Source organism: Leptosomus discolor, chromosome 9 (genome assembly GCF_034619465.1).
Source record: "Leptosomus discolor isolate bLepDis1 chromosome 9, bLepDis1.hap2, whole genome shotgun sequence".
Lineage (NCBI taxonomy): Eukaryota > Metazoa > Chordata > Aves > Leptosomiformes > Leptosomidae > Leptosomus > Leptosomus discolor.
Window position 1 is genome coordinate 8967770 of NC_141399.1, and position 576716 is coordinate 9544485.

General features: G+C 40.4%; 1 protein-coding gene across 1 annotated transcript; it reads right to left on the reverse strand.

The window, feature by feature from the left end:
- Window positions 1–27524: 27524 nt before the first annotated feature.
- On the reverse strand, window positions 27525–433505 carry PTPRG (protein tyrosine phosphatase receptor type G). The gene is made up of 29 exons (XM_086470025.1): window positions 433421–433505; window positions 344021–344125; window positions 215261–215440; window positions 210093–210241; window positions 165665–165760; window positions 139573–139639; window positions 128017–128174; window positions 123113–123305; window positions 109557–109741; window positions 107468–107576; window positions 105707–105756; window positions 102575–103370; window positions 94454–94586; window positions 67212–67303; window positions 53714–53805; window positions 43657–43753; window positions 41883–41965; window positions 41533–41667; window positions 41164–41298; window positions 40591–40763; window positions 39425–39560; window positions 38937–39083; window positions 37021–37114; window positions 35641–35717; window positions 35084–35212; window positions 32596–32742; window positions 31635–31777; window positions 28384–28519; window positions 27525–27671 (listed from the first exon to the last, which is right to left on the reverse strand). The coding sequence occupies exons 1-29, from the start codon at window positions 433503–433505 to the stop codon at window positions 27525–27527; spliced, it is 4269 nt and encodes a 1422-aa protein (XP_086326151.1).
- Window positions 433506–576716: the final 143211 nt, after the last annotated feature.

Below are 576716 nucleotides of genomic sequence, written 5' to 3' on the forward strand. Positions count from 1 at the left end.
GAGATACGAAGGAAATAACTGCCCACTGCATGCAAATCAAGATCCTACAGCACTTCTCAGAGGGCTGAAAGTGTTCTACAGTATAACATTAATTTTTTCACCTCAGAGGTGACTGCATTGTTGTCACAGTAAGTAAGATTAAAGAAAATAAAAGAACCTATCACATGCTCACAATGTTGAAGGGTGGGAGAACGAAAGGATCTTATCAAGATACAAGAACATTAGGAAAGCCCTCCTCTGTCAAGAGATTCAAGTTATTCACACGTGCACTTGAACTTCAGCAGAGCCCATTTCCTAGGGATGCGATGTTTCACCACGCTCTGAAAAATACTTCTATGCGACTGGCTTATTGATAATGCTTCCCCTTCATTTAGTAAGGCGCACAGCCCCTCTGTGCTCTTCCCCTCAGCTAGGGAACTTCATGCTCTTTGCGAGATCTCTGCTTGTCAGGCAACGCCTTTCCCGGCCACGGGAGAAACTGAGCACGGGGAGCACAGCCGCACACACCTCTTTTCTCTAGGGCGGCCTAGCTTACAAACAGGAGCGATAAACAAGCACCCAGGGCGAGCATCCCCCGGCCGCAGCACGACGGGGCAATCACTTCACACGCAGCTTCTCCGGGCGGCTGCCAGGGCGTGAGGCAAGGCGGGCCGGGCCGCTGCGGGCAGGCCCCCCGGCAGCCCCGCGCTCACCCCGTCTCGTCAGAAGCTCTTGGGAGGCGCCTCGGGCCGAGGGGCGGCAGGAGGCAGCGGGGCCGGCCCGGGCGCTGCCCCCTCAGGCCGGGCCCCCTGGAAAAGGCGGGAGAGCAGCGGCCGCGGGCGGAGCACACACGGGCGGCGGGGCGCGCGCGCGCGAAGGGGCACGGAGGAGCCGCCCTTAGCCCTACCATTGGGAAGGGGGGGGAAATCTCTACGAGCCCGTCGGAATGTACCATTCTGTAGGATTGAAGGAGGAGAAGTCAGGAAAGAAAAATAAAATACACAGACCTAGTTTACCTTCAGCCTCGCCGGCTTCGAAAAGGAAAGCAACCACCCATCATGGTCTCATCGACGCCTTAACCTCCCCCCCCCCTCCGCTGCCATGGAGACGGCCGGAAAGGTGGAGCCTAGCTGTAGGCGTTGATTGGCCCCATTGCTCCTCGGTAGGCGGAATCAGGCGAGGTCGGGATCCGCCTTCGCCCCTGGGATTGGAGGAGCGCAGGGCCCAATCATTGCTGGCGGGGCGGGCCGCGGCTGGAGGGCGGTCTCGCGCAGTGGCCGTTACGGCTGAGGCGGGAGGCGGGTGGCGGGCTGAGGCGGGCGGGCGGGAACTCGCCGGGGGCGGCAGCGTTTTGGGCACCGGCCACGGTAGAATCCACCGCTTGGACCGCCCCCTCCCTCCTCCCCACCGCACACGCATGCGAGATTTGGCAATAGTTTGGACAAACTTATTTGGCTTCGCAGCCCAACTACGCCGAGGAAGAGCGAACCCGCCCGGAGCGAGGTTGAGTTGTTGGGCAGGGTCAGCGCGGCCTGTTCCCGCTCCTCTCGGGGTCCGCTCGTCCCGCAGCCCTCGTGTTCTCTAGTGAGGAGGGCTTACCTCTGCGGCCAGCCGCGTTGCTTCCCTGCACGAGGCGCAGCGGTACGTTTTTGGGACGGGTGTGTGCTGCGAACACCAGCCGGTTCCCAAACGCCACCCCTCTGTGTGTCAGAGAACAGAATTGCTTCCAGGCCTCGAAGCTGAAGCGTTACCGAGGCTGACTCCAGTCCTTTCTAGGCAAACTTTCATCAAAATGTACTTTTTTTTTAAAAAAGCACGATTAAGCCACTTCGTTTGGTGAATGTTTTGTCCTTTGCAGAAAACATAAACCAAACAATTCTAAGCCAAATACAGCTGAACGTTCATTTTTCTTCATTTTCTTCATTGTTGCCTGATAGGTTTACGCACGTTTGCAGCTGCAGGTGATTTCTAAAAGCTGCTCTGAAAGACCTTGTGTTCCCTGGTTTCTTTCTAAATGTTCTCTGATCCTAGTGTTTAAGATGCCTTGTCACGAGCCTTTCTTACTGCTGAGTGAAGTTTGTTCTTGTGATTCTTCAGCTCTTTATCCTCCTATTTTTTTAATTCTATTTTTTTTGGTCTGATTTTATATTTCTGCAACAAACTCATATTAATTCACCTTGTGACATATAATTCAATAGAAGTTCTTTAACGTACTTGTAAACGTACCTCTGCTCACTGCAGCAGTTAGGATGAATAGTACTTAAAATCTTATTTTTAATTTTTTTTACCATTGTGATTTAAAGGTTAGACGTTCCAATACATTGTATGGAGAAGTAGGAGTCTGTCCTCATTTCTAATGGTGTGAAAAGCTAATGGTTACAGTCTCACTGAATTTAACAGAAAGCCTAGGTGTTTTGCGTGTTCCTCTTTGAGCTATACCAGTTCTCTGTAATGGCGGTGATCTTTCTTTTAATGAATTTCAGAAAGAACAGAGACAAATGGAAGTTTGGTTATACGTGCCGTTTGTGGAGAGAATGCAAAGAGCATTTTAGTTAAGCTACAGATACTGTCAGTTGTTCAGTGCTGCGGAAACAGAGACAGGATGGAAACCATAATTTCAGAATGTCTGCTTTATGTGACAGTGGATGAAACTGTAAGTTCATGGCTGAGGAGCTATAAACTCTGCGTTTAGTTTTTCAGTATTAATGTTCTTTTTTTTCCATTAGAAGAGCAACTTAACCCAGATAGGTTCTGAGTTTGTCAAGTATATAAGCTTTAAAGTTGGTTTTTTTTGAAAAGGAGACTGCTAATGACAGCCAGGAATCCCCTATAGCAGGCTGGTTTGAATAGGTGGCTCCTTGTACCTGGGAAGTCAGTGAGGGTCACCGCAGAAACAGGGCTTTACAGATAGGAGTCACTCCCACGGGGAAGGGCATTCTCTTGCCTACTTAATGCACTGGCACCTCATTGTAGCATGCTCTGTTGTTGTATGTGCGTTGTGTCATGTGTTGTGTGTCATTGTCCCGTATCCCCCCCCATTCCTGTTGTACTGTGCATCTTACGGAAAAAAAAAACCCCAACCAACAGTTTTTATAAAAAGCCCTTTTCCCCTGAGGTGCTGTGTCTTCATTAAATCCTTCCATCTCTATGTGAATTTACTGTTGGATTGCTGGTATAAAAATTTGAAAAACTAGAAACCTGCAAGCGAGACCCTGAGATCGGTGTTTATGGCCCAGTTGTGCCGATACCACCAAGTGCACCCTTCAGCACCAGAGTGGTCTCTCTGTTCTTGGTCGCAGTCTGCAGGGAGGTGCGATGCAGGAGATTGTGTACTACGTGAGTGCCTAAATATGGATTAAGCGCTCACTGTTAGCACCGAAACGTGGGCATTGCGACCCCAGGTTTTTCTTAACCCTGCAATTTGGTTTTACCCTGAAATGTAGGAGGGAAATTGGTGAATCGTAACACTAGGTGGCACTTGAACACAGCTAACAAAGACTTTTATCTTGCAACACACAAAAACAGTCAAACACATTCTGTTCTAACATGCAGTTAATTATATCCTCAAAATGATGTCTTGGATTGATATTACTAAACAAACATGTATAAAATGTAATTACAGACAAGTGAAATAAATACTGTAGGCTTATAATTGCAAGATATGTTTTTTGCTTGTAATATGCTACACACCTGTGCATAGTTTATATAGCTAGTATTTTATTTTGTCATTTTTACTAACATTTAGAATGGCACGATTTAGCTTTATGTGCTTTTATTTACTGGTACCAATTTTTGCCATATGTCAGTTTTAAAAAAATGGAAGGTTTTTATGTACTGGGATTTTAAAAGAGGAGTATTTCAAAGGGAAAACAATAAGAAAGGAGGCATTTTTTTTTACAAAACCACTTCAAAACTTTTTTTTTTTTTTTTAAAGTATATATTTTAGGTTTTTTCTAATTGCTTTACTTTCCTCCTCTTTGTTTACTTACCTTTTGGAGGCACACCTCTATTGCTGTAGTAGCTTAGTACCCACTTGGAGGTCCAAAGCCTGTCTGTTCATAAACATTTCTTAAGTGACACCATTGGTAAAATATCCCAGGCTTCCGGGAGAGCCTAAGAGCTGTGAAGTCACCTCAGAGCAGCTTGTGGCCATCAGCTTGGCTTCTGGCAGTTTTTCCCATCAACCGCAGAAGTGGTCAGCAGCATTTCAGTCAACTGCACAAGCCTTGTGTGGAGCTGCTGTAAGTTAGAAGCAGCTAAAAAAGGCGAAAGTAGATGTGCAAGGAAATGTCCTCCCAGTGCAGGAGCAAGCTAGTGAAGCATCAAACCTAGAAAGTCCAAAAAATGGTCTTCTAGTTCCTCTTTCCACGCACTCTTCAATATTCAAGGTGTTGCTCTCAACCTCGCTGTTGGCAGGTCCCATACCAACCTCCGTTCAGTGTTACAAATAGTTGTCTTTTCTGTGGTAGTTAAGATTAGAGCTGAGATGAAGCTCATAAGTGGTAGGAAAAGCCAACAACACATTCCTCTACTTGCATTTTGTTATCTGGCAGCTGAAGATGTGTATTTGGTGTAGGAAAGACTGGTACACGTGTGGAAGTCACACTTTGTTGAAAGAAAATTGCCGATGCGTTAGCGAATGCTTAGAGAAACTGCTGTGAACAATCCGTGGGTGCTTGTTGGAATTGCCCCCAGCCATCAGCAGACCTGTTTCAGGTGAACCGCAGCCCAAACACCAGACTAGGATGGGCTGAGCACCCATCAGCCGGTGCAAAAACAGTTGTCCAAACCAGAGACAGTTGGGCCGAGTTCAGAACGAGAGTTGGAAGACCTGTGGGAAGAGGAAGAACCGACAGCTGCGAGTGTGAGGGCACAGGGGTGGGGAGCTCCAGCTGGCTCGTGTGCCCGTGAAAGTGCAGTGAAAAACTGCGGATTAGGCCAGGCCAAACTGCGTCCGACGTCAAAGAAAAAAATAACGGTTGTGATAGAAGGACATATGGAAGAGAATATTTTCTTTATGCTTCAAGTAAAGATAAAAACCTGACAAAAAGGACAAAGCTAAGAAAATCAGTATTCAGCTGCAAATAATTTGAAAAAAGTTTTTTTTTTTTTTCTTGTGGGAAAGGTCCTTTTAGGTTCTGGAACAGTCTTTCCAGGCATTAGTAGATAGAGCTGTGAGATACAAGCTAGCCTAGACAATACTTGAGACAGTTTACTGATGCACCCACTCAGTGTTGTCAAGGGGATACATGCCCTAACAGGTGCTTTCCAGACGTAGTTTCTATGGCATAGCTACTTCTTTTTGAAGATTTCAAGAAAATAGTTTAGCCCTTGAGTAATACATTAACTCTTCTCTTAAAAAAAATAATCCACAGGCCTTGACTATAACAGAAGTACAGGTAGTAGAATGCTTTACAAGTAATTATAAAAAACTATTTGCAGTAATTAGCTTGAATCTAATTGCTTCTCAGCGTGTTAGGATAGTGAATTACAGCTTTATTTCAGGCAACTCCTGTTGTCTGTTTTCCCTAAACTGAACACAGGAAGCCCAATAAAAACAAACACTTGGAGAACCACCACTCTCGGTTCCTGTTTGAAGTATGTCGGATGGGGATGCTTCGCTTTGATCTTGCAAGCATCCCTTCACTTACCCGCGTAGACTGCGCCTCTCTTCCCTTGCGCCCTGAGAGCATACCGCTCCCGAGAGCGACGAGAGGATGCGTGTGAACGGGACGGACAGAAACCCACCTTCTGGCTCTTGGCTGGTTTTCCTAGGCTCCCTCCACAGTCGGTGCACAGAGATAAGCTCTCCTTGACAGTGATGCTGGGCACGAGGCCGGGCATTTGGAGTTGCTCTGAAGGACCAGAGGTATCTTTCTCCACGGGCTGTTTAGGGAGCTTTGAGAAACCGGCTTCCTCGGATTGGTGCCTATAACTACGTGTACCTGATCAGAGGCTGATCGTCTGCTTCAAAACCAGCCACGGTTTGTGTCTGTCGCACCCTAGTGGAGGTTCATCCTCAACGCTGATCTCGGTGCCACGCGGACAGAAAGGCTGTCATCTTTGGCCTGATTTGAGATTCTTACTTGAAACCGTAGCAGGTTTACCAATGCCTGCTGATGTTGGTGTGAATCCAGTCACGTGCCGGCACCGCTGGTTCTTTAAACAGTCTTCCGACCGCTTTCCCACACCACTTTGAGCGGACCGGACTATTGAACATTGTGTCCGCCCTTGCGCCGGGATGATCGTAGATCATCTTCAGTGTTAGTTTGCACTGGGTGTGCAAGTCAGCCTATGACTTTTACCCACTGTAAGTAAGTAATGTTATTGCCATCTGGTCTTAGATTAAAATTGTCTTATTCCGTAATGATGGTACATCTACAGAAGCAAAAAGTACTTTGAATTTTAATATATGCATTTATGTGACTGTCAAGATGCCTGATATTAATAGCTTGACTTTTACTGTAAGCAGAGGTAGAAGAAATAACACCACCTTCACAGTTCTGGCACAGTTTCCTGATGAGCTGAATCCTCGGCCCATAGATTCTGTCTCTGGTTTTTGCCTTACAAACCTGAGCAGGAGTGTTCTATTTTTTATTTCCGTTTAGATTTTGAATGCTTTTATTACGAGTTTCTTCAATCCCTGAGAGAAATTAGAGAGGCAACAATGCTTCTCTTATTGCATAACACCAACATTTATTGACAATAAAAATAACTGAGCTTGCACAAGAAGCCAGTTTCTAATAAACCCTTTTACTAGGTTGTTATGGAGGTTGAGCTTTTCATTTTTTACAAAAAACCCACTCTTTTTAAAGAAAGGTCAGTCAATCTTTTTTAGAAAGATTTAATAAATGGCTTTTCCCCCCTTACCAAATTTGGTCTTTTGTTGAATTGTTTCAGTACCTATTAAAGCTTCACAAAAATGTACCTTCTATTATATTTCTTCTAATAGGTTTCTCAGCCTTATAACTATAATAAATTTGTCAGTCTAGCTTCACTGAACACTGGACTTGAAAATCCTACCACAACAGATTATAAATATAACCATTTCTAAACCCTTTCAAGAAGTTTTACCCTTTCTTTCAACACATTTTATGTACTCAGCAATTCAGTGAAAATAACCTTTCAGAGTCATTATTTAAACTCTCTTTCTTGGTGGTAGCACAGTCGAGTCATTTGATCAGTCAGTCAGAAAACCTGAGTTCTGTTCCCGTCTCTGCCAGGTTGGATTCATGGTCTGAACCAACTCGCTTAAAGCCAATATTTTCTTAGGTGTTCACTCAGAGGAAATGACCAACTTGACCCATATGGGGCCTGATTTTCGGAGTAGCTGAGTGCTCAGAACTGCAATTTAAATAATTTTGAGCAGTGCCCTTAGCACTGCTAGGGGAAAAAAAAAAAAAGAAGTCTAATGGCATCTTGTTAGGTAACCAGAAATGAAGACCCTCAGAAGTAGCTTTTATAGCAGATTTTAAATGATACGCAAATATATATATATATTTTTTTATTTTTTTTTTTTCCCCTAATTTCTTTCCTCTCTTTTGCTTCCATAAAATTTGGTTGTTGGTTTGGGGCTTTTTTTTTAGGAGAGAAGTTAAATTCTTTTAGAAACACAAAATACTCTTTTGATAAACAGTTCTCTTCAGGCCATGTTTTAAAGTTTGAATGAATGAATGTACACAGAACGTAACAAAACCTTTAGAACATTAATAACCATACTAAAAGCAGAGAAGCAAGCAGCATGATCACATAAATCTAAGAAAAGCAAACAGAATCTAAATATCTCAAGCCCTGTGCCATAAAATGAATCAACTTTGCTTTATAACACTGTGTAAAGAATAAATAGCAATGCATCATATTTGCTTTGTACGGATGAATGGGAAGCTGAGAGAGGCAAGGGTTGTCTAAGTAATATAAAAGCGTAATTGATGAATACTTCCAAGGGATAAAAATAATCTACACTAATCCCAAATTACAGCACATACTCTATTCTTCAATTTAAACCCCCTTCTCAAGTTTACCCGTAATCAGCAAATGAAGGAAAAGAAGGACTACCTCAGCCCTCTTTCCTCTTGAGAGAAGTGTTGAGCTGAGCTCCTTACAAGCCTGTTTGGAGTCGTTCTACTTATTTGACCGGCTGTGATGGTTACGGTGTGTTTCTGCTCACCTGAGTTCAAGCAAAATGAAGAAGTATAGAAATAGCTTTTAGGATGATCAAGACAGTGGAGCAAGCTTGTTTCATGGGAAGAGATTAAAATGTTTCGCTTATTTATCAAACCAAGCAGGAAGAGTATCTGATTCTTTTCTACTAATACGTGAGTAGTGTTAATGTCAGAGGAAAAAAAGCTTTTTAAGCAAAAAAAGATAGAGCTAGCGGAAGGACAAAGGGATGTCATGAATAAACCTTGTTTTGAACAGAGGAGTTTGCGGAAAGTGCTTAAGCATTAGACAAGTGAACTTCTAGGACAGTCTTCCAGACAGGATAGAGGGGGAGGGAGAGCAAGAAAGTGAATTCATTTTAACACAGACCTTCATCACTTTGTGACTGGGGGTCTGAGCCATGGCTTTCTGCGTGACCTTCAGAGGGCAGCCTGACTTGCAGAGCCTTTCCAGTGGCAGGTCTTTCGTAGCAGCCATGTTCTGCTGAGCAGTGCTGGTGAAATTCCACAATCAATTTGCATCACCAAATCACATCACCGGCGTCAATATTGTAATCAGCTGCCAGTCGTCTTTGAGAGAAAACTTGGAAATTAAAGCTCCAAGTCACCTGCTGCTCTGTGCCTCTGGGCACGAACACTATTGCAGGGGGAAAATCGGCAATAAACCCCGTAATGCAGAACTTCTGCAGTCTGCCTGGCTCTGCCTGCCAAGCCAGCCTGCTTGCAGTTGACACCGATGTTCTGTAGGTGTGTAGGGTTTTGCTGCACCACTCAGGCGTTGGAAGGAGAATGTTTTTAATAAAATATGTCTGTGTTGTGAAGATCTTTCTGTCTGCGTAGGCTTCCTAATGTAAACCTCTGTTTGCTGTGATCTCACTATGAGCTTTACATTACAAAGTCCTACCTGACATTATTTGTAGTTGCCTGTCTGTGTGAACCTATTTCATAGCCTAAGGCACAGAAAGGCAGGTGAATTTCAATTCTAGTTTTCAAGTTGGTTTTCAAATGCTGTCAGTTTAAAATATTAAAATAACAGCAAGTTCTAACAACATTCTCAGATATTCTTGCCCAATTGACTGTCTTTGGCTTTACTGAACGGGGCTCTATTTGTGATCAGAGCTACAGACAGCACTATAGAGTCCAGGCTTTAACGTAACTGGATAAAAATCTCAGTGCTGCCATTGACATGAAAAGGGTCAGCACTTGGTTTTCTGTCATTTATGTTTCGGCTTAGCCATAACGTAGTAAAGGAGATTTTCTTTGGGAAGATGAAGCAGTAAGTTCATTAAGAAATATGAGAAAATAAATACATTCCAAGGAATGAGAAAACTACTTTCCTTAGGGAGTATAATTTATTTTCTTCATTAAATTGTATCATGAAGGATATCAGTTGATGGTTAGCTCTTCAGTTTCTGAAAATGACTGGTAAAAACTGTAGAGTTACAGCAGTTTATATCCCTTTTTTAAAGAGCATGTTTTTCTAACTAAATGAGGCTTCTGTGGTCATGCTTTGTGTGTGTGTGTGTGTGTGTTTAGCTGTGCACGCATGCATGCACGCATATTTCACATGTCTTCAGTAATTTCTGAAGTTGACCAATTGCAGCCAACTTTGACACCAAGGTTACTAGTCCCAAAGACATTGCAATTCTAAAAGTTTTGTGAAAACAGATGGCTATTCAGAGGAAAAGGAAAGGCTATAAGGAGAGCTTACCATTTGCTAGGTGTCAGAGGGTCCATGTAGGATTTTTTCCTACGAACTCAAATCCGTAGGAAACCAGGCTCCTTGGTTCTGTTATTCATAGAGCTGCTTATCTACTTACAATTTTTCTGTATTTAAAGCAAGTGAAATGAAACCAGTTTATATAAGCAATCAAGCAATCTGTTGCTGAAATATGGATTGCTGTATAAATCAAGCCATTAGTGAGATGCCCTAAATTTCCTCTCTGGAAATGGCTCTCTGTAATTGGCTAATCTCTCAAAATAATTTGTGATACCTTTTTACACATTGTGCCAACTGGAATAATCAAACAGAGCTGATTAAAATTATGCTTCCCCAGTTCTATTTTAAAAATGTAGTTCATAACTTTTACATACTTTGAATTGTCTTAGACTGTTATAGACTCTGAGAAGGGACTGTTGTCTCTGCACTAGCAGATGCATAGCCGAGTGAAGAAATGGCTATTAGTTTCTGCTCATGTATGAGAGACTGTGGGTGTTATCTGTAAGAAGGATCATGAAAGCATTGTTAGGATCCGTGGCCTAAATCCCACACAGCATGCTCAAGGTAGCAAGGTACATCACCACGAGGTGCTGAAGGTACCTCCCAAAAATGTAACCTGAGTATTATTTACCAAGCACTTTTGGACACTAGAGGAGTCCTTTCTGGGGCACATCTCCCACTGTAGATATAGCATAGAATTAGGAGTAACATTCATTTAAAATCAGACACCGGGTGAAGAAAAGAAACTATAGGAATTAATTCTGAAAGGGAACTGAGTATTTTAAAAAAAATAAAGAGCCAGTACGGTAGAGTTGGAATCATACAAGTCAAGAGCTATTCAGTCACTGAGTCTTTTTATAGGTGCACTGTGAGAGACAACCAAAGAGAATCAGTAAAGAGCAATGTTAAAGGACTGCAGCTCTACCCCATTGCTTTTGGCTCTTCAGCTAACTGATCTTTTCCATGTGCCTTCAGTCTTGGCCAGTGGGGTGGGGAGTGGAGAAGAGCACACACAGCAAACCGGGTACCCACGCCAATACCCACTACCCATGCTGACCCGAAGCTGCCCCTTCTCGTTGCCCACCATCTCGCACTAGTGTCTGCCTGTGTGATAAAAGCAACGCATTGCTCTTGATCATCTTCTTTGTGCTCTGCGTAATACCCAGGCCAAGGGAAACCTTGAAGGCTAACAGCCAGCCGGTACCACGTACAGCAGGAGGTACGTGGGAGCACAACTGTGAGCAGCCTCTGGCCAGGCCATCCCTGTCCCTCTGTGGGAGTCTGCAGCGCTGAGCGTGCGACCCCAGGCTGTGCGCAGTGTCAGGAGCAGACCTCACCATGCACTCGAACCAGCAGCTGCTGCAGAATTTGCTCCTCTCAGCTAGGAGAGCATTAATTGCCAGTGTTTAGAATAGAGCAGAAAGGAAATACCCATCAAAGGATGTGCTCTCCACCTTGTTTTCATCCCCCGCCCTGTTCTTCCAAGCTGAGGGGCTTTTACTGTAGAACCTGAGTTCTCCTGTCTCAGCCTGATAAGTAACCCTGTATAAGGCATTATCTTTTAACGAACATGTGTTTGCAAAGCCCACCCAAGTTGTGAGAAAAAAGGAGATTTTTCTTTCCCCCATAGTTTATTGAGAGTTTTTGTTTGTTTGTTTGGTCTCACTGCATATGCTTGCAAGACTATGAGGAAATACAACCCTTGGAAGGCTGGGAAGTTATGATAACCTACGCCTTCCTTCTGATCATCTTCCTGGTGTAGTCTGTGTTTAGATTTCATTCACTTGCTTATAGAAAAGCAATTGCATTAGTTTTAGAAAATGACTCAGCATGATATGGGGGTGAGGTGGAAGAGACACAATGAAAGATCTCACAGCCACAAGACTGAGATTTATAATAAATGTGGCTTGGGAAAATTATTTGTTTACTTTGAGTCAAATTTTTTAAAGGCAGTTAGATTGCTAGCTGCTTTCCAGGCCACAGTACGTGTCAGAAAAATCAGATTAATCTCAGTGGAAACACTAAGTTAGAAATGGCATAATTTGTTTTAAACTGTCAAAATGTTCTGCAAAGCCCCATTTGTAGTTAGGGAAAAATAAGGCACACATCACAGAAGAGCTTTAGAAAGAACCGTCCGTTTGCAGTCAGGGTGCAGGATTCAGGTCTGTTTGCCACGACGCTATTGGTGTTCCAGACGGATCTTCCCAACATAACACAGGCAGAAAAATCTGTATTCTGAGTGTAGGAATATTCATACTGTGTCCTGTTTCTAGGAAGGGGCAATAGAGGCTGTCCAGGGAAAGTGACAAAGAGCAACAGGCGCTAATTCTTACCAGGCCCTGACGGTCCGTAGAGTAGGCACATCCCGAACCAGAGGCTGTATCCACGTCTTCGTGTTCACTCCTCAGTTTAAACTCCTTTGTGTAAATGTCTGAGAGTAAGGTAAGGAGCACCATACATAAATAAAGAGCAAACCTGTCTCTTTATTATGCATCCACACACTGCTACTGATGATGCACTTGGGTCCACAGCTAAGGTCCCAGGATACCACTACAACAGAGTAATTACTATTCATCATAAATATCTTTGTCAGAAGACTGGGATAGATATGCCTAAAATTGCTCAGGAAAATATGCAGTAATGCTGAAAGCCAAGAGATTTAGTGATAAGGTGACAGTAAAATCTTGGCTCTGCTAAAGTCGAAATGAACTTTGCCAGTGGCTTCAGTAAAGCGCAGATTTTTGCCTTGAGAACCTGCCCAGACCAGCTGGTCTTCCTGGATGTCCTGAGAGCATCTCCTGCCTGAAGGGGCTCCAAGGAAAGGTGTGCTGTCATGAATTGAGAAAAATGGATTTTAACAAGCCTGTGCGCACCATGAATGGCTATGCTACTCCTTTGGTGAACAACCTACTCTTTCCAGCTTTGCTATTAATTTTCACAAATTCAGATACTGCAGCTGAGCGTTAGTGTTTGCATTCCACCTTGTGAGGGAGAACTGGCAAAAACAATTCAAGTACAGAGGATTTTGTAAAAAAAAAATAAAAATGTTGGCTTGCCATTTAGATAGCACTGGAAAATGACTGTTGTGAAAAATGAAAGACTTGAGCATAAACAGTATTTTTTTCCAAGCTTTCCAGATTCTGTGTGTACAAATCAGGAAAAGAACTGCTCCTGGTCCTTCTTTGGCAATTTCTCTGGCCATTTTACAGCAAGTGCTTCTGCTTGTAGGTTTAGTACTTTATGTTGTAGCCATTTTAGTGAAATAAATCTATTAAGAGCGTGGCTGGCCCAGACGGGAAGCACAGTTTACTGTACTGGTGAAGCTGTACAGGCACTAGACAGAACTCTTGTGAAAGGAGGACTGAAAGTACCAGCTCAGAGGTGGTGATGAGAGCAGAGCTGGCCATTGCTGTGGCCTCACCGCTGCACTCAGACCCACAAACTTCAGAGCTCTGCTGACTCTCAAGACTGTTAGCAAACTCTTGGTCTTGTTCCCAAATCTGTCTATACCGATCGAACGGCATGAGCTAAGCTTCTGCTACAGGTATCAGCTGCCATGTGGGCAAATGCAGTACACGGGTTGTTGATAACCATGTCCCAGGAGGAAGCGGAGCCCTCCAGAATATCAACAGCGTGTGATAAAATCTAGACAAGGAACGCATAACGAAGGCAGGATTAGCTGCGCAGAGAAACCTCTTAGTGCTTGAGTGCTGCCTGTTTGTGCTGTAATCTGTCGCAGTCCATACTACAACCTCATAATGAGGTTAGTTTATAAATTATTAATAGATAATATGAGCACCAACAGATAAAAATAACATGGGTTACAAGCTCATCAGCAGATAATGTTCTATTGCAGTAATAATCAACCTGCTGAACTCTGTAATCACCTATAACAATTGAGACCTATTTGTGACAATATCTGTTCTTACTAACTGTTGTAAAAGGAAGTTTAATACAAAACATGGCAGTAATGGGCATATAATATGAGATCACTTTTTTAATACTATTTTGTCATTCAGTACTTGCTTATGCTTGACAAGATTCTTCTGTAACTAGGAAAGGCGTCAGCTAGAACTCATGTGCGAGGAAAGAGAAATTTATTTTTCTTCTCCAGTTGCATTCTTAGGAAGCTCAGGTTTTGAGTTGGGCGGAGGCAATAATGGTTCATGAAGAAATGGTTTGTTACAGCAGAACATAGAACAGCTGTGCAAGTAAATTTGGTTTCGTGAAATGACAACCTCTGGAAGTCACCCTCCTGCAACAACTACTCCTTATCAATCAAATCGTATCCCCTAACTGTAGGTGGAGAGCTGGGTCTCTATGGCCTCCTGTGCCAGCCTGGTCACTAAGTACCTTGTACCCACCTTGGCTCTCAAGTCCACATGGATAGCTGAGAAAGACTTGGAGGGTTGTGTGCTTAACACAAAAATTGTAATGGCAGGAAGGCTAAAATTCCACTCTCCTGAAGCTCATTACCTTCTAAATCGCCTCAAGTCTGGGACTCAAAACAGTGCTTGTGTGCTATAGTGTCAGCTGTAACAGTTGTAATGACATGGTGCGAAACCGATCATCATCCGGTTTTACACAAGTTGAAAATGACTTTTTAAAATCCAGCAAGAAGTTAAGAGTAAAAATAAAATATCTGAAATTCTTTTCTATTTGGAGGTCTGCTGCCGTTCAGTTCAGGAAGACTACGATGTCCCCAGTGCTGTGGTGGTGCCACCCTAGAGAGGCTAGGGATTTAGGGCCACCGTTTTCCAAACCCAGTGTGGGGGAGCTGACTACATAGCTTTACAGCTCTGTATATTCTCATCTCCTATGAGAAGCTGAGCTGCAAGGATGCTACTGCTCCGCCCTACGGCTGGGGCAGACACGTACCTGTGTGGATGCAGCCCTACCTTTAGCGGAACAGCTGCAGGTCTTTCTTCGTATTGCTTTGCAAAAGTACCTTGTGTCCTTCACTGGAAGCTGAATTTGACAAAGGAATGGATGGGAAGGATTTTAGTAACTAAAGTGGCTTATCTTCTGGTATTATAGCAGTAGATAAAATTAAGCAGGAAAAAACCCCGAACCCACAAAAACCAGAACGAACAATAGCATTTTTCAGTCATTATACTGGGAATAACATGCAACAATAGGATTATGATGACTGCAAATGTACCATATTGAAATAAAATTAGTTTAAAAGACGGGAACAACATCATCATCAGGTAGCTTTCTTGCAAGCTGGAAAATAATTTTAATAACTTTATTGTTGGAAGTAGTCTAAAAAAATATAAAGGCTCTCCTCCCCCCCCCAGTACAACAGTGATAGTGTTAGAAGCAAGACCTCTGGGTCTAGAGAGCTTTTTTTGGTGTTCCCAGCCTATGAAAAACAAGGGCTATGGCATGCAGCTGAAAATCAGCAATGCAGTGTTGAAATCTCATTCAGAGATGGGTGTTATTTCAGAGTATGGAACCAAACAGGAATATTCATTATATGGCACGTTAATGCATCGTGCTGCCTAGGAAGGATGCTGAGAGGTGGCACAGGAAAATCAATAAAGATTGAAGTCTTTCTAAGTGCAGGCAGAATGTGGAATAAGAGCTCCAAAGGCAAAGAATCCAGTTGCCAAAGCTAATATCGCCTTTTTGGGACACAGATTTGGACTTAGTAAGAAGAAACTAACATAATGGCACTTTGCTTTCTATTTTCAAGGGGACCCCTGTATAGTCTGAGGAAGAAAAGAGGGTGTGAGATGATTCAGGCAGAACATTTGAGCAGGGGTGGCTGTGTGCTCAGGAAGACTTCAGCCCTGCTCAGGGCTGTTCATTGCTGTGGCTGTGATTAAGTGCCTGTTAATAACAGGTCTCTGGTCAAAGCACCCGAAGTGGTGGGTTTTATGCCATTTGTGAGGGAATGGACTTTCCTCATCTGGTAAAGACTGTGGGGATACAGCTGCCCCAAAACAATTTTTGGAACAAACTGGAAACCACCAGGAGGGTGTTGGACTGGGCCAATATTTTGTGCTGTGTGTCTGTGACTTTGTGATCATTTGCAAAATTAGCTTTATCATATTGTGGAACACGGTCTTCCTCCCAGCTACATGCAGTGGCAGGAGCATAAAAACATAATCTGGAAGAAATTAGTGCGTAAAAAGTGGGGGTGGAGGGAGGGGGGGCGCAACTAATATCCCTTATTTGTGAACTTTGCTGTAATTTGAACAACTTTGTGCCATTTATATTAAATCACCCTGTTCTTTTTGCTTGTCATTTTGGAGCTTGTTCTTTTTCTTTTTGTCATACCTTTTATGTGACAAACTTCAGCTTAATATATTTTTTTTGGCAGTTACATACTTAATCTTCCCGATTCCTGTGGATACCAGCACAACAATGTGTTTCAGAAACTATTAAAGCTGATGAATCAGAGACAAGTCATTGATCTTTGCTGGGGACTGGAAGGTGCCGAGCCCTGGCTGATCAGGTGCCCATGACTCAAGCTGGGGAATTAGGAAGAGAATTTTGGCAAATGGGGAAAACTCTGTTGGGACAGAGCTCTGCTCATCTGACCGGGTCAGCTTGAGTCAGTTAGTCTTCCTCACACACTCATAATATGTTCTCCCAGTTCACTGGGTGAATGTTATGAAGATGTCATGACATGAGTGCTGGCTATGGCACTCAGCTGCCGTGCAAGAAAGGTACAGGCCATTTTTTAACACATGTAAATTATAAACACAAATAATTGCATAAACAAATGTAGAAATGTTTAGGCTGATATCCTGCATGAAACCCATTAGTTAAGTCTGTGGTGTGCCTCGTTCTTTCCAAATACATTACACAGTAAACTACTATGAGATATGTAAACTTATGAGATGAACAAACCTCTGCCTATTGCAAATGAACTTGTGAAGACAAAGAGCAAACACTGAGAAGAACTGAAGTTTTTTGGTACATGGTGGCCTTGTCAACAAACACAGTGATCTTACCTTTGTATTGTAAGAGCCTCCTGCTACAGATTTCACGAGCTACATCATTGCTAGGAGGTCAACAGCATTTCTGAAGCGCATACAAGATCTATAGCCTGATAGCAGATAAGCCACCTGCATCCTTTTTGTTTCGGAAAAAGAAAAGAAAATAGGAGGGAAAAAAAAGAGGAAAGATTTACTTATGGCCAATTTCACAGGCTGCAATCGATTTACAGGTCACTAGGAGACTTTCAGGCAAAGGCATAACGTATGTCTAACAGGTTCAAAGTAAGAGGCTATCTAGAAAATTGGATTTAAGTAATAAGGAAGCTTATTTAAAGCACTAAAATTCAGAAGGCAGAGCCTTTCAGTTACTGAACTTTTAAGAGTTTTCACTATTTTTTTTCCACCACTAATGGTGTTTTTTAGCTTGAAGGCTAGTATTAAGCAAAACTAAGGACATTCTTTGCTAGTGTTGAAGTGTGATAACATTTCTGTATGCAGCTAAATAGAGTGTTAAATAACTTAACCCTTTTGTTCTGTCACCTGTTTTTTGTACAGCTTGCTGTATTACAGCTACAAGAGCCAACAGCTCCTTTTGGTCACAGTCACATCCATGGCATTTGAACACGCCAGACATTCTGCAACCTGATGTTCTCTACAAATGTCAATTCACAATGTCATGAATGAAATTATATTTCATTTAAATGACATTAAGTGATATTTTAAATTAAAACCACAGCTTAGAATCAGAATGTTCACCTGATGATTGGACTCAGAGTTCATCCAACAGTTCTGTCACTGAGCCAATACCATTAATGATTTGAGCCTATCAGGAAAAATCCCTGGAGGGCAAAGCTGTGTGATGCTGATGGTCCCATCAGGGCCCATGTAATGAAGGCCTCAATTTATTGTTTCTCTGTGGTTTTCTATTCTTGACCGTCTGCTGATGAAACCTGATAAGCACCTTGTTACAGAAAATTGCTCATTTGTCTAGTACATGCAGGACCCCCCCATTCCATCCCTCTTGGGCACCACGCAGGAACCTCTTGGCAGAGAGAAAACAGCCAGGCTTTCTTTAAGAGATCTTGATTTTCCTCCCATGCATTGGCTGAGAGAACGCTAAAGATCTCATTTTATCCTGCAATCAAGCTCGTCAGCTCTCCCCTTGCTTTTCCTTCTCGGCCAGGGACTGAAGGGGACTGCAGTCTTGCCCTCTCACAGAAAGAAGGGGCACACGGCATCTCAGAGCTCTGGTGCTGAACTGCAGAACTTGCTTGTGGGTATCATTTGAAATAGAGTTCTCCTTCCCTCATGGCAATTGTCGTTGTCACTATTTGCTGCCTACTAAAAGTCTGTGTGAAGGAAGCACCTCAACCAACAGATGAGAACACGCTGAACACCACAAGTGACTGGGGCATGTGGAATTCTTACTCCAGCAGACTGTCAAGTCTTTGTCTGTGTGTCACACACAGCCTACTGATTGCCCAGCGTGAAGCTAGCGTAGATCGTCAGAAAATGGGCTGGTCAGGTGTTACTGCTGTTCCCACCGAAGCCGTTGCTGGAGCTGTCACACGCTCCGTGACAGCATGTGGAGGTGGGGCAGGAAGTTGGCAACGCGTGGTGTGGGGAGGGACTGTGGGCTGGTGGGAGGGGTGCGTGGCCCAGCAGCCGCGGTTTCTCTGTTAGGATGTGAAAGTACTTTTCAAGAGTCTGTACTTACAGCGTCTGGGTTTTATTCGGAGGTTCCCTCTGTTGCCTCAGTGTCTCATTCCCCCACGTCTGGTTTGTGAGGGCTGGTGTGACACCAGCTAACAAGACTGCACATTACCTTCTGCACACTTACGGTACCTGTGACTGGAGCAGCAATCCATTTTATGGAGCAGTACCAAAAGTGGCCATTAGCTGTCTCAAACCACTCCTAGGCCAGATTCACGTGTAGGAAAAAATTCACTCTGCTCACTCCTGGCTGCTGGCATCATCCCCCAATGGACCCAGAGAAAGCTGGGACTGATAGAGCCTAGAAGGTGCAGAAAACCAGCTACATTACACAGGAGCCTGCTGGCCCTCGTCTCTCAGATGGGGCATCATTTTAAATCATAAAAACCCAGGATAACAGCTGGTGGAGGGTTGTGCCACATTCCCTTCTATCAAGCCTTGGGCTTCCAGCCAATAATGCTATTCTTCCAAGACAAAACACACATACCTTCTGGCTTTCTTCTGATGTTGACTCAGAAACTCTCTCTTTCAGCAGCTCCTTAGATAAAGGAACAAAAAGTATTTATTATTAGATATTGTGCAAGAATATCCTGTGATATGGGACATACGACCAACATGGTTTGAGCTTGGGAGTGACAGAAATTATGAGCCGTACAGAAAGCATGGCTCATGGACACGAAGAGAGTGAAATATGAAATATTGGAAACTGCTCCCATAAGAGACATGGAACTGAAATGCAGAATCTTTTCAAAATTCAAAAACATAACATAAACCACTAGCAAAGCAGGCATCAGCTCCTAAACAAGGATTTCAAGACATAAGGAAGATAACAACTTTAGAAAAGAAAAGCGAGCCCAGTGACTGTCAGATTAATTGAACACAGTGTCAGGAAAGATTGCTTTGTGAAGTGTTGCTTCTTAAAGCATTACAAAGTCAGAAAGACATCAGAAACACTGATTGGCAGCAAAGGGGAAACAGAAACCACAAGTGATCAATAAGGCAGCTGACAGCAGGAGGGGGTGACATGTCAGTGCATGAAGCACTTCGTAGAGCTTGAAGTGTCTGAGTAATAGGACTGGGACCAAACCATTGATCAAAATTATTTTTGTGTTGCAAAAGGTCTTGAAAGTACACCTCCTGGCATTTGAATCCATTTAATAAAAATGCTGCTATTATTTGTGCCTGCTTAGCAGCACTGCTGGCAGCCTCTGGAAGCCTTAAAGGCTAAACTCATTAGCTATTACAGAAGTTGGGATCTCCTGATACCACCAATTAATTATGGTGTATCGTTAATAGTGGGAAGTGCTGGTAAATCCTATCTTTGTTGCCGAAGTATTAATGAACTACTTGCTACGTGTTTCCACTGGATCTAGGTCTCAGCCAGGTCTTTTCCCCAGCATAAGCACAGAATCCAAGCACTTTCTCCAAGGCTTTGCCTTTTCTCCTCTCCTCCACTCCCACCTCTGTAGCTCACCAAGACAGCTCAGGAGGACCAGGGACCCCCAGGGCCAACGCTGCACTGCCAGAACAGTAACAAGGTTTGCGGTGTAGGGAGCTGCTGCTGCGCTTGGCTGAAGGCAGGGGTAAGGTAGGGAACAGCCACGCTGTGTCCCGCAGCGAGCTCCGCCCCGTGTGCTGTATGCACGCATGGTGCTCAGGCCAGCAGCAGGGCGGGGGCTCCACCTCAGAGCTGCTGCCATCTAATGAAAACACAATTTTTCCTTTAAGGGGCATTTAAGGGGCTGCCTTGGGTTGTCCGGATTTCTGTAGCTGCTACAGAGAAATCGTTTTTTTTTTTGCTGCGTCGCTGTCCCAGGCGATGTTCCCACTGCCTAACCCCTACCTTCTCTGTGGCTGTTCAAGCGCTACTTCTTGTCACATATATGAAAGATGTAGGAAGAAGATTACACCCTTTCTTCAGGAGTGGTGTTTTAAAATACCAGGAGACAAGCCCCACAGCCTCTCCTCCACCCCTGCCTCTCCCAGGCTGTCTCTCTCCAGTGTTTCACCAGGCAACATCCCTGTTCATCCTGTCTTTGCTCAGAGGATTTCGTTGCTCTGCTTTTGTCTGCCTTCAGCAGGATTACATTTTTGTCCTGTGTGGTTCTCCCTCCCAAAACCAGATGGTTTTAAACCTGCCATGAGTAGGCTGGGAGGGTTTGCTTACCTTGGTCTCAGGTTAGACCTGCCAGGCCCGCGTTCATCTTTTTCTTGCAGCAGGTGGTGTTGACTCCCATTCAGCTTGCCATCAGCTCCATCTTTCTGGCACTTCCCGGACAAGAGTATTTAAACAGTTTTCTCATACTGTTGTTACAAAGCGCTACGTACCCACCTACCTGGGTGTGCAGGGGCTGCCGTCTTCTCCACGGACGTGTCTTCTCCACGGACATACAGCAGCCAAGCTGGGCAGAGGTGCCTTCCCCGAGTGGCCAGCCCCAGCTACCTGCCCCTGGCTGGAAAGCCACGCAGAGGGCACTGGGCTCTCCTTGCTGCTGCAGCATCCCCCAGGGCAGGCGGGGAAGCAGCTCCTTCCCCTCCCCAGGTGGAGCCTGCCTGGGGGCTGTGCCGGGCTCTTCCTGGGACGCTCCCTGAGGCAGTGCCCTGGAGCGAGGGCTGGAGGAGGAAGCACGCTGCCCAGGCGGGGGCTTTGCAGGAGTCAGCAGGCTGTGCTGCCAGCACTGCGGCACCACACCAGTCGCAGGCCCCACCTAGTGCCCCCAGCACCCTCTTTCTCCCAGTCAAACCAAAATGGGGACGTTGCAGGCGAGACCGCAGCAACACAAAAGGCGGCAGACGTACAGCGTATTGATTCTAACCAGCAATTTTATGTCAACAAGCAATTTCAGTTATTGATGTTGTTCATCCGTGTGCAGGGCGGTGATGCAAGGATAGCCACGGTGCTGCTCTGGAGCCTGCCTGCTGCCTTGTTCCTGATGGCTCCGTCAGCCCTGGCAGCCGCCGGTCCCCTGCTGCAGGCAGGTGTGCCGCTGCGGACCGCTCCTGGCAGCAGATCCGAACGGGAATGTATCCGCAAACCTAAGCGGTTTTCCCACAAAAAAGAACCACAAAAGCCCTGACACATGCACTCACCCCAGAACCGGCACGGGAGGCAGCACGCGGAGCTGTCGAGGTTTTGTTGTGAAACACCGAGCATCGATGGCGTCACGTGCGCCCGTTTCAATGACAGCTCTCGGCTCGGGTGCGGCGGGGAGGCACGGCTACTACTGCGCTCCATGGGGACTATTTGCTGCTTTATCTCCGGGATTTGGAACATTTGTCCCTCCTTCCCAGTCTGAGACGGGGATGAGGACTTTTGCTTTTTCTACCACAGCTCTGGCGTTAGTTGAGCAGTGAGTAGACGCAGGTTTATCACAATAAGGTGACAGTGGCTTGGTGGAAGGCCCTGGTCCTCCAGGCAGACGACTGCTGATAAACCAGAGTCAGATCTAAGGAAGGGCACACCCAAAGGTGCTGGCAATAAAGCTCAGGCTCCGAGGCCCTGTTCTGAATGGAGAAAATCCCCCTTCCAAAAGGGATTTTTATGGGTCACAACAGTCTGGGGAGAAGCAGTGGTGGAGAGAGAAGGGGGTTACTGGCAGCTCTCTAATAGTCGGAGACAATTAAGAAAGGAACGGTGATCTCCACTGTCAAGTGACTGAGAGACAGCTCCCAGCTGAGCACTGCTTGGAAATTTGAGATCTAATTAAAGCAGGCCTTGGATCTCATCATTCTTCCTGCACGCCTGGGACAATGAAATACTGACTTGTGCATCTGTTCTGTATGTGTATTTGATGCAAATAAGGAAGAAGTCTGTAAATACATCAAAAACCATACTTTATTTTATGTATAGCAATACAATTTACATATTAAATAACACTATAATAGAATGATTTGATATAGTTTAACATAACAAAAAGAAGATTCTTCAAGTTACAAAAAACCCCCAAACAAAAAACAAAACAAAACAAACAAAAAATCTCCCTCAAAATACTCCCTCCCACCCTCTCCCCAAACCAAACACCACATTTTTTTTTTTTCTGAATGGATCAATGAGACAAACGTATCCAGTGACTGGCTAAGTCTAATTCCTATTGCACACACTGACAATGGAATCCAAAAAAAAAAAAAATCCAACTTTCACAATCACTGCCCCAAAGAAATGACAAGTGTGGAAATCTTTTTTTGGAGTGTGATGATGGTGTCTCACTACCTCGATACACAGAAGGTATGTATTCACATAGCCACCACAGAACTAGGAAGGAGGTGAAACTAGAAAAAAATTAGCTTTATATGAAAATATAAAATTCTATGATTATATACCATAGATACAAAGTTCCCAGAAGATGCTTATCCAAGCAACAAAATATTTACAGTTTTAATGACTCTGCTATTTTAAAAATGAAGGAAAAGAAAATAGGAGAACACATGAATGCTTCGGTCTTTAGAAACAATGGCTGCTTGCTAGTTTCGAATGTTCTAACAAAACAAAAAAAAGTCACTACCCCAAATGTTGGAGAGTTGTGACATTGTATAAAATTGACTATCTCCTCTTTTGGAGACGTTTATTCTTAAAACTCAAGACATTTTTCTTGAAATTAATTATCCTCTGTAGAAAATGCTTCCCTTTGCAAATAGTTAACAAAAACACTAAAAACAGTTTAACAGCTAAGACAAAGTAGAGGCCAAATCTCTTCATTACAGTTCCTTCTCTCTTTATTTTTGCATTCCTTCTCCTTTGATAAGTAAAGCCAATGTAGTTCACATTGTTAGAATGGCAACAAAGAGAAGAAGAGCAAAGGGGTAACAGTAAGAGCTGAATTACATCTGTAAAAAAAAAAGAAAAAGAAAAAGAAGCAATGCAATGGATTAACAAATAGGCATTTTCCCTTCATATAAAAATTCACTGGCACCATTTGAACAGAAACTTCAGAACACAAGATCTGATGTCAAAAGACACGAATTTGAGAAAGACTGCTAAATCTTTAAGACAACTACATTTTATTTATTTTTTTTTTAAATTAAGTTGGTTTTGTTTTGCTGAGAATTAGTAGTATGCATCTTTGGTAGAATTGATATCTATATTTTTTAGCTTTTAAATAAAATATATCAGCTTAAAAAAAGACTAATAAGAAGGCAGTTGTGCTGTGTCATAAAGATTTTTCCCCTAATGTTCTAATGTATCACTCTGGGTTCAAGCAATTCAAGCAGTCAAAAACTGAAAAAACAACTGAAATTTTGCGGATCCTGTAAATGACTCCACTAACCTAGAACAGACCCACAGTTCAGAAACAGTCACGCACACAAAGTAGTTTAAGGGTTTCGGATTTTTCCTTTCTCCTGTTCCTAAAATCAATATTTGGAAACAGACCCTGTGAAATACTCAGGACAAATGCTGTTTAAAATGAATGTTCTGTAGACCTTGGTCCTGCAGAGGAATCAGCGCTTGGCCTGCACGCCTGAGCCGTCCTGCTGGCTCTCCCAGATGCCAAGTTCACCTACAGGAGTGTCTGTAGGATGGGGCATTCGGCTGGGACTGTCACCCGTTTTAGACGCTCACGTGACACAGCAGCTTTCCAAGCATTCCCTCTGGGAAAGCTTGGCTGCTCTTAAGGGCTCAACGCACAGAAGTCTTTTACGTCTTTCACATGGTCTGCGGGCGCAGCTCACGTGCAAGACACGGAGAAATAATATTTTCTAAACGCAGACACACACGCACGTGTACTTCAGTCCTTTATTTCCTTATTTCTCAGCGCTGGTGCTACGGACCACATTTGATAGCGATGGGATATACTCGGGTTCTCTCAATTTGCAGGCCTGCACACTGTCTGGGAACTTCTGACGCTTGAAAGGCATCGCGAGCGAATGCCAGGGAGTGGTTGCAGCGGGGGGCTGGGTGGCAAAGCCAAGGTTGCGATGCACAGGGCGGGACTTTGGCCAGACGCTCCCCAGAGCATCTCAGCCGAGCTCTGCGAGTGCACAGCTCTGCACACACGCTCGCTCCTTCTGCCAGTCTCGCTCAGTCCCGGGGAAAGGGGGCAAATCCACGTCAGAGAGCAGAACCGCAGCTGCTTACAGTAAGGACAGGTTTGGCTCTTCCCCGCGCTCAATCCTGACCTCCACAAGCGACTCCTTGCTTCATCCACTTCAAGCCTAACGCATCACTACCATCTATTGGCTATCTGACTGTCAGCACAGCACTTAACTCACAGCTCGAGTCCCCTTAAGAAAAAAATCCACGGAGAACTCCTAGAACATCAGGGGAAAATACTTCCTCATGGATTAAACCCCAAGCAAGTATTTCAGGTGTGGGAAAATGCCAATGCAAATACATGAATTTCCAAAGCATCTACCAAAGTTCAACCCCCACAGCCTTCTTTCATTGATTTTTAAAACTCGTGAGAAGGTAAGGGATTAAACCAAGGATATTCAGGCAGTGTGTCACGAACCACAGTTATCTTCCATCACGCCAGTGAAATGAAAAGCAATCAGCTGAAAGTACTGAACAAATCCAACCCTCTTGATGCCTGCAGTAATCTTTGTGTCACTTAGATCTTGTCAGGGTTTGAATTCTTAACTTGTCTTTACACCTCCCCCGAAACTTAAATACTTCAGATTGAGCTGTTCCAACTCATCAGAGTCCCTTTGTGCTACCAGCCAGATTGCCTGGGGCCGGGATCGCTACTGGGGGCGCAAGGCGGGGCTGATGGGCACTGGCCATCAGACCACTCGGCAAAACCTTCCAGCCCTTGCAGGCAGCAGTACCTGAAAACTTATTTAAGCAACTCTCGTTACTGGGGTGTAGGACTGCAGAGCCAGTCTTATCCCCTACCAGACATCAACTGACTCCCCCTCGGTGCTGGGCTGTCCCAGTGCCAGGGGGCTGCAAACTACAAAGCATTCTTTCGAAACATTTTCTGCGTTTTTTTTATTTGGACTGTGGTGCTGGACATGGGATTTCCTTACTGAAACCATGGATATATTGTACTGCTCGGCATTAGCAGTTTTTGGATCACTTGTATGGAGAGATTCAACAAACTGGGAAGTGAAAGGTGACTGCGTAAAACGTTGCTGATGAACTCTTAAATACTTTGGTGTTGGAAATGGTCAGGTGTATCCATACTAGGCAATCTTTCCCTTATTAAAAATAAAAGGCCAGATGTTAGCACATACCAGTTTGCATAGCTCCTCTGCTCTCAGCGAGGCTGGATCAGCTTGCTACCTCGCGAGGTTCCGAACCAAAATACCTACTCTAAATAGAACTGTAAGCAGTTCGCTTTCAGCTTCCTTGCATGTGGAAATGCACAGAACCTTCCTCTTAGCTGAGCTTCCTCCCTGCCCTCCCCTCCAACAAAATAAGTGGGTTTTGCCTTGCCGAAGGTTTGTATTTCGGCAAGACTGGACTGGCAGAAATTAACAGGTTTATATCAAATGAAAAAAAAAATGCCGTAACTTTTTGACAAGACCTGAAAAATTACAATGCATGTTTCATGCAGTTGGAATTTAAAGGTAAAGAAACTAATGCCATATATAAGGGATAGCATCTTTAACTGTATACTGAACGTCAGGATGGTTGAAACGACGGATTTTCAAGGCAGATTCAATAACCCCTCCCTACTTAGCTGAGCTATGAAGGACGTGGTTAGCTTTTTCAGGAGAATTAAGTATGTGCTTACGTCTTCTGCTAAAAGGGATGGACCTTGTTGAATTGCGACCAAATACAAAGGAAAAGGGAGCCAGGGAGGATGTATACGTAAATGCTCCAAACAATGATTCAATTATTTATATAATCTGGGGGGAACCATTTTATTGGTTTGGGAGGGAAAACACAGTAAGCTAGGTTTGTGCTAAAGAATTAGTCTGGCAAAAAAAAGAGGGAGAATGTAACTTTATAGGTAGTTTTTTTATTAGTTTGCTTCACCAGTAAATATGGATCAGTACTTTATGTTTTAGCACTAAAGTATGAAAATTACACACCTGTAAAAATGGCATCTAACAGTTATGAAATTAAGAAACGCCTGTCATCATGTAACATACCATTAGGTGTGAGGTCATATTCAAGAAATAGTAAGGAAATTAATGTGTTTAAAATATTGAATAGCTTAGTAATGTAAAATATTGCTACCTTCCATATAACTGAAACAGGTCTGATTTTGGGTTGTAGTAGAATTCTCACTGTATTGGCTCTGATGAAAATAAAACCAAAATACTTTCCCATCATAGGGCTGGTTAAAAACTAGACTTGACATTTTTCTGAGTACATGAGGAAACTTCAAAATTGCAAATTCAAAACCTATCACTGCGTCCCACATTATGAATTGCATCTAATTTATAATTATATTGTATGTAATTTATATATTCCATGTGAAGCAAGTCTTAGGCCCGTAAGTGTACAAAACAGCAATTTGAAACAATACAGAAATAATTGTTTCAGCTCCACAAGGCTATTACACCTTCACTGTAGCTAATAATCACCTGCCACGTTTTGTCAAGAAAGGATGAACACTGCTCATCCACTCCACTGGAATGTAGAACACCGTTGCCAAAACTGTGACATGATCATTAAAATAATAAATATGGTATGAAGGGGTACAGTATCTGTTGTCGAAAGAATCCATCTGGCCTAGCATTCAAGATTTAAGACTCGAGGGTCACTGTAGTTAGCAAAACTTCACTGCATTTAAACAAAACAGAAAAAGCGTATGTTTGTTGTCATGGAATGTCACATCAGGGCTTGTCTTGTATTAGAATATTATAGGCAGTAACACTGATCATATAGTGCAAACTAGATAAAATTGCGTTTCACTGTGTGAAATAAACAGAGGTGCAAATGCTCAGTAGGATACCATTAAGACATAAAATGGCAAAAAATAAATATCAAAACTTTTATCAGTGTAAAAAAGTAATTGGGTTATTGTATAACCTAGAGTCTGGCAAAAAAGGCCTCAAAAAAGTTCACTCAGTCTTCAGAAGTTCTACAAATTAAGTGCCTTTTCAGGTTTCCAATTAGACAAGAGACTCCATGCTTTCTGCGGGATCAGATTCGTCACTGGCCATCACAGCACCATTTTTGTCCAGTGTCATGGGACCGTTTCCATTTTCCTTAGTGCTGACCAAGCTTAGCATTGCCTTATAAAGAAACTGGTACTGTTCCTGGAAAAGAAAGGACAAGTTATTTCAATCCTTTCAGTGTACATAAATGAGTGGCACTTAAATTTGGCATTTCCAGGGAAGGTCATGGATGTTCATTACTAGAAAGATACGCAGAGCAAGGAAAAAGAGAGCAATTACCTCTGTTAGTCTAGTTTAACTGTGTCAACCCCGAACTCCAGTTTTGGGTAGATTATATTATTTGTGATATATTATTAAACACTATGGGAGGACAGGACAATACCTGAGCCCACAGCTCAGCCCCAGGTTGGTCCCTCGTACCGGCAGAGCCATGCACACTGAGGCAAGGGCGCTGCTCTCGCTGAAGTGCCCCACTGCTGAAGCTTTATCTTCCTGCAGCTCTACCTGCCCTGCTGCTTCCCTTCAGATCACAGCATGCCGGGTTTAAACGGCAGAGCTTAACTGACAGGGCTGGCAGGGGGACGATGAGAAGCTAGAGGTCCTTCTCTGCTAGGGCTGCCTGTGCAGTGGCCGCCTAACCGAATGAGCTTAACTGCAAATCGGAGACTGGCAGGGTGGGTTTGAGGTTTATAAAAAAAATAACAACTGTACAAAAAAAGCCCAAATGCAAATTCCGCTCGGTGGCAGTTGCAGTAGGGCTTGATAACGTACACAATGTGTGTTTTAGTTCATGCTTTTGGTCTCAGATGAAAACCTTGCAAACTATCCATTTCTATTCCATTTAAAGACTTACAATGTCTGTAAATACTCCAGGCCGCATCAGATTTATCATCTTTGCCACCTGGAAAACATCGACAGCATTTTCATTCTCCAGCTGCTGTGACAGAGTGGTAAGGGCACAGAGCGTTCCCGCTGACACAGCTCCATACCTGAAAAACCACACCAAAATCATCAGTTACTCAGAAACATACCTGGGCACTGACACAGAGCCGTGAAAACGTTGATACAGTCTGATTTTATGGCTGTAGTTCATCTTTGTATCTATTAAATGCTTGCTTGATACTGGCTAATTTTTAGTCAGTTTATAGAAGAAATTTGGTGGTACACCAGTCGTCTCAGGATATCTGCAGCATTCAGTACAAAGAACTGTATCAGCAGAAGAACGTGAGCCATTTAAAAATACCCAGCCTGGAGATGGTAACACTGACATCAGTTCTCACATGCCGCATGTCCTGAAAGCATCTGCATTATAGCTGAGCGTATTTTAAATTCATTAGTGGGAGCTCAAGCAAAACATAAACGATTAGAAAGAAATGAGACTTTGCCTCTTGCTCCACGTCTGACAATTACAGAAAACTAGCACGGATATAAGGTGCTCACAACTAAATGGGGCACATCTCAAAGTCTTCCTTAGGTCTGATTCATCGGCAAAAGGCAACATCCCTGAGTCGGGCACCCAAGAGACATTACGGATGCTGAAGAGTTGAGCTGCGCTGTCATTTAGTAAGAACCCGAGCAACAGTTATTTGTCAGCAGCACGACTCAATGTGTCCTTGAGATACTGGTCAGGCAGAAATCTTACTGCTGCTAAATCTGTGGGTACGCTGGAATTGTGAGCGCAGTTGTGGGGCATGGGATAGAAGATCCTAAGCAAGAGGGGCTTGTAACTGCTTCTGAGGAGCCTCCACTGTCCTCTGCTCTCCCGGTACTCAGAGGACTGAAATTCTGTCCTGGCTGTGCTACAGGTCTGCTCTGAGACTTTGAGAAAGTCTGTGTCTAAATGTCCCCACCTGTAAAAGGGGACATTGGTGCTGACTTGCTCTGAAAACTGTTTGGAGAGCTCTGCAAGCAAACTTAAATAATCGGCAAGTGCTGCAGTGCCATCTGGTATCACAAGATTACCACTAGGATTTTTTACAGCATTTCTGTGGAAATCAAGACATATGCTGACTTAATTTCATATGATTTTCGCAAACTCAATTTGCCTAGAAATGGGAAACAGAAATCAGATCACAATATTTGATGAAAAGGCTATAGAAGAAGAAGCGGAGCTTCTGCAGCACTACATAGATGGCTGTGACTGATCATCTGCGGGGACAGCGGACAACGTGGCCAGTGTGTGTGCCTGATGGGACACAACTAAGTGCCTCGGAGGGTCTAATGGTCTCATTTTCACTTGGGCTGATAACCTCCAGCTCCCAACAATCTGAAGGCTTTTCTTGCGGAAAATTATGCAGCAAATCTTTATCTAGTTGCCTACATATGGGCAGTTATATTTAAAAATCTTGACAACTGTCTCAAGCTGGAATTTCTGAACTTCTTTGAAATGTGGTTTTCAAGTTCATCCCACCATGCACTTCTTAAATAGCACATGCTATCTGCAAATTCATATATTTGGAATTAATCTGCAGTTGTAATTATTAGCGGATTATGTGATATAGTTGTTGCGTGTTGTAAAGGGAAATTTTCATTTTCAGCTAGATTTGCTTAGGCTCCAACGAAAAGCAGAATCCACGTTATGTATTAGGTGCAAAAATAAAATCATTGAATATGACAAATAAACCAAAAAAGCAATTTACAGAAAGAATGACTCAGCACTGTTAGGAATGCGATTTTGATTATTATTTTGTTTTGGTCTAGCATGAAACGCCCAAATCAATAATGGTTCTAATTTTGCAAAACATAATCTTAAATACTGCAAGAGTAGCAAAACCTCACTTCAGACTACCCAAAGCATGAATATTAACACTAGCCTGGAATTAATCAGTGCTGGCAAAAGGCAACAGAGCTTACGCTGTGCATTAGCAAGGCAGGAGATGGTGGGAGAAAAACTACTTGCTGCAGCCCAAGGCACCATTTGCGGAGTCGGTTGGGAAAAACCTGTTGCAGCAGCAACACACTGAGGTGAAGCGAAAGGTCCTTCAGCAACGGCAGATACCAGCACGCGGTCGGTCATCAGCACAAAGGCTGAGCTGACCACTGAAATACCAGAGCACGTACCCCTAATAACGTTTTTGCACAGAAGGTGAAGATTTTAAAGATTTTCCCACTGATTCTGTGTTGTAGCAATGACGAAAAGTTTAGTAGACTGGAGCGCAGTGGGGCTGCGGTTATAGCAGCCGTTTACGCTGGCTCAGTGATCGTTCTGAGGGCAACACAAAGCAGTGTCAGAAATTGGGCTTCCTTGGGATTTTAACGGCAGAATGACTCCAGGAAGCACTCTGCCCGCCAGGAAACAGTCCCACCCAAGAGATCCTGTTGCATCCAGGCTCCAGCTTCACTATAATGGTACTTTGCAGCTCCATAGTGTGTGCAAAGTAATAATATGCAATGCAGTATTTAGCACCCTTTAAAGCTGGGCATTCATGTATAGCTGGTAAAGACAATGCTCACCACTGCAGTACCGAAGAGACTAGTGTTGGGGCATACTGGCCCTGTGTTAGCGGGCTCCCTCCCTCCTACTTGGCACCATATGCGTCCCTCGAAGTGTTTTTGGGGAAGTAGAAGGAGGAAAAATAAATCTGCTCTCAGAAAACCTGGGCCCTTTATCACAAGATACTTCTGCTGCTCACCCTGAGACATAGCGGACCTGAGCTTGTTCTGTCTAACATGGCACATTAAACCACAGATGTTAAGACGGGAGCTCAGGCTATTTTGAAACTGGTTTCCGTAAGCCCACATTGGGCTGCTTAGAGCCTTATCTAAACCAGGGCTCTGCTGGGTTCTGAAACAGATTGTAGGATTTGTTAAGGATACTTCCAGGTGCAGAAGAACCCAAAATGCTTACAAAGCAAACACAGCCTCACTTTCTGAGTCCACCTAAGATTACGACCAACAGAAAAATCTACACTAAGCAAAACGTATTTGGCCTGAGATGCCAACTGAAAACTCATCCCTGGAAGTTTAAATATTCTGATCCTGTTCCTTAGGTCACTAAACCCCATCTGCTCCATGCAAGAACGGACACCAGTCCTCACAAGTATCTTGTAGCCGAGTAACTCTTTGTACATCCTGCACATAAATGGGAGAAAAGAGTTGACATACTCATCATGAACTATGGTGGGGCCATCCCTTGTTAAGGCCTCTTCCTTGATTACATTGATAAGTTCAAAGGTACTGCTTATGGGAGCATCTGGGTTTGGCCATTTAGGACACTGAAAGTGGCGGACTTCCAGAACGTAGTCATCCTGCAATGAAAAACCAGCCTGGGCATTAGCTACTTCAGTTTCACATTTATCCACTCCAGGTAGAAAGAGGGAAGAGCCTCACTACAAACTCCTTCTTCCAAACACTTCATATAGAAAGAAGACGACAGACATACAGCCCTAGCGTCTCTGCAACAGTGCAACTCTTAACTGTAACTCCCTACAATAATGCAACTTCAACAACATGTTTAATTGAGAAAAGATTTTGTATTTGAGTTCAGGGCTTATAGCCATACAAATGTCTCTCAGAGCCCTTAGAGCTCAAAAGTCAAATAAGAGAAGAACAACAAAGGAATTAAAATATAAAAGGGCTTGCAAGCTAATGTTTCGCCTCAAAATCCAGGTGCAATCCGGATAGCAAACTAGAGGCAGGTTTATAGCTCAAAAGAAATACGCTTACATAAAACCCCTTAATTAAGACCCCCAAACAATTAAACTGTAAATGCTGAACTTTATAAGCAAAAATAGGACAATAAACCTTGGTGTACTTTACAAAGAATAATTCAATCTACTTGTGTGATTTCAAAATGAAAAACGAATGTCTTCATCTTCAAATAAGGCAAACGATTAATACTATGGTCTCACTAGCTAGAGGAATCTACCTGGATGTAGAACATGTGAGAGGGAAAAGGAGCCAACGAGAATACCTTTCCCCTGTGAGCAACACGCATGCACATGCATTTACAAGTAAATCCTTATCAAAACTGTTTCTGAACTCTTCTTCTTCTTCTTCCATATTTAAATGACATCAATAACATTTTGGTGAAAAGCCAACACCCACATTTGGAGGTTTATTTTACCTGGGTAGCTTCAAGGATAAAGTCATGGATGATAATTTGCTCTTCGTTAGAGAGGCACAGTCTGTCTTTGCTGATAAGGGTCACAGTAAAGGCCTCACAGTTCATGGATTCCTCGCGACTTGGCCAGTACACAAACTCATCTTCTGCCTGGAGGAATGAAACAACACACTAACTTGTGTGCGACCGAAAAATCCAGTGGATCAAAAAATTGGTTTGATAAATAGAGATGATCAGGAGCTGACCTTTAAAACCCATTTCTGTCTAAACCAAATTTTCTATTACAGCAGGCAGTAAACCTGCCAGATCATTCCTTTGTGTGTCCAAACAGGTAACGTCTGCTTTTTAATTGGTTTCATAGGGGAACGGTTATCATAGCTCACTCATACTTAACCTTTATGTTGTATCTCAGGCTTTACCACCTCCTGCCTACACAGTTTTGCATGAAAGTCAGATATCTGTTTAGAAAAAACCTCATTGTCCTTTAAAAATTAATTGCTTATTATCTTTAATTTGTTTTTATTGTAGTCCAGTCCAAAACTCAAGATCTGTGGATCAGGTCTAGGTAGAAGACTGATGGACACTTATGTAGGGCTTGAATTTTTAGGAGTGAGGGGAGGAGTGAGGAGGAAGGAAGAAACCCAGATATTCTTAGCTTTGAAAAAACCCACTGGCTTAACTTAATGCAAGCTCTCCAGCAAAACTCCTCTACCGAAGGGACACTGTAAAATCTCAGGGAGACTGTCAATGCAGAAGCAGCTCAGTGCTGAAGCAGCCTAACTGGCGGGACGTGGATACATAGTCAAAGCTATTCTTTAAAAATTAACTGTGAATTCCTAATTTACTGCAGAGAAAGGAAATTAGGCTCTGTCACCACATACCTGCACAGCCTGTTTCTCTTCCTGGCTTCAGGGATCTACTGTCCCTGCAGCGTAAGCACAGAAGCTACTCTGCCAGCAGGCACAGCACTGCACGCCTGCGTCTCTGAACAATCTGTGTTCTACTCAGGAGAAAACACGAGCTGTGAACCCACTTCATCCCAGTGCAGCCATGAGCACGTCTCTAAAACCAGGCTTATTTCTGTGGGCCTGAAGCCTTGATGCACATGATATGCAAGACACTGTTGAGATTTGGGCCTTAAATGTTTATTCTGATAATGGGACTTAGGGCCCTAAGTCCTCTGAGTGCCTTGACAACTCTGCCCTCAGTAAGCGGAGGCACCGGCAAGCCGCGTAGTATCGCTGAATGCTGGGGAAGTGACCTGTCCTGCCACATGACAGGTCCTCATGCAGCAGGTAGCCTGCGTTATATTCTTGTCCTCTGGCATTACACATTCAGCACCTTGATGCTGCCACCCCTCCTTGCCAGCCAACACATCTCACACCAAACACTGAGCCAACGCGCAGATGCTGCTGCCCCGCTGGCCAGCCTCCACCCTGGGCGTGGGGAAGGTGAAAGACGGGACCGGGCATCCTTGCAAGGGATACGGCCGAGTCCAGCGTTCCTCCTTTACCCTTTAATCACTATTGTTCTGCAGAGCAATTTCATGTACTTGTAAAGACAAGATCAGCCTCTTCATTTCCACCTGACACGCTTTCATTTCATTAGTGCTTTCTGATTCGATCGGATTCCTCTGAACGCTCTTTGCCTTGCAGTGCCTGCAATCCCTTTCATCGCACCACACACAGGACGCATATTGACTGCTGCCTCTTTAGTAGCCCCTCATGACTGCTATTTTCCTGCTGTAATGAAGGTGGTTTCTCTTCCACTCTCAGCTACAATTGTCTGTTCACGTCAGTGATGTGCGCATGAAAAAACCAAACCATTTAGTTCTTAATCCTGTTCAACGTGCCCTCCTGAGACGTGCTAGTAAATCTGGAAGTAGTGATTAGCACTTCACCTGTGTCTCCTTATTCTCTCTCTCTCTCTGTCTGTCTCATTATTTCCACTTAAATTAACATACATGTTTGCTTTTTTACTTTCATCAAAAATAGCATTTGTAACCTTGCATAGCCTTAGTCTTGTAACCTTGCACAGCCTTAGTCTTGCATGGCCTGAGTCTTAAGCCCCTGGGCAAACAAACAACTATCCTACTGTCCCTGCTTCATATTTCTGCTCCCCTCAAAGTCCTTACCCGTGGCCCTGGCCACCCAGTAACCTCAGTGCCTTGCATCCTGCCAGCCAGGCAGCCCTCAGGAGCGTCGCAGAAGTCATCACCACCAGCACGCTGCTTGAAAGCACTGTGGCCCACCCAGCCCAGGATGTGTTTCCCAGGGGTGAGGACAGAAGGGGAGAGCAAAACACAGGCCCCACATCTCAGAACTTGTCTTTTTGTGACAAGCTCAAGGCACAGTTGGAGATGGCGGCTCAAAAATTGGCTTTTGCTTTTGACCAGAAAACAGCCAAAGCGTGTAAGTAAGTGACCCTACGCTGGTGCCCAGCTGGGCTCAGGGACTGCGGTACCACGCGGGGAGGGACGCGTTTAACTCACCAGGCTCTGGTTGTCCGGCAGCATGACGATGATCTGTGCATTGTGATCCCAGATCATTCGCCAGAAATCTTTAGTTGTATGTGGCAGTGGATGTTGTGTTATGATGAACTCGTTACTCCTGTAGTAGCCCTTTTGTAGCAAAACAAACCACACAGTTACTTACTGCCTTCAATACTTTCAAAGCATTAATTTCATCTTTGGGGACACATAATGACTCTGTTTCATTTTATTCCACAATATTTTCACACAGACTATAATTTTATAAGCCCATTTCCATTCTGCAGCGTCCCCGTTGTTTTCATTTACTCTAAATCCCAATATTGATTTGACTGTATCTCATGGAAATACATGTTCCATCTAAATGCATCTTGTATTTAATTTTTTTAGGCACCAATCTTTAATAAAACACAGTTAATAGCTTTACATTATAGGTAAGGTGTTAAAATCTCATCTGTTAATAGACAGCCATTACATACAGAATTAAGACAATTATAGGCATCTGGTATTTAGCACCTTAGAATTGATTTTACTTTGTAATTAGTTGTTGGCTTCCTCACCATGATATAAGAGGCATTAATGTAATCTGTTCCTTTCATTCCAGGCAGCGGTGCCAAGCCCACTCTAGCACGCTCAGCTAGAAGATTTAAAAAAAAAAGGGGGGAGGGGGCAAAAAAAAAAAAAAAAAAAAAAATCAAAGTCTGGTCATGGCACAATGCAGAAAGTAAGAATTTCTCAGCCGTTAACAAACCAAACAGTGTGCAGCTCCCATCTCCCACAGGAGCAGGCCAGCACTTTAACTGCGTTAAAGCATTGCCTTCTAACACAGGATATAAAAGAGAATGTTGCACAATATTCCCACAAGGACAAAGTAATTTCAGGAATCAAATTTTACTATAGCAAAGATTTTCACAGCAGGCTGAATTACCAAATAACAGTACATGCAGCGATAACAGGGGATTTCAGGTAATTCTTGACTGTAGTGTTCCATTTGTCTCCAGCAGCACACAAACCCAGCTGATTCATTTTGTTTTCCCTACCACTCCGTAGCACTACCATCACTTAACTCCTCCCAGCTGGAGGGTGAGAGAACCTCCAGAGACAAAACCCTTCCCTAACGGGTAATCACCCAGGAGCACGTGTGTGCTTGCTTCAGCAGACCTACACTTCTCCGTGTTTCAGGGCTGGCTTCAACATCATCCTCAAACCAACCGACAGGCTCCTGGTGCCAAACCGAAACCACCGTGGCTACATGACACGAAGTGCAAAGTCGTGTAGGCCATTTCTGCCCCGTTCACATCTGGTTTTAAGACACATCCTGGTGACTTTCCTTTTTATTAACAAACTTCATGAGGGACCATATCTGTGCCATCATTACTTTGTGCTAGCTCGGCTATCACCTGTCCTGTATGTCCCGTACTCTGGGTAACATGATGGGGGGCATGACGTTGTGCCCATGCTCGGTCTGATGCAAATTCATACCACTAGGCAACCATGTACAGATTCCATGTAAATGACTGTGAAACTGTGGCCTTGGGCACGAAACACCCTCAGATCTGGGGAAGGCTCTCACACAGAAATTGAGCGTAGTAGCTGAATTACAAAAAACTTGTGCCAATCACACTGGGAGATCTCACCTGAGCTGGGAGTGGTATCAAAGTAATTCTCTCAGTATTCCATAGATTTATTCCCTACCTAATTATTCAAATCCTTAAGTACTTCAAATTAACATTTCACTTGGACAGTGTATTTGGCTGACACTGTAACTATTTTCTTTTGTTCAGTTTCATCAGGGTAATTCTGAAAGACAAGACATCTTGGTCTGAACAAAAGATTACATTTCTACTTCCTAGTGGCTATGCTTTTTCATGCATAACACCGGGAGAATTCAGTACGAAAAGTTATGCTAGGCAGTAATCAAACCGAAGATGTGATCTTACACGGCACAACTGATGAGTTCCTGTTCTTCTCTTTGTTGCAGTCTTTCTGAGCACTGAAGCATTCCACGTATTTTGCATTACACTGTGTAACCAGCTGAAAGAGAATAAAGTAGTAAGTCAGTCCTCACAGCGCACCAAATGAAGAGAGGAGGTTTCTTTGCCAACTCCAGCGAAGCCACATCAGTAGAAGAATAAACTGCATTGTTAAACTTGTTTAAAGTACGCAAGATGCCAAAGGAAGGAATCCTTTTCATACAACATGTTTAATGGATAAAAAGATCTCTGCAGCTCTCAGCTTCGAAACATCCTGAAAATGAAGTTCCATCAAAATGTATTTTCACAGAACACTACGTTTAGTTATCTTTGAGAATACATTTCAAAGACTTGCAGATATGTTCAGTCAGAAGCAGGTCTCAAGGAAGAAAAACTAGCAAAATAAAACAACAACAAAACTTCTATGTTTTCTTCCAAAATAAAAGCCAGATCATTCTTGCAGAATGTCTTTTTCTTCCAGGCCTTTGGGAAACCCACCACACTGGCATCTGAGATCCGAGGCCATGGGTTACATTCTCTGCTCTGCCAAGTTCATTCTCGGCTGCTTATAAGGCACCAAGAAAAGTCAGGGGGGCAGATTTGTATTTGAAACTTCCCCCAGTGTATGGGGAAAGTCTATCAGAGCAAAAAGAGGGCGAAGGTGACTTCTTCATGTCCTGCACCAGCCACTCATTACTCAGCGTAATTTCACTCTAGGATGGCTGAATATAAACTACTGTACCAGGCCATGGGCACAAGTTATTTTCTACTGGCTCCATGGTGGCAGCGGAAACGAGATAAAGATTTCATAGCTGCTGGCGGCCACGTCCCAGTTTCAAATGCACTCTAACCAAGACAGCACTCAACTCATCTATGTACTGGTGTAAGCCCCATTAGAAGTTATGGGGTTTCTAGAGACCTGGGCAACGTTGGCAGAGAAAGTCATTTCTGAAAATGGCACTTAGGTTTTTGAAATTTTGCCTTGAGTCATCAGAAAACATCTTTGTACCTATAATTTCGTATTGTTTGTGAAAGCGCAACACTTTTTTTCAGTAAGAATTCTTTTTCTCCTGCTACATTTTGTGTGTGTATGCGCACACTTGCGCTTGTTTTTTAATTTCGTAATTAAGCATCTGGAATATCTTGACTGATGGAGAAGTACTGAGATTTCTACAAGTGAATTCAGAGAAGAGCCTGTTAATTTCTTGAATAGCTTGGCACCTGGTATAATTTAACAGTTTCAGTTCCTTAGGTAGTTATCAACTGAGTGAGTTTAGCTGTGAAAACAGATGTCACGTTCAATCTTCTTGTGATACATAGGCTCACAAAATATTTTTAAATGCATTCAGATAAAATGCAATCAGAAAATCATAGGTTTCAAATAGGAGATCTGGGCGAAAAAATTTACTTTGGTCAGCAAGAAAGCAGCTATGACATAGCAGGGAGAAGCAGCAAGCATAGTTATTAGCAATGAGAAAGGCAAATTTATATCCCGGTCTTAAAACACTTCTAATTCTTTATGTACAGTGCTGAAATAGTGGGTGGTGCTAAGAACCTCATTTCATGTCTTTCTCCATATATATGCGTGAGCGCCACAGTTTGGAGGAAGACTTCAGCCAAGCTAACCACGGACTCCCTTGGGAGCCCAGCAGCACGCTCCAAACCAGGGTCCACGTCCCTCTTCTCACCTCTGACTCCAATAGTGCTGATTTCCAGCGGTGTAGCTAAGGCTGTTGAGGACCAAACTTCTCAAGATGCTGTGCTGTGCTAATCAAGCGTTCTAGTTTGGTGCCTTATCGATGACAACAGACAGCAAAGACAGGCCACACCGAAGAAGTGAGTAGGGCAATTAAGTCCCTCTGGATGGCAGCGGTAAGCCTTACCTTGAACTGTTTTTCTAGTCGTGTCTTCCCTCCTATGCCAGGTATGAGGATGCTGTTAACATAACTATGCAGCTGGTTTGCAGATACTTCAGTCTCCTTCCCAAGGATGGCTTCCAACAAGGCATCATGAATAAAAATGTACTGCTCCTGGAAAAACAACAGCATGTCACGTAGGCACTTGGAATAAACTAAACAGCTGGCTTGAACTGATGGGTAGAGCATGCTGAAGGAAAGGGTGTGCAAAACAAGCCACCCATGCAAATACTGCCAAATCCAGAACAGGCATTGCCAAGTGTAGCACATACAACTGAGTAAGTCAAAAGCAAAATCTGAAGTTTCTGGTCTAGAAAAAGAGAGACATACCAGTTCAAAAAATGCCTGGTGATATATTCAGTTTTTACAGGGATGTAACTGAAAAATCCATTTTCTTTTTGATTACAACATAAAAATGAACATGGTTTTAAATTCAACCCCACTGCAATCTTTACCTCTGTCTGGACGAGGTAGTTGCGCTGTGTCCTGATATGTTTCAGGAAACCCAGGACATTAACTGTGCTTTTGTCTTTTATCTGTTGCAGCATACTGTCTATCACAATGTAGGTACCAGTTCTGCCAACGCCAGCACTATCAAAGACATAAGAGAAACCCATGTAACACAGCCGGATGAAAGCAAATGTTCACAACAGCACAACAGAACCAAGCAAATATTCCTGTTCACAGACTTTCATTTCCCGGCTAGCCCCAAACATGTACGTTTCTAAACAAAATAGTTTGGGTTTCTGGGAATTTTACCAGGTATGTATTCCACGATCTGACGCTTGGCTGTCCTGCCTCCACTGCTGCTTTTACCGGCGTTGGCTAGAAGCAGCCACATAGAAATCCACCCTGTGCCAAACTGCTGCTATCCTGGACCACCACGGTTGCTCCAGACTGTGGAGCTGCCCTGTTTGGCTTCAGTCTTGAGGCAAGACTTAAGCTTCACAACGGAGCTGTAATCCTGCTCTGGAAATGCAACTGGTACCGGCAGGACTGAAAGGTGCAAGAAAGGGCTAACCCTGTGGAGGCAGGATTCCTGAAGGGGAGGGAGGGTGATCCTGGGCCCAACAGAGAGGCCGGACAGGGAAACTCTTCAGAGCTCCTCAATTTGTGCTCAGGAAGACGCTCTAATCCCATCATCCTCTCCTCTCCGCTACCGTGCTGTACAGCCCCCTCACACCCAGTGATGAAAACCACATCCCTTAACTCATTCAAGGGAAACCCTCTGTCGACTGCAAGTGCTGGTGAATACGAGTGTGGTTCAGCGGCCATCGCATGCCCAGGTGTCCATGTATTCACACGGCTGGTTGCCAGCAGAGGTGATCCTGCCCTGCCCACGCACTGAACGGGCAGGCTGCAAACACGCTTCGAACAAGGAACTGCACAACCACACCAGTGCGAGGCTCAGCAGCTCGGTACCAGGACACGGGGTTTTGCCAACGCAACGGGGAAGCTTTGCATTGCAGCTGTCTTAAGATGTTAGCAGAGCAAGCTCATGTCCACCTGCACCCCACGGGGTTGGCACACTCCGTACAGAGTTTGTCTGAGGTGGCACCTAAGAGCACAGGCTGTGCACTAGGTATGCTTGCCGTGAAGTAGTTAATCACACCCGTCATACCTGCAGTGCACCACCACTGGTCCCATGTCGGGGGTTCTGGCTGCGGAGGATCTCCTAACGAAGGTTAGCACAGGCAGGGCGTACTCCGGCACACCCATGTCAGGCCACTGAGTGTAGTGATACTGAATGACCGTTCTCTCGTTCTGCCGCCCTTTGGGGTTTCCTTTCTGACCCTGGGTGCAAAGCGTGCGCAGGAAGAAGAGAAAGATTAGGGAAGAGAAGCATAGAAAGGTACTCAATCCTACTGGCTTGCTCAGCTGAGAAAGTGCTGGACTGTAACATAAGAATTCTTCTGCAGCTCCTGCTAGGTGGAGACAGAGTTCAAGGAAAAATACATGTGGAAAAAGGTAATAACAGCAATAATCGTGACACCAAAGCAGCAGTGAACTTGAGAAAAAGAAATACATGCTAAACCTTTCTCCAGGTTCCTTGTAATCCTGGCTTTGCTTACTTATTTCCTATCCACCTGCTACTTCAAGCTGCCTATGTAAATGCTGAGTTTTGCTCCTGTGTGCCTTGCATCCTACACAAGCCAGAAGGCATCTGGATGAGAACACTGAAGGCTTTACTCACCTTTTTCATCTTCGTGTTCCTGACTGTGAAGCGGCGCACAGTGTAGCAGGCATGAATGTTTGTGCTCTTCAGCGTGACAATTATGTTGCCATACTCCTCGCTGTTCTCTGATGGCCAGTACTGATCGCATTTTCTCTGAACAAAGACATAGTTGGGTGGGTTGGCTAAAGGTTTGAGCTGCTTCTTTATATTTGTATTTAGAGCTTTTAAAAAAAGTAAAGTCATGGCTAGCTATGCATCCCTCTGTTATGTTAGTTATATATTATACATCAATATATATCATCCCAAACCATTTAAAAACAAATTCTGCCCATATGATTTGGGGAGATGGTAAGGAGCAACTGCTAGCAAACTAGAAAAATCTCTTACTCTTCCTTTTTCAACAAGGTTTGTGATCATGACAATGATTCCAGTATTTTGTTCCCAAATCATCCTCCAGAAATCTTCAAAGGTAGACTTTAAAGGTCCCTGGGTAGCAATGTAGGCTTTTGCTTTGTTGTAACCCTTCAAAGAAAACCATAATGCCAAGTGAGATGAAAGCAGTATCATGGCAGACATATTAATATTTTAAAGGTAACAAAGAAAGGTGCTTTTCTCATTCAGAATAGCAAGGAATTTGTAGCAAAATTATCAGGTGAAGTTGGAAAACATGACCACAACACTTCCTCCTTGTGGAAGGATTCAGAGTTAGAGAAGACAAAACAATTCAAACAACTTACATCAACATAATTAGCATTAATGTAGTCGCTGTGCTTAGAATCTTTTCCTGGTAAAGGCCTTAGCTTCACCCTGCTGTGATCATCTGCAGGATAAAAACAGAGCAGAGAAGCATTAAGGAAACATAGTGCAGAACTGCAGGTAAACATCCCATTTCCTGGGTATTGGAGTAGCGCTTATTAATACATGGAAGAAATTGGCCTTGGATTGAAGTCAAGGGGGAGATGGGAGTACCTGTTCCCGGTCATCTGCTCATGGTAGCAGGCCCTCAGGCTTCACACCCCTTAAAGTGGTTCATGCTGGGCCAGCTTCTCTTTAAAGGACACTGGAGCCTCAGGAGCATGATCTCTAGGATCAACCCCGTCACACAGTGTATGGTGATTCAAAGTGCCAGGGCACCCCACGGGGCTGTGTAACGCCATGCAGAGACACTGGCTCAGCTCTCGCAGGCAGTAAAGCTGCCTCTGCTTGGCTCAGTGTCTGAGCTCATTATGCTCCGCTTGGTGCTGGGCTCAGACAGCTCTACCAGCTCTGGGAGCTGAGTGAATGTCCTCACTCCTTCACCACCCTCATCACACCAAGAGGACGGACTTTAGGTCATGCTCTTTAGCTCCTCTTTGTGTTCCACCCAAATGCTTGACTTTGGCTTAAATGAGAAATAACCTGCAGTTCTTCTCCTGCTCCTAGGCAGCAGCATTGGGCTGGGTGGTGCTTCCAACACATGCAGACATGAGACACAGGGGCTAACTATGAGCATGAAGAATCTGGTCTCAGTTGCCCTCCTTGAGCACCAATGGAGAGAGAGGTTCCTCCAGGGGCAATGTGGAGAACTGGAGTGCCTGCTCCAGTTCTCCTCCAACGGTACTTCTCTCTCTCTGTGCCTAGAGGGACCAGACATCTATGTCTAAAATCAGAGTTGGGACAACCGCAATGAATCCCCTTGCCCAAGGCCACACAGCAAGTCTTTCACAAGTCTGGGAATTTGTCCTCAGATGGCACCTTGATTACTTCTGAGAATCTGTTAGAGATGTGCATTTCCTTCCTATGCTATCAAAAACATTCAAGATTTATTGCAATGTTTATGAACATTGTGAACTTTTTATCAGCAGCTCTCCATTGCGGTTCCTAAACCACAGTGACTGCTGCATCTGCCATTCGTTCCACATCAGAGAAAGATACGGAAAAAGTTACCACATTTCCATTCCAGACCTGCAATAATCTGCATTCTAGAGCAAGAGTCCAGATTTGCAGTTCTCAGAGGAATACAGGCAAAGCCCACACTGTGCTACAAAGATCATGGTTTGTCCAAGTTGTACACATAACTGAAGCAGTTTGAAATACAGCAGATACACTCTGTAAGATTTATCACCTTTGAGATTATAAGGGAACACCAGGGATCATCAATAAAACTTTGCTCTACCATTCACTTCCCTTAGGCCAGTTTTCAGACAGTAGCGAGCAGAAGAGCTCTGACGATCAATTTATCCCAGTTATTCCTCCACAAAATTTCATACCAAACTGATCCCTCTAAAACTACACTTGGACCATCAAACTGCAAAATCGTTTAAAACAAAAGGTGGAGTGAAATCCTGGCCCCAGAGAAGTCAGAATGTCCACTGCCTTTAGTAGGGAAATGATCTCCCAGCCACACTTTCACATGCTTATTAATTACTGTGCAGTCACGCAACTTGAAGGCACCTGCCTTTTCCAGTCACACACACACACACTCTGTGAGAGGAGAATGCCTTCTCGGGTTGATTCATGGTGCTTACTTACAGGCTAGGATGTTGATGTATCTGTTCTTGTGCTTGTTGTCGGGGTGGTTGGAATGCTCTGCAGTGATGTTCATGTCGGCCGTACAGCGCTGCACTTCCTAGGCGTAAAAATTATTCGAATGGGAAATGTGTCAGTCCAAAAAAATGTAATCTTGATCTCCTTTTGCAACAGCTTACAGAAACCATGTTTAAAATATCGGTATGTTAATTGCTGGATTGAACACAAAGTCCTTCAGTATTGTCTTGTACGTCCCTGCCTGCTTAAACGGAGCCACGTTAGCTGCTCCCCGGTGTGCGGTTTTGTGTCTCTCCACAGACTTGGTGACATGCACTGTGGCCACCCGGAGGGCTGACTGTCCCCTCTGACCAGCGGTCCATTCCTCTTCTGGACTGCATCTCCTGTGATGCCCAGCTCTGTCCCCTCTTGGGATGGGAAGACAGAGTCCCGCAAAGGCAAGAGTGGCCAGTGCAGTGTAAGAAACTAAGCACAAGGCCCACTTCAACGGAAGCCTTTGACCGCTGGACAACTTATCTGCTTATAACCTCTCTAAACAGGGTTTCTGACATTTGAGTTTGGTGCTGACCTTTTGTTAGTTCTCTGCAGAGAGATGCCTTTTACAAAATATAAATAAAATAAATCTCTGAAGGTAACAGTGAGTGCTTTAAATACCACTGCTTGGACACTGATTAACAGCCCATGATACAGTGAAAAAGATAAAAGGTTCTATCCATTTACATATACACTTACACAGCCGAAAGAGGCCAGGCTTGCCAAGGTGTTCATGAAGCTAGAGATGCACATTTCTGTTTAGTCGAGGCTGTAGGTTAGATACCTAATTTCCATTGATTTTTTTTAGTTCTTAACCTACCTCTTACTTACACTGTCCAACAACAGAATACAGAGCTATTGAAATGAGGCAATGGAGGGTCTTTTCTCTATTCCCCTTGGACAGAGTGTTCTAGAGAGTTACACACTTTGGAGATTGTCTTGCAAACTGAATCACTAAAACTCATGTGTGATACCACCTCCAACATATATTTTTTAATCTATTTAACCACAATCTTCCTGAAAAAGATAAACTCCTTTTTAACACTAGCATAAATACTCTTAGTTTAAAAACACATTTTTGAAAAATATATCAATGTTTGGAGTTTACGAAGTTGTGAAAGAAACTATATTTATTCAAATCTTTTCTGAGTCCCAGAAATTGCACAAAACAGAACCAATTTCCCCCAAGGATATATGGAGAAGTGCCAAATTACTTTGTACTTCAGGCTTTAAAAATAACAGTATAGAACCTGCCTAAGAGGGAAAGTCATTAGGAGCTCACAGCTGCTACAAAGATCACAAACTAAGTGACAGAGAAAAATTATCAAGAGAAATGCTATACAAACAGCAGATGTAACAGAGTTCAGCATTATGCAGACATTTCACAAAGGACTTGCATAGCAATTTTGATATCTTCCCCAGCATTTACGTTTTAAAAGTGTGAAGTATACAAAAACCTTGAACGTTTTATAGCTTTTATATCCACATGACACTCCCAAATAACAATTGCTTCTCCCTCTCTCCCCCCTCTCCATAGGGAGAAACGTATTACATTCAAGGAGATGAGCTGAGCAAAGACAAAGAGGAATCAAGCAAAACTCTCAGCTGGCCCTAATAGAATTTTCATAGTTCCACTTCTATCACAGAAATAAAAAAACACATTAAAGCGTGTGCTTCCCCTAATTCTGCCTGTCAGCTCCAGTAAACAAGGGACTTCTGATTACACAGTGGGCAAGATCAGTTCAGCCTCAGTCATAACTGGAAAAGCAGCATTACTTACATGTTAGGTTGATTTAATGTAATTTTGTTTTACCTTTATTTGCATTTAGAAATCGTATAACATCACTGCTGTACCATTGTAGGTTGCTCCTAAAAAATATTCACCTGCTTCTGAAAAGTCTCACAGCAAACTCTACATCCCTGCATCACTACAGAATTCTTTTTAGAAGTTATTAGCATCGAAACATTTATGCCAAACGCTGTAGAATTTCATACAGATGAATCCAATAAGGTTCTGTAGAGAATACTCTAAAAAGTTATAGAATTTAATAGGGAATTACCTCCCTGCTAAGGAATTTTCTCTGACAGTTTAAATACTGCATAGTAAATGTATCACTTTCTATTAAATTCTATAGGATTTTTCCTAAGGGAATTGTTGGTGAGGTTAATCATTTTAATTAACCTTTTTATGTTGATGCTGACTGTTTTCTCAACTGTACGTGTTCCCAGCTGGCCAATATGAAGTTAATAGAAGAGGAAGATTAAGCTAAGACAGTGAAAACCACAGCAATGGAAAAGGAGGTCTGACGCTGTGAGAGCTGATCGTCTGAAAATGGCTTTTCTTAACACCTAACATTCTAAATGATTTTTAATACTCTGGAAAGCTGCTATAATGGTGGATTCCTACGTCTGCACACTGCAAAGCCCAGCAAAAGGAGACTGTTCAAGAAAAGCTCCCTGTTGCCAACGCACCTCAACTCTTTCGTCTTTTTAAAAATCAACGTAGAACAATGAAAGGCCATTCTGACTTCACCTCCCCCGCCCCAGTCCAGGACACAACCAATGCTTTGGGATGCTGAGGCTGTCCGGCGAGAAGGGGATGAGGACATCCTCCAGCTCCACGTTGGCCACTGACAATGCTTGGCTATGCTTACTAAACCACAGGCTCACCCCACCAGACTGTAAGGCATAAGTTAACATTCCTTTGTTATTAAAGTTGAAGTGGTTGTCTTTCATCAATGCATAAAACGCTGCAAGAAGACAAGACTAGTTGCAGCCTGTTATCTATCCCTCTGTTCAGAGTATTATTTACCCTTTGGCAGAAAAGGACAGCCTGGTGTTAATAAATATCACCCTGGAGAAAGTTCCAAAAAGTCACCATCCTAATTATGCCATTTTACCACATTTATGTATATTATGTATTTACTTTCCCAGCATTTTCTGTTGCTTATGCAATGAACACCCTGGGATTTCTAAATCTTACTGGCTACCAAGTCTCTTATTTGCATTTAAAACATAACCATGATAATATTATTATGATAAGTTAAGTTTGCGGGCAGGCCACCAGGTCAGGTCTGATCCCAGGCTGCTCCCTGCAGCCCAAACAAACTCCTCCCCAATTAGCACAAAACCACTCCTGGCACCTCGGAGTACAAAAGATCGCGTCCATATCACTGCATCCCTAATTCATCCACAAACTTTTCAGCTCTAGAGTCGTTCTTTAGTCCCACTTAAGTCTCCTCCACTGAGTTTAACGGCGGCTGGCTAGCACACTGCTGCTATTCACATTTAACTTTGCAGAACACATTACTGTCCAAAGATGAATGGACACAGGCTCTTATTCTGTCCTTTCAACTTATCATTGACAACCCAAGAAACCAAAGTACATGGTTTCAATTGACCGTTAGTTACTGTAAAAAGTGTTCTAGTCTATGCTATTATGGCTAATTTACCTTTTAATTATATTGTCCATGCTAATGCTAATTGGAATTTGATATACCCAGGTTTAACGACCCATTTTCATTGCCTTTCTGAAACAAGTTACAGATTAGTTTCTTCTAAACTTCAAAGAATTTCCATTTAAGTGTAAAATCAAACTGCTCCAGCGTCTTGCTGGCAATATAAGGTTCTGAGCAAGAATTTTGCTACAGTGACTGAGCAGGAACTCGGTCTCTTGATTTGGCCTTATGCAGTGCTGCTGTTGTTTCCCATTACTTCAGTCTGATGTCCTAGCAGGGGCTGAACTGTGAAAGACTATGAATAGCAATGAGGAGGAATCACGAGCAAAGAAAAGATCCTAATCTGAAGAACTAAATTAGAGAAGATCCATAGCTATGTTTTGATATTATTGTGATATTTTTTAGCACGAAAGCAGCTAGTTCATCCATGCCTAAAATCACTTTTGATCTATTATTTTTAATCTCAAATTAGAGAATTCTGTGGTAGTGCTCTTGATGTTTGTTTTATCATAGCAAACATGAAGACAGCATACCAACAGAGACAGCAGACAGTATTTGAAGATATCCCACAGGAATAGTATAGATTTTTTGCGATAATTTAGCACTAGTATAAACCTTCTGATGGCACTCAAGAGAGACTTGAGCTGGGGACAGCCTAGAAAGAAGGGGAAAATAAACAAATCAACACAGAAATAACAGCGGAGGAATCATGAGCAGATAGCTAAAAACTCATGTGACTGCATGCAAGAGCAGAGGATGGTGGAGGACCATTTCCTTGCGGTACCCTGCCCTTCATTAGGCAGGGAGGTGTCCAAGTCTGACTGAAACCTCGCATTGTCCATGTGGGGCTATGGCTCCTCCGAGCGGGGCTTTCAGGCAGAAACTTTGGGTATGGCTGCGGTACTACATTGGCAACAGAAAGCCCAGATATCTGAACTTCCTTTATTGCTTCTCTACAACTTCATCTCTTAATTCACAATGCCAGTTTCTTAGGGTAGGTCAAGCGGTGAGGTAAGACTGGAGAACTCCAGGAAGACCCTCTTCTGCAGCAATCCTTCCTCCTCCAGCTTCACAGGGCTGCTTCCCTTTGGTTTCAGTAGAGCAATGCACAGGCTGAGAATATGTCTAATTGTGGCAATTTCGGGCCGGGGTTACAAAACATTTCCCAGAGCAGTAATGTCTGCTATCAGCATGCTTTTGAAATGGCATCTTTCTACTGCCAAATTCTGTGGTGTAGATGCAGTTATAAGCATGTGTCTGGTGTAAACTGTGTCTAATCTGTAAGGGATGCCAGTGTAACTACACAGTGTTTTTAGTGTCTCAAGAAATGTGCAAAGTGCAGCATTATCTGTCTTCAATGCAGCCCTTCACTAGAGAATAACATTCTGAGGTCACCGGTTAAAAAGAGCTACTGACCCCTGCCCCAAGCAGCAGCAACCATGAGAATAACGTTAGCAAATCCCTGCCACATCACTGAAGATACAGATTTATGTTATTTTCTTACATTTCAGGACATTTAGAAGAAGGTGCCACTGGAGTATAAAGATATTTTCAATTTATGTGATGAGGGAGCTAGACAGCCTGCCTCCAAGTTCAGCGAGCCTGTTCAGACTCCAAATTGGCAATGAATCATTACACTCACACGGCCACAGGCAGGAGAGGTCTGCGGAGATTGCATTCACACGCTCTAATCGCTCCCGCAGCCGCACTGACCAACCTACTCCAGAATTAGGGAGGAGGGAAATAAAACTGTCTGATCCCAGAAATCCAAATACTGCATTGTACTATAAAAATTCACAGTTAGGTTTGGGGATGGAGGGCGATTTCTTGGCTTAGTGTTCCTTTCTTAGAGCAAAAGGACACAAATACTCAAAAATCTTATTGTGTTATTCCTGTAACTGGCCAGGGGGAGGGAGTGAAAAGGATTACTGTGGGAGGTGGCACTTCACACTCTTTTTGATACAAGAATTTGGAGGGCACATGCCCTGTATAGTCAGGCTATTAGGGGAATAGAAGGTGACAAATGTGACACCAGTTTTTAAAATGAGATCCAGAAGGGATTTTAGGCACTACAGTCCACTAAATCTGAGACTTCTCTGTGGGGCAGACTGCTAGAAGCTGTAATAAATAGCTGAGCTAGTGAACACCTCTGACACACTGTGGAGAGGTCCCTGAAGTCTATAGGTAAGAACAGTCTGGAAGAGAATAGCATATTTGGATTTCCAAAATGTTTGCGAAAAGGCCTCTCAGAAAACATTACTTTAAAACCAGATCTGTCTTGGAGCAAAAGGAATACTTGCCTTGTATACTAACAGGTTAGAAGTGGGACTCGCCTGCCCAGGAATTGTCAGTGTTGAGATTTCACCAGTGGGACCTTACAGGGACCTAATCTATTCATAAATGGACTGCAGAGGAGACAAAGTGTGTTTATGATATAAAACTATTCAGGATAATTAGAACAAAAGCTGTTTGTGAAGGGAAGCAGAACAATCTCACAATACTGAGTGGCTGAGTGATAAAATGGCAAATGAAATTCAATGTTGATAAATGCAAAGTGATGTACTGGGGGAAAAACAACCCTAACTGTATATACATACTGACAGGTTCCCCATTTGCTATTGCCATTCAGTGACGAGACCTTGGGGTCACAGCTGATAGTTTTCTGGAGGTGTCAGCTGAGTGCTCAGTAGTTGTTAAAAAACAAATAGTATGTTAGGAAGAAGGAAAGTAATAGAAAACCAAACAGAAAACATCACTGTGCTCCTGCAGAACTCTGCAGTAAACCCACTCATTAAATACTGTGCATACTTCTGGCCTTCCCTTCTTGAAAAGGATATGGTAAAGGAAGAAAAAAAGGTACAGATGAAACAAGTGATCATCAGTCTAGAATGACTTCCTCGAACAAACAAATTAAATGGTTTAGGCATTTCAGATTTGAAAACAGATGATTAAGGGGGAATATGAGGGACGCAGACAGAATCATGTGAGGCATTTAAGTGAACTGTAATGCAAAAACTAGGAGGCACCAAAAGAAGTTATTAAGCATGAGTTAAAAGCAAAAGGAAGTCTGTTCTTGTGGAACAAATTGTAGAATTCATTGCCATGGGATGCTTTGGACACCAGAAGTCTAAAAGGGTTCAAGAGGAAATTAGAAATTTATGGAAGAAAGGTCCATCAAAGACTATTAAACATAATGATGCCAAGAAAATCTCTGGCTAGACAAGGAGTAGATACAATCTCTGGCTCAGGAAGCCTCTCAATCTCTGTTCAGTCTTGCCACCAAACCCTGCCCCAGTGCTGCCCTGTGAAAATGCGGTACCTCGCCCTGTAGGCTATAGCAAGAGGGTGCTGGAGCTGCCTGAGAGTGAGCAATAAAAAACCCTTGACCATTTTTCAGTATTGAACAAATAGGCTGAACAAATTCCAAGGTAGAATACAAGGAGTTATATCAGAGACCAGCACTGGCGATGCAGGATCGTGGACTTTATTTTAAAAAGCTATTTTTTGTTCAGTATTAAATTGGGCCCTGTATTTCTAGTTTATAGCAAAATTTGAAAATTCGTGGTACTCAAAGGAAATCTTAACAATTCTGTATATATAAGAAAGCCCAGCTATCACTAGACAATAAAGCTGGCTACTTCCAGAATGATTACCCAAAAGGAATAAGGATTCATTTTGGATGTACTTTCCAAGGAAAGATTTGTGAGTTCAAAGTCCTTTTTTCCTCTGCACATAAAAAGCTTCCTAAGCACATTCACAATATATTTAGCTGTAATTACAGCTCACTTTAAGAGAAGGAGGGAGTATTCACACAATTTACTTTCAAAGGAATCTTCTTCATATACAAAACCAACTTGATACAACCCACAATACACTACCAGCAACACGGGAAGAGACTTACACCAAAAACTAGCAACAAACAAATGGAGAACATTTACCTTCTACATCAGGCAGTGTATGCGTGCGCCTAGCTTAGTCTTTCACAGGTTCCACCATAAACCTCCCACCACAGAAATTTCTGAAGAGATTTTTGATCCTTTTTTCTTTTAAAACCCCCCCAGGTGCTGGCTATCTTTGGGAACATTTATTTATTCTGTAGTATTGATCACATTTTTTCAGCATCTCCTTGCCATCCTCTTCTCTCTTCCTTTTAGATGTAAAAAGCAGATCTTTTTGTAAAAAGCCTGTATGACTGCAGAACCTAATAGCTCTTTTCAGAAGTTCCCCAGGCGTGAAGCCATGATATGGCGGTGGTACTTTCCACCCAAGGCTAGCAGCCCTGTAACACTGGATTTTGTTTCAGCTGGAATCCTACAGTTTCTCCATAAAAAAAATAGCTAAGTCTTCCCTGTAGCTGGCAGATACAAGTCCAGCACATACACCATAGCTGGACCTGACCAGATGTGAGAAGTTACACCACTAGTACAAATGTATCCTCGGGCTCCTCTATCCCTCAGCCACTTTGAAAACTGGGATCCTGATCTCTCAGTCAGTTTAGGCACCGAGAAACTTTTCAACTACAGGCTTTGTGAAAAATCCCGGGTTTCACTCTTCTGTCCCATCACTGTGAACCATAAGGAAGAAAACCAGGCCCAGGAGGCATCAGCAGGGCAGAACATAAGCAATGAAAGGGAGCCGGATGGTTTATCCCAGACACTGATAGTCTCGTTCCTATTCGCTCTCCTTACTCTAGGAGGAGATTTCATTTACTCCTTAGGAAGTCGAGACCTCAGCTCTGGAGACATACATCTGAAGTAGCTATCATGACTTCAAAGCAGATGCTCCACATTTTAAGCCCGCACGGAGAATAGCATTTCGCGCGTGCAGTGCAGTCGGAGGAGTGTAACTCCCCTTCCGAGGGGACCCTGCACTCCCCAGAACAGGACTAATTGGCCACAGCTATCTCTCCGACTGGCTGCCACGGCGCGGAACTCGCAGCAGGGAGCTCCAGGAGGACGGGTAAAATAAGGCTATTAGAGCAGTGTTCTTCTTTGCTAAAACACGGGCGGAAGGTGTCCAACATTTGTTAATAGCAGCGATTTCGCAACAGCTGAAGCAAAGCCTGCTTAAAGCCAGACCAAGTTTACAGATGTGTTGCTGATTATTTTGAATAATTAAATGGTGTAAAACCCAGCTGTGATGAATAGCGCTGGGGTCGCAATTCATAAATAATTGAGAAGAGTGAGTCGCATTTGATCATCCTGATCAAATTCTACTCTCTGGAGAATAAATGTTTGTCCTGAATACCATCAACATTGTTAAATGCCTCAATATTCCTGCTCAGCCATCCAGCCAGCAGTCAATTGAACTAAATCACTTTAACACCTTACACATTTGCCTTCCTCATGAATACAAAATGTTTCTAACTTACACAATGGTTTTTGGGCCTCAGACAAAGCAGCCACTCTTTATAGACAGTAACCAAACAGCAACAATAAATGTTTTAAATGATCCCATTAAAAACAATTCCTGCATACAGTCTCGTCTTCACTGCAGTAAGCGAAGCAGCTGTAGATATTAGGCCACCTATTTTGCTTCATTGCCTTGTTTGTAAGCAGGGCTGCCTCTCTGATTCACATGCAGCACACAAACGCACCTCCTTTTGCTGGTGAGGAAGCCAGTAGCACAGCTCCATGCTGTTTCCTGGGGCTCCTCCTGCTTCTCAACACTTCTAAAGTTCAGCAGTGACTGTGATTAGACTGAATGAAAGAGATGCCTAAAAAATAGCCAGAGAATACTGACTTGGGCTTATTAAAGCCTAACTCTGCAGTCCACCCTCATCCTGTGTGATGTTTACCATGCTTGCACAATAAGGATTTGGTAATCCAGAGAGGGAAAACTACTTTCACTTCACTGGAATTACCTCCAATTTATAGCAGATTTATAGGTCAAAATCTGTCCTAAACAGGCAACAAGATGCAAACTTTAAAATAGTCACATTAGGTAAATACCACCAACTAAATCCTGAAGCCTTTCTCCTTGGTTTACTGGAACAAAATAACCAATGACTTCAACAGCAACCTCTCCTGGCTGAACAGAGCATGAACAAGGACTACAGGAACTGACCCCATAGTTTGAGTTTTCATAAAAGACCAAATTCTACTACTCTTACTCATAGTTAGCACTATTTTCCTCCTTTTGGGCTACTCGGGGGCATGTGACTTCTCAGTGTGACAAAGAGGAGCAAATCTTGGGCCAACAAAAGTAAAATAAGCTGCAGATTGTAAGAAAAGCCTGGAGTTAAAAACAACTGCTTCTATCTTCATGTTGTTCCTGGGGGATTGCAGGCAGCTTTTCCTATTTAATGAAAACCTAGGAGTGTCCCCCCCTTAAAGGCACCAAATCTGTGGTGGTTGGAAAGCATCTGTAAATGTCCAGTCCCACACTGCTCATACCTGGTGGCAAATTGGTATTTCCCTATTTCTTCCAATACATTTGAGCATTGCACTTACCTGGCATGACAGCATCACAGATGTCGCACAGTCCCTAACTATTAATACACAATTAACTTTAGGAAAACAACATTTTATTGGTGGATCATTAAATCGTACCTCAAAGTCTTCCGAGAACCCATGCTGGTTATTAGAATACAGCTCACTGATGTGTTTAACAAACTGCTTGACTGGAATTGCTTCCATATCATCTGTAGAAAGAAAGAGATATTCAGAGTTGCTATTTGCCTCCCACATAAAACTTCAAGAGGGAAAGTCTTCACTCAGCATCACTTAGCCCAGAGTACCCAGGGGCAGAGCTAGTTCAATATGCAGTAATCAGAAATCTTGATGAATCTGACCAATTTTGAGATAAACTCTTCATATTATATTTCTAATTCTAAGCACTACAATTACAAATACTGAGAGTCTGTTCCCTGGGATGCTAATTTACAAAGTCCAATTGAAGTTCAAGGATCATTTAGTTCTTGTTCGCAGTTTGAAGATGGCTGTGGATGGCATGAAGAGGCCTCCTCTCCTTCCACATTGTATAAAAAGAACAGAAGAGACCCAAAATATGAAAGTACAGCTGACAATTGCCCCCAGTAAGTTTTTACCAGACTGAGCAGACACACAATGCTTTCTCCTAAAAGTTACTGACTTTTTCCTTTTTATGCAATGATGTAGAATCCAAATGTACTTATCATGAAACTGTCCCTGAGTAAAAGAACGGGCAACACAACACTCACACTAATTTGAGTTCTCTCTCATGCCAGACACTATTCATAACATCGAATATGTATTCCACCAGACCATTTGTTCTTGCTCAGCCCAGTCCAAATTCCACCCAATGTACCAATAAATCACCCATAGATATTTTCTTAAAAGAAATAATACAAAGGCTTGAATTGAATTAAAGACAAACAAGACTGATTTGAGCACCTGGGACTGGACATATTCTGATAAAACTGGGGTGTAGGACGGCTGCCTTGTTTCTCTCCCTCTCTCTCTCAAACAAGGCCTAGATGTTGTTGTAACCACCACTGTGGCTGGTAGAAACACTGTGCTTGCCAAGATTCATTAGTTAATATTTTCAGTCTGGCATTTAGAAAACGTAAATTGCTGTACAACTGTGATTACTTTCAGCATGTGAAATAATCTATTGCCTGGTGGCTACTATTGTCTGATTGTATGATTTTATGGCAATACTCTGGTATTTATATATTCCATTTAATATTCTTCTGAAGATCGCATCCAGTTTATGTTTACTCCCAGTAATTCAGTGGCGTATTTTTGCTCCCATTTAGCAGCCATATGGTTTGGTGCTACAGCTGCATTATAATCTGGATTCTTTTCCTTTTAAACATCTACATTATGATAGAAAAAATCCAAATATTTCTACAGATACTTAGCAAAATTTAACGATAAATAAATAGATGTGACATTTACTGTATTCAGAGTGAAAGATCTTTGGCAGCTAAAACCTCTAAGCTGTCACACATGCTTTTCTTAGCAAAGGGTATGAAGATCTGTATGTGTAAATGAGGTTCTACTTTGGCAAGAATTTTATAGATCCCTGACAATCTGATTTCCTTCCAGCTGATGGCAGTTAATATTGACCATGTCATTACTTCTCCACTCTTTATTTTATCAGGTAACGCTTTAAGGTGGCTTTTTGCATCTATTGACATTTTCAGATTTCAATCAGCTCTCTTCTATTTTTTTATAAGAGCCACTTGTTAAGGATATGTTTGCAATCTGATCACCTCCCAGTATAGTAATGCTATTTTAATTAACCACATGCTCATTTATTGAATAATACCGAATTCAAAACATTTGACAAGTGTATGCTTATCTTCACAAAAAGCTGCAGTATGCAGAAATGCTGGCACTTTAAAATATTTAAGTGATAACATTTATTCTATGTAATATTGAGAACATCATCATCTCATAACAACATTTGTATTAATATTTTTGCAGCCAAGACACTTGAATGGAATGATCTATAGTAACTGCAGTCAATAGCGAGAGCCTCTAAAACAATCCTTCCTCTCCTGAGAAGCAATGCACGCATCCCAGATTTCCTTGAAAATAACTTGTGCTATGTTAGCAATTTCACATACTCTCACAAAAGTTCCATAGTTATCATTTGTTTTTTTTCCCTTGAGTAGTCTAGCTCAACTGAGACCAGCCGAGATCAAGGATTCACTGCAGCAGACCACTGTGCCCAATTTAATTTTGCAGAAGGCAGAATTTAATTTTAATTGTGATCTGTGAGCCAAAAAATACATTAGAGATAACGTGCTCTCTGGTCCATTGAATTCCCACCAATTTCAAGGATGGGTCTGCACCAGAGATCCATGGCAAAATATGGTTAGTTTTCTTTTTATCATCATCACTGCATGGTGGCAGTATGTCTCCACCTCTATAGCCACTGCTAATTCACTTCTTTGATGTTCGCTATCTCCTACTATTTCTCCTCCCTTTCTTCTCTTCTCCATTTTCACTTCTGATTCCCTCTGGAAGCCTTAACCCAATGCAGTTTCTTACCCTATTGGATAACATGGGCAACAATTTAACATTAAATAAATTAAATAGGAAATACCGTTGACACGCGAGCTCACTGGGTGAGAGGGAGCTTATGCTGCTGAAGGTGCCCATAAGCTCAGCAAAACCACGTTCGAGCAAATGTAATTGTTTCGTATTAGGAAGATTAAAATCAGAACCACCAATGTTAGAAACTCAAACAACGGTGTATGCTTCCCAGCTTTGAAACTGCTGGGATAACGTGGTCCTACTGACCATGCAAGATCTGGCAGCTACAGTGCACAAGCCAGGCAGAGGCCACCCCTTGAGGGACAGGCACAGCCCAGAGGGGATAGGCAGCCGCTGCTTCCCGGCTACACGCCCATCTTGCCCCCTGCTGCTAGCCACAAGCAGCCAGCTGTATGTAAGATATAGGCTATTACACTAACCAACAACACAGAAAAGTGTTAAAGTAATTTGGGTCTCTATTTTTCTGTTCGTGACCTCCAACTCCAAACTCCACCCAGGAACACAAATTACTTTAGCTGGGGTATATGCATGCCTAGCCACGGGCAGCTTGTCAGACCTCTGGTAAAATATGTGACTTGAATGGTTGCACTCTTGAATGGTATCTGCTCTGATGTTATCTGAAGATGGCTGTGACCTTCTCTAAGAAAACCAACAGATGTAGCTAGATGCACAGAATATGCGTTTCCTTGCACTGTCGTCAGTCCAAAGGCTTTGGTTAAGCCTCCTTTCCATCTTAAGACAAATAGACTTCAATGATTATAATTCTTTTAGTCGATTGAAGAGATTAATGGAATCCTATAATGGCTAATTAGGAGCTCTCATAGTTATTCTCTGCATATTCCCTTTTGCATCATATACTTTCTCCTATCCAAAAGCTAGCGCAACATTTGATAGTCAGTACGATGCTTACATTTGTGCAAGACCTACTCATTATTCAAAGAGAAGAGGAAAATGTTTTAATAACATACCTTCACCTCTAACACCACAGATATAATTACAGTTCTGTCTCGCCTGGGTTTAGCCATCTGTTTTATCAGTGTCAATAAAGTGATTCTGGATTTACGTCACTACAAAATAAGAGCTAAATCTGGCACCATACTAACATACTACCCCTTTGTGTTATGCAATGAAAGAAGTAATCATAGATGGACAGGAGCAAAAGCCTCCAGAACTTTAAAATAATTGTATATATATATTTATTATTACTAATAATATAACTTATAGTATTAGTCTTCATAAGCAGACACTACTGAAGGTGACAGGTGGGGGGTAGGTTTAATCACTGTGCTAGATATTTAACACTTTGGTGGAGCTCCCATCTTCACTTGCTGGTCCAAGACAAGCACCTGAGAGGAGTTTCAAAACCACAAAGCCGAAAGGGACCAGAATGGAGCTCATTTCCTGCCACAAAGGAAGAACGCCAAGAAGAAAGTCGTGTTTGTTTAAAAGAACGCCTGTAGAGGAAAACCTTCAGTTGCACCTAATTTTTTAAGAAATGGCAATTGACAGTGCAGAACACTTCATACGTTCCTTCAGAAGACAGCCACCTTCAAAAGAAGCCTGAAGTGTATAGAAGCAATAAGGTTCGAACAGGGTTACCTTTAAAGTATGGATAATTAGTAATCCTACCAGGAAGGATTTTCCCCTATCTCCCACTTAATAAGCTGCCTTTGTAATGTTAAAGCAATAGGGGCCAATATCAAAAGAAAAATGGGATATCATATCAGAGATGGCATTTCCACATAATAAGGTCTCAGATTCATTTTGATTCATTTAGAGCCTGAGAGCTCACTGGATAGTTTAGTGGCATTGGATTGGAATAGATGGTTTGGGGTCAGGAATTAATCCAGAAGGTCAGAACCAAAGTGCTCCCTCATATTAGCTTTGAAGAGTTTGGAGTTTTGGTGTTTCTGAAGACCAGATGTTTGACACATAAGAAGAAATCTTGTTAAGAAAATTCTCCCATGTCTTTTCATTCTGTTTGTAAATACTTTCTGTTTTTCAGCTATTATCTTACCCAGTCTACTAAACCCAACATACTCTGTTTATCTTATGCCTTACTTCTAATGTGAAAGCTTATTCCATTCGTTTGTTATTCACTGCACTTCAGTCTCTCATTTGCAAAGCCACCTGGATTCATGTGCCATAGCTGTCACGTGGCTTGGCCCATCTGCTCCAACAGCAGCCACTTACTGCACTGCTCAGCAACCCTGTCCCATCCCTTGCATCTCAGAAGAACCTCCATCAATTCTCAGCATGCTCTGCACAGCTGGCTTCAGCCAAAGGACGAGGGGATTCTCCCACTCCCTTCTCCTTGCCTGCGGGGCCGAGCAGCGAACTGAATCAGTCTGCTGATCTGGCTGATGAATGTAAGAAAGGACTAATTGATTTGTGGGGAAGGGGAAGAAGGATTAGTTGTCAGTGGGGTAGATGGATTGATCCTACTCATTACCATGAGGAATAGTGAAGTGACACAGAAACTACCCTTTCTGAAGGCAGCACAAACCTAACCTGGCTTATGACAACCATGAAACTAGTGACATTGTTTGTGACAGTAATCCTGGAGAATCCACTCTCAACAGCGTACTCTCACAGTTCTCATCTTCTGCAAAAAAGTTTTCCTGACTGGAAAGAAGTATCTACCAGTAGGCTCATAGTAGGACTGGATGTGACCTCTTAATTCAGTGAAAAATAACATAAGGCCAAGCGCAAGGTCCTGCACCTGGGCCGGGGCAATCCCAAGCACAGACACAGGCTGGGCGATGAGGGGATCGAGAGCAGCCCCGAGGAGAAGGACTTGGGGGTGCTGGTGGGTGACAAACTAAATATGAGCCAGCAACGTGCGCTCGCGGCCCACAAAGCCCATCGCATCCCGGGCTGCATTAAAAGCAGCGTGGCCAGCAGGTCGAGGGAGGGGATTGTGCACCTCTGTGCTGCTCTGGTGAGACCCCACCTGCAGTGCTGCGTCCAGCTCTGGGGTCCCCAGCACAAGACAGACATGGACCTGCTTGAGCACATCCAGAAGAGGCCACAAAGGTGATCAGGGGGCTGGAGCACCTCCCCTGTGAGGACAGGCTGAGAGAGTTGGGGTTGTTCAGCCTGGAGAAGAGAAGGCTCCGGGGAGACCTTACAGCAGCCTGCCAGTGCTTAAAGGGGGCCTGCAGGAAAGGTGGGGAGGGACTCTTCATCAGGGACGGTAGTGATAGGACCAGGGGTAACGGTTTCCAACTGAAAGAGGGGAGATTTAGGTTAGATATAAGGAAGAAATTCTTTACTGAGGGTGGTGAGGCACTGGCACAGGTTGCCCAGAGAAGCTGTGGCTGCCCCCTCCCTGGAATTGCTCAAGGCCAGGCTGGATGGGGCTTAGAGCAACCTGGTCTAGTGCAAGGTGTCCCTGCCCATGGCAGGAGGGTTGGAACTAGGTCAGCTTTAAGGTCCTTTCCAACCCAAACCATTCTGATTCTATGACATCTGACAAATGAAGTCCCATGTCCATGGCAAACAAGCACCCTTCTGTTCCCAGCAGCACTCAATCCTGGGATATCGATTAATCTTCCACCCTTTTATTCCCCACTGCTGGAGAGAACATTGAATGCAATCCCAGGATTTTTTTTTTTTTTTTTTTTTTTTTGCATTTAAGTTATTGTTAACACCACATTCAGTGGGGTTCATGGATTTTTGGTTTTTTACAAAGAGGGATGGAATAATTCTGCAAGCAGCTGGAATACCTACCATGAATATTTAGGATGCTTATGACTTAAAACTGAGTCTAACAGCCATTCCATAAGCTACAATATGTATCAGAGTGAAGACTGCAGAGAGCAAAAGCTTGCCTTTACATGCAGCACTGTAACCAAGTAACCATGGGGAGTGCAATTCCAACAGATTCATTTCCACAACCAGCAATGGGGCACTCATAGCCCAGATTTAAATAGGATCTACGCAGCTGTACCAGGCAATATGAAAGTGTACACTACACACAGCACTAAATGGGGATGTAAAGCCCAAATACGTCTGTATTTGGTCTGTCTCTAGAAAAGTGGCTGATCATAAAGAACATTGCAAGGATTAACAGCATACCCTTGGGTAAAATTCTGCCCCAGTAGAGGTTATTGATAAACTCCTATCAACTCCACTAAGATCAGTGTTCACCTCTACAGAGAAGCTTAGACAAAAATCTCTGAACCTACAAATTGAGTGTATACTCTGAAGTGAACGCACTTACAGGGGTCAGAAATTTCACATACAGCTCAAAGTTTGGCACTGACTGAATTTGAAATGCTTGAGCAGGCAACTCCACAGCCAGATCCTGCCCTAACTCATGTGAATACTGGACTCCACAAGTAATTCCACGCGTAAAAATGGGTGGTCCCCAGCTTGCTTCAAACTATTTTAGATTTAATGCATTTGAATTATATATGTTTATATGTTCAGCGCCTTTAATTCTGCAGTATATTGGCTCTCCTTGCTTAACTATTTAAAATAAGAACACAACTGAAGCCATTGTGTTTCATTTAGAATAATTAATTTTTCTGAGTGATGACATTGCTTGCTGCATAAAAAATGGCCAGAAATATAAGAACAGTTTTATTTGTATAACACGAGTATCAATTAATTTACGGTAAAAGAAAGTCACTAAAAAGCCCTTAGTATTGAGAAGGTGTCTGCTTTCTGTGGAAATTGTATCTGCATAAATACTAAAAAGGCAATACAGCAGGTTTCATTCTAGGACATCAAACTGCCTGCTGAAGCCCTTTAAGGCTGGAATCCTCCTGAAGCCACTTACCTCAGTAATTAAGACAAATAATAAAATAAATTAAGATAAATGATGAATTACTAAAGTTGATTATTTGGGACACTATTCCTCATCAATGCTCACATTTTTGTAATCATGTGATTATCAAGTACTGTTTTTAATAAAAATGCCTTTCAAAGTGAAAAGGCACAGAAAAACTGTGAATATATTTGAAAGTCCTGGATAGGTGGGCATGCTGAAAGAAAAACACAGAAGTCCTTCCAGCAAGATAATTGCTATCTATTTGTTATAATCAAGTCAAATGAACACAAGGGCAGGCTTCTGATAAAGGGGAGACTCATGAAAAAGCAGAATATGAAAAATCACCTGTGTAATATTGTAGCGACATTCATCTCTTGCTTCAAGATTTAATCTACTACAATGCTATTAGCCATGTGTCAGTCAGGAATATAAAGATGTTAATGATAAAATTTTATATGTGTCAAAATAAGAGCTCAGTTTAAATCTGCTTGTACAAATCTTAGATTAGGTTATCATTAATTATAAATGTAATAGCAATACACTTGCTTCCCTTTAAGCAAAAAACCAATTTCAGTCCAAGAGAATGAAATAATGTGAACTTTCCCTTAGCACAGACATTAAACATGATCTTATTTGGTATTGCCTGCTAAGGAACACAATTTTAATCTCACATATTTCCATCCTCAGGTGCCAGTCATGCCATCAATTACATACATGCCTCACATTTAAGCCCATGGAAGTTCAACTCCAGGGCTCTCCAGCCCAGTGTGATGGCTCTTGGAAAAGGATCTATCTGCATTTCACATGGCCACCATGAAAACACGTTTTTGGGTGATTTAGCCAACTCCTGAAGCCTCCATTACAAGTACCATGATTAGATACCATACCATAAGTTCCTCGGTGAGCTGCAGGAGCAGCAGTTTGTATCAAAAAAAAAAGGAAAGGTGGATGTTCCCTAAAATACCTTGATATTTTCTTGGCTTCAGAGGACGGCTGTGTTTGCAATATTGCATTCATGAATTTAATTGAAACTGAAGATAGGTACAATTCACAATATGGTGCTGGAACATAAATCCACAGGGAGCAGAAAGCAGAAATAAAGCCTTAAACAGGTGAAGAACACTACTTCTGTGCTCGGTGAAGAGCTTCATGCCCTTGAGAAATAAGTCCTCAGCTGCAGTTAGCACTTTTCCTTGTACCTCACCAGTCTCTAGCCCAGAGGATCACTGTGCTCAGCACACTGTCGCTGTACTGGTCACAGACATGTCCTGGTGCTCTTCTCTTTAGCTCTTGGTATGCAACCCGAGACAGCTACACCTTAGCAGAAAACAGTAAGATACAAAGCCTCTGTTGGGAACCTGGAGTTTCCTTGTCAAATGAGATACCTCTTGCTACAGTCTCTTAATAGAAACAGTTTGCCACAGGGTGGATGCTACCAGAAGTTATCAGAAGCGCAGGAACTGAGCTTGTAAAAAACACATCAAGTCTAACCACTGACATCCGTCAGGAAAGGTGGAAGGCAACCGTGGTTATTGAAGGAACAGGGAAGGTGGTTTCAAAATTCTGCAGATTTAACAGAAGCTAACAGTTAGTAAGATGGACTCTCAATGGGACTCTTTCTTGTAACCATGAGAAGACAGAGGCAAATGAAGGAGGGTCATGGCTGCACTGGCCTTCACACCCTCACATGACTGCATGAGGTGATCAAGACGCTTTTTCACTGCAACATACTTGGCTACTCCGCTATTTCCTGGGCTTATGCAGACACACTGAGTCATTCCTGAAGAAGCAGGAGAGTGTTTCTCCATCAGATTCTTCCACTGGTTATTTTAAATACAGTATTCATAAACTCCAGCACTAGTTAAAAAATTAATTTACCGCCCTTTACACCTAAAACTGCATGCACCTTGATCCAAGCGCTGGGAAATGCTCCTGAGCCTTGAAGTCTAGACACAGCTGGAATGACTGGCACCACATCTGAGACATATTATTTATACTAAAAATGGTGAAAGACATCTGGAATAATGCACGAAATGAATTAGCTGCATTGGCCAGCCATTGTGTTCTTTGTGAGCCATGTTCCCCTGGACTGTGGTCAAGACTGTGCAGAGTTTTGAGTTTTGCCATAGCCTCAGCTATCTCTGTACCGATCTCACAACAAGTCCTGCTGACATGAGTGCCACGGTGTCCGTTGCGCCCATGGGCCGGGCAAGGAACCAGCGAAGCCCCAGTAAGCTCCAGAACAATGCACCACCCAAGGGCAGGAAAGCTCTGAAACAAAGGAGAGGAGGAGGAGGAGGAGGAGGAGGGTAGAAGTGGAATTTGTGCTAGTTCCACTGTTGATATCATCCAAGTTGCACAGAAGCGCACTTCTGCACCGCTGTTGTGGAGCAAGTCTTGCGATGAGAAGAAAGGAAAACTGATAAGGGATGCATTTTGTTTTGCAGTGCTGCAAAACATACAGGTCTGCAGCTACAATGCTTCTGCTGTTCTTACTTATCCAACTCTACCAAAAAGGATCAAGTCCAGAAACAGTTTAACCAGGTACTGACCCAGCTACGGAAAAAAATAAACGCCCAAACAGGAACAGGTACTGCTTTTCTAAGAAAGAGATCTTGCCAAGACCAAATGTTACAGTGAAGAGATTCAGGCAAAGATGATATGGATGTGGCCAAAATTAACTGAGAGTGGAGGCAAAGAGAGGAGAGACGGAGAAAGAATTTTGTTGGGCTGAATGGCAGGGGAGTTTCAGAAATCTGCCATTGATTACAGATGCATTACTGTCAGGTGCAAGGCTTATGTGAGTTTAGATTTATACCTCAGTTGTGATATCCAGTGGGTGACTCAGTTAATGATATCTCCTTTGTCCTGTGTTTCTCTAGATCAAGCAGTGCAGACAATTATGAATAATGATAATGATTTGGGTCTCAGAGCAAATTTGCACAGATAAGCACACCCCTATGGGTGATGCGGCTTCACGCACAATAATTAAGCACATACGCCATGGGAAGTGAAACAGAAAATGGGTAAAATCATTCTTTTACAAGAAGATTTTTTTTTTTTTTTTAGATTTTGGACCAGAAAAGTTGTACTGTGTGCCTATCGCAGGTAGCTGGCAGATAGATTTTAGAGTTCATAGACCTGAGTAAACAGAGGGTTGGCCTAAACAAGAGCAGAAGGTGGCGCAGAAATAAACACAAAAGCTACCTCTGAGCATGCTGACACGTCACGGAGCAGAGCGGTGGCAGGCAGAGACACCAGTGTCACTCCTGAAACCTCCCAAGCTGTGTCAGGACATTGCTGTACCTGGCTCCCAGACACCCGGCAGAGCCACCCCACACCTGGGCCAGGACCACCCAGCCCAAATCAGCTCAGCTTCTTCTGACCAGCAGCTCACCATATGCTGTAGATGGGCCTTGGCAAATCTGCTCAACGTCTTTAGATGCACTGCTCTAAATTGACATCAGTGTGGTTCTTGCTCATAATTGAGAGTAGAAGTTGGTCCACTGAATTGTAGGAGGTAGATGCACGGTCCCACGGGGATCTATTCAAATTTCTTTTCTAAGGACAGGGCTTCACAACATAACAAGGTTACTTCAAAGAACTTGCTTTTGTGAAAACGCCACTTACGTTTTGCTTCTAGGATCAACATGGCAAGTAAGACTTTCTCACACCCTCTGGCAGCTTCCAGAGGAAAAGTTCAGAGGCTTATCATTTCATCAGTTGCAATCAGTTCAAAGGAGAATTTTGATATTTAATGGTTTTAAGGCATTTCAGTGGGCTGCTTATGAGGGAGCAGCAGCTGACATCAGAGAACAGGCCTCTTCTACATCTCCAAACAGAGCTTCGAGATCTTTCCAGGCAGTATCTCCCATCTTTGGAAAAAGCCAACATAGTTAGAATTTCTCTGTTAGCTTTGAGTCTCATTACAGACTCCCTGTACAGGTAATAGTTAATACACACAGAGAGGGGCACTTCCAGGGGGTGATTTGGCTTTTGGTGGCCTGAGTAGCTTTACTGTCAGTGCCAAGATCTTCAAGTTCATCAGTTCATTCTCTCCTAAGACCTTCTGGGCATGATTCAGCTTCAGATTAAGGCACGTCCACTTGGATATCTGCATTCAAGTGTCTAAATGTCCATTACATCCACAAAAATCTTGTTAGATTAGGAATCCGAGGGCTGGATTCACCTTTGCATCCAATTAGACCAAACCTCTGTCTACGGCCCAGTTCTTCACATGCCTTCGAGCTCACCAGCAGTCCTTGCAGATTTTTAACCACAAAGCTTCTCAAGGCGGCTTGCACCACTTGCTCAGCAGCTGCCTTAATCTGCTGTGCCCATTATCAGGGGTGAGCAGCTCTTTCTTAGCATTACTGAGCCTAAGCAGACCACAATGTGCACTGCAGCGGACAGTAGCATCACGTCAGTCCCAAACCTGCTGTGGTCTAACAGCCTGGCTTGCTCTAGCCATGGGAAGATGTCCCCAAAAGGCAATGTTCTCAGTCACTTGCTGTTACATGCTAGAGTGGCTGCTGGAGAAGCATTAGTGCACGTGCTGGCCCTATGGTACCAGCCACCTGCTCAGTTTTAATGGAACTTCTTCAGCCTATCTTACAATTTATACGAATGCCAGCCAGTCGTTAATGGACTGACCATTAAAACATCCCTGTGAAAAAGGGAAGAACCACTGTCTCAGCAACACAGACCATAGCACGAGAAGATGGAGCTTTCTGCTTGTTTCTTTAAGAAAAAAATTGTCTCAATTACAGTAACAAACCTATACATTGGCCAAAGACACTTCTCTCTGAGGGGAGAATTTCTCTCCTCCCACTGCCTTGCGCTCATAATCCCCTGGGTTTTGACGCCGTTCTGCACAGAGTCCAGGTTGGCCGACCCTCCTCTTCCTCACAAGCTCTAAGGAGGTATCACACAAAAGCAGGCATGGTGGGACCATTAAATTGATTGCCAAAAGCAGCCCCAACAGGGAAAACACTCCTCCTGGTTTTGGAGTAGGAAGAACAGAGTTCTCCAACTATTTAAGTTCTTTTGTGAAAACTCATCACAGGTGGTCCAAGCCTAAACCCTCCCATCTCCTGTTAACCTAAAGGAGAAGGAGAAGAAGGGTGGCTTCTTGCTAAGGAACGAAGGTGGCCAGGACATGCATCTCAGTCTGCCACAGAAAGGAAAGGAGATGACAGTATGTTTTCTTTTATTTTCAGTGGCACAGCATCAGGCTGCAAGGCAAACTGCCTAACATTTTCTGTAGGAATGCAATAGCTAACCTTTCGTCTTAGATCCCATGGGTATTTTGAAAGACTCTTCCTAGAAAGAAGTCACACATGTCTACTGAATAAAATCAAGGAAAATATAACTGGATCCCTTCACTTTTCTAGGAATCGTGTTTCTTCAGTGTCTCAGAGATGGCTTTGAATGTTTTTTGGTAAAATGAACCTAATTAGCTGCAGATTGAATCCTAGACCGATGACATAAATTACAGAATATGACAAGGAAACTTAAAACACCTTGAAGCAACAAGTATGAGCATTTGACAGGCTGAGGTGAACAAAACATTTTGGATGTCTTAACTCTGCCTGTAAAAGTTAGCAACATCAAACAAAGCAGCGGCTGCAAAGGCCACTAACACCAAGCTGCTCTCCGTCATCACGGCTTAAAGGGAGCTGGATCCTGCACTTAGTAATTCCCAGGGGAAATACCTTATGAAGAGAGGACAGTGCTAAACTGTGCTTCCAGCTTCACTCTCAGTAATGCCGGGAGGAGAATTTGACCTTTGGTAACTCGAATAACACCAAATTAACAGATGGCTTTGGACTTTACTTGAGATTGTTTGCTTATCCCTGTGTCTTGCTTTTCTCTCTGGGACCCAGCAGACACCACCTCTGCACATGCTGAAAGTCGGGGGCAAGTCCCCTGGTCCCGAGAGAGCAGTGGAGCTGCATATCCCTCATCCACAGCCTGCCCCGATGGAGCAGCTGGTTTCACCCTGGATGCAATGCCTTCGTGTTTTAAGAAGCGTTGCTCATGTTTTTGACATTTTACAAAGGTTATTCTGAAATTTCTACTAAAACAATGTGGAAGAGGTGCTTATGGAAAAATACAGCGCTGGCACTCAGAGCCCCATTGCAAAGCACTTTAAATTAAATGAAGCAGTACTGATACAAATTTCTATCAAAACCCCATGATTTATCACAAGTATAACCTTCTCTTCTTTATGTAATTAAAACAGACTCCAAGTAGCACAAACACAGGAGATTAAGCCTGTCTTACCTGGAATAGGTATAATGGGAATACTTTCATTGGGGACCACACGGGGGGAACTGCTGTCTTCCACATAGAAGTGGGCAGTCTGAAAACACTTTCTGTTAAAGGAAAAAGAAAAAAAATAGATTCAGGGTGTGAAAGCTGCCCTCTGACAAGACAGCCAAAAACTTTTGCACATGTTCGGCTTCTCCATTTCTGCTCCATACTTTCAGACATTATAGTTTTAAAACATCAATGCGTGAAAACATATGTGCATTTTCTACAAATAGAATCTTAATTCCAGATTCTGGTGTGCTCTAATTCTGACATCCACCCATCACAAGCGTCTCTGTATGTTACTGCTAAGTACTACTGAATATGATATTATACTCGCAAAAGTTAGAGGTTGCAAAACAGGTTTCAAATACATCATTCAGAAAGAAACTCTGCACACAAGAAACATATCCAGCATACAGTTCAAGCCAAAATCCACCTAAGACACTAGCATTTCCAGGGAAAATATGCTTACTGTAAAAGTTTCTGCTGCGTAGCAGCTGACAGATAGTAATACAGCATCTGTAACTGCTGCATGTCATGATGCTCTGCCACAAAAGTTATCCTTCAAACATTACGGTTTTTTGTTTGTTTGTTTTTGACACTAAAACCATATAACCCTCATCCCATCCTCCTCCTCCAAACTTGTATTACATATGCTGCTACAGAAAAATGCAATAGACATTTAGCTTGGGCCCCAGGACTCATCTCTGAAAAGGCCTATAAAGAATAGGAGAACTTAAATCCACCTGACTTTTTTACCTGTATTTAATGCAAAGCAGAGAGCACAAGCTGGTCATCACAGAAAAGGTACTGAGCAGAATAACATCAAGAGATCCGAGGAGACTCTGCATGGTGATGTTAACTGAGGCAGGGTTTTCCAACACCAGCGTCACTGCTCATTGCTGACTTAATGAGCTGCTTGAGGCTGGAACTGAATATTTAATGAGTCTTGCTTGGTGTGAGCAGCTATTGTGGCAGGAGAAGGGTCTGTGTTCATCTGCCAGGGTGTTTAACAATAGCTTCCCATTGCAGAAGGATCCCCCTCACTGCAGCCCCTGATGAACTGCTCCTCAACACCTGGGCAAAGTTTGCGGGCGGCCTTGCGAGCGGTGCCTTTTGTCAAGCTGCCCGTTCCCCGGCACACAGCGGCTTCCGAGTTTCTGCCTTGCACTCTGCTGCTCTGTCATTCGGGCATTGTGCTCTCCACAGAGAGCCCACTCTGCTGAGCCGGCTTTGCTGACTTTGTCAAAGTAATTTCTGCTCCCTTTGTTTTCAACATCCATACATGCCAGAGCGCAAAAAAGTCACTGAAAATCAAACCGCTCTCTTAGGCAAAACCAGAACCTGAAATAACCACGGCTGCTGGCTTTCTATGCATTTGTACCTTCTACCGCACAGTCACAGTGCTTTATAATGCAACCACATGCTATGGCAGCACGAGTACAACTTAAGACAATACAGAAGCAGGAGAGAGCGGATTTCACAGCATGGAGTAATTGTCTCAGAGCAGCTTTCTATTTTCAGGCACGATGTCTTGCATTGTGCTGAAGTTATTTATTTAGTGAGTGTGCTTTTGTTAAGAAACACCATAAGGTGAATTCACACACAAGGATGCAAGATGTGCAATAGTCTCTGAGCATTTGAAAACACTGGCTGAACTCCCCCCCCCACCCTACTTGCTCCCTGTTCTCATTTTTTTTGGCAGCCTTTATTTTGGACAATGCACACCCTGGGGGCATGCAGCAGAATAAATCAGTCACACATAAAGAAGAAACTATGAATATGAAAAAGGCAAAATGTTCCTGATTTTGATGTATTTGGGGCTCTTTCCCTTGAGTTAATACTACAAAAATCCTTGAACAGCTTCTGCTGGTAATGAAGGCTTTAAGAAGGTGTTTGATAAAAACACAGACCTTTACACAGGGATTTACAGGGCATTTTTTAAGCTGATGATACTTAAGAAAGGCAATTATTTTTTGTTAATTTGTTATTTTATACTCCGAGAGGCTCTGATAGGCTAGCAGTATGGTTTTTTATGCAGTCATAAGAGAGCTTTTTTTAATAGCCTCAAAACATGTAATTGTGTTGGATAATCACATTGTGATTGTAAGGCCCACGATGGCGATAGCTGAATACCCAGTCCAGCACAGCCTTGCTGAGCACAATGCTGAAATAACAATATGTTAAATGAATATTTCACATAGTAAAGTGTGCTACAATCATTAATGTCATTAACAATTCCATATTTTATTCCTGGAAGACTTTCTGTAGCTGTTTTCAAAAGGCAGCCACCATGGAATTTGACTGAAGGTTTTCTCAAGTCACAAACGTCACACAAAAATACACTCTTGTCTCACGCATATACACACATAACGCAGCATGTTCACTACCTAAGAATACCAGATACTGGCATGTTAGGTGAAGACATGCCTCTCAAACGTTTTTTTCCCCCCACTTGCTCATAAATGCCATAAATACTCCAAGTTTAGCCCCTACAGAGGAGCTCACTATGCACAGGACATCGCATCTCTGTCCTGGTGACTCCCTCCATGTCTCCGGGGCTGCTGGTGACAGCAGAAGGCAGCACGGGTGGGACTATGCAGGCTCAAGCTTGAGAGAAGGATAAAGTGGACTGATCTTTAAAAGATCTTTTACAACAGATTTCACAAACTTGCTGGATGAATTTTCCAGCAAGTTCCGCTTACTGGGTCTGTTTCCTACTCTTGCATCTCTCCTCTGTGCAGCTCCAGGAGGGAGCACACATCTCGGGGTGCCAGGCAGATGCCTCCAGGCCCCCCGTTCCTATAATATCCATTTTTCAGCCTGGGACTGACTGAGTGAGGAAACACCTGGGCCCAGGAAGAGCCTTTTCCAAACTCATGTCTAGTTTGTAGTAATAAATACTGATAGCTGGGATCAAGGCTACTGAGGGGCATTTCAGACAACTTAGTATCTGCCTTCTCCATCAGTTTAGGATGCTCCTTTTATCCCCTGGCATTTCCCCTACCCATTACCTTTCCCTCAGTATACAGACCTTAAGCAGCAGCAGTTGCTAAGGCTACAAGAGGCTGCAGTAAATCTGTGTGCGTGTACGGGGAGGGCTGGATAAAGGAAAAGGATGAGAGCAGAAAATTGCTTGTTTTGAGTCACTGGAGAGGCAGCCATGGAGAGAGGTGGGAGTGGATGCAGGGCTAGACAAGATGCAAGTCTACAACTGTTTTCACATGAGCACTTCAGCCTGTCTTTTAACCCCAGCGTGTATACATGGGCAGGTGTTGGCACCTGTGTGCCTATTTGCTCAGGAAACCAACACTGTCAGCAGAAAAAAATAACGGATTTTTTTTTTTTTTTTTCTGATAGAAGCAGTGAATGAGCAATTGGGATTTGTCAATGGCATAAATGATTATTAAAACCTTAACAACCGAAACACTAATTTTCGAATAATTCTTGCATTTCTGTGGCACTGGTTGAGGAAAAACAAATCACAGACTTGATTTCACTTCCAGAAGATTTCGGAAAGCCCACATCTTTTCTGCAAAATACCAAAGAGTCTGTTGTCTCTGAAATACGCCTGTGTGCAGTGAAGCACATCGTTTTCTCTAGCCCCATATGTTTTTTTGGCTCTCTTTCCCTGGGGTACAATAACTGTGCGAGATTGTGGTGATCAGACACACAGTTGTCACATATGGACCAAAACGCACAAAGTAAACCACTGCGAGATTAGCAACTCCCCGGAGAAGAAGCAGAGGCAGGGTCTGGAATGCAAAGACGATGCGAGGGAGAGCATCCCCCTGCCTAGAATCTTTTTGCCGAGATATTGGTAGTGAGTTATTAAAGCAGACTAACAGGATGCAAAGTCCCGAGCAGCAGCACCTTATTATCAAGCTGAAAGCCTAAAAATATGCCAAGAGATGGTCCTGATTAGCTGGGTTAAATGCTTGTTCCATCTCTGCTGAGCAAAATACTAGATTAGCTTCTGTAGAAGAAGAGATGCCTCATGAGATTTTGACACTCAAAACAGGTTTCCTTGGTTATTAGTTAATAAACCTCAAGCAGCTTCTCCTTTATACTCATCTAAAAGCAAGAGGGAGAACCAGATCACATAACGGCCTGAAAGCATGGATGCTTTTTATTTTCATGAAGATAGCGCCTTAGCGTTCAGTTAATCCTGCCTCCCATACAAACACACAGCGTGCACTGCCGTCGATGGGAGTGCTGGGAATAGCTCTGAGGGCAGCGTTTGGCCTTTACTCCTCTGCACTTCGTCTGGCACAGGCAGCATCCCCTGATCTGTGATGACAGTCGAGGGATCTGCGCTGCTCTGGAGCAGCTGAGGCAGGGAGAGAAGGAGCAAGGGATTATTGCGGAGAGGCAAGTGATCGCCTCCGCAGCGCCTGGATGAAACCAGCAGGACAGTGGCTGAACAAAGGAAAAGTCAAAGGGGAACGCTTCGCTTTCTGGGGACACCCAAGAGCTGTGTCCTGCCTCACATGCTGAAGCGACTGGCACATTCATTGCTCCCTTGTTCACCAGGGAGGTACTCCTTCTTCCAGGCGTTTCTGTTGGCTGGAGCAGCGTGTATTGCCTCTCCAATGGATTTATACCACTTCATTTCTCTAACAGTATATAAGAGCTCTAGGCTCCTGGTTTCTTGCAACTACTCTCTTCTTGGGCCATTACCTCCTAAAGCATGACCGATTTGGGGGACAGATGGCTTGAAAGGGTCCTGGAGGCCTATTCACTAATGTCAGAGCAGGGCAAACCTTGTCCTCTGGGTACCCTTCCTCCAGAAACAGCCTGCCACAAACAGGAGCTCTGCAGAATGTACGTTTATTAACGAAGGGGCTAATAGTCCCTGCAGCCACTCTACTTTCACAAGCAGTCCTTAGCTGGTGGGCAGAACAGGCAAGATTGAACAGGAGTCAAACCAGGTTCTGTAACAGACCTCTAAACCAGGCTGCACAGAACATGGCTTAGTCTTTATCAAATGCAACCTGGATACAGGCATTCATTCACCATGCTCCTCCATCACGGGGGGAGTCTGCAAATAGCTCCCAAACAAGGATCCAAAGACAGGAAACGATCCTTTTCACTACCTCTGCACATTCATTCTCACTTTCAATAGAAGAAAAGATGCTTCAGATTCTCGTTGAACTGTTTTGCATGTTTTCCAGGAGACACAATTAAGATTGGTTTCTGCTGGCACCAAAACCAGAGTATGTACGCAGTCAAGTGTACTAGTAACACATGGCTCTGCACTTTAAACTAGCTTCACTATTCCTTGGCAAGCATTTGTCACTGTCAGAATTGGCAATGACTCCTCAGAAAAGAGCCGCAGACTACGGAACAACAGAAGTGCTGCAAATCACGACCATGTCACCAGCAGAGCAGTGGATGGGAGCCTGGACAACAGCTGTCTGCAGTCTGCACTGCTCTAGCTGGGGTCATCAGTCACTGATTTTTATGAGCAATAAAACTGACTCAAGCATTAAGAAGAAAAAGAGAAGACAAAACCACACAAAAAAAGCTGGTCTTATAAATATGAATAAGTGACCAGCATGGAGCAGTGATATTACATTCATTGTATCAGAAGGGCATCTGCATTTACTGTTTTTTTTTGGCCAGAAAATGGCTTATATTGCCCCAATTTTCCACAATTATCTTCCTTCCCAGGTCTTAACGCTTAATGATCAGAATTCAAAAGCCGAGTTATAAAAGAACCTACGCTACGCTGGAGCAGAAGGCAGTGAAGGCTGACCGAACTTGAGCTACAGAATATATACAAAGCAGGAATGCATAAAACCCAAGAGAACAAAGGAAATCTGAAAAAGAGGAAAATTTCCCTACAATAATGCTGATTCTCCTGCATATCTCTCCCAAAGACGATTTGCCTTCTCCCCACAAAGCAATTTCTGCCTGTAATCTTGAGCAGTGTTAAGCACTGCACAGATATGATAACTGGAGAGGTCTAGATGGTACATGGATAGGTTTCAGAAGTTCACAGCTTGCCAAGTCCTTGGCATCCTTTCCTAGCCAGTGAAAAGGAGACTGTCCCTTTCAGGGGACTTCCTCTGGGCAAGGAGAAATGCTTTTTCACATTAGTGAGTTGTGGCATACCCACACACTCCTGCGAAAGATAAAAGGATCCAAACGCTAATCACCAGTCCAACCACTCATAACCACACATTCGGCAGTATCATAGAGAAATAAAGACAGGAAAAATGCTGGGAAAAGGCAGATGGAAAATAAAAAAGGTGGACAAAAATTTGACACAGCATTTGTGATGAAGAACATACCACTAGTAAAACTGTCCATCTGAAAAAAACTAATCTGCAAACAAGACTAGGGATTTCTGACACAGAAAGACAGCTAATTTAATATTTATGGCCTAAATTTGCCAGCTGACTACACAGCTCTCCACAAAATTAAAAATCCTCTTATCCCAATCCTCTGAGATCCTACCCTGCACCACAGACTGGACACTCATTTACATCACATACAGTATTGAACTCAGGTGTTACGCAAGAAAAAATAATTTTAAAACCAGTATTCAAATAATTAAACAGTTAAGAAATGACAACACACACCAAGAGGAGCTGCTTTCAAGTCCTCCCCCCTTCATCAGCTGTGCAACCAGGAAGTGCCCAGGTGGCCGGTGCAGAAATGCACTTAGAAAGCTCTTTTAACTGCAAATTGTAAGTGAATAAATCTTAGTTTAACTCAGCACAAACATTTTCCACGCTTCCTTGTCCCATCTTCCTGGGGTCTCTGGAGAACAGCGAAGGCAATGGTGAAACCTTATTTGTGATGACACTTGGCCCTGTAACACTTGGTAGCTAATTACTCTCCTGGTGACCTCTGACAGGGCTAGCAGCATCAGACCTTCCCCTCTTGCTTTAATCAATACTCACAACAGCTGTGTTGGAAACACTCAGCAATTTTACAGATGACTGAATGGGTTTACTCATCAGTATTTTCTACTGCAAGAGAACAAGCTCCCTGGTTATATGCATTACCACTCAAAACTTTAATGTCTTCAGGCAAAGATGGGGTAGAGAAACCTATAGGTGGCATCTTAAAATGGTTTAAAAATTAGGCATGGTTTTAGAAACCAAAGGGAAGCCTGACATACTCATTTTCCTCTCCCTGAGCTGGCTATTTATTTAATGCAACATTCATAACAAAGACTAGAAAATCACAGAAGAAAACAAAGACATGCCTTTTCCAATCAAATAATACCTTAGGCAGTTCCTATAAAATGTGTACTTCCAATGCCCTAAACATCATGTAATATTAAAAAGGAGCCTAAAACTTTCTCACAGAAAGAAGCTAAATTCAACCAAGTGAAGAGTTGTTCTGTAATCACAAGAACTGCAGCAATCAATAAAGATTGCCTCTTACTAGAGAGGAGCTTTTAGTAGCACCTCTAAGAACTCAAAATTTGGCATACTTGATATTATCATTTCAGGATATGAATTCCCTTTGGGATGAATCTCAGGAAAGGAAAGAATAAAAACAGTGTGGCACACTGGGAGGTTAAAATACAGGTATTTTTAAATGCAAAGCATAATTCATCTGGATTGAAATTGTGTTATAAGGAAACCAATACAGAGGTGATCCCACCTAAGACAGGACAGCAGAAACTGTGTCTCCCTTTGGAACATTCATCTAAATGTCCCCAGTCACTCCCACCTAATTAACTCTCAAAATGGAAGAGCCCTCCTCTTTCCTTTGCGAAAATATTCTTTCCTTCCTCTGAATGGGACATCAGGTCATTCAATCCACAATTATTTTAGATATCCCAAGCCATCGCCTTGGACCTAAGCATAACACAAAAATGTGTTAAAAATTTAGGCACAGTTTTTTCCTCTGTCTTGATGGCCCTACCCATCTTCAGGCAGAAATGCCAGTTTGTTAAATATAATGAAATACACAATGGGAAGCTCCCTCTTTCTCAGCAGACTTGCCCACATGCACCTGGACTAAAGCTGCATGGGAGAACTAGGAAGATTTCCCAACACTGCTGGACGTATTTCATGTTTAGCTTATGTGGAGCCAGGATAAAATATTAAAAGTGTGATTATTTCCTTTCTTTTTTCATCACCGTGTATTTGGAGGGCGGGCTTTTTTTGTTAGCCATTTCAAAAAGAAATAGCTACTTAAAATTTTTTATGGCCTCTCCGTTAACTCTGTTTAGAACACAATTAGAAATGGCACAAAAAGACACCTTTAGAAGCACAGCACAAAGGAAAAGAAAAGAGCAGCTGGCACCAAGAGCAGAGAAGCAAATTATTTAGTACCTGGCAGATAATGAGAACACTGAAAATACACTACTTAATGCTAGTGCTCTGACAGGGCTACGTACATCACCTCATCAGGCTAATACAGACAGACCGGGTGGCAGCCAGCTGGTCCTCCCTCCCCACCCATCTCCCTGAAAGCAAAGATTTGTAAGCCGCCAAATAATAAACCTGGACAGAAGTCCTGAGGATCATTAATCTCGCTATCAATCAGCCCATTTGGAGATTCGCTTCTTGCTGTCGCTGATACTAATCCGGTAGTGACTTGAGAGCTCTGGGGAAGCCTGGAGTATGCGTGTCTGAGGAATTGCTTTAATGAGTTTCTTGCATTCAAAGGTTAACAAATGTGACAAGGAAACACAAATATCGGAGACAATAAACTACCGTCCACTGAACCCAACCACTGAGAAATACCATGTTGTGTATTCTGCTGTGGTATGCTGAACACATCTCTAACTAGCTCTGTGAAAATGCCCGAGTCAGACCCCAGTGACCTATCTCAGATGCCAGGAGACATGCAGGCATGTTAGTGTGAGCTCTGCCCGCTCCAGTACTCCTTATCTGCTGGGCTAAGTACCTTGGGCATAGCTCTGCATTAATAGAGCTATACCGTAGAGAAGCAAGTTGTGTTCACTGAAGTGGTGTTCTGGTTAAATTGGACAATCGGTGTGGTGTGAACATATCCACTGGGCCCCCTTCGCTAAACACAGCAGACCCACATCAATTAATACAAAAGAATAAAAAGTCCCCGCATCAGTAGAATCCTCCCAGTAGCATTTGCATTAAACAGTGCCATAATTTCTGTGACGTTTCTAAAAAATAAACGTCATCAACAATAGCAATAATATCAAACAAATCCCCAGATAATTACTATTATAAAGAAAAACCTAATTAATACCAAAGAGTAGTAAGCAGCATTGAGCATACTTCGGCATAATACAGAAGCACAGAAAATAAAAACAAGGTGTGTTTTAAATCACTATCTCCACAGACCAAACAAGCCATAAGAAAAATTCTAGAAGTATTATAAGCAAGTAATGGAGGTAGAATCCACTACACGGTGAGGCAGAGGGGACTAGAAGGATGATCCTGAAAGTGCTTGAAATGAAGTGAGGAAGAGTTTCTTCTTCAAAATATTTATTAAGAAAAGGACATCTTTGAAGTTTCAGGCCTATAACCCATTCAAAGCTCCTTGAATTTTAGTGTCAAGGAAATACACATTTATTACACAAAAAGGACTCGAAGTATGAGGCATATCACAAAAGTTACCATTAGCAGGCTCCCCATTATATAGGAAGGTCAATAACTGAAAAATCATAAAGTAACAGATGTAGGAGAGACTTTGCCTTTAAGAAATCAGTCAAAACTATTCTGAAAATTAGAAACCGCTTTCATCCTCACGACAAACTCTTTTTCAGTAAGTATACACTCGGGCAAATAAACTATTGCATTCCCATTGTCTTAATCAGTGTGTAGAAACAGCTAATAACAAAACTAATCACAGGAGGAGAACATTTTGATTCAAGATAAAAGTTCATTGCAGATAAGCAAAACAGGAGAAACTCAGTCAACCTCTGTTAATTATTAGATCCCTTAACACCAGATACAGTTTAATATATTTTCTATTTATAGACTGTTCTCTTTATTTGCACTGTTTCCAAAGCTTTAATCTACCTTTTATTAAGGTCCTTATAACCTTTCAGTGTTGATAAATGTAGGACTGAGGAAAAGGAGAAAAAAGCCCACAAGAATTGCAGTTTGCACCTTTAGCAAAAACATATGAATGCTTCCTAATGTATGAAGAAACGTGCCTGGATCCATCAGGCACTTGCTCAGAAGCAGACACGTAAATTAAAAGCAAGCTCTTGGTTCAGTATTTCCTCTTCTTGAAGCTCACGAAGTGACATGGCTGCACAGGCAGACACACTGTCCTCGAGGAACGCAGGAGATGTCTGCTCCTAGGTGAACTGCGCAGTGTTGACACCTCCAGCAATTCAGATTCATTTTCCTCCGACTGTGTTTATGCATTTCATTTCCAGGTTCTGATGTGATCTATGGTGGTGCTTTTGTTACCACTAGTGCAGCAATTAGACAATAAGCTTGGGAGCGGAAAAGAGCAGCGATCACCACGGCCAACAAGATGCGATCAGGTTTGCAGGCAAAGGGAGATTCCAGCAGTGACCGAGGTCCTGCCGTTAGACCCACTCCAACTATTTTCATCTCTGCTTGTAACTGGGAGCTGTAGTAACAAGTTCCTGTTTTATTCCAGTATTTTAATTCACGGAGTTTTGTGAGCTAAAAATGTTTAAAATGTAGACTAAACAGCAGAGTATTTTGCCACTATTTCTGGTAGTTTTGTCCCAGACATTTGGTTTCAGATCTGTGATTTTCTGTCGAGAACACACAAGTGTGAAATACTTGTTGATCCGTTTATTCATTTGCCTCCTGGCTGATCGTAGCCATTTTGACAGAACAGATAAATAGACTTGCTCCTTGCTTTTTTTTTTTTTTTTTTTTTTTCACATGCTTCTCCATCAGCCTGGAAGCACTGCCCCAACTTCCCAGATGCTGTGCTTAGGTCTTCATCACTCCTACACCCTCACTTTACATCCTGCACCCTCCTTTTAGAGGCTTGCTAAGCCAGCTTCACACAATACCCAGGTTGTCGGAAATGCCACAGACAAACTCTTGCTATATAGCAGCTTCTGCAACTCCATCTGCCAGATGAAAATGATACATAATATTTAGAGAAACTATTTCTGAACAATTCAAATCCAATGAACACTTTACATCACTCTTTAGGACGTGAGACGTGTCTGTGACAATTGCACTTGGTTACTCCAGGCAGCATTTAACCATTTATCTACAACATGCCTCTGTAAATCATCTATTTTTCCAAGTCATGAACAAACCCTGCAATTTGGAAGGGGAACAACTCTTGATCATTCTCATTGAGAATTTCAGCAGGTAATTTCAGCAGGCTAACAAATGAGTCACTTTTCTCCAATGGGCTTGTAGCACAGCACAGTGCATTTAACTGATGTGCCCTTTTATTGCAAAACATTCTGTCTCCCTCCAGTTTCACTAGAGCAATGGGAGGCAGCACCGCCAGCAAAGAGCTGAAGAATGCAAACTTGGCACCACACAGTAACTAAATGTTGATTCATGAAATTACGAGACATTCAAAGGGGACAGGTCCCAGGCTCCAAATTATGCTCCACTCTTGTATTGCCCCTGTGTGATTATAACAAGTTTGCTTACAATTTGCTGCTCACTCTTCTAATTGGATTCCTGCAAAGGGCAGTTTGCTGTGCCACGAGCTTGTCACTTTATATCCTGCTTTAACTCCAAACCACTCAATTAATATTAAAACCCATTTATTATAAAAGCATTTGTTTCTACCCATACGATGCTATCAGCAGCCATCTCATTAATATTTATTTCCACAAAGCAGCCCACTGATGTTAAGATCTCAGATACAGCTAGTAACTTTAAAAGGGGAAAATAAGTGAAGCCAAGAAGGTCAAAACAGAACATAAGCTGTAACAGAAAATATCCAACCCATATGAACTTAACTCCTTCTTTGCAGAAAACTGAGTAAACACAATAAGGTTGGCAGAGAGCAATGACAATGTTAAAGTTAATCCAGTCACCAGAAAAAAAAAAGAGGAGTGAGGTTGCCAACACATCTCTCTCTGGGGTCCGGAGCTGTTGTCTGGCACACCAAGGAAAAAAGACGCTGGAAGGAGGTGAGGAAGGGGAACGCTCATCTGCTGCCTTATTCCCCTGTGAGCTGAGCTGTCTACTTTCCAGGCTTCAAAAAAAAACCAACCACAAGCCAATGGAGAACTATGGATAACCTTAAAACCCTGGGCTAGTGTTGATTTAAAGCCCCTTTTCTTCAGCATCCTTTTCTGTGCTCAGCACACAGGGAATTAGCACAGTCTGTCCCAGCTTGACAGTGCAGAAGTCAGTGGGAGCCCACACTTGCCAGGAGTGAAGGAGGAGAGGGCTGCGGAAGGTTTAAGCATTTAAAAAAAGCTGGTATAAAGCTCAGGGATTGTCATGCACGCTTTCAGTACAAGGAAGGATTGCTAAAGGAAGAGAGGACATCCAAGTGCAAGCCCAAATCCTACAGGCAGCACTGCAACCCACCAAAATCTCAAGAGTCACAATAAAACACAGACTTTTTATCTCCCCATAGGCCTAGCTGCACCTTGGATTATCACGAATGCTGGTGAAATGGGAGCATTTCTTGTATGTTCAGAAGTATCCAGCTGCTTCTCATGCAGAATGCTCCTGAGAGTGAGATTACACATTCAGACATGGCGAGATGAAGCAGCTGCTGAGAATGTGTATCAAATACTGTGATTTCGTCTCTCCTGCTCTCTTATTCTGTGCATCTCGAATAAAACTAAGCTGCAGGGACAACAGGTCTCTTGCTACTAGTCTCCACCTACTCTTTTAAACTATACAACAGGGAACTTGTTCCATGTAGCTCTGTGGATAACAGTGGTGTTGAACTCTAACCTTCTGCTACCACAAAGAGCTAAATTAATTCCCTACAGCACATCAGCATTGCTTTTGAAAAGTCCCAGACTCTGCAAAAAACAGATGGAAACTAAACTTATGGGCCTTTAAAGATGTCAAGCATTTCCTCACAGTGATGGCATAAGAATCTATCTTTTTGCCATCAATTTTTTTATTAATCAGAGCACACATGGCAACTCCCTGTGTGGCACCACTTAGGGCTCACCCCATCAACATAAAACTTATTGCAAAATTATCACCTCGGGTTTGCTACTGGGATCACAATGCTTTTATACCCAGAATTAAAAAGATGAATTGTCACAGCCTGGCAAATCAACATGCAATGGCAGACACCTAACTCGATTTGCAGGTTGCAGTGCCGCCTGTAGGATTTGGGCTTGCACTTGGATGTCCTCTCTTCCTTTAGCAATCCTTCCTTGTACTGAAAGCGTGCAGACACCTAAATTCGATTTCATTGCCCCTTTTCTTCCCACAGATTGTTCCCACATCCACTACAGGATCTGGCTGAGAGACCCAGACAAGGAGCTCCTCTTGCACTGTTGTCATCTCCGTGCTTTTGCTTTCAGGACCACCGTTTCAGAGATTTTGAAGCACAAATGCATTCTGGACAGCAGCAAAGCCAAGCCTGCAGGCTCCTGCTTTGGCAGCCAAAAGCTGCAGAGCTCTTGTAAGCCCCCAAATCCTTGTCTCCATCACCACGTTACGTGGAATAGAACATTCTTGATCACCCATTTTTTTTTTGAAGCTGTTTGCGTGAGGACCTGAGTCAAGTCCCTCTTTCTCCCCCAAAGAGCTGAACTGGCATTTTTACCATCAAGAGGGTGGTGTGGTTGTGAAGTGCCCCATCATTCCTGAAGAGACATTGGGGACCTGGTGCCAGGTCCTTATTCACAGATGACAATCATTACCGTAAGCATAAGAAAACGGGTTCTGCTCTCCTTACTGCAGCCAAGTGCTCCACATGAGCTAGCTTTGCAGTGATAAATGTCACGTTTACAACGGGTTTTGCAACATGAAAGTCCATAATTTGCTTTCCAGGGACCTATGCTTGATTATCAGGAGAGTTAGAAGCATTCACTGAAGTCTAATGAATAGAATTAACACATAATTTAAACAGGGACTAATATGTATGCAAATGAGAAAAAGTTAAAAATAAGAGTTCAAGCCATAATTTCAGAAAATGTAGACTGCATCCTTATGAAATATGAATGTTTCAATTCACCTCATATCTTTACATCTATGTTAGCTGCTTTGCATGTGAACAATAGGGTGCATCAAGCCCATTTTGATTTTTATATTTGAACTTGGACTTATAAAATGGATTATATTGAAACATGAATAATATATATGCTAATTAAAGACTCCATTTAATGACATAAATAAAGACGAAGACCAACACAGGCTAATTTCCATTTGCAAATTTCCTAATTACTGTGTTTTCCTTTGGAAAGCAGAAACTTTACTTCCACTGTCTCAGAAAAAAAGACAGCATTTTCTTTGTTCAAATAATTAAAAAAAATCTTTTCAACTTTTTTATTCTTTAGGACTGATCTCCACAGAGATACAATTGCTTGCCCAGATAGATTCTGTATTAAATATCACCTGAGTCAAACTACAGCGATTTGTGTATGCAAACAGTGTTACTTAATTATTACTTATTATTAGATATTTCTCTAATAAGGAATTATTGTTGATAAATACAAGGTGTATACAACCCTCGATAACACAAAGCATGTTTAGAGTAACTCTGGCAGATGTAAACCAAGTATATGTCCTCGATGCTTGATAGGCTGTTAATCTCTCTCTCCCTTCCTCCTCCTGCTCCCCAAAATTAGACAGAACAAGGGCACAGGACAAGTGTATAGTTGTAGGGAGACAAGGCATTAGCAGAAAACATGACTACAACTTCTGTCATGCAAAGCCTACAGAAAAGCTTGCTGAAGAACAAGCAGATTGCAGGAAAAGCCATTCTAGGTTAAAAGGCTTGATTGTGCTTATAACCCTGAGGAAAGTGGTGAAAAATAGTTCATTCAAATGAATACGAAGCTTGTAATGATATCAGGGCCAGAAGAATCTTTTTTTGCTGTTGTGTAAATGTTGGTTATGTGGATAAAGAAGCCTAGATTCAGCTTCAACTCACAAAACCAGCATTTGCAGGCTCTGAAAAGCAAACTGCAAAGCAAACCCATTTACTCCCTGATTGAAATATCACCTTGAATGCTTCAAAAATAAGAAGCTGTATGAATGGGAAGAGAGTAACTATACTGGTACGTTTATGTCCTAGGCTTTTATTAAAAAAAAAAAAGAAGTGCAAAACAACAACAACAACAAACCCCAAACAAAACACAAAAAAACCCCAAACGAAAAATTGGCACGAGGACTGCATCTTCACAGCTTTAACTTCATGTCTGTAATACCAGTTGCTAGTACCAAGGAACACTGAAATTCAGGAAACTTATAAGACACTGAAGCATAAATGATCATCGTTTTGAGTTGTGATGTGGTTGGAAGTCCCCCGTGCCGTCGGTACCGCTAACATTGAACAACTGCTGCAATCTTCATCCGTACCACCGCTGCCAGGCGAGCACAGCCTGGCACCACGGGAGAAAAGGCTCTCCCCGGTTCTGGCTCAGCACCCTCTGCCCTTGCGGTGCCCATTCCTCCACACTCCTCCTCTCAGCATTAGTGGAACTGGCTTGGAGAAATAAGTACCTTAAGAAAACCTGGAAAGCTTGCAAGCCAGTTTACTTTGATCGCTTCTCTAACAACACAGAATCCTCTTCATTGACGAACCACTCAGCTTCTAATAAACTGAGATTTCCAGATGTAATTTCCCATGACAGGTTTAGGAGACACATTCCCTCTGCCTGCCTTGCAGAGGGCTATTCTCTCACTCCCATTCAAACCCCACATTTATGACAAATATCCATCAGCAGGAGTAAACTCCATTGCCTATCTCCACCCACTACTAGGGAGGGCTTTGCTCCAGCCGAGGAGCACCTGGATCACCAGCCTCAGGCCTATGCAAAAGGAAAGCCTTCCCTTTATACATGGAGAAGCCGCCATCCGCAGGGATTCAGCATTGTAGCCTTAAGCCCAGCCTGTGGCATGACAGAACCTGCCTCAATCCGTAACGGCTTAAAACGTATGTGACATGGGGGTGAACGAGACAAGCTCGTGCTGCTACAAAACATCAGGAATTTTACCAGTGCTCACTGGGAACTTTCTGATGGTGGTTAAAAAATGGTTTTAGAGAGTGAATCACTGTGCAGAAATATATCCATTTAGCTGATAATTTGATCAGAAGGAAAATAAAAAACAAATTTGAGCCTCAGGGAACAGAACATTTGTCATTATTCAGAATGTGTTGATTTGTTTTTTTAAAACACTAATGATATTTTAGAAATTTAAATTGGGCTTATTTCTACTACTTTATAAATGTCACTTCGTAGGATATTTGAAAACGTTTTTGTTCTATTTCGGAAAAGACAGGATTTCCAAAACATGAAACAACCCACCAATTAAGATCCAGGCATGCCACCTACGCCTGCCTCACCTTCAAAGTTAGAACTCAAGCAGATTTTAACCTGTAAGTCAGTGGAGTAAAATACATGCTGTTCACAGTAATAGAGGAAATGTTTTCTTTTAAACAAACAAACTCAAGTGTTCTACAATAAACTGAATGAATTCACATACCTGCAGCATTTGTAATAGCAGCACAACATGCATAGTGCATTCCAAGGCGTTGGTTTTTCCCAAATTGCAAAGGTTTTAAGAAAAGTAAAATTAAGTCCACTCCTGCTTGTTATTGTTTTACTAGTCTGCTGATCCCTAGTATTTATCCAAGCAGTTAAGATTGCTGAATTGATTTAATATTCTTACCCTATAATTTTACACTCAGACCACATCCTGCTGTGAAATAGCTAGTGCTAATGTTAGTCCAAATGCTGCTGCGGGACTAAGGACAGCACAGGGCCCTTCAATAGCTATATTTTATGGTTACAAGGAGAGAGAAAAAATATAATTTATCTGGTTGCTGTGGTTAATTCACAGTTTCACAGCAGAGGTATACTGTTCCCTCTGGGTACATCTACTTGTATTATAGGATATTTCATTCACAGTTTGTCCGAGACATTCCTCTAGCTCTGAACCTACCAATTTATGAGAGGAAATCTACTCCAGAGATACGTGTACACACTTTAACACATACTCTCATATACTAAGAATATTATAGAAAAGATACAAACTAGCAACAGATCAAACAACAATGGGTTAATAAATGGTTTCTTCAAGCTGAGGAGTAGAACAGAAATAGAATGCATCTATCTTCTTAAGAAATGGTCTTTTTTTTTCCCCAAGTGATTTAATTTCACAAAAAGCATTTGTGAAATTTGTTTCTTTTTTAAAAATACCTATCATAGCTTTAAAAGCCAGAGTTCAAAAATCTTAAAGTTGTAGAAAAGTTTCCTGTAGAATAGCTTACAAAAGACCTAACAGGTGAGTAGGAGAAGCCAGTGGTACCTGGTATCCTCTACCACTGTGTTTACCAGAAAACCCATACTCCTCATTGCACACTATTTCTCAGCACCTCCAAACCAATTCTTAATGGAGCTTAACTAGAACATTTCAGTATTTAACATATACCCATTCAAACTTATGCCTTGCAAACTACTACATTTAATCCAGTTACTGCACAGATAAAAATCTTACTCTTGTTTGCAAGACATCACCATTACCGCAGCACTGGGGAAGGCATTTCCAGAAAAAAAAGCCTGCAATTAATCCATTTAATTAGTTCCACAGAAACAAAACAGAAAGATCAATTGCAGCTGTGCCACAGATCCCTCCTTGCCTGACCTCAGCTGCTCTTTCCTGCTCCCCTTTGCTCTCTCTGCAGAAGAAAGTGTTTCTGGAAATGTTGTTACACCTCTAAACAAAGGGGTGAGGACTGTGACAACAGCGGTTTTCCAACTTGCTGCCAAGACTTTTGCATAAACTTCAATCCCTTTAGGGAAGGCCTGTGTGGGCCTGTGGGTAAAGCATAGCGTAAATATCTCAGCTCTTACGGGACACAACATACAGAAAATCAAAAAATAAAAAAGTATACTTGTTTTGTTTGGGAGTTTTCAAGGTCACCAACATGATATTTTGAATTCTAGTCTTCCACAACTGAAGCATGTATTCTCCTGTTGTTTGACTTATGATTGCATGCTTGACATTATCTTTTAAAATAAAGGTGATGCAGATCTGGGCTCCCACTGAGTTCAACAGCCATATCCATGGAAGTGCCTGCAGAAAAGATGTTCACACAACTGACCCACAAACATCCCAGGTGCTGAGGAACACGCACAGTTTCAGAGTAAGAGTTCTCATTTAAAGGTACTGTTAGAAATAATCACAATCCAGCAGGCACCATGATTGCCGGCGCTGGGACGGGCAGTTTCACGGCTGCGAAATCTTGTTTTTTTGAGCAATCGCCATGCCCCGTCTCCTTTGTAAGAAAATACTTTCATATAACAGCCTCTGCAGGGATGTCTAGATTCAGTCGCCCTGGTGCCTGCTCACAGGTCTTTGCCCTTGGCACCAGGGGTAGCCTCATGTTGGCACTCACTGCTGATAACAGGGCAGTATTGACACGTGCAGTACAGATGCTGCCTTAGACAACACACAGCAGGGCCAACCAACCGCAGCTATACCAATCCCTTCTCCTCTGTTTTGTTTTTAAACTTCAAATCATTGTTGTACTCTTAACTCTTCCCTACTTTTAGGCTCCCTGCTGCAGGAGGATAGATGGAACAAAACTCCAGATTTTTCTTCCACCAACCTGTGGGTGTCCTGACACAGTTGTCCTCTGCGAGCTGCCTTTGCAGTTTCTTTCCTGCCCATTTGTATCTTCTTTTCGCTCTCTCTCCAAAGAGAGACTCCTCCCTCTCTGCCCACTGCAAGTCTTAGATGTACTCTTTTATTGGCTTCACATTATTCACTTTAAACATGATGCATTTAAACTGTGTCTTCCAAACGCTTTTTCAGGCTTCCAGTCTGTGATTTACAGGACAATTTATTACACTACACCATTCTTCCTCTTCTCTCATGCTTCCATGTGTGCTTTAAACCTCGCACTGCAGAGCTGTGGAGAACAGGCCTCGAAGCTCCTGTGCAGGATCAATGACTCCTGTGGTGCTCCTGATGAATGGCTGCTTAACCTTGTTTTGGAACCTAGAAATGCTGGAAATTCTGTAGACCACTGCTGTAGTGTCTTTCCTATCATGAAGCTTTTTCTAATGTCAAACCTAATCTTCTCTCTTGCTGCAAATTAAGCCAAAGATGACTCATCACGAGGACAACGGGTGCAGAAGATCACGTATTCCTTGCAGACTCCTTTCATGTACTAGAGCAGCTGCCTCCCCTCTCTGCTAACAACCTTGCCTGCCCATCTGGTCTAACCAACTTCCTCACAGAAAAGGGATATCACACAAGAACAACCATAGTCCTCTCCTATTTACACCTGAAGATACACCAGCCTGCTATAAATCTGGATTTGCTTTTCATTTATAGGACAGCTGAGAGGAGAACACTGCTTCATGAAATTCAGATGAAGGCTGGACATGCGTGACACAGGAGGAACCTGGCTTCAAATACTTGTCAAGAAGCAACTTGTCATTGCAACTGCACACTCTTGAGAACCCAGTTCAGCTGATACAAGTTCTTCATCAGGCAGACTCAAATTTACAAGGGCAAGGTCTGATTTAGCTGATACTGGTTATTCAGGAGTCACTCTGTTAACTTCAATGCTCAGGTTTAGATCTGAAGAAAAATCTAGACCGTGCTATTTTTTTGAAATGGGACATTCCTGGGTCAAAATGTGCCTACTGATTCTTGACGTTGCTCCTGATGCTGTACAATTAGGATTAAAAGTACTGCTTTCTGAGCTTTGTAGATATCCTGATAGTTCTGGAAATCACCACTGATCTACAGTTAAGCTTGGCAAATCCCTCTCCAACTTCTTTCCTTTCTCAAGACAAAAATTCATTTTGAAAGTGGCAGCTCACTACTGGCTCACCAGTGAGGAAACAGAAATCTTGCAGAGTTCTTGTTTGCAAGAAAAAGTAAAACTAGTGTTAATTAAAGAACGGTAAAAGTAACAGGCATATAATGAGAGAACATGCCCCTTTCCCCAGTCTAGTTCCTAACAGATCATCCAGCATGCTTAAAAAGCAACTTTCCATCTGCAAATCTGTCTGTCTCTCTTTTTTTGTCTAATGAGCATGAGTTAGGCTGTTCAAAAGCCCAAATGGGCATCTCAGGGCCAATTCAGCAGCAGGGGGTCCGTTACTATAACAACTGACAACTCCTGTGATTTCTGAAAAGCCCTAAAGTAGCCATTTGGGAAATGGTTATTGAGCACCAAGTTGCGGAGGAACGGCTGTGTGGGGTGCGGTGTCCCAGCCTCCCCGGCGCACAGCTGCGCTCGCCTACCTCAGCCTGTCACGCACAGACAAAACCCGGGTGCCTCGCCACTCCTGCGAACAGCCGGGCCGGATCCTTTTCAGCTCCCTGCAAGAGGAGAGGAGAGAAGCCCACAAGCCGACGACGGGAGGAACAGCAATGGCATGCTACAATTTGGCTTTAGTGGATCTCCTTGCGGGCTCTCCCCCGCCTCGCCCCGGGCTGCACATTGCTGGATGAAAGAGCAGAGATGCTCTCAGAGAAGTTTTCATATTGATTTTCCTCATAATGGAAGACTGACGAGTGCTCAAAGAACGATACCAACAGCTAGAACAAGCAACCGGCAGCTGCCCTAAGCTCCAGGCTTGAAAGCAAGCTGCCTGCCGTCGGCACAAAGGATGAGCTCGGTTCCCTGCATGGGATAAGAGGGAGCTGATCACAGGCCTGCTCCCTTTTAATGAAAACGAGCAGCACTTTGAGATACAGCAACAAAAGGGCCCAATATCTCAGTACCTTTACCTCCGGCACTGACAAAATCAAATACAACCTGGCTCTTCTGCAATAAAAACTGACGTGCCTTTCCTGCATCGCCTGGGTTGAGGCAGGGAGATCAGAGGGCTCCGCACCAGGCTGGGCTGTGTCCCACTTGCCAGGCAGTGATCTGCTCTGTCCTCATCCCTCTGAGGCTGTTTGTCATCATACGAGACTAGACGTGGCCATTCCCAGAGGAAAATGAAGGCGTGCCCCGTTCAGAGTGAGCAGGGCACATCTGGTCACTAAAAAGGAGATGGAAGCTGCACAAGGTTTCAGGCACGCCACTCACCTGCATGTTTCCCCTCGTCTCCCTGTGGCGTCGCCTGTCTCACAGCTTAGGAAATCTTTCCCCCTTGTCAGCTAATTCTCTTCACTGCCCGTGACGACACCAGTTGTGCTCAGGGGGAACTGCCATCCCCAAGCTGAGCACAAGTGCCTGGATGTGGTCCTCAGGCATTACTGGGGGCAGTGTCGGCATCCCCATCCCTCCGGCTCACTCCTACCTCGTGTTGCTCCCTCAGTTATGCTGATACAACTCTGTCTGGTTACTACATGAACCAAACTGTGAGTTATTCTGGCTTAAAATAGGGCATAGAAGTCCCTCTCCTCTTTTTTTTTCAAACGTGGATTATTCTCAATACAGCTCCTCACATGGTTGTACAAACGTTTGCATTGGTATCATGGAGGGCAGAACAAGGGCAGGAACGGAGGAGGCTGCTTGAGCCGCTGCTCCTGAAATAAATACTCATGTAACCGCACCCGAGGCATTCTTAAAAACAACACACAGGTTCTCAGTGTTACCACCTAGCACACTCCACGAGTGAGAAAATGAGCATAATCACGAATATTTTAGAGTAAGCTGAAAGCAGCTTTTATCATTTTAAGCAAGCAATTTTACAATGGTCTGTAAATTTGCAATGTTCCTTTTTCAATCAGTACAGAAGTTGAACAACACATTGTGTACTCATAAAATAAAAACCTAGAGATAGGTTCAAATAACAATTTCAGCACTTTTTACAACCTGCTACAGGCAGAAGTTCTTCTCTTTTTCCCTCAATGAAGTTTTAACACTGCCTCAGCTACGGAGCTCTGCAAGCTCCCCAGAATTTAACACCAAAAGGCAGTTTTCTGAGGCATGGTTATTAGACATGGTAGCTACAACAGTTCTTGGTCTTATGTTGCAGCTTGCATTTCTATATTACAAACTGATTTACAAATTCAGCCGACCAACCTTCTTCCATGCTATTTTCCAGTGACAGAATGCAGATGCTGAAATACTGAACACCTGAGCTTGCTCCCGCTGAGGTCTTTGCCACCGAGTTCAGCAACAATACTGTCAAACCATAAGTGACTTGGCTCCAGGTCACACAGAAAATCAATGACTGAGTCAGAAAAAGAACCCACATCTCCTGGTGCTCAGTGTCATTTCTTCTGCACAGAAAGGCACAGCCAGAGAAGTACGAGGCTCTGCCACAGGACCCGGCCCAAGGATTCTGTTCAATTCAACAGGATCCCGAACAAAAACGTAAGAAAACTCCAACAGTCTACTTTATTCTATAGGGTTTTGCCTAAGGAAAATTAAAGGCATCGTTTTCCCAAGCTGTCTCATATACACACATGACTATAAACAAGCAATGCAAGCTTGCTTGCTCTTTGAAAGGCAGCAGCTGTGTTGTTCCAAAAATCCCTCCTGAATGTAAACATATTAGCACTGTATAAACAGCTTGATTTAACAAGAAACGCAATACAATATTCCTGCTTTGTCTTTGGGATCACGATGTTGGTGGTGGCAATAATTCAGAGGTGAATTATGGTATCTGTTCAAAAGAAAGAAAAAGAAAACTCTCCAGCTATAGTTGTGAATTAATTTCTTCCTCTTAGCTGAAAATGAGAAATGGCTATAATTTAGTTCCAATTTAAAAGTTGCTGTTGGCTAAACTCTAAAATCTTAATTGCTTCTTAATATTCTCTCCTTATTTTTCCCTTTGAAACCACAGTCTATAACAATGTAGTGTTTAGATTAAAAATCAGAATAGAAAACAGTGGAAGGTCACTCCTAAAATATGTTTGTTTTTTTCTAAAATGACAGAACTTAATGTGTATCGAAGTATTTTAGTTGATTTCCCAACTCTAGTCACCCTCCTGCAGCTCTGTGAAAAAGAAAGTGGCACTGACCCTGGGTTTCCCTTAACGTGCCAATACTCAGGACTTGTCCAATTTGCAATAGAACATAGTGGAAGTGCTAGAAAAGACATGTTTCAAGCCATATTATGGCTCAGCATGCTATAGGAACTCGCCTTGTTGCAAAAAAACTGAAGTCACACTCAATCCCTAAATAGTTTGGAGGTCACTACCAAACACACTCTGCAATTCTCAGAGCTTGGAGAAAAGGCTGTGAGAATAACAGTGGCAAAGACTGCAGACAATCCAAGTCAAATTTTAAACTGACCTTGAAGAACTGCAAAAGGATCTCATGATACTGAGCCTGGTTATAAAATCACAGATGCAAAACAAATGCCCAGAAACACAAAAATAACGTGCTCGGGAAACTGCACCTCACAATGCACACGTTTTAACAGGCTCTAGATGAGCTAGTAGTGCTCCACCAGAAGATCCTAAAATCCCAGTGAATAGTTCTCAGAAACATTCAGTGGTTGTCCCCACAGCACACAATTTCAGGAACCAGTATGAAAGGAATAAAAGCAGAAAAAGAAATACCACTGTGTCACTGCAGAAGTGAACAGCAAATCTACGTGTCGAGTAAAATGAGGATCTGGCCTCCTCATCTCTTCTGTCTGCTAAGACTCAAATTCTCGACTTGATGCTAAAAGAAATCAGTTTCAAGCACTAGTGGTCCTGGGAGCAACAGTCCTCTTCATCATGGCCATGACAGCTCAAGGATCATCCAGGCCAGCTTTTCCTCAAGACGAACCAAAGATGCACAGAAGCAAACTTAAACCACAGCCGTCATTGTCCCTCCTGCCCAGGAAGCCCAACTGCCAACCAGACCCAGCGGGCGTCATGGCTCTTGGTCATCCCGCGATGGTGCTCTCCTCATTGTTCTGGATAAAAGGCAGTGCCATTTTTGCAGCTTCATTATGCTGACCTAGTTTATTTTCCACTCTGCCAACTTAAAATCTCACAGCACTCTTTGCACAGCAGTGCCATTAAAAGTACTAAATTCAGGGAACTTTAGTAGGAAGGTAATTCAGAGCTGCTGCTTGCCTGCAAGTTCTCAACCCTTTTCATTACTGAGATGGCCATCATGCTAAAAAGATGGAAGTGACCCTTTCTCTTCAACATCAATCATATCCTTTTGCCATTTGTCCAGGATCCACATGGAAAAGGAACTGAGAACATCAAATTACCTCTGCAAATAAGGCAGTCTTGTTCAGAAATGGCACAAATCATTTCCAAATATATTCAATTACAAGAAATCTCTAATGAACACAGCATGGAAGCTCAACAGATAAAGAAAGGAAAAGCTTCATCAAACAATGACTGCTTCCTATCACTTTCCTTTTCAGATAAAGGGAACAGAAAATGAAGCTTTTTTAAAACAAGGCATCATGATAAAACTTTTTTCATTCCTGTATCACAGAATGAGTTACAAAGGATCCAAACAGAGTTAAAACGCTTTGCCAAGCCTTCACAAGCAACTTCCCTAACTCCTTATTTTGGTCCCAGGATAATACAGCATCGATGCAACGCAAACAAGCAGAAGGCTTCTCTCCGCTTCATTGTTCTACTTATGTCACCTCTGGTCTCAAATCATCTAATCCCACAAATGCTCAAAAACGCAAAAGTGAAAATATCATTTGTTTTACCCTCAAAACATATTGCTAAAGGGTAACTATGTCTCTTCTGCATTTTCTAGTTCTCTGGGTTTTGTTTTGTAATGCTTTTCCTCACACAAACACAAAGAACCGCTGTGCAAGAAAAGACCCCTTGGTCCAGCATGCCTGTCCCCTTGAGGCTTATCCTTTCATAACAAGTGTCTCTCTGCTGTGCACTTCAATACCATGTTTCCCTTACTGAAAAATCTGTCTCAAACTCGTTTTCATGCCATTTGCTTTGATGGTGTTATTTAGCAAATTATTCCATATGTTGCCCATTACATTTTAAGCTAAGTGTTTCTTCCTGAAAATCCAGATCCCTGTTCCTTTCAAACTTGTAAATTAGACTCTGCAGTGTTAGAGGATCTGTTTTTTCCTTACTTTAAAACACTCACAGAGATAAACATTTTATTTTTCCTGAGGAAAGGTAATCACACTGAAAAGGGCACACAAAATGCTGTGTTGCCGCTTCAATGACACGGTCTGCACAATGTGAAATGTTACAGTGGACAATTTGTGTTCTAGTTGCTTGTTGATTTACCCTAAAACACACGTTTACTTTTTTTATACACTCTCTGTATTTGCTAAAAAAATCCTCAGAACTATGAAGGTAGACACAGGAGACTATTTTGAAGCTAGTACGCATGTGCTCTCAAGTTTGTTTATTGTTCCTCAATTTGTTGCCTCATAGTTATCAAAAAACTTTGACTACTAAATGACATACTTTCCATGTCTATATTCATTTTTCATCTCTACCTTTTTTTTTAGTACCAATTATACACGAAAAATTTGATCCACTGCTGTCAAGGGTATTAATGACAATGCTCGTAATTTTACCAAAGCTACTGATGAATGTTAACTACTCATGCATATTACAGAGAGTAGATAAGAAACAATTACTGTCCATATGCAAAATAGCAAACATTACTGGAAAAGTAATTTGGTTTCAGCTAAACTCTTTGTTCATGTATCTTCCTTGATTTATGTACGTGTTTGTTATTATGAAGGAAATAAAAATTTTATGAGGTGGATGGTTAAGAATTTTGAAGATAGAAAGTATTCAACTTTAATTAACATATCTTAATTTCAGACTCAAGTAATATTATGATCTATAATAGAAGCCAGTATTTATCAAAAATTAGTCTCTAACTATTGGTCACTAAGTCAGTACTTTCCAACTTCAATATCTTCTTGGGGATGAGTGAATTAAACACTAATTTTGCAATTATTTCTCTCGATCCATTAGTGAAATTGCAGGAAATGTAAATGTTTTCCAAACAATGAGAGGTACCAATATTCTTCTTGATAACACCGGTTAGCATTTTATTTCCAAACCTTTCCTCCTTAGAAGAGCATTTTGTATCAATGCTAGATAAATAATACTAACCCCTCATTACAATGCTTCAGGATATACCATACTCTGCAAGGGCTTGCTGGTATGAATATGACCAAGTTTAGACCTTCAAATGAAGAAAATACATATTGAAGGCCAGGACACTACAACGGGATCTTCAGAACCTTTCCAATTTCAGCTTTTGTGCACATTATCACTGCAATTTTGTTCACTGCCTTACTGCAAAGGTGTTAATTACTTGCAAATGTTAATAGAAATTATTTTCACAAGACTACTGTAATCTATTTATTAATATTCTTTCAAATGTTCCCAGCCTCAACAATTTAGCCAATTAATTATCAGTGAAATGGGCGTACTAAAAAACAGCTTGGTAGATTTTTAATTGATTCTGCAAATACAATGATCAATGGACTGCTATTTCTCATCAAAGCTACTTTTCTGTGTCCTATCTAATCAGATTTTGAAATAATTCCTCAATACCTTCTATGAGGCTAATCCCTGGTTCATTTTCACTACCAGACAAATGAGGTGTCTTTGGGTTCTGGTTCTGGCACAAGAAGGTGCTGCAGGTTTTAATTTACTGTAAATCAAAGGGAGACGGATTCGTTGATGCTAATCCTAGTCTCCACCACCGAACCAATGCCCATTGGTGTAAAGGACAGTATCTCTTTGTAAGAGACAATCTTTACTCTCAAGACCTTGCAGGCTGCACTTCTGGACACTTCACCAATGCTAAAGAACTCCTACTCAGAGCATTGCTATGTAACATGAAACAAGCTTGTCCCCCTTTCTTGAAGTACAGTCAAACGAAGAAAAGAACCGCTGCAGATCACACAGGTCTGTGTCAAAGCCATTGGGCTTTTCTTCCATGACCACCTTTCCTGAAGGCCAAGACAAAGATACATTTTAATAGCTGTAATAGAGGGACTAATTGTGAAAATATTTGTCAGCATTACAGCTAGCTCTACCATTGCTAGAGCTCTACCAAGCTCATTTTCGTGACACAAAAATCAATATTTAAGACAGCTGAACAGTTAACCAACAGAGCTGTTCTAGCATCCAGAGAGTTATCTAATGCATTTATCACCGTAACATCTAATAAAACAAAAAACACAGGCCCACATTAAAAAACACCACCTGAAATGTGTTTTAAATCACAATCAGTTCCCAATCGAAAGGAAACAGGCTCACCTCCAGTAGACAAGCACAGCAATAAGAAGAATGAGGCACACGAAGGTCAGTGCTGAGACCACAATAAGCGGGATGATCCATTCCATTTTACCAGGAGAAGGTCTCGTGGCCATGCTGGAGCTGTTCTTGTCAGCTGTGTGTTAAACACATAACAAAAACAATCATTAAATGGAAAGAGAACTACTGTACGGAAAAATGTGTAAACAAAACAAAGAGCTTGTCCGTTTTACATGGTACAAGTAAACAGAGCAAAGATCTTCTAACTGCGGGGTGGGACTCCATTTGTCTTTCGTCTGAGACATGAGAGCACAAAAGTATGGTGTTTATTGCCACATATGGCTTGGATTTCACTACTGCCTGTAATTACAGGCTCATAGACAATTTTAGGACTTTATCGTGCAAGCACCTATTATCAGATGTGGAGTACCCCACTGAGTCATTTCACCACAGTAACAAACGCTGTGCTCGGTCACCAGTGTTTGCAGATAAATGCACTCTGTTTCTCAACACTACAGGACAGCCCTGTTTGCAAAGCTCGGTGTAATACTTTGCTTCAGAAATAAATTTCTTGGTAACTATCTTAAAATAAAAAAATCCTCAACATGTTGGGTGTCATGTCACATCATTTGCAGAATTGTCACAATCTGGTGAGTTACTGCATACGAAAGCACTTTTTAGCATATGGATTGTCAAGATGGATGGATGAATGAATGGATAGGACGTGTTGTAACTGACAGAAGAAATCATTATGCCACAGCTTTTGAACAAAATTAAAGTTGGTCAATATCCTGAGATCTGGCCGAGTAACTCTGTTTCACTTTTCACATGACATCTTGTTAAAATTACTGTATCATATATGAGATGAATATCTAGAGGTTCTGCAAGTACTGGAGCCAATGAGTATAGACACTGTATCAACGTATTTCAAAAGACATCTAATTTGTGCAAATTCATGTAGACTTGACAAATAAATTGCTTTAGACAGAATGATAAAAGAAAAATACAGAAGTGGATTCTGTATCTTATTCATGTTTCCTAACAAACAGGCAGTAGTTGATCAATACCTGTCAACAGGATATAATGGGAAAGGATTAGTGTAAACAGCTTCAGACTTCAACAAGGATTGAAACATAGGCACTTGACTTCTACTTTTTAGCCTACATGAGTCTTTCCTTACCAATGTGCTTCCTTGCCCTCATTCAGTATTGTATTATCATATCTTCTGAAACTGCTGCAAATCCTACCAGAAGAACATAATTGCCTTTTCACCATAGGCAGGCAAAACACAGATAATTGGAAGTCACCAGATGTCACATAATATGAAGTCATACTCTATTTTAATAGCATTTAGATTATACTCCTCCATAGGCAGGAGTAAAATTCAACTAACATGGAAGTAAAGGTTAATTGTAAATGCTTTTGCCTGACTGCTGAAAACAGAGCAAGGCTGCAGGCTGCTGCAAGCCCAGCAAGAAATCTTTCTAGTTTTAAGAACTAGGCTGATGGAGGTAATGCCCTTTAGCAAGCAGCCTAAATGAGGTGCTAATCAGAGGGATGTTTGGGGGAAGTGAACGTGCACTGAGTATAGAACTGATCAAAAGAGAGATGAGTAGCCCGTTGTCTCCAATTTCAGTAAGAAAGGCTACCGAGGTTACCAACAGTGCCTCTTTGCAGAATAGGCGCACAACATTGTACCTCGAGCATGCGGTGAGCTTTCGTCTTCACAGCATACTAATAATATACAACATACCATTTTTAAGACAGGTCTTTGATTTCCTTGACTAGCAAAGAATAAGGAAAAGAACAGCCCCAAAATTAGAGCAAAGGCTTCTTCTCTGTATTTGCCAAACTTGCAAAGATCATAAGCCCTGAGGCATCGGTTTTTATCAGTGCATTTCAAATCATTTAACAGCATGAAAAAATTAAGCCTGTGAGGTAAGTGTTACTAATCAGAATGGTAAAAGGGACAAAGCAAGAAGCCACGCAATGTAATAAAACTTTGCAGGAGAGCCAAATAGTCCCACCACCTTACATCCATCAGGGTGTTGCTTCATTCCTCTCCAAGGACAGTATTCTGTTTAGTTTCACCTCCACATATTTCAACACAAAAACATATGTTTCTGTTTGCATGCGAAGAAAATTAAATTCCATTGTAAGCACAGCATGGGCTGGAGTCCCAACGCACACTATTAAATTCTGCAGTGCTCGTGATGCTCCTCTTACTCAGTCTACTGTGGAGAACACGCTTATCTGACCCCGCCAACTCCCTGCACCACAGATGTGAGGATAAGAAAGCATTCACTATGCAGACTGCCAGAATAGCAAATGCCATTCCTGAATGCTGATGGCTGGCCCCAAAATTCCAGCTGGGAATGCCCAAGCAATAATGTGCTTCAGAAAAAAAAGAGACCATTCCCGTGCTGGCTTTGAAGAAAAAGTCTAAGGTGTTTTCCACTGCCTAAGTAAAGTGTTGAGAGAGCTTAAACAAACCAATCTCAATAAAAATTGTACTGGAACGACAGCTGGGGCCAGAAGCACAGCAGTACAGCTGGAGTGCTGGTGCCTATCTCTTGAGTGTCATGGCAGAAGAGCCTAAGAAACGGCAGCACGCTGGAAAACACACACAAAAGACGACAGATCTGGGCCTTTATAGCTTCCTGTTCTTCTACACAACAAAATATTATAAAATAAAAAATAGTCAGCATTTCACTCTTTTTCCAAAGCAAGAATGTTGAGCCTTGGTAATGTCAACAGCATATCCTTGTAACGGTGCCCACCATACGCTGTACCTTGGCGGGGGGGAAGCTTAAAACACGGACCGGGAAACTCCATTTTTGCTAAGAAATGTAAACAGTTTCCAGTGGCATATGCCTTCGTTGAATTAATTCAGTTTGCCTTTTACTGGCTTGGAATTGATCCCAGTAAGAAGGAATAAAAATTATTACAGCATATCTGTTTCAGGAGGTCCCACACGATACAAGCCCTGGCACTGCTAAATCCATTCCTTCGTCTGGAAAAATCCGTAACTCCTGCAAACCACCCATTCCCGAGTTCCACCCAGGCTCTGGATGGATGAGGCCCTGGCACAGAGTATCAAAAGGCATTAGGCAGCGAGGGAAGCTATGGCAGTGCAACTTTTACACAAAGGTCAAGGCAAGAAAGAGACATTCTACAATTTGTGAAATGTACTGGTTTTCCATGTATTTTTGGTAATTGGTTCCTGAGAATAGAAACATGTTTATTTCCCTTAAGTAACGCTGCTTGCTGTAATAAGCAACAGTAGCTGTAATATATAACCTACCTACCTTTATCACCCCTTGCCTTTGCACAAACTGCCAGGACAAAGTTCTGTTTGTTGTACCATTACAGATACTGTTAGCTATGACAATACGTGTGTTCTGCAGGCCAAAAGAGAACCCCCGCTGCCGAACTGCCTCAGACCATCCGGTCTCTTAAAAGAAAGTCATCTGCTCATCTTTCCTTTGAGTAAACGAAATGATAGACTTATACAAAGGTATCAATTAATTCTGGAAAATAGTATTGGACAGATCATTCAACTACAAAAAGGCAAACCAGTATGTTTTTAAAGAGTATTACCTTGGATACAAGCTCATGTCATTGTGCAGCTCCCTATTTCTTTAAATGCATTCCTGCAGCAGTCACATTCACAGGCTGTGCACAACTAAGTGCAGCTTTTCAGTTTTGTAAACAGATGCCAATCATATTTAATCCTGATGTCAGATACCTGAAATTCATACTGTTTGCAAACATCAAATAATTCAATCTTTTTATTTTCAAGCCATTCTGCTGCTTGCTCCTGTAAGTTGCCATGCAAAATGGCTCAAATGCCACATGAAAATACAGCTTAATAACCCTTGCCATGTACGGAGAAAGAAAGAATTACACAGATGTTTAATTATCTTAATGAGGTTATCCCCAGAAGGCTTTTGTAACCTCAGACCTGGCAAAGACTGTTCCGAAAACCAAAATCCAGTCTATACCAAAAGCATACAGCGGGCTTGAAATTTAACCCTGCACATCACGATCTCCCCACAAAGCCCTCTTGTGGGAGGAACTCGGCAGAAGTGTGCGAGCGCTGAGGGACGGGAGGATGTGGCTGAAGTTTGTACCAAAGGCCAAACCCGGCTGAAGTTCCGACCAAAGGCCAAACCCACATCTCTGTTCTCAGCCCCAGCTCATGACTCAGACAAAAGCCCCAACTGGGCATCTATTACTTTGCTCACAACAGCCCATTCGTTACCTCCTGTCAAATACAAAGGATCTGTTTAACTGTCCGGCACAACAAACCAAAATTCTGTGGGACATTAGCCTGATTAAATTGAATCATGCTGGTTTTCTTTTTTTTTTTTTCCCCTCTTTTTTTTTTTTTTTTTTTTTTTTTGGTAGAGCATCATTCTAATTGCTATTTTCTAATTTTCAGGTTTCAGAGTCGCGGACAATGCTGAGCAGCTGCATGTGTAACAGTTGCAGATCAAAGGTACAATTAGTGTGGGCACCAAAACAGAGAAAGGATGATCAGGAAAATGAAAGAGGAGAATGCAAGCAAGCGTTCAGTGACAGAAGAAAATCATTAGAGTTGGCCGATACCACCAGACAAGAAGAGGCCAATGCCATTTGGAAAATAATGACATGGCCTCAGGAGAGGTGTGTGTGTATGTGCGTGTGAAATAAGCACTAAAAGAAAATGAGCCTTGCTGTACTAATTGGCCTTGCACTTTCCCTGTAATTTCTCATGTGTTCCCTGTTCTCCTCTAATCATCCACACTCACGAGTACTTCCCCATTCAGTTATCTCCTTACAACTGCTAATTTGATGCTATATAATTAATTTTACAAGTGTACATTGTTATGAAACAATTTTCTACTCTTCAAAATGATTAAACTTCCTAGTCACAAAAACATTTTGAAACCTTGACAGCTTTTTGAAAACTGTTTTCCTGGAGAAAGGATGCATCCAAAAAAGTTTCTGACCTCTACAGGACACAGCAAGCTTCTGGGGTTCCTTCTACTCACTTCGGCAGTGGCCTTCACCCTCTTTTAACTCTCTTGATGCTCAGGAATGCTTTCAGACACTTCTGGCAATGTCCTGTTGGCTTCACTGGTCATTGCCTTAATTTCAGGCTTACTTTGTTACGGAAAACCTTTGAGGCCCTTTCTCATAGGAAGAGGTCTTGCTTATGTCTGGAGTTTCACTGAACTCAACTCCTTGCATGAGCTAGGTCAGGTCTGTCTGTATGAATTGCAAATTTCCATATTACTGTGGAAAACAAGCCGAAGCAACTAATCTTAGGCTTCATGCTAGTGTTTGATTGATGGTCCAATTCACCAGTTGTGGGTTTTGCTGGCATGTGTCTTTGGTAACCTAGATCCAGCTGGAGGAAAGCTCCTCCTCCTGCATTCCCAAGTCTTCTCACGGGGGTAGCACTCCCAACAGGCCATCCAGGCCTTACTCAGACACATCTAGTAAAATATTTGGGCAAATTCTGGGTTAGGTAGACCTTAGCTACCCACTGCAGAAGCTTGGTAACACATGCAAAGAGAAGTACTTGAGACTTTGAAGGACAAGGTCCTCACACCTGACAGAAAGAGATTCAGATTGAAAGCCTCTGTCCCAAAGCCAGTAAGAAACATCTCAAAACGTTCTCAGAGTTGAAAAACACTAGACCTTGCCAATGTCTGGAGATGGAGTCACCAGGATTGCGACCAACCTAACTTCTTCCACCTGGAGGTCAAAGACAGGGAATAAATCTCTACCCCGAGGAAAATGGCACAAATGGGTCCTTCTTCATCTTTGAATAACCATTCCCAGTCCTTTTGCTGCTGAGTGTCCTCTTCAGTGCACTGAGGGGCCTGGGAGAGGCTCTTCTGGGAAGCTGAAGGTATGGTACAGTTCCTTCTCCTCATTCTGAGTATGCAGCAGAGGTTTAACTAAGTCTTAACTAGGGTTAATTTGGGTGAAACAGGCAAATCTTTCACTTATCTTTTCCCCCAGCTAACGTGCTGGTTATTTCAGATGTAATTTCCTACACATGGAAGCCATTTTTGTAAGACACAGTGATCTTAGTAAGTTATCCTCCCTCCATATATCAGCACAGAAAACCTAATTTGCAGAGTCCTTTCAAGACTGATTGTCTTTGCGTGCAGTCTTCAGGTAGGGTCATTTCAAGCCTCCAAGCCTGCAAGTGAGCAGAGCTCTTAAAAGAGGCTGTCTAGTAGGAGGCAAAGCTGTACCGAACCACTTACAGTGATAGTTCTCTGCATGCTAAAAAGAGAAATCACTACAGACTAAGGGGATATAGTTCACAATAACCAGTAAGAACTTCTTAGCAATATTAACAGTATTTTCCCATCTCATTGATTTGAATCTTTTTCATCTTGGCTACAGAACAAAAACAATTTAATAACAACCACGTTGTCATGAGGTAAGAAACAAGACCAACTACCCATCTTTCCTCCAACTAGGCTGAGAATAAGCCATGAGGCCCTTTCTACATCTTAGATAAGGGACACTGTACTTGGGCCATCCAAGAAACTGGCACTTGAGAAATGGGGAAGCAGAAGGCAGGAAGAACTGAAGACAACTATTTCAGAGGCAGGTTTACCCAAGCAGATTGAATTCCTGGGGTTTGAACCTAAATGGTGCTGAGTTCCCTTCTTCCTGATAAAAAGGTGATTAAGGCAAGTGGCATGCTGAAAGCAGCCTGACAGGCATCTCAGACCATATTCAGCGGGAGCGCTGGACTTTGAAGAAGATTTCCAGTTGAGTAGTAAGAAAAAAAGCAGCGTTTTTTAAAAAAATGAGCACAACCTGGTGCAGGTTTCTTGGCTTCCGCATTGTTAATCTGTTCTCTTACAGAACAGTTATGATTCACAGTCAGGTCAGCATTTCTGTAACAAATGTTATTAAAGATACGGTTTAGCTTTGTTTTTTAAATTGGTTTTGAGCTATAACTGAGTGCACAACATCTGCATTTTTGTGTTTATAAATGTAGGGGGAAACAAATATATAAGTTTTCTTCATAGTACTCTGTAACTCTAGAGCAGCTTTGATGGAAAACCAAAATTACAAAACAGTCTATAGATTACCAAAATAAACTACAACAGTAAAAAAACCAACCAAACAAAAAATGAGCACTAGCTTATAAATGCTGTGGCAATACACAAAATCACTCAGATAAACTTGGCGCCGTATCTAAATCTCAGTCCTTACTCTGCAAATAAACCCATATGCACGTACTCCCTTTGCTCCTTTAAGTTATAAGATCTGTTTTCCTCACCAGCGCCTGGAGCTCCCCAAGCAGAGACATGTGCGTATGCATTGGACTTTCTACGCAGCGAGCCGGGAGCGCTGTGAGATACCCGTCTGCATAGGCCTGTGCAGCAAATCCTGACCACAAAGGGCTTTGGGCACACGCAGATCACCTGGGCGTGCTTCCAAAAGGTCGTATTAGCTGTGTACATACTGTGGCTTTGGTACCTACATCCAAAGCCAGCGTGTACAGGAACAGTGGTAATTCTTATCAGGAGAAACACAGAAAACATGTGAAGTCTGCCTAGCTAAGATTTTTTTTTCCACAGGAAAAAAAAAGGTAGCCCTACTGCAAAAGGTGCATTGCCTTGGAAGATCAGAGCATGTAGGTTTTGCGATGAGAAATAAACCAGTGATGATCCCGTATTTGCAAGACTATCTCAAAGCCCGATCAGGGAGAATCCTGCAGATAAACTAAATTAGCTTACAGCATATAGCAACCTTCCCATGAAACATCAGCTCGGCACAGCAACCACTCTTCCAAATTAATTTCACAGCTATAGTTCACTGCATTCCTCTCTTTTTTTTAAAAAACCAAAATTCTAAATGCATCAAGTTTGGAGTTAACATTTTTCCAAGGAGCATGAATCTGTCCCAATAAAATAAAATGATGATCCTTCCTCCTCTCCTGCCCCAAATAACAATTTGTGGGTTGGGTCCTGTGTTGACCTGCCCTCAGATGAAGCCAGGCACCACGGAAATGTATCTACTGGAAATCAGTGAGGAATTTGGACTGTGTAATTTTCCAACAGTCTTATACTGACAAAACCAGTTTCCCCGGAGGTCACTCACCTGGGTTAATGGTGATGAATTTGTTATCTGAGGGGTATTCCTCTGGAAACCTGTCCTCCTTTGGAGGAGGTTTTCTTGTTGTCTCTGGTCTTCTTGGGATCTTCCCCAGGTAAAGTTCGTTGGTGAATGCTGGCGGCACTTGGGTGGAAGGGAGCGGCTGGGGCTGAGCGTCTGCTTCATCAAAGCTCTCCTCCTCAGGACCTCCAGCCGTGGGGGCAAAGTTTTGGTTTGGCTCTTTACCCGATATGGTTTTATTTCCTTCCTCCTCGGCAGTCCGATTGGGGGAATCTGTGGCTACGCTGGGCTCCGTGCTATTGTGTGCCTCCGCTGCTGCTGCCGCCCTGTTTTTCTCCTTCTTCTCAGCATCCTTTTCTTCCTCTTCCTCATGCTCCCGCTCCCCATCCTCACTTTCACTCTTTTCGTCCTTCTCCCCCTCCTCGGCTCCCTCGCTGTCCTTTGTCAGTGCTGAGTCCCGCTCTGGCCCCGGGGAGGCGGCAGCGGCGGCCTCGGTGGCAGCCACCACCGGCCGTCCCGCCTGCTTGCTGGGGGTGGCCGCGGGGAGCCGGGTGGGCCACACGCTGCTCGGGAAGGAGGAGATGCCACCACCGCTGAAGCCCAGCCCTGCCAGCAAGGTGCTGGTCACCACTGAGGCCACGGTGGCCTGGCTGCCGCTGGAGGAAGGCCCCATCCCTGTGGCCATGGACACGAAGGAGAAGGGGAGCCCCGAGGAGGTCCAGGTGGAGGAGCCGGAGCTGATGGGAGCCATGTCAGCTGAGGAGGCAGGAGATGCTGTGGGCTTGAGGAAGTCACCGGCAGCAGAGGGGAAGAAAACACAGCAGAGACCATCAGCAGGGGCCCCGACATGCTACCTGGGGTCATTTTTCTTTTGCTTTTCCCTCCCTTTCCACACACATGCTATTGTGGTTGCTATTCTCCTAAAATGAGAGACTTACACCACCTGGATGCAGGGCCGAGCCAGGAACGGGACATGCCACAGAGTTACCTGGCAAACCACAAAGAGAGGAAACCTCCCTGCATTCACCACTTCGAACAACCATTATCACCAAAAAACTCTTTATCCTTGTTTTACAGTGGGACCTTCTCCACCCACGTCACCAGTCGCTTGTGAGTAACATTCTCTCTCAGGGGTGAGGAGGATGTAAAGGAGTTTAATGAGTTTAGCTGCATGACTTACAGTGCTTTAATCCTCAGAATACGGAAGTTTAAAAATACAGCGTTATATAAGGGCTGTCCCAAAATAAGGGCTGTGCTGCCAACGTGAGCATTCGTGGCTGGTGGGTCTGCTCTGACAGGGAATTCTGGCTCTTCCCACACACATTGTGAGGGCCTCGAACGGTACTATTTTTATTACCTTAATTTACCCACCAGCATTACTCTCCTGAGGACGGCTGCTGCAGTGAGGCACTGCTCTCGTTAGAAAAGACCTGCAGCATGGCCAGCTGGGCCCTCCTGAAGAACATGAGCATCAGCAGCCCTTCGGCAAGTCACCATGACCTCTAACAGGACCACCAGGCTGTGGCACCCATGTACAGCCTCAGCTTTCCCCAGCCCCAGGGCTCTCCCTGGCCACCACCAGTGACCCAGAGCCAGGGCTGGCACTGCCCACTTCCCTCGTGGAGCTGAGAGGAAGCAAGGACGAACCATGGACTCCTCTGCACCCTGCCCCTGGTATTCTAATGTCAACCCAGTGCACGCATGTTTGCATGTGGGTCTCTGTGCACAGATGTGTATGCTGTACTGTAAATAAAAAACCCTGGCTGTAGAACTAGACAAGTCATTCCCCCTTCTTGACTCACATGTGGAAAAAGACACTGAAGTGAGTTGACTAAGGACAAAGAGTAACTCTGTGGAAGAGTCAGGTCAACAGTTCTGCCCAGACAACCTGACCACGATCCTCTCTGAAAAAGGTCTCGCATTACTGAATTCATCAGCAAGAGGAACATTAAATGGAAAGGTATGCATCAGACAAGGACAAACAAAAGTTAAATAGGTGCTACTGAATGTTGAACAAAACTGTAAAATGTTTCTTTTTGGAACTGAAATTTAGAACTCAACAGTATTTCTGCATCTCTCTGCAATTCCTGGTTTCAGTCAGGCGGTGCAGTTGAAATGCTGCAGCAAACCAAAGGCTGCTTTCTCACGTCACTTTTGACCAGCTGCAATCACAGAGAACCTGAGATCTCAGAAGAAAACCTGTGCTTTAGAGATTTCAAGCCAAAACTTTAAATAAGCATCTAAACTTTCAGATACTTATCAGTGTGAATCCCTAAGGCACTGTGAGATTTGCTTTTTGCTGGCATGTACACTCTCAAAGCTAGACTGAGTATTAAAATTGGACAGCAGATTTTATATGTCTAGAATACCTCTATACATCATTAAACAAACATTAATCATTCAAATTCAAGCTTTGTATGTGTTATTTGCTTACTAGGGAGTACATCAAATTGGAACAGAATAAAACCAGAAGCAATGTACTTAGAATAAATTCCACAGTATGACTTCAGACCATAAATTTGACTGAATAATTCAGTATACCAAATGCCAAGAAATTTAGGTTATGGATAGTTTATGTTAAATAACCTACTCAGGTGCTTTCAAAACTGAAATGGCGTGCTCCAGTTTTACTGCAAATGTATCAACATTTCTGATTCTGGTATATAAAAGTCAGCTTCAGTGACTCATTACAGTCTCACTTGAATAAATATTAAAACAAAGAGCCCATAAGGCTTTATTCACACAATAGCAAGCATCCTTAAAGCACTGGAAGAGCAAAGATGCTGTGCGTGAAGCCTTATTCCTGTTGCATACACTTCTGGTCACACAGTTAATAAAAGAAATGAAATGTATTTCCGCAGACACCATTAAGACTACAAATCCGCTCGAAACGAGTTCAATACATACTTGGGAAGATTTTTTTAACACTCCAGTGGTCAAAGCCTCTCAGGGCACGGAGCTCGAAACCCCAACCCCTCCAATATTTCGGGCACGCTACAAACCCCCCCCGTGGCGGCTCCGACCGAGCCCCCCCGGCCCTGGCGCGGATTTCCAGCCCCCTGCTGCCACCTGGTGGGCACCCGCCCCGCTCCCCCGCGAGGCACGGCCGGGACTTACCACTCCTGTTTTCACAATTCTGGTCCCCTCGAAAATTCGAGTGGTGTTAGCTGAGAAACAAAGAACAGCAGCGGGTCAGCGGAGGGGGAAGGGAGGAGAACGCTCAACAACCGCCGAACGTCGCTGCTACCAAAGCGCCGATGCGGGTGTCGCTTCGGAGCACCGGCTCCTCCGCTCCCCTGGGGTTACTCACCTGACTCTGGACTTGGCTCTACTGACTCAGGCCTGGCAATGCCGGTTTAAGTGCACTGTCAGAACACACAAGCTGTCCTTCAAACCCAAGTCGGGTGAAATGTCCTGACTGGCACAGGAAGCCAGAGCAGCTGATGACAACAGAGAGTTTTTTCCTGCCTTTATGATAATATTATTTCTTGCTATTTAGCTCAACTACAACTATAAGCAGCCTCCGAAGAATGCTTTGAAAGCTCAAGTGGATTCTTTTTCTAGGTCAGATCTTGGGGGCAGCCAAAGATTAGGAGAACAGCTCCTTTTGGGGGAGGAAGGAAACACAACATCTACTCCCATTGCCGATGTGTGTATCGCCTCCACTGCTTTGAACACTGGCATAGAGTACACAAAGAGTGCCTGGCAAAACTGTCAATAATGATTTAGTCTCAGCTGTAATTAAACGGGTATCGTGGTCATATTTCAAATAATTTTTCCATTCTATTATCTGCTGAAAGGGACCATAATCAGCAATATACAAGTTTCTGACTTCTGCCTGGCACTTAAAGTGAAGTCCAAAACACTGTGCTACAACAGAGCTACATATGAGATGTTGCTTGGATAGGACATTTCTTGTCTGCTCCCTGCTCCCTCTGTAATGCTGCTAACACGGTAGCATGACACTATAACAGAACTAAATTGTGTCCACAGCTTGATATCCTTCAGATGCTAAGTGCTAACAGAGTAGGATTGAAACTGCCACAAATCACACTGAAAAATGCCTCTATTATTTTGTTTCACATACTGTGGCTCTGTTCCATCAGACCCAAGTGACTTAACTCTTTGCTTCATCTTAAGGATTTAAAATTTTAAATCTCTGCTTGTTTTGTTCTTCCATTACCCATTCCGAGGTTTATATATCTGTGAAGTGGAGCGGGAGGGCGTGCTCTCAGCAGAGGTGAATTTAAAAAGTACTAAGTTAATTACTAAAATTAATTTAAAAAGCACTAATAAATTCCCAGGAAAGAGCAAAACTTTGGCACTTAAGAAACCCAAAAAGCATCAAGTTCTCCTACCAAATCTCAGCATTACCAGATTTCTCCAACAAACTTTAAAAGGAAATCCATGCGAAAGCACAGCTTAGCATCCAGTTCTTTTGCTTTCATTTAAATATGTATGTTTTGGAAATCACTGACATTGCATGCGTGGTAAGACCAGAACATCTCCACATGTGGTTGTCAAGGTAGGACTGATCTCCTTTCCTCTTTACATAAAACAGACACCAATCAGACTCACATCCTGCTATAGCTGTGCCTCTGATACATAAGCAGTCTCTGATGGAGTTGTTTTAGAAAACTAGTACCAAGAAAAGCTCTGAATTCTCCTAAAATCTGACGAACCCTGCCAGCAGAGAGGTGTAGGCAAACCCCCATCGCTAGAAACAGGACTCTGATAAAGTCACTGGCCACAATCTGAAATTAGCAGTGTCTACACGCATTCAAGCATCTTCTGAAATCACTCCACACCGCACTCTACAAAGAAAATGTTAAGCAGACAAATTCATTTAATGTAAAAATATTTATGTTGGTTTTTTACCTTGAAAGAGCATAGTCTGGCTAAAGTCACTACGCATTTCATTTCGGCAAACTGCTTGAACTCTGAACAGATAAAGGATGTCAGGTGAGACATGGCTAATGATGGCCTTCTGTTTAAAAAAAATAGATATTATTCAGTTTTTTACCCCCACAGTACTGTCCACGATCAGTTTGAAATATATAAAGCATTGTGCTAACACAGGACATTTATGCCATGTAAGACAAACTTACTTCAAAACAGAAATATTCAGTGGTCCCCTGGGAGAGGGCAAGGACAAAGTGATGCACCCAGACTCTGCTGACTGCCCATGAGAAAGAAATGGGCACGTCCCACATCTACTCTCACAACAGTCTTCATGCCCCGAAGTCTCTGCTCTCCTCAGAAAAACTTAAACCTCAAATCATTCGACCTTACAGGAATTAAAATGGGATTTTTCTAGGTGGAGATCCAAGTCCCAAACATGAGATAAGCCCAGGAAGGTCACTGCACGTTCAAACTCACTATTTATTTTGCACCGAACTGGCTATGGCAATTTGATGCTGGTGGCCTGTATAACATGATGTCTCAGCACCCTGGGCTGGGATGTCCCTGCATACTCTTAGACCTGAAACACTGCCCTGCTGCCTTCCAGATACTCTTTTGAGTTGCCTTAGTCCACAATCACATCAGTTCATGCCTTGCAGCAGACAGCAGCAGTAGCTGTGTGGGTCACTTGAAATACCAGCGACCTGTCTAGCTTGCTTTCAAGATGGGACAGCCCAACTGCCCCTGCCAGAGCACTGAAAGCAAATTGCACTTTCCTCTGAAAAAGAGTTTCCTTCTTCTCTTGCCCCTAAAATAGACTAAGCTGTCATTGCTTTCTTAACCTCCAAGCTCTGCTGCACAGCACAGGGTCTCACTGCAATTTATTTCCAAGCTATCACTCCATCACATCCCCTGCACTTTTAATTATTTCTTTTACATAAAACAGGATGCTTTCACTGTGCCCACCTCATTTTTGCTGATTAAGGCTCTCCTCCTTATACCTGATTAAAAAAAATCTCCCTTAAGAGCGTGAAGTTATGACAAGAGAGAGGTTACAATACATCATAACCTTGGGTGCCTTTCAATAGATTCCTTTCTGATTTCAGGAGGCACATCGTTCCCTAATGTGACCCAGATAACAATGTCTAGTGGGGAAATTGAAAATATAAATGGAAATGAAGTAAAAGAATCTTCATCTAAGGGAATAAGAGAAGTATTATTGTATAACTGATTGAATGGGCCCAGAGGACTGTGCATTCGAAAAAAAAATACGATAACAGTCATTAGGAATAACACTCTGTGCTGCTGCATTTTTCATGTGCATATACAATTACTGATTTCATTATTCTAGAGGCTTTCTTTGATTAACAATAAACGGAGGCCTTTCAAACCTGAATATGTCACTTTGATTTTATATGCAGAGAATGTTAAAGACTGGTACAATACTTGCTTCCACTTAGACAAGAATGACAAGCAGATCAAATCCTAAATGGAGGAGATAGATTGGTGTTTCCAACTGTGCTGGAACTGTCTTGCTCTTCCCTCTTTTCCTCCCACTGACACACATAGACCATGCTTGTACAGGGCCACTCTGCAATAATCTTCTAGCCCTGACCATGCAACTCCTACTGCTAGCAGCACTTACTGCCAGAAACTGCTCCAAAGACTGCAAGGGGCTATGCACAGTGAAAAGCCTGAGCCCAGGAACAGATTTTGGGGGATCGGACTTTTAATGTGAAAATCTGTAAGCTGAATGCAAGCCAAAAGGTATTCAGAGCCTATTTCCCGAGCCAGCTGCTTCTCAGCAACAGTACATGAAAAAGTGTCTACAGATTTAGTCCTTTATGCACTCACATAAACTATTAATTCACACTCTAGTGTTCTGGGTAGTCTGTTAGGCAATGTTCAACTAATGCTGAACATTTTAATAGCAATTCATTGTGAGTCAAACACTAGCCTGTCTATAAGGTAACAACTGTTTTCCTCCTCTACTTCCTTCTACTGAGAAAATAACAATATAAGGATAGCTCGATGCATATGTCTGGGGTTGATGCTGTGGTTTTACCAGGTCCTTGTCACTGTCCTTGGTGAAAGTCTTCTCCTTTTCGTCTTCATTTTTAGTCCAGCTGTATGAGATCATGTAGTTCATGATCGGAGGGTGGTAGATGGTTTCTGGTTGGTTCCAGGTTACAAGTAACGCTGTCCTATTCACTGGCTGCACTTTCATGTTGACCGGGGGAGTGCTGCAAGCTAAGAAACAGAAGGAAAAAATATGAAGCTCTCGCAAATAACCAAGAGAAAACAAACAGGTAGAACTGTGCCTCACTCTTCAGAGCCAGGTTTTTTCCTCAATGCCTACAGTAATAGCTTAGGCTGCAATCCACTGAGACCAATGGGATTTAATACCACCTGCAGCTGCTCTCTGCTCTCCAGAGTAAAGGGAGCGAGAGAATCCCTTCTCTGCAGGCAGGTTGCTTAGTTCTTGACTTACTTTCAGTCCTGACGTTTGCACGTACACTTAAACTTGTTCACTTACGAGCTCTGCACTGGAACATTAAGAAGTCCAGTCAACCTGAGCCCCAGCTTCCCTGGCCCACAGTCTACAGTATGAAGAGGGTAAATAGTCCAATGTGCTCTGCAGGCCCTGGAAATAGTTAGAACCTCTGAAAATGCGACACTATTGAGTCAGTAAGTAATTTCCTCAACCCAGTACATTTTTGCACATGAGCAGAAGTTACTTTATACTCCTCTTTCTATGTATTTTCCTTCATAGATTCTCAACCGTTCATCAGTAATGTATCACCAGCGCAGAGAAGAGTGGCACTTGATGGCTTCTGCAGACACCAAACCCCAAACTTATCCAGCGAAGACCAAGCCCAGGCACAAACCCAGCCCGCACGCTTCAGGAGGAGCAGAGTGTGCACAACCCACTTGCAGCCGCTGAAGAAAAACACTCCTTGTCAAGCCATCGAAATGTAAAGGCCAGGGTACTAATGAAGAACACTAGATGGCACTCACATGCTATCGAAAAAATACATCACGCCCTCCCAACCATAAAGAGTTTAGATTTTTTTTTTTCCCCCCAAGCTTTAAAAATCATGTTTAAAATACACAATTCAGGACAGATTCTCACATTGTCTTTCCCAATATAAACTCTGATCCAAGAAAAATCACTTGCAATGATACCTAAACACATGTGCCGTGGCAAAGGAGCTGGCCTCTTCTGCCTGGGAAAGTCAAAGTGTCACTCAGCCCATCACGCTGACACTGTTTGCAGAATTATTTTTCCCAATGCGACTTTTCCATTTAAAGCCAATACATTCAGCTTGTTTGTGCTCTGCAGGTATGTGACTGCTGTATATTTGGCCATTATTTCACTTCTAAAGAGTACTGGCAGCACCGAAGGGGAGAAATGTCTATTCCTAATGCCTGGACTTGCAGGTTGGTCATGTAGCTCTGCTGTTACATTACTGAAATAGCTACAGTTCCTAAATAAAAATGATTAAATGCTGTAAACACCAATATTACCAGTACAATAGAAAAATACCTGTCAAATGCATTTGTGCAGTTATAACTCACATTTTGTAGCTAGCCTGAACGAGAGAACATATATTGCAGAAATACTCTTGGGCAGGAAAGATCTTTGGTGTTTCCTCCTGCCATGAGCAGTGACAATCTTGCAGTTTTGCAGTAGATCCTTCTGCTCAACCCAGAAGGATGATCCAGCAAAGCAAACAAACCCTGCAGTACCTCAAATCATTGACAAAATGAATATGAGTTTCTATTTACACTGAGTTGAAGGGACCAAAACAGCATTCTGCTGGCAATGCCAGAAAGCCAGGACCCGGCTGAGATGGCACAGCTGAAAGTAGTCACTGTTGTCACTATTTACAGAGCTTCATGATCCTCGGTATGCCTCTCCATGCTCACCTCTTTCTGCTGAGACAGTCAGATCAATTCTCGCTGACATCACTGTTTATTGATAACTGCACCAATAAATCATAACTGCCCCCTTTGAAGCCCCTTGTCATTACAGAATTATGCTTCAAAGTGCCAGACCAGCCTTTATCTCTCCACCTAATCAAATCCTATCAGAGACAGAAGCCCAGGGTGAAGGACTCCCCAGACCTATAAGTCTTATCCAGTCCTGCTCCTCCAGGAGGACATGCAGAGATTTATATATTTAAAGTAATCATGCATCAAATTGTTTTAGAAATAATTCAACCATGTAACCTTCACAAGAGACAGAGAGATCTACCTTAATTGCAATACCCCTCTGAACCATGGCTAGCCACCTATTTTTCAGACACGGACCCCCAAGCCACCCTGGGGAGAGGGAACTGTCATGTCCCCTACTCCATGCCACTCTTTGCAGCCAGCTTTGGTGCCATTCAGAACAGCTCATGCCAATCAGAGGCAAGAAGTGTGTATTTCCCAAGGAGACTCACAGGCTCAGGACACCCTCCCTGACCCTTACCCTGATCCAAGAAGGTCATGAGCACTTTTAAGCAGCTGAGTGACTCCAATGACTTCACCAAGACAAATTTTGATGAGGACAAATCTCATTCACAGCCAGCTAAAAGGAGATTGAATTTACAATACTGCTATTTTACAGTAAATATTACAAAATTTTCATGACTTAGTATGACTTTGTTCCAATTACTCCACGGCACATAGCAGTACCTGATGTAATTAAGTAATAACCAACCTTTTCTGTTCAGCCACCTTTTTTTTTTTTAACAGCTTACGAATGGGCAAAAAATAAATCTTTTTTATAAAATGAAACATACGGTTTTATTAATTTAACCAAACCTGCTCAGGACACAATGGAATAAAAAAACCATTTGATCCAGTAATTCAATTTGATGATTTAATTAAAGTGATACATAATAACGTAGCAAATGTCTGAAAGGCAAGAAAAAAAGTGTAATGATTTGACCATCTATAAAACAACTGGCGTTTTCCAGAGATCTAATTTTCCCTTCAATACTCTGTGTGCCTTGGATTTTTGAAAGAAGATTAAAAGAATCACAGGCTCCTCGCTTTTTTTCTTTTTTTTTTTAATTTTTTTTTAAGATGCTAAAGAACCTCTACTGATTTTGCTAAATGTGCAGCTGAAGGACAAACAGAAATACAGAAAGAGGTTGGGACAGGGAGGGAGAAGTTTGCATCCTCCTCTGAATTGAATCAGCCACACTACAGAGAAACACAAACTTTTAGTTTTTCAACTTTTTTTTTTTTTTAAAACCAGGCTAAATAAGCAAAAAAAAAAGAGCTTGTGAATTCTTGATTGCTTGAGAAAAAAAAAAAAAAGAACCAAACGCAACCAGCATCATCTCACACTGAAACAGCATCTCAGCTATAAAAAATACTATTAATGCTCTCTTTTAAATTCAGATCCTAAGGGATAATAAAAATATTGAGCAGGCTTTCAGGGTGTCTTTCTGTGGTGCAGTGCAATGCTGAGCAGATACCTGAACTGGCCCTGTGTAGGTCTAGCAGGACACCAAAGCCACTATGTCCTGGCTAGCAACCCGCCGTGCCAGGACCCCTGGAGGCAGGAAAGCCCTGCCAGGGCCACAGGGCTACATCTCGGAGGCACGCAACAGGCGAGCTCGTTTGCGGTACCGTGGGCACGCCTCGGGGCAGGCAGCGATGCCCTGAGCATGGCACACCTCGGACCTCTGAGTCAAAAATACAGCCCTCACCCTCCTGTCAGGGATGACCTGAACTGGGAACCTGGCAAACAACCTGTCTCCTGCCTTATGGAAAAGTCCTGCAGAAGAGGAAGGGTTGCGTGGGTGCATCTGAGGAAGCCCTCTGGCCTGACACGGGGCAGCCTCAGCTGGCGTTTCCAGCTGTTGGCCATGTGTGGGGCTGTCTGGGAGCTTGACAGAGTCTTTTCTCTGCAGATCAGCCCGCCGGGGAAAGCAGGGGGCAAGCCAGCATCTTGGCTAGCCTTGTCTTCCAGGGCTCGTTCAAGCCTGGAGAAAACCTGTTCGCCACTCGCAGACGAATGTAGCATGCTAATACAGTCCTAAGCGTTGGCCAGGCCAGCCACACAGCAGAGAATTATTTTCTTCATGTTAAAAACATTCCAATGGGCTGGAACAAACAAAATTAATTTAACAACTCCGCATTCATCTCTCCCATAATTTGATTTGTATGTTGTATTTGGCTACGTAACCTCCATGAGGCTTTCCTAACTGAAGCCTGATAAAGCTTAATCCAAAAGCTCCTGGCAGCTCCATTGCAGAGAGCTGAAAGACAAAAAGGGGGCTTATTGTTTTGCAAAAATTAACCACTGATATTAAGATACACCCATGGATGCAGAAAGGGCATGTAAGAGAATATGACAGCCTTTTCTTTCTTTCTTTCTTTCTTTTTTTTTTTTTTTAAATTAAAGCAGTCTACACTTCTCTTTCAAAGACAGAAATGCAAAACCAGCCAAACTTTCTGTTTTTCATTGTGCTTTTTGAATATGCTACCTGTGGTTATAAAAAGGGTTATTTAGGGAAAGTCTGAGAGAGCACAAGAACCATATATTCAGTTATTTCTTGTGTACCTTCTCCCTGTAAAACAGGTGCCTCATATGATGAATTCAGTGGCACTGGGCTCAGAGGGATTTATAAAATCCTCTAAAAATGTTCTAAGTTAGCTCTTCCATACATAAAAATGTCAACACTTTAAAGGCAGTTATTTCTAGCTGTGCTATGCCCTCTTTTGGAAAATCCCACTCTCTCCCTCCTGCTGCATGTCTCAGCAATGCAAAACTGCCGTTCCTCTCGTGGTACCGTGGGACACACGTTATGTGATGAAACCCTGACAATTTTCAGCACAGAAAAGCAATGTGCCAGTGAAGTCCTGAATCCCTTAGGGTGAGATGGGCAAGGATCTGCTGAGGCAATTCATAGGTGGAGGGAAGAAACATTGCCATCAGGATATGTCCATAGACCGTTACTAGGTCAGGGTCTTGACTTGCTCTGGGCTGCAGCTCCGGGATGTAAGATGAGAGGGGGTTCACTTCTTTTTCTTCCTGCTCCAGGTATGCATGGGACGGGTGGCAGGGAATGGTGTTTCCTCCCTTACAAAGGAGGAGCACAGAGAATGGTAAATGGGGCATTTCTTCCCACATGCTCAGTAGGAGAGAAATGTAAGAGATCAATATGGGGGTTTCATGCCTTTCTTTCCCGTAAGGGCAAACAAGCTGGTGGTCAAGCTTGTGGGGGACAGGGGGTGCTTCTTTCCCCTCTGCCCCAGCACTGGGAAGGAGCTGGAAGGGCCAGTCCTGCAGGACAGACGGACCACTTGCTGCTGTTGCTGTAACAACACCCAACTCAGCCACAAGTTTCCCAGCTGATTTCAGGAGAAGTCTGAAAACCGCCATTGTTGGCAAATACTGCACCAAGTTCACTCAGCCCTTGCAGCCTCCAGGAATCTGACTGCAGACAAGACAAAAGCAATGCCACCAACAGAGAAGGGAAGAAAAATACTTCCAACTATATATGTATCTGTATAAACACACACATATAGATTCCTTCTCATTATTAGACCCTCAAAACTTCAGATAAGCCCTGAAATGCAGAAATATGGGTTATACTGCAATGAGAAAACTCACACTTGATTTCAGTGCCATGCCAACAGCATCACGGTAAGGGAAGTGATACAGTGCCAGATTCGGCTACCTTGCATTGGCGTGACTCAGTGGAGATGCTTGGGAAGAGACTCCGATCCATAACAAACAACAGCATTCTTTGGGCTGTCGGATTCAATCTTGGAGTTCAGCGAGGGCTGTGCTCCCAAAGGATAACAAATAGAATACGAGGATCATACGCAGAGACAACACAGGCTTTAATACATAGAAAAGTGCTAAGAGGCATACTTACAACATTTTCCCCCTTCTCCTTTTACTAAATGTTTGCCATTTTTTTGCTTTGCTTTAGTGTACGTTGTTAACTTCTCAGAGTGCTTATAAATGACATTATTAATATATAAGTATAATGGTTTTAAAGAGAAGCATGCATTTTTCCTTTACCTTTGTCTGCACTTTGCCAGCAGGCATTTGCAGGCTCCCGCGCATGCTGTACACACAAATATTTGTGTCGATCTACTTCAATCCACAGGCAGAACGTAGCTAGGAGACAGCTATTTATCTTCCCTGTTCTTTACCTTTCACTATGCTTCAAACAGACAGGGTTGGTTTCTTAACGTGTGAGGGACACCGACGGACCCTGCACTTGTGTTATGAGCCCTGTGAAATAACCTTATGAGCAAACTGTCACGTGGGACACTTCCGACAGGGGGGCTCTGGGCAAGCTGGGGTTTTGCCCCGCTGGTGCCTGCCCATTTCCCGAGGTGAATTCACAACCAGCATTTGGATTCATTCCTGTGTGGCTTTGTAGCATTTGAGTTTCCATGGCATCACAGCAACAGACCCTGATTTACCGAAAGGCACGGACTGTGTGTTTTACTACACTGTGTTTGAGCCCAAATATTTTATATATTTCACAAATACTGTTTCTACAGCTGTGGCCTGAATCCTCAGCGGGTGCAGATCAGCCTTGCCCCATCAGATGCCATGCTGGGCTAAACTGATGTCTGCCAAGGATCTGCCCTGCAAGTTTTGTGTTTATATTGCACACACGCACGCAGAGACGCAGAGGGTGACTTGTGTTTAAAATGTACACCTGTGTCCTTATTCATACAGTGCGTCTGAGGCAACACGTGTGACCACATTCAGCGGTACGTGCTGCCTTGACAGGGGGAGAAAGGAGGATTTCCTGCCAGAAGGGCACGTATTTGCCATGCTAGCCAAGCCATCCTTTCAGTGTCCTGGTGAGGGTTGCTTGGACTAGGGAGCACAGGAAGAACAAGCCAACAGTAGAGCATCCCAATACACGCCTGAGGGATGCCTCAAATCAGACTGGGAAAGCAGCTTCCCTTTCATAGCTTCTGGAGTCTTTTTCCAACACAAGGGATGAGCTGCAGGCACTCATGGTCCAAAGTAGTGTCAAGACTGAAACGAAAATCAGTACTTCTGTGGGCCAAACAGCTGGACCGGCAGGTAGGGAGTGCAGTAAGGAATTCTCTGCAGGTGTAAATGGAATAAATCATCAAGCTCCCTTACTCAGCTCTTCCAGCTTTAGTGGCAGCTGTGAACCCAAACCATACTTAAGCTTTCACACTGAATTCCTCTTGCTCTTTTCATTTCAGCCCTTTATAATCTCTAAACAAGTGCAAGCGGTTACTTACTGTTTATTAATAAATCTACTGGTAAGCTGTCCACTGCAGGCACAGACACACATGCTGCTTGCATTACAACCACACAGAAGTTACTAAAGGTGCAAACAGAACCCTGCAGACCAGAGCCCACTGTGAGAGGAAGCATAAGACCTACATCAGGTATACGTATCACATCTTTTTGTGCCTGATTCCCTCTCAAAATGGGTCAGTTTTTTTTTCCTGAAACACTTTGCCTTCCTCCTGACTGATCTAAGAGTCTTCAGAAGTCCTGTTCTTTCCTGCTTTTGCATGATGTGCTCCAAGACAACTGCATACAGGAGGACCCAGCATTGCAGAGCAAAACACAGATGAGGTGGAAGGGGTGAGATATGCAGAAGTGGCACACTGACTTCTGCCTAAAATGTGATTACAGCAGGTACTCGAGGTGCATGTCAAAAGAGACTCTTGCAGCAATAGGTCAGTACATTTACTCAGAGCACTGAGGCATAGTGGCAGCCGGGCAGGTCTACAGTGCAAAGAAGATGCAGGGCAAGCAATTACCAGCACAGTGTTACCACCCTCAAGTGCAACCTTTTGCATTGAGCCAGTCTGCTGCACCAACAGAAATCCTAATAATGACACACAGATCCATCTGCACCAGCACACTGTAGTAAGGCACTGACCTGATTAAAGGGGAACGGAATCTGGAAAGGATAATCTTCATAACGAAATGAAATCAAAAGGAAAGTAGAAAAAGTCCAGTTATCCAAGTAAACTGGCAAGGAGTTGTTAATCTATGAAGAAATCTTCCACGATGGTTCCAAAATACAAGAACAATCAACTGTAATGGTAAATGTATCGTAAATTAACTAAAAAAGGTTCTTACTTATCTTCATTTTCCCTAACATATTTAAAGAAAATAAACAGTTATTTTGCTTTAGCAATCTCAAGTTAAGATTTCAATAATGTATCATTTTTAATTTACATTTACTATGTTGTTGTTTTGGCTAGATTACACTTACTGCTATTTTGTGGTCATTTAGGTTTGACTAAAATATATAAATGACATTCTGCAAGAGTAGAACTTTTCAGCCTAACACTCTTTTTGGCCTCCCAGAGAGAACCCGAGGGCATGAAGAGACTGCAAAGTCGTTTTGAGAGAGTTCTCATAAAACATGGGCATTTAGAAAGCAAAAACAAATTACTGGGAGTAATAACAGAGGCTATAAATGAGACAAATAACTTGTTCTCATTCAGAAACACTGCCGCCAATGCTCTAAACTATCTGCCTCTAAATGATGTCACTGCGCTCAGTCTCCAGAACTTTGGATGGTGCTGCAGCGGAGGTGCACCCCGATGCCAGGATGTCACAGCATGCTGAAAAGGCAATACCTTCGTAGGAGGTCTTAGTTTCATTTCTGACATCAGGAGCCGTGAAATAGTGAATCGGAACTAAACTGCTTTGCTTGAGCAGTGCTGTACCTTTGGCTGCTGGTTGACAGCTGGCGCCATGCCTCCAGTGCAAAGCATGCAGGAGGGAAAATCCAAACATCTTCTATCCACCTTTCAGCAGCGTTAAGTTACAAGGACTTCCAAACTGTGTATCACTACAGCATAACAAAGAACAGTGAGGAAAACCATCGCCTGTACACTACCAGAGAAATGTCCCAGCTGTTAATTTAGAGTCCAAAGCTAAGTAAGTTTTACTAGAGTGAATTTATGACTGCTCATTATTTAACTTAGTCTAGGATCATAATTAAAGATGGTACTCTGAGGCGAATCCCCACTGATGGGAAACAGCATCATTTGAGACTCCAGCAAAGAGTAATCAGACACCTTTGGGGAAGTAATCAGGCATCTGTGAAAGAAAACTCTGATGTCAAGAGCCCCTCACATGGGATGCTTGTTTAGGTGTTGTAAAGCTTGCAGCACATTTAATGAGGCAGAAAGGTTAAAGGTTTTTTTCTCAGCATTAAAAAACATAAAGAGAAAGAAACAACATTTGATGGTCCTAATCAGCAGCAAAATAAAATGGGCAAATATTCTTGCACATGGGGTACATTCTGAAACAAGGAAATGAAACACCTTTTCCTCCTGAGATTCCACGCCTACACCTTTGCTGAAGCAGGTAATGTTTTGTAAATACATCTCTGCTTGATGGGACAACATGTGAAAGTAGTAAGGAACATGTAGACTCAGGCCCTTGAACCGGATGGACTTTTATGTAAGAATTCTGTCTATTTATCCCTGAAGAGCAATGTACGTTGTTAAACTGATAAATAATTAGCAATCCCTCTAGCATAGCTGCTTGAGAGCAGCCCACAAAAAGGCAGGAGCACGATATGTGATGTAACAGAGCACCACAGTCCTGAGCCACAGAGGACAGGCCAGAGAAGAAAGGAGGCAATTTTAAGAGAGATGGTCATGTGCAAAAAAATCAAACACTGCCACTGTCACTGATAGAGTATCTGATGAGTATTTTACAAATACCTTCCCGGTTTAACATGTCTGAACAGAGAACCTCCAACTTTTCAAAACTTTATACAAATCAGTACTGAAATACTGGTGAGCCCTCTTGTTAAATTTTACAGGCCTGATGAGCTGCATGATTTAACAGTATGATCCACTCTATATCTTGAATCTCTGAAAGTTTCATCTTCTTAAAAAACATTGTTGTATGATGGTTTACTATCAGTCCACCAGTTGCCATAATCACATAGCTGAACAGTATTTATCCTGAATGGTCTATTTCAGAAATAAGATATTTAAAGATGATCTGTATGGTCTCTTGAAACAGCTCCAGGGTCAACTTAAGAATTAAGCTCAGCTCATGGGCTCTGATTCAGCAAAGGTCTTATGCATATGCTTTTATTCCAGGCATACAAGCAGTCCTCAAGAGAAATGTTTTAAATCAGCTTTTGCCAACAGGAGGAAGGAATGAGATAATGGAACCAAAGAAAATTCCTCTCCTAACACAAAAGGAAAACTGGAGTTTTCACTCCCAAGTGAAAAATTAGCCCTCTACACTGCTTCAAATTAGCTAAAATATTTTCACCATCTTGTACTTGGATGATTGAAAACACCGCCTCTCCCTTCATTGCGTCTTTAAAATTAAGAAAGAGGAGGGAGGGTAAGTGCAAAACAAAAGGCTGGTAAGATTCATACTGGCTAACAAACTGGATCTAAACGCACTGACAGTTTTGGTTGACCTAAAATAGCCTTTCCCAGAAGACATTTTATTTACCAAATGCCACCACTTACAGGGCTTTGCTAAGGAAATACTCAGAGGACTGGCATAAAGTGAGAAATAGATTTCCTCCAGCGTATCTGCAGGTTATGCTACTGGTCATAGTTCTGTGACCTGAGATAGCTTTGATAGCTGGGAGAAAAGACATTCCTGTTTGATGCCAAACTGTTCAGGATAGCACGTTTGTCAGTGGACAACTGCAGAGCTGCACTGCTTTGTGCTGATCTGAAATTCCCTATTCACCGGGGAATTCTGAAAATTATTCTCAACATTATGCAAATTGTTCTGGGCACATTTTCCTCCAAAATAAAAAAGGCTTACGTAACGAATGCTACGCTGTTTTCTAGATTAGCAATACTGCCCACAGACTTAATAGAGTGTGACAGAGGAAACAAATTGTAAAAATTCACACCGACAAACAAAGCCAAACTTCCCCTCCAGAGCTGAAGACCATCACAAACCATATCACCTTGCAGCAAGTAAAAGACACATTTTCGTGACCTTGCCTTTTCCTACAACACACAAATCTAAGCACGGGAAGGGTAGACAAGAGCCAACATGTGACAGCCATTGGTCACATTGCGTAATGCAATGTGGAAAGCACTGAGATGCAACCATGAGGTGTGCAGAACAGTCTGCACAAAATAAATTTGTTATGCTAACCCTACACTCTTATATTTGTATGCTGGACCGTCTGGCTGAGAAGCACTCCGTGCACTCGGCTTCTCAGTACTTTTGCATGAATGACACTATATAAAGAGGTACTGTATTTACTAGCTGAATAAACAATAGGTTTTGCTTTCACTCAAGTATTATGACTTCAACTCATTTTATTTATATGTCAGTAGTTCAGAATGTGCAGTGGACCAGGCACATCATCACTGTTCACCTTTGTCAAAGAAGGGGCCAGAAACATCCACGTCGTTATATCTCTGGAACAGCTATAACTCATCCCTGTAACCTTTGGAGGATAAGCTACAATCCATTTTGTGTTAGCAACACTACAGCAACCTATTTATTTTTAAGTTCAGTAAAAAAATGCACCTATTCTCACTGTCCCCTGGTGTGCACACAACCCAAAAAGTGACAAGTTGACAGAGCTGCTACAAAAAGACTGGCTGCCCAGCGATTAGCCTCCTATAGCAACTGCTCAAGGGAAAAAAAAAATTACCAACTCTAGTATCATCCCTGCCATTAGATGGCACACTGAATGTCGTCAGAGCACAGGAAATGCATGTACCTCACACGAGGGTCTCTTTTGAGCATGTCATAAGCTCAAATTCCCAGGCAGGCATGAGTACAGAGCATTACAGTACCTGGATATGATGGGAGAAGACCCAGAGAGAACCTGCTCAGGAAACCAGTTCCCCAGCATGTAAGATGTCAAGCTCCCAGGCATCGAGCTATCTAAACGTGGACTAACAGTTGTGCAGCTCCCTTGCTCCTGCAGACTGGCTCACATCATGTTAACTAAGCCATGTGTGCACTTGGTTGAATCTGGGCCTCAAAGTTCTTAAAGATCCAAGTCAATGTGAATCTTTCCAGTTATTCAAGTGGTCCTTCGGTATCCACACTTCCAACTTCAAGATCAGCCCATTAACTACAGACCTTAGCATCTGTAATACTCTGTCAATATTGTGGGTTTCAGCTATTTACTATGGGGGTAAAAATCACCCAAAGCATTTTTATAATCTTAAAAACCATCCAGTGAGGCAAAGAATATGCAGGCATGTGGCCAAAGCAGTAAAATCTTCTTGAATATTATACCACATGTACCAGAGGTACCTTGGCTGCACTCAAAATAAAAACTAGTCAGTTTTGTCACTTTCAACATAATGTAACCTATTAAGTTTCATCACTGTTCTGGGTAAGCAATGTGTATACAGGATGTAACCGAAGAAATAAATATTGACACATGTTGCTGCTAAAACACTGATTGAAAACTGCAGGCCAGACCATCAGAGCGTAGCAGGGCTTCTTCACTCCCAAGATCTCCTTCTCACTTCTGACATAAATTCTCTGTCCCAAGGCTGCCTTTAATGTACATGAGGTTTGTGTACGTCTATATTATATATATATAAAAATAAGTATGTTCACAGAATAATGAGCCCTGAGAAATACACTCCTCCAGCACTCTCTTGGGAAGGCGAGGTTGCTGAACGCAGCTGTTTTCATGACTCACGTCCTCTAAAAACCACCCTCTCTGTGCCTGGCCAGGTGAAAATGCCAGGTACGAAAGGGAAGCTTGTAAATCTGCTTATCTGTTTCCTTCTGGCAAACTGCCCCTCTCTTCTTTACCTCTACCCAGAACTGGTTAAGCACCAAGCACTTCTCGAGACTGAAGACTGGGAAGTACATGTCATTCCTCCTACCTATAAATAACACTATTCAATAAAATAAAAGCAAATAAAGGTAGTAAATGATATTTATTTCTAGTCTTATTTTATGCAGTACACATTTCTCTCAGAATTTTTGATGTGCTTCTCTAGCCAGGGCTCTCTGTGCCAATGCAACGACTGCAACCTCCCTCCCACCCCCGCTCCATCCAGCTCATTATCCAGTGTCTGACAGAAGCAAGCGCCAGCTGCTCTACAAAAAGGCACATGAAACACTTCAGCAAGACATCAGAAAATTGCCTGCCTATAAGGAAGAGGGTTTTTTCCCTTGTCACCGTTACCAACAGATTGGTACAACTGTTGAATTGAAAGTCGACGGTTGTTCAAAAGTCTTGTTACAGTAAAAATGAAACCCACAACCACATCTGGATACTCTCTTGCCATTCAAACACCCAATGAGTCAGTGCTAATGGGGCCGAAATCTTACCTCTGACCTTGTCCCTTCATGTTTCCCTTTTGTCAAGCATCTCTAAGGCCCTACAGCCAGTCAGCAGAAATAGGGACATCATCAACTACAGACTCACATATTCTGGGTCTTTATTGCCATGGCACATTGTGACGGCGCGTTTCACAGGTAATTGCAGGCACCCACAGGATTAGTTAATTTATCGACACATACCAACAAAGAATGCCTCCATAACCCGCATTGTTTCTTTGGTAGGTCACAGCTATCCTCAACAACATTTGATGACAAAGTAGACCAAAAAAAAACCCTCCTATTTTTAGGCAAGCGTCAAACGCGTAAGTGTAATCTACCTTTGGAAGCTTCTGTGCCGAGTGGATTTTCCAAGATGTCTGTCATATCTTGGCTCCAAGCATCCTTCACGGCAGACTTAGACACCTTCCTGTTGTTCAGGTTTTGCTGGGGTCGGAAGTTATTCCTCAGGTACTCCACGGACTTGACATGGTCTTGCTGTTCGGTGGTGAATATGGAGTAGAACGCCTCCAGCTGAAGGCAGCCATCATGTCAGGGGAGATAAAGGACATTAATTAGAAAAACAATATGGTGAAATCTGGGTAGCTGATAAGAAAGTAAAATGGCAGGAAGTAAAATATTGATGTCAAGACTGATAAACCACACGGGAAGTCAGGCTGGCCACTGAAATCACTGCCAACTGCCTTATCTTGGCACAGTGCTTATCCTGCCCAACAAGGGAAAAGGCCTTCTAGCAACCTGTGGACATCTGTCATGGGCAAGGAAACATTCGCCCTTAGATCCATTGTCTGAAAGGATTTTGTGTGTGACACAGCCATGCCAAACCCTCCTCGCTGCTGGCACCGTTTTGTTTTGCAGTATCACATCAAAAAGTGCTTCCAGGTCATTCCACCCAAAGAGCCTTCTCCAGGACAGGGCAATGCCACCTTATCTCTGAATACCTTATGAAGTTTAGCTGCCAGGCTAAGCTTCACAGACAGCTCTTGCAGCCTTTTCACAGGAAGATCACTGCAGTGGTCACACTTTTATGGGATGGACGCCCAAACGCATGAGCTGACTTGCCCAGGAGCAGGCCAGCAGCAGAATGAAGCAACCTCAGGACTACCAGCTCCAAGTGCCCTGACTTCCTTATCAACCACTGTTCCCTCTGATACCTTACTACAAGGTGAGGAAAAAAATAACACAGAATAAATACATTTAGGCACAGACACATTAGCATATACTCCTCTGGGAATAAGTTTCTTCTGTTGGATTCAGATCTGAGCCATTTTTAATAAAATGTATTAACCTGTAAGAAAGAACTGTAATTGGAAAACTTTTCTGTTACTTCGTATCTTAGTATTTCTTAGAAAGAAATTTCTAGCAAACTAAGGTGAAAATATTTTCAGCTAATGTTTTTCTCACAGCTATCGAGGTCAGTATATTTACCAATAGCTTGTTATCATTCAGGTTAAGAACTAGAATTAGTTACTTTGCTGCTGGAAAGACTGAGCAGGATAGAGCTGAGAAGGATTCAGTCCTGATATTTTTTACATTAACATCAATTACATATATTGATAGCATAGATTTTGGGAGTACTGAACCTGACCCAAGACTTTAAAAAGGGACTTGAATTACACTCATAGCTTAGGGACAGGTCACTTTGAATGCCACACCCTTTTCATTAAGTGCATCTGCTCTAAAAGCTATGCAGAAGTGTGTGAGAGTCCTGGAACTTGCAACTGTGAAAAATTCAGTTGATAGTGCTGATAAAAATAACCAAAGGAGGGTGTAACAGAGCAGTTAAGCAACCTCCACTGAATCAACAGGTACTCACTCCATTACTTAATTTCCCTTCAAACCAATAACCCGAACCCCCTTTTGCTGCTGCTCTCCAGCTTGCCCAGTCTGCTGAAATCTGTAAAGCTTCTCTGACCCCCATGGCAGGAAAGAGTCAGTTTTTACATGTTTCATTTCAAAACTGAGTCCCCTTGAAGCAGGTGGTGCGTTGAGCTGGCTTCCTACATGTACAGGAACGTTATCACTGGGAGCAGTGCATGGACAGCGGGAGGGAGAAAGGATGGACCTCACAGCTCTAATCCCGAGTCTGGCAGTTCTGCACTAAAACACGAAAACAAGGGACCGGAGTCCCGCCATAGGCAATCACCTCTGAGATAACAGCACAACTCAGGCTTGTACATTCGTAGCAGTACCTTCCCCTAATCACAACTACTTTTACTGCACAAACAGGGAAACTGAGACAGAGGGATGGCAGGTGACCAGCAGGGAGGGGTGACAGCCAGTGACCAGTTCCCATCGCAGGCAGGGAACTCAGGTACTGCTTCCAGCCTTGAAGGTAATGATGGTGGGATTCGGACTGTACTTTTTCTGCATCTCAGATGAATAGTTCTTAACTGCAATTCTCTCTCTGTTTCTTCAGAGAAAAATCTTGAAAACTGTTTCCTAATTAGCAGGAGCCCCTCAGAAGCACCGACGGATGGGTTAAAAAAGGGGTAAAAGGACTATTATCTTAAGAAAAAAACCCAACAGATGATCCTGCTAATGCCCTTCTGTGAAAGCAGACTAAAACTCTTCTGAATATTTACATACCTTCTGCACTTTATGCACTGGAAGCAGTTTTGATGAAGCCAGCTAACAGGGCTTAAGGTTACTTTATAAAAGCTCGAGAACTTGGGTAGCAACCGCTTCTCTGAAGTCAAGTCTCTAGGCTTACACGTCCATGACATTAATTGAATTTTTAAACTTTCAGAGAGAACTTTTAAAATATTTTCTTCTGCCAAGCTACCTTGGGGAGGTATAATTGCATTTTAACAACTGCCAATTCAAATATGATTTTTAACCTTCCCCTTTTTATGTGTTGAAGTATATATAAGTAATTTCAACTTCATTTTTCCTATAAAAATATTATCTAACACAAATGAGAAATTAATTTATCTATAGCTGCCAGAAAAAAAAAAAAAATTATAAGAGCTGCAGTCAAGGAGCTACATTCATGCTCTTAAGGAGCACAAGAGCTCCTGTTCAGAAGAAGAAATGAAAAGCTGTTGTAAGACTGTTATAGATACAGGGAAATGTGATCTAAAACGCCGAGTCATGTAATTACAAACCATTAAAGCCTGATATGCTCAGTTTTGTAAGGGCTGGATATACAAATGGCAATTAAAAATACTGAAACCGTTGTAAGCACAATGAGATACTCTGAGGTATGCATTATGAGAGATAATGCCATGCTTTGGGTCATTGAATGCACTTAGCTTTACAATGCATCTGCAGGGTGACACAGCTTGTCCTGTTTTGTTGTCTAATTATCAGGGAAGATGACGATGACAGAGCACTGAGAATAAAACAGAGAAGTCTCCACAAATGGACCACTTCAGTACTGTCCTTTTTACAGCAAGGTATTTTGCACAAAAGCAAGGATTTAATTGGAACAGCAACAAAGCTTAAACAATATCACTTTCCTCCTCTGGGATTACAGGCTGCTTCACAGGGTTTGTGATAAAGAAGGTTAAACTATGGCAATGGATTATGTTGCACTGTTTCTGTTAGAGGAACAAATAATAATCATAGCAATGGCAGGGTGGCAGGCTCTTAAAATACACCCATCTAGAGCTGCCAAGGGGAAGAATACTATTATTTATTCCACATGTGTTGTGGTATCAATGAAAGTCTGTCTACACACAGAATTCCCAGCCCTTCAACCAACCACACATGCGTGCATAAAGCAGCACAATGCCAAATTTTAACGGCTTCACTTGGCACAGTTACTATTGTGCAGCACAGGAAAGAAGCTATGCCAGGATAAAGTACCTTTATACCATTATAGTGATGGCCCTAATTGGTATTTACCAGTTTATTTGCATTTATTAAAAAAGAAAAAAGAAGTCATGACCCACCTGATGCGTACACAGGGTATAAAACTGAGCATGGGCCAGGCCTCACAGCCACCAAATAATAAACAGTAAACTTATTGATGTAGTGAAAAGCTACAAGGGATTGCAAGTATCCTGCGGGCAAGGACAGAATTCAAAATGATCTCGACAATCAGAGAAATAGCCTGAAAAAAACAAAGGGTCCGATTCAACCAGGACCATGTGCAAAGAGTCCCACGCTTCAGCCAGAACCGAGGGCTGCATGAACGCATGGTGTGCTTAGCACTGCTAGAGAGCGCTCTGGGGAAAGACTCTAGCAAAAGGGTTCCTGCTGACCAGGAGCTGAACTTTGGCAATAATGTCATGCTTTTGTGAAAAAGGCAAAATAACACCAGCACGGGTGGCTGGACACATGAACCTTGCCATGTCCCTCAGCCTCAGGAAGGCCCTGGCTGAAGCACTGCAACCTGTTTTGAACACGGCACTTCAAAAAAAGATGAAAGAGTCTTCAGGAGAAGCAATGGGATCCAGAAAATGTGAAAAAAAACCATGGAGCAGGGGCATGGCAATCACCTTCCACTCTTTTGAAATCTTTGAGAATGGGCATCTGTCAGTCAAATTCACCCAGTGAACTATTCACTTATGCTTTAGAGAATTAGTGCGTTTAAAAAGTTTGTTTTCAGTGGCTTATCCCAGATGAATAAAAGGAAAGACTAACTTCATCAGAATAGCTTTCTAGAGACAACCGTCTTACATTGTCAAAACACACTTAACTGGTAAACATCTGACTCCATCTAGCCATTACTTTATTGGGAACATTCTTCTCCAGAAATCCCAGACTTCGTGTTTATTTGCATTAAAAGCTACTATGTGCTAATTTTAAAGATTTGTGCACCAGCTCTGTGAGCACATAATGGCAGCTTTACTGTGTTATAAAAACAGTTAAGCATGGAGAATTAATGGAAAGATGTCTTTTCTAATGTAATTAGTTCAAATTACTAAATCTGAGCAGAACTGAAATCACTCACTTTACTTTGAAAAGAAAGTTTCAATTAAAAGGAATAAAAAGGATCTCCATGTAAATATTTATACCATAGCTTAATTTAATCTTAACAAAAACAATACCAAATAAATCATTGAAAGGAAACCGGGTTTCATGTTGTACTGTCTTCTTAAGACTGATGGCTCATGTTCAGAAACAATATTACTTAAGAGAAAAAAGAAAATCACCGACACTTCCTTTCTTGTCAACAGAAACATTTTTGTTCTCAAAATTAAAACGGCAGGTTTTGAAAACACGGTCTTAAAGAGGCCAAATCAAGAGACGGACTTCACTAACAAAATAAGCACACCTGATGGTAGGAAATGGGAACGGGCTTCCGAAAAACGATCCACTCCACAATCTCACTACACGGAGGAGTAGTCAGAGAACCTGCGTAGCGGTAGTAACTCCCCAGCGATGTCGGCAGAAGGTCCCTGAGCACAAAGGGATCCAGAAAGGTCTCCTTCTCTGCGGGGAAGATTGACAAGCAGAATTACACTTTATTTTACGTGTCTTTAAAACAGACATCACATTGATAGGCAGCCTAACAAGGTGTAATGGCAACAACATATTTTATCATATATATATCATGAAAGATGAAAACATCCTATCAGGAAAGGCTCGGTAAGAGTTGATGTGTTGATTATTAAAAGAGCAGCCAAAACGCTAGTCAAGCCTATACTGAACATGCACACTCCTATTTTGAATGTGTGCAGGTGTGAAATGCCCTTGTTATCCCACCGGTTTACGTTAGCATAGAAGTAACACCATATTCAGTGGTTTCAGCACTCAGTAAATGGCTCTTCAGTCAGATGGCAGTGAGGGTTCACCAAGACCCAGCGGGGACACAGCCAGGCCCCAGTGGTCCTGCTTGCTGCTGCCTGACCAAAGAGCATCAGGTAGCGTATCCATCCCATCCCCACGGGAAAGGGATGCAGGAGTGGGTTCAACCCCTCTGCGGGTTGCTGAGACGGAGGAGGCAGAGCCATGCTGCTCAGCCAAACTTCCCTGGGAGCTGCCAGGGGGATGAGACGAGGAGCAGGGCTGCAGGGCAGCAGGACGCCTCTGAAGCTCAATGTGGTGCTTGAAGCAGTGTCCAGCCAGTGCTCGTTTGGGACTGCTTGCACCCAGACACACAGGCATTGCTAGATGCAGTCAGCACAACACCAGAAATATGTTTCAGAGGTAAAACCACTGCCTCTTCCCCCTAATCCAAGAAACTCCTTCCCAGGGACAAACTTTTTCCTTTGGGAAGCAACTTGGACAACCTGAAATACAAACCTAAGTGCCAAAAGCATTTAGCTTCAAGTAACAGTGACAAGCTGGTAATATTTAACACTGTGAAGAAAAATAAATAAATGAAAGAAGGGAACAGCTGCAGGCAAGACAATCTCCCTGCCATCCCTGAGCATTTATCCTCTGCGATTTATGTTGACTCACAGGCCCCTCTCAGCCTGTGCAAAGGTGTTCACTGCCTCAGGGTATGCTGACACGTGAGGCTCTCCCATATATCTCTATTCCTCACTTTCTACATTCTTCATGCCTCAAACAAGAGTCCACATTTGGGTAGCAGGAACTCTTTTCTCTGTCTCATCAGAGCTTCTAAGCAAACCCGCTCCCCCCGCAGCAGAGTGGAGAAGCAGGTAGGCTGGTGATTGACATGTACATCTTCCAAAGTCAGAAGGAAAAGGAAAAGGATGAAGTCTGCAGAATTCACTTCCGCAGCATCCCACCGTTTTCTAGAAGTCTTGATCAAATCAGGAGTTGCCTATACCTCTGAGCAGCAGTCTGATAATCAGGGGGATTTTCTTCCTCTGCTGCTGCTGCAAGGTGTAAATACATGATGCACTTCAGACATCTTCTGTTCTTCTGCACAATATCAACAAGTGTGCAACGTTTTGATAGCCTTTAGCATTCCAAAATACGACTAATTCTATTAAAGTCAAAGTACGCATTGTGTCAGAATACCGTGATCTCTTCATTAACAATTTCTTTCCTTCTAATCCAAGCAGATATCAACCACTTCTGAAACTCCAAAAAGGAAAAAAACGAATTTTTTCCTCTTCATAGTATACTTCTGTGAAAAAGGTGTGCTTACATAATAAACAGTAAAATACATATGATTGGCCAAAGTTCAAAGAGATCCTAATCAAGAAGTCATAATCACAGCAAAAGGTCGTATTTAATTTGATTGGCTTATTTTTATGCAGGAAAAATTGGTTAGAAAAACTGCAAACTCAGTCACAGGATTTGATTTCCAAATGCAGGGCACACATCTTCACAGCAGGACGACATGGGTTTTCTATTGAAGAAACGGCCTCTCTCTATGTGGAAGCTGAGCACACACTGGACCGCTACGAACCTGAAAGAGTATTTGAACTCGCAAACATCCTCTCTGCACTACCAGCCAATGCCGAGATATGAAATAGATGGGAGGTAGAGGCACATTTTGAAAAGAGCTTTGCTCTTGTATTTAAGAAAAAAATGTTTCAGTTAAAATTAGAAATGTAACTATTTTTAACTTTCATGGCCTTTTATTTAGAATGATGGAATCACTTAAGATGCTGGATAAGCATTCTGTGAGAAACCAAGAATATGGAATATCCCTTTATCAAAGGATGGCAGGAGAACGAAGCTCATTTTACACTTTCAAGGATTTTTGTGCCATATGCTGACAATATTATATTTTAATAATTAATTGTTCATCAAAGGAAAAGATGAAGAACAGGGATGCTAAATTCAAAGTTATTCAAATTGCAAAAATGAATAATGCATGACTTTTATATTAAATACACACTGTATTAAGTAGTCTACATTTCATCCAACTCTGTCTTTCATTTTTAAACATTTTGAACTACAATATGAATAATCAACCAAGGGAAGCTTATTTAGACAGAGAAATACCTTATTTGAATGCAAACTGGAAGTATCCGGCTATGATTAAATTTTGGTTATCAATTAGGGAGGGTTTTTTCCTAAGCATTTGGATAGTCACAGTCAGCTGTGAAAAAGAATACTTCTTAAGGAAAAAGTAGCTTTGCTAGTACACAATTTAAGTAGGGCAGGGTGTACTCGATCTAATTTTTCATGGCTACAAGCAACACTGTACATTTTCATTAATGAATACCAAAGATTAAAATTAAAAAAAAATATAATTGGATTAAAATGACTACTAAAATAGATGATAATCAATTGATTATGCTTTAATAACCTAACACTTTTGAAAACAGAGCATTCATTTGTATCACTTCCATAGATGTATGGTGCAGAGTTTTAGAAACCAGAGTCACAAACAGATCTTCATGTGAAACTTAAAGGGAAATTCAGGAGTCTACCTCCCATATCCTCCAAGAGCATAATAAATAGTAAACGCCATGAAGTTATGTTCGTAAGAGCTTGAGAAGTTTTTGAAAATGGGATTTTGAAGTCATGTCACTTTTAAAATTTCAACCTTAGGTCAGTTATTCTTGTTGGTAAAACCTTAAGGAGAATAACTTGCAAGGTAAGCAACAGCATTCAGTGAATTTGGTAGAAATATTTTATATACATACACATACACTTGTATGTGTATATATGTAATTCCTACCAAATGGGAAAGAACAAGGTTGGAAATAATATCAAACCCTTCTTCACTGCCTTTTATGACCAGCTCCTATTTCCCATTTTCAGTGCTTGAGATGGGCACAAATTGTGCCCAGAAGGCTGGGAACGAACTGAGCAGGGTGAGGAGTTTCTAAGAGGGAGAAAGTGGACAAGGCTGGGAACTACACGATCTACTAGGTACTAGGAAATAACTGGAAGACAAAAGCAATAAAACACTCCAATGAAAACATGTGTTCACCTGCAAATACCTGTGAACCACTGCAATCAATGCTGCAAAACCGATCCACTAGCCACCTACTCCTTCTTACGCATAAACCAGAGCCCCACACCGAAGCTGTCTCTCCTGCTGCTCCTTGTCCTACTCCAATTTCAGCACCTGAACCCAGATGGGCACCCAAGTAGAAAAAAAAACCACCAGGATAATCAGAGCCCCTATGCCAGGCCCTCGAACTAGAGACCACTCCTCTGGGAAAGCAACACTAAACATGCTGCTGCAGCCACCACCCCAGGCAATGCAGAAAAGGGCAGCACCTGAAACAGCCACTGAGATGCCCACTAATGCAGTTCAGCCAATTTTATCGACAGTTAACAAACAGCAATACCTTGTCTACAGCACTGAGGCTCGTAAAAAAGTGTTCACTCCAGTATTTTCAAAGGAAAAATTAGCAAGTACCACAGATTCATTGTTGACAATTAAGACAACGAATGTGACATTTAAACTACTACGTGTTCCACAGCATAAAAGGACAAAATTGTATTTTAACTTTTACATTCACAAAAACCAATTAACAGAGCCAGCTGGTAACACATTGGTCCTTCTCCCACAACAGCAATGTGAAAAGTCGCACCCAGTATACTCTTTGTTTGGGCTGGTAAACCTCCCCGCTGTTTTGCATGGGACCAAGGGCTATTTTCTGTACAACCCAACCCAAAGGCAGAGCAATTGTAGGCATGCTTTAAAAAATTGACCTATTTACACCCTTTATTTGTCAAGGCATCACTACTAGATGTGAACTAACACTGAATTGTGCAGAATAGTTTTCCAAGCGGTGGAAAAAAATCAGATCTTAAACAAGATACCAGTAGCAGATCTGCACCAACTACTGCAGTTTTCACAAGCTGGTGCCAACAAATACTATATTGCAAGAGCCATCAGTTGAACATTTTGAGTTCAAGGACTGACTTGCTAAAAATATATTCTGTAAAATGCTGGATATTTTAACAAAATCACTGTAGAGTAAGAGGCTTCTTGAGATATGCAGGTAAACAGCACACAACTATCTGTGATCAAAACCCTTTTAAAATCTAACAGGAACTTGGATTGGAGATCACAAGAAAATAACTATATGCCAAGTCCATTTACATCTCATAGAATGCTTTGGGACTTTCATCACGCTTTTCTGTAAGAAAACAGGAACTTGGCTGCATTGAAAACAATATCTTAAAATGAGCTTATTTCCAAAATTAACGCATGTGCAATGCCTGATAGGTGGAAACGTTACCCAGCTACACTTTGAATAACTGAAATCTGCAACACCAATATGAAGAGCTTTGAAAGTCTCCCAAATTTGTTAAACAATGTTACTGCCAATTTCATTTTCACAATGAGCCAAGTCATTCTAAAGCTTTTGCATTCAAACATTTAAAAAGCAAACACACAGAAATAACCAAAAGGACACCGTGCTACACACCCACTGAGCCAGAACTCCCCAGATAAAGCAGGCTGCACACCAGAGCCAGGGACAGTGGCGATTTTAAAGATGAGATTACAAATACATGTTACTTTAACTGAAAAGATCAGCAGTTGAGTACTTGCTGTGTAAATCCAGCACGAAGAGCAGTTTCTGACAGTCCTCTGTACTCAGGACAATTCTTGTCATTTATTGTTCAATTATTTTTCTCACTTTTATTCATTTTTTAAAAAAAACAGAGCCTCTGCTGAGCAATGCAAGGAACCGTAAGGACACAGAACGCACAGCATGGTGGGGAGGAAGGGAACAAGATAACAACACAGTCCTGTAGACTAATTTAATCTAAGACAATGAGTGAGTAGTACAAAAACCAGGAGGAAAGAAAAAAAGGCAAGTCTCCTATGCAAAAAAATATTTGGACATTTCCATGACAGCTGTTGCCCTCAGGCTTCATTTTTCTCATTCTGTCTATTAAAACAGCTTAGAAGGAAAAGGTTTAGCTGGCGAGGAGGGGTCTTAACTCTTTAAAGAAGTACAAAATAATTCTGAAACTTTAATGCTTAAGCACTGCTGATGCAGAGCGGCTGCTGCCATTCTAGACTGGGACATGTGGAGACAAGGCTGGAGGGACATGGAAACTAAGAAATACAGAATAGGCACCTGTGACAGAAGGAAAAAGAAACTATAAGAAGGAGTTTAGAGGAGAAGAGGATCCCTGGAGCAAGCTGGATCCTGGCATGGTAGGGCAAAGTGAGATAGAAGCAGCCAGAGGACTGTGGAATGCTGACATCTGCTGCAGCAGAGCCAGAGCAAACCCTCACTTTCTTAAGACTTCACCAGCCCTCTCTTCTCAGCAAACATCCTCAAAACCCACCAGCAAAGCACCCAGCTCCTTCCCCCTGCAGGTGCTTTGTTCACATTCAGCATGAACCTTAATTCTTATCTTTTAACAACTGCAATCTTCTTTTTGTTAGTTTGAATGAGTTTTTCAGTGCAATATATTAATTCTATGTCAGCTCGCCGGTCTTTACTCAGCCGTGGCCAGCACTGCTTTCCACAGAGCAGACAGGTGAAGGACCAGAGATTTCCAACACTTCCATCATTTATTCTTTTAAATGAGAGACCCCTGCAGCTATGCACAGAGCTGCCCTATATAAAGGTGTGAACTTATCACCTCTGCTCTCATCTTCATTTCCCACTTCCCTCCTCCTCCCCTTTGCTCCTCAGCAATCGTGTCCTGGCCTCTTTCACACAGCTACTCTGACTGTGAACACAAGAACAGATCAGAAAACAAAAGAATATATCCAGATCATCTCTGAGGAAAAAGAAATGCTCCTCCACATTTCCTTCTCAGTTTAACACATCTTGCTGCTCTCCCTTTGATGGCCTTCCTTGTTCCAAATTGGGCTGCTGCTTTCTTCAAAGTTTTACTTTAAAAGATGAGGTCCCACGGTATCACATCTCACCCTCACCCCTCTCCCCCGCCTTTCTTCTCTACAACCCCTGGATATTTGGTGCACAAAGCAAACAGCTTGTCAGGTGGTGTTATGGTTAAAGTCAAAAACAAAAGAAAAAACCCGTCATGCTGCTAATGGTGTTTTCTTGTTATTATGCCTTCTGGTGTGATAGATCCACAGGGTAACTAACACTGTCTGGATTGCTTCTTTTTTAGTGCTGATTTATTTTAACAGGTTATTCACTGCCTTTTTCCCTAGGACAATTGGAGAAATGTGCAACATACTTATTCTCTATCCTTTTTCACTATTAAAGCAATTCTGTTTCCACTGTATTTTGGTACAGTCTCCCCAGTAGCCCCTGAAACTTCGGTGGTCACCACCAACTTGCCTGACCACCTCTCGCCCATCTCGAGGAAGACACAAGATCGCACTCTGCTCCATGCTGAGCTTAAGTTATGGCATTTGAATAATACAAAGGCAGAAGAAAAAAGCAAGATTTTTTTCCAAACTCCCTTTTAAATAAACAAAGCTTCCTCTCTTCCCCTCACCCCACCCCACATTCACAAACAAGCAACAGATGCCATCAATTCACTTTGTACCTAAGCTTTTGATCTGGCTGCACTTTGATTTTCAGTGCTCACTTTTGACAACGAAGGGAATAAGAGCCCCATTTTTATGACATTAATAGAAGCTTTTCTGCTGTGGTAATTTATTTGCGCTGTGCTAATAATTTTCTGCTGATCCGTGTAGATTCTTGGTGACAGACACAAAGAACAGGACAGAGTGACAAAATATGGTTTCCATCACCCTGAAAGATTTTCCAGCGGCCTGGGGCAGGTTAGGCTACTGCTCCCTCTGACAACCATTTGCCTGCATGGTAAAACGGAGCTGTGCAGAGCACAGTGCCCAGGTTAGGAGAGGTCAAATGCTGCACAGCCTCCAGCACCAGGCACTACCCTCAGGACTGACATCGGGGATGGAGACTCATTTTAATGCCTTCCAGGCAGCTGGTAAGAACAAGGAAAAGGCATCTCTAAGAGGCTTACATACAAAACGGTACTAAAAAGGGCAAGTCAAAGACAGCAGAGGTAGGAAAAAGCAATGTTTCCATGCAATAGCTCCATCCTGCTAGGTGCTCCTCTGAGATCTTACTGAAGCATGTGGCAGACAAAAGCTTTAGTAGCCATTTTAATGCAAATCGACTGTATAAGACATGACCTGGTATTTCACGTTCCCCTATTCCCACAAGGGCACAATCATTCTCTCTTGAGGCCCCAGGAGCCTCCTCACCCCTTGCACAAGAGCAGCTCCATCCTGCCCCGTGCTCCTCAGCATCACAAGGAAGGACAAGGAGCAGTGAGGGGCTCAGGGCAGGGCACCCAGCCAAGCACATCGACAGCAAAAGAGGCAAAAAAGTCTGATCTGCAGCACCATGACTGGCCCTTGTGTGGTGCAAGCGCAGCCAGGCACCACTGACTTTATTGCTTTACCTAATCATCCAACTTCAACTAAGGACGTGCATCATCCCACCAGCACCAGCATTGCTGGAGACCTTTCCCATCAGCTTTGGTGATGAACTAAAAAAGACCCCCAGCAGTCAGAGCTGAAAGACACTGGCAAGTCAGCATCAGAAAATTCGTATCATGCCTGCCCGTACTCCATCCCATCTGCAGAGAGAGGGCTGCACGCTCCCAGCTGTCAGTCCCTGGCGAGCTCCGTGGCAGACACACACTCGCCGCGCTCTTTGCGGCAGGGAAAGCAGGAGTGAGAATAGCAGGCACCTCGCTGGCGGGAGGTGTGACAAATCCTTGGCAGAGCACAAAACCAAAAGCAATTTTAAAATCAGCAACAGGCATCTGACAGCTCTGAACAGAGCCTCCTCGGCATTCGTGCGCCTTTACAATGCTCTGCGAGGGCGGATACGGGAGCTGGGGAGTGTCGATGTGATGGGAACGTACTGTTCGGCAGGAAGATGTGGGGCAAACCTGAAAGCATTATCATTGATCCAAACACTGTTAGGCAGTTCGGTACATCACTGGTTTTCCTTCCAGCTAAGAAACTTTATATGGTTGCTCATGTAAAATTAAGCTTAATGTGGCATTAAGATTCTACAAAATTATGCCTGGAGATGAGGAAACAAAGTGAGCTCCGAGTAGCGACTAAGCCTGTATTGATTTTTATGTGCGTGTTTCTCTATCATTGTTACTAAGCTGGTGACACTGTGAAGGGCACAATTATTTATGTTCCATCAAATTAGTAAGTAATTCAAATCCCCAACGAAATCTCAAGCAAAAATTGCTTTCACTTCCACAGAAAGTCCTTCTGACACTTAAATTGTTCACTTACCCCTGGAAGGGCACTGTGAAGAACTTCACAGAAAAAATTAAAAGCTATGCAAGAAAAATTAGAAACCGCTCTCCACTCATCAGTACCATTCCGACATCTAACTGAGGGTCATTGGATCTGTCACCATTATGGGGACAGGCCAGCATGGGTGCCCTATACGGCGTGGTGCAGAGTGGAGTCCCCATACAGGACCAGGACTTCTAGTACCACCACAAGGCAAATGAAGAAATGAGGATGATGATGAGTGTTTGTGAGGGTGTGTAATTTCCTCTTTGAAAACTGAATGATTGTAAGGAAGGAGTGAGTGTCCAGCACAAGTCAGGAAGGATGCTCTGCCGGTTGGACAGAGAGGGATACGGAAAACAAAGGAATCTTACTTAAATAGGTGTGTTGAGATGAGGCACACGGGAGAGGCAAAGCTGAGGGGCGGGTGATCTCTCCAGGCAGCAGAGGATACACAAACATGGTCTAATTTAAAAGCAAGGTAGTTAACACTCATAAGTATTCTCAATTTTACCACTACAGGCATGTGCCTTTGTATTGTAATGACCACCTAAAACCAACATGAGCACGGAAATGTTATAAAATGCCAAGAAAAGGTTTCAATTTTGCCTTTCTCCAGCTCCTTTTGTTGGATCCTTGCTTGATCCAACCACTCTATCCAAAAACCACAAGAGTTTTCAACTGTATTTCAGCCAAAAGTCCATGTTGCCTTAGGGTCCCAGTCAAATTTCGCCAAATGGAAGGCAGGAAGAACCTTTTCAGATAAATTCATAAAAATGTGCTCATGTAAGATGTAAGTAAATTGCATCAAGAAAAGAAATGAAATAAGAGCATCTGGAATAAAAGCTCACATCTTCACTATTATTCTATATAATAACATTAAAAGAGAGACACGATATGAGAATTCTTTACTGAAGCGTTCCATCGGTATTTAAGTTAAAGAGAACAATTTCTTTGAACAACTGCTTTGTAGAAGGAAATTCCCTTATGCTAGCCACCAAAAGAACGTTAGAAAAGGCCTTTAATCAGGGCCTTTGAAACAGGAAGGAAAGCAAGATTTTCCTCTTTTTCTTCCTTAATGTTTTGAAAAGGAAAGAAGCTATTGAAATATATCAAGCGATTTCCTTTACTTGAAACACTAGCAGCCTTCTGTGCATTGTGAGCAAAACAAAAATAAACGCCTTTTATCCACCCAGATTTTGCTGTGGGTAGGCAGCACCAAGACAGACTAACCATTACGTGGTCAAGGAATCACAACCTCAGGACTGTGTCACATCCTACCCAAACAATTATTTTGGGGAGTGGAATAATACTCTTCAGAGACACCGGTGTGATTATCCACTAGTGCTATTTCGGCTGCAGCAGCGAGGAGCAAGAGAGGGAGCAGAAAAAAACCCGATGAGATGGCTAAAACACTGTCGCATTTGCAGAGGGTAGAGAGTCTTGAAAGAGAAAGCAGGTAGAAAACAAAGCTAAAAAGAGATCCTGGACCAGCTAAATGCCATCTTGACTTCCGTGTCAAATTACACGGCCACTGAAAAATCCTTGCAGTCCAACTCGTCCTTGCTTTATTTTTGCTAGCCTGTTCTGTTACCCAGTGGGAGCTAGATAATAACATCTATTTTTGTGGAAAACAACACAGTTTTTCAGCTCAGTGTGCTGTTTTTATTTCACAGCAGAACACTGCAATTTATAAACAGCAAAACCTATGGAAAATTCTCTAAATGAAGGACTTTATGGAATGTTATTATTTAACCCCTATTTTTCATTTGCTTTGGATTTATTGGCGTTCCCAGCTGCAATGTTAAATGACTCTGAAAGTAGAGCAATTAATCCAAAATCCTATTTGTTTTAATCTAACACTGTCAACTAGTTTTAGGTTTGCAGTCAAGAGGAAAAAAAAATGTTTGTTAAGCTCTACAGCACTAGCTAATGTCTAAAGACAATCCTCAGAAAAGGTGCAAAGATGTTTTATCACAGCACTATAGATGGGACGGAGATTTATTATAGTACCTAGCATCATTCCAGCAGATGCCTTTTGAATTACAATGAGACTATTAAAACTTTACAAATCATTACATTAAAACCTGACAAGAGTACTTTGGGAACTGGAGCATCTTGATGTCATTGCTAATGATGCATTACCTGTGATAAGGTTTCAGGAAAATTCCTAAGTAAAAACTGGTTATAAAAGTATAAAATACATTAATATTTATTTCAGTACCTGCTATAAGTTCAAGGATAATAGGTTTATATGCATCAGAACAGCCGAATGATTGTATTTATGTCAGCATTAGAAAGATGTTCATCTGCTGCAAAGTTTAATTAATTTTCATAGATAGTTAATTTTCCGTTTCATTATCAGCTCCCCAAATTTGAAAGACAAATAATTTATAAACAAATAGAAACTTCAGAGAGGAGTATTTTTAGAGCAAACAGAAGATAAATAGCAGGAGCGAAGCATCAACGCTGCCTTCGAAGTACTAATATGAATGATATATTGTAGTAGGTTTTGATTGATAACTTAGGCATTCTAGAGCACTGACTGAAAAGAAACAAATTGTTTACTGTTAACCCCAAACCATTTCAGGTAACAAATGACTCCGATCTTTACCAATCAAATAATGGCTGTGATGCCCTTAAACATCAGTGAATGAGGAATGTGCACGCTCACCACGTCCTTCTGGAGGTGACCTGATCCCTTAAGGACAATATTCCTGCCCTTTTCCCCTTCCCGGCAAGAAGAAAGTTTAAGAAGCTACTTACCGTGATGTACGACACCCTTCAACCCATGGATAATGGGATCCAGTGCTGAATTGTCCCTCTGACTGACCTACATGCAAAGGATACAGGATTGGTTACATCTATTCTGGCATCAGGCAGAACAGGCTCAGTTTAATCTTCTAAAGAGAAAAAAAAAAGATGTTATCTGACAAGCTGCTTAGTTCTCACATTTACAATGGCTCTTCACCAAATGCCAAAGATACATGGCGTAATAAAATAAAGTAAGGAAGGTTAAATCAAAAGAAAGCGTCCTCTGAATTCATTAACACATTAGCCATATTCTCAGCCCAGCAAAGCCTAAAACCACAGAGCTGATTTTTCTCCATCTACTTCTGCTTTCATAGAGGAAAACTTCTGTGATAAATGGAAGTTATCTCAGACCAGTTCATCCCTTACTGATACGGGCATAAATCTATGGCTGCCACTGAAATCAGTGAAGCTGGACTCCTTTCAGCAGTCATGGAGTTGGGCCTTGGCATCTCTTTGCATTCCTATTTTTACATTTATTTAATTTAGTGTCACTTGGACAAGGGAGAGGGAAAAAAGCTTTGTGAGAGGATCTAGAAGAAATCTCGGATTTTTGACAATGTAATAGCCTGCACTGCCACACCAAAAACTGGTACCCTGCAGTATTTCTTCTATCACTCAGCAATCACCATGTCCTCCACAACAGTGAGACCCAGCACCAGAGAGAGGAGAGGAAGGCAGCAGGAAGGATTAACCCTGTTGAGCTCCACAACTTCCAAATTAAACCCATCACTTCAGTCACTTACTTGTAACACAGCCAAGGACTTTAAAACCAATAATGCAATTTTTTTTTAACCTTTTGCCTCTTCAGAGGTATTGAAGGAATAACTCACAATTTCTGTGAACATGTTCCATTATTTAAGAAACTTGCCCATTTACTTTTGGGAAATAAATACTGGCGTGTACCTCATTCACGTGGTATGTTGTTTTTTTTTTTTTTTTTTTTTTTGCCACCAGTCAGTATCAGAAGCTTGAGCAGTGTCATTTCTGGACAGACTGCTCCCAATGGGCAAACACATCGAACGTGAGAAAAAACACAGTTTAATCACTTTATGGCCATGTATTAATATACGAGGAAAGGAGCAGAGACAAAAGAAGAAATCTCTGAAGAGGACCTGTGCCCAGCAGGGAACAGACTGCTGTGTGAAGTACAGAACCACCTTGGAAGCGCACTCTCTGGAAGAGGACATCATTGACCACATCACATCAAAAAATGCGTTATTGTAAAAAAAATTACAAATTTTAATAGCCTGAGGAGAAAACTGGAATCCACTGCCCAAGTTTCACAAGCACAAGCATGTCTCTTCTTGTCCTTCCTCCCCATGACTAATTAGGAATCTTAGAAACCTCATTATCTTCTTAGCCAACTGCACTGAAAAAAACACAACAAACCACCTTTCTTTTTTCTGTTTGTTTGGCCTTTAAACTACTCTACTGTGTTCAGGACACATTTTTGTGCTCTTGTCTGGAGATAAAATGGTTTGTTTCAGTTTGGTGTTTAAAATGGAAATTGAAGATGCTTTTCTCATCACAGTACTCCAGAACTCGGAATGATCAGGTAGGGCAAGATACGCAATAAAATTATGAAAGTAGCAACAGCAGCTTTGAAATATATCCAGCTTAGATGTTACTGACAATATTATTAGCCCTGAAGGCTGTAAGTTCTTTGAAGCATGAACTTTTATATGCCCAAAGGGGTGCTCTGTACACTTTGGATTCTGTATAAATAATAATCATAATACACTGAGCCCAATGACCCACTTTGTAGGTTCTGTCTGGCTTCTGGCAAATCAACAGTAAACACTAAAAATGCAGAGCTGTTGCAAGACACGATCCTGCATCTTTTCCACTTATTCAGGTTTCTCCAAGCCATGGCTACCACAAAAAAAAAAAAAAAAAATCATTAAAAAGCTACCAGCAATTTAGTACAAGACGGTAAGAAAAACTTGCATGGGACTTGAACAATGTTTTATTTATTGCTGCGTAACTATAAGTTGTAAAGGGTTTTATTTTGTTGGCTTTGTTTTTATTTCTGGTGACAGCTGCAATCATTTTGAAGAAGGCAAATAGATGGAAAGAATCCTAAAGGTTAAAACTCTTCCTTTTGGGATTTTCTGTCAAAGCAGATCAATTCTTAACCTCAGCCTTGGCAGCACCCCTTTAATCTGCTGAGGTGGTATGCCTATATAGATCCAGCTACGCAATCTTTTTGATAGCATATTGCACAAATGTGCAGTGTTCTTCAATAGCATGAAATCAACAGTCACGTTATTTCTTTGGGGGCTGGAAAGCAAATGCTCCATGCATCTGTAATCATGTTTTCTCTGAGGGTGTGGGGAGTGGGATCTCATGTTTCTTTAAAAATCACATGCAAACCAAGTAACACTTGTGGAGATGTCAGTTCAGACCTGTACGGGATACAGTTTTATTTTCCTTCCAGATACTTTTCCCCTTTTTTCCTTATACTCACACACTGATCTCCCACACCTCACTACAACCATTTCAGGATCTTGGCAATACCATTAGAAAAGTGCCCCAAAGTTTTCTCATTTTGTGGAATGGTTCAGGCTTCAGAGCAAAACTTTTCTTATATCTTTTTTTTTTTTTCAAGTTCTTAAAAAAAAACCCAGCACCTTGAACTTCCTCTCTATTTTTTCACGCTTCTCTGTATCCTTTTTCTGCCTGTGTTCATAAAGAAAAGGAGATTTCTGAAACCCAAAATGTCAAGTTCTATCCCCATTGCTATATGTCTCTGGTTTAACTGGCCTGGAGCTATCATGCTGGTTGAGATCAGTTTCAGCCATACAAGAATCCTGCCTCTGACAACAGCTGATACTTAAAAGAAAGGAAGGGGAAAAAAAAGCAGAAAGAAAAAAAAGACAAAAATCTCTAGAATAAGAAGTGTCCTTCTGACCTCCTTTATGATTCCATGTCATGAAGCTTGAGCTTATATCCTTCTACAAACTGTTTTAATCTTTCTCTGTTACATAATCTGTATCACAACAATGTATTTTTTAGCACCTTATGAATATATCCTGAAGGAAAACAGAAACGAATTCTTCAGATTGACTTTACATGCCACATTTATCATGATGCATTGGCTGCAGAGTTAGGGAAAGACCATACATCATAACTGGGTCTCGGCACTTAGGCTTCACCCAACACACGCCTGCCAAACCTGCGCAAAGCTTTTCTTTTCCTGTGAGAGCCAAGCAAGGAGTTTCCCCCTCCTCCTTCAAGAGGCTAACACAGAAGAAACATCATGAATGAAAATTTCTCAAGCACAGGAATTTCACGCACAAACAGAAACCTGCTATGCTGCCGGTCACGAGCGTGCTGCACAGCAAGTATTAATGGACAGATGGAAAACTGTCCTGGAATTGCCCTACAATACCCGCAGTTCCACTACTACAAATGTTGTTCCCTGAACAAGATGCTTTTGCTCAAGACTGACTAACAGTCTATAGGTCTGCAGTAAACAGGATAAATAATGCCTGTGTGCATCATTTATAATTGAAAAATGCCTGTAATCCTCTTCAGCAGAAATAAATAGGTAACTATCGTGCTAAGCGCAAGGGAAAAATAAACACAGAGATATCATTAAGCAGCTTCCTGTGCTAACAGAGCTCTCACCATAGGGTAAATATGGGATGAACATGACATGAGGAAGCGAAATCTCTTTGTTTATCATACCCTTCGGGTGACTTCGATACCTGGTGCACATGCCATTCCGAGCAGAACGAATGGCTTGATGTTAATGCAATGAATAAAACCAAGCATTTGCAACGTAGGAAAAGGGAATGCACAAGTGACCCCATTCTGCAGTCATAAAACAGAGATGATCTTCAAGTGAAGTCATGGTGGAAATCATTTCTCTAGACAGGTTGCATTTACTTACAGCTCCCGCATCTAATGTGGGGACTGAGAAATGATTCATTCCTCAGTGAACAGAAAGGTTGATCAGTCATGAACTCTACTGACAACAGCGTTAACACCTTTCAGCAGCACAACCTGTTGTCCCCTTGCTTGAAAGTACTGTTCCTGCAGCTTTACCCTCAGACTCAACAGGGTAGAAGGCAGTCCAGGGGGATAAGCATCCTCTCAGGATAATGTTATTAATACTCCAAAGTGGAAAGTTCCGGCGAAAGAGCAGAGCAGGAGTGTGGCGAGGGGACAGACAGCACCACAGCCAGGCTGATCATGCTAGTACAGGTACCAAACTACAGCGTGTAAAAATAGACTTTACTGGGCAAGGTAGTACTCTATAGAAAGCCCCTGTGTTACAGCAGTACTAGCTCAGCATGTCCTAATGACTCAAAAAACCCCAACCAGTTCTCACTCGCTATCGTTCATGGTACATTAAGTAGCTGAAGCTCTCTGTTCATCTGGTTATTTTAAAGGAGAAACTCAGAACCTCCTGAAGTCTCTGATTTTACAAAAATCTGCAGAGTTGTAAAGTGTTAAAATTTATACCACATGCTATATAATTTAAACCATATGCTAAAGTCATATAAGTAATCCATGACCTGTCTTTCTGCTGGAAACAGCTCTATAAAGCAGAAAAAAAAAGTCTCAGGCAAAATTTTTGAGCTTACAATGCTTATTTTAGGAACAGTAACAAATAGCAACAGGGGAACCCCCAAATACACATTAAGACAGTTAGAGAGACCACACAGCAACACCAGCTCTTACCCCCAAGCCCCTGGCCCAAAGGGCCAGACTTGCCCCATTTCCCATTGCTCTGGGCAGCCTCTCCGAAAGCCAGGTTATCCTCCCACCGGGCAACACAAGAAGGGCTGGGGGAAGCACCACAAAGCTCTCTAAAGATCACTGGTACCAGTCACCTTATGAGAAGTAGGTCAATAGCTTAAACAGCTCAGGAGTAAGGAATACACTTTCCTTTTAAAAGTATGTTTAAATAGATCTGTTGTATTGAAGAAAAGGGTGTGGGGAAAAAAACAACAGAAGAAAATCCACCTATTCGGGGTGATACAAAATACAAATTTTTCTTTCATTTCCATCTTAAAAAAAATCTGGCATTTAGACATTAAACTGTCATAAATTTGCAGCGACTGCTTTCAAGCTCATTAAATGGGCTCACAGACAGTATTGCAAAGCATCTCAAAACGAAGGAGAATGCCATAGTCGGCTATATTGAAAGGCGAAATGACATGCATTTTGTGCAAGTCAGAGGAAAATAAATGGCAACAATTTTGTGATACAGTACCTGAGCCTTTCCCCTCCGAATAGTGATATAATTTACTTTTCTCTCCCACTGCAACATTTGGCCCTTGACTTGGAAACTAAATCTTCAATCTATCAAGCCTTACCCATCTGCTAAGTGAAATGGCCAAGACAATCTGCATGCCTTGAATTCGATATAGCCAGCTGCTCCCAGAGTGCTGTGGCATTAACATCCAGAGACCATCCTCTTGTGCTGTAAAGGACGGTGTCTGCCAAGGATGAATGACTACATACTTAACCGTGGCGGCTGAAGCCAGTGACAATGGCTGACACAGAGAGATGCCAATGTGTCAAATTCTACTTTCAATTACAATGGTGAAAGTCAGGGGTAATATTCCCCCAGCCACACGCCTTCAGCTCCCATTCAGCTTGTGGTTAAGATCTACAGCTCACCAGCCACATACCCAGGTCTCCAAACACTCTGTACAAACAACTAAGAAGAAAAAGAAAACTATTATAAATTAACTAGGTTGCAGAGATTAAATTGTCCTGTAGGGTTTCAGGACAATCAACATGGTTAAACAATTTATTCTCTTATCAGCTCAGTGGTGTTGGACAGATGCCAGTCCTCAGTCTCTATGGGAAAGGACCTGATTTTCACTGTTTTAGAACAGAAAAGAGAAGAATCCCATTAATGCAAACATTATGCCACACGATATGTATTTTAACATCACAGCCACAGGATTTCAAAGAATCCAAGATAATCACAGTCAAAAGAAATACATTTTTCTCAGCAAAGGGAAAGTACTTGGCATATTGCTTACGAAACTCTTCAAATTCATGTCTTTGGGGCCAAATTATTTCAGAGCTATCTAAGAGCTTGGGTAGGTGCTACTCCTAATTCCTTCTGAATGATGATGCTTTATCCCTGTATCGGTCTGCAGCATTGAAAAAGGATACACATCCTGGCTTTGTGGCGTGCACCCTTGTGCTCTGCACAAAGTCCATTGTCTCACCTCTCTCTTCTCTCCCTTTTGAAGTCCACGTTGTAAAATCTGGTCGTGGATAAATATCTCATTTTTAAACATTTCTGAATAAAAGGAAGTGAAAGATTTCAGCTGGATCTGGAATGCGGATGAACAGATATGAAAAGTTTACATGTGCTTTGCTTTGAAATACAGTAGGAAATATTTATTTGGACCTTTTCAGGAGAACTGACGGGTGAGAAGGGATACTGGTTGACACTACAGCACACTGAGCTACGTGTGAAGGCAAGAAAATGCCTACAGAGCTCCTAACACAATGATAAGCTAGATGTGGTGCTCTAAGTTTTTCACCTTCACAAGCACTAAATGATCCAAGAATGATATATTCCTGTTCCTCCACAGATGATATTTTCTTCCATCTCCCCCATATATGCTATAATTGCACATCTCCCATATGAATCGATGCAAAAGGACAAATCTGTCCAAAGGGCTGCAGCCCGACAGAGGTGAGCTGGGAGACAGAAAGCATTTGCTCTGTAATGGATGGACTGCCCAAAGTAAGTATCCTGCAGAATGTATTTGTAAGGGAAAACAAGAAATGGAAACAGCCCCCTTAATACTTCAAGTTGCTGCTCATGTGTAAAATCAGAGAGAATAACAGGTACCCAGGCAAGATATGACACCAAACCTTATGCTGGCACACGCACTATTTCACACAGATACTGCCATGACCTTTGATTTTTTAAAAATGTGCATTAGAGCTGAGTTCGCCTTTGCCTACGGCAACTGTTTTCAGGTTCAGTGATTTGAAGGCAAATTCTGTTGAGTTAAATCTGGGTTTTGGCCTTCAGGTGTTAATAATCCTGCTATGAATGAAAATACACTGAAGTCTTAGAGGTTCATACACTGGCGGAGGGTGTTCCTAGACGTCTCATTCACTATGTTGTTTGAAGAGAGGGGGGAAAAAAAGTTAATGAGTCTTCCAATGATTATTTTAAATAGAGTAATGGGTGTGCATTGATCCTTCTAGCTAATTCCACTTTGAATAATACATCATTCTGACTGAAAGCTTGCTAGTGATGTATTAACTTCATATTTCATCACAGTTTTGGAGGGTATCTACAGTGAGATAGTAACTAGCAGTACCAAAGAGGAAGAGAGGAAGCTGCACTTTTTCCTTTTGTTTTGTTTTTGGTTTGTGTTTTTTTTTTTTTTTTTTGGTAAAGTCCAAAACAATTTTAAAAGCTACTGAACTGACTTTAGGGTCCGGTGTTCCAGGTGACCCTCATCTTTGGTTGAGTGCAATGCAGCTGCTTGCAACCACAGCTCCTCTCAGCCTTAGTTTGCCCCCTTCATTGCTTTGTACCTGCTGCCTCTGGACCTGAGTTACAGACATCCTGGGACAAAGATGGGACAAACTAGGTTATAGATCAGCGACTTCCACTTTTATTATGTCCAGCAGGGATACTTGAAACTACAAGAAGCATAAATAGACACTTTTACATCAAAGGTTGGCTGAATCATCAGTGTCATAAAAAGAGCAAAGGGACAGCACAGAAGCACATACAACAAAATTTGCACCAGCAGGCAACATGCTACTATAAGAGACTATCTCCAAAGAAGCAAAAGCGTAAAACTCAGAGGCAGAGTTAAGCAGTCCTTAATAACTCAGCTCAAGAGTACGTTGTGTTTGTGCACACTGAGTTTCTTTGTTAGCGGATAGAAACATTGATCGTGTATTGTACACGTGCTGGCAGCTGACTGATCAGCTCGGCGAGCTGAGGAAGACTTTGCAGCCTCCCCTCCGCAGCATTACCTCCATTCACCACCACAAGATTTGCAACCACCAGGATGATAAGAAACTGCTAGCAATGTGTTTTCCTTTCTTCTTGTAAGCCGCTCGTTTGCCCAAACTTTGACTCACTCCATTGATAAGATAGACATTAATTTCCCTAAAGTATTCTTGCAATTCGAAAGCATGATGCAGCTAATTTACTGCAAGTGAATAGCACATTCAATTAACAAATTATTGAAAGATCTTAATACGCATATATCTGAGGAAAGACAAAAGATATCTGCAGCCCAAAAGCACAATCTGATTAGTAGCAATAGAATATCTAAGATACAAAGCTCTGTAAAAGACAAAAATGTAATTGCAACACAGAGGAGAGACAGCTTCAGTGGCAGATTCTCAAAGCTGGGAAAGCTTGATTGATAGACTGTACCATCTGCAGCTGCGCAAAAAAAGTCTAGAGTAGCTGCAAGTTTATTTAAAGCAATTTTGGTGCACTGAGCCTACTTGTTCTCCTTTGAGAAAATAATATGATTTCTTCATAGAGCATGTAGTCTACTTATTTAAGCAGCAGTGTGCAAGATCTCTCAATCCTACCAGCAGTTCAGCTGGAAAAATGACACACCAGGGGGTAACATTTTATCAGGATGGAGGCTATTTTATAAAAACTGCCATCAGTTATAAACTGTTCTCACCATCTGAGTTTAAGAAAAAAAAAAAAAAAAGAAGAAAAAAGGAATCTCTTCTAGAGTTTCCACAATCTGCTCAATTTATGGGAGTTTTTAGGTAAAAATAACCATTTTGACCTAAGTTGGGAGGAACATGAAATGGTGGAATGAAAAAAATATAACAAACACTACAGCCAGATCATCCTACAGCACCCACTCTCTGATACACAGCTTCACACATTTGGAGAGGCTAAATTCAAAACTGCGAAACCAAGAATGGAAGTTAGCTTTCATTTTTTTCTGTTCCTGGCTTAAATTTCATACAAACATGTGCAACTGAGAAAAAAAGTATCTTCAGCTGCTTCTTTTTTTTTTTTTTTTTTTTTTTTGAAAATAAAACAATGGCTAAACATGAAAATGTGCTGGGCAAAATACAAAGGGTGGAAGGGAAGAGCTCAGATTGGCATCTGGATTACCAGCATTTTCCTGGGGTTTGTAATTTAATTGCTCCAGCTAAGCTTGCCTAGGATGCAGCAGATATTTCCAGCCTTTCCCTCTCTTCCAGCCAACACAAAGGATTTTGGTGAGAGAGGTCACAACAACCACCCCTTTAAAATGAAGAAAAGGAGTTGTCTCAGCTTTCCAGCATCTTTCATTCATTCTACATGAAAAGTCCTTGTCTGGTTTTTTCCAGCATTGCCCTCGGCTCACTTCGCCTCAACAGCGGCGGCTCCCTCCAGCCCGCCAGTACAAGATGACTCAAGCTGGCATCTATGAGTCACAAACACAAAGGATGCAGAAATGTCAATTAAGTTACACAGCCACTTCCCCAATGACACCTCACCTCAGTTCACAATTAAACTAGAAATCCAGTGAAAAGAAACTGTTGTAGGGCAGATTTTTTTTATCTCCTGCTTTGAAATATCTAACTACATTGGAGTTTTTAAGGAGGTTGGTGTGAACTGATCTACTGCAACTGCTGCAGGAACTTTTGCTACAGAAAATTCCCCATGTCTAATGTAGCAGCCATGGGCTGGGAGGGCTCTCAGGCTTCCAGGCATCTTTGCAGTACAAGAACCCAACGTTAGACCAATGGTGTTCATTAAGAGCTTTCTGGCACAAGAGGACAAGTCTGTCAACTATACATTTTTGTATTTGTAATTCTCTTTCAAGCAAGGTCTTCCATTTTTACTTATATTTTGTAGATTTTCAGTGTCTTGCAGATGTGTGCAGTTTTGCAAAATGCTATGAACTTACACAGCTCAGCGCTTGCAGTACCTAAGGCAGAAAGCACCAGTTAACCCTCAGTTTCCTCACTTCTGCCTCTGCTCTCATTTCTGAGCTGCCTCCCTCTTCCATCGCCCACCTGCCACATCCTCCTCGCTCTCTCTTCCCACCCAGCGAGCTGTTTCTGTCTCCGCCAACACTACAGCACCCTCTCTTCCCAAACCGTTCCCCATACCCCCTTGCGCACCCTTGCACGACTCTGCCACCTCCTCCGCTCCATCCCTGCCTCCTGCATCACCAAGGAAGTCCCTGTGCCCTTCCACCCCCACTCAGACGTCTTTCATGGAGACAGGAAAAAGAAGTAGCCTCGGCTACCGAGAGTGGCAAGTGGGCTCGCCCAGGGGAAACTTGGATGCCAGCACACAGGGTGCCAAGGACTCCACAGCTAGTGGGCATGAAGTGCAGGTGCACCAAGGGCCACATCCTTGAGCCAGGGTGGGTACCGGCAGCAGGGCAGTCACAGCAGTAGAGCTCTGAGAAGCAGGTGAGACAAGGCAGTCTGCATCTCAAATCTCCTTCAAGCCACTGAATTAAGAGTGGCAGGATGTGGCCTGCAATCTTCTTCTCAGCTGCTTGCAGCAACAAAAGTACAGCTCAACCCCCGCTATTTCACCTGGTGTAACACCACACAACAGTGAGGATCGTAAGTCAAGCTGTTTATTTTTCACTTGGTTAGAATGACCCAACAACTCAGTTCCTTATAAAAACATTTCAACAAGTATCATGGCTTATGGAGGAAATGGGGAAATTATTGTGCAGAAAAAAAGCACTTCGAACTCAAGTGCATTATAAGCCTAGGAAACATTCCGATTGTGGCAGCAGTTTCTTCCTCTTGAAATACAAAGAAGTACAAAAACTAACATGACATGTATGCTTGTTTCAGGATGTTCTACATTTCAGCAGTAGCAAAGTGAATGCTATTCAATCACCGCGAGTAGGTGATAGTCTTAAAGCCACAGAACTCCTCAGGATGCTCTAGCCTTCATGCCTCCGCTCCATGGGCTTCTTACAGCTTTCTGGTGCTCCTGTGGAGCATGACCCATCTATGGAGGGGGTTTTCAAGCTCCGTCTCTGGTCAGGAAGCCCTCCTCCTACACAGGATGTAACTTCAAAATTGCCAGAATCTCAAAATCTCAGGGAAAGGTATGTGAGAAGAAATAAAATGCAACTGAATACGATTTAAAACAAAACTTAAAACACGGTTAGAACAAAAGGTGCTCTTTGAACAAGTCTAGTCTGACCCAGAGCAGTGAAGAAGCTTCCTGCAGGTGGGTGTACACAGAACGCTCTCAGGAAGAGTCTTCCATCTCCTCTCCTCTCACATATTCTCTGAATCTGCTTGCCAGAGAACCTGCCTATTAATTTGAGGTGTTTACTTCCTTCTTTTTTACTTCTTTTCACACCCCAGTGCTTTAACTCCTGGGTGTCCACAGATCACGTACGCTGGTTATGATCCTATCACCAATGCTGTGGCCAGTCAGCTGGACCATCCAGGCTCCTGGCACATGCTTTGCCATGACCCCAGGTTTGGCTTCCATGTCTAGAAAAGTTTCTTACCTCTCTTCTCAAAACCCGCCAGGCTGCATGGTCCTTTGATGTCACCACCCTCATAGGACTGACCACCTGTGACTGACACCACAACCTGCATTAGGCTTTTCCCTGCCAAAAGCTTGAGCTGGTATGGAGCGAGCTAAAGAGCCAATGCTCTGTAAGGGCAATCCTCAGAGGGCTGGCACAGCAGGAAACATTCGCTGCCAGGTTGCACAGGAAATTCTCCCCAAAATGCCTGAGACCAAACACAGTTTGAAATCCAGCCCAGCTGTGATATGCATACGAGGAGCACTGACTGATGGCTGCTGTGAGGAGATGAGAGGTTTTCCAGAGCTAACAGCAGCAAGCACCAGTGCTTGAAAGCTTGATGCCATAGCATCCCATGTTCTCTACAAACTGGCCTTTACCCCCAGCACACTGGTAGGACACACCTGCAGTTGCAGCTCTCTCTACACTCAGATTTAACAGGGCCAGCAAATATTTTAATATATGGCATGATAAGGAAGGCATAAAAAAAAATCTTCTATTTTTAGGGGCCAGACACTAGTTATATGTCTCAGATGCAATGCAAGTAGTAGTGAAGGAAGAAAGAGGGTACTTCCTAAAAGGTAGGCATACGCTAGGCGCTTACGACATAAACGCAGCATTAAAAAAAAATTGCTTCTGACACAAGAACAGCTGACAGAGATAATCTCCATAGCTCAGCATGAATTTATATAGCCTTTCAGCAACTATTAGACAGGTGTGGTAGCAGCCAGCTGTACTGCACGCACAGACCGAGTTTCTCTAAAACCCGAGTGCCCATATGGCCCTGTGGCACACCGAGGTGGTGCCACCTGCCTGAGCATCACCCCCTCTCCCACCGCCATCTGTCCACAGAGAAGTATCGGTATTGACCTGAGGGGTAGTGCAGAGCAGGTCTAGATAGTGAGCGAGTTCAGACTCAGAAATCATGGGTGTTTCCATCCACAACACAGGGACCACCAAACAGCTCTACCTAGACAGGTTTAAAAACCAGCCTGACTTCTGGCCTTTAATTCTCTCCCCAAGATATGAGAGAAGACAAGTCTAGCCATAAGGCAGGGTGGGCCATGTGCTATTAGAGAAGGTAAGCTTATTAGCTGAAATATAATAAATCTCTGTAGATATCTGGAACAGCAGAAGGCAACAGTTTGCTTAGCCATATCGCTGGTAATGAGTTGGCAAGAGGAGAGCATTCCAAAATGCTAACCTAAAGCTTAATTTGACTGGTATGCACTTTGGGAGAGTACTTAACAAGACTAGTTCACCCAAGACGGGGAGCTATCTGTCTGCTCATGTCTTCCACGAAATGCAGCAGGATATAAAAGCATGTGTTTTTAGCAGCTTAGAATACAAAATGCCAAAAAAAAAAAAAAATCTTTGAAAAGTGATTGATGTAGTTTAATCGTGTTTCACATAACAGTATTTCAAATTATGTGGGATGTTTTTATAGGATCTAGGTATGATAAAGAAGGTTTGCTAGGTGGCAAGGTAGGCATGGGGGAGGAAGGAGTAAGAAAATAATTTTATGTAGACTACTTCTAATACACAGGCATGTGCATAATGCCATACAAACCACAGATAAAATACACACAAAAAAATTACTAGTTTAGCTGTTAGGGTTATGGAGCTTTGCTTTCTAATCAACGCTTACCCATATAGCTTTTTAAAATATTTATCTGGTAACATGATCCTAAGGGAAAATAAATATCAAAAGGGGTGATTTAATTCAATCATCCAGATTCCTGCATAACACGATCCTATTTCTTCAAAAACCCAGAAAGCAGTAACCTAAGTGAAGCTTACAGATCAGCTAATATATTTACAGCCTTAAAATAACGAGACAAGCTATAAAATACACTGAGATCCAAAGTTAATCTCTTTTAGCAATATTCTTGCAGCAAGTAAAGATGAATTTTATGCTGAAAAAAATCCATTTTATCAGGAGCAAGACTGAGCTTTCTAATAACCAAGCTACTTTCTAATGTGGTACATCATTTTACTTTACTCATAAAGAACAGTTTGCCAAATCTCCAGTTAGGCTTCATTTGATACAGTACAGATGTTGCAAAACCAATACCTTATTTCAGAAAGTCTCTTTACTCTTGATAATGACTACATTACAATGCACTTTTGATGCGCAGAAATGGTACGGTTACAATCAGCAGCTAAATACTTTTCTGATGGTATCAGCCAGGCAGCTTTTCTTTGGCTTCTCAGTGCTCCCAGAGCTGTGAAACAGTTGCAAACACTGTAAGCTCATAGGAAAAATCCTGCTCCAATCTTGCAAGCCTCTGAAAACTCACTGTTCAGAGGTGCTGTGAACAGATTTAAGCAATCTTTATTTAACACATATTTCAAGTTTTGTCAAAGAATAAGATGGTGATTGGCATTCTTGAGTTGTATCTATCTCCAGCAGAGCTTAATGTGCGTAGAAACAGATCCCAGTTTCTTTGCTGGTTTTGTTCTGGGAACTCTGATAACAAGCACACCTGAACTTAAAACAAAGGGAAGTTTAATATTACTCAAACTGGGACCATTTAGCTCATTTCAGACTCATCACCTCAGTCGGATTAATGTGCTTTCCATTGAATCTCAGATGCAGAAGGCAGGCCTGAAAGCTACTAGAATTATGCTGTAAAAGGGTTCCCAGGTTTACACACCCTCATCTCCACCCTATGAAGATTTCTGATTTAGATTCACAGGTGGTAAAACATCAGATACAAGAATTGCTCTGGGCAAGCCGCCATCTCGGCTGCAGAATTATTTTGGGGGGTGATGTGCCATCAGCATTATCAGTTAAGCCATCAGCCATACGTACGAATGTCTACCTCTGTACAAAGATGTAAAGAAAGGGACCAGACTAGACTCTGATTTATTTTCATTGCCTTTCTTTGACCCCTGGAAAGAAAACCACCAGCTCAGAAAACCCATGATAATCACCTCTCCCACAGTTGTCCTGCAGTACAGAAACTACAGATGACAAAAACCAGCAACAACTTGACCCTCCGGCAGTAACCTGTAACACTGGATTTACAGTAATTTAGGATAGATTAATTAAATTACTGAGGGGTATTTTCCTGCATGCTTGCTCTGCATCATGTACAATGTTTAGGAATTATACAGGAAACTACACATATCATTGGTAATAACTGGGGTGGTGCTTACATGGGCACACCAACCTGACACCCATCCATGCTGTCCCGAAAGGGGTGGGCAGCACCCTCTGCTCCCATCCGCTCCTTTTCCCTCCCTTGCATGCTTCCATGCTCTTATATCACATACAAGCTGGGAAAAACATATTGACATTTCAGCCGCATGTGTTCAGCGACTTGGCCAAGGACGGATGGGGTGGGCAGCACAGACAAAGGCAGAACTAGGATGACTATGTAACCACCTCACTGACTGTACGAAAATGACACGTTCCATTTATTTGTAGAACGCAAGCCCTAAGTGATTCTTACATCTCACAGCAACCTATTAACAAAAGGAGACTTTGTGAATGGAGTATCTGGGTAAACACTTCAAACAAATACATAAATTATGCATAGTTGGTACACTTTTTCTACCTTAGGGATCAAACTGAAACGAGACTAAAGAATTATGTTTTATTTGTATTAAAAATGTATTAGCTGCTGTCCGAGAAGGTTTTCTAGAACATTTGGTATGCTACCCAGGAAATTCTGTCTGAAGCTTGCATTGTTTATTATTGCCAATATTAGGAGAAACTTGGCACTATTGTATCTGAGAATTACAGTAATAAGTCTTCAGGCAGAACAGCTTAAATTTAATAAGAATAACTTTTTCATCTGAGCCAGAAGATCTAAAGGCAAAGGAAGCCCCAATTTTACCCATCTATTTTATATATTCAAACTTTACAACCCAGCTCTCTTTTATGGCATAAAGTGAAACTAGGCAACCAGTTATGAACAGGTCCCGTGCTCACCTTCACTTAAAATGTGCCATTACACTAACTGGTAACCAGAGACACACGAAGATTCTACAGTTGCATGGAAAATACAGAGGATGAAAACAAGTGTAATATTTCCAAGGGGTACACAAATCCTGTGCAAAATCCTGCAGAATGGGGCAACATGCTGACTGGACAGCTGGAGCTTCCTGATTGAAATGTTAGATTCTTCCACGAATGTGCACCACACGCAATATACTTGATTAGTCCTCTGAGAGACAAATGGGTGGCTGGATGGCTACAGAGGACAGTTTTTGCAGAAAAAGAAATTGAATTAAATTTAAAAAAGAGGTAGGTAGACAGGCATGAAAAAAATTCTCTTCCTGGAATCCAGGGTGAATGTTTAACAACAGGGAGAAAATGGAGTTACGAGAGGCAGCTGCTCTGTTTGGAAGAGAGGGGAAAGGAAAGGAGATGAACGTACAGCTTTACGTCTCCTTTGATTCTGTAACTAAGACCGATTCTATCAAAACTCTCCAAAGACTCGGATAGCAAAAAATAGATGCTTTATTTCCAGCTTCTCTTTCTCTCTCTTTTTCTTAAACAAAAAAGGTCAAGTCAAAATGCACCAGATTTGGAACATGTAAGAAGGATGGGGATGAAGCAATCGTTGGTATCACAGAGAGGAGAAAAGGTACTTGCAGCAAAGAAAACAAGCCACTTTCAATGGCTTCTCAATGCTCAAAGACACAAAAAGAGACTCTACAAGGGGCTGTTGTCCCTCCCCTAAAGCAGACAACAGGCGAGTGACAGGCGCCGGCATGAAGGCTGGGGGTGCCTCCACTTTGACCCAGCTCTCACGGCATCCAGCTCGAGGGTCTGCTTTGTGACGTTTGATAAAATGATGAAGTGATGCATCAACAAAGCACACCAGAGTAAAATGCAACAAGCATTACTGTAGTTAGGGAACTAATTTGGTTTTTAGTCTAATGGTTATAATCAACAGACTTCCTGAGTATCAATCTTCCTGAACCACAGAGGGGGTGAGATTATAGACTGACGACTGTAATTTTTACATATTAGACATCTAAGTGTCATTTTCAGGAGTCTGGTAATGAAAACTCCAGGAGAAATTTTTCTATCAATTTAAAGATTTTTACAGCATGGCTACAAAAGTGATTGTTTATTTGTTTAAAGACAGGATATTTTTAAATCACAGAGAAGTAAATTACTGTGTTTAAGATGCTGACATTAGACACTGTAAATATTCCTGAACTGATTCCACTTTTGAACATCAAGGGTGAGAGGAAGGAAAGGGAGGCAGAAGAACACAGAAATGCATGCTGATCAGTTCTTAAGGCTAGTTATTCAAATAAAAACACTAAAATATAAGGTGACAATTATGAGAATTAAGGCCAACAAATTGGTATGTAATTTAATGAAGCAAGTTAATAATGGCATCCCACTTGGGATTAATCGTAATACATTAATCAATTAAGAAGCACTGGGAAAGCAAAAAAGCTGCAAGTCAAAAACATTTACAGTGCTGTAAACTGAAAGATAGTGATCCTGACATTCAAATGTCATTAAACTAGAAGAGCGCAGAGATCTATTCCCCATGCAACGCACACAACCAGCTCTCATTAACAGTTACGACAGATAGCTCAAGATATTGAGGAGAGACCCCATAAAATATACAGAGTATTTTTCAAACTCGTAGCACGGCACAACTTTGGAGTACAAGTCTTCTCAACAGCAAGAAAGTTCAACAGTTCCTTCTTAGCATCAATAATGGTGATGTTTCCATTAAATAAATGGTAGCAATGGACCGTGATTTATCATAAAAAGCAAAAGTCACTCCATAACCCATCAGCATTGTTAGCCACCCTCCTTGCCACTGCATCCAAACCAGAGAAGCAACAGCACAAGTTCTAAGTTCTGATCTCAGGCTCCATAGTTAAGAAAGCAGTAATGGTGCATCTGGGGAAGAAGGAAAAAAAAAAAAAAAAAAAAGGCATCTAATTTTTACCTTCAATTAAGAGGTTTTTTTTCAGAGACTTTGGAAGTTGCATTTCTCTAGCCATATCCGAGATTAAAACCAAAAGAAAAGTCAAGGACTCTCTGTGCATTCTGATATTTCACTGTGTACCACAAAAGAACTGCATAACATTGCTTTCTGTATAGCCCATATTCTTTAAAACTCAACAAAGAGGCTTTAATTGAAAGTATAGCATTTTGGAGGTCATCTGACACAAAATCTGGCTTCCTGCTCTTCTGCCTTATTGGAAAATACCATAAGAACGTTCATAGAGCTGAAGAGAAGAAGGGTAAGGAAGATGAGTGCTTGAGCATTGAAGAAGATAAGTGTGCATAAGGTAGATTATCCTTCTATGCTGCACAGTCAGCCTGTGGATAGAAAAGTTTCAACACAGCAGGTTGCAGCCATCATGATCTAGAGACTGCAAATGCCTCTTGGCAGAACACAGGCAAGCAGAAGCGGAACGATGTGTTTGCTTCCAAGAACGATCTGTTTCAGCCGCCCTGTCAGTCTGCCTCCAAATCCAGCCCCCCTCCCGCTCACGCGTTCGTACCTCATTCCTCCAAGCACACTTGCTCAGGATGTTCAGGCTGCTGTGTGAACACCTCTGCTCTTAGCACTCCTAGACTCAGCCACGTGGGCTCCTTCTCATGGGTGAGCCATGACAAATGTACAGCCATGTGAATGAGAAAACCCAAACCCACAGTACCCCGCAAATCGAGAGAAACTTTGCTCCTGTTTGTATGGGATTTGAAATGAGGGACTACCAGGAGCCCAGGCTCTGCACAGTGACCCCAGCAGCAAAGGTGTGTATCAGTGCTATTGTCAATGACAGGAAAGCTGGAGTATGAAGATTACTCAATGCTGGAAAAAAACCCCACATTTAAAAACCAACCAACCAAACAAACAAACCCCCAAAAAAGCCACAGGTTAAAGGGCCAGCATTTCTTCAGTGCAATTCAGCTCACTAACCCAGCCCTCATTCGCTGAGCCCAGCAGCAGCGGGCTCACAGCCCCAACCCCTGTGCTCGCTGAAGCGCTCGCAGCTTTTGCTCAGTGAGGTCCCAGGGCTCATCCCAGCAGTCTGCTGCTTCCTTACCTGCTTCTCTGCTTCAAGCAACAACCACCAAGAAAGGGATGCAGCTCTGCCCATCTCACAACAGCATCTCACTCCACAGCTAAAAACTTTTGGAAGCTTCTCTATCAAACTCAAGACTCCATCAGGAACTGTTTGCTTAGTACTCTCGAGAGTCAGCCTACTCATTTATGTACTAAAATAAAGTATGAAGAACCTTATTACAGAAACCTTTATTTTTAAATAAATCTCTGCTGTAAATAGCAATTTTACTACTAAACAACGTGTGAAACACGACAAATCTGGACAAAGGTATGGATCAGAATAAAGTTAAAGCCTCATAGTTAAGCACTTCAAATTCAATAATCACTAAAATTGAAACTAGATATATATGTATTTTTACTCACAGAGCTATTCCCCATCTGTTCTCCCCTTTCTTTCTTCTTTTACATAAAATATTCAAAAATATTCATTTTTCCCAAAGAAACTTCCAACAGAAGTTGAAATACAAATCTGAATTTTGGACTTAGTTTAAAAATTTCTTTTTGTTTTCTTTAATGGAAAGGTAGAACATATTCTTTAAAAACAGGCACTTTCCATGAATTTTTGTCTTCTACCCAAACTCAAATTCTAGTCAAAAGGGTTTCAGTGCAAGTTTTTTTGATCAGCGTGAATACTTACTGTTAGGCACCCAAACTTGCATCTTTCGGCTAAAGAGACCACCTTTGGAGGCTGTTCAGTGCCATTCACATACTGAACTCAACCCAAATCTAACAGACTTTAAGAGGCTCTCATAATTTTATATTTAAATACACCATGACTCAAGATCGCTTTTGTCTTTTGATGATTTCATTTCCATTTATTTACTGGAAAATAGGGAGAATTATTTTCTGCTTCAGAGATGCTTCCTATTTCTATATATGTATTGTACAAGTTGTTTCTCAGAAAAAGGTACTCTCATTACTGTATTTACCATATTCACCTACTCTGATTTGCTCATCCTTTATGTGTCATAGTAGCTACTTCGTATCTTTCTATTATTCTTCAACTATTTACAGGCCCTAGTCCTGCTTTTATTTGTAACAACTGATAGTCTGTAATAGCTGCAGCAATTTCAAAATGCTAGGAAACAGGACTTCAGTGAGTAAGCACGCATTTTGAATTGGTTTGCTCGTCTTCTATTGCACAGAGTTATTCGTAAATATGCATACACTTTGACAAATACAAATTATACTTTCCAAAGGCATTGAATAAGTAGCTTTAGCCTGCACACATTTTCATGTTATGAAGGTAATAAACCCCCCCGTACTAATTACTAAATAATACTGCTAATCAATAATAATAGTTTTATTACTCATAAGCTACTATTAATAAAACACCATGGGTTCTAATGTAACCATTAAAAGAATTAATACTGTAATTTAATTTTAAGGTCTTTACATGTATCTGAAGTCTATTAAAATAAATGAAAAGCCTCGCAATGACACTGGATGATGCCCTGCATGTTAATGATGCTACACGTTATTTGCACTACTGCAAATCATCTTTCAGATATTGCCTAAACACTGAAGCTTGATTATGCTTCATGTAGGTGGATATAATGTTTCAGGAAAAGTGCACACCTCCCCCTCCATTCTCATTTTCAAAATCAAGCTGGTTTTGCTCAGGCTTTCAAACAGCATTGTAGTAACGAAGAGGTGGGATTAGGGAATTGCCAGCAAGTGAGATGGAGACATAGGAACCTGGTCTCCTACCAGATACGGTTTTCTCAATAGCTACTGTGTTTAAAGCACTTATTCACCAAACATTTTTGGTTATGATGGAAAACACACAAAACAGTTAATGGAAGGGAAGAAGAGGGGAAAAAGGCTTCTAGGGAAGTTAAAAGCTCAATTCTGTTATCTGAGAAATAGACATAAAAAAGCGTATTTGTGTCAAATATTAAATGGCTTTGATGGCGTTCCACTGATTTGTTCTGTGTTTAGCTCATTTAGGTCCCTGTGAAAAGTGAGCTATTGATTACCTTCACAAAGGCGCACCTTCACGCACCAAGAACTACTACCAAAAGTTCTTACCAAAAGCACAGCCACAATTACTGTTTGTTTTACTGAAGAACAAATCTCTGCATACATGACTTATTAGTAAATATAAAGACATTTACACACAAATAACACACACAGAGATGATCTAGAAGTTAAAAGTGCTACACAGTATTTCTTCTACCTTAAAAAAATGTTAATATTGGAAAAGAGAATTAAGAATGGCATCCCAGAAAAAGAGCTGCAGAACCCTTGATTTTTATCTCCCATACTTTTGAAAATACCGTTAGTTGCACATTTGCTGCCAAGTACCTAATTACCTTTAAAAATCTAGCCCTGCACTGCTAAAGCTCTTGAGTGATCAAGGTATCAACATCACTCATCATTATGAAGATAATTTTAATGATGAAAGCATTGCTAAAAGTTATTTTAAAATTCATTTTTACTTTAACTTCTTTAAAGATGATTTGTCTGAGTACCTGAGATACAGTAACTAATCACTGATGGTTTTCTTCGCAAATAATTAAATAGATTTATATGCCCTCCCTGTAGGAACAAGAATTCCATCACCACCTCCTGAATTTCTGAGCTATCGAATATTTGATGAGTGCTTAGGGAATCAGTATTGTGTCTTTTCACAGCAGTAATCAAGGAGTGAAGTATTCTCTGATGTAATGAATCTACTGCAGGCCCAAAAGATGAGTATTTCAAATGCAAAAGCACTATGTTTGTTTTGAACACATTTAAGTTTGGCTTTAATAAAGCAAGTAGTGAAGTGTGCAATGAATTATATTGTTAGATGGTTAAAACAGAGCTGTGCAGTATGTCTGAATGCATTTAATCCAAGTAATTACTCATTTTAAATGTGACTTGTAAATACGTATTACAAGTATGTATACGAATGGATGACTCAGAAACCAGTGCGAGATCTAGGCCTTCCCTTCCACTCCTGGCTTGCTTCAAAGCCGTCTCAGCCTGACAATTAACCAAGCCCCGGAGTCAGAATATCATTAAGTACAAGTTGAACCTTATGCGGGCTGAAATTAAGCACGTGCACCAACTATTCAAGTTAGGATCATTTAAATTGAGACTGAAGTGCCCTGCTGGACTGGGACCTGCTATGTGTGTCAGCAGATCCGTGGATCTCAATGCGCAGCCGTAAGCAGCTTTTAAGAGGTTCACAGAACAGTGAACCCCTGCAGATGGGTCCCATCACTGTGGTGTTACCATTTCTGCAAATCCAGAAGCCTTTACTGCAGACCGAGGAGACTGTTGGCGGGAGGTAATGTATGTGAAGTTACACATCTTCCATTAGCACTAGTTGCACTTTGAGAAAACCAAGTAACCCCAGTACTGACAGGAATGGTCATACTGTTTTGTCCTGAAAAACTTGCCAGGAGGCAAAGTGAAATCATTGGCATTATCTCATTTGTCTCCAGAAGGTTTGGATTTTTGCTAAAATAACAAGTGAGTTCTCTTTAACAACAAAAAAACAAGAGCTTTTTGACTCACATTGCTGTTTAACATCCTGACTCACTCTCCCTCTTGAAACATACTGACTTTTTCTCATAGACATTCCCACTTTAAGAAAAAAAAGCTGGTTTTCCCACTGATTCGCCTACCCTCAATGGGCTTTAATACTTAACACCAGCAGGCTGGAGTTCCCTTCTTCCCTTTTCAGCTTGTTCCAGCTGAATAGCTTTTAAAATAATTTGAACTAAAAAGATCAGAGGTTCCAGAGTCACTTTGCTCCCCTATTACACTCACTAGCCTCAGTGAGGATGAGAGAGGATCTTGAAGTAAACACCACAGCATGGTGCAAGGTTTTGTTTGTTTACTGTTTGGTTTTTGTACAGTGAAGCACCTCATTCTGCCCCAAATACACAGCTACAGAAGAAAAGTCTACAAGAATTTTCAGCACAGGTAAACCATCTGTCACTTTGCTATTTCCTGCACTCCCCTGTACGTACAATAGTCCCCAGCACGATGCCTGAAGTGATGCTGCGGCCAGAGAAGAGAACAAGTATTATGGGACCCTTTTCTGCAACATATCTTTTCAATGTACAACTTGTAGCCCGATGCAAAAACCAGCTTGCAGAGCCCAGTTAGAGATTTCAGGCCGGCTCATCTCATTAGCAAATTGAAAATACCTACTACAGAGTCCCCACAGCGCTATTTTATGTGAGACCCTCTGAGGGGCTATCCACAATGAAACACAGAGACGATCAATTATAGCAGTTTTTGTATGCAAGACTTGTTTCCTGAGTTTAACTAGTAATATTTTTTTTATTATTTGTCAGGTCAACTGACCTGCAGCATGCAAACAGAAATAGAATTTATCAGCAGAATTTATAACGAAAGCAATGAGAAAAGCATAGAATTAATTAGCAATTACAACAAAATTCCAAGTGCTTCAATTATCCAAGTTCAGAACCAATGTACTCTACCTGGAAATTGCCCCTGAAACAGTGAATTCAATAAGGAAAATTCTTACATAGTCCAAGTTAAATTATTTAAAAAAGGAGGAAAGAGGGTTCTTAATTATTTAATGTTTCACCAATAATTATATAGTTCAGTATAATGTTCACTCACTGGAGAATCTGATTTTCAAAGGAACATTTGTGAACATCAGTCAAACAAAAAACACCTGCCAGACGATAAACTCAGTCAGTGCAGTACATGTTCATTCCAACACAGCATTAACGCATTAGCAAAAATCCAAGTCTTGACTTAATGGCAAACCTATCAAATAATTTCTGTGTTAAAATATTTACATAGAAAAGCATGCACAATTCTGTTTTCTAATGTATTTGTGAAAAAGAGTATGACCTCTGTTGCTACAATTTCTAAAGCTGTGTTCTAGCTAAATGAGTTAGAGATGGGACTACAGCTCTGGAAAATAGCAAACTACAAAATTAGTACTGAAATAGCCGAAGCTGCCAATCAAAGTGTGGCCATGCACATCTTAGGGACATTTAATTCAGGAGTTACTAAGAATTAGTTTTAAAAGACAGCTTTTAAATTAGTTGCATGAAATACTAGCCATGGTAAGCTTATCCGCACGGTGGTCCTGGGGAGCAAGGCTAAAGGAACACCAAGTATTTCTGAACAAAACCATCTGTAAAGGTTTTTCCAAGTCACGGTTCACCAGCTCCAGCACACAACACACAGTTGAGGGAACTAAAATGGCACCTTGGTCAAACGCACTATGGATCTGCCACGGATTATCACCCTATGTACAAAATCTCAAGCTCTATGGGACAAACTCTGGAAAACTCTCATGATGGGCAAAACAGCAGTTGCCACACTGAAGTCCTTAGAGTTTACTTACACGGGCCAGAATTCAGCACATGCCCTTCCAGAATGGAGACTTGGGGCACTACAAATCTTCCTGGCAGCTTTCCGTCTTGGAGCAGAGCTACCCAGAAGGAAGACCTGATATACTCAGGAGTTTAACGGCACGCCACTGATTTATCATTTCAACCCAAAGGCAAGGAAAAAAAAAAAAAAAAGAATCCATTTCCTTGCAGCTGCAACACAGGTTGTCCCTGGGTCACTTTGCCAAAGAATTACCTTACCCCAACTCTCTGGAAGAGATCAGAGACTGTTTATCAGTAATGGCTTCAGATTTCATGGCTCCTGGAGCAGAGGAGCCCAGCTGCACCATCATCCAGACTTTACAGCCTAATGTCCTGTGGCCTGCAGGGCTAGAAATGATGAAAAGTATAGATTTCTGCTTCCCTGAGGGGACTGCAATATTCGATCGTGGTCTTAAAGAGCTTGAGGTCTCTTACAATCAAAGATGGCTTTTTAAACAGCATTACAGACTATTTTAGGTTATTTTTAGTGAGTTTAATGGCTCCCTTGGAATCGTGCAAAGTGGGACTTGCAGTAAGCGCAGCACCTGGCTTTGCAGGTGGGGAATACAAAACACAGCCCTACTACAATTTTAAGATCCTCTAAAAACAGGGTTTATAGAATAAATGTCATATACAGACTAGAAAATGGTGTGACATGGGGCAGTGCTTCACATAGCTTATGTGAAGCACATCAGGGTAAATTAGCAATTAAATTCCAGACAGACGATGCCACAACCATGTATTGCACACCATGGCATAACACATGCTCCTTCTGACATGGCACACACATAATGTGCAGCTCTTCACTGTGGTATAAAATCAAGGAACAGTGCCTTTGGTTGTTCTGTTTCTAAACTTCTGTCTTGAAAGGCCAAATTCAATTTGCCCAATGCTTCCCACCGCACATCAAGATTAGGAAGTCTGGGGAATCATCCTGCTATGCCACTGCAAATTATCGCAGCTCCACCAACTCTACCCTAACATGAAACGCCACAGAAGCGCTCAGAATTCAACAGTGATGAATTTAACATGTCTACTTCCAGTAGCCTGATGTCAGCAGAGTTACAGCAATTTATGCAATACAAGGATCTGTCCTTTTCTCCTTATCAAAGCATTTGATCAAACTCAGTGACATGGAAAAAGACAACCTTACTTAATTTGAGCAGGAGAGTCAAGCTTGTCACTCTAACATCATAAGAAAACGGGAGGTATTTACATATGGGTACTTGCATATTCTTTTTTATCTGGCTTCACAAAGATAACAGTAAGAATGTTTTCTTCCACAGTAAGAACTAGTGTGAAACCTCACAGAGGACCAGCATTTTCCCTTGCTCTTCCCTCCCTCCTTTCCTCTCTTTTGAAAAAGCAACACCTTGAGATATTTCAAATCTTCATTAGCCACTTCCCTGCCTGTGACAGCCTGGTGGTATGGAGTTACTCCAACTCCCTCCATTCAATTCACCCTCAAGTCAGAAAGGAAAAACTCCACTTCCGATGCAACGTGACAAAAAGCCCACATCACCAAACACCATTGCCAAGTGGCTTGACCTGCCAGACACCGCAACCAGCAGTCTCTACCCCATGCTGCAGTTCTCGAGCATGTCGAACCAACAAATGAGCTAACTGAGCAGTCACGCTCTTGAAGATGCATTTTAAAAAAGGGGATGCATAAATTCACTCGCTTGGAAACCTGGTCTGTTCAAGAACTTGTTACTATGACAATCTGCAAGAAGCTGCTACAGATAAGATTGATGAAACTTATTGATTAATTTTCTCTCAAGCTATGTTTGAATTTTAAGTTTTCTCTAAACAGAACCAGTTCGTGTTGGTTTGTTAGTATTCCAGGGACCGCAGCAATGTGCTTCAGCAGTGAACGAAGTTCCATGATAAATGTGTTTTCCAATATGCATCTGTAAAGTAGCTATAAAATCAGAACAATTCATGCAAAATTTTTCATTACGTTTTTAAATATACTTATTTACATTTTAAATCACACACAGACAATGTGAAATATCTTTCACTTAGACAGGTGGGAACAAGAAAACAGATGCATCCATTAAGCTTGAAACAATTCAATGAATTAAATAGTACTTGGTGAATGCTTTGGTTTATGGATATAGCCCTTGTTCAAACTTACTTGAAAAAACACGGCCATGGCTCCTACTACCCTGTTTTCTAGAACTGCTGTTCCAAAACTGTCAAAGTCATCAGGATTGTAGAAGTAGATCTGCATCTGTAAAAATTAAAAACAACACAATCACATTAGTGTTGATTCATACAGCTTTCAAACGAGGTAATGCATACAAGTTGTACGTAAACCCAGTGTTACGAACCTGAGATAAAGGGATTCTGCTGAACAATATTGTTTAACTAGCATCTTGATTAATAGCATGACTGCCCTACTGGGACAGTAACCAGGGAACAGTTGGTGCAATGCATTTTAATACCAAACTCAAGGATAAACACTATGGTCACTTTGTTTAGATGCTAAACTTTGTGCTTTCTGCCAGGATCTCTTCATTTCTTTGCTCATTGCAGGCTCATCTCCTGGCCTGTGCTAAACATATTTATCTCAAAAACCATAGAGAATTTTTGAAAAGGATTTCAACGTTTAGAGTTATTCCTTTACTCCTAAAGCAATTTGTAAGATAAAAGTGTGTCTCTGTAGCAATGCATTTTTATGAGCCTCTGATATTCAGGACTATCAGTTAGGGTCAGGCTTCTCCCTGACTTCAGTTAAATTTCATGACTTTTATTTCCAAAGCGTTAGTATTCGGCAAAAAGTATAAGACAAAACCAGAAATTTTGATGTCTTTTCAGGATGAGTACTAAATATTAATAACTAGGCAAACCCAAAGTGAAAGCAGGTGAGAACAATGATTACCTCCAAACAGCAAATGTCTGAGTTACACAAATATAAGAGGACCAAGAAATAGCTTCCTTCATACACTCTGCTCTTGAACAATTCCACTTCACTACACACATATGCCACAAATAAGGGCAACTCACAGAGGCCTGTGGGTGCTACCGCTCTTAATTTCCTGTATGGTTCTTGTTCCATTTACTGCATTAGCTGAGCTCCCACTTCTGCCAGCTGTCCTAACACACTGCTGTTTCTCCAGCAGTTGTTCAACCTCTCCATTCCCAAAGAAGCTCCTAGTGTTGGTCCATCTGCATCAGCCATGATTTGCTCCAAAGGACCTGGTTGATATCCAGAACACACAATGCTCCCTTCTCAACATTACACCACGCAGGTGTGTACATTTCCATAGAATAAATTCAGCACTGGTAACATTGGTTTTATGTGTGCTCTACACGTTACAAATCAAAACCACATGCCTGATGGTAACAGCCAAGCACAAGAACTAGACTTTGCAGTGGTTGCTCTTGTGGCCATTTCACAATCCATGGGGGCGAGACCACAGCAGAACGGTTGGCCAACGTGTACACTCACTCGTGCACATTGACTCCAGAAAAAAAAAAATCCGTTCCTGGCTATGAACCAGGAACGGACCCATCAGGCTTCTCTGCCACTGGCCTCTTGCTGAACCCGCACATTTGCTCCTGCTTCTCTCCTGCCCATCATCCATGACCTGGCCTGTTCAGGCTTTTCGCAGCATTACTAGGTGATAAGAAATAGCCACACAGTACATAGGTAAATGGAGATGTAAGGTCTAGCTGAGACTGTCCATGTCTCCTGACACACAGCCGGTCTGACCGTCGCTCCCCCCTGCAAGTCTGCAGACAGATGCTCTGCTGGCACCAGTAACTTGATCAGGGCTGTTTGGGTTTTTCCAAGATAGTGCTCCATGACAAATCTGACCGTATTCACAAATGCAAGTGGTTTTCCCATATTCTGAAATTTTGGATGGTGCCAGATGAGATGATACTCTTTTATCTTGCTCAGGTATGTTCCTGCTCGTATTTAGTGATTCCCAGGCTTCTGACTGTATATATTGGCTGTAATGTATAATACTGGCAAAGTACCTATACATCTAATAAAACATCACTATATAGAGAAAAGGCCAAGATGAAGATCAGTCTCTTCAGAGGCAGAAGTACTTTTTTCAGCAGGAGGATAAAATAAGATCACACTCCAAATGGCTCACAAAAAATGAAAAAATTGTCTGGCACTCACTTTAGCTTCATAAAATTTGAAAGCAATTTTCTTCCCCTATTTTGGCCTTCCTATTCCCAGTGTATTCACAGCACACACAGGGATGCTGATAATCTCTCACAAAGTTTGTGGGGCCTCCAGGTTCTGACAACTTGTGCTTTGAACAAATGTAGACTGAGGTACAGCCATTTATTGATGTAGAAATTAGAAACAGTTTGTTTCAGGTAGAATTGCTTAAACTTCAATTTAGCCAGCACAGACAAAAGCTCACAAAACACTCACAAATTACATTTTACTTCCCTTTAAAATAAAGACTAAAATTAGGTATACCTTATATAAAGCACCTCACTATATAGTTCTCATAGGAGTTTATGAAGAAAAGTATCACTGAATGAGTTCAGCATATGCCAAAATCATTTTGGATCAATTTTGCTCACGGCATTTTAAGGAAATTAATTTTTACAATACACTTTTGGATAGCAGTGCAAAGGGCTTTGGTAAAAAAGTGCTTAATTCAGATCCCTCGTCTCAGCAGTGCAATTTCACAGACTAATCAAGAACCACACTCTGCCTTGATTACCATACGCATTGAAACATTTTACCACTGCTCCCTGGTGTTTTTCCAGAGAGCATGGTTCCTCCCTCTGCATCCATCAAGTCAAGGGAAACTGTCTTGTATGAAAAATTATCATCATCTGTCATACAGTAGCTTCCTTATGTGTTCATACAGCTAGAAGGAACATTTTAGAAGTAGAAACTCCCAGGAATTGCTGTTATATAATTTACACACGCATACACTGCAAAAACAATGTTAAGAAGATGGTAAAGTTACATCTTCAAAGCTGCATGGTTCAGGCTGCTCATAAAACCACACCTGGACGCCACTGAGCATTAGTATTATGACAATTTTCTAATTAGGTGATCACATATTGTTCTGTTCCGTAATATAGTCTCATCTGTTTTCCCCAATTTACAATAAAATGTAAATGTATCGAACGTATTTTTGTTCTTTTATATATAATATACATACTATTGAGCGCATTTATCAGTAGATATTTAATTTAATATTTTCTATGGATGGTATAATGTTCTTTATGTACAAATCGGGAATAAGACAGTTAACCATAAAATTAATTTCACTGCATACTTAAGTGGCCTAAACATGTTAGAAAATTTTCATTATTACTCCTTATTATATAATTAGTATATACAATATATGGTGCACTTTGCATATAAATGACTTCTGCTGTCTCTGCCTGGTACATAAAAAGCAGCAGTACAGAATGCAACAAAGGGGCATTTAAGCCAAAGAAAATTTGGATCATCTTATAATATGCTACTTATGAAGTGCAGAACGGAGCATCATCCAAGGCTGCGCATCCAACCTGAATTGTGGCACTGCCTAATTTCAGCACCATAAACCATCATTTTCTTGTACATTTTTGCATGTGATTTCATAATAGCTTCTATTTACCAAAATCAAATATCTATAGATACACATACACACTTTTAAAGTCTCTGAATTCCTTAGCAATGGGAAAGCCTGAAATACACTTTGTAGTTTCTATAGCGTGACACTGTCTGCAGTCAGAATGCTCGGTTCCCCACATCCCCGCTGTTAGTGCTCCAAACAGCCTTCCCAGTGGCATAGGCCCCAGAGGGCATAAGAGTCCTGTTCTGTTATGGCACAATATACTAGGCTCGTAAGTCTTTCACATCTAGCCCCGTTACATCTAACAAGGCTGGGAAAGGTTTACACAGACTTCCTTAATCTCCAATGTGCAATGCAGCAGTGTGCTTGCGTCTACCTTGTAAAGATCTATTATAAAAAAACATGTAGTGTCCAAGAAAATTGAAATTTTCAGTATTTTGATACGGCTAAGCTGAAACAAACCATCCATAGCAACACCAAGGCACTTTTCTTGCAGGAAGACTCCCTCTGTCCTAAAATGCTACCAACAACTACCGCAGCTACAGAGCTTTACCAAGGCAGGTGAGAGGGTAAGAGTTTGCTTTTAATGGAAAAACTTTATGCTTTGACACTCTTCACACTCTAAAATAGTAGAACTGTTTTCATGCAAACTTGAGAGAGATTTGCTGTACACCACAAATTAAGCCTGAAAAAATCTCACTGAATCCACAAAATCTTTGGACTGTTACAAGTGCCTTAAAACAGAGGATCAGAAAGAAGACCCTCACCCTGCCATAACCCAGGAGATAATTGCCAGTCACCCTGTAAAACCATGTCATGTTTTCTAGTCTCTTCTGTCCAGGAAGATCCAGTGCCCAACCATTACAGGTTCCAAGCACTCCAGACTTTTTTCCAGCTGTCAATGCTTACACAAATGAATACACCACATACATCCAACACTCGAGTAACTCCCTAGCCTGGAGCATCTTTGCCTCTATGCTTGCACCAGCTACAACACCCCTTCACCATGCCCTGGGGCAGATTATCCCCTCTTTCTTGGGGTCAGTCTACTCTTTGCAGAAACACCTTTCTTCACCCAAGTTCTTCCAGGCTCTACATGAATCTGGTGTTCCGCAGACCTGGCAAAATCTCAGGCCCTGCTCTGTGCTTATGAGATTTTGACTCAAAACTGGGCTACCACCACGCTGACCTTGTAAGGACAGGCTGTCTAAAATGTGCATGTGTATTACAGAGAAATACTGCCCACGAGAGATCAGTTCTGATTTTATTAAGTACAATTGCCTCTGAATGACTAAACCCTCTTTATGAAATGTCGCTGGCTTGCAAAAACTGAGCCTGCTTTAAATGAATGAGTTCTTGCCACCCATCCACAAATAAAAGGCTCCTGCTCTCTGCTCAGATGCTCCTCCTCTGCTTGGCAAGACAGACATCCAGACAGAAATCACCATTCCTGTGCATGACACCTTTTTGCTCTTATTACCACACTATAAAGGCAGAAAGTTTACATCCAATACAGACTATCATAGCTAAACTCATTCAGCACTTATGAGAGAAAAGCCACAATGAGCATTTGATAGATCCCAGAAGATGTGAGCGAGTTCAAAGCAATTCTAAGAGACTGGAAACCAAGCAAGTACATTTTCCATAGAGAGATGCCAAGTATTTTAAAAATAAATAATTGAGACTTTTAAATTGGGCTGCTATCACCCTGTACAACCTCCTACAGCAGATTTCTCTTTAGATTAAAAAATGAACAAAGGCTCATTGTGCTGTCACAGATGTGGAGTAGAGAATTTTCAATAGTATCGTGAATTCTGGTGGAAGGGAAAAGACCATCGGAATTAGCTTTCCGCTCATTTCCTTCCAGCAATCCAAGGACTACCATGCAATTTAAAGCTAAAAAAAAAAAAAAAAGTTTTATAGGCCAGCCAATTTTTTGATGAATCAGGTGGCAAGACACAGAAGGAACAGCTATGTGGTTTACTATGTACTGCTTTAGAGACTATTTTCAGAAGAGCAAAACACACAGGCATCACAGGTAGACTGAAAATCTTCGCAGAGTGGCCAAACAAAAATTTTGAAATGTTTGCTTTAAACGATGGAATCACTGAATACACTAATTCTTAATTAGTACACCTTTGGTGCTTGTATTATAAGAGTACATTATTCTCAGCTACTTTTACAACTGGATTTAAAACCTCTCGCTCAAAAACAAATTCTGTGCTAAGGTTATGACTCATACATGATTTTTCTTAATTGAAAGCTCGTATGTAACTTCTGCTTTAAACATGTGCATAGATTTCTAGCAAACCGGATGATGTGATCCATTTGGCTGGAATAAAAATTTTCTACAGACATAATGTAATCTTCACCGCAGCACTGAAAATTCAGAATAACTGTCCTGCAGTCTGTGTGTTTACTGGAGTGTGAGATATACACTGGGGCAATAAAGTCTGATATTTGATTTCTCATTACATTCTCTTTAAAAAACCCATGAAACTTATCATTTTTAACATATTCAAAATCTTCTTAGAAAAGGCAGGGGGGAGGGGGGGGGAAGAGTGAATCGTGATGTTTTCCAGTTCTCCTACTAGAGCTTGATGTAATAACACAAAGTATACAGCATTCTTTTTAAAAGATAAAGTTGAACAGGAGCAGATAATGGCATGTTTTTCCTGCCTAGTCTATTATTCATCAGTGATTTTTTTTCACTATAGTTAGGCAGGTACAGAGATGTATTTTGAATGTCATAACTTATTATTTTACAGTGCCTAAAAGCGTGCTGGGTAAATTGCAAAACAAAGAGTCAGACAGGGTCTTTGCCCTAACATAATTGCAACTTGATAATGAACACAATGCTAGGCTGAAAAAAACGAAAGGAGTTGAAACAACAGGAAGAGCAAAGATCATACAAGTGAAATAACAGAATTTAACTCAATTTAGACAATCACATGCCTTAGAAGTATGGTACATTTCCCTTTAATCTTTTTTAATAGTACGCATTATTATTGCTTAGTTGTCTACAAACAATGCAGTAGGTGTATCTATGTTGTAAGTTGAGATGAAGAGATTTCATAGTCGTTTTCAACCTGAAAGTTGGTAGTTGTTGCATGTTCTGCCCCTAACTCTGAACAGCATTTAAACCTGTGAGTGGTCCAGTAACAGCCCAGTAGGAACAGTGAGGCAACATGATGTTCGTAAGATTGCCCTGGGCTTTAATGCATTGTTGGATCATGGCCATATCACTCTGTATCTTAAGTGTTAAGTCCTGAATGTTAAGAGAGAAGTACCTTGGCAAGCCAGAAACTTCCCTGATTTCTAGTGCCAGAAATAAATACCCCCCAGGCCTGCTCCCATCCCACACAAGAAAATCCATCTCACGTATATACACTGAGTCATTACACAATAAAGGCATATTTGATGCTAAAAAGCCGTATGTTGCATTAATTTGTATTTCAGTAATATGAAAATAACGGTTTCAGTGTTTATGCTTTCCATAACATGAAACTTTTTTGCAATTGCTTTGTACTCCGAGTAACAGCCATATGATTCACCATGAAATGAAGTCTGGAAAATCGTTTTGGATAAATGGAACTATAAATTCAATAGAATTTCCATGACAACATAGATTGCAACACTCCACCACAAGTAAAATGTTATAAATCATTCAAAACCAACAAAAAATCAGCAGTAAGTCTTCTCTTTCACAACACACAAGACCCCTGAATAATAGAGCTGTGGTTATTACCTCCCCATGCAGTGCCTCTCATTTCTGATCCTCTTCCTTGTTACAAGTGCTGTTTCATATCTGACCTCCTTCCAAACACAGGAAATTATAATACTAACACTTTAATACTAAGATGTAAACAAGAATTGAAGCATAATGAGCAGAAGGCTTTTTTGAGCCTTTCCTCCTTTCCTCATCTTCTAAAAAAATGTTTGAATATCTTCATCCTGTGGTAATTATACCTGGTATCCAGATACATCACAGCATCTTGTTAGACTCACAAAATTAGGAGGCTCTTTTTCTGGAAACGTGGGTGGTAAGTGTACAATAGGGTGCTCAGTCAGCTCGTAAAAAGGATGTGAACCACATGTCCAAGAGGTGGAAGAGATCCAAGGGGAGGAGGAGGTAAAAATAAAAAAAGGATAAAAGATTACTCCACACAGCATTGCTCATTTGTACCCCTACATCAGAGGGTTCCTGGCATACGGTATTTCATGTAAAGTCCAAGGATCTGGAATGAAGTTATTCCAGGAGGACCTTCATTGCAATTAAAAAACTTCTGTGGCTGTTGCCTTCAGGCCTGTGAGAAAAACCTTGAAAACACGAAGCTGCTTCCCTCCTGAAAAAATTAAGAAGCCCATAAAACCAAATGAGAGACAAATAGCTCAATATTCTGATTTTGAGGCAGAAGTGGGAGTATTTCTTACAAATCAGATCTTTTGGTAACTTGAGAAGAAGCTGCAACCCTCTAGTCCTTGGATTCCAAAGGCTCATCTTACCAAACTACTAGAGAGTTTCTGCAATCTTGCATAAATAACTGCCCATTTTCGGGCCTTGTTTCCTCCTGTGTAAACTACTGTCATTGCCCATCCCTCCTTTAACTGGACATTTCACAAAGAAAAATACGAAAGATTGGAAATAAATGGGAAGAATGACAAGCAACTGAAAACCACGTGAAATAAACCACCATTTGGAGTGGTATTGGAAAAAGTAACTTTGGGGTTGCTATTTCCTTGATGTTGCAATAAGTGAGAGTCACACAAGTACCTCATGGAGATAGTACGTTTCCTCTTACTACTGGTACCAACTTCTAAACAGCTCATATCTGACACAGAGCTGATGTTGCAGGGCTTCAGTACAGACACTTACTGTAAGGTGCTGCATCCACATACCCAAGGGTATCTCCCAGGCTCCTGGAGGTCAGCTGGGGTCTTTCACTGGTCTTTATCTCCGTTATGAGGCTCTGACTCTGCCAGAGACTTTTTTGGTTTACTTATTGAGTAGTTCTGAGTCTCATCCATTGTGGCTTTGTCTAATCGTGGCATATTCCAAACAAGACAAGCAAGCGCATGCATGCGGGTACATGCAACGCTGAGACTCCAAACTTTCACAAAAACAGTGAAAGACATAGTTTGCTTTCTAAAACTATTCAAATGGAAAATTTAGAAGCAATACTTAGCTGCTGGCGGGGGTGAAAATCTGAAACAGGCAATTTAGGAAGTGGCTAAGTATCAAATGCCACAGCAGCTAAAAAGAGCTGGATGGACTGACTGTATGAACAGAATAGCTCTGAACTCAACTCAAAATGTTCAGATGTCATCTTCTGTTTTTCCCATGGTCTTTCTACAAGGAGAACTAAACTACCGAAGAAAGAGTTTTAAACTTCAAAATACCCAAACTGTCCATACTTCAGCTCGTCTTTCAAGAATCCATTTACTTTCTTAAACCTCAAGAAGTGCTGCCAGAATGGAGAGAACTGCTGGGATTTCCTAGCAAAAACACTGCAGTGCTCTTCAGGGAAAAGAAAGGAGCTGCACTTTAAAAATAAACCCTACAAAAGCTCACTCTTCCTAGCATGTGTGATTAATACAATTTCATATACCATTCACTTTAAAGATGCACTACCACAAGTATTCATTCCTCTGAGAGCTCACATCTTAGTGCAAATTATTCTTTTTGTACTGTGGATTTCAGAACGTCCTGTGTGGTTTATTTGTTTTTTTTTTTTTTGAAACAGGAGAAGGCGAGCTCTTCCATGAGGTTTAATGATCTTCAAAATGCCTCAGAACAAATTTTGAGATATTTATAGTTTTGTTGCATCTCTGGATTCAAAGCCATGCAGCAGATGGGGCACGTTTTCTGAAGCATTTGCTGGGAGAAAGGCCATTCCTATATCTGAGGGGATGTGAAATCCTCCAGGCTTACACTTGCAGTTATTTTTATTTATGAACTGTGAAGTATATGGGCAATTACAGCAGAACCAGCCCATGAGAAGAGCTGACTTGGAGGGCTTCATAACAGAGAGTAAAAATAATATGGGCTTTCCCATATTTTGCAGAATACACATCTATCCAAGGCAACATCATAATCCCAAAGATAAAGCAAGCAGGGTGCTCAGCATCAGAGGTCTCAGTAGCTAATTGCAGATTACTGGAGGAAGGTGGGACAGCCCTGCACTGCGGGGACAGCCCTAGTTCTGCCAAAGACTTTGCATTTGAACACAAGAGGGATGTTTCCAATGCAACTGCTTAACGTGGGTGCTTTACTCCAAGTTTCTCAAAAGGTCTTAATATGCAAGGAAGAAATACACTATATCCTTTCTAAAACTCAGGATCTCTTGAAAATACCTCAAATTGAGATCCCCATCACGGGGTGCCTACCCAAATTCCCTAGTCGCTTGGAAAACCTTGCATGTAATATCTCTGTACTCTGTCTCTCATCTTCTAGCTTTCTTTACCCTTATCCTCTTGACTGTTTTATCAGAGTAGAAAGAGACCTCTCCACCCATGAAGTGCAGTGTTAAGGAATTTGCAGACTTCTTGTCTTTGTGACTTTATGTACAGGCACACACACAGAATAGCTGAATACACCACCCTAATGGCATCATCTTGTTAAGGACATGGCTCCGATTAACAGTAGCAAATCAAAAAGAACTGGACTTCAGCACAGCAAAATATTCAAGTAAGCAGCAAAAATGATGGAGAGGTTAAAGTGCTAGATACAATGTAGCCTTTTAAAGACAAAACCTTGTCCACTGTCACATTTGCAAAACGATTTGCAAACTCATTCTGTAATGGTCCTTCGCTAAATGTCAAAATTATTCTTCCGTGCCTATGAAACAGAAACACAAATCTAACTCTCACCCACTCATACTCTGGTACCTGTCTGCAGATGCCATGTCAAGACTCCCCTGGTGCATCTGACTCTGCTGCTTGCTTGTGGCATCAACTTACATAAAGTGAATAAAACAACTTCTCAGCTTTAACACTTCAAATTTTTTAAGGGCCCGTTGATGTTGAAAGAAAATCATGTTGAACTTCTTTGGACTCATGATGAACACAAAAGTGCTACCGGAGTGGCATTTGACTCCAAATTTTACAGGCTTTGGTTTACTACAGTGTTCAGTATACGCTCTGTGTGGGAGGCATGCATGGTTGTCTCCCTCCTCAGCCAGGTTCTGTGCCAGCTTTGTCCCTTCCCTCTACTCTTCATTTTAAAAACAGAAATGAGTTTCAAGCCAGAGAGTCACATTTCTACCCTGGCTTACATCTGTATTTCCGAAAGCACCTCTTCTGCCTCAGCATCTCACGTTTGAACAGTTCGCCTGGGTAATGAACACCATATAAGTTCTGGTTTTCAGTGTGATAGCTGCTGGCTATTAATTCTTGGTCATGCCACTGCTGTCTCCACCAGCCCAGACACTTGGTTTGCGTCTGCAACCACCAATGGAAACTGGCAATACTGCAAAACGGTGCAGCCTCTCCCTGTCACATAACACGGAGAGCGTGTCCCACGCTGCCTGGAGCCAGGGCTGGGGCTGCAGTGGGCAGGGAGGGTATCACCTGCGATACAAAACCACATCGTTGTACGTGTAACCAGTACGTTCACATCTTCTGTGGTTGTTCTGTCACAGCACGAAATGCCTCAATGGAACTTTTGAAATATGGGAGTTGCACAAGTAAAGTCTTTATCATAAATCTGATAATTAACCTGCATAACTAATTTCCCTTCTGGCAGCAGGCACAGGTTGGAATAAATAGTCTATTCAATACCTACTGAGAGAAGACTCCTTTATTTCATGTTTACTTTAAGCAAGTATAAAAACCTAGGGACAAAGGGCCTCAGAGTCAAATTCCTTGCAGTTTCAACAGAGTGCCCTGAATAATACATAAAGCAGCTATGCTCTTATCCCTAAAACCACAGGTGTGAACCAGATGTCACGCTTATCTTCTCTTGAGATTACAGCAAACTACTGCACACCTTCAGAATATAAAGTAAGCTTTGGATCAAGAAGCCTGAAATATATTAAAAGCGTGGCACTGAAGTTAAAAATTCAAATATTAACCTACAATCGCTGATTCATTTAAGAATCTGTTTATAGCCTATGTTCTACAAAAGTTATCTTTCTTTTATTTAACCTTTTTATAACAAGATACATTATGAATCACAAATCTGAGGTAAAACTACTTGCATAAATCTCAGTCTTGGTCAGCAAGGTATTGCCCAACAGATTGTTCAAATATACCACCACCTATTTAAAATACACTATGGCTCAAGGAACAGAATTAAAGTTAAAGCCTTGATTTAAATTTTAAACTTTCCTATTATTGTAATAAAGGTTTAGACAAAGGTGAGTATATGCTGCACTCAAATACTGAAAGGAGATTAAACCTAGAATGGTATCTCAAAGAGAAATTTAAAGTTAACTTATGACATAGTAACAAGACATGGTGCAAATGGTGCTCTAACCATAAAGCCTTGATCATAACCTACCACCTAAAAGTGCATAGCCAGAGGATATTTCTAAATGTCCAGTTTCACAAAAATAACAATTCCCTTGCTCAACTAGTGAATGCCACTAACATGCTAGTGTTTGTTACAGGGGGCATTTCATAAAAAGAACAACAGGGCCCTCCTCACAAGATGCACAAAATAACCGTGCCCCAGTATGTTTTAAAAGTCATACTCATATTGCAGTATTTCCTCTCTTAAACTAGATCCAGGCACCACCTTCTGACTCCTGTGTCGGCACCTCGGGAGCAGTAGTGCTCGCTGCAGAGGGTGAGGGTCTGTTGGGCCTGATAGATGGTTCATGCCCTATTTCAGTTTTTTCTTAGCTTTCCTCTTCCACCCTCGCTAGCTTCATTCTTTAATCCAATGTTCCTGATTTCTTTCCACAGCATCCCCTGTCAAACACACACACTTCAAAGGCTGTCAGCATCTAATGCTAACGCTTCACTAAGAGAAGTCTTCCAGGTCAATTTATGACAGAAATATTGCAGGTTTGTAATTAAGAGCCCTACATTAGAAAGTCTTGTGTTTACTCAATAATCCCCATATTCACTTAACAAGAGCATGCATCTCGCTCTCAGAGCTGCAGAAAAAAGGTGGCGAATGCGACCTCAATCCAACAGCTGTAATGTCATCTGCTCGATCTTGAGGGAGTTGAACTACCCTGTTCATATAACAGTATTCACCAGTGACCCAGAGCCTCACTCTGCCCTCCAGCAGCAGAGCCTGTGACTCAGGGGAAAAAGCGTCCAACATCTTGGCTCACTCACATTAATAAAATGGAGTACAAAGAGTCATAGGCTGAGGTGTTAACACGACCCTGTCTGTAATGCTGAACAGACAAACTTGGTTTGAGTTGAAAGCACAGACCCAGGCTGCTCAGCTCCATGGCAACGCTAATGATTTAAACATCTTTATAACCTTTTATTAAAGATATAGGATAAAAGTTAAGAACAGTACAGAAAAATAAAGAACTTCAAATATAAACAATTAAGTCTCTGAGCTTCACCATATACCTTACCCCCATCTCTGCTGGCAAATGGGGTTTTCTTACAAGGACAATCTTTGGATCGAATTAAATGTGGTGACAAATATTCTCCTTCAGAAAAAAGCAGGTGAGACAGAACTAGAGCTAGTTCTGGAGTCCAGTCTTAATTTCTGCAGGAAAAAAGGTAACAGCAAAAAGAAAAGTGCACAGACAGATAACGCAGCTTCTGCGACTGATACTTGTGACTTCATTACTGCGGAAAACAGGCAATGAAAGCGGCTGTTATCAGCCCCTCCAACACCTGGTAACTCCCGTCAGGTGGCACAGGGCACAGCTTTTCTCTGCCTCGCCAGTCACAGGATCACAGCAGCGCTGTGAAAAGGACTGTGTCTGGGCATGCTATGCCAGGCTCGTATTAAACAGAAGGAAGAGAGAGATAGGAAGGAAAAGAACTGAGATGGGGGAAGAAAAGGAGAAACAAAGAAGAGACAGCATCCATACCTCTCACGCCAAAGGGCTGTTGAAGATTTAGGTGAAGTCAGTGGCAGCTCTGGTAGCTTTCCACACTGCTGCTCTGAGCAGGTCAAAACACATTCAGGATCATGACTGTCTTCCCAGAACACCCAGTCATGTGGTTGTTGGTGTGTTTGTACTACAGGGTCCTGGGATCCCAGGAGACTGTGAAATTGCAAGCATTGCACTTTATCTCCTTCCCTTCATCAATATATCATCTGGTCCTTTCACTCTCAAGAGCTTCCTTTACACAAACTGCCAGCCGAGGGCTACGGATGGCCTGAGTGTATCCATTAATTACATCCACCAATGATTGACAAAACACTAGTTTTGATCTGCTAGTTTCCAGTTCCATTCCCTTCTCATTTAAGCACATACCTTGGAAGGTATCGCAATGTATTTTACATTATTTCAATCTGCCCTCTTTCTGTAGAGTTTCTTAACAACGTCACACATTGATCTTGTCTAGAGCTGTGTTGCTGAGGATGTTGTCTGATACTCAAGGCTGCATTAATACAGCCCTGGAGAGCCCTCCTAAAAACACTTGGTTCAGGCTACAGGTGCATCTAGCTCTGTATTCTGTCTCAAGTGCCAAGCACTAATGGAAAGTAAAAACAAGACAGTGCATGTTTACATGGACAAACAGCAACTATCACCTTAGCTACACCCCTGCAGCTTCCCTTGAGCCTCAGAGGCCTTTCTGAGCTGGAAGCTGCACAAGGCCTACCCTTTGACTGGTTTGTCCGAAACTCTTAAATCCTCCTTCCAACCTGTATTTACTGCTGAACGCTAGAAGAGCATTTCACAAGGGGTTCCACAATTCATGCGCTTTGATACCTGCACGAAGTGTTCCTTTCTGTTGAATGTGCACCTCCTGTCTTTCTGGGCTCAGACCCTTAGTTATATCATGAAGTGTAACAAGTAACATCTATTTAACTAGTTTGAGATTTCCTGGACCTTAGTACTCATGTGCCCTGAGTCACCTTTTCCAAGCTGAAAGGTCACAACAACTATTTATCTTCTCATCTCATAGAAGGTGTTTCATGTCACTAAAGGTCCTCTACATTTTTGGAACATACAAATAATTCTGAGGTTGGGCAATCAGAACTGCCCAAGTCATACGTACCATGGAGTAAAGATTTTTCCTGCTGATTGTACTCATTTCCTACTAATTTCTAATCTTCCCATTTGCCTTTTTGCTACTGCTGAGCACTGAGCTCACACCTTCAGACAGCTGTAAGGACAGTAAGGACTACAAGAACGCTTCCTTGAGTGACAATTACTATTTTAATGTTCATTACTGTATGTGCAAACTTGGAGTCTTCTTTTTAACCTATTAAACTAGAAAATGAGATTTATTTGATCCTGCTTTGTGTGTGTCTGCATATGACACGTCAGTCCCTTGTAATAACATTAGAGCACGTTGACCAATTTCATCAAAACCTGACTGCTCACTTGGGTTCTCAAAGACTTCACACCCATGCAAATGCCTCCGCAATTAAGTGGCGAAGTTAAGGAGAGACCCAATTAGTTTCACAAGTATGGATTAAATATTGAAGACTCTCCCTGTCCTCCTTCACAACACACTTCATCATCAGGCCTAGCGTGGGCAGCAGCCACTTCAGCCGCTGTCACGTCCCCTCCAAACTCAGCAGTGCTGTACACAGGTAAGCTAGGGCCTTTTTGCCTTGAGAGCTGTACTGCATTCATTTCTGCACCCAGGGATGTACCAGGTCACACAATGTACCTACTTACTCAGTGGGGGTGACACCAGGAGGTGTGGATTCCCATGAGTCACCAAGAAAAGACCAGCATTCAGATCTAAGCATACACAACATTAATGGAAATCCACCATTCTCTTAAATATTGTAATATGGTAACTTTAATCATAAAGCCTCTCGGTATTTAAATACTTCAGGCACTGTAGACATTTATACAACCAGCAGTAGAAGTATTTTCAAATAGATACTTCTGAGTAATTATCCTCTTGAGACAGCACCAATTGCTAAATAATGCCTCAGTTTAATAGCACAGAGCTCTTAAGAAATGAACAATTCTGGGGACTATTAAATCTCTCAGAAATGTAACAAAGATGGTGATAAATGCTTTACACTCCATTTTAGTCCTTGTGTGGATGAGGAATAGGCCATTTTTTTCTCACCTGTTAGCTGGACTTCAAAGACAATTCCTTAGAAAATTATGGGGTAGCCCCTCCTACTTGCTCTAATAAGGCAGAGTATGCAAATTTGTTCTTCCAGACATCAGCAAAGGTTCCTTATGAGCCAAATTTGTACTCAGACTCACAGGGAAAGCTGTCTTGGCAAAACGTATCAGAGGAAGAATAACTGGATGGGATAGCTGAGTGGGAACTCCTGAAAATGCCATAATCCTTACAGATTAACTGATTAGAAATAATTGGTCTGTACCCCCCAGGAACATCCCTCTGTCATTCCAAGGAAGAATTGCTGAGCAGAAAAATACAGGGAACAGGAAGAGTATTCAATCCAAACTCACACGAGTGAGCTGAGGCACGACCGGGGAGAGTGTTTTCAAATGAACCTGCTTTTATGTAACACATAAAGCTCTAGAATAGCAGGAAAATGCAGACCTCTCGTTCATATAAAATGCTGGCCTTTATCCATGTTCCCTAAAGATGTTTCTCCTGAAACTCTGCCTGTGTGCATATTACTTACTGCTAAGAGCCTAGGTAAAGAAATTTGCATTCTCTGGTCACCAGAGGTCTGTGACTAGAGCAATTCAGCATGTCACTCCATAGAGAAGGTTCCTTTTTCACAGTCAAGAGCAAGAAGATGGAAGTGAAAGGCATAAAAATATTTGTCTTCTCATCCTGACTCCATTTTACCTCTCAGGGGCATTCAGAACCCTTTAGAGATGATGAGCTCTCCAAAACCCATGTCAGATTCTGTTTACCTTCATGCTAGTTCACTTAATGTCCCAGTTTTACTTCAAAAGCTGCCATCAATAATGCACGGAAGAGGCCACCTCCTTATATGGAGAAAGCAAAAGCTAAATTTAATGCAATAAAGACAATCTGTAGCAACTGACTATCTGACCCCGTGTATTAAGTAGTTTCATCATCATTTGACAGCGCGTCATGAAATGTCCCTGTGCTTAATTCTGCTTTGAATGACGAATGAAAATAAGATGAATGATTTGATAACGTGGTGATCAAAAATTTCCATTGTACTTTCTTCCTCATTAGTAAAAGTTACATTAAAAAAAGAGAAAGATTAATACGGAAGTGCCAGATTTTAAGCAATGATTGAGGACTCTACATAAAAAAGCTCAAAAAGTAAGGACAGTGAAGTATTTTTAGGTGTGCAATAAAACACAGCATTTTAACATATATATATGTCACTTCGGGTTCAGCATGCGATAAATTTCCATTAGTATCTCACTGACAATTGAAGCCTGGCTGAATACTAAATAAAGCCGTGCGGCTGTTCTGCTGCACTCTGTTGTGGAAAAGAAGGAAAAACACAGGAAAACCAGTCTGTGTGTGAGGTTCAATCACAAACACTTCTTCTGTGGCCACTACAGTAACAGAACTGGAGGCATATGGCCACCCAAGAGCACACTCCCAGCACATGACGTAATTATGTGTCCTGGATCTAAACGTGGCCTTCACCTTGACCTGTGAAGGGTTTCCTTTCAAATAGCTATCCTGTACCTAGCATCACTTTCTGTGGGTCAGTCAGTCACCAAGAGAAGCTGAAGCAGCAACTCCCTGTGTTTTCCCATCCTGAAATTCATTGAGATTTCTAAGAATTTTCAAAGCCTTACACTGAAGAGGCTTCCAGAGCTGTTGTGCTGAGACCTGCTCGGACGAAGCTCTGGTTTATTCAGATATAAGTTTGTACAGATCAAGTCTCCTTTGAACACTATCTTACGATTTCACTTAATGATGGTTCAGTAAGAGAGGATACGAAGGAAGACTATGGCCTTAATAAATATAGTGACTTTATTATTCTGATGTCTGGACCCACCCTGTGAAGTTTCAGACCTGGGATTTCTGTAGCTACAGGTCATTCCTCAGAAAGCCGCACTCCCATCTGTGGATGTTCAAAAGCTGGTAACACTAACAGCCTCCACACCAAAAAAATCATTCTAGCTATACTATGTGCTATCAAATTTAATCTTCTAGACAAATGCAAGTGTCCATGGATACATACGTTGAGTTCTGCCTCTATTAAGTCACCTTTTCAAAATGTAAAGCATTTAACCAGTGCAACCTGACAAGTGCCAGATGAACACAATAAGTTAGAAGCAAAGTAACATGGCACACCCAGTTAAAACAAGTTAAAACAGTGCAGTGCTAGACAGGGATTAAATCTTCTAAGTTGGATGCTGAGAACAAAATGAACAGCCAGTGAGAGTGAGGGCTTACGGCAGGATGCTCAATCTGAAGCCACCCATCTGTAAACTACTTGGACCTGGGGCAGCCTCCTTGCTTCGCATTCATACAGGATCCAGCCTGACAGACACGGAGCCTGCTTCAAAAGATGCTACAACTGAAAAAGCCAGCAAACCACAAGACTTCTGCACAGCATTTTCAGCTCAGATAAAAGAACCTTAAAAAAGAGGCAAGAATCACTTGGATTTTCTCTGTCCTGACTAGACACACAAACATTTCTCGGGGAAGATGGTTTAAAGAAGACCTAATACATAACATAACAAACTATTGGAGCCAACTTAACTTAGATGAGATTTCCTCCTCCTTCGTTCCACATCACAACCCGATTACAGTCACATACAAATCTGAGTTTGTAATCACTATAATCTTGCTCTTTTCCATGTTAACAGCAGCAAGGCATAAATAAGGATGAACTTTCCTCAACAGTAATAATGTCAGGCATTTTACTAAATCCGTGATATAAAGAAATTTCACCCACTGTTAGATCCTCCTTATCTCATGCAGATTTTTGTCGTATCTCACCAAGAAATGGTAGTTATATGCAGATGGTTTTAAAAGATTCAGAGCTTCCACATAAACAAACACACACATACACCCACAAGCTTAAGGAAACAATAGATTCTTTTTCAGCAGGATGCTGTGAAAAACAATGTTTATTTCCCCTTAAACGCATGAAATTACAATAACTGATTGTCAGCTCACTACAGTCTACTTATAAAACTATGGGAAATTTTAGCTGTTTGCAAACTAGTCTTGAACAACTTCCGAAAGCCTTTGTTAATGCCTGTCCCCAGAGAGGACGGAGATAATGCAGGAATCCTGCCTGCCACAGGAACAAATCGATATTTTAACATTCTTACTGTGATACTGTTGATCCAGACCTCACAAAGAGCCACCACTTAAGTTAGCTACGGCATATTCTATAATTTTAAACCCATCACAGTCCAAGATAAAGCTGTATACCTGTTATTTTGGTTATTTTTGCCTGTATTTTCCTAGCATATTTCACAGATTGGCATCCTTGTCACTCTAGGCTTTTAAAAAAGCAGTGACAGGCAGTGATTTGTCTGACCAGAACTTAACTCCTCAGATTCCAAAATTCAGCTTTTCTAGGAGTTATCGTTACTGGGGGCAAGCACTGAAATGACGTGATGAAGTGACAGTAACGGGATCTCCTTCTCCCTTCCCCTCTTCCCCAAGACTGATGCTATTCATTTAGAGCAGGTCTATACACAAGACTATCTAATCTAATCCAATCTGCTGAAACCTCAGTGAGACCTGGCATTATCTTAACTGGAAAATAGTTCTAAAATTAATAATAAAAAGGCTTTTCAGTTTAACGCCTTGGCTATCACAGATACCTATTAGCGCACTTTGCACAAGTCACACTCAGACACCGGTGGCAGGAGAGGAACAAAGACAAGAACGACAGCAGATTCCTCACGGCCATGCAAAACCAGCTGCTTTAAATGCAGAGTTACGCGCCAAGCAGCCAGTTTTACTTCACAATACATTTTGTTTCTTTGAGGCTTGATCTCAGTCTTTGCTCATGCAAACAAGTCTTAAGACAACTCAGTTGGAGCAAAGGCTCCTTTCCTGCTCTTTGTATACAGATAAAAACGACTTGAGGCTTTTCCAGGGACTGCAAGACTGAGGTGACAGCACCACTTTGGAACACCGTTGTTTCCTACTAAGTAGGAAGAAAAGAATGAGTATCTTAATTTGTTAAATTCCAATTAATTTTAATTCAATTTGGGAAGCCTTAATACAGGAAAACAGCTTTACTTTCTCATCTTGTAAGTTTTTAGAAGAATGTGAGGCTATACGATTGACGGACGCTTCCAAGCTTTTAAGTAGTGGATAGTATAACATTTTCCTTAGATAAATGATTTCCCCAATGCGAAAACATTAGTTTTAATGAAATGAAATAGCCTTAATTGGTTGTGATGGGAAGTAAACCCTGAAATAAACATTGCATAAATAATTCACATCCTTCCATCTGGGGAACTTCTTCCTGAGCTGCAAAGTGTCTCCAATCTGAAATGCAATACACATTATTTTAGCAGCAACTAAAAAAAATGCAGACTTCTTCCAATACACTGCATCTGGAGTGGAGAGCATCTGCTATTCTGGAGCTGAGTGCATATTTTAAGACACAGTTTTAGAAAGTTGTATTTTTTTGTTCCGGACTAGAACATTTTCTGCTAACACATGGTCTTCTACAGAACTGGTCTCCACTGTAACTGGATCTAACTTTAACGCCTTGATCTATCAGTGGAAATTCACATTTCCCATGCTGTCCCAACTGGAACATGTAAAACCTTTTCTTCTCTGTTCATTTACACCGTGCTGTGGCCAAAGCAGCATCCAAAAGACATTTGGTGATAGAGCTGTAGCATTTTTCTTGTAATCTGCACTTAGTGCTTATTCATTTTAAGAGCTGGTCTCCTGTCCAGGAACAGCTTCAGGAGCAACCCTTCCCCTAAGGACTTGCTGCGAAGATCTGTCGCTGGCAAAGGCACTCAAGGTGGGCACCCTTGTTGTAACACAAAATACACGTGGATTGCAAACTCTCTGCAGAATTTGTGGCAATTACTGCACCCTGCACAAAGAAGTGGGGGACGGGCGACATGGAAGCAGTGAAAACACAAAACTCATTTACACTACTTGATTTGATGCTATAAAATTCACCATGGAGAACATAAGCAACCATAGCTTCTATCTGGTGATCTGGGTGTTCTGCAAATGCAGAGCATCACAAATTATTTTGCTTTGATCACACCTCTTATTCAGGACAGCTATTGACTTTCCCTCTGTGCCTGAAATGTTAGACATTTGTGCAAGCCGCCAAAAGTAAAGTTTTTCTTTAGAGGTATTATTCAGGAAAGATCACAGCCTCTGATGAAAATAGCTTTGATTTAAAACATGAATGTGTGAAACAAAACCATCCAAAGTGAAAATATACTATCTATACATAATTTTAAGTGTATATATATATATATTTAAATTAACTAATATTCTTAAAAAGGGAAACTGCTAGAGACATACTTATTTTTTCTGCCTGTTATACAAAATAAATATGGAAGCATAATGAAAGACTATATTATGCTTGCTTGTGTTCATTGTCACGATTTTTATAGGATCAAATCAAACAGACAATGGAAATGAGTTTTGCAGTTCCACTATGCCTTCTGGTTATCAAGTGATAAGTTCCTAGCTGATGACCATTTTTTTTCTCTTTTAGTGCAGGCTCCAAAAGAAACAATTCCAACACACAGAGTGAAACTTTTAAAAATAGATTTCTCCTCTCTCTGCAAAAGCTTACAAATGATCGCACTTAACAGAACAGGGTAGGACATAATTTTTGTAGTTGGACCAGTTTTGATTCAGTTGGATCGTTTCCTTCTCATACAGCAAAGCACTAGATACCCTGGGACTGGACTCAAACAGCAGAGTTTACTCCGTCTGCCCCTATCCATTCTGAAGTCTGCTACGCTTAAGAGGTTTTTCCAGGCTCGGGTAGCTCTTAAACCTTAAATACAGAGACGTGCTACAAGATGAGTCACAAATCATGTAACAGGATTCCGCTCTGCTTAGAGTCACGAGCAATGCTCGTAGCTTTTTATACCTACCCAAGAGCATCAGAAAGGTGCTGAGAGTCTCCACCCATGAAAGGACTAAGAAAGGCAACAGGGATTTCACATGCCAGGATTTTTGGTTTCTTGTTCCCGGTGAAGGCCATGGAGAAAGGCACCTAAAGCACCTAAACCTTTCACATGTCACTCCATGCAATTAGCAAAAGGCAGTCTGAATTAATTTCTTTACTCTATTATTTTCATGCAACATGGGAAAGGGGGAAAGACAGGAAAATGGGATTTTCAAACCACAACAGTGAGTCAGGATGACTCAGAACAGGTACCAATTAGAAACAGCAGTTCGTGTTTTGAAACTGCCTCGAGTCTGCTTGGCAACATCTGTATTAAAAGAGCTTGCCGAGAGAGGTTGTGCGCAGAGCCTCTTTTAAGTTTCTTCATTCTCAAAACCGAAATCTTCAACACTCAGAGCTGCTCAGAAGTTTCAAAAGAAAAGGGGAAAAAAAAGAAAAGAAAATTAAAAAAAGAAAGAAAAAGAAAGCCTTCCATGCTCAGAGTAATTTTGCAGAAAATCCCCAAACCACAGAAAAACAATTGCTTAGAACTTACATTTAATGTTAAAGGCTATTCAGGAAACACAAAATGGTTTTTTTAAAATGTTTAACCATATAAACAGCGAATGAGAAAGCATTTCTTATTAAGCATTTTTATGGTTACAGCTACTCCGCTGCTGAAAAAGCAACTACTTATAAAAATAAAGCTAATATTTATGGGCACTATAGCTCAGGAAGGGACCTCTTTTATAAGACATTTACTGCAACCACCATCGCAGCTGAATCATGTTATTGCACAAAAATGAGGGTTTTTTTAAACTCAGGCTAATGTTTAACAACTTTAAGTAAATGATAACATACGAAATTAACTTTCAAGAGTGCTAAAACACAGAATAGCAAGGACCAAATCTGTGAGACAATCATCCTCCCACCGTGTAAGTGCCTGCAATGGGCCCAAGAAGTAGGGAACATTGTGACCACCACAAAAGCAGATGATTTACAGAGCTGGAGCTGTTTAGACAATTAACAAATTACTGTGCAGAGAACACCTCTCCTTGAGTGGCTGCAATCCTGGCCAGTTCAAAACTCCCCTCCTCATTACTCTGCCCCCAGTACCAAGATCTGGATACAATACATCTTGTTTTACAACCATCATGAAGTCTGCAGGAAAAAAACCAACCCACCATCCCTGTTCTCTCGGAGTTACGTCCTGATGTTGTTCTCCTCTCCTTGGTAACTGCCAGCAGCCTCATTTGTGAAAACTTCTGTTCTACAGCAGTCATTACAGAAAGAACTAATTACAGATGCAGGGAGTCACCCTTTCAGACTTAGATGGCGTGACCTTTAACGTACAAGTTCAAGGTCATACTTTAATTCACCCAAAGTCCCGAAATGATTATTTTACAACATACGCACTAATCAGAGCCATGCTTTAGGATTTGGCAGGCAAGCTGTTCTGTCTATCAGAATAACTCACAGATGGTATGTATGTGACACAACATATTCATCATGTTATATTCTTAGTATATGCAATTTTCCCCCTTGCTAAATTTTCCAGCGTTCAGCAAAGGCTCTAAGAAACTGCTGGTGCCTTGGAAGAGATACCCTTCCAGCCTTGTTGTCTATAAATTAACTGAATAAAGAAAGAATCTAAAGGTTGAAGAAACTCATTCTCCTGTGTAATTGTAAAACATATTGAATTTGATTTTTTACCTTAGGTACTATTTTTTAACTTCTATTTTGTAGCTCATGTTTGTTTTCTGCTCTTCACTTCACATATTGTACTTTCTTTTTACTTGATGTGTGCCATATTGTTTTAGCTTTTGCTCTTACTTCTGCTTATTTATGATCCTTTTTTTGACCAAAATTGCAGTAAGATTTGCTTTAGGGGCATTTTTTTATCTTTTTTTCCAGGTAGTTGCATGCATAAGTGAACCATTAAAATTGAATCAGTTCAGTGAATCAAACTGAATGACAACAAACTAAAATGAGCAGAAACATGCCTAAAGCAACAAGCAGATTACTTATTTTACTTATTTGTAATGTTGCCTGCTTTCTTTCCTCTCCTCTTGTTCTTCTGATGAAATACAGAACCACATATTTTTTTAAATACTGGGATGAGTTTTCAATCCTGAACGCCATACAGATTTTACAAAGGAAAATGCACAAAGGGAAGATGCACCCACACAAGGTTAGGTTTCTGGATGCTGGCCTAGCAGTCTATTTTAGAGCTCATCATCCGGAGGAGTTAACCAGCAAGCACGGGCAAGAGTTCATGAAAATAAACTTCCCGCTCCCAATTTCTCTTGCTCCTATTACATCTGTCTGTCATTGACTCCCACTTTGCTTATGTTTTAAAGCCTCAAGAACAAAAGTCACCTCCACCACTGATCTTTGTTTTGTACAGTGTGCTGGCCTGGATTAGTCCTTGTTAACTGAGGACAAGAGCTGAGAGAAAAATAACTGAAAATTAGGTTCTCTGCCTCGGAAAGAGCAAACCAACAGTCAGCAAACAACCTACTACACTTTTTCAGTGTTTTAGTTTTTATGCTGAAAGCCAAAACATTAATAAAGCAATTCAAGTAGTAGGCATATAAGTCCATGAATGTCAGTAGCAAGGTTTCACATATGTCACTTTGCAGTAATAAAAGACTTCATAGATAGTGCTAAGACTGGATGTTACTATTTTTATTTTTTTATATGAGGAACTAAGGACAGGAATGCAAGCAAATGGAGGAGAAAAATGAAGGCAATTCCAATTAATCATTTCCCCTAGTGACATTTTAATGCATTATTGTTACAATTATTCTAAAATGTCCTCAAAGGATCATCACACCAGCTTTTTCAAACTTCATTTTTCACCGAGTGAAAATTTAACAAGCAACCTTTCTGTAAAGTTTTGATCTCTGAAGGGGTAATACCCATTCATCCCTCTCCCTTTGTGGGAAACAGGGCTACTACATGCACTGAAGTATCAGGTGTGTTATGTTACAAGGACCTCTTTTCATTTCGTTATATTTTCACTGACTTGAGGTTTTCCCTGCTTCGGTTTCTTTCTTATTCACTCCCCAATGACCTTCTTAAATTCTGCATTTTCAGAAACCAGCTTAAAATATGGCAAGACAAAATGTATCAGCCAGGCTGTGGGGGGATGGAGCAATGTGGTGTGGGTTTTTCAAGCTATAAAGTTACTTTAATATTTTTTCCATTTTACAACATATGAGTAAAATAACCTCTTCTGTCTCAGCATAATTAGTTCCCCAGTCCTGGCATGCCTAAGAGCCTCGTGTTGTTTGGGGTGCTGTTTGCCAGGGAACACTTAATATTCTCATCTATCACATGAATCAATAAAACGCAACCCTGTTTTTCACAAGGTGGCAGTGTATTAGGAAGAGTCATATGGGCTGAGTTAATCTAAAAGTAATAGACTGAAATTGTCCACATTACTTTTATTGAACTGACAGAACAGGTCCAGTGTTGCTAAGAAATTAATCCCATTTCATGGAATCACAGAGCAAGGCCATAAAAGTTACCGGTTTATCTTAAAAAATAATAAAAAAAATTAAACTCATGATCTGATTTTCACTTCCAGAATATGGGGATTTTTAAAAAGATACTACTCAGGAAATGAACAAGAGAATTAGAGCTATGGCAAATCAACCATATAGCCATTGGATTAAATTCACATTCATCAGAAAAAAAAGTCTCCCTCCTGATTACCACAAAGTCAAAGCATTCAGGCACCTTCAACACATGTGAAAGTGGGGAGTGAAGTTCCCATGAAATCCTTTATGGGATTTTCCTCAGTAGAAGATGAGGGCCCCTTCGGAGGGCAAACGATCCCAAGGGCTCAGTGATCCTTGGGAAGGTGCAAGTTGTCATGAAGAGGAAAACCAGGGTGAAGAGTTGAAAGTCAGGGACCTTTGGCCAACCTACCTGTGCTGGTCCTAAGAGGACAAAAAAAACATCAAAAAATTGTCCCCAAAATTGAGAGCAGGCAGAATGCTCGGTGCTGTATCACGTTGTGGGCCTTCTGCCTCCAACGTTAACTCAGTCCCCCACCCCAGCTCCGTTTTGGTTTGTTAACACTTTTGTACCTTTAACATGTTTTAATGTTTTGTCCTCAACTGCAGGAGACAGAGGGGGCACAGTGCCAGAAAGGAGCATGACAAGCACGGCAGATCAGAAGCATTATCAGGATCTGTGTCAGCAAAGCAGACTTCACCTTTGATAATACCTGTTTTATCATTACTGGACCCTGGATAGGAGGCTGCCAGGCAGGAAACCTTCAACTGTAGCATATGGTGGTGCACTCATTATAGCTGCATCCCCACACCATGCCCTGAAACTTTGACCCTTGTTTTCCTAAAAGTTTAGTCCTCACATTGATAAATTTCCTCAGACACGAAATTAAAATCTTCAGCACCAAAACTATATTTGCATCCAAGGATACATGTCATTTCTCATATCCTGCTATTTAAATCATTTGACTTTGAGTGAGATATGGGAGAAATTTAAGTTTCAGTACATTTTAGTCTCTATCATGTCAAATTTACAACCCTGGAGTAAATCACACTGCCAAGACAAATGTCTTCACTTAAATCAGATTTGTTGCTTCCTTCCATACTTCAGAACATTAATAAAATTGAAGTTCTAGTTCATAATAATAGTTTCATCCTCACTGTGCCAGGAAAACCACAAGAAGTTCACAGGAACCTTAATTCACCCTCCACATACTCATTTCACTAGGTTAAGCAATTATAGGCCCTGATTTTTACTAGCTATATGAATGCACATGCATCTGACTCAAATTCTTACAAGTGTATCAGCATGCACACAGTCAGTCCAGATATACTAAGATTTGCTTTAAATGTCTCCTCTAAATGTTGTTCTTATCTTCTGACTTCCTGAAGATTGGAGGCACTAAAAACAACAAAACAGCTCTCTGGGAAAGGGGCAAAGGCACCTGAAAGGAAGCAAAATGGCAGGAAAGTTTACAGCTCTCTGAAATGACTTGAAATTTCTCCCCTAGGTAAAAGAAATTTCTAGCAATTGTTTTTCCCTGTCATCTTTCCAACACCTCTTACATCTGCGCTCTCGAGAGAACCAAGTACCTCTTCCATTTCTGGATCTGATGCACAATTATAGAAGCTGCTACCGATGAGGATTAGAGATCCAGTGCCTTCCAGTAAATGCAAAGGAGACGATCGGTTTATGTTTCCCCATTGCAGCACCACCCTCAGACTCCAGTCAGAAGCCAAGGCACGCTGCTTTAGTCTTTATGGAAGATTAAAAAGCAGACCCCCACTGAGGCACACAGCAAGGAGACTGGGGTGGCAACAGGGGTATAAACTGCACTCATGCAACAGCAGTTCACAGCGCAGAAAACTCAGCACATAAAAAAAAGGACATCACTTGAAGCTGGTTTTTTGACCCACCACTTGCCTAATCATTATTCCTAAACGTAAAGACTTACATAGATGGGGGAGTGACACAAACCTGGATTTCTAGCACAGAATACGGAACATGAAGGCATTTTTCTAATTGCCACCCATCGAAAGCCCCTTTTGACACGTGTGGCTCCAGCATTACATACGGCTTGTCAAGAGCCCTCTGTAATGGGAGGCACATGTCAGTGGAATGTTGCTGGGAGATCTGTGCGATTCAAAATGCTTACTGCAGCATTATTACAGTAATCTTTCAGCACGCTTTTACTCCCCAACCTCTCCCCATTTTAACAAAGCAATCCTAAGCCTGTATTAACAACAGGGTTTAATGAAAACCATACATTTCATGATGAGTGTTTGGTCATGCATGGGAGATTTGTTTGGAATCGGGATCACTTCTCTCTAGGAATATGACAACAGATTAAATCATTAAAAATGTATAGTCTGTAATTAGTTTATCATTGCCAGAATTGCAGGAATATTTTCCAACATAAAACTGATGCCACCAGCAAGAGATCATTTTGAAAGATCAATGTTGCTGAGATATCAGAAAACAAAGTAATTAGGAGACAGCATGCGCGCTGTTCTCCTCTGTACTTTTTTTTACATACACAGACACACACAAATATACAAACTATATAACTCCCTCCTTTTAAATCCAACCTGTGATGGGATGGATTCTGTGAGCCACAAAAACAGTAGTAGTGATTGTCTTAACTGACATACTAACCTAAGATTATTCTGAAGCACCACCGTCTTCTGAGCCTTGAGGATTTATACTAACTGCATACTTCTGGAGAAAGCAGCACAAAGCGCCACAAACAGGATCTTGGTATTAGTTAATTATGGCACTGCAATATTGTCACCGGAGGCATTTTAGAAATAAACTGCAGTACAGTGATGCTGTTTGTATTGCAATAGTTAAGGTGGTTTCAGACCATAAATTATAAACCTCATTTTTCAGAGTTTATGACAGGGCTATAAAAAAGGAACCAGTCCTAGCCAGTTTTCTTTTATGACATAAAAAAATTAGCTATTTGAAAGCTATACATTTATGCATGAATTCAATGGTTTCAAATGATTTTCCCCCTCCCACACTCTCCTATTTTCAGGATGTACATAGCCATGGTCACATCTGAGGGCCATTCCCCTCTTCCTCCATACTGTGTCCCATCCCCTCAGATGTATTACCTCTTAAAATCTGATTCTTTTGTTTTTCAGTGGGAATTAGCAATCTTATGTGAGTCACAATCCCTGGACAACTCTCGAAGTATTTAGTAAGGAAATATTAAAGCTGTCATTTTCAATATGAGGTTCACAGACCCCTAGGGGACTAATTTTAAGGGGTCTGGAGAAGATAATTAAGAAAAGTCAGTCTACTGTCAGCAGGCTTAAACGCACTGAAAAAGGGCCTATACTTCAGCAGGAAAATGTTTAGGAGACTCACAAACAAGAAAAAGTTCAAACCTGCACTGAAATACTAGATTATTTTTTTCCAAGGAGAGTATGAATTTAAAGCAGCGTACAGGGCTGATGTCAGCTTCCAGTACAGAGAGTTTTATTCAAAAGCAGATGTCAGCCTTATAGGCTCAGAGCTTATATGCAGCAGTTGGAGCAGCACATGCCAGTAGCCTCCAAATGCCAGCTCTGCCTCTGAAAGGACCAGTGAATTTGCACCATACCCACTCCTCCACTGCCAAGGTCACCATTCCACCAAGCTGTCACAGAGCACTCCACCTCCTGCTCATATGTACGATCAATCAGAGGTAAACATGTCCTTAAACAAGCTTAATGCCCTTTTGAATTGAAACAGTTACTTTCTGGATCTCAGTTTCTTTGAAGTCATCTTTTGGAGGAAGAAAATGTCCTCCACTTTTAATAAAAACCAGACTCCGTCCTTGTCTCATGTCACCCATCCTTTGGCCCTTTGGACTGTGGTGGGACAGGCTGCCTGGGAGAGATCTTTCTTTTTTTAGACAACTTCTTTGCATAAAAGACCTAGGCTATGAACACAAATGCATACCAAAGCAGTACACGGTGCCAGAAGTTGAGATCAAGCTCTTTCTGGACTAACAGTTGTGTTGATGCTTGTGGGCTTGACTTTTAGGAACTGAAAAAGCCACCGTGTATCAACCTGAAAGTATGCAGACCCATGTGCCAAGTCACTTTGCAAATGGGACACAGGATCCTAAGTCACTCACTCTTTTTTATGTTCTTCCCACTGCTCATTAATATTGCCAAAGAGCCCTATGATATTCAGTTGGAAAGCTCTACAAATGCAAAATGGTCTATGATAATCAAGCAAGTCTTTCAGCATACAGCTTGGTTTTAATCGTGCTTTTCATGCTCATAGTGTTAAACAGCTCTAGGCACCAATTAGTTTGTTAAAGATAAAACAGTAGGTAACAGAAAAAATATAATCATTTTTCCTGACCCAAAAGCTGATCGCTAAAGAAAAACAGTTCAGCTGACAGCTTGGGAACCTTTTCTGCTGAACTGGGATGAAATGCAATAGTTTTCCTTCCTCACAATTACACTTCCACAGTTAAGCACTCTTTCAGTCATGACCTCACCCTGGCTACCATTATATACTCACACCCAGGAGTGCAACTGTCACCCCCATCAGCTCAATGCGGTTGGTTCGTGTGGTGGTAAATCACTACCGAAACAGCATCAGTGTGGGTAAATGTTGGATCTTCACCTTGCAGCAGTAAGCAACCATGCTGCATTGTCTTACTTGCCCCTCTGCTAGTGGAGACCCTGAAGACCCCCGGGGGGGGGGGTGGGGGTCTGTTTGGGCTATGCATTTCAGAATTTGACACAGCGGTGCCCTCCTCTCCTGCCTGTTGGCCCTCTGCATTCAGTAGAGCTCTGCAAGAAAAGGTGCTTGGCAGATATTGGGGGAATCAGCTTGTTTTCAGAAGCCACATCTCTGCTCCCTCTCCCTCAGCTGGTTGCCCGAGATGATAATGCCCATGTTTATGTGGATATTTCCAACAGGAATAACTGAATCCATCAGTCAACTTGTTGAAACATTTGCAGGTTAAAAAAAAACAAAAACAACTTACACTTAACAAGAAGATCCTCTTCCCTGTTGTGGCAAAGGCACGACTCCCATTAAGCCCAATGAGAGTCACACAGGCTTCAAGAAGGGTGAACCCCTGAGTGTTTGGCTATAGCAATATCCTGTTGCTGTACAGAATTACAAAGATACAGAAACACTAAAACTTACCATCCCACGCTGACACTGAATGCATTGCCAAGACTTTCTAGGTGCACAAACATCCTTATTTGTATATAATATACATCTATGCACGTATCAATGAGACAGAATGTAGAGCAAAATCAGTTATCAGATATTAGTCATGACTTCTTGAAAGGGATATGATATTTCTGTTTGAACCGCACTTTAAGTACTTCAAATTGAGATACCGAAACCTCTTCAAGATCATTAACCTGGATTGAAAATAATCAATAAATAATCATTTTGCGTGTAAGTATGAAAGGCAAACGTCTGATACATTAATCGTGAAACCCCTTTCTGTACTAATGGTTGCCATAACCTAAGGAATCGATTCCATTATGGATATTTACACAGTGACCTATTAGGAATACACGGAAGTATCATTTTTTACATTGATTATCCATCCTAAAACAGATAGTAATGTATACTTAAATGCATGGATTGCAAAAATAATTTTTAACCTTTATTACGTACTCTTTGTTGAAAAGGAAATTGTTTGAGCATCATTGTATGAAGGATGCCATTTGAATTTATGTCTTAAGACATAAATGACAATTATAGATGTACAGAAGAAAAAAAAAAAATTCTCTTATTTGTAATAGCTGGGCAAGTGAGTTACCTGGAACACAAATGCTCCTAATCTGAACCCAAGCAAACAATACAGACGCTGCTAGGGAACCAGAAAATAAATACATATTAAACTTTTACAAATTGTATGCCTTTCAGAAATGCCTGCAGCAAAATCCCCCTTACAAATAGCTCCAACAGAAACCAGCATAAACTTAGTAAGTGTGCCTGATGCTGGAGGCAGTGCGTTTTAATTTGACAGACTTGTCCTGTGTCAAGTTTCCACAGTAAATAGCAGGGCTAGTGGGGAGATATCTGCAAATCCAACCATGAGACACCCAAACAGACTAAAACCTGAGGGCCATCACCTTCGGCCACAGCCCTCTGCCGCCCCAAGGCCACGGTACCTGCCCGCCTGTCCCGCCCTGCTGGCTCAGGGCTCCCGCTGCAGCACCCATCCTCTGTGCCACCAAGGAAAGGAAAAACCTCCATTTTAGGCTCCGAGTGGAGGGAAAGCCCATGGGTTACAGGACCAGCCAGGAAAGAGCAGCTGGAAACTGACAGAAGGCAGTTGTAAGAGGCTCCTAGCGAGCCAAAGGCTGCCTGCAACGCCAACGCTCTCCACCGAGTGAGGGCAACGGCAACTGAAACACTATAGCCCCGTCGAGGGGACATAAACATTACAGACCCAACGATGACGATCACCACTATCTGGGCACATCTCGAGAAAATGGAGAGAGTTTAACCTGGGACAGCAGCTGCTCTGTAAAAGTAAGGTCTGGACGTCTTCAGGTTAGTTTTACAGCCAAAGAGGAGAAACGGCTTCTTTTATTTGGCAATAACTCTGTGTAGAGCTCTCACCGGGAAAAGAGAAGGAAAATAAACTAGAGCCTCCTAGTACATTTAAAAGAAGCTGTCACTAGGTTAACCAAGCCCCAAAGAAGGCGTGTAGTACCTGCTCTTAGCAAATTCACTTACTGATTATCAAATCAATTTAGTGATTCGCTAAAGTGCCCATCATCCCTCAAGGCCGTCGCCACAGCTGTCAACAAAAACCAGGCACGGACTCCTCTCCTAAGGACCTAACGTGTCAAATCGAAGGTCCTATTCAAATCACAGCTTCCTGCCAGTTCTCATCTCCTCTTCCATCTTTCACACCATAATCTGCTTAAAACGGACAAAACCCACCGGTTTTGAAAGTGCTGAACTTTCCACCCGCCAGCGATGCCGGCGGTGGCATGGCAGGGATGGCACCAGCCCCTCAGGCTGCTGCAGTAAAGCACTCGTCAATACCAAGAGACAGAGGTACGAGTAATTCCTCCCGGGTGCTCAGAGGGCAGCCACTGATCTTTCCGGTCTTTATCAGAAAAAGGATTTATTTGTTGTTGATGTTGTTAGATAAATAGGTCTTTTTCAACATGAGCTGCTTTGCTAGAGACAGAACATATATAAGGTGCAATCATGGAAACAATACCGCCCTGCTGTACATCTCCTATCCTTCACAGCAGCACTCATTCAAAATAAAAATTCCAGTGCTGTTTAAATTCTTTCAACATGCATACATTTGGTAGAATCTGGTGAGTCTATACAGAGGAAACAATCTAAATCTCTCGACGTACTTACATACAGAGTGCTTAGCTGTACAAGCATTATTTCAAGCATGCACGCGCTATTTCTGTGTCCTGCGGTGTGCATCACAATCCCACAAATAATTCCCTACAATGTGAAGAGGTGTGGACCAGCAAGATATATTAACAAAAAGAAGCAACGTCAAGTTTAACCCAGTGACATTTTGGCATTATTAGCCATGCAAGAACCTGTGCAGAATCTGTCTACAAAAGCAAAATCTCAGCTGTGCCCAGCTCCCCCTCCTCTCCTCGCCATGAGGTCTGCAGAGCCAGCACCATGGAAGCTTTACATTCAAAACACCTCTTGCACAAAATGCCCTGCCATTGTAAGCACTGCAAACTCTCAAAACTGTTCTGTATGAGGCCCTATTTTAATCTTTTGAGCATCCTTTCTTTTTAAAGCATAAGCAGATTAAGCTCACTAAGCATCCTTCTTCAGCAATCACGGTAGATGCATTAAAATACAGTAAATGAAGAAGGGCCGATAAGACTGCAATGAATGCATTATCTCAAATCCCAGATTGCTATAACTTTACAGAAGTACAGAAATGAACCTAAGAACAGACTTTAAATACTGTTTCAAGGATAAAGTATCGAAGTATTGATCGCATGAGTGCTATTATCAGATGGCTATCTCTGGGTGTCAGGTGAATCCATTCACTGCTAGAAAGACACGTCAGGTTGTCAAGGCCTGAAAATTATCCTTACTAATTATTTCTCTCCTACTGTCCTTTTCCAGTACCAACTTCTAACTGCTGCCAAATTATTCCTTGCAATGTTACCAAAATGTTTTACACATCTATCTTACATGTTCATGATGGGAAAACATCTGAACTAACACTGCTAATAATGCAGCAATATTATGTCAGAGATAACGTGTGGATGTTTTGCTACCTCAAGTGTTAAGCGGGCCAAAACTGTTTGCTAGGAAGCTTTCTTTGAAATGAGCGCTTGCTCTTCTTCTACAGAAAACATTCATCTCTTACATGGTCTCACCTTCAAACTCCTCAGAGCTGAGCCCCACACTTGAGCTTTCATATGTTTCATATATATTTCATACTTCTTTTCTTTAAAATAGACCAACACAACAGCTGTTCGAGCTGCAAGCATCCAGAAATTGCTGTTGCCAGTTTCTTGAAAGACTAACTGGTAAGATCGTAGTCCTGTACCCTGGAAATACAGCAACTCCCTTCCAGGCTGTGCCTGGTAAGGGGACATGCAGCTCAGCGTGCACATCCCCTGTACTACAAAGGGAACAGGGACGGGAACATTTTATCAGAGGCAATGTAAGGAATATCTATTTTTAGTTTTGACCAATTTGGGTCTTGGTCTTGCTACTACTAAACTGTCTGATAAATCACCATATGGTTCAGTGGGAGGGCTAACAGGCCTTTCATAAATGGTATGCCAGCAACAACAGCATGTAGCTTTCAGCATTACTTAGTAAACAGCATGTGGTTCAACATCAGTGACTGACATGATTGAAGGTACGTACTTTGGGTATTTCCAGGAGGCAAAGGTCCCTAAAATTTTTTCTAGTTAAACAGGGAGCAAGAAGAATATTAGATGAGGTTGAGAAGAAAGACACGACTATGGATTTGAGGATGGGTGACTTCATTTATGTTCAGGAAATAATGGGTTTTACTTTTACTCTTGAAATTTCATCTTTTGAATGCAGCTCATTAAGTGAGCGCTCACATTCCTGCCTCCCAAACAGAATGAGACCTCTCAAGCAAAGAATTTCAAATGAATCTTTTTTTAAAACCTTCCCGTTATCTCCAATCTCCTATTTTGAGCTGGATGTAATGACATTTCTTTTTCTTAAGGGATACTATGGTCCTGCTCGGTATGTGCCATCACAAGATTAAATGTGTCACTCAACTCAGCAACCTACCTTCTCCTGCAGAGCACTAGCCTGCCCTAAGAGGACCTAGACATCAGAGAAGGGAGAACAGACTTTCCCCCAACTAAGAGGGATGAGGAACTGCAGAAAAGAGGTTTCCTATTCTTTTCAAATATATTTTGTAATTTTCACTACTCATCAGTGGCTAGTTTTGCATTTAAAAATTTAAACCTGCTACCCTCTGAAAACGTTTGGGCGCTGCACGCAGGCATTGAGCACTGAATTTGTTATGTTACTTATAGGCACTACCACCTTGAAGGAATGGAAGGGCTTGATGTAGAAGGAAAATCAACTAAAACCATTCTTACAGCAATCTGGTTAAGGTAAACGGCAAACACAAGCAGTGTTGCAGGCATCAAGTTCAAAACGCAGAATGTAGTTAAATACTCTATAAAGACAAAAATGACAAAAATTCAAGAAATTTAATCCATCCTGGTATGACCAAATCCCAAAGATCTCTCTCCCTTCCGTAACAAATATGTGACAGCTCTTTTGCTAATGTGTGGTTTTAATTCTCAAGTTACATGCACCACCCAGGGTGAGCAAGGTTGCCTCTCCACCCTTTATTTGGTGTCTGAGAGTCTGTTCAAAAATCAAATTTGCCTCCAGTCCCAGAGAAGAATGATTCATCCTTAACTTATTAGGGAGACACTTTCAATCTTCATTTCCTGGACAATTAACAGTCCCCTCTGGAGAAACTAACGTTCTTTTGGCAGACCAGGTGCCATTTTCTGTGCTTGAATAAACTATTAACAAACTGTTAGCCCACTGCAGGGGGAAAAGCTCTTTCCCACCTGGTAACGCTATTTCAAATGTTGGTGGGAAGCCAAAATTTGTATATCTTACACATGTGTACACCAGGAGCTATGTTTTATTAAAAAAACCCTCCTGAATGGTCAATGGACAACGATATTCAAGCCCTCTTTGAGGGATATGATAACAAAAGCTTTCCTGCCCAGGCAGTGAGTGCGCTGGAGGCAGCTGCAGGCAGGAAACAGAAGGGGCTGCGAATTCCTGGAAATACGAGCCTGCTTTGCCTCCTCTCTGAAGCCAGAGCATAAAGGAAAGCCCCCTCGGAGGACAGCCAGCCTAGATGGGATAGTGATAGAAAAGGACATTATTGGCCTTCTGAGGCACGTGCTGAAAAGCCCAACTAATTAGAGAAAACAGAATTTTGCTTATTAAGCTGGGCAGAAAAATAGGGAGCAAGAGGACACACGCATTCAGAGATATGACTGTTTTCCCCAAATGGTTTTTTTTCTTTATAGAAAGATAAGTGCTGTGCGTCTCAAAGGATGAGCAAACACATACCTTTTTTTCTCATTTTCAACCACTTGATAGCTATTTCTTTTCTACCAGACAGTAAACTCTTGCTGTGTTCTAGATACTTCTTCAACTTTAGTTACCCTTCCCATCCTGTCTGGAAATACAATCCCTGTGAACTGGGAAATAACAGGGACTACATTCATATTGCTGCCTGATCTCTTACATCATGTGAAGCTTTATGATAGAAAAAACAAAGCAATTCATCCCTGCAAAGCCTGTGGTTATAGCAGCAGCCCTGCTGTATCTCAGAGCAGGAATTCCACTGGGGCAGTCGCTGCACAAACCCAGCAAAGGGACATTCTTTGTCCCAAAGAGCTTTTAAACTCAGCATAAGAGACAGCAGAGGGATTCAGGTGGGAGGGCAAGAACATAAATATGATAGTACTGATCAGCACAGTCCGCACTGAATGCATTTCACAGCCTGTCTCCCGCTAGAATTAAAAAGCCTTTCGGTGAGCTGCATTATAAAATCGATTTTAATGAAAACCTTTTTTGGACACATGAATAACCAGACAGCAAGATGCATCTTCCTTTCTGGACTACACAAGCTTTTGGTCACCATGCCTTAGAAAACAGTTCTTTAACATGTGACAAAACAGGAAAAAAAATTTTAAAAGTAAAACCTGAATAAATGTACTGAGTTTTCTAACGGCGAAAAACATGTCTGATGTAATTTATTCTCTTGGCATGAAATTATAGCAACTGTTTAGAATTCTTCAGGAAAAAAAAAGAAAAACCACAAAAAACCCCACACAAACAACGAACTAAAAACCAAAAATGCAATCAGTAAAGCACCAGTATAATGGACAATTGAAATAACTTCCTGCTTGCTGCCTTAAATCATGATTAACATTGGTGAAATCTACTCCCACTGTTTGAGATCCAGTGAAATGACTTACATGGGAAATACTGGCCGACAAGCTACCAACAAGCCCATTAACCAGATGAAGGTTTTGTTTTGATTTTTTTTGTGTGCCAAGGAAACATTATCACTTCTTAACACATTTGTGCAATGTTTCTTTTTTTTTCTTCTTTTTTTTTTGGCCAAATGTTTTCTATCTTTGTTATTTCCAGAGGGCCTATTGGAATAACTACAAAGGGTCACGCATCTCCAGGGGAAGATGTCCCAAAGTCCCAGGACTGTTAGACTTGCCTGAAAGAGGCAGTGCTGAGCACTTACCAAACTTGATGTGCTTTTAACCAACATCCCAGGACCCTTGTGTACAGCCGATCTGGCACAGCATGGCATGCAAGCACACCCAAACTGTGCACTCGGTGCACCCGTCCACATGCTCAGAGCCCACAGCCCAAGGACACTGGCTGACCTGCAGCTCAACTCTTTGTAAACCTCACGCACTCCATGGCTGTGCATTTGACTCTGAAAAATCTGCCTTCCTGTGTCTAAGTTCCCAAACTTAAAAAGCTATGAGCAATTGTAGAAAACTTGGCTCCCTTTTTAAGACTGAGGTGGCCATTTCCACTGCGAGCAATAAAATAGCTCTCTAATAGCAGCAGCAGCAGCAATTTTCTTTCTGTAGTGTTACTCGAGTCCCCACATCTAGGCACACTAAATGAAGTGGTGCTTCTGTCCAAGATGTATTCGAACAGAGGGATGCTGAGGTTCAGTTGACACCTCACCCCTAACCTGGGCTGGAAAGCCTCCACGCGCAGTCTCACTGCCTGTGCTCACCTCTCACCACCACTGCTGGGGGAAGGAGGCTGACACAGACATGTCAGAGGAGAGCTCTCGCTAAATGTCCCTTCAAGTCTATCAAAGACCTAGCCTGTCCCCTACAGCTAAGGCCAACTGAAGTCACCTCATCATAATGAACCACTTTACCTTGCAGAAGCCTGCCAGATACTCTAACGTGGCAGCTACCTAACATAGTGAAGCAGCAGAAACAGCTATCATCTGCTGTCCTCTTCCTTCTCCTCCCATAATCAAGTAACTATTCCAGAAGAACAGACCTTAGCAAGCTCCCATACATACTTTTTTTTCCCCCCTTTTCTTGCCACATTGAGTGCCCAGAGTGAATGCCAGTAACTCCAGTGGGCTAAGTACCCAGTAAGCTCAGCACGTAAAGCTCACCTTTACAGCTGGGGAGAGACAGTCCCATTTTTCTAACTCAGACAATCCCACATTTCAAGTAACAATCCTATTGAATCTGCTACCTTTCATTAAAGTAGCTCTTATAACTCTGTCAAATTCTCCAACCTTTGTATTGATTTTTTTTCTCCTATTCAAAATAACTCTCCTTTACAACAAGAGCTGGCTGTCAGCCTCTTATCTCTTATTTTCACCCCATCTGATCCTCCTTCTCCTTGTCAGTCTTTCCAGATTCCAATTAATCATGTAGAAAATCAGCAATTTATGTTAAGAGGAATGTACAACTCTTAGCTCATCATTAACATACTGTAATTGCAGTGTAGTGCTACTGCCTCTGACCTTTTCAACAAGACAGTAGAAACCCTTTGGGGAAAGCAGGACATTCCCAACCAACATGAAAAGAGCTGTATCTGGTTCATGTTACTGAATAGTTACTTCAAAATAAAACTCTGGATGTGTTGTAACATTTGCAACTCACTCCAGAAATTACTGGGGCCTGGCAAGCAGCAGAAGATGCTGCCATAAAACCAAACTGCTGTTACATCCCTAAATTTTGTCTGGGTCTCTACACGAACAGTCCCAAGATACGCTAACCCCTCCACTAAACATATTTTAATTTCAGACCATCCTCTCATGTTTCTTCTTAATTATCACGGGGCATTCACAGAAAAGATCAGCCAGATGGAGACTAAATATTTCACTACTACAAGATGAAGCATTCTGCACTAAAATGGAACCTTGATTGCAATAAAGTCATTAATTAAAGTCTCAACTGATTCTCCTGTCAGTATATGCGAGGCACTAAAGACAACTGTGAGAAGACAGTGTATCAGCTACACTGAGGAAAATAAAACAGTAAACCAGACAGTTATAAGATGATGTTTAACTTGCACTGCTCACCGTCTTTACAGTGCAACGTGATGGAAACTCAGCCATGTGCTCAACATATCCATCCATTTTATGTTTTAAAACTATAACACACTGATTTCCTGATGATGAGAAACCTGAACAAGTTTTAAAAGCAGTGAAGAGCAAAAAGGAGTAAAGTCTGGAAAACCTGGAGTAAAATCTTACTTTACTGGAGACAAGATAAAGCAGCAGTTTTGCCTTTTTATTTTGTATTTTTAGAGTATTTCATGGCCATATGGACCCCCAAAGACTGTGGGGAAAGGGGAGACAGAAGACTTTAAGCAAATAGGCCAAAAATACCATGCTAAGTATCAATTTGGAAAAAAAAAAAAAAATTAAATGTGAAAATTCCCAAACCATCTCCCTGTCTCAATGATTAAAGTCAGGGGTGCAAAGAAACGTAGATGGAATAAGCAGTGTATGCTGAATTCCCTGGATACTCTAAGCACAGACAGCATGAGTATGAAGCCAAATCCTCACTCAGAGTTTCACCAGCACATCTCCTATCAAAGTCACAGGGAGCTCTAAGTATCCCCTTATAAGTGTGGATTTGGTCCTCGGAGAGAATATGACAGTAAAATTACTTCAGACAGTCAAAATCTCTCACTGTGATATATTCCCAGTGGTCCTCTTTAGGTCCCTCCATCATTTATTGACTTCTACTTTGCTACATCCTGCCAGATGGAGGCAAGGAAATTTGAAGAGCAACTACTAAATGAAATACAAGGAAATAAAACCAACGCTGGCTCCCTGTTTCACAATTAGTCTTTACTTGTGCTTGAAGCCAACACTAGAGATCTTTGCAAAATTACAATTAGCAGATATACTGCATGCCAGAATTAATAAACCCAGCTGTAACACAGCAACATAGGGTGTTAGTTCTCTCCTATATATCAAGAAAACATACTGTGATACGTTCATCTTTTAATGTCAAAAAGCATGCACAAAACTAAACACACCTACAAATGCACCAAGAGTAAAACTAAGGAACAGAAAAGGCTCCAATGCTAACATTAAGATTTAAATACCCCCTGCCATCCACAGGTCGATGAAAGGCTGGACGTACACTGTAGATGACTCCAGGTGTGACAGAAAGTCTTAACATTCAGCATAAAACAAAAAACCATGAACTAGTCTCAATCTGTTCCCTCTAGTAAAGGTTTTTGTGCACTGAATACCACACATTTCTTCTACGTTAATTCTGCCTGTGATAATACAAAACATCAGAATTTAAGTGATATAATGAGAAGTAGGATAGCACACAGTGATAAACTTTGGCAAGGAGATCTGAGCATTCAAATTAGAGCAACTAGCTGTAGATCTAGACCACGCTGAAGTTAGTATGTATATTCAAAAGGAAAAGGACGAAAATCAAAGAAGTAGCAAGAACAAAGACACCATTAGAACCTGGAAAGTCTTCTAAGAAACACACTTAAAGAAGAGCAAGAATTGTTAATGCAAATGATTGTTTTGTAATAATAATAATAATTTAGTAAAATGAATCTATCAACATAACGTAAAAGCTCATTAATCGACATGAAAGGGTATTAGCTCTTCATTTTCTGCTGGGATGGTTTGTGGGGTTTTGTTGTATTTTTTCCTCCTTTGGTTCTTTTTTTTAATGGAGAACAACTCGAGATCTCCAAAAACATGCATGTTGGCACTTGTGGGTATGAAATCACAGTGCTATTTCAGAAGCCAAGTTGATGTTCCTATTACCAATTTGGCCTAGACAGTGCAAGTTTGTTCATGTAAGATTAAAGGGATGAGGTCTCTATGGCATATTGCAGTATGGTCCTTGGAATAAGATTCTCATTTACTAAATAAATTACTGTATATTACTGTATAATGGTGTTCACATTACAACTGACAATTAGCGCCATTAAAGAGAAAGCTCATAAACAGCCAAAGCTCACATCAAATTAACACAGTCATGATTAAAATCACTCTTCTGATTTCTGCTCTTCACAGAAATAATCAGCATTTTGCATAAAAATGAGTACGAAGCAGCTCAAAAAAATCAGAGTTATGCTGGGATGGTGGTACTGAACTCCGCCAGCGCAGCACTGCCACGTCAGCGCTTCGCTTGCCTGTGAAATATTAAGCGCTGGGTTTCCCTCCTCGCAGGCAGCCCGCACGGCGTGCCTTGCCCACCGCAAGCTCTGCGCAGGCAGGGCTGGTAACCGCTGTGGTGACACTGGAGATTAAAGTGCTGCAATTACTTCTCTTGGCTCTAATGAGGGGAACCTGGGCTCTCTCCTGGCCTGAGGGAAGCTCATCATCTTTATTTTAATTTTGTCACTTCGCCATTTAAATGGTTTCTAGCATTTGCATGTTCATTTATTCTGCTTTGACTTCAGAAAGAAAAAGAGAAACCTGAGTAATTATAGTGGAGAAGAACAATAACAAAATACAAAGGAGTCAGCAATTCATTAAAATTTAGAGAATGCGTTGTTAAAAACTTTTCTTAACTTGAAGAAAAAAGGAGAGGGACTTTTTCTAAACTGGCACAGAGCCCACGGCCTCATTAGGATTTGCGCTCCACTTGCACAGCCATACCCTAATGGTATTGCTTTCATCTTCAGCATCACAGCACTAGTTCCTGGCCTCACCCAGATGATGGTGCTAAAATGGCAAGAAGGAGGGGAAAAAGAAACTTCAGGCCAATGCTGACCAGGCCGGGTATTAAACTGGAACCTGGCTGTGGATGAAATTTTGAAGCACATGGACATCTCTGTTCACGCATGCTACTTCAGAGACAGCCAAGCTCATAATGGCTTCATAAAGCTCAAGTATCACCAAGGAAAATCTAGTCAATAAATAAGCAATCAAGAGCACATAATAAAAGAATACCATTATATATGCCATGGTTTGAAAAGGAATCACAATATGCTACATATGCATAAAAGTACTGCAAGATAATACGCCTTTGATCCAACGTGCCTTTAACGCAGGAAACAAAAGGATGTTCTCATATATCTTACCAACTAATTTAACATATAAATCACAAAAAAATATGATCCAGATGGGCTTCAATGAAGGCAACCAATTAACGTAGACAGCCTTACCATCTGACACATTAGTTGTAATAATAAAAACCAAACAACATGGTCAAACAATAACGCTCTGTATTATATCTGACATTTCTAATTAGTTTCCGCATCCTCTTCAAGAAAAAAGACTACCAGCAAGCACTTTGTTTCCCAGAGGAAAAAACATCTAAACTTCATGTGCACAGAGCATAGTCTATGGATGAAGCTGATCTATCTGCGTTCCCTTGGGATGTGCTTTGGAACTAATGGGTTTTGCATAGTCCACATCTGGTTGCACAATTAAGACTCAAAAAATGCTTCCTGTCAGCTCCACGCCACTGTAACTGCTGCAGGCCTGGAATGCCAATACCTGCGCACTCCTTCAGAGCTTTACCTGAGTCCACAAGCTCAGAATAATCAGAATGATTCAGGCTTTGCTCTCTGTAGGATAGAATTTTGTTTTTTCCTTTCTACAGCCTTCCTAGAAATGCCACTTCTCAAACGAAGTACAGTATTTCTGGCACAGACCTCCCAGCATCAGGCAATTAGGGTTGCATCAGACAGTTGCAAGCTGAACTTCAATTAGCATTACAAATTAAAAGCTCCATCATGCATACATGTACAGTTACTGTTTGAGAGGCCTAATCCCAACTACGAGGACTGTTTTTGCACATATCAGCAAGAAGGACTCAGTTTCATCACCTTAGACCTACCGGACCCTTCAAAATCCACCCATGAAAAGTCCTTTTCAGCACATGATTGGAATGAGGAATTCTTGGGTAGGAGACAGCATCACAATGGGGAAAAGCTTGGCTTGGAAACTGCTCTTCCTTTTTCTGCTAATGCCACCATATCCAGGAAGGCCAGAGAACAGAGGTTCATGTCATTGCAATGAATATAAATCACATGGAAAACTACATTTTCATGATTAGTATTAACATTAAAACCCATATGATACAGCAATTTATTTTGCACAGCATTCATAAAAAAAGTGACCCAAATTCTGAAAGGCAGCCCCCTTTTATTTTTTAATTTTAAAGTAAAAAACCCCTTAATATTCCAACCAACTGAAAAGAAAATTAAGAATATTTAAACCAAAGGAAAATGATTTCTTAGGAATTTGCTCTTTTCCCCAAAGTAAAATAGCTCCCATTCATCAAGCCAGCATCAAATAGCCTTGGCATCATACAAAAGGATTTGTGAAGTGGAAATACTATTTCTGACACAAACAAGAAGGCCCAGGCTCCTTTACCATCTCCACTCCCTGAAATTTCAGAAGAGGAGTTGACTGGGTCTGTAGACTTTCCAACTGCTCCTTCTGCCACCCAGAAATAGGTTTACAAATATCAGTATTGCCAGAGACAGACATGGGCAGCATGACAACGTTCGGACCTTTGCTGCGTGTGTTTGGGGCGGGCCCCTTGTGAGAAACCACAGCTACGTCAGGCCAGAGGCTGTTGGAAAAGCTCATTAAAAAGAGGATAAAAAAAATTATGCCCCACAGAACATCCAGTGTACAACTTCAGAATTGGGAAACAAAAAAATGGCTTCTAATTCTCATGTGACAGGGCAGTTGGAGCAGGCAAGTGAACGCTGGAGGTTTTGGTCATGCACTAAAGTCTGTTACAAACTCCCTTTGTGCTTTGGAAGTCCCTCCCAACCTTCTGAAAAATGTGACTTGGCTAAAGCCACATGTGACAAATTATGGCAAGCTGGGGGCTGAATCAAGTTCTTGCAAGACCCAGCTCCCAAGACAACCATTTCTGCCCGCACGTGAGTTTTCTGGGTGAGCACAACCTGCTCACGTCCACATGCCACGCTCTGAAAGCGCTTATCTGCTTACCGACAGGCAAAGGTAATCCCAGATAACATCTGTTTTATCTCACCATGCAAAACCTTGAATAGAGAGTGAAAAGTACCAACAAACTCTATTGACACAGAAAACTTTGCACTGACGACAGAGCGACCGAGGACTATCAGTCACAAGCCAAGATCCAACCGCACCAGGCTCCACGGCAGCCCACGGCACCGGGACCCTCCCTAACACCTAAAGGCACGTCCTTGTGGCCAGCTGCACACAGTCACCCAGCCCCGTGCTCTGGGCACGGCCGCGTTGCAGGGTGCTGTGCCCGAGCCGACACCTCGCTGCCGCTGCGGCACGGCGCTCTGCGAGGAGAGCTGGGTGGCTGTCAGCCCGCGGCTGGCCCGGGGCCAGCTGGCTCCTGCACGGGCAGAGCAAACGCAGGGCTCTTTGCACAGAGCTGGGTAGACGTCCCGTGAGTACAAGGCAAGGGGTTGCAGCTGAATGCAGGTAGGGAGGGAGCCGTACATGGGCAAGGAAGCCGTACCGATGACAGACAGCGGGCTCAGCGCGACGGCTCCCAAACCGCTGCTATTTGTTTGTAAGCATCATGGGAAAGAAAAGATTTGGAGGGCAGTGAGATCACTTTGCGAATATTTGCACCGAGATCCGCCCACACACAAAAAGCTTATGGGAGACACGAGAAAAGTGGCGGTTTGCAACTTAACCCATGGGACGTGAGCGCTGGCAACGCCAGCAAAGCAGAGCTCAGAGCTGACATTGCAAAAGCACGTAAGAGATGATAGATAGAGAGTTGCGAGGGCCGGAAGGGCCTTGAAAGTGATATGTTCACTGAAGGAAACACTGCCCTATTTCACAGTTGTCTCAAACTACAGCAATACATTCTGATTTTATTTTTTTCAAGAACATAAGTGCATGTCTTTCCACTCACCTCAACAGGGAACCTCTTGCCATTGATGCTGTGCTCAGAGCCAGCTGATCCGTTGCTTTGACCCCAGTGAAACTCCACTTTCTCTGCCTTGAATCTGCCCGGCAACCCGGCACCACTGACAAAATAATCGTCCTTCAGCAGGATAGCAACTGCACACACAGAACAAGGAGAAAGACATTCTTAGCGCACTTTTTCTGAAGCATTTACAGTTTTTGCTCATTATATTAGAATACTTCTTCTAATGCAAGCAAAATGTCGGGTCATCATTTTCCTCTTTACAGGGATTGGTTTAAAAAAAAGTCCGCACGTAATGCTGGCTAATTATGGAAGTGATTATGAAGTTACATAGACTACAGCAAATCCCAAAGTCCAAGTTTCTCAAGGACTTTTTCCCCTTCTTATTGGGCTTTTATTAAAATTTAAATGGCAAACTCCATGAAAAACTGTTTAATGTGGTTCCAGAGAGTAATGGCTGACCAGCTTCCTTGGCCTTAGAAACCACTGAAGGTCTGCAGATCACAAGTTAAGAAAAGAATGAATCCTCTGTTTGCTGGATTTCCTCTATTCTGTTGGGGGCCGGAGGAGGGGAAAGCCCTGTGCCCTGTCCCACCTCTACTGCTGGACATGGCGGCTACTGTCCTTAGCCTCCTGGCTCCTCCTTTCTGTAAAATGGGGAGAGTGACAATAACGTTTTTGAGACCCACTCATGAGACATCCTCCATAAGAACTGAGTCTTATTACAGTAACTCTGACATTATTATGTGATTCAATAGGGGTCAAAAGGATCTTCTTTGTATATTCTTTTCACTTCCAAAAGCCTTTGTGTTTTATGTAAGAATAAAAGCTGTATGTCCAAATAGAGTGCAAAATCATACGGTGGAAGCTGGCACATGTTACAGGGGAGCTCCATGGCCCAATCAAGAACTCAGACCAACTTTCAAAAAATTCCTGTCTGCTGCTCTCACTACAAGATCACCTGTCTTTCTAGCATCTCCCATTTTTAATATGCATGATTCCTAAAAATTGCTCCCTACAAAATCCTTTCTTCTCATCCCTTACAAAACTGTTGCTTAAAAACAGAACTAAAATTAGAATTTTGTTCTTGTAAAAGCCATTGCAGACCACCGCTTGCTCTGCCCAGAATCCTATGATTAAAGTTTTTGATCTGGTTTTCTGTATTTTCTTTTAATTTAATGGGAATAGCATAACCCACAAGGATTTCTCTGTGTTCTCAAGCCAACTGTGTCATCACAACAAGAACATTAATATAAATCAAATTTTATTATGTAAGAGGGAGCATTTTATTCACTGCTGAAAACCCCCAAAAAAGCTAGTTGTGAACTAAAAGTTATTCCTCTGTTGCTGAATCAGTGGCAGTCTTCACTGCAGGCTAGGCTTTCTGCTGCACCAGGGCTGCCCTCCGTGGAGTATAGGCAGCTGGCTACAGCAGCCTCATCTCAGGTGCAACTGTACAATTTACACACATCTCAACTTTGAATTGTTTTATGTTAAAACCATCTAAATGTTAAATTGCAGGAGATGTTCAGATGTTTCTAAATTGCGCCAGCGACATCACAGGGCTATTTTCTTCCATGATTTCTGAAGTTCTTTTGGCACTCCCTTTGCATCAAAGTGTTTGTGTAGGAAGATGAGTGGTGCAGGACTGGCTGTAGGACACTGCCTGTGTCAGCCAGGGTACTACTGGTGGTCACTGACTTCTTACACCAAATCTGTGAAGTGACTGAAAGCACCACTGCTCTCTTGATCCCTTAAAAAATTCTCAATGAGCTCAGCAGTATTTTAAATACTGAATAATCTCACTCAATTGGTTATAAATTCTATAGATAAAATTGTAGGAGATGAGGAATACAGGAAAGCAGATTCATGTGCATCTGTTAAAAACCTCTGTGGGGCTTCAGTTGCATCTAATAAATATTTGATAGTTCCTAAATCATTTATGGCTCTGTCAGGGGTCATTTTACTTGTTTTAGATGAATAATTAAAAGGATAATTAAGAGGACGTACAATCTGAAATGTTCATCTAATTGTTCATTTTACAGTATTTCTTACACTGCTGAGCTGTACGACACATGCTCCCATCACCTTCCTATCTTAGCAGCATGCCCTTATTGCCAGCAATATGGGGGCTGCCCTCCCTTCCATGTGATCTCTAGTATTCAGGACAGGAATAACCAAGCATCACCTTACCGGGCTTTGGGTAAGGTGCTTTTATCCAGTCATTTCTGTAGAGTGCATAGCAAGGAATCAACCCTCAAACACCACTCACTTAAATTCCTATATAACTGAGATTACAAAACCAAAGGAGGAGGAGCACAGCCACCAGGACTGCAACTGTGTGATGCCATGTGCAGGATCAGGGCTGGAGCTCTCGTGACAGCAAAAATAAACCTGGATACAAAGCAGATCTTCCCCTGCCTTAGCAGAGCACCTCTGATGGTCAGGACTAGCTAGAGTGATGCACATCACACAGGAGAAGTACTTAACAGAAACACATCTCTAGAAGAAATTTTAGTAGGTTTCTCTAAGTGGAAGGAGTTTTTAGAAGTTCTCGTGACCAAAAAAGGGGTAAAATGGCAATGCCTGTGCAATGCTGGCGAGGGTACTGCTCCCACAGGTGCTCTTCCCACAGGGCAGGTCGGGCTTGAATAAGCCTTGTCAGCTTCAGGCCCGGCTGACACCAGCTATCACTTAATTATAAGATGGCACAAATTACAACTGCTAATGCAAATGCAACTACGAATGTGCTTATACTCCCCAAGTGATCTTTACCACTTGGGAACCAGCTACTGTGGTGATGAAATCGAACCCACATTAGTGCCTTTGCCAGTGTAATCAGGTACAACAGCATTTCTAGTCAAGACAGGGGCTTACTGAAGCCATTTCCATTTTCTGAATGAAACGCCGTTTTCTCTTGATTGTCTGCCCTTTACCTGGTATGGGGGACAGAACAAAAAAGAACACAACAAATCTAAGGAACAATAACCTCTTTTAACATTTCAGAGCATAAAAATAACTAATTGTTCTATCCTAAAAAAAATTGCTAGGTCCAACAGCAATAACAATAACCCAAGTAACACATTTCCTGCCAGTTAATGAGCATCAAGGTTAAGGGCCTTTGGCTTTCCCTCGGACCCCTGTCTATTTTAACCAGTCCTTAACTGCTGAGAAATGCCCTCTACATCCGTCACCATTGCTTAAACAGATACTTAGTTTACTGTCTCTGTCAGTCTGCAATGTGAAGGTCTCACGTGGCCATCTGCTCCAAGACTCTGCTGCCAAAATGCATCGCAATTTATGGCACAACGTACCTCTATGTTCTACCCACAAGCCAAAACATCCTACTTGGTTTGCTGCTTTACCACTTACCACCTTAAAAATTAATCCCAGGCGAGTTTCTTCAAAAGGTCAGAAAACCAAGAAAAGGAATGGGACTTGATAAAATGAGGGAGGAGTTAAGAGCTCAGCAGAAGAAATCAAGGATGACAGCAAGGCAAAAAGAGTCTTCACGTTACCAGTAAAAGGCCGTAAGTTACCAAGAAAAGTGACAGTTACTGTTGCTCTGCAAAGCAATAACTTGTCAGCAAAAATCCATACCCCAATGGGTGAGGAAATCAAATATAGCAGCGGTGCTAAAATTCACCCAGCAGAGAAGACTGAAGATACAGCTTTCACTGCCAACAGCGTGGAGACTGAAAAATTTGCTGGCACGTTTCGGTTCAACATGGTTTCCTATTATATGTGCACCAATATGTTCCTATTACACATACAGTATAGCATTAGCATCTTTCTTAGAAGAATAGTACCATCAGTTTTTTGTGGTATTTCTAATTACAGTTATTGCTGGTTACTACAAACACCCCTCTGTGACCAAAAGGGCAGGGTGCATAACGTGAATAGATTAATTAAGCACCAAATTTCCATAGCATTCAAAATTGCCGTGAACCTCATGTTGCTACAAAGGGCAACAAAGTCAAGATTTCAAAGCAAACAGGAGCATTTCTTAGCGAAGCTGGAAAAAACCCTCAGTAATGCATCAAAACCCCAAGCTATGCTTGGTGGTGGTTTATGTTAACTGGATTTGCTTTGCAGTGAAAGAAAACAGGATCACAGCCTGTCACTCCATCTCATCTGAGGGGCAGTAACTCTCAACTCCTGCTAAGACCCTGAATTGCTGGAACTGGATCTGAAGCGCTTGCTGGACTCCAGGTTGCAGCTCAGATGCAAAGTCCCCTGGAAGCAATGGGTGTATCTGAGGTCGTGCTGCGTGCACAGCTGTGCTGCAAACTCCCGAGGCAGGTACACGCCCTGGGTTTTGCTGGCAGACCTCTCACTAGGGACACGTGACAAACCACTATAGAGATGCATGTCGAATGTTAATAAAGATAAAAATACACTTCCAATAAATAAAATTGAATTAATTAGTGGTTTAATCCAATTCCCTAAAAATATTTGACCTTGTCAAATGAAGAGGGTCGCCTTATAATTTCTGCTTTTTACATTTTTAGAATTAAAGAGTAATCAAATGCATGCGGCTTTGCATATAAATCAACCTTGACCTTTTGGTGAACTGTTTTGGTAAAAATAAGCAGTACTCTCACTGTTCTTTTCTCTAAAAGCCAGAACAGACAGAGCAGAAGAGGATTCATTTCAGTGAAGAACACAGTGCTATAATCATATCAGAAACACATTAATAAGCCCCCACTACTCTGAGCAGTTATTGCTCTTTCTTCTTTAAAACCTTCCAATTTCTAAGACTTCCCCCTTCCTTCCCCCTGAGCCTTGCATCTCAGCATTCTTTTGGATTAGATGTTACAGCCTCCCAAAGCTGATAATTCAAGGTTACACCTTGAAACTCTTATACAGCCTTTTATTCTGAGGAACAACTGACTACCAAGAGAATTATTTCATACTGAGAACCTAAAAAAAAAAATCCCTTAAAAAAAAAAAACCACCTTAAAATCAATCTGCAGAACTAGCTTTGCACAGAATACAGAGGCAGACACAGGTGGCTGCTGCTGGAAAATCATATTTAAAAAAAAGCAGCAAAACCCAAACAACAGAATAATGAAAAAGGAGGAGGGTAGAACATGGCTTGAATTTTTAATTGACTGTGGGCAAGCTATGGACACCAACAGAAAAGAACATACCTGTTTTTCCTGTGTTTTTCATCCAAGTCTTGTTTGAAGATTCATTGTCAAAACCATCAAGCTGCAGTTCTTGATACTCATCTCCAACATGGGCCTGATGGTCTACGATGTCGATGGGAGACTGGTGAGATCCTCCGCACTTCTCGCTGGAAGTAACCCAGTGCTCGGGACCGTAGGTACCTGCCAAAAAATACCAATGCCAATTATCATTCCAGTGGCTCAATAGTTCTGAATAACTCTTAAGTAAGAGGATGAAGCACTTAAGCTCCCCCAGGTAACTCCACCGCAGTTACACTTCTCGCATTTGAAAGAGGTTAAGACTTGTAAACTTAGGAGATTGAAATCCATTAGCTTTGCGCAGTACTCCAACTTTGCCTTTAGCAGGAACGAACAATGGCCTTTTTTTTTTAATTACTATTCTACAAAACTATCTGCAATTCTCAAGTTCCCCTTGTGCGTATGTTACCCATTAGCATGGCGTTACAGGAACTTTCCTAAAGCTTCAGCCTTAATATATTACTATATAGTTTACCTTTTCACATGAGACAAATAATGCAACAGCTACCCATTAACAGTAGTGTTTGTGCACTGCTCTGCTTAGGTAATATGATCTTTATTAATGATCTAATTTCTTTTGGAGGTTTTGGGCCAGAAAACATAAAAAGAAAGAATTAAGCTAAATGTGTATTAGTAAATCTAAAAAAAAAAAACAATAAAGGAAAAAAAAATAAATTACTCTGGATGGAGGAAATAAAGAGAGCAGTGACTTGTCAGGAAAATACTGTAACTTTCTTTTGCTGCTCTTACATGAGTTTTCTGTTTTCCATATTAGCATAGTCTGTTCTCACCTGATGTAAACTACTCTCTCAAATCAAGTCAAGTCAAATATTAGCAGTAAAAAAGAAGCTCCAAGGACCGACGATCAGTGTCTTGCATACGTAGCTGTACCTGGACACATCACAGCCACAGTATTATAGGACAGCTAGCCAAAAGCATATACAGAGCCAAATACTGTCACCTCTCCTACTCTCCATGCCCTTCTACTCTCTTTTTTTATTTAAAAAAATTGCAGGGAGTAATTTAAGTTCTGGAAAGCAACATAAACTTCTGTATTTTGTGAGCCCATCACTAGCTACCATTCAAAGTCAGTAACAGAAGAGTGTGCTACAGCTGCAAAGAGAAATGACACTAGCAGCCCCTGTCCCCAGCACGTCAGGGTCCTCATAGGCTCAGCATAACACTTTAAAGTATTTTTCAGTAGTTTAAGATACTCTCTGTTATCACAGCTGTCCACCTAGCTCACAGGTGCATCCTGCTCCTCTTCCGGAGCTTTCGCCAGCGCCAGATTACCTTTTGGTGTATTAACGAGTCATCAACCCCCAAATTGTTTAACTAAATTTCTCAACAGGATTGCACCAGCACTGCTGCTGGGAGAAAAGCATCAGTGTCTTATGGTGTGGCGGTGGAGCTGCAAGAGGCAGCATCACAAACCACCGCTAAATCTGTCAGAGGTTGTCTTCCACAGCCCTGCCCCTTCTGCAAGGTTCTCCAGCATGAACAGTTGATAAAAATAATATGTAAAAATAAAAGGTTTCAGGCGAAGACCTCATCATCTCCACCATATACCAGCTCTAGATGCACTATACACCAGGGACCCTCAGGAGCACACGCAGGAGGATCTCCAGTGAATTTCAAATATTTCTTATGACTTCCCTCTCCAATTCTTAAATTGTATTAACAGAGACTGAGAGATTCTCTTCCTATGAGTGCAAATGGTTTAAGCTCCTGAAATACCACCACGGTGTTCTTATAAAAGCACTTTTTGCTCACAGTTCTTGAAGTGCTTTACAGCAGGGATCAGCAACATTTTTCTCATGTAAAGACAGGGAAATTGGCAGCCTGAGAAGGGAAGCAATTTGCCCAAGCTCATCTACCAAAACCAAGTTACAACCCAGAGTTGAACTCTGCTCTCCTGAGACCGCTGATGTCACACCTGTACCGTACCTCTGAACTACACAGTCAGCAGGTCTGTTTGATAGGCAGACAGCAGTAAATGATGCACCAATATGCATTTATTACCCTTGCATCTGAGGAGCATATGTAAATTCAATTAGTGCCATCCAAACCCAGCAGTTGTGAAGGCCAGTTTCTTTGGCCCCTGGGTTTTAATCTGTCTAGTTGCAAATGCATTCTTCCTGTCTTCCCATGGGCTAATGCAGGACACTTAATCAATAGCAAGATTTTGCGCTATACTCATCGCACACAAATGCTGCATAGTAACTGAAACAACTAGAAAGTGTTTTACTTTCAACTGCAATTAGGCAAAATTGGGACATCCTTTGAAAATCATTTACATCATCTGCCCACATTAAAAATCAGTTTCGTTTACCTCATGGTTCAACTGGTATTGTCAGCAAAAGCCACTTCCAGTTAACTTCCCAATGTACCACAATCAAGCAGAACAGAATTATTAAAAACCCTACGTGGGGAAAACCAAACGTGTTCCACTCAAGCACAGATATTTTTCCCGAATCAGGATGCTCTTAGTAATTGGTTCGCAGTGAATTAATTGGCAATTCAGATTTACTTTTCATATAACCTTGCATTTACTCCATGAGTTTTGGGAATTTGCTTTAAAATGTTTAGTACTACACATAATCATCAAACCTGCCAGCTCTCGTTTTTTGGCTTTGTTATAAACATGGGGTGAGCTTTTCAAAAGCACTTTGCTCACAGAGGCTATCGCAGTGGTTTCAGCTGTGCATTTAAAAGGAGCTGTGCACTTAAATCTTTCTTTTTAAAGTATTTTGGTGTCAATGGGGAGGTTTCTTTTTTTTTGAGCGGGCAGATTTATTTTAACAGGGACTGTAGGGTTTCTTCCGTGCATCTTGTCACAAAGACTTTTTTTTTTTTTAAAGTATAGCCAGTTCTCAACCGATTTGCAGCGAAAACTGTCTTGTCAAAATGAATAAAATAAGCCATAAGGGTAAATAAACAAACCACCATGTTGAATTAAAACCTCAAGTGACTTAGGTACCTGGACTGATTCTCGCTGAAATGTAGTTTTTCACAGACCTTTAAAGACTTGTATAGCTTTGTATCATTTTAAAAACATTAATTAAGTCTGCTTTTTTAAAAATTAATTTAATCTGTTTGGATTAATTTAATGGCCATACATCTCTTTCTATAAATACAGTAGCTTTGCTTCTAAATCTATAAATTAAAAAAAAAAAAAAAAGCCTAGCAGTATCTGCTCTCTTCATGTGATAGTATTAGTTTTCATGCATAAAATGTTTCCGTACTGGTGCTGAATTATTAAAGAAAAATCTAATGCAATAAAACTCTCTCAGCAATTCAAAACCCTAACTTAGTGCTGGTGCTGTGAGTCCAAGTCCTGACATCCCAAATGACAGTCATAAGGCTAATTTAGTCATAAGGCTGATTTAGAGGTTCAAGACCTGCTAGTTAAAATCAGCACAGGATTTTATAAACAGCTAGGTTTTCCATTAATTTCTTTCAGAAGTTTTTGATATGCAAATTATTACATGCAATATGACCTACACCATTATGGCAGCAACTCTAGACAGAAATAGAGGCCACAACCCCAACATTCCCAGCAGCGCAGGACTGGGGCCATCCCAGCTTTAACAATTAGCATGAAAAGGCAAAGGTGGGCTAGGGGGGCGAGAAGAAAATTTTTATTTTTGAGTTTGAGACCAAAGTAAATAAATTATATCCCCTACCCAGAAAAAAATAAGCTCAACAACCTATAAAATGTAATCAAGAATAGTGCAGTGGGATTCATTTATTCACCGGTAGCCATCAGAAGGTTTAGGCCTAACTGCCTGCTTTTTTCTGTGGACATTCAAGTGCAGTTTTAATTGAAACTGATCTTCCACTACAGATTTCAAATTAATTCTTCTTCCAAGTGTCTCAAGCTCCAGACATCCTTGCCTTGCAAAAAACCCTATATCATTAGAGGAGGAAATAGAACACTTTTTCTAAGCTTGCAGGTATTGATTACCTATTCCTTCCATCAAAGCACAATTGCCATTCTGCACTGTATAAATCTCTTCAGCGTTAGACACTTTATAAAGTACTGAGAATTATATCATTAATCATTTGCAGTTACACCTGTCTTGCTTTATTGAATTCTTTGTTTTTTAGAACTTTAAATAAATGCTTTTAAATAAAAACATGACACTAAATAAAGACTCTGTTTCACTTAAACCTAGTAAAAAAAAAAATCCCTTCATTCTGTGTGTGACATTTACTCATCTGAAACAGAGTAACTTACAGCTATGTTATTTCATTTTTCCAACAGTAAGCATCGTGGCTTTAATCAAATAAAATTTGGAATTAATTTGAATTGACCTTTTAAGGGCTGACAACTAATCTGGTTTTCAAAAACCCAAACAAGTTAAGAGCCCTCACTTGTGTTAATAAATTATAAACATTTCCACTGAGATGGTGGGACAACCTACAAGCAAAGGTAAACATCAGACAGCCCTATCCTGGAGCTGGAGCATTTGATGCAAGAGCAGCACAGGAACAGAACGGACTGATAACATTTGTCATCTTCAGATACCAAAATCAGTGTCTTGCCTCCAAGAAATCATGTGCTTGGGTCTAACAACTAAGTGCACACACTGGGGAAGGAGGGCTGCATTCACCTCCCATGTCAACCAAATGCATGGAAGCAAGCCGAGATGGTGACTGGAGAACGCCTAAGAGATGGGATGGGGCTGGGGGCTAAGGAACGCCATGAGGAACGGGAATTTGCCACAGTGACCCTGTGAACATCGCGGGAGGAAGCCACCCTCTCCCAGCTGCCACAGGGCGTTTTCTCACCCAGTCCCACCACGCAGAACTACATGGACACTTGCTCTGTTCCCCAGCTTGGGCTGGTAGGAAGGACAGAGCACCTCTCTACTGCAGCCCCAGTAAATCCAGCCCCACCGAAATCCTGCCCCGCATCCACCTGCACCTCAGCGAGCTGCAGAGCCCATCGATCTCCGGGGGTTGGTAACCCCATGAGCTCATTTTGGCTTGCAGCCTTATCTCCACTGCAAGCGGGGCAAAAGGGCCCCTGGCTTCCAAAGTGTGAAAGCAGAGCTGGGGTCAGGAACCTCAGCAACACGGCGGCTTCCTACATGAGATGTTTCAAAACACACAACACCAGAGATGTAATCAGCCATCCTCATCTGAAATTACTTGGTACTTCCTAGATGAACTCTGCATTCTTTTCTTGTGCAAAATCTTTCTGTCAATGACCGCTGTATCTTTAACAGTTTTTTAATACACAGGCTGCTCTTTAAATAGAATCCAAGATTACTTTTTTCCTTCTTTTCACTGTACTACCAAAACAATGACCAGTCTTCATCAATGAAAAAACATTAAAATTATGTATTCTGACAAAATTTAAAGCTTGTATAAAAATTTCCACTTAAAAAAAATCAAGGATATTTATTTTTCTTTCATAAACTTTTGTTTAAAACATCTCTTATTAAAATCACTGGCATTTCCTTGATTTTAAATCATTTTCCAATTTATGGATCAGTTACTCTGATAGACCAGTGTATAACACGTACGCCTTTACACAACATCCAGATACAGTTTAACAGACATCAGTAATTTTTGAGTAATGTGATTTTGACCATTCATTTACAAGTTGGGAAAGAGGTAGAAATATCAACACTTGGGATTTTTTTAAATTTCACTTGTTTTTAACATTTTCACAAATATCTGACCTTAAATCCCAGGCCTGGCATGCAAAGTAATAGCTTAGGGGTTTTACTTTTTGAAGGTTTTGTTATTATTTGTTTTTATTGTTTTTTGGTTTTGTTTTGCTTTGTTTTTTTTAACAAAATTATCTCAGACAAATCTTTATCTGTATTTGATGCCTTTTAACTTTTCGGTTTTGAATGAAAATGGTAGTAACGATTGCAAAGCAACCAAAACCCCTCACTTCCGCAATTAAAGCAAATTAGCTTGGTCACTTCATGGGCACATCCTATCCCATCCTCTTAATACGGGAGATCATTCATCCGTGATCATGTGCAAGCCAGGTATTTACAGAGCTGTAAGAAAAAGAGCACTGCAGAGATGCTTACATCCCTCACCCCTTTCTAACCTGACTTTGTCCTCAGTGCCACACAGGCAGACAGCTCTTGCTGCTCACTTGCATGGTCAGTTTTGTAATGCCAAGTGAAGCTATCCTCATATGGAGATGTGATTTCTACTAGAGGCAGTATGTCCATAGTTCACGTAAATCAATAAAGGCTCTTTTCTTGCTGGGTTGGAAGGATGTGGGGCCAGCTTGTCCAAAATAGGGCAAAAGACCTGCTAAGCCACAGCTTGGTATCTTCTTGGATGGCGGTGGTATTTGGTTGAGTATGTTTGTGATGCCAACCCAGACGGTTGCCTCTAGCATCTACCACTGGCTGCCATCCTGCTTAAATGAAGCACAAGAAGCAAAATCAGAAAGGATTCAAGCGCTTAAAAGCCCGATCTTATTTGAAAGTCCATGGGGACACCCTCTAACACGGAATTTCAAACAGTACCTCGCTATTTCAGAAATGCGTTGTGCCATTCAGTGCAAGTGGGTATAAAAGGGAAAATTCCAGGCTTCTCCTATGGCAAAATCCAACCAGTTATTAAGGACTGATGTAATGAAATAGCATTTCCTCTTCACACAAAAGACTCCCAACCTTTGGTTGCACAGCTCTGGATGGGTAGCTTAATTTAAAGAACCACAGCAGGTAAGAGCCTCTCCAAGTTTTATGGGCTCTGGATAAATAGGGATGCTTTACTTTGCACAGACTGGCAGCTATGACCTGCTTAACCATCTCAGCATTTAGCTGAGCAACAGTGAAGATGTGAATATCTGCCTCTGAGTCCTGTCATACTTGAACTGCTCCATCATGAGCCAAACCTCAGGAAACACTGAAAAGAAATGTCACCACCAGTAAACAAAAATGGTTCCTTTTTTCACGCTGAGAACGAGCAAGGAAGTGGTGCCCTTGCTCAGCTATAAAGCAATGAACCTGAATAGCAGGTTGAATTTTCAAACAGGAAAAAAAAAAATTATTTAAAACAATATCAGTGAAATTTGCTATGGAACCGAACACATTTTTAAGATCCTTCAAAAAAATCTCAGTCTGGGGCTTCTCTCTGTTGCTTGGACAAAAAGATTGAAACTGTTACTTGATGTCATAAACCATCACTTCTTGCCATCTAAAAGCGACTCTATCAGTAAGTCCAGGAAGGCACCAAAGGAAGGTGCTTATACCATGTGAGTTATGACAGGAGGCAAGGCCTGTACTGCAGATCTGGACTAGGCGAAAAGTCAGCCTCCCTTCACACTCTTGTCTCACCTCCAGTTGCCTCCTACAAAGAAGAAATAAAGTGAACTCTGTAGGATGAAGACTAAAGACTGCATTTAGATATAAGGCAGAAAAGAATTATGTGAATGACGTACCTCTTGCTAAGTGATTTACCATGAGGCTGCAGGGGTAAATGTATAAAAATTCCTGAAAGCCTTGATAAAAATCAGTGGCATCTTTCAGGGGCCTTCCCACTGCAGAGAAAGCAATCAAGTTGTTGAATCATTATATCAGGGGGAAAAGTTGCTGAAATTATACTGTCTTGCTCTAAAGTGATGGCATACCAAAATCAAAGAGATGGAGAAGGAGAGCCCGTAGTTAAAGAGTTCACAGCGCTGTTTTGAAGAAAGATTTCAGGATTTCCTACCCTGAGGGAAAAGGGCTTTTTATTTTATTATTCTCTGTCATCACTCTGTTTAACATGAGACACTCATACTTGCAGAAAATTCCAATTACTGCTTGAAAAATGAGACCAAATACCAAGAGCAAGATCCTGAAGAGCTCGCTGAGACCCAAACAGGTCTAAGCATCATCCAGTCTGCAAGCTCAGTACAGGAGAGCGTGTGCAAGACATGTGAGAGTCGTAAACAGCCAAGGACAGGGTTTTTTGAGAACTGAAAGAAGCTGAAAGAAATTTTCGCCAAGAACAATCTCTGATAAGGGATATCTTAACCGGCAGTTGTTGGAACAAACACAAATACAGGAAGACGGAACAAAAAGGGTTTGGATTTAGATAACCTTTGAGCAACTGCTAGCAGCAACATCAGAAGCACCAACAAGTCCTTTCTGCACCAATGCCACCACACCTACAGAAATGCCCAGCCATGGGGCTGTAAAAGCAAAGCTAATCCTCAAAACTGATTTTGTTAGTGATACCATCTCACTGCCAAAATGTGGCAGATGCAAAGAGAGAAAGAAAGGCTTTAAACCATGCTCCTAAATATAAACTATCCTATAATGTCTGCAGCTTTCAAATCTGAAGACAGTGAGGTGCAACTTCTCCTTAAATTTTCATATCCACAAATGGTACAATTATCGCTGGGTTCTTTAATTAAACCTTCTAACCTTCAAGTATCTTTGGCAAATTTTTTTATGTATGTTTTCAAAACCTTTGCATTCCTTAGTACGTATGTGAACATCTGTATTAGATAGTCACAAACACATTAGGGTTTTTTAACAGATACATCCTCCATACACATACATACTTTCTGCATCCTAATTTCAATCTTCAAAAAAGCACGAAGCTGCCATGAATCTTGTATGAAGTTCCCACTGTACCTATTAACCTGCCAGCAGCACAAATGTATGATAAATATCGAACATCAGGAAACACCAGGACCTTAAGACAAATGTTGCAGGAAGCTCACAAGAAAATGGAGTAAGTGTAATTACTAAAACAAGCTTTTTCCATAGACCTTTCAAGTTTTAGCATTGGTGAGCTGAATAATTTACCACCACAGAAAAGTGAAAATGGTACTAAGTTTAGCTGTGCTGGCAAAACAGTTTGGGGGTTTTTAAGGGGTGTCTCACACAATAAACTCTTGATAGACACAACTAATGAGCTGTTGAATTTTGTAACTCTAATATTTCAAGAATATTTATATTGAGCATGAAGCACAACATTATCAACGAAATTATTATGCAGAACTCACTGAGTGGGAGGATAAATTGTGGTATAGAAGGTGTGTGCTGGTGGCAAGTGACTGAGACAATATACATCTCCATCCTCTTTTTTTTTTAAATAATTTTCTGCATTTTTAATAAATGTATCTGACATCTCACACCATTCATTTCAGAACTGTCTGAGGCCTTTTAAAAACTGCTCACCCCTGAGCTGCATATAATAAACGAGGTGATAACTTACAATATAAGGAGAAAACAGGAGATTAATTTACACGAAGACACTGTAAATTAACTTTCTTCTATACTAGCTGAGTAAAGCTCCATGAAGGCTAGGGACAGACATAAAAATAGATTTTTTTCCTAAATATAATTTTAAAAAGTATAAGTCCTAATGGAAATTACTGAATGAAGATGTATTATGAATCAATGCAGCAGCTCAACGACAGCACTTTGCGTTGCTGGGAGGAAGACATACATTTCAGTAATGGGTGCCTCGGACAGGGCACGGCTGCCTCAGATAGGTCACGTCCAGGACAATTTTCTCGGTGGAAGGGTCTCTCTCTCTCACTATCCTTTTTTCCTTTACAGACTAGTATCTGCATAATGATGGACCTTGACAGCAGAAATACTTATATTGCTGTAGTGCTCAAACACTGCAGAAGGAAGGGAGGGTCCATTCTTCCATGCACAGAGCAGCAAACAGCTCCTGCCTTGAAAAGCTTACAACCAAACAACGTAAGACAGAGTTGCAAGAAACCCAACAAGAAGCACCTCAGATTTGAAAACATGCAGCCCTCCTGGGCTAACCTTCCCTATTTTGTAACCAACTTGCTTCATGCTCTCTTCTCCAAAGCCATCTCCCTGAGCTGCATAACCCGACAGCACAACAGAAAGGTGATCAACTTTCCCATGGGACAGAAGAGAAAAGAAACATCAATTCTTCCAAAGAGCAATGATAATAGAAGAAATGAATCTGATGTTTCATGGAAATAAAAAGATGAAGAAGGAGCACAGCTGATGTAAACCACGGTTCCATCTGAGTTACTCCAAGGAGAACGCACAGTATGAATAAAGCTCTGAGAAAACAAAACAGAGGAAACAAGGGGAAGAAACTGGGCAGGAAACTTTCCCACCCAAGAGTTGTTAGATGCAGATGGAGGCCTGGGGGGCTTCAAGAAGTCTTTGTTGAAAGAACAGGAAGGAAGAGGATCTGAATTTGGCTTGGTGCTAATTACAACATCCCTTGCCAACACCCAGAGCAGGCAAAAGCAGAGGGGCTGAGCAGACGGCTTGCTGCTCTGTGCCTGCGACCTTACCACCGGATTGCACGTGGCAGCCCCCGTAGGTCCCAGCCCAAGCTGAAACCAGGCAGCAGTCTGGGAGCGCCCGCTGAGCTCAAAGTGTTGCAGAAAGACTTCAGAAGGAGTGAGGCAAGAAGAAACCTGCAGGAACAGGCATGGTGGGCTAAGGAACCTTTTCATGGGGGTGTTTTGTCTTCAAACCAGAGACCTTGGCTTGTTCGAGGGCTTGACTGAGACCCCCGCTGAAGCACCAAAGCTCCTGTGCTGCTGAACCTGCCCAGCAGCTCAGAGATGAATGCTGAACGACAGTGACAGTAATAAGCCATGACATTTAAGTCAGGAAATCTCAAATTCCCATCTTGCTTCTCTGTCTCCTTCCTACCACCAGGAGCTACACGCTCCATTTCACTCCCTTCCTGTATAAAGGGAGAAGTTCACTTGTCTCATCAGAGCATCTGCAAGGACTGCTCAAAACTTGAGCAGAGCCACAGAGATAAAAAGTGCAGTTACTGTGCAAGACTCAACTGTCCCACTATGGACCTCAGTGCCAGGCTGCCTGCAAACACATTTAGGAAAAACACAGTTCCAATTATTTCTCAAAGCACCACAGACTTGAATCCTACTGCTTCTCACATGTACCCTTAATAGCCTTGATCTCACCAAAGAAACTGCTAACGTAAATGATGCCTCACTGTAACTTAATTACCTCCAATTTAGGTGGGTACAGGAACAGAAAGTACCTTTTCTGGATTCCCATCTGTTCCTCGTAACTAACCAAAGGAGCCTTCCCCAGAGCTCTGTCTCTGAAAGCCAGCACAAAAAAAAAAAGAAAAGAAGGAAGAAAGAAAGGAAAAAATTGTGTATTTTTATTGAGTTTTTGCTGGATGCAGGTTAATAAAACACCCACAGAGAGCACAGAGCAATATAGAAAGGGAATAAAGGGAGGGAGGGCTGATATCAATAAAGCCTATCCAGAGGCACTGGTGGAGCAAAAATACTCATGATTTCAAAAGAAACCTGCTACAAAAATTATTTTCACTTGTTGCTTTGGCTCAGGTTTAAAATTTACAAAAAAACAAGTGTCCTAAGCAGAGGGTGGCTTAAAAAATAAAATCAGGAAGATAAAATCAGCTGGTGCTGAAATACGTCACCTTCAGCTTTCCAATACCCCTTGATGATCCTACCCTGATCAGAAACGGCCACCATACTAGGACCTTGTTTAACTATATCACAGACAACACTACAGTCCCCAAAACCTCTCAGTAAACCTCAACAAACACTGGCTTTGCTATGATATTTCCTTTTTAAGTGAAAATCAACTTTTGCCCAACTAAGTTCTTAATGGCATCCCTGCTACAACAGTCTTCTCAATCCAGCTGTCCCCTTCACTAATATGCAACAGTAAAATAGCTCCTGGGAGATTTTTCTGGGATATCGCCAGCTTTTACTTAACGACACATCATGAACCCTGGCCTCAACGTCCATTAATATTCAGTCTATGTTTCTACCATTAATTTAAGAGCATCAGGAATAGGAATAAATAGGAAGACAATAAGCAGCCATAGTGACCAGCCTGAGGTACTCGTGCAGACTGCACTGCTTCTGTAGCTGACATAGAGCACTTACAACTGTTTTTCTAATTTTTATTCCATATCTGCCATTTCCAGTATGTTACGCTAAATGGCTTTAAACTATTCAAAATCAGCTTTAGTTTTCCAATTAGGAAAGTCCAGAGTTTAAAAAAAAAACAAAACCAAACAAACACAAAAAACCAGAACCAAATCAAACAACAACAAACCAAAGTCATGAAAAGGACCTAACATTCCTAAGGTGGATCTTATTCTATCGCATCCCTCCTGCCTGGATGAGTTTTACGTAGAAGTCCCCCTCCTGCCCCGCTGTCTTGCCCAGTCAGGACAGGCAGAGCCTCTGTCCTGGTGCTGGCGCTGCCCTGCAGTGGGTAACCCGCACTCAAAGGGGTGAGTAGCTGCTGTGGGGAAAAACCAACTGCTGCAGCGAGCTGGCAGCAAAGCAACTGCTGTGATGGATAGAGTCGGGGTGAGCATTGCAGGACATTCACTCCCATGGTACCAGCGGTGCACATTCAAACACTGAGCGAAAAAAGGAAAAGAAAAAAAAAGGTGGGATAAATACTCTTTCCTCCAGCATTGCATGAACATTTTGTTTAGGGACGGTCACCCTGGAGTGCTGCTTGCAAGCTTCTGACTTGTCACGGAGATGAATTTTCCCCAAGGCAAGGGAAGAGCATCACCTGTCCCTTCACCTCCCTGCCTGCAGCTCACACAGCTGCCTGCTCCCTGCGATGGGAGCGTCTTCACGTCCTGCCACCGAGGATGCTCGGGAGCAAGGCAGGTGCTTTGGCACAGTGCTCCCCGCCCCTCTTGCCCAATGTGAGGAAGGCAGCAGCCAGCTTTGAACACGCTTCCTTGTGCTGTTTAGTCACAGCAGCATTTGGGCAGCCCACAGTGACATATAGCATAAAATGGAATCTGGAGTATATCACTTAACGGTAAAATCTGTAAGATACTGGATTTATATGGTGTCTGCAGAGCACATTAGAAGATCATCATCATCATCATCATATCTTTTCAAGACAGCCATAATTATTCAGGCTGTTATTCTACCTCACCGGTGTTTTGAAAAACTATTCAATATTAGCAAACCCTCACTAAAAACAATGTTTTGGTTGAGGGACTAATCTTCATATCAGTACACAGCCATACCTGGTCTTATCTACATTACCAATTCCCTGCTGATTGAGCGGATTCATTAACAACACAATCTCTGGTGACTGAAATGAAGTCTCATTCTTCGTATCACTGGTGCCTTGCTGTTTGCTTTTCCTTCACAGTATGCACACAAGTAATTAACTTACTATGCTCCGCTAGCTCCTGACACATTACTTGGCATAGAAAAATTCACCAGCAGGTAGTTAAGCATGCAAAATATTTTCAGTCAAATGAACTTCATAACAAAACACTGCTTAGGAGAAACGCGGCTCTTTCTGATACAATGCTAACGTGCAGCATACTGCCCGTACTAACAGGAGCTCCTTGAGTGGTAAGGCAAAAATACATCATTTTTATCACTTCAGCTCACTATGTAGCAAGTTTCTTTAGGGGGAAAAACTGAAAAGCAGTAAAGATGCTGACTGAAAGGATGAGCATGGAGATCAACCTGAGTGGCCCTTGTGACATTCGGGCATAAAAAGGACAGACACAAGATCCATATGGTATAGAAGTAAAAAGGTGAAAAAAAACAAAGCCAAGTGGAGATTAACTTCAGTGCAGCGTTACTGAGATTAGTGGTGTCTGGAAGTACAGAAGAACAGAGTATTTCAACTTTTATACCAAATTAAAAATTAGGTAATTTACTATTTTAAGCATACAGCGCTTTTAAGCCTAAAGTTCAATGACAGTGAAAACTCCCTAAATAAAAACACGCACTTTATTATCTACCCCACCTAAATGAATCCACCTAGAAACATGACTTGAAATACACAAGCCATCTCAGTAATGTCAAGAGGTAAAACTGGAGTAAAGTTATTCCTGCATTTATCTTTCTATGGGATGAAAGGTTATGGTACAAACAGATAGTGACTTACTCAGCACAGAAGCAGTGCAGGGATACTGGGCAGAGCCCAGTGCAGACTGGCAAGCTGAAACATGAAAGGTGGTCTTTGCCTGAAGCGACAGGATGGGCACTGACTTTGATAATACGAGGACTTCCCCTTGAGAATACAAAGACACCAGAGCCTTTATGGAGTGCTCCTCTGATCTGAAGATGCTCTAAACTGTGACTTTAATTACCTTAATATTCTCTTGGTACCAGAGACCAGGAAGCATGCAATCTTCATGCCACACTGTGTAGTCTGGCTAGTGTCATACAAAACAATGTCACTTGCTCTACATTGTCCCACTCCTTCCTTTAAACCAAAGGTAGCCAAAACTCCAAAATGTATGTAAAAGTACTTGATAAAAAAAAAGAAGAAACTTGGCTAGGATAAAGAGTCATTCACAGTATTATTAATCCCAACTTTGACCTTTCGTGACAAATTCTTGCTCAGAAGTTCTATGACTGCACTGACCTAAAACACTGGAAATTGTGATCTTAAAGTTTCCTACTACACAAGGAAAAATCCTTCTGGAAGTCCTGGAAAATGAAACTTTTCTTTTGCTCAGTTTTGTCCAGAACACATTTGTTCCTTTCTCCTTCATGTGCCACAAGGCATGCACCTTTGCCAAACTCAGACTGTTGTTTCGACTCACTCGGTCACAGAAGTTAGTTCCTCATGTTCCATCAGAGCAATTTTCGCTTGTGACAAAAGAAACAGATCTGCGGAGGACAGAATTCACCGTGATTTCTGTATATCATTTTCCTCTATTCTTGCACTGCTTTCAACTTGTCTCATTTAAATATAGCTCCTGTCATACTCATCATTTTCAGTTCACCTGTTATGCAGAACCACACACTCCACCTTCAACAGAGCAGTCTTCACCTTGGCTGCACAGTTTATATAGATTCTCTAATCCAGGCCTGAAATCCTTATTCATTTACAAAGTAGATGTTCCTTAAACAGTATTCCCATTTGCTTGACAGGCATATTAATGCACGGAACAGAAACCAGTTTTTGTTATTTCTAATTTTCATCAAAAATTAACTACCTCACTTAATAACCACTTGCATCCTTGGTAGTTACTCAGGTCTGTAAGTTCACTAGGTCAAGGAAAACCTTGCTGTATCTCCAAAAGGCTGTTGAAACTTGCTGTGTTCCAGGGGGAGGAATCTCAGGTTTTGTTTGGTTTTCCGTGCTTACAGTATCGGTAAAAAGTAACAGATTTTCATGCCAGGAGAAACAGTTGGATAACACACACTGACATGATGAGCATGAGTCATTACACTTCATAAAGTTACCTCTCTACAGAGCCTTAAAAACACTCTTCACCTCATTCAGAAAGGTATTCAGCATTGAAGAAATCAAGACTTGAGAAGTTTCTGTGTGGGGTTTTTTGGTTTTTGTTTGTTTTTTTTTTGTCTTTGTTTGTTTGGGTTTTTTTTTTTTTTAAAGATTGTTTCAGTGTTTAATTGCTCTCCAAGTTTCAGTCTGCAGCTTACTTCTAATGACAGCTTATCAAGTTTCCAGCCCAGGCTTTATTTGCCTTCTAATGGCAGATTGCAAGAGGTCTTCAGGAGAGGCATTTTCCCTTTACGGAGGTGCGCATTTCCCAAATGACTTATCCACACATTTGCAGAGTCTTGATTAGTAAATGCAGTTGGGGCTGGACAACTTTCCTCCCGGGGTGAAGGTCACACAACTGCCCAGAACTATCGTCCAGTGAGGAAGTCAGCCAGGCTGGAAATTCAGTGAAAATGCTGAATAGACCCTAAGCAGAAACCTCTACTACCTTAGTCAGAGGATGTTCCTTGGATCAAAGACAAGTAAAGGAATCTTGTCCCTCCTAAATCACCAATATCCTCCAAAAGCCTAGATTTCTTCTTTTGGCTCTGATGGAACTTGCCAATGGACTTGCGGCAGCCAAAAGGCAATGGAAGAGGGAAATACATAAACAGATCCAGACTAAGTACCACTTAGAAATATTCACATTTTTTTCCTTTAGGTCAACCATTAATAGTTTCACCTACAAAAACCCGGATGCCAATTAAACTCGTTGTGGGGGTGAGATCACTTCCTACTACGCTAAGCAATGCTGTCCCCACTGTACCATTGCACTTGCCTATATTCCTGTGTTATCCATTATCTCACACTGAAGCCAAGAGCTTTTTGACTATCTAATTTTGTTTTGTTCAGAATAAAATACTGGAATTTCTTGCCAGTACAAACCTATAGGAATGAGTTAAGAGAATTCTGAGTATCACAAGGTAATTGGAGAAGGAGTGTTTGGGAACATGGACGAAAATAAGTAATTAAACACAGCCTTCCTGATTATAGAGCATGTCTTGGGTAATTTAATGCCTTTATTAAAGCCATAGTTGGTGGACTTCAGAGACTGCAGTCTTGGTCTCATGAGAATGAATTATGCCCAGCTTTTTAAACTAGAAAGTTTCCAGGCTCTGTGGCTTCAGAGGAAAATTTGAAAACTCAAAGAAGAAAGGACCATGAGCCAGAAGGCAAACAAGAACCCTAAAATTACTATTCTTTTTCAATCTCCCCTGATTTGTTTTGGTCCGTCTCATTTCTTTTGAGCAACTGATCCTGGCAGTACTCCAGTGTACCTGAGTTTATTGACAAATACCAAACAGAATCTAATGCCAGGGGAAATAACAAAAGAAACCCAAACCACCGATACCAAGAACTGAGCTAATACACACAACCCACACAGGTGCCCAAATGCCAACCACCCTTCAGTGCTCGGCTCAGAGCCACTTCCATTGTCTTTATAAGCAAAAGGGTGCAAAACCACAGACTGCTGTGTACTTCACAATGCCCTTATTCTAGATGACACCTATATACTTCATATTATCTAGCAAGAAAAGAGGTGGGGGGGTTTGTTAAAATTGGATTTATTTGGATCTTTCCCAGGCCTCTTTTTTAATGAATATTTTAGAAGCACATATAGCACTTCTGTTTCTTCCTTAGTTGTGATGTGTCCTCTGTCAGAAACACAACCCAGTCCATACCTTTGGGTTGAGAAGATTACTTTCTGAAGGACAGAAGCTCACGCAAATAGTAAGATTTTGTGGGAGTGGTTGCACCATTTTTTTTTTATCTCTCTCTCTAAGTATCAGTGACTGACGCTAGCTGACTTTTATTGACATAATACACCTTCTGGTCTCGCTGGTCTTGTCAGGTTTCCACAGCAGCAAAAAAGCAAACAGGGCTTATTCTGAAGTAAATTCTGGATGTAACCACTTATAACTCCACTAACAGAGAGAAGCTAGTAAATCAGCAACAGAAGTTTATTAATTTAGTAGTTACTGAGACACATCTTATTGATCTCCTTTACTCACACTCAGCCTCCAGAGTTTACCTCACAGCTCCAGTTTATGCCTCGATTAAGTGGTTCAGAGAAGCCTTGCATTTTATAGTATGCACATCATGTCGCATAATGCTCCTGGTATGATGACTTGCAAACTAAGCAGTGGATTTATCACCCCGGAAAAGACTCCAGTTTTACTCACCCAGGGCAGCCAGCACAAACACTCAAGAGCAAAGATCACAGTCTACAGCTTTGCTGTGAGCATGGCGCTAACTCAGCCGACAATGGTCTAGTACCCAGCTTCAGTTCCCTTGCGTCTGTGACAGCATCAGTTAGCTAGCAATTCGGTTCCATTTTCAGCATTCACATGTTTTTGTGAACATTTCTTTTTATAGGCTCTGATTCAGCAAAGTACTTAAGCACATGCTTTACTTTAAATAGCTGAATAATCCAATGTCTTTTCAGCAAATGTTTAACTTTAATTGTGTGAATAGTTCCAGTTCAAGGGCTCCTCAAATCTTGGACACTGAGCGCTCACTTATGTGCTCTATTCATTGCACAGATACAGTATTATTCATGGGCTTCACATTATGCATTTATTTAATTGCTTTGCTAAACAAGGGTCCTAAAGCAAATATGCCACAGTCAGAGTTTATTTCATAAAACTTCTACAAATTCAGTTCTAAACTGTCAAGCATTTTAAAAAGGAAAACTAAATAACCATAGGATTTACTGCAATTTCTTTCACACCTTGATTAAGCACTGACTACAATTGTGGTTCAATAAAGCATTAGGATTATTTTTTCTCCACCCACTTTAGATGTGTTTGCTCCTTAAACTAAAAATTTTTTTATTTTATTTTTTTTTTTAAATTACCCTGTGTTGAAACTACCTCTGCAGAGGCTTTTCCCCATAGCCCCCAAGTCACACAGAGCCACGCTCTTGCATGGGGGCTGCAGCCAGTGCTACAGCAGGAAGAGGACGGGGCCTCTTCGCAGAACTTGCCTCTCAAGTTACACTATCCCCAGTCCCACCATGCATCTCAGTCTCCAAATAATGATATTTGATTACAAAAATATGACCAGAGTGTTCTGGGGGGTTCTTTTCATGTGACTCTTTTCGCCCCAGTCAGAAAGAAATACTTGGGATAGACTTTCAAGTTCTCTCCCATAACCACTGCTGCATTTTTGTGTGGAAGCTGATGAATTTTCCTCTCATTAGAAGACTCCAGCAGCTGTGGCTTTAAGAAGAGCACCAAATACTGTGAGACTAACAATAAAACTACCAGGCCTGGCAGTGCCGCCTCACCCCTTTGGGCCATTTCCATTCCAAACGGCTCCCCACTGAACCACACAATGCAGGGCCCCTTACCAGTGTGTTAGCTACTGCTTCAGATGTTTCAAAATGCAGTGGTTTAAATTATTAGGAGAAGGCATGCAACAACAACAACAACAAAAAGGCTGCCGAAAGCACAACTTTCTAAAAAAAGCCAGCTCTCTACATTTGTTAGATAAAAAGGCAAAGAACGAAATTCACACTTTACAGGCATCTGCTTTCAAAGCAGAAAGGCTCCCTTGCCTGGCATTAAGTCCCATTGTTTCAGATGAAAGCCCCTGCCCCAGCCCTGCAGGTAAAGCAACTTTATATTCTAAGCTGGCTGGAGAAGTCGAATTAAAATGGGTAAAAAATGTAAACAGAACCAGATGCACCTGAGAAATGAAAGAAACTAAAATTGCCTTAAAAGATAAAAGGATTAAGCTCTTCTAACTAGTAGCTGTAAAACGTGTAATGAATTTAGACATTTCTTTACTGAAGGAAGAAAGCTATTTAATGAGATAAGTGTTATTAAGATAGAGCAGAATAACTATAATGTAGAAAACTGCTCATTAGTTGGGGCTTAATTGCTCTTATAGTTGGTGAAGCAGTAATTACTATACCAAAAAAGATCAATATTTAGAGATTATTTGTTTTTATGCATGAAACAAGAATACTACTTCGATATTAAACCAAAATTTAGCCAAAAAATATCCAGTGTCATCCCATTGGAACTGAACACTGACAACTGTACAACTCTGTGAAAGGAAAAAAGAACTATTGATTACAGCAAGGAACGTAATTGTTGTTTATTCTGAAACAGGACTTCGATACCATTATAGTTAGTTATTCAATGTGGTCTCACTGTTTGCCTGTTTTGTTTATAAATATTTACCACGCACTGTCTTCATAAAATAATTATTATTCCATGCACACAGTAAAGAGAAGATATCAGAGATCTGGCTGTGTGGTTTTCCAGTCTAATCCGTATGACAATATTTTAATTCAGTTTTAGCTAGCGAGTCCTTACAGCTGAACGTCCTGAGCTTTCTTTGCCAGGTTACACGTACAAACATTTACAGAAAAGCGCTATCTCTGCTCATGCGGCTACACGTCTGACACAGCTCAGAGGATCATGCAGGGATCCCTGCTGTGGTTCACCAGCTCCTGTAGGACAGCTGATGTTCTAGGACACTCTGGTGACATTATAGTAGATACCAGTGACTACAACATTTTCAACCCTACAAGCAGTCAGTAATTCTTTACAGGGGTATCTAGAGAGTCACTTAAAGGGCAGCTTCTTAACTGATACACAAATCAAATCTGCATGCAAGTGCTGAGCCAGGAAAGGCTTCACCCTGAAACACTCCCATAAGCAGCTCCACCAAAGTTCAGGATGAAGATGTCCATCGTTCCCATGCTAATCGGCTTTTTATGCCCGATTCACATGGTACATGTCTTCAAGTGATGAATAAGCTAGTGCTTTGGAGGAGGCAACGGTCTGCACGTAACAAGGCAGGCACAGGTCCGCCTTCCCTTGCAGGCTTGCAAAGATTTGGGTAAGCACTACAGACTCAACCTCTTTCAGGCCTGCAGCACTCCTCATCAGAAGCTGCAAGTTTCCATCACAGATGTTACAAGGACATAAAACTTAAGAAGCATGCTCCTGTCCACTCCTGTCCCAAACAGCAATCAGAAGTTCACTAATGCTAAAAAAGGTAAAAGGAAAATTTCTTTGGATTTATCATCAGTATCTGGCTGGGATCAGCACCACCAAGATGAAGTACAACCAATTTGGTGATATATGTATCATCTCATTCTCTCATAAATCATGGTTATAAAACAAATACTGGCAGGACAGCCAAGGTTAGAAACAATAAAAGACTTTTAGGCCAGTTTTTATTTAATTTGATTGTATTTCAAGATAACGATACCCTTTTAACTACGGGAAACATGCTCCATCTGTTCTCCAGAGCCTCTACGGGCTCGCAATTTCCTTCCATGTGCAATTCCAGATGTTAACCAGGACCCTGAAAGGCCCCTACAACCCAGGTTCCTTGTTCTCGCTCCCTCAACAGCACAGGAGAGCCTACGACAGTGATGAAGACTGCATAAAGCCCCACGCACCACACCAAATATTTAAATATGATTTTAGCAGCTCAGAGGATCTTTTGCAAATCCTCGTTCAGTGCCAGCAGGTGAGATTAGCAGCATTCAAGGGACTGGGGCATATCTTCTAAATACCGGAGCACCAAGCCCAGATCTACAGCACTCTGTCTTCAGCAAGTGGAACCAGAATAACTTCACAGACATGGCCCAAGGCTTTGCCCTACATGGAAGTACATAGATGTGTGTGTTTGGAAGTCTGGAACTCATGTGAACAATATCTCTCTGAGCAGCTTTTGGTAACTGACACAACACAGGCACTTGGCTTTTCTTTTTTTTAAACCTTGCACATATTTTTATCAATTGAAAACAACATTCAAGAAAAATTAAACGCTGGAGATTTCCTCTGCGATGATATATGGAAATGCATAAATATTATACACCTTAATCATCATTAAAATATTTTAATGTAGATTTTGCAATCCCTCCAATAAAAAAGAAAATCAAAGCTCTGATGTGCAGAACTATGAATTTTAATTCCTGGAAGATCATTCTATGGTAATTACTAATCCCTTTCTATTGCTCAGGTAAACTTAAGGGAAGAATATTCCAAAGGAACAGGCAACTGCAGGCTAATTTGCTATTCTGTTTTTACATAGTAGGAAGTTTTTCTAGCTATTTTCAGCACCGAAACTTGCATATAAATAAATTCCAGTCCAAACAGATTCTTTATACTGCTTTCAACTTCATATTACTTGCATAAATCACACTCATTCCTTTATATTTATAGAGATTTTTTAACAGAATCACCATTAATAGCACTGCAGATCAAATATTATTCCAAATTTAAATAAAATCTGTTCATCATTATGGTCATTAGCTAATGGTTTTATCTTCCTTTGGGACCATAGTAAACATTAAAATTCAATTTATTTAACATTTAGTTCTCATAAAACAAAAAAGAGCATCATTTCCTTGCTACAAGAACAAACTCTTGGGGTCACAAAACTCATGAGAACCAGGTTTAGAAAACCACACGCTTTGAAGACTAATGAGGTACTGAAGAAAGGATGTAAATATACACAGGAGCGCTTATATGGGCTATGTGCCTAATCCTGCAGCTACTAATTTTCCTACTGCTGCAAATGCTGTTAAGGCCCAGGGTTTTCAACCTTTTTCATTCGTATACTGCAAAACGTCTCCCAGGGGAGTGCAGATCCCAGGAATTGTGGATTTAAGCCCATTGATAATTGGTTTTCTTTTCTTAGCTACCACTCATGGACCCTTACAAAAAACCCATGGATCCTCGAGGGCCCACAAACCCAAACCTGGGACAGATTGCAGCAGTGATACATCTGTGCGTGTCCAGTATCGCAGAACATCCGTAACACAGACACCAGCACACACAACTGTCCTTATGATGACCACTATTTTTCAACAGCTGTGTGAAAACCTTTGTTTTCCCTGTGTTATATTTGCATTGTTTAATCAAACTCTGATAAATGCATTCTTTTCACCTAAATTGATTTTCTTTTCAAAGCTCCCTTTGTCAGCTGATTTGTTAAGTGCTAGAGGACTGCACATCTTGCTGACTGGTGCTCCCCTGTGTATTCATTCTCTTTACAGGTTCCCCTGCAGGACTACCACGATTTCACTGATTATTTTTCAGTAGACACTTTGTTAGACTACTTACAAACATACTAAGCTAATTGCTTTTAATTATTCCAGTGGAGTCTGCTTTTACAGTGGCTATTTGCTTCCCCACAAAAGGAGAAATACTACTGTGAGAAGCATTGAAAAATCCATACTCCAGGCTTCTCTCTGAAGCCTAAATCAATCAGAAGTTTAAAGCACATTGTAAATGTTTATGTGCATGTGTATCTATTGTGCATGTATGCATGCATTATATAGGCCTGTTTTACATCTATACCCATCTGTATATCACGTAAGCCAAATGGGGCTAAGAAGATGGCAAACCCATTTAATTCTCAGTTTCTGAGACAAAGTGTTTTCTTAACGGTGCTGTGAAGGATCCAAGCAATTTTGGTGTTTTCACTTTCTTCCCTAGCACATGCTTAGAAAATTGTTTAAATCTTAGCTATCCATCCGGCCTGTTAGTATTCACATATATATTTCTTATACGCTACCCGTATTAACAATGCTTCTTGAAATAAATGAAAAGCAGAGCTACACAGAAAGGCAGTTATTCTATCTCTACTCTTTTAGAAAAGACAACCCATCTTCAACCTGCCATAAAAATCTGTAAAATGTCTCCCGTGAACATCAGGATGGGTTGGACTGTTAATCTAAGTGAATAGCTTTACAAGAAATAGTTCACCAGCAAAGTCAAGATGTGCAGTTCAACAGAGAGATCCATGAGGGACAGAACTGGGAAGAGATGATACATGGAAGTCTGTCCCATACATGCTCCAGAGTTAGCAGCAGGGAGAAATCTCAGTATATTTGGAACTACCCATTAAGAATTTTATTTTTCCTTGGCTGAAATTTTAAAACCCAAATATTAAAGAAAAAAAAAAAAAAAAGGAAAAACCAAAAGAAGTATAAAAGTGAAAACGATAGCAGATGTCAGAGGCACCACATATCTTTCTGCTAACTCCTCATTTTGCTCTCTAAGGACTGTGCAGTACACACAAGACCACAAGATCTGAAGAGGAAATACCCATGCTGATAAGTTTGCTGCCCAGAAGACAGCAATATGCTGAAAGCAAGCCTAAGCTTCCTTCAGATTTTATATTCAAATACCAAAGGAAAATTGCTATTATCCATGAATAGAAATAAGCTCACTTTCGAGAATCTTTTTCAGCCACAGAGTTTTGTGAAATGAGCAGCTTGTGTGTTAATCTTATCATTCAGTTTAATATTTTTCAGCAAGGAAAAAAAAAAAAAAAAGAGGCAGAATGTAGCATTTCAATTAAAACAAACAAATCAAAACAAAACAACACCCACAAGATGTCTGTGAAACTGTCCCTCCTGGTACGGAATAAGATAAGGTTGAAACAACCTGGTAGCTAAGGTTTTCCAAATCTTTTTTAAAAATCTTTTACAAAATGGTTTGCTTGCAACAAAGCAAATTCTTATCTTGACAATTATGAAAACGTTTTCATAGCATTTTAATTCTTAAACAATATTGTTCTGGTAAGAATCTTCTATTAAAGTCACAAATAAACATTTCGGCATAAGACAGTACTGACAACTTGACTACTGCATTAGTTAGTGTGCCACTCCCAGCGGTAGGATTATTCCCAGCACTCACCTCGACATCTTGGAAAAAATTTCCTGAGATTCAATGAATGTCATGCCACATACCTATTGTTCAGAAGAGGTGCAAGTCCTGTTGAAAGGGTTTTCCCTATTTGTACACACTGAGAGCTTGGATCTAGCCACCTGGACGGGTCTGTTAAACGATCAGAGATGACAGTTCATACCTCCAAGTATCTATAGTGAAGGATTTCATGGAAAGTCAGCTTCTGAAAGCTTTGCCAAATACTTAAACTGGGGACTGAACAGGGCCTGACCCCAATCCACTCACTTACTGTGCAAACCCACAATACTCGAAACATCCTCAAAACCAAGTTCTTAGCCTCAGTCTTCAATTCTGGTATTTGACACGATTCAAGATTAACTGGAGAAAAAAAGTTCCCCTTCACCAGCACTCAGGCTGCCAAAACATAATTCAAATTTAAGATGCAAAATGTGCTTTCTCATTAGTGCATCTTTTGGGTCTTAAGCCTTTCATAACTGCTGTTACTGTACTATTGATCACTGCCCGGCACTGTAACATAGAGTGATCCTTCAGGTATGAAGAAAGGTATGGGCCAGTCAGGTTTATGAAGCCTATAAAACTTTTACCGTGCTTGTAACATAACCAAAAAGAAAGGAAAAAAAAAGTCATCCATAAATTTAATTATTCCTGGCTTCTGTTCTTGGAGACATCTCTCCAGGGCGTAGTCTAAGACTATTGAATACCACTCAGTTTCCTGGATCAAGGTGATACAAGTTTTTTAAAACTTCAATGGCAATTAATAGAGCCATTTCCTCCCACACACCAGCCTTTCCTAAACAGGGTGCTGTTATTCCCCGACCTTGGTGTGAACAGGCAGATTTAGAGGTGGAAGAAATGCCAACAAGTTCTGCGGGGCTTCTTCGCCACGGCTGGCTATTATCACTGCCCACTGCCTCTGTTGGGCCACTAGCAGACAGTGACTGATGACTTAATTCAGGCATTTCTTGCAACCCCCCTTCTAATAGGGGAACAGGCGGTTGCCTTTAAGTATAATATTTCCACCCTGCTACCAAAACCACCTCCACCTGATCTGCAGTTAGAAACATGGGATTGCTGAATCCCTCTATCCCACACTGTATACTGTTCGCTTGGAACTTTTTTCTTCCTTTTTAATCGTTACTTTATTCTCAGCAGAAGACAAAGGTAGCAGAATCTGCCATGGACGCACAAAAGTTAGTCTGTGAGGCTTGTTCATATATAGAGTTTATTTGCTTAAAAAGGCCAGGGTGAACTAGGCTCCAACCAACCTGACTTGAACTAGTCTAATCTGCTGATTATTTTCAGATTTAAAAAAATAATTAAAATTTGAAAAGCTAATGCGCTCACTTTGACCACCCTTAAGTTAAATGGCTTATTTTTTGTTTTAAAGAAACACTTATTTTTGCAGTGGAGCTACATTTTGGAAAAGGGTTAAGAATACCCTTTAAAGGAATATTTTGCTCAGCTGCAGTTATTGGTTTGTTTTACATTTCAGCATGAATAAATAGCATTTTTCTTTTAGGCTCAATCCAATACATTTCCCATCTCCCACCTCCTCTCCGTTATTTTTCTGTTTGGCCACTGTCTCAAGAAATGAACTACTGACACAGTACCCAGAGAAGAGATAATCCCAGCTGTAAAAATTTAGTCTAAAGACACAGCGAGATAAAAGATTAGGGATCTTAATTCAAAAAACAACCCAACAGGCATTATGAGGAACTCGCACAGCTTTGCTACATGGATTACAATGGATTCATTTTAAATAGTCTTAATACTTCAAAAGAGGAGGAAAAAAAATCATAGGGAAAACACCCATTAAAGTCAGGGATTATGGAAGGAAAACAGAGCAGGAAACAACACATTGGCTGCACTCTGAGTACACAGCTGACACGGTCCTGTCCTCATGGGCTGCACTCTTCCTTCCCACTGACCGGACTGCAGCCTTCTCCTATCAGTGACATGAGAGCCAGAGCCTTTTCCCCTCATCCCAACACATGAGGTCCAGGACCAAAAATGTACAGGTTTCTACTAAGGCAACTCAATAGCAGATAAGGGTATAAAGCAACAAACAGATATATCAGATCTATAGTAATTAACAACTGCAAAACTGCCACTACCTGCAAAGTTCCCTCTATGTTGGCTTTCTGGTGAAAATTAAATCAGTGTTTCCAATTAAAAAAACCCAAAAACCTAAAAGAAGTTACTCTGGTGCACTCTCAAGTCTTTCTGTTCTCAGCAACATTACCAGTAGTTTAATCTAATTTCCTTAGAAATAATCACCAGGCTATTTAAATATTAACTAGAGGAAAATATTAACACACTTTTGGGGAAATGAGACAAAGCTGATCCCACACCCAGTAAAGCCTCCTGTCCTTAAACAATCCCAAACCCTATTACACCCAAATCAGGATTCTGAATTCTCAGAAACATACTCAGAGGACAGTTAAACGGCCCAGCAGAGCTCATCTGACATCTGAGAACTGTCAAAAAAGGTGGTCCTATTTCTCCCTCCTCCCAGTCCCTGGACAGTTGTTTCTGCAATGACAGAAACCCTGTATGTGTGCCCTGCTCTTCCAATTTCACAGAGGCACTTACATTCCCTAGTAAGGGGGAAGCTTTCTGACATTCTATTGCATCAAGAGTCTCATCATGTGAAATCCTTTTACAACATCAGATTCTGATTCTCACATAAGCTCCTCAGGTATTTTTGCAGATTAATTGAAACTGAATAAATTTCCTTGACATTTTAAGGCCAGGTACTTTATGTGGCAGTTTGCCATAACAGGCAGCTCAGAGCACAACTAAGCTTCCCACCCACGGTCAGCCAAGGTCTCCAGCCTGGCTGAAGACTCTTACTTAAGATTCCCCATACAGCGAGCGGCTGCAAGAGCAGTGTTGCTCTTAGGGCAGCCATGATGTTGCTGTCCTCCTCTCTAAAGCAAAAAGAGAAAAAAAAATTTGAGGCGCAGGACCAGCAGTGGCAGCCTGCACAGCTGGCAGACAACCAGGAAAGGAGCCAGAAGACCGTGGCAGAAAGGGAACCTTTTATAGCTGGGAAGAAGCACCTGGAAACGTGTCACTTACATGCAGAAGATAACGGATAATTCCAGAACAGAGGTCTGATGGGATGAGGTTTGTTTTGGTGGGGAAGAGGCACCACCAAGAACAGGGCAGGACGCCGACGCTCAGGGATCTGTGACCCTAAGGGGATTCTTCTTTGCTCTTTGAGTTACACAGGGTGAAACACAACACACCCAGTCCTGCTTCTCCCTCCTGCTTTACTCCTGAACACATCTGCCTCAAACAAGGTGCCAAGCAGGTGACACTCAGTGTTTCTCACTCCTTTACATTATCATCGGAGCTTTCCAATCTTCTCTTCCTGCTTATTCTCCAGCGGTCATCATCTCACTCCTGTGTACTTATATTTTTCAGTCTCACATAGGTGGCACAATACTGTCAAGTTTGGCTTTGAAGATGGGAGATAAGGCTCTTGTCCACAACATAAATGCCATGAGGAATTCTCCCCAAGAAGCTTCCGAGAAGAATTCTCTCTCTATGGTCCAAAGAAAAAAGGTTGCCTGACAACAATGCAACTTGTGTTTGCACATATTGGTAGGAAAAGGGAAGGAATCCCCATCCAGTGATATCTATATTTGGCTTAGAATTTTCCAAGTAATAACTGCTTGTGCTAATAATACCAGTACTTACAGGTATGAACAACGGCTACCTTCACCAGAGGCAGGTTTCACAGCAGAAGAAAAGTTCATTGTCCAATATATTGGGATAGCACTTCATATTTCAGAGGTTCAAAGACTCACATAAAACATCCACAAAAATTCATACCAGCAGCCCCTTTCGGGGGCTAGGTTTTGTTCTCATTGAAGGTCATTTCTACCTTAGTTTCAATGTCTTATGAGACCAAAAGGGTGCACACACAGAACATCATGTAGGATTAAGGCTCAGACTTTCAAAAAACCTCATAGCCTTAGTTCTAGAAAGCAGATACACCCCAAGCTTGTACATCTATGTCTTGATATGCTTGGAAGAGTTACTAAAACAACTATATCAGCTTCTAAAAAGTGCTTAAGAGACAGGAGAGGAGGGAGAGATAGGGACAGGAATGCTGGGTTTTGTTTCTGTGACTCCACCTTGTTCATCAGACAAATTCAAGCCAGCTCATCTTTCTCTCCCGAGTGAAATCTGTTTCTACAATTTTGCCAAAACTTTTATATATGGCAGTGGCCAGCTGGCTGCTTGGAGAGCCATGTGTCAGTGGTCCTGGCGAATGCTTAATGTGTGATACGGATCTGCGCAAACTGCAAGCACTTGGTTTGCAAACATTGCTGTTTTATGCATTTACAAAGCAGCTAGCAAAAGGAGAGGCTTCTAAGCAAAGTCATACAACATGGCAGACAGCTTATATATTAAGGCAATTCCTCAATATACAAATATATTATGGTAACTCATCCCTTCTCCCCAGCGTGCTCTGCCCCATGGGCTGCAGTCGACCCATTCTGTCTCTCCCTACAAAATACTGTCATCTCCTCCTCCACTGCCACCATTGTTTCTACAGAGGCTGGAATTCAACACTGCCAAGGTTTCTCCAACAAGACAGGATCTGGGAAACCTCTGCAGCCCTGATGGAAGGCTGGATCCCAGGAGGGGAAGCGTTAGCAGATGAGACCACAGGTGAGTCTCCTCCTACACCCCAACTGACAGCACCCTGGCTCCTGGGCTGCTGCTAGAGATCTGTCTGTCTGATGAAGCTGACATCCACACATGGAGGGGTCAGCACGTCAGTCCGCACAACTGTGGGAATCAGAGGGGAAGCAGTAAAGCAGGACAGAAGTGTGCTTTGAGTCAATGCATTTCTGAGTTACGTACTTCTGACTGTACCATCCCAGCGTAGATGTGAGAAGTGCATCAAATGATGTGGGCTTTATGCAAAAAAAACCAGAAGCTGACTATATGGAGAGAGGTCTGTGGCTACATTCCCCACGTTTATAAAAAGTGCTCATTAAGTTTAAGGCAAGCCATCTATTTAGGGTTTTGTTAATGTATCATCCCATGTGGTCTGTAGGCCTGTGTACAATATATATGGCTTATTGACTAATGTCAAGGAAAATAGACTTCCCACCCTAGATTAAGTTTATCACAATCTCTGCAATCAGCCCAGTGAGCAAAAGCACAGGTGATAGATGAGCCTGCCACAGTCTCCTGAATGCCAGTAGATACCAACTGACAAGCCACTGGGGGAAGGCAATTCCAAGCTAAGGCTGCTTGAGCGAACAGACCCTCCTCCTGACATTTAACAAACGGGCCTCTTGTTGTTCTCCTCCATCCTGACAGCTCTTGGCCCCAGAAGCAGCCTCACCAGACAGGCCCCAAACTACAAAGACCACCACAGATCAGTATCAATATCATGACCTGTCCCTAGAGATGAAGAGAAGCCAGGCTGGTCTCCGCACCACTGCCAGGACAGGCTCTGTACAGCTGCAAACAGTTGCCTTCTACACTTCTGCCCAGCCATCACGTCTGGGGGCTAAGGGTTTACAATTTGAGATTAATTTGGCAGATATCTTGACTGGAAGCAGTGGAACAAAGCTTCTCCCTTTCCATCACAAGTAGAATCAGTTGATTTTAACATTTTGAATCAAGGTATATCAATACTTCAGATCAAAATTCTATGTTGATTACAAAAGCATAAGAAAATCATTGTGCAAAACTGAAGCCAGAAGTTTTAGTTTCTCCCAAACATTGCAGCTCAAATCAAAGTTTCCATCTGTGCATCAGAGTGGTGCTCATGTCTTCTCCTCAATATTTGCAAAATAAGAATTCTGGTGACACTTCCAGTGAAACTGATAGTTGTTTCCAAATCCACCATAAAAATCCAGTCAACTCTACAACCTAAGAACATAGCAGTAACTGTAAGGACACAGATAAACAGTTCATATAAACTTAACTGTCTAGAGAAGGAAACAGAACACTGTAATAGACATCGCATCAAAATTAATCTTGATTTAAACAGGAAACCAATATGGGATAGCAAATAAGATGAAATGCTAGTGTCCTCCAGGTTATCATTAAGGAGTTGCTGCAAAGGACCTGTTCTTCCTCAAAATTAAGATCAAGGATTCCTTTTTCGTTCATTACATTGCCTGAAAGCTTCTTAGTAGCACCAGCAGTTTGTAAAGATGAAAAAACACGTTTAACTGGTAATTGCAATGGGTTTAGGAACTGCTAATAAATGTGCAAGGAAGTTCAGAAAAGGATCACTCACTCCTTCAAAGCCACTAGTGCCACAAAAGTCAGTTCCATACGTAGTTGTCAGCCATATGACCAAACAGATTTGTTCCAAATCAATTATTATACAGAAAATTCTATCTGCTGAAATTTTTTAAAAATCCAGCTACAAATGGAGACTTGCAAGGCAAGAGTGGCTAGTGTCAAAATGGGATTTCAGTCTCAAATCTAAACATTTCGTTGTTCCTACATTAGAGCTGCACAAAATTTTGGCTGATACCACTACAAAAGTCAACCTGATAAGCACATTCAGCACTAAATCCAGCTCTAGTCTTGAGAGGAGCTGTAATTCACGGTTTATGAGTCGTATCTATTATGTGACATTCTCATCAAAGCCGAAAGTAGAAATACATGCAGAAAACTCAAAAGGTGGTTCTTGCAGATTAAAAATGACATTCAGCAACATAGAAGATGGGTCATTAGAATGGTGAAAAGTACAAGAATGAACTATATAATAAAACAGATCAACAGCAGTGACACAGGCAGTGGGGATTACAGCTGCCTGCTCAGCCTCTGCTGCTACATCTGGTTACTGTTATGTGCCCTATGGAGGAGAAAGGAAAAAAAAAGTCTACATCTGATATGACTGCTTTGCCTGTTTAAGATTCAAAAGCTCCACTGAAAGCTTTCACAAAGCTGAAGGGAGCATGATTTATACAAAGAGCTACAAGCCTTTTACAGTCCATTTTGAGCAGAATGGACATCAGTGCTACCTGTCTTTTGGAGAAAAGTGTTTCCTTTTTTATTTACATTTGCTCTTCATTATGCTTTTAGAGTAACTTACCAATCCAGCCAATCAATTCAAACTATTTTGCAAGCATTTCAAGTAATTTCCTAGCATCACCCTGTAGGCACTTGCTTCTATGTAATTATAATCATTTTACTGCAGAGATTTTCTTCATTCAGGTGGCTTTGCCAAGCAACAAGAAACAAAAGAATAACCATGCCTAAAAATAGGTAATATAAAATGTAGGAATCCCACAACTACATTGAATAGGGTCATCAGAAAGAGAGCAGGGGATAAATGTGTATCCCCATGTCCTTCATACCTTTGCTGGCAGCCCAAAAATAGTCCTGTTCGATGTTTGATAGGTATGGCTCCATATTATAGCTGAAACGTATTTCTTTAAAAAAGAATTATCTTAAAATTCAACATTTTCAGCTCTTTTTGGGAGACCAGAAATAATCTGGCTAGTTGGTGCTTTTTTATCATCCTTCTGTTGCAGAAGCAAATTTAACTATTTCTTTTTCAGGGAAAAAAAAAAAAAAAAAAAAAGAACAAAAGCATGTCATTACAAAAACTGCCTCACAAAGAAAAATATTAAAATTGTGCCCTGTTCAGCTATTGGAAAACTGTAATTTCTTTCCTTTATTTTACCAGGTAAGGTGGCATTGGACTTGAATTAACCTGTCTGTTGAAAGCAGCATTGCTCCAGACCTGCTGCCTTCACACCTGACCAGGACACTGAAATACAAAGACAGGGATTTTAACAACGTAAGCCCAGAAAAAGGGGACTCAGAATAAAGCTGAAAGCCTTGAGAATCCCAACGGAAACAAAAGATAATTCTTCTTTAATTCAACAAACGTGAGTTCACAGCTGCCTCATGATAATTTCAAGTCCAATGTTTTTCTCAAAAGTAAGAGGTACTATTTGCTGGCAGCTTCCCTCTCTTTACTACTTTCATATGTATTTGAGAATGACCTAGTCAAAACCTTGTAAACTATCAGCAGCACCCAAAGCACCAGCCTTGTCACTAATTTTAGGGCTGCCTTAAAATAAAAGCAATCAGAGCACTTCTTAAAACTGGCTATCCTCCCCCTACCCTACATGTTGACATGGTCACTAAATCCCGCTGGGTAATCTCCAGAATCCATCTGTTCCTTTTCATTCTCATCTTGAGAAGCCTCCCATAGCCCCTGATTATTTCTCAACTTGTCTGAAGAAATATCCTGTCTTCTGGCTTCCCAGACGCTTGCTTCACCCCCCTCTCCCCAGAGGTTTGCTGAAAAAGGCAGCTGCAAAGATTATCCACTCCAATGTCGTGCCCAGGCTCTCTTCAAATCCCTTGACGGAGTAGACATTTTCTCTAAAGGGGAAAATGTTTAACAGAGGAGAACAAGTGTCCTTCAAAAATGAGTTTCTTCCCAGTTTCATCCTGGCAGCAAGATCCAGCTACAGAGACACCTTTTAAGCCAGCACCTCTCAAAGCACAGTTAAGAGCAGCAGGAATTAGAGTCCTACACTGACCGTACCTAGACTCTCCAACAACAAGACAATGACGGACTATTCCTAGGCCACTGTGCAGCAAAGCACTGCGTTACACAGCAGCATGCATTAACGGGGCAAGAGGTACTGGGAGCATTCACCAAAGGTCATCACCAAATAGCAGATGTAAGCATAAAAACAATGACATTTTCTGAATGACCACAAAGCAACTAATTACAGGAATGTGCATCTTCTTTTTCAGGTCAATACAGCCAGCGTGTCTGTGCATTTAATGTATCAAATGCAGCTGCACAAAACACTAAATGCTTCTCATTTAACTTGAGGGCTATGAAAAGTGGTGGAGGAAAAACATACCTCTCTATTACTTGTGTTGTTGTATAAAATCAAAACACAAGAACCAAAGCCACAGAGGACTTGAGATTTAATTGTTCAGTTGTATTTTGTTATTGCTTTATTTGTAACTTGAAGCCCCCCCAGGATTACAGCTATCGGACTTTTCTAGATTCCCACCAGCCCCCTACGTGCTCCTGCACCAATCAAAGGTACTAAAAACCTAAACAGCAAGCAGAAGCCCACAGAAGGTTTGTGGTTTCCTTACACTTTCAACGTTACTGCTGCTCAAGTTTAATTCCAAGATTTATGGGGATGCCAAAGGGTTAACTTTGCTTGAAATTTTCCTGTTTACCATTATTCACCTCAAATAAGGCAAGTATTGCAGGAATTTACAATGTCCAAACCTGACAGTCACTGACTGGCTAACAAATCTTTCCTTCTGTTTTCAAAATAGTTTTGTGTTAATCTCTCAGGTCACTATCAAAGACAGTTTAGCATCTAATTTATCACCTTTTGGGCAGAGATCCATGCTGAAAAATTCACATCCAAACTGTAATTTGGTTCAGTTAATGGTCTTTTCTCAGAGGAACTGGACAATTAAAAACATATGGAATGGAATAAGCTACTCACTTTTCAACTAAATGTTTGCTCTATGTCTTGGGAAATAAATTTAAGATGAACAAGCTGAATTCGGTCAATGGATGAAAAAGAGGATTGGACTACTGTTATAAATCATTTGTCCTCCCTTCATAAGCCACAAAGCAGTATTTTATAATTTTTTTTTAACAGAACGCCATGTCCAACGATGGAGAAAAACCTTCAAGAAACTGCAGGTTCAAACAGGTTTGGTGCTATTTAAAAAAAAAATAAAAATCTTTTTACGCACTATAAACATTTGACATATTTAGACACCTAGATACAGTAATCAGAAATGTCGAGTTAAACAAGAAAAGCATAAAGGCAAAAATAGTTTAAAATGTGTACATCAATGTACACTGGCTTTCATTATAGTGGCAATCAATCACAGATTTTTGGTAGAACTATGACATTCTATTATGTCTGGAAAATATCATGGTACAGTTGACACCTTTACGGAAACACGAAGCTTGGAAACATATACAGCATTTTAGCAGTGTTTCAGTCTCTTTTTTTCTCCCTGAGAAGTGCCAATGCTTGTGTAACAATTCACAAGTGACACAAGCCCCCGATACATGTCCTGCTGAACTTCTCCCATGGGCTTTAGGGGATGCTGGATGAGGACAGAAGGAGAATATCAATGCCACTGACATTCCTTCACTGGCTATTTATTTTCCTGTGTTCAACACCCTGAATGGCTGTGTACAGCCATTAGGAAAACTAATTTGTAAAATTTAGCATCAATTCATTTATTCATTTTGTACTTGGAAGTGAGGTACAAAATTTAACCCTTGTCTCCTTCCCAGCTTCAGAAGCATCTCAAAGCGGTATTCTGAAGATGTTCTGGGTCAGATACCCTCTCTCTTCTTAGTAATACACATGCTCTTAGCCACCACGCCCGGTGGTTTGCAGCTTCGTTAGCAATTAAAGGTACTGAGCTCTCTGCACCAGCTGTAGGAGACAGACCCAAGGACCTCCCAGGTGAGGAGCCCTGGGATTACGCCTTGTTACAAATGCACACAGTCACCCTTGCAACAAAAAAAGAAACTGCAAGAATAAATGACACTATCGTGCTATTTTGCTTCTAACACTGCTTTGGCCAAAACAAGGGGCTGAACTATGAGTTCTAGACCTGAAACAATTTTAGGTATATAGCCTGAGCTGAAGACCTAACACAGGTCTTTTGGAGCACAGCTATGGCAGGCCAACGTTCTGCAGGGCATGGCTATGGGAACACACCAGTGCATGGGTTGCACTGAATTTTTCAATTAAAACCAGAAAATGTAGCCCTTAGTAACAACAGACACACCGTAAAAATAAATAATTCTTAAAACCCCACACAGGAAGAGTGGAAGCTACACCCTTGAAATGCCTTTTGATGTTAATACACTGCAATGAGCCTTAGTGTAATCTCCTTCATGAAATACTGAAAGTAAATAAAAACCAGGAACACAAGCTTATCTCCTCTCACCTTTCAAGAATACCTAATGCCTTCAGTCTTCCTCACCACTGCACGGGGCTTTTTTCTTGTAGCCAGTGTGAAAAGGCCCTCAAAATACCCTTTTCCATTCTTCTCTTCAATGAAAAATGGCTGATAAGGTCAATTAAGCGAGATGAGAGACAAAACTCAGGCTGTTGGTTCAGTAAGTCCTCTCCTTACTGTATATTTAATAAATACCAAAGGTTTGATGTTAATTTTCTGTGATGCATTTTCCAATAATCCATGAGTATGAGCTGGAGAACTGACAGAAAGAAGCGTTGTATTTCACAGACACACAGGAGCAGACAGTTTTAGGATCATTTATTTAATTATGCAAATACTACTCTTGTGACAACAAGAGACAGACTCAAGCTGAAACCATACATTGGATAATAAAGTTCATATCCAACTGAAGATTCATTACCTGCTGCGTTGACTCCAGCTATTACTACATTATTACAGCTTATACTACTGTGTAGTTAAAGTTGAGATAACGCTTCCAATCTAAATCTCTATTTTTAGGACAGTTCAAAGTAAGTGTTTGTTATGTATGTTTTCTTTGATTGGCTATTCTATGAGAGACTCTGGATGTAAAAACAAAACCCAACCGCTGCTCTGAAGCTAATCACCGTTGAGCAAACAAAGAGGCTTTTTAATCAACATAAACTTCACTTCTTTCCTGCATTTCACAGCAATGTATACCCAGAAGACACGTAGTGTTTTCCCCAGTTCTCACCAACAGGTGTATTAAAAGCAACCACAAAACACCACCTCAGCAGAAGACTCTGCATCCCCCAGTATACACATTGTGCAACCAGTACCACATCAAACAGACGCTGCTTGGCCAGCACACTGATGAGTAGGGAAGAACAAAGCAGGTGCTAAGTTCATTTTCAAACCAGCGTTCATTCAATCTGACAATCCTTTTACCACCTTTCCTCAAGCTGCAGTCAGTAGTGAAAAGGCCACGCTGCAGAAATGTTACTCCTTGGTGCTACCCGCTCCTCTCAAAGCATTGTTCTGACCCACACACAAATCAGATATTTACACAGTAAAAATTGCACTTTCTTTCAACAGCAGAGGGTTCCTAGCACCGTGATAAAACACCAGCCATGACAAAATACCAAGACAGTAGGCACAGTGGTACCCAAGGGTGATACCAACTATAGAGCTGAGCCATCCTAACCAGGGACTGCTGCTAAAAGGACTGGACTTTCCTCTCCTCTTACCTGCCACCCTCTCCATTGCTCTGGCTGCTGGACTGGTCCCACAGGGGCCTGAAACCATCCCCTTCTTCCCCCCCCCCCCCAAGGAATTCTTCCTAAAGAGACGACAAGGAGGTCAGGTGAGTGTAGCCACCAGATCCCAGGGAGAGGCAGCAGCATGTGGCTGGGGCAGAGGACAGAACTGTGCTTTCCAGGGGTAGCACAACCTTGAATTGACTCAGGCAGACCATAAAACTGTGACTCTAAGGTAATTATATTTTAAAAATCTTCCTGCTGAACAAAAAAGCTTTTGCATGTAATGGAACACTCCTTTGCAACTGATGGACCAACAGAGAATAGGATGCATGTCTCAGCTACACTTAGGTGTTTAAGGCTTAAAAGCTAAAGCACTTAATCTCAGGTACCACACATACCATGAGACTGGGCAAGAAAACTAGTCTAACATCTGCAGCAAAATTAGTTTGTCCATATTAAACAGCTACTTCTATCTACAAATCGTGAGCTGCTTAAATTACAAGATTCAGGGGTACCCTAACATGTAAACTGGGCACCTTTTTAATATGTATATTAAAATACTACTTTTCAATTTGTCACAGTGTACGTGTCATGCAATAAATACTTATACATGGTGCTTTTTTTTAATAGAAAAACAATTTTATTATCAAAGTGGTCTTGATAATATGCAGCTATTACATGCCAAAACTGTTGTCCTGGTTTGTCTGGGATAGAATCACAGCCCAGCCATGCTAGGCAGGCCATTAGCAGTTTCAAGTTAGCCAGGGCAGCTGACCTGAGTTAGCTACAGGTGTAGCCCAGACCATAGTATCCCCCGACCCATGACACAGGGGGAAGGTTTGCTAAGGAGACAGAGCTCCTGTTGGTGCCTTCTGCTCCTCCTCTGGCTTCTCCCTGCTCCTGAGGGCTGCTCTCCTGTCGATGGTGACAACTGGACGTTCATTTGGCTGAATATAACTCTGTATACCTTTCTTGGTATTGGTGGTATTTCATTAAATCTGTTTTCACTTCAACCCACAGGTCTCCTTTCCTTTTCCCCACTCTCCTCCCTGACTGCTGAGGGGTCATTGGGTAGATACAGCAACTGTTACAGTTTAGCCCTGGCTACAGGCTAAACAGACAATTATGCATGAAATACCTTCTTGTATAGGAAAAGTAGTATGCTTACTGTTCTTCTGTGGACAATTTCTTTAATGTCACCGAAGAATAAGGCAAATACTTAGACACGAAGCACCATAAAAATCTATCCCAGTCTACATTTTTCAGGGCTGAGAAAGTGTTATATGCATGTATGTCTAGATACACAGTCAGATCTAAGGTACGTAAAGAAAAACCTTTCAACAAGATGAACGACATACAGCACATGCATCTGATCGCCCCACTTGAAAAATGCTCTCACTGCTGAACTCCCTTCTCTGTTTGATACGAGCTCCTCGTGTCCCTGCTCTGCGCAGCAGTGTTTAACCTAGCGCAACGGCTGCTCAGAATGCAAGTGCCTGACTTCATGAAATGCAAAGGTAAGCAGATTCAAATCTCACCAGAGCTAATGGATTTGGCCCTTATCTTCTCTTGCTAAAGCATTCCGAATGCCAAGAGAGTTATCTAAGCATTAGGAATCAGTATTAATATTATAACGTAATATTCATGTATTACTCTCTCATCAGTGTTTTAGCTTATATACAATACTTGAACGTAGGCACTTGCTCATACTTTTTTTCTTCATCTACCTTATTACACTTTTTCTACTGAATACAAGAAAAGTATCTGAATATGTTAGCTATGTCACCTGCCAAAGTTTGGTGAAGAAAAGAGTTATTTTTAACCTCGGACAGTTCCCAAATCAGTTCATTGCATAGCTCAAAAACTGGCCCAAGAGGAATGCACATGGCTGGGTCAAGCTGGGGGAGGAGGAGTAAAAACCACTCGTACCAATTTGTCACCAATAAATACAACCAAAAAACCACACCCTAAAGCCAACAGAAGCTAAAGGCCTGCACAGTCACACATGATTCTATGATCTGGTTAGAATTTTGTCCTGGTTTTGTCTGGGATAGAATGAATTTTCTTCCCAGTAGCTGCTACAGTGCTGTGTTCTGGATTTAGTGTGAGCAATGTGGATAACACACAGATGTTTAGTTGTCGCTAAGTAGCGCTTCTCCTAAGTTCAGGATTTCTCCGTTCCCCGTGCTCTGCCAGCGAGCAGGTGCTCAAGGAGCTGGGAGGGAGCATGGCCAGGACAGCTGACCCGAGCTGGCCAAAGGGATATTCCGTACCATGGAACGTCATGGTCAGTACATCAGCCGGGGGAGCTGGCCGGGGGGCAGATCACTGCTGGGGCATCAGTCAGCGTGTGGTCAGCAACTGCATTGTCCTTCACTTGTCTTCTCTTAGGTCTTATTTCTCTCTCTTTTTCTTTTTTGTTATATTCGTTTTCATTATTATTATAATATTTTGTTGTTGTTATTACACCATTCTTATCTCAACCCATGAGTTTTACTACTTTTTTGTTTGTTTGTTTTGATTCTCCTCCCCATCCCACTGGGAAGGAGGGAGGAGTGAGCGAGCGGCTGCGTGGTGCTTAGTGCTGGCTGAGGTTAAACCACAACACATTTCAAGTGCACCTCTGTAGCTCAGGCACTGCTTCCAATAAATCCGTGGGATTTAAATGACTAAATCATTCAGGTGGTTTGTGAATTCCCCTACAAACCTTGCTGCATCTCTTTCAAACCTAGCCCCTCTTGACTTTCGAAGTCTGAGCAAAAGGTCAACAGCAAAATTCACAGCAGAACACATGGCTTCCTGAGCCTGGGATGGGAAACAGCCCAGCTTAGCCCAAGCCAGCAGAGCCATGCCAAATTTCACCAGCCGCAAGCGCTCGCATCTCAGCGCCATCTATTTGAATTTGTCTGCCTCGACAAAAAAAATAAAAATTGCCTAGAAAGTTTTACATATGAACAGACAAAAAGATGAAGCACCTCAGGCCTCTCTCGAGACTGTGGGTTTCCCATACACCTTCAGACAAAAACGCAGCTTGCAACCAAGAGCTGAGTGGGAGCTTCCCTCTGTAAGCATCAGGCACCGCTTCCGCACAGCACAGGAGACCTGCAAGACTAGGGGGAAGCTACAGGAAGCGCAGGCGGCTGTACTGCACGCTCATCACTTAAACACTATTTCATCCCAAGGTTCCAAAATGATAATAGACTTTATTCTAATTGGATTGTCTGCAATGAGCCAATTTAAGTGCTAAATGCTGCGAATTATTCAGCATGACATAGCAATGCAATGATCTGAGCCACTGCAGGGCAGGAGGCTTGTTGAAAGCTACAGTTCCTGAAGCATAATAAGGAGATGCAAGTCTTACTTGGCATGTCTCCACCAACCAAATTCATATTGTTTCAACAGCTGCAGCGTACCCACTAAGCATTAACTAATGCTTTGACCTAGAACGCAAGCACTGCCAGCCAGCTCACCTGATTAGAAGATGATTTTTCTGAACACACCTTTAAAGTCCATATCACTCTAATTGCTGGCTTTCAAAGAGACTAAGCACCTGCGACATCCTATGTACACTACGCAGGGCTGTGAAATATTGATCTAACCACAAGCTTTAAAATATTTAACCAACTGAGTCTGTACCTGTGTTGTCAGGGTAAGAATGTCACATTTATTCACAAAGATTTAAGGGAGAGGAAGAGACAGACATTTAAAGCTTTAGATTTTATTCTGGTGCAATTACAGCAGCATGAATTACAAGTGCAAATGAAGGACTCCTGTGTTACTGCTTAGTCCTGCGCATAGCGCACAGTTCAAAAGACAATTATGTTTAGTAATTATGTGTAAAGTGGTTTCACTGTAAAATGTATTAAAATTCTGTCGTCGTGTTAGCAAGGAAGAAAAAGTAAACTACAGGGTTCTCTGATTTAAAATTCCAGATTATAGCACAGATTCAGAAAATGGAAAAGAAAAAAAAATCCATGAATCATATGCTCAGCTTTTAATACAACACTGTCATTCTCCTGCACAAGCACCACAGGAGGCCATCCAGAATTCCCCCGAGACTCCAGAGTTTTCTAGGACTTGATGTTAGCTGCAATTAAAGCTCATTCTCAAAAAACTATGCCTACATTGCTGTACTTACAAGCTATGGAGTTTTACACCTAATTTTTGGTCACTGAACTCTGAACCTGAAACACTGGACCTCCAATCCCACAGCTGGAGAGACAAGAGCCTCAGAAAAGGAGAGAGTAGTCTTACATCGTGCCTCTCAGCTGGGTATCCATCTCCTTCAAAACAATTTAGCAGCACTCATCCTTAGTGGAAATCAACTCCTCAGCTCTGCAAGAACTCTTGTATACAAGTTATCTGTCCCCACTGATATAAAAATGACAGATTTTAATACCTTCTGTCCAATATCATGCCTACTTGTCAGTGTGATGGTATGTAGTTAATCACCAACACCTAATATGAATAAATAATCTGATCTACTGAACAGAAATATTTATTAAAAATTTCTGCCCTAACTTGACTTTGCTTCTTGGCTTCTGGATTTATTAGAATTAACTCCAGTAGATGAGCAGTTTACTGTATTTTATTTTCCCACATATTTTCTAATCCACAGGGGCACAGGAACATTAATTCAGGAATTGGCTGCAATTATTTTTTGCTATTCAGCTAGGGGCAGTAAATGCAAACAGAATTGGCTGCAGTTCAATGTCATTGCCTAAGATTTGCTCTATTGTTCCCTTAGATGCAGATGTTAGGGTATATAACGCTAAATCAAAATAGTGGCAGTGTCATCCTATGCACGTTCTAATGGGTTCCCAGTAGGTTTGGTTTTCTTGCTGGAAAATTAATTTCCTTTTACCGAAAAACAATCACAGAATTACAGAATTAAGACCGCTTCTTCCATCACCACAATTTGAAAAGGGAAGAATGCCTCAGCTGTTCATTTTTCATATAAAGCTCAGAGTGCACTGCAAAACGAAGACTGCAAGCTTTAAGCATTCACCTTAATCATGAAGGCAGTGAAAATGATAAGATAAATAAGATATTTCACATTGCTATTTAAACAATGATTCTTTCTCTTGCAAATGCCAATTCCTTTCACGCTGAAAGCACTAGAGAGGCTTGAAAAACTTGTGTGTTAATCAGGATTTCAGCACAATTCTCTAGGTTCTCAAACCAATCAAGAAATTCTCTCACTCTTTGGAAACACTCAGGGCAAAAAATGAGCAGAGGCAGCCTCTCCTTTTCTGCTGTTTGTTCAAGATCATTGTTTTGTCTTTTAAAAGAAACGCAGATGACACACTGCTACTGCTGCTTTTTTTAGGGGGGTGGGGGGTGTGGATTATCTGCAGATCTGTATTATTGCTGTTTATCACAAAAAAAGCCTTTTCTCCAAGGAGCAAGCTGTGCAGGACAACACAGGGACTGAACAGATACTATAGGTCCTCATTGCTGTAGATGTAACCTCAACTGAGAATACCAATTAACACAAAGCTCCTCTGTAGCTGCCGTAGCCCAAAGAGGGACGTTATCACAACACCCCGGAGGGCAGCCAGCCATCTTTCACCCATTTTTTTTCCGCTCATTTTAAGAACTGAGGAAAAATTAAAGAACGAAATGATGAGTTTAAAAAAAAAAAAAAAGCTTTCACTGCTTGCCCCTCCCCACAGAAATAAAGATACAAACAAACAAAATCCATCTATCTTCCCTCTGCTGGGATGCTCCCGACAACAGTCATTATAGCTCCCAGCTGGGAGCTCACTCTTCACTGCCTTCTGAAGACTGTCACAGCCACAGGTTCCTATCAGATTAGCAGGCGAAGGAAAAGACGCTGCCAAAGTTGTGTGCAGCACACCGTACGTACAACCCTTCACACGCTGGCTGAGCACTGCAAGGCAGTTGTGAACAGCCCAAGATACATCCCCGACGTCAAAAACAAGCCCATGTAAAGATGAGCACGCTCAAGAGATAATGAGCTCCCCAGGGGGGAATGGAACATCCTAGCTTGAAAGAGGTCCATCACGAATAAGTTTTTATTTACACTCATTTCAAATGTCCACAGTTTTACTGCAGGAATCTTGAAGCTCTCAAGTGTTGGCTCCCACCCTTCCAAGCCTTTTATTGCTGACCTCCAGTGGCTCTTTAATTGCAACCAGCACTCTTGATAAAATTAAAATTTTAATGGATAGATCCAGGTTTTAAAAATGAAGACGAAAAGCCATGGATTGCAACTGAGAATCATGGCCTGGCTGCCTGGTCCAATTGTCTTGGTAGTTATTTTCCACCGTAGTAATGCAAAGAAAGCTAATGCTTTTAATAAAATTTCATTGCTGCTTTTTACTTAAACTTAAAAAATTTTTAAAAAATAAATAATTGGGGTTTGAAAGCGGCTACAGCCTGAGCAGAAGAGAGCACACCAAGCCTCCCTGCTCCATATCAGGCTGAGCCCCTTCCTCCAGAGAAGCACCATGGCTGTTCTCTGCGCACAGGAACCTAGGACAGTTGCTACACAATAAATTCAGCCATAAATATACCTCTATACCGCAAAAAAATACTTATCTCGCATGTCATTAAAAGATGACAGGGCACAGCCCATTTCAGGACTAGAGTCCTGAACTCCTCCTACACACTTCTGCAGCTCTGAATTGTACAGAAAGGGGCTACAGCTGTTCAATATCACAGGGAGCGTTATTGCAGCCCAGGCACAGAACAGGAGGAAGAGGAGCATCCAAGAGGAAATTATCAAATTCAATCATTATGAAGCTAGATAAAACTCACACTAACAAGATTAACTTATTACACTATATGAATAAGTTACCTCTTAAGAGTCTGCTTACTATCAGAGGAGAGTCAATTTTTTGCACGCAACATGTCCCATTCCAACAATACATTCAGCAGGCACTAACACAAAGCTGTTGGTCAGAAGCTGCACTGTGCCCTTCCCACGCAGTCCTCTTCCCTGTATGCCACAAGGGGTGTTCAGTTGTTTATTCATTCAGTGAATCTCCAAAATAAAGTGTATTCAGCAGGAATCAGCCAAAGCATCTAACAAAGTAGGAGCAGTGGTTCAAGTGGGCACAATATACGCCCAAATTAGCTACTGCAGAACCAAAAACTTGCTTTAGAGAACAGGACATGAAAGGGAAGAGTGTACAGGCAGCAACGGCTCAGACAGGAGTCCACTCAAAGTAAATCTCAGGCAGGGACACACAAAATGCTAACAAAAAGTGAGTGAGGGTGTGAACCTGGAAAACAGCAGCTGCCAGTGCTTACAATCTTTTCAGAAGCCAAGCACGAAGCAAACAGGTTCCCCTTCACTGCCTCCTAAACACACCTCACGGTTACTGTACGGGCCGTAAATATAAAATCCCAGAGCAGATGACTTTATCCGGGTGTTTCCTTGTGCATTCATGCCCTGAGTTCCCGAGAAGCCCTTTCGTACATACCGGTGGGCACCAAATGTGCTAAGGGTATCTTTTATCACAATGATTGTGCAGATACTGGGAAAAAATTAACCACGAGCAACTGTAACAGCATACAGAGGTAGAGTAAAAAAACCAATGCTAATAAACGGTGTTTGTTGGATAAATGATAAAGTGACTGAGAACTAAACATAATTCTAAGAAAAATCAGACCAGTGTAGGACTCCCACATCTTTATGCATTTTGCTTAAGAATCTCCATTACGTTCTGCATTGCAAAAGTCATTCTGACTATATGCTCTGCCAAGTTCCGTAATGATTCAGAACTTTACAGATCTATGACAATTTGTTAAATAGAAAAAAAGAATGATTACAAATGTTTATTTGTCTTTAAAGCCTCTAGTCGTGATTTAATGTTAAGGATATGAACAAAAGAATGAAAATTGCCTTTATTGGTTTTATGCACCATTCTAAGAGAAAATATGAACATCAAAGTGTCTTCAAATCTCACTGGGTTTTAGCATAGTCAAGTCAATCAAAATGACAAAAATCTGTAATTTGAAATGAAAGGGCAATTGTTTTGTCATGTGAAATTTGTGGTTACAACTTAACAAGGAAAAACTATCGCTAAAAGGTGACAAACTCTGGAATGTGAATCTGTAATAAAATTTTAATTAAAAAATGGAAGCAAGAAAAGAATCAATAAAGTATCAGTTTACAGACAAATATTGGGGTTTTTAAAACAAAAATGAAATGAAGCATTTATTTTGTCAGTACTGCAACAGGTTCAACACTTAAATAGTTAGAAGCAGCATGAAATTCTGCAGTAAACGTTTCTCCTCACTTAAGATGAAAACATCCTCAGATTCCTTCCCTGAACACATTGCTTTCCAATACTGAAGGAAACCTCTTGAAGAACATTAATACATAAATATTTAAGATTTAAATGCCACTGGGTCAAAGGGTTAGTGTAATACAATATTACTGTTACACTTTGCATTATTATCATTATAGCTATGCTTGGTTTGCATTTTTACAGCATATGAAATCAAATTATTTTCCTCTTCTGCTAAGTGCACAGTTCCTGGTGGCCATTAGTGTGACTTACAGGTCAGGAAGAACCTGGAATTTGGCAAACACGTGTCTTACTTCTAGATGCTCCTATCACCTACAAATCTGATTGAAAAGAGTGAAAGGAGAATAGCTCAACATATTTTAAAATGAAGCTACTGCTACCCAAGAAACTTGGAAGCATAAAGTTATTTGAAGCTGTTGGATGAAATCTGAAACAGATTCAAAGCAGCTGAACCCTTACAGAACGAGCATCTCTTACCAGAGCAATGAAGTTATCTGGCACATTTGCATATTATCTTGTGGACAGAAATGTTGTAGAAATCACAGAACCCCTGCTACAAAAATTGTGAGTCATTCTTGCTGAGTTCTCTAATGAATAACCACATAAACCCAAAATCCTAATCAGACCTTGTGAATGCATCATACAACTATTCCATCCCTGCTTGCCCTGCCCAAGATGAGCAGATACAATGGTATGACCTCAAAAGGAGTTTAGTATTCAGATCACACTGATATTGCTAACATTATTTTTATATCAGTATCATTCATTTTTAGGTAGATTAATTATAATAAATATGTGCTATATCAACAGACTTTTCATTATGGTCCATTTAACCTCATAAAACATAATTGATTCCTATTTGCTCTATCTGATCGATGCTTAGGGCTCATTGCTGAACTGTGTTAGTAAAAAAGACATGGCAGAAAAGGGCCATCTCTCTGTAGGATAAAGAGCTTGGTTGATATCCCATGTAGCTCTGATTGTCTGCATAAATATTTGTCTATACACTTACAGAGAACACAGAAATTAATACTGATGCTTTATTAACTCAGAAATCACATCCAAGAAAACTGTAATTTATAAATCTTTAGTATTTAGTAGCTTGCATTTCAAGGCACAAGCACTAGAACTTCCTATGCTACATAAATAAAAGGAATACCAGTACCATATTCAGCTCTCAGAGCTCCCTTCTTTGGCAAACATTTTCCCCAGTGCTTTGGAAGACTGGTCTGTAAGTGGTTATGACCTTTCGGCCTTCAGAATATGTTCACAAAATGCAAGACGGGAAAGGGAGAGGAAGGGAGCTGTTTCACCCTACTGTGCTATGCCCCTTGCTACAGACTGCTATGTTCTCAGTAACTGAAAAGCTCCAAATTTAATTTATGAATAAAAGAACAGCGACCACTGCCTTACACGCACTGAAAAGCAATGGGAGGGACCATGCAAATGAATGAACAGTGGGAAGAGATTCACACAGACTGCATTTCTAAAGTCCTTCCTTCCATACTTTGATTCTTCTGACAGATGTTTAAGATTCTGGGAAATCAACTCAGTGTCGCATGATGAGCAATGTAGGAGCTGGTAGATCTGAAAAACTACTCTGATTCAAGCAAGGCTGAGATATCATTTGCATTACTGAGATCATAGTCTGACTTTGATCTGTCATAAAAAGACGTATGGAAACATGTATAAAATTCATGTGCTTTTCCTGAAAGAATATAACAATGGCACATCCCTTTGATTTCTCAATTGCTCAAGACCATATATAGAATTCAGCACTTTGGTAAGTATTAGTAAATAAGATAATTGTAATATATATTAATGCAATCTGCTAGAAGTAGAACCTTCCAAAAATATTTCACCTCTAAGAAACAAACATTAATTTCACATTACTGAAGCTAACTGGGTATTCAGCTCACCTCTTTAAAAAGTAAAGCAAGTTTGAGAAGAAAACCAACTTTTTTTAAAAAAAAAACCAAATATGTTAGTATAATGCTCTTAATAGTGGGTAAATATTTCATAGCCAAGTTCTTAACATTTATATTTAACTATGAAAGAAGCTTATTCAATATTTTTAGGAATAAATAATACTTAATGAAGCCAGCTAACTTACTACTAGTTGCATGGAATTTTAGTGTGACAGACGGGAACAAAATTAACAAATAAATACATGAAAGGAAAATTTCAGAATGGTATTTCCAACTGTTTTCTCAATTACGAAAAGAGAGGAGGATGTGTATTTCTTGTACAAATATTTGGAGCAGAGGTTTGCCCTTTAGGTCAGTTACAACCCACTTAATTCAAATCTGAAGGCATTTTTAACTTAAACTTACATCAAGATGTATTACTAACAAAGACCTGCTGTTAAACAGGTATGTCAACCAAATCATTCTCAGTTTTACCATGTGAAAAACAGTCTCCAGTACATATAAAATATATTTAATGTTTCTGAGAAACCATTATTTGAAAGCTCACCTGCCCTGCATTTCTCTTAATGGGTTTATCAATTTTTAGAACACCCAGGGTATAATAATATTTAATACTACGTACTAAATGTTAACCAACATTTCAAAGCAATAAAAAAATGTCAAGAGACAGTTTCAGATTTCAAGATGCCAAGCTTGTCCAGTCAGCTAATCATCTCACAGCACAAGAAAAACAACAGAAAAACAGCTACAGCACCGGGACTTAGCGATTAATTTAACTCTTCCAGGTAAGCACTACAGGAGCAAAGTCTAAAGGCACAATTAAGGGATGCTGAAGCAGGATTTCTGAAGAATCCTTGCTGTGAGATGATGCTAGACCCAAAAGCTTTTACTTTCCTCTCCACTAAGGCAGAAGCAATTTCCTTTGATTGGGGACTCCGACGGCCCCTTAGGTCAAGATAAAAGATCTATTTTTTTCTGGGTGAATCTGACATGCCAATCACCCAGTCAGCCTCAATGGAACAACATTTGGCAACCAACGCACAAATAAGTAGACACAGCTGGCCAACAGCTCTTCAAGGGGGGAGCCTGGGCAGGGTCTAAAGACAGTCAGTCCACTCAACCACAACGATGCCCGCAGGGCCCCTCAGCAAACCTTCACTACACTTCACAAGGGCTCTGGGCAGGGAATTAGCAACAAACCCTCCTATTGTGAAAAGCCTGGGCAGGATTGACTCTCCTGAACTGGGAAGTTAGTGTTATTCTAGCAGGATGTGAAGATCAGGTTGATGACTCTAGACATCAGAAAAACAAAAATATTAATTTAACATTTGCTTTTATAGCATGCTGGCCTTTTATGAACGAGAAACAGCTATCCACAGTGCCCTTTTGTTCCAGTAGTCATAGCTGTTATAGGGCATTAGGGCCATAGAACGTTAAGGCTATAGGGCTGAGGGTGCTCACTTCAGTTTGGACACTGAATTACTCTCACATGTGAGAGGGGCACGAGTACCCACATTCATGTACTAGGGACTCAGACAGCTGTACAAACTCTGCAGGAATGTACTACACATCCGTATGTACATTTTGCTCTTAACAACAGAAACATGGATTTTACCATTTTACTTGAAAATCTGCAGTCTGGTGTTTTGCCAGCACAATGCCTCTATGGGTTGTGAAAGGCAGCCTCAAAGATTATTAAGAGGTTAGAAATTGTAGGCGTTAAGCAAGTGAAAAAAAAGGAATGTCTCCTGTCCTCGCTGCTCATCTGCTCTTGCCCTTCAAGAAAAGTATTTCCTGCCAGCTTTTCAAACCACACCCACAATTCAATACTGTTAGTACTGAGATTTTTTTCCCCCTCTGATTTCTTAGGTAGATAAGCATGTAACGCACCCCATACTCCAGCATTACAAGAAAAGGAGAGAAAAGCCAGCAACAGTTCGGGCAATTCCTTCCATTTCCTTCGCTCATCACTGCAGAGGAAGCTCTCTTCCATTGCTTATGCCAACACAGTCACCCAGTAAAGAACTTGCATCCATCGGATAAAAGCGTTCCTACGCCCTGGGCCCAACGCTGTTCAGAATGGTCCCTGCCGGAGAAAGCTCCTTTGCAGCCGGAGACAAGCAGCACATCAGGGCTAAGACCAGGTCTCACGGCACCTCACACACGCGCGCCCATCCCCAGGCACAGCTCGGTGCTCGCCTGGCTTTTCGCAGGCTCTATTTGAAGTTTCCCACGGCCCATAACCAGTGGGTGTGGGAACCAGCGCCAGAACTCATCTTCCGGCATCGTTTTCTGTCTGCATGAGGTCAGCAAGTTGTATACCAGTATATGGGGTCATAAAACTGGATTTTATCTGAATCTGCAGGGATTCACATCTCCATCTGCACAGTCTATTTGCCCTAATTGCTGCTTTGACTCAGAGATATTCCAGCATTTGTCAGTTTAAACAAAACTTTTAACATTGTTTGAATGTATCTAAATGCATTCAGGAATGTAATGAAGTCCTGCTTCCCCCAAAAGTCTGCGTCTATTGCCCCTAAATAGTTCAGCTGAGGATTTATTTCAATTTATAGGCAGCAACCAAGTCATATATTGCTTTCTTAAATGCCTTATATAAGCAAAAATGCATAAATGAGACATGAGGAGTTCAGCATAATAGCAAACCAATGCTTCATAAAAAGCAGTAATTTTATAAAGCATCTTTTTAAAAAGAGGGCTTTAAAATAAATACACTTTTTTCTTTTCTTGAATAATTGAACGTGATCAAAACCAACCTAATAAATTCCCTGAGCTACAGTATTTCTCACAAAGCACTGTTTGGCTGTCCCTGATACCTTGCTGTACATTCCAACACCCATTATGGACCTGCCATTAGAAAGAACTGAAAGTGCCAGCGAGTCCAGAACTTAAATTGTAACAAATTGCTGTGTGTGATTTTCTGTCAACAAGGCAACACGCTAAAGAACTTGCATCCACCAAAGTGAAGTCAGCTCTTGAAATACATTCTACATTTTCTAGGCTTAGGGCTTCCATTGAGTAAACGCAAGGTCGTGCACTGTGCTGCAATTTGCAAAATTAGCTACTGATCATTATTTATTTGCACTGTATCAAAATTGAGAAAATACGTGATGACTCACATCCATGCATCTGAAAGCAAGAGAAAGCCATAGAAAATACTTTAACATCTACAGAACAAAATATGCAACAACTTTTGATTATTTTCCAAGTTCATGATAACTTGCAAACATAAAAGACTTGGAGATGGTGTGGGAAGTTAAATGGGACATTCAATTCTACCAAACTTGCCAAGACTTTATGTAACGTTTCCCAGTGCTGGTATTTCATGCAAATGAATACATACGCTTTTTTTGGTGAGGGGAAAAGGAAAAAAAAGAAATAAAAAAAGAGTCCTAATAACTCAGATAACAGCTTTTAGATTTTAAACACACACAGATGTAAGCATGTTCCAATGATGGCTTCTTCACCTCTACAACATCATGTCCCCAGGGTATTAAATGCTCTTAATCAACAGTTGTTGATAATGATGTGTCACCTATCAAGATAAAAGTCTGAATGCAAAAACATCTGTTACATTCCTGTGTTAGGAAACTGGGACCATGGTTTTTGAACACATAAAATTTGACTTTTAATTAACCACTTACACCTTCTGTTCTGTTATTAATCAGCATTAACCCATAAGGCCATTTAACACATTAAGAACTATAAAACTAAGTCCTATAATGCTTCCATATGAACAATACAGATAAATTTTAATATAGAATTAATGTTACCAATTTTGTAGTTTTTGAACCAAGTTATGACTTCTGCTTTTGGGCTGGACAAAAGTAAATTGTGCTACCTTAGGTCAAACAGCTAAAAGCAACTGGACAAAAATATTTTACTAAATTTTAATCAACATCGTTTAAGTAGCACCCCAGTAACTTAAGTAGCACCCCAGTAACTTAACTAGCACAGGATAACTTTTCATAGTTTTCTTTAATAATAAAGACATTTTTAGAAACATATTCAGTAAGCATGAAACTAAAAAACTAAGTATGCAAATTAAGAAGTGACGTATGTTATAATCACAGCCCACGTTATTCCCTTTGTTTTTAATTGGGCTCAGTTCTCCATTCATAATTACAGTGATAACAGATAGATAACTACCCAAAACACTTCTCTTTCCAACACCATCTTGCACAGAGTAATATTTCACAAAGAGGTCAGGAAAATGCAATGCCTTAAAAATAACTTTTAAAACCAGAAATGTGTATTTCAAAAATCTGATGTCTTATAGTAGTACAAGAAAAAAGATTTGGTATGCCATTTGCTCCACACGCCCACCAGGACAGAACCATTCCCTAGGGTCCCTCTTCTACCACTCTGTTCAATCCTATTCTCACATGTCCCACACAATGTGACTTTTACCAAAGACACATGACTTGGGCTCGCTGTTACCCAGAACACATACGCTGGTCTCAGAAAATGGCACAGTACATTTTTCCATCATGTCACCATACGCAATAGTCTTTTTGAAACAAATACATATATAGACACAAAACTACCCGTTTGGACTGTAGAGACATAATAAAGTTTACATTTAAGGGATAAAAATGTTGAAGAAAAAAAATTACAACAACAAATACTTCACACAAATATAGCATTTTCCATGTGAAGTGCCAGCTATCTGCAGTCATGTTAGTGCTGTAGTAATTAGGCAGCAGTGACTCCATTCTGTTGAGGGGGGAACTGCTCACTGACAGACCAAATCTATGCTTTTCTACAGCCCAAGTAGTAAGGTCGCCCCACAGCCAAATGCAATGGTGTGGCCTGAGCCTCATTTCACAGATGGCAAACTGGGGTCCAGCCTCACCTAAGCTACTTAAGAGAAACATCTACATCAGTCACCTAGGCTTCCCAAACCAACAGAGAGAAACAGGCACCTAGAAAGAGTATCTAGATTTACGTTACCTTAGGGAAAAAAGGTGTTTCCATCATTTTCTGCTCTTACGGTAATACTCAACCAAAAAGCAGTCAGCTCCAGTTACTGTAGTTGGCTATTTCAAACTGTGATATGTCCAAGACCTTACAATGGACAGATTTAACCTTCTTCTGTCTTAAGTCCATAGATGCGTACGAAGAGTGCAAATAAAAACAGATGTCACTGATAATGACATTAATATTTTTTTTTTTTAAAGTGGTGATAATATTGGTACTAATCACCTCTCCATGCACAGCAATTCTATCAATAGCTCCTTGCTGCTTGACAAAAAGCACAGTACACTGCAATTTCCAAAAGTTACTCCAAGCACCTAATCCCCCAGTGATTTCACATGAAAAAAACAGCCACATTCCACCATTACCACGTGCCAGCCAGGGAAACGCACAAAGGAATCACCTTCCGCAAAAGCTGCTGAAAGGATTGCTACACTGCAGGGAACACAGAGCCCACAACCACCCAAAGGATCTGCCACAATCTATGCAGCAAGAAAAACCATAGCATTACAAGTATGAAATATCTTGAATATCTACATGCCAGCTTTTGTTAGTAATGCAAAAAAACCATGAAAGCCATTTGTTAGCCTTCACTTTCACTTTTCCAAAAACTCTCAACGTCAGAAATGAACATTTTTAAACGTTGGAGCCTTACTGTTAAATTTCCATCACCAACTACAACAATAGTCTAATGCCCATAGAACTATAGAGACTTTCCTTCAAAGCTAAAATAAGACGGAATATTACTGTGAGATTATCAAAGGACATAATTTAAAAGTGCACTGCAGTTATATTTCCAAGCAAAAGCCAGGAAACTACTTCTTTTGTATTAAAAATGAAAGCTAACATTCCTGTACAATCACTTGACTATACAGAAGCGAGAGGTCGCAAAAAAACAAGGATCAAAATCTTCACAGAAGTGAACTGCTTCTAGTGAAAGAGATGAACATGCTTATCCACTAAATCTAGACAGGGGCAAGAGGGGGTCATCTGCTGGACTTCCAGACACAAAACAACAACAACAAATTTACTGTGAAGAATTTGGGAATAACTAGGCAGAGCATAAAAAGTTAAAGGAATCTCTAAATGGTATTATTTTTTTCCTTTTTAATACTATCTGGGATAATCAGTAAGAAGATAAAAATGCTTTGCATTTAATACCATATTAGTTCTTACAGGACACATCTATATCCAAGCAGTCTGTGGCTGCTTTCCATGTTTCTTTAAGACTGCAGCCTTTAAGAATTCACAATCTCTTTGCTGGAAACAAAATGATTAAAAAGTGTCAGAAAAGAGCAGTGAAGAGGTCTCCAATTTCTGCTGTACCTTCTCTGTCAACCTCTCTGCAGACTCCAATTCCTGTATAAATCTCAACCCTACGTAATCCCTTTCGGAGTTCAGTGGCTCATGGCCAACACAGTCCGCATCACCCAGAGAACACAACAGATACATTCTTCACCCTCACAATACACTTAAACTTGGGCTCCCAGTAATTTGGCCAACGGAAGGCTCGCATTCATCCAACTTCTCAAGCAACTCCTTGTCATTTTGGCACAAGCACTTTACAACTCAATTTACAAGAAAAGTGGCAGTTTAGTTCCAGCTGCAAAGCTCCAAGAGTAATATTAGGAAAACAGGAACCATATCTCACCTGCTATTGGCAGGATACGCGTAGCACTTCATTAGTTTACTTAGCACCCAAGAACTGCGTGCATGTATTGATCGGTGCTTTGATCAAGCTTTCACTTATTTAAGAGAGGCCAGTCCCTCCATAGATCAGTTTTCTAGCATAGGCCAAAAGCAGGCATGTAAATAACGAAATAAAAGCCCAGAAAACTCAAAAAAAAGAAACAGGCAATCACTTATTTACACTTAATTAAGCATAAAATAACTCTCCTTCTCCTTTGGGAAGGATATAGATAAAATATGAATGGAAATAAAAGAGCAGCTGAGTAATCACTGCAGTTCAAACAATATTTCACAAGCAAAACAAGTGTGATAAGATTCAGTAGCCTGTGGCAGACGTTTGTTTGAACGAACAAGATCGTATTTTCATACTTTTGGCCATCTCTGTAGTTAGAGGCAAACCGCCAATTCCTACTCTCTACTGTCAACCCCCAGACCTAATGGAGATGAAAGGCAAAATATAGCTCAGTTCCAACTGCATTATTGATTCCAGCAGGGCCAGATTTGGGCTGACAGGGCTGAGGTCATAATTTAGCCATTAGCACTAGGAACGGCAGGATTTGTCTACCCAGAACTGCAGGAATATGGGCCACACTCTCCCTTTTATGTCTAATCAATATTGTATTTTGCAGTTGTCTCACTGGGCTAATGGAAGAACAGCCGCAGCACTGGTTTGAAGAACAGTTTAGCAAAAGGCAAAGACAAGATTCTCTTTGTAGACTATCAGTAGTCGCAAACCTCATCCCACTTCTGTTTTTCTCCTAGAATCCCTTGGACACATTAAACTCTGCCTTCTTACTACAGAAACCAAAAAGATCGTACAATACATTAAAAAACCCAACAACTGTGCTGGTAAGAACGGCTCTGCCGACACCTTGGGGTTTTCATACCTCTGGAATGCTGCAGGCAGCTTCTCGTAACAAAACATGAAAAACCTCAAACATAAAATACTACAACCCCAAATAAGCCCAATGGCAATATAACATAACGACATTTGTGGCACAAGTACAGCTGATCATGCGATTCTGCAATTTTTTTAGTCGCCTGCAGGCAGCCAGACCTAAATGTTCCCAGAAAGGAGCTGTTTCCACAGCCGTTCCCATGCTTGACATGCAGAGCAGAAGGCCTGCAAACCCACCTTCACCGATTTCCTCCTGGAACTACATTTACCTTTTCATGTTTTCCAACAATTTGCAGGTGGTCATTAAAAACATGTCTAAATTCAAGCTACTACAAAAATTACTTCCTTCCCCACTTAAATGGGCCTTCCTTGCCAGGATGCTCACTGGAGGTGCAAAGTCCCATGGGACAATTATACAGTCTTTGCCCCTCAGCCGTGGACATCACTTCTTCTAAGTACTGCTAATTGAACTACATGTACCGAGCAGGACCAAGGTAAGGAAACTCAGTTTTACACTTCTACAAACTGCCATATGAAAATTGGTTTTAAATACCCACTTAGGATGAAAGCCGTATCTTCTTCACAGCTCCTCAACTCACAGAGACTTCTAACTTTGCAATTTTCTTCTGTGATTTCCCTTAGGACTTTTAATTTCCATCCCCAACCTCTGTAAACCAGTCTGCTTTCACTGGATTAATCAGAGCCTCTAAGCAGGGAGAGTAGAAGATTTTAAGCATCCATGTGCCATTGGTTTTTTTTTGGTTTTGTTTTTAAAATAACAACACAGACCAACCAACATTATCGTGACTTTAAAATTGGCTGCTGTAATTCATTGCTTTTAATTATTTGATGAAGAGAAAGAGATCTCTAAATGACAGCTTCTAAGATCCTTTAAAAATGATGCATGGTAGGGTTTTATTAAATGTTGAAATATTTAGCTGAATTCAGTGACTCAGACAAATCTAGAGAATATAAATTCAGAGCAGAAACTTTATGTATTAAACAGCTGCCTCAAGGCTCCAATTTATTTAAAAATAAATTTCATTGATTTTTTTGTTGCACATTTTGGAATTAAATGTTACTATCAGCTTCACATATGCTCATCTCTATAAAGGTTTCTATGATACTATGATATCAACTTAAATTAAATTCTAATCCATTTCCATTAAACTGGTACAAATCCTGGTAGGGAAAGTACAAGGGTGAATGAACTTAAACATGTTCCCACTTAACTTAATTTGCAACAATACAACCTACTTTTACCTAAAATAAGCCTATCCTACCTGGGGCAGCACTAATGTATCAAAATAAATACATGTTCACAAGGCACATTAAGTTGATGCAACCCTGTTTAAAAATAGGAAACAAACAGTAGTATAAATGGGCAGGTTCTTCCGTGGAATAGATTCTTACTCAAGACAGTTGCCCACATCGTAATTTAACTTGGGAAAGAAGTTTAAAAGTTATCAGTGGATAATTTAAAAATAAACAAGTCTAGCGATCAGATCTTGCCACCTGTCTCACATCAAATGACTGCAAAAAGTTGTACAAGGATCTCGCAACACTGTGCAATAAATAGCAGATGAAATTCAATGACAATCAATGCAGAATCAACCCTAATTATATATACAATGATGGACTTGAAATTAGCTGTTAATATTCAAGGAAGACTTCAGAGTAATCACTTAGGCCGGCAGTTCTCCATCAGTCACCTCCACGTTCCACAGCAGCCTGAAGGCAAAAAGAACCCAAGGCGTTACTGTGAAAGAATTAGAGAAGGGTGAAACACCATCGCAACCATCTTACAAACACACATCCCGAATGCTGGGAGCAGTTCTGTTCCCTCCTCTCAAGAAGGATGGCAAAAGAGTTATTGGGAAAGGCATGAAGGACAAGCACACGTATGCAACGGCTTCTGTTTCAAAAACGGAAAAAAAAAAGGCTGGGCCTGGAAAAGAGATGATTCAGGGTGGAGACAGAGGAATATACTAGCAGTCTTTGAAAATCAGAAATTACATGAACGCAGAAGTAGAGTTCACGCTTTGTGCCTACACAAGAGCTCCAGAGCATCAGGTGGCATAATGAGGCAGTAGGGCTACAACAAAGAAGTGCTGCTTCCTTTTGCCTAACGCACACATTGTCCCAGGACGTTGCAAAGGCCAAAAATATTAACATGGTGCAAAATGTCAATTAGACAAATGCTTGGGAGAAAAATCCAATCAAGGGCTATTAAAAACAATTATGCAGATGCAAACTGCGGCTGAAGACGCCCCTCAACCACAGATCACCACTGCCTGGTAGGGCAGGTCGCAGACACATTGCCGCCTTCTTACGCTCTTCCCTGATCAGTAGCCCATCTTACTGAGTTACCAAAAGACACAAAATACTGGGCTAAACAGACCGCCAGTTTGACTTTTATGGTCATTTTAGTGTTTTTCTAAAAACGAAGCTGAGACACGTTTAATTGTGGTGCAATGGGATCACACACTGAAAACAGTGATATCCACAGCTCCATCACCTGCACTGGAATAAGCAGAAAATGTAAAGAGCCACTTTGAGGCAATGTATAATTCATGCAAATCTTGCCGTCTAAGCTCTTTAGGCTTTCCTTAAATAAACAAATAACATCCTCCACATCCTTCTATGGACTGAAGCTAGTACTAATTATGTTGATATTCTGGTAGAAGTTAGAGGCCCAGCTGAGCCCAGGGTCCCATTGAATCCTGTGCAAACAGAGGAAGAAATAGTTCTTGCCTCTTCGAGCCAGCAAATACTATTAAAAAAGTATAGCAGAAGGATCATAGGGAGAATAGAACCAGAGATGAGGCAGCTCTTCCTCCTCCAGACCAGAGTGTCAGGATCACGACTCAGGTTTTTTAAGTTGAAGCCTGTACACTTCTCCCAGACTGTCTCAAAAAGAAACAAGATGGGATTTTTTCCACACAGGCATACTAAATACCATGGAGAAGGCATTTGAGAATCTCATGCAGATAATGTTCCACATCTGAAGAAACATGATCCACAGAAAGTTTATATTTATTTCACACATGCATAAACCATGACGGATCCTAGCAGTAACCTTCCTGTATGTTTCAGGCAATTTAAATGGAAACCATTTCCATTAGCCTTGGCCTAGCTCTGTGAAATCTCAAGAGATAGGCAACACAAATCACTACGAAGAAGTACAAGATGTATATGTAAAGACACCTCGTAAGCTTTCTCAAATTTCAGACTTCAGCACTGTCAGCAATGCATACAATAAGTTTCTTTTCTTGAGGGGTCTGATTCTTCACTGGTTTTTAATCATGTAATTTCTACTGCCCTGAGACCATCACAAAGCACATAAAGCAACAGACACCATCTGATCTATAAATCAAAAAATATCAGCTTCAGAAAGGAACAAAACATCCAAATAGGGTCTTGTATGCATGTCAGTTGGTTTTGAGGGGCTTTTTTCCTTCACATCAACTTGTATTTATGTAACTATCTTACACCTTAAGCAACAGGCAACACAGAACGGTCCCAATGGTGTAAAGCAGCATGCCATTCCGCACAGAATCGGCTCAAACTCTGCAAACATGCTAGCTGGCTTTTGATATTTTTCAAACATTTTCGGTACAGCCTTTGACATCTAGTTTCAAACAGTCTAGAAGTGACATGAAGTAGCACTGTTAGTATTCCAATCTGAAAAAAACAGAAATATGAGATCAATCAAGATGATGCAGTCTAGCATTGCTTTAATTTAGGTGACAATATGAATGAGTCACAGGTAATTGCCAGGTAACACAAGGAACGCAATTACCTTCAGTCAGCACTGTAGTCCCACTGCCAGCTACATCACGCATCGGAAATAGTTTTCTGCAGTGGGAAAACAACTCAGAGAAGCAGAACAGAGATAATCAGAGTCAAGAATTCATATTAAACTGATGTTTAATATGAGTGAAAATATTTGATGAAAGGATTTCATTATTACAAACAAATCACAACAATATTCACAGTAAGGGTTCCTAATTCCCAAATTAAGAAGAGTTACTATTTTACAATTATCACCAGCAAAAATGGATACACATTCCTCCTTAGGAAAATAATCTTTCACTGCTCAAGGCAGCACTAATTGCATACTGGTTTTGTCCCAGTTTCCTCTGAAAGATCTGCTAGATTGCAGATACATTTCTGAGCAAGATGTGAAGTCCAGCTTCTAGCATCTGGTAGAAAGATGCATCAGTATCTCTCTAAATATTTAAGTTTCCTGACTAAAACTAATACTGGAATATCAAAAAGAACCCTGTGACACCTCCAGTGAAAATTCTCTCATAGAAGAGTCCCAATTTTAACAACAGAGATCTCAGGAACTACTGCTCTAACTTAATGAGCCTTGGCAGCCATTCAAATTAAACACTCTATTGTGCAAGGAGCTAATTATGCTGAGATTATACCCAGAGAATGATAGGGACATTTACTGTACTTCTGGCAATTATAAGAGCTCTCAGTATTGGAGAATACAGCTTGTATTTCATAATTCTGAAAGATGTTCCTGCTAATCCAATAAAAAAAATTGCATGCGCATGCACACACGTACAAGATTAATTAAATTTTGAAATAATTTTTCAACTATTTCTGACACATATACATTCACAAATTATTATTATTACTATTATTTGTTTTGCACTATTTCTCCTGTATCTGAATGTTCATCCTGTATCCCACATATTCATTTGTCATAATCTTCCACCGCTTCTCTGATAGGCAATTAATGTTAAGTTATCTCTTTTCCTAGGAAAGCTTAAGTAATGACAGTAAAACATTTGCTCATTTAGTATTCTAATTAACTTTTCCAGTATCTTCCCTGATAATGCCCCTTTCTTTCCCAGAAAACCAAGTGGTCAGTTATCTTGTTCATTGCTTCCCAAAGACAATGCATGCAAATATATGGAGCTTTACTTACTTGGCACACACAGGCAAAAGCACTTTTGAAATTTCATGACTAAAACCTGTCATAGGATGATTTCCCATGTCCTCTTCACTAATGCCTACTCAGAAAAGGTTTGATTATACAATATAAAACACTTTAAATCCCTGTAAGAGCCAGGAGAGGCTGAAGGCAAGTGAACAGCAATGATCAGACTGTACTCTAGCTACAGGTGTTCAGCATGTCGGACCCTTGCACACACGATGGGAAGCCGGGTAGCAAAACTAATAGAACTTGGATTTGCAATGGATTTTGTGTCTTGTGGTTAGTTTCACCAGTTTCTAATAGTGTGTGTAATCTGATTTAAGGTTCCCCAGTCCCGGAGTCAAAGCACTCGGAACAGCTGTTTCCCTGGGGAATTCGCTGAGGTCTAATCAAAGCACAGTCCCTGCAGCACCATTCCTTTCAGGGAGAGGCATTAACAGACCTGTGTTTCTCTACTCTGGCTTCTTTTTTCATGAACCTTGTCAAACTGCGATATATTCAGCCCTCCTAACGCTGCTTTGCCTGTCCCATCACATTCAGGAGCCTTGCTAGCAGATGCAAAGATTTTTTGGGAGGACAGACAGGTGGACTGAAGCATCAGCCTGAGAAATTAAGCCACCTGATCTGTGCTTCAAGTTGTGAAATTGGTTGGAAGCAATTTTTCAAGTTTTCAGCCCAAACTAATCACCTAGCAGAAGGAAGGCAGTCCCTATAACCTTGAGCCAGTGGGCATCCCTTGAGGAAGACTCTGCAGAAGCTGTGAGGCAAAGCCCTTGTTCCCATGGGCAGCATTCATACACAAATCCTGCAGTATTTCTTTTTAATATTCTGTTCTCTATCAACATAATGTTTTCCTTAAAGATGGAAAACACAAATGTGAAAGGGCTGACCTCACTGGGGCTGAATGGGTGTGAATCCAGGCACAAATAAGCTGCATCTGCAAGTAATTATTACTTAAGCAAGTCTCTAGAGGGTTGGAGGCAAAGCAAGGTTGCTATTATTAAACATAGCTTACAGTAAAACAAGATAAATCAGAGTTACAGGTAATTATTAGTATGTTGTCATTGGTCAATCAACAAACTGCATTTAAGAAACTGTGATAAAGTGATTTCATAATTAACTGCTCATCACCAACACTTTTAGAGAGAGTAGTGGGGGTGAGCTAATTGTTTCAGTAAAAACAGAAGATAAACAAATTACAAGTGTCAAGAAATAGTACAGCAATACACTGAATGAATGCATTTTCTAAGCTTGCCCTTCACTCTGTTCTTTATATAGTTTTATTTCTATTGCAAAGCAGACACATGTAACGCACCCACTAAATCTCATTCCATTTATGAGAAACATTCCCAGGCAGAAGCATTCAGGAAGCGGTCTCTGCATTTTCCCTATGGTGGTATTTTAACTCAACGGACATTTCACATTTACTTTTCCTTTCTGTCACATCACCTCCTGCTAACCCCTGGGTTCCTGTATTTCTGATGCCACAAGGTGCTGAGAACAGAGCAGGGACAACCAAACCCAGGCAGCATGACGCTGAGCGTGATTCCGTTTCCTCTTCCAGTCTGGGGCTTCATTACAAGGGATTCGCTAATTACAGAAGCAGCATTAAGCCTACTACACTGTGGGACAATCTCCTATTTTAAACTTGTACCTTTTCAGTCCTGGAAGAGCCTTGTCCAAGTGGGTGCAGAACCACTGTCAATGCCCCTTCTGCTCTGCCAGCAGCCTTCTCAGAATACACACTGCAGACCCCTTGGCTGCTGTTGTGATCATGATCTTATTAATATCACCTTGAAAATTCTGGCCACAAAGTTTCTCAGCTGAATATACAAGTTTTGCTAGTTTGTCTCCTCCTAGGTTTTAAATGATTGTTTTTAAAATAAATGAAAGCTGCATAACTTGATGAAGACAAGTATCTTAACAGGTCAGTTACATAAAATCTTTGTTACATTTAAAAAAGGCAAAGATTGCAGAAGAACACCACGCTGGAAAACTTTCCTCTCAATTATGTAGTCAAAACATTTCAAAAAATAAATTAATTTGGTTATTTAAAAATTTATAGAACTCTTACATGTCACCATTCCCAACAGCTGTTTCTCCTGCCGGGACAGAGTATCTGTGTTTGAAAACCTTTATGTAACTTCTGAATTTTTCCATCTAGCTCCAACAAGCTAATGTAATCTAACTACATAGTCTTCTGTGACCCCATGCACATAGTTGCAGTGAAGTGTGAATGCTGCATGGGAATAGTTTAAAATATTTCTTTAATTTTTTATCATAACTTTGGTTGATGTTCATTTGTGTCACTTCCGACCTCAGGCGTCGGAAGACAGAATTTTTTGCTTTTTAACTATCAGGAGACAGAATTTTCTAGTTTGTTTTCCTCTGCAGTGGATGGACTCTTACCTAAATACATTTTGGTAATTTTTCTATTCCTCACCTCTTCCTTGGAGATTGACTGCTTACTTGTACAGTAGTTTAATAATGTTTTTTTCTTTTTTCTCCTTGAATAGACAGATAGGTTCTAACATTTTTTTCTTCATATGACTATTATATGTCATTTGATAATTATCTAGTAAGAGATAGGTAATTCTCCTATATCAGTATGTGCATTTTCAAATAATTTTATTTTTTTAAAGAGACAAATACATTAGAAAAAATACCAAGTTAAGTAAAACACCAACACCCTATCCAAGCCATACACCAATAAAACTCATCTCTTCATCTGTTCTCCAGTCTGCTGTAATTGAAGCACAGTTTCCCAGATTAATAGATACAATATCACTCTTTAATCCTCTCCTTGGTGACAGGGTATAATGATCTGATGAGCATGCCACTTAATGGACTACCCGAAAGTCTTCAAATACCATGGTGATGAACACAGGCTAGAAAACTACAGAAAAGATACTACAATAGAATGAGAATTAAGGAATAAAACAGCCTGTGAAGAACAGGTTTTATTCAGGGATGTATGGGGCTTTTCCTTTCCCATAAGCATACCCATTTTTAAGTCCTTTATTAATATTTTTATTGTTCCCACAGCTTCATGTGATTGCATTGGAATCATGCAAGGAATAATCTAAACTATCATGCAACGCAAGGTTGATGTATCCCACAAATTAATATTAGCTCAGTAACTTGGCAGATTCTGTGCATAAATCACCAAAGATACATGGTGCCTCCCTGTTTCAGTATAAATATAATTAACCCTTAATTTATCACTTATAGTATGATACACCATCACCCTGTAGCAACTATTTGTTTCTAATTTCAGTAGGGCAAAAATTAATTTCTCAGCCCTACAGGCTCCTTGAGCAATAGCTGACCGGTGGGCTCTGAGAGCTCCTAGAAGACACCCAGTTTCAACCTATCCCAGAGCGACTGGGGCAGAAATCAGCTTAACCTAGCAAAGGGAATTAACCAAACTACCATAAAGTCAGTCTGTAGATAAAAACTGTGTTTATGCAAAGGACAAACACTAGCAAGGACTTCTTGGCTTTGAAAGTACTGGATCGGATTTTACGCCCATCCTACACAGGGACAATATTTCCAATATCCCTAGAATTTATATCAATAGGAAGATATTGGCATCCAGTCCCTTATGCAACAACACAGTTCACTACACAACCACTCGCAACCATCTCCTTCAGGATGCCACACCCCCAAAAAAGCATAAAAAAAAAACAAAAAACACAGCTTACTGCATAGGACACAGTAAACAGTCAGACCTATGAGAATCTCGCCACCTGTATACCTAAGTCAAAATCAGTTTATCCAAAGGAAAAAAACCCAAAACTTTAAAAAAAACCCATGGATATAAGTTTCAACTTCTTGGAATGACTGTGAAGTGCTGACATAAACCAAAGCTCCAAAACTTTACTGTTCTAGAGAGGAAAACATTGAATTACCACATCCTTACATCTCAATCAAGTACCAAGTTAACTTTGTTTTTAATTACTGATGAGATTAAGACCATCAGGACTGATTCAATATAAAACCAGTGCAAAATCCCTTCAGGTTTTGCCTGTTCCTATACAAAATTATAAAAGGACGTATAAAATAAAGTCTTTACACCCAGACACTAATCAAAAGCAGAATAGTGTTTATGTCATAAAAATCTAATCATTAGAAACATTTTGTAAACCACAGCTCATAAAAAGCCAATTTTTTTTTTTTAACATATTCAAAATTAGATCATCAGTATACATGCACTCACACGGGCTGTACTGTGCAGAACTCCTACCCAAGGACTGCTGTGTTTTAGCTTCTGATTCAACCTCTCTTTAAGAGGGAAGACATACATCAATTTCAGTGGACACTATACCACTTCCCATGTGTCTTATCCTTACATACTTCACTCATAAAATATCCACCACTTTCACCCTGACAAGCTCAAAGGACTTCACAGAGATAAGAGAGAATCCATTTTACCAATATGAGAACCAGGACAGGGAGCAGAGAATAGACTCGAGGTCAAGGTCGCAGTGCAGGAGATGACCTTATACCTACCAGCAAATATGGCTCCATTGAAATATACCTTTATACAGGGCACTAAAACATCACCCTTGATGCACCTGACCCACATTAAATGCACCTCTATCATACTTTTCCAAATTAAAAAGCATGACCAAAAATACTCATTTAAACGGACGGGCAAAATATTTTCAAATCACAGTTCCTGAAGCTGAAAGTTTACATAGGTGATTTGTACCTCGTACTACAAGGAATGAACAGGAATAACCTATAACTTCAGGCATTCAATTTAGAAACTTTTACTCAGTTAAAAACAGGACTATACTTGCATGGTTACATCTACGTGGTACCTTCTCAATATAATCTTCACTCTTCTATTCCAAAAAACCAAAAAAATAAAAACTAAAACACCTAATGAAACAAAAAAAGGAAATCAGTCAAAAAAGTTAAAATCAACCAGGCTTTCAAACTGTGGAGGTGATGAAAGGCTGCTGTCGTCTTATTAACCTCAACCTTTCCTACCTGGTAGAATGTATGTGAAGAATCAGCATTTTAGCCAAGTTTATTAATAGAATAAAAACATGCTTTGCAATTTGTTTTTTTTTTAGTCACTAAAACACATAATTATACTAATTCATTTGCAAAAATGGAAACCATAGTGGTTTCCAAATCCTTTGCTTATTAAAAATACCATAATCACTTCACAGCTTTACTTAAGAATAATTTTGTTATAAATAACTGTGTTTAATTTATTTTGTAGCTATATAGCCAATGATAAACCACTTAAACATAGCCATGGGTATAAGGTTACAAAATGCTACTGCCAATAAAGTACCTGGAATACGACTCTATATGCATAGTCATGTTATTTGCAAACAGAGGGCAGAAATTACACTGTACAGCTGGCCCGGCACACGATTTATCAATGACTAACAGCAAATGCATGACGTTGAGTATGGGTGTGAATACACGCAATTGCTTCACATGTTCAGTGTCTGCATTACGAGGTGAAGTTGCAGCAATAGGGTTGTGTCCTAACGCAGAAATGTAAGATGCATTATCATGAAAATGCTTAGAGACATGAGGATTGTTTTTTTGTCAGCTCATATCTATTTGGTAAGTTAAAATAATGACAACTCCAAGTTTTATTTCCAGTAACAGATGCAGCCTGAGGGCAACAGTACAAATTGTGTCTTATGTCTCACTATCCCGTTTACCAGTCTCCACGCTGATCTCCATCTGCTTGGCCCTTCTATTAAGGCTCTCTTTAGATTTTAATTTGTGCTTCTCACCAGCTGGCCAACCAACAAAGAAAATCCCCATTGGTTCAGGACCTAAGCAGTCCCACCAGGCAGCCAACTCGCGTGTCCGAGTTAGATAACCCAGAGCTACTGGTTAATAAGGAGGCCTGTTAGCTCAAGGCCTTCACAAACAAATAGTTCTAAACAGGAACTCACTCCCTAAGACTGTAAAGAGCTGGGAAGAGATATCCAGCTCTGTTCTGCATTGAACTAGATGAGGTAACTTTGCAACCTGTTACCCAGCTCTTCCGTGCCAGGTACACGGTACTGTTGGCACACAGTCATCCTTTGGTGCATCCATCAGCGAAAACGTGCATCCAGAACCCGCCACAGCTGCTCCTGGAGAGATGACATAAGAGCTCGGGAACATGAGAAATGCTCAGACCAACGGTCCATGACTGTGCCTCTTTTTTTATTTGTGAGACTTCAGCTTCTGAGTGCTAGTTTTCATTCTCCCTCTCACAGATTAAAAGGCCTGCAGCGTTTCCTCCTTGAAGAGCTGTGTTCATGGAAAGCCATTGTCTGCTCCTTTGGAAAGGGGGCTAAAATACCACCCTATTTCAACAAGTCACTGAAAACATCAGAATGGCACAGCTAACATCAAGGCTAAAGTTAAACCAGTGACAGAAAGTCAAGAAATATGTGATTTCCATACAAAGCAAAAAAAAAAGCTGTCATTATAGCCTACTATAGGATCATGTTTCATTCTGAGAAGTCTGAAAACATCAATACATAACAGATGACGTTAAGGTAGCACATTCCATACAACTCATTTCCCATCTCATAAAAAAAAAAAAAAAAAAAAAAAAAAAAAAGACAACTCTATCACAAACTCCTTTTGATCAGAGAACAATGGCTTCAACAGAAACAGCTTCCAGGGCTGTTTGTCCACATAATTAGAAGACTTAACTCAATTTTCAGTCAGCTGCATTTAATGACAAAACTTGCATCCCTGTTCAGCTAGTTAATAACTCAGATTATCTTTGCAAAAAATATTCTGAACAAAGGTTGCTAATATGTTAACCCACTCTGCAATATTTTATTTAATTGGTAACCCCAATGGTTTTAGGTATGGCATAATACCATCCTTTGAAATCAGATGCAGAGACGTGGAGATAATTGGGATTGATTACAGGACTCGACAAAGTAGGAACAAAGACAGACAAATTGCAGTCCAAGAGAAAAAATGGGAGCTTTTTCTGACTAGACCCTGAAGTCACACAGAAGTGGGAAAAATATCTTCTGGATTGTGAGAGATGATGTTTTGTCCAAGAAGCATTTTCTGCTGTACAACTGCATGACTGAGGTACAGCAGTATCATTTTTAACCTGTAACAGGGATGCTATTTATTGTATTTTATTGACTTGAACTTTTTTTATTTTTACGCACAGTCAGGTCATTGCAGTGAGAAAAAAAAATACATATGCTGCTCCAGGTGATTCTGCAGGGTGTAAAGCAGGTGACTCTGAGGCAGATCAGGCATACTCAATGGCCAAAGGGGATGAAATTCCGAACAGCACAAGAAAGAGTGGGCAAGACAAACTCCTATATATGCTCTCTAATTTCAGCAGCATTTTTAGAGTAACAATCTAACCTAGGAAGTCAATCAGAGGCTTTCTTCCACTGCGCTAGAATTTAACTACATGCACAGGCTTTTCAAACCTCTCAAGAGCAGGCTAAGCTCAGTTTGACTTATGTTTGGTTAGGTGAAGAGTGCACCTTGTATGTCTTGAGTGAGACAAGGATAATTATTTCTTACACAAACCCTGTTCCATCCAGATTCCCAAGTACTTGCACTTTTGTTAAGCATTCCTGATCCCTTCTCAACTTCTAACAGCAGTAGGTTCAATTGTAAAGCAAGCCAACACCACAAATAAGCAGAACAAAGAATAAATCCATCTTTAGCCAGCTTCAACAGTCATACTTCAAGCAAATGGCTATGGAGCAACTCAGCAAGAGTCTATCTAACAGTGGGAGTCTACCACTTCTTCCATACAGGTACAATCTTCCTCCTGCCAAATCAAATTCTCGGGTAGTAACACTTCAGCTAAACTGCAAAAAGGAGGATATTCTGATTTGTAAGAGATTTGCAGCAGTTTAACTACAGCAGTATGATTAAGACAAGTAAACCTGCTGGCACTTTCTTAAATTTCCTAGGCAGCTCCTGTTGTGTTAGCCATGCTACAGGAGTAACACATGCTCAAAGGATGATGACAACCACCCAAACACGAAGATACAACCAGTTCCCAGGTTCCTCCAGCAAGCCTAGGAGTGCCAGAAGTTCATGTTTTCAAGGACTCTTTCAGCAGAAACTTGAATAAGGCACAAAACCAGCTTGAGGATTTCTTGAGTAAGTCTATCAGAAGCTATCATCCCTCCTCTCCCCCTTGTCTGGCTGCTGAACTGAGTATTTTTTCCCTTGGAGAATCAAGGGAACCTATTTCCAACTTAAAATATCAAAGATACTAGACACATTTCATCCGCACTATATTGCATAGAACACGGCCTGAAATGACAAAGATTGGGAGAGGAAAAGTAACTTAGGTTTCTAATGCTGGAATCCGACCAATGAACTTACTCCAGATTTATAGCAGCATAACTACAAATGAAATTGGACCGTTATCTCTAGTTTTATAGCCATTGGAGTGGCATAGCAGGTATTGGGCCAGCTGCCACATACCATATTTGTTCGGAAGGGCCCCTTTCCCTCATAAACCATATGAAACAATTTCACTAGTCAGAAAATAATTATATGGGTTTGCATACTTCAAAAGCCTGTGGAAAAAATTATACATTGGCTGTCAATTTAGAATTTGTGTCTATTGTTTTACTTTATTTTGCTCAGAGTATAAAGCCATTACATAACTAAAATTAAATAAAACTGTTTCCTTGAGAGCTGTTTAAAATATTCTAATGTATTTGTCTTAGAGCTTCATTAATCCATTTCTAATTCATTCTGCAGGTTTACTCAACAGCTGTGCCTGATGTAAACTACAAATCTGGATAAAATTAAAGCTGCTATACCACTAAATCACTTCATTTTCAAAGACTTAACAAAAATCTTCTGCTACTTCAGATCACAATGGCTTACAGGTTATTCTGCTTATAGACAAGAAAAAGTATCTTTGCTGTAATGTAAGAACAAACAAGCATAAATACTAGAGTTTAAGAGTGAAATTAATATAGCTAGCCAGCACAGAAAGTGTTCTATCCTACCATCTACGCCTTTTTTCAGGTTGGAGATCAGTTTTCATTTTCGAGCTTCCATGTGCAGTATCGGAAGAAAGCTGGAACTACCATTTTATTATTATTTATAGTGTTGAAGCAGCTATCACAACCTGCAGTTTTTCTTAAAAGAGACTGGATTTCAAAGAACAGCGAAAAGCAGCTGTAACTAAGTATTGTTTATGTCAAAGATGATTTACTGTAACAAACACCCATTCCTCTTTCTGTTTAACTAAAAATATAATTAAGGAGCCTAGTTATGTAACATCTTCTAAATAAAAGGAAATGCTGTCTTTCAAGCATTTTTGGTAAATCCCAGCACTGCAGTACCTACAAATAGAAAATCATTCCGGGCTCACCATTCAATAGCGTCTTGGGGTTCAAGTGTTCAAGTAATGAGTTAAGGTAGTTCATTATGAATTGCATCTCTGCACCCTTCAGGCTTTGCTATAGTATTACTGTATGGCAGAGCTCCTTTCCAATTTAGGAAACGTTACACTAATTGAGTATGCAGGCACACACTCTCCCCATCTCTGATTAATTAGCACCACTCTAGTTCTTCACATCAATCTTGTGAAAACCACTGTGACTGATCTTGTCTCACTTGGAGCTGAAAATTACTTTGCCAATAGCATAACATAATACTTTGGTATAAACAACAACAAAGATGGGACTCTTTGGTGGCCCCATGGTAGTTTCTTTTATGTTGCACACCTCTCCAGCGCATTTGAAGACAAAGGACAGGGCTTTACTAACAGCAGACAAATGCAAGTCAGAAAAATTAAGATGGCATACTGGATGCCCTTTATTTTTACAGTGGTGTCTCTGATCAACAGCAACGCATATTTTGCAATCCTTGGTTTGACAAGATCACTTCAAAGGTCGCTTTTGTCTCCCCACCCTTCCTTGTGATGAGGAAAAGGCCCATTTAGGAAACCATTCAGGAGCTTCAGGCATTCCAGAGTAACTCCTGGAGGATTACTGCTAATGCTTGACACGGCCAGGCTACACAGCATGACCCAAGGCCACTCTGCTGTGTTTCCCTTTCTTAAACTTTGGAAAAAGACTCTCTCTCCCTTGCCCAGCAGCCATTTTGAACAAACGCAAAGGAACAACATGAATTGCAAAATGTTTTTTCTCACATTGTCTTTTTCTACTGACAAGTCAAATCGTTGAGCCAAGAAATGTCAGCGATACAAAGATGAAGGCTGATGATTTCAGGGCAGAAGTGAAGTTTTCAGGCAGAATTTCCCTACTGGACCAGGCTGCTTTCATCACGTGTATCGCAACTCCCAGGCTCGCCTAAGGCTGCGCAGCTCGGCTCTGAGCATTCCCAGCCTGCTTCGAGGCCCATTGTTTTACACATTCTGCTTTCTCACAGTCATCAGCCCAGATTTCACAGGCCATATTGTCTGCCTCTGAATTCACTTACCAGTTTTAACCTAGAATTTACTAAGCTCCTCAAGCTGTACATTTCCGAACAAAACCGCAAGAAAGGCTTTGCGGCTAATACCAGCCTTTCTCTAATCTCTCCAGAGCTGCAGCCTTCCAGCTGAGCGTCCTTTTACTATAGGCTCATGCTCCAAGACATGAAATATAACAAGTGAAAGGAAACGAGATCTACCCCAGCGCTTCCACCACCATATTTTAGCAACACTACCAGGAATTTCTGCATGGCTTCCTGCACGGGGAGACGTGAAGGTGCAGCACACCAGCGGGAGCCACAGCTGTCCTCGCCAGTTCACAGGCACTGGGTTACTTCTCTGCCTGCAAGCCCTCTCCCTCCTCTTGGTCCCGGTGGGAAGCAGCTCATTTCGAAGACAGGATGTGTAATTTGCCCGCAGCGCTGCAAAAGCAAACAGAGCTCCCTCCCAAAGAGGCGTCAGGATCCCAGCGAGGTTGTCACCATGACCCTATTTGTGCTTGTTTTGGCTGGCTCCCTTGCCCAGTACTCCAGGAAAAAGTCCTACGTTCCTTTTATAGTTGTAGAAACTGGGTGAGAAACAGATTTGCCACTAAGTTGAAACTGAAAAGATTTTAAAACCAGCCATTACCAGAAGGTTTACAAAGGCTGAGATTTTGAAAGTGTCCTGAGGGAAGCAAAGAACCTCTCAGAAATTAATGGGAATTAAACGTCCAAAACCCATGGGCGATTTTGAAAATCCTATCAAAGGATCTAATACTTCTATCTGCCAAAGACATTAACGTTTAAAACAAAAGTGATTTTATCACTGGCTAAGAATCAGTTTTCCAGTGAAAGAATTGCAAAACATTAAACCAATTAGTCTGACAACTTGACATGATTCTTCCCAGATGATGAGAAGGCTGCAGCATGGCAGGAAATAGTAAGATCATGACATAAAATGAGAAGTAACTTCTAAGAAGTCTCAGAAATCTATAGGTCAAAGATCAGACCTATGTGTGAAGAAATAAGCATTTCTTCATATTTAGGAAGTATAACGTAGGTATTTACCACCTTAGTATACAATTTAGATCCCCTTAACTACTCATTAACTTGCTTTGAAGTACTTAGGTTTTATAAATGATGATCACATTTTTGATGCTGCTTCTTTTTTTTTGTTGCTTAAAACAAAGGTCTCATATATTCAACATGGATATTTTAAAGTAGCACGTACTAACCTTTCTTCGAGCCTTTTCTCATACAACTAGCTCCAGCAGATTACTCACTTGAGACAGGTATACTTATTCAGCTTGTGCAAAACCAAGATATGCCAGTGTGAGAGGTACATGGGGAAAAAAAAACCCTACCACATTTGAGAGCTTTATAAAAGGTCACATCAGTAAACAACAGGGACTCAGGGACACAACTGTTGTGTTCCCTATGCCATTTAACACATAAAGTTCCTAAAAGAAAAGGGAGAATTGTGACATTAAGAAACACATTTCCTGCTACTTCAAACACTATGGTTAAATTCAAACTCGCTTCCTTATTTGACCTATGAAATGAAGCTATGTGCCTTCCAATCCACACACACATTTTCATACAGTCAAGGTTTATATGAAAATGCCTCGTTTGCTATTAAGTGAGTTGCCTACAATTGGTTTCATGGGGACCCAAAGCACGATCATCACCAGCCCAGCCCACCAATGAGAAAATGCTAAAGCAGCATTTTACCACAATTCCCCAGACCTCTATTTTCAACTACTCTGACATTGTAAGAAAGAAGATTCAATTAAATAGATTCTTTAGGCTTACTCATCCAGCATTTTATGAACCATCTCACCTCTTATCAGGCTAAACCAGATATTTATTATAACAATAAGAAGATTTCATACAAATGTTTCACATTCACTGAAGCCCAGAGATATTAAACAAGATCATTTACTGCTGTCTGCTGCCATTTAAAATACTGCATTCAGAAAATGTGAGGTGTTCAAAGGTTAATTTGGATTAATGTCAATGGATTTTGCTAGCTTCTCCCAGTCCTTGACTCCTGTACTTCCTCGAGGCCACAGAGGCCTTCCCAGTTCATGTGGAACAGAGCCTGGATACACAGAGATAGAAATATCTCTGCACCTACGTACATGCTGTAACGCTCTTGTCCAACCCAATCAACTTAGTCCTTCCAAGCAGCCTCTAAATACCTGAATTTTCAAGCCATTCAGGTGCAATAAAGCAGAGGAGACTTCTGGATTTCTTTATAAGCTCTCATTACGTGAATATCACTCCTCCCAGTGCACCCAGAGGGGCTCAGTCCAGAACCCATCCCACCTGTTCCTGATCATCTCCACACAGCACTCTCCGCTCTGAAGGGCTGGTATCACAGCCATCTTTCTCCCCTTTCCAGCACTACAGGGACTAAAGGAGGTTGACACAGCCTTCAGCATCGGCAATTGCTGTCATCACCTTGTCCCTGCACAGGGAAGTCACAAGGAAGCCTCTCAGTCAGGAGAGTTTCTGGGACCACAGCTCCTGAAAATGAATAGTTGGCTCTGCACAAAGACCTACCCCAAGGCTGGCCAGTCTACAGGCTGCAGCTATTGAACTTGTGCTCAAGCCACAGAAATACCTTATGTCTCCCTGCTGCACAAAGGGTTAAAAAAACCCCAAAACAACTAAGTTTAGCCAGCGAGCAAAAAAATGACACCACATGCAGTGCACGTGTTTCCTCCACACTGAGCTAGCAACCATCAGCAGGCATTAAACACAGCGTACAGCCGGGCAGGACCAAGAAAAGAAATACTAAAAATCTGACTCCAAATAGGGAACAAGTAACTGCTCAACAATAAATACGGAATTTCTTTGTCTCCCCTTCTTCAGGAAAAGGTAGACTAACAATATATAATGGGCCAGATAATGAGAAAGCCAGATGGCTGGATATTGTGGAATTTGGGAAACGAGAAGCAAGAGAAGCATACAGAGAGGGAAAGGCAACAGTATTTAAAAACCATTCTGCTGCTCAAGACAAATTTTAAGGTATTAAAACCATATGTCTTTTCTTCCTAAAACAGTACCAGCCACTAAGCCCCTAAATATAAATCATGCTATACATGCTTTAAGTAGTAGCTTGGCATCAATGGTTATATCAAGTACCCATGCGATAAGAAGACACTATTTCCATGTAAACCAGTTGCTACCTTCATATTTATTTTCCCTTTGCTAAATCTTCTAATATCATCGTTACTTTTCTGCTATCAAACAAAACCAGAAAAGAATAAGCATCTATACTATCATTTGCCCCACTGTATCTCTGTTCTTAGTAGCGCTTCCGTTAGCACAGCAGTTATTTATATGACATAGCACACACTTTTTCTCTCCAGCCACTCAGCCGCAGCACTGCAAACAGGCTGTAGGAAGGATATTATTCACGAAACTCAGTTTCAGTTTAAAACTAAGCTGTACTTTACTACCAGAACACATAACCACTTTACAATGGCAATTAAAGTATGTATTTAGTAACAAATAAACAGAAGTGTTTTTTAAGTTGGCCCTTGCAATTAAGTATGAGTTTCTTACAGGTGACATAGTGCAGGTCAGGCTGCTTGTACAGGACTGCAAGATCACCACCACCACCAGCCTTTTATAGCTCTCAGTGCACAGTAGATTAATCACAGCAGCGAGGGAACCGAATGGCTCTCCCTGCTCGCTTTGCACCCTGCTATCCCGCCACTGCAGGTGCGGCACAGAGCGGTTAACCTCCACGGAAAGAAGCAGTGGGAGAGGGCAAGTCCTTCAGGAACAAAGGTCACTTCTGCAGATGTCCCTGGCTTGAAAGCTGATTTCACAAACAAGTGTAGCTGAGGAGGAGACTATGGGAGGAAGGTGGGGCAATACACAGGATTTCTGTTCTGTGGGGAGATCTGCTACACAGCGGGGTGCAGGAAAGAATGCATTTAGCTGCCCAGTGCATAAATTGCTTTGGTGGCTCCTGAAGTGCTTAAACCATGGAAGTGTCCTCAGACAGCAATGCAAATTACACTAGTATGCGAGCGCTGTCCCACTGTGGCAATTGCAAAAGAAATTCATGTTTGAAGCCCTCGTCCTGAGCTAGTGAGCAGTGAAACGAGTCTCACTTTTGCAGGGAATGGAAAGAGGAAAGCAGGCACTTATGTCACTTTCCTGGCTAAGAGGGTAATTCCATAGTACAGAAAACATAACAGAGATGTGGTAGCATAGCATTCATATTATCAATACGCTGTGGCCTATATCCCTCCATCAGCATTGGGATTCTGTAGGCTAGATGCTTTACAAACATGCAAGAGGGAAACTCTGGTACAACAATGAACTCTGCAGACGGAAGCGCAAGTGTGAGGTAATCTGTAAGGTATTACTTCTTTATTCAGTGGTGTTGTCTTTCAGAAGGCAAGAAATGAACGATGACTTCAGGAAGCATCTAAAAATCAGAGTAAAAACAGCTTCTCTGTTTCGAAGCCTTTCCCATCCCCATCTAGAAACAGTCTTTTCTTCCCCCTTCTGCAGAAATGCCATAGTATAAATCCATGGCAGCACGACACATGTCTGGCCATCCGGGAAGGAGCTCAGCCAGCACAGCAGCTCAACCACCATATATTCCAACCCCATATTTTTCATTCTTAACTTAACCATCAAATACTTTCCAATGCCAGAGAGCATTTACTGCCAAAAATATATTTCCTGCTTTGTACTCATCATTCAAATAAACAAGAGAAGAAGAAAAAGAAAGGAAAGAGAGGTTAGCATAAGGTTCTGGAACTCCAGAAACCAGCAAAAAAGTGATATGCTATTTTTTAAAACATCCTTATCTAAACATCACATAACATATTTTAGTAGTTTGGGGAGGTTTTCTTTTACTTTTTTTAAACTGACAGAAAGAAGGGACTCTCCTTGATGAGTCTTCCATGGAGCACAATGAAGCAAGAACATACTGGAGGCAAAGTTCAAAAGATTACACTCTACTTTCCCCCGAACTGGTTCTTCGTACAAAGTTTCTGGCCGTCTGGGATATAGCTAACAGTCTCTTTTTAATAGAACAGTACAATTGTTCCTAACTCTACAATCCTGAAGACTTTCAATAATAGCACTTTTATCTTCAAATCATTCACTGCATGTCCCACAATCCTGACCTCACACTTCATCATCACAGGCATCCACTTTGACTAATATTACTAGTCCAAACTTGGCAGATACTAGGAGCTTGGCTCAAGTACTGAATCATGTTATTCTACTGTATGGGCTACGAAAAAAGGCATCATGATATTATTTGTCATCCTATTGAGTGAAGACAGGCGTTTCAGTCTTGGTCCCTATGTAGTCACCCATGGTCCTCAACACCCAGAACAGCAAGAAGAAATACGAGGTCTTCTGCCCATGCAGTATCACTTGGATGTCCACGTGTATCAGTGTGCATTACATGTACTTAGCAGTTATTAATCCCCAGATATCAACTAAAGATTTTAGAAATTAGATAGGCATTTATATCCTTCCTCAGACAACACCCCATGATTCCATGTCCAAAAACGCTTTGATATTTTGTAAAGTTGTGGTTATATTTAGTTTGTTAAGTTGTGGTCATGTTTAGTTTGCATTCCTGAAATATTTTTATGACCTACACTCATCAGCAGATACAAAATTAAAAGATGCAGGAGAAAGTTCAAAAGTTTTTACGCAACGCAGCTGTGAACATTTGTTCCTTTAATTCCATCACTTCCTTCCTTAAAGGTCCATACCACCATCTTTAACTGAAGATCCTACCTTCTTTCTAACCTATGCTTAAACCCATTACTCTCAACACTGCCCAAACACTAGGTCTACTTCCAGACCCATTTCTTAGGAATGTTGTTTTAACATAAGGAGTTGGTTGTCTTAGCTGCTCTTTGTAACAAAAAACTTGCAAGTTCAAATACCATACGTTCAATAATGAACTTCAAGTTGGACAATGGACTAAAATCATTCATATAAAAAGGGTAAAAGGGTAAAACAACTTATAAATTACTATCATAATCTCAAACCATTAATTGCGACTAGTAATTTAAAACAGGAATGTTATCTATTTTAATCTTGAAGAAATTTAGAAGAAGCCATGGTTTCCTGTTACAGGGTGTTGTCCAAAACTGCTCAACAGAAGTCTGCAAAAATAATCTTTCTAGTTCTGTTTGAAAAGAAATGCTTGGAGCTTTTCCCACAAAAAAAGGAAATGGGCTTGCCTGAAGTGCAAAACCTTCATATTCTTCAAAGAATACAAGCAACCAAGCAACTGAAACCTTTTGGGGGGACTCAAGGGAAGAGAAGGGACGTGCTTATAACATGAGATGACTGGATTTTTATCTTGATGCCATAAGGAGACTTAAATATGTTGCCTGACTAATATTTGTTTAACTCAGCTTCACTAAAGTAATTAGTTTAATATATAGCACAGTTAGATGACAAAGCAGCAGGAACGTTCCATTTTAAATACAATAATGAAATGAAACTTTCCCAAATAACTCCTAATCTTTAAAGATAAAACCGCTATCTAGGTTTACACTAGCAGAATATAAAATGGTTTCCTGAGATATTCTGGACAGTAACTATGTGTTAGAGAGGAGCTGCTAGACAAGAGCCATTTTTTATTTTAAATTACCCTAGCCAGTCACCTCTCTGAATTCTGAGGTTTCTCTTGTTGCTATTCATTCTCTTTTTTCAAATGCTATACATGGTTTTCATCATTCTGATGCTGCTCTTCAGAAACACAGGATGCTGCAGCCAGGAATGGAAGATGACCCCACGTCTGAGAAGTGGCCACCACTCCTATGGTCCTGGAGTAATCTGCTGCTCCAGCACAAAAGAATCTGTCCATGTACATAGGTGTCTGAGACAGGATGAAATGGTTCTGCCTTTCACAGAAGCACGCATATGGGAGGGCTATGTGGTGCAAGATAAGACTTCATGACGCACTTCAGACTCCTCACGAACTGTTCTCCCCAGGTCACACTTCCCTCTTCATTACGAAAAAATGTACATGTTTTCTGCCAGCTACCCTTCCACCCAAAGGAAACCCCAACACATTCATACCACTACACAGGAGAGGCTGGGTCTTCTGCAATAATAATAATAAAAAAAACCCCCCACATAACAGGAAAATCTCAGCAGAAGGAGACTACCTCTGTAGGGTGTAAAATGACTAAAAGAAAAGCTAATGAATACCCAGGAAGAGGGCCAGCCATAGCTGAGAAGTATAATCTGGAACTTGGATTCAGGGGTACTTTTGCTGCCAAACACATGTCAATGACTGTCTGTCTGTTCTTCCATAGGATCCGGCTAAAAAAGGCAGTCAGGTCCCTGCAAACATTCTTCCAGTTTTGACCTACAGACTGCAAAGCAAAGGGATTACTCCATTTGCATGAAGATTGTGCTTGAAGCAGCTACAGAAAAACTGTAGCAATGGAATTCTTATCTGCTGATGTAGTTGTAGCTGAATCATTGCTTGCAAATAAGAATTCTAAAACATTTTAAAAGAGTCTTGCAAACAAGACAATTTCATATGTTTTATAAAGACACAGCACCATAAAAATTAATCGTAAAACTGGGGACAAAGACAACCAATTTGTTCATCTTCTTCATTTCCTGCCATGGTAAAATTTTTCTCCATAGTATACTTAAAAGCACATTCTAGATCTTAACAAAATTAGTTAACCCTACAACTACGTCAGTCATAGCAAGAGTAAGTGGGGTTTTCACACAGAAACGGTCTGAACAGTAAGGAAAAAAAAAGTAAAGGTCTTGTTTGCTATGGATGTCCTTTTGCCACACAATCCCAAAATGCACAATTCTGGGATACTGCAGCTGCCAGGAAGTCTGTTCAGGTTGCAGAGCCAGCCCATTTCACAAGCTTATGAGAAACGTGACAGAGGACACTGAAGGACTTTAGCAAAGGACTTTAAAGGACTCCAGTGAATGGGGAGTCTAAAGTTTTCAGAGAGCAATATACTGAAAATGATTTGGTTTAATCAACTGGTCAGACTTCTGCATCTGACTCCAACCCATTCCTCCTAGTACGTATCCTACTCACTAAACAACTCTAAACAACCTATAAAAATCTGTACATTATTTCTTGGCCCATCCTGACCTCCTGGTCCACATGAGTTAAAAGTCCACCTCTTCCACCCTTTGTATGTCTCTGCCTTCTCTCTGAGAGTTAAGACAAGGCTCTAACACTATGTGTATTTAATCAGTTCACCTGTAAGCATCTTACTCGTATTCTTTGTACTGCTTCAACCTCCCCTGCACTCCTATGCAAGAAAACATGATCTAACAAATGGATTGGACAAGGTCTCTGTTCACACTAAGGCAATGCACAGCAGATGTCCCCACCTTGCTCTCCAAACGCTTCTACAGGGTGGCCCTGCCCTTTTGGCAGGACCCATGAGATCAATGAGACATGGTTTGTATTCCACAGCCCTTTCCTTAGGCAAAAGCTGTAAAGGAAAGGGCCCAGTCCTGCCTGAATTTGACTCAGTAGAAAAGCAACTGCTTCACTGAAAGGGAAAACACACAATGCCAGATATCTTCTCCATAATGTATTTTTTGACAGTGCTCTCAGACATCTTTATTGGGTTTCCACCATGCACAGAAATGATTTGGAGTATTCTGGAAATCTTGTAAACAAAGTAGTTTTAACATCTTGGCTTTTATTGTGACAAAGCAAAGCTAGAAGACAGGCAGCTAAAAGAAGTTAAAGGTATTTACAAAAGAGGTATGTTTGGGATATTTCTGTTGTCAGCTTTCATTTAAATCCCCAGATGCTGTTAAATAACAGGCATTCCAGAATGTGAAGAATACATACAGGATATGAATGTTTTTCCTAAGCGTGTAAAGGGTTCACACTCTCTCAAAAAGAGCATTCTTGATGTCTTTGATGTTGTAAATCTTATTATGTAAAACAGACTGTTGTGTAAAATAAATGATGGTGCATGATCCTGCAAGAAGCTTAGTACCTCTAAGTCATTTTAAAGCCAACAGGAGGAAAGGGCATTTCGGCATCAAGCAAATTTCTACTGTGAACTTCTGCTAGACAGTTGCTGAATGAAAAACCTTCTGAGAGAATGAAAATTAATGTAAATACAACTTGTCCAAATCACAAGTTGGCATGCTTGAGAAAAAGCTTGCATTCAGGAAAAATTGCACAGATCTTTCAATCACTCAGGAAAGGTTTGAATTATGAGGAAGGCTGCTCCTTTTCAAAACCGATGCAGTAAGAAAGATTACAGCTTTGCACTGCAATCCTTAGAGACCCAATGAGAAGACAATGGTCTCGTGAACATGGACAGCATATGAAGTCACTACCAAAAGAAGCTCATAATTTAAGCATCATTCAGCTCCATCAATAGCTGTTTGATGACAAAAACGAAAAATCTTGAATTCCAGATCCATGGATGCCAGTGGCAAAGCTTCCATTAGTGTATGGAGGACAGGAGACCATGAGAAAAGCCTTTAAAGAAAGGGCTACACTGCTTGTGGAAACTGACAGATTGATTTCACTCTCAACTGATGCTGAGCTTGGAATACAAGCTGTCATATGGCTGTCTTGCCTCCAACATGCTCATGCTCTCCTCAGAGTCAGTGACTTCCGGTGGCAGAAGAATAGGTAATCCTCTATGTTCTGCCAAACATTTCTTCTCTATAGAGTCTACAAAAAGGCACAATAAGAGCAAGTTGCTCTGTTGGGGCTGGAGTAGAGCCATCAATTCATTTTTACTGTCCCCACGGAGTCAGCACTGACAACAGCTGTCCCCCTTCTGCTGCAGGTAAGCAAGCGGCCCAACGTGGGAAGACGAACCACCTACCACATTGTCCATCTTTTTCTCTTTCTTGTAACAGGACCCCAGACACTTGCTGAAAGGATAAATATTGCAAATCTTCACCTTTCAATCTGGGCCACAGCAGGAGACCATGACCCTGCCACACGCAGCAAGCTTGTATTTACCCTGCTCCATGGAAACGATGTATGCCAAGCAGATAGTTATTTTTAGCTGGTCACTTGGTATAAAAATGGTCACACTATGTTTATTTGCATTTTTAGCTTAATTACCTCTAGCCTCCTGTTATACTTGAGAGAGTTCTAATAAGATGGTAAGAGAGAAGCAGTTCCCTACCTACATTGCCTCAGGTTAGTTCAATGCCCCATTAGCCCATCTAATGGCTTCTCATCTACAAGCTTGTGGGGGGTGTCCTGAAGTCAATGTAAAGAAAGGCACGGAGTCTAAGGGAATAACTCATCTTCCTGGACCTTACCTATTCAGTCACACGTTTTAGCTATCAACAGCATTGTTGGTCAGAGTCAAAAACTCATCCCAATTAAGATATTAATAGATACCACCTACCCAGAAAGATAAAGAATTACTAAAATTTGTAGTTGCTTTGGGGGAAAAAACCCAGAAAACCAAAACATAATACATCACTTATCTTCGAAGAGTACCTTTTTCCATGGTGTTTTTACCAGGTAGTAGAAACCATTAGATTTTGTTATTTGAATTCTTACACAGTAGCTTCATTGGATTGCCCTCAGATACAAGAAAGGTACTGTTTTTGTTATTGCTTTTGGTAAGGGAATCCTTTCTGGTTCTCCTATGGTAACAGATCTCATTCTATGGTGCTTATGACCAAGACTAAGCGGCTTATAACTGATATTTCCCACAGAGAACCACAACAGAAATTGACTTTGCTCCTCATCTGTTCTGGTAACTCTGTGAAATAACTTCTCATCTCTACCACCTTCTCACCTTTCACTGTACAGACCAAGTGGGAATAGCAGAAAACACGGCATGTTTAATGTCCACTGTCCTACTGTTCAGCAATGAATAACTGAACTTGTGAGCTCAGCCTCAGGGATGAGCAAGGCGGAGGCTCTTTGCTCTGCAGCAGGCAGGGGACTAGAATGTCCTTACTATCAATCACCGCAATGCAAAAAGTCAGAGCTGTGCTGTGACTGCTGTCCTTCTGCAAGGCTTAAGATGTTATTGCACTGGCCCTCAGCTGGCTGTAGGAAGAACAGCAAGGTGGGACAGAAGCCCAGGCCTCAGTACTCTGGCTCGTGACTTGGCTTATTAATAGAAATATGCACTATTGCTGCCAGTCAAAGCTCACGCACTACAGAGTGGCCAAGGACCAGTCCTACTCCCTTCTACCAGCACTGGGACAGCACCAATGGTCTCCAAGTGAGCAGAAAATACAACCATGACTTCATCTGCCATCTCCACGTTTAGGGAGGATATCTGTGCAACAGTCCACAAGCCAGAACAACAAGAGCTGTGGTTTCCAGCCTCTGCAAACCTGGCTATGAGAAAGAAGACAGAAGTATGCGGCCGTGAGCAGCACGTTGGCAGGGAACAATTTTCTGAAGACAAGATCCAGTGGTGACAAGGATGGTAGCACCACCCTGCTTCCCAAATTACAATGTAAGTATCAGTACATTCCCTTATTTACAAGCTCCCTTGATTTCAACCAATTTTTAAAATAACTATGATCAAGAATGTGAAAGTGCATTTCAGAACCTGTTTAGAAGCTTGCCCTGCTTTCAACACATAAGTCTTTCCAGAGAATTCATCTCTTTCACTGAGACATTACAAAGAATCAAAACAAGCAGGGATGTGGCAGCCCTACTTACTTTCATTCGTATGAAACAAACCCACTTCCAGAGTCACATATTTAAGCATCACTTGTAGAACAATACAGTTCGTCCACTCAAAACATTTATTAACTGCTGTTAAGTCAACAGATTTATAGATTACCAGTTCATTATTTATTCCAGTAGGGGAAAAATAACCATCAAGATGCATTTAACAATCAAGATACATTTTTCAAAGCATAATTGCACACATAGGGCGTGACCTTCACAATAAGAGGCACCTCTAACGCCAAGTGGTTTGGGTGTGAGCAGGGAACAGATTAACTAAAACCAAAACATCCCAATAAACCAAACCATCAGCAGCATGACTCCCTCCTAGCAAATAAGTATTTTCCTGCTACAATCACTTATGGAGAAAGAAATAAAGCATTCACTCAAATCATACTCGAAAAATCAGGCTTGAAAATACATAGTTATTCTATATCACTCCAAATCATCTCTCCATCCCCTTGCAACCCCACATGTATCAATATAATGCTTTATGTTCTCCCACACGCTACTTCCTCTTGAGTAATTTATGATGAAACCTAACAAACATACAGAGTATTTTGCTTCATGCAAACTACCTCACATACTGCAAGAAATGTTTTTGTAAACTGCAACATGCACAACACTTCTGAGACAAAACCTAGTAATAGAAAAATATCCCTGTTCCTTTTTAACTCCCCATTTTTTCTGACACAGAAGTAGAGAGAATGGCGTAGTAAGAGAAACACTTCCTAAACATCAATTCATAATGTCATTTAACTTTCTTTACAGTGTTTTTGAATGCACAAATACATAAAATATTGAAAATAGTAACTAGTAACGTTATCCAATGCTTTTACTTAAAAACAAGGCAAAAACTAATGACAAATAACAGTTACTCACAGGAAAAGTAAGTAGAACATTGAAAAATAACACTTAATACCAAATACTTTTAAGTTTCTCTTTCTTGAACTAGCTCTGGTGGATACTTTCGCAGTACTAGCAGCAATACAATTTACCTTTAAATGTGGCCAAAGGAAAAAAAAAAATTGTGTGGGTTTTTTTTTTTTTTAAACTAATGGAGGGAAAAGTGCTCTAGTAAATGTTACACAAATTGAGGTGAAGACAGTATAATATTATGGTTTTCTGCAATATGTAGCATAGGGAAGCCATAAGTATAACACAAAAGTCACCAGTTTGAACCAATGAATATAAAGCAACCGACTTGTTGAGGTTGGCAGAAATATGCATAGATGCAACAAGAGCCAAAATCTGTCTGTTTAGTTCCTGGGAGCTGGTCAGATATTTATGTTAATATAGAATAACCTTGGGTATCTGAATGTCAGAGAGACACAGGATGTGTGTGGATAGCTGAGGTTTTGGATAACCGAGGTAATTTTCAGAGCAATTAACTAATGTCAGGGGACATGACCGTGTTCCAAATAACAGAGAAGGTTAGATAATCGAATGCTGCTGTCTTACCACTTATCTTACTGAATACTGTAAAGGTTTTTATTGAAAAGCTTTTACTGAAAAGGAGTTCAAGATCAAATGAGCAGAGACCATTAATTTCACATGTGAAAAGCACTGCTACAAGGTATTTTGTGCCAAACCACATGCTGCTGTCTGCCAGACAACAGAAAAGTGGTTTGTACCTTGAAAAGTGAATTCCTCCCTCTGAAGGATTTACCATGCACCTCATCCCTTCAGCAACAGAAGCTACAGCAACACACATCCAGCTCCCCAAGGCCCAGAGCAAGGTCCATCCAGCTTTCCTTTTCCTCTCCAAAACCAAGCCTCCCTGCATCACCTGAAGTGCTGAATTTGCTGGTCTCAGCCTCATACTGTCCTTCAGAAACACCCTGCAGAATCTAGAATCTGTTGGTCCAAATCTCTAAGTGTCATTTAGAGTAACAAAAGCTTTCCAGGCACAAGCTGGGTGATAGAGCTTTGCCAACAGGCAGACAGGAAGAAGTTACCTGAGTATCTGCTCTAACTTTGCACAATTTCAGCCTGGACCATGCAACTGCAAGCACGGCCCTGAGACCAAAATTCTCTCAGTAATCATTCCAATCCTACAGTCGGTGTTGAAAGAAGTGCGAGTACCTCCTGGCCACGTTCTTACAGTACAGACGACATTCCCATCCATGTCTTTACACACGTGAAGTGTTTTCTATAGTTTTCAGTTCACTTACATGACATAGGGTGAATGCTGCTCTGTTGCAGTCTTCCATCTCTCTCTACTTCTGTTCAGCTACCTCTCTCATTTAGTATTTCTAAAACATTTGTAATAGCAGCAGCATAACGGCACCAACACCATTGTGCCTGTTTTATAAGGCAATAATCCACTTCCCTCCTTGAGATAAACTACTAGGGGGAACAAGAGCTGGGTTATTGGCTTGTAAAACAGTGTGATGATAGTATTATTGTCTAAATTAATGTCATTTAACACTTTATACCACAGTTCCAGAGGTCCCATCTCAAGTATTAATAATGCATTTTGCTTTTTAACATGCCATATGGGAAAAGACCAACTTCTGACATCCAGGGATTGCATCAGTAAAACATAACTAATTGGTGCAATCTGCAAGAACAAAATAGGAGACCTTGATTTTTCCTAAGAACAGTTTAGCTACTTCACTGTCCCACCCCAAACTAACCTCTCCCTTGCCCTCCCAAATACAATGTTTCGTTCTTTACATTATTCATGTCTGAAGAGTCTGAGGAACTAAAACTGTAACTTCTCCATATACCTTTTCTATGCTAAAAAGTATATGCATTACCTCTTTTGAGCTACCTCGTTTGCATTCATATATTCTATCCCATTTATCAATGTAAGAAATTGAAGCTTTACAAAGGAATCGCCAAAAAAAAAAAAAACCAACAAAACAGGCCCTGCATTGCTAAGACACAGTAAACAAGCCCTTGGCTGATAAATTTGCTTATGACAATATTGGCAGTAATTTGATTCAAATTCCAGCAAAGTCGGTTTTGAATTATAGCAGCCAGGGACAGAAAATAGCTGCTTTTCTTAGCTGTTAACCCCATAAAAGCTCCTTTTTTTGAACCAGAACGTAAGTCCAGGATATTTCCCTGGTGGTGAAGCTTAAACCAGTGATCAGTACAAGTGAAGCATGATAAATAGCTACTGTACTACATCCCCATCAGCTGAAGTCTGCACAGGTCTAGCTGTGGAAACAGAAAGGTCATTCATTACTCAGTGTGAACAAACAGACGGCACATTTGTGATAAATAATAGCTATTACAGAGCTACAAAACACACTGAGGCTTTCTGCTCCTTAGCTGTGCATGACTTCCCCTGTATTACTCTTTAAACACAATTATTTAAAATTGGCTTCCTTGATAAAGGGTCCATACATTTATGGATCAAACTCACAAACCCAAGTATGACTGTATATATATGTGCGTGTGTGTTTGTGTATATATATATATGTATGTATCTACACACACATATATTTTTAAAACCATTTGTTTGGTTACAGTAAGCAGGGCACAAAGTCATCTGTCTCATCTACTACAAAATAAACAGGATATATAAGTGGTATATTTGCCTTTATTTTCAATTCCCTCATCAGTCATGATGTGGATCTCAGGATCATAATACTAATTAGTAAGCCAAGCTCTGGTCAGGAAGGTCCTAAGATGTCAGTTCACAGTGGTTGCTTTAAAAGCTATCAAGCAGGCAAACAACCCTACACAAGGTTTTCTTTCTTTGCCATCACAACCAGAAGGGCAGGTTATGCCAGTACAGTTTTCACTTGTTAGTCAATCTTCTAAATTAAGAGTATGAAAGGCTTTAATATTAGTTTAAACCCGGTAAGCACAGCAGGTGCTGAGAGTCGTTCTGACAGTAAGAACGGACGGATCGTCCTAATATGAGCAACTACAAAAGCCAGAGTCCAAGATGTCTCATCATGCTGGGAAACATCATACTTCCCAAGTGTTCCTAGTAAAATAAAGGGATTATTTGAGACCTTTTTGTGAAGTAAATCACTGCCACAGAAAGTCAATATATTAAAATACATTTTCCAGTTATCTACCTTGTCCATCACGAAATACGAAGTGTCTGCAGTGCCTGCTGCCTGTTCTAACTTGCAGGGGCACGAAGAGGAAAACTCCCCTGTAACCATCAATTTACAAATCCGCTAGCTGTACCGACCCCCTGAACACCCCACCTTACCGGGCTTCTGCTATCTGCGCCACAATTTGAGCCTTTTGTGGCAATGCAAGTGTAGAGGGTAGATGGACAACTAACTTTTCTCAAACCATATTAAAAAGTCTGAAGGATTTTTAGAAGTGTTTAGGATCAAATTGTTAGGATCAAATTCTCTCGCCAACATACCTAGTTGCATGTGTTCAATCTCACAATACCACTTGTACTTAAAGCAGCGTTAAGCATAATCTCGCAATTTCTGCTGGCTTCCACCCCTGCACTTCTGTTTGCTTTCACACAAGGACAATTAACCCAGCTCATGAGGAGCAGGTCCAGCCACACGCATGCAAGGGACATTAACTGGTCACCATGCGAATGCAAGGACATGAACGCTTCAGTGCACGAACCTGATCACAGGAAGAGAGTCCAAGCAGCTCCAATATTCAGCAGGAAATTAGATCTCCTGCATCTCTATCCCAGGTCTCTGCTGAATATGCAGCAGCAGCAATTAACTTTTACAGAGGTGGGGAAAGAAGAGAAAAGGGTGAAAGTTCTGAACTTTCACCAAACTTGTGCCATTAATCGCAATCTGTAAATTCAGATGAAGAGACCAGAGAAGCAAATGATTCCCTGTAAATTTCAATTCTTCATTTACATGGCAAACAGAAAACACAGGTCGTAGCTCAGAGCAACTGGAGTGCAAACTATCAAATTAGCCCAACAGAGTATGTCGTTGTGCAGCTTCAGAAACAAACAACAGCCAGCAACGCAGCCTCCTGAAAGTCAGAGATATTCAACTGAGCATACTACACAGTGTGCTAGGATGAGTGTGGTGATTACTGGGAGTATTGACATGAATAGCAAAATGATACAGAGCATTTATTTCAACCATGGAAATCAAGGAAGCCTGCAGCAATTTAAATTTTAGGCTTTACAGCTAAAGGCAAAGCAAGCTCAATACAAAAAAAAAGTCCTAACACAGAAAACTAGAGCTGCTTACTTTGTTTGGTATTTTTTTTTCTGGTTCTCTGTGGAAATGTTACAAAAAGTTGAAAAACAATGTTCAATTACAAAACTTTCTAACAGCTACATATAACATTTTCTATCTCTATGCAGCATATACATGTTAGATACACCGTATGCATACAGCATCTCTGCATACGTGTGCAGCTGGCTTATTCTCGTAACATCTTTTTTTTTCCTTTTTAAGCAAAGCACAGGTTTTTGATGTATAACTGATGGAAAGGCTTTCAAAATTTTTTTCTCCTAAGTTCCCTTCTGCACCTCTTTGCAAATGGTGCTGTAACAGGAGGTTCAAAGGAATAGGAACAGTTGCCCAAAATATGGAGACTTCCAGCTCCATATTCAGCCTCTAAAGCCTGGCCTTGTTGCCAGGAAGGAAACTATCACAACACCCAACTTTAAAGCACCAGAACTTTCAGGAGACTGAGTGTCCATTTCCAGTAGGATTTGTTCTGCAAAAAGGGACGGCTGCATTGGCAACAGCTTCTCTCGCAGCTGCCCAGGCCAGGCAACAGCTCAGATGCTCTCGACACTTTCACAGCTCACCACCTACAACACGTACAGCAGAGTCAAAAGGCAAAACACATTTAGTTATCACAGTGGGCAGGTACTCTTACCTGATACCTTAGTTAGCCTCAATATGTTTATTTGCTTGCCAGGAAGAAGCATGTGGCACTTGCCATAGAGCATCCAGTCAGCTAAACTGAAAGTCAGACGAAAAAGGCTGGATCCGGCTACAACAGAAGCTGTTGCCAATGCAGCCACCCCTTTTTAAGGGTCAAATCATACTGTCAAAAGAACAGAAGCCAAGAGAGCCTCCACTGATTTGACATTCAATGGGAGGGGTCACTGTGACAATCTCATTAGCTTCTAGCAAAAAACAATACCCCCATCCTGTAGGCGTTGAAAGGAAAAAAAAAAAAGGAAAGAAAAAAAAATGAAAGAAAGAAAAATTGAAAATTCTCCAATTGAAACTCTGATTCCTTCAATGAGAACTAAATTTCAGGAAGCTTTGTTTTTCCAGGCTACAAGATCTGACTGCCTCACTGATCCAGGCACTTGTAGCAGGATTTGGCGCTCTCTAGTCCAGATCCTCAGCTGAGAAACTCAGCTCTGCACGCACCGCTAAATGAAGCCAAAACATGGCATTTTCTAGGACATACGTATTACTGCAGCAAAAGCACAAATTACTTCTTGTTCTAGAAATGCCCACACCCCACACCCTTGTCAAACTAAGCTGTAAAAATATCAGGGGAAAAGCAACAAGTGCAGGGGCTACATTATTTTTCATGTGGCAGGTCAGCCAGAAAGTGTTTTACCTGTCAGCAAGTTCAACAAAACAAAACCAAAAAAAACTTCCAAGGTTTGCAAAATACTCTTCCACATAATTTAAGAGTTACGATTCTCTGGACCACTAGCTCTAATGGCACTTGTACAATGTAGACTACCTTTCAGGATCTTTCGCCTGAACCAGCTTTCTTTCTCATAAACGCCTGATTTATATTTCTTGTCTGGTTGGTCCATGGAAAGATTCCTTGGAGGCTACAAAGGATCCTCCTTTCATTTGCTTAAAAAAAACCCCAAAATTATTTCCTGAAGTAATGAGATGCCATTTGGAGATTTTTTTTGAAAACTCTTAGAGGTACAGTTTTAGGGGTCAGAGCTGCAGTCCTGATAAACACTTTGCAATCACATTGATTACAATACGCCTCAGGCATGAACATGCAGGGACCAGGCTGGCCAAGTGTAGACCTCAGGGTAGGGCTCTCATTTACATTAAAATAATTTTAAACCACACCCAAAGGGCAAAGAGCAGCGTAAATGGCTTCTATGTGGGAGTAAATTACACATGTACAAAGCATCAAAACAATGCCAACACCATGCATAGCAAGGGGCACACTTATTCAGAATTTGCAATTAATTTGTACTTTGTTTAAAATTTCTTATAACAGGCATCTTTTTTTTTCAAAGGAACTGTAGAAATACTTCTGCACAAACCCTTATTTAACCAGTATATTCACTTGGGTTTCAAATCTTTGCTAAAAGAGGGGAGCTGAGACATCCATACAAAGTTTGATGTTCTCTGGATCAAAACAATACTGTTCTAGAAAACTTCCATTCAACCACCTTTCAGGATATTGCTGGGCAACACAGCCAGAGGCATGTTATAGACTCCAAAATACTAATTTCATACCCATTTCTACTTTCTACTCAAAATCTTGCAAAGTTTCCAAGCTTTTGCACTTGGTTCTACAAATCTGTGTTTTCAAGAGCTTGAAGACTTCAGTCGTGCTCTGCTTTAAAATAAACTGTAAAACATGAATCCTAATTAAATTATATTTATGCAGTTAACTCAGTTTTTAGTTCACAACATAGGGAAAGCTGAGAGGACCAATTCCCCTGGCCACCAGTTCAGAGAAATCCTTCTAAGGATTTGACTATAAGAACACGAGCAGCCCCCATAGTTCAATGGGATTTAGATCACCACAAATACCTGTCTACTCACACCGTTGAGGATGAGTCAATTTACCTAATTCAAATGCCTTGGCCAGAACGCCCAGGTGAGGGACAGGTAACACACAGGAAATTAGGTTCTGGGTTATTACTCTGATTTTAATGACACAGTTACAGCATCACAAGCGTATAATGGAAGAGTTAACAGAGAGACACCAAAAAAATCCTGGGCCATCCAAAAACAGAAAACAATTTTCTCCAACAAAAGTGCATGCCATGAAATTTAAGTGGGTTAGGTTTGCTTATTCCCAAATCCTTTCATTCAACAATCAAAATCTGGAAGAAGCAAGCTTTTTTGTTTGCCATTAGTGGGGATGGCTTGTTTTAGGAGTAAAATAAATTACACTGTGAAGAATGGTGCCTGACCACGAGCTGGCATACCACCAGCTTTTAATGGTGGTCTGAATGGCTCACACACTTTCCTTTCAGTCCAAGTCTCTTGACTCTCCTTTTAGCGTTTGTTCACAGATTTCTTTTTTTTTTTATATATATATATTAAAAAAAAAAAAAAAAAGCCTGAGGATTTAAAAAGTTTGCTATCTGAGTCATCTCTACATGATTTAGGTGAGTGAGTCTTTCATTTCCAGGCCTTTTTAGAAATAAAAACTCCCTAACAGAACATGGTTACATCTGGAGTGGAATTTGCTGTTTGATCAACTAGAGATGTAGAATAGGGAGGTCTGACAATGGCAAATTGACTTTCTGCTTGGGGTAACTCAAAGTTCAAATTAGCACTGAAAGAAGCTGAAGTAAGGTGCAGAAGTACGGTCTACTGGTTCAAGCACAGGCCTGGGAGACAGGCTTGCAATGCTCAATTCCCAGCCTAGCCAATGACTCACTAAACCCGATTCCACAAAGCGCTTGCAAATGCTCAGGATGTGGATAAAATTATTGCACTCCCTAAAGAACCTCACCGGCTCCAAGCCTGGATGACTTGCATTTGATTTAACTTCTCTGTACCTCAGCCTGTGGTGTATGCAGTAATTCATTTAATCTGTAATACGATTTGAGATCCCTGAATAAATATGCGATTCTCATAAATATTAATACTTTATTATTAAGTAAGTGCTTCATGCTTGTAACTGACCTAGTAAGTTCTGAAATATCTGTTGCTGACATCAGTAGGGAAATTTTTAAATTTATATGAAAACCTGTTAGCAAGTTCAAAAGGTATGAAAAATCTGCCGCTTCGCTCTTTTTACAGCAAATGTTACTATACTGATGCAAAACCCTGAAACATCCATTTTCCATGCTGCACTTCCTCAAACACCCTCAAACCCAGTTCTAAAAACCCAAGACACAGAAACAGTTCTGGCCCTCCAGACCACGAACAAATCTGATGAACAGCCAAATCTGCCGGCACTCCTTGCTCTGTCTAACACACCATGATGTCCCAGGAATAAAACAGCAGATGAAACGCACTGACAGAGTCCTTCATTCCCCTCACTTCATGCAGATTTCCAGAACAGCACAACGCACTTGAGCAGCAGCTGGAGGGTTGCTGGACACAACTGCACTTCATAAAACAGCATCTGACCTCCTGCACTCCTACCACTAGAATACTCTTAATTAGCTACAGCCTGGGAATGGCTGGAGATTCCTAAAATAGCCAGTTAATGAAGACTGACATGCACCAAACTGCAACAGCAAGGAGAGCGGTGAATCCGGCAGCTAGCTTGCGATTAATGCATTGCACATGTCCAGGACTGCTGTCAAAGCTCCAACACTCTTCCTGAGCTATACGACCTCCATAAAACTAAAGCAAACAAACAAAAAACCCCCTACAATAAAGTTTATTTCCTTAGTTACTTTTGTGACATTAACAGTTTATGTACAACGACTCACTAGGTACAATGAAATCACAGCATCCATGTGTTTGCTTAACAGTCACTCTCAAAAGCATGTTTATTGCCAGAGGTAACCAAGAACCTTTATCTCAGTATCTCTTACAACAAGAGGTAGCAAATTTAAACAGTACCAGTGTATTCCACAATTACAAAGGCAAAAGCAAGTAAATAAATTAAAATAATAATAATAATAAAAAAAAAATCAAGGGTCACACTGACGTGTACGGCTCAAAACTTCCCACTGAGATTATTACAACTCAAGACATGACAGTGCACAAAAAGAAATGTGTAATTTCAAAGTACTGCAACTGCAAAGTGTGTTAGTAACAGACACAGCAGATGAGAAAAAGGTCTCTGTTATTAATCAGAATTCATATTTAAGAAACAGTAGTTGTTAAGTAATTCCTCTGAATCCTAATCACAACCAGGAAGGTACCAATTATTTTGACTCTGTTACTATTCATTAATATCACGCTGAAATCTTATTTGCTTTTACAAGCTGTGGGGGAGCGGGGGGTGTGGAAAATCAACACTGAAGGGGTTGCTTTTCTTTTTTTAAACTGCATCTGTACCTGAACCAGCTGAACCCACAGAGATCAGTTAATCAGGATACAAACAAGAATCCACATTTGACTAATTGGAAGGCCAGGTAAACAAAGCTCCATTATCATAACAAGAAGATACATACTTCCTTGCAGACTTGCCATTATTTTTATGCATCTCTTGCCCTGACAACAAATAAAACCTTTACTGAAATTAAAGAAGTATTATAACACCATTCTCTATACATTACTTTAAAAAAGGCTTTCCCCTCCTAGACTGACCTAATGCTTAAAGCTATGCAGAGCTTCAAGCCAGTGATGACTAGAAAATATTAGATCTGATTTTCAGTATAATGATATTCTTTATTGGCACAAGAAAAACAAACAAACATGAGCTTTAGTAATGGTCAAGGTGTTAACACACTTTGGGGAAGGCTTTTTGGTTTTGATTTTAAGCCTCGGCCATTTTGGAAGGTAGCCAAAAGTATAATTCTGCCTCCCTTGATTGACAAAGCCTGATATACCTTTAATTAAATCTGTGACTGTATACCACCTTTTTCAGTAAGAATAAGGAATTAAAAATTAATTTTCTAGATAAAGAACCCCTTCTCCTTACAGACAAACAGTATATATATATGTATTTTTTTTAAAATATATATATAGCATGATTAGCTGAGATTGTGTGTGTGGCTTTTCCAGAATGAAACTAATCAGTGTTACCATGCACTCCATCACACTGCTGTATTTGCATTTTTTCCTGGAAAGCTTCCAAAGAGAAAAATCTGCTTAGGAAGAGGCAAAATGCGCTGAACATACCGTGAAGAGGACAACCAGCAGAAGACCACATAACCAGAGCCTGCTAGACGTAAATTCTCCTTCCACTCTAGAAATTATGCCTCTCTGACTATTTTTATGAGAACATCACTGGACATATGCAGATGATCTTGACCCACAGAGCACACGCAATGTCAGCAGGTCCACCCCCCGGCCCCTGACGGCTGTGGAGGGAGAAGTAGAGCAGACTGCCAGCTCACCCTGGCTCTTAGCTCACAAAATGCTGACCCTCAGCCTCTGGGGATGCCATCATGGAGGAGTCTACCAAGAGTATCACACAGCGGAGCTCCCCAATGAGATGTGGTCTGAGGGCCACCATTTGCCCAAATGCATGACAGACAGCAGCCACAGCCATGAGTTAGCCACCCTCGAAGCGATGAGGACTTTAGTGACTTCTCTTCAAGCTTGTGACAGTCAAACAAAACTGATGGAAGGTATTTCGTACCACAGTTTGGAAATGCAGTTGGCATATCTGTGCCAGCTTCTGGCTGTGGTTATGGGAGGATCTTACCAACTTCCAGCCAGGAAATGAGGTGGGGTAAATAAAAGTCAATCCCTTCAAGGTTTCACAGAAAAGCTAAAAAATAACACCCAAAAAGAATTAGAGAAAAACTCAAAAGAAAAATCGGAGGATTATGTTTTTCTTCAGTCCTCTCAATAGTGTGATTTTTAATACCAGTCTCCTGATAGATTGGTATTTTCAAGGATTAGGGCTTAGAGAACTGCCAGACTCTGAATACTTTCAGCTTCACTGGAGAGATGGGCAAGATACCAGAAGGAGCAGGGAAAGCTTTCAGGCATCTTTCACCTTTATTATGGAATTAGCAAATCTGCAAGGATCCCTGTACTTCCATGAGTACCTAAGGGAATAGACAAGCTAAGGATAGGGCAGGAGAATCCTGTGCTACCTAAATTGTCTCAGAAGAGGAGAACATGAGAAACCTAGTCCTAAAGCAGCAGTGAAGGTCACTAAGGAAGCAGAATGAGGGATCATACCTGTGTCTCTGCTACTACTAGTCCCCTAGAAGATGAAGCACTAACTGCACTGGACTACACTGCAGCCTCAAAGTGAGCATCTTTTGAAGCCAGAATTGCAGGGTTTAGGGGAAAAAACAAAACAAAACACAACAACAACAACAAAAACCAACAAGCCAACCCTCATCTGCACGCCCATCACAGAAGAGAATGGGACAAACTGATGCTTCAGCCACGTTCTGGCAGAGAACATTTGCTTCTACAAGCAATGACAAGCAGTCACCAAGTGACAAATACGCTCTTGAGGATCAAATGTCAGATTCAAAGGGTGTGAAACAAACCTGGCATCAGCTTTAAGCACAAAGTTCCCCAAGGCATATTCTAGGGGGATCTTTTGAGCATTACTCTCTGAATTTTGAACCAAAGTACTGCTCTGGAAAGCTTTACAGGGTGTATCGAATGCAACTTGTACCTGCAAAACCTCACTGAACTGCAACTACCTTTCTGCACGACGTAGATGGCAGGATTCAAAAATCAAGCTTCTACAAAGTGAACCTTTGTGATTTAAACATTAAGAGCCCTTCCTCTTCGTTAAAAGCAGAAGAATAAAGTAACATTTATTTACCTATTCCTGTCACAAGCTTTGCTACTGCAGCTCATCACTGTAGGATCTGGGAGCTTTTCCACACAACAAAACTGCTGCAGACAAGTGGCCAGGAGACTTCAAAAGGATTTCTCCCTTTTCAAGTTTCAGCTCTATCTAAAGTAGAATCTTCTTGGCTAGGGAAGAAGAAAAGGTCTGATGCAACTGCTTTCTTGGTAATGGCAGAAATATTTGAACAGAGAGCTTTGCAGAAGATATTGAGCATGGCTGGACTTCAGGTTTCTCCAGCCTCCTTAAGTTTATAAATATCAAGTTACATATGCAGCTGCTATAACCAAGACACTCATTGATAACTGCAGGGAACTAAACATATCAAGGTCTAGATTAGTTAAATAAAATTACTGTTTATCTAAGAAACTTAGTAGTTGGCAGCTGAACAGAGAAAGAAACCTCACACCCCTTTTTTGAGGTGGATACAAAAGCTGATAGGTCAGAGGGAGGAGGACCACACACTGTCTTGTAATACATGGAACTGTGATACAAAAATACTGAAGTACAAGAGTTGAACTCTTCCTAGCCCTAGGATCCTGAGGAACTTTAGAGGAAATTGCTCATAAACTCCATTTATCCTCAAAACTCACAATGATGTAATCCTTTATTCATTCTCGGCTATTTTTTTTTTCCTTAACTGATTGTCAAATTCTTTTATTTCCAAATATTATGCTAAATTATTATTTTAATTCCTTGAGAAATCTGAGACACTTTTATTTTGATCTTCAATGTAAAGCAAAGACAGTGTTTGTACTACTTTATGTGATACAAACACACATGAATGAAGATGATAAAAACAGGTATCCAAAATTAAAAACTAATCCACGCAAAGGGGGCAAAGAACCTCAGTTCTGTTCTCTAAAACATACTTGCTAACATCCACTGAACCACCGCCATTTGTCAAGACTCTGTGCTAAGCCTAGCCGTGTTGATCCCACAAAACTCCACAGCAGCACAATACTTTTCCACCAATTGCCAGTGAATCCTAAACATGGCTTATTTTCATCCTAGCAAGGCTGATCACCTGACTCCCTATAAGCACCTTCCATGGGAAAGAGGTTACCCGCATGGTGCTGAAGAGCTGCCGTCACCCACATGAGTTACGCAAAGTTAAGAGATCCCACTAGCTCACACAGGTAACTGAAATCCAGACTGTGACAGCAGAGCCCTTTGCATTCAGAACAGTCTCAAAGCAGCAGAAAACTGCATTCACATAATTCTCAAGTCAAATGTTGTTGTCAGACGTTGCCTAAAATCTAACAGTCTGGACTTGCACATCTTGCTTCCTCGAGGAACCAGCCACCACATTTTCCAAATGATCTGACAGTCCACCTCAATATCCAATCCAATATACATAACATAATTAAATTCCCAGTCTACTCTCTGGGGTGACTAAGCTCATCTACTGAAGCCTGCAATGATTTACAAACTACAGGACATACCGCACGTGGACAGGCTACTAACAGGCCAGTTCTGGCAAATGTATTTTCCTGCAGATAAGGAGTCTGAGATCCCAGTTTCCATCCTTCTCTGTGCTGGCAGCTGTCATCCTCAAGCACTGCCTCCAAAAGATGCAGACTTCTGTCTAGATAGATAATACATCAATCTAATAAGCAACAATGACAAATGCTAACGTGTTTCATTAACAAATTAATATGCACATTTATGAAGCTTAACACGCATCCCGTCACCGTGTCCAAGCTCTTTCTGGCAAGTTCAAAATAGTCAAAGCAGAGGATCCACTGGTCATTCCTCAACATACAGGAAAGAGACAGTTAGCCCTAACACTCAGACTCCCCTACTACCACTGAAGTTAATGTCAAGGCAATAAAGGAAACCGATTCAGATTTCACTTGTCTCATCTTTCAACACGTATGCACGTGCATAACAAAGTCAACACAACTCACATTAACAAAGTTGTACAAACACTTGAGCAATGCCAGGATCAAGCTCCTAGTCAGCAACCTGACAAGATGAGATTTTATGTAGTAGTTCTCAACATTTCCCCCCTCCATTCCACTTCTCTAAGCTACCCTTTTTATAGAATAAAAGTATCTCTTCTTTCACTCAACGGCCCATTACTACAATGACCTGTTATAAGCAATGAGATTCTTCAAACAGCTAAAACTGCCTTTTTTCAAGAGGCTGGCACGTTTTGATTTTTGAAATCAAACAATTAGGTTTCTACCAGAAGTTCTTTGCACACAGGAAGGCAGCCAGCGGATCATTTAATTATTTATCTGCCAGAGGTCTTTTAAGGTGACTGGTGGAATATCTCAGTGTCTCCATTTGAGAAAGTATTGATTAAGACAAAGTCATTAACAAGAGAATGTGTAACTGCAGGAAGAACCTTGGCAGGTCTGTAACGCACACTCAGGCACTAAAAAGAGCTTTAAAGAGTATTTTAAAATATGTAAACAAATCTTTCTCTTAGCTATTCCTCTTTAACTATAAGATTTTTTAAAATATAATAATAAAACTGTTCTCTTTTTTTTTTTCCTTTCGCACCTAAAAATTGTGAGATAAAGTCAGGCCCCTACACCTACACTAACTGCCAAGTATTATACATTGTATCATTAATCACCCTGAATGTTCTGAAATTTTACTGTGTGTATATGACTAGGTAATGATTATTTTTTTTCTGGAATTTATTGAGTGCAGTCTCCTTTATTTCCTTAAAAGTATTGATGAATTAAATTAAGAGTATCTTCAAAGACAGGTCTGAGATACAAGCTAGGATACTGCTTTTCAGATTGAAAGACATGGCTTCTCTGAAGCTGAAAATTTTCTTTAATGTGTGGCACCACTTAAAACCAAAACTAAGAGTTGAACCAAGCGAAAGAAAAATGTTCCAAAACAGGAAAAAACAGCAGGCTTACATCCATGAAGGTATTTAAACACCTAATTCTTATTTACACATTAGTTACTGAAATGCACAAAGGATTTAGATTTCAGGGACCAGCTGGGAAAGGGCTACCAGCAGCCTCCAGCAAATACAACACTTCCATAAACATTCAAGAATACGTTGCATTTTTTTGTGCAACTGTGCATTAGAGTGGGCTGCTTTTTATAAATCCTAAGTCATTAACATACCCTCATTTCTTAAACTGTCAAGTGCTGCAAACCGTGCTCCTTCACTGGTGACAACATAGCCTTGACTACTGGTCATGAAAAACCAAGAGAAAACGCAGGATTTCTAAGAACAAAAATTGCGGAAACTTTACAACAAGCCAGTTTGAGACAGAAGGGGAGGTAATATAAAGGAGATGCAACTTTCCTGCGCAGACTTCCATCTGCATGTGAAGTGTATCAAGAGGTGCTCAAAAAGACACGAGTATTTTGGGAGAATAATGGCCCTGCTTCTTCAAGGGCTTTGGAGGACATTGCAAGGGGGGAAACTTGGAGTATAGAAAGGCAAACCAAACAGTTAATATGATGTCATCTCTTTTTCGCATCCCTCAAACTTAAGTTTTTTTGCTTCTTTCATGCCAAGTTCACCTCATCTGGCGTATTATCTCTACCAGAACAAACCTGCTAAACTCCCCTCCAGTCTGCCCCAGCAGCTTCTGTAGATGAAGGACTTAATTCTGTGTTTGTGACTCTTAAGTCACTGCAGCTCAGGTCAGAAAGAGAGGCCTGTTTGCAGCATAAACTCTCTTCTGCTGTTCCTTCATTTTGTGCTGCAATTTCCTGGTAATCAGTGCTCTTCCCTTCTTTGTTTGAAGCCTTTCCTATTTGAAACCGGGACACGTAGTGGGTGTGCTATGCATAGGAACCATGTGGGGTATCCACCCATTAGCGAAGAGGCTTTTCATCAAGAACAAATTGTAATTACCATCATATTTTGAAGATCCTCCCTTTCCCCCCAACAGCTTCCTTTCCAGACAATGGGCACTTAAAAAAAGAAGATACATCTCTCGGATGCATTGAAAATTGCCAGTGTCTTAACTGCCCATGCAGATGTGCCAGGACAGGGTGCACGATACTGCTCGTTGCCACGTATCTCTTGATGATTTTGCTCATGCTGTCAGTCAACCATTTTACCAGCACATCCAGCAGCCATCTATTTTAGGAAGATGTATTACTGTCTCTTGACACACAGAGGCAGCATGTATAAAGGTTAGAGAAGGACACCAAAAGTCACCACTGCTGAGCTCCACTGGTAGCTTTCTTGCTGCCTCTTTAGTGGTTACTGGGTCAGGTATTTAAACAAGTGGTTTTAAATCGTGGTCGGTGGAACACCAATTGCAGAAGGAACATTTGCTGGTTGATGTTCTGAGAAATTGGCTGGCCAAGTACTGCTGGCTGTCCTTGTTCCCACACATGTATGTGAGATTTATTGCCAAGGCAAAGGCAAAAAGGCATCAGATATTTTCATAATTATACTCCACATAAACAGCTACTATTGTTGTTTGAAAGCATGTCACGAAATGGCAAATGGCTAACGCCTGGAATATGGGACTTGTGAACTAATATATTCAGTCATCAGGGAAAAGATCACCATTCTTCCTCTAAAATATTTCAAGCTTCAATTTGTCTGTACAGAAAAAAGGTTACATTTTTGACACGCCTAATAGGAAGCTATCATTCTTAATTGAGTTCTGTTTGCTCTATCCTTTGAAAACCACAGGGTTTGCAGAAAGAAAACAAGTGTTTTGTGACCATAAATGCCTTCCAAAAGCTGAACTGGGAAATAAAGCAAAGATTCGAGTAGGGTTCTGCTGAGCTGATGTTACACAAGGGCTCATCTGCACTGATGTGTATCAGCAGTGCTCTATTGATTACATTGATTTTACGCAGCTAAAGGTTTGACCCACAGTCTCTAAGGAAGACCTAGAGCTAAAAAACTTCTAACTAACAAAAACCAAACAGTAACTATCGAAGCAATAACTATCTTTAAGAAAATAAGAGGGATCAAAACCAAGCACCATGCAATAACAACAGCACAGGAATAAACAATACACAGATCAAACCATAAAAAGCTCCAAGTGGGAAGAAAATACAGTATGCTGAGAAAGCACCAGAAGGCTGATGGACAGGCAGGAAGAATGTGAAGAGAAGCAAATGGCTAACACTGATTCTGAACCAACACAATTTCATCTCATACTGAAGTACAACATACATCTTCATTATGTTTCTCATTCAAACCAGGAAATCAAAACTAAGGACCACAGTCTTCAAAATCCCTTTTGATACATATTTTAAATCCCCAAATTACTTTCCATTTATCAAACTTTCTGCTAGTATGAGCATCAGCTGTCGCAGTTTACAGACTTTTAGGGCTTTAGCCTAAGTAGCACCACTGCCTGTGTCTACCGCTGTGCCAAACAGTTAATTCCTTCAGGCATTCACTCAGTCCACGCCAATGCTCATGACTTGTGCGAGCCAGGTTCAAGACTCCCAGTATTCACTTTGCAACAACAGCTTTTAGCTTAGCTGTTACTTCACTACTAGCGCCTAACTGTGGCCTGAGGAGTTGTTGAATATGAAGCAATTTATAGAGTTGTTTCCTTATATATACACAGGACAGTTTATATACACTACCAGCATAGACAGGATAGGAATGCAGCTTTACACTTCCATGTCATCATTGTCCTTGCTCCTGCTAACACATAAATGCTACAATCCATGCTGTTATCCTGAAAAAACACACAAACCAACCAACCAAAAAACCCCCCAAAACAAACAAAGAAAAAACCAAAACAACCCCCCCCCCCCAACACTGTCTATACTTCATTCACATTTAATCTGTCTGTAACAAGAGAATTCCTTGAAACACATCTGTAAGGAAAAGCATTTCCTATTAAGACGGTGCCATATATCTTTGTTCCGAGATGAATAACTGACTGTACCCAAGTTCTGTCGAATGTCTTCACAGAAAAAGGCCTATCAGTAAAATCAGCCTGTACTCTATGCTCCGTCAGCATGAAATGACATTGCCGGACACGTTTGCTGACCATACAACTATATCTTCAAAAAATACCGAGATGAAATAGATGATCAAAGCAGCCTAATGTTCAAACCTAAGTACCTCCCTGCTGTTTCTTCTCATTTGCCTTTGGTAAAATTTTACCGTGCCTGGGTTCCAGTACAACACTCTAATGTTCTGTACGGACAAAGGTGACGTCCTGGCGGGTCAGAATGATGCCCAGCCAGACTACTGTTATCTCTCCAGCAGCAGCAACTGAAGGAGCTATTTAGGAAGTGCATGAAAGCATGCTGGATCAGGAATGTTAAAAGGTGCATCTCTGAAATTCCCTTAGCTCCTGTTCACAGGTCTGTTCTTTTAGTTAGCACTATAACTTTCTTGAGGTGCTAATACCAGAACTGCACAGAGCACTCAAGATACAGGCATGCCAAGGTTTTTATGTAGCAGCAATATAAAGTAAACATACAGGTAACTCTTTCAGAGACCTCCTAGGCTGGCCCTACTTCACTGTCAGGAGACTATAATTATAGATATATAGCATTACTATGCTGCAATAATGTCTATCAACTTATGGCTCTACTGCCACCTGATGAAGATTACTGGTACAAAGAAGAGTAACCACTTTAAGCCCATTGTATCAGTCATCATCTTAAGGCGTCTCCGAGAATAGTCTTTTACAGTCCCACAGGACAGCGATGCTGTATATTCTGCCCATGAGCCAGATACTGAGGCATTACCATTAACGATCACAGGAGCTCTAAAGGCGCTGTTCCAGTCCATGGTCTCAGTGATCTGGCATTAGAGAGTTCCCAGACAGGCCTTAATATGAGCCTTTAATGAGCAAGTCACAGGTTGTTGTGTCATATCCTACTTGGGGACACTTTAGTTCACGGATCACTTAAGTGAAAGGCAGTAAAGGCAACTCTTCAGATCTTCCATCAACCAGCCATCCATGGACAAATGCCAGCTCCTTTAACCCTTACAGAAAAATTTAAAATCCTCTCTGTTCTTCCTATCCTTTTTCTGCTGGTGGAAACGAACCTATATTGCAAATGAAGTATGCCTTCCTGCCATCCTCCTTCAGCCACCAGTAGATGACAACAGTGTAAAAACACCATTAATAACCAGTTTGCTCACTGTAACTAATACCTTTGCAGACTTCCTACCAGGGAGAAATTGGCACTCAAATATGGTTTGGCCATATTTAAGTTATTTACTTAAGGAAAAAGAAAACATTATAAGTTTTATGTGTGTCTCTCTCATACATTTACAGCCATGACTTTGCAGCCTGCATTAAAAAAAAAAAGGCACAAAAAACCCCCCCACCAAAAAACCCCAACTTTTTAAAAATCCATTAGGAACTTAAAAGTATTATCTACTACTTTGCTACACTCTCCCTATTGAAACTGCCAACAAGAAATTCACAAGATTGGTTTTAGGGTTGGTGCTTGTTTACTTTTCTTTTCCTGTGTTGATGACAGGGATAAAAAGCATCATCCATACTCCGTGTTCTAACATCCCATGCACAATGTCAGCCTGCAGGAATTCACAGCTGCCCCACCAGGTACAGACAGCCCATTTACAGGTGGTACACTCAGCCTCCACTACAGGGATGAGAATGGCATCCGGGATGTGAAGATTGAGATGATGGGTGGGACACGATCCTCTACCACTGAGACACTAAGTCTCCACCACTGTGGGAATCCTCTCTGGATCACCAGGGTGTCATTGGGACAGCATCACCAGGCTGGTCACACCAAAGGCCCAGCTCCTGACTGCACATCAGTTTTCTCCCTGTGCTGCGATTACAGATTATTTTATTTACAGACAAAGTGAGTACGGAGAAGTCAAAGAGAGGACACTACTGATCTCCATCCAACATGGCCACATCAGACAGATGCCACTGGAGGCTGGACCTTGAACTCTTCACTCCTCACAGTAAGTGGGAGAAGGAACTTGCTTACACTTTCTTACTTTCAGTGAACTTCTCCCTGTTGGGCTGGAATTGGCATCTCCTTTTGTCACAGGGTATACACCTGCCACCTGTTGAGACCCATCTTTCCTCTATGCCATGGGTATGATGAACCTCACGTGTTTAGTTATTTACACAACTTGCCTAAGCCCAAGACAGACATCTGTTAACCATTTAAACCAAAGGAACAAACAGGAAGATGACAATCCATTATGTCTGAGCCTCCAAGGCAACCAAAACACCAAGACATCCAAAATCACGCAGACAGCTTTCCTATGGCTTGGAGCAAAAGCATGTATGTCATAGACAGGCTAAGCTTGTGAATCAGAGAGCCTGGGGCAAAGCTTCTTGTTTCTTCCTTCTCTACTGGTCACCAGAATCCAAAAAGGACATTTTAACAAATCCGTTCTTGTTTTTATTTGAATTGTGTCTTTGCTGTATAAGAAAATAGCTTTTTAAGAGAGGTCTTTTTATATAAATCCAGAAGATAAACCCCCCCAGAGATTATAATAATTACAAATGTTGTTTTTAAAGTAGCTGACTGTATCCTTTTTGAAAATAAAACACCATCTTCTTCTTGTTGTACACAAAATATAGGACATTCAAGTACTTTTTCCAACATATTCATACAAATAATGCATTTCCACACTCTTCTCAGTAATGGAATGAAACTATAAAAACTCCTGCCCCTTAGTGCTGCACAATTACAAGTGACAGGCATTTGATCATTATTGAAACCACCTGTCAAATATCACAATGATGTTTTCCCCATTTATGGGTTAAAAGGGCTTATAAACTACAAAACTGTGCAAAATACAAAGTGCATTAAAAAATAATCAATATCTGTTTAGATATCCTCTTAAGGAAGCTTACTTTTGATTAATTTTCTTGACTCTTGAGAAATCTAACAGGAACAGAGAAAGAACACTTGTATTTATAAATTGGTTTGTCTAACAAGTTTGAAGATTTTTTTTTTCAGCTCTCATTTTGCATATAAGTGCTTCTCCTCCTTTGCAGAAGATCCTCTGCCATATGTTCCTGTAAAAGGTGCTCTTTTGAAAGCCAGAAAAAATAAACCATCTATTCAGGCAGTGGATTAGCTCTTACAGACTACCCTTTTTTGTCAAGACAGCAGAGAGGTGTCATGTTTTTAGCCTGGCAATGACCACATTAATGTGGTTTGCAATGTATCTGTGGGAATGGCACATAGAAACATGGGATTTTAAAGGAGCCTCAAGACCTCTTAAGTTCACTGCCAAGTCCCCAAAGATTTAAAAAAGAACAAAAAACACCCCTACAAAATGAAAAACCACAAAAAGAAAAACCCACCAACAAAAAAACCCTCAACCTAAGTTCAACTTTTGCCCTGAATATTCAGAAGCATACCAAGAAGGGGATACCAAATCCCAATCCCACCACATCTAACCAGCTAACTACTACAGCTCCTGTCTCAAGAGATTTCCACTCTACAGTTCAGGCCTTTGCTTGTCATACAGAGTAAAGGACTAAGTGTTCTCTTTGGAGCAGGCTAGTACAAATGCATACAGAAGCTTCATCTAGACAGCTAGAGGTTGAATGTTTATCATTAATTCAGGTGCCAAGTCTACTTGGTAAGCAATTCACTGGAGTCTGTAGATAAATGCAAATTTTGGTATGCTTTTCTCCAAGTAAATGTTTGCAAATACAACTGCAGTCCCTCCTCATTCTTCATCTAGTAAACAAGGGACTCAAAGTGACCCTACCCTATAGTCTCATCTTACACTTCTTCAGGGCAAGGCAATGCTCCTTTCTTAAAACCAAAGGTAGGCCATCTTCATTTAATCGGTGGATTCACAGAACTTATCACATCTTTTTATTTTAGGATGACAAAGGATAATCAAGGTTTTGAACACTGCAACTTGAAAATTTCCCTAGCCAGGCAACATAGCTCAGAGAACACAGGGAAAGAGAGCAGCCAGCCAAACCAGTGTCCAAGAAATCCTTGCCAACACAAACCAGACATCTGACTTGTAAAACATACATGCATGAATTTCTGCTTCTCAGACCTGGAACAGATTGAATGCTGATCTGGTTTAGGCTAGAAGTTGGTGTTAGTGTATCCATATCCCATGCATCGTGTTTCATTTGGTCCATCCATATTGGAGAGGCAGCAATAATTCTCAGTCCTTAAGACACATTTTTGATTTGAGAACTAAGCCCACTAGAAACAAATTGGGTATTTTCCCCTTTCCTAGTTCAGTACTTTTTTAAAAGAAATGAGGCATTAATCTGGTGCACAGAACCAGCTGAAGGATGGTCCAGACAACTCTAGTGTGGCAAATATTGCCAGTGGTTAATGTTTAAACAATATAGTTTGCTTTAGTCAGAAGAGAATAATGGTTCATGGCCTATGAATTTTTTCAGGTGCCTCACTCGTAATTTTCCTATACATTGGCTGTATAATACCCTGTCTCTTTCTCCCTTAGATATTTGTCAGTGCACAAATGCATTTCTACCCTATATAGTCATGGCAGACAGGGACAACATACTGATATACAGCACTACTTTAGACCAAGGTATGAATATTACATTAGCTGAGTTATCACTATAGGGTTCTGATCTTCAACTATCCAATTTTAAATTCATTCCTTTTCAAAGTATTAAACTCTTCTCTATCACATCACAGAAATCGACACTATGATGGTAAGTTTTTCTGACAATACTAAGTCAAAACAAATTATGATGTATTAGTAGAATTCGTAAAAATATGTTTGTGCTGTTAAAAATCTGGAACGACTTTGTAGCCTATGGTCAGGTTTTGACCCTGAGCAGCCAAGCAGAGAGAAGTGTCTGGTGTGTGATCAGTTCCTGTCCTTCCAGCTGCACACCTTATTGTGGATCAGAAAGCTCAGCTGTTCTGCCAATGACAGAAATCTGGGCACTATTACCTCTCCCTACTCTGCAGTGAAAAATCTCTGATGTGCAGATATGCCCTGTTCTCAGGAGCAAATCCCAAACAAAAGAACAAATGGATTAAGAAGAGGACAAAGGGAAAAGGTTACATGGAACTTTTTCCCAACACATGACTGGCAAACAGAGGGAGGATTGGAAAGCTGAGAAAAACCTTCTTCCTCAGTTTGCTCCCCTCAAATCTTCTACAAGTTCCCAACCTGGTAACATGTCCCAACATCCTCACTTTTCCCCTAGGACAAATTGAAAGGCTGAGAAGCTCTTTTTTAAAGAAACTGATACACCCTTCTGGCATTTAGCTAGAAGTGGCTATTTTATCTTTTTGAACCGTAATGGATGAATTTAAAACAAAAAGCCAAACCAATGTAAGAGCTGCCTCAGAACAATATCAACTGCTTGCAAACAAGCAGCAAGGAAGCATCCAACTCTGTCATCAGCAACGTAAGAGTTAAAGAGAAAAGGAGCTGCACCACCACCACTTAATACAGGGGGACCTGCCAATATAGCACTTAAATACAGCTACACATCCCTTTGGCTTCTCAAGCCCTCCTACCTGTGCAGGCCACTGAAGCTAATTGTTTGATAACAGCAGGCTGCCACGCAGTATGCAGACATCCCTAAAAGGCTATGCAGGAGACTTGCCCGCACATTTAGATGCCAACTGGAGAAATCTTTTGCCAGGTTTTTAAACATGCTTAAACCAGCCAGCACCTACATCCACCAACAGTTTAAACAGCGAAAGCCTAGTAAAACCAAATAATTGTATGCAAAATGCAAAGGATTGGATAGGAAGGTGTGGCATAAAACACCCTGACAAGCATCGTAACAGCACTGACAGAATCGCACAAAATTTTTGCTTCTGTTTCACTTCCAGAATCAAAAAGTCTCAATGAAGCAAGTTACAGGGAACATGCCACAACTGCTTTCAGCAGCTTTCTAACGAACGGCCATAGATCTGATGACCATTTCCCTCCATTCAACAAACAGTCAGAAAAGACAAAAATATATCCATATGGGAACCGGAGCCATTATTTCATCAAATCGATTACTGCTGAAACCTCTGAGCTCTAAACAAGTCTTCACTAAAGTCCTATTGGCATCTAGGTTAACAATTATCTTTTTACAAGTTCCGAAGACATACTGAAAGTAACGGCACCCCCTGGTTAACAGAGCTAATTGATGCAAGAAAGATATGCAATGGGATTCTGGGATTTTACTATTAAAAACAAATCAGTCAATCGGTTTAACTTTGTTCTGAATAACAGCAGAAGAGATTTTCAGGATCGCCTTGTAAGGAAGGTACTATATACAATAGCAATGGGAAACCTTATGAAATCCTACACAGCCCAGTGAAAAACAGAATCAAACCCAATGGAAATGTCAGTCTATTTTAATCATAAAAATAGAGAACATGGACTCAAGACAGGGATTTCCTTTTAAGAATTCAGGCTCTAGGCATGACAGAGCTCTATTTGTCAGGTTTAGGTGGGTGGCCATTTCAATCAACCTATTTAGCATATAGTTTGTATGTCTATATTAGAAATATGAATTCTTCCTAACTGATCTCTGAAAAGCTCTTTTAATTGAGACACTGTCTCCTCTACAATGTCTTCACTTGAGAGTCAAAAGTTAATGCCCTAGAATTACAGGAATCTAGGCTAAAAAATAAATTCTTGTACTTAATGCCTTTCCGTAAGCACAGGAACTTCATCGCAACTCAGAAAACAACGGCAATTCTTGAACTTCAGTGTATGGCAACATAAATTTCTTGCACAGATGAAGATTTATCAGCTCTTAAAACTACAAAACTGTCTTCCTCAATCCACTCCTCTCTTTTTCAGCATCTTCCTCAGACAACACAGCTTCTTCCAATTTTTATAACCTTTTTCTAAGGGGCCTTAATTTATGCCAAGAAAAACACTGTCTGTTAAATGGCATCATTAGACTCACATGATTTCTTGTGGTGCATGTGAAGTTTTTGGTCTCCTGCATACTAAATGATCCTTACAGTACGAAAGAAATTGGTATAAACAGCTGCTTTATTTTGTGCTCTGATAACCGAGGAAAAACAACCATCAATGAAGAAATCCTTCACTTGGGGGAAAGTAAACGGGCAAGTGAGAAGTACATGCATAAAATTAGCACGTTGGGTACAGAGTTCTTCACCAATGTGCCTGTGGTCTGAAGATGGATATCCCAGCAGATGTTTTCACAAGCAGAGCTCTAGCTTTTCTCACAGCTTAATGTAAGATAAGGTTCTTCACCCGCTTTATTTCATTGCCCACAAACACTCTGTAGATCAAGAAAGAGGCAGCAGAATGAGGAAACCCAGATTCAGATTTCTTTTGGTTTCTGTATTCAGCTGTAGCATGTGTTGACAGCAAGCCCAAAACTTCCATCAGGCCACAAAGTCACAGAAAATGGGACAGCAGCCAGGTATCAGACATCTAGCAACAGCCTTGTGATGACATCCATTTGCAGTCTGATGACATAGGTTCATAAAGATCTGCAAGAAGGTTTCAGGCTTTCAGTAGAAATAACTGGGGAATCACTTCCATGCCTCACTACATTACACATTCCATGCCATTGAGCAAACTGGGAAAGGAAGACGTGAAAAGTAGTACAGAGGAAGGAACAATACGCAGTCAAACCACTACTTTCTTAGGAGACTAGACGTGACAGGCAAGGAAGAAAAAGTAGTATTCTGTCTACTACTTCTGAGCACAAGGGCACACAAGAAATTAGGGGGATAGACCCAAACTTATCTGCAATATTCTGCTGCCAAGGAAGGATGTTTCTCAAACATCTAAATGCCTTTTTTTTTTTGGCATGCTTTGGGTCTGATCCAAAAGTCTGACAGCCACTAGAAATTGTTATTGGATTAAATTCTTAGACAGCACAGAAAATAGCAGGCTAAAGAATCTTAGCAGACTTTCCAAGAGTCTTCATTCATCTCTAGCTTGGGAAAAGCTTGTGAAGTGTCAGACTGAAGGAGAATTTTGCCAGGAAAATCTGGGTTTGAACCACAGAGCAGCTGGCTCTCACAGTATTGCCCAGAGAGGTATCTAACAGGTGCTATAACAAAAAAAAAAAAAAAAAAAAAGAGAGACAAGTAAACAAACAACAATACAAAATTACTTAGTGCCCTGGAAGTTTCTCCATCATGTACAACAAAGCAACAACTCAGAGGAACTTCTGAAAGGCATAAATGTCAATTCAGCACCCTGCTCAGGCTGACCTTTACAAAAGGGGTTTTCATTTTCACAATCATTTTCTACAGGAATAGAGAACTCCTTTGAAAAGCTCCTCCTGGAGACTGCTGGAGAAGCACAAACCCTAGGAAAAAGAATAAGATGGCCTAATAACCCTTGTAGTCATAAATTTCCAAATCAGCTCAGTTACTTGCAAACTCTGCTAGTAATTTGGGCAGGGGAAAAGCAAGCCATCCTCCTTCTTGTCCACCTCTTGAGCCATCCCAGCCTCCGCATCTGTTAGGCAGCTCAGCATGGCCAAGCAGAGTTACACCCCAAGAAGAATTTGCTCCAGTGAGTCACGTTTCTCCACAATTGCTAGCAAAGGGTGAAACAACGACAGCTTTCAAAATTCCCATGGCAACAGCTCCTTCTCTCTGCAAACTCCACTGGCAACCTTAACACTGCACAAAGTAGCAGCACACAGATGCGACTCAAAGCCTGTAGTCAGGTAGCACTACTTTTGTTTAGTAAAAAATTCACAAGCACAAACCACTGACCACGGCTGGAGATGTAACCTTGAACTAAGGCATCTAATCGTTGCTCCAGTATGGATCCTTCTGTGTTCCTATCTTTGCAGTAATGGGCTTATCTAAAATGTTGGAAATTGGGTTTTTAAGGTCAGTAGGAGACCTTTAAAAGCTCTCCAAATAGAACAGAGGTCATGACTACTTGTGGTCATTGATGTTACAGCAATTTTTGTAAGTACAGGGATATTAATCCCAGGAGCCTGACAATGTCAATTTTAGTAATGACATTCTGTCCACCTAAAACTTTTAGTGAAGTTTAATATTCTTCACTTCACGTACTGATCTGTTTTGTGCTGTTCTTAAGTGCTGTTAAACGGTTGTTTCATATCACTGTGGAGTTGGCTGACCAAATTTCGGCTGTGCATGGAGTGAATTCTATATATTGCAGCAGCAATACTCTCAGAGGATTCTAGGTAGTTGGAAAATATTTTAATTTAATTCTGTTTTTTTCTTTAAAGCAACTACATGTTGTAAGAGCAGCTGATAATTTCTCTCCCTGGAAGGAATACAATAAAAAAAATTAATTACGCCATACCACGTTTAATTGAATTTTAAAATTGAAAAGGTCTACTGTAAAAACACCTACTGCATCAGTAATGATGTTACTTGGGTTGAATCAATAATTTTTAAACAAGCTCGAAGAGGATGACAACAGTATTCTTATTTATTTTATGCACAGTTGGATGCCAATGCCCTGACATTAAGAGCATATATGCAGTGTAATTCTCATGAACAGTTTCACAGAATTATTGCTACGCATTAAATTTCATGATTGTTTAAGTGACTGCAAAATTAGAGCTCACGTATTGCATATAAGTAGGATTTGAACCAAAATCCATAGAAGTTTTTTCCAAATTTAAATGCTTCTGTTCTGTAGCAAGAAACACCTCCCCTGAGACATGTATTTGGCTGAAAAAGACATGTCCTCAGCACAGTTAACAGCATCAGCATGGGCATCTAATCTCTGTATCATGCTAAATATTTTCTTCTTTGAAGTGATAAAAATCCAACTGTCAAGCATTGCTTGATCTGACGTAACGCCTGGGGAAAGCTAATCAAAAGGAAGTCTTATAGGTTCCCCCTACTTAAATCCACCCACCCGAATAAGCACAAGTTAGAATTTTTATGAGGTAAAAGAGACTCTACTGTCACAGCCCAGTGTTAATTGGCACAAAGGTTTGAAAATACCTTAGTTTTACTGAATTGCTTTGATTTCAAGACTTCTGAGCTGAATTTTCTTGCTTCTTTATAATCCTGTCTTAACTATCACCGAGTTTGAAGTGAGAAAGGAGCTTAGACAGATCTCTATCAGTGTTCATTCATGCCACGATGTCACATTTTCATCTCAAACAGGGTTTGAAAAAACATTTCAGATGGAGGGCAGTAGCAGCAAGGGGAGCACAGGGAATGCTAATCCCCTGTTCAGCTCTTCTGGGAGCAACAGGGGATGATTAGTCATTGGCCACCAAGTCGTCAACCTCTTATTTTCTTCTCTGACTCTTCCACACAAGGAAGGGAAAAAAAAAAAATCTCATCCCTTTCCCCTCCCTCTCTGGGTTTGTACAGCAGATGCAATGATACAGACACAGTGCACTTAAGGCCTTTGCAGGACCTTCTCCCAGGATACTTACTTCCCAGCAGCTCTGTGAAGTCGGAACATTCACAATTCAGTGGTGAAATAAACCAAAGACAGTAAAAAAGAAGATACAGCTCTGGTTTACTTCCATCCCCCAGTTTTGTTCCAGTGGCCCTTTATCTCATGCCTCTAGCCTTATAGCATTTCATTTACTTGTGTTAAACGCTCCTTTGCTGCTTCAGCTCCCAGCTGTGCCAGAGTACTTCAAAAGTCTGGATGTCCTCTATTTTCATCAGGTGAAAATATTATCATCAAGGTTTTAGAACGTAAGTCACCACAGGTCTCCAACTCCTACTGAAAAACAAAACCCAAGATGCAAAAGCAGGGATAACATGCTACACCCAGGTGTGTGCTTCTATCTGATATTAAGTGGCTTCAGAAGAGGTGATGAAACCCCAAATTAACCTTGCACTACAATATGAACAGGAGGAAACGTCCCTGCTTGAGGACTGACAGATGTTTTGCAGATTACCTGGAAAACTGTCAGTGATGGATAAAGAACCATATTTCACATGTAGCACTCACTTTCAAGAGCTATCTTGGCTTTTTTCTTTCACATTTTCAGCCACATCCAGACATTTTACATTATAAAATTCCCTCGGCAATTACAAATGAGCTACTGCCCATTCACCTGATCCTCACACCTATGACTAATCAATGCAAGATTCAAGTAATCTCTGTGACCAAGAATAGAATTTGTAATTTTCATAAAATTACTTCCTGTGGGATTTCATTATTGTTTTTTAAACTTGATCTGATGAAAGGAGTTTAGGGGTCACACTTCTTACCATTTACCACATAGCTTTCAGTTTGCTTCAATGTCTTTTTATTTATGCACTGAAAAGGATAATTTTCTTCTTCCTTATTTTCATAAAGCTGCCTTTACTAACAAAAATATGAGAACCCAATTCTGCCAGCCTTGCTTATCAAATTAGAGCAGAGTGTAATAAAATGGCTGTTGGACAAAGATTTTAACAAGGTACCCAAACACTATCATTTTCCTAAGATTATGCTCCACTAATACCTTTCTCCCAATATTTTCTCAAAACTTATTTAAGCTATAAAGCCTTTCAAAGATTGCCCATGTTTTATAACACACAGTACACAAACTTTAATCTTATTTTACCTTTTTCTTTGTAAGTACTCATGCAGTTTCCAGTGTCTAGTAAATATTATGTCTTGTCACAGATAACCAGCCATTCAACTAATTGGAGATTTCTATTAAGATTTCTCCTAAATTCTCCCTTCCAGTAGCATTTATTCATCCAAATTCATCTCCCTGAAAATGAAGTCCTACACTTTCTCTGTATTATCAGTTTCTGTAGGAGATACTGGTATCATTTTGGATTAAACAAGCAAAAAAGCTTTAGGTCTGCAGAATTTATTCAAACTGTAAGGTGTTGAAAGCACCTTCCTAAGCCATTGAAGACAAAACACTCGATCTGTTTTAGTGCTGTGGAATACATACTCCTCTTTTCCATCAATTAGCTTTGCTTTAATATCCTTACTCAGTAAAAAAACCAAAAACCAACAACAAAAACCAAACCAAACCAAAACAAAAAACCACCACAAAAACAACAGGGATCACTGAATATTAGGAGAGAAACTGACTATCAAAGGAGGAACTTCATTTAAACTGATTTACAATGCATTTCCTATATAAAAATGTCAATATTTAGTTTTTTATCAGAGCATTAAACACAGAAAACCTCATTTCACATTCATACAGGTTTGTTCACCTGCACAACAAGAAATGAGATAAGGTGAGCACAAAGCTAAACAAACATGCTTTCACTGGCTATCTGGTGACTTCCATCCACCATGGCAATGTTACATTATACCTGTGTCAATTCTATCAACGCTAATTAATCAACAGTAACCTTCTCCTGAATCCTCCCTTCAGTTTTTTAAAGGTAACTTATCTCATAAATCAAAATTCTTGTCTGATTGTCCTGGAGGTCTGTATGCAAAAAAATTTTGCTTCTAGAAGTTGCCTGTGGGAGAGGCTTCTTCCTTTATCTGTCCTTTATGTAAGTGAAGATGGACACAGTTTCTGACAGTTCAATCTGTGTGCCATTTAGGTCTACAGTCTAACAGTTTCATATAAACCATGTGGAGTTTCAACTCAGGGTTTTGGGTTGTTGCCCACCACTACCTAGTAGAGGTAGCAAAATACTCCTAGAGCACATCTTGACACGGTCCCACAGCCCAGCCTACTGTAAAACAATCTCTCAGCATACACTGGCAGACTGCACGGGTTTCAAGCACACCAGGAAGCAGTCAGGACAGGTGGCTGCAAAAAATATAGGCTTCCAGTGAGCCAAAACCTGACTTTTTGGAACTGATTTTGTTTAAGAAGTAAGCTTTCCCTGTCAGCCTCCAGGAATGCAGCTCACTTGAAAAACACCTCTCAGAGGCACTGGTTGGCAGGACACTGTCAGATTGTTTCCAGTACTTTGGGTCTAAAACCATACAGGAACAGCATTTATAGTTTCATTGATTAAAAATAATTTTCCCTTCATTTCGGGAGACGATGTCTTTGCATCAAGATAATGGGAACTAGTGTCTGAAAAGTCAGTAATATATCCTTTTGTGAAAGCGAGTCTTGGGGAGAAAGGGCACAATTATTCAAAAAAGTGTTTGCAGGAGAGACTGAACAGTGTAACTGGCTGGAGACCTCTGCCTTGTTATGGATGTTAAAGGAAGAAAGATGTGTGGAGGCAAGGAAATTGAGGATTGACAAGAACAGATAATGAGACCCAGGTCTATCACCTCTAGCTGAAGTCTGACCTAGGCTGAAAAGAAGCAGAACGCACAACTGCCACATGTTGGGAAATGGAGGTCACCTCAGCTGATTCTGCTAAGCACCCTCACCTCGAAAGACATCAGTAAGGCCCAGGAGGCCCATAGGAAGTCTGATCTGTGTCTCTCCACCAGATGCAAACCTTTGATTAGGACAGGGGCCTTCTGATGGGGCTACATGGGTGACACTTGGATTGCACATGTTGTACAGAGAAAGGATTCCCACACCCATTTTTTCTTCCTCCAGACTTCACAAAAATGCTTCTTTTCACAAGTGCAAGTCTCTGAATGAGTGCTCCCTGCTTCACACCATCACTGCTCTCCCAGTATGGGCAAGTTCAGCCAGAAGCACATTATCATATTATTTATTCATGCAAACACTCCACTGGAAGGGGTCACAAAAGTCATGATCCTACAGAAATAATGTAAGACTGTGCCCGTATATGGCCATTGGCATCAGGGGGTGGATTTGCTTTCCCCAGACAAGCCAGAGGATGTTGATAAGGGCATAAGGCTTTTCCAGGAACAACAGGAGATTAAAAAAATAAAAACATAAAAAACAAAGTCCCGAACTACTCAAAACCTCAAGAGTGATTTAATGATCAGAAGATTTCTAAACGCCAAGCAGTGCCCAAAAAAAATACTTTTAGATAAAGGTATTAAAGTTTAGCGATTTGCAAAATATGGATAGATTATTCTAACCTACACTCCTACAAGGGAGCTACAAAGTATTTTGGAGCTTAAAATGAAAAACAAAAACCCAACAAACACACCCCAAGGCTATTGCAACATCTTATAAACACCGCTAAGAGAGCTGTAAAAGCAAAAGCAGTCCTGCCCTCCCTGCAGAACCACCCCAACTCTTCCCACTTCCACAGATCCAACACTAACAGGCAGGTAGCATCCTCCTGCATGCTCTGCAGCTTCAATAAATACTGCACTGCAAGAATAACCGTTCCTGCCCCAGCTAGCTAGAGCCTCATTGATTAGAAAACACACAAAGCACCTCCCGCCCCGGGTGGATCAGACAAGTGTGCTACCACATACAGAAGTAGCCTGAGCCTTGAAAGAGATGAAGCACATCTTCAAACCCCGATTTCAATTCCAGTTTCGGCTTTCTCAGTCTTCTGGATGTCTCAAAACAGATAATGGCTTTCTTTTCTCCCTTTCAATGATGGGGGACAATAATCTCTGGCTTTACAAAAGTGCTGCAAGTAAGGCTGTTTTAGACATTCCCTCAATGAAGTCAAAGTTAAACATAACAAATGCACAAGCCACTGGGAGCTCAGTGTGATTTTTATGGCCCAGACTCTACCTGAAGATTTGTGGTAAGAAACAAATAGTTTCCTTGTGAAGAAGCACACTGGAAACAAAAGTAATGGATGCACTAAAGAACTTCAAAACAGCATTATTGCTGTGTTCTGGGTTAATCAGGCCTGTACAATTTGGTACAAAATTAATCATCTACGACTGTAGCAATAAAGTCTCACTTGGAGGCTGCATCTCTGCTTGGCATAGGCCCAGGCATGCACACTATGTCAGATTGCTGAAAAACCATGGGGAAGAAACAGAAATAGTCATCTTCCCTACCCAAGTGCCTCAGGCATTCTCTCCATCACACCAAACAAGGAGACACAACATCTCCCATCACAACTTTGCCAGATTTAGTGCAGGTACAAGACATTTTTCTGTGCTCTTTCAGTCATGCGGCAACTAAGAGTTTCATTACAATAACATATCAAGTTTCTATCACAATTAGCTTTATTTGCTCTCAGTTCTTGTTCCCAAAAGGCACACTAGATACTAAAATAGATAAGACTGGTCTAAAATAAAACATTAACTCTTACTGACGGAATAATTTTCTCATTGACAGTTAAACAAATGCAACTTACATAGTTGAACAGTAATGACTTTTCTGTAAAACTTCTAGTAAATGAATATTGGTGCTGTTAATCGTTATTAATTCTAGCTTAGTTACGATTTGTGGTATAGGCAGTTGTAGCACTCTTCACCAAAAAATGCATCAAACTCAGACATGCTCTGTTTCCTATTAATGTCATCTCTCGTAGAGCTGGGGGCACACACAGACTGGAGGCATCTGTTACACATGGAACAGGGCACTGCATGCTTCTCTGGTTCAGGCAGCCAGTGCGCAGGGGTAGGCTGCTGAGGAAAAAACAAACAAAAACCCACACCACATTTCAGTCTTACTGTGCCTCTTATCCCCTTTCAGCTCCACTGAGGATGCCAGAATGCCCTTGCCTTTGCACGTCAGGAACGTCAGGAGGCTAAGACTGCTCTCTGTTATCATACTGGTAACAAGATATTTGGAATCAGAGGAGAGAGGAGTATTCATGCCTTTTTCCTTACTTCTCATCATGAGCAGGACTAGATATTGGCTAGTCCCAGCTCCACACAGTAATTTAAAATCAATATAATCACAGTGAACTTTGTCACCTCTGCTTCAGCTGAGTAGGTTTTTCATTCGGGTCCCTTGCCATTTTTCTCCCTGAAAATAAGTTCTTCAGTTTCTAGTCTGCCTTGAAATGAAATAAAGCCATCCCTGACTTCAACACAGCACGTAAGCTGTCTCTCAAGAAATGCAAGACAGAGCAAACTTCCATCATCTGCACATCCCTACATTCAAACACAATGGTTTCCATTAAATATTTAGGACTCAAATATTTATAACCAGTCAATTAAATTGAGCATTACTTATCCTCCAGGGAACTCTTACCCTTCCTCAGCACAGAAGAAAGGACCAAAGTGCATTTCCTATACTTACTAATAACACAGTAACACCTCAGGCTATAAAGAAATCCTTCCCACTAGATGCAAAGACCTTGGACGTGAACACGCATATCTAGTATAAAAGAAGATAGAGGATCTTGTCGCTAGCCAACAAACAAGTGACCATCTCTGCCCCAAGGAGCGTACAGCATAAGCTCCAAGAGATAGTAAAATGTCAGGGGACAAAAGAAAAGGTGAATGGTGTAGGAGACCTTTTCCACAGATGCACCTTCACTCTGAAAAACAAGCAATTGGCAAGGCTGCACAGTAATCCCCCAAGAAAGGAACAGTTACTAGTACAAGAAGATCCTACCACCAGACCATTGCTGTAGGTCCTAGCAGAAGGATTTACAGCTCGCATTCTGTACAGAAGAAATCACCAGCTAGACTTTGTTAATCGTGTTATCATGCGCACTAATTCATATATCTCTCCTACAGCAAAACCTTTTTATTACAGAATTTCAAAAACCAATACTTGAATTTTAAACTTTAATATGAACTTACATTTTAAAACATTAAATTATCCAGCGGAGCGGACGTGAATGTGAAAAAAGGCCATTTCCTCCATCATTTCATTAAATTTGAAAGTACTTATTTATTTTAATAAGTCGAGATGTCCATATGCCAGGAAATTAACATCAAAGAATGTTAAATATGCCCAGTATTACTTAAAAGCCTATGGAGTATTAAGCATTTTCAAAAATAGCATAACTCAGCAGAACTACTTTCCCAGCAGTTACTTTTTATTACAGTTTCCAATACTACTTTGGGGAAAAAAGCTGAAAATGTTTACCGTACTCTGCACTCCAGTTCATACAGAAAACCTAAGATGCAATGTTGAATCACATGTCCAGGCACCACACACAACCACTTTCCCTAATTTAAGGTCTTTGGCTAATGCCAATCAGATGGTTGTCTACCATGCGCTCTTCCAAAGTCTTCTGTCCAGACCTCCTTCGTTGGCATGTATGGATAGCCTCAAATGGAAAGGTTGCAGGGCCTTGGACTGTTTCCTCTGAACAGTTTTTACTTCACTTAGCACAACAAGACAGAACTATGACATTATTTTGATCACTTGAACTACCCAGATGTTCTCCAGTCTAAGAACCCCTATGCTGAAATTGCAGGCACTTCCTCGCAGAAGCAGGACTTAACTGGCGTGTGCTCTGAAAAGCTACTCCTGAGAGCGTGCAGTTTTGAATAGGGGCCCATAATGGATTAGCCTAGTTTCCTAAGCAAACAGGCTTATGCATTTGAGCCTTCTATTACATCTGGTCTACCAATTCCCTCCCCCACCACTTTTGAACCTGCTGGCTAACTCTGACCAAATCTGAGAGCAGTGGGTGATCCTAAAGATACAGCATAGCACTGGTTTTGTGAAGCGCAAGCGTCAACATGGGGAACAGTGGCAGGGAGCACTACTGAGGGCCACGAGAGAAGCTGAAATCTTCTTAGTCATTGGAGACTTTTCACAGGAATATGAAGCACTTAGTTGCTGACAGAGCTACACATTTCTGTCTTTTAACATCAGACAAAGGGAAGGCTCTTAGTACCTTCTCCAGATCATAGTCCTCACCTCATTATATCCTGCTTCAGCCATTCATGCATTTAACACCAAGCCATCTCTCAGATGGCTTGTACAAATTTAAGGTAGAGGTAACTTTTCTGTGTTTGCACTGAGCGCAATTAAGTCCTGCAGACATCTGGGGAGCCCTTGTGCAATATAAACAGTAACTGAACTACATACACCTAACCCTTTTTTACAAAAGTCACATCCAATTCTCTCTGCAAACTTATCTTCACATAGCAAATCCCCCTCCTCAGAGATCAGCATATGATAATACTGTGTCATGCAGATAAGTGTCTCAATTTCAAGTCTCCACTAAATTAAAAACATGATCTGAAGTGCCACAGAAGCTTCCAAGTTGGAATCTATCTGAAAAGTTCACGTCACCTCTGGTTAGGAACAGACTAGCATCTGGCGTGTAAAACGGCTTTTCATACCCCAAGGGGCCAAAAGGCTTCAGCAGCAGCCTGAGCCCAGCAGCCTGAGACACACCACCACACCTCGGGAGCAAAAGACAGCATGTAAAACTGAACATGAAGTGATCTAAACTCTCCGTGACTTCACTGCCGTTGTTACCTCAGGGTAAATCTTATTTTTGTACTTGAGAAACATATTCACGCAAACGCAAAGCAAATCACATAACATTCAACTCTTCATTCTGAATGCGTCCACTTACTGGTTTGTTCACACAGGAGCTCAGCACACTGGATCGACCCCAGTGCTCAAGGACCAGATGATGTAAAATACAGCAAAGGAGTCCTGTGAGGTCCTGATCCAGCACAGTGCAAAAACATGTGATCAACATTTAAGGGACCTTTGTCACCTCAGCTCTAGCTGTATTACGGGTGAGTTGGGAAGGAGAGAGGAGACATATGTTTTACTATTCCATAAAGGAAAAGCAACAGAAACTGCAGTCCACATGCCAATACTCATCACCTTCAGGCATTCAATTACAGGGACATTTCCTCTTTTGTTCATTTCTGAGGAAATTTATACACCAAGACAGTTGAGAAAGTCAGGAATGAAGAACCCCATGTGAAACATCTCCTCCTGAGCTTTCTGGCAGCTGGACAAGTTAGATGTTTGCCTTAATGCTCTAATTACGGTAAGGTAAAAAAAAAAAGAGGCAGTACAGGACAGCTTCAGAGACCTCAGCTCAGCCCCACTTGGGTAATCTGGACATAGCACCCAGCCTCTCTGTGCCCTCTTGGTCTTTACAACCATGATCATGACCTTACCTTACAGCAGCTATACTAGGATAGATGCGTATCTGCATACATAGGTCTGCAAGGCTGTGATCCCGTAGCAGTATGGAACAAACATGCATGAAGTAAGACTGCATTCAAAGAGAACTGTAGGGGAAGGAAGGGTTTACTTCAGCCATGGGTAGAACAGACTTGGCTTAGGTTAAACTCAACAGTACTGTTTGGAAGACAAACAGGCAGGATTTTGCTTTGCAATGGAAGAAGATAAAGGGCCTAATATTCATGGCAGCAAAGACTCCTTTGGTGAAAGAGTTGCTTGCTGGTCAAGTCAGTCCACTTTATTTTTAAAGCAGTTACAAATCTCAAAGGTATCTCGCCCTACCAAGGGTTCAACCACAAGGACTCTGAGTCAGCAGTGCCCAGCAGTCCTTACTATATCAGCTCAGGTTGCAGTCTTTGTATCTCTGCAACAGGGACACAGGGCTAATTCTTCATGAACGAAATCAGTCATCACACTAACTGTCCTGAAAACATTATCAATTTACAGTCCCACTTACCTCACAACTGGGCCATGTTAAGAGATGAGAGTGGGTGGGAACACACACTTAGGAAACATTCATTCAGGGTTCAATGGAATTAAACCCACTTGCTTTCCCAGTGCTACGAAAACAGAAGCTTGATACTCAGGTTCTCAGTAAGGATTGACATTACTTTTATACCACAGAGCAACATACCTCTTCAATAAATCATTCCAGTGCCAATAGCCTCCCACAGATAGGAAGGCTACTGAGATGACCCTTAAGAGTTCAGAGGAGAGTTAAAAACATTTCCAGAAAAATCATTCAAGTGCTGTTTAAAGATGTAATTTATATGCACAGCTCTGCACTCCATTGCAGGATTTCATATTTATTTAATTTGATGATTAAAAGTGTGCCCATCTAACTCTTTGGGCACAATGCAGTCTTTAATAAAAAACTTTGTAATTTAGAGCCAAATGTTCAGTGTATTGAATTTCTTCTTACTCAAGCCCAACAATGTCCTAACCCCACTGGAAAAAACTGAGAGCACCAAACAGACCAAGAACTTCAACAAAGCAGCCAGCACAGGGAGAAATTCAGTTTGCTGCTGAAAGAAGAATTAAGTTCCATAGCTAGATCACCTCCAGGAAGGCCTCCTGTTAGCTCAGGAGCTTCACAACACCTATGCTACTGACATAGTCTCCCCCAAGAAGAGGCAGTCTCCAAGGCAACCAAGATCTCTTCAATTAGCATTTGATATGGCTGGATGCGTGGCCTAAGAAAGAGTGCACAGCACTGGGACTCGGGCTGAATTTCCAACTCTGCTGTACGCCGCATGGGGTACATCAAAGTTACTTAAACTGCCCCGTCCTTCAGTTCCCACCATGTAAACACGTCTACCTCAGAGCTATTACAAGAATTAGAACTCCCTCAGCTGCTAAGCACTCATACTGCAGTACGAAAGGACACCTCTGAGCATACACAGATGAGATGCTTTTTAATTCTACCATTCCTAATAGGCACGTGACATTCAACATATGGCACCTGTACCCACCTACTGCAGACACTGCCCCACTGGCAGCTGACACGGTGCTGGGTGGGAATGCCTTGCCAGCAGCCCACCACAGCATTGCTTCTGCTCACTCTTGCCTTCACCAGGGAACCCAGTGGGGCAGCTGTACTCCTCCTTGCAGGCAGGAGCTGCTTTTTCAAGGATCATAATGATTAAAAATTGCAAGTCTTTGACCCACATTCTGCAAGGTGGAGACTCTGGGAAAGGGGAGAGATGGGGCAATTTGTGGGGCAGAGATAATGAAAAGAAGATTATCTTCTGAACAGCAACTGGAATGACACAAAGCAGCCATCTGACATAGCAAAAATAACAGAAAGAATTGTACATCCACTGCATCAACTGCAGCACTGGCCTTTCTCAGCCCTTTCATACAAAGGCCCCACTTAGATCCTGCAACTAGAATTCTCATTCATTCCTTGATTATTTCATGCTTGGACTATTGCAATAATGTTTGTGCCAAGATACTTACTTTTTTTTTTATCGACACACTACAAGGCTATTCAGAGCTTCCCTGCTTGCTTTGTTTCTCACTACAGTATCCTTGCCGTTCACATACTTTTTCCCCCATTGTTATTCTTCTATATGCGTTCAGATACATATGAAATCAAGACTGGAAGTTCAATGTATTACTGTAATCATTCAAGAACCTCAAGGCAACAGCAGACTCCAACCTTCTGTGTATTCTCCAGTCTATTTGTTGAGCTTGTATCACAGCTGCTACCCAAATATTCCATCTTTCTTCTGTAGGTTTAAAATACAAGCATTTCCCATGTTTTTATGTTCAAAGAGCTTGAAATATTTCATACTGTTCCCTATTTCCATGCCTAGGAATCAGCTAAATTGACAACTTTTTGCTGCACTTCAGCACGCTTTCAGTTTTATGAAACAGTGTACTGGTTGTTGTCTTTCCAGAGGTTTTCTACAAATGTCCCAGTGTTCACGTTGAAAGAAAACGCAACAAAAAGCACAGTACATTTAAAGAAGTGAGAAGTCCCCCCTCCCCAGCAAAAGCAGCTCTTTACAATTCCTCATTTCAGCATAAATAGCCAGAGCTGTGATTGCAGCAGCACAAAGTAAAAATACTTTGATGTGGTATTAGAACTGTATCTGATGCTCTGAAGATTTCATCTAGATCTCTTATAGTTATTTTATACTTTTATGCTGTGGTAGGGAAAAATTTAATGAAAGAATGAAAGTTGAGGGAATGACTGGTTCTTTGCACCTCTTACATTTAAGCTTCTCAAAGCTGTTCATCTGCCAATGGCCTATCTACTCAAAAACAGTAAAGAAAAAATTCAGAGCATTCAAAGAAGTCAGAGATTTGCTTTAATGTATTAGAGTCATGAAAAACAATCAACTTGCAGAAAGAACCTTGCCAAAAAAAAAAAAAGGCAATTTCACCATAACTGTGCCCAACATTTAAAAATTCAGTCAACCATTTCGCTATAGACTGGATACCAGGATTGACTATGACAGTACTTGGACTAAACTGTAAGTGTGGCACACAAGAAAAGGTGGCAAGAAGAGAGATTAAACAGTATTAATGGTATTCAATAAGGAAATCGTGTCTGTGTCTAAGTAGAGACTAAATTACTATCTGAGGTTTTCTTAGCAGATTATTTAGAAACTTGCCAATAGACAAACAAAGTAAATGACAAGACTCTCAATCAGAGCTGTGTTCCCCAGCACAATGGCTTAGTAAAAACGATACAGATGACTTGGACTGCTTCTGGCAAGGCTGGCTCTCCTTAGAGGACTGCTAATGTTAAATACTCAACGCAAACATGTGATTGTGAATTCCTTGTTCACGCTAGCTTATGGTTAGGAAGATAAATCCTGTTCTCAGAGACAGGAACTTGAAAACTTACTACTTCTTTCTCATAATGAATACGAAAGATAGTATTTTGTATTTTTTATTGTATTTGTTGTTGTATTGTTGTATTCTTCATAACACAGAATAGCTAAAGAAAGATAAAAAGCATTCTCATTGACATCCTCCTAGTAAGCACACATTTTGATACAGATTCTGCAGACAAGTATGTGTCTAGTGCACATTTGTACAGCACCTAGCTCATGGACATGAAGACTCATGACCCAGTACCGTCAGAATACAAACAATCAAAATACACAGATGGTATTTCCCGTTTATTTGAGAAAACACACAGCAGTATACCACCTGCTTTAGCTGTGCACATTAAAAATCAGAGTTCATGCTTAGACAGTAACAACAAACTCTCAAGCTATGGTTTTCCATGTTTCTCATATCAGAGAGTGTAGCACTGATTTCTGGAACAACTGTTACACTAATAAGATTGCACATGGAAATGAACACATCACAGCTGGTTTCAGCAGGGTTCAGGGAAGACTACCATTCATCTCTGATGAACGCAGATAAAATATTCAAAGCTCAGTTTACTGATCAGATGAGATATTAATGGCAGTATTTTTCCTAGTTCTATCAGCTTAGTTCCTCTTTAGAAAGTCAGCTTAAAAGAGTGAGAAAGGGAGGGAGCCAGAACCTGCTCATTTTGACCATCCTGCATTTAACGGATATGAGTACTCTTACAGCAGAACAACAACTGTGCATGCGGTATGCCAGAGTTTTTGTCAATATCAAGATTTATTATTCTGAGGCACAGAAAGAGTGAAATACTGACCATGGCAAATAGGCCATTAGTTACCTCTCAGTTCAATAAGTTTTGGTGCTTCCCTTACTATGTGCTGATTACTTCCTGTCCAATTCACATTAGCAGCTTATTTAATGAGAACAATCTAAGCAAAGAGAGGGAAATTCACACATTTACAAAGGCCATCACCAAGTTACATTTCATCACAGTTAACACCATTTACTATTCTTTCAGGAAATAACCTTTACTGATCTTTCCTGTTTTAATGCCAGAAATTGCTTTTGAGAAGAACATTCAATTCTTATATTCACCACCAGTTATATTTTAACTAATAGCATCTTAAAGGACAGCAATAACTGCTAAGTGTTGTAGGACAAAGCATTCACGCGCTGATAGTGTCCACTAGCATGACAGCATGGCCACAGTTACGATTCTTAACGGACACTTTTCCCCACTCACAGGGTCATCCCTACTCCTGTGAAGCCTATTTTTCTTCTAATATCTTCTACTAATGTTCACAGTAGTTGCACAAAATCTTGGAGAGAAAGGATCCAATGTTTTAGACAAAAAACATCAGTAAGGACACACATAAAGAACAGAAGCATCATTAGTGCTAATAATTTCACATAGAAAATGAGAGATCAAAGGTACAAAGTGGAAAGAGATGCCTTGAACACACCATAAGATTAAAGAGAAAAAACAACTGTATGCATTTTCTACATAGGGCTCTCTTCACAAAGCCACAGTTAAATAAACAAGTAAAAAGAACATGTATACATCCTTGGACTTTTTTTGTTCTCTGAGAAGCCCAAATGGTTTTGATTACTTCGAAGAGAGTATTCCTTGAATGAGTCAGCTTGCAGCACTGAGGCTGACCAGCAGAACAGCCATCAAGAAAGCAGGGTACAGCTGCCCTGCCAGTGCCAGCACCACAGATCAACTGGGAAACTCCAGTGACAAAAGCGCCATTGCCTACAACAACCTGCCCCAGCACAGTGCAGCCTCCCATTCCGTACCTATTGATCACACATGTCAATACTGGAAATAATTAGACATCATATCTGGTATCTGAAAACTCCAAGAGGAGTTTCCCAATTTGAGTAACAGAATAAGGAGCAGTATTTCCCCAAAGCCACTTCTGGTTTTCCACAATCTCATGCAATGATCGTCACATTAATTTTACATACTAGTTTTTTAGAAAAACAGATATGAGTAGGTATAGGCCCTTCAGAGCTACTATCACTCAAGAGCCAAGCATCTGTGTCAGCACCTCATACTGTAATCTCCTCCTAAAGTCCTGACCCTCTCATTACTCATTGTTTTGGGCTACTGCAAGGCAAAATAGGGTCTGCTCAGGTCACCAGCCAAGTGTTCTCAGTGCTGACAGATGCAACACTTGACATTGAGAAGCATCTTTAAGTGTCAGGAATATTGTGCTCTGTGAAGTAGCATACATTACACAAGGGAGGGCCAGCCAGTCAGAAGCCTACCTACAACTGAATGGTAGACATTTCAATTGTATATTTCTACAGGTGCAGGATTTCTTTTCAAGTCTGGGGGTTCTTTTGAGTGTGTGGGGTTTTGTTTTGTTTTTTCGTTTTGTTTTTTTAAACAGCTTATATATTTACAAAAATATTTTCATGCTGATGATGAGAAGGCACCTGAACTACTATCTGTCACTATTACAGGTGTTATAAACATACTGAGTTCTATGGCAATTATAAGGATGTGCTAAAAGTCATTTCAAACTTGTCCATTCAGTGGTTAGCCTAGCAGAAAAGATCACTGTGAAAAGGAAAAGTCCATGCTGAAGCACATTCAGGATCCACACTTAACTTCTTGCTTTGTGCTGTGCCTATTCCACATTCCTGTTACACTGCAAGTAATGTGGCCAGTTGCAATTTAGGAAGTCTTTGGCAAACTAAGACACTATCATGGAATAAATACTTTGCCAAAACATATGCAAATACACACATGCAAAGAAACCCCCCTAGAAAAGTAGCTTGAGCTTCCTGAAAAATCCTGAAAAGAACATCTAGATTTCAGGCTCTGTTCAGTCTTGCAGTTCCTATTTAAAGACAAGTTAGTCTTCTGTTTTGTGTTTGCTTACTTCTGAATTTGGTTTAAAGAGCTGCTAGCGTAGACTTAACGAAGTTTCTTCTGAAAGGCTGATTGCGTTTCCTTCTGTCTTTTTGACAGAATCCATTTAACATGGGCCTTCTTCATTTAATTATCTAGTCTCTATTTTTGTGAGTTTTATTTCTGAACTGGAATAAACGTTATAGTCAGAATTGTGTCTGTAGACAACAGGCTTATTTTATAAGGCTTAAAAATCCTTTGCTTTACAACCAGACAGTGAAGCAAGAGCTCTATAGTGCAGGCTCCACAGCTTTGAGCAGGGCACATGCAGTATGAGCACAGAGCACTGAAGTTCACAGGGTCCTGTCACATTCAGGTACGTAGGTGCCTTATAGAAATGTTACATACCTGAGTGTTGTCTGACTCCTGATTGATACTTGACGTTAATCCTCTCTGAACTCTCATGCCAGAGAGGAGCAATATTACCGGGCAGTACATGGTAATGCTATAGATCGCTCATGAAACCAGGAAGATTCCTCATCTCCACAGTTTAGACCAGCTCCTGGACTGTTCACCCTCCACAAGAACATGGAGCAGCAGAAACGTTTCCTACAGGCTGCAGAGGAATTACTCTAAAAGCACAGTATAGGACAGATACATCCTGCGGAAGATAAAGACCTGAGGGCTCTCTGCAATACAGCTGTGCCCTTTTTCCACCCCCAGGCAGGAAAACCACAACAGGCTGGCTGCTTTCAGACCTCTCCACCCCCATCTCAGGATTTATTACAGAACACTTAAGCCACAAAAAACAAAAGCTCTGCAAGCAGGCAGGCACAGCCATAAACGCAGAGAGGTCTCTGCTGCTATAAATCAGTACAGCTCAGTTGAAATCAATATAAAGCCATAGTTCAGCCTAATGCAGGCCCAGCAGAGACATGGACATGCTGGTCAATATTAGGGTCCACTGAGGGCTGGCAGAAACTGTCCTGGGCTTATTTACTCCAGCTGGCAAATTCCCTTAGAAGAAACTTCAGATTCACCGGCGCACAGCCGAGCATAACTTCCTTCCCTGCCCATAATTGCTGGGGCTGGGCCAGCAGATGTTGTACAAATAACTGGAGGGACACTGGCCTAACCATTTGAGGATAGGGAAGGGAAGCAGCCTACGAGATAATGTCTGTAAAAGAGCTTGGAAACCATTGACACAGGGTAATTGCTTACTGCAAAGTCTCCACTCTCTGTAGGCTCATTTGATGTAAACTTCCTAGTCATGTCCAAAACCCTACCTGCAGGACAAATGTTGTCAGTACATAAACTGCTTAGCAAAGCCCTGCTCAGGGTTCCTGGGAAATATTCTGGGGAATAAGGAAGCAAGGAAAAAGAAAACAGATAACATGATCACCCTCCTCACTGTGCTTGGCTAGAAACAAACACCTGACAGCATCTAGGCTCTGCCACCCACCACTTATCCCCATCTTCAGCCTAAACACAGAAGCTAGGCATTTTCAGTACCTCTGGTCCCCTCGGTGAACAAATATGGACAAAAGACATCTGAGAGGCTGAACTGGCTGAAAAATCTCACATGGAGCTAGAAGCAACCAAGTGAAGGGAGGAAAGAGAAACACCTACACAAAAAAAAGCCATGACAAAGCAACAGCCTCTAGAAACATCCAATTTCTAAAAGATCATGGGCTCCTTTCCCACTGAATTGCTCATCTTAATTTTCTCCCTTTCTCAGGGAGATGCTGGCAACAGAGACTCCTGCAGGACATAGCATCAACCCTAGAAAATCCCTTTAGTTAAATAACCATCTTTCCCAAGTCTCTACTTGCCTTTGCCTTTTCCCTCTCAGACACAACCCAAATCGCCTGAATCTCAACACTCACACTTAGCACGCAGCCCTGCTCCCAGGCACTCTGTGTAGGGCTTAGGGGGCAGAGCTGCTCCTCCTTGCAGAGAGAGACCACAGCGTGGCTCAGGAGGACACGAGATCTTCATCCACTTCCAGGGTGGGCTTGCTCAAATGCAGTATATGCACAACCCATACAGCCTGGGCATGCAGTACTTAGGCTGTTTGCTCACACCTGTATTTCATTTCACAAAACCTGTGGCAAAGATTCAGGTTCTGCAGCAGGAATATTTGGTCCTAAACCACATTCCCCTGAAATGGCACATCTCAAGTCACTCTGTTCAAACAGCCTGACAAAGCATCCTGAGAAAATGGTATTACATCCTCTTCTGTTTTCTTGACAAGTGCTGGTAAATATATCATTTCCACCTTTTCCATTTCCTAACTTATTCCTCTTATCAGCAATAGTGATAAAAAGGTTCTAATTAGATAGCACTAATCAGGTAGAATAGCATGTGATTGACAACTGAGAAGTCACTGTCTGTACTCCAAAAAACAGATTGCCTATTTTCCTCATAGGAGCAGGAGATTTATCAACAGACAAAAGGATGCAAAACCCCAAAAGGTAAGGTATAATTACACATCAGGAGTACACATTTTATTTTGACATAAATCTAAAAGGATTCGTGGGTGGTAAGAGCTTTTTTTTTTTTTTTTGAGGGGTGAACAAGTGATATTACTCATAAAGGAAGAGCAACACCACCACAAAAACAGAATTAGGAAAAGTGTCTATGCATAAACCGATGTGTGGTGGGTTTGTGGTTTGTTGTTGCTTGCTTTGTTTTGGGGATGGGGGGCGCAGTTGTTTGTTTTGTGGTTTGTTGTTTGTTTTGATTTGGTTCTTTTTTCCCCCCAGGACTGGTTAAAAACAAAAGTCCAGTAACTCAAAGAAGCAGTTATGACACATATGACAACAGAATAATTCCACTAGTGTTTTACCTTTTTAAAAAACCATTTTGATTTAGCTACCTGCAAGGAATATTCCAAATACAATTTTCAGTAACAGAAACAACATAAACCTGCTATCTGGCACTTAACTTGGAATATTTAACACAAGACAGCTGATAAGAACAGGCCATTCATTCCAACACACAATTTTTCCCTCCATTTGCTCATTTCTTCTCTTTAGGAGTTTGGGGGTTTAAAATCTAAAAAAAGTTATTTTAAGCTGCAATATGGAAGTATATCTTGTGGCAACATTTGTCCATCTGATAATCTCAAAGTTTAACAAAAAGTAGTCATTTGTCCTACATTATTAAAATGTTTAGATTTATTTTACTTGTGTGACCTCATTTGCAAATGATATAACTTGTGTTTTAAGATCTAATTGATAAAACTTGCGACATTTGGTATTTTGTCTATTAATGGAAAAAACTCTACGGTTACCTATAATTATTAATTTCCAACAGCCTGTATAAAACAGAAGGGTTTGTAGTCAAAAATTAGCATTCACCTGTTTATCTGGTATCAGTATTCAGACTTCTTAGAAAGTAAAACTTTTCCTTCAGCCAAAACTAGGCCTGCACAACATTCTTCTTGGACAAGCACCAAATGTTTGAAATGCAATGCATCTCATATCTTCCAAAAAAAGCACACATTAACTATCGTGCTTGGAATCTTCATAAAAACTTTGTAGATATTAGACATTTTTCCATAGAGTCAACATAGCTATTAACGTGATTTCAAGTTGCTGAGTTTTTAGCAACTTCAAATACAGACCTGGAATTTTCTTGACCTGAACCAACCGTCAAACCACACATCAAAGACATCATTCTGAAGTGTATTTTGATCTGTGGCATTTCAAAATCGTGCAGACACATCAGGTTTTCCGTAAGACTTAAAAGCAGTGGGACAAACAGTAAAATACCCTCCCAATATCCTGCCCACTGACAGGTCTCATTATCTTCATTACACACTAACACAAAAATACATTCATACAAAGAAATAACTGTAAAATTTCTAGGTTTTCTTTTTTATCTGAATGTATATATGGATGCTTACAGACTTCTTAGAAAGCTTGACAGGGTAAGCAAATGGTGAGCTTGGGAATGTACTGATTGGACAGAAGATTAAGAAGAGTTTTTGGGAGTATGCCTCAAAAGGGTGTGTTAAGAAACTAAAAGATGACTGAGAGAAGGAGCAGAATAGTAAGCCAAATCCTGCAGGTAAATGGCAGGAATGCAAGAAAGGACAGGATGTGTGCAGAGTTTGCAAGGAAGTCAGCAAAAGAAAATACACTGTAAAACTAATCCAAACTATTTCTGAGTGATTGTAGTAGCAACAAAAAGCAAGTAAACATTTTGATTTTAGAGGTATTTCATGTTTCAGCCCTCTGAAGAAGTCAACTCACCCGAGTATGCCCAGTAAGGATCCCCCGAAGCCTTTCGCCTCCGTATCTGCACTGAACTACCATGTCTGTTTTCATGCAGAGAGCCAACATAACCTTCAGTCAGAGCTAGGAAGAGAAGAAGCAGGAATCGTTAGGAAACTGGTATTTACTCCCTGTAGTTTACACCGTGAAGCTTAAAATCTTTGCTGAGCAGAGACTACAAACCTGGCATTGCTTAAAATAAAAAAAAAAACTTAACAGGCATGTTTCACATCCATGAAAACCCACCATCCAAAGAGGACTAAGGATTCACATAAGACAGGACTCACTGATGCCAATATTCTGATCTAGCACATGCCTGCAAAACTCCAGTAATTTCCATATGGAAATTCTGATATACACAGGCAAACAAGTATACGCCATGACATATGACCAAACTTTCTCTCAACCCAAAATGATAATGAATACCAAACTACTAATTGTAATTTAAGACAAAAATTATCAAGATCCTTAAAAACACAGACGCAAGCCAGTACAGTGTTACCCTGATTATCATAACTGCACCACTTTTAAATCACATCTGAAATTCCCACATAGAACAGTTTCACTCAGGACCAAATCATAGAATCGTCACAGAATGGTTTGGGTTGGAAGGGACCTTAAAGACCACCTAGTTCCAACCCCCCTGCCATGGGCAGGGACACCTTCCACTAGACCAGGTTGCTCCAAGCCCCATCCAACCTGGCCTTGAACACTGCTGGGGAGAGGGCAGCCACAGCTTCTCTGGGCAACCTGTGCCAGTGTCTCGCCACCCTCACAGTGAAGAACTTCTTCCTTATATCTAACCTAAATCTCCCCTCTTTCAGTTGGAAATGGTCACCCCTCATCCTGTCACTACCCTCCCTGATGAAGAGTCCCTCCCCACCTTTCCTGCAGGCCCCCTTTAAGCACTGGCAGGCCGCTGTAAGGTCTCCCCGGAGCCTTCTCTTCTCCAGGCTGAACAACCCCAACTCTCTCAGCCTGTCCTCACAGGGGAGGTGCTCCAGCCCCCTGATCACCTTTGTGGCCTCTTCTGGATGTGCTCAAGCAGGTCCATGTCTGTCTTGTGCTGGGGGCCCCAGAGCTGGACGCAGCACTGCAGGTGGGGTCTCACCAGAGCGGAGTAGAAAGGCAGAATCCCCTCCCTCGACCTGCTGGCCACGCTGCTCTTGCTACAGCCCAGGATGCGATGGGCTTTCTGGGCCATGAGCGCACGTTGCTGGCTCATATTTAGTTTGTCACCCACCAGCACCCCCAAGTCCTTCTCCTCGGGGCTGCTCTCGATCCCCTCATCGCCCAGCCTGTGTCTGTGCTTGGGATTGCCCCGGCCCAGGTGCAGGACCTTGCGCTTGGCCTTGTTGAACTCCATGAGGTTTGCACGGGCCCACCTCTCCAGCCTGTCAGGGTCCCTCTGGATGGCCTCCCTTCCCTCCAGCGCGGCGACCGCACCACACAGCTTGGTGCTGTCAGCAACCTTGCTCAGGGTGCACTCAGTGCCACTGCCCGTCTTGCCAACAAAGCTGTTAAACAGCACCGGTCCCAGTGAATGTCCTCCATGTACAGCCTGCAGACCTGAGCGCACAGCGCACTCGGTAACCATCTCAACATGAGCAAGGCTCAAGTAACGTCGTTCATATGATTCACCCAAGCAAGGCAGACATATAGCGCTGCCTTCCGGCCAGAGCAAGTCTGTGTATGTCACACAAAGTACCCAGCGCGCAATACCAATGCCTTACAACGGGAAGGGGAAAGGCCACTAAGGAAGAAATTTTTGTAAAACTTAACAAGCTAGAAGGAAATAAATTCATCAAATCAGAAAAGAACGCATCCTACATTGCATCCTAGGATTTTTCTTTTACACCTCAAACGCTTTTTGTTTCCTTGTAAAAGAATGCATAGCTTCCATGAGGATGTGGGTTGTTTGGGGTTTTTATGTGCAAATTTTGCTTATTGTTTCTATGCATCTGACTGAACCAAACTGGAGGTGTGCAAATTCACAAATCTCAGTAAAAAGTCTGTAATAAATTCAACTACCTTTCTCAGAGAACCACAGCTGAAAATTTTTGTGCTATAATAAATGCACACAAACAAAAAAACCCCTTAGATATGCAGATGCAGAATGTGAAGAACAAGTACGCACCAACTGGTTCTATGGAAATTTAAGTCCAACTGATCCCAAACCACTGATTTGATCAGTAAGAAACTAGCTGAATAATTCAAATGAGAACTTTAGAAAAACCATGTAAAGCACTGCTACCCGCGAGCAGTCACCAAGCACTGTATTCCCTTCTATTCCCAGGCCATTTACAGCTGGGCTGAAACGAAGCTTGTAACAGGACTTTATTGAACATCAAGCACCAGTAACTCAGAATTTAGCTTTCTTTTCCATTCGAAAAGCTTCTGGGTGGCACCCTCTTTGTGCCATGGTAGCAGAGAGTGTGCTGTGTCCGAGGGCTATCCATGTATGTTAAACAGCTCTATAGACAACCTTCACTCTCCAGTGCGGATCATGGATTTCTGCAGATTTTGGAATCCTAAAGTGGTAGGAAAAGTCATGCAATCTCAGGAAAGGCATTACAGGTTTGGCCCTGCCAATTTTCTCTTGTGTGAGCACAAGTACTAATTGTGCAATTTATTATGAGCCTCTGATTTGAATGAGTTTTCCAGATTTCTTGACTGCTAATGCTAATTCACTTCAGGCTGCGAACTAGAAATGCTGGAACACATCGTGCTACCAGGATTTGTAGGCAACACTATCACATTCCTTATTTTCCCCTTCTGATTTACCTTAATATGTCTACCTGGTTGGGAGGCAATGGGCACTCACTTCAACAACGGACGTAAAGACCCAAACCCTCTTGGCAAAAAAAAACCCTGAGCAAAGACCAGAGACCATGAAAATCCCAAGGAAAAAAACAGAGAAATAACATAGGTGGATGGCTGGAAAGGCTACTAGAAAAAAAAAAAAGGGCCAATTACTTACGTAAAAAAAAAAAAAATTACATAAAAATACACCTAAAGCCCCTCCTTATTACAAAATGAAAGACAACTGCAGCTTTCTTCCGAGCATCCTCTACATAGAGGAGGCAAATAGTGGTGGGGTTTTTGTCACCCAGAAAAATTGATTCCTGTAGGCAGAAGGAAGATTTCACCCTGCCTTCTCCAAGGAGTAAGGTACTCCTGTAGATAACTGCTGAGTGAGCCCTTCCTTGTGCCTTACCATTAGAAGAAAGAAACTATGTCTAAATAATCTGTATTTGTTGAAGGTGAAAAGGGTCTGAGTCAGTACAAAACATCTGAATTTGTAAACCCCTTTGTACTCCTAGCTTGAACCGTCAAAAAGCCACATGGCAACCATAGTATGGCTATGAATCATACCCTTGATTTTCAGTATCCCCTGTGCAGAAAATTAAATTATGCAAATCCAAGCCTTTATGAATGCCTAACTTTAATGTGAAATTGAACATTTGCTTCAGTCAGCATCTTATTTATGCAATTAAAAAACTGACATTCTTGTGAAAAGATGCAGTTGTAGTTTTCTGCATAGACACTTCATAGATTCGTACATTTCTCTGTACTTATAAATGGTGAGGAGCCATGCTGTACACAAATTTACTTCCACCAAAAAGGACGTTACAAACCAAGAGGGGAGCTCAATTATTCGGTTAAGAGAACTGTAGGAAGGAACTTGCTGGTTATACTGCTAACTATCTTCTGTAGGACTGAAAAAGAAACAAATTGGGAGCCCCCTGTTCTAGATAAAATCCTGCATCACTGTTACACCGCCCAACATTAATGTCAATAGTTTCCTTACTAACGTGCAATAATTCAGTAGTCATTAGCAATTTAGAGAAGATATGATTACTGGATAGCTGCAGAAACTCTGGTAAAAGGATGATCGGTCAAGATCTCTGGCCATGCTGTGAACTTGAAAGGTAATGGTGTATCTATCAAAAACCACGACACCACCTTTTTCCCTAAGCTGGCTCAGTTCCCCAGTCTGTTCACAGTACAGCCATGCATTTCTGCATGGGGCCACACAAACACTGCAAGAAAACACTGTGGGAACAAGTAGCTATTGTTGGCAATATCTTAAACTGGTCAAGTGATCAGGAAACCACAGACTCAGTTTCATGGTGCTTTTGTTCTGTGGTGTCAATTGAAGTCAATGGACTCTCTCATACTGAAGAGGTGCAAGCTACAGGACAGAGCATACAGTGGCTTTTCAGATAAAAGTTTGGAAGAGCCACAGCATTCAAGTTATTTCAAAAAAGAAGGTGCTTCGCATATCAAAACCATCTTATGTTTCAGGCAGAACTATTACTTTTACCAGATGTTTGGGGGGGGGCTGAAGATGTACCTTCCAACCAAAACAACTTGATACCACCAATGAAAATTTAACAGGCATCTCAGTATTGCTGAATCTGCTTCTTTCACTGAAAATATATATAGCTAAAATATTTTGTTCAGCTCCAGCCATTACAGTACATTTATTCATTTTTTGATAAATCCTCCAATTCCAGGGTTTCAGAAGCTATCCATGCAAAAGAGTTACTCAAACTCAACTGACACCTTCCAGTGCTTCCAACATACAAACAAGTTTAGAAGAAAATATTTAAGAAAGTTATACTAGCACCAATAGCTACAGGGTTCCACAAGTCTTTTTCAGCTGGGAGCTGAAACAGCTCAAGAACTGAAAGCAGCCAAGTGGTTTCCTGCTCCACTCCTGCAGAACTGGATGCTGGAGAAAAGCCAGCAATTAGACACACTGGCCCAGCACAGAGCAAACACTGACAGGCTCCTCTCTTCTAAGAACCCTGGAAAAGTTGTGGAAGTTGGGACAAGAGGAGGGGCAGGAACATGCTCCAGTAAGGCTCAAAATGGAGCAACCAAAATAGAGGGGTGGGGTGGAATAGAGGCACAGACACAGAGCAGGAGGCAGAAAGGGAGAAGGGACAGCAGAAGCCTTTGCCCTGCAAGGTTTCATTTGATACATCACGCCAGTGCCGATGGCAGAGGAGTAATGAATACCGTAATATATGGTCTGAGACTTGCAGATACACGATTAAAAGAGAAGGGGACCAATCTTGCACTCAGATACACAAGCGTGAAATTAAATCCTGAGTAACTCCTCTGGCTGCTGGTGCAGTATCGGTATCTATGAAGCGTAACATCTGCAGTCAGTGGAGTTGTGCTGTGCCTATCGGAACTACTTCTGCAAGGAATAGAGGATCCTTCAAAGTTAACACGGAGAAATCTCTTACACACAATTTCATATAATTTTAATCGGTACTGAACGCTACATGATTTTAGATGATGTGCTAAATGAATCAACCCATGCCGCATATCTGCGGACAGCAAAAGCAATGCAATGCTGGGATGTGCCTTAGCATTCCGATCAGCTTTCCATTCACTCTGTCTCAATGTATTAACTTTCCAATAAAAATTATTTGATAAGTGCCCTCAAAGGTATGATAAGGTAATTCCTGCCTGAATACCAGACTAGTATTCATAGTTCACATGAAAACACAAAATTTTATCCCCAATCTACCTTAAATATAAAGCTATTATACTATTCAGAGAGATTATACCCTCGGCATTAGTGTTTAAAAGGTATCAAGCCATCAGCTATGCAAGAAAAACCCTTTAAGGTCAATATTTTATGTCTGAATGGTGAAATCATTAGTTATGATGGTAGATTAACTAGGTTGTGTGCCAAACTCAGATTGTTTTAAGCCTTCTTTAAAGAAGAGGGTTGCACACAAATCTGTTTTCAGCTGTTCCAATTAAAACAGTACAAAGTCAAAGGTGCACACATTGCCCAGCTCATAATCATTCTGTGACTTGCTACTGTGGACTATACTACCCATTGAATCAGTTTTGGTCTTAGTCCGTAATGTGAACACATTTCTTAAATGATGTAGTTCAACCTGGTGCTACTGCTGGAAAACAAGCCAGCCTTTAGAGACAAGAGACTTGACTATTGGAATCTGAGTAGTGTCACATTATGAAAGCACTTAAAACAGAGGACTTGAAAATAAAATCTTGTTAGTGTGTAGCAAAAAAGCACTAAAACATAAGGAATGCTAGCAATTACCTTTGTATCAAATCAATGCCTGTAGAAAGGACACTTTTCAAAACCAAGAAACTCACTATTTTGTTGAAAACTGCATAACACTGCATTTTGAAAGGGGGAGGGGGCACAGGAACATGACCTGGAGGGCTTTTGTATCATCTCTTAAATGGAGTTTAAGAGATCAGTGAGCCAAAGCACTGAGCCATCTGCAAGCCTAAAGCTTCAAGCAAGCCTCACCAGAAAAAAGCAGCATCTTTATCTAGGTGCATTTACTGTACTTTGACTGTGCTAAGAGAAGCAGGTAAGCTGAAGACACCGCAATGCTACGCACTGTAACATGTGTTCTGCTGAAAAGAGTTTAGGCTTCCAGGTGATTTGTTAGAACAAATGTTGTCAAATAGGCCAGAAGGGAAAAAGAGAGAAAAAACCTTATAGGAAATAAATTTATAATATTAAACAATTAAAATATTTTATACAATTAAAATAAATAATGGTTAAATTCATCTCTAGGCTCTTTCACAGACAAATTCCTAAACAAAACTAGGCTATTTGCCTTAAATATTTTACCACCCTTTGACAGCAAATAAATCTAGAAATATTTCAGGCACAGCTAATCCATTTTGATAGTGCATTACTTTTAAACAGGCTCTTCAGCCATGGATTCCCATATTTTGCAGATTTTATATCTTGCCAAAGAAGGATGAAAGTTAAAACAGCATATGGTGGTCAGACAGCATCAACAAATTATATTCTGAATGAGACTTCTTCCTTTGATTATGCTGCAGAGATTTCTTCTGATTATCAGATAAAAGACAAAGTCTATTCTCCTATGAATGCACACACAATTTTCACAGCTTTCCATTAATGAAATATGGGAGTTACAAATCACAAGTTTCTCGCAACTAAGTGAAATAACAGACACCCAGATGCTACATCTGCCAAGAGATGTATATCCCTTTCCCATATGACCATCACCCAGGCAGCCCCTTAATTCCTGTATGAGCACAATCCACAGGTCTATTCCTAAAAATGACATGAGATCTTTTCACACCATTCATTCTCTGCTGTTCCCGTGTCTGATACATGATGTGGTAACAGCGCAAATCCTATGAACAAGAAAATAAATGCAGAGCACAGCAGGCCTTTACAGGAACTAACCAGCAGATTGCAATTTGAAGATGAAAAATAGTCCAGGGAACACACTGTCAAACTGTGGAGATTAAATTAACTAGCAGAATTAAAAGCCCTTATCCCAAACAGGAATACACCAGCCACCAGGTGCATTAACCCTTGGTAACATGTTGAGTTCAAAGCCAGTGAGTCAAGTGTAATGCAATTTTGTATTACTCCAATGTATCAACACAATGCAAGTCCCAAAGCATTAGAGCTGATGTAGACAAGCAACAGAAAACAGATTTTCAGGGCAGTCTTTTCCTTACATTACAAGGGATGGAGTTTAAGTGTGACAGGAAAGTCTCCTACTTCAGAGCCTGCCTTATGCCAAACCAGGACAAGGACAAAGAAGCGTATCGCAGTGCCCAGTGCTGTCAGCCACTCTCTAGCAGAGCAGATGCCCTCCCAAGGAAAACCAGTCTCCTCAGTCTAGAGTTCCCACGTATCCTTCTCTCAGCCTGCCTGACTTCATAAGGAAGACAAAGCTCATTAGCAAGGCAGTAAGGCAACTTCAAGTTACGTTAATGATGCCCCATTAAGGGGACTCAGAGAAAGAAGCTTGCGAGGCCAGGAAGAGACAGATGCTGCCGGATGATTAGAAAGGGCTTGATTTTGCATTTTCATGGCTTACAGTCTGCTGGCATCAGCTGTGCAAGATACAACATAACCAGTGAATTTGGACCACTGATGTTAACTGGCATCACCTGCAACACTTCTGCTAGGATTAACCAAAGTCAGCCGCATAACCAACAGTGCCAACAATTTACATCTCAAGATAAACACATACAAATTAAGCCAACAGCAACATCACTCCTTTGAGAAGGACGATGCCCTGCGGCAAAGCTTCTGCCAGAGAACTTGGGGAACACCCTTAGACTAAGGGTTCTCAGACTGTGGTACATGAGCTCAAAACTGCCCATTTGTGAGCAATACATCATAAAAACCCCCAGTCTGTTATCCTTTCCCCTGAGAAAATGCAGAAATGCTGAGCAGAAAAAAAAATAAAAAATAGCCCAGACAACTGCACTGCTCCTCCAGGATGGAGGGACTGCTGTTCTTATCACAATCACATGCTGTTTGCAATGTGACAACTGCGGAAACTGAACTGTTCCCTGACACTTCCCTGCATGCAGAAATACAGTCCATTTACCTTTAAGACAAAGTTTTCAAACAGACTGGTATTCTAGGCATCTAAGTTAAGATACCTTAAAGACAGCTAATGCACATTACATCCTAAAAATCGTGCTCCTTTTAGACATTTCTAATTTAGGTAGTCAGAAAAATAATTGGAAGCCCCTGAAAACTTTGTAACCTTGAAAACTCTTGGTCTGTACATCCTTCACAGTCCCTCAGACTTCTGTTAGCCATCATTATCTGCATTTCTTAAAAGGAGGAATCCTCATCCTTGTTCATCGCCTCTCCATGCTGTACTACAGAAGGGTCGTGTCACCTCTGAATTTTATCCGTAACAACGCATCATGCAAACACAGAAATAAAACTTCAGACCAGAGGTTCATAAGCAAGGCTGACCTCCACAGGAAAGCTGATTCTCTCTCAGCCAGTGCTGACTGAATCATAGCAGATATTAGGGAGGAAACAGATACTCAATTCTCCAATGTCTAGGGTAGCGTGGTCAGAGTGAATGAAGGCAACGAAAACCCAGGTGTCAGGGCAAAATGACTGCTCACATGGCCAGCTCCAGTGTCTTTGCATTATTTCCCCAAGGACAAGCTTGAAGCCAAGCTTGGAACAAGCTGGAATCCTGGGGCAGCACAGTCTATCTGTGCCAAAGTGACTTGAATCCACCAGTACAGGCACACTGAGGAGGGGCCATCTTGGTGTCTTCATTCACGGCATGGTTTATCGGGAAATGTATAAACCACACATGTATAATGGAGACTTGTTTTACAATGAATTAACAATGGCAAAAGGAGGCTTTATGTCACATCTTGCCTTATTGCAAGTACCTAAACCTAAAGGGTTTTATAACAGAAACCACCATGGCTGGAACCACCTCTCACTCTCATTCTCACATAATCAGTTGCTGCAGCACGCACAGCGTTAGTAAAGCAGCTCTGAATAGCAAATAAATGGGACCTTAATGGAGCATTTTGTACCTTCAATTCCTTGTTTAATGCAGAATCATACCATTTTCATTTCACTAAACCCAGTAATACTCAAAACCACACAAACTCATGCAAAATCACCAGGTTCATCTCTCTGCTCTGGAAATAATTTGCTTGTTTCCACCGCCAGCGTTTGCCACAGTACAGCCTTACTATGTTTTCAAAACAGATTCCCCTAAATGACACGACAAGAAATATCTTAGTTAAAAAAAAGTATTTACTAGACTGATCCCAAAAAACATAGTAAGGACCTTGTGTTGCAGACCTGCTCTGTGCATGACTTCGGTCCACGCAGGCTGCCATCTTGCCAGATACATTCATGCTTCCCCATAGGTAGCCTACAGTTCCATTTACTCATGTCATCATCCCATTAAAGCCACCTTTGCGTTATATCAGTAAAGACAAGCATACATCTACAAACCAGGGCCTTCTCTGCTTACCTTATGCAGAGTCCCAGAGAGAGACCCTGTTCTTGTGTAAAAGCACGCCAGATCTCTTTGGGGGAAGAGTGCAGCATTGACACCACGTGGAATCGTCACTCCAAGGCATCCCTTCAAACTCACCTGCCTCTTAACACTGAAGGAGCAGCAAGCCCACCATTCATTCAGCAGAAAATGCAGGGCACAGGGCTGATTTCATTCACGTGGAGAATGGTGAGGCACTTTGTGAAGCCAACAGAGCTGCTTCCACTGCATGGCATGAGATCAAACTTGCCCCATTATAAAGTCTTCAGAGACAGGGGCTCTGTCAGCTAATAAAAATCCCTCGTTCTTTATACAAAATGATTTTTTTAACCCGTGTCCTTTGGCCCATTTAACAATTTATTGACTGTGGGAAATAAAGTAAGGCCACATCAATCTCTTGCTGGTTATTTGGTTCAAGCTTTCAAATTAATGCAGAAGGTGGAAATCTCAATAAAGAACTATTTAAGAAAAGAAAGGAGAAACGCTCTAGAGTCCCACTGTGAGATATCTCTCTCTCAGTTTGCAGTCAGGTCTTACCATCTATAGCTGCACAATCTGCTGGACGGAGGATGGAAGGGCATAAACCAGCATGCTCCCCGACATGGAGCAGAAATAACGTGAGATTTGTATCACACTGCACTGAAACAGATCAGTAGTGCTCAGGTAGCCAGATTTAGTGCCTCCAGCATGTGACAGCAATTCTAGCCAGATCCACAAAAATTATTTTAGGATCAAATTTAAAAGCTGAGTAGAACCAAGCAAACACTCATTTTTATTTGTGTAAAAATGTGTTTAAGTTGGCTTATGATCTAGAAAACAGGGGTTTTCATCTTTTTTTATGCTGACAGCTTGCATTACATACAGATTTTGTAGCAAAGGGTTTCATCCACGTTTATTTCCCAGAATATAAATCTAAAGTGGAAACAGAGATAAATAGAGATTTTTTTTGTGCTGACTAACAAGTTGTTAGTCAGGGATATATGGCCCAAAAATGTGACCTACCATTTTGCAAATTCTCTCCTTTTCTTCCAAGTAAGTTGCATTGTTCAAAGGAAAAAGACAGTACAAATACTAAAGAGCTGATCTGTAAAATCAATCAAACCTCCATCTTTGCTTTGCAGTTCACCATTAGTTTTTTACCGAGGCATGAATATTTCTGGAAGTCTCCCAGCAGAAGGATCTGGTGCTCTTTAAGGTCCAAAACTAATACTTGGTTCCTTAGTCATTTGTCTCTGGAGAATGCAATAAAGATCTCGACACAAAATTTCATGCAACTAAGAGTAAGAGCACTAAGGCCTTTGGCAGCAAGAACAAAAAAGCAGTAATAAAGCTCAGATAAAGTAATTAGATAAAAATTGCTAGCAATGGTGCATGCTTTGTAATCACACAGCAATGATATGCAGCACAGTCTGAAAAGGCACAGGGTCACTGTTTTTTCCTATACAACCAATTTAACCATCTGGAGGACAGAGCGAACACCACACTCAGTAAATGTAGATGATGCTAAACCAAGAGGAGGAGATGCAAGCAAGAACGCCTCAAAAATATTCAGCTGTCTGGCAAGCTCAGCAAAACGGGCTGATATAAGTGAGACATTCCACTGAAGACAGATGTAAGGCTATGCAGTTGGGGAGAAATAATAATCAGTGCAGGAATGAAGTGAGAGACTGCTGTTTAGAAAGCAGTAATGCAGAAAGACTTGAGCATTAGGGTGGATAATGAATGAGATGAAAGTTCATGCTGCAATACCACTGCAGAAAAAGGCAATTGCTATCCTGGGGCACATGCACAGAGATACGGGAAGCAATAACTCAGTTTTAGACAGTCTTTGGCAAGACTGTCACTGCAGTGCCACATGCTGTTTGAGGCCCATTACTCAAAAAAAAAAGAAAAATTTAAAAAAAAAATCATTTTTAACCAAAAAACTAAGACCTAGGGCAGGGGAGGGAGCGACAATGGGGGATGACACACAACACATGGATTGAACCAAAGCATCTTTAACACCAACCTTGTGCCCTACTCCGCACTGGCCTGGACAGCCCTGCCACAGGCTGCTCAGACCTGCCTGGCCTTGCCTTGGTGTGCTCATGCTCCTATCCTTTCAAGTCTCAAACACTCCACTCCACTCTCTACCTCCTTGTTTCATACATCAATTTTCATAACAAGCTTCATAAAGAGTTAGATTTTAGAGCACACAGAAGTGTTGATCTTCAGACAAGAAGTGCTCTCACAGCACAAGAGTGAAAGAGAAGGAGGGTGAAGAGCTCCGTAAGGAACAAAGGGATGCTTTCACCTTGTGGCGGGCACGGCGGGAGCTCAAATGCACACCATCTTTTAAGCAAGGGGCAGGTTTGAGAGGAGACACTGAGTGCACACAAGTGCTGGGAGCAACACGTGCTCTGCTTGAGTGCCGTTACAGATCAGCTCTGGCTGAGAATAGAGACCACAACACAAGTGATCATCAGCAGAGACGCATACAGCCTTCCCAACCAATCTGAACAGGTCCCACATTGCCAGGCCGACATGAAACAAAGTCAGCTCTGGCAGGGGTAGAAGACAGCTGGAGAACTGCACACTCAATGCCCAAGCTTTCACTTCCCACAAAGCACTTCTTCTCCGGAAGGCTCTGGCACAGAAGCTCAGTCCCTTCCTAGTCCAGCCTCAACCACTCTGCAACATTCCCCAGTTTCCAGTGTTACTAATCCTACAGATATTACAAGCACTTAAATTACTAAAAAACACAACAAGAGCACTGTGCCATGGAAGACAGATCTAGTGTACAGTCTGCAGCCTGACAAATGTAATTGTTTTCTTAAGGGTCATAAGAATTCTCACAAAGCCTTCAGCCCACCTGCAGAAAGCAAGGTTGTTAAACAAGGTTGTTGACTGCTGCAGGATTCTTACTTCCCAAGCATATTGGCTTAGCTGTTTAATTGCAATACAGCTTTATACTTATTCCCCACTTGACTCAGAAAGCCCCAGAATGGTCCTCAATACCCACAGAAAGTTTAATTACTCAAGAAAATAACTCCCCCCAGACAAGTTAATTCCAAAGTGTGTGCATGTGTTCCACAGTCGCTATTTCCATATTTCATGCTGCTTCTTTTATGCTTTCACTGTGAACTGTAACACTATTCCATCTCCCATATAGCTGGTGTCAGTGTTAAACATTCATCCTTTTATGCAATGCTTAAACTATTTTTTCATGGCAATATCCCATGTTCTAGTTTGTACACAAAAAGGAGGTATTAATACCACAACAGATAGTCTCTCTTACTCTAAGCAATTTAAAAATACATTATAATAACAAAATTACTTTTTAAGTAACAAATGCATTAAACATTGACAGCATTCTGTGACAGCATTCATCCTATCCATTACAAGGATCTGTAAAGCTGCATCTTATAACCATAAAGGACTTCTACCGATACTGCACATACGATCAAAAATGATTTTTCCTCAAAAAAGTTGTTCACCATTAAATATGCTTTTATTGTTATTCTTTTTTACATTCTCCATATACACCGCAGTCTTTGCTAGAGAAATCAAAAGTAAGACTATTTGTAAGAAAACTTAATGTTGTTGTCTTTCTTTTTTAACCCCCAATTCGTATTTTGTAAACAAGAAGCTCAAAGCAATCAGTTCCAGTCAGGCTTTTCAGCTTTGGATTTAAATCCTTTCATGACTTCTTCAAAAAACATGCATCAGAATTTCAGGGAGGGGTGGGAGAGGACTCCTGACATTATAAGTTTTCTCTGATGAACAAGCTGATGTATTACAAAGAGGCATCTATATACTCAAGCTACCTGCCAACTGACAACCAAATCAGATTTGAACACAGGACTTCAAACAGCTATAAAAAAGTTAACAATGATTAGTAAAATATCATTTACTGTACAGGATTAGATTTAAAGCTGCAGGAAAATAAGACGGATGTAGAGTACATTTGGCAACTGATAATATCCACATTAACACAGTGTATACAAAGACCATCTTTGCCCGTGTGGAGTATATCCCGCTCATTACCATACTGCTCTGAAAGGAACTAAAAAATACAAACTGCGATGAGAAGTTAGTTTAAGCAGGTCTGCTGAAATATCAAGAAGCTGCAAGAAACTTAGCTTCCAGCAGAGCCAGCTTTAGCCATTATCCTACTAAGATGGATACTAGGACTTGCCAGGATTTTGGAAGTCCAAAACACAGCCACCCAATGCTCACAAAAATCCCAGCAAACAATCCTCATTTTCACCCCTCAAAACCACAGAATGCACAGAAAAGGGGAGCAGAGGCTGAGGTTTTATAACTGAACAGCAGCAACGGGCCAGAGTCAGCCTCAGCTGGAATGTGAAGGAGGTTAGTGCAACACAGAAAAAGGTCCCAGACTCAAAAAGACACTCTTGAAAACCAGTCCTCCCAGCAGCTTTCTAAACAGACAGGAAAAGTGAAGATCATTGAGACTGCTCAGGGACAAAACCCTGGGGAAGTATGTAGCTGGGTGGATGGAGAAGGAGGACTATTTCTTAGAGATTCTGCGCAGAAAAAAAACCCAAATGCTCAGACACAGCATGGCTACACTGAGAAAGGTCTGGCCTGAAGAACACATTCAGGTGGCAGCTCTGACAGGTCAGCAGGACAAAAGCACTGCTCACATCAGTCAAAAAAATTAATTGTTTTGGGACAGGAACACAACAGCCTCTTCTAGCTCCAAGTACCCAGAGCAGAAGGGCGGGCAACATGAAGCCAAGACTGCAGAGAAGCACTGCCATAGCAGACTGGAGACAGGGAAAGGAGGAGAGAGCCCAAACACAAGACAAAACCCAGTAACATCCCATAGACTGGTATTCCACTTAGGGCCAGGGACTGCCAAAGTTATTGCTGAGCACCCTTCATGAATTTGTGATGGCACTGTATTACTTTCTTATCAGTAACCCACTCATGTAAGTCTAAATATTACAATAACAACAACAACAAAAAAAAAAGACACAGAGCAGGAGGCTGCTTTTGCAATTTTAAGCCACTCCACTGCAGCAGAGCAGTTAACTGCAAATGAACCAAGCCTCAATTAATCTGGAAACACTTCATTTGAAAATTTTATTCTAAGTATAAATTTATTAAAGCCCATTAAGCAACATGTAATCAATAACTATTCATTATTTTCTGTATGGGCAAGGAAAGGAAAAAGGTGCTTCTCAGGTCACAGTAAGGAATATGTCAAGTTGGGAGGAAAGAAATCCTTGAAAGAGCTGCAAGTTCTTAATTGCCACTGAGGTCTAACACAGCTCAGATATTCAGCACACTCTGCATTCATGCCCCTTAGAATTAATTAAATAAGTGAGAAGGTGTTACACTATGTCATTCACAGGCAAGTGCCTTGGGTTGGTGTCAGTTTATTTGTACTATATAAAGGTGACAGTCAAACTGAGACTTTTCAAGATAATTTTGTTCCTACTCCATACTTACAAACAATGCAGATTACAATTACAGGGGAAAAAGGGGACAAAAAAAAAAGAATCTTATTTTATTTACATTTGAATAAGTTATAAATTAAAAAATATGCCAGAATACGCTAGTAAAAGCTTGGTGCTATCAGAAATTGGACTTATTTAAACTATATCTACTTTAATCTGCTTTTTTAAAAAGTTACTACGCCCTAGTAAAAATCTGCAATTTCCAGCCAGCTGCATTAATATTTCAACCCGGTAAATTATTCTTTTAAAAAAGTTTCTAATAAAGTAGCACTTGCTACATGTCTTTTAATAAGATTACATTTCTATTTATGATGTTATAATACATTGTATTAAAAACAAAAGAAACGTTACCATGGGAGGAATAGAGATGTCTTCCTTCATTTTAAATTTAATTTAAAGTGGAGGAAAAGGATTTTTCTTTTAAATTAATATTTCCCTTGCAGTGTTATGAATCTCAGCTTCAGCTATTGGATGAGAAGCAGGAAAGGAAACCTCAGTATTTTTGTGCAAATTCAAAGAAAACACAAAATGGAACTTCATGAAGCCTCCTACAGATACCAGAAAGCCAAAACTTGCATCTTCGCACAGTCTAATGGCAAAGGTCCTAAGCCAAGATGCAAGTTCCTCCTGCTGAAGTAGAGAATAACAGGTAGAGCCTATTGCTCTGTGTTAGCCATCCTTATGACAGGTGAAGTGCAGAGCAAGGGAACAGAAGTCATCCTCAAATGAGTCAAAGCCAGTCAAAGGAGAAGCAAAACACCTTCAGTGCCTATCCATCCTACCCGTTCTTCCAGCTGGAAGGAAGGCACACCTTGCCTGCAGTGCCAACAGAAGTAAACGTCCCATACCTGTTAGATGTTTACATTTTCTGACTCTGGTGGATGACAGCAATGGGAGCACACTGCACCTTACAGACTGGGAACTAGTAGCAGAAGGCTGCAGAGTCTGTTTTCCTCTACTGCTTGGAGGGCAAAGCAGAACCCAAAAAGCAGTCCCATGTAGCACTCCAAGTGGCCCACATTTCTGCTGAAATGATTAAGCATCACCATATTCCACACAGCTCACACCTCTCACAAAGCGGAAAGGCTCATTCCCTTGCTGCCACCAAGTCATGGAGGTTTTCTATCACAACATGATAAAACTGCTCTTACATAGTCCTGTATAATGTTAGATACCATAGCATTTTGCAAAGGTGGTCAGCATTGGAAAAACAGAGGTGCAGAGAAGAAATCATTACTCAGTATCATCTGATGGCTATCAGCCAAATCAGGATTAAAGTGCAGGATCAGACCTGAATGCCAGTGGAATATTCCATCCAGGCAGCTATACCGATTTGTCCTTCAGAAGTTATACACAGGGTAATGACAGAAGTTCAAAGATTGCCTTAGTTGAGAAGGTGCATCCAGGTATTCAACCACAGCAGAAACTGATAGAAGATGTATGTGAAACAAAGGGGGTTTGGGTGGCAGACGGATAACCTTATGCTGCATGTACTTGTGTAACACTCGCCCACAAGCAGAAGCATTTGTGTATTTGTCATGTTGTAAAAGTGATGCTTTTTTCCCCCTTCTATAAGGTCCCACTATAGTTTGCAGGAATCTTCTAGGCCAGGCTCAAAATAAAATAAAACTCTGTTAGCCATTCAAAGGCAAAAGTACACAGTAAAATAATCACCTATAGTCTGAAGTAGGACTAAGGGGCAGAATTACTGTCTCTGAGTAAAAACCAAACCAGCCCCCAAAACCCCCTTTGAACAATTGAGAATTCCCAGAATAAAATGAGCAAGCGTTCAGGAATTATTTAGTCACAGCAATAGATTCTTGATAAAAATCAAAGCCCATGATATACACCATACCATGGAAATGACCTTTAAATAGCCATGGTCTTGGACAGCAGGCCACAACCACGCTTAAGAGGGGGCAGGGAGAGTGGGGGAGGTACAATACAAAAAAGGATATTCTTCAGATAGGTCTTTACTGGTCCTTGACGGTCAACAAATTTATAACAGATGTGCCTCATTCTGAGTGTGGAGAAATGAGTGCTGGTAACTGTTATTGTCAGGACAAATCAATTGGAGCCATATGTCTGCAGCAGCTGACAGCATCATGAAAATCTCAAGCAACACACAGACATTAGGATGTTGCTGAAAACAAGAGCTTCCCCATCGTGTAAAGTGCCTTTGGGAGATGCCTCTCTCTTCGAGATAGGTTTGTGGGAATTGGCTTATGTATTTTGATTCTTTCAAATGCTTGATTGTATACAAGACTTTGCCCTCTCTTACCAATTCCCCAGACAGTAGGTTATAATTAACAGGAGGCAAAATGCTACAAATTAATCATAGGACACATCTCATTAGGATTCTTATTTTATCTAGATTAAATAAGAAACTGTCATGACAGAGGATGGGTAAGTTTCCTAACCTTCTCCACTACCCACGCTCCCCAACCAAATGTCACCCATTATTCCCAGTGACAGAACCCAAAAGGAATGCACAGCTCACAGTAAAATCGTAAGTGATAATAAAAAGGAATAAAATGCTAAAATTCCATTCTAAGAAGCTGAAGTTATGCTTTTAAAGCATTTCCTCCTACAGTGCATCTCCTAGATTTTTCTGGATACAAACTAGTCAGTGGTTTTCAAATAGCTGTATTGTAAAATAGGAATAGACACAGTGGAACAGATCCATGGCCCTTTTTTTTTTTGGCCAGTATGCTAGACCAAAGCAGTGTAACATGCATTACAAGAAAAGGAAGTAACTAACATTGTCAAGTCAGCAGGGTCTCATGTAGGTTAAAATGTAACGCAAGATCAGTGCCGTAATTATTCACACCAAGCAGTTTTTTAGTTTATTGACTATGCTGCAGTTCCTGAATTTATGTCTTGAGATTAAATTGCAAAATATTATTGCAACGTGGCAGATATTATAATCCAGATCTCAGTAGCTATGCAGGAATGCTTGGTATTTCTCTTAACAGCCAAGTTTCTCCAAAGCCACCGCCTTTCTTTTATCAATATTAATGAGCAAATCTGCCAGAATGCAAGCATGTGTGTTTCTCTGTAAAACACATACAGAAAACAAAAAGACCAAGATTTTCAAGGAAGAACTAATTTTCCAAAAGATTTGTAAAATAGCTCAGACATCCCACACTCTTGATTTATACCACGGTAAGTAGCAGCTTCCAAGTTAGAAGATCTACATGCTTCAGTTTCCTTATGCCCCTTCCCCATCCCTTCTCTACACCACAGCTCTTCAAGGCATTTCCCATTTAGGTCCCCATTTCCAACCCAGCCCAGGTCCACCCAGCTGACAGCCTTTACTGTGAGATGGATGCATTACAACATTTGGTAGTGAACAAGGGTGATCAACATTTGTTGGGTGTCCCAGCAGGGAAGCCAAGCACAGATTCCATCTCGGCCAACAGAACCTTTGCTGCTGCCTTTGCTGAGCACAGGGTCAGGCAGCACAAGCAGAAAGGCGCTCTCCTGTGCTATTCCAGAATAACAGAGTAACAGATTTCAGCAGAAAAGCAAAGCAGAAGGTGCACTGCAAACTATCCTATCCTGCAAAGATAGGGCCTGGACACAATTAAGCACACATTTTGGACTCTCCCTAAAAGTTCAAAAGGAGGGTGAGAAGACAGGCTGACCAGCCTCTCTATCTGAGATTAGCCTGAAACGAAATGCAAGCCAGAGGCAGCAAGACAGCAAAGCTTAGAGGTCTTGAACTAATACAGAAACTACTGCTAGTCACAATTTTCCCTCATGGAGAAAGAGCACCTCGTTTTCCTCATAAGTAACAGCACAGGTAAGGGCGAGCAGGAGATTGTTTGCTCCACCTCAAACCCTGAAAACATAACAACTACCCAAGAGCCCACAGGGGACAAAAGCACCAAAGTGAAAATGCTGTAACATTCAGTAGATCATCTTGAAAGAAACTATGAAGATTTTTAGAACAAAAATCAGCATTTTGTTCTTGGATGTTCTTTGCAAGTAAAAAGACCGTGTTCACACGTCCCCATGGAAAGCTTGCTGTAGCCGTAGGATGAGGCTTGGTTTGAATGCTAAGTGCATTCGCAGCCTTCCAGATCTCTATCAGGGCAACTGCAACAAAATATACTGCAGTTTTTCGCCCTATCATTAAGAAGTGATGGGGTCAGAATACTGACTGCCGCATGCTGTAAAGCAGTCCTGAAACTTGAGGCATCTACAACACATATCTGCTTCAAATGTCAGTCTGATAATACAGGAGTAACAGGGCAGAATTCTCTGGTCTGTGCTTTGCAGGAGGTCAGACCATAATTTAAATAATCCCTCTAGCCTTAACTTTTAGTTATTTTGTACTCAGGCATGCATGTGGGGATATATCATGTCTCAATCTTGCCAAGAAAAAAAAAAAAAGAGGGAGGAATAATCAGAACAGACTCAAGACATTTTGTGAGGAATGAATCCACATGAATAAACATTTGGCACAGGGAAAAGACCACATTCGTATTAAGAAACTCAACCATACATCTGCTACAACCAACTTTTCCTTTCCTTGGAGGTGGAAGTTTCCATCACTTGTGCTGGAGCTTGGGCTATTGACAAAGTTATTTTTCCTCTGTGTTCTTTTGTTGACATATGGTTTTAATGCTTTACTGCTGTATTAATCCTATTTTGTCTTTCAGATAATAAGGATATTGTTGTTACTAAGTACTATGCTAATTGTTTTTGTCTAGTATTAAAAATATGCTGCACTGCCTTATTCTAATTAACTTGAGATTATTATTGAAATAATGGTTTTATTATTTTACCACTGGCATTTTACTGCCTTGGAGTCTTAGTTGTACTCAAGCTATTACGACTTCGTAGCAATTGACTGACTACAATTATTCCATTATCCAGCTTCTAACATTTAATTGGGTGAGTGCAGAAAATACTTTCCCATTACTAGATCTTTGCTTTCTGATTTATTAGAATTAACTGTCAATATACAGAATCTAGATCCAGTTCATTTTTCCCCCTTCTGAAGAAAAATCCCATAAGGATCAACATAAGCTTCGTTTGGTTTAATTAGGAGGGGAAAAATTTAAAATATATTATGAGATTTATATTGATGCCCTCCAGCACACATTCTTCATTTCACACTTTGTATAATATTTCAATAGCCAATACACTTGTCTCCTCCCCAAATGAGAACACACCACAGGGCAGGACTGTTAAATGTCATTAGCATGAACTATTTTTTTATATTGATTTTTGTTGCTCTGTTTCTCCTCTGTCCATTTCATGCGTTGCAGAGTTCAGATTTAAGTTTTAATTGAAATACTTGGAAGCCTTAATACCTGACGAGGCTGCATTTTTTCCTCCGAGTTCCAGCTACAGAAATCCATCGGGTTTCACAGCGCTGGGCAGACACCAGCAGCAAAGTTTGGCTCAGCAGCAATTTAAAAGTGTTTGCTGTGGTTTTTACTGATCATAAGTATAGATATTCTGAGCGGCTCCAAATAACAGCGTTCAACTTGGTGTGCTCTTACTCCCAGTGGAAAACACATTAAGCTACCAGCTGCCTCTTAAATAAAGGAGTAAGTGATTGGCATGCTATGAGACAACTCAATCACTGATGGCCAACAGGGGCAGGGCAGGCACTGACTGTTGGCTGAAGCAGTGGTGCAACAAGCAACACGCACAGAAGGTGCCCAAAGAACAGCACAAATTGGCAAAGGAGATCAGAATATCAAAACATTTGTGCACAGGCCAGTCTGAGGACATTTCTCATCCTCTGATGTGTGAATAGCTAGTTTAGAATCTGGGCACAAAGTGTGCTTTTGCGTACAGCCTGCTGCAATGCAGGGAGGGTAAAAAAATAAAGCCCAACCAACAAACAGTAAGCAAACAAATAAACCAACCAGAAACACTGAAGGCCAAAGAGTGCTACACTTTGAACCCCTACACTCTCATTTCCTGCTTTTATTGGCATTAAGTTAGGTCATTAACATTTTATCAATATATTATGTGTATATAATGCTACTGAGATGAATAGACACAGGCAATGCCGTTCTAAAGGCAGAGCTCTACAGTAAGTTATACGCTCGCTCTTCCAACAAACTGCTCAGTGGTAGGGATGCATGGATTTTTAAACACCTCTAAGTTTAATATGTTAAGAATTAAAAGTGTGACTACACTGCAGAAGTAACTTTAAAAGAACAGATAGCTTAACCCAGATTTGTATTCTGCTCCTGACAACTGAAGTTTTGAAACCCAAGTAGTTCAGACTTCAGCATATGCTCTAAGTCAATATATATTGAACTCCAAGCCTCTGCTGCAGCTGATTAAGGACAAAGAAAGGACATGATACAATGCTACAGGAATCAAGACCGTCTTTTTTGTGTTCCCGAAGAAAGAACATTGCTCATTTTTATAAAGTCCTAAACTTTCTGTTATCTGGCTACCTAATACCAGGTATGTTTACTGCCCTCGTTCCTGGTTTTAAGCTTGAAGTGCATAGCCTCAATTGTCATTCTGCTCATCTATTCTTCTTAGAGACTGCTCTCATTTAGTACATAGTCAATTATACAAGTTTTATTAGAAGCCCAGGCAAAACCCCACTGCCTTCCTCTTCCTCCTCCTCCCCATTCTCCATCCTGCTGGTGTAGGTACACTCCTATGAAATAGCTTTAAATTTATTATTAGGATAATTTACAATACCTAGGGGACACCCTGCAGCTTAATATGTTGACACCAAAGCAGTTAACTATTAAATGCCGCACAGCAGCACTCAGTATTTACATTACAGACATGAGACATAAGATCGTATCTCCTGGTTAGCTTCCAACCACCACTACAAAGGAAGGGAACACCTCTAGTCACGGTGATACACCATAAAAGGAATCTCATGTCACACTATAACAGGCATCAGCATGATGTATTAGCTCTTTTCTCAAAAGTCTTACAGATTTTTCTCCTTTGACCACAGTACACATTGATAGAGAAATTTTAATTCAAAACCCTAGGTGAGAAGACTCACCATGCTACCAGAAATACTCACTTACACATGCTTTTACGACTGCCTTAACAGCAGGAACATTCTCCTCATTCCCACAACACTTGGTGACAGAAATGCTGAACAGACTCTGAAACCTCACAGAGCGCTGTTAATCAAAGCTTCCAAGATAACAGACCAGAAACATATAGCTCATTTTATTCAGAACTGCCTGCAAACCCCACCTGTGCTCCTCCTCATAACCCATACAGGTCTACTGGTTCATGCTGAAGAAACATGCTGATCCCATTTTCTTATAATACTTGACAGTTATGCAACTCCACACAAACATTTCCAAACCCCTCTCATCACTGTCCAACTTGTCTCCCACTCTGCCAACTAGCTTATTCACACTTTTCATCCATCCACTGCTATGTCCCATTACATTATCAGGGAAGGAGAGGAACGAACAAGCTTTCCAGTTAAAATTGTTGCTTGGAAGATAAATTAGGATACTCTTCCCCCTCTTCAGCACCCTAGCCCCATTCTGATCCACAAACTCCATTCCCTAAAACGAGTTATGTTGGATAACAACGTTTCCCAGGCTGACACAGATAACTTGGAAGAGGTAGTCTCCCCCCTCAATGTTTTTTAAAGGCTGAGTTTTAAAATAGCAGTTCTGGTTTTTAATTTATGATTATCTTAAAGGTTCAAGAACAGTTTAATCAGTGAAATGACTGATTGTACCAAGTAACCAACCTAAATCCACCACCAGCACTCTTACTGTCCTGAGAGGTTTTTCTCTGGAAAGGGTTGTGAAAAATCAGACTGAGTTCTCAAAAGCTTCTGGGAAGTATTTCCTATATTTTAAGAAACAACCTCAAAATACTATTCAACATAGCACTGATTTGAGATGTACATAGGGCTCTGAATCAGCACTCAATAATTTTGCCATCACAGTAACCCCCTGTTAATGGACACGTACTTTTTCTCCCCGCCCTCAATTTCTCAAAGAACGAAACTCCACTGCCTCTCACCATTCAGTAGTGCATCTCAGAGCCAAGCAGTGGAGAGGTCACTAGCATCTGAAACCACAGCACAAACAGCTAGATTATTTTTTCTGCGTTGTCCATCATAATCTCTAGGTTTCTTACTACGAAAGAACAAGGAATAAGCAGAAGCAATCAGTCAATGCCAGTGCAAATCTATCTCCCCTGTGATCATAATGACATAATATCTAAATCTGTTCATCACAGCATAGGTGCATTCAAAATATGCACAGATGTGTCTTTCACACCACCACTAGCAAGATACTCCCCCTGTATTTGCTACATTATGAGATGATACCAATTTGCATTTATATTTTGATTACATCTGACTGAATTCTATCATGTTCAACAATCTGCAATGGATGAAATCTGACACCATCAAAATAAGTGGGAGCTTTGCCATTGACTTCAACAAGGATGGGATTTCATCTGAACTGCTCTGATAAGCAGAGCTCTGAAGAAACAGAGGACTACAGCTTTTCTAAACTGTACAATTTTGAATCAGAATAGCCCCACTGAATCTACAGATTTATACCAACATGAGTAAAATTCCCCAAACCGTTGTTATACCTCAGTTAAAGTTTATTGCATTACAGTTGAATGGTACTTCACTGCTGTGTCTTCTTACTATGTAAAATGTCATACACCGCAAGTGCGGCTGGGGGTCCCTTTCATACCTCCGGCCCCTCTGCCTTTGCATCTACCAGACTTTGTAGTCTTCTTGTCAAAAATCTCGGAGTATTTTGCATTCAATGCCAGCTGAGGAAATGGGAAAGGGCAACATCAGAGTTTTTTCATTAACTAAATCTTGAGTCCCTGAGGTCAACAATATATTACAGCCAGGGGCGACACTGCTGTCCTGGTACCTGCTTGCAACGTTCCAAGTTAACTGTAGCTCCTTTTTAGAATGTATTCAAAGCATACTACCCTATCAGCCACTTACTACCATGTGGGTCCAGCATGGTTTTGACTAGCTGCACAGATCCTTTGGGAACCTGAGCCCAAGGTCTGACAAACTAAAAGCACTCTTGGAACTTTCTGTTTAACTAAGAATAAAAAAAGATTAAGATGGACATGCGGCATCTCATGTATCTTACACTTCAGTACAAGAGAAGGCCGATACACTTTCAGGAGCATGTTCTTCACTGATATGCTGGGAGCTCACCTGATATCGGTTTACCTATCCAAGATAGATGATCTGTTCGCAGCTTCCGAAAGCAGCAACCTTTTCAAATTTCCATTTGCCATCCCCCACAAATATATTCATATATTTTCATATATTTGTATACATATATACATGTCTATGACATTATGTCATCATCCTTTACTATACATTTCAGCAGTGCCTTTGGCAAAGGACAAAGATTCGAACAGTTTTAAGTTCTGCTTTGTATTGCTTTAACCTCAGAAGAGTTTTTCCTCTACTCAGACAAACAACCTGCAGAAGAGCACCATCCTAATTGCCCCAGGCAGTTAGATCCATTCAAGCTTAATGCCTTGCAATTGCTGGTCTTATGACTGAATCCACTTGTCAGGGGGAGAGCTGAAACTGCCTGCTCCTCTCCGACAGCCCAACACATCACCTCTGAAATCCAATAGATACGCCAGTTTGAGACCTGAATCAATAACTGCCATCAAACATTCACCACCATGTTGCACTGAGTGGCTCACCTCAACGCCCAAGTATTCTGTCCCCACAAGACTACTGCTAATTCAGAAGTCAGCCAGGTTCAGCCATAGGTCTAACGCCTCCTATGCTGAGCGCCTCATGCTGTACCCACCACCCTGCTCCCTCCCTCACAGGTCTCCCTGACACTCCTTCCACTGCTCCTCAATCGCAATCTAAATAATTCTGCATCATTTCCTGCCCCCTTTTTCAGCTCACACAAAAACTGAATGTACAGTCATAAAGAGCACAGGGATCCCTGCTATTAGCCTTTTCCCAGATCTAAATCTAATTTTCCACTGCTTGGCCAGTTTTCAGTCTTGAGCTGTGAGGTAAAAGCACTGTGAAACTTCAAATCTCCTGGAAGATTTAACAAGGTAGGAGTTAGTTATGGGGGAAGAGTGTAAAGGGTGATTAGAGAGGCAGAAACTGGACATCTGCTGGCACAGCTGTGTCTAAGTAAAGGTGAAACAGCTTTTCAACATAGTTTGACAACATCATAGGGACAATTATTTTCTTTAATAAAAACAAAGTCAGAGACTTTTTATCTGGGCAGCTTTCATCAATATCCATGTTGAAGTTGTAGAAAATGGGCAGCACTCTCCTGTAAGTCACAGTGTTGATCTCATTCCTACAAGACTTTACACAGAGGAAGACTAGGCAGAAGGGCCACCCTGCACCAGACTAAAAGGTCACCATCTTCCCAGGAAGCTGCACTGCATTCATTTCTGCTGCAACAGCTCCTGGAATAGCTACTGGGACTGCTGTTATCTCCATGTGGATTCTTATTCTGGAATAAAACCATTTTAAGTGGATACTGGTACAACAGCAGCAACATAAATAAACCAGTACAATTGTATCATTTCATTTCTTTGAGAGGCCTTCAAAATGATAAAAGCCTTCTCGTCCTCCAGAAGACAAGAACCTGGTGTCATTTTTTAATACATTATGTACACAGAATATTTCTGTTTGGACACTTAGACATGTAGAGAATGCCTACTTGAAAAAAGCTTCACCAGCTCAAACTCAATACACAGAACAGGTATATTCTATTAAGTATGGAATATAAATATGTTTTTCTAGTTAGGAAAATACCATGTCAAACACAATCCTCTTGCAGGTAACAAACACATGGAAACCAAGGCATCTAATAGGGCTGGGACATCTGGGAAAAGCCTATCTGGAGAATAAGCTTGTTTACGAGAACAAAAACCTCAGAGTATCTCAACTAAGTTGGCGAGAAAATTAGGACAGCGGAAAAAAAACACTGGGATTTTTTTTTCCCTAAACAAATGGCTTCATCTTTCAAACAAGCACAGGAGATGCCGGGGGGGCTGGTGACAATCATCACTGATGCGAATGATGGGATATGTCAAGGAGAGAGAAATGTCATGTGGGAAATGCAATTAACCACTACGGAAGGGGGGCCAACACCTCCCCACCTACTCACATGCCAAATAGAAAAGCCCAAAATTTATTAGTACAGCTATTCACTCATTTGCTGTTTGATAACCCTGTACCAGACACATTTATAATCATATCAACCTTTCTCAGAGCACCGTAGCATTTTAGTTACTTCCAGTTCAGGTACAGTTACTGTTCATTTTACCTAGAGAGACTTAACCTAATGGGAAAGGGACACAAGCTGATCAATTGTCCCCAGTTTGTTTGGGTTACTCTACAATAAGTAAGTTTCTTTCCTCATCAGGATAGTTAAAGGCAAAATGTGTCCATAGCCATGAAATCTAAGGGATCCTTTCTGTGCAATAGCTTTTTAGACTTAGCTGATGCTACCCACTTATTAGCACTGTCAGATCATATAAGCATCTTTAACAGCAACAACAGAGTGACAGCTGCATTTTCTGTATTAAAACCCCTGGCCAAATTTTCTGACGTAGATTCAACAGGTTTGTAGGAAGAAATTAACCTGGCATCCTTCGTATCCGCTCAAAACTATCTGATGTTCGCAGGGTATAGCTGAGTGTGACATACTCATATTTCCATTCCAGGGTGAAACGGGGCAGAGGGAGAAGAGGAAACAAAAAAAAAAAATACAGATACTGACCTTTCAGAGTTAAGCTGGAGGTGTGGGGAGAACTTTTCCTCAAGATGCTTAGGAGGTATCCTGGAATCAAGGTATGCACATAAAGCAGACATGTGCTGATGTGACCTCAGAAGAAGCTGAGGTGAGGACCCAGTGGCAGTCCATTGCAACTCTGCATCTGATAGTTGTTACGAACTCTGTAATCCCTTGCCCTAAGCCAGTTTCCGGGCAGACCCACAGAAACTTAACAGATTTTGTAAAATCATCATCTCCAGCATCACAAGAGGATTAGTTGCCATCACCCTCTCTCTGCTTCCCCTTCCTGATACACTGAAAGAAAATAAGGTTTGAACAGCCTCCTGCGTTCTTTGGCAGGTAAGCAAGCCCTCAAGTCACCATAATATTGATGCTCTAAAATACCTACTGACTTCCTCCGAGTGCCAGCTTTGTTAACCCCCTATGTCCCCAAAGCTGTTAAGATTTCTGTGCAAAAGATGCAATACATCTTTCCCACACCTCATTTCTTTTGGCAGGACTAAACTCTACCAAAAAATATTGTCTCAGAGACATGCAGAAAGAGGTCCTTTCTTACTTGACACTGTAGTATATACAGAAGGGAACATGCTCCACCTTCCACAACTTGACAGTCTAAATAGTTCTAAAGCAAGAGGCTTGTTCAGAGTTGCCCAAAACAGAGCAACTGGCCCAGCTTCTTCAATTTCCATTAAAGCAATTGAGCCATATTTTCACCCTTGAAACTTCTCCTTCCTCAAGAGCAGCCCATGCTCCATGGGCACAAGACCACAACACTTCTGCTGAGCCTAGGTCAGATTCACCTGTCAGTCACTTCCTGGATACCCCTACAGAAGTAAAATTCCAGTGAAACTGGTAGCGCAGTGGCCCAGACTCCATAGAGGTGATGCTTCAACACGGAGCAGCTCAAAACCCTGAATGCTGCGGGTCTCAGTGCAGAACTGCTGCTGCCACGATGCATAATGAGAGCTACAAGGAAGGGGAAATCATGCATAGCCACTTTCAAATGTCAGGCAAGCAGACTCCAGCAGCACAAAGGAGAGATAATTCAGACCAAATTTGTTCTAAAAAGGTGCCTATAGTTTTCATCTCTGAAGAAAAACCTGTGTGGAAATTACCTAAAATGCTCTTCAAATGCTTCAGTGCTCATGTGAATGGTGTGAAGGTGCACTGCTTAGCAACATCAATACACTGCTATTGAATAATCTTTTCCCTTTTTTAAATAGAGACCTTTGACTATTGTTTCCATAATCTTTCTCCTCCTTCCCTTACTACATCTCTATCAATGTTGATTCCTTCAAGTTTACTTATTTGGGATTGTATTAAGTTTTAAATAATGCAGGGAAAAAAATTACTGTAAATAATGTCCTTGTAAATACATTTGCCAAGAAACCGATTATATCCATCCAGCCATAAGAACTAGTTCTAGAAAATGACTCAAGAAGCTTTAGAAGATATATCCACTCTATTTTTATTTTTTTTTAATTGTATAAACCAAATTGCCCTGTTTAAGTTCTGCACAATTATGTTACTACGCTGTCTTCTGGGCAACTTGTTATTCAGTGGACATAAACGTGAGAAATTGCCTATCGAAATGCTGCATGTTCTGACAAGACCACAAGCAAATATATAGTCCCCTAAGATTCGGGGGCCTTTGCATACAATCCTATTAATTGCTAGAGGAAGGCAACCATATGGCAAGACAGTAGCGTGCTCTATGAGTGCACAGTGGGAAATATGTAGCTTACTGGGAACTTTTTATAAAGGACAAGGGGAAAGAAAACAGAAGCTGCTAGATCTATAGATTATTCATTAGAAATTCAGTTATAGACTAGTGGAGTTCTAATTACTGAGGTTCATTAAAGAACAGGGCTTTTTCTAGATAAACTAGAAAACTTTCATCCTTACCATTACAAGAATAATTGAAATCTTGTTTCCATTGAAGTTTAGATGGCTTTAAGTATCTTCCTTCAAAACTTTAACAGCATGTAATTTAATGCCTACATAGGTGACAGAATACAAATTACATGTTTGCTACTTGACAGACAATATACCTGCATGCTACACAGCCTCTGTGGCACACCCCAAGTCCATGGTTTCCAAATCTGCAGTATTTGAGCCACTTGCTCTGGGTGTGGAAGCCTGTAGGCTGCAGCAAGGCATGCTTTTTCTGGCACAAGTAAAAGTTCAGGCATCCTCCAAGCCCTCCCATTCCATTCATTCCTCTCCCTGCTCAAAAAAACCTACTTGGGCTGGCACAGCTATCTGTGGGTTCAAACGGGGAACCACACTTAAGCCAAAAAAAGTCTTCAGCAAAATAACAGTTTTCTTTAATGGTTATGTTTAGTTTAGCTCACTTCATTGACTCAGGTCACCACGTGGGCCTATAAACATCATGTAGTGCCTAAAGTGGTGCCAATGCCACTGAAGAGGAGGCAGCCATAGAAGTGAACCTGCAATGCCACCAAATCAGAGAGGCAGCAAACCAGGCCCCGAGCAGGCAGGTAATCAACTCCTGCATTTCCTCTTGGCATGCTTTCTTGGAGTAGACAGGAGTTTCCTCCTCACCTTTGTAGCACCAATCCCAGCCATAACAAATTCCCAAGACAAGAGCTAGCCCTCACAGAAATGGCACAGACATGAGCACACCCTTCTCAGGGCTCCAGCACGTAGGTACAGAGTCACCACGATGTCCTCACATATGTGCAGCAGTGGGAGGAAGCAAGCAGACACACGGATTTTATAAAGTCTTTCAACACAACTGTTTGTATTGGGATTGGACAACAGTATGGATACAGATAAATAAAGCATGTACCCCCTCATGTCAGTTTGTGCAATGTTCCCAATGTTCCCAGCATCACTCCTTGAGCTCCCAAGGGAGTAGGCTTAGTGAGCGCTTGTCTAGGAGGTGTATGACACACCAAGCACTGCTAGCGGGTGGCTTTCATCCACAGGAAGGCAGTGATTCAGCAGGGCTGTAACATAAACTGTAATTCACAGGAAGAGGCAGGCACCAAGCTTACCATAAACCTAACAGACCTCACCTGCCTGTTGTTAAAGGCTGTCAAATAGACCCCACGGCCTCTCAAACTATCTTGCCCAAATCTTCTCAGCCTTACCATTTGGCTTTCCCTTGTACCTGACACTTGATTAAATTCAAGCTTCTTGCACCAGGAATACAGAGAACAGGTTTCTCTCTTGAAGCATATTATCACACCTCCTGGCAACCTTCTTCAGGGTTAGCAGCCTCAAGTCAAGTCAACTCAGTCACCCCACTTTTTCCCTTGAAGCTCAGTGTCCAAAACCAGCCACAATAACTTAACACAGGTCTCAGAAACAGCACAAAGCAGAAGGATAACGCCAGGTGACCTGCAGGCAGCGCAGCCAATGTGACTGCTGCATTTCTCACAACAAGGAGTTGCGATTTCTGTGAAAAGTGTTCTCACAGCAATGGCATTGCTGACTCACGTTCAGCTTGTGACATACCACAGCTCCAGATCTCTTTTTGGAAGCCTTCTGCATAAATCCAAGTGATTGTTCCTATGCTTGTCTTCAATGAATCACATCCCAACTTTTTTTTTTTTTTAGGATTATTGATGTGATGTATTTATAGCCCGTCCCAGCTTCACATCATCTGCAAGCTTAGTAAGTACACTCCCTTCTGCATCATCCAAATCATTATGAAAACAGAAAGAGTGAACAGAACTGGTGCCAGAAGAGATCTTTTCCAAGCCGTGCTCAGTCCGTTATTCCATACGTTTCTGAAAATAAAACACCAGTAAGTGAACTCTCATCACCATTATCCAGCCAGGTTTGCACCCGATATTGCACCTGCAACCCAGGTTTGCTACATTCCAGTAGTCTATATCTTACAGTCCTAGGAACTACTCACCTGGTTGAAATTCACTCATTCATTTCACATCCAGTAATGAATATTTATAAACAATTTAAGAAATGAAAACAAAATAGGAAGTCTTAGAGACTGCAAGGGCTAGGCAGAAACTGTATGGGACATTTTAAGACTGGTAGTGAGCTCTGGCTTCCTGAGTGCCTCATAACTGCTTATCTCAAGGGCAAACATCTCCTTTCTTCTTGAATGGAAAATAGTTCCTAATACCATTGCTTTACCTAGACACCTTTTCTTGTGTTGTCTTTTGGCCTGAAGCCATTAGTACCAAATGAAAACAGGGAAAGAGCAAGATTAGAAAATTGATCCAGTTTCCAGCAGAGGTACAAAGACAGCAAGAAATGAAGTGGTCAAAAATTGGTTTGGGCCATGTCTGCATCACTTCATGATTCTGCCAACTTCATAATCTCTCTCCTCCTCCATCCAACAAGACTTTTGGATGTGTGTGTGGCCACAGATGCTGCCTTCAGAGCCCCTCCCTTGGAGAGCAGGAGGGTGGCTTTGCTCTGGAGCCCACAAACCTGTTCCCCCATGCTTGTTACCACAGCATCTGAGCCCTGCTGCAGAAGGGAAACACCTTTGAATCTGTTCAGTGAGTTAACCTTATTTTAGGAGCCCCTTTCAAGTTGTTACTTGCATGGAAATCACTGTGCTCTCTCGTCATCAATGAGACTCTTTGCTGTTCTTCCCCCTTTGTTCTCTTTTTGTTTCAGTGAGTTAAGCTTATCTTTTGCTTTTGTTTTCCTACAGTAGTAAAACTCTATTATGATGCTTGGCAGACAATTTAAGCTACTGTGACAATCATCTTTGAAAAGGGAATCTGCTTTCATAAACCCTTTCTACATGACTAAATATTCATTTCTGAGATAGAAGCAGGCAAAGTTTCCTCCCTCTTCACTACCTAGCTCATGATTTTAAAGCTACTTAAAACAAAAAAGACAAGCAGCAGCTGTTTGCAGAGGATTTTTTTTTTTTTTCCCCCAAACATGTGCACAATACCCCAATCGACAACACTTCACCTCAAAGGCTTCCTTGTTATTCTCTCCCGCCCCCCTTTTTCTTTTTGGAAAAGCGGTAAAGTAATACAAGAAGATACAAATCTGCAGGGTCTGCTCCACGCTCACCTCCCAGCGTATGCTACAGCCCAGACCTTTCAGAAACACAGCTTAACACAGTCTTGTTGTGTGTTTTTATACAGAATTAATACATTACTTTTTAATTTCCCCTTCAGGTTTTGAACCTTACTGGGTGACACTTTTTGAGCTTTTCTCTAAAGCTCTAAGGACGAAGGGATCTATTTCTACTAAAATGCAAACAGCTTGCACACAAATACAAAAACCCCAGTCAGGCTTCTCTCATAATCCCATGTCTCTAGGAACTATGGCTTTCAGGGAAGCGGTACTGTAGTTTTCTGATTAAATATCACAACAATTGCCACAACCAATACAAAGGAGTCAAACCACAGTAGGTCATTAAACCCTGGAACAGCTTCCCACACGTCCCGTTGCCCTGTTCATCTATGATGAATCATTCTGCACTACACACATGGGAAAAGTGCCGTGTAGCATCGTAAACACCACACCACGACTTCCCAGGAGGATATGCAACCATTCTGGCACCAAGAGTGGCCCAAACTTGTCCCCATGACTTAGAAAGAAGCAGCAACAGCAACATATGGTAAATAAAACTGAACACAGAACCAGCAGAAAATTAGTTGGACATAGGGGGGGTTCAGGGAGAAGAGAAGCATGTCAAATCCTTAATGGCAACTTATACTAGAAAAGATGGAAAGCTTCACTCAGTGCAGCACACAACTGGCTCCTTGGATACCAGGCCTTTTCTCAAACGGACAGAGGCAGTTGTGGAAGTATGGATGGGATGGACAAAAGGAGAGGAGCAAACCCAACAGTAATGGCTTTTACTAAGCCAGAGATCTAAGGCAGCAAATAAGGATGTACCGTAGTGATGAGAGGGGAGGGGAAGGTTCTTTAAATTTCAGAGTCCCATACAGCCTAACTTAGGTCACATATGAATCAAAAAGGAAAAACACAAAACAACAAGCAGGCTAACCCTACATTAAAATGAACAAACACACACCATTAAAAATTAACACTTCATTATACAACTGCCAAGAATTCCTTATTATGGAGGGAAAAAACCAAACTGTCTATACTGAAATATTAAATTGGCAAGGAAAAACACAGAAGGATCATCTGTCTTCTCTCCTAGTAGTATTTTTCTAATACTTTGCCACTGTTTTTGTTACATTGGGTTTCTTCCTACTAGTAATTTCATTAGCAAATAAAACACATTCTTAAAATCAAAGCTCACAGGCCCTACCCATGACCAGAAATCCACGAAGCTTTGTTTTGCATGGAAACAGAGACATTCAGGTGCCCTCCCAAGGAGCTATTACTCTGCTTCAAAAGCAAAGGTAATAGATGAGGATAGAGAGGGGAGCAGGAACAGAACACCACATCATGCAGCCATGCAAGTGCTCAGTTTAGGTCACCAAGGTGTGGGAGAAGGTAAAGACTTGAAGGGCTTGCTGAAAATGTTTGGCAATATTGGCTGGAGGTAAAGATTCTACAGCTGATGAATTAGAAAGGGCAGAGTCATGGGTCACCAAAAAAAACAAAACCAAAAACCCCAAAACAGGCTTAGCAAACTCTGGTACAAACCAGTCACAGGCGACCACCTCTGCAAAAAACCCAGCTCCATAATTACAGTCTAGGTTAAATTCTGCTCTGACTGTATTTACAGAGCTGTTCCATAAAATGTCAGTAGACATCACTGGACACTGCACACTGATTACTCAAAACCTCAGTACCTTTAAGTTTCTACATGTTTATTCAGCCATTCTTTCTCCCTGGAGTGAATATTATCCTGTCTTAAAGGTTTGATGTAGAATCAAACAGCAGGCTGTTTGGCTAAGCTTTGGTCTTCCTTCTAATACTGCTATTTCTCCAAAAGCCATTTCAAAACACAAATATACCAGGGCATCTACATATAACTGACCCTCCTTGGACATGAGTTCTCACATCTGTCATCTCTCTCTCAGATCTTTTTAAATTGCACCTACTGGGTAATAAACTATGCTCTCCTGCTGCACAAAGGCGCTGCTGCGTTCTTCCCCCAGTTTCACAAGAGGATCAGCCATAAGCTGTACAAAGACTATCTGCCGAGCGTATGCTATGTAATCACCCCAGCGAACGCTTGGCTTAGTCAAACTCAAAATTATGTTTAAATTCCCTTCAAAAAGCCGCCCCGGTGTCACGGTTTTCTGGGCTAATTCTAACCAGCAGCACAGAGCACTAGCAACCAGGGGCACAAACCCGCTAAAGCTGCTTGTTGAGGGAGAAATTAGCAACTGGACGCCACCCTGCACTCCAAGCTGTCTGTGCCACAGGACATGCAAAGCCTTCACTCTAAAGTGCCAAGTCTGCACAGCAGGTAAGATCCTAAAAGCTGAATCCTCACGTTCCAGATGATCTGAGCAACCAGCTTTCCCATTAGTTTAATCATACTAACCTCCAAAGCATCAAAACAATACACAAAAACATACGCTTTCTGCAGTCTGACAGAGATCTCTCAAAATACTAAGGAACAAATTAAAAAAGCAATCAAACAAAGCTGGGAGCATCAGAAATCACTGCTGGCTCTAGAAACCTGTTTCCGATGCACCAGATTATCAAATGTTAATACAAAACTGGGACAAAACTGAACTGCAGTGTGAAATACCCCATTCTTGCTCTGTATCACTAGACCTTTCATAGCCCAATTCCCACATGGATTTGAGCCAACAGCTTCAAGGCTTTTACCAGAGAAGAGAAAGTTAAGCTTTCTTATTTGTGAAGCCATTGTATCAATTGATTTGTGAGAGTATACCATATACTGCTGAATATTAATATAATACCTCAAAACTGTTTCTGTAATAGTCTCATCTGTTATAGAAGAGTGCTAGAGGCATTCAAAAGCAGTTTCAGTGAACTGTTCCTAACACTTACTAGTAGTCTGTGCCAAACAAGTTTTTCTACAAGCATTGACCTGAAAATTCTTCAGACTTTTGTTAATCTAGTAAAAAAGGAACAATGTTTCATTATTTTTTATTCAAATGAAGAAGCTCTACCACCTGCTTCACCTTTACAGATGCTCAGGAGTTACTAAGTTCCCTTTAATAAACTCATTAAAGTCAAGCAACTCTACTAGGGATCCAGAAAGAGAGCTGAGAACAGCAATCTGATGCTTCCCACTTCCATGGGGGAGCCATGCTGATTATCCTCTGAAGAACTACCATGGTTTATCAACACACAATTGACTAGCCATTGTACAGCCTTGGTTCTTAATGCATGAGCTAAAATAGTAAGATAGGATGAATATGCTGGGATACTTTTCTGGAGGCTGGTCAGAGGAGAAAATGAAAGAAAAATCCCCATTCCTTTACCACAGCAGCTGCTTCAGCTCCATACAAGTGTGTTATTGGAATTCTGGTTTTGGCTGAAGGCAAGGTTTAACTTGGGTTTGGGGAACAGTTAGCTTTAAAAGAAAACACTTAGTTAAGCTTCAAAAGACAATTTTTCAAAACTTGCCAGCTCTGATGTGTCTTCCAGCTTAACCAAATCTACTGAATTAGAGATTTGTTTTGGGAAGGGTTCTTGTTGTGTCCGTCATTTCCCACCCCCAACTTGGCAAAACAATTCAGAACTACTGTTAGTTTCAGCCAAGATAAATAGATGGTCTTCAGAAGAAAAAGCCTTCTTCAAGTATTTTTGATCTAACAGAAGATATCCACATTGTATCAGCATCTTCTTTCAATGACTGATGAGTTTGAGCCACTGATTTCAATTCAAGGGTATGCAGAAAGAGTAAAATGCTTACTGCTATGCTCTATTGTTTCCTGCAGCATTGCTAGCAAGATGATTGCCAGACTTGCTCGTTCGTGGAGGTACATGCTTATTTGCTGAGAAATGTCTATATTCATCACCATTAACAGGAATAATTAATAGTAAGATAACAGGTTTCAATCCTTAAAGTCTAAGACTATGGTGAAAAATATTAGAAGACTACCCTATTGTCTAATGAAGAATAATTATGATTGGCAGAGACAAGCAATTTTCTTATATAACCAAGATATTTTCCAAGACAAAAAGCCCTGTGGCCTATTGCCGTGTGCTCTGCCATGCACTCTCTCTCATCATGTATCTCAGGGCTTTATAAAACAACCAAGTAAAGCAAAGTCCCACACAAATGAGAACATTGCTCCATTGTGTTTTCCTCAGAAGTCTTTTTGTTCACCCTAAGCTAACAGTTCAGTACTAGCCAGAAGCAGTTGCTTGACAAGAGACTGACTTTGAAACACATCTACATACTAGAACATAAAGCAGTAACATTAATTACTCCTTTTGCACCATCTAAGAACATAAAACAATAGAAAAAGATTAGCCACTCCTTTTCAATCTAGTTTCTTTTACTTCACTTTTAGTACTTATACCTCAGAAAGAAAGGGGTTATGGCAAAGAAATTAATGGCTACAATGGCATTTGACTCTGTACAGGTTCTTCCAGCATGTCAGAGATGCCAAGTGATGAATTAAGCAATATAATGATCATATATGCTGCATTCTAATTTTTATGTTCTTAAAAAGAAGTGCTTGGAGTATATTGGAACATTTCAATCTTACAGGTTTTTACATTCACACTTCCCTGCTCTTCCAGGCTTATGCAGAAGTAAGGAAGGCCTTAGAAGTACAGGTGACTTGTAGCATAAGATGATGAGGTCCAAGACAAAACCCATTCTTTTCAGTACTAACATCACTCTTCCTCCTCCCTCCAAGAATCGAAGAGACAAAAATGCACTTTTAAGGAACAAAAATTGTGCATGAACTTAAATTTAAATAAGCAATTACAACATTCACCTGGAGACTAGCAGGTTTAAACCTCGTTCCTGGCAGATCAGGATCTCCTACTCACCAAGTGCCCTTACATTACCGAGGTGCAGAATATCCTGAGGGCAGAGCATCACAAAGCTACTCACAGCGTAACAAGTACTTGCAAAAGCATGTGCTGGAGCTCTAGCATCATCCTGTTTCCCCACTGTCAGTAGACTAGAGTAAGCATCAGCATATGGAGTTAGTCTTGTTTGCTCACTTGTTCTCAATTAATATATTGCAAATATTTGTATAAAAAATTTAAATATTCATTGGATCAGAAAAAGGCTCAATTGCCTGGTACTTAGAGAATTTACCAGGGGCAGAAAAAGGGAAAGAGGAGAGAACTCAAGCTTCAGGTTTTGCTAGAATGAGTATTCAAATTAAGCAGAGAACAGCTTCGGTGGAAAGTAACTAACAAAAGACCTAACCCTGAAGAGCAGAAGACACATTTGGTGGGCTTGAAATACTTCATGTACCTGGAACACAACTGTAGCAATCTCTGTTTTCGATGGATGTGCTAAGTTACATCACCTTCATCCAGACAAGTTGATGACTTCATCTCAGTAAGTAAATTAAAAAGCAAACAACAGACACCTGTCAAAACACAAAACACTTCTTGTCCCTCTGACAGAGACCTGGAAATCGTGCATAACCCAGGTGGAAATTGTGCCAAATCATCACAGCCAGTGAAATCTGCTGACACTACAATGCTATTCTGGTACAGCCTTTCCACAATCTGATCAGAGACCATACATATAATGGGGGACTGCAATGACAACACAGAAAGAATAAGAGATGAGCAAAGGGGTAAGTTTTAGTGCCCAAACTGATTTGCAGTGCCCTCTCAAATAACAAAAGAGGCATCCTTCAAAGCTCCTGATTCTGACAACAGGAATAATAAAAAGAGAGCAAGGTAAAGAGAATAAGAAAGATGACTAGTCAAATAGTAGAATATTTAAAAAAACAGAGCTAAATTATTTGACATCAAATTGTGTGGAGTAGGAGGGCAACTTCCTTTGGGGCCAAGGAGGAGAGAAAATACACTTCAAAGTAAGGCCAAATTGTGTTTTGCATCTGCTTCCCAATTCTATCTGCTTGTGGTGCAGCTGTTCACTGCCCCATGAACTCTCAGGCAGCTATAACGCTTCTGCACGACGAAGTAGAACTGATCCAATGGGCAGTAATTGTGAGTACTAGGAATTCCATTAACATACAGGCTCTTTATTATCTTTCCCTCACCGCAGCCATGTTCACAAGATACTCTACATCCCCACAGCACTCCAGCTGCTGGAGCATACATCTTCTGTACTCAAATCACTGGAAGCAGCTCCACTTACTGCTCTGGTTACTCACAGTATCTCAAACTTACACAGCAGAAGACTTTCTTCTAAGAGCGGTCACTGGCACTGCCGACATGAGGGTGGATTTTCCCTTTCTATGAGATAGCAAGCCCTCAATCCATTCAGGTATTTAGAGGAGAAACAAAGGTATGCAAAATATGACAGGAGGCAAGTTTACTATCTCTTTCAGTCTCCAAATCCTTGTTATTCTATCAAGAGAATGCATCCTTTAATGTTGCATTGAACAGTCATTGGTGCCCCAAGGAAGACTTTGAAAAAACATTCTATTTACAGACAAGCCTGTTAATGTGTCATCTACAATATGCCTCTCTCACTCCTGGGAAATTTGCATGAAAACAGGATTGTTATTGCTCTGACATTCTTGTGCTCCTAGTGCTTACTCTCACTGGAAGAGGCATGCGACCTACCCTTCCATCCCGGCATACCCAGATTCCCACCAAAAAAAAAAAAAAATTAAAGGGAGTTTTAAGTGTAACCCCACTGTAGTTTCAGCTCATGTTCCTAAAATTCCAGTTTTAGTAGCAGAGAAGCTCACATGCCAAAGGAAACAGATGCTATAAAAGCCAATGAAAAACAAATAAACATAAATAAATAACATTTTGTCACCATTAGTGAAGGTTTGTGATTATGTGACTATTCAATAGGAGCAAATACATTTCCAACAAGAAAAAGCACCAGCGCAAAATACTTCCAATGTAATTAAATGGGAAAGGCAGATGAAATGCCAGCTCAGACAATAGAGTAACAGACTGTCATTTGAAGCTAGTATTTCCCAGGTACATGGTTTCTTTACTACTATGTACTGCCACACCCAACTAAAGTCCTTCTCTTCATGGGGGGAAAGAGAAGGAAAGCACCGAGAGAATTTAAGGGCAGTTAGGTTACCAGGACAGCCACAATTTACCTAAACTTGCTGGGTCAACAGTAGCCAGAAGCTTCCACGCTTCTTTCATGGTATTCCTGTCTCATTTTCACAGTCACATATTAATTTCTGTGTTTTTTCAAAGACATACATTCACAACAAAAAGAACCACAGAAGGGTTTATTGTTTAAGACTTCATTTGAAACAGACTGATCTGCAACGTCAGTGCAGCTGCCTCATATGCAGCATCGCATTCTAAAAATCCTTATGACATTTCTCTTTAGACATGAATCAGCAGACTAACAGATGTCTCATTCACACCATGTTTGAGTTTCAGTTTTCCTAATGAAATTAATTTAGGGCCAAATTGTATCTTGAGTTGCACACAGAACTCTTGTTGACTTGCATGTCAGCCAAATACGTGCATGGGAGAATGGAAATCTGACCTCAATTTTAATTTGATCTTTGTAACAGATTGCTAATTTACAGAGACAGATTGTTATGTCCCTTACTTCTGTTACATACTACCTTACATCACAAATAATCCCACTGAACACAGCAAGATTTCTGGAGTACCATATACTCCTAGGAAGGTCAAGATCTCACAACCTGCTTGTTACTAGTGCAGACTGAATCTTAAGACACACCAGTACACAGCCTTCCAAGCTCTTTTCCTCTTTGTGCAAACAAGCATGCAGTCCTGGGAAGACCTGCTGTGTTGTTGCTGTGTTTCGTCATGCAACGCTCAGTACAAGCATTAGTTCTCAGAAAGTGAGATGAAGACGCAGCAGGGAAGCCTGCTTTTTCCCCACAGGTTGTTCACACAGTCTTTTGCAGGCAGATGCAAGCTTGCCTGGACCAGAGTCTGCACAGCCACGTCAGCCAAACTGGACTTACTTTGGCCAATAATCTACTGTGTTAACTGCATGATCACAGCTACCTGTTAGAGCTCAGAGTGCAGCCACATCTGTTTGAAGCAGAGCATGAATTCACATCTGCCTGCAAACACACTCAGTCCCTGAAGCCATTTTGAGAAACAGAGCTGCTCCATGAGACGCAAGCCATTGTACTGAGCTTTTTTTTTTAACCTCCCAGTTTTCTCAAAGGAATGGCTGAACCATGTCCTGAGCAAGTCTGCTAGTAGTAAATTAAACAACAAACAAACAGAAAGGTTAAAATCATAATGAGTTGTAACACCCAGTCTAACACTCCCTTCACCTCAAATACCTTCTGTAACCTGGGAGAAAAGAAACTTCTGTGCAAGTAACACTATGTTTAAAAACAAAACCAACCAACCAAAACGACAAGCCACCTTTGGCAGAATATTCAACAGTTCCCACACCTGTTCCTTCAGATCCACAATCACGTTACATTTCATAGTGCGCCAGGAACACATCTACATTTGTAGGTCCCATAGTGTCTGTAGCAGTGACTGATGTTTATTTGGAATCAAAAGAAGTGTTTTCACTATGGTTGGGGGAGGGGGGGGGTTGTTGTGGGTTTTTTTTTAAAAAAAACAAACAAAACACAAACTAAACTTTTGACTTCACAGTTAACTAAGTGCCCAGTCATGTTCCAACAAAGTGAAAACAAAATTCCTTAACAGGCAGGATGCACAAGAGCTAAGGACAATTTCTTACTTGAAAAATAAGCACCTGGAGGGCAGTAGGCTGTAACTACTGATAGGGCTAAAGATAGTATAAGTAGTTAAAGTGCAAGGTCAGTGAACTGCATGCATTCAGCATCTTAAGTCTCTGACTTTCTCAGGAATATCAGTGGGGGTTTTTTCCTTAAGCCTGGCAACCAGACATTATTTCTATACCTTCACAGTAGGTCTACTCTTCCCACGTTTGCTTCCCATCTAGCTAATGGCCAATGTTTACAGAAAAGAGATATCCATCCCCTGTTCTGGCAAACTGTATGAAAGCCTGTACCAAAAATCTAATACTGATATTAAGAACATTCAGAGAGTGATTCTTAATTCACTTACTCATCAGCTTAGGCTGATTCACTAGCATTTCTTTGGCTACCGTCAGTTATTCTCTCCACCTGCAGAGATCAGTGAGCCGTTACTCCATAATCCTCCTTTTCTATAATACTCTGAAGTTGAATTAAACTATGACGTTATGATAGATAGCCAAAAGCCAATGGCACCTTGAATTTGTGGTTGGGTTATCCATTTCACCAGCAGATTCATTTTTGCTATAATTACAGTTAAAGATGCAGAACATATTGTATGGCATTTGCCTTCCAGTTACTTTGTGATAGGCTATTTTCCCAAGATTATGGGTTTTACTTTTTTAGAAAATTATTCTCGATGGTACATCACAAGATGGGAATCTATGCTTTGGTAGCCTATAAGCTGCACTACCACACTGTGCAATTTAAGAATACCAAGCCAGACGAAGAAAAGTATCTAAGAAATCCCAAGAACAAAAAGCCCAGTCGGGCACAAAAACTGCTACAGACTCTCACATGTGCCCAGTTCTCCTAGGGTTTTTACTGCACCCACTCTTCCCCAAACTGCCTTTCATATACTATAACCTTCACTTCGGTTTCATGTCCTCTTTCCCAATGCATTTTGAATTGTTGCATTTATATTTAAAATCAGTCTCAAATAGTTCCAACATATATTAATGACTTCTTAATAATTTAGGAGGCATTCAGAGCATAAGGTGTGCCTCTACCAGATATTCCAGAACTCTTTGACAGAAGGTCAAGACTTGGGATGGTTTAAGCAGATACTGTCTTAACATCTTCTCTTCCTTGTTAGTTCGTAAGTGAGTCGAGATTTGTCTTTGCTTTTGTACTCTTAAATAATATGAAATAGCTTTCATATCATTTTGAACAAAAGAAGGGAATTGTTATTTTCTCAGCTGCACCTGGGCAGGCTCCAAGACATAACATCCAATTTCAAGTTGTTAGCTGATACTGTGGATCTGTAACTTGCTTGGACTTTACACAACACCTCAGACATCATGCACACATCACAAACGCAAAGTACAGAGTCTTCTTGAAAAAAATACAGTTGCACATGTATGCCTATACGTGCCTAGATACAGTAGAACCCTTTCAGTGCCACACTGCAGCCTGAGCTCTGTCCAGATCAGGAAAAAAAAAAATTCTTTATAACTCCAAGAGAAGCAAAGAATGTATTTTAGACTTTAGTCAATTTTAGGGACATCACAAGCAAAATAAATAAATAAATTGGGGAAAATATTAACGAGTGATCTATCTGAAACACAACTCCTCACAACAGCTGCACCAAACCTTCATCCAAGCCCATCCTGCCATGAATGTGTAACATCCTGAGTTCACTGCTTGGGATTCAGTACACTTGAAGCTAAATCCTCTTCGCTGGGCAGAGGGGAGCAGTAATGACAGAGCAAATAGCTCTAAGTCCTAAGCATAACCCTGTCTAAGGCACAAATAGCTTACTACAACACAATTACACAGACGCACAAGACATGCAACATGGAAGTTTTTGCCAAGTTATGTAATGATTAGTGAATTACTACCCTCACCTATTTTTAAACAGGTGCTCCATGTCACTACAACTGCCTCAGCCCAGTAATTGCAGTTCATTACCGCTGATTTCTAGCACGTAAATGTGATCTTTATCATCAGCAAGACAGCACAGTTTACTGGAAGAAGATGGCTTCCTCTCCAAATACACACATTGTACTGCTACAGAGGGTTTACAGGGGAGGAGACAAGTGGTTGCGATTGCAGTAAGCTGGTAAATCCAAAGTGGAAGGAGCTGGGTATTGTGCTAGGATCTACTCAAAAGTCACAAGCACAGCTTTATGGCCATAGTGAGAGCTAACGGGTTGGTTTGGTTTTAATACTTAAGACATAGCTTTGGTTCTTAACAGTTTGGTTCTTATCGTTGTTCCATATGCATAAAAACAAAAGTTTGTAACAAGACAGTGGGATTGTTAGCCACACTGCTTCCCCCAGCCAACAGCAGAGAATGTGTCTCCATTTTACAACATATCCATAATGCATGATCAAGCTGTAAAAGCCAGAATAGACGTTGCTGTGTTATAAGCTCTAAGCTATAATACACCAGATTTGTCTGTGAGGTTCCATGTATATCCTGTAAACGGTTTCAAAATGTGCCCAATAAAAGTTAAATTTTCATTTACAGTTTAATTTTGTCAGCAAATCATGATTTACTATACCTCTCTGTCAAACACTACACTACTCCCTTTCAAATATTACAGGAACTAAAATACAAGTTTCTAATTAACTTTGTCATGTGAATAAGAGTTGTTCTAAAACTTCTCTCTTCAAAGTACTGAGATTTAACATAATAAATATTCCTTCAGAAGTAGGCCAGTTTGAATTTAATATGCACCAAATAAATATTCCCTCAATTAGATGTGTGCAAGTAAAAAGCTTTATGTTATGGCTTATAGCAATTTCAGATAAAGAGCTTGTGTGATGGAGTGAATCCAGCTACGAAATCATTGCAGTAGTGCAACATATTTTCAGCACAGGATAGCACTCCTCTCAAAAATAATTCTGAGAATTTTGAGATCACACTATGTTTTCAGCAAGACTACCATGCTTCATAGATTTCACAAATTACTCCTAAAAAATTAATAAGGCAAATTAAGGGTCCTTGTAATGAATCACGTAACTTCTCATTTGGCAGAATTACACCCTTTTTCTCTTTGTGCAGGAACCATCATCTAAGTTCTACCATTAGCCCCAAGGCTGACTAAAGAGAAAAAAAATAAAATCATCCATTAGTGTGATAAAACTTTATCACTACTACATTATCACTACTTTGATATTCCAAACAAAATTTCTACTCATCAGTTTGACAGAAATCTAAGTCTGTCTTCACGACTAATGAGGACTGCTGTTGTTACTTAACTACCACAGAACAGCCTTACCACTGACTTTTTTGATTAAAGGGTGCCAGTTCAAAGAATACTTATGAAAGAATCTTTAAAAAAAAAGTGTATAATCCACAAGTGAATCTAAGACTTTTCACACATCAATCACCGTGAAACTCCCTTCTGTGTTACATCTTAGAGTTAAACATCGACTCTAGTATGTCAGATACCATTTCGATTAAGTTGGCTTCTAACAAAAATTACCAACTATTTTTTCTCTGGAGCATTGTGGCTCTGTAAATAAGAAAGCACTTGGTTGAAGGAGTTACACAGTCCCTATTGTACATATACCCAAAGGTCATCAAAACCACAATTACTTAGGGCAACTGCAGGTATCAATACACAGGAAGCTAGTCTGGGCGGGCTGTGTGCTACAAGCCACTGAATTAAGCAATGGTTCCACTAAATCTTGTCAACAGATCCATAGGTATTGCCAAAAGTGAGATCTTAGTTGGGAAAAGCGTCTACAACAGGAGAAAAAACAGTGGCAGAATCCTCCTAAGGTCAGTAATGGTCTCTTCTAGAACAGGGAATTATTCAGGAGAACAGTGACTACTTCAAGCCATAAAATTCAATATTCAGCCTGCTGACCAGCAAAGATAGACTTATTTTTTCATGAAAAGAGATCAGGCAGTCCTCAGCCAACACAGCCTTGCTGCAGGGAGCAACTGGACAGCTACTCCCAGCCAATACCTTCACTGCTGTGGGAGATGCAAAACATCTGATCCAAAAGACCAGAGAAAAATATACGGTACCTCTTTGTTTTCCTTTATTTTTCTTCAAGATCTGTTATGTTGGCCCAGATCAGCTTCTCCCTGCAAGAGCTAGTATCAGTTCTGCACGTTGAAAATACAACACTGAGACAGTGCAGCCTTCAACTGGTTATTTGTAAACATGCGTTGCTGTCAAAGCATCCCTTCGTTTTTATCTCAGTTCTGCTTTCAAAGCAATCACATGAGAACTGAAGGATAATCAGTGCTCTCTCTATATATGTACTCTGTGTTTCCCCTAAAACAGTTCCCTTGGGGGGGCTGGGGGGCGCACAGGTATCAGTGTTGGTAAACACTCCTAAAGCACACAGTTACCAGTATGGAACCTCACTCCTAAAATAATGAATTCCTGAATTTACTCCTCCTGCAGCATCTTCCCAAATTCACAGTTAATGCTGTTTCTTCAAACATCAAGAAACTTTCTGACACAGCATCTAGCACTGGGTTTGAACATGTCTGTGGAATAGCTGAAGTAAAAATGACAAGTGGCTTCAGCATTACTTTGGACCAGGGCTTCTGGGTAGAGGCAGAAGATGAATTTCTGGCAATGCTTTTCAGCCCCTTCACAGCCCTTTGTTCTGGGGGATCATTGCCTGTTATTAGCCTAATTCAAGAAATTCAGCTTTGTCTCATTTACTCTTAAATGATTTAAAATTCATCTTATAAATGGAGTATAGTCTGCTGTGATTCAGAGCTGCAAGTCTACATCTATGACAGTAAGAAAGATATGACACGAAGTTCAATCTTAGGCCTGCTCATAGCTTCACTTTTCGTAAATTATTTACCATCTGTTCACAGTACTGTCTATTTAGACAAAGATGATTCAGCCATCCATGCCAGGAGTTACAAGTGGAGAAGTTGTACCAAGCAGTCATACTGATTTCCACTTCAAGTATTATTGCTTTGTGGGTGCTGCCAGCAAATATAGATGCAAGGCATTTTCCAAACACTTTTCTGAACCTCAATTCAGGGAACAGTCAGCAATTTGTACATCTGTCAGCTTGGTTCACTGAGCAGCACGGTACACATAGGTCTTCAAGAGGGACTTACAAAGCAGACAGGATAGGGACCTGTGCAGATGAATGCAGGGAGGTCACATTAACATATAGGGAGCCACAGAGAAGGCGGCACAAAGATGGATCATGAAACATCTGACAAGCAAGTAGCAGAGCAGAAGTGACAAGAGACCTTGGAAAGCTTGGCAAGTGAAGCTAAATGGAGAGGGTCACAGTTATGTATAGCTTTCAAGAGTGACAGAAAGTATCCATCAGCTACAATAACTGGATGAGAAGTTTACAGGGGATTTCTAAGAAAGGAATTCCATGGACAAGTAGGTTGTTAGAAGTGTTTTGCCTGGACCAACAGCAGTAATGAGTATGACTGAGAAGGCAGATTTACTTAATTTATATTAACCAGAACAGGTCAGTAGAGAAATGCCTGAACAAGAAAATACCCTGGAGAGATGGAAGAAATTCAGAATAACCTGCCTGGTGTGGTCCTGAGCCAAAGCAGATATTGAGGCTTCTGTAACACTCTGCTCTGAGAAGACATTTGTAAGGCATTTTCCAGAAACAAGCCAATACACAAGATCAAAAAGCAGAAGCTTAGCAGAGCAGAGAGACACTTTTACAAATCATATACATGAAGATATGATAGCCTCAGCTATAATTGATCCAGCTATAAATTGAAGAAATTACCTGAAGATCAAGATGAGAGCAAAGGGGCCAAGAACAAAGCCTTAAAAAACAACCTCATCCCTCCCAAAATCACTGGGGAAAGTAGCAACTGAAAATAGCAGCAACTCACACAAGAGCAAGAGTGTCAAGGACCAAACACTTGGCCATTCAAAACAAGCCTATTACGATTTTTATTACAAGACATTTAACCAGCAAAATTAGATGCCTAGTACTGTCAACAGCAACAGAAGATACAACTACAGCTGTCCTTCCTGCCCTCAAAAAAAATCCCCACACTAAACATAGCATAAACAGCTGACCTAAACACTCAAAACACCCTTCCTCCTGGAGGCACTATGCAGCTTTATAATGTGGCGTTTCCCTCCCCTTTGCCTAGTTGTACGTTATTACTAATCCCACTATTACTAATCCCATGTAGAGAGCACAACAACAGCAGCTCAGAGACTGATAAAAGCAGATAACACACATCCCCTCAAACACAGCATAATTTTTCAGAGATTTGAGCTTATTTATTAGGCATCCTTATGCTACTTGGGAGATGGCTACATCTGCTGTGCACTGCAGATCTGACTTCTGTGCTAAAGTGTGTCTATCGATTGTTGCAAGTTTTTACATTTAAATAAACATGGTTTAGAAGTGTTCTTTCATCTACTAATTCTTGAGCAGACAACAGAGAACAATTCTAAACAAAGGCACATTATCCTGTCCACACAAGATGGCAGTTGTCACCACCACTCCAGATTTTCTACAGGCAAAGAATCATACTAATGCAAGGAATCGCTCCAATTCCAGATATGCAAAATAGCCTCTTACAGGTCTTGTAAACTCCTGCTGCCAAACACAAACACACATGCACACTCCCTCTCTCAAAATACCAACGAAATAGTGGATTGGGAGTCTACACACACAAAAAAATCGACAAGTTGCAAACTGCAACTGCCTAGGAAAATAGGACATAATTAACTGCTGCATATTCTAAATTCCTTGGGGACACTGAAAAAAAAAACACAATGAAATAAATAAATATATATACATATATATACAAACACACAAACAAGAAATTCTACCTTGGCAGACAGCAAGAAGCTCCCTACCAGCAAAAAATTATGCTAACAGCCCCATTTTAACAATCCTGCCAGAAATAAAGCACAAGAAATATTCTTCCCCTGTAATTAAAAACAAAAAAACCCAGAACCAAACAAACGAAGTTGAAAGAGACACTGAAGGTATAGATACTTCAGAAAGTTCTCAGAGCAACCTGCCACGGGCAAGAAACAAGTGCCTATGTGAACAGAAAAGGCCAGTAAAAAAACATGTATATATTGACAGTACTGCCTGAATAGGGAAAAATAAAGCTGGAGTATTAAACAAAATTTTGCCTTAAGTTAGTGGCCCGTTGCCACCCAGATCCCATCAACTGAGCAGCAGAAAAGAAAGCTGGCTTGATAGGAGATGCTGTTCTCATTTATGAGATGCCAATATCAGTACCAAAGTTATCAAAAATGAGCTATGGATGAGGAGATCCAGTTTTGCTTATGCAGTACCAAACTGTGCCACGTTATTCTACCATACAGATAAAGATATTTCCTGTCTCCATCAGCACAGAACCCAAAACCTGCACGTCTCATGTGGGTAAAAAAAACACACAAAACTTTGTAGTTTCTCACTCACACACCATCTGAGATGCTCTAAGATAAACTCAACAGGGCTCTAGAACCAGCTTCAGAAGGACCTGGGTATCTCATAGCTCCTGGGTGAGATTTGCTGCCCCCGAGACATTGTCTCAAATACCCTACAGCATCTCAAAAGGTACTGTACGCATATCTATGCTTATGCAGCAGATTTTTGCCTAGACTACTGATTAAACAGTGTACACATGGTTTAAGACTAGCTTTTCAGAGCAGATTAAAATAAATTTGAGAGCAGCCCCTCTCCTTTTTCCTTCCAGCCCAAAGTTGAGCGCCAAATTCCCCTCTAGTAACAGCACCTAAGAAAGCCCAGGTCATGAGAAGGTTTGAGAGGTTACAACACATACTCCCAGCTGAGACTGAACCCTTCATGTCTCTTTGGACGCTGAAGTCGGCGCTAACTACAGCATCGCTCCTCAGAAGTTTCTCAACTGAACCGGCTCCATCAGTGTTCAGAAAGAGGCAGGGGGGCTATTTCCTACTTTCAGTGTAAGAGGCTGTTTCTGGGTAGGTGCTTTCTTTTGTTTGGTTTTCTTTTTCTTTTAAGCTAGAATCATATTTAGAAGATGAGAAATACACCAGAACAGTAGGCAGGAGTATTTACCATTGCATTAGAGCAATGCCTCGGAGCACACGCGCAAGGTCAGAGCCCTGGTGTGCAAGGTGCAGCAGGAACAACAAACGACACCACTTCCCTTCCAGGGATTCACTGGTTCCTGGCCAAGACAGGTCATAACCCACAAGGCAGACAGGACAAGCTGGAGACTAAACATGCAGGAGGGGTACGAGGTATTGGGAGGAGGAAACAATACGGTGAACAGCATTTCACAAAAGATTAAAATAAATACCAAGAAGAAAAACCTCATAGTAGTGAGTGCTCAAATCTATTTCTGATCTTATTCAAAGGATGACAAATATTCTCCAGGGAAATAACAGTTCCTGACACCACACCCACACATCATTATGCTAAAGCTTTAGCATTTTCTGGCTGCTCAAAGACATGCCAGTTTTAAAGAAACACAACCTGAAAAATTCAAAACACAAGCTGGAAGATTCTGGCCCGATTTGTGCTCCTGCAGCCCCAGCCAGTTTTCATGTTTCATAGTTCTATCACTCCAATTTTCAGTGTCTTTCTCCACTGCTGTACTAGACAAATACCACTCTACATGAACTGACTACAAAGAACATGAAATGAAGCAGAGTACCTAAACTGTAAATAGATATCAGACTCTTACATTTTGTAGTAGTGTTTTAAATTATAATATTGGTGATTACAATAAAACTTTTTGTGGCTAAGGCACAGTTTAATGTCAGGGGCACCCTTTGTTAGCAAGCCAGACAAGTTTCAAAATTCAGCCCATAATCCGCCAGGCTTTACTTTGTTTGCAATAACCACATAGCAGTCACTTGTACTACAAATAGACCCAACCAGCCCAGCCTATTTTACAGATCACCAGAACTTTTCAGCATCAAATCTCACATCAGTCTGCCTAAACACAGCACTTTCAAAAGCAGTGACTGAAGTTAACAAGACCCAAGTCTGTCCACAACATCTAAACTTCCCATATATCAAATCCCCCTTTCCATACAAAAGTCAAGCCCCTCCACCCTTAACCAGTGCCTCCCTGAGGTACTCGATCAAAGCATTGTGCCTTCTTTACATGGGGATGGGAGAGGAAAAAGTGAAAGAAGGTAGATGAGAAACCACTCATGGGAGGAATATTCTGTGACCTTCCAAGAAGGACACTCACCACTTCCTAATATGAGGCCAAAGAGTCCTGTGACAGAGCAGGGCTTCCTCAGTTCATCTCCACCAGCCCCTCCACTAAATACAATGGTCCAGTCTACAGAACCAAGTTACACAGTATTTGCTACTGTATTTCACCTAGATGCACACATTTCACGTGAAAAGTAAGTAAGAGGGCAGCCTGGGCAGAATTCAGAGTTGATATACTGGAAACGATTGCTCAAAAACATTCAAAATTGTTAATATAACCAGAGAGGTGTATAGCACTGGTTTCAGCCTTGTTCCGTACACACAGATGAAGAGAACTAAGTGCTCGTCTCCAGTTTCATCTATTCTCTACCATCCGAAAGACAGAAGTAAGTTTCCAGCCTAAAGACAGAAAAATACTCTTGCATCATGAAAAGGATGGAGAGAAGTTAATGCCGCAAAACAGTATGAAATAACTTGGATTTTATACCCAGTAACTTGCATGTAAATAAAGCTAACTTTATTATAGCTCTTGTGTTAGCATACAGTCTCTGAATACCTCATCATGGATGAAAATGGAAACAACTTAAAAACCCCATGCACATGATAATAAGCCTTTCCAATGTACTGGAAGAATACATATTCACAGATTTAAATTCCTCGTCAAAAAATTGGATACAAAGCTGGAACAACTTAGAATTAAGCATCAAGTTTTAAAGAAGAAAGAAAACAATCATTCTTGTTTGGGTTTTAAGCAAAAGTTAAGTGGAAGAAAAAACTTTTAAAGGTAGGATTACACTAAATCTGAATTCATATTAATACAACTAGTTACTAATTTAAATTACTATCTCTTTCTCCACAAAATCATGTTGAGGTAATCTGTTGAGGTACGAAAGAAGAATTACACTAACAACAGTAATTACAGCAGTAAGATAGGACAGTTTCCTTGCATTCCCTCTACTGCAAGCCAGAGTTCCTTCTCAGGTGGGTCAGTTTTGCTCCAGTCACAAAATAAAACTTCCCATTTTACTTCACATTAAAAATAAGAATAAAACCTGCAGAAAAAAATTCAAAACTAGATCCTGGAGTGTTTCCCACTCTTGCCACATGTCTTTTTGTAGCAATTAACCACAATCAAACTGTATTCCTTTAAAAAATTTCAAAAATCTAAGCATGCTTTTTTTTTTTTTTCATTCACACAGGCAGAGTCCAAGATAAACATAAGATATCTACTGTAAATGCAAGATATCGGGGAGGATTTTTTGGTTTTGTTTTTCCCCTACATTCTTACTTCCCATGCACACACTGCTTGTATCAACTTAAATTTGTGCGTGTGCTATCGGTAACTTGGGGAGCAGAAAGATTTCTAGCTCCACATCGAACAACTGCTTATATAGCTAAATGGAAAGGTCAGATTTTTCAAATACACTTCACCTCACTTGAAAATAATCATTTTTACTTTGGGAAAAGCTACCCCAAGTTGTAATCAGATTTCCTGCTGGGCTAATATATTCCATGTGGAAGCCTTTACAATGTAAATGCCTGCATATACTGCAATCCAGTTTTCAAGGGTAGCATAACCACAGCCTCTTTAAGTAGCTGCAGGATTCTCGGCACATTTGCAGAACAATCCCTAAATATTTCAGAAAGCATCTGTATTAACATTGTAATGCTTTTGTATTTTTGGAATTAACACAGTTTTTGATTCTGTCTTAACTTTCAACTCAAGAAGTGAAAGAAAATGGCGTATTTTTTTTAAAGTGAGAAATGTGTTGCTGCTGGCACTTATCGGAATCTCTGCTTGATGCTGGCTTTAGCCAACGCCAACCGAGATTCCAGATGGGCTGCTGAGTGTTTTTGGTTTTTAAAAAACATGGCAGCCAATGCACCCATCTGGCTGCATATAGAAGTGATGTAGGAAAAGACATCAAGCTCTACCCCTGTAATTGAGGTTGATAAATCAGGCGCTAAAATTGTGCACAGCAGGGAAGAAATATAAATGTATATACAGAGAGAAGAGCAAGCACAATTTATCTGCATCATTAGAGTAAGTGTTACCATTGAATGACTGCCACCGTGTACCTCACACACACACAAAGAAACTTTAGACTGCTGAATCACTGTTCTTATATGAATGAGTTTTTAAAACATCTACACTGGTATTTTAATATAGTTTACAGCAAAGATCAGAACTTAGATGTGCAACGTTCGTACACAAACACGAAGAGCAAAGCAGCAGACAGTACAGGTTCCTGAATTCACACTCCAAGGGAAAACAGGTCAAATTATCTCTGCACACTGCATTATTTTCAACGGTGCTAAATTAATAAAAGATTTTTATTTTTTTCCAGCCAGTTTGCATTTACTTGCAGCAATAAGCAATTCGAAAAAAATCAGACAACAGTAGAAAGCCCAGCAGGTCTAGCCAAGAGTACATTATCTCAATCGCACAACAGATGAAACCAGAGACCTCAAACTATTTAGCTTTGTACCCACAGCAGTAATTCTCAAGTGTGGCCAGATACTCCACATGTGGCCATCACAAAAGAAAAGCATCGAGCATATTTTGTCATTAATACAGCCTCTACGTACTCTCTATTGCCACATACCAGAAAGCTCTTTTTAGGTTCCCTGAAGATATGGAAAGCAATGTCTAAAATAGAAAGCCAACATCCACTCACAGTATGTTTAACAAGGCTACCAGTAAAGACGCTCACTAAAAAGGTCTCTTCCTGAAGACAACCCTGTCCTGACTGAATCCAGAATACTTCCCAAACAGTTCCACCAGAAGTGCAGAGTAACAGCAAAAGAAACCCCAACAAACCCCCAAAACCCCATGCCAGTAAATGTCACTGGTTTTTGACCTTCAGTTTTGACAATACTTCATAGTCTGAGGGAGGTGAAGTTCAGCCTGTCATTCAGTTTAACGGGAAAACGTCTATTCTCAGTTGCAAGTTACCAGACCTGTTATTTTTCAAAGAACTGCGTTAAAAACCAAACACTAAGGTCTTGTTAGTTTTACTCGTTTAAAATCAAGAGACACAGGCCTAATTCTCTTCTCACTTAATGCTGATTTAACTACTTCAACTTCAGCAGAGTAACTTCTAATTTGCAGTGGCATAAGCAAGAGGCAAACAAGAACGCCAAAACTCTCTGGAGGAACACTGATTAAGCGTGCTCTTGGAGAGGTCTCCACGGGTCCGAGTTCACCGTCAAGGCGTATGACCACCAGTGTCACATTCCTTCAGCTGCTGTGTAGGACGATTGCCGAGTGACAGTTTAAATTACGTGGAGTTTGCCTGCTCTTCTTTTCTTGAACACTTCATTGAAACATTGATAGGAAGAAAAAAAAAAGTCATAGCAACCAAGACACAGAAGGAAAAAAGTCAGGTATATTGAAATCAATGGTAGAGCTGCGATCCAGTTTGCTGAGGCCAGGCTTTCATGCATTGTCTCATTCTAGGAGCATTAAAGAAATAATGAGTACATATTTACCCAAAAGGACATCTCATCCAAACTTAGATCACTGGCATCTTCTAAGCAGCCAGCCAGATGTTCCCAGCAGCATACACCCTTTGCATTCTAAACAGAACCGTTTTACACAGCACCCACCAAAGCATTACCATAGAAAGGTTCTGGCCATACTTTTACCAAGAATCATGTGGGTTTGCCTCACTAAAATGGCAGCTTGCTTTGAGACTGCATGTGCAACAGTACAAGGGAGATTCATGTCTATGAGTAGAGACTATTCCCTTTTCTGTCCAGCTTTTTAACAAAGCCCCAAGAAACAAATAAAATCCTGGATTCACTGAAGACAATAACAAAGAACTCCTTTTTATATTATACTGTCCATCTAATAAACACTTTATGACTAAAAGCAATATATTACCTCCCTAGAATCACTAAAATTTGAAACTAGACAAACACTTGAGTGATAAGTAACAGTATGATCAATCCTAGCTGGGTATCCTGCTGTGTAATTCAGCGTCTTTTACTTGCTATTTCATCTCTACCTGAAACAGTAAACAGATCACCAGGCCTGACCCTGCTCCAGCTGTACCTGCCTTAGCCTAGAGTTCAGTAAGGCACTAGGGGACTGTGGCCTATCATACGTGTCACACACAGAGGTTTGGGTTTGTTTGTTTTGTGGAGTTTCATTTTTTCTTTTAAACAGTATTGCTTGTTAACTAGGATTGGAGATTACTAAATATAGACTGTTGCTGTATAAACAGAGACAATGACATGTTGAGTCTACTGTCATTCTGACAACTAAAAACATCCTGCTTAGTTCGGACTGTGAGACCCAGAACTGTATCAGCAGCAGTATTTAAGTCACATTAGCAGCCTCCTCAGTGCTCCTCAAGACAAAGAGATGACATGGGAAGCCACTATACTCAGCCAGTTAATTTTTTTTCTATGTTAATAATATTTTAATATACTTTATCCTCAGCTAGGTCAGGGCACTAAATCTCTTGTAGGTAGATATTCTTTCTAGGAATTTCAGTAGATCTTTGTAAAACATATTTCAATATCAATATTTATCCAAGCTGAAAATGGAATCAGTCTGGCATCTGTGTGCCGTCTCCACTTTGAAGTCACAAAAGGATGCAGGATTTTATTATTGTTTTAATTGATTTTTAAGTTTCAATAAGCCTTAGCTGCTCCTTTGTAAAGTCACCAGACAATGAACAGTAGTTCAAAGGTGAATTAGTAACTTTACATGAAGCTGGCCCAGAAATAATGGACTTCTGCCCCAAATCATTCCTTTCACTGCATATATAATATAACTAAAGGTTTCTGCTCCACAGAGATCATCCAAGAAATCTCTGCTGGCACTAGAAGCTCACTGCAGTGGCTGCAAATAGCTTAGGTGGTTCTACATAAAACGAAACCAATATAAAAAAAACGTGATGAGGTACAATAATTATACTCATCAGTCTGCTTACCTCCCTAATGTATATATATGGCAGGAGGAGGTCATGGACCTCATGAAGGAAGAAACACTTCGCTCACTACCTTTGGTGAGAGCTTCATATCTCAGAACATTACACTCGCAGGGGCTGGTAGGATCTCACATCATGTGAAAAAAGAACTGCAATTATAATTGAAAACAAATCTTAAAAGAACTAAATAAATCGCAAATCTAAGAACTAAATAAAGCACAAAATAGTCAAAGGTAGTTTTAGATGTTATGAACACACAGGGCAGAGCCTGACCCAATTTTGAGACTTTGCATTTGGGAGCTCTGGGCTTTCCTTGCAAGGAGAACCCTCTTTTCACCTGATCTGAATATATAAGCTCTTATATACACATGTGTATGTGCATGAAGTCTTGTTTTTAAGTATATTAATAATGTTTATTTCTAGGGGTCAGATGCAGGGTCATTGATTAAAGTTAAATATTATATCAGAGAAGAAAAAAAAAAGTATCCTTCCACAATATTGTGCAGGCTTCACACGTATTTATGTATGTGGAGGATGATGAAATTTATTAGCAGTTGGTGGACTACTCAGGCTTTCATGAAATATCTATGAAATATGATGCAAAGAAACAGTAAGTCAGCTTCTCAAATACCCATTTCTTAACTATTAATTGTCTAGCAGAAACCTGAAATATTGTCAGCAGCAAGCTGAGGAACAGCTGGGCTCTTAGTCTGTTCTCAGTTACGCTTCCTCAGTACATCCCCAGTATTCACATTTCCAGCAGCTAAAGCCTGGTTTAACATCCAGAGGGTGTTAAACACAGACTCCTCCACACCAGCACTATCACAACAACCCACTTCCATCACCTTTGTCCCAGTGCTGGCATGCTACAGATACTGTTTGAGTGAGGAAAGAAAAATGCAAGTGGGATAAGACTCTGCTCAGTTCCCAGGTAGCTCTCTGCTGTGGAAATAAAGCAACTGCTTGAATTCACTACAGTGTTTTTACTGAGGAACAAGAACACTAAAGATAAAAGCTATTAAGTAATTAGCAGCCAACAGAAATGCTCTCAATACCGCGCATGGTTTATTTCACCCCGTTCGTGCAGAAGGCTACCTCTGGTAAAGCAGTTTCTCTGTCAGCTCAGACGCTGAAGGTGCACCCCTCTGCCATTCAGCTACCAAATAACATACTGCCATGAAAAACAAGGGCTTTGTACTCAGGGTGCTCCACAACAGCACTCTCAATTCTGGTGCACTGATTGAGAGAGACTCCTCTGCCTGGCCTTTCACTGCTAGACAATCCCAACACGATCCCCAAAAGGCATCTGTGGAAAACATACAGCCTCCCTTGGGGTAAGCTGAGAAAGGTCCTTACACAAGGGCAGCAAGCACAGAACTGACAAACTGCACAATGAGAGAAACTGAATGAACAGCGCGAGCTCGATTTAACAATGCTTTTCCAAATCGAAGGCTGAAGAGCCGGAGGCAAAAAAAAAAGGCACATATTAGATGACTGGGTCAACACTAGCCTGGCAGCAGGCAAGTTCACTGTAAGAAAAAGAAATCAGGAGAACTGTTTTGGAGGTAAGATTTAGTAACATCTAGTTCCTGCACTTAAAAAGAACAAAATCTAACTGAAATGTGTAAGCACATAAAATTTGTCCACCAGACACAGAGAAAATAAAAGACTTAACACACACAAAGTCCTTCATGCAATTTATCTTCAGCTGAGGCTACTGAAGTAATGTATCAAACCATTAATTCACAATTATCAGGATGCTCCCATATGAGGGGGACTTACTGACATATTAAATACAGTTACAAGCCAGATAAGAACCATCAGTTTTGCAGCACAGCTTTTGCTCACAGAAAAGTTTATTCATGTGCATGCACACATACACAAAAACCTGAACAATTAGAGCTACCAACATCACTTATAAATTCTGCTATTCATCATCCCAAATGTTACATTTGGGAGCTGGGGGAGGAAGGAGCCTGCAACTAGTCAGATTTAATCATAACATCTGCTAAGAACTCCCAACCTTCGATTTCATTCCAACAAGAAATAACCTTTAAGAAGAACACACACACACAAAAAACCCTACACTGTTCAACAAAACCCACTTGAAATATTTAATGTCAAGGCACTGATAAATTTAAGAGAAAAGGTTGAGATGTTTCAGCATCCGCATAAGGCAGTTGAGGCAAGTTGCTGATTTACAGTGTCTGGCCAGAGCTGGGGGTATGTAGCATTAAGGATAAAGAGGCTCAATCCAACATGCTGCTTAAATCCAAGCGAGCTTTGATTTATATTAATGCCTTCTGATTTTAAAGATTCTGTGCCAATCTAATATCTGTCAGTACACTAACTGGCGAACTCATGGGGGAGATTCTACAAGCTGGGAGGATGTCATGGTGGGGACAACCTACATAAACCTTGGGAAACCTGTCAATAATCCAGCGCAGCTACAGGCTGGGTACTATGAAGTAAATCAAGGAAGGGGCAGAAAGAAGTGAGTACCACAGCAGTACAGAACAATGATTACCCAGGTGGCTACGGCCCTGGCTGCACCAGTCTTCAACTGACGCTTATCACAGGCTTTCCCGCGCACCACCCTGTAACTAAAAAAAAAAATTAAAAAATTAAAAAAATAAAAAGAGTTCTGCACATTGGATTGTTCATGGAGAAAAGGGGAGGAAATGGGTTTAAAAGTTACAGAGGAAGGAAAGGTCTGCAAACCAAAGAGAACCTTCCAAAAAACACACAAAGCTGAAAGTATACTGTTCAAAAGTTTCATAACAGCTTGACCCCCACAAGCTTCCTTGCACCCCACTGGAAAGGGACATTCCTTTAACTGAAGCCTTTAGCAGCAACAAAGCCACCTCCATAAACAGTTCAATTTCCACTAGAAATACATTAGGAAACAGCACAAATATGGATTAACAGATTAACAAGAAAATCCAATACAAAACTTAGATAGCAACACATAGTCTCATCTTCAGTTAGTTCAAACCAGATGAAGCCTCCTGTGGCCACCATTAGGTTCAAGGTCAAATACCTTCAACCCAGGCCTGTGCAAATGTAATGCCACCAGCATTTGGACGCCGATGGAGAATACCTAATGAAGCCAATCCAGATTCATCTCCAAAACAATTCATGGTTTTTCTTCCCATCATCACCGCATTACATCTCCTGTTTAATTTTGTTTCAACAATATGCTTCAGACTAGAATATTACACTTAACATTTGACACTAATGTGTTCTAACAAAGTTGATGCATTAAAAGGATTACATATTTACAGATTACTGAGCAGGTTCTTCCTGGACGTCTGCCGAAAAAATCCTGCAAATATTCTGGCTCTAGGCTCTCCCAGTTACACCCAGCATTCATCTCGATAGGTTAGTGTAATCGGTTTGCATGCCACAGAAAGATCTGAAGCAAGCAATTGGGCTGCTTTTACTAGAGCCAAGCAGAGTTATAGAACCTGAATAAATTAAAGAGGAGCTAATTCTTCTGATATTTTATATCAGCTAATTCTACTTGCAACACATTGCTGTTTATTCTGGTGCTTTGTCAATTTAGTAATCCGGCAAAACCATATATGTGACTGTTATCTCGTATGTGCAAGCAAGAGATTATTAGGAGGAAAAAGGATTTAAATTGTCTGTAACAACAAACCTTGAACATTCAGAAAGAAGAGAAAAAGGAAGAAAGGAGAAAGTTACCAGATAAATTGGGGTGACAAAACTGAAATAAAGGTTTCATGTTTGCTTAGTTTATTTTTAAGCAGCAGAAATTTACATGTTCTGAAGCCAATTTACTTCCACAGATTTAAGTATTGAAAATGCAATGAGAGAAAAGCCAAGCAGTAGAAGGGCCTGCGTATACGCCTCACAAGCTGCTGACTGAAAGGTCTCAGAGGTAAGGACACAACTGCCATTCTGAACTAGGTTAATATATATTAACATCTCCCCTGGGGGCTTTCTGCATTTCTATACTTGCCATTTCAAACCTCCAGTGTTAATTTGAACTTCTACTTGCTTGGGGGGAACACACAAATTTTGAAATAAGTCTTTAATCACATCAGGATACAACCACACGTTCCACCAAGAAGTAAGTGTTTCTTTCAAACCTGGTACAGGGCAGGGAGACGGGGAAGTATTGTTTTGTGTTAGTAACTCATCTGAAAAAGAATTATGAAATAGTTAAACTGATACACACCCTTCCTGCCTCTCTGGGAAAGGAAGAGTGCATTTATTTATATATTCCATTCAGAAAGCTATATTTGAAAGCTATTTTAAGGCTGCAGATTGAAATGTTCAAGTGGCAACATTAAAGCAATTTGGACAAAAGGGACTCTTTAGCCTGCTGTATTTGCACGATACTATAGTCTTTAGATGAATTATCAAATGATATTTTTTTCAAAAGACTCATGCCACAATCTGTGCACAAGTGGAAAGGAAGCACAGTAGAACACACCACCATACCCTTAAACTACCTACAAGTTTTACACCTGTAGAAACAAAATATTCTAGCAGAGCAGTCCAATGCTGTTTCAAGTTGTGCTGCATTTTAGAAAGCTCATTCTTGACAGACCTCATGTTTCTGCTTCTTTTCAATTAGTTTTATGACCTTATCAGTTGAATTTTGACATACTTACATATTGCTTGAAAAGAAGAAATTTCTAAAGGCTTTATCAGGAGGCATGAAGGAGGAACTTAAATCCTCAGTGTTTGATTAAAGTGTCATCAATGGGAAAACGATTCCTTTGTATAATCCAATGCAGAGAACTGCTCTCTTCAAACATATTTCCTTCAATGGCACATTGAGTGATCTTGACAGATCCAATGATTCCGAGTTAGCAAGCGATTTTCTTTTGGTTCGAAAACATGCAACAAGTTCCAATTTGACAGCTTACAAGCCCTTGGCGTTAGCTTCAGTTCACAAAAACACCCAAAATTCTGGTTTCCTTTCCTCACTCATTCCACCACTAGCCTTTTACTGCATTTTCAGCATACTGCATGAACCAAATTAAAAGAAGTGTTCAGAACTCAAACTGATAATCACCTGCTTGTACTATTGATCAGCAGCTTTTACGACCTACTACAGCTGAATGAGAAACAACCACAGGAATCAAACAGCATGCCACATTTAGACTTTGGGAAGCAGACATCCTCCCACGCCTTTCCAGTAGTTAATTCCCCCACTGTTTTAGCACAGCAGTTTGAACAGCTGTGCAACGCACCAGATAGAAACTGATCCATCTGGAAAATGATCCATTTCCAGAGGTTTTGGTGTTTCCTCCCAAAATCTGAGCACTGCCCTGACATGGAGAACACAGGTGCCAACACAGCACAGAAGACTCTGCACAGAACAAAGAGCAAATAGCCAGCACTAGTCAGAACAGCAAAGCCTCTGGCAAAAACTGCCCAGAACTACAAGATGACAGACACTACAGAAAGATCATCCATCCACTCCTCTCCTTCAATACACAAAACAGTAAGTTGGTTGATCAGATACGGGGAATCAACTTCAAGACTCCTGGACAGTCAACATCTATGAAGTTTGGTTTGTTTTAATCGCTTTCTTGTTTCCTAATAGTCCTAAGGCGGCATGAGCAGAGGACTGAACGGCCACATTACTTTCCTCTCACAGACTGCTGTTATCTCTCACTAGATCAAGAACAGAAAGTGTTCAAGTGTGTAGTGTTCACCCACTACCTCCAGAATGGTTAAAAACAATCCCACAACAGAAACTGTGTATAGGAAAGGGAGGACAAACACCCTTGCTTGAATACTTTCCCATGAAGTAGAAGAGTCCTTCCTATCATTTCCTCTCCCTCCCAAAGCAGCTTTTTTTTTAAAACCAACTAAGAACCCACTAAGGAACTTACACATTCATGAAAAAAGGATGCAAAAAAGTTTGCATTTCTTAAAACATATACTCTATTTCTGTAGTCTCAAAACAACAGCCGACATATTTTTACACAAATTCTCAGTAATGTTATTCTGCACTAAGCACAAATTTGTCAAATTGGTACCCAAAGGAAGATATAATGCTCTAGGAGGGGCCATGTAGAATGGAACTATTTACAGAGTCTCAACTGCAACAGTCACATTGTATCTGGGCTATCATGTATTTGAAAGCAAACGGTTTATCAATGAGGAAGAGGCTACATGGATTTGTTTCCCTGAGCTCATTACCCTACTAAAATCTGCAAAGGAATGCTTGTTGGTTATGATGACAAAACATGGAAAAATCACAACAAAACCAAACCATATAATTAAAAAAAATAAATAAAAATCACTTCATGTATCTCACTCTCTCCTTCAATAATGACAAAAAAAATGCTGGTTTACTTATACACAGCAGGTAGGGCACCATCATGTAATATAAACATAAAACTAAGCAGTGACCTGCCAACAACAGGCAGACAGTGATTTCACATACCATTAATTAAAGCTAAGTGTCCAAAGGATTCTTGTAACCACGCGGTTGACAGGCTTCAGGAAGCAAAACTCAGTATTTCACTGCATATTCAAAATAGAGCTCGTGTGTGTTTTACAAGGCCTCTGCACTCCTGTGAACCTTGTCCATTATAAATACAAGCTTTAGATATATTCTCACTTTGAGATAACTTCCACAGTTGACTATTTGCAGGGCAAACGAATGCAATCAAACACTAAAGCTTCAAGAAGATTAGAGAGCTGCCAAGGTCTGAACTATATCAACAGCTTGAAGTCAGCTCATTCAATAAAGCTTTGACAGTATTACACTGGCAAAACAAACAAACCAATGGTATTCACATTGGACATAGCTTCCTGTTACACTAGCTCTTTCTACTCATGCAAGGGAAAAAAGCATCTGTTAATTGCCATTTCTAGAAAAAGTGTGTGTTCCTACTGTCATGGAATACTACTACAACGGAGTGCTGTTAGGCCAGCAACCAAACTAGTTACAACCCAGTGGGGGGGATACACAGACTAAGCATTTTTGCTTTAATTCAAGACTGAATTTGCCCAATTTTAGCTATTGCTCCCCTCCCACCCCACTCTCTTTTTCAAGTTAAGCTTGTCATGCAGAACTAAATCAAATGTCTTACAGAAATCAAAGTATATCATATCATTGTGCTTCAGTAAAACTTGAAGCTCCGTTGCAGAAAGTCTGACTGGTTCCCATAAAACAGTGATGGTCAGCATGACTTACATTACTGTTTTATTCACACTATTCATTGCTTCCCACATCAGCTCTTCCTTATTTTGCCTGGAATGGATCTCAGACCAACACACCGTCCCTGGTTCATTTGTTTTTCAGCCACCTAAAAATAATAGTTGTTCTCCAATCCCCTCATGCTTCTCAGCATCCTAAAACATACTAGAAGTCTTGAATATTTTGGGGGTGTAAACTGCTTTCTAAAAATATTTATCCATAACAGTGATTATTTAACATTCTCTTCACGTACCAACATAACCAAAAGTTATGTTGGTATTCTTGCAATATAGGAACACAGCATCTGATTCCCCTCTTACTACAAACCAGACATTCATTTAGTAGGATAGAGATGAGGGGATATTGGCAAGTTTGCCATCCTCATTCGTAACATTTCATATTTGGTTTTTCTCACTTCATTCAAAATATTTCTTCTCATTAAACATAAACCAGTTGACCAGTAATTCTTCACTGAGACTTACCTTCCTTTATCAGCTGCTTTTACTGCTACTGCCTCGTTTACAGGGGTTTTTCCCCCCCTGTAAGTTTCCCTTTTTTATTATTTATACTTTCCAGTGCCTCTAACCAGGACCTTTATTTTCAAAACACATATTATTGTTTCTCTGAAAAGAACATTTGGATTTGAAGGGTGTATAACAAAGCATTTTAAATGGCTTCCAACTATTTCTGTTTACATCTTTTTTCTTCCCAATCAGTAAATTCTTCATGGCTTGTTTTAAATATAGAAATAACAACCCTTCTAAAGCCTTTGCATGCTACTATATACATGTGTGTATACAAGCACACACTCAACACCTCTAACTCCGGTTAACATTTTGTTTGCACATAAACTTACTGGCTTCAAGCTCATTGGACTTGAAATCCATATACAGAACTAGAGGTGCTCTTACCTAATTTCTTTCGAAAGGTCTTCTATATCTCCAGCAGATTTGAAAATGGCTGAAAAATTCTACCTTCTTCTACAGATTTCACAGATCCTGTCTCCCTAGTTTCTGTGCTCAAGTACTAAAAATAAAAGGAACTAGACTTTAGAGTATCTCCGCTGTTCTTGAATGCCATACTGCACAGCAGGATCAATATACAGCATTCAATGTTTAGAAATGAAGCATTTCCAAGCAAACCTAAATCGCCTGAGTTCTGACTCAGTATCTATTACCTTATTATTTCTTTACGCAAGTATCTGCTTACTAGAGTGCTGCAGATTTATGCATTGATGACAACCAAACTTATTTTCAGAACTATTAGAAGAAAATTGCAGGAAGGAATAACAAAGTTGGGAGCTGGTGAAGCTTTGGCCCCATAGAACAGAAAACCAATATGCTGAACAACCGTATTCTCCACGACCTGTAGCAAGTCATTTTACTTACTGTGTAGAGAACGCTTTCATACTTGGGAGAAGGCAGAATCTCTGTTTCTATAGCTCATTAGTAAGCAATTTCCATAGTTCATTAGTAAGCAGAAGGAATGTAAACCGACACCTTGAAGAATTGTTCTGTGCTTAGTAATAAACTTCTATTCCTTTCCAGCATTAAGGCAAATATGCACAGTACGTACACTTCAGATTTGCATTTCATGAATTTAACACTAGTGTGGCAGAACAAAAATAGAATAATAGCTTTATTTATCCATGGGAGATAATATACCGGGTTCTAGCCTTCACTAGAAAACCAATCACTTCTCTGTATCAGATTTCAGACATTTTAAGTGCTCAGGAACTCACAAAATTGTGATTCTTTCCTCTGGAAACTATACAGCCTAGCAAAATACATAACCTATTTAGTACATCATACCTTTCAGAAAAAAAAAAAAAAAAAACCAACCCACACACTACATTTTCATTCAGGGCTCTCTGAGCAATTGCCAGGACAACAAGATTAAACCTTTGAGCATGCCTGTAAAGGACAGAAGTGCTGGAAACAAATCTTGAAGTAATAATAGTGCCAGGCATAACTATTACAACATCTCCTACAGTCCACGCATCCATACGAAACTAAACACAACACAAACTGAGAAAAACATGTTTATTTCTTAAAAACTTCCCTTTTCCATGTAAACATTTCAGTGTGTATGGGTTCATGGAAACACACGGTGCAACTGAGTGGTACTTCAGCAGCAGAGAACACCAACAATGTCCTCACACCGCTCTCCGTACACTGAGTATGGTTCATACCTAAGCATCAAAAGTAAACCATCTGCCAGTTTCTTAAGTACTGAAAACAGGCACAGCTCCACTGACTTCAGCAGAAATGTGCTTATTTTGGCTGATGGCAAATTTGATCAAGGCTCTGCGTGCAGGCTCTGTATTCAAACAGCTGCTTGTTTTAAGCCTATCACCATGTTTATCTAGCAGTTGCAAAGTCAGCTGCCCTCCACTGTAAAAGAACATGGACACATTTCTCCTTTTCTTCCACCGAAAGCACCCAAGCCAACAGAATCATCACCGGTAACAACATACCAAGCAATCCTGTCACTTTGAGGAAGTGATTCATGGCACACTGTGGTTTTAAAACTGCTCATATATACCAGCTGAACCAGACAGTTTTTCTTCTACCATTTCCTAGCAGTATTAATTATTATCTTAACATTTTAATAATAAATTCTCATCTCCCCTTCACTTAGAAATAATATTTCTGCTTTTAATGCTCCTCTGAATCCTTAATCTTGTCTTCAAGAACATTATCTCTTCCATTAAAATGATGTGTGTGTATATATACACAAGTAGTCATTCAATCATTCATTATAGTTTTAAGCTTCCTATTCTAGAGATACTCCAGAAAGGCTCTTTCCATAGCTGAAATTTTCAGGTGCAGCAGTTTCTTGACAGCATGATACAACATGATCTGTTTGATGAAGCAGCCAAAAAGCTGGAGCCATTTACTTCCGTAACACTGGTTAACATTCGAAGTCTCACCGAGATCAATTTTAATCTGCCATTTATTACTACTTCAAGAACTCTACATGCCTTCAAGAGAATCTACAGTAAACCCTTGCCCTTTTTATCTCCTTCATACCTGAGATCACAAAACTAATATAAGTCACAAGCTTTAAGAAGATATTGCTTTCCTGTTGACTCAGATTGCTTCCAAGCAGCTTTGCACACAAAGGTATCATTGCATTACATCACACGGACCTTTTAAACTTTCAGTGAGAGGCAGCAATAATGCATACAAAACAGCTGGAGAACAGGTTTCATTTCAGCAAGACATTTTGGCAATTCTCTTTAGAGGAAAACCTTTGTCTTGCTGTTAATGGATTGCTACCATAAATGTTTCATGAACATAATGTTTTATGCGGGTGCTAAGTAAGGAAAAGACAAAAAATACTTCCTACTTCCAGTAAAACAACTGAACCCTGAGCCATTGAATAAAAGTATTCAGAAAAAATGTCTGCACATACATAGATACACTATAAAATATACTTTCACTGATCAACCAGAACATTACTGGGTTACACTTGACATTTCCATCTTATTAATACAGTACCACCAAAACACTTCATAATGGAGCTATAGCAGTGCAAACCCCTACTGAACTGCAGGATGTAGAAGACAACAACCCACCTCAGAACAAAACAGAGACTTCACAAGTTTTATCTGAGCAAATTTGGTTGCAACGGCATGTCAAATTTCTTCCCTTTGCAGTGTGTGAAAAGGTGTTTGAGGTGTACATGCAGCAAATTCTTAGAGCATCAAATATTTATTTTGCCAAAATAGAAGGGAAAGACCAAGCAGTACAAATCACCTACACTGCTTCAGAAAGAATTGATCATTTTTGTAAAAAAAAAAAAAAAAAGAACGAACAATAATCTACTTGTTTAGTAAGAAACCTCACTTTCACAATTTTGGCTCCAATTCACTAATACACTTAAAGAATTCAAGAGTTAAGTTCATGTTTAAGTATGTTCCTGAGTTAAAGCCAAGAGGTGAAAACAGGCTGTTGAGCCAATGTAAAAGGAACACAGCACTAAAGCAAAGGTACTGATGGTTGCAACGTAACACACGTAGCTGGGCACACACAGAGTATGAAACCTAATATCATGAAGTATGAGTCTCTCCTACATTAACTAAAAGCTTCTGCTCCAACAGTCAAGAACATAATGGCTCCATCCACCCTTACTTGGCTCTGCCTTGAGCACAAAGTCAAAGCATCACACAGGCTATCTGTAGGCTTGTGTTACCTGCAAGCTCTCATGGCTTCCATCAGTGCCTGTAACTGTGCTACTCCTGAAGAGCCATTCAAAAATTCCCTGTCAGCTTTTAGAACTGCAGGCACCTGCCCTTTCACACTCACTGCACGGGTGTGAAACTGCAAAATAACTTTTTAGGGGTCAACATCCCCCCAAGATTATGTTTGTAAAGTGCAAATAACATCACAGTCCAGATAGTTCTAGACCACTGCTTGACAAATGTGATTTACTGTATAATGAGAATGAATCAGCTTGTTTAGCAGCCAGTCCTAAATAGAGCAAAATTAAGATTAAATCTATTATATAAAATATACTCCATTAGAACCAAAGCAAAGGATTTAAAAATACTGTTAGACCTTTTCAAGTAAGCATTGGCAAATCTAGTTTTACTTTAACATCGGAGGGGAAATGTTTAGCAGTTTCATAGTCTAAACAAAATTCTTTGATTCTTTCAGCACTTGTCCTTTAAGCACTCTTATAAGGACAGACCCAGCACAGGTTTCCTGGTTCCAACGGTGACTATTAAAGAGTAACAGGCACATCTTTGTATTCGCAGCTTTTCCTTTATCATTGTGCAAAACGGACCAAAACAATGGACCAGGAGAGGAAACTGCCAAGCTTCACAGAGGAAGGAGACAGAGAAGTACTGTCCCTTAATACTATTTATACTGCTGCAGCACTGGAAAGCTCTGAAGGGGTCTGCAGCGTGCTCAACACTGCACAGACAGGGAAACAGTCACTGCCCCAAACGGCTCACACAAACGGGATGTCAGACTAACCCAGCCCACATTAATCTCCCTCGGTTATAAAACAAGCCAGCCGTTTCCAAATGCCAATATTTAAACAAACGGAACCCCACCCACAGCCCTCTGAGCTGCCTGGCTCCTTCTGCCTTCAGCTTATCAGGATAGCAAAGCCAATTAAAACAAACAGACTTAGGATGCTCGCAGCCTTTCTGCATCAGGACCATTCATGGAACGCTTACCAAATAAAAAAAAAACAAAACCCCAAACAAAAGCAGTAAGGCCTGTAGCCAAAATAGCTGAAGTTACATTGCAGGAAATACTGAAGGGATCCTGCTCACAATAGGCGGGTTCCTGCCACGCATCCGCGACCCTCCGGCCGCCAGCTCTGCCCCAGGAAGGGCCCACAGGGGCTGCATCACCGTTGGCTTCACAGCGCTAAGCCACCCTCTCTTTCAGAAAGCTCAGGCTTTAATCAGCAGCAAAAGGAAAACAGAGGCAATATTAACTATAGGTAAACCAGCACTGGTTTTCCCCACACACTCCCATTTTGTCTTCTACAGCCTGACAGCAGATTCCTTCACGTGGGCATGTGTTTCAGCCTTTGCATCTGAACCACTGGCTGTATTGATTTTAAATGGAGAAATTTACAATAAGGAATATATTTATAAAACCAGAAGCACTTTTCCTATACTTCATAATTACTTCTATTCATACTTTTAAATTATATGGCGTTTAACAAGGACTATACTCCAGTTAAAATAGAAGGCAGTTTACAAGTGTGACGTTCACTGGTCCAAAAAAAGATGGAAAAAAATAGAAACAAGAGGAAAAAGAAGCCAAAAATCCATCCGCACCATTAAATTATCATTTTTCTGTCACCACCAGTTTGCTCTGACCACACGAACACTGGCATGTCATCCTCCCCTCACTTTCACAGGAGGGAAGACAGAGCTCCACTGAAATCAGACCAACATCAAAGTTACCATAAGGCACATAAAACTGCACCCAGGATATATAAAAAATTCTGCAGTCTCCTGGAAGCCCAAATTACAAATTCAGACTACAGGCTGGGGCGGGGCAGGGGGAAATTGTCACACAGGTATAGCTACAGCTTACAGGAACAAGCATCCAACACAGCACCTCAATGTAATGCACATTAAGTTTGATCATAGTTAGCCTGAAAACTCTTCAGGGCAAAGTCTTTGTTTATCTAGACACCGTGCAAAGCACCTTGTACATTTGTTGTGCTGCACAGAGCATTCACTAGGTTGATACTACAAATCCGTAATTTTTAAGAATTCAAGTCAAGGTACATTTTCTTTTTATTATTTCTTAGATTTCACAAAGCAGCACCACCCAGACCATTTTTTCGCCTCTTAGGAAAATAAATCACAGCATCCCTTCCTTCACCTAACACCTAATGAAGTCTGTGGGAACAGGCTCAAGCTCAGACTTTGCATGCTTATTATTTGCCATTAGCTATTACCTCCTACTCAGAGTGAACCTATGCTACTTTCATAGTCACCTGCATAAATATGTTTTGTCAAACCACAAAATTGCAGGAAAAAAAAAAAAGAATGAATGACCATTACAAATCCATTTGGGCTACATCATTATCATTTCAGACTACAACCAAATCCCATTTTCCCTTTGCAAATTCAATTCCCATCAATAGCCCCATACATCAGTGGCTGCTCATGTTTGTGGCCTCATTTTTTACATTAAAAAAAATTGAAAGATTACTGCCAGTGTATAATAGGCAAACTACATTTTCAATTCCCAACACATGTGCTTCAGGGAAAAAAAGAAACACAAGGTAAGGGGAAGAAATGCAAATCAATGCACTGCTATCAGCTGTATATTACCCTAGTGACAGTACTATACTTCGTATCTCTGGTTGCATACTTCAGAGGAAAAAAAACCACTACGTTGACATACAAGTAAATTCTTTTATCATTTTACTGAATATTAGTTTACTTCTTAGGTTTCTATTTTGTTTACCCAGGGGCAACAAAAACAAGCAGAGATGTGTCTTTCTGCATATACAGTTTTTATCTACTTTGGCAAAATTTTTTCCCATGACCAACATGGGTAACACAAGCTAGATTTCAGCTGAAGCACTGCTTTCCACCTGACAAGACAAAAATCCAGAACAAAAGAAATCAAACAAAAATCCCAACACACCACACATATCAAAAAGGTTACACAACCCTTTAGCATGCCAAACCTTCTTTTCCACCCATTCTGCAGAGCATCACAGAGCAATGAAATCCACAGGAATCAAAACTCCAGACTTCTCAGAAAATAAATTGTTGCTGTCTTTATTGCAGCTATGAGTACTCAGCACACTGCGTAACTTGCATTAAATTTCAGCATCTGTGCTGCATGGATAATTTGGGCATACTAGCTGGTCGCTTCTGGTAAACACTCGTTTCATTTGTGATGTGCTGCAACGCAAGAGAGCAGCTCTATAGGGAATTACAGCAGGCAGGTAGTTCCTGCCAATCACTTCGAGTGTCCATTCTCACACCAACAGACAGAAAATTCAGACACGACTCCAATTAGTGCTAATTGTAGTTCTCTCCAAGTCCCTCTGCAGCCAGAGATGACAGAGGCTTCATCCATGGATCTCAACATAAGTGGCAACACTAATTTTGTTCACTTCAAAATCCTTTCTGGATGCAAAGCTCTAAGCTTGGTAAATAATACCACGCTTTCAAATGGAGAAGTATCCGCTATTTCTGAAGATTCTACACAAATATTTTTTTTTTACCTCAGGTGTCATAGCTATCCGAGTAGGAAATGGTTGTTTTGTACATTTTCATGCTGCATTTCTTTAAACACAAGGTTGTAAATCTCAAGAGACCTTGACAGAGTTTTAACAAGAGACAAAAAATGATAAAGGATACTGAAGTTACGTGCCACCCCACAGCTCCCCACTCTCAAACCCCATGTGCAGCCCCATAGGCACCTATACTCCAGTGCTATACACAGGGCCAAAGGACCTTCTCCACCAGTGGCAGCATCCAACACTGCTCAGAACAGGCAGAGTCCAAAATACCCTTGGGGCACAGCAAAATAGAAGGGCTGCTTCTGCACAGACCTGGAGTTTCTTTCCCTCCAGTATCACCATCTTCTTCCCTGGCACTTCTTCTGCTGGACACACTGCTCTGTGGACCTGTACGAACCCTCCCAGACACACATAGGGGGGTTGATGACAGGAGCTGCACACGTGGTTTTTCCTTCCTTCCTATGCAGGCATGGATCTGCTCAGCTGTATGAAAAGCTGCCCACAGCCTCCTGATAGGCCACACAGACAGAGCACAACAGATCAACAAAATCTTACAGAGTTACATTCAGGTCAATATAGTATTGTCATATTCATCAATGGATACCTTTAAAGGCAATAGTCATCTGGTACAAAAAACATCTCATTTTTCTCCAGTGAAGTATCTCCACCATCTGTGAAACCCACAGTGAAAGACAAACATGGTTTAAAAAGTACATTTTGGGACTAGAGTTTTTACACCACAATTTCACACCAATCCTGCAAACAGCAAAGTCTGTCTACAAAGATGCTCAAAAGTCCATCCATACAAACAGACCCTTTCAAGTAAACTGATACAACTCAGACTAAAACTGTGTTTGCTGCCAACTCTTTATGCCTTAATCATTGTATGTTTAAATATACACATCTACAAAACAAATGTCAGTGTCCACAGACTACAAGCTTACAAACAAAAAAGAAAAATGTTAAGTTTTAACAATTAATTAAACCAGTTCTCATTACCTCAATTTCCATCTGCAATTATAATCATTTCCCATTTAAAATATCTACCACATTTTATTCTTAATTAAAAATGACATCCTTGCAATGAAGTGCAATATGAATTAACAATTCAAATGTTATCTATGCAAATTTGTTAGTCCTTTGATTTTTCCCCCCCTTTATGCAAAGTCATGTGTAGGTTTATTTTTATTAAGCTTGTATAACTTCACTCAACGTCTTCGGCTCTGAACTCTATACATAATATTTCAATCCAAGGACGTAGAAATAAGTTGTAAGTGGTGTGATTTCTTTTCAAGTCTCATACCAGTCATTTAAGAATCAATACATATGTGAAGAGGTATCTTTCTAAGTAATTTTTTAAAAAATTCTCTGCAATTTTAAGATTTAAAGACACTTTACATTTCCAACGGTTTTAACAACCACCACTTCTTCAGGCCCTGCTGTGTAAAGTCAATGGAGAAATTACTACAACACAATAAAAACCCATCTTTAAATCAGCTTTGTCTACACCTACAGTTCCAGTGACTTGACTCGTCCATGTGACCCTCTGCCCTCAACCCTCCCACAGGCATCTCTTAACCAATTTGGATTCACCTCCCCTTGCAGTGTTTTGAGCTTTGATCCCAGATTTAAAATTTCTCCCTGCTTCATCAGCCAAGAGCAGTCTCATCTCGGATTCTCTAGGTGAACAAACACAACACATAACATTAATGCCTTTGAATACAAATTGTTTGCACCACACTTTCTGTTGATTTCAAAGGAGTTCAGCAACACAGTAGCACTAAAATGGTAACTTTTTTCCAAGTCTGTCTGGATGTTTCAGCACCCCTCTTATACTGAGAAAACTTAAAGAGTTTAAAACCTACTTAATAAGACAGTGTCGTTACAATAATATATTCACAATTACATACATCTTACCGACACTGATCACTGCCTGGCCCAAAGCTACTCTTCTATTCCACTCCAGCAGGAAACACACTTCCAGTGAAGGACCAGCTGAAACCCTGCCATACACGCACAAAGCTAGGGGATTTTCTCAGTGAGGATCAGCCAGCTCCTGACAAGGGGTGCCCACGACTGCTGGGTTCTGGCTTCCCTGCCAAAAGAGGGCATATCCTGCAGCTGGGAAAAATTAAGGCATCATACAGTAAGTTTTCTTCAGCTGTATGACAGCAAAATGAGGTTATTCAGAACGGCAATTAGCTGGGTACACTTAGTAAGGAAGGAAGCAAAGGTGGCCAGCTGCTTCACAGATAAGATCCATACAGAGATTAGCATTACAGACCGCAAGGTGAATTTCTCAAGGTCCAGAGGGCAGCGCAATAGCTCTAAACCGAGTATATACTTATGAGGCAATTAGATGCGTCAATATAAGGCACAAGAAAAACGCAATAGATCTGAGCAAGATCTGCAGTTTACCAAATTACAAGGACATATCTTGAAGTCAAATTACACTAACACAATTACACAAATTACACTGTAACCTTCAAAGGAGGAGGTCTTCATTGTATTCCAAAAACCTCATCGTGGTTTATTAATAAATTCTGGCAAGACAAAGTTTGAAGTCATACATTTATTTCACTGGCTAGTTTAAAAACCCCTTTATTCGATGATTTTTTCTGTCATAATCTCCTTATCTAATTTAAACAGAGTGCATTCTCTTGCTATGAGTGTAATTTTCATTTAAGTTGCTATAATGTGCACAAAGGAATATGTCAATCCAACTCACCAGCTAATACGTACTCCTGTGCTATATATGAGTGAACCACGTATACATTCCAATATGAGGGTTGCTTTTTTCCACTTTCTTACAAAAAGGCCAGATGGCATCAAGCCCCACATAGCACACCTGGGAGAAGTCAAAGCAAGCTTTTACACAAATAACAATTCTTTTTCTTTCTTTCCCAACCCGCAAAGACTGATTAAGGACTAAGATGTCTGAAGGCAGTTCCCTGGCATTGTCTACTCCTTATCCCTTTCAGTTTTGGAAGCAAGCACGTATGAAGTCTCTCTCTCCCCCTCCAATTATGTCATTTGTCCTCTGCTCACTCTTATCCACATTAAAAAAAATCCTTCTATCCAACATTGTAATTGGAGGAGCTTTAAATAGATAATTTAACCTTGGGAGGATGTTCATTTTCACTGAGCATATCTTTCCAATCTATGTAACAGACAAACCCTTTCACCTGAGCATGCCATTCTTTAATTGTGACAGCGCTGGGAGATAATTCATTTCAAATAGTTGATCAACCCAGGGGGAGAATGAATGCCCAAATATTTAACAGATAGTGATGCCTTTTTAAATGAAAACTCAGGTTTGCAAAGATGGTTGTTGCATGATCAACAGCATACCAATACCATCACCCAGAGACAATGTATTTTACACACCAAAAAGAACTGCCTTTTCAGAAACTATTTGGTAATTAGTGGATGCACCATTTTTGATCTGTCTCAGCCACTGCACATCAGTTTATGAGCTCTAGCCTCTCCCAGAAAAGAGCTACCTGATTACATAGCTTCTTATTATAAGAGAAATGGAAAGACTACTGGTATTTGTCCTCTTTGAAACATTCCACCAGCTCAGTATCAACACTGACTTCACGATTATGAAGCTCAAGAGCAAACCAGATTTATCCTGAAGCCAACCTTTCAGAAGCTCAAAGGGTAAAGGTGTAGCTACAACGTCCTCTAGGTCAAAGGAACTCAGACAGCGCTGAGGAAAGGCTTCTTTTTCTGAAGTGTAAGGTGGTCTGAGAGTCAGGGGCAACCAAAAGGAATACAAGTCATTAAAGAAAGAAAACAGTTTCTCTGGGGAACATACATCATCTCTTCCTCATTGTCAAGGTACTCAGGCATTAGGACTCTTAAGCATGTCTCCTAGTCTGATAAACACTGCCTACACAGACACCACAGAGTTCTCACAAGCATCTTGGATCCACTCAAACAGATCAATCTTTTGCTGTGCAACATACACTTCTTGTCTTCATCCCCAAGGACAGAAATCAGCTAAGCCGATACCTTCATGTATAACTCCCAGGCCAAGAAGGCTGTCCAGCAGCCTAACTTCACTGATGGCATGGCAATGCACCAATATCTTGAATTCCCCACCAGAAAGGTGCTCCTCTCTCCCAAGATGCAAAGAGCGCCGCAGTACCCTGGCTGCTCTCTTGCTCCTTGTCTCCACAGAGAATAAAGCAGGAGGAAGTCTTGCCATCTGATACCTAAATTCAGCTGAGCCCAACAGACTGCAGCACAGGAGTTCGCCTTCTCCTTTGCCACAACAGCAAGAGAAGCCATCCTGGCTTCAGCAAGCTAGTTCAGTCAGCCTTGATTGCATATGCCTAGGCATGTAACTGATCGTCCTTGTGTAGCAAGTCTTGAAAGCACCACCGATAACTTTGCTAGCACCCTGCTGAACCAGAGTCTAGGAGGGAGAAAGCAGCCACTTCCTCAGAGCTTCTCATCCAAACATACATCTTCAGTTATCCAAGCCCCCTCGTTAACCAAACCAGAACCCTCACGCCACGCTCGCACAGCTGGGAGAATGCAGTGAGGAATCTCACGATGTTTCTCTGACCAGAAAAATCCATGTCACTGATTGAAAGTAAACAACTGGATGCCTTCTTAGTGTCTCCTGCACTGTTTTAAGTATCACGGAATAGATACAGGAACATAATGAGCCAGGACAAACTGTGTGCATGGGTATATTGTGATGAACATGATCCAAATTGTTCAAGTCTAATTAAATTTAAATGATTCTCCATCAGGAGTGACTTTGGTCTAAGGAGAACAAAGGAGTTCAGTTTGCCAGTCACAGGTACGATGTGTTCACACTGGCCCTCATTGCAAGGAAGACAGGGTATCAGATTCAGCTTTTCTGTAGCTGTCGGATCCAACTCCAGCAACAAAAGCTAGAACAATTCAACCCGGTTCAACATCCTGGAAGTGATGAAAATGCAGACTGTCATCTGAGAACTTCTGGTTACACACAAGCCAACTTAAGAAGGTATTTTTAGCATGTTTGTGCAGCTTTGTCATTTCAAAAATAGCTATGGCCCAGTCCATCGGTGCCCTTCTCAGGGATACTGGAACATCAGGAGACACTGAGGTCTTCAGGGGCAACACACCCCATAGCTCTTAAACGCCTATGTTTCTTCAAAGTAAAGTTCGAGCGAGGACACTAGAAATTATCAAGTTTAAGATTCTACAATACACAGACCTCCAGAATCAGTTGGGGTGGGTTTTTTCCCCACATCAAATTACCATCAGATCTCCTCAATTATTTTACGCCTTGGGCAAATCATCTATGATCTGGTATATTATACCATGCAAATTCCTTATAATTGTCACTTGCAGAATTCTCACGTGTTGCACGGTGAGAATTCTGGGCTTCACAAACACTCCTGACATGGAACAGAAGACAGCTCAACTGGGGAATAAGTGGCAAAGAAAAATATAGCTGAAGTTTATGTTAAAATACCTGCTGAAATTAAACCCATTTTTAGAACACCAATACGTATTTTACACAGACTCTGCTGCCGCAGTTTCTATTGCTTTTTCAGTCTTTTTCTTGAAACACTAAAGAAAATATATAGTTGGTAAAATGGGGCATAGACAGGAAAAGGCAGCAATCTAAGCACGAACATGATTGTACAAATAGTTTGCTTCTTCATTGGTTTTAGTCATTGAAAACAAATGTGTCTATATGCATTAGTGTTTGAAAACAAGCAATCTCCACACATTTCCCCACTATGACACAAACTGCCCAAACTGATGAAGGAAAATGTAAACAATAAAACATCAATGCCACTGTAGCTTTTCAGAGAAGAAACTGCAATGAATTACCATTGTCCTCTACTAATGTATCCTGTAGCAGATAGATCTTTCTTGTCAACATTGCAGTAAAACACCCACTAGTCAGATGTCTTCTGACATTGCACCATCACACTCAAGTTGGAAGTCTCCACCAAACTGAACAGGGATGGCTTTTTCCAGACCAAAACCAACAGTCCTGTGTAACTAATTACCTGTTACTACAGAATGTAGCCTTTCTCCACCCCACTTCAACTCTGGTGCAAAACTAACAGGTACAGTCAGTTTGTATACATATACATATGACTCCAGCCTCAAAGTTTACAAAAAAGCCTTAGCTAAACACACCTCAGCCAAAGGAATCACAAGGCCATCTGACTTCAGTACCACCTATCAAAGAAGCTTACTACCCTCTAAGTAGTCTCATCTGGTCTTTGGACAAGAATATTCTTTCAAGAAAAACCCTCATTTTGCAATTTTGTCTGTAAGTATGGATTCAGAAACGCATCACGAATCCCCAATGTGAAGTCAGTTCTACTCTACAACATCTGCTGAATATTCGTTCTAATCCACCTACTGACTGTTTTACTAATGGAAGAAACCTATTCAGGTATATAATTCCTAAGCTTAATTATTATTATACCAGCTTTTAAAAGCAGTAGTATTAATACATAAATATATATAGCAACACATAGCAACACAAATGCAAAATAGCACCTCAGAAGCGCTCAACAGACCAGACAGAGCAGAAAACTGATCCTAGAGCATCAGCGCATCCTCCTTACCAGTAAAGGGTGAGGGACAAAATATCTGAGAAACCACGTCCTGGTGTCCGGAAGACTGCTCCAACCGCTGAGCAATGAGGGGTGACGACACAGCCAGCCTCAGCTTAGGCATTCAGGCACGGACAGTTCCTGCCTGAAGCCCACGTAAGGCCTGAATAGCAAACAGTGTGTAAGCATAAGGGCCCAGCTACACCAGAGAGGGATGGGGCAAACAAAGCAGCTTCCAGCCCAAATGTGGGCATTCATGCAGAGAAGAGGCAAACACCTACAGCAAAGACAATACAGCGCTCAGGAAGGCAGCGCTGCAGCCCTTGCTGGATTTTGGTGTTGCAGCAGGGAAGATGGCTCAGGAACCCACGTGGCAAAGACTACCGGAATAACCACAAAGGTCAGTGACCATCGGAACAATTCATCAGTGGAAGACAGTGAAGATGAAAGAGCAAAGGAATGGCAAAGCAGCCTTCTGAACGTATTGATAGTTCTGAATAATAGACATTTCTTCAGCCTAAGCTCTTTTTAAGAGAGGCTGCAAATATCAAAGACAGTGTAACAGTGTATTATCCTTACAGTCCAACTGAAGGATGTTTGGAGGGTTTTGGTTTTTTTTTAAGCTATATACACACACACACATACACAAAATCATAGCATCAGCTCCTTCACAACCAGCTTGGCACTACTGAATTGTCACCCTGGAAGGTCAGACAGCAGAGACACATAATAAAACGCAAACAGGTAAGCAGGCCTCTCGTATAGCCTCTGAGGACAGCAAGGGCTTAAGCACCAAAACAAATCGAGCTTTCTTGACTTCACTTGCAAGCATGAGATCTAGCAGAAGGTTCCAATTTTTGTTGATGCTGCTTGTATCGATCACAGCAGAAGTCACTGAAATGCACCAAGGGAAGCACTGAACAACACATCAGCTTCCCAGGACAGCGCTACTGGCTTTGATCCTTTATTTTGCTCAGTATTGTATGGCCCAGACAGTCAGTGAGAACAGAAACGGCGTTCACCAAAATTATGTATCTTATTTCCAGCTCATCAAGAAAGAATACTCTCAGTAAGGCCCATGTGCTTCAACATTATTTCCAAGGAACACAACCAAATGTAGTGAACTATAGGATGGCCTCTACTTCACAAGTAGAAGCAAAAACACAAATCAAACTGCATGCCCTGTTTCTCACATGCAGCGTATGTAGTTTAGAAACATCTGGTTTTGCGAAGAGCACTGCTTTATTACAGTGGGTGCTCATAGTCTCAGTTCAACAGAAAGCACAAGTGTCAGGTAAATTAAAAACTGAAGATCAGAACAGAATTATTTAGCAAGTGAATTTGTTACTAATAGAGTGCAAATGAGACAAGCTGGAGTTGTTACCCGTTGACAGCATGCATCTTACAAGCCTCGTCTGGCTCTGCAGACACGGTCTGCACCCAAAATGCCTGATGATGTCTCCCAAATACAGAAGCAAACAGGGGAATGCAACCTCAGACTACAGAAATGAAGAGTCATTGATCAAGACAGCAATCAAAACTGTAAAGCGTGAAGGTGTAATCAAGACTACTGCAAAACTGTAAGACTCCTCAGATCCAATGAAAAAGTTAATTTTCTTCCTAAGTTGGTTTTCACCTTGAAAGCTAATTGTTGAAAGATAAGAGGTCATACTGCTTAATAACATGACATAGAGAAAGCAGCACATGCAGGCAGTGTTTGACATGAGGTATTAATTACCTTTTTGACACAGAATCTGTCTGTGCTGTAACGCATTACTCCTTGCACTGAGCTATGGCTTGGGATTCACTTAGGACAGGTGTCACTAGCACATGGACAAGTGACTTTTACCTTACATTCCTGGACCCCTGTATACCAGGTCTGCTCATATATTTTTAAACACAGCTGCCTTCTTGGCACACAAACTCCTGTGTGGTTTTAAGTGATTAGTTAAAAAGAAATGGTTTGCTGTTTTGATATAAAATTCAAGAAATTCACACACAACTATCAAGTTGCCTTCAAGAATGAAGGAAACGTGCTCTTCATCAGTGTCATCTAGTTACTAATTATGTTTTGCTCCTACAAAACACTGCTTTAGCAGTTTACTTTACTTAAGGGAACAGATTCTTGCTTTGATTACCAGGGTAGCCAGATCTGCCTCTTTTTGCCCTTGGTTTCCCCTCTTCCTTGATTCATTAACATATCTGAACCAAAGCAAATCGAAGCAAAAGAAAAGGGGAGAGAAAACTGAACCCAAGAGATTAAAGTAACAGGTAGCTCATAATACTCAGGAACTTCAAAGGAAAGTTAAACAGGAAATGAGATTTAGATTACCCCAAAGGTTCTTGTATTCGGAATTCAGAATTCCAGGAATTCTCAAACATTTCTGAAATTCTGAGAAGCCCTAGGCAGGATCACAGCAACTCAAAGAACCACCTGATCAAAATATTGGCATTCATTTTTCCAGGGACTCAAGTTTCACCTTGCACAATGTAAAATAAGATGTAGAATAGAAATGCTCATATAGACACTGGCCCAGCATTGCTAGATGCTGAACTCTACTTCACCCAGAAGAGGCAGAGCAAATACCTTACCAAAAGCTTCCACGCAACAGCCAGGTTCTCCACCACAGCATCTGGTCCATCCTTTCTGGAAAAGCTGTTTCTTAACACGCAAACTATTTCTTTCAACTGGGTACCTACATCAGTGACAGGAAGCCTTGACAGTGAAAACTGAACCTTCATAAACGTCATAAACAGAGGGCAACCATTACACAGCAACACGTCCATCTCTGTCCATTTGGACAGCCTGGACTGCAAACTAAAGAGGATGATTTCGTGCACCCTGTGATCAACCCACCAAGCAGCAACACATCCCATTTTGGACACTTCAGAGTACTACGTTCAGATTTTTACTCTAATAGTATGTTATGGTTCACCCTTGCCATACCTAGGAAGTACCCACATTGCTTCAGTCTGAATTCCATGTTGAATTTGACCCAGGTTAATTGTTATTGCTGGCAATCTGCTGGCTGTGTGGTAAAAGCCAGCTGACAACATGACAACAGCCTCCTACATGAATCGGTGTGATGCAGAAATATCCAAGCCAAGGACTGAAGGCATAGAGACTCAGACTCTGCTTTTTCCACTGGAAGTCATCCCTGCAGAACATTGCCCAAATGCGCCAGGGGAAGCCTGTACTACCCTGCCAGTGCAGGACTGCCGGGTCAACAACATTCACCAGAGCCCCCAAGCATATGCTTCCCCTCAAGACGTTTTTAAATTACTTCTAACTGCCAAATATTCTTTGCTGTATTTATTTCTCAATGATGATTTAAAATGTTTATTTTTAAATCATATTTGACATTTTGTTAGGTACAGTGGAAAACAAACCCATTCCTACATAGGCAAAAATTAGGAATTAATGAGGTCTGGCAATTACCTTGATGCAAAGAACCAAGTGACTCTGAACATACAGAGGTTTACTGGAAAAAAAAAAAAGCCTGCTCTAGTAGTTAAAAAACAAACAAAATTGCTTCTTATTGATTTTAATTTAGGTTGAAACACTAGCTGTCTCTCCAACAAAGCCAGAAATGGAAACAACTATAAATGAGTACAAGATGTGATAAGATAGACAGATTCTTTAGCAATCTCATATAAGATGACCTCCAGTTTAGACTGTAGTTAAAATATGATATCATATGTATGGATCAATAAGTAAGTTTGCATTTATCTCAGATCCAAAAGCTGGAAAGCTACGTATATTTTGGGGGGGTTGGTTTTGATTTGAGGTTTTTTTTTCAGTTACTCTAAAATGTTGTCCAATTAAACTCTACTGTTTTTTTTTTTTTTCTTACAGATCCTCTAGATTCTAATTTACAAATAAAATCAAGAGAAGCAATTAAACGTTAAGTACTATCAGCATGTTTCCCCAAGTGATGCACATGTGCAACAGAAGTAGTACAATCTTGATACTGAAGGCCAGGTTACAAATCAAAATAGATTTGTATTACCATTACTTGGCAGGCTTCACACGCTAGCAAGTAATAACGTTGGGCATCACGCTCCCCTTCCGTGCACAACAGAGTCTCTTTGACCACGAGTCTCTCCTAGGCTGCAGCAGCTGCAGACACGTCTTACTCCTCCAGTCTCCAGGGCCAGCAGAGACACACAGCAGCGGCAACCAGGGGCCCAGGGTGCACAGTAAGATTATGTGCAGCACAGAACAACGCTGGAAGGGACTTCTGGTAATGGCCAGCCAGTCCATCACTTTAAAGGCTAGTTAAAACCTTCCTGGCAGGCTGCCTAGTCACTGCTCTCCAGGCAGCACACGCTGCCAGTGCCTGCCTTGCTCATACTGCATGCACTGTCCTCCTGAAGCATGAGAAGTATCAGTATCAATCAAGCACAATTAAGTTTATATCCTTTCAGCATGCCAGAACTTGATCCAATATTAACTGATAGGTACAGATCAGGTCTTCTCAGTGTTTTTTGGTGAAGGCTCTCACGTTCGGAAGGTTGGACTCTCTCTCTACTTTAGTCATAAGGATCTCTCCACCTTCTCACCTACCTTCACAAACACTAGTCTCTTCCCAGACAGGATAACATTAGCTGCAGGAGAAGGGATTGGTTTTCCTCATTTGATACATGGTGCAAGTTTGCCCAAAACAAACATAATCAAGGTGAAAAGCTAAAAGCATCCAAGGGAGGCCACCCTAATGGAAACAGAGCTGCAGTAACAGAGCAGATCTTCTAAATTCTTGCAACTAGCTCAATATCCAGACCCCGCCTCCTGCACCCAGGAGCAAAAAAAAAATGAGGACCTAGTCAAAAAACTAGGTACAATGCAACAGAACAATTCCAAGGATGGATACACATGACAAGCATCCTCCAAAAAGCCAGAATTTTAATGGAAGGGCTGGACACCTCTGCTTCACAGCAAGCAGAATCATACCAAGAGGTGCTTTTGCGATTCACCACACAGTAAAAGAAAAAACCCTCTAAGAAGCATAAACACAGTAACAAAAACGTGCCTTTGACACAAAGCCAACCTATGGAAATAGTGAAAAGAACATGCACAGTCATTTTTCAGACTAACATCGTGATGAGGGTTACAGTGCAAATGCCCACCTGATGAAACGTGCCACAGAAACAGCAGCACCAATCGTGCTATGACAATTTGCAGCAGCTGAGGACCTGCCATTATGCCAAGATAAAACATTACAAACTTGCACATTTTGCGCCCCAGGTTTACAAAGATAACAATGAATTAATTCACAGTAAACAGAAGTGCTTTACAATGCATAAACAATGTAGTAAGAAACAATTTGAAAAGTCAGTTTCTGAAACCGCTGTCACTGTGCCCATACTTTTAACACTTACTTAAATAGCAAAAGCTGCACAAAGGTGTTGCTTTGTAAAAGAGTTATACAGAAGCCATATAATGTGATGCAAAACCCTTGGGCAAAGAAGGAAAAATAAACAACTAATTTTAGAACCTCAATTCTCACCAATTAAAATATGATGCAACTGCCATCAACAGGCAAATTTTAGTGGTATTTAAGCACAGACTTTAATACAAAATAGCTACTGCACTCACTATAAGAATAATAACTAAACTAGTTACAAGTAGCATGGAGGCCAACAAGAAGTAACATTTGACTGGTTCTCTCTGTCTACCTACTAAATGGATGCAACATTTAAGACACTGTCATGCTGCACAAGCCCTCATTTCTACTTTGACTGCAGCACATCTATACCATAATCTCCAGAAGTCTGCAAGCACCTTAGGAATCTACATACCAATGAAAGCCTAGTGAAAATCTAATCTCTAAACTCACTTGTGATAGCAGTGTAGATCTGTACTTAATTATTTGAAAGCTACTAGGTATTTTTATTGTCTCAGCTTGAGCATTTCCAGGGGGTGGGAGCTGGGGATGGACCAACACAACAGTCTCACGCTGGGGCCCACTGAGGCTTTTATAAACACACATCCATAAAAAAAAATAAAAAAGCAAACCACTCAACTTGCTCTAAGAAACTCTTAGCCAAGACTTATTTTGATATGTGTATCACTAAGATATGGCTTCTTTTAAAAAACGAAAGGAGAGGAAGGAGAAAAAAAAAAAAGAAAAAAAAAAGAGAGAGATTTAACAGGAGAGCATTTCTAAGCACACCAAACTGACACAAAGGCAGGCACTGGTCCTCACTGGTGCAGGGGTTACTTCACAGACATCCTTGTTTTAAAGAAATGGAATGAGGCCCGACAAGTAACTTGTTCACTGTTTGGGACCAGCAAGGGTCAGGACAGAACAGTTTCTATTTACCTCTGCAGTAGAAAAACGGCTTATGCAGTGTATTGGCACAAGTGGTTTTACCTTCATATCCTGCTTATTCAGCGTTCACCACTTATTACAGTGAAGTCCTCTTCCACTCTGGGACAACTAACACTGCTTTTCAACCTGTCTGACAAACTGACCAAGAAGCTCCAGGTCTAAGACTTCAGACTGCTAAAAAACCAATAATCCAAATTGTAGATGCTTTTATAGGAGTAGGGAATAGGCAAGGCACTGCTTTGATTAAAACAAGTATTACAGCATTTTATATGTCTCTTACAAGCCTCCCACAAGGACAGAAGATGGGAAGAGTGAAGTGTGGGAAAACAGCAACTCTCCGCTTTGCCTGCGATGATTTATCAGATAGCTTTCCTTTACTGTCAGCAGAATAAACCGACTCCCAACAGAAGAACTTTAACAGCGCTCTGCCAGGGAGACAGGCACATTTTATTTCAAAAAAAGAGAACAAAACAGCTGCCACAAGACCAAATAACATCCCACATTTTGTTCCTAAATACCAATGCAGCTCTTCAGGGCTCAAGGTCTCATTCATTATATATCTGCAAGCAGAGAAAAGGATTTTTCAAAGCAGCTTTCCTAAGCTAAGCATCCAAGTCTCAAAACACCTAGATTTTCTTTAGAAAGGCCTCCATGCTATGAATGCAAAGTCCCTCAAAGCAGGCACTGGCACAGGATAAACATATTCAGGCATCACTGCAGCATTTATGCATAGAAAAACTGCAACACCCACGTCAATTGAGATTTTATGTGTCAGTACTCCTGGCAGGTGCACAATGTGGTCAAGTTTTAAGTTCTAGAAAATGGTTCATCATTAGTCAAATGACTTGATAATTAAGAACGCTAGTACTTCAACTCCCAAGCAAACTTAGAGATGCATAATAAAACCACATCAAAAAAAAAAGGCCATGTACTAACTGATTTTACTTCAACCATAGTTCACTTGAAGATTAATTCAACGTGCCATAAGGTGAGCCCATTCAGTGTAATAAAAACATATCTTACAGTGATTGCATGAACTTCGTAGTTTCCTTATTGCCCAGTGTCCTCCCTCCTCCTCCAGTCAGCTGGGGAGTTTATGCACCATCACTGTTTCCTTCAGCTTCCCATTAATACTGCTAGCAATCAGAGAAAAGGAAAAGTGAAACAAAAATTAAACAAGAACAGCAAAACCCATGGAGTACTGCAGCGTCTTCACTGCTGTGCTTGCAATCTCCACCCTCACTCATCTGTTCACTTTTTGGGTGGGAAGAGCCTCTGCTTAGGCTACAAATACGTGACAGCTCAAGGCATAACCCAGGAATCCACTGTGCCTTGGCAGCTGTGCCTCAACCAGATGACTGTACACTGAAAGGCAAGCACCTGAAGACATGGCCAATGTGGCCCTGATTCATCTGAGAGTACACCTGTCCTCACCAAAGTGGGGCAGGATCACTTTGGAGAGCTGTACCTCATGTTAGCAGCATTAAAAGAAAGTACCCAGTCTGACTTGCCCCAAGGCAAGTAGCATGTACAGCTAGCTGCACTCTACAACATACATAACAAGATCATCAGAACTACCTCAAAATAGTGAGTAATGGAAAAAATGAACAGCAACCAAGCATCATTTTTCTCTAAAGGTTCATTGACACACAAATGTAAAAACTAGCTGCGTTCACCAAAAGTTATTCTCTAGTTGGGTATTTCCAGTTGGCCACGCTCCAGGCTCCTCTGCTCAGGATGAAAGTGTGCACTAATTCACATCTTCCTTCTCTGCTTTGCTTCCAACCCCTGCACATCTCCACAAAGCCGATACAGGCCAATTCTTCCCAGGAGTAACTCTGGCAATCGAAGTCACATTCCTGTCAACCTGGTGCAAGAAGATGCAGGTCCACAATTTCCACTTGGAAAAAAAATTGACAGGAATTTACCTCATGAAGAAGGGAAGAATTTGTAGAGATATTTCGGCATCTAAAGCAGCAAGCAGAAGGGATCCCAAAAGGGATACGTAACACCATAAAATAACCCATTCAGTGCATATCTGCATCCTCGGATGACTCCATATCTTACAAGAACTTTTGTCTGAAGAGATTCCACTTCCTACAATACTTAAAAATTGTTGCTTAGAATTAAACTTTAAGTAGTGTGGCACGTAAATATAAATAATTACAATTTTGTCAACACACAGGAGCAACTGATCTTTAAAAATGGAAGCACTGTAACTTAGGCAAACAGAATTTAGTCCCATTTTTTCATAATTTCTCAGATTAAAGTTATTTATTAGCTAAAGTACAGTGCTATTACTATACCCTTAGGCTTCAGAGCACATCATGCCACATGTTCACTTGGCTGCAAAAAAGCAGCAAGCAAATGATTAGCATTTTTTCCAAGAACAGTTGAGATTAATAGTTTGAAGCCATTTCTTTAATTTAACCATGAAACTTGAACATTGAAACTAGAGCCAACATTAAGACATTATATTTCAGAAAACTCTAAGTATGTTAGTCCCTGAGCACTGATCGTAAGATGGATAGAGTCCTCACTGTTATCTGTCTTTTCTGTAATTGGAAACAAACCCCAACTTGCACAACTTGGTAACAGTAGAGCTTTAGCTGAGTGCATGTACATAACGTCAGGCAACCCTTGTGCCTGCAAAGATCCAAAAACTTGGAGTAAATTCGTCATTCTACAGAAATCAAAATGTGTTTTTCGGTGATTTTTATGGGAAGACCTATAAAACAGGACCTATTTGGTCAGCAGAGGTTCCCAGTGCAGACGTGGGAGGGACAGCTGAACCACATGATATCTCTGTGCTAGGCTCACAGAAGTTCCTCACAGCTCTGACCAAGACATCCATTTTCTGAACAGGATCAAAACCCCTTTCATCCCCATGGCCTAGACAAAAAGGAGAGGAGATAGGGGATGAGAGAACAGTAACAGAAACCCTAACTCGTACACAAAGGCAAAAATCCTCCTCGCTCTCTCAAGCAGAGCAACTTCCCCAGACTGAACACAGGCTTTGTAGACATTGCAAACAGCCCAACGTGACTGAGGAAATTCCAGTTACCCTCAAACTGTCTTCCTTTCTTTTTGGAATATACTGAAATCCCTTCTTTCTGTCACGCCTCTTCCACCCTCCCCAACTTAGGAAGCCTCTCACTCTAGCTGCTAGTGCAGATGGCTCCTGTGACTACTCAAAGACTTCTGAAAGCTGTGTCCAGGTTCTGTCAACCACGAATCAGCTCCTGTAAACCTGCTAACGGACAGCAAAGCTCTCCCTTGAGTTTTCCCTCCAGAAGCATAGCAGGAAGCTCAGCTCTTACAGCCTGGGAAGGCTCACTGGACATTCTTTATCTGCAAGGACTCCATTAGCAACTTCCCGTAACATAAAGCATATTTTAAAAAGGCGCTGAAAATCAAGGATAATTAAAATGTAAGAAGTGTCATCTTCATAAAAGCCACAGGACTAAATAAAGTCTTGGAGGGCCCTCTCCTGTACGTTCCGTATTTCTCTACGTGCACAATGCACGTTCCTCTGCAAAATCTTTAATAAACAAAGCCAGTCTTCTCCGTACCTTTAAAAATATCTGAAGCAGCATTTGATTAGTTCATAGGGAAAAGCTCCTAGAATTTTTTTTTCCCTTCAAGCAGAAGGCAGTTACATGCAAAATTAAATCTCAACTAAGAACTAGGAAGACTGAAAATCCAAAACCAATTTACAGGCAGTTACGAGGTCAGCAACAATTTGATCCATTACCAAACAGCTAATCTAGACTCAAGAAAATTCCTTTCATTTATGCATCTAGCCTAAGAGAATGCTAACAACTGTCACTCCTTAGATGACAGGACTGTCACAGCAACAGCTAAGAACTGCACAAATGTGTACTTTTTCCATTACAAAAAAAATATTTATCCTCTCTCGACAAAGCCCTGAGAAACTAGGTAGTAAGGATATCACAGTCATGTTAATATTTAGGTCTTTCTGATTTTTGGTACTGTGCATTTAGATTAATGAGCAAACAGACCCCATGGAAGCAACCTCTCTTACCTTGTCTTAGTTTGATTTATTAAGCAATGCAATTACCAGTGACAAGCCCACAGAGAAATACACTAAACTTAACACTTCAGAAAGAGTGAAACCCTACCCACATATGCTTTGTACAACAATTATTGCTTCCTCTTATCGTAACCAAAGGAACAGCAACAAAAATACCTACTTAAACAGTGAAAACCTATTACAGTCTCCTAACAAAGGAATACTGCAAAGACTTATTTTCTACACGGTTCATTTATTGTTGCTGAACAAAGAAAAAATAGCCTTTATGTCTCTTCACAAAGTAAAGTGATTTGCAGGGGAGAAAACAAAGTGACCTCTCTCTCATTTAAAGAGAGCTAGATACGGAGCGGAGGGAACAAAGATGCTTGTAAATTAACACAGAACACAACGAGCACCTTAGTCCACTAACCCTCTCTAGAAAATGCTATGAAAACGTATTGAAACATTTGTGGTAGATACTAAACGGTTAATATCTGGCCGGGATTCCCCGCCAACACAAATTCCGATGATTTGCCATTGGATGTTGTCAGCACCAATGTCCTGTTATAGTCCACCGAGATCCTCCCTGCAGCTTTCCTGCCTCGGGCATCTCTGATGTACCGGATCAGACTCTGGAGCGTCCCCGCTTATCACGACGTTGCACTTACCACCCCCTTGCACACACACATCAGACATTACCACTTTTCAGAAGAAGGCATAAAAGAGTAAGCGAGTCTGAGGTCTAACATGGCAGCTCTGTACAAAAACTAAATGCATAAAAGCCCTTCTGGAAAATAGTTTGCTTTCCAAGCAAGTCTTTAGCAACGAACCGCCCTGAAACATTCCTAAGTATTACACAGCTGTTTTACGGCTTCTAGCACCGGAGACTTTCCCTACACACAGCACATGTCCATGGACTCGCTACTCTCTCCTTGCATTTGTCTTTATATTCAAACCATAATGCAAATATTATGTCATGCAAACGCCACTGATCTAAATCAGCAAGTCGTACAATACTGTCATATTAAACCTACATCATCGCTTGTTTTCCTGAAGCGTTCCTGGAGCCTGCCTTCTAGATGTAATTACTGTACAATATATATCAGAACCAGAGAGAAAGGCTTCACTCTGAGGGCTGAAATTGAGAAGAAATCAATACAAAGAAGATAAATGTTTCTTCAAGAGCTGCAGAGGTATTAACCCTCCCTCCAACTTATTTTCTTTTTGCTTCGTGTCATTTAGCATGTGAGAAGCTGCTGGAAGGACTGGGATATGATGGGTCTCTCTGCTTATCACTGTGTTTGGCGTTAGGGGAAAAAAAAAGTGTATTTCAGGGGGAAAAAAAAGAAAAAGAAACAAAAGTGGAAGTTCCTACAGAGCTTCCAGAATTTAATTCTTTCTTTTCACACTCGCACCCCTGGACGCAGCCGACGAGCCGGGCTGCAGCAGGAGCCCACACACGGGAGAGGAGGAGCCGCGGGGCGAGGACTTCACGGGGGGCGCCGGGGCCCCTCACATGCCACCCACCCACGGTCACACCCCACCGCACGGACACCCCCCCCCATCGCTGCCAGCAGGGGGGAAGCCCAGGAAAACAATAAATAAATAAACCACTTTTAGGGGGTGCGGGGGTGCCGAGCCGTGTGCAGGAGGGTCCCTTCAGCCGCAGACGCGGTGGGGGGCACGGCAGAGAAAGCAAAGCCCGCTGCGCGCCGGCGGAGGGGGGCGCGCGGCCCCGCGGGGGCGCCGGCGGCGCGCCAGCGCCCCTGGCGGAGGGCCGGGGGCACTGCGGAGGCGGCGGGAAGCGGAGCCCCGTGCGGGCGCTGCAAGTTCCCCCGGGCCGGGGGCGCTCCCGGAGGCGGGGGGGGGGGGGGGGGAAGTACACGACACCGGGTCCTACCGCAGGGCGAGCGCCCACCCGGCGCCGTTATACGCGGCCCTCGCATTTCGGTGGGGGGAAAGGAGCGCTGCACGGACACAAGCCGTGGGGTGCGAAGGGGGAAGGTGGAAAGCGCGGCGGGTGCCCCGCGCCCGCGTAACCCCGCTCTGGCGGGGGGGGGTGGTGGGTTGCACAGAACCAGCCGTGGGTGCGGAGCGGGCGCGCAGCCCCGCGCCACCCCCACCCCCCCACCCCCCGCCCTGCCAAGGTCAGCAGGCCGGCACGGCGAGTCACCCACCGCGGACACGAGTGGGGTGGGGAGGGCAGAGACCCGCGCACAACTAAGTTTTTGGTGGGGGACGGGGCCGGGGGGAGGCTGCAACAAGGGACCGGAGCGCGGAGTCACGCTCCCTTCGGAGCGGCGGGCGGCAGTCCCGCAGCACAAAGGAGAGCAGCGCACAAGGACCCCCCCTCCGCCCGCCCCACGCCGTCGGGGGCTGCAATGCACCGGAGAGCGGGGATGCCGCGCCGGCAACGCGGAGCCGAGCCCGCGCACGGCCCCACGCGCGGGCAGCGCTGCCCGCAGCCGGGAGGGTGCTGCGGGGCTGGGGGAAACCCAACGTCGCCCGTCGCACCCCCCCCCCCCCCGTGCAAAGGGGGCCCCCCCGCGGTCCTCAGCGCATCCTGAGCACTCGCGGGGCGCCCCACGGGGGTGGCGGGCACGTGTGGCGGAGGCACCGGGAGCCCCCCCCGCCGCCCCCCAAGCGTTGCGCTCACTCACCGGGGAAGCACACCACATCATGGAGCACGGAGCTGGTGATTTTCAAGAAAAAGATCCACCAACACGGTTGCAGTAGCCTCCGCATGTCCAAAGCCGCACATCGAAAGGGGAGAGGGGCTAAAATAATTAACACACAGGGGGGGAGGAAAAAAAAAAAAAAAAAAGGGAAAAAAAGAAGAAAAAAAACCCAAACTTGTTGAAAATAAGTTTCTCGCCGCACCCCTCTTCCTGCGGGAGAAAGCGGGGGGCTCCCGCTCGCCTCCTCAGCGGGGGAAGAACCCCGCAGCCGTGGGGCAGGGGGAGGGCAGCGACGGCGCCGGCGGGGCGCGGGGACCCCCGCGCAGCGCAGCACAGCGCGCGGCGGGGCGCGGGGCGGCGCGGCTCAGGCGGGCAGCGGCGGCGGGGCGCGCGGCATGCCGCGGACGGGGCGCTCAGAGCCGCCTCCGCGCACGGGCGGGCGGGCGGCGGTCAGCCGGGGCCCCGGCGCGCTCCATCCTGCCGTACAGGAAGTGGCGGGCGAGCCCGGATCCTGGCGGAGACTTTAAAGCGGGGCGAGGGAGAGGGAGCGCGGCGCGGCGGCGAGGCGAGGCGAAGCGGCGGCGGCGGCGCGCCGGGCGCCCCGGCGGCGCGCCCCCGCCGCCCTTAAAGCGGCCGCGGCGGTGGGGCGGGAGGGGGAGGCGCGCTCGCGCCGCGTGGGCCCGCTCGCGTGCACGCACCCGCGCCGCTGTCCTGCGCCCCACCGCGCCCCGTGCACTCTCCGCGGAGGCCGCCCCTTGGCCTGCGGAGTGAGGGGGGCGGCGGGTTTGGGGGAAAATGTGCCCTTGAGCGGCGGGAATTCGCCGTTTCGGGTTTTGCGCTCGCACCCCGGCGGTCTGTGGTTGAAGTTACTTGTGCCGCCCTCGGTGCGTGCTGCAGGGGGCCGGGGCTCGGGGCTCGGGGCTGGCTGTCCGTGCCGCCCCCCCCCCCCCCCCCCCCCCCGGGTTGTGTGCATCATCCTGTGCACTGCCCGAGGTGTCCGCGCCCCCCCCCCCCCCCCCAAATCATATAGTTCTTCTCTGTCCCCTTCAGCACTGTGCATCACGCCAGAGGTCCCCCACAAAACCGTACAGCTTAATGCCCTGCTGGGTATTCTCACCAAAATCATACAGATTTTTTTTTCTCCCCCAGGACTGTGCATCATTCTGGGTACTGCTAGAGGTGCCCCACAAAATTGCTGGTTTTTCCCCCCAGTATTTTGCATCATACTGTGTATTTCCAGAGAGCCCCCCCCCCCCCAAATAGATGGTTGCCTGATATTTTTGCAGAGTCAGGTGAAGGCTTGTCCCAAGGCTCTCTGCATCCAAATCTTGATCCACAGCCCCCCAGCCCCCACCCCGGCAGCAGTTTCTGAGTGATGGATAACTTTGCACAGGAAACAGAGACAGAAAATGGTGTGAATTCAGGATGAAGGGATGGTTGCTTCTACTTGGCATTTCCTGGCGGTGCTGTGGTCTGCTGAAGCTTAAATTTCATTCAGAAGTAGTTTTTGTCTGTTTCTTTGGTAATTATTTCCATTACAGGGATTCTGTTTCAGAAAGGAAAGAGTTTGGCAGGGGTTTATCAGTGCGTGCTGTGCTCAGCTCTGGCTCTGTCATTTGCTGTGACCATCTCCTCTTTGCTTACCTGCAAACCCTCCACATCTGTGGTGTTTCCAGAGGAGATGAGTGGCAAGAGAAGGAACAGAGTAGGAAAATTCAGAAGTCGTCATATGTATTCAGTGGAATGGCAGTGATTTTCTCTCCCCCCTGCCTCAACTTGGGGATTACTAAAGCAGAGTCCTCTGGGCTTGGGTACTTACCCCTGCCGTGCTCTGACTTTTCTGGAAGAGGTTGTGGCTTTATGTCCATCCAGGTTGACCCCACGCAGCACAGGGTGCCAAATCAGTGATTACGCTGCAGCCAAAGGGCGCCTAATTAGGAGGCATTGTATTTTCGTAGCCTTTCCTTTGGCTTTCTCTCCACATCCCAGGTTGTGCCTGCCAAAAATTAGAAGTTAGATGTGCAGCCCAAAATTGTTTATCCCAATAGGGATTTTACCAGTGTAAGGATTTAAGGACCTGATTAGATGTTCTCTGCCCTTGAGGGCACTGCCCTTTGGGGTGTGCAAGGAATAGAGAAGGCGCTTGTGTAAGGATTTATCTAAAGGAAAACAAAATTTTATAGGCCCTGAAGAAAGTTCTTATCCAACTTATTGTTCATTAAATCGCTTCCCAAAACAGGTGGGGTTTGGAGGTTAGTTTCAACTCTCATAAAAACAAAGATAAAATTTTAAGTGCTACATTTTCCTGAATTTCTTGTTCCTATGAAAACCAAAAAACAAATCCCCACCTGCCTTGACCTTTTGGGTTCTGCAGTGACACCTGTGCTCGGTTGCCTACTGGGCTGCTCTGGAAAAACCTGCAAAATATTCCCCTTTCAGCAACTGATTCCTGACTTTACTGATCTAACACAACAGACAGGTAGGCAGGTTCTCCTCCAGTGCTGGGACTTATCTCTTCAAATGATGGCTCCCTGGTATTGTAAGAGGCAATCTTAAAGTGAGTTTCAACAGGGCTCATTACATGAGAACATGAGTTATTAAACACTACTGCAATCTCACAAAAGAAGAATAAAAGTAATGGATTTTTTTTCATAGAGCAGTTTGCATGAGTATTTTTCTCACTGATTCAAAATCCTTTGCAAAAGCTGTTAATAACAACATTTTACATGTAAAATGTATTTTTACAGTAGTTCAGGGTTTCCTGTCTTGGAAAATGACTAATTTGAAACTGCCCCCATGTCTTGGAATTGGAGGATTTCTGCATTTTCCATCCTCAGAGCAAACATGCAAGTAAGATACGAAATACATAAGCAGAATACTGTTTCCTGAGGAGCACAGGTGACTTCAGACCTCTGTAAGCTGCTAAGGAAGATTTTAGAATGGCAGTGCTCCCTTCAAAAACCACAAGCGCGCAGGCTGGATATTCACAGTAGTCCCCTCAGGTCTGAACTTCTGAAAACAAATCTGAAAAACCCCAATGTCGGCACGGACGGCTTGGTTCAGCACGCTGTGGTACAACGTGTACAATGACCCACTTTTCCTGGAGTGGCAAATCAATCATTGCATCGTCACACTTCACTTTAGGAGCCGTAGTGGCGGAAGTAGCTTTGTTTCACGTTAGCAATTTGGGTGGGCAGAGAAATGGAAAGATGTACGATGGAGAGGCAGAGAACACAATTAAACACGGTTAAATGAGAACCCATTTCCTGCAGTATCTCTTTGCCTGCAGCACGCTGTCTATCAACAATATACAGGTACAAATTGGCCTGGAGATGTATCTTTAACTATCAAACAGAGAAAACTGCATTACCAGCGTGCTGCTCTGCCGGACTGGTGCCATGTGCCTGGGCAGCATGCACATTAGGTCGGGCAGCTGATTCTTTCCCAATGACTGGAGTATTGTGGTGTGATTAAAATAACCATTACTGTATGAAGAGATTGTAAAGGGACGTTATAATACAGTGCAGTTAAACCACATTCATGGGTGTTCTGCAACCGTGCAATATTCACTGTTAAACATAGTGGGCGCTGTCAAGGTGGAAGGAATAGAATCAGCATCTCTGGTTTGCATGGAACAGAGAATAAACGATAACTTTTATCTTTTTTTTTTTTCCTCCTATTTGAACAGGTAATATTTTTATGCTGCCTTCATCAACATATGGACATCACTCCTGGGAAAGAAATGAAAGTCTGTTAATTTATTTGATCAGACATGAGAAATAATAGGAAGCTGAAACGAAGACTTGCATTTGTCATATGTTTGAATTAGTGGAAAGCTGAAGAAAGCAGAAAAATATTGCAAGGAGTTCAAAGATGAGAGGGTTTATTGAATTAAAAAATATTAATAGCATTAATCATTTCCAAAACAGGCTTCTTAACATCTATAATGACTATATAAAGGATTGGGGAAATAAAAATCAAAGAAAAAGATCGGATATAGAAAGTTACACTTTTTTGTGTTTAGAAAGAAAGGGATGAGTTTTCACTGGTTTACATCCAGCCAGCCTCACTGGAATGGTTAACCCGTGGGGAAAACACCAGATGAGGATCTAGCCCTGAAAGGATAAATCAGCGTGAAGTACCGAGAAGCAGCTACCGATTATGAGTAATGTGATGTATAAACTTCCAGGTTAATTCAGCAGCCCTAGTTCCTGTCTGGCTTTGCATAGAAAGGAAAAAAAGGATGCTGAACTTGGAGTTTCATAAATTATATTATTGCAGAGTTACTTTCTTGTGGACTCAGGACAGATGCATTCTTCTCAGAGTATGCTGTGAGGCTTTGAAAGTCTTAACAAGGCATCTGAGAACCTGCTGAGAAACAGAGGTGGAGGGCAAGCAAAATAGCTGCGATAAAAAAGAAGGGCTTTATTTCAATATTATCATAGCAATGAGGTGTGTTGTTTGATTTATGAAGACAGAAAAATAGATTAACTCAGAGAGACAGGTAAAGTGAAATTCATGAAGAATGTTGATGGGTGATGGAAACTCTAGGTAAAGACACCCGCTGTAGGTCAGAGATCACTGCAAGTAATATTAGGCTGCACATCTGTAGCACTACCAGCATTGTGTGAATGAGGGTATCCGAGCGCTGACTTGAGTGATACTCCAAGATGTCCTGGCTGGGCAGTGTCCCACAGGGTTTTCCAGAAGGTTCTTTTGGAAGACTGATACATTTATTTTCTTGTGGTCTATAAAACGAACCTCCACCTTAGGGAACCCTTAGGGTAAATCATTCAGAACAGACACTTGGTCACATACCGAAACACCTACTTGAAAGCTTTGTCTTAATGAAGCTCTTTTGTCTCGGGAAATGGCCTCAAAGTGACTGTGTTCTGTAAAAGTGTGTGTTAGTAACCGTGGGGTGGAGGGTCAGACTGATCAGCAGTGCGTTTCTCTCTTCCAAAAGCGACTGTAGCTCAGAGTCCTGTGGTATGACCTTGCTAGGGCTGTAAGTGTGTGTTTAATTCACAAATCCTCTCTTGTTAAAAGAAAAGAAGAAAAAAATCTATTACCAGTGTAGCAGTGAGCAGAGAGCAGAGCAAGCATGTTAATGACTGGAGCTGAGGGATGAGTATGGAAGACCCAGCTTACTGTCCTGCTTGTCTGTTACCATCTAAGTAGCTCACCAAGAATATACCGTCTTTGCAGAATTTAAGGTGGAAACTAATGAGACAACAGACTTACAAACTTTCATTGTTGGTGAAAAAATTGTGTATAGGTTTCAATAACAGTGAGTTTAGTGTAAGTCTTGGGAACATCAATTGCAGAAAAACAAAAATCCTTCTGACTGGGAAGGCTCTATCCAGCCCTGATGTTTTTAACAGTATCATGCAGCTTTCCAGTGAGATAACTGCAACTGTCAGTTTTTTTCTGCACAGGAAAGTTGACTCAAGGACAGGCAGAGTTTGCAAGCAGCATGAACTCAGGCTGAATATAAGCTGCTGTAAGGAACAGCATGGGTGCAGTGTGCTGGACCTAGACATATTATAGACACAGTTAATATGAGCAATCTTCTTGCCTCTAATAACCTCAACTTCCAGACCCCTTGTCTTCCAGAGGACTCCAGAAAGCTGGTATCACAACAAAATATCTACTCTTTTAAAGTCCTCATGCATTACAACCAAACCATCAAACTCTCTCTTTTGCCTTATAAGTAAATGAGTGAGAATGAACAAATTTATTGCAGGTGGAATTGCTGCTGCTCCTTTCCTCCTGTCCCATTTCATTGCTGCTTTCTGTCAAAGGAGTTAGTGCAACATGCTCCTGCCTCCCTGCATGGATGTCAAAAAGATGTGTCAAAACCTTCTTGTGAAGGGTAAGGTCACAGGTGTGCAGCGGTCCCAAGGGGGGAGAGGCAATAATGGCTCTGTAACAAGACATGACCTTCTAATATAAACCCGTTGCAAATGGTGTCCAAAGTCAGGCCTCTGAAATTGCTCCACAATGAAGACCAATCAAGTAGACCGCAAAAAACCACTTTCCTAGCCAATCCCAGGAGTGCACTTTAAGGAAAAAAAAATAAAAATCTGTTCTATAAATGGTAGAACCAGTCTCCAAATCTGTTTAAGGAAAGAAGAGAAAGTTAGAGAGGAACATTTGCTAAATCCATATTCTTTTGGAGCTACGCTCTTTTTGAGTGTGGTATAAGATGATGTGCAAACATGTGTGTCCTGGCTACCTTTTTTAGTTGGTAATACCTTACAATGGCTTGTACAGATGTGAATAATTACATTCCAGAAACGAATTCAGTCCCGGGGGGTGGGGGGTGGGGGGTGGGGGTTTGACAGAACAAGGAAAGAAATAACAGGGACAAGTAACTCCTACTTTTTTGGGGCTCCATGTGTTGCAATAGAGAAAGACAGGTTGCAGATCGCAGCATAGTTTTGTCTTTGCCATTCCTCTCTGGTTCCACAGATCTGTGGTTTTGTTTTGTTTTGTTTTTCTTACAACATTATCAGTTACTGGGCTTGTGTGAAGCTCTCTGGATTTGAGTGTGGACAGGCAGTCAGGCAGTACATTAGCTAATATGATTCCATTAAAAAGGGATTCCATAGCCAGTGTCCCAATTAAATGAAGAGGCGTCAATATTAACAAACCTTCCAAAGAAAGGGATAAAATCAGATACCCACAGTGACCCCACAGACATGAGTGCTAGTCAGATCAATACATACCCACAAGCACTGATGGAAATAGCTAAACAACAACAACATATCTAGGCCACTGAGATTTGGCAGTACAGCACACCCACAAAGTATCCTTTGTTTTCTCTAGTCGTTCTTTCCACTCCTTTACTCTCCAGCCAAAGATCAGTGTCGTGAGCATGAGCTATTTGTCTGCAAACAGTTTCTTGCTGGAGTTCATCCTGTCTCCTCTTGAAGCCTGGTCTAAAAAGGGTTTCTTGGAAGTGTAAAGATGCCATCCAGAAAGTTGAATAAGCAGTAATCCAAACCCCGGCCAGCTTACATCCCTAATGCATCTGAAATTATTTTCATTCATCTTTTCAATTGTCATCAAATATAGATCCACTGTAGCTGGGCACAACTCCACTGACGTAAATGACTGGGCATTCACTGTCTTGGAACTACACCTCCTTGGATCCGAGTCAAAGTTTTGCCAATGCAAGGAGGGACGTGACCAAATACCACAAAAATGCAGTTGTTACTTTCTACAGTGTTTTACTACTTTGGAAATGTTGCAAGGCTGTGCCCTTATCTTTTCTACCCAGATTTCATGTTCGTGATGCATATCTTTGTGCCATCAAGGTCTGGTGGTTACAATGCACTGTGCTCGCAGCTACAGTATTGGAGGGTTTAAAACATTTTATAATTTCAGCATCTGTTTTATGTTGATTTCAGGAGGAGAATGGGAGAAGAGGATGCCAAGTTTCAGAGAACAATAAACACTTTGGGCCAAATTCTCCCTTCGTCTGCACTGGTGTAAATCTAAGGTCTCTTCATCCGGCTGACAGGTAGATTTGAGCCAGTATAATATAGGGAAGAGTCAAGCCCTTTAATTTGGAAGAGCCCAATTTCTTCCTCTGGCCCATGCCCAAAAATATATATTTAAGATATACAATAGTTAGTAGAAGAAATTTTAGTTAACAGTTTTTTATTGAGGTATTGGGTAAAAGCATTCCGTTCCAGACTGAAAATGCGGCTTTCAGAACCGAGCCAAAAAGGGGAATTTTCATCATAAATGACCTGAAGAGGAGTACAATTAAAATGTGTTTAGAACCTTCAACTGTTCTGTTAATCAACATGAACATATAATTCCAGGTTTTAAAATAACTAATGATGTCCAAATAGATTTTACCATCTATTAGAGGTATCATCTTGAGACACATTGTTGGGGAAAAAGGAAACTGAGAATAAAGTTGTAAGACTAATTCATGGTAAAGAAATATGAGACCTCATAATTCTTCCCAAAGCATCACAGTTAGTAAAATATTACACTTTTTTTTCTACAGCAGAAACACAACAGAACAACATTATTCTCTAGCGGTCAACATTAATTGCAAACTGATGGCCACTTCTGAACATGGGAGTCTTCACTGGACCACATTTAATTATGTTAACTGCCGACATGTCAGCCTGCCCAGCTCCGGCAGCCCCGCCGGTTGAGCTGCCGTCAGTGGCACCGGCCAAAGCAGTCGTACCACACGGGGGAGTCTCTCTGCACGCACGGAAAGGTTCATGTTTCATAAATCACTCGCTTTGAAACCTGATTTCTCTGTACTGCAGCTTTGTCAGTTTGTCTGAGAGATAACATAAGATCTTCAACACTTGGCAGGGCGAAAAACAAAGCTTAAACCATGATGTTTCTATAAATGAATTGCTTATAAGTGAGGTGGATAGGATTTTGTTGGTGGGGAAATCTGTGCCAAGCACGATTCTCTTTATTAAACGTTGTTTAAGCCACCAACTTGCCTGGTATTTTCATATAGAACACGAAGAAAAGTTCAAGAAAGCTCAGCCATCAGGTGATAAAATGCTACAGATTTTATTTAATCATTTAGGAAAGCAGAGGGTGTGGCAGGTTCATTGCGTGGCATGGCAACACGTTATCTCAGCACAGCAAAAATGGAACACCAATGCCGGAGCAGGGTTCAGCCATTTCAATATCACATTTTTAATCGCAATGTATAGCATAGCCTTCTACTCTATAGTTATAGGTCACGGGCATGGTCCATGGTGTGGGCAGTCTCTGGATACACCCAGGATTCAGCGAGCCTGGTATCTCAACAAAATACACCTTTCATGAAGTACAGGCCATGCACAGTGGACATACGGCCTGAAAATCATGTAGCATACCTTGAGGGTGAATCATCCTCATTCCCCAAGTCCATCTCAACCCAGAGGATACAGCAGTGATGAGGGTCCTGAATGATGCACAAAGGGAAGTGCTGACAAAGATCTCTCAAGGTGGCACAGATTTTCCAGCACTGCATCAGACCATCCTAACGAGCTTTCTCTTGGATTTTTATACATCATTCTTATGACCCTACCATGCCAGACAGGAGGCTTACTTTGCTAGCTCATTGTTACCTGCTACTAATACAGACTGCTGCTAGCAGAATATACTATTATCCAGCAAAACAACACGTTCTGACAAACACTGTTTAGTGAGTATTGGCTACCAGGCTGAGAAAGCCAGGGTCACTGCTGAACAATACCAAAAGAGGTCTCACTAGCTTCTTCTCCCTCCTCCATTGAATGAGCTGTTAATAGACAAGCCGTTATAGAGAAAAGAACTAAATAGTTTACAAGCTTACATTTGAAGGCCTGTGAATTGCATTAGCTGAGCCAGCTGAGTGAAAGCCAAGGCAATCTCCCCACGACTGTAGAAATTGTGGCATTGAGGCATGTGGAGGCAAAGGAAGAATGACAGTGACCAGGTTTACAATATGCAAAGCCGGAATAATTACTGCTTTCTGTGGCACAGAATTTTTAGATGAACCACGATATGGAATAAGCATCTCCTTTAAAAGCACAAGTGTGCATGTGTGTTCATATTTTAGAACTTTCTCTCTTTTATGCAAATATTCATTTACAGCCTTAATAGAAAATCTTTGAAGTTGACTTTTAATTTTTCCCCACTGGACCCTTCCCCTTTCTAACCCTCTTTCTCCACTGCACAGGCCACTCTCAGTATGAGCAATGACCACGGTTCTTTTTTATTACTTGCTGTTTTCTTTGGGCCTAGCAGTTATGAATAGGAATGTGAACCACTTCCAATTCAATTACCTGGACAGTCACTTGGGATCAGTGGAACTGGAATGCGCAGCTGAAAAGTTTTTGGAACCTCTGGTTACCAGCCAAGAGACTGACAGAATTCTTTTCAAAATTTCTTTCTGTTCTTTAACTTCACCGGAGACATAAAAGTTTTGAAAAGCAGCAGAACAAGAAAAATTAATAACAGAGAAAGAGCAAAATTGAAAAGTAAAGAATGGAACCCTCAGATCATTCATTTTAAGACATTCAGTGGCAGAAAAGAATGAAGGAAAGTACAGTTAAAAAACAGCCACCACTGAACAATGATAATTCAAAATTTCTAACTTTGAGAACAACTCAGAAACTTTTAAGGGGTCAGATTTTCACTCAAAATAATTGTTTTGGATCAAATATAATTTTCTAAGTTTCAGGTTAAAGATTTCAACCTACTTACAATTTTCCAGCTTTACACTGTCCTCCCAATTTTATACACTCTTGGGCTAGAAACAAGCCAGGTGACATCTCTAACCCATTGTTGCAATGACAGCAATCTGAAATACTGCAGTAAGAGCTGAGGTAGCTGGTTTAACGTAGCCCTTACAACCAACCTGAGGAGATCAGGCGATTGCTGAGAGGATATTCAGCAAAGTGTAGTGGTGGCTTTTGCTGTAACCTCCACTAATGGGCAGCTATCTTTGATAGCTCATTTACAGTCCAGTAAAACCAGACAGAAATCACCCCCACAGGAAACACATTTTTGGCTTTTTAAAAACAGATTTCTTGGTACATTATCATATAAATTGTTCACAAACTGGACTAACCTGGGTCAGTGATCCAGATAACAGCTTTTTTAGTCACACTTGAGCTTTGCCATTGAACTTTGTCTCAGAATTTGAGTATCTTTACCATAGAGAAACCTTTCAGTCATGCTTAGAGTACCAGTCATCCATTGCTTACATCTGAAAGGAGAGCATTAGTCTATATGCAGAAATTCAACTCCTCCACATGGGGCAAGAATTTCTGCCACTATTTTAAGGCCAATGGCAAAACTGGTGTTGACTTCAGAAGGGACAGAGTGACTTGCTGACCTGTTAGATGCTCTCTTTGGCTTCCAGTCCTGCAGTAACACTGTAAGTGAATCAGCTTCTGGAATTATATTCACCTGAGATCAGACTAAGCGGAGATTATGCATTTTTAGGTCCTTAATTGTGAAACTTTTTCAAGTACTTGGTGAGCAAAATTCCCTTTAAAAGCTTCAGAGAAACCATCACGCCAAGGGCAGTTTGTTCAGTGAAAGGCTCAGGATTTATCTAATCAAACCTGGGAATTGTCCCCTTTTGTTTCAGTGGGTTCATTTTCCTCAGCTGTTCAGTTTTCCCTCCTGTTAGATCCTTTCACTCAAGTTAGTAGTTTCCTCAGGTCGGTTGATCTTTATTTCTGCTTTTAATATTCTCTATTGATTTTATTGTAGTGCACTTACATGCTGTTCAACAGTCCCCTATTACTGTAAATAAAATGAGATAAATAACTCGTCTTTCTTTCTGCATTTAAAATGTTTGGGAGCAGCCATCTCCACCCTTAACTGAGCATTTGACAGTGTTACTGCCAGTATCTGTGAGGGCAGCTCCTCAGACCTGCATGCCCCTCACATGTCACTAGTATCCATGCTATTAGATAAAGCTAGCTTGGAGTCTTCTGATATTACTGGCTGGCTTTATCTAGCAAGGTACCAGTAGCATCTGTGCATCTACTGGATGTGCAGAGGAGGGCAGCTGTCCTCTGAGACACTGGCAGCAATAGCAATGTTAATACGTGCATCTATGACCAAGCAAGATACCGCTTATCTGCAGTATATATGAAAGTCACTGAGGCCTCTGTTTTCAGATCAGGTAGGTGTTATTCCTGTCTATCACTAGCAGACTTTGGCTTAACTGGTCACTTAAATAACAATGATAAGATACAAAACACAGCTTCACCTTTCTTCCCCTTTATGACTGCTCTTTGCAGCCATTCCTCTGCCCTGGCCTGTTTCACTGTCCTCAGGGAAACAACCAACATAGTCAGAGTACAGAAGGTGCATTCCCCTTGGCCAGTGAGAGTCTGTAGAACATTCCCAGCACCCACACTCCTTTCAGACTCCTTGGTGTTGGTGCTGTCATCCGCACGGCTGGAGGTCAAAGCAATGGCTGAAGGGCTGGGGCAGCTTCTCAAGCGGAGCCCGCAGCCTGGGCTGGGCTTTGCACCGTTGCAGTTTGCCGAGTCAGAGCTCACAGTACGTGGCTGTGTGGGCTGCAGTACAGACCTAGCCTGAGACTCCTGTCTCGAAACAGGCCTGCCCTGTGAGCAGACATGTTACCATAGCTTATTCTAGATAGTTTGAGTATTGATAGCATAGCAGCTGACTTCGACTGCTTGAACGAATGCCAGGATCTGCCGGAGTGTCTACAGTCTGCTTAAGCCAGCATGGGGCTGTCTTCATGGTTATTTCACCCTGACCGAGACAGGTTGGTCTGGGCGCTGCCTCCATGAGTTACCAAGACTGACTGCACCAGGCCTGAGTGGCTCAGTATCGATGTCCCCGACCTCTGCCAAGGTCAGAGATTTCAGCCTTACTGCAGGTGATGCTCACTTGCCTTAAAGCCCTTTCTTTCACATGTAGGTTTTTTCCCTGTTGTATCTGCAAGCTAGCACTGAAGATCAAACCTGGGCGGAGGTTCAGATCAGCACTGCCAATAGACAGCTTTATTTGATCTCCAGAAATGTACATCGTATTGCAGATGTGTCTTCCTGCTGTGTTTTGCATGGCTGCAGACAAGATAGCCTATAAAACAGACCCTCATGTGGGGTATGTTCCCATCTAGACATGCTGAAACAGCGCCAACATTTTCTCCAATGTCCCAAATTTTAAAGAGTTCATGTGGAGTTACTGGTTTTGACTCACTTTTACTTAAATACACACCCGAGATCTAAAAAGACTGTGTCCTTTTAAATTTGCTCTTGTAAAAATAAATCTATTTCGGTTAGGTAATACAAACTGTTTTGAAAAGAGCTGCAGAATATAATTGTAAATATATTGTGAAAACAAATAAATAAAATATATCAAAACAAATAAAAAAAAATAGTCAAAATAATGAGTAAAAATTGCATGACTTTAAGAAAGCACATAAAGAGTAATCAAGCAGGGTAAAACCAAATAAGATTAATTTATTTGCGTATATGGTGTATTGTATTCTTTGGACTGAACAGAAATGCATGCTGTGAAAGGGTGTTCTGAACTCCATTAAAGAGTAATCTTTGTGCACAACAGTAGTGCTGTGCAAATAAATGTTGTGAGGCAAAATAAATAAGTTTTGAGAAATGAATGACTTCAGCAGTAGTTTGCCAATTAATTAGAACAAAGAGTGAAGTCTAGCAGACAACACAAAGAGATAAATAAGAAAGAGTTCAAGTTGCCATAACAGCTTTTGATATTCTCTCACTCTACTTTTTCTAATTCTTCCTCTCACAAGCTTTGTGGGATTTTCTTTGGAGAGGGAAGGGAGCCAGGAGGATGCAGTACCAATTTTGCTCACTCTTGAAATCCTATCTCAGGGTCTTACCTCAAAAAAGGTTAATTGTAACTTGATCCTTACCACAATTTCTTCTATCGGGGTGACGGAGTGTGAACTAAAATGGAGAAAGAATTAGAGAAGCTTTAGCTGAGTTGCATATATTCTAGACAGCAAGACCTGTTCCCCTACAGCAGTTAAGGAATTAACCAGTGCAATATCATAATTATTAGTTATCGTCTCTCAGAACCTGTGGAGGATAGGTCAAGTCCCAGAAAACTGAGGGCAAATATAGTACCTGTGTTCAAGAAAATGGAAAAAGGAACTCTCAAGAAACCATGGATTTCTCAGCCTAACTTTAAACAAGCTATAACTGGAAAGAATAAATTAGACTATAACATTTGTAAATTATACCATTTTGGAAGGGGCTGGAAATACTATAGCACCACAATTAGAACTAGTGCTCTTGGTAAACCAGGGAAATGATCCCAGTTCAACAAGGTCACATTCTCTCAAGTGAAATAAAAAGAACTATATATAGGCAGGAGAAGCCAAATCTCCACATACCAAAAAGGCAGCAGAAGGCTGGAAGATCTGAAGGTGATAACATCCACAGTAAATGAGAAGTGAGATGTACTTGTAAGAAAGCAAATCTTGTAAAATGTACTAACAGTAGCACTGCTTGTAACACGCCAAGCGTCGTTACTCTGCTGTGCTCAGAACTATGGGAGATTTTGCTGAATCTGGCTTAAGCACCATATTTTTAAATAAAAGGTTTGGTGCCACTGGACAGGAACAGGAATAAATAGAAACCTATAAACACATAAACTATGAGAAAAGTTTGGAGAAACCAAGTTTCTTTCATTTACACAATTGAGGGAGTATGATAACAGACTTCCAGTGTGCAAGAAGCTACTAAAAGAAGATAGTAATCCGTTACCCACTGAGGTTAGGGCAGGAAAAATTGCTTTAATTTCGAACAAAGGAGATTTAGGTTATCTTTCTAACTATAAACCTAGGTAAGCACTGGAACAGGCTGCTAGAGTGTCTGTAGAATCTCCATCACCTGGGCTTTTAAAGAACTGGTTAGATAAAACAGCTGTCAACCTTGTTGGGTATACTTGAGCTGCATACCTCAGCAGAGGTGGACTTAACACCAAACATCCTTTAAGCTCCTTGCCAGCTCTACCTTCCTCGGCTACTGAAATGCTGTAGTTGCATAGTTTTGTAGATGCATATACACCCAAATTTTAATTAAAAACAAACGTACAAGCAAACAACAACAACAAACAAAAAACATGAAAATGTAGATGATAGTATGTCAAAGATCAGAAGTAAGAAAAACCAGTAAAGTCAGTATCTTTTTGCTGACTATGATGATTCCAGATTCAGCTGTGTTTTAACAGAGATAAAGGCGAAGAAGGAGTAGAGATGCTGAAGGTGGGGAAGGCAGAATTGGAGAACAAGAAATACCTATTCTGCTACCCACCCTCTAAGAGCCTTCCTTGTATCTTTATCTCCCAGAAAAGCTGGGAAGCTCTTGTTCTGTTTTTTTTTTTTTTTTTTATTTGTCTCTGCTTTTGCAGCAAGTCCAGGAAGGGACCCTATGAGATGCCTGAGCAAGAACTTGGCTGGAGCTGAAAGGAGCACACAAAGGTGTGTCTCTGAACATCGTGGCCAGTGTTTCCATGTTCTTCTCCAGCACCACACAGCCTATGGTCTGAGACAGAGGATCCCCCAAAAAGAGCTCAGAGAGTATGTAAAGGTAACAACAGAGGAAAGCAAGAGAGCGTCTCATGCAGATTCCTCCCCCGCACTGAGAGAACCCATTCCCCATGCAGTGGTTTCCTAACAGAGTGAAATTTTCAGGGACAAAAGTGGCAGATTCAGCAAACATTGGGGGGTATTTAATATTGCTTCAACTATCCTCAGGCACTGTTTTTTTTTTTCTGTATGTTCAATTATGCTGTGGATTTATTGATGAATAAATCAAGTCTCTGCTTTTCATTTGCACACTGAGGGAAGCACAGTTGAGTTGCAGAATTTCAGGAATACATTCATGTAAGCATGTGATATTCTCTTTGGTCTTTGAATCCTCTTGCAGATAAACTACTCTTACCATATTTATGGAGTACCAGCTTTTCAACACTTAGTTTATAATCCATAGTCCTCTGACCTTTTGCAAATAACTTCTATTTTGCCCTGAAAGGCAGTCTACCTCAGCTCACACAGCCTATGTGTTTGTGCCTGTCTGCGTTATTTATATCTCAACTAAGGACATTCTTCTTTTCCATGTTCTTATAATGGTGCCTATCATGCAGTCTTTGGACAGCTACTTGTTGTTGCTGATGTCAGCTTGTCCACTGCTCCCACCTTTATGGCACAAGCTTTCAGCATACAGTTTTGAATTGTTGGCACTCCAGCAGTCTTAGTAGCATTACCTCAGCTTCATGCAACAGCAGCAGATGTCCACTTCACAAGTGAGTTATATCAGAGGTATCTGGTGATGTTTGGAGTTTGATCTCAGCTTTTTTGAATGACACTTTTTCATTTTGAAAACTCATGGTGGTGTTTACTTCTAAGCCATCATAGTTCTGTAAGTTCCATCCAGCAAGACATCAAAGATAGAGCCTACACTGCTCAGTTATACCGAGAGGGATGTAGATTCTCCTCAGACAAGCTGTAAGCAGTGATTCCTACAAGTTAACTCTCTGTTTAAAATAATCTGTAGTCCACACTTAGGGATGAAGAGAAGAACATAGCCTTCCTTCTCTTCCCTGATGTATCTTGACCTGAACTAAGAAAGGTCTTTCCCAATCCTACCCATGCTGAGGCTCAGAGAAGTGCACCCTGAGACCAGGCCACCAATTGCTACCTAGTTCATCTCTGCTGTCAGCCCCGTGACAATAGCTTAGTGCTGATGGCTAAGCGTGCACCCGAGAACCACAAGCTGTCTTAGTGATTAGACTGGCAGGAGGCGATAGCTCCAAGTCCTTCTAGAACCTCTTACTTTGTCATGCCCTGCAGAGACACTGTAACCATATTTAGATTTCTAGCACAGCACCTTCTGGTGAGCTACTTACACATTAAAGTAATGCCCAATCCCTGTAGTAGGGTACACCTGGGAAAAAGTCTGTTTCCAGGAGTTACAAGGGAAAGGCTCTTGGGTTCTCAATACAAATATTTTAGCAAGCTACACAACCCCAGAGGAGGTGTTTGCTTCCCAGTTCCTTTTGTTGATACTTTTGTCTGAACTAACCAACCCTGCATTTCACTGTCGTTTGTAATTACTGCCTATAAATATTTTATATTACTTTAAAATCAGGTTTTAAAATATTTAAATTAATTTGGGCTGGTGAATTAGATAGCCAGGAATTTGAAACTGAGCTTGTCTAATCCTCTGTGCTGCTTTTTTCAGCTTTTAACTGTAGCCCAAACTCTCCCACTTTCTGTAGGATAAACCAATGCGAGTAATTTTACTTGTAACATACGAATAGTTTGATTCAGTTAGCAATGTGTTGTGTTTTCTTGCAATTACTTTGGATAACTCAAACTGGGCTAACTGGATCCCCTCTGAGTATCCAGCCTGCCAAAGTATGAATTTGGATGGGTGGGCACCACAGAGGATCTGCCTAAGCCTTGTAAAATTTTGCAGCTACAACTGGGATTCATCTGTAAAATGGGAATCTGTTGTGATATCCCGTAGTCATGCTATGTGCTGTGCCCCACGCAGCACTCTCTGTATTTCCTAAGCTTTGCTTCAGCAACAAAAGGATTCCGTGTATTCTCAGAAGATATCCCTTTCCATGCTGTGTCCAGTGACCACATCAGGGCCTACAAAGGATGTTTCCAAAATATTACATATCATAGATAAGTCATGGCAATTGCTAGTATGTCCCAGAAATGTGCTGAGTCCTGTAGTGACTCCTTGTAGGAATAATCCCACAGACTGCATGCTCAAACTTAAGTTTTATTTGGCATCTGAGATACATATAAAGGAAACTTCAAGAGCTGAATGTTATTACTTATTAGTGTGATGTTTCATTTTACCACAAGCTTGGGTAGTGTCCACAGAAGATTTTGGATGGATTGGAATGATTCTGCAGGCTGTTCTCTTCATCAGAGAACAATCAAAGCAACAGTTGAAATATCTGAGAATTTTGGAAAGAGTAAATAAACCTGTTGAAAGTGTAATTACTGCAGAAGACAACTTAGAGACCTGGGGTGTAAAAGATGAGGGAAACTGTCATGCTTCTCCGACTTGTTTTTTAGGAAGTTTTTCTTTTCTTAAGAAGCTCAAACAAGTTATTATCTGTAATAACTATAATAAAAAATCAGTAATATCTGAGTTTCAAATCAGACACTGTCAGTCTTATTCAACAAAGCTGTCCATTTGTCTACCAGCTTGTGCAGTAAATGGATCTTTCAGAAAAGTAAGAGAAGAAAACTGTCGCAGAGAAAGGTACATTCCTGTAAGCTCCATTACCATTTTTAGAGTTATTCACCTCTTATTCTTTTTAATCATGAAGTGCAAGGTAATATTTAAGAAACATTTCTGGTATGAAACTCAAAGAAACTGAATAGTAAAGCACAACTGATACCTTTCAATTCTTTTAGTAGGACTTAAGCAGGTGTGAGGCTAGTCTTGTCTTGGAACTCCTAGGAAAAGAGGAAGTTTTGGGTAAACACATATTTAGGATCTTTTCCTTAAATTCAGATCTTGCACTAGATTATTATCTCATGTATTATCCATAGGCTGAAGCAAACTACGGTTTCCCCTAGCATCCCACTTAAACCCTAGAAATAGGGTTTATTTCACACACAGTGACTGGATGGGAGCAGGGAACAGTATGATTGATTTTCGCTGTGACAAAAGCCACCTGGCTCTCCTGGAGAAAGGACAGGGAGGAGGAACCAGACTTCCTCTTAGCTGAGCTCTTCATCTGTTTCTGCTCTACTAAAGATCATCTAAGCCCATTTCCCCCCATTTTGACTCTGCGCTAGTCATGCTTCGCATTCAAAAGAAATTTGTCCCAGGACTGTAATCATGGCTTAAATAGACCTATGCAGGGCCTCCCTGAATCTGCATTCACTGAAAAATCCCATGCCCAGCACGCCTATGAGGAACCATTCAATCAGCTGACTAAATGCATAAAGCATTTGAAAACACTAGCCTTATCTCCTCAAGAGTCGACAGCAAAATGTATGGCCACGCTGAAGTTTCTGGCAGTTCTAGAAATAGTGCCTGCTGAGCAAATAAGGTCAGAGTGGGTGGGTGAAAATAGATTGTTCTCAAAATTTGGCACATAAAACTTTAAAAGTGCTTTATGAACAGAAATCATTCTCTCAGGTCTTGATCCTGCAAAAGCTCATGTGGGTAGACCTCTCAAGCTCATAAATTTAAAGATCTGTTTATGTTTTTGCAGGGTGGGGTTTTAGGCTAAATAAAAGAAGGTGAAACATTAGCCATAGGACGTTTCACCTTCAAAGGAAGATATCCATGCCTTTCTGGTTTTAAATTTTCCTGTGAGCAAAATTTGCCCACCCTTTCAAAACTTAAGAAGCAGTTCCTCTAAGGCACTCGTTTTGATTTTTCCACTTAGGTATTCTAGGAACTTGCTTAAACCATTTGATGTTTGTGTTAATAACATAAAATCTTAGTGATCTGAAATCTTTATATAATTAAGCAAAATAATACAGCTCCCTACGTGGAACTAAAGTAGTTCAGGGAAATTCTCAGTGGAAATAAGGATGACTCATTCCTCAAGCACACCAACAATTAAGTATACATAAGCTATCAGTTCCCAATTGGAAAAAATGGGGACATTTATATAATAAGGGGCTTTCTTAATCTGCATGGAAAGATGATAAGGTATTTGTACCAGCTGAGACTATATTCAGGAGTATGTTTACCAGTACTAAAGTTTATTCTCAAGAGCAGCATCCAGTGAATAAGACCATACTGATGGTAATTTTAAGCCTCACATATTTTTAAAATCATTATGCTGTCAGTCCTTTCTGATGCCAAAGTCTGCATGCTGTGCATTTAAGATTTTAGGATGAAGGACTGAAAAAAAATTCTGTGTTTAGGTATTTGAAACTACATAAGAATTGTGATTTGGGCAAAATTCAAAGAAAGCAAGACTTCTAAAGAAAAAGCAGCCTTAGGTGCTATAAAATCGTTATCTTCCTGGTAAAGGTGTATAATTTTGAAACTCTGTATACCATTCATCTTCTTTTGGCATCAGCATGCCTGCTTCATTTGTCATGGCTTGAATCTGAGGTCTAATCACAACCATGTCATTGCATGCCTTATGCTGGGTGAAGGACACTGTAAGCAGCCACACAAACCCTTGGGTGTATTTAGATCACCTCTACCATTTGGGTTTTTGCCTATCTTGCTGATAGAGAGATCCCTGTGTGGAGGAGCTCAACAATTCCGAACTTAAAATGTCACCAGGGGTCTGTTCCAAATTAATCGTAGAATCACAGAATGGTTTGAGTTGGAACAGACCTTAAAGACCATCTAGTTCCAACCCCCTGCCATGGGCAGGGACATCTTCCACTAGACCAGGTTGCTCAAAGCCTCATCCAGCCTGGCCTTGAACACTGCCGGGGAGGGGGCACGTATTGGCACCTGTCTCTTCTCCAGACCAAAGCTAATCAGCCAGTCCCCATGCTGAAGGCTATGTGGGCCCTTAGTATTCACAGACAGGTATCAGTGATATGGGCTAGCAGCCTGCTTGGTGCCCTAGAGCCCTGGTTTTCCCCCAGCACAATTTGGAATCCCACATTATTTATCTCTTGTGGTACTACACCCTGTTTCCCACTGAAATCTCATATTCTTCTCAACAGATGGGGACCAAGGCTGAGAGGAGAGCCGGCCAGGGTCTCAGGGAAGGCTGTGAGGGCTTGAACAGTCCTTTGCCTTTTGCCTACTAGAGCTCCACTCTGCACAGTGGGACAGCAGCATTGTCCCACTGAAGGGCAGTGCCAGGGGACATATTGCACTGTGAGACTTTCAGATACTACAAGGATGGGACTGCATGATGACCAGAGCCAGGCACCTTTTTGTAACCTCTTCACTGCAAGTACTTACATCTAAGAACTGCTCAGCTGGTAATAACAACAGCTTTACTGAACCTATGGTTTTATGGACACTGGCACATCTTCTGTTCTTTCATCCTTTTGCTTTTTAGAGACAGCTTGTCAGGAAGCACAGTGTCTATTAAACATGCAGCTCGACAGACATGGCTCTCTTGATAGCTAACTTCATTACATGTGTGTCTCTTTGCTTACACAATACACCCAGTTACACTGCTTCTTTCCTAAGGAGTGAGATGGTTTTTTTAACTGACGCAAAATTTGATCCACTATGTTTATAGCACATATCGGATGAACCCTAATTTGCAGGAAGTCTTTACAAGTGGAAAACCTTGCTAAAACACATATTATTGAATGGATATCTTGCTGTGCTTGGATCAATGAAGCTTATACTGTGGCTTAGGCCTAATCTTACGACAATTCAGCAATTGAATCCCCTTATGTTAGACTACTGGCAATGATGCATTTTGTATCTACTGATTAACTGTGTTCAGTTTGTGCACAAAATGAAAAAGAAATCAATGAAAACACTTAGAAAAATAAAACAGAGAGAAAGAGATGGACATATCAAAAAGCAAAAAGAAGAAATAGCCCTGTAGATTCTGTAGTGAGATGGCAGATTTCTCTGAATTAGTATATTCTTCTTGGTATCCTGGAATGATTCTTAGCTCATCACACAGAAAATTTAACTTTAAAACATTTAGTGCTTTAACTCTTAAAATAGCAGTAGCTCTGAACACATGGTAGCTTTATGCTGGACGACTGCAAAAAGTCCACTGGAAAGCCACTGGCCAGCAGACAGGACTGTGATGTTGATAACATGCCCAAGCAATGTTCCAGACTGCATTCTTGGGATCATGCAATTGTGGGGACGGGCACAAGGATGGAGGTCTTTATTTCCTACAGCTTTCATACACAGTAGCAGGCAGGGAGTGGAAAGAGGTGATCCTAATGCTTCTGCTAAGGGGAAAAAACTCCAGTCACATCTCATGCCTTGTTAGATATTGGGAAGTACATAGAAGCAATCTGAGTGTAATCCACAGAAAAACAGGCAATGTTGGTTCAGGCTGCTCAGGGAAATACTTGTTATGAATATGGACCTGAGAATTCAACTCTCCCTATTTAAGTATTTTGGAAGTGATTTTCACTGCTGGATTCATCTCCAAATGGGAAAAAATGTAGGCGTAGTAGCCTAGATTTTGATCTTGCAAAGCATTCCCAAGGTCTGTCACTTGGTTCTTGCTAAGTGGCTTCATGCAGCTAGGGATACCTCTTAGCATATGTATTTAATGCTTTTGAAAGGTGCTTAGCTGACAGTCTCAGAGGAGGTTTCCTGGGCATATTCTGCCTTCAGATATGTGCAAGCTACTCCCCTTGATATCAGTGAGAACTGCCTTTGCTTATGAGAGATGCAGGCATCTTATATTTTACTCCTGTCTCTCCTCTGTTACTTTGACATACTGGCAACCCTGAACTTTCCCCCTTTTAATTATAATTTTTAATTCTTACATGATTCTTACATGATCGATCAAAGTGTTCCTACTGGAAGTCAGCGCTGGAACTACAGCTGTATGAACACAGCTTGCTTCCTCATTTTAATCTTTTTCTTTACACTAGCCTCAGCATCCCTTGATGATTTCTATAATTCTCCCCCAAATGCCTCTACTGAGTACATTATTCTGTATCTGTCTATGTTCTTACACCTTCATCTGATGCAGAGTTATCTCACGTTGGATTTGTGTTCTGGTGTCTGGTTTTGTACTTGCATCTCTTCCATTGCTTTCCAAATGTGTCTGACTGTGTCTCCTGGTTGGAGACTATTGTTTCCCCTCTCAAATAACTGAATTTACTTTCATTTCTATGATCTTTGGCCATCTATTTTTGCCCACAGCTCTAGCTTTTCAGTTCCCTCTGTTTTATCCTGGTATCCAGTGGTGCCCACAGTGACATTTTGCCCAGATCGAGCTTGGGCAAAAAAAAAAAGCAGGTACCTAGAGTGGCAGACAGTCATCGGTGTCAAGATCGCCAGGGCTTGGCTGTGGGACATTACTCTATTTTGCTTACCCCGGAGCCATACCGACAGCTCCTTCTGATGCCACAGGAGAGGACAGGGCAGGCAGGAAGCAGGGCGAGGCAACAGAACCATCCTCCCCGGGCGAGGGAACAGCACCATCCTCCCTGTCCCTCCCATGAAAGCAGAAGGTACTGCCCTACTATCCACAAATCTCTCCCTGCTCTTCAGTCCCAGCTATTTTCTTCAGAAGAACAAAAATCAAATTTGCCTGCATTTCTGAGAAACCAGGAGCTTTTTTTCTGATGCCATCAGACTGAAGCATTGTCTGCTCTACATTTTTCTTAATATTCTGCCCCCCCCCCGGCCCCTTTCCATTCCCATTGCTTAGGGTTTGTCACGATTTGAATTATCTGCTCCCTGACAGTAATCAGATTAAAATATTAGGTTTCTACATTTGAGATTTCCTTTCCTGACGTTCACAGAAAAGAACTGCAAGATGAGGTAGTTCCTTAAAAATTGCTTTCATAAAGTCCTATATTTACCCAAACTAAGTTGAAATTCACATTGTCTATAGTCTGAGCACCACTTCCACATATTATTTTACCATTACCCTTAAAAGGCAATGCCAACAAGATCTTCGAGTGCTGTACTGATTTTCTAATTTCTTTTCTATTTTAATTTAAGCTAAAAGCTAACCATAGCCTTCCTACTGTTCAATCTATTGCTTCTCTGCCAGGAAATCATCTTCTGCAAGTGTTGTATTTGTAACCTAACAGCACACAAATCAGAAATGAACTTTTGGTTTCCAGAGCTACGCCCAATGGTTAATAACTGCAGTTTGTAGAGCCAGGTACTTTTTCCTGTGATATTACTGTGTTCATGCAAACAAATCCTGCTTTCCCAACTAGTGGAAAAAATCAGAAAGTGGAAATCGTATTAAGTCTGCAAAGACGCTAATGTGCTAAGGAGCTGCTCAGGCCTTAGGTGAGATGAAAAAAAGGCCTCTATTACTGAAAAAATATAGATACAGATGAAGAAGATGAATAAAATCCTGTGAATAAAGTGGAAAGTAAAGACCTTTCTTTTGTTTCCAATGAAGTGCCACTAGAGGGTCTCCCAAGAGATTTCTGTTAGTCCATATATTTTAGATTCCTGGAGTTTAGTTGTTTCAGCACAAAAATAATGAAATAAAATAAATCGATGTCACAGCATATCCTTTTGCCTTGGTATCAGCTGCTTGAAGTCTTTAATTTTGACCAAGGTACTACATCTCATTATTTGTAGTTTAGTTTAAGTTCACTTCTCATCACAGAGCTAATGGATTCATTCATACTTGCAAGCCTGAGTGAGCTGGACAGGTGAGGGCTGGCAGCCACCCTGGCAGAGATCCATGGTGCGGGTACAACTCAACGCTTTCTTATAGTTTGATTTTGAATATTGTAAAAGCCTGTTCTTTGATAGCAGATTACTGCATCATACTCAGTGTAATATTGTACAAACTCTAATTAATAATTACTTCTTTATCAGTAAATGTAGCTAGCTACATATACACAAAACTAAACATTAAACAATGCTGACATGAACATGATTATGTAAGTGCATGAGTCTTTCCTTTAGCGCATAAAGAGTAATTTTTATTGTGTTTAACTGCAACAGCCACATTTTTATTAATTGGTTATAAAATCCCTTAGTACAGGACTTCTCAATTATTATTAATTGTTCTTATCCTCGAAGAAACAAGACCATTAGGCTCCAGAGGGCTGTCTCGTTACCGCTGTACATCAGCGCTTAGATTGAAGCTGGGTAATGACTCAGCAGCACTCAAATGGCGGGTGCAGTCACCCTGGGCTTTTCCATGGTAATATTTATAACCAAAAAGCCAACAATCAAAATGTAAAAGGGTAACAGAAGCTTTCCTCCAGGGTTGCATCCAAACCCCAAACTACATCAACAGTGGGGTCTCCCTCTTCTATTCCAGGCAGCGGTTTTACAGCTCTTGATTCATGTGTGAACATTTAACATCGATGAGTTGTGCTAAGTGATAGCTGGGCTGTAGCCCTTCCTCCTGCTCTGCTGGGGAGTGTCCTGGTGCAAAAGGGAGAGGGCATTTGTCCTTCCTTGTGGACACAGGAGTTGTTGAGTGCAGACTGGGAAATACTGTTGCTCAGGTATCCTACTGCTTGTGAAGTCTACAGGTTTCTGACTGTCCTGCAGTGTGGCTAACTGTTCCCAGCACAGGTACATACAAGCTGCCTCCACTCGTGCTGTGACATAGGGGTGCAGCAGATTTGCTCCCATTTCTCTACGCAATAGGTAGTAAGTGCTGAAGTGATGTTAAAGTTGTGGCCTTTTCACCCTGTCCAGGCAGTTTTCTGCCACTGAAGGCTATAATCAGCTGCTGTCCTGCTGCATACCACGCACACTGTTATTTGCAATTGTCCCCACCGTGTTCATCCACCAGCTGTTGACACAGGTTGACATCAGTTATTTCCCATTTCTCATAGCTGCACTCTGGGTTTAGCAAAATTCTTATCTTTCATTCTCAAAGATGATAATTTTCAGAAAGTAATGTTTCATAAGCAAGAAACACTCCTGAATTTTTGGAATTAAGTTTGATTTAGTGTAATTCTCACCTTTCAACTATCACTTTCAACTTTGCCTTTCACTCTTTTGAGTTGCTGCTTGTCATGTTCCAGTTCAGAAAACATTAAAAGTAACCTTTTCCTAATGTTACAAGATACCAGGAGAGTTGTCTGCCTGAGTAATGGAAATGTTTAATTTGAAGGCGAGGGGGGGTGGGGGGGTGGGGGGGAGTTGTCAGCTGACTAATACAAAGGAAAGGAATCATGTCTAGAGGCAAGGTCCTTGGACTGAGACTCAGGGAATGTCTTCCCATCTCCACTGTGTGAATTTCTTTCTACTCTGTTTTCTCTTTTAAGCTTTCTATATCTCATCTACTTAGGCTTTAACTTCTTTAGGGTAGTGGCTCTACCGTGCACCAGTGCAGTACCTGAAGCTATGGGGCCATGAATTTTAATTGTAACGTCTGGGTACTATTATAATTGCAAAAAAAAAAAAAAATAGTAATAACGACTGGTAGAAACTAGTTCTCCTGGATTTTGCTTCTAGACCGAGTCAATGGATTAGTGTAGGAAACAGGCAAGCCACATAGCCTCTCTGATCCAGACTCACTCCTAAAGGTACTCTGTTCATCATCTTAGCCTTTTACCACTGTCTAAAGTTGGTTCTTTATATGTTTATGCACCAGTAAAGTGTATGCTGAAATTTTCATCTACCTCCTAGGGGTGTTATTAGGTTTAATACACTGATATTTATAAGTACTTTTATATGCTTGGATGAAGGTAGCTATAGATATACAGCATTACTCTGCACTAACAGCACGGCTTAACATTAGTAAAGCAGTATGGAGAGGGAAAGGGGGCCTTGCATGCAAGATATAGCCTCTCCGGGGGCATGAGCCAAAGGGGCATCCCAGTCCGGGGAAGCTTATGCTGGGCAAAGCATGTACTCCTGGAGTCGATTGAGACAGGAACATGCTGGTGAGCAAGGCTGACCATGGTGGGGAATGTGCTTGCCACTCAGAGCTAGAAGTCCCACACATAACTGTCCTTCCAAACCACAGAGCTGCAATCACACAGCTACCATGATTCTGCAGCTATAAGAAGTATAAAGCATTTTAATTGCTCCAGTTTTAGAACTGGGTAATTATAGCTGGTCAAAGAGTTTTACCATTGAAGTAATAATTAACCATGTAGTGCACTGGTTCTCCTGACAGCCTTACAGTTGGTCTTTGCAAAGTTGCTTTCCTCCTTCTCTATTAATATGCATTTGCAACAAAATCTATGCCACTGACCTTATGTCTTAATGACCACTTGGGTATAGGAAAAGATGCAAGTCAGAACCCCAGAGGTTAAATGTATCTAACTGCACAGCAAAAAAAAAATACCATAAATTAGTCTGGGAACTAATTTAAGTCGACTTTGAAAAAGAAAAATCTTCATTACATGAGGTGATTTTTAAATGCCAAGATCATCATTTAGAAAAGTCATTAAAAAGGTTTTGTATTTCTGAGTTCCTGGTCTATTCACTTTATAAAAACTTCAGGTGAAAACAATATAATACAGACACTAAATATATGATACCAATTTATCTAAAATTCAGATTTCAAGAATTCTCCTTGAGAGAACTACATAGCTACAAGTCCCTGCGGAGAAAATCCTAGTGTAAACCAAGAGTCCAGTTCCTTGAGGACTGAAAGATGCAGCAATAACATTGGGTAGGTGTGGAGCTATCATGATTTTGAGTAACATGCTTTGAGAGAACAAAAAGAGAGAAACAGGAGAGATACTGAAGCTGCCCAGTTGTTTGGGACAAATCCTGCAGATACAAGATAGTTATAAGATGCTTTGTGGTTACGCTGTGGTGGACCTATAGTTCAGTTCAATTAGATTAAATACGTGGGATCACCAGAGACTTTGTGAGGCAAGCAACAAGCATGTGTTGGCTGTGTACCTACAGGGAGTGTTTGGGAAGCACAGAAAGATCAAGTTGGGCACTTTTCTGCCAACAGGATTCATCCACTCAAGAGTGTCATCTGGTATTACAAGAGAAAAAGACTGCTCTGAGTAAGGCGACATATTAGAAAAGTCAGAATTTGAGCTGATCGTAGGGGTTCATGTCATTCAAAGTATGATATTTTCATTTATTTTGTTTCAACGCACGTGAATCTGCCCGGATAGGAAGAAAATCTCCACAAAAGGTTTTACAGCAATTATTAGGTTTCCTGCATCTCCTAGAATCCCTTCAACAACAGAATAAGGCCAATCACAATCTTTTTGTTATATTTTGAGTCTCCAGGAGCTTGTAATAAAAAAGGGAATTGCTCTTATTTCAGCAAGCAATCCAATACCACACTGAAACCCTCAGCCAGGGAAAGACTAGGCCCTGCATCCTTGCTAGAGGGTAACCCGAGGCTGCTGGTAACAGTAGTAGGCTGTTCTCCTTCAGCAGATCTGCCTGTTAAAGATGGCATTCACACTCTGTTATTGCCATTGACAGAGATACAATATTAAAGAAAGTTTGTTTGTACATGTAGCTGTTCAGAGACTCAACGTATTCTGAACCCTGACAATGAAATAAAAGCTACAGAGTTAAAACATTCTTTAAATGCCCATGTAAAGCAAATATATTTACAGAGAATTCGCACAAGCTACATCCCAGCGTTGCACATGGCATTTCTGCTTGCAAAAAAAATTATTAATTTCGAAAAAAAAGAACAGGAAATATCACTATATTCAGTGCATTGTTCTACTGAGGAAAAATAACCTATTTAATTAAGGGGAATTGACTAATTTAAAGATGTCTGGAAGCTATTTCTGGACAATACTAAGGTGAAGGATGAAATGTAGAGTTTACAGGAAACATGGCAAATGATATCTTCTCTGATGATTGGCTAGAAGTATTTGACATGAAACATCTGCCTTGTAATGAAATTGTTCCCCAAAATAATGATTACAAGGTGCTTCAGGAAATATTTAAGTCTAATTTAGCTTTATTACTAATGTTCTAGGTTAATGAAAAGCATTCCCTATGCAGCTGCACATTGCCTGCTGCGTTTTTTCTTACTATATATATCATGGCATAAGCCGTAAGAATATTAAAAAAATACATGCTACAGGGTCATAATGCACTTACAAGCTGGTGGAACACTGTTAGCATAGAACAATCTGGCTACTTGCTCCAGCAGTCCTCTCTGATGTCTGTGACATTAGCAGCAGAAAACAAGTACAATTATTTGCGAAGCAGTATCTGTGTTCTTCATTTAAGAAAGAAAAAAAATAGTGAAACATTCCAATTAAGGTGCTGAAGCACTGGAGAGCCATTTACTACCGTAACTCCTTCCTAATGGAGACTTTTTTTGCTTGAAATATTGCATACTGCATTATGTCTTTGCACTTTTCAAAGAACACCACCAAAGGTATCTGTAATGCAAAAGAACAGCCATTGATATGGTAATCAAATGTAAATGTCATAGTAGGTTACCTGAGATTATGTATTTTACAACACAATTACTTTCCTATTAAATTAATACAGGGATCTTGCATTAGCAAGTCACACTTGGTAGCAAATACCTACTAAATGGTTGTCTGTTACAGTGCAGAAAAATGCAAATTTTGACTGTTGTTGAAATGCACTACTTTGTTTTATAGACAAACCATAAAACTGTAGCTGATCTAATTCTCAGTGGTTTGTGGGTTTACCTTTTCCTTATCCAATTTCTGGGTTTACAACCTGGGTACCTAATACACTGACCTGTATTTCAATATGTGATTGAAAAAAACCCAACAACCAAACATAATCACTGGGAGAATGTGTATGTTTTCATGTCCAATAGGGAAATGTTTGAATGATTTATGTTTCTAATACTGTGCCCTCTTTACCTTCAGTGCACACCTCTAAGTTCTAAACTGAAGTGGTTTCCTGACTTAGAATTTTGTGTTGAAAATTTAAAGTGCAACAACTTGTCCTGTTTATGGTCCTGAGTCTACCCCTTGGTGTGCTACAAGGTTCCCTACATTAATGATTTGTTACTTTCAGTTGACAGTATAGAACTACGGGCATTTATCAGTGAATATGCCAACTCCACTGGGTTACGTGATACAAAAGGCTGGGATTCTTTTTTTTCCTGATTTGGCAATGGAAATCCCTACTTTCAGCTTCCTGACTTGCCAGGAGATAGGGAGAAAATCGAATACCCTGATGAGAACTTCAGGAGGAACTAGCATTCTAAAGATTTCCATCCAGAAGGTGTGTCCTTTTCCCAGAACTCTCCACAACAAACTGGTCGTTTGTTTAAACTCATCATGGCTAACTGGGTTCTCTGATACAGTGGGAGACATTCTCACTGCCTAGTGCTTTCATAAGATGTGCTGGATGTTTTCACCTTTCCCCAGTGACTGAAGAGAGACTGCTGAAAGTCGTGGAGGTCACTGCAAAATAAAAACAATGTGATGGAAAGTTGGGGCCCTTTCCTTGGCTGTGGTAGCTCAGAATAACTTTCACGAAGTCAATACTGCTACGCTTAATTACTCTGAGTAAAAAATTTTGGTCCATATTTTCATCAGCCTTCCCAAGCAATAGAATCCTTGTCGCCTGCAACATAGCATTCATGGTGACATACAACAGAATTAACTATGGCCATGAAAACAGCACAGATCGATCACTGAAGTAAAAAGCCTTGTTACTTACAAAGACAGACTTGCATTAAGTATGCACAAATCATAGGCTGAGTCAGAAGAGCCTTTTCTATAGCTGTTGTCAAAGCCAATGAAACAAAGTATTTGTGTAGATTCTCGTCATAGATATTAATGCATCCAAGTTCTTTTTGGATGCCTTTCTACAACCACAAACCTTAGCTCAGTCCTTAATCTCTTAATTTGCCCTCAAACTTAGAAAAAAAAAAAAATTGATCATACAGCATTTGCAGCTGGCTGAAACATAATTTGTAGAACATTCATTTCTTCTTGATTTATTGAGGGTGCTCACTTAAATCTTCTGTACCACGATGGATTGCATCTCAGTAAAAAGGGCCAAACCAAAATGGTATTTGGATGAAGTATAAAGCTTGAGACCCTGACCTGAGCACATTCCTAAAACTCAATGACTTCATCATCCAGCCATTGCTAAATTAAAGATGAAGAGCGTAGGAAGCTGTGCGTAGCATATGCAAATGTGTTTTATATAGAATATGCTAACTTTGGCTATTTTTTGATATTGTTTGCACACCCAAGGAAAGTAAGATGAATTTATACAGATTCTCTGTGGGCGTAGGAATTGCACACTCATCTAATAAAGGAAACTATATACATTAAAATTCATTTTCCTGGAATTTAACCGAATTCATTTCTGTGAAGTAGACAGCATTTTCATAGATATAAAAATGATTTTTTTCTTTCAAGTACAAAAAATAATCAATCCTCCTCAGAAGTCCATCTTAAGAGATCCATTACATGAGTTAAATAGTAGCAAAATGCATAAATTACATGAAAAACTCTGTGGTGATGTCCTTGTATGACAAAGACCAAATATGTGTAAAGTCAAAGCTGAATATGTTTATGAAACAGAGAAAAGTTTTAATATCTGCTCTGGAGCTGAAAAGAATTGGAAAAAATCTCCTGTATGCTGAGAAAGAGGTGAAACAGAAGCAAAATTTGAAAGCTGCCTCACACAGTAAGTTACTATCTGTGATCTACATTTTAAGAGCATCTTCAGAAAGAATCAAGTCAAAACAAGGATTATCAATACAAAAGAATTATCAGCAAGGATAGAATTTTATGGGTGTCCTTCCATGCTTAGACAAAGAGAAATAAACTTGTAAGTAGGAGGCTGAGGGGAGATAATGACATTAAATGGAATAATTCTGCTTTTATTTCCACATGTAATCAAATGGAGAAACAATCAAGTGAAACTCAAGACATCCTTGCTTCTTTTTCCCTTTGTCTGTCACTCTGATAAGGAAATTACAAATTTACAAGTGATGAAAAATAATAATTCACAAGTTATTCCTCCATTCAATGTCAGAACTGCTAAACTGTGTTTATTTATGTAGGTACTGTGAACATCTGGAGCAAGGATCGTGAGCAGGGTCTGGATTTGTGAACAGACACAAAGGGCCTCCACTTAAATAAATGAGACTGTATAAAGAATGACTGCAAAAAGGATAAAATATATGTACAAATGGTCATTCCTGAAAAGCAGCGCTCAGTGATGACAATAGTATTGTAGTTACTGTGGCAGTGAACATCGCAGCTCTCATCTTTCTTCATATACTGCTTTTAACCCAATCTTAGTTTCAAGCATCGTTGCCAATAAAGCCCTGACCAAATGCTTCAAGGTGACGCTGGAATGCTTTGGATATCTTTTCCACCTCTTTTTTGATATATGTGTGTTAAATCATTCTTAACTCTTGCTAACAAAGAGCTCGTATTTTTTCTTTTTCTGTATGAAAGCCTAGCTCTCTTTTTTGTACAAGCACATACACTTTTACTCATTGTATTTGACCTAAACATTTCTATTTTTATTTAACACTTTATATATAACTATTTACTCTATCGAGATATAATAATTTAATAGAAGCATTTACATTATAATGAGGATGCAGTTATTTCAACCTGATTGACTTTGTTACAGCTTGTCTTTCAGTTTCTTAATTAAAAAGATGCAATTTTGTTTCTATGAAGCACCTAAGGAAGATGAAATTTTGAGCCAAAAATAAACTAAACCTCTTCTGGAATTTATTTATAAAAAAATCTCTTATCATATTCCAATGTGAAAGGTCATTGATTTACTGCCTCTGACTAATTATAATTAATTTGGAAAACAGAATGTTTCTTACCCTCATTAATATTTTCCATTACTATAGGGATAGAGGTCTGTGACTTGGACAAAAGAAGAAAGGTCATAAATGTAGAGTATCGTTCTTTTTCTCTTTTGAGAATCTACTGAATTCCTCAGAGAGGCAAGGTATTTAAGAATGTCCCCTGTCAATAATGCACATCAGCACATTCTTCTGCTTGCTTGGAGATTTAGGTATCTTTTTACTGTGCTTGGTTGAACTGAGGGATCTTTCTAAATTCAGAGACAGAGCACAATTAGTACTCTAGGAAGACAGGGAAATCTAAACACAAATTCCAACTCCCTCATAAAAATGAATCTTCACATTATTTGTTGACTCCATTCTGTGGGAATGAAAATAGACCATTTATACATATTTGAAAAATGCTTCTTTGATAGTGGCGCTCTGCAGTGAGGGTTGCTCACTGATGTCTCCTTTTTAGAGTCTGACAGCTATGAAGAGTCCACCTTTGTCTGATGGAGTGTCCTCCAGTCACTCCATTCATATGAGAAACTCCATCTATAAAGAAGACGGGTAAGTATTGAAAAGCAGCTGCCGGGCTTCCTATCAAACTGGTAACGAGATCAGCATTTCAAGGAGCAAAGGATAAGCTACAATTGGTTTATGTAATCCAGCCAAGCCCAGCACTGTTCCATAAGTGATGCTAAAGAGGTGTTACAGATGTTGTGACCAGTTGAATTCTTAAGGTTCTATTACTTTCTACATAATTTCATAAGCAGTTTACAGAAAGTAATGTAAGACATTAATTCAAACATTGCACTTACAGTTTGAAAACAAACTCAGGACTGTAAATGTTTATATGTGTTAATAATAACATCACCAACGCAAACTAAGGACAAACAAGTGTAATGTTACCTGGCATACGATATTACAGATCTGAGTGAAAGCCCTTAGTAATCAGTGGCAGTAAGTGTGTCCACTGACACTGACACTGACACCAAAACAAATGTGGGTCATTCTGGAACATGTTTTTGTCTGTGTTCTCCTGGAAAACTGCACTGTGGCACTTTAAATTTTCCCCCACAAGTCAATTGAAAACGAATGCAGGAGGAAGGACTTTTTGCTGAGGGGAAAGTATCTTCTTGATCTTAGATGATTATAGATTTGGTTACTCACTTCACTAGTTGCAACTGCTCCGAATGGCAGTAGTTAAGAAAATATTTTAACAAACTATTTTAAAAAACTCTTTTAAATCCAGCTTCATCCGTCTGCAAATAATTAACTGAGGAGATGGTTGACAGAAGATGAAGATGAAGACCCTGCAGCAGGAAGTGCCACGGTTCTGCAGAGCCTGTGGCTTGCACCACGCATCTCCATGCTCAGCCCATCCCATAGGCTTTGCTCAACAGGGATCTGCTGCAGAGCACAAACCGAGGAAGCGACCTTTGCAGTGGTGCTGCCTGGAGCAAAGATGAGAGCTTTCGAACATCACACATTTACGTCCAGCAAAGTGACACCTTGTCAGCCACTGTCACTGAATGACACTGAGTGACGTCTAATTCATCCTTGCCACTAGATGACAGCACAGCAACACACATCCATAAAGTAACCAGTATTTTGCTACTGGTTAAGAATTCCTGGAGAAACAGGTTTCAGGAATTTTAGGACTAACCCCACGGCAAGAAGAGATGACATGAAATTTCTACATCTTTGGTCTTTCTAAGTCAAGTCTTCAGACTTTGTCATCCAACATGAACATTGAGAAGGAACTTGCATGACTTCTGTGCTTCTCAGCAGGACAAAACCCCTCACATACAACTGAATGTGCTGCACCTGGATGGTTTCCTTAAGTTTGCACAGATAAAGCAGAAAGTATGAGAACATGGTGGCTAGCAATTCTCAATGCCAAGACACAAACTGACTACTAAATCCAAGTATCTAAGGAAGGTACTTGGTACAAGAAGAAATTACATGCATACTTTTGAAATCAGATGACTTACGATGTTTTTTTTTTCTTTCTTTCTTCTCTCTCTCCTTCTCAAGTCTTTTCTCAATGCTGACCTGGTGACTCCAGTGATGCAGTAGACTTGTCTACAAATTGAAAGACTAGAGAACTCTGGTACTGATGGATGCTTTTGACTGGAAAACACCAATAATTCTGCCATTATTTCATGAACACTTCTTGACACACTCAGCACTTTTGGTAAAATACTTAACTTTTGGCAGTTGTTCTGAAGAGAAATATAGATGATTAAGAGAAAAAAATCCATGAGTTCAGTTTAATGAATGTTAATTCTGGAGAGTTTAGCAGAACAAAGGTTTGTCTTCTCTTTTCCCTACTCCAGGGTACATTATCCTTCCAAAGTAAGTGGCTGTAGTTTCCAACAAGGGAAAAGGGTGAGCTACCACACGAACAGGTCCCTTCTCCAAACTGCTATAATCCAGCCCACTCACTGTGTGCTTAGTGCAGGGAGGTGGACTACAGGATCTATCGAGATCCTTTTCAAACTCATTTTTTTTTCTTTAAATGATTGTAGTCCTTGAGTTTGAACTCATACAGTATTTAGCTGTGTTAATCTTTCACTCCCAAAGCAGGAAGATCTAGGAGTAAGTCAATATTCCCATGTCAGAAGATAGGGCTCTACACCGGATGAATCAGAAGGGTCTCTCATGGACCAAGAAATTAACTGTTCCTTGAAATGAAGTCTTGGTCTCTCACGTTTGTGCAAACATCCGACCTTCAAGATTTTCTGGGGTCACTCCCAGTCTCTTTCCTCTATTCTGGGGTCACTCCCAGTCTCTTTCCTCCCCTTCACTTTTCCCCAGAAATTTCTGAACCTAAGACTGTCAAAAAATATGGTACATTCCTGTGAAAACTTTTGCTTTTGACAAGTAATTGTTTTTCTAAGAAACACTGTTTTGTTTCCATTTTTTTTCCAATAGACAGCTGGAGAGAAGAAGGTTTATGGTTTTCTGCATGGCAAAAAAGACGAACTATGGATTTAACTTGAATGTAACAGTTTAAAACCTCAATAAAAAATATATATTTATCCTCCTTATCTGTCCTTTCTTAAAGGCATACATGTGTAATACTCAATGAAAATAGTATTTGCCCCTGCTTACTTCCATTTTCAATCAGCGTCCCTGATAATTAGTGCTACTGCATATGTGTATGGATTCACCACATACAGGCTGTGACACAACAGGACTGTAAAATACTAGCATTTGGTGGACCAGTTCTTAAACATGTTTACAATTTTCTTCATAAGTCTGCTTTCTTTCAAAGGGCAAGGAGAAATTACAGCCCACTGAGAAAAGGAGGAGAGAATAGCTGTGTGTGGGCAGAGAATAAGTATATTCCAGGATTTTGTGGCTTTTTCTTTCACCTGTTTCTTTCTATTTGATAATACAGCTGGTGGATACCATACAGAGAGTACTTTATCATTGGCAAAAAATGTGTAGGAGGAAAAAACCCCAAGCATGCCATTAATTGCTTATAAATACATGCTCTCAACCCTAGCAATCAGCCTTCAGGATTTCTAACCTCTAAGTTCTGTTCAATTCCTTCATTTGAATAAAAGTATCAAATTGTATCTTTTCTAGCATGATTAAACACACTGCTTGCAGGCAGATTATGATTGAATAGGAAAAATCTGCATTTTCTGAGAGACACAGTCTGTGTTTCACTCTCTGTAGGTGTGTCTGTGCATATACATGCACCCATATAAACTTACACACATGTAGATACACACATGCATGTGTGTGTGCACGTGCATGTCTGCTTATAAATCAGGGGGTGGGGAGCAGGGAAAGAGCGAGGGATAGAAAAAACAAACCTAAGTTACATGGAGTCATCTAGATTTTAAGGCCAGATTTTTCAAGCTCATGCACCCAGTTGCATCCACTGTGATGTTCAGAAGAATTCAGTACTGGATTTCTTGAGAAAGTTTTAACACCCTAGATGCTGAGCCTTTCTCACCCTTCCAACCACATAGCTTAAGGAGCTCAGCTGGAGGTTGTTATTTCTTACCTAGAAGATCTGTGTTTTAAGAGCAAGTAGGAAGAAAAAAGAAACTCTCTGTCTGCTGAAAGCTTTTTCTTTAGACAGTCATGCCTTGCATACAAATGGTTGCACCTGCAAACACTATAGGCACATTTGTGAAGGCCTGTGGAAAACTTGGCCATAAAAGTAATTTTCCCCAAAGCCATGGCTATAAAAAAAAATTCCTTACCAAAATGTTACATGCTTTTAAATGTTTTTATTTTCCTTACTTATTATTTACTGACATTCCCCTTCCTGCCTACAGAGTACCAAGTAACCAATACAGCTGTGCTTGTAGAGGGACATAAACATTCTCTCATGTTATGATCTGATACTGTAATGTGTTCTGATATTACAATAATAAATGAGAAAATTAAGTGCCTATAATACAACATATCAGTATACAATAGGAAACAACACACAAGTGATAGCAGAAAGGGAAGTATCTCATGTCTGCTAAAGGGTAATTGGGGCTGAGGTAAGCACTTCTGCTGATCCTATGCCCACCTGTGGCAACTGAGTCTGAACTTCATTTTTCTGTCACTTGGATGGTTTAACACAGATACAACTCACTGTGGAATTACATCCAACTGACATTGGTAAAAGAGAGGGGGAAATTAAGCCTCCTCTGACTGTATTATCCAGCTGATCTTCTTTACCTCACAGTCTCTAGCTTTCCTCTGCCTGTGGCCAGTAAAGTAGGAGGCCCCTTGTCCTTCTAAGGCAGGATGCTTAATATGAAGTTGCTGTTCATCTTGCAGTTACAGCTGTCAAGCAGCTTCAAGAGCTACGTTGTCAGTTATCGTCCCATAGGGCCGAAGTGCAGAGAAATTCCATGTTATCATTTTCACTTGCACTTCTATCTTGAGAATCAGGAGTTTATCATGTTAATAAGATTATGGTAAGCAGAATGTTATCAAAGCATGACAAATTCTAATGTCATGGGACCCATACTGTTAGACAGTACAGCTTTTCTCTTCATTCATGGATTTGCATTACATCACTGCTGAGAGACTCCGCTGTACTCTTCAGTAGGGAAGCTTACAATATAAATATGTAGGACAGCCGAAAGATAGGAAAAAGCAGAACCATCATTCTAGACAGATAGACCTTCTGGGTCTCCATGAGATTAAATGATCTGCCCAAGACAATAGTCTGTGGCAGTGCTGATTTTCTGTGTTTCATATAGTCTTTTGTAAACCTCTGTGCTACGCAGTCAATGGGTTTTCAAGTCGCCTTTTGACCTGTTTTTCATACCATGATCTTATGCTTCGAAAGAAGGCCATGACTATGATAGCAAATGTAATTTACAATAGTATACACAGCCATTGTAATTCTTGTGGCCTAATTCTTCATAAGACAAGTTCCTCTTGGATTCCTACCCTACTCAAGAATATATTTTTTAATGCTCTAAAATAAGACTAGTTCTCAGAATTACTTTAGTCTTAGTAAGGTTCAGTCTTTAAACAAGGAGCAGATGGATTTCCACAGCTTTCTTTTATACCCACTCTATGCTACATTTCCCCCCTATTTTTTTTACTAATCGAGAACTACTGCAGCTTTACCTGAAGAATGAACATTTTAAAAGCAAATTCTTCAGCTGAGATGCATACCTTTACGTAAGCATGGTTCATTTTAAGTTCAAACTGACATCTGTTAGATTTTTTCTCCCTCCATCATGGGACAACTGGACACTTACTGCACACTTGGTTTCTAGCCTTCAGTCTGAAAACGACAGCATGACTCTCAGGCAGCCCGTATCACATATACTAATAAATTATATGAAACGAAATTTTCTGCACTATGTATGGGAAATGCCATTGCTAACTTGATGCTTAATTTAATCTCAGTAAGTAGAACAGGTTTACCTTGCTTAGTGATTACATCTCTTTTGGATCATCAATAATGCTAGTTTGCAACAGAAAGATTCAACTACGAGGAAGATTGATGGCTGTTACAATACTAGCAAATACTGAGCAGCTTCATTTTCTGATTCAGCTCTCTCACAATTTTGTCCACCTGGGCTGCAGCACAGTGAAGGTACACCAGTTTACCCTGAGCATCTTATTCATGCATTCTCCCTGGCTTTGCAACTTATTGGTGCAAATGTATCTCTTTTGTGATTCTGTCACCACTCAACAGGAGTCAACGATCCTTTGTAGTAAATAAAACTTACCTCATTTTTAATGGGATATTTACAAAGATAAAAAGAGAGATAAAGTTAAGGACTAAGAGTAATTTTTAAAATGTATTTGGCAGCAACAAAGCAAAAGATTTCAGTAAAGTCATGTATGCTGTAACATTGCCGATTTCAGGAAAATTGTGCCAAATAAATTTGACCCATTCACTTTTCTCTTTATGTGAGGGGTAAGGGATGCTCTGAAAAAGACAGTCAGAAAGGACTAAAACAACCACAGATAATTCAGATAAAAGGAGCTTAACTGTACAGCTGATCTACAGCTGATTAGGAAGTGGAAATGGCTGTAGTTGGACAAGAAAAATCCAGAATTATTTGGGTACTTGCATGGATTGCACTTAAAATGTTTGGGAATGGTATCCATAAGGTGCTAAAATCCTTTAATAAGCCAAATGTATATTTGAGTATGGTGGAAAATCAGTTGAAAGGACTAAGAAAAGGTGGTTACACATATGGGGCAATGCTAGTATGACAGATGGTATTTGTTTTATTTATGCTTTCACAACTGTGTTTATGTTCTTTTAAGAAGCCTGCCTGGGTGGAGCCTTGCAGAGAGGTTGTGCAGTCTCCTTCCTCCAGGAAGCTGTTGAGTATGTTAAGACAGAAACAATTCCAGGCTTCACGAGGCAGGAAAAAGACACACAGAATGAAGATGATGACTTGAAGCTCATGCAAAGACACTGCAGGGAGGGAAAGAGTGCAGTCAGGCAAATCTTGGAGAAGATGAAGAGACCCTCCCAGGGACAAGAGGAGAATTTGCTCAGTGACTTAGGAAGTCATTGAGGCGGCTGGAAGCAATAAACTGCCTGCAAGGACAGAGGGAACATGGGATAGCTGTGTAGAAAACATGGTAATGAAGTTCTGTCTTTCCCAGCTGTTTTAAGTAGTATTTAATTAAAAGTTTCATTTCTAGTTTTTTCTTCAAGTGTTGGCTTTTCTGGATTTAAAACCATTCTGTCTGCTCTGGGGTGAAGGTCTAAGCACATTGAACACAGTGCTGTGGTGGACTCACTCTCCTGTCAACACTCAAAATATAAAAAGTGTTAAACAACCAAATTTACTGCAAACACCTATTAAACATTTTCTAACTTCTTGGAAAAAAAGAAAGCACTGGAAATCCTCTAGTGGTGATAACTCCTTAAACTACTGTTTTGGTCTTTAAAACTTTTCAAGAACAACAGATTATATTTAGAAAAATATCTTCAGCAAGTACTGTGCTTCAGGAAGACTCACACACTCCTAATAGAAGTTTACTTTTGCCAGATATTTTTAGGAAACAAAGTCCCTTTGGCTCAACTGAATTTTCTCTTAGCACATAATTCCATCTCCAGGTACGTCTTTGGAGCAGATCACTAAAATACTGTTTATTCTTGTCAGTTCTTCAGATAATTTAACAGCTTCAGGTGCTTTTTGGCAACTGTAAAATAGAACTCTTTTATGGTGAAATTTTTTTTTTTTTTTTTCCAGGACAGCCCCAGGAGAACTGGGACATTCAGCTGTCAGTTTCTGTTAGGTAAGCAGCATATCTTGGACCTTAGTGCAGAAGTCTCTCATTGCTACTACTGCATTTAGCATAATGCAAGCAATTTATACTTCCCATTTACGTTAATAGTGATTTATTAAAAATTCATCAGAACAACTGAAGCTGGCAGAATCCCTCAGAATCACTAAATAATTAATAACATTTCCACAAAGGTGACCTAGGCTCAGCATGCAATACCTATTTTTTGGCTTACCACTGGAGTTTCTTGTTCCCTACTAGAGTAAATAACTAGGGCCAGGGAAGAACTAGGTATCTTTCAAAGCTACGTTGTTGAATAAGATGATGCCTAACGTAACTTACAGTAAATTCCAAGCAAAGAATAAGTTATTTCCTAATCTCCACTCTTTTCTGGCATTTTGCCCCCTCAGAACTTTATAGATGTGCATGGCTGGCTCTCTACTTCAGAACCCTTTTCACAAAACATAGCAAGAAAAAGTGGTGATGTACTACATTTTATTTAGATGACCAAGGGTTAGAGTGTGAAGGACATGAAAAATACAGACTCAAATATCTTTCTATCTTGAGAAGATTTTAAGACACATCTTCATCCTTCTGTTTTCCAGCAGCCCACTTGATTTTGAGAGCTTCTCTCAGTCTTGACTGTTGTTAACATTTTCACTTGACATGACCTATCTGAAATAATATACTTAATTAAAATTATAAACAGTAATTGGAGAAAGAACCTAGTACTCCTTACTTCCCAAGTTCAGAGACAGATTTTAGTTGCACTCACTATCTCTCTCTCTCTCTCTCAATATATTGAATTTTCAATTCATATTCAATTTTTCCATGCTACATGTTCAAGAGATGAGTATTCTCTCTTTGAATAATCAATAATTGGGTTTTCAGGACACCATGACGGAATTTGCAGGGTCAAGTCCTCCTCAGGAAAAAAGAAAACTCAATATGGATTTGTCATGTCTTCAGTTTGTGCGTTCAAACATTTCAGCAAATTTGAGACAGGCTCTGAGCTGTTCAGCACTGGCAAAAGGCATTTCTGATCATGATCAATTACTACTTGGTTGTTAATGTTTAGTGCTTTAGAAGATCTTGTTCTTACTGAATTGTTATTGGGTGAATAACTAAGGCTGTTAGAAGGTGTAATTCTGTGCTTTTCATACTCTCATCTACGAGTAACTTCAATAATTTCAATTCTACCAGTCGACAAAAGAGGGGCATCATAATTTCAGTTCTATAGAATGGGAATTATAAATTATTTAACTTTTTAATATTTTATACTGCAATTAGAAATATGACTAAAAAATACAATCATTTTAATGAACAATGAAGGTCTGGAGTCTGTTACAACTAACTACACAAAAACAATACTTTTTTTTATAGTTGTGCAGGTGTAATCATTTGTGCAACTGGGATTCTAAGGTATTGATCAGCAAATCTAGTCCTCCAGTGTTTTACCATTTTTCATTCCGTAAAATGTAAGCATCCATAGTCCTTCATAGTCATTTTAAAAAGGAACATTGAAATTTATTCCTCCTTCTAAAGATTTGAATTACTAATTCTGTTGGTTTGCTAGTACAATGATGGCAAAGTAACTCAGTAAGTCCTGAATTTGAGCCTGCCACAATGATCAGAGTTTTTTTGGAGTGCCAGACAAATCAGTCTTAACAGCATATGTTCATTTCCCCAGTCTCTAAAAGTCTATAAGGATGCAACACGTCTTTTCTTACTCCTACCAACTTAATGACAATCACCAAACACATGAAATTGTAATGATTACATATTTGGGTAGATACATATCTGGCCAAGGAGGACTGGAATATTACATGAAAAATTTTTTAGCATCAGACCAAAAATCTATTGGGCTCAGAGGTATCGTAAAAAGACAAAAAGAGGACAACGGTGATCTTTTAACATTCTGACAAGAAGACTGCCATATTATAACCTGTTTATTTAAGCACAGGAAGGCAGAGGAAAAGAACTCTTGTTTGTTCCTCAGATAATCTGCTTTTTATAAGCCTCTGTGACATTTCTATCCCCTGGGCTTGCTCCCATATAGGATTCACAAAGAAGAAGATGATATAGAACTACAGAACTTATATCCTAACAGTGTGCTGTTCCTATAGTGGGAATTACTTTGAGTGACTTTGCCACTCTACTGATGAAGGAACATCTTAAGAAGCATTAAATGGAGCTATGTGGCATAAGGGAGACCAAACAGTAATCTGGATCCCCAAAAGAGAGGGAGATTTCCTATGGCGATGAGTAAGTTGCTCTCCCGAGAAAGTTTTTTTCCCCCTTCAGTCCTTCTTTTAGACCGTGATCTTTAGCTCTGTGCTTCTCAGAGGTGTCTGGTTCTCTCTAGCTGAGTACAAAGGTAACTTTAATACTTTTGTGTCACCTTGAATTCTATTCTATTAGAGTGTCCTTGAAATCTCCCAGAGAAAACAAGCCTACCTCCTCATAATTGCTTTGTATCAAAGACTCTCATAAGCTGGAACCACCCTGACTGTACCCTTCCAGGGCTGATCGCATCCCATACATGAGAAGATAATCAAAGCTGACTGTAATACTGCAGATGGAACTAGATTTTATACTACATCTTTTCATTAGTATTCTCTGTCTCTGTGTTTTCCTCTTTCTATTGATGCATTTCAGCAAGTGTGGGGTTTTTTCCAATTCACTGGGATGATGACTTCAAGTACTTATTGACAATATCCCCTTGTATATTCTTTTTCTGGTCAGTATTCTGCACAACTTTTCTATTTAATAAGTACTTCCTACTTCCTTACACAAGCCCAAATTACCTATATTGTTGGAGACCCTGAATGTCAGTTGCTCCTAATTCAAATAGTTTATATCCGTTGGTAAAAGCCCTGAATGCTCCTGTGGTTACCCAGCTCTGTAGCCTTCCATTATATGCCCACTGACTCATAAGAATTGCACATCCTGATACCCCTGGTTGATGAGCAAGGAGACAAAGAGGAAATAATCTTCCTTTGTCAGACAATGTCTAGGTCTCAGTGTCATTATTACTGAGCCTGTACTTTTTCTCTCTTGCTGTGAGAGGCAATTTTTTCTTTAAAGAAAATAATGTCTAAACAGACAAGATAAAGGATGGAGAAAGGATTAATATATCACCCATTTTACAGTTAAGTAACAAAGGTACAGTGAAAGTAAGATACACTCCTGTGGTCACACAGGAGGTCTTCAGCACAGGCATGTTCCAAACAAAGCCTTCACTCTTTGGTGAGGAGTCTATGATCCTGAGTTGCAAGGATGTTAAAGCTCTCTTGTTAAATCACATTTTCTCTTTTAAGCAATTTACAGCATGGCTTTTTATGGGAATCTTCTATGACATTCTAATCATCTACAGACATATCATTGCAGATTCAGTACCTGTGTTTTCATGGAGTTGGCATTTGGTTTGGGTTTTTTTTTTTTGGTTTTGTGTATGATGAAACCCTACCTGAATTCCTCCAGGTGCTTTGATTCATTTTTATTAAATTTCGCTGTTCCCCTATTGCTGGCCAATGCCTTTGGTTACATTAACACTGTCTTTACTATGTGTGAAGCAGGTACCTAAGCCAAATAACTGGCTTATGCACACAGTGAGCAGAGACAATGGCTTCTGGTGCAGACTGGCTGTATCTGCTCTATGTCTGGGATAAAGTGAGAGTGTGAAGCTCTCTAGGTTACCACTGGAGCTCTGTACCGTGTGGAAGGAATAAAACTTGTCTCAGACTGCATTGTGTCTACACAGTGTGACACTGCCCTTTAATCTGTATTAGGGTCTCTCTGTCCAGCAAATGAATTGGTTTTATCCAGAATGGTGTTAGGCAAGAAACTAGTACATATATAGTGGGGACAACTGGGAGGCTTCAGTTTAGAAACAAACAAGTGAACCAACACAGCAGTGTAGCTAACGCTAATTGACTCTTTCCACCCAGTACAGGGATTACTTTTGGTTGATTCTAGCATGGCCTTTTTCCTGAGATCCTCACAGATGTATTGTCAGCAGAAAGGATTAGTAGAGGACAAGCATGGAAATCTGTCTGATGGCACTATTCCTCTTGTATTCCCTTCTTGATTTGTCCCAGCTCTAGAGCAAGGCCTGAAAATTACTGTTAGGCAGAACAAACAAATTCCCAAACACCTTAAATAATTTGCATAGTTAGACACTATCTAAGTCTACAGGGGTTTCTCTGTTCCAGAGGCCATGGCTACCAGGATGGGTCAGGAGCACAGGTGGATGGTACCCAATTCAGAATACAGGTTGATTTGGGAATAGTGAGAATCAGGGATGAATGGCAACACGTGATATGAAAGACACAAAAATATAACTGTGCTCTTCTCAGGGAACAGTTTTTGTCTTGGAGGCATGGTTAAAAATGGGACTAAATTTGCATGTGTGCTTATGATCCCAAGAGTGGGCCAGGGCCTTTCTGTACTCTGGAAGCACAGGACAGAAAAGCAGCTACAATGAGCCTACATAAGAGACAGAAATTACTTTTCTGTTCCACGATTAAGTGTATTCTTCACATCATCATAGCTAGAATTTTTGTGGCTTGGTTTCCTTTGTTTGGTTGCTTTACATTAATATTAAAGGATGATTTGGGGGGGAAGGAGAATGTCTCTTGAGAAACAGAAATGCAAAGGAAAAAACCCTTTTGTTTGCAAGTGCATCAGACCTTATAAAAGTATATAATCCATGGATCATTGGCACGATCAACTGTAATGGCTCCAAAAGAGCCATTGTGTTAATGTAGCCGATGAGCACGAGTACTGCTTCTGCATACTAAAAATCCTCATGAAAATTTTAACAACATGCAGATAGTGGATAAGTGCAGCATGTAGTTGTTTTTAAAATTGAGAACACAGTACTGTAAGTTTCATCAAAATGCAGAAGAAAAACTAAAATATATCCACCAGCAAAATGTAACTTTAGTAACATCTGATTTTTTTTTTTTTTTTTTGGATAAAGTAACGTTTTTTTTACATAGGAAATATAGTAGGTCTCATTTATCTGGACTTCATAAATGCATTTGATATAATACCATTTGGGAAATTACTAGTTAAGCAAGAGAAGTTAGGGAATAGTACAAGAAATCAAAAGTAGGCAAGGAAATATCTAAAGAAGAGATAACAATTTAAAGGGAAAGCATTGCAATGAAAAGAGCATGCTAATGGAGTTCTTCAAAGACTGATTTGATATTTCCATTAATGAGTGTGACACAGAAAGGAAAAAATGTGCTAATGAAATTTCCTGAAAACGAAGAATTGGGAGATACAATCAATACAGAAGAAGACCAGAATTTCATGTGGCACAACTTAGATGATTTGATGATCTCAGAAATACAACTAGAGCGGCATTTAATATTGCACACTGAGAAGTCATGGGTTCAAAGACAAAAAGAAGAATTTTTGCTTTTATCTGGTGGAAGTCCACAAAAGGAGATCTAGGAGTCAATCAGTTGCAAATTAACTGTAAGGACCAATGCAAAATAGTAGTGAGAAAGGAAAACATCATCCTAGGATATATCAGGAAGGTATCGGAAACAGCATTGCATTTAGACAGTGATGTAAGACCTGACCTTGAATATGGTAGAGAATCACAAGCTGAAAGAACACAATTACTAATGTGATTAGAGAAAATATAAAGAATTTGACTTGTGTAGCCAGCAAAACAAAGGCTGAGAAAGGTTCTGATTAATGTCTGCAAATACTGCAGAGAGATAAACACCAGACATAGAGGGTAGTTGTTTAACTTAAAAGTGTTGCCGATAACAGACAGTTTCACATTGGTAATGGACGCTTTTCCATTGGAAACTGAAAGGATGATTCTGGCATTTGGATGATTCCAAAAGGTCTAAGTGTCAAATACCTAGTAGTTTCTGATAGAGGATGTGAACAGTTTGTGAATGGGATGAACAGGAGGCAGTGGTGGCAAGCCCACAAGATAGGTATCAATCAGCTTTGCATGCCAGAATGTTATCCTACGCAATAATGTATTTTGAATACTGATCTTACTAACTAACCTCTGAGTGAAAAGGCACATGATCATGCAACTCAAATAGACAGTTACTAACTCAGACATGTCATATCTTGCACTGCTTTCCACAAGAACTGGGATTGCTTTCCATGAGTCCCATTTATGCTGGGACAACTTGTGCATTTAAGAACTTCTGTACTTCAAAACAAGAATGTAGTTCTAAGTAATTTTATTTGTAGCCCTCTTGATTGTTTCCTTTTACAACCTTTGTTCTTTAACTTTTCAGTTTCTACAAATCTATAGCTAAATATTCTATTTTATTGTGTGAATAGTCTGGGGTTTTCTGTCCAATTTTCTGTCCAATTTTTTGAAACTCATTAGCTTTTACTTTTATCCAGCAGTGATTAAGACTGAATGACATTAACCAAAAAGAGAGAGATGGACAGAGACACAGAATTTACAGCCTCAAAAGAGTATTCTGATGTTGCTGTGCATTAAATGATACGCTATTAGTTATATATTTACTCTGGTATTTTGCATGGTAGGGAAGAGTGGGAATTTGCTTGAAATTCTCAATTTTTTATCTTTTTCTACTTCCTAAGATTCATCCTTCTTCAATCCTTTGGTACCTAACCTTTTTTCCGTGAGGTCTCAAAGATGTCTGTCAGATCCTTCTCAGCCAATTCCTTAAGATCCTTTGGTTGAATATAATTTGGACCTTCTGAATCATAAATATTTAAATTATCTAAATATCCTTTTACCTGCTTTTTATTAATTCCACTGCTAGATATTCCCAAAGGCTCATTAATATTTATTTCACTGAGCTCCATGCTTCCCTCTTCTTTTTATTAAATACTGTGAAAAAATGTAGATGTCGAGCAACTCTTTTTCTCTCTGGCCAGTATCAGTTGACCTTTCTTTTGATTTAGGATGATCTTTGTTTTCTTTTATCCACAGTATATACGTTTTCTTCATTTCTTCTCCCAGGTTACACCCTTAACTTGAATTCTATTTCACCCTCTCCCTTCCTTTTTATTTCTGTTGTTCTGTATTACAGATGTAGCTGCTTGTATTTTTAGCTCTCGTCTATTATGTGTTCTTTTCCTCCTGTCATTTTATAAACGGACTGTGTTGCCATATTTATGACTAAGGGATGCTTCTATGTAGAACTTGTATATTAAAATGTGACTGCCTCATAAAAATACTAAAGTACGTACTTTATGTATTTTTCATATATACAGCTATGTAAGAATAATATCTGTTCAGTTTTGCTAATTTAAAATAACGGAATTTGAAATAGTAATTTGAGGAGGGTTGTTAGATGCAGGTGTTTGAATGTGAACACTGTGTGATTAAATGCTGGCATCATTATAGCCTATGGGAATTCTGCCATCGGCTTCAGCTGGGTTAGGATTTTGTTCTGATTCTGCTCTTATACATAGATTTAACTTTAAGCCTAGAACTAGACCCATAGACTCAGTAGAAGCTGCAACATAGTAACATTATTCCTCTGCCTAAGAGTTTGCTGGACTGGGGCAATATATTCCAGGTAAGAAATGTTTTCACACAGAAAACAAATTAATGTAAAATTAAGGTGTTCGTATTTTAGAGTTAATGAAAAACCAGGGTGAAACCTTCATGTGCTCCTGCTCAAAAACCAATATAAAAATACTTATGGATGATGTATTCTTTTAAAATATCTGATATATCCTCATTCTCATTTGTATAAATGTTCTTTTGCAGTGTTCCATCCACAAGGTTCTTCAAAGAACAAAGCAGAACAATTAAACCAGTATTTTATTAATTATCCTTAAGTAATTAAAAATCCTTAAATTGTGACATTAAGGAGCCCTAATTCTAAAACAGAGGGACTTAAGTTTTTATTGTTGATCTTCCTTGATACAGGTTGCTATTTTTGGAATGTTAGGGCAATGTCTAACAAAAAGTCCCTAAAAAATACTACCACTACGCTATGACTACTATGACAGTATAGGTGTGTATGTATATAAGGTTTTTTAAAAACAATGATTACTTCACTTGCATCATGTAGTTGGAGTGTCATCTAAAAGTAGGGTCCAGAAAGTTTTGCTAATTGTATGGCATTCTGCAGAAAGTCATGCAATTGATGCTGACACGTATTTGCAAGCGTGGCCATGAGCTAAGGTGGGACTATGTCACATTCTCTGTCTGCCGACTTGCCTGTTAAGGCTGGTCCAAGAATACAGCATCATTTTCTTGTCTAACTTTAATTGATTGGTTGGGAATAGTGCTTTGAACTGCATTCTGAGCTTTTAAGGAAGTTTTTTTCTTATGTTGTGTAACTAGAAGCCTCTCCATAGATATGACAAAAAAAGGACTTACTTACTCTTTCAAGTTCTTTGTGCTATTTCTTATTGTTAACTCAACAGATACTGAAATTTTGAATTTCTTAAAAATTAAGGTTAACATGGAAAAACCAAACACTACATTAACTGCACTGAAGCCAAACTTTGTTGTAAATATCATGGGTCCAGCTGTACCTTTTTATTGTAAAAGCTATCTTTGTAACTATTTCATTCAGTATTAACAATGATAAATAAACCAAGACCTTCAGATGCTACATAAAAGGACTATATGTAGACTACATTTCAAAGACGCAGTCTACTTTTACAGGTAATTAATATGGATTGCGATTACTGTGCTTTTGTAATTCAGTTTCCATCTGGTTTTACCTTATGTTGCAGAAAACGCATGTTTGGATAGAGATCTTGAGTATCTGTCTTATTGGCTAAGCTGCTAGAAGCTGTAGTGCCAAAAGAATGAATGTGAAAACTGACATGCTATGAAGGCTGATAAATAGAGATGCAATAGCATGAAAATTATGGTTATGAATAAAAGATTTATCCTCAAAACCATGATTTTTTATATAGTTTATATCATCGTAGTATACAATTTTCCACTGCCACTTACTCCTCGCTTGCGAGATTCTTCACAGAAAAGTAACTGATACTTTCAAGCCAGGAATACCAACAATTGTTCAATAGCTAAAACAGGCAGTTGCATGAGAAATGGCCATAACAATGAGCTGGAGCTGCTCATCTGGGATCATTTTGTTTATATTGATCTCTTGCCAGTGTTTGCATAGAATAAAATATCTTAGCCAGTTTGTAGCATGGAAATAAATATAAATGTCTGAGGATGTACTGTCTGTATCCTTTCCCAAATGTTGGTATGCCAGCAGGACAGTTTCCAATTTGCTTGTCTTCTTTCTTAAGTACATAAAAGCCCTTTTCTACCAAGAATAATTAAAATAATAAACAGACAGACTATTGTGGCTCAACCAAATATAAAATGAAGATCCCTAAATATTTACTAAAGTTCTGTTACAAAATGCCAGTGATATTCCAAGTAAATCAACAAATATGGCCACCACCATTAACAAATAAACATATATGAAAAATGAACTGAATCATCACTACTTCTCCACTGTTGTGCAGCTCTAATTCCACCATTGTCTCTAGTATGGCAGCGCATTACTATGACCTGCCAGGTGTGATACTCAAGTAAATACAATGCCAGCTCAGAGTCTGCTTCTTTCTACCATACATTTACACGGAACAGTCACCAAACATCATCAAGCATGCAAATGTGTCAGCTAAATGTCATGTATTACACCTGCTATTGTATGGTAAAAGGCTTGCTTAGCAGCTTGTTTTCATTGGTTTTACACTAGTGCAACTCCACTAAATGAACACTAATCTATGCCAGGCAGAGTGAGTTGAATTTCAAGCCCACCAACTGCCAGAGGCTGTAAGAGGTGGCCGTGGAAACAGAATGATGCCTGTAATTACTGGGTGCTACTCTGTCCCTATCACAGGTTATTTGTTTAGTTTCAAAACCTCTGATCAAACACTGCGTCTTGGTTCTGGGCCATCGTTTCTTCACCACATGTCCCTCCACATCTCTGGAAAGTGGGATGGCTCATTGCTATGCAAAGAGGGGAGAACCTGATGCACATGAATTCTTACAAATCATCTCTCGCAGACCCTACTCTATCTTATTGAATATTAAATACAACGCAGACACAACGTATGTGGTGCAGCAAAAATGTACCACACACCCTATTTGTTGTATGTTTGTTTGTAAAAGTGGATAATTTCACCACGATAGTAGTTCTCTGTTATTTAATACTATTCATGTTTGATTACAGAAACTTTAAAGTTAAAACCCTCATTGCCTTTGAGTTATGTCTAGTTCATTACAAGTGATATTGCAAGCAACATGCTTCCTATTGCGCAAGATTATGAAAATCTCCTTTCTGCATGTAATTTTTCAGGCTTTTCAAAGTCATGGGTAGTATTTCAGAGAAAGGTGACTTTCTAAAGTGAGTTGTATACTTTAAAAGGCTTCTAGCTATTCTAAGTCCAAAACAAATCTAAAAAACCTAAACATGATTTTAACCTGAAAATTCAGGTTAAATTTATCACTCAGACCCTAGTGGTATCTTTTTCATTGGCTTATTTTTCTGAAGTTGGGGTACAAATATTTGAACTTACTCTAGATCTTAAAATTTTTCATCAGATTCTGTTCAACTTGATAAGCATATTATTTGGAAAGGAGACAGTGGTGAAACATAACTGGTATTTGTTCAAAACATTCAGTGGGATAACTTGCTGATAACTCATTTTTTTGTTTTCTGTGGAGCAATTTTTTCAATTGATTTAAATCTGGGCCCTAATGAATGCCATTATTCTCTGGGCATGAGACTCAGTCAAAGGTCATACTAAAGCCAAATAAAACCAATTTTGATTGGTTCCACCATTTAATATCATATATAAAACAACCATCTCAGCTACTGCTTAAGGATTCACACTGTAAAAGCAAAAATACAGAATAGCTAGTGTTTTCTAACCTATCATTCTAATCCTGCTTTTGTGCATTTACACATGGGGAGGTAGTACACAGTAGCTATATAAGAAATGTAGGTGAAGAATCCTGTCATAAAAATCAGCACTGATCATTCCAACTTCATTTTAAAACGGCCTAATTTTAAAACAGATATTTATGTATCTTAATATTCTTCAGGGATAATGCTTCACAGCATTCAACTGGAATGTCTGCAGTTTTTGCAATATGGAAAATACCTGCACAGGGATAGACTTTACATTTTATGCTAAATATATTAAAATTCAAATGACATCTTATGGAAAAGAGACTGAAACCAAGAGCCATTTATTAAACATCACATAAAAATTTTAGAGCAGCCAGGGCTAGATTCTGCTCCCCGTGGAGACAGATCATAGTAAAGGGTGGAAGTGAAAAAGTAGGTATTAGTAAAAAACAAGGGGACTTTCTTTTTCAGCACAATAAGTTGGTTATGATTTCTCCTCAGGGTCCAGCGATAGGGCTGCACTCATTTGAACACTGTAGCTTCAAGATGGAATAGTCTTTTACTGACTTCCTACGTGTCCTATTATCTATTTCTTATTCCCACGCCACCCAGTGTCTTCTGTTATGGTGCTACCAGATCAAACTGCATGCTGCTTCTTTTTCAAGCACAGAGTAGCTACCTGTGCATTTTAGAGACTGAGTGAGGAATGAGTGAGGACTAGAGAATCCTTTCCCATCTTACAGGAATCATAAAATATATCATCTAGGACAAGCTTTTTTGCCTACTCACTGCCTGAGTGGAATGCCAAGCTAGGTTAAAATTCTGCCTATAGCTTTTAGGTATTCTCTTCTACCAAAAGAAAAGAAACATTTTTTTCCACCACTTATTTATGCAAGCATACTACATTGCATTTAAGTGTTCCCATGTGGCCTAATGTTTGTGAGACTGGAATTTATCTGAATGTTTTTGTTGCCATCCTGTTGGCAATCAGTCTAGGCTTACTGTCTTGCCAACTAAGCGATCTTAATAGTACTATCTGTTTCTTGAGTAACACCATTTTTCTCTGTAATTCTCTACTTGCTTCTCATGTTAATTTTGCTTTGCTTAGAAGTTTCTTGTGATAGCTACGCAGTTTTGCTTTGTACTCTAATCTTTTTGCACGAAAAGTATGAAGGCAAAACAATTTAAAGACCTGTGAATTTCACTACTGAATCATCATGTTCTAGAAGATGAGTGACTTCATAATGGATCGAGTTGGGAGACTTCTAAAGGACTGAATCTAAACCTCAAATACCTTGGTCTTCCTCTTGAATTGAGCAATGCAGCTTTTGATTAATTTATACAGCTTGTATTTTTTTTTTTTTTTGCCTGAGTTGGTTCAGCTTACTTCTGAACAATTGCTAGGAAGCACACAGAAGACACAGCCACAGAGTGCCGATTGCCATTCACCAAAAATTACAGTAATAATATCAGTTCCTTAAGACTTTAAAGGTCAGAATATGCTGTAGTAAAAATGACTATGAGTGAGTGGTTTAGTACTGTCTAAAACACATTACTGTTTTTTCTAGCAGCTTTCCTTTGTTGACTACATAGGTGCTCACATAGGTATGTGCAAATACAGTTTACAAAATCTACAGTCACTTTCAAATGCCCTCACTCCCTTGAAAAAGAAATCACCAGAGAAACAAAAGGAAAAAGAAATCTAAAAATATTTGAATATCCCTTACCTGCTAAAAGGGAAGCATAAAGAGGAAAACATGAAACATTGAAGCTATCGGGCGTGTGGATACTCTTCAGCTTTTTCAGTTTTCTGTGGTCTGGTCAAGTAAGATTGGAACTGCATTTGAGTAGCTGTTGGCACAGTTGTTTTCACCACTGAATGTTTTTCACAAGCACCAAGAATTGTCAAAGGATGAGTTACGTGTTTGTTGATAGTTTATCATACTGTTCTGGTGGTAAATTTCCTTCTGATAATTTCTGCATTCAAAGGACAAGTTCTAAGTTAGGTCAGCAGAACTTGATTAAAACCACTAACTGATTTAATCATAGCTTTATGTGATTTAGAAAAAAGGTCTTTAAATTACACTGTGTCAGTGACATAGGGAAATTTTGTAAAAACTGCTCACCAAAAGCCAACACATAGCTTCAACCCTAGTCCATCAGCCAATCTAAAATGCATTTGAGCAAACCTATGATCAGTTTTGTTACTTCCAGTGAGATGTTTACAAGAGAAATTTAGAGCATTTTTCTGTGTAAAACAGAGCTCTCAATCAACTTACGGAATATTCAGGAGGAAAAGGTAATTTGAAGCTTATCAAGACGAAACCATTTCGCATCAGAAATTTTAGATTTTACCTAAATTCTGTAAATTCATACGAGCCATATTCCTCACACAGAGTTTTTTGCTAGCTTGCAAAAGAACAAAGACTGTAACAATGCTTATCTATGCTGCTCTAAGTGCTGGTAGTATCCTGCAACTTTTCTGCCTTTTGTTTCTTCCTTCCTAGTAAAGCACAATATTTTATAAATAATATACTTAGTACATTTTGAACACATTTTCTAATTTCTTTTGACATACCATGTCATGCTGTATGCCAAAACAAAAGTAATTCTCCCTTGATTTTGCAAAAAGTGCTCCACTTTGATGTATGCCCTCGATAGCATCACAATATGAATATTCTTTGCATTTATATTCTCACCCATTGTTTAACAACTTTTGAAGACAACATATGTGCTGCCCAACCTTTACTTCTATATTTAATTATTGTAATACGTGTTTTAGTTGCTGTGGTTCCTCACAAAATTGCCACGCAGATTTTGAAGGTTAAGTGAGTTTTCTGTAGTACATGAGAGCTTCTTTGCTTTCCTGTTTGTGATAAAGATCCAGCTCTTTTTATATTAAAATTATCTTGCTTAAGGTTTTTGTGCTCCTTTAGTTTAACAGGCATCATATACCATCTTTTTTTCAGGCATTGCAGGAAGAATTAAAATAAAACCTGAAACAAACTGAAAATCTTTATTGTTGTTTTTGGAAAGAGGTAAGGAACTGTGATCATAAGAGTAAGGTAAATACTGAAGTCTTTATGTACAAGCCTGCTTCTTTTTCTGCTTTTTACACGGATATTCTGTGTCCTCGAACAGTCTCTGAGGGTATTGATCACGCGATATCTTTGGAATAGGCCCTCTGTCCACTCAGGCCAGCAGCATTCTGAGAAACCATCATGCCCACAGTACATATACTTCATATATCTGTGATTTAGCTCACTTAGTGTATCCTTTCCCAGTAGATTATGATTGCAACATAGGCTGAGTTATATCATTAGCAAGGTCCTATAATAAGATAAACAATTGATACGGTTTCCCTTAAGCTACTGCATCAGTGCCAGCCTTTTTCCCCCCATTTTTATATAATTCTTGGAATTGTGAATGAGTTAGCCTTCTGGGATGTCCTTTCTTCTCCAAATTGAAGGCTGGTACGTGTCAGCTCTTCTTTTCGCATATCATGTATTTTTACAGTATCAAGTTAATACAGTCCAGATCTTTTGAGAAAGGAGCGCATGACAGACTGTGAGAAAACTAAACAAATCTTTTATGGCTATAGGCCAGAGTTCTAAACAGGTAACTCTTGTATTTTACAGAATAGGGCAGTTCTTTCCTGCTTGGTTACCTGCTTTGCATGTAAGTTCCATAATTAACATATAGAGGGAGTAAAGAGAAGAAGCATAAAGCTTATGCAATCAGTTTCCTCATTTATGTCCATAACCACATCACCGATCTGTGTTTTCAGACTAGAGACATTGTGCAAAGTGACAAAACCTGGGCTTAGAAAGGTCCTAAATGTTCTCAAGGCTGTACAAAATGAATCTTTAAAAAGAAAATCCTGTCTTCCTGAATGGCACACAAGCTGCTTTACTTAGTGCAGAAATTGGGGAGGGTGCAAATATGCATGAAGTTCAGTATCTTTATAGATTTATTTGCTACATGTTCAGCATATTAACTAAATGTAGTATATTTCAGGTTTTTATGAGAAGAAATATGCTTCCAAGGTTTTATACCTTTTGTTTCTTGCAATTCTCAAATTTGACCTGGCTGAGAAATTTAGGCAAGAATTTGAAATCATTAAGCATGGAATGGAAGAAGTTGAAGAAAGTTGAAGAAAACTTGAGTCTGAATATAGCTCTACAATGATTATAACACTTCGTGTCCCATGTGTAAACTGAGTATCTTCAGCTACCAGAAATATTTGTGTAAAAAATAGATTAAGGAACTTCATTGCTCCTGAGTTTCAAATCACAAAATCGACATTTTTGAAAGAGAAGTTTCCCAGTATCAGGAGACAAAGATTGGTCTCTGCTCATTCAAAGTACATTGTTAACCATTTAAAAAATTACCAAATTTATTTAGTCTGTGCCGATTAAGTTTGTTCTTGATGGAGACAGCTGCTATTTCATGTGATGACAAATGAGACTCCCTGTTATGCTACAAAGTTTTGTGACTAAATTGGCTGGTTTCCTACTAGCCTCAATGGCCACAGAGAGCAAGAAAAAAAACAGATGAAAGAAAGACCCCTAACGAGTTAGAGAAATGTTAAAAGTTCCCCAAATTTTTCCTTCAACTTTACCAGTTAGCTAAGGGATTGTAATTTAGGGCTTACTTTGTGTTTCTATTTTTTTTTTTTTTGCTGTTCCTAAAATTTGAATTCAAGTTATCAAGCTGCGTTGATTTGAAAATTGGTGTTTATATTTTATTTATTGTATTGTATGCTATGACATATGTCTATGAACCTACATCAATTATCCAGTTCTTTTTTCAAGATATGAGTGTTATTTCAATTATCCTTTTGAAATTTTATTTGTGGCATGTTGTAATTATACCTTGCACATATATTTTGTAAAGTTTCCCATTGAACTGAGAAACTGTGCATTGTGTTCACAAAACCCAGTTTGTTGTGTTCGCTGTATTAAGCATGCTGTGAAAGCTTGTCCCTTGTGTTCAAAATGTAAATTTGACTAGCTAATTGCATCTACTGCTGGTGATCATGTTCAGCGAGTGCAGATTTCAGGAGGAAAATGTGCCTACGCTTCTCCTCACGCTTAGATATAACTGTGAGTTCTCCTTCAGATATGCTTTATTACTGGCAGGGTTAGATTTCATAGCCAGTGCTTCTTATGAGAAATTAAAACATTTTGTACTCTACTTGTTGATATAAACAACATGGAAATGTTTTTCTGTGTTGGATGTAGAACGCTTCTCATTACTTACTGTGCAAAACCCCTTTCCCAAAACCTTAAGTGATGAAACTCCACCCTTAAAGTAAAAGTAACGCTACTCTTACACTGTTTGTAGACTCTTTTAGTCGAGAGAGGTACAACACGTAACACAAAGAGGGGCTGCAGTTCTGTGGTCAGCAGCTGCAGCTGCTGAGGTAGTGAAGAGAAAAGTTCATAAAAGGATGTGGTGCTCCTACTGAAAATACAGAATCATTTGTGGATGCCTTGTGGGTGCAGTCACGGGAAATGCACAGGGTGCAAACACAGCAGACATCTGGTGATGACAAGCTACCAGAGAGGAATTAATGACTGGCTTCACAGATGAGGCTGTTTTGGTTAGATGCAGTATCATTGTTACTCTGCCAAAAACATGAATACTGTTCCCGGTTTTGAGGAAAAGTGAAATGACTAATAGTGAGTTAGAAGAAACAGCCAATTGGTCTTAAAGAAGTAGTTGTTGAGTTGACCAGTGGATAATACATTGTGGCTTGAAGAAAATACTTAGTGAAACCTGCATCAAGGTAATAAAGAAGTAGCCATGAAAGTGAAACTGTATTAATGCCCAAGACCCAGCCTCCTTAAGATAGTGGTAATCCAGCACAGTATGATCTCTGGATTTCATCTAAAGAAAAACAACAAAAGACAGCTTTAGGATTGAATACTAAAAAAGGAAAACAACGAAAACTTCCTACAAAAGTCCTATGATGCTTTGTCGCTTTTCTGATGGCTATACACTAAGGTCTCTTCTCACAGATGATTGAGTATTGTGAATAATGCCATTTCACATAGAAGAAACAGATACACACTTCAAATCTCAAAACCCAGCAGAAACAGACCATAAGAAGAATCACCTTGTTATATGAAGGATGACAAACCCACAAGATTTTGGTTTACTAATACCATTGTTACTTCTTCAGAACTACTGTGCTCCTACTTCTCAGATACAGAATAAATATTAAGGCAAAAGGCAGAAGAAAGTTTATTTGAAAATACATGCTATTTAACATCACAGCTCTAGGACTTGTAATTTAAGATGAAAGTAGTTTCATAGTGGAAACCACAGAATTCACTGATAAATAAACTACAATTCCCGTGCATGACAGCCAGACAGACTCTCATGTATCACTTTGCAGGTAAAACAGCTTCTGTAAGGACGTGACTTACTGAAACTGTGAGAGTGGCAAAGACAAGATATTAACGGATCATGCCGCTGCTAAGGATTAAAGGGAGAAAAAAAAAATTGTTTCTGCATAAGTATAAAGCAGCTCAGTATAAAGGAACAAAGTGAACTGTCCCATCGAACAAATAAGCGGTAGTGAGCTAAAAGAATGTTTTGCTGGGATCTCTACCCGGCTTTTCTTCAAGAGGAGATTTCATGCTCAGTTGAACATTAGAGGCAGATTATCTAGAAACACACTTCACTTTTGCTTGTGTATTGCATTTGTTTTTCTCTGTTAATACCAGAATATTAAAACTATTTCTTGGTAAGCAAAGGTTTCTGCTGTAGCAGTAGCCCACCTCTTCATGTGCTTTCTACGTATTTCAGCAGTTGCAAGTATTTATGTAACACATAATCTCTGGTTACAGACAGAGGTTGTAGCGTTAGAAATGGAGAATTATGACTAGAGCTATTCAAAGAGATTAGGATTTGCAGTTTGTTTTCAACACTTTTGAAAAACAGTCAGTTTTTTTTTATCTTGTGTTGGTTTTAAAACTTTCTGACATATTTAAGCAGATTTTCTGATGTGCTGCTTTAATGAAGTCTCAATTCTTTTCAGCATATACTTTAGTACAGTGTTTGCTTTCACAATATCACAAGCATGTGCCTGGGACAACAAAACAGTCTTAAATTTTTATCTTTGTTTGCAGACCTCAAAAGAGGGAATGTTTTTGATTAGTATTTTAAAATACTGTGTAAACAAGGGACAATACACATAAAAGGGTAAATGAGCATATTTCCATCAGGGTGTGATGTGCATCATCTCACACGGCACCCCTTAACAACTAATGGCAGTAAAGCATGTAATGAAGGGAAAAGATCCTTACAAGTTGGGATGATCAGAAGATAACAAAGGCAGGAAGGAGATGTAGATCAGGCTGTTGAAGTGAAGAGACAGACTTCATGCTCCTTAATCACAAACGGAGTCAATTTGGGGAAACAGAGTCACTGATATTTGCCTTCTGTACTACTACATATTAAATCAGTTCAATGAGATCAGTAAGACATGAGGAAAACTACCAAACCAGTGCAAGGTAATAAAATAAATGCACTACTGTAATGTCATTAAAAACGCTAGAGCTTCACGCTAGAACTTCAGGAAAGTACAAATCTATCTTTAGAGAGTTGAAATTTACTACACAGAAATTAGCATTTGCAATGACCTTGCAGTTTGCGGGAAAGGTCTGTCTGCCATCCAGGGTGTAACTGCAGAAGATAATCATTACGTAATATACAAAAGCGACTCTGTGATGGCAAAATACTTCACTTGTACCGGATAGGGGAACTGTACACATTGTATTTGCTTTTGTAAACAAAATGAGTGCTCAGTATGATTCTCAGGATCAAGTGGATATAGAAAGAGCAGACAGTACTGGAGTATCAATTGCACAATCCTAGAAGACAGGTACATGCACCATAAAATGGACATATTTGGAGTAGGTTTGCAGTTAACAGGGACCTGTCACTGTCCACTGTCACAAAGGGCCAGCAAAATTTGTTACAGCAGGGGGAATTAATGCTGTCACATCAGCATGGAGTGATTTTTGGGATTAGGAAAAGGACTTTGCTGTATGGAAATAAATATACCGAGGCATTATCCACAGCAGTGGCATCAAAAGGCAATCTTGGCTCTCTGTTGGTATTAAGTAATGACACCTGAACCACATTCATGGGTTGGTGACAACAGTGTCTTCAAGATGAGTGTACAGGATAAGCTATGATACTTGCTGTATTGGTCATTATTTGTGGCAGTGTTCATTAACACAGCAATAAGAAGAGTGCCTTGCATTAATTCTCAGTGGTGCTGGCTCCAGCAAATACATTAAACCTGTCTTCCATCTGTTATAGTAATTTCCTTTAGAATATAAAATAAAGTTCAAGGTTTGGGCTTGAACCCAGCATATCTGATTGCCTGAAGCACCGCAATAACAGTAATGTTCACCAACTTCATTCCCCTATGGTGGATATGTATAAAAGTAGCTAAGTAAGAGAGCTTTCTTAGATACCAGACTGAAAATGAACTCTCCTACAAACCAAGGGCCCACTAGAAAGCTCGCTTTCTACTGTAAGACCTTGTCTTCACTAAAAAAACTCGGCCCAACTAACTAAAGCTAGCTACTAATCGCGCTCTTTCCCTTTAGGAAAAGGGTGGTTGGGAGAAACACTCATTGGCAGGAGCTACTCCCAGTGCTGGATGCACTGCTCTGGGAGGTGCTCGCTGCTGCAGGGGGCCTGGTGTGACTTCCATACTGGACCGAGGAGAACCAGCGTCCATGTCTGTGCCAAGGAATTCGTCAGGGACATTACCACTGCCTGCACTGAGACAGGGAGGGATCAAGTCTATCACTGCATAGAATCTAAATATTAAAGCCACATGAGAGGAAAGGAAAATTGATGGTAGTGTCGCAATGCTTGCCTCCTTTGTAGGCGAAAAGCAGATACCTGGGCGCAGTGTAAGCGTGGGACACACACCATGACGTTACTTTCCCTACTTGTAACTGTGACCCGCTTGTGATGCTGGGCCAAGGGGGGGCACCCACACAACTTAGAAGGCTCTTCCCTACGGACCAACTTCGGGCACAGCTGAGCTGGGGCACAGCATTTACCGCCCACCCTAGAGCCCCAGCTGTGCTCCTCAACTCGCCAGCTACAACTTGCCTACGAGGCCAGCTGAGGGGCGGCCACCACACCTCACGCTGCCAGGAGCCACCCTCCCCCCTGCTAAAGGCCGGGGGACAGCACAGCGGCGGCACCGCCGAGCCGCCGCTCCCTGAACCGCACACCGCGCATGCGCACGGCCCGACCCGACCCGGCGGCCATTTCTTAAGCGGCGAACCCCCGCCCGCCCCTCGGCTGCTACGGGCTGGTGTGGGCGCGCCCCTTTTCTCTGGCGCAGCGCATGCGTGTTAGGAGAGGGAGTGTAAGTCTCCATTTTGTGTTCGTTTCCCCCTCCCTCCCTCTCCCTCGTCTCGGAGCTGAGCTCGCCCGCGGGGCGGGGGCGGCGGCGGCCGCTGAGGCAGCGGGGCGGGGGGAGCGCTGTGCCGTCCCCCGCCGCTTTGCCTCGGGGCCGGCCGGCCGGCCGGCCGCTCCGCCCGGCGCCGGCACCGCTTCGTGTTCCCTCAGCGCCCGCTGCGCTTGGGCAGCCGAGTCCGCCGCCCTGCGCCGGGGCTCTTCCTTCCCCCTCTTCTTCCCGGCTGGGTGTTGGAACACCGTAGGGGAGCGTTTCGCAGGAGTTCAGGCGTCTTATTTGCTGGGAACGCCCGGCCGTTCGGCGCGGCCGCGGCACAGCGCGGTGGCGTTTCCCCGCCTCTCCCGCAGGCGCCTGCCTGTGGCCTCCCGGGGAGCAGTGGGAGAGGTGGGGGAACCCCCTTTTGGGACAGAAATGCAAGGGGTTAAAGCAAATTAATTAGTCTTCGCGTCCCAGCAAAGCCGAAGCAGTCATTGCAACAACCTAGCTGTGTTAGGGTCACTGAGACTCTGGGCAATCACTTGGGCTTGAATTTAGGTACGAGGTGGTAACACGTTAAAGTCATTTTAGGTGCTTTACACGCTTTGTCCCAGGGATCGATCTGGCGCTCTTAACACCAGTTCATAAAAGTGAACCTGGGTAGACCGGGTGACAACACATAGCAAAGGTGGCTGTGTGTTTCTAAGGATAGCATGTGTCCAAGAAACAGACTAATTTTGCAGATTCCTAATAAATCACTTAAGAAATGAGTAAAATTAAAAGATAGAGAACTTAAAAAAAAAAAAAAAAGTCATCTCGTTGGTTCTAGGCTGGGCCTGAAAAAATGTGAGCTCAGGAATGTTGGGGTGAAAGTTGCTTTTGAGACAAAAGGCAGCTTAGGCTTAAATTATTTTTGTGGGGTTTAATGTAATTAAAAACCTTAAATGATAACATTCTTAAAAAGACAAAAATACAAAGTTCAGTTCAAAGAATAATTGCACAGCATGTCATCTGTAAGCAGTTTTCTGAGTAATTAATTTTCAAATGTTGGATGTTGGTGATTCAATTAAGACATTCCAGAGTATGGGCTAAGATCTTGGCTACTTAATTTTAAATTGAATCACTGAAATGTCTAATGGAAAAATGGCATTAAATACTTTGCCTTTTTCCTCAGGGCAAGATGTCTCATCTCCAATAAATAGTAGGCCCCCTGATTTCATAATCTGCTTTTATATTTCCCCTCAAATGCATTTTTAGGTATTCTGAGTAGTTTTAAATCTCTGAATGACAGCAGAGTACCATTTCTATCTTTAAAAATTACGTTCCGTGTGCTGAAAAAAATTCTGCACACACACAGAGCTTTTTTTTTTCTTGTGAGTGTTAGGCATAGAGTGCCAGTAAAAGCTGAATTTAGTTTGTTGTCAATTCTGTCACTTACTATGAAACCTTTAGTTGTATTTCAGCTTGTTTATTTTTTTCCCTTGTAAGATATTTGGGCACAAATGTTGTGAGTTTCAGTGCGAGCTGTTATGTTTCCAAGTATAGCACTTCTGATGCAAGTTCTAATTAAATCTCTTTAAAACATGCTGTTTATAATAATGCTAATATAATTGTTACCATGGTCTTAAGAAATCTTAGAACAATTAAGGCAGCAAGATGTGAAAACTTTGGAGGGCCCACTTGTTTCCATTTCTTTATTTAACAGGTTTTTTTGAGTTTAGTCCATTTTTCAGATGTTTGTGTGTTCAGCTTATAATTTTGTTACTTTTGTGGTGGTTTATGTCTCTCTCAGTGCAGTGAGAATAGTGTGTGAAGCTAAGGCTTTAGTAATAGTCAAATATTTTAGATTGACAGCCTTTGAGTTGGATGTTTGCGGTTTCCATTGACTTTACTAGGGACCAAGTTAATGTTTTTACATGTTGGGAAAACTGGAGGATATAGAGATGATATTGGAAACAATGGCTTGGGTCAACTTGTACAACTTAATGTTGAGCAAGGGATTATCCACTTGCATATTACAACTGTGTACGTAGTTTATAGGATTTGCCTTTTTATAGTTACAATGTCTAATCCTCTCATTCATTTTGTCATCTGTCACATGAATCCTTTTGTGAATTTGTAGTAAATAGAATTATTGAGTTTTGTACATGTCAAAGTCGTTCTTTTTTCTCCAGTGTCTGCATCTTTGTATGTCAGTTACGTTTATTTATATAATTTTATGTATTTATGTCTGTTTCTGCAAAAGTTAAAAATATTGCTGCTTTTCAACTTTGTCTACTGATTTGTGTATAGAATGTTGTTAGCGTGTATATAAACAGCTTCAGACAAATAGGAAATATTTACTACAGAGGCCGGAATGTTGATCTATTGTCTGCAAGAAAACTGTTGCTGACTTCCATAGCTCACTTTCCAATACTAGAATGATTCTGAAATGCAAGTTGGTTATTTCCAAGTAAATAGGTGCTATGTAGGCAGTGTTTTATTTTGTGAATTAAGGTTAATTATTTTTATATGGAACTTAGGTTGACCAGTATCATCCATATTTTCTGCTTTTTTAGTTATAACTTAAATTTCTTGTTTGCCTTATTATAGATTCTTAGCACTTACATTTAAATTCTTACAGGGCTAATGTTTTTGTTGCTTTGTTATTTCCATAAGCTCTAGGGAAAGATGGACGCTTTAAAGAAGGCCTTAATAAATTATGTTCATTCTTCTTGTCTTTCTCTACTACATGAGTAATTTCTCAAATAAAACTGTCAGATGTGTTTGGCACAGTGTGTTCTTTGTGCATCCTTGTGGTTTATAACTCATGCTTTCTGAGTGCGGTGTTAAAATGTGTATGTAATTGGATTTATTTTTTTTAAAGGCCTAACCAAATCTGGGGTTTATTTGGTGATAAAATGCTTACTGTGTTCCTTTGGGTGGTTGAGTCTACATGAGGGAAATAGGATTGTCCCTACAGCTTCAGGGTAATTCTGAATATCCAGTGTAAATACTCAGTGTCAGAGTTTGAAGCCTTTTGCTTCTGAGTCTTTGTAAGTTTTTGTAGTGAAGTAGTTATATCTTTACATAATAACGTGCACACAAAGTAAGGATAAAATTTGATTGTATGAGAAGCAGTTTCATAATGTTCAGCATTTAGAACGCTTTACTAGTAAAAATGAATCTGCCATCAGTTGAACTTGATTCCCATGACTTTTTTGTTTGTGTCTGTAAGCTAGATCTAGTCCTGTTTATGACTAGCCCATCACTTTCTATGATGTTGCAGTCTTATTGATGAGTGTGCAATTCAAATTTTCTTGTTCTCTCCAAAGCCAGTAAGTGTCTCAGCTGCTGAGAGAGCTTCTGCAGAAGTCCTTAGTTAAGACTAATTCTCCCTCCCTTCCCTTAAATTTCAAGACGGTACGTTAGTTGTATTCCTCCAAGGAACAGAATTGGAGAGTTGTTAAAAAGAGCATTCCTCTACAGCTGTGTACAGTGTCACAGAACCACACAGGATAGTGGGGGTTGGAAGTGACCTCTGGAGATCATCTAGTCCAACCCCCTGCCAGAGCAGGTTCACCCAGAGCAGGTTACACAGGACTGCATCCAGGTGGGTGTTGAATGTCTCCAGGGAAGGAGACTCCACAGCCTCCCTGGGCAGCCTGTTCCAGGGCTCTGTCACCCTTCCTGTAAAGAAGTTTTTCCTCATGTTGAGGCGGAACTTCCTGTGCTCCAGTTTGTGCCGGTTGCCCCTTGTCCTGTCACTGGGCACCACTGAGAAGAGCCTGGCCTCATCCTCTTGACACCCGCCCTTTAGATATTCCTAAGTGTGGATAAGGTCCCCTCTCAATCTTCTCCAGGCTAAAGAGTCCCAGGTCTCTCAGCCTTTCTTCATATGAGTGATGCTCCAGCCCCCTCATCATCTTAGCAGCCCTCCGCTGGACTCTCTCCAGTATTTTCCTGTCCCTCTTGAACTGGGGAAGGAATCCTGTACTGTAAAAGGACCCTAAATGGAGGGTCAGCAGAAGATAATCCTCTGGGAGATGGATCAGAGCAGGAGGGCTGGTGTATATAGATACAGCTGATTGTGGTAACAGTGAACAAAACAGTGGGTTTGAGTGATTGGACTTTGTTACTTTGAAAAGTACCACCCCACCCTGAAAAGCTGGAACCATTAACATAAGAAATCCTATAGCTGGGCAGCAGAATGTATTGAAGGTTTATTTTCTATTTTACTTGTTTCCCCTGTCTTCAGGTGAACTACAGGAGATAAATGTTGCAAACTTCATGAATATTTTCATGGATATTCAATTTCACTTACATTGATCTTTTGCTATTATTGTGATATTCCATTAGAAGTGGATATCATTGTGCTGAATTTCAAGGATTGGGACAGTAATCAGATGATTCGTTAGTTACATTTTAATAGTATTATTATCTATACTCAGCCAGAGAATTTGCTTTGATTGACAAATGGAATATTAAGGAGTCATTCTTAATTCTTAGTCTGGCTAAACTTTAGCTTGAGGTGGTGTTGAAGAGGAGCTTGATCAGCATAACAATTATTCAAATATGTGAAAACTAGCATTCTGGAGGCACATCTTGCAGTAATCAGATTATTATAATTGTGGACTGTATGTTACTGACATTTCTCAGGAAATGCTTTGTTGACCAGACTCCTTTTTACTGCAGTAATTAGAAATTTCTTTTTCCTCCTGTCTTATTTCTGATATATAGCGTGGTGTCACAGACCAAGTAGAGCTCAAAACCAGCAAGCTTTCATAATGAAGAGACAAAACAGCTATCACTTTTCGACCTTAGTTTTCGTTTGTTGACGCGTTATCCTTGTTGAAGTCAGGGGCTGATTCCTTTCCACTCCTACTTGCTTTTCCAGATCTTACAAGATTACTTCAGCTTGCTTCTGCCGATTGTTGAAGTTACCAGGTTTCAGCTTCCTTGGAGCAGAAGACAGGCAAGATAGTGTTCTGATGTACATTTCCAGTGAAATGTTCTCCTTGCAAATATTTATAATGAACCCCAAGGAGTACAGAATGTGTATTTTAAATTACTTAAGGTAAAATTAAATTAGAGCACTGACTCATGTAAAGAAAAAAAGAAAGGAAGAGCAGCTTGGGAGATTGAGTAGCTGTGTAAGTAGTGGTGTATGTCTGTTGGCCCTGGTGCCACTCTTCTGCCAGGAATCCCTAGATTACAGTTTAGTCTTGCTTTATACGTACACAGCACAGAAATGGTGATTGTGGTGTAGAGATTGAGTGCTGATTTGTCTCCATGTAAGTGAAAGCTTTTGAACAGTAATGCGTTTGGTAGTGTTGTCTTCTCCAGAAGAGCCACAGATCCCTTGCGTCTTAGAAAAACTGCGAAGAAAAATGCAGTCCTGTCACATTAAAAAACAAACAAAAACCCCTAAACCAAAAGGAAATGTGTAGGAATCGCTTAAAATAATTATCAACATGCAACTCTGTAGCAGAGTCAAGCATTGGTATTTGCTGAAAATCAAATAGATTATCACGGCCAGAAGCCCCTGGTAATTTTTGCTTTCTGTTTCTTCTTAGAAGGAACTTGAAAGGTCAGGCTAATTTTAATGGTCAACAGTGAATAGATAGGTAAAAAGTAGACTTTGGGCAGATCATGCCTAGCAAGGTGATGAGTTAATAAACTGAAGATAGGAAAACCGGATATTAGCTATCTGAGTGGTGTTAAAAACCAGGTATGCTGTATGCTGTATTTCCTGTATCCCCTTTGGGGCTAAAGCGTTGTATTCCTTTGTGCCATGAGAAACAGGAGCGGCCTTGGATGGTAGAGAGGTTTGGGTAATGGCAAATCTGATTCTTCAAAAACAAGCCCTCATTCTCAAACATTTAAAGTTACAGTAGAAATCTTCAAAATGATCTAGTCCTTCTGAAGGCCTGCTCTTTTTGGAAGTGGTGTAGCTGTTCCAGCAGTAAACATGAAAAATGATAAGTAGGCCTTAGCAAAAGAGCTGTTTAACCTTGTGGGCAACACTGAACAAAATGTTCTAACTGTGAGATGTAGATAAACCTTTTGATTTTAATCCGAATGTGTGCTTTTCCTCTCATCAGTTTTCACTGCAATACCGAATATTCCCAGTATAGCTCATCAGACTTGCAACGTAACGCGACTAGCTCAGCAATTACCTTTATCAGCTTCACATTTCTAGACACTCCAAAGGATCAGTGCTGCCTCTTACTTTATCAAAATAATGCTGTGGTTTAGTGCATGAATAGTCAAAAACATTTGTATGAATTCTTCTGAACATAATTAGTTTTTAGCAGTTGCACAGATTTAGCAAGGTCTTAAGTTGCTAAGAGTCTGATGTGTCTGGTAGGTATTGGCCCTGGAAGGTATTCTGTTGTTTAGAAGTCGTCGCGCACTGACCTGTTGGAAAAGTTTACATATGTAATTTAGTTTTTCCCAATTGTTTCTGAAATGTTAAAGAATAAGGCTTTAAATTGGCATAGTGCTGGCATTTGGCACTACCTGTGCATGTTATTTGTCCTGTTCAATGGTATTATGCAAATACTGAAAATTAAGTACCTTCCAAACTGTTTTGCTGGATTTGTGTGCAAGTCTTAACTGCAAACTAAGAGGTAATGAAGAGCTAGGTAACGCACAAGGCTCCAGTTGGCATTTAGCTTGTATTAAGACTCTGAATCAGTGTTCTATTAATAAAAAAAGATATAATGATTCCCTGAACTGATGGGAGGTGAGGTATTTCATAGTGGTTTTGGATTTGGAAATAGCTTTTAAATGGCATTCATGGGTTATTATTTTTCTAAATGGTCACTAAAATGAAGTGCTGCTGGATTTTATGTTGTTTTCTGTTGTCAGTACTTTGTTCTTTTTGATGGTGTACCTGATTCTTACCACCTTCTTGATATTCCACTTTCCAAAAAAAAAAAAAAATTTATATACTTTACTCATGATCTTTGGCATCTCAATGAATCAAAACCAGTAGCTTCATTATATGCTTATTTAATATACAGTAGCGGAGCAATCAAACTGACAGTCTTTAGATCCTTATGTGAAAGGACTTTGAAATTACACTTGCAGAGAAATGTATGTCTCCTTTTTATTTCTTGTGCTGGGACATCTAATGATTTCAGGCTCTCGGTCTCTTTTTAGTGCGTGTTGTGTTATTAAATATTTAAGAATTATATGGTTGTGATGAATACTATTTCAGAATAGCGGAATTTTATTCATTGCAGAGAAGTTTTCAGGTCAAGTTTGGCTTTAAAACATTTGATTTTAGAAGGAGATGGGGGAAGCACAGAAGAGAGCTTGCCTAAATCTAAGGTTTATAAATCTCTTCAGTCATATTTTTGATTAGGCAGGTGTTTTGCTCAGGAAAATGTGTAGTCTTGTTTAAAGTATGATTAGGTTCATGTGCTTGTCTATTTTGTTTTTTCCATAAATACATCTCGAATGAAGAGCTAATAGTCTGCACAATGGTTCTACAGAAAATTTCATGACCTTGGACTTCGGTTTCCATTGCTGTGCAAGCTTTCGTAGAAGTTGTATTTATATTATCATGAAACTTCAGTGATGTTGTTATTTTGTGGAATGATGATAGTCGAACTGGTGTGTCTGTTTGCGTGTTGCTGCATGCAGATTATCAAGTAATATTTTTGACTCTGTTATTACAGACTTGTATAAGACTAGTCATTTGCCTATTAAAATCTTCAACTATTATTCTTTAGATGACATTATTAAATATTTATATTAATTATAAATTATTATAAATTTATTTATCGTAAGTTGTCTGGCTAAGTACGGAATTGGAGAAAAATATTTGTGGCAGTTGGACTGTAGCAATTAAACTGTTCAGTGTGGGATGGTAAGTAGTCACTGGTCTGTAACTTTGCAACAAAAACTAGGATTAGTTTTACAGCTCTTCAGTAAGAGGATATCAGGATTTAAAGCAGGAAAGATTTAATGATAGTTGGATGTTCATGCAACATAGTGCAAAGAATCTTACTGGTTTTATTTTGAACATTTTATACAATTTGAGGTACTCTAATGTTAGACAAAGTAGTGCATTTCAGTGTAGATATTTTTATGGGAGTAGTCGAATAAATGAAAAGACCTTTCTTAGGAAAACAAGTATTTTTAAAGGATTTGTGTGCCTAAAGATATAGACAAGTGCTTTAAAATTTCAAAAAGAAAATATCAAAGTAGAAAGAGGTTTTATTCTGTGTTTGGCAGCTGGTTTTTGCTGTATTTTTCTAATGTGATGTTGGTTTTTGAAGTACACTTAGCGTGATGTGAGCATTCTTTGTACATTAAAATACGAACATGAAGGCAGTGTTAGAAAAGACAAAATCACCCTGCATTCTTCCTTGAATGTTTTCTGTCTAAGACCCACATCTTAACTAGTTCTCAGTTTTGTGTCTTGAGACTGTATGATGCGATTACCAATAATATTTAAATGTTTTCCAACGTCGTAAGAAACCACCTGTTGTAGAGCTGTTAATTTGCGAGTGGTTTTGTTCTACCTGCTGAAAACGAATGATGGAGACTGACGTACTTTGGGGCTGGTGTGGTGATCAGATGATACTATATCCTTTTCCTCTAAGCATCAGAAGTTGAAATCACATTTTAATAATTCAAATTATAAGAATATGTTGCTGAGACTGCTGTTGCCAGACCAAATGTATTGCTGCTGTGGTGCTAGCATCCAGAAGGGTATAGCCATACAGGCAATCGAAGTGACTGTCAGTTTTGAAGCTGTGCTAGCCTGGATTGAGTCAATGCAGAAACCGTTGCAGAAACGTTCAGAGTCAAGGGTGGGAAAGATAGCTTGATAATGGGAGTGAACTACACCTGTATTGTAAGACTAACCTCTTGCTATGTAGATGCAAGGAATACTGAGCTAGTGCTTGAGTCTGGATACAGGAGTCTGTCTAGAGATACTTGTGTAATCATTTAAGTGAGAAGCGATTAAAAAAACCCAGTTTGCCTGCTAACTGAGAGCATTAAGCCCTACTGCTTTTTTCAGGGCGGAGTCAGTTTTATGGGATTTAACCACTACAAAATGTAGGACTTGAGAAGCTTTATTCCTTGTTTTAATTTATTTTATTTTTAATAGGATAACCAGCTCAAGGAATTCCAGACCAAGCAACTCTGTCTCAGCTGCTGGTTTCCTTTCCTGTAACACATTTATTATCCTGGTACAGCTGTTTCTTGGATCGTGTGGTGAGTCAGACCAGCGGAGACATTTGAGCAAATTGACTATACAAAACCGGGTTGTTTTCAACCTTGACAAACATGAAAAGTTCATTGTTCTAATTCATTGTACAGCCTACAGATGGTTGCTCACATGAGCTTATGCAAGATCTGGAGAGAGAAGTGGGAGTTGCTTTAGGTGGAAGAATTGCTAGCCTTACCGCCCAGAAAATTGTGCTTGGAAACATGAGGTAACTGAGAGTGCCCCATCCTCTGAACCAGCTTTACACTGCAGTAGCCAGACAAGTACTGCTTTACTTGTGCATTGTCCCGACTGAGGTGAAAAGGAACAATTTCTAAACAGCCTTTTTGCACTAGCTGTATCTCCGCAAGTGCTTCCATAAATTCAACAGGTTCAGTTAAACCAGTTTGATTGTGATCCAAAGGACTAGATAATCTTTCATCTGTTATTGGATTTCTCTGTTGAAAGGTGGCTGCTGCTTCTTAGCTCTTAATGACAGTGGGATGCTTACAGCCAGTTTTAGAGGTAAGCTGAATGCTGTCATTTCTTTGTGGATACTATTTGCGGACTTCCAGCCATACAGGCACTGCATCAAAACTGGATTTATTCAATGTTAGCATCAAACTGGGATGTGGCCTTATTGTAATGGATCAGCAGCTGAGTTGCATTTCTGTGTACAGAAGTTTTGGCATAAAAATATACATGAAAAACTAATGTATTGGCATAAATACTGTGCAGAAGTTCAGCATAAAATATATTTTATTAGTGTGTATTATTGACAGGTCATGCAAGTTCTGCATTGTAAATTTAACTAGTCAAATAGAGCATGGATAGGTCATTGATGGATCAACAGAGTTTTTCTTGGATATGCTTTCTGAATAATTTTTCCATATATACCTTTATCAGCCATCATAGTATATATATAGAATTAAAAGTTTTATACAAATTTGAAATAAATGCTACTTTAAAGCCTATTGCTTGAAATACATGTGACTACAAATATTTGGTGTTCCTAGGAAAAATGTCTTTAAACTTCACCTGACGGTTTAGAACTTACTCTGAAGTTGAGAGTGAATGCCTACAGTGAAGTCTTGTGTGTATCCCTCCCTGCCTGTTTAAGATAGGTGTTGCTGCTTAACAGATGTTGCTGTTCGTGTTGTTTCTGTTGAAAACAGTGAAACGTGTAATTGTCCATTTTGGTTTTTGAGGATGTTAGAAAAAATCTTGAAAGCTGTAGTTGAAAAAAGGGAAAAGCAATTTAAACGAATAATCAGATCAAGGCTGCGGTTTCTTCAATCTAAATTTTTGAAAAAAAGCAGGTTTTCACTGAATGAGCTTTTCCTGAAAGGGTAGTTCTACAGAGCATTGGATCTTTATGTGTTTTTATAGAAACATTCTTTTTCCTTTAATGATGTGATTGAACTAATGTTTTTTTCTACTAGACTATGATGAGCGTTCCATAGATTGGAGCTTTCCTAAGTGGAAACTGTAGTAATTACTGGTACCTGTAGGCTTCCTTCTCTTCCCCAAAACAAAACGAAACTGGAATTTACCTTACAGCAGAGTGATAACTTATATTTCATGTTAATAAATTGTAAACCAAAAACATAGCCATCAGTTACTTCAATACTTACTTACGATTTTTTTCAGATCGTTATAATTACTTTCAGTGTTCAGTTACTCAAGTTGCAGTTTCTATAGTGTTTATTTCCAAGTTCTAGGTCCCATACGACTCTGTTTGCAAGGTCAGAATGCTTTCCATTGTCAGACTGTGTAAGTGTCAGTACACAGGGATCAGCTCACTTCTCAACCTTCCCGGTAAGCTGAGTAAGTTAAACTCCTTATTAGGAAAAGATGAGGATATCAGATAGCTGTGGCAAAAGACAAGCTCTAGGATAAAATCCACTGTGAGCAAAGGAGAGAGAAAAAAAAAAAACACAACAAAATAATCTGACAGAAAAGGAATGTGATCGTTGCTATAATCAAAAAGGGTTGGCTGGCCTACAACAAATTCAGATAATGAATCAGCGACACAGAAATGGTGGATTGCTGTTCTGGAAAACAGTCTTGTTCGTGATCCCACCTTAACATGTGTTACCTCTCAGCAACGCTTGTTTTCAAATTATTTATAAACTCTGCTCTGTTGCTTATTGTCTCAGAGGCCAAGTTGAATGTTATGATATTTGCTTTTAATGATCTGAGCGTGGATAAGGTGGCCAAATTCTCTCTTTAGAAACACATTTGGCTCGCCTTGCTGCTCATAGATATTACAAGGGTAGTGGTGGTTCTACAAAGAAACAGCCAATGTATAAAATTCATTTGTGAGCCATACATAGTAACAAATTCATGTTAACAGCATTTACTTTGTACTTGCTTTCTGGCTGGTCTAATATTTAAGTGGTTTGTTAAACTGAGTATCTCCCCTTTAATGCTAAGGAGTTAAGCTTTAAAACCAACTAGGCTAGAAGTAATTTCAACTACTGCTGTCAAAGTGCATTATTTGACAAACCTATATTCTACTATTGTGTCCCTCAAACAGAGTTTAGTCTTGCGTAAATACTAAATTAATGAAGATCTCTGTTTTACTCACTGTTGTTCTTTTCTCAAAAGTATCAAAGCCAAACTTCAGCATTTTAAAAGTCTTTGTTTAGTTAGTTGTGTTTTTCTCTCATGCTGTGTTTTCCAGCTTGGGCAGCAGCCTGTTGGCACTGTCTGTGTGGCAAGTCTAATCAGATGGAGGTTGCATGTTCTGAATCTAAACAGGGCTTTCAGCTCTCCATGTTAATTCTCCTCATGTCGTCAGACATAAGTAGTACAACTACCTGCAGTGAGCTGTTTTGGAGCTTGCATAAAGTGTAAGGTTTCTTTCTTTGTTTTTCGAAGTGTTAAAAGCAATGGTCAGCTTTGGTGGCTGTTAAATGGATTATAACTCTTGTTGTTGTTTTTTTAACAACTGACCTTCCAGCTAGGAAGGTATTGTCAGCTGGTTTCAACTAAAGCAAATTCATGTGTAGTTCTGAGAATTTCTGTTCTTCGTAACTAGAGATTTTTACTAGTCAGCACTGATTGTCAGTTTGTTTATGCTGCAAATATTTTTTTTTTAACTCATTACATCTGAAAATCTAAGGTAATCAACATAACTGAGAAGCTTTGAGTAGCTTACTGTATGCTAGGTGATCAAGGAGGCAACTACTGCCCACTCCTACAAACCACAATTTTTAAAATGTTTGTGTAACTTTGTTATTTCTTTTAGGTGTCAGCTCTTCAACTTAACTGACAGAAACTTGCATAACTGGCAGAAAGGGCTTTTCTCTGTAGAGCTGAATTGTGAGCTTAAGCTGGACACTGGAGGAGTAGAATTTCAGAGGAATCTTTTCCTAAACCTGAGACTCTTGGGGCTGTTGGCTATTTGAAAAAAAAATATATTTAAAGATGCTTTTATTTTGGTAAAATGTTGTTGCCTTTTTTCCCTTGAGTGGTTTTGTTGTCTTTGTGCTGATACATGGAAACTGAGACAGACCAACATTGTGCAAATCTGATTAAAATTATCTGTGCTGTTTCAAAGGTCAGGTGCATTCGGTGAATTTGCTTTCAAATTATTTTGTTTATTCTGTGTATGTATGCATCTTGAGCTCTATAAAGGTCAGGAGAGGAGATTCATTTTGCGATTTAAAGAAGTTAGGTTTTTACTGCTGGTAGCCCTTGTTAGTTTCATTTGAACTAATGAAAATTGTTTTCCTTTGTTATTTTTTTTTCCTGTCATTTTTTTTCCTCTAGTGAAGCTCACTTGTAACTATGAGGTCCATTTGTATTGGTAATGCATTTCATTTTTCATATTTTATGTGATCTTAAAAATCAAGTACTGTTTGCACAATTTAAACAGTCTTACTTGCTTTTTGGTTCTTGGCTTGTTTCGTTTATGTGACAGACTAACGTTTTCCTAGCTTGAAAAGCACATTTAAAAGATACACAGTATTTAACTGCCTCTTGTCACAAATGATTCAATAAAATAGGGGTGGTGGTGCAATTCTGTAGAATTTCTAACAGTCCTGGTTATTAAAGTTCAGGTTGAATAATATAACCACAAAAGGATTCGTGTGTGTCAGTGAAGCATAACTAATTACAGTTTTCAGTCACAGAATCAATGACAATTAGTAAGGGAGTGGGCTTCTATTAAATACACAGAAACTGCACCTGTGAGGTGCCTAATTTTAGTCCTAAAAAAGGCTGTTATATAAGTCCCTTTATGTTGTAGTTAAGTCTGTAGAATGGTGGAAGTGTTTTTGTTGACTTTTGTAGTAACTCATAGCAATAAAGAGATTTTCAAAACAGTAATAATGATGGTTTTTCAGTTAAACATGAGTACCTTTTTCCAAGTTTACATTCACTTTGAAAGTCTTGAGCTGTTTAACCAAATCATATTTTTCTGTCAAAAATATTCTGACATTCTTTCTTTTCTGACTTAAGGAGGTTAAATCTGAATGATGCAGAACATGGTTATTAATTGAACAGAATACCAAAACTTAACAAAACTCTGTTTTAGTGCACATTTTATGGAAAGGGTGGACATATTTTGCAGTTATATGGAAGATTAGAAATTTGTTCTGAGTCTCTTTGTATGTATAGAAGAACATAAATCTCATCTAGGAAGTTGTGGCTCTTTCTGTAGTAAGTAATAGATGTCTAAGTAGAGCACTAATCTTCCTTGCCAAAGGTTAATTTAGTATATATTTAATCTGCAGTTGCTTCAGTCTGTGTGGACATAAAGAAGCTTGGATATTAGTAGCAACAGATTGGTCACACAGATTTCTTTAGTTTAAAAATGACCTGTAGTAAATTGGGTATTTGGCCAGGCTGGTTGACTCTAATTTCGTATGGGAAACAGTTGACTGCTGGGTACCTGTGCTTGGAAAGGCACAAACGGATGGTGAGGCCTAGGCTGGTAGTGCCTTTGGTGGGAGTTTTGCCAAGGTGCTGCTACTGCTTTGAGCCTCTTATTTTACTTGGCTGCTTCTTACTAATTAGTATAATTTGTAAACTTCTTTCCACTGATTCATTACTGTTGGTAGCAGACGCTGTCTTTTCTCTTTACCTGAGGGTCTTCAATGAGAGGGATTTCTGTGTTCGCTTTCCCTCAGCGTTGCTGTTTGAATCCTAGTCCATTAAATAGCTCTAGTGTGTTATGTCCGTTGAGACGTATTCTTCCCAGTGCTGCAACCGCAGCGGTAGACAGTACGATTTAACAAAGCTAAAAAAAAATTTAAAATTTGGGAACTTTAGCATATTTGAAGTATAGCTTAGAATGTAAATGTTTTATAACATAAAACATCCAGAACTATTGTATGGATTTGATTTACTTGGATCAATTTCCATTAAATAAAGTTTTATCCTGTTTTTTACTTTCCCAGGTATCAGGAAAAAAATTTGCCTTCTAGTATTCTGACATTAATGCTTTTTAGGTCGTGTTAGTTCTGATGTGTGACTTTTTTAAAAACCTTGATTAGCTGGGATAAAATCTTAATACGATGTATGCTATAATGACATGCCTTCAAGAGGTGAGTTTTGAGTATCAGAATTAAAGACCAAGTATCTGTATCTAAATGTAGACTTATGGTAGTTCAGGTGAAAAGAGAGGACTAGAAGAGGAGAAAAGGTAGAGTGAGAAAATGTTGTTCTTTAGAAGAAGATTAATAATATTTACCTTTGAGAGTGATATATAAGGCCTGATGTTGCACATAATCAGAATTAGAAATGCATGATTATCCACAGCAGCTGGCTCATATAAATGCTTTGGATACTACTTAAAGCTTCTAAAATTACGTCCTTCTTTTTTTTTCCAGAATTGTACTGCAATGTAGAACCAAATTAATAGGCACAGCTTTACAGATAATCAAAGAATTAAAAGATCTATTAACCTTTGATGTACATAAACCAGCTCTTGAAATATTTGGGTTGTTGGTGGATTCCAGTGCTATTAGTTACAAAGTGTCCTGCGAGATACTCTGGGAGTCCTAGAGTTAGGGGAACTTGTCCTTTGAACTTTTTTGTGATTATTTGGTACTGAGACTAGTGCAGTGGCTTTCTCTGTGTGTGGAAACTTGGTATATGGGCGTGTAGTCAACTGTTCTGGTCTCTCTTTGCTGTATGAACACGTGCTTTCCTGCTTTTGCGCGTTTATTGTATTGCCATTAGGAAGCTTATAATGGATATTTCTCTTGTGGTAAGAGTTAATTCCTAGCTGGAGTGCTCTAATGGATGGTTTCAAATTGGTGTTGGTTTATCTCAAAATATTTATTTTTAAAAAATATTTAATATGTTGTATTTGAACTTTAAGCAGGAAATACCAGTGAAAGCCCACAACGTAAGAACTATAATAGACACATCAGTCAACTGGTCTAGTAAGACCAGTTGAGGATAAATCCTGATGCCAGTGAAGCAAAGGTGAATGTGTGGCATTGACTTAATTAGCATTGAGCTTTATGCCAAGTCATTTATTTAACAAAAATGATATTTCAGCAAGAGACCTTCGCAGTTGCTTGGAGAAGTAAGAGTTACTGGAGTTGACTTCATAGATGCTTACTTCTGAAGCAGCAATATTTCTTTGGAGGTTACTGTATATTTTGTCTTCGTGTACACGTTAGATGTAGGACTTAGGACTGCTTCGCCTAAGTTACATCTACTGCTAATCAGCATTTTGAATGGGGAAGTAGCAGAACTCTTAACGGTGTAGGAGAAGGTTTATTGAGCAGTGGAAGTTTAACCTGAAACTGCTTGTTCATGTGTTCTGATGGATTGTCTCAGCCTATGAGCTTACGTTGGTTCCCCTGGGCGCTTCTAATCGGTGCAGTGCATATACTGCAGGTATGTTGTGCAGTATGTGCTAGGACACTCTTAGCTCTAACTTCTTGTGAGTATGTGCTGCAAACAGTGGAAACTAGGTATGAAAACAACTAATGTTTCCTTAAATGATAAGAATACAAGTGACTAGCTGTTTGTGCATGTTGTTGTGTGTGCACCGGTGATGTGAAGTATGAGTGGCTGGTACTGTCTTCTGGCAACACCACTGCTGCTTTTGTGCTTGTAGATTCTTGAAGCTGAAAAGTTGCAGCTGTATTCTTTTGTGCTTCAGAGGTGTTCCATCATAAACATAAATAATGCATGTAAGACATGGAAGTAAATGATGCTGAGTATGAACATTATTCATTCTGTCCATATATATTATGTGTTTATGCTGTTATCCATTTATGGTTCTGTGCTCATAATTGACTGAATTAGTTACGCTTTTGTTGAGTTCCACTTTGTTTTGGAGTAAGTAGACTATGTCTTCAAGAAGTTTGAAGAAAATGGTGGAGAAAACAAAGAATAAAGTATTGTCAGTGTTGATGAAGAAGATAAATCAGAAAAAAAAAAAAGACTGTTAACATTGTTTAAATAGCTTCTCATAAATGCGAGAGACTGTCATTAGTCCAACATCAGAAGACTAATGAATATTAATGAGTGAGATCAAAGACATTTAGAATCGAAAGCAAGTAAACAACAATTATTTTAAAGAATTATATAAGTTTTTAACTGCACAAAAATGAGTCATCTTAACTGAACAGCTCCATGAGAAGTTTTTCTTGAAAATATTTTTCCTGGAAGTTTTTATGTTGAACTAGAAATGCGGTTGTGTAATGTAAACAAAACAGAAAAATGTCTACATAAAAACCTGAGATATATAAAATGTTTTGAATATGGCATATTGAAATACCTATAAATTCAACTGTGGAATCTAATAGGCTGGGAATTTGAGTTTGGTCAGAGTCAGTGAGTTGAACTTGACTCAGGCTGCCAACATAGTTTGGTGACATATTGAGAAGGAAATTACTTTTGGATGTCTCGGACTTCATCTGTTTCCTTCTACATTTCTAGTGCTTTTGGACGAAAGTTACATGTGCTGAAACCTATATGTAGTGTAATTCTGTTAAAGAAAATAGTTTTGTATGTCATTTAAAAAAGATTCTGATGACTGAATGTCAGAATAAGATTAGAACTGTCTTCATCGCAATATCTGCTTGTCCAAATGTTACATAGATCCACCATGTAGCAATCTGTATACCATAGTTATTTAAACTTTGAACTCTGCGTGCTAGTAGTATTGCATGAGGTATTTCATCATTACGATATAATACAAGTGAATATTCACGATTTAGGGAAATAATTGGAATAGATTATTAAATACTACTTTTTCATTCTCTTTAAATGTCTACTATCATTCAATTAGTAATTCTTTTATTCTACTAAAATAAAATAAATAATTTCTGTATGAGGTGATGATTTAAAGGTCTAGGCATGGCTTCGACTTAAGGAATCCTTTATTTTTATTTCTGTAATTAAAAAAAAGATGTTTGTATAATCTTTCTTCTTTAAAACTGAGGATTTTAATCCGTTCAGTCCACAAAGGTCGTAATGGAATATTACTCTGAAGGCACACATCCCCTGATGCAACACCGGAAAGTGTTCTGGTAGTAAAGCACCCAGTCCCTGTGGGCAATATCAACATTATTTGACAGTTTGTGATTCCTACTGAATTTATGGCAAATGTAGGGCTTGCAAGAGGATTCTTCAAATAATGTCAAAGTAACTGTTTCATTTTGAACCTAGATATAAAGCTAATGGTATCTAACAGCTTTTAGTGTCACTGAATCAAATTCCTCAAGTAGAAAGAAGGTTGACATTCTGTTTTAAAGTGACCGTATGTTTGACCCCGTTCTGCGATCGTAGTGTCATCACAATTGTATCTTGCTGCAGTAGGCTCTTGGAGGCTGACAAGCGGAACAAGTTGCTTTGGCTCACATAGCTCATCTGTCACACTGAGCAGCTTGCAGATTTTTATTGTCTGAATGAAATGTGGAGAGAGTACTTCTCCCTGCTCTCAGTCTGTCAGCATAGTCAGCAACCTGGTCACACCCCCAGTAACAGAGTGAAATGAAATGCTAGAAAAATAGAGCATTAAAAAGAATATATTTCCAGACATGCAAATGTAAGGCACACTTAATAATTAAAAGGTTTGTGGTTAAAAAAAAAAAAATTGTCCAGGAACTAAAGGAGGACTTTGGATTGCATGGAAAGTTAATTTCCGAAGAAGGCTCGCGATTACCTTATCTGAAAAGAAAGATGAAAAGCTTTTAGTTGTATATTTAAGATCTGTTGCTGAGAACAGTTTTGTAGTTCAGCGGGGCAGTGACAGTGATCTCCATTTTCATTGTGAGCACTTTCTTAGCGTTTAAAATGTTCAAACTTTTATGGATGTTTTATTATACTTTCCCAAAATAGCGCAGCTAGAATTTTGTACACCAGGGCAAATCTTGCCATAATCTCAACACGGAGCCTTTGAAGCTCTGTGATGAGAGCAATGTTAGAGCACTGAGTTTGTGCAGGTTCCTCTTTGAAGTTCGTATGTGGCTGGCTTGACTGCTTTACTCTTGCAATGGCTGATTTTTACTTGTCGTTTTGGGAGTATTAGCAAAAGATGCACAAAACATAACACTTAGTAAATGTTGATTAGAGGTTTTTTCCTATGTCAAACATAGGAAGAAGTTTTTCTAGCCCTTTATGATATGTCTAGTTTTTAAAATGCTTTTGCTAGATTCAAATTTCGAAGTACAGTGACTGTCAAATTGTCTCACCCAACTTAGAATAATCAACGGTAACACTGCATTTAGGGTTATTGAATTAGCCGTTGTAGCAACCACAGAAAGTACATAGCACTTCAATTTGTGTTCACCTGAATTTGGTTATTAAGCTTTGGTGGAAATTCCATTTAATCAAATATTTTGATTTACAGTAGTACAACGTTTAACTCATCTGAGTAAAATTTGAAAGGTAATTGTTTCATTGATCCTTGCTTTTAACTGTTGTAGCTACTTAATATATTTCCAAAAGTGTTTGTTGGTCCCGAATTAGAACATTTTTAGTCTTTTCTTTAAAGTACTGACTGATATTTTTGACTATCCTTTTTTCCTGTATGAACACTGAATGTAAATTATATATAACTTGAGGTATTGTTCATACATATGTATATTTTAGAACTACTTTACAGTTCTCAAATATAAAAATAGTACTAGTAGCAGTTGATAACATTAAGTCTTTGGGGAAAGTGATTATGGGTTGAATTTTAAAATACCTTGAACTGAGGTGTTAATAGTTAAGACCTGAAGTACTTAAGATGTTTTTTTAGTCATTACAGGTCTTACAGTAATGAGGTGATTCACACATAGTCACAACACTTTTTTTTTTTTCTTAATAATAAAACTTTCTGCTTTGGTCTAGTTTTCTCCTGAATTAAAGCATCATTCTCCCTAATGCATACAAAAATATGTAGTTTTTCAGTACCCCTAATTTTGGTAACTGCAACGAGAATGTGCACATTAGATAGAAAGCTGGCCAGATTGTGACTTCTTAAAGAAAAGAGGTGTATCCGTATGGTTTTTATATTTTTTCTTTTAAATGCTGCTGTGGATTACCTGTTCTAATTCACAGCAACGTGCATGCAATTAGACGTGCACTTGACTGATGTTTAAAAATAAATTAACTGCAAAACTGATAAGAAGTGTATTTTAATATGGAAAAGTTATCTTGCTATATTGGCATGGATTTTTTCTTCTGTTTGAAGAGAATTAATTTTCTTTGAATCAGCCCTCTGAAAATTAGCTATATTAAGTACTGTGGCTACCGGATACAATGTTTACAGACATGGAACATTATTTGTATTTCGTTATAGCACTTGTGGAGTTGTCTTACAACCTTTTTATTTGAAAGATTATGCTGAATATATGTTTTATGCACTTATCACCTTAACTGCATCTGCATTGTGCATGTCTTAAGGTGTCAGTATGTGGGTAAAACTTAAGCTTTCTCTATCATGGCAGTAGCAGGCTACTTTGGTGGTGGGTTTACAGGGGTATTTAGAAACTAGACAAATTTTAGAACCGATGATTCTTTGAGGATGATAGTGAGGCATCAGTGGAGAACATGATGTTAAAAGTAGACAGAACAAATCTTTGTGTTAGCTAGTAGCAACCACAAACTGGTTTGTTTTATAAATAGAGTGATTGTGGCAGTCCACAAGTGAAATGATCCAAATGTGGCATGTGTCAGGAATACCCTCTGGCATTTAAGAATGAGGTAGATTGCACTGGGGGAGAAGCCTGTTAATAATGTTTTATTCAAAGTGATACTGCACAAAATTATTCAAAAGGAATAGACCCGCTGATATTTTCATCGAGGAAATGATAAGCTGAACCACCATGATCTAATCAAAAATAGAACTATGGAATGTATGGCATATGTATGAATTAGGAAGATATTTATGTCTTTGGGGCTTTACAGCTTCAGTGGAATAGAAAGGGTCATTCTGTGATGAAAGATGGATATGTGTTGAGTTGCACAAGATCTGAGAAAATGAGGATTGCATTTGTCATATCTAAGGGGAACGTCAAAGTGTGTGTCTGCCTATGACCCTATCAGTGGTAAAATGATTACAATACGCCTTTGGGAGACACCAATCAATATGACTGTTGTAAAGCTCAACAATGCCTGATGACAATTCAGCTGATGAGTTCTGTGGATGGCTGAGAGCTATGAAAAAAAAAAAAAAAACCTAAACAAAAAAAAACCAGGAGAAAAATATCATCTTTGCACCCAAGGCCTGTGTGGAAAAAGTTTGAAATAAGTCTCATAAAAATGAAATGGGACATAATGTTCTAGGTTTGAAAAATTAGATAAAGATGTTCAGCTGAATTCTGTTCACCTGGTCATTATAGACAGCACCTGCACTCAATATTGTAGTTGAGAGTGTAACAAAGAACCGGAATGACTTCTGGTGATCTTGAAGACTGATAGTGTAATGATGTACCCAGAGTGCAGTTTGTTGGTAAAACCATTAGTTGTTACCTTCCTTAAAAAAAAAAACCCAAAATAAAAATGGTTCTTTCAGAAAGGCCACTGGTTGGCTCAAAAGAAATAAAACTTCTGACCAGAATGAATCAATGGCAATGTCACAGATGTAAAAAGTCAGCAGAAGGCTGCTTCTTCTGTAATGAATATATGAAGGCTAAAATGCATTTTGTATGGTTTTGTGGTTTTTGCCTTTTTTTTTTTTTTTTATAAAAGACTCTGAAACCTTAACACATTTTTCTGTGGATAATGGAGAGAGATTTATGAGAGGATAACCCACCTGCATGCTGCTAAGAACATGGATATACAATTTATACATGTGCACGTACAGTCTCTCTAAAATTTTTCAGCAGTACTGAAGATTCCCACAGCTGAAATCTCCATTCCTAAGTTCCTAATATGACAGGTAATACATGTGCAGCTTTGTCCCTTGACTTGACCCATTTATGTTGGAGTGGGTATCTTGCTCTTTACGTAGTCGCATCTTGCTAGTCTAAATAATTTGAAGTATCATTATTTAGGTACAATTGTGAAATTAAAAGAGGAAAGAGGGTAGAAATATTTTTTCTCAGTGGAGCAGTAATGAGGTGAAGACAAGAGGTAGTTCTCCCTCACTTTATTCTTTTCTCCTTCCATGAAAACTGAAGGAAGGGCTCGTAAGAATTTGATTTTGGAGAAATGTGTGTTTCTTATTGTACTAAAATAAGATTAAAATTGTACATAGTGTGACTAGGGTGATGTATAGATTCATAGTAGTAAAGATCAGACAAGATCATCAAAGCCTTTAGTTTGATCTCCTCTGTCAGGAATGTAAATTTTACTCATTTCCCTTGATGGAGGCAAATAGCTTGTGTTAGGCTAAAGTGTATCCACTGGAAAGCTTGTCTTCCAGAAGCCGAGAGTGGGATGAGAGTTCCTTTGGTAATTAGTTCTACTTGTTCGTTAATCGTCTTCCAGATGAGACTTTGGTTTGTACAAATTGATCTTTTGCTGTGTTGAGGTGTCTCGCTGACAAACATGCAGGGCAGTTCCCCTGTAACTTCCAAGGAAATCAGTACTGGCCAAAATACTTTAGCCTTGGCTCTCTTCTCTCTCTACATGACTGTTAATGACTGAACTGTGGTGTCATTAAAGCAGTAGAAAAAAGCAACATCTTATTAGTACAGACTTTTTGTACAGTGGTAGCTGAACAAGGTAAATATGATCATAACTATATAGACCAAACATTCTTTCTTTTACTGATAGACAGGTCATAACTTTTATATAAGAACTTATTGCCCCTTTGTAGCCTTAAAGTACAGAAAGAAGTTGCTCTAAAGGTAAGTGTGTTTGTTTATTGCATTGAGAAACATTGCCTTACACCCTTTGCTGTTATATTCACAGATCTAAGTGCATAGATTAAAGATAAAGCTGACAGGACAACTTCTTTAGCCACCTGGCTTCCTTATCATACAAAAATGCTGAGTGATACTTAGAGAGAAAATATAAAGAAAGTTGATGTGCTGAGGGTCGTCAAATCATAGAGAATGACTGCTGACTTCTGCTTTGTTCACCGTGGTTAAATTATTCTGGTGTAGTTATGTTTGCAAAGATTAATGCTAGTGTATTTAAAAATAAATGCAGCAGTACTGCTTCTGGTCCCCAGCTGAATAATGCCAGGTGGGGAAAAAAAAATAATTAAAAGTGGCATTTTTATTGTTCTTATTGTTCTTCTAAATTTGCATGAGGTTTGCTTATGTAGTATGCATCAGGCATTTCTACAGAAAGCAGGAAATTAAGATACGTAATACTGCATAGCTGTGGATTTTTCACTGTGTATTAAATGGATAAATACCTAAAATTTAGGTAGCAGAGCGTAATAGTTCTCTGTGTATAAAGTATCACAGGAATTTTAGTCTTTCATTTGAAGATAATTCAGCATTCTGTACTTACTCATAAATTTGTAACTTAATTGTTCTTTGATTAATAAAGTAGAAATAGGTTTTTGCTAAGAAGATATTCGGTACATTCTGACAGAGACCCATTTTTATCAGTAAGCTTTTTTGGTTGGATTCAAATATCCTGTAATCTCATGTTTGTTTTCAGCAACTTCTTTTCATTTTGCGATTTTCTGTTGTCAGTTTCAGAAAGTTGAACAGTGATAATTAAAGCAGCATGGAACATAAAAGGATGATTTAGGAATTCAAGATAGTCACATTATTCAGTGAAATTTAAGTTGATGTGAATTTGTGGTGTCATAAATTGTAAATCACTATGATCAACCGTTTAAACAGTTGTTAAACAGCAGATTGGTATAGAAGAAAGGAATGTATGCTATGCTGTGGTATGCATTGATTTTTATTTTTTTCCTGACAGTTTGCATTTTATGACATGGTAAATTAATTTTTAATATTTATATGCACAGTTAAGCTGTTTCTAGGTAGATGAATAAAAAAGAGAAAAAGAGATTGGAGCAAATATTTGTGGTGAATAAAAGTATTTTCTAAGGAAAACATTTAAGGGAAGCAAGAAAGTGTACTTCTATATGGCAGCAGCAATTTGTAGTTTTACAGCTGTTTCTACCTGCTTAATCTTCTGTTTAGCTATAGTAATCATGATCTTGCATGCCAGAGGTGACCTGTGAACCAAATATCCTTATTGTATTTATATTTATCTTGAATTCAGATAGTTCTGGCTTCCATTTCTTACACACACACTTCATTCTCCTGTTCTCTGTTTAGGTACGGAGTGAAAATGTATGTTAGATTCCTTTCAGTATCTGCATCCTTTAGGTGGCACATCTGCATAGCTGCTGTCAGATGCTATTACCTGCATTAATTGTCAGACTTGCTTTTCCTTGGAGGGATCCTGGCAAGAGGAAAAATCTTCTCTGAGGAGGAGGTGATTAATTCTGTCCTAGTATGAGCAGATTTCTTAGATGTTACAGTCCATGCAGATAGAAGCTCTTCACACCTTCATTGTGAACGGGGAATATGAGCTAGCTCCATCCTGAAGCTGCTGTCTCACCCCTTTAGCGTGGGGCTGAGCTCAAGCTGCTATGACTTGCCCTTTAGCATAAGCTACTGATCTGGCTTTGATGTCAAATTAAGAGAGTCTCTCTGCTCTTCTTGGATTGAAAAGGCAGTGTAGATAATGTGTTGTGGTTTAACCCCAGCAGGCAGTTAAGTACCACACAGCTACTTGCCCACTCTCCTCCCCCTGCCGGAGGGGTGGGGGAGAGAATCAGCGGAAAAAAAAAAAAAAGGTAACTTGTGGCCTGAGATAAAGACAGTTTAATAGGACAGAAAAGGAAGTGAAAACAATAATAATAGAATATACAAAACAAGTGATGCACAATAGAATTGCTCGCCACCTGCTGACCAATGCCCAGCCAATCCCCAAGCTGTGGGGTTCCCTGGCCAACTCCCCCCAGTTTATATACTGGGCACGATGTCATATGGTATGGAATACCCCTTTGGCTCATTTGGGTCAGCTGGCTGTATCCCTCCCAGCTCCTTGTGCACTCCCAGCCCCTGATGTTGGGGCTGTATGAGAAGCTGAAAAGTCTTTAACTTTGTATAAACACTGCTTAGCAACAGCTTAAAACATCAGTGTGTTATCAACATTATTATTATCCTAAATCCGAAACACAGCATTATACCGGCTCCTAGGAAGAAAGTTAACTTTATTTCAGCTGAAACCAGGACAATATGCCTTTAGTGTGTTAGTAAGATGTTAAGCAAACAGACTGTGTGAGCAGAAAATGGGGATGAAGAATCTTGATTGCAGAATCTTGTTCTTGGTGGTAATGGAATTGTGTGAGTTGATCTCTATGTCTCAGTGAGAGCCCGAATGTTTTGCTTTTGAGCCCTGAGCAGGCCTGCTGAACGGAATCAATTCGTCTTTTTGTGAGAACATGTGGCTTGAATTCCCAATTCTCTGAGCATCCTTGTGTTTGAACTGTGATTAATCTGGCTCTGCATACAGAAAACAGGAGCTCTGAAGGCAACTTTGAGACTGAAGGAATTCAAGTGTCTTTCCTTTTGCAGTTCTGTGTTCAGTTTGGTAGTGGAGTTGTTAAGAGCTACAAAAGTTGTCTTTCCTGTTGGAGGCCGGTGGTCATTTTCTTTATACGAAGTGTATGTGTGTGTCAATCAGTGCTCTCAAAATTAGAGATTAGAGGCACTGCAAAACCAGAAATATTTTTGGATAACCAGAACTGTCAAAAATATGTATATCTAACCCAAGAAAGGAATTGATCACGTAGGCAGAAGGGAAAGAGTAGACTTGACAGCATGTAGCCATCAACCAGTCATCATTCTGAATTCTATGAGAGAATTGGCATCCTGAGACAGCCAGGCCTAGAAATGTCAAGAACATATTTTGTTGTGTAAATGTCTATGCCATGAAAATTGCTGAAGATGTAAGCACAGATAGCTGCTCAGCCGAACCTTTTAAACCTAAAACCAACACATATTCAAGTTTGAATAGACTCCTGATATACCAGCAAAGTAAGAATAGAATGGTGCATAACGGGTGCCGTTGTACTGCTATGGAAATCACAGATGACTCTTAATTTCTTATAGATGTTGAAGGATTAATGTCCAGCTGCTGCTCTTGGACCATTCATTCAAAAAAAGAAGGACAAATTCTTCAAAGGAAACTCTAACTAGAGTGTTAGTTAAAATGAGTGATGTGAGCAAGTTTTTGTGGAGTATTGACCCACCTCCAGTAGGAGGTGGTGATGGGGAAAGTCTGCATTTTCGCTTGGAATATTAAAGTAGATAGATACAGCCTAGCTAGAAAGGACTGACTGACTGAATAAAAGGGTAGGGAGATCAGTGCTGTGTCAAAATGGTGTTGGGTGTTTGAGATATTGACTATCTTTAAACAAATAATCCTAAATACTGACTTACCAGTACTCTAACAGGGAAAAGTGAAAGAGACAACATTAGTCAGGGCTCCAGGACACCGCATTGTGTTTGAATAGAGGGTTGCCATAGGATGTGTGAAAGGCGGGACTTGCTATCATGTCGCTGAGAATGAATTCTATGTACTGCCAGTTTTCAAATAGTCTCAGATTTTCCAATAGTTAAAGGAAGTAATCGGGGAAGGGCAAAAAAGGGTGGAGGAAGAGTGATTAAACTAGAAAAAAGAGTAATAAAGTCTTAATCAGTGGCACATCACTACCTGGTGATAATGGTAATGCTTATAGGTGGGAAGATGGAAGTGTTCAGGAAAAGCAGTCCGTTTGCAAAGCAGCAGACTGTGTTTTCACATTGTTTTACTGCTTGCACTGCGGTGGATCTAAACTTGATCAAGTATCTTTGTCATTGAGAGGCAGTAAAAGTTTCCCCACTGATTGTTCCTAATGCATTTCTTCCAATTTATTGTGGAATTGAGAGTTGGAAGCACTGGGTTGCTCAAATTCCACAACTGAATGGGAGCAATCCTACCTTGAAACAAAATAATGGTGTCCAGTTCCTAGAGGAAGAATGTTCTCTGACTGTGTTTGTATTTCAGCAGATTAACTTAGAAATAGCTTACTTAGTGAAAGCAGTAAAGACCTGTTTTCCAACCTACCTCCTTCATATATCTGAGATTTTGAAGACAATTTTCTATGTTAGTTGTTTGCTTGTGAGATGATTTTAGTATTTTCTGGGGCAGTTGTTTATGGAAGGTATCACTGGGTTATATGTATGTACTTTGAAAATATAATTGCATTGAACAGCATAGATTTATTATTTTTTAATAAATTATCTGAATTTGAAAGTAGCTGACTTGGAAACCTGACTCTGTCCTGTAGAAAACAGCATGGTAGAACCGGAATGTATGGTTAATATGTCCTTCTTAAAGAGAGAATACTTACAGTAATAGAATACCAATTATGTTATCGATGCACCGGAAGAACTGAAATGCGATTGCTTGAATTAAGGTGACATTGTGTGCGAGTGTGATCGAATTTAGGTTCCCTTTTCCCAAACACAATTGGTAAGCCCTCAGAATCTCCAAATAAATACTTGTGCTTTAAGGTCAGTCCAGACCTCATGGGTTGCTTTTGCTTTCCCTGATAAAAGCAGATGCAAGCATGCCAAATTGCTTTGCTCCAGCTTAACCCTAGCTCTGTTTGAATTCATAAATGCTACAAAAGGAAAGCTCGTAAACTCATACAACAGTGAAGTGGAAAAATGTCATGCCTACCTAATCTATTTCCTGGGAAGGGGAGAAAAATCTTTTTATACTTTTACTGAGACTTGGGGAATGAGGGCTGGATGTTATGCTTATAATCAAACATTGTCTTTCATATTTTCAGTGGATATAAACCCAGCTTTTTCCTCTTGTCTTTCTGGTATATTGTCTCTGAAATGAGACAGTAAAGGAATTTTTTTTACTGTATTGAATTAGAATATTAGAATTAGTTTGTAGTTCTTCATATAATGGCTATTAAACAGCTGTATTTCTGAAGCTCTTAGTTTAAGGATAAAGCGTTCAAATCATAGCAGACCATTTAGTAGATGAAACAAAGCAATGCTGTGTAAGGGCTTTATACAGTAACTAGTCTACAGCAGAATTAGAAATGGCATCAATGGGAGCTTTGCTATGAATTGGTAACAAGTACGTAGTTTTACATAACTTGAACAGGAAGAAAATGCTCCTAAAATAGAGCGCTTGAGGGGAAAAGTAGGTTTTCACACTGTGAACAGGATCCTTTGAAAGCTGGGGGAAGGAAAAAAAAAAAAAACACGGGGGGGGGGGGGGGGGCTGGAACTTGTGCCATGTTTCCATCATCAAGTTTTTGTTATAGCTTTGTGGCTCCCAACAAACTATTTGCAACAGGCACTTTGTAAGAGCTCCACAATACAGCAAGTTAAATCATGACATCATTTTAAGAACACTTTTGTGTTCATTGGTCCGTTTGCAGTGGGTGTTTTTTTGGACGTCAGTAAGGTGAATTATTGAGAAAGGAAGTAAAAGTGAAGTAGTAGTGGGAAAGTTCAATATGTGTGTTGATGCTGCATCTTTTTGTATGCAGAAGTTATAGCTGAATGGAGTATTTTTTACCGTGAGTACTTTCTATAATGGTTTTCTTATATCATGTTGTCTTAAATTCTTTATATACAGCCAGGTAATATTGCAGTCACATGGTAGTTTTTAATTCCTTGTTCACAGATAAGGACTGGTAAGTTCTGAGTTGCTTCTTCAGTTTTAGATAGTATGGAAAAATATTATTCATGCATCAGTCAAGATGTGCCATGCTTTTGTCAAGGACAATAGTAATGTTATGCATGTTGTTCCTTTACTGAAGAGAAGGATTTATACCAAGAATGGAATATAGCTGTATGTAGTGTTTTCACAATTATTTCCTTTATACTTTGCATATGTGATAGGGATTTTAAATATGTAGTCTGAATCCGCAAAAAAAAAAAAGCAGTTCCCACAAGAGCCAGTGGTTTTTGCCCCCTTAAATGGAAGAGTTTGTTCTTATTTCTGAATGTTGGTACAGAAACAGCACTTGGAAGGATTTCTCAACTAATCATTGCCACTGTATTTACTGCGTGAGTTTAGCAGGCGTTGTCCTTCAAACTTCTGTAGATTAATGTGTTTTACACCTTGAAATTTGAGATTACACTTTTCAGGCTGTCTATGACGTTGATTTCTAACTTGAAAGGTTTTCAGCATGCTAGTTACCGAATTTACGTTAGAATTTAAGTAAGAATGGGGAATGAGATAACAGCAGTGGCAATCCGTTTTGCAGGTGACTGCATCATATGGTCTTAAAATTCTGCATGTCATGATAGGACTAAAATACAATGGCTCCATACAACCTGAAATGTGAATTTAAACCGAGATTCAGGTTGCATAACACTTATTTCTGATCTAGGAGGTTCAGATGACATTAAAATGCAGCTGTCTTAGGATTAGCGTTCCATTGTTATTTCAGTATTTTTTTAGTGAAGATGGAAATATTTATTGAAATCACTTGCAGATGTTTTTTTTCTAAGCAAAACGAAGCAGTTAACCTTCGTAAACTGTAATTGTGTGAAATGTGTTAAGTTCACTTCCCTGAAGGCTTAGTGGTGTTGTAAACTACTGCCTGTAACTAAGTTAGTTAATCTACAAACAGAATTCAGGTACTATGTTCCTCAGGTTTTAAGTGAGGCTAACTACTATCTTGTGTCCTATCAATGAGTCTTATTTTAATTAAACATTGTAAGACAAAATGACTTTGTAAAGTTGGAAGTCTGCATCTAACAGGTGTTGAATCCTTCTCTTTTGTAACGTAGTCCTTAAACTTAAATGCCTCTCATTGTAGTTCCAAGCCTGAAATAGGGCAGATAATTCTTAAGTTAAAATGGTTTTCCAAATGTTATAAATTCGTAAAAAACCAAAACCAAAGCATTTTAGTAGATGGTCTGTCAGCCCAATGAGATATCCACAGGATTTTATAGGATGCAGATGGCGGAGGAAAATCTAGTATTTCATTGATAGTATGCATTTTAGATTGTCATTGGAAAGAGAATCAGGTTATTAGGTTGCTAGTTTTCTCACAAAACATGGCATGGGCCTACCTAATTAGATTGCTTTAAAGCTCATTGGTAATGCTGATATATTTCTTATAATCCTTTTCCCCTGGGTTGCTTTTGTTAAAGGCGAACTTCTCAGTCTTGGGGAAAAAAAGCTTGTTCACTGGGCTAAACATGAAAAATGCATTTATGCTTGATGTTCTTGGTAAAAGTATGATTATGTCTCTTGAAGCTGTAGCTGTAGGGTAGAAAATGGCAAAAAGATGTTCAGATTACAGTTAAAGGGATTCCACTTAATCATAGCTAGTAAGAGATGAACCATTCAATTACAGCTTTTGGCCTAACTTTTAACACTAGAAGATCAGTTACAAAAAAAGCTTGGTCTGAGTAAGTATGTGATGCTTGACACTGCGAAACAGTATGCTCTTTGCACTACCATATTGAATATTTTATAAAGGAATGGTTTGTATTTAATAAGGTAGCTGAAGACATCACATAGTAGTAGCTTAATTTTTATATGCTTTAAAATTGTCCTCTAATGAAACCTACATTGTCAAGGCTTCATCCGATGGAAACTGCTGTACGCTTTTTACTATTGAAGAGGTAATTATCATACTTCTGTGTGAGACCAGCAAGACTGAAAGATGTTAGTAGGAAACCGTTTATTTAAAGGTACTCAAACTCAGAGAGAGAATTGAAGTCACCAGGAAGATTTAGCAAAGAGCTTTGAATACTTACAGAATCACACAGAGAATCACAGAATGGTCGGGTTTGGAAGGGACCTCTGGAGATCATGTAGTCCAACCCCCTGCCAGAGCAGGTTCACCCAGAGCAGGTTACACAGGACTGCATCCAGGTGGGTGTTGAATGTCTCCAGGGAAGGAGACTCCACAGCCTCCCTGGGCAGCCTGTTTCAGGGCTCTGTTGCCCTTAATGTAAAGAAGTTTTTCCTCATGTTGAGGTGGAACTTCCTGTGCTCCAGTTTGTGCCCGTTGCCCCTTGTCCTGCCACTGGGCACCACTGAGAAGAGCCTGGCCCCATCCTCTTGACACCCGCCCTTTAGATATTTGTAAGTGTGGATAAGGTCCCCTCTCAGCCTTCTCTTCTCCAGGCTAAAGAGCCCCAGGTCTCTCAGCCTTTCTTCATATGAGTGATGCTCCAGCCCCCTCATCATCTTAGTAGCCCTCCTCTGGACTCTCTCCAGTAGCTCCCTGTGTCTACTTAGCAGAAGTTGACACATTCAAGCCCTTCCATTGCATGTACTCAGGGTAAAGACAAAGCTAATGTTTGAAACTGTTCAGCTGTCTTTTGAGTAGAAGTAGACCCAAAGCTGGACTCAAAAGCCTAGGTATGGCAGGGCCATCATTTGTAATTGTGTGAGAAAAACTTTTCTTTTTAGGAGGGTCTTATTTCCTTCAACTATGTTCTAAATAAAATATTAGATAATAAAAAGAAAATTAGTAAAACCCCCCACCCTTTCATCTATGACTTCTGGCATGTATTTATTGTTTTATTGAAAATATTTCTGAGGAAAAGCAGCTGAAATACATCATCACCCTGGCAAGGAATTTTGTTAGGAATAGAAATGGGGATAGTACATGTCACTGCAGATGTTAGGCACCCTTTAAACTAATTCAATTAGGAAGACTGTCAATAGGTTAATGCAAATCGATTTCCAACAAAAGGCATTCTTTATCAAGCACTTTTGAAATTGCAGTTTGAACTCTTAGTAGGAATAAAATAAAGATTCTGATTTTTGTCTTTAATACTGTATACTGTCAACATAAAAAGCTGTCTGTATTCCGTGAGTTCCAATTTATATCTAGAAGTTGTAATTTTCATTATTGCTGTGTAGCTTGGGCATTATTCCTGCTTATCCATGCTAGATGTGTATAATGCTGTTTCTGTATGATGCTAAAGTTTAATGTCTAAATAATCATACTCAATACTTGGGTTCAGTGCTACAAGGCAAGGATGGCTTTTTGCCATGTCCTTGTTATGAAGTGTCGTAGTCTTTTTTTTTTCCTCTCAAATGTTGTTACTAATGGTTAGGACTAAGAATCTGCAGTAGCTAATTGAGTCGTCTTTTTCCCAACGTCAGTGTTGTGCTCACAGCATGAGGGAGCATAAATTCTTACTCTAATTCACACGTATGATTTAAAATATTGTACAGGTAGGTAAACCTACTTATTTTTATTATAATAAGAGGTGTTGAGTAAGATAGTGCTAATCTGAACCTATTAATATGTTTTATACTATTTAACTCAGTATTTTAGAAACACTTATTTTAGTATTTTCCTCTAGGTAATGCTGTAGTAATGCTAATCTCTGCTGCTGTTCAAATAGTTTTACAAACTGGATTTCTTCCACGAAAATGTTTGGTGACTTCCAAGCCTGGACAACACTGAAAGGTCCTAAAAAGGACTCTCTCTTTTCTTATGTACTTGAAGACTAATTACAAGAATCAAAGTTTAGTGGTGAATACACTACTCTAAATTGATTGGAGCATGTTACAATGCATTTTTTGCCTCTCCTAACTTAGAAACTTTTGTCATTTTCTCCTGCCTGGCAAAGTCTAATTTATTTAAGTAGACCAGATTACACTTTGGAAATGTACGGAAGTTCAGTCCTATTTAATATGAGTATTGCTCCCTGGGTATATCTGAACTTCCTGTCACGGAAATGATAGATTCTTGAATGGAAGAGATTCTACTTGTGGTGGGAGGCACTAGCACCAATTCAGTTGACTGGGTTGTTGGTTCTGTCTGATGTTGTCCCTTCTAATGTTATGGAACAAATCACCTTGCAAAAGGTAAGAAGCGTGTCCCGTCTGCCTTTATTGAAAGCCATTTCTTCTGATCTGTCTCGTCATGATATCTTGTTTGAACCATTTTCTTGAATAATCTTACATTTAAGCCAAACTTTCAAAGCAGTTTTCCATTGCAGTGATCTTATGTGCAGTGATTGACTGTAGATGAGTATCAAAGGGCCTGTTCACTATAACATCAAAGGGTCTAGCTATTGCTACTAAAACTTGTTAGATTAAGTTAGACGTGCAGGTATCATCTGTTGGCAAGAGTGTACTGGCATAAATCCCCTTGTTCAATCACCAGATAACAAAATTAACAAAATTAACAAACTTGATTTGTCCTGTATAAGTGAATTAAACAGATTTGTTAATGGGGACCTTGCTGAAGGATTTCACTCCTTTGCTTTTTTTAGAAGTTCTGTTTTTCCTTTATCCAAAACTGTGAAGATTAACATTATATGTTAACATTATATTAACATTATATTTTATGGGTTTTCTAATTGCATGTTTTTTAGGAAAGGTTATGTAGTTTAGATTTAAAAATAATGAATTCTTAGCCCCAGCCTTTTTAGGAGGGAGAGGTTTACTCTAAACACTCATAGCATGCTCACAGGTACATAGAAAGGGAAAGCAATTAGCTATAGCTGCTTCTTTCAATTAATTAAGTACTGCTTGGTTTTGTTAGCATTCAGAAAACTTGACAACAGTGTTGTCTTATGAATCTGTTTATTGTACTTTTCCAGTAATTTTTAAATAAGCTGTATTGTAAGTGGTACAAGGACAAATCTTATGTTGGAGGTCCTATCTTCTGTTGCACTGCTGACCCTTGTGGAAAAAGTAGCTCTGGCCATTTTTTTTTTCATTATCAGCTAATTAACTATTTCCCTCTTCCCACAAATACACGTCGTTTTAAAAAGGAAAGGGAAGGCAAAAGATGATTTCGACACTATTGGCCTAAGAGAAAAAGTGTTGGGAGAGGAAATCTGCTCTCCTAAGGAGGACATCTGGGGAAGAAGTGTTCGCGATTTCGGAGAACTTTTGGAACAAATACATGTGTAGATAGCCCTCTTTGCTTGGAAGGAGTCAGTGTGAAGTTAAACTGGAGAAAAGGACAATAATTATGGAAACTGTGTCCACTGGAGCATTCATACTGCAGAATACCATGTTATGAATGGAAGTCCTCAGAGCATGTTCCAGGTGGGTATAAGGTGTTTAATCTTATTAGAACTGTATTCTAATAAAAGCTTTTCCTAGGTTTTGTAGAATAGGTAGGATGTACTTGGGATGTGGAAATGAGATGTTGATTTGCTTGGGAATGCGATAATTCAGAGCACCCTTTACAATGACAATGTTTTTTAGTGTTTTGGTAGGCAGAAACAGGTAGAAGGAGCAGAGGCAGTTAAAGTTATCTTCAGCATTGAGATGAGCTAGAGTTAATAATGTATTACTGTACATCAAAAACTTTTGAGAATGTTTTCAGAAGATATTTTGATGAGTTCAGGGAGGAGTTGGTGGTATCATTAAATAAGTTGACAACTTCTGTAACCAGCTTTTTGGTATTATAGCTCAAGGGAAAGTCAATAAACTTTGATTCCCAACATTAATGTAATTATTTTTATTTCTTTTTCTTTTCTGGCTCCTTCTGCAGAAGGCTGCAGTAATATAAGATGGCCAAAAGCAATTCTGAAAGTCATTGTCCCATAGGATGACGTACAAATGTAGGAAGACTGGGGGTGGAATAAATAATTTCCTCTGATCTTGTTAGGGATGAAATTATTATAGAGAAGCAAATGTAATTTGCCGAATATTCTGGGAGGAAAAGAAGTATGAAGCTCCTTTGATTACCAAAGGTACTCTTTTTAAAGTGTTTTTCTCTTCCTCTCACCTACAGTATTTTCCTTACACAGTATACAAAGGCATTCTCATTGCCACTTGTTTTGGTAGCTGGAATATATAGGTCAACTGCTACTCTTGTGTTTTGGCTGATTTGGGATAATTGGGCATTAATCTTCATTTTCCCCTGACCTTAACCTAGTGAGAAATTACTTTAAATGTTTCGGTAAAAACCAGAAAACTTACTTGTCTTTCCGAATATTGTGATGCTAACATAGTCAATTCTATGCTCCCATGAGAGAGTTCGGGACAGGTGTGATGGGTGAATCATAGTAATAAAAATGCCTTGTTGATTAGTATAGTCCAAAGAACTTGAAAATTTACCTTAAAACACAAAAGCTTCATCAGCTTCTTGTGAAAACACTCTTCTCTGAACAAGAGAAAGTTAAAACGGTTATGTACTGAATGCTTAAACTGAAAACTTTCCATAGGTAAATAAACTGCATCTTGATGTGTCAGTTGCTTAAAAACCAAAAATTTTATCTGCAGAACTCTAGTAGTGATAAAAAAGCCCAAACCCCTAAGCTCTGAAATGAAGAAAGAGCTTGTGTGCTGCCTCTAAACAGAAAAGAATAGGTGATTTGTTTAGCATACATAGAGATTCTTGCCAGATCCAAGCAGGAAATGCTGGAAGGTATTATTCTTTCCGTACCTCCACCATACGTTGTGGTATTGTGCCAGTCCTGCTTGGAGTGTACAGCCTGTCCCAGGCTGGTGCTTTCTTTAAGTAGCTGGTCTGGGAGTGGTGCTGGAGGAGGTTCCTTGCAGTGCAGTAGAAGTGACTGTTCCAGACCCAGCCAAAATGACCTGTCTGCTGTAAACAATCTTTGGCAAGCCCTGCTGCTGCTGTTCCTTCACCCGAGTGCTACACCGTCTGTGGGAAGCTTTTCTTTTCACCAGTCAGGCAGGCTTTGACCCAGAAGTCTTTATTCTGCTCCCCAGCCCTTCTTCTGCTGGCACAACCTGTAAACGATAGAAGTGCAGCAGAGGCTGTGTTCCAGAATAATTTTGTCTGAAGTGAGTCTGTAGAACATCCCGTTGGGACAGTGGTTATTTTCACAGCTTCCTACCAAAGATTGCCACTTAAAATCATCATCTGCATGGTTATTTAAGGCTGACCAGCTACATTCTGTTCAAAGTGTTGTGTACAGCAGTAAAGCTGTTCAGGTGTGATTTAGCAGCTGTGGTCTTGTAGATCTGCTTTCAGTCACTTGAGCAGCTAGGAACTGGCTGCCATAGTAGAAGGTTAACTTCAGTGTTTGTCTCAATGCAAGTCTGCCCCGAAGAGTCAAACACCAGTAACTATAACTAGGCAAATGTGATTCCATGTAATTCTCTAACTTTCATAATCTGGGATTTGATGTGCAGTGTTTTCTTGTTAAAGCACGAAGTTGGTTAGAATTGTTGGTTATTGTTAGGGAGGAGTAGTGTTCTGAATAATTAAATTTAAGGGTAAATTTTTCAGATATATCCAACTGACTGAAGTGCCTAAATGCCAGTTTTGGGAGAGGCTTGACTTTCAATAAGGTTAGCACTTTTTTTTTTTACATCATGAGTTCAATGAACAGTAAGAGAGACTGACTTTACTGCTTGGTTGTTACTCTGTGATCATTCCCCAGGTAAACATTTGTAGAGCACGCTAACATAAGATGCTTTTGGTTGCACTACCTCACACTTACTACACATTAAGAGACATCCAGAGAATTAATAGATTGTATCATAATTATTCTTGCCTTTGTTTATTGTAGTAACTTCCCTATGAAGACAATCTTAGAGGCTCATCAGTACATAGGAACCAGTTCCACAAAGCAATTACAGGTTCGGGTGATGCAGCTAAGCATGTCTTGTAAATCCCACTACCTGCATTATTAGATATTTGGGAGTGTGGTGACCTGTGGTAATTAGATTGTCTGATCTTTCAAAACAGAGATAAGGCTTGTAAGTCACTCGGGTGCTTTGGAAAGTGGTACTTTGTGATGTTTATCTTCTATGACTGATAATTTCTGGCATTTAATAGGGAAGATCTTTTACTACATGTAAAACCGAACCTGAACGAGGTAGTCTAAATCTTCCTTCCTCCTGGTTTGTTCTTCTTTCTTCTTATTTCCCTTTTGTTAGAAACTGGTAATCAGAATAGCAGACTTCTGTCTGGTAAGAGCTGCTTTGTGTATCTGTAAGCAATGCTACACTCTGAAATGCTGACAGGCCTTGCATAAACCATGATCTGATTTTTCTTGCCTTCTGGCAAAAAGATGATGCTTTATTATTGAGGTAAGTTCTTGTGTAGTGTAACTAAAGCTTGACAAATCTGTCACATTGTTCTTAAGGTTCATTTCCATAGGTTTGATAGTGCCAAGTTGATCCCATGATTCTCTGCTGCAGAGGCTTCAGTGCACTGACTCATGAGCATATTGAGCCAACATGACAGGAAGACAGATACTTTTTCATGACTAAAGATAACACGAAAGTTAAAACTGTAGAGGCTGAGTGAAAACAAAAGTAAAGGAATATAATGTACCTCAGTTGTTGGTTTTACTTATTACTTAGTTGTTATCCTGCTGAAGTTCTGCAGGTAATAACACTGTGTTGAGTATTTTTTGTTGCAGTTTGTTTTTGTTATGTTGCCTTCTTAGAATGTTTTGTTTGTTTGTTTTTATTAAAGACATAATTGCACCTTTCCCAAAGATGTGTTTCAGACTTTTAAGTGATCTTTAGAGTGTATCCTTTGGAAGTATATTTTATTGGAGCATTAACAATTCAGTGAGTCACTGAAAAATATGGGAGCCATGGGCACATGAGGCTTTCCAGGTACATTTTTCTGTTAGTAGAGAGTAATAGGGGTTTTTTAGTGATCTTGAATAGAGACAACTGTCAGTAATGTTTACCTTGGTGAAAAGAAGATATTGCAAGTGGAATAAGCCATAAAGATAGTATGTAAGTAATATTGTGAATAAAAGTAATTGTTAATGATGCTTATTAGCGGATAACACAGTTGCACATGAAACAGATTACATAGAGAACTGACCTGTAGCCTATACTTCTGAAACAGCTGATGTCAGCTGATATATAGGTAATTAATGGGTTTAATGAGCTTTTGCATGCTTTCTTGAAAATCGACGTGGCGAAATCTGTAGTTAAAGTTAATGGTAGCATCACAGAGGATTATTTTGCAGAGTGACTTGTGTTTAATTCCTAGGTGTGTATATACAGATCATTATATTCCTATTCATGGTGCAAATATTTGTGTAAGTTCAAAATCCTGAATGACCAAGCAAATTTTATAGTTTGAAGTAATCTTCCACAGGCAGTTGGCTGTATGACTAATAGAATTACATATGCGTAAAATTGCTTTTGCTGTAGAAGCCAAAATGCAGAATAATAGCTTGTCAAACTGTCATTTGCAAGTGAGATCATAGATTTCGTAGTCCAAATTAGGTTGTGTTCTTTTTCTTTTTGTCAGGTCACATTCTAATAACCATATTGTGCATTAAACCCTGTGATTATCTGAACACTTGACAGATGGTAGGATGTTAATTTATATGTAAGAGACAGTGATTGCCTGTGCAGTAATGGTATTCAACAAAATATGAAATGTCAAAATCCACTTTTTTTGTTATGTTTTTACTTGACTTATTTCAGCAAGGCAGTTCTAGCAGAGTAATTTTTTTTCATAGCTAAACATATGCTTCATTTACTAGTGGTAACAGGATTTGGAGTTTTAAATCTTACTTTTTATATTGAGAGATGTTTACGTGTTGGTCTAGAGTACCAGAAAAGTGTAGAGTGCAGTGAAAATTAAAGAAACAATTACATTTGTAAGTCTAAAGCTTTTAATATGTATATTGCTCAATTTTAAGGAAAATGAGATTAGTTTTAGGATCACTTAAGAATTAGTATAATACTGATCAATTGGTTTTATCATAACACAACTGTCCTAACTTTATACCACAGTTCTGTTACATTATTATCAAAGTGAGTAATTATTGTTCCTAGTATCTTTAATTATCATCTTAACTCACTTATAAGGTGTGGTGGTAAACAATCCATTTGACCCCAAACAATTTTGCCTTTTGATGGATTTGACAATTCTTCATAGAAATTAGTTTTATGCAACTGGTGGAATTGTTTTGTTGGGTGTTCAGTTGCTACATAATTGGGATAGGAATAAGTAGTGCAGTGGAGCAGAGGAGGACACAAGTGGATTTGATAGGCATTTCGTGTAAAAGCAAGCCTGAGACTGGCAAGTAGGGAGTGAGCTGGACTGTATTGCAAGAAGTTGCAATAAAACTGTCTTGGAAGGGTTTAACTGGATTACAGTGAGAGCTTTTACTCTGTAGAAATGAAGTTGTATGCTCAGTTACTAGGACTCTACTGTAATCGTCAGTTCTAAGAATCTAAATTACATTTTCTTTATTGAATAGGCCTTCTCTCCTACTTTAATCCCCCACTGGCATTTCAAATAAAACTTGTGCAAATGCACAAAAGTTCCAGATGTTGAAGACTAAAACTAACCATTATTCAATGGAGGTGTAGTGGCTGAACATTGGAAGTGGTAGCTAGAAAGCATGGTTTTGGTTTTTTTTTTTTTGCTTTGCTTCAGAATTTATATACACTCTATTGTGCTTTGCCACTCATACCTCTATTAAACCAGTGTATGAGAAGAATTTCATAAAAAAATAGGTTGCACTTCTCTTACAAGGCTGATGCTTTTATCTAAGTGTTCTAACCTCAGACATTATGAAGATATATATGTTCAGTCATGAATGCCTGTGACATTTTGAAGGGACCGCAAAACAGTGTAGTAGATGATGATTTCTATGTTATGTTGTAATGATATTTCATGTAACCTATTCCAAATACATGGGAAGACCATTGTTTTTCTGTTTTGATAATGTTTCAAGTGTGTACTGCCAAAGAGAGAAATTTAAATTTAAGTAACAGCATTGTTGCAGCCGTTCAGTTTTTCTGCAGTTTTGCCTACTCTTTCCTATTAACAGTCCCATTAAAATGTATTTAAAATAGTAAATATAATTAAGATGAGCTTTTCCAGTACTAAATAGTAGACCAAAAACCTACGGGGCCTGTCTGTCAAGCCAAGCTGCTTCATAGTATTTCTTTTTAGAAAATACAGTCTTTAACTTTGCAGTATAGTAGTAGCTGCTTCTTTGGTAATTTGTTAATTTTCTGTTATCGTCTTAGTGCTTGGGCTTGAAGGTGTTGGCACATGGTCAAACAATTGTTTGTATATCTGCCATTTGTGGATAACAATCCTGCAGCTGGGCATCAGTGAGTTAGAAGAATCTGCTAATAGCTTTGTGGCCTCAGTTACTTGTTCTCAGGCCTTCTGTCACAGTCATTGAAGCACAAGCACAAAAATGGTTACTAGCAGACATCACAACAGTGCTTGAAAGTATTCCCTGAATTAGGATACTTGCATTCCATTGCTGATTAAAATATGTTAAAGAAAGCTTTCTGAAAAGTGTTAAAAGTACCCACTACAGGGTAAAGGATAACTGTATGAAATGGAGTAGCTAGAGCCTTAAAGATGTGGTGTTAACAATGATTATTTTAACGATTGTTGACAATGTAATTATTCCTATTTGTACTAGAAGTGTCGCACCTGATTTGGTGCCTATTTTTTTTTTTCTGCAAGATTGGATACATTCAGGAGCTGTAAAGCATAACACATAGCTGTAACGTTGTATTGTAATATTGTTGCTTTTAATTTGATTAATAGATCTATCTATATACAAATGTCAAAGTATTGCCATAAGCAATATTATTGTGTTTGCCATTGAAACATTTGATAGATAGAATTTTTATCAGAAGATTGAAACTTTTCACAGAGGCCTAAATATGAAGTTCCCATGGAGTCTCCTTTTAAACAGAAAATCTTTTTTTTTTATTTAAATAAGGAATCATTCTAGATGCACTCTTCTTTATATGAAACCATCTTCCATTAAATTAGCTTTGTAAGGATGTCAAATGAAGTATTAAAAATGCACTGAATGATCCACATGCGATATTTGCATTAGCAACTGGTTGCGGGGGAACGGGGCACCAAACTAGGCATACCTAGTGGATTATAGAGGGCTTTTTTCCCAGACCTTAAATATGATAGAGATTAATGTTTCACTCAGCCTTCACAAAGTTGTTGAAATATAACCTGTTATGCAGCAGCAGCAGCTTGTAGTTATGCAATGAAAGAGATAAAAATCATTGGTCTTACTGAGAATATAAAAGGAAACAAACCAAACAGAAAATAAGTGCAGGCATTAATAACTTTAGCAGAAAAGCATGTTTTGATTAAAGAGAGCAGACTAAAAAGAATGATGTACAAGTGTTTGAGAGGGGAACTTGGAACTACTTTTCAGTTTTATATTTTGCAGAATTTTTTGGTGACACAGAACCTGTTTCTCTTTGAGATAGCTGAGTGCTCAAAGACTAAGCATGCTCTCAAGAATTAGCCAACTGTGACAACTGGAAGAAAGAATGTTGATCCTCATACACCTTGCTGCATCTTCTCAAAGTGCCCTTTCTTCCTCAATGTGATGACTGCAGATTACCTGATCCATTCAGGTTTCATCTCTAACCTCATAGTTCTTGGAATGAACTACTTCCTATTGCACTTTCTTCTTAAAGGCAGATAAGAATCAGCGGGCTACACAATCTGTAAAAATAAGATACAGTGAAATGTTTTAATGTTTGCGCTGGAGCTACACTGGGAATGATCTTTACAGCTTTGCAGTAAGAACTAGATTGTGAATTGAGAATTCTGGTGCACTGGCACTCAGAGGAACTCTTCAAAGTTAGTTGCAATGAATGTAGTTGGAGCTGATGAGTATCTGAGTTCCATAAATGCAGAGTAATAATTAATTCTGTGTGTAGTTGAAGGAAGAGACAAATAGTATGTAGCCTTTTTATTTTGTTTGTGGTTTTTATGTGGTGTTGAATATATTTTCAGTGCACCTAAAGTCGCTCAAATACTACTTACAAATTGACATTTTACTTGACAGTGAGGTGTCTTTTCAAATAGGAATTATGTCCAAAGTACTGTTTGAAATACTAAGCTTGTTTGTATTTCTATAGTATATCCGTGTAAGAATCTTGCAGCATTTCATAAGCATTAATGAATTAAGCCTCACTGCAAGGTAGGTATTATCCCAGTTTCACAGATTGCAGGGAGGTTAATTGACTTGCCCAGAGTCACTCAGTGATCTGTGATGAAATTGGTTTCTATTTAAAAATGTCTGGATTTGCAGTCTCATGCTTTAACCATTAGGCTGTGCTTCCAAAATAATTTTTGTGTTTGAAAATAATATTTTGCTTTGTCTACGCACAAAATAGAGTTGAAGTGAACAAATTGGTTTTAACTTTATCCAGGTACTTTGGGAGTTTATAGAGTATAGAAAGCTGAACGGAGTTGCATTTGAGCTGAATTTAATCTAAAAGAAACTTAAACTAGATGAACAGAAAACAATCTTAATGCAAAATGTGTGTCTATGTGCAAGTTCATGCTAGTTTATGTCAAATTATAAATTAAAACTAGTTTCCTGTTTGGTCTGAGTTTTTAATAGAAAAATTGTAATTTCACTTAATCTACTTTAACACAGATAATGCATAAATTGGAAAGTGAGGGGAAAAGACATTTGTCAAATAATTTTATAAGTCATTTGGTCATAGTCTTGTTGGTTCCAATTATTTAAGTTGTGTAACCACTACTTCTAATTTAAAAAAAAAAAAAAAATTGTTTCCTGTTCAATGTTTTCACTCTCATTAATGAAAGATACAACTTCAGGTGAAGAAACTTATGAGTGCAGTTCTATTTTTGGGAAAATCCATCTCCGTAGTTTTGCTGGCTTGATAGAAAAGAAAGTAATTTAGGAGAGAGGGCTTTCTTTTGTTTGATTTATAGCCACATTTCTCTTGCTCTTACACCCAGATATGTAGATCTAGTAGTAAAAGTAACGATGCCTGGGTCTTAAGAAACCTGCAGCTTCTTCAGCCTCCTGCTGTTGGTTCTTTGTGTCCTTTGACAGGTCATTTCAATTGGTTTTAATATAGTTTCTGGATTTGTGAAATCGGCATAATACTTGTAAAATGCTTTGGAAGTTTGAATTCTGTTATGATCAGGAAGGTATTTTTATTATGAAAGTGTTAGAAGCTTTTCAAAATAGAATAACTTTGACTTCAAACTTCAGATTCAGTCTAATAAATCCCAGTTAAATGCAATTTTGTTTAATGAACGAGGGTGGAATTCATCACTCATTCTCTTAATTAGCAGCACTTGACTTTATGCACCAAAATGCCTGATTTGAAAACTGTTATTTCTTCGCAGTTTTTTTTTTTAAAAAAAAAAGTAGAGCATGAAAGGTTTTTGAAATGCCATATAAATTTGTCATTGTGATTGCTGACTACTAGCAGTGCAACACGTATGTAGAGCATGTAATTGTGGCACAACATGATCTTTTCTTCGAGTATTGCTGCTTCTAAGGTAATGCAATAAATGCATAAGTGAGTGCTAAGATTTTAAATAGGAAAATCATGTGATGTGGCATTCTAATCTAATTTAAACTGTTTTTTACAGCTTCAAGTGCAGTATATTTTTAACATTCAGGTTAATATGTTCAGAAGATTTACCTTTTTCAGAAGTAAGACGACCAATGCACCTTTCAATACTTCCTCCTCTCTGTCTCTGCTTTTCCATACCATGTTTTGATTTAAGGCAAGCATATAGTTTTAGTTCACCAACTCTTACTGGTTTTCCTAGATTTCTTTCTTTCTTTTTGCCCAAGCAATGAGAAAGCTTCTAAGACTGTTCTGAAAGTAGTGGTCTACTTAGTGCTTACTGTAAGAACTTAAAATCTGTCTCTTCACTTGTATCTAATTTCCATAATGGCACTGTGGCCTGTAAGTGCAATATAATATAAATAATACAACATGCTAACCAGGAAAACAGTTTGATTTAATAAATGTTTCTCCAACACATTAGTCAGTCATTGCATATAATTACTCGGAGACTCAGAATAGGCACAGCTGTAATATGGCTGGTGTTAAAGTTGAGATTTTTCAATAATGTATTTCATAGGTTACTTTCTCAGGTTTCCTTCAAGTTCCCTTCTCTTTGTATTGTGCAGAAAATCACTTCAATCAGAAGTGGATTGACTAGGAGATGTGTAGTCTTGCTGCCATACAGGCTTCTGAGAGAGTAGACTGGATTGTTCAGTTACACAGATGTAAAAATAATAGCAGGTAAAAGCTTCCTGTATTTGTCAGACTATTATTTTTTGAACACAACGTGATTGCTGCTTGAGGCAGAACCACAATGAGAGGTGGCTGTACATAAATACAAACTAACTTCCTAGACAAACAATTCAGAAATTTCGAGAGCATGTTGCAAACAAAAACAGAGTGCCAGCTGAAGGTATGCTCCAACATTTGTCTAATTACATTTGTACCGTACTGAATAGAAAAAGGAAGTTGTACACTTCACCAGAGTATTTAACCTTGTACTGTTGGTAGAAAATGACTCATATCCTAGGTCATTCAGCCACTGTTGAAAATTTACTTGATGTTTGTGTAGGTATGTCTGTATGTCTCTTCAAGGCTGGAAATGAAGATTTTAAAGTTTTGTTTGATGGTGTTTCTGTTTTTTTCAGTGATCCTGTTTCTGTTTGATGGATGGGATTATATTGGTATTCCTCCCTCAGTGTTTCGGAGCAGACTCCAGCATGCATCACAGGCTTCAGGTGGCTTAGCTGTGTGTGGGTACCTACTTGTGAAGCCGGAAAACCATGATGCCTAAGGGGCAATTACAACAATGGAATTTCTTTGTAGTGTGTTTGCCACAGGTTCTGGCATACATGTGCTAGCCCAGTAGTGCTGAAGCACCACACAACTTTTTTTATGTAGCATCTAAATAGTTTTTGTAGAATCTGCCTTGATACCTTCATGCAAAAAATAACTGAGGCTTTAATGGATTAATTTTTTTAGGTAGGTTTTGGTAAGTTATTTCACTGTTTCTTTCTATTTGCTGGTCCCAGTTGATTGGGATTTATGGATTTGGCAGTGTGGGGGCAGGGGGAAGGGAGTTTCCTTCTCCCCCTATGTTTGCTACAGCCCCTCAGGGTTTTTAAAGGTACTTGAGCGTTTCCATATTTTTTTCGTCATGTTAGTGACTTCCCATTGATAAATAAGACTTACTAAAAGTAGCAATGTAGTTCATCTGAGCACTTGGGCTTGGGAAAACCAATACCTAGTACAAAGGGAGCAACCACCAAGAGACTATGGATTAATGCTGACTCTGAAAGTTTTTGTCTTTTCTCCAGTTAATCTTGGTTTTGACACATGCCTGTGGGGCGTCAATAGCATAAGAATTCTTCCTTTCAAAATTCTTGCATATAATAAAGGCATTTGTTTTATTAATACTCAAATTTGTTGTGGTTCTGTCTAGTGACTCAGAAACGATTTTGTGACAGGAATTATAAATCATAAAAATCTACTAAAAGGAGGTCTTGACAATTGACAATTTTGGAGGAAAACTGGCTTCCTTTCTTCTTTATAGAAGTAACTAGGGAAAATAGCCTAGTTCATACCATAACTTAAGGGCAGAATGTGAAGCTTCTGAAGACAGGACTGCTCAAATGGCTGTTGAAGATAGTAATTTATGAATAGCAAAGATGTTTAGAAGATTTTTCAGTGACTTGCTTTGAGCATAATGTATTACAGAAATCTATAATACAGGAGGCAAAACATGTTACTCTGACTTAAACATGGAAAAAAATGAAGTCGTAGTAAAAGGTTTGGGATTTTTGTCCCCCACGCTGTTTTTTCCCATGCTCCTTGCTTCCTACTTCTCTGTTGTACATTCCATCGAGCACTTTAGTGAAGTGCTATGAGATCTGAAGGCGAAACAGTGTGGATTTAGAACTAAATAATGAAAATCAGGGCTGAGAAGCATCTGACTCCTATTTATAGTTGGAATATAAGAATCAAGTATATAAATGATACAAGTCTTGGAACTGTAAATGAACAAAGTAGATGCTACTCCTGTGGTTTGCCAGCACATCTAGCTTAATGCAGGAGTTACTTTGTATTAATAAGAATGTTTCATGCCTAAAACATGATGTTAAACACAAATGTTTTACTTTCTTGTAACTATATTACTATTCTTTTAACTATTACAACTATGTACTTCAAATTAATGTTGGCTTATACCAGCTGTTACTGCCTCTGCATAACAGCCTTCACAGTGGAATGTCTCACCTGTATCAAGTTGAGTGTATGCATAAATCTTTGCAAGACTGGAGCTGTAGCATTTCATTAAATGCAAAATGGTAAACTTTTATAGTTCTACACTTAATGTTTTTGTAAACCAATCTATAATTTCATTATGGCAGGGGAAATTGTCTGAGTTTTATGATAAGCTGTCTGAACAATGACATTTTCTAAGTCTTTTTGAAGAGAGGAGAGAAAATAAATTTGGCTTGTGCTAGTGCTGAAGTTAAAAAAAAACAGCAAAACAGATTTTTTTTTTGGTTTTTGTTTTTTTTTGGTTTTTTTTTTTTAGCGGAGCTGGGTGTATCCTTGCATACCCTGTAATTTGAGAATGTTTAATGAAGATCTTGTCGCTTGCTGCTTTTCTGTCCCTGTAGTTCTTTCTCAAAGGAGAAGGCATCAGCATAGAGGAAAAAAGCTTGTTTGCTTACAGGGTCTTGGTAAAAGACAGTAACTACATTTCTCCTATCGTTGTTCTTACTTTGCCGTATGGCTGTTTTGGTATGCTCATCTGTCGTGTCATGTCTTGATCAAGACTCTTTAACATTTTCTCCTCTTTCTAGGCACCTAGCTTAGCCTGGTGATTTGACTAATTGTCCTTGGCTCCCTTCATATTCAGAAGGGGGGATGCAATGTGTGACTCGAGCATCTCCAGAGGAGCTAGCCAGTCTCTGCTGCCTTCAGCTGGTGCGTAAGAGGCTATAAAAGGTAGCTGTGCATGACTAAAGCTACACAGGTTGTTGATATGCTTTAATGTCTCAAATTTGATTTTTGTTAGACAGCAAGGAACATGAGATATTTAAGACCAGGCTCAAACTCTTAAGAGGTTTTTATAACAAGTTGATACTTGCTTTGTAAAATAGTTTTCCCTGTTTAGAGAAACTGCTTATAAGCTGTGGTGTTTGAGTTCGTTTGTGCCCAGATTTACAGCATGTCTCAACTTAATGTAGGTATTCACATAGTAGGCATGATACCAAATTTTGCATACCTGAGAATGTCAGAAACTTGTGACTTGGACTTGAGTTCTGGCAGTTCAGAGACTTGCAATTCTGGTATTGAGTTATGATGCACATAAGGAGGTAAAGTTCATAGTGATGTTCAGTGCAGTAGAATATAAAAAAAGTTGAAAGAAATCCCTCCCAAGTGATACCTGGACTACTTCTGAATGTTGTGGGTTAGTTGTTTTTTTTGGTTTTTAGGAATGATCCATCTTATTTCTTGATCATGTCTTTATTTTTGGAAATCGTAGCAGGGACAAATTGGAGGCATGTGAATTGAAGTAATTTCAGTTATGTATCTGAATCACTACGTTAAGATATATAGTGGTGTGTAGTTCAACTTGCGTGGCAGTGCTGAAGGGCAGTAGTTTTTGGAGAGACTGACTTTAGTTTAGCAGCAGGGTTTCTGGGTACTTACAGATACCAAGATGTCAGTGCTGGTGGGTCTCTTGTGTGCATGGCTTTTTTTTTTTTTGGTGTGGTTCTGGTTTTTTGCGTTTCTCCTCAAGAGGAGCAATAAACAGCAAAGCATGTTGTTCTGGTGATTGCTGAAATTTTTGGACAAAGCAAAGATGCAGCTTCTTCAGACTTTGAATCAAGTGAGTGATGTTAATAGCCTTTATTTTGATTGGCCTGAAATACTTTGGTCTGTCATAAGTTGATTAAAAAACATAAGACTCAAAATGCAATTCTATATTTTAGCTTCTTTGTGCAAGGAATGAATTACTGATGATGGAATACACGAAGTATTTATTTTGAGAAAAGAAAATGAATTGTTTTTGTTAAATTCTATTGGGACTGAATTTTACTTGAAGTTATGATACATACAATTTTCTAAGACATATGTAAATGAACTCATTAGTGCACAGTCATATTGAAATCTTATTTTGGCCCTGGGATAATTTGTCTTTTCAAAGCACAATATGCCGTTACTGCTTCTTAAAAATATTTTTCTATTTCTTTAAATGTGATGTTATTTCTATTTCTTCTTTCTATCTGATACATGAGTACCCAACATAAGGAAATTATTTTCTTTCCCCCCTTTATAATTTTTTAAATAGATGTTCAAACAGACTGCAAAGTTAATCTGACAGTTACGCTGGTGGAGAGAGAAGAGTAATCTATGGTGACAGGCAAAGGGCTAAGGATGGAAAGTGTACTCCCTGGATGCTGGTAGTGTATAGAATTTATGGACTTATCCCAAGGGAACTACGTGGGTATCTGAAGATAAGCAAGTACATAAGTACTTGCAGAATTGGCAGCTAAGTGGCAAATAGAATATTTTATGTGGTGCTGCACTCATTTTGATAAATTTGCTCAAAATAAATCTGAGCTTCCTACCTTAATTTTAGATTTTGTTGTTGCTAAAATAAAATCTCAATTTATTTGGAAATCTGCACTTGGCGTATAATATGCACATTTATTTCCTATGCTTGTACTAATTCTTTTATAGGTATGGTATTACAGAAATAGTTGTAAAGAGATAGTGAAATTTGCATTTACTATAACTCTACTGTAGTATTCTGATTTTTTTTTTTTTTTGAGAAAATTGGTGGTGGGGGAAGGTATCAGAGTAGCTTCAGAAGCGAAACTAGTTGCAAATGGTATGCATAAACTGATTGTTTCATAGGAACTTTTGGTTCCTGCTATTGCGACTGTAGGGTGCTGGATTGGCTTGTACAATATTTGTTAATGTTCTAGACCGAACCTGCAGGAACAGAATTAATGTCTTTAACAAAGGCGGGGCTTAATGTTTTAAGGTATGAATATAAATGAGACTGTCACTTACAGCTTTTTGCTTGTAATAGTTCAGTTTACCTGTATCACTCCTCTTTAGAAATGTATGTATGAGATAATCTAATGTATGTAATCAGAGCTTCACTTGTTAAAAATACCCTGTGTCAAATCGAGAACAACCAGCAGTTTTGTTTTAGTTCATATTTGCACAAACAATTTAAGTACTTTAACCACGCTTAAAGAAATGATGAACAAGTTGCCAATGATGTTCATAAACTGTAGGAATTGGTACCTTGTGTCCTTAAAACTTCTGTTTAAGTTTCCCTTGTTTAAATTGTTTTTTAAAGTTACGCTATTAACTAGAAGCACAGCTAGTATGACACACAAAGAAGGAGGGCCAGTCTGGATACTTAGTTTCTTTTATAGGGTATATAGGCTCAAATTTATAAAGGAGAAGGAATAAAATACAGTATAATTTTGGGAAATGGATAAAATGTGAAATGGCTTGAAATGCCCTTCTTTTTCGAGAGGAGAAAAACTGAAACCAAAAAAACCCCACAATTAAGCTTTCTTTACAGTACATGGTATTTTGATTTATGGTATTGCAAATGGGATGTGATCCTGTGTTCAAAATGTCTTAAGAACAGGATGAATAGAAAGAACTAGTTCCATGAACTAGTTCTTTGTATCTGACTTTACTACTGCTTTTACTTAATTCTGTGAAATACAGTTGACTCTTTAAAGGCAGCTTAATTAAAAAAAAACATTGGAATCAAAACTGGAAAATTGAACACTGAATTAATTTCCTGGTTGTGGTTCATGTTGCTTGTAACCGTGACATGGAGGCCAAATTCAGCTGTTTCAGTATCTTTTAATATGTGATAATAGATGTTTTAGATTGTTACTTTACTAAATTGTAAGTAAAATGAACAATAGAGTGATTTTTTTTTTTAATTTTTTTTTTTTAGTGTATAGCTAGAGTGGAGTGCTGGAAACAGAAATGCTTTATAAGATGAAGTTTTTACATAAATGTTTGAATCTTTCCCTTTGGCTTAAACCTTTTTATTTTCTTATTTGTAATAGAAATAAAATGATAATATTGCATGTTGACAAACTCAGTTATACTCTGTAGTTTACCTAGCAATAAGTATTATCTGCAAAATATAATACAGCGGCATCAGCCTTATGACGAAAACGAGAAACGATTGAAAACACTTTTCAAGATACCTGTGGGGATATAGCACCCTTGTTATTTTTTGAAGTGTGTGCTTATTGGAATTACTGCATACAGCTTAGCAACTTTAATAAAAAGCTAGATGAATTCTCAATTCTGTCAGGTTTTCTGTGCAGTTGGGGGCTATATGGAGACAGAGTTGTGACATGGATCCATTCTGGGTTATAGCATTTTACTGCCTTAATTAGTGCGTGGAAGCCTCATAGCCATTATACCAATTCTCTGCCTTTTATCTTTAAGAACCCACTTGCTGCTTTTCTGAACCGAGACTTTGCATATGTAAAAATGTAGCATTTGATTAATGCAAGATTTAATATTCTGTCTTCGTTGGATTTCCCAGAGTAACGAAAACTAATCTTCTTTTTTTCATTTGGTTTTGTTGAGGAGTAAGCGAAATATAACTGAAACTCAGCTGTTGCTTCCTCTCCCCCTTTCTTGCTCAGCATCCTTTTCAGGGCGTGACTCTAGTCATACATATGACTCGGTGTAGTCATCTACAAGCTTCTCTTTGTTACCGTTTCAGTATACCAGGACATTTGACCTAAATGGCATCAAAAATTTTCTTGAAAAAGACCTAGAAGGTTAGTTAAATTGAGTAACTATACCTCCAGCATGCAGTATTGCAATTTTTAAAATACTGCTATTTTGCAATTTTTGTTACATTATAGTTTGTGAAATTCTAGAGGAGTCTTTCACCAAGAACTGTGGAACATATAAAGTCTTCATTTAGATGGGACTTTTTACATGAATGAGTGAGATTATATAAGTGAATGTTAATGAGACTGGACTCAGTTAAGTGTTTCGGGATGCCCCTTATGTTTCTGAGTTGTGTAAGTTGGTTGCCCCTGCCCTTTATTGTGTCAGTGCATCTTTGGCATCCTTTCCTAAATCACATACCTTATGTAATCATGCTGTGTTTCTGTCTGTCAGTCCTCTCTTTAAACTCACGGATCAATGTCCAACAAAATTGGAAGAGGACTTCAAATAATTGAGGTCCTGTGAATTTCTGAGGGCATGCACTGACCAAACATCATCTACTTAAGATCATAACCAGGTTTTCATACTGACAATGGTGCACAGTTTTCTGTGCAACCAGCTGACGTCTATGACTGTTGGCAGTGATGACTCTGAACCATCCTTGTCTGCCCTCTTGTTGGTAGCTTCACAGCAGTAAGTCTTGCAGCCCTTCCCATTTGGGCAGGGTAACTGTTTTGAGAGAACAACCTTTTTAGGTCCATTTTGCGCTTATCACTCTAAGTCTTGATTACTTCTAGGTGTTTGATTGCTTCTAGCTCTCTTCAAGGGGACTTGCCTGTAATCGTGCAAAATTGGGCAGAGAGAGATGAGTGTTAATATATGAGGTAGCATACTGATAAATCAATGCTGCCTTAGCAACCATTGTTGCTCAAGTGTTTTGTATTAAAAAAGAAATCTTTAAACCTCCAAGTAGCCCTTGAACAACTTAAAAGCATCAGTGGAAGAAAAGTTGAATGAATTAATGAGTTATTCAAAATTACTTGAAAATTTTTCTCTGTAGAGTGTTCACCCAATGTGACACCTTACTGGAGGATTCTGCTCACCCTGGAACAAAGTAACACATCATTTCTCTTCTGTGGACGTGCTCACTGCCTTCACATGATTAGGTGTGGAAGGAGTAGGGTAGTATCTCCTGGGGCTTCCAAGAATATGTTTATTAACAGGGTCTAGGTAGAGTTAAACTTTGTAATATATTTTAGTTTAGAAGTTTTCTGTGGATTTTAAAAATGCTTTTTCTGATTAACAGACATTTTACTTACCACTCCCCAGGAGATGGATGTTGTACTTTGCATGGAGGAGCAGTATACTCTTAATGCAATGGGAATCAGTTTATAATAAAGCTTTTTTTCCCACCAGGGAAGTTCTTAGCCCTCAATAAACTCATACTTAAATGCTGACTTTTTTATAGTACGATTTAAGTTAAGCTATTTAAAATGAGGTTGAAAATAAGGTTTGCGTTTCTTAATACCAAAGCATCCACGTCTGTCTTATGGGAGGAAGCTTCTCTCCAACTGAAATCCTGATGCAATTAAATTTAGAATTTACAAGTAGCCTTAGTAAAGCCAGTCCAGTAAACTCAACAATTTCACAGAAGTTGAAAGAGAACCATGGGGAAAAGAGATACCTAGAAAGAGGTATTCTAGAAGATGGTGAGGTTATAGACGAGGGTCAAATGTTTCAAATGCTGAGGTTCAGAGCGGTTAGAAGTGTTGATGCTGTAGATGTTGTTTGTGATATGTATAGCGTAATTCAGATCTGCTGTGCTTTTAGATTTTATGTTAATTGTTGTTATCCAACTTCATGGTGTATCAAAAACATGATCATAATGGCCCTTTAATGTTAATGAGAATTGTCTATTCAGTTCTCATGTCACTGATTTACTGTTAAGTTTTTTGCATTTCTAAAGTCTTTCAACTTGATGTCAACAGCCCCAAAGAATCGGGACTGACTAGCATCTCTAGAAATCAAGCATTCGGGCTTAGTTTAATTTCATATACAGAGAAGTATTTCTGTAGGCCCCAGCCCGAGTCATCTCGAAGTCAACGATGTCTTTCCACAGGCTTCTGCTGGCTTTAGATCAGTTTCCTGTAGAACCTGTTTATCTAACAACATGAAGTGGGTTTTTTCCTCAAAAGTGGAATAGCATCTCTGGATATGTAGTTTATTGAAGGAGTTGTAACAGATTAAAATGTATGCCAAGGGATTTGGTGGGTAGAATTTCTAAAGCCTTATCACATCTAAACCCACTGTGTTGTTTAGTGCTAAATTATTTGCATTTTAGATTGTCTTGTGTGACCATTATACTCTGCCCTAGAGTTTCCTCCATTTATTGATTTGGGACATGTGCCAATCTCTAATTGTATCTTTCAAATAGCATTTGTTCAGAGTGCTGACTCCATTGTAGTAATTCTTACCCTTCAGACTGTACTGTCCTCTGCCATATTCTGCCAATCTCCCTGAGCAGTTTGAGTGGCTGTGTACTTGATCAGTCCTAGTCTTTGTCCTGCCAAATTCTTGTTCATACTCAAAGCGTTTTGAAACTACTTTTCTGCTACTAGTGGATGTATTTTTATTACATCTTAGTCTGTGTAGCTATATTGTGAATGTGACTTATGTGTTTCAAAACTCTTCAGTATCTATGCAAGATGGAAGCATTCTGTATGTCACTTTACATCTGAATCCTCTTGTGTACTGTTTTCTTTCTGCACTCTAGCAGTCCCTCACTCTTCTGGACAGATTTATGCTGCTCTTTTTCCCTGGAGAAGCTTTCATTTATGTGCTGTGCTCTTTACATGCCCCCAGCCCCCAAAACTGAACAAACTGCTTTTCCCCCAGTGTCTCGGTTTTCTTTCATTGCAGCTCAGACTTTTTTGTTTTTCTTCTTTCATTCCATTGTTTGCAAATAGTTAATTTAGATGTGTATTAGTTAGGGAGGAGAAAGTCATCTTATTTCATATATATGTGTGTATATATATATATATATACACACACGTGTATGTGTGTAGTTTGTTAGAAGAACAAACTTGTACTCTCTAACTTCCACAATTCTCATTTGTTATGCACACAGTTTGGGCTGTGGGTTTCCCCGTGCACCCCCTTCTTCAGTGCTGGCATTGTTAAACGTATCTTGGTCAAGTAGTTTTATATTTTATTCTTGGCTGGTTTAGTGGGTCGAGAACCTCCTTGTCCGGCCAGATTTTTGAACCATTGCCATGAGAATCTACTCATTTGGACATACTAATGCTAGACACTGTTTAAGTTGTACTTTCATCTCTGTTTACTGCCACGGATAAGACTTGAAATGAACTTACATTTCAAGTCTAAATTGGTAGACTTTGTATTCTGCGTGAGAGGGGAATGGGTGAAAGTTGCTCAGGGAGACTGAAACTGTACCACTAAAAGTTAAAAGCTTCTTTCATAGTATGGCTTGCCCAACAGCACTACAGCACTGCTGGTAATTGAAGGGTGTTTTTTGTGTTGGTGTCGTCCCCCGTCCCCGTCGTGTGTGTCGTCCCCCCCCCCCCCCCCATTATAATTCTGATAAAACCTTTCCAAAGAGGTTTTAACTCAGCTGCAGAAAAACTTCTTCTTATGGATTCTGGAACACCTTTCTCTAATCAAATGTGACAGACAGCTGTTAGAGAATTAAGATTATTTCTAGTGTTTAAAGTAGCCCTGGAGCTGAAAATACTACGGTGGTGCTGAAGAATAAAGGAAGGGTTGGGGTGAAAGCAGTAGTTTTCAGCAGATATGAGCTCAGTTCCTGGCTCTTGCTCCTTATTGACTTCCTGCTTGGCACTGGTAAAATCATTTTGGTTTTGTCCAGTATTCTGAGGATTTTGTTCATAAATCCCACTGACTTTCCAAATCAAAGGAATTTAGATGTGGAAGTAGATCGTTCTGAAAAATCTTACCTTTCATTCTTTGTTCCCATCTGAGAGACAGATGATGATAACTCCTTTATGTCTTTTTAAAATTTACGTTATCTTCACTGACCAGGGCAACGGCACTCCTGCACATGAACAGTGACTATCCCAGTAGGACTAGGACAGTTTGAGAGTTCCAAGACTCGTAGAAAGCTATAGAGAATTCGTTCACACTATGATCCTTTAGAAGTTTTTTGAGATCTTGAAAACTGCACGTGAAAGGCCGTTAATTTTTTTTTTAAAAGTTCGTTTGTATAGATGCGTAGTAAAAGTTACTATTGTGTCAGCAGATTTCTTAGAGGTATGTTGAGCAATAGCTTGGCTGAAAAAAACCAATGTAATAAAAGTTTGATGGATATGAACTATTTAACAAAATATCCTGATAACTGTAGTCTCTGCATGAAAATTTCAATAGGGGAGATTTTGTGTTAGCTCTTCAGTAGAAAATTAAAACAGACCAGCAACAAAAGCTTAACTTGCCTGGATGCAGAAAGTACGAGAAGAGCTTTTGTCAGTATTTGCTTGTCTTAAATGTCTTGTCAACGAGCTGGCCAGAATTGGATTTCAGTCTAAGTTAGTGGTAGAACTGATAATAAGAGCTCTCAGCAAGGAGCAATAGTAATAACCCTGACTCCCTGGCATGTCAAGAATTCCAGGAAGCACTGTTTCACTGAGACATAGTGGCTCTTACAGTCATATGGAAATGTATTTGGTGTCTTCAGCAGAGTAATAGTTTCAAATCAAAATGAGCATGGGTGATGCATAAAAAGCTGGAGACTGCAATAGCCAGTTGGTTATGCCAACTGGAATGGTACAACTTTCAGCCATATGCCTCGCCATCAGCCTGTGCTGTTCTGTTTAAAAAAAGGTCTTCCCAGCTGCTTTATTTTTAAGGCAAAATACATATGCGCTTTGCTTGTTGACAGCTATGGAATTGCTTCAATTTATTTTTCAGTGAAAGAGCTATTAAAATTAGATAAGAGATGCAAGGTTTTTAATAACGGGTAAAGAGATTTAAAACATCAAGGCTTTTAGCAACAGAACAAGTAGGCGTCTTATGATGATGCACAACAGCTTTATGTTTGTTTTATGTTGGCTGTTTCTTAGGAAAGCCATAGTTAAGATGTGGCTGCTGTCTAGATTATGTGTGTGTGTAAAAATTAGAAATGCTACTGGATAATGCTAAAGCCTTTTGGTAAAAAGCCTGAAAACCTATTTGAGGATTTTAGTAACATGGAAAACTATCTCATGGAGCCAGGTAGTAAAATTATTGTAGTAATTTCAGGAATCGTATATTGGAAGAATTATTAGAAAGCATGAGTTCAGTTAGTCTAGTTCGAAATTCTAAAATACTGTAGACGTCACCAAAAAACTGAAGGTTAGAAAGGTTTTCTCCTGTGGGGATGAATAGCACAAAATCTTGCTGAAATACTGAGTGTGTGGATCCCCCCCTCCCTCCCCCCTTAACTGTTATATACAATGGACGGTTAAACAAGTTGCAGTGGCTATGCAGCTCTGCTGCTTGCCTGATTTATTGTGCATTTAATTTAATTCAATTCACCAAAGGTGACCTTTTAGTATTTCACTACAGAAACACAAACTTTGCTGGCTTTGATTACGCAGGCTTATGTTGGAACTTCCTGTGGTAAAAAAGACGTGACAACTCTACCCACATGCCATTATATGACCTGGCTTTTGAACATTCATTTACCTGACTTGACGGTCTCTCAATTCTGCATCAGAGTTGCTCGCTTCCAGGGGCTTGACTAGAAACGTAACCATGTTCTTACCCGCTATGGGCAAGCTACCTTAAATATCAGCTGCTTCAGCATGGTGCAAAAACTTTCTGGGCTGTTAGTTGGGGAGAACACAGGATAGTGAGTCAGTGTTGTGCTACTGGTTTCTTTGGGTCTCTGATCTATAGAGGAATTACTTTGTGATATATAGATAGATAGATGTACTCATAGCTTTGAATATATATAGTGAAACCTGTTCTCTCAGGAGAAATAGCAGAATGATGAGTTGCATAAGCAGTTTTTTTTGAGTGCATTCTATGGGTAAGTTTAAGAACAAACGGGCCCTCTTGATAGTTCCCACAGTGCTGCAAGTTAGTCCTTTGAACAGGGGAGTGTGGAGTGTTAAGGTGCTATCTCTGCCTTTTGCCTTTTTTTTTTTTTTTTTTTTTGAGTGGGAGCTGGTGATGTTAGTAGTTGTTTTTTGCCAGTGAGGTGTCTTTTGGAAGACCTGGGAACTGATCCCTCCGGAATCTTTCCCAAGGGACAGAAATTAAATAATTGCTTAGACAAAGAGGACAAGGCTTCCCTCTCTTTGTCTTTTGCCCATCTCTCATAGTTAAGGATGTAAGAAAAAAATGAATGACTGATAAGCCTTTCACCTGGACAGATCATCTCCTGTCTAGCTCTAGGCTTTCTTTGTCCTTCCTGGAACTTGCAGGTCTTAAGTCAGTGTTACTGGAAAGTCTTAATCGGTAAAACTTTGAGTTACTTTACCTCAGTATTAAATTCCAAAAATAAATCTAGGCAGTTACTGTGAAATACTGATTTTTACTCTGCCTCTTTTTTTCTTTCTAACTAAGATGTCATAGAGTAGCAGTAATTTTGTTTTGTGTTCAGCTCTAATTTAGTGTTAGAAGTCAATCTAATTGACATATTTCAATTTTTCAATAGGTGTTTGACTCTAATTTGATGTTTAGACACAGGTTGAATCTTGTGTCTTTGCATATTCATGAGTATTCTAGAAAGGTATCTGATTTTCACAGCAATAAATTGTAACAACTTCTGTTTGTACACCATTAGAAAACATCTGGTGTTATCAAAACTCATAGACAAAGTGAACTTGCTGGAGAGAAGACTGTCCTCTTCTGCTCATAATGGCCTCAGCTCTTTATTTTACCCTTAAATAAAAACAAGTGTGTGTGTACATAACATTAAGACATCTGCATTTGAGGAGCAGCTTTTGCTTGCACAATGATTTGGTCATGTGGGTTTCTTTAGTTTGTTGAAATAGTCAACTCCAAGTGAAAAAGTGCAGTGTAAAAGCTGGGTTTTTTTCTGACTTGTGGAGAACTCCATGTGTTTTTTATAGCTGTTATACTTAAGTGTGTCTTGCAAAAAAAATACCCAAGAAGCATAACAGTTAACTGCAGAAAGGTTTTTTGGAAAATGCTGTAGATAAAATTTTGGAAAAGTTCCTGTGCATGTTTGCACCCATGCAATCCACCTGGAGAAAAAAGAACAATTATTCTCCTGAGCTTAAAATTTTTTCACACTATGTGCTGCAGATTTATGGTATTAGCTCTTCATTAATACAGACCCTCTCTAGGTGAGCTCTGTCACCTGTGTTAATCTGGTTTGTACCTCTATTTAAATTTATTTAATATGTATTTAAAGTAGCAGTGAATAGGAAACATTATCTAATTTAGAAGACTATTCATGATGTGTGCCTGATCCTCACTCTATAGAGTATAACTGATTCTTTTTTTTTTTTCCTAAGAAGAATGTGTATTATAGTGCAAATTCAGATGAAAAGCAGGGTGGTTGTAAATAGGGTTTAATCTTGTCCTTCAAATCCAGCTGAAGTAGAAATGACTGTAAGGAATGGAGGTGACTCTGGGGGACACAAGTAAAAGATAGACCGTCTGGAGCTATATACACCTCTGCATAAAAAATGGCACTCCTCACAGTAGTTCTTTTAAAGAAGGGTTACAGCTTTTCAGAGCAGCAGTGTCTTCCCGTCCATATTATGGAAATTCCTCAAACAAAATGATTTACCAGTCACTGGATTTTCTTCTGTGCCACGGAAAAAAAACCCCAGCTGTTTGGGACAGCAAGCATGTTGACTTCTGAGCGATGAGTGGTTTGGCTGGGTTTTTCAATTTGCTTTGTTTTTTCCCTCTAGTACCTGTACTCTTTTGTATCTTGCCCAAGTCTCATCTATATTACCAGTGTGTTTGCAAGTGCAATATAAAGACAACTGTGGATTGGAAAGAGGATCTTGCACCAATTGCCAAAGCTGGGAATATGTGTGGCTGTCTCAGAGGATTTATGTTCTGGAAATAAAGAACTCTGAGGGTAATATTGTAATAATAACTTTGAGAATAGAGAGTATTGTATAATTAAAAAAAAGTTGTCGCGTTTTGCAGTCTCCTATGTTATATGTAAGAAGGTTACCAAGTAAATAGTGTGCCAGTATTAAGACATGGACCTGTTGGGGTGGGTCTAGAGGAAGCCACAGAAATGATCAGGGAGGTGGAACACCTCTCCTGTGAGGAAAGTCTGAGGGAGTTGGGGTTGTTCAGCCTGGAAGAGAGAAGGCTTATTGCGGTGTTTTGGTGCTTAAAAGGGGCCTGTAAGACAGGAACAAGCTTTTTAGCAGGGCCTGTTGTGATAGGACAAGGAGCAATGGTTTTAAACTAAAAGAAGGGAGATTCAGACTAGATACAGGGATGAAATTTTTTACAATGAGGGTAATGAAACACTGACACAGGCTGCGCAAAGAGGTGGTAGATGCCCCATCCCTGGAAACATTCAAGGTCAGATTGGACGGGGCTCTGAGAACCTGATCACGTTGAAGATGTCCCAGCTCACTGCAGGGGGGCTGGACTAGATGGCCTTTAAAAGTCCCTTCCAACCCAAACTGTGCTATAATTCTATGGTTTTCAAGTGCGGGGGTTTTAAGATGTGACACTGATACTATACATTTGTTTATATTTGTATATTTGATAGATTCTTTTCTGTAGATGATGTTATGGAAGTAGTCGATGGTTAGTTACCATAAATCAATAGGTTGTCTGGTTCTTCAAGTATCTACCATAAAACAGCATTAGTCTTGAGTCTATGAACAAGGGAATAAATTCGATTTTTGGGAATTTGCACAGAAGCATCTGCTGTACCATAAAGTTGAAGGTTATGAATGGTGACTTGGGTGGAGGGAAGGATGCTTCTAACTTAAAGATGTCTCTTTTTGATAGAAGTCAATGAAAGGAGGCTTGTAGTGCAGTGTTTTGAGGCTTTTCATGGTGATGCTGAAAATCACGGCAGATGGCATAAAATACTAAATGGTCATTTAAGTACTTCAGGTTAGTGTTCTCAGAATACTTATTTAAAACACGTGCCACTCAATTATTTTCATGGACTGAGAAATTCTTATGGTCTCTTTCTACCCAAGATGAAAATCCTATGAATAACCACATGCCTATTAATGCAGACACGTTTTATACATCAATGAGTAGAGTACAGATGCACTGAGCTAGGATGGATTTGAAATGAAAGTTTTGGTTGTTACTCTTCTTGGTAGGGTCATAGAAGTGTTTCAGAGTATTTCTTGACTTTTTTTTTTTTTTTTTTACAGTTATTTAGAAGATTGTGTTGAAACTGTCTGCTTGGCTATAATATGTGTTTTGGTTTTGTGGGTTTTTTTTTTTGTTGTTGTTCTGTAGAGTTAATACTACTGTATTATAGAAGCCTTTTTTTAACTTTAGAAAGTTTTTACTTTATTGAAGTGGAAAAGTGAACATCAATCCCTAACATCAAATGTCCTAGAAAATCTTTTAAGTGGAAAGTACTATAATACCCTATGACTGTTATCTTCAACTTTTCATATTAAAGAAGGTAATCCCTGCCATTTTCCATCAGCTCCTCCTCTTCCTCCTGCCTGTTTCCTTTCTCTTCTCCAAATTCCCTCTTTCTCCCCACAAATGTTTCAGAGAAGCTGGTACAATTATTCAGTCCTTGCATTCACTTGTTGCACTGTGAAGTGTGGTCACCTTAGTTCATGTTAGATATTTTCAAATGAATGCTTTTAGAGCTGCTTAGATGGTTCAGTCAGGTTGAATTGCATTTATCTGAAAACAAGCCTGTGGAAACAAGGCAAAATGCACGCATGGGAGCTGTATCTTTTGAAAAAGAGGTTAGTCTTCCTATCCAGTTTAATTGAAAAAGCAGCATGTTGGACAAGCTGTTATTCCTGTCTCACTAGTCCCTTAAATCTGAAATTTTTGTAGACCATGGTAATGTCTTAAAATACATGACAACTAACAGCTCTTGATAACTCCCTGCAGCCTTGCTTTTTTCACATCTGATGAGTGCTGCTTACCAATGGATGTTTGTATTTTGTTAAAAACTAATTTTTGAATTGTTTGAACAGCAAGAACCAGAATAAGAGAGATCTTAGACTTTTCCTCTCAGGAAAACTTTGTTTTCCAGAAGTACTTAGGTGTGGTGCTGTGAAGCTGGAGCACTGTCCACTGGTTCAGTGGCTACCTAACAAGCTGGCCTGCAACTACTCTGGCAGGAGAAAATGGTGATACAAGTCAGCTAGTTCTCTGGTTCTAGCCTCTTCCTAGTAAAACACGTGTGCTTCCTTCTCCAGCTGCGAGTATAACAGCTTCAGTAAGGAAATCCTTGCTCACTGTTTCCAGACCTGGCTCCCTAGGTCAGTCTTTTTTTCTTCTTTCTCAGGATTAAACTCCTAAATGCTTTTTGGCCCTTTAAAGTTTTTTCCTTCTGACAGCTCCACAAAGCTGGAGGGTGTGGGGTCTTAATCAGTGAAAAGCCCCAGGCTTTGCAAAAACACTTCTACTGCTTAAAGCTTAATTATTTTCCAAGAGTAACTTCTACCATAGGCCTTTACAAATTGTCTAGTGACTTGGTAAGCAGCTTCTACTATTCCAGCTACGTCAGTGTGTTAAGGAGCTTAAGTACTTGTACCATTTACCCGAAGGAAAGTGATTTAATAAATTAATATAAAAATAATCAAGTAATCATCAGCAAATTACCAAAGCTGCTTTCAGAGCCGGGCTAGTAACTTTTTGTGCTATACTTCTGCAGTACAGAAACAAAGCAGCCACTGTCTTCAGAGAAGTGAATGTGCCCAGGAATGTCTAGGTAATTGCTCTGTACCTTTTACAGAGATACATTAAAAGGTAGAGGGAAAATGGTAGTTTTTGGAAGAAAATCCAAATGGCAATTCTCATAATTTATGTATTTTAAAATTTATAATAATAAGAAAATATGCCTTAGTACTTTTTTCTTTGCAGAGATGAAGATCTAAAATTTTATTAGGGATACAACTTATGTTAAAAGCATTTCATTCAAGGAGGTCTTCATCGTTTTTATGAGCACTTAGGCTGACACACCTTGCCTATTGTTACTGCTAAATTAAATTTCATTTTGATGGCTGATCACAGTGTCACTCTTCCAGGGACTATTTTGCTCTTAGAATGAGTGTGACATAAGGAAAATAGTTTATCTGTGAACATTATTCCTTGTAGATTTTTTGTTCTTACAAATATGCTTTAACAGGCTTCAAGATTCTTGGGAAGAGTGCTTTTTTCATTCTCTTGACATTTTTCTCCAGTGTGAAAGTTGTGAACTGTTGAAAGCATAGATTTTTTTTTTTTTTCCTTCATTAATGTAGCCTTAGAGATTCTTGCTGTCTTGGCAGCATATCCCTAAAGATTCTTTTATTTTTTCTTTTTTTTCCCCCCCCCCTCCAAGATAAAGAGGAGTGAACAGGTATATACTTCCAAGCAGAACTAGTCTTATCCCTAGATTTAGAAATAAAATTGTTCCTGTCCCAGTTCCCTCTGCTTTATTTCCCCTCACTGACACATTTTAATGGTCTGTTTCCTTGTTAATAGAAAAAATGAGTTGTTTAAAACATGCATATATTGGGGATGACTCTTATCTGTATAGAGCATTGTCATAGGAGAAGTTTCTTGAAGCACAAGGAAAAGCTGAGATGTACTGGTGCTTAAAAGTTGAGTAAAAATAGTATATTTATTGACTATGAGGTATTCTAATTTTACAGATACAAGGCATACCAGATCTGTGAAGACAATATGACATAATTACGGAAACTTGAGTCTCTTGAGTCCAAATTATCTGTAGACCTTTGCATGGCTTTAGAAGATGAACCAAACTCCACTGATTCAAGACCATGCTGTTTTAGTTTAAATTATGGAGTAAACCCCAGTATTTTCTCTATTTTACATTCATAATAACACAAGTATCATCAAGTGAAATAACAAAGACAGTGTGCATGCTTGTTTTAACTGTCTTTATTTTGTGAAAGATGCTTCAAGTTCTGGTTTTCACTTTATGCACTGGACTGTAAGAATGCTTATATATGGAAATACTCGTGAGTAAGATGTGCTATGTTTGATCTGCTTGTTTAAAATCATGCAATAGTATTTAGTCTGTGAGCTAGAGGTCTGAAAAGTTCCATGTTAGGTGATCTGTGTGTAATGCTGATGAGGAAATGTGAGCACTTGGAATAGAGAACTGCTAATAAAAGTAAGTCTTGGCTATTGTTGCAGGATTAATTCAGCTTGTTAGATATCGTATATCACTGCTGTGTTGAAATGAGCTGATGTGGTTTCTGTTGCACTGATAGTGATATGTTTAGTAAACGTGACTAAGAATTTAATTGTATATGGCAGTGAATTTAATTAGCCAATAAATTTGTCCTAATAGTGTCTTCCTTCATAAGTGTAAAGATGCTATTTATATATCTGACCTGTGTCCTGAGTTTCTTCCTAAATTCCTTGTCCCTGAAAGATAAATTATTCTAACTTACTTTTTATGCAGAATTAATCTTGCTTCAAGATTTCTTTGGTAGTTAGAGCGTTAGCAACAGAGTTTGAGCCTTGGCCTGAATTTAGACCTTCCTTGTGGGGGCTATTGCTGCGTACAGACTTGCAGAGAGTGTCCCGTGTTATCAGTACCAAAGCAGATATGTTTGTTTTCTTGAGTTTGTTTTCAGAGCAGTCTCATCTTTGTATGAAGAGAAGCTTTCCTATTAAAGGCTTTGAATAAGCTTGCTGTATTTGGATTAGGGTCTCAGTTACAGAAAACCTAAGCTAATTGCTAGGGGTGTCTGACTCGTTCAGGCTGATCTTAACCATGTTTGGGTAGGATCTCATTCCTCTTCAGTACTGTCCAATTCACAAATGGACAGATGACATGTGAAGAAAATTGCCTCATGGATATCTTTCTTCAGAGATACTTTCCTGGCATTCATTGCCTCTTGGGCAAGAGAGGCAGAGCACTGGAACGGGATGGGTTTCTGATGGCTGGCTGATGTTGTGTGCAAAGCTTGTTTCTGGTAGAGTGATACGAGGACAGGTCTTTTGGCTGACTTTGCCCTTTCTTATAGATTGCTGTGCTCTGCTACTGGCTACGCTGTGAGCCTGTGAGAGAGAGAAACCTGTGCTGCAATCCCAGCAGGGCTTTTGTGGGAACAAATGTGGTCCTGAAGAGCTCAGCAGCAGTGTGGGTGACAGTCTTATTGTAAGGCTGAACTACAAGATAAAGTTTAAAGAAGGAAGCTGTCTTTTCTCATGATACTTTTCAGGTTATGTGTAGAATGCAATTATCACTGATTTGATCTTTCAGATGATTTAGCTTTATGCTTTTAAAACCTTTTGTCAGTCAGGTATATTCATGCTTGGTTTTGATTTGCCTTATTACTGTCTGTGTAGACTAAATGATGACCGTTACTTTTACTGTTAGAATCAGCAGTGTAACTGCAGAGGAAAAAGCCACTGCTATCGGGAAGACATTAAAGAAATGTTCCTTGGTTTGATGTTCAACTTGTCATGCCTTTTTTCTTATTGGGTCAAAATCTTCCTTTGTTCTTTTGAACATGTTAAAATTAGGCTACATAGAAATTATGCTTGCTGCTGAATATGGGGGTACCTAACTGCAGCTGTCCCTGGAGTAGAACTCACCAATGACATGAATAAATGAGGAGGCTTTTCATATCTGTGAGAAGCTTACAAAGCAGCTTGCACTGTCTGATGGTTGATGCTTAATTGGTTGAGACTTAAAGAACCTTAAGACAACACTTATTCGTACCTTTTTTCCCCAGTTTTTCATATTTCTTACCTGAGAGCTTTCTAGCATTAATACACTGTTTTGAAATAAGAATAGGTATAGAAGAAAATTGCTTTTCTTAATGAAGAGCATTATATATGTATATAATCTATATGTAATTGTGTGTGTGCGTATATATATATTAAAAAATATAAAAATATATAAAATCCAGAGGCTATTATTTATCATAGTCATAACTGCCAGCCTTTTAAAATATGTTTGGGGGTTTTTTCACCTTCAGTATATGTATATCCAATTTTTTATAGCTAGGGTGATGTCATTGTGCTAAAGCATGCCTTTTTTTCTACCCTGTTTTGGAGATTTGTTTTTTTTTGCAGGTATCTTCAGGTGATTCTATTTCCTCTCTACAGAGCCTTATGAGGCAAGGACCCTCATTGGGAATGGGACTGTTTGTGTGCTTTGCACTCACAAATGTATGTTTAGTTCACCTCCAGATGTACAACCAACACTTTCCTCTGTTGGTAAGGTTCCATCATAGACTGCTGCTTCTAAGTGTAAGAGTATAAAAGTGGGGGAAAGAAAATTCATTCGGAGCATCTGCACACTAGTAGATGAATATGAAAAGTAGTAGGCTTTAGAGTAGGTTAAGTACATTTTGTACTTGTGTCTCAAGTTATTGCAGCTGTTGACAGTCAAGTAAGTTTTTTACCAAACAGTTCTAGGAAATCAAAAGGTATTTTAAGAGCGATGTAAAATATCAGCTCTGAAATAATGAGATCTGAATAACTATGCGTTTCACAAGCTGCATTTCTCAGGCTTTGTAGAAGATTGTTATGGCTGATGGATAGGTTCTCTCTTAGCTGAGAATGTGATAAACCCTTCTGTCTTGCTCCCATTCCAGTGCTGGATAATAAGAATATAACTAATTCATCATTCCTCTACGGATTTCCAGTAATCTGTTACTAATGCTTGTATTCAAGTAAATATAACTAAAGCTGACAGATGTAAAAACTGTTGCATTCACATCCCAATGATGCAGTGAGGTGTAAAAAAAAATGGCTAGGAACTGTAAAGTATAGCCTTTCGTGAAGCCTAATGACAGTGTCTAACTTCATGATGAAAACACATTATTGTGAATGTCAGTGCACAGAGAATTGTTTAGACAGACTGCAATGATGATTGCTGAAGAAATATCAAAAGCAATAAAATATAGAACAACAATCTTCCATTGGTTTTGTTATAATTCAAATATGTTATCACTTGTGTGGTATCATTTCATACAGAGAATCACATTCAGTATGACAGGTGATTCTTTGAAAGGAAGTCATGGTAAAAGGGTTTACTTTTGCTTTTGATACCTTAAAAACTTAATGTGGATGCTGGCATATATTTTGTCTCTAAAACCCAATATTATGGCATTTTGAAGTGGAAGAAACTTTCAATTAGTTAAACTATTTTTTATGAGTGGAGTTTGAAGCTTCCATTAACTTTCATTAGTAATTAAAAGATCCACTTCTGAACTGAATTGATTTGGACAGTAGTCATGCTTAGTGGAAACACTTTCTTAAAGGGAGTATTTGTATCCTACTTGCTTCTGCAAATCAAGGAAACTGAAGGAGGCTGCTTTCTGTTGGTCACCAATAAAAAAAAAATTGTTTTATGAACATTGATTGTTTCTTCAGGATTGTTTCTGTATTCCATTTAAGATATATTATGCTACTGTTTATGTAATAGATTACAATACTTTGTGGTATAATTATCTTTTTAGAGAGGAGAAGGTTTTATCCTTTTAAAATAATAGATCACTATGTACATGAGTTACTAAAACCCTTAGAGTTCCCTTGAAGTTGAAAATAAGTTGTAAATCTTTGATCTCATTCATCTGAATTGTAACTTTACTAGTAAATCTTGATTAGAGGTTAGTAGGGTGGAGCCATGCAAGCTGCACTACTTAAGGCTCATGCGATAGAAGGAAGTGTTGAAGCAGTCTTGTTTGCCTGTACTCTGTCTAATCAGTGGCTCTTTTCTGAAGCCTTGAAGAGAAGGCTTTGCAGAGGCTAAATGCCTGCTTGTCTCTAAAAGAAACAAGACCACAGGCTATGTCCTCTGGATGTGTTCAGTAATGTTGGCTGTTTTGGAGTGACCTTTAGTCCCCCATTATCTGCTGATTTGGCCAGAGGCACTTATCCTGTTATTTGTGTCAGTGTCTCTCCTTGGTTAATCAGTGGCATTCTCACTAAAAAAGAGAAAGTAGAACTCTAGGATCAGACTGACTGCTCGGGATATTACAGCTTTGTGTTGAATATAATTATATGAGAAATGAGCAATGTTTAGTACTTGTTTGTAAAATCTTGACAAATTCTAGCAGGTCTTTCCTGTCTCAAGTCCATACAATACCACCTGTCCTTTCCAAATGTGAGTTAGGTCATCTTTAAAGCAAATGGAAATACTACAATATTAATTTGTCTGTTCTGCTGTAGAAAATTAAATACTGTAGGATACTGATTTTACATAGTGGGATAGGAGAACAGTAAAAAGAACGTTGAGCCAATCAAATTTTATTTTCTCTTAAGAGGTATAAATAGTGTAACTGGATTTTTTTTTTGGGGGGGGACAGTGTTGATCAGAGTGGAGTTGATTTAACTTATCACTATGTTGCATCTGTGGAGAGACAGACGGCTGAAAAGACTATGAAGAATCTACTATTTTATCAGTTCTTTCTCTTTTCAGTAAAAGCGATAGTCAGGTCTCTTGACTGGAACACAGAAAGCAAGAAGAAATAGTGCAAGAAAAAGAATTTGTATATGGGTTTCATCTGCGGAAATACAGAAAAACTCCCTTTCCCCACTCCTGCAAAACCAATAAAGCCTAAATAACAGCCAAGTCTTAAAAATTCAGGTCTTGGGTGAGTCTTTACACTGGTTGTGTTGAGTGCTGCCAACAAACTAGGATGACTTTTTTAAATGTTAAACTTCTATACTGAGTCATGCACAGTACTTTATTCTGTCACTTTGACTTTCTGTTCAGATCTTCAATTCAATGAACTCTTTCTAGTGTGTTGACTCAGTATTGGGAAATACTATGAGAATATTAAATTTAAGGTGGTTGAGTTTATTTTCAAGTTTCATTTATTGATAGGAAGCATCACTTCTATACACAGAACTGTTTTTTTGCATTACTTCTCTTATGATAACTGTAATTAATGAAACATTTTAATTCTAGTTCATCTGAACACTGCTGCTGAAGTAATCTTTTCTTCTCTCTTTTCCCTCCTTTCCTCCTCCACCTTACTTTGTCTAAGGGATAGCCCATTTTTGTTCCAACCAGTTTTGTATTGTCACAAGGTCAACCTTCTTGCTTTTAGAACTGAACTGTATGTGTTCATAGATAGTCTCTGTCTTCATTTGTGATCCCAGGTTTTTCTCATGTTCTCCAAAGACTACAGAGGCTGGAAAGAGTTCTGGAGTTAAGTCAAATACAAATGTGAGAAAAGTGATCAGAAATAAATGCTTTGGGAAAAAAAAAAAAAAACCCAAACCAAGTTTTGAGTGTGGTAAAAGTAATCTGCTAACAGAAATAGGCTATACATTTATTTTTTTTTTCTTTCTACAGAGCAGAGGATAATAGGGGAAGAAGGTGGCTGAGGCCACCATATCCACCTCTGCTTTCCCATTTAAAAGTAGCAGTGACCTCTGATTCTTCCTGGCTTGGATAAACATTAACCATTCTTTCCTCTGCAGGAAGGCATCTGCTTCACTTCCAATTTATATTGACCAGGGGCTACATAATCTGCAGAAAATACATGAAAATTAACACTGAAACATGGACTAGGGAGATGGTAGACTTTGGCTGTATTGGCCTGCCTATTTAAATGCTGGTACCTGACTGACGTGTTATTTCAACATTAAAGATATGTTTAAATAATAAGGAAGTATTTGTCTCTAAACCTATTACGTGGCCAAATTCAGCTCAACTACAGCATACTACTGTATATTCTTCTGCATTCAATTTTTTTAATAATTCTAGAGAAAAGCCCCATACATCTTAAAATCTGTTATGGGATTGCTAACATGATCTACAAGCATGTAGTATTCTTAAATTCTATACTTGCGTGGAAACTCAAATTTGAGAGAGATACTCACTTTCAGTTGTGTGTGACCGCAAGATTATATGGAAATATTGTGCACTCAGATCTGATTGTGATGATCCCTAGCCCTTGTAACATCTGGCCTTTGCCTTTGTAAAGTTCTGCATTTAGGTGTGAAGCTAAGTCCTGCACTGAACACGGCAATAAGCTATCTCAAAAGCAGAGGTTATCAGGAACATGAAATCTCCATCATCACTTCCCTGCTTCCTCTGTGAATATTTTAATGCCTGTGTCCTATTTTTTTAGGTTTCGTGCATGAGTGTGGCCCTTAATATCCAAAAGACTTCGTTTATATTCAAAATCATGGTCTTTATTGACACCTTTTCTGCTGGCTGTCAACTGGTAGCAGAAGGTTTGTCATAAATACCAAATCATTTTTTGCTCTGTTATTTTTAAAAAACCTTTCTCATTCCCATATTTTGTATATACCCCCCCCCCCCCCCAACAACCACAACAACAAACTCTGTCTCCTGGTGATAAGGTCAGAAATGATTGCTATCACACAAAGGAAGAGCTTGAATGCTATTGAAGGGAGCCACAGAAAGAGCTTGCATAATGAGAGAACAGATTATGCCTTTAAAGAGGCAGTGCGGGAGACTTGCTAAGGCTTTCAGGATCAAAGAAAAGTTTGGGGTTTTTTCAAGATAGACATGGTGTTAAGAGTAGACAACCAGGTGAAGGGAAGCTGAAGAAAATGGAAGGAGGGATGTCTGGGAACAAGAGGTGTTAAGGAGTGTGGAGGAAGTTGGCTAAAGGCATGGATTGGAAGCTGTAGAAGAAATGCATTTGATGAAGGAGATATGGTAAAACAGCGCAGGGATGATGATATACTATTTCTAATAAGTAGCTTCTACTTCCATTCATCATTGGACCTGTAATTACTGAAAATCAAAAGTTTCTATAAGGAAAAAAGTTCAGAAATAGCTTTTTCTATAGTTAATAGCACGTCTGGTCAGTGTGCTGCCAAAGATATGCTGAGTTTAGTATTCCCACTGTGATTTCTTTTTCCGTAATGGAAAGAGAAGGAATGGCTTTTATAAAAACTGTTTGTCATGTTTTAAAGCATGTATTGTTTTTCTCATTGACAGACATGGCCTTTGGCATTCACAGCTTGCGCTTTTCGTAAGTGCAGTTCATTGGCAGAGTTAAATGTTCTGATGTCTGTAAGAAGTAGGATTGTATCAGACAAACTAATGAAGAATTACGTGAATGCAGGGTAATAGAGACTTACCATAATGCAAATAAAGTGTTTCCTAGGCAAAAACATCATCAGACTTTTTAACTTTTAATGGAAATATTTCATTTTGGAAGCCTAAGTTGTATTTGATGTGTTAACATTATTTTGTGCTTTCTTCTATATGAGCTTCCTGCTTAAATTGTGATTAGAGCATTAGCTCAAAGGTACAATTCATAAGGAAGCCTGCTCAGCATAATAGATGGAGGCTAAAATGCAGCTCCTTGGCTTGAGCTCAGCAAAACAGAGTTTGTTTGGTTTTAAGTTGCAGGAACTGGTATTTGTAACAAATTATTAGACAGTGTAGGTACTTACAGTCTATAGCAGATTAATTGTAAATCGATTATTATAGCTTTTTGAAAATTTGTTGAATTGATATATGATGTTGTCGTAGATAATTCCAGAGGAATGTATTACTTGTGTGTGCTTTTTCTATAATAATGTTGAAGCAGTAGCAACTACTGTTCTGGCTATAATTCACTGCTACTGGCAGGTGAAGTTGTGAGTTTGTATAACTTCAAATCAAGAGTCATGTATTTGTCATGCTTAAGAATATGTATTTTTGGAAGTCTGCAAGCAAATTCTGTCTTTAAAGTGAATATTGGCAAAATAAGCTTTCCTGTGAAGTGTTAGATATCTATCATTGTAAACTTGAGGTGTGCATACTAAAATAACATTTTTGGAGTAATGCAGGAAGGGTAGTGGGAAATAGGGAGTTCTTTACTGTGTGTTTGTGGAGGTTTTTATTCTCTTATGTGATCATGGGTGAGGGAAGCAGGAGATATCCACTGGGATATTTTAGAGAGTTTATTTTTAATTAAAAATGGATATGCTTCTCACTTGATTCAGGCTGGTTTTCTGAATCCTGTTAAATATTCTACATAAGATATAAAACATTACCTTGCAAATAATCATCCCATGGTCTAGGGGGAGATTTTTAGTAATAATAAAGTAATCAATGTTCTGTGCATGTTTTACCAGGTGAGAAGACTCAGACACTTCATGTGTTAACTGTGACAGGAGTGATGATGCTAAAGGGTTTGTATGTGATACCCCTGAGAATTATGGAAGGGAAGGCACCGTCAGGTCTATCCTAAGGAAAAGAATTATGAAAATGAATATGAATATGAAAAAGCATATGGGTGGTCGAGTTAGAGGCTTGGGAAGGCTCACAGGACAGGGAAGAGGAAAGACTGGAGGAAATATGAAGCAAGAGGTTGGGCAAGAGGAAATTAGAGGTGTGGACTGCTGGTGGTGAACAGGACTGCTATAGGACAGGACAATTTGTTTGCTTTGATTATAATGATTAGCAGTTGTTTGACTGGTAGCAGAGCTCACTCCTGTATGTTTTCTAAACTAAAGGCCAACTCCACTCTGAAGCAGCAGTATCGCAGCGATACAGTTCTGTCAAAGTCAAAATGGCTTCACAGTTTTTTCATTGAACTCCTATAGCCTAACAGCAACTAATGTATAGAACTTTCTGCAACATCAAATAAGATACCTGTTACAAAATAAAATACATTTTTTTTTATTTCAGTGTTCACTGCCCTGTTATGAAGTACAGAAAGCATACACTATGATTAAATGTTGTGAGACGGCATATAATTGGATTTATTTAGATGATAATCTGTAATATTAATGAATTAAATCTTGTATTGGAATACTGTTTTAGGTGTCACTGTAGGATTGCAATTTATCCTTTTTGTCAAATGGAAATTAAAGTTTTGGTGATGGTCAGTGTTGACCCACAAACCCTTGGCTAAAATTTGTGCTTGCTTGTTGCTTTGTTTTAGCAATCTTGCTGTCTCTTTATTCCAGTTCTCATTGTGTTAGTTATAGCTGCGTCATAGTTTTCATGAACTTGTATTGAATGAAACTGTGCTCCTGATGATAGCACTACTTTAATGGAATCTGGAACTTCTGTTAAAAGGTGTGTCTTTGAGGGATGTGGAGTGTGATTAATATTTCAGTTGTTTCAGAATTTATTTGGCTTTACATTTGGTTAACAGGTTTTAATTCTAAGTGTAAATTTGCTTAAAAGATAGAATTGCTATGATTTTGGAATGGAGAATGAGAGCTTTTCTGAAGAAAGCTTTGTAGAAAGCTTTATAGGAACAAGGGCTTTATTTTTCTCCAATTACTAAAGTCACAGACACTGTAGCTTTAGGAGAAAACCAAACCAAACCAAAATATGCTGCTATAGTTGTTCTTCTATGCAGAAATTACTTCCTCAACTTGACATACCTTGAGAAACTATCAGAAGTATTGGCATGATATGTGTTAGGACTTAAGTTGTTAATACCGGTATTATTCTGGTTATCATTTGAATAAACAAGGTAGGTGAAGCAGGTCGCATCTGTCTAACCTTCATGTACTCAGAACTGATGTGTCTGATATGTCTTTCTCGTCATGTGATTTCCTCTGTGGAGGATTCTGCAGCAATTGGAAGAATTGATAAAGCTGGGTGTATAGTGTGACCAAATTTGCCAGGAAAAGGACAGAAATGAGTGTTAGGCTACTGAGGATGTGCGGAAGGAAAGCGTGCAAGAGATACTTGTTGCCTGGAGGCAATTAATGTGTCTGTCTCTAGCTGTGCTATGCCAGTCTTTATATAATGATACATAACTGCTTTAGAGGAAAAAATGGGAGGCAGACTTTGGGATGGAGTTTCAGCAGCAGAGAGCTGTTTTATAAGAAGGCATGCTGTTTTCCAAATACGTGGTTTTGTGGCATATATTGCAATAAAATGTAAAAGTCAGATTCTCAACTGCTAAAAACCATTTTAATTTTAGTTGTGCCTGTTATGCTCTCAAATTCATGTGGAGACTTAGGTGTCATGCTCCTCTACCCTTACAGTAAGTGAAGAACGGCAAATCATAAAATCGTTCTTTATTCTAGCAATAATGTTACTGCATTGTCTAGTGCAGTTTTTAATCAAAATTTCTAATATAATATTCTATGTTTTCTTCTAGACAGGTGATATAATGTGAGAAGAAAATAATCTCTAAATTTTGGGAGATAAGTTTTGCAGTAATGAAGCAAAAATGTAATAAGGACATGTGGGTATATTGGTGTTCTGTAGAAGGCTTTTCTCTCAGCTGTTATGTCGCAGTTTCCACTTGTATTTACAAACAAAATATTCTTGCACTTGTTTATAGTAATTGCAAGTAAGTCTTGCTTTGTTAAATCATACCTAGAAGTTTTATAGCTCCAAATGGGCAAGACCCCTAAGAATTCCAGAGGAATAAAAAACCTAAACAAAGCTGTTTCATATACTTTTGAAGTTCTGCTTCTCCTGTGAAATTGTGAAGTTCCACAGAGTTTTGCTTTTTCTAGGTTGCTTTTATATATAGTGGTACATAGATGAGATACCATTGAAATACGTGTCATAGTTTCCTAGTCTTGGGGAGAGAGGGGTCAAGAGGGAAGGGGAGGAAAAGTTTTCAACACTTTAAGAATCTTTTAACTTAGAGATTGTTTTGTTTGAATTGGCTTAAAGCAGATGATTGTGATTGTAGCAATTGATCTGGAATGCGAAAGTATTAGAAGTTTTGCAAAGGTATTTATTTTAAATACTCTTTCTTCTACTCCTGCTATAAACACAAACATAGACTGCTTAATGTTAAAAAGCTTTTGGAGAAAGAGAATGGCTGCAATGGCTTTAGCCTGGATGGTGCTCATGAATTTACGATTCTTTAGCTGCCACTTTGTATATTGTCGTCATTATAAGGTACTGTGTAATAATTTAATGTCACCTGCAAGAATACATTAATAGAGGAGGTGTTTTGTGCTTACTTTATCGCATAGGAAGCTGGTTGCTTGTTGGTAATTTAGTGGAAATAAAATGGGTTATAGTAAAAACAATTCTCCCCCCGGGCCTGCGCAACCCGCCCCCCCCCCCCCCCCCCCCCCCAAATCCCCAGCCACTCTTGTTGGTATTGTCATAGGTGCAGTTCTTAACATTTGATGTGAAAGGGAAGAATCAGAAAAATGAGCAGTAACAGCCAGCAGTAGGAATGAGTATATTTCAAATTACTGTACTGAAGTTTTTTAATTTATCGTATTTCTTAGATATAGAATAGTTACCCAATTTCTTTTATAGTACTTAAAAAAAAAAAAAGAATTACAAAGTCTTTGTGCCTTCTCAAAATCCCCAGTGCCTTCTAAAAATCTCATTTACAACAGTTTTTAAATGACGTTCTTAAATCACCAACTTTTATTGACACCAGTAAGACTTTAATGGCTATTGACTACTGAAAGTGTATTTGAATCCAATATTAAATACTCTCTTTTAGAAGGACATTCATGGAGTGAAAAGAATACTTTGACGCCTTCTCTCCCTGTAATTAATAATTTTGTCATGTGCTTTCTCTGTGCCTTTTCAGTAACCATGACTCACCTTAATACCAGTGTTTGACATTAGAAGCCTCTCCAGAGAGGAAGAAAATCATTCAGAAATGAGCTGGATAAAGGTTATTAAACCAACACTTAAAATTCTAGTCCTGCACATTTTCCTTTACCCCTAATTAAATGCCAAGAACAGCAATGTAGAATTTTTGGAATATACATATGCTGAATATATCTTTAGCAGAGGAAAAGTACCTACAGGGAACTGCAACTTTGTTCTTGTCACATCTGACTTGTCTATTTGGAATGTTGTTTTTCAAAAATTAGAAGAAATCTTGGGGATTGAGTGTCCTAAAACTACACGTTGAAGTACATATGTAATATGATTCTTTTCTTACCCTTTTTTGATGAGCCAGGATTTTAGCTTAAGTTGTCTTATTGACTTCAGTGGTACTATTTGCATAAGTAAAGGCAAAGTGCGTGAGTAAAGTTTGTAACACTGGGTCGATACTGTGTATATACATCCATGTTTACAAACTTCTCATTTGTCATCTCCCAGAAAGCTCCAGGACTAACTTGAATATCAATATGAATTGATACGTGGCACAGCGTATTAATCTTCTAAATGGCTGAGACCTTTGAATTGTAAACAGTCTGCCTTACCTTAAATTTTTCTATTTCTAAAGCTTCTACAAATTGTGTAGACTGGGAAAAAATTAATTTTTAATCTACAGAATGTAACATGCTTAGTTACATTCTCTTTACAGGTAGGAGACACTGGCATGTGCAAAGCAGTGATAATTTGCAGTGTTGTTATTCTGACTTGCAGTGCATGACCCTGATGAAGTTAGGTCCTTTCAGTTAGCAAGGTGATAGTGTTAAATCTCATGCTATTATGGTCTTGTTGCCAGGCTCTACTGCTGATTTATAGCAACATAGGTTGGCCATTAAAGTCTTAATTCCTTCAATAAAAATTCAACACAAACATCTTTTCCTAATTTATAGAACTATCTGAGTCCTTTTCTAACCAATTTTCTCAACCTCGTATGTGTCAAATTAATACTTCGTAAAAGTATAAAAGGTCTCTGGATCTTTAGTCTCTTGTGTTGGCTTTTTCAGTGAACTTGCATAGTACTTTATTAAATGATTTGACTCTCAGGAGTGGTAAACAGGTGATATTTTTGATATTTAGTGCTTGCTGGAAAATTTCCAAATAATTGTATCATCTCTAAGAGCTTTAGCATCCTGGAAGTGCTATTAAATTGTGCTGTACTTGTCCAGGATAACTAATGCTTTTTTCTCCTTTCTTCTGAGAAAAACAGACTACCTTGTAACAACCAAGGACTGATCAGTTAAATGGAGATTACTGTATGCTGCTGAAGCAGGAAGGAAAACATTAATTTTTACACTTTTGTGACAGGTCAGAAGTTTCACATTCTGTTTCTTGTAGCTGAATCCTGAATCTGTACATTAGGAAGTTCTCAATCCAGATCAAGATAAAGCAAAAGCAATGCATGCACTTTAGGAATAGAATAAGGTAATAGCGTCCTAACAAGGTTTATAGGATACCAAGTTCTACCAATGTGCCTATCTCCCATCATGTAGAAGTGCTGCAGTTGTGCAGTTCTCACAGATTAAGTACAGGTGTTATAACTACTTTTTCTGAAAAGAGTATGACAGGAGGATGCACCATGGATCGGGGGGCGAGTATAAGATACAGAAGTACAGGAGGAAATGGTTTCTGAACATGTACTTCCTCTGCACAACTCCCAGTGATGAGTTTATTAATAATAAAATTCCTGCGTTTGTTGAGATCAATGATAGTCACAGTTACTTAAAATGGGACCGAAATTTGCCTTTTTAGTAAAGTTTGTCTTTCTGTGAAGGCCCGTTGAGTTTCTGTTCTGCAGCTTTATCCTAGCTCTCATGTCCTGAAAACTGCCTCAGTTTCTGGATCCCTTATCTGTCCTAATGCTACTTCCCATATCTCATTTCGTGTTGAGATGCTAATGCTGTCTCTGATGCCAGCTTCCATCCTGCACTTGCTTAATGCTATTCCGTTAGCCTAACCAATTATCCAGTTCAGAAGTTATCAGAAGAAAAGGATGCTAGAATTATTAGGAGTAAATCTTTTTTTTTTTGTGTAAGGCTACAGAAATCTGTTTCCCTTAATGCACTAGGAATTGAACAGATGACTTAGATTTGCACTCAGCTCCAAGCAGCCCTCTCCAGTCACCTCCCAACCTGAAAACCCTATCAATTAACTGCTCTCAGAATGCTGCTTCCTGCACTTACTCTCATGATGTTATTGGATTTAGCCCCGCTTTATCACCATGTACTTTTGTTTCTTTGAAATATAAAGGTGGACGTGGCTCCATGAACAGTAAGGCTACTTGGATCTACTGACATCCCCAAGAAATTGCTTGTGTGTTAGTGGCATAGCTTCTTTAGACTCCTGAGGTGCAAGTGTGAATTATGGAGGGGTGACCTACATTGCTGTATACAAACAGATACGTAATTACTCCTCCTTTGGTCCTGTGCATCAGCTTTTATGCCCACTAGTTTTAGTGAAACTGAAATTATTATGTAGAATCAAATTTACTAGTAAGCACCTTGTGTGATTTCTGTCATGCTGCCCTTTACATTTCGGAGTGACTCCTCTTAAATGCATTCATAGCAGCTGAAATATCTGCCTTGAAACGTGACCGTAGAATCATTTTGCCTGGAAAAGACCTTTAAGATCATCAAGTCCAACCATTAACCGAACACTGCCAAGCCCTCCACTAAATGATATCCCGAAGCACCACATTTATGTGTCTTTTGAACTTCATACCCCTTTAATGGTGGTGTCTCAAAGATCTTAATGTTAGGTAGGCTTCAGGTTTGCTAACGGTACTGCATGTCTACAGCTATGATGTTATTTCATAGTTTTCATTAAACATCTCATCTGCCTTTTGCTTTCTCTTGACTGAGCTATCCTGCTTTGATCCATGTTTACAGAGAGTCTGACAGCAGGTTTATTCCCTGATTAGGCTTATGATACTAAAAGAAATAATATGGCACCCCAAACTCAAGTTTTGGCCAAAATGAAGATTTCCTAAATTGACAGAAATTCTAATAGGAAGACTGTTTTCAAGAAACACAAAAAGCAATGCTAGGAAAAAAAAGTTGCAAATTATGAAGATCTGGAAATTCTGGGGTTTTACCCATAGGCATGGTTTATAAAATAACATTTATTTTAGCTTATTTCTCAGATCTTGAAATTCAGATAATATTTGACAACAACAAATTGAAGTACCAAGGATGAAATCACACTCATCTAATTGTCAGAGCAACAGACAGATACTGTAAAATTATGTTGTATGTACATGCTTTTTTCTTTGCATGTACACATAACCAGAGCTGTTTTGTCTCCTTATGGTTCAGTTTTCAGTTAAATACCTGTTAAAATGGGTAGATAAACTAGACAGAAACAAATATCAGGGGTCATGTCTTTACTTACTGGTTTTCCAGTTTAACATCTGTGAATACAAAAATTAAAATTTTCTTTTCTTGTATTTATACAGACTTTTGGTTTTAAGTGTTTCTCTGTTTCATCATTTTAAGAATACATCCAAGGTCAATTTGGTTTTATAAGCATATTGTAATCCGACTTTGTAAATCAAATCATCCTGTTTCTTTTGAAACACCTTACCCCAGTGCACTTGTGATGTTCTGCCCCTTGTGTCATTGTTGTTTAGTGCGGTGGGAACGTTGCAGCATTACTCCTGCTCTCTGTCTCTTAAAATTCATGTAGCTTGCTTAAAAATCAACTTTCACGGTGCACGAGAAATGAGGGCATCTGTCCTAAAACTTCTTAGTGCTATTTTTATATATTCTTCATTTGAATATGAGTTTCTTTTAGAATTGTTCTACTTTTTGGTCAAATGATGAGAAAACAGCTATCCTGCAATGTCATCACTACTGATACTTCAAGAGTCTTGATACTCAGTTAAAAGATGCAAAATGAGAAATAACTTTTCATTAAAAATGTATTTCATTTAGCCAATTTAAAATTTGAGAAAGGCCTTGATTCTGCAGCTAGTATTCATGTTAATGCACCGGTATCTGTGTTGTGTTGCAAATTTCACAGAATCACAGAAATTTTGCTCTGATTTTGTCTTCAAAATGAGTAGCATGTCTCCTTATATTTCTCTGCTTGCTACTGGATATTTGCTGACTTACCAGAAGGTGTTTAATTGCAAATAAGCCTATCTGGCATACACTAAAGCAGATTTTTTTTTTTTTTAGTTTATCTTACCCATTCAGTAATGTAAAAAAAAATCCCTAACTGTGATTATATGACATCTATAACGCGATCTTTTAATAAGATGAGTAAGAGGTGAAATAATGAAGTGTAAGAATGTGGAACAATTTTCAAAACCACTTTTAATTTCATTAAATATGTACAGCAAGGAGGGGGACAAGGGCTGGCATTTTATGCAGAATAAATATGAGAGAATTTGTTTGTAAATCTCTTAAAAAGCATGGATGGCCACATGATGTATGTGCTTAAAAATAATGAAAAAACTCATAGTGTTTCTCCTCTGAGCTCATCTAAGTGATTTTGAAGTCGGGAGAAAAGTCAAAGGGGAAAAATGCTGAAATTAGCTTTGGAGAGGATGGAGGGATAATGATACACCCCCACCCCCCCCCATGATAATTGATGATGTACATGGTAGTTTTTAGTGGGGAGGAAGGTGGGAACCTGCCATTGAGGCTTTAATGAATAGTGGAAATTCCGTGATGGTAAGTAGTGTGTGGATTCCCCATCTGCCTGCCTTTTCAGGCTGTGTTGCGCAGCTCACTTGACTGGCTTTTCGGCAGCCCTTTCTCCAGCGGAGTTTTATAACCGGACGATATGGTAAAAATCAGTTTGTGTCCAAGGGGGTATGTGGAGTTGCTGTGGAGTAACTAACATGCAGTGGTAATAGTACTGGAATTTCTCTTATATTTATTAAGTGCTCTTCATATTACTGATCATGTGGGTAATGCTCTTAATGAATTTTTTGAGTCTTGCACAAGTTGACTAGCTTGACAATAGTTTAAATTTCTGTGAAATAAAAGGTAGTAGTAGTACTTCTCTGAAAATCTTATGTGCAATTTTCTGCAGGATTCTCTTCCACTACAGCTGAATAGGCAGTGAAAGTTTTGGCTTGGTGGCGAAATCAAAATGAATGAAGATGAAAAATTTATACATGTCAAATGATTTTTTTTTTTTTTTTTTCCTCCTCCTTCCTCCAAATGCCTCTTCCTTCTGTGTTCCTAAACAGCAAAATGAAGAAGAGTACCAAGTATTGAGTTTGATTCAAACTCACAAAGGCTATTCTGATTTTGGGAGCTAATCTTCTGTGGTGTTTTTACTTATATAGACCATGATATGCCTATTTTAATAATTGAAAATATTTAAATACTTTAAATTTTCCTGTAGGTGTTTTAAATTATTTCTGTAATGCAATCTGAGTTTCTCACTGTTACTGGTATGGCTTATCTACTGTTCAAGCACACATGCACGTACACGCACACGTTTATATTTTTAAACCTGTGAGTGTTTCCATCTGTCTCTGACTCTTTCATGTGTTTTTTGGAAGGTAACTTGGGAACATGCAGTTATCAGTATGTAGATGACAATTTTTATTAATTCAAGAGTCCAAACTACTGCTGCTTTGTCAGAATCTGTTGATTTGTAGTGAAATTAATAGAGTAGATCTAATTAGGTGAGTTGGAAGGAGTATTAATTGAGAGAAACAAGCATTCTGATGTGTGATGGATGCTAATGCAGGTGTTACCAGTACAGTTTTTTTCCCAAATGATTGCTGTTTTGACAAGCCTGGTGGATGCATTGCGTTTTGTATATTGAGGCTAAGAACTGACAATCTGTAGGGTCAGTGATTATCTGCAGCTGGCCAGAGCATTCCAGCCATTCATTTTCTAATGCTGGTTTTATAAACCTCTAACTTGTGTATGACCCGGTTGTTTGTAGATTTGACTGTTTGAAATACCTTTCTTTTAGCCTATCCTAGCCTCTGTTTTAGGGGGGAGGGAGGAAAGTTCCTGCTAACAGATAGTCAAAGCATAAATAGTGTCATGGCCCACTGGCAATGCCTAGTCCTCAAGCCTCAGTGAGGGCTTTCAGTTCCCTTCTTGATACAGTCTTGATTCTTAGTCTGGAATTTAGTTACTTAAGAGTCTGACTTCTATGTCAAATCTCTCTGAGATGGGATCTGTTGGAAAGTGTGCACAGCTTGAACTTCAGTCAAAAGCCTGCACATGTAGAACTCTTTCATTTTCATGGTCACCCACAGAGCCAACATCTAAAAATGTTTTGGAAACAAATCACTTGCTTAATCCTTTTTTAAGTCATGTTTTGAATCTTAGATTTTAATAACTAATGTTGTAACACAATTGTGCTAACTGCTATATTGATATGTAAAGAAATACTCCTTTTCTTTGCCTTATCCCAGACTTTTTCTGACTATAATTAAATTCACTGTGTTGTATAGGTTCCACAGTTAAGTCAGGTGCAAATAGTTTCCATATTTGCTTTCATAATGTGGATTATGGCATACAGGAGTGAATCAGTTTCACATTTGACCAGTAACTCAGTAATCAGCACAATCATTTTCAGAAATAAAATCCTGTCCTTAAAAAAAGTCGGATACAGTCTGTATTGTGCATTGAATAATTGTATCCTTTTCTAGTATGACAGTAGCAATGGTAAACTGATAGATATTCTGGACAAGGTACAGTCAGATTGATATAATTAGTGTATAGTTGCTTTGAGGTTTTTTGCAAAGGAAACTTGTGTTACTAATGAAGCTCTATTTCATCATGTAGAGAACATTTTAGACTTCAAACAATTGTCGCTTCTTTAATCCTTTTGGGGTTTTTGGGGGGTTTTTGGGTTTTTTTGGGGGGGGTTGTTTTTTTTGGGGGGGTATTTTTTGGGTTTTTTTGAGGGTTTTTTTGGGGGGTTTTTGGTTTTTTTGGGGGGGTTTGGGGGGGTTGGGGGGGGTTGGGTTTTTTTGTTTTTTTTTTTTTTTGAGGGGGTTTGGGGTTTTTTTGGGGGGTATTTTTTGGAGGGGGTTGGGGGGGTTGGAGGGGGTTTGATTATGTTTTTTTGGGGGGGGTTGTTTTTTTTGGGGGGGGGGGGTTGGTTTGGGGGGGGGGGGGTTGGGGCTGTTGTTGGAAGGGTGCTGAAGTGTCCTTTATGAAGCCATTTGCAAATGCCTCTCCATGAATTTGCCAGCCGGGTATGAATAGCAGTGCAGCTGGTGGTCTTCCTTTCCCCTCTGAGGCTACTGTTGCGATTTCAGTTATAATAGTCTTAAACAACAAAATTCTGTTTCACAATTCATATTTTCCATCTTACAGTGCAATAAACTCCAATTTTGTTATAAAGCTGTAGTGCTCCATTAAAACTAGCTATTCTGACTGTTTGCTTAAATTCAGTTTAGGTAAAGCAGAAAACTAATTCAATTTCTAAACCAAGTAAATCTCTATCTTGTTTTATCAGTGAGCACTTGAAAGATTTAGTAGTTTCAGGAATCTTCCTCCATCACAGGTACAGATCAGTGGAGGTGAAGCAACTTAATATTTATGCTGGAATGGGGATGTTGGTGGAGTCCTTTCTATGCTGGCAGCAGCGATGGGGGCTGGCTAGGGAAAAAACTGATTTCTTTTATTATAATGCTAGTAAAAATGAGCTGCACTGATGTATAGTATGCATGGAGACCTCTCTCCTGCTTCACTTCAGTAATGTTTGGAAGAGGAGCTTTTTGATTTCTTGTAATAAGAATTTTTAGTGTTTTCTCTTACCGTTTTCTGTACTTACTGTTGTAACAAATCTGATTCTCTCTTGGCCTGATTTCTAGGAAGAGATTGTAAATGTACCTTTTAAAGAATGGAAATACTTTAAGAACTTTGGCTATTCAGTGTTTCAGAAAAATACCAAATATTGCATCCTGCTGTACAGTTGGGAGTACAATGTGAACCCCACAATGTTGTGAAGTGTTTTTGAAGTTCTTGTAAAGATAGTGCTAAAAATAGGCTGAACAGTTTTTTCTTCATATTTGTCTTTATCGCTCAAATAAGTCACTCTAAAGTATCTGTTGGTGTGCTGTCTCATGAGGGTCTAATGATGACTTTCAGTGTGTAAGCTGTCAGTAGGTCAGAGGTGCCTCATATCTTGGATGGAGTTATGAAATTTCCTGAGTTTATTACCCTATTAAAATTAATTTTAAATGTCAAAGTTTCTAGTTTGTACATGGAAATTTAATTTAGGAGCATCTTCAAAGTAACATGATTTTCTCCTTGAGTATCAAGTATCAGATAAAAATATAAGGCCTTTTCAGCATATTATGTTCAATTATTTCTGTGTTTTAACTTTAGGTAGTTTGCAGAGGTGTGGGTATAAGAAATGATAATTTTGTAGACTTTTATGACTTGCCTTTTATGTTAAAAACAGTTTGGAGAAAAGATCTATCTAACTGAAAAAAATGGTTATTTAAAAAAAAAAAAAACAAACCAACATTCTCGGCAGAGCCCACCTGCCATTTTTTTTTCCATAGAAAATTCTGTGCTTTACTACCCGAGTGACTCATTGTTTTGCTTCTACCCAGTTTGTACTGTGTTCTGTAAGGTTAATTTGTCTTGCAAAGTTGTGCCCTGTCTGCACTAGACCTTGGCCTCTGTGCTGGTGTAGTGCATATTAGTTCATCGTCTGCTTGTATTGAGAGCTTTCCCAGTCAGGTATCCCCAGCTTCAACTACTGAACAAATGTTTTACAGCAGGTAGGGTATTATAGAGCAAAGAGATGGCAAGGCCAGATGGCAATCCGAGGCTAATACTGTCCAGATGAACAGGAAGATTATCAGATAATAAGCAAAGGAAATGGTTTTGAGTCCTTTCAGTCTGGTTCTGTTTTTGAAGCTGGACCCACAGCTGTCCTCTCAGCTGTGTGTAAAACCTGAAGCTGGAACTTTGATAAATGGATTTTTTTTTTTCATGTTAATAATGTGTCATTAATGATATCAGATAACATAGGTATTGATTTGTTGCTCTCTGATTAATTCCTTGTGTGAGAGTATGAGATTAATAATGGAGGACAAAAGACATGATAAATTAATTTAGTGGTAAGATTGAGGGAGAGTAATCAGGAAGTAGCTTGCTGGTTTGCAAAGCTTAAATGTTAACCTCCCTCACAAAAAATAATAGTTGTGATGTTTATATCCAGTATCACTAGGTCACCGAGTTTTGAGGGTAGCTACTGTAAAGCTAAAGACAGTGTCTGTGAGTCAAATAGCATGTATAATGTATCTCTCAAATATTAAGATACCATTTAGTATCACACAGTAATTTTTAATTCAACAGGTTATTACAGCAGCATAGGAGTAAAATAAGAGGTTTTCAAGTCACAGTGAATTTTGTTTGTAACAAACCTCTTAGTGGTTGATATCTGCATCATAATAGAGTGTATGTAGCATTCACCAGAGTCCCCTCATTACTGTAACTTTCTATCAGTGCATATTTACATGTTTACATACTTGCAATACATGCTGAGGGGTATTGTTTCCAGAGATACTGGCCTGCATCTCAGATGGATCATTGCTGAACTTGTGAATCTTGAGTAGCTATGCATAAGCTCATTAGTCTATACTGGATGTTAGAAGTCTATATTATATGCCGAAGTCCTTGTTAAAGCAGACTTAAATTGCTTATATAAAAAAAGGAAATTATGTTAAT

What these genes read in the sequence shown, in the direction of transcription:
- PTPRG (XM_086470025.1), bottom strand. Translation starts at nt 433,505, where the DNA reads ATGCGGAGGCTACTGCAACCGTGTTGGTGGATCTTTTTCTTGAAAATC. An exon ending in GAATTGTGAAAACAGGAGTG is followed by an intron (nt 103,371 to 105,706) that starts GTAAGTCCCGGC and finishes GACTTCCTCAAG; the next exon opens with CCCACAGCATCTCCTGCCTC. An exon ending in GACTAGAAAAACAGTTCAAG is followed by an intron (nt 37,115 to 38,936) that starts GTAAGGCTTACC and finishes ATTCTCTTTCAG; the next exon opens with CTGGTTACACAGTGTAATGC.